The sequence below is a fragment of the Ornithorhynchus anatinus genome, chromosome 10, assembly GCF_004115215.2.
Source record: "Ornithorhynchus anatinus isolate Pmale09 chromosome 10, mOrnAna1.pri.v4, whole genome shotgun sequence".
Classification (NCBI taxonomy): Eukaryota; Metazoa; Chordata; class Mammalia; order Monotremata; family Ornithorhynchidae; genus Ornithorhynchus; species Ornithorhynchus anatinus.
This window is the reverse complement of record NC_041737.1, coordinates 13,842,770-14,419,485: the sequence shown is the minus strand read 5'-3', so window position 1 is coordinate 14,419,485 and position 576,716 is coordinate 13,842,770. Positions and strand designations below refer to the sequence as shown.

Sequence of the window (576,716 nt, the reverse complement as noted above, 5' to 3'; positions counted from 1 at the left end):
GACGGACAGACGAGAACAATGGCACTAAACAGCGTCAAGGGGAAGAACATCTCGTAAAAACAATGGCAACTAAATAGAATCAAGGCGATGTACAATTCATTAACAAAATAAATAGGGTAACGAAAATATATACAGTTGAGCGGACGAGTACAGTGCTGTGGGGATGGGAAGGGAGAGGTGGAGGAGCAGAGGGAAAAGGGGAAAATGAGGCTTTAGCTGCGGAGAGGTAAAGGGGGGATGGCAGAGGGAGTAGAGGGGGAAGAGGAGCTCAGTCTGGGAACGCCTCTTGGAGGAGGTGATTTTTAAGTAGGGTTTTGAAGAGGGAAAGAGAATCAGTTTGGCGGAGGTGAGGAGGGAGGGCGTTCCGGGACTGCGGGAGGACGTGACCCGGGGGTCGACGGCGGGATAGGCGAGACCGAGGGACGGCGAGGAGGTGGGCGGCAGAGGAGCGGAGCGTGCGGGGTGGGCGGTAGAAAGAGAGAAGGGAGGAGAGGTAGGAAGGGGCAAGGTGATGGAGAGCCTTGACTTCTCTGTGCCTCAATTTCCTCACCAGTAAAATGAAGATTCAATACCTGCTCTTCCTCCTTCTTAGACTGAGAGCTTCATGTGGGACAGGGACTGGGTCTGACTTGAATTTGTATCTAGCCCAGAGCTAAGAACGGTGCTTGACTCGTAGTAAGCACTTAACAAATACCATTAAAAAAATATGAGCATCTGAAAATATTAATACTTTTTTTCACTCAAGGGACAAACTGCTGCAATTTACCAGTAATAAAACCCTAACTATAAAATTCAGGAATAATTCAAGAAAGATCTCAGATACATAATACATGTATATTTTTTTTCCATTTTGGATAGCTAAATAACCTCTCTATATCTGTGTGGTGGTAATGTTTTAAACCTTATTTTGGCTGCGACACATTCATTCTTGTGAGTTAGCAAAATATTCTCTGCCAAAATATTTCCTGTGAATGACAAGTTGATTGGTCCTGATTTGGAAAGTCAGTGTATAAAGTGCATAATTCCAGGGTGCCCAATATGACATCTAATTCAAGATTCTGCTTATATATGGAAATGCATTGAACAGCTCAGAGAAATCATTGGCCAGTGCATAAAGGAATAAAAAAAATAGACCAGTTAGAGTTGCAAAGAAATGAAAGGGACGAACCAAGGACAGAGATACTCTAAGGATACTCAAACAAACGATGATATTTATTGAGTGCTTACTGTGTGTAGAGCACTGTGTTAAGTACTTAGTAATATTACCTCTAGTGGAAAGAGCACAGGCCTGGGAGTCAGAGGGCTTGTGTTCTAATTTCAGCTCTGCTGCTTGCCTGCAAAGTGCCCTTGGGCAAGCTACCTAACTTTTCTGTGCTTCAGTTTCCTCATCTATAAAGCAGAGAATAAATATCTGATCTCCATCCTACATGGACCATGTGGGACCGAACTTATGTCCAACTTGATTACCTGGTATCTATTCCATAATTAGACCAGTGCTTGGCCCACAGAAAGCACTTAGCAAACGCTATTATATTATTATTATTGTTGTTTATTGTTGTGTGGTTGTTGTTACTTAAATAGAAATGTGGGGACCTCAGGCCCAGACAGAATCAGAGAGGGAAAGGGGCAGGGTGGGGAAGAGGGACAAAGAGTAAAGAGGAGAGAGGAGGAATGGAGACAGGGATAAAGCGAGTGGGGGGAAAGGAGAGATGATAGGTAAAGAAAGAGAGAGAGAAAGAGAAAGATTGAAGAGTTGGAAGCCTACTGCCAGCACCATAGCCCAAACCCCATTTCTAAAGACCTGACCTCTGCCTCAAGTCAAAATAATACCATTAGCAGTCGTAGTAGTAGTTGTAATAATAATGATAATAATATTGTCAGCCACTCCCCCACACTTGGCCAGCCATCTCCTTACTGTCTGCCACTTGCTCACCATGTATTTGTGAGTATTTACAAATGTAGGCATACATGTGGGTGAATGTGTTGAGTGACTAGAGATAGTGAGCCAAGAGGGATGATAATAATAATAACAATTGTGGCATTTGTTAGTGCTTACTATATAATAATACTGGTATTTGTTAAGTGCTTACTATGTGCCAAGCACTTTTCTAAGCCCTGGGGGAGATACAAGGTGATCAGGCTGTCCCACATGGGGCTCACAGTCTTAATCCCCATTTTATATATGAGGTCACTGAGACCCAGAGAGGTTAAGTGACTTGCCCAAAGTCATACAGCTGACAAGTGGTGGAGCCAGGATTAGAACCCACGACCTCTGACTCCTAAGCCCGGGCTCTTTCCACTAAGCCACGCTGCTTTGCCAGCACTGTACTAAAAGCTGGGGTGGATAGGCTATAAGAAGATATGGCACAGTCCCAGTCCCACATGAGACTCACAGTCTAAAGGCTGGCCCCATCCTCATCTTACTAACCCTGGGAAAGGTCAGACATTTTTCTAAGTTAACTGGCTTCCAGAACAGAGAATGATTTTAAGCTAAAAAGTGAACTAAGACAGAGGTTTTGTTGGGAAAATTAAAAGCATGTTACAGTTAAGGATTCATTATTGTACTCCAGGCATCTTTTCCACTTTGAGTTATCTCGGTGGTATAAAGCAGACAAGGCCATGGCTTGAGGGACTAAGTTATCAGAATGAATGAGAAAGTTCTGGACCAGGGGCCCTGGCTATGAATGATGCGTAGAGGAAGTTTTCCCAGACGCATCTTCACTTCCAGTTGAGTTGGGCTCCCCAGTTTAAAGCTATAAATTGCAGTCTACAGTTCCTCAATTCTTCGATGAGCTTACACTCTAGTGGGGGAGAAGCCAGACATGAATACAAATAGTTTATAATGTATAATTTCTAGATACTCAAATCCCACAGGACACCCTGCACTTTTTAACAGCAGTCCTGATTATAATCCGGGGGTAGATACAATGCAACTAGACACTGTCTCTGTCCCATAAGGGACTCACAATCGAAGGGGGAGGGACAAAAGGTGTTTAATCCCCATTTTACAGATGAAGAAACTGAGGCACAAAGAAGTGGAGTAGCACGTGCCCAACTTCAGACGGTGTACAAGTGGTGGAGCCGGGATTACAGCCTACTTCTCTCTCCATTTTCCTCTGCCTGAGAGCTATGGTGGGGGCATCATAGGAGGGAGGAGAAGGAAGGAAGAGAAAGAGAAAAGGATCAGGGGCAGAAGATGGGGCACAGGTGCCCAAAGTGAAGAGAGGAGGAAAGAGGGGAAAGGAGCAGGTAGCAGTTAATAGGCATAGAAACGACAAAATAGGGGGCCAGGGAACATGTCTACCAACGCTGTTATTTTCTAACAAGTACTTAGTATGGTCCTCTGCATACAATAAGTGCTCAAGCTCATTGTGGGCAGGGAATTGGTCTGTTTATTGCTATACTCTATTCGGCCAAGTGCTTAGTACAGTACTCTACACAAAGTAAATGTTCATCAAATATGATTGAATGAACGAAGAAATTTGATTGAATATAAGAGAGCTCTGCAGGCAGATATAATCTGGATTTGGTACTGGGGCGGGGGTGGGAGGGAGAGGAGGGAGACATCTAGTGGGATTTATCCCAAATATTAACAAAATGAATTTGATGTTAAAAATGAGGTAGATCTTGAATAATCCAGTGAAAGGCAATGAAAGGTTTTATAGGAAAGACAGGAACTAGTAGTGTTAATGGATGGGAGGATAAGCAGTCTGGGTGTCAGAAAAGTAAAGTCAAAGGAGGAAAAGAAAAACATGCAAAGAGAGAATGCATATGAGCCATAAGGTCAGTAAAGTAGCCCCAGGATGCTAGTCTACAATATCAGGGTACCCTGCTGTCAGGGTACCATTAAACAAATTCCCTCTTCTAGTTGCCATATAGTTTGAAATATTAGTGCATCTCCTAAGAGCAAATCATTCACATTCTACTCATTGGCAGGTTAACTGCCATTGAACATTTCCATGGAAAAAATGACAAATGGTGTCAGGAGAAGGTTCCTTGAGATTAATTGCCAACTGGTTCTAATAACAATAAGAATAATAGTGCTTGGCACGCATTCAGCACTTTACATTTTATAGTCCTTGACAATCCACAACTAAGCAGCATTTCAAAGTTGGCTGAATGACTGCTTTAATAATCTAACACTCACAACTCAAGAGGAGGGTTTCCTTCTCATTAGCTGTAGCATTGTGGGGAGTTTTAAAATCAATTTAATTGCACAATTTAAAGACTACACAACTCAGAAACTAATCCTGCAAAAAATGAATCCCTCGTCTCCAAACTGCATAATAGTATCCTTAAATAAGTTGTTCTCCTTCACCCAGCTTGCTGGAGGCCAAAATGTATGGAGGCCACATACCCTTAAGTATAGAGTCCCAAGTGACTGACATACAGCTCACTTTTCAGTCATTTGGAATGAAAACTCAAACGGTTCTTATTTTGAGAGCACTACCTGTTCTCTTCAAGTTCAACAATGATGGGTTTCTTGATCCTGTAGAACAATTCTGGGGACAGTGATTTAAATCTTCTCAATCTTCTGCCAAAACCCAGTCATTTCCTGAGCCTGCTTGGTTTCAGGTGTTTTCCTGGGGAAGAGAAACTCCGATCTGGTTGGGCCTAATGATAATGATGAGTATCGGGCTGAGATCAGAGGTTTTGCAATGATGATAATAGCACTCGTTAAGTGCTTATTCCATGTCAAGCCCTGTAGTAGATAAAATGCATCAAATCAGACACAATCCCTGTCCCACGTTGGGCTCACAGCCTAAAGGGGAAGGAGAACAGGTGTTTCACCCCCATTTTACAGATGAGGAAAACGAAGCACAGTAACTTGCCTAAGGTGACACAGCAGACAAGGGGTAGGGCCAGGATGAGACCCCATGTTCTCTGATTCCCAGGCCTCGGTTCTTCCCAGTAGGCCACACTGTTTCTCTGCTGCTCTGTCGGTGTGGGAGCATGTGGTCTGCTATCATGAAGCTCAAATGACTTTTTTGGCCGTTCATAGAAACTCCCAGGCTGCATATTTTGACATGGAAGAGCCGTGAATTATGTGGAGAAAGAGCCATAGTGTCCTTTTTAATTACAAAAAGCATCTCCCCCAACAAGTTGCGATTCATCTCAACTCAAAAAAGAAATGTCTTCATTGCAGTTCCTGGAAGCTCACGTGTTTCCACCTCAATAGTTATCCTATAGGTGTGGAGCCACAAAATACCTTTGAGTACCATCAAGTTATCTCCATCCAGAGCAACTGCAATGCTTATCTCATTAAACCCCAGTGCTAAACTGTTTGTTCCTGCATCAATCATTAATATTGTATTTTGTATCTGTTTGTATCTGACTGTGACTGGGTGGCTACTCGAACACTGATCTCTTATGGAGATTTTTCAAATAATCCTTAACTGCGTCTGCAAAATAAAACATGTTGCCCGCTGTCAGGGAGCGAACTGCTGAACTGGCTGGCTCTGATTAGCTGTTAATATGAATTGCGCGATAGGTAATGGTTGTTTCAAAAAGAGTAAAAACGTTTTTCATTATTAAAAGGAAATTGCGATCTCCTCAAAAGTGGCCCCATGCCTTAGTTATGAACAGGGGCTGAAAAGTTGTGGTTTCTCGATTTTTATTTGCCGATTTCATGGCATTATACTGAATCATTTTCTCCCCTCTGGATATCTGTCTGCGAATAGCAATGTTGGCATCCATAGCTCTACATCTGTAGGCCTGCTCAGAGATTCAGCAAGATCATGTGGCCAAGAAACCCTTGTGTAAATCTGTCTCGGCAAGACGCATGTTAATACACTTGGGTCCAAGCTCATAAAGCAAAAGGGAAGGGTCTACGAACTTCTTATAATAGTTGAAAGCCAAGAGACTAAAACTGAATGAGACCCTGAACACAGAGTGGGAATGCCTGTTGAGAGTTATATGGCCATGTCTCCCCTCTGTGTTTTAGGAAAAGCATCCGAAAAGTCTGCTGTCTCATGTGGAATGGCTCCTTCTTAATACTTCTTTGTGAAATGGGACCTCATTCTCTCTGTTCTATATTTTCTTAATCTTGTATATTAGAAAAGAACATAAGCTGATAAGCAGTGCCATCATTAGATCCTCTTTACTGTCTCCTCAATCCAATCTAGAGATGTACATGTCTTTAAATTATATATTATAAATTATCTACTTATATTAATGCCTGACTCCCCCTTTAGACTGAAAGCTCATTATGGGCAGGGAATGTATCTGCTAATGCTGTTTTTGTACTCTCCCAAGTGCTTAGTATGGTGCTCTGTTCATAGTAAGCACTCAATAATAATAGCCTAGAATTCCTTAACTCCCATTCTCTCCTAGACCCCCTCCAATCTGGCTTCCGTCCCCTCCACTCTACCGAGACTGCTCTCTCTAAGGTCACCCGTGACCTCCTTCTTGCCAAATCCAATGGCTCCTACTCCATTCTGATCCTCCTTGACCTCTCTGCTGCCTTTGACACTGTCGACCATCCCCTCCTCCTCCATACCTTATCTCACCTTGGCTTCACGGACTCTGTCCTCTCCCGGTTCTCCTCCTACCTCTCTGGCCGATCATTCTTGGTCTCCTACGCTGGAGCCTCCTCCCCCTCCCATCCTTTAACTGTTGGAGTTCCTCAAGGGTCAGTTCTTGGCCCTCTTCTGTTCTCCATTTACACTCACTCCCTCGGTGAACTCATCCGCTCTCATGGCTTTGACTACCATCTCTACGCAGATGACACGCAGATCTACATCTCCGCCCCTGTCCTCTCCCCCTCCCTTCAGGCTCGCATCTCCTCCCGCCTCCGGGACGTCTCCACCTGGATGTCGGCCCGCCACCTAAAACTCAACATGAGCGAGACTGAGCTCCTCATCTTCCCTCCCAAACCCGGTCCTCTCCCAGACTTCTCTATCACCGTGGATGGCACGACCATCCTTCCCGTCCCGCAGGCCCGCGATCTCGGTGTCATCCTTGACTCGTCCCTCTCGTTCACCCCACACATCCTATCCGTTACCGAGACCTGCCGGTTTCACCTCTACAATATCGCCAAGATCCGCCCTTTCCTCTCCACCCAAACGGCTACCTTACTATTACAGGCTCTCGTTATATCCCGGCTAGACTACTGTGTCAGCCTTCTCTCTGACCTCCCTTCCTCCTCTCTCGCCCCGCTCCGGTCTATTCTTCACTCCGCTGCCCAGCTCATCTTCCCGCAGAGACGATCTGGGCATGTCACTCCCCTTCTTAAACAACTCCAGTGGTTGCCTATCGACCTCCGCTCCAAACAAAAACTCCTCACTCTAGGCTTCGAGGCTCTCCATCACCTTGCCCCTTCCTACCTCTCCTCCCTTCTCTCTTTCTACCGCCCACCCCGCACGCTCCGCTCCTCTGCCGCCCACCTCCTCACCGTCCCTCGGTCTCGCCTATCCCGCCGTCGACCCCCGGGTCACGTCCTCCCGCGGTCCTGGAACGCCCTCCCTCCTCACCTCCGCCAAACTGATTCTCTTTCCCTCTTCAAAACCTTACTTAAAAATCACCTCCTCCAAGAGGCCTTCCCAGACTGAGCTCCTCTTCCCCCTCTACTCCCTCTGCCATCCCCCCTTTACCTCTCCGCAGCTAAAGCCTCATTTTCCCCTTTTCCCTCTGCTCCTCCACCTCTCCCTTCCCATCCCCACAGCACCGTACTCATCCGCTCAACTGTATATATTTTCGTTACCCTATTTATTTTGTTAATGAATTGTACATCGCCTTGATTCTATTTAGTTGCCATTGTTTTTACGAGATGTTCTTCCCCTTGACGCTGTTTAGTGCCATTGTTCTTGTCTGTCCGTCTCCCCCGATTAGACTGTAAGCCCGTCAAACGGCAGGGACTGTCTCTATCTGTTGCCGACTTGTTCATCCCAAGCGCTTAGTACAGTGCTCTGCACATAGTAAGTGCTCAATAAATACTATTGAATGAATGAATAATAATAATGTTGGTATTTGTTAAGCGCTTACTAGTGCAGAGCACTGTTCTAAGCGCTGGGGGAGATACCAGGTCATCAGGTTGTCCCACGTGAGGCTCACAGTCTTAATCCCCATTTGACAGATGAAGGCACTGAGGAACAGAGAAGTTAAGTGACTTGCCCACAGTCACACAGCAGACAAGTGGCAGAGCCAGGATTCAAACCCAAGACTTCTAACTCCCAAGCCCGGACTCTTTCCACTGAGCCATGCTGCTTCTCTACTTCACTCAGTAAATACCACTGATTTATTGATACCACTGGCCAAACCATTCTTCAAAGCAGAAATCACTGTTTTTGTTATGATTGTTAGTAGGCAAAGATGGACAGTAAATAACTATTTCTGTAGTACAAATATTATGTGGGCTTACAGATATTTTCCTGAAAATTTCCACTTTTAGGATCATCCTTTGAATCATAGAAAACCAACTGTAACAGGAAGGCATAGTCTGAGACCCAATCTGAAGAACATACAAAGCCATAAAAAAAAAAAGGGAAATCACCTAGACCTGATGTCAGAAATCAAAATATCAAAATGGGACCTAAAGATAGAAGCCACGTGGCTTAGTGGAAAGAGCTCGGGCTTGGGAGTAAGAGGTCATGGGTTCTAATCCCAGCCCCGCCACTTGTCCGCTGTGTGACTTTGGGCAAGTCACTTAACTTCTCTATGCCTCAGTTACCTCATCTGTAAAATAGGGATTAAGATTGTGAGCTCCACATAGGACAGCCTGATTACCTTTTATCTACCCCAGCGCTTAGAACAGTGTTTGGCACATAGTAAGTGCTTAACAAATACCATCAATATTATTAGGCATATATGTAATACTGGGGAAATGCCTCCAAAGATGCTACCTTCTTCACCATATTTCAAGAACAAAGGGGAAAGAGTTGACTGTTGGAATCCACTGAGGTATCCCACTGTTCTCTGTGGTTGGCAAAATTCTAGTCAGAATCCTTCTGGATAGGCTAGAGAAGCATACAGTGAATCAAGTACTAATCTGAATCATATTGTGGTTTTCGAACAGAATACAGCCCATCTAATATGATGTGATGCCCCCTCAGGGTCTCACCTGGAGAGTTTCCAGTACTCTACCATTCTCGACTACGGGAGGGAGAGTCAAGCAGAGGCATACCATTCCGTTCCTAGCTTGGCCAGTGGCTAGAAAGTGGAAGGCCACTGCTACAAGTCAGAACTTCCTTGTGCTGGGCAGCAGTGGCACCGGAGAGACTCGAGGGCAGAGACTCAAGTTGACTGCGCAGAAGGAGGCGATGGTAAACCGCTTCCGGATTTTTACCAAGAAAACTCCATGAATACACTACCAGAACAATTGCAGATGGAGGTGGGGTGTTCTGGGAGAGATGTGTCCATGGTGTCGCTACGGGTCGGAGACGACTCGACAGCACAGGACAAGACAATATGGTTGTGAAAGATGAGAAAGAGGTGCAGGGCAGATACCAAGACCTCTATTGTCTTTATATTTGTAGATATTACAGAAGTACTAAGCCCTCGCAGTTTGGCAACCGCTCAGCAAATTTGACAGCTCCAAATAGTTTGTAAAGCCTTAAGTAACTTGAGTCAGAGCTGAAAGGGCCAATCTGGCCCTTTCCCCAACCAGCCTCCGAGTCGATCAGAGTGAAATAAATCAAGCCAGCTCAAACAATTTTAAGCTGCCAACAAAGAACTTGGAAAATTGGTGTCAGATTCGCTAGTAAGCTCAGCAAGCACTGAAAAGGTCAGATAGTCACCCAGGAACTAGAGTTTATACGTTCTTGAGACACATACACAAGAATCTGTACAGTCAGTTCAACATTCAGGGCTGACAACAAACCTTAACAGTACAATATACGCCGGCCCCCAGGTATCACTAAGCCCAATGAAGATTTTCATTGGCTACCAGAATAAATTGCTGTCTTTGAATAGTTCTACCTAGTCTACCTTGCACAATGATGCACAAATAGACAAGGAATTCGAAAATTCAATTCAAGAAGATTAACATAGGAGACCAACAGGGAGTGTTAATGACAATAGATCATCCATCAGGCTTGGCCCACTGAAATTACATAAAACTGTAGGGATGACAGTTCCTATCTGGCTGTGAGAAATGGACTTATCACAGGAGAAAGAGCTGACTTCCCAACCTTATCTATGAGACATATTCAGCATCGGTAATGACGGGACCTGATCGTCAATAATGAGACCCTGCAATGCAGCCAGTTTGTCAACAATGAGGAAATGCTCAAATACAGAGCTTCTCTGGATGAACTATATGAGGAAATAAATAATAATGATAATAATAATGTTGATATTTGTTAAGCACTTACTATGTGCCGAGCAATGTTCTAAGCGCTGGGGTAGATACAGGGTAATCAGGTTGTCCCACATGAGGCTCACAGTTAAACCCCATTTTACAGATGAGGTAACTGAGGCCCAGAGAAGTTAAGTGACTTGCCCACAGTCACAGCTGACAAATGGCAGAGCTGGGATTCGAACTCATGACCTCTGACTCCCAAGCCCGTGCTCTTTCCACTGAGCCATGCCGCTTCTCTAAGGGACATAATAAAAAGGGACATAAAGAGCGAGAAGAGAAAAACCATAAAAGCACAATTAAGCAGAGTATTGAACAATGTCTGTAGGAGTGGAGTGTTGGGAGAGCAATCTGGTCAGTAACAATCAAGAAAGGGTTTTTACCCTCCTTGAGCCGAAACTTCAGGGTGCCTAGGAGACAGTTTTGAAAACAGTGACAGGTGCTTCACGTAGCAAATGCATCACTGTGGCTAGAACCAATCCCATGGAGTGTCTGTCATAGGTTAGATTTTTCAGACCCAAGCAAGAAGGTGGATAGAAGCTCTCCTCGTCTTTGAAAATTAAGGGCAGCTAGATATTTTCTGATGTTGACTCTCAACAATAACTTCAGAGAATGTTTCACTGTGGTATAACTCTCACAAGTGGTATAAAAAGGCTTTTCTCTTATCGAGATGAGATTTTATTAATATTTTCTTTTGTCCCTGGATCTGCCCTTCACCACAATATAACAGCAAGCCTTTATGAATAACTTTCCTAATCTTCCATGTTATTCAAAGCTGGTTCAGAGGCTGCCACATGATAAAATCACTTAAAAGACCAAAATTTTGCCAGAAGACAAAGGGAGCTAATTGAAAGTAGATTTTATTTCACTGCATGTTCGGGGCGTACTTCTGAAACCATTGTGACAAATCTATCAAATTTTTAAACAGAACAATGAAAATTTCCTTCATATTGTACTCTGAATAGTCAAATTGCATATACTGTTAAGTAATGAGAAAGGTGTTGCTAGGTAGCTCCTTGTATGGCTTAAATTCAAGTTTCAACTGGATTGATGCAAAATTTTGCATGAGGGAAGAGTCCCCACATCATCAGCCCCATAATTTTGGTTTTTGATTGAGGAATCTGACTGTGTATCAGGCTCCTTTTTTCTTCCAGGGAAGTCATATGGGGCCTGTGGGTAATACCAACTGCATCAGATCGTGCAGTTAGGGAATTACCCAGAGCCGTAGGATGAGGGTAATTCAAAGCTTTCTTGAAGGCATAACTCCTCCAAGAGGCCTTCCCTGACTAGGCCCTCATTTCCTCTTCTCCCACTCCCTTCTGTGTCACCTTTGCACTTGAATTTCCTCCCTTTTTTCACCCTTCCTTCAGCCCCACCACACTTACGTATGCATCCAGAAGTTATTTATGTATTTATATGCGTCTGTCTCCCCCTCTAGACTGTAAGCTCTTTCAGGGCAGGAAACGTGTCTACCAACTCTGTTATATTGTTATATTGTACTCTTCCAAGCACTTAGTACAGTGGTCTGCAAAGGGTAAGCGTTCAGTAGGTATAATGGGCTGACTGATGAGGGATGGAAATAGTCCGGAACCCAAATGGATAATCCCCCAACAGGTAAATAGGAAGACACTGTGGTTCTGTGTCTGCACGTTATTTTACCAAAGACATAGCCCTGCCTTCAAGGGTTAAACAACTCCCAGATGGCTCTCTGGCTAGCGTGCCATTACTTGGGTTTTAGTGGATGGAAATAGATGCAAAAGGTTGATATTATCGATGTGTGGGTCACTTCTGCCTGCCTTTGCTTCTGATGGGGTCAAATATTTTTGTAAGGTCTCCATTTAGGTCTCCTGATGCTGTTCTCTGAACTTCTCCTGACTCTAGGGTGCCACAGAGATCATGTGCCACTCAGCAGGCCCCCAAAGAGAAGGACACTGGCTTTGATCTGACTGAGGTGAAATGTTAGTTTTCAGAGTCAACTTTCTCACTTACTTTTTGAAAATGGTGCTGATAAAGAGGACTTCAAAATCCTGTTGGATTTCTCATATTGCATAAATTAAGGAAACATCTGCTAGGATGTCTAGGCAGCTCAGCCTCTCTCCTTCCTTGTAGATTTTGCCCAAAATGCTTTTGGATCTTTAAGCTTCATCATTCTTCATAGTTCCAAAGGCAGTGGGGATTTCCTCAAAGTTAGAACTAAGTCATTATCCCAGCTGTTGTTATCAACGTGGAAAGAATGTTAGGAGAGTCACTGAAGTGTTGTAAGCAGTTTGCATGATTCATTTCCTCATAATTAGGCTGGAGCCATCTACATTCTTCAGCGGAGCCATAATAACATATCTGGGTTCATCTAGTGTGGGTCGGAAGGCTTTTGGTCCAGAAGAGCCAGATTAAAGGAAATATTTACCCAGTTGGTGCATGAAGAGTGATTCATACCATCTAAGCACATTAGCAATAGGTTACTTAATTGCCAAGGTGTAATTAATAACTCATAAAAGTGAGAGAGATAAAAGAGAGAGTATTGTGTGTGGGTGAGAGAGAGAAAGAGATTCTGATGCTCAGTCGCAATGACAGTAGTATAGGAAGCAGAGTCGTTTCTTCTTCTCTGGGAAGCAGCACAGCCTAGTGGGTAGAGCACGGGCCTGGGAGTCAGAGGGACCTGGGTTCTAATCCTAGTTCCGCCACTTGTCTGCTGTGTGATGCTGGGTGAGTCACTTCTCTTCTCTGAGCCCCACTTACCTCATCTGTAAAATGGGGATTAAGACTGTGAGCTCCACGTGGGACAGGGACTGTGTTCAAACTGACTAGTTTAGAACAGCACTTGACACATAGTAAGTGCTTCACAAATGCCATCGCTATTATTCTCTAGCTCCAGAGGACAGTGATAGGTACTTGTAGCACCTGCCCCCTTACTCACCCAGGCCCAGCACTTCTTTCACCCACTCCTGCTATCAGTGGGTGCAGTGCCCAGCGTGGGGGTCTGCTCCCACTCACTGCCCACCCATCTGAGCTAAGCAGTGGCAGTGCCAAGCCAGAAAGGGGATGGGTTGGGGCAAAGCCAGTGCTCTGAGTAGAGAAAACCTCTCCAAAAGGAGGCATATCCAGGGCCTATTTCTGAGTGATATCTTTCACCTCTTTGCCTAGTCTCACTAAATGCCCTGTATCTGGCCAAATTATGTTCTATTAGAGCAGATACACTTATAGGACAATAACTTCTGGAGAAGCAGCATGTCCTAGTGGAAAGAGTTTGGGCCTGGGAGTCAGAGGACCTGGTTCCAATCCCAGCTCTGCCAATTCTTGCTCTGTGACCTTGGGCAAGTCACTGAACTTTTCTGTGCCTCAGTTCTCTTGTTCCCCTTCTTTCTTAGAGTGTGAGTCCCATGCGGGACAGGGACTGTGTCCTACGCAATTAACTTGTATCTACCCCAGTGCTTAGAACAGTGTTTTGACATATAGTAAGTGCATAATTCCTTTAAACAAAGTTTCCATCATCAAGTAGAGCCTTGATATTCCACGACGCATTGATCATTTCTTTAGGTTGTCTTTTTTATAAGATTTTTTTTTGCTCTCCAAGAGTCAGGTTCACCAGGCAGTTATGAGTTACTGGTAAGCCCCATTTGGCACCGTGAGTTTATCAATTTGGGGAGACATTTATGAGTTTGCTTCCCCACTGGGGTGAATATTGCAGTCAGTCATAAATTAGACTGTCGTGGTAGCCAGGTTCCCACCGGATGGGTCCACTTCCTCTTCAGCGACCAAATAACTGGAATCCAGAACCATCTACTGCATAATACTGATTTACACTCAAGGCATAAAGTATCACACAGACAGAAGGATGTGCACTTGAGTAGTCTTTCAGTTAGTGTTGGTTTGCACTGAGCTAGTCACATCTTATAGCCAAGCAAGCTGTAGCCTATGGTCCCCACTGCGAGGTGTTTCATTATGGTATGAGTGAAGTCTGTGATTGTGGAACAGCATCTCTCTGTGCACCCTCTCAGCAGTAGACCTTCCTCTATTCTTATCTGGTTTTTACACCATTCGTGAATGCGATACCAATTGTTAGAGTCGTAACTGGGAAATCACTGATGGGCTGGGCTCATCTCTCTGAACCCTCTCATCCACAGCCCCCACTCCACCCTCATCCAACCTTTACAGGGTATTGATGACCAGAGGAGACTGGATTTGGAGTTGCCTGCTGAATAGTGTGAAGGATTGGAATAGAAAAGAGTAAATAGGATACACACACATATTAGCGCACAAACATCTAAAAAAAACACCGGTCGATCGGATTTATTGAACGTTTACTGTTTGCAGAGCACTGTACTCAGTTCTTGGGAGAGTACAATATAACAACCTAACAGACACATTCCCTGCCCACGAGTTCACAGTCTAGAGGAGGAGACATACATTAATATACCTAAATTGTAGATGTGTGAATAAGTGCTTACAAGATTGGAACTCCTCAGAAATACAATCAATGCTATTTATTGAGCTCCTACTGCATCCCAGAGACCATACTAAGCACTTAGGAGGGTACAACAGAAACAAGACAAAGTACACTGCCCTCATGGGACTTACAGTTCAACGGAGATGATAGACAAAATTTACTTATAGGTAGTGAGGAAGCAATACAAATAAATCAGGATGAAACAGCTGAGCAACCTTGGATGCACCAGAAATATATGAATAAAATATATAAGAAGATATCAATATACAAATGCCTGAGAGCTGAAGATGGGAATGAAATCCAGAAATGTTGAGGTGGGTGTTGGACTGACACAACTGGAGATTGAGAATTAATCAGGGAAGACTTCCTAGAGGAAGAGGAATTTTTTTTTAGGAATTCTGAGAGATTTTTGATAGGGAAGGGAATTTCAGTTTGGGGTAACAGCATGAATGAGGGGTCAAAGGTGGGAGAGTCAAGAGCTAGTCAGAGGCAGATTTGGGGAGAGCAACGAGTGTAAACTTGAGAGTAACAGGTGAAGACAGCTAGCATGGAATAATGGAGAGACAGAGGGATGTAGAGCCTTAAAGACAATTAACAAGAATGTCTGTTATTCGAGGAGAAAAATGACTTGGTTATAGCATCCTGTGACAGAGGCACAGATGATTAATTGGGGGTGGGGGATACTAATTATATAGCACTCAGAAATGACTTGGACATACCATCCTGTGACATAAGGCACAGATGATTAATTGGGGTGGGGGGCTGATTCCATAGCCCTCAGAAATAACCTCTGGTTCACTAAGATTTGAGATTAAATGAAGGGGCTAAGGAACTTGTATTAGTTCAAAGGCTAATGTGCCAGATATAATTGACAAGCTCTTAACTTACAGTCCTGCCCACATCCATATTATGGGTCAGAAACACAGCTTCATAAAGAGCTTATCTAAGTGGCAGGTTTCCAAAAGCCTAATTAGTCTCAGTTGTTTTTGTCCTCAAAACAAATAGAAACATTATGGAAAATTTCCAATGCTTTCTTAAGAACATTGAGAAGGAATTGCACTCTCGGCCTCTTTTGCAGAGTTCAGCCATAAAGAAGCCTTCTAATCCAGCTGTTGGCTCTGTTCTTAACACTCAGTGTCAAGAAGCAATAAAGGAAGACTGGAGTGGAGAATTTCAAAGGATATTGGGGGGATATAATGATCAAAAATGCCTTTTTGGGGGAGTTAATTCTCACTGAGCTTTCCCTCTTGAGACACAAACTTGCAATTATGAATATATCTTAATTAAAATTTCATGTTCTTCATTTGCCTTTTCAATTGGCCCTTGGATAATTCAAACAGCAATGTGTTTGATGTATTTATAATTATAGCTAAATGGCTGTGGTACTGATCCTGAAGGACAGCACAAAAGCTTAGAACATTCCTTTAAATTATTTTACAATATGAATGCATCCTCCAGATATCAAAGTCTTAATGACACCCACCTTTGATATCTGCACTCTTAAGTGTGTGATTCTAATAGATAATTGGGTGCTTAAATAAAACACCAATATAAAGAATTCTTAAAGTCCATTTTTTATGGTATTTGTTAAGTGCTTACTATGTGCCAAGCACTGTACTAAGCCAGGGATAGATACAAGATAATCATTTTGGATACGGTTCAAGTCCCATCTGGGACTTATGGTCTTAATCCCTTTTTTACAGATGAGGCAGCTAAGGCGCAGAGAAGTGAAAGTGTCTTGCCCAAGGTCACACAGCAGACAAGTAGCAGAGCCGAGACTAGAACCCAGGTCCTTCTAACTCCCAGGACCGTGCTCTCAATTCGTGGTTATTGGGTTCCAAGATACCACTACTGATAATTAAATATTTATCACTCCTTGTAAGTGAGGCTGATAAAACCGTTGTGGGACCGATAATACCTTCCATACTGGATGTCTCATAAAGCTGTCTCTTGCTGCACTGATAATTTTGTTATTCACGTTGACTGGGCCTATTTTCATTTCTCCCTCTCGGTGTTATGATCTACCTAGAGCTTCTGTTTAAAGTCACTAAATCCAATAGGATACAGTGTAATTATTCTCCAAATCAGAGAACCAGTAGACCCTAAAAAGCTGTCCCATCATTTCCTTTTTCCGGGTCCATATTTTTTGGAATAAATCATAGTATCCTCTATTAAATTCGTCTACCACTTGAAACTAGTTTTCCTTTTAAACCTCTATGTGATGACCACTTGCCACTATTTAATTTTCAGGGGAAAAAAAGAAATAGTTATCCTTTAGAATAACAATTCCTGAAGAAGCAGAGGAAAAACACCTGAATCAACAGCCATTATGTGAATTCAGTAATCCACACATTTGGGTTTGGAGAGAGGTTTGGCAACAATATTTTACTTGCTTAATTCAAAAACAGGTTATTGTTTTTACTGATAAGGACATCTGAACATTTATAGTACTAATCCCAATCAATAATTACAACCCATTTCACTATTCATGCCCTAGGCTGATGTGTGCAATGAAGCCCTTTAGATGTGCTTGATCAGTGATTGGACTTGATAAAGTTTGTCTTTCTCCCTGTTTGAGGGTAATATTTTGTGGCAGGTTTTTGACTCATCTAGAGTAGAAATACTTATTTTGTTACTTAACTGTAAGTTCACTTCTCCGTGCCTCAATCACCTCATCTGTGAAATGAGGCTTAAGACCGTAAGCCCCACGAGGGACAAGGACTGTGTCCAACCTGATTAGCTTGTACCTATCCCAGCTCTTAGTGCAATTTCTGGCACACAGGAAGGAATTAATAATTACCATAATCTCTCATATCATTTTAAATCATATTACACTTTGACATTCAGATTAAAGCGAGTGCAGAATGGAAGGACCCATTTTCCTGGTAGAAGATGATCATTGAAAATGCTCACGTTAACAGAAAGCAAAGTGCTGAGGGTGATTTTTGCACTGTTTTGTTTTAGTAAACTGCAAGATCAGTGAGCAAGCATAAAGCCATATGCTGCAGGTTTGCTCCTTCTGCCCACAGAACCTCTTTGCTATGTGGTAAGGACTCATTAAGGCCACAGAGAGTATTTCAGTTGGAAGAGAGATAGGAGATGCGGAGGTAGCTTCTTGAAAAACTGTGTTGCTTCTTGCAAGTGAGAAAACATTTGACTATTCCTCAGATTGAAAAAAAAACGAGGGATCTTTGTGAGCACGGAGGAACATCTTGGAAACCTGGGATTAGAATGATGCTAAATGTTATCTCATTAAATTAGATTTGAATGAGCTTCATGTTTTCTTTATCACTTTACACTCAACACTTTTGCTAGTCTTTTGAAGTTGGGCCAATCCTTTGTGTGGAGGGAACAGAAAACCTGCCACTTCGCCATGTGGACTTCAGAAGAATTAAGAATGCTATTTTTAAGCAGGACATTTTATTTGTCAGTGAATGCCTTTGATTTTCCCATTGTTTTGTTGGTGACTGCAAGTCATTTTCCCGTGTGTGTGCTTGCGTGAGAGCGAGTGAGAGAGAGGAAAATAAAAACAGTGCATAACTGTCAGTCCATTCCACAGTGTGTCCATGCATATTTTGGCACTGCTGTATTTTCAACTTGCATAACCAGGTGCTATTTTTGAGCCTTCCTCCAAACTTCCCGAGGCATCTACTTGAGAAGAGCAACCTCTCTCCTATTTGCTTCCCACCAGGATGTCTGTCTTCTCCTGTAATTTTCCCACTATATCTCATTGGTGGAGACTGTGCCACACTATGCCATTAAAACATTTGTTCTACCCTCCCTGCCGTGTATGCCCCGTTTCAGTCCATCATTCAGCAGCTGCTAGAGACTCCTGCTATCACCCAATTTTGTCATGTCCAGTGCAGCAAAGCTGTGTTATGATGAGCATTGCTTCCACACTGCTGAGCAGAATTCTGGAACTCAGGGTGGGTAATATACTCCTGCCATTTGACGTTGAGTATGGTTTATAGTTGGCACTGGGGAAAAGGCTCAACAAAGCAGATCTCACATCCCTCCATTTGAACAAAACCTCTAATGACTACTCTTCATGGCAAAACTCCTGGCTATTGACTTCATATTTCTCTACCAATCGATCATATTTATCAAGTGCTATGTGCAGATCACTGTACTAAGCACTGGGAGAGTACAATATAACAAAGTTGGTAGACACATTCCCTGCCCACAGTGAGCTTCCAATCTAGAGGGGGAGTCTACCTCCTTTTTCTTTCTTACATATCTGCTTTCTTCAACCATGAATGCCCTAGCCTCATTCATTCCTCCCAAGATAACCTGCTTACCAGGCCTAACTCTCAATTTTCCCATTGCTCTCACCCTTTCCACTGCCTGGAACACCTGCCTTCTTCAGAAATGCCAGACCACTGCCCTCCCCAGCTTCAAATCCCTCCTTAAAATTCCACCTCCTCCAGGAAGTATTCTCCAATTACTTTTCCCCACCCTAGGCAGGATCATCCCAACAGTCACTTCAGTGTTTATGTAAATATAAGCATATTAATGTCGTCTACTTTTTTATCACTCATTTGATTGATGGCATTTTTAATCCATGTCACTTTCTTGAGTACTGTGGCCCAGAATCAGATAGATAGCGCTGGTTCAACCCACACAACCATCAATCGATCAATCTGTATTTATTGAGCACTCACTCTATACCCAGCACTGTACTAAGTGCTTGAGAGAGTATAGTAAAGCAGAGTTGGTAGACATAAAGAGATTATAGTCTAGAGGGGAGCTCATAATTCAGGTTCGACTTTGAAGATATCATAAAGGATCACACACAGCACGTTAAAGTCTAGCTGAACCAACCATGTCATTGTAGAATTGCCGAAGGATGTTGGTGAATTTGCTTAGGATTTTCCAGAGTCCAAGTGTGTTGATCGTATCAGTAGTTTTATGAGAATTTAGGGAGGGATTAGAGTCAGAAAAGTGCCTATTTTTGTGCCACTCTAAGTTGAATAGCAAGTGACAAAGGAAGGAGAAATAGGTCAAGGAGAATTATTAAAAGAACAAGGATCTTCAGCCTCACTCAAACAATGCATCCTTAGTCGATTTACTTCTCACTTGTCCTTTGGAGCCGGAATCAATCCTTTGTAGGGTGCTGGTAGAGCATGTTACTTCACAGGGTGGAGACCTTTTTGTAATATTCCCCAGGTGTGCACACATTTCACCCATGTGGATGGTCATGTTGGAGAATGAAATCAAATTGGTACTATTTGAGCTCCAAAACCTGGCGAGACAACAGTTCACACCCGGGCTTCTACCCTAAACACGGGATGGAGTCTGGTTGCTTGTAAAAATAAAAATGAATTATTAAAAACCAACAGAGAGTCACACCAGAGGCATACCACCTTGCTATTCCAGCAGATGCTGGGTAACAAAATGGCACAATCTTATTACAAAAGAAATCTGGTTACTCTGACTCCATTCCGGCCCATGGAAGGACACTGACCAACTGCTGTGTGGAAGGCAAGGCTAACAATATTTAAAGAGGTAGCATCGAGATCATGGTGAAGGCTAACATCAGGCAGATTGGGTTCTCAGATCCATCTGTTTCCCATTGAGCCCGAGTTTCCTAGACATCGCTGCAGCTTTAGAGTTCAGATGTTCTCACTATGAAATATTTCCAAACCCAAACTTAGCCCTATGTTATGTTATGTTTGATCGTTCCTTTTTTATTTATGATTCCCCACATTTCTTAAGATAAAAGCTTGCACTGCAGAAACAGTCTAAAGCATACCCCCTACATACAAACCGATCTCCAGATTACCAGTGAAATTGCTGCCTTTGTATACTTACGGACTGACGTGATAACTGAAAATAACTTCCATTAGCACTATAAAAACTCCAGCTGATACCAAATGAATTTCATTTGATACCAGCAGAGAAAAATATTGGCTACTGAAATATTCTTTGTTCATGGTTATTTACAGTTAGCTAGAATCCATGTACCATTCAGACGATCAGAAGGCTCCAGATGTTTTCTTTTTTTCTAGGTCTACACTGGAGATCTTCCACCCTGAGATTGACTCACCTGGATTTATTCAAAAATAAGTCTCTTCTTAATATGCTCTGTTCCACATCCACATTAAGATATGCCACAAGAAGCAGACTGATCTAATGGAAAGAGTGTGAGCCTGGGGATCGGAGGATCTGGGAATCGAGGCTCCGCCACCTGCCTGTCATGTGACCTTGGAAGTCATTTAACTTCTCTGTGCCTCACTTTCCTCATCTGTAAATGGGGATTCAGTACCTGTTCTCCTTCCCCCTTAGGTTGTGAATCCTCCTGGGACAGGGACTGTGTATGACCTGATGATCTTATATCCACCCCAGGGCCTAGTAGTGTGCTTGGCATATAGTAAGCACCTAACAAATATCACCATTTTGATTATTTATCATTAGAAGAGCTGAAAATCTAGAAGTTGGAGAAATGCCCAGGGTATTTGTTCCCCACTGAATCATTTTTAAAAAAAAATCCCATACCTTTATGACAAATACAGGTCAGCAGTAAACTGCACATTCCAATTTTTTTATGGTATTTGTTAAGCGCTTCCTATGTGCCAGACACTGTATTAAGTACTGGGGTAGATACAGTTAATCAGGTTGGACACAGTCTAAACCCACATGGGGGTCACAGTCTTAATCCCCATTTTTCAGATGAGGCAACAGAGGCACAGCGCACTTAAATGATTTGCCCAAGGTCACCCAGCAGACAAATGGTGAAGCCAAAATTAGAAGCCAGATCCTTCTGACTCCTGGGCCTGTGCTCTATCTGTTAGGCACACTGTTTTTCTGATTTGGAGTTCCTTACCGCTCATGAAACTCATGTGTCTCATTGAACTTGACATTCAAAAACAAACCTCATAGATTTGAAGCCCATTTTACAGCACTAAAGAATTTCACTCAAAATGCTACTTTAAAGGTCTAGCGATATTGTTCATTAGAGCTCAAATGGAAGTTGGAATGATATGGGTGGAACAGGGAAAACATTGCTGGATTTTTGAAAAATGAAATACATCAAGCTACTAAAACATTAATTATGTAGATAGTTCCTCTGGAACATTGTGTCTACTGACTCTATCGTTCTCTCCCAACCGCTTAATACAGTGCTCTATGCAAAGTAATTTCTCAATAAATAATATTGATTTTTAATATATAGTAAAAAAAATAGCAATATTTAAGTGCAATTTACCAAGTACTCTTTTAAGCGCGAGGGTAGATACAATATAATCACACGGGGTACAATCTCAGCCCACATGGAACTCACAGCATAAGGAGGAAGGAGGACAGGTAGCTATCTCCCTTGTTACAGCTGAGAGAGCTGAGGCCCAGAGAAATTAAATGAAAAACAGGTAATTGGAAAAGAAGGAATCAGAGTCTAGGTCTCCTGACTCCCAGGCTCACGATCGTTCCACTATTCCAAAGCTGCTTCTCAAGCAACCATATCAATCAATTGTACTTAATGAGCACTTACTGTGTGCAGAGCGCTGCACTAAGCACTTGGGAGAGTACGATATAACAGAGTTAGTAGATCCATTCCTTGCCCACAATGAACCTACAGTCTAGAGGGAGAGGAAGAGAGACATTAAAATATATACTGATATGTACATAAGTGCTGTGGGGGTAAGGGTAAATAAAGGATACGAATCTAAGTATAAGGGCAACACAGAAGGGAATGAGAGAAGAGGAAATGAGGGCATAGTTGTGGAAGAACTCTAGGAGTTTGGTTTTTAATAAGGTTTCGAAAGCAGGGAGAGTGATCATCTGTTGGATAAGAAGAGGGAGGGAGTTCCAGGTCAGAGGAAGTGTGTGGGCAAAGGGCTGGCGGTGAGATAGCCAAGATCCAGATAGAGTACGTTGTTATTAGAGGACTGAGGTGTGCAGGCTGGGTTGTAATAGGAAATCAGGAAAGTTAGGAGGAGGCAAGACTGAGTGGTTAAAGCCGACGATGAGGAGTTTCTGCCTGATGTCGAGACGGATGGACAACCGGGGAGGTTCTTAAGGAGTGGGGAAACATGGGCTGAACGGTTTTGTAGAAAAATGATCTGGGCAGTAGAGTGAAGTATGGACAGAAATGGGAAAAAAACAGGAGGCAGGGATGTCAGAAAGGAGGCTGATGCAGTGATCAAAATGGGATAGTATAAATGCTTGGATTAATCTGGTAGCAGTTGGGATGAAGAAAACGGCAGATTTTAGCAATGTGAAGACTGAACCGGCAGGAATTGGTGACAGATTGAATATGTGAGTTGAATGAGAGAGATGAGTCAGAGGATATCACCAAGTTTAGGGACTTGTGAGACAGGAAGGATGATGGTGCTGTCTACACCAAAGTAGACACCACCACCAATAGTAGCCCAAGTTATACTGTGGATGATAGTCAACATTTATTTGAAACGGAACAAACGAGAGCTCATTTGATTTCATGAAACAGGCGCGTTTTCAGGAGGGATTTCAAAGAACCTAGGGAAGGTTTGGACTGAATAATCCATAGACCCTGGATTAGGGCTAGCTAAGAGGCCTCCCACCAGGCCCAGTTCTTCATTGACTGAATGGTTGAGCCATCGAAGTTCAAACCAATCCTATTTATTTATATATTTATTTATTTATTTATTTAATTTGAACAGATTAAGCACAGTGTTGGGTGGCAGAGAGAGACTTTTACGTAAAATAAAGCGCATTCACAGGCCAAATGCTTAGTGAGAAAATATGAAGTATTTTTATGTCTCAGAAAACCTCACAGCTACCTAAAGGCTTATATAAAGGGCTCATCTGGCCATTATCTGAGCCACCACCTACAACACAAAACAGTTTTCCAGGAGCCTGACTCAAACAGATGGATTGTTTACAAACAAAATACATAAATTGGCATATAACAGCTGTGATTAAGTTAATGACTAAGTACTGTTTTAAGGTGGCAAACATCTAAAACCCCTTAGCCTGCTATTATTTTGTTTGGTAGATGGTTACACAGCTGGTGGAACTTTGCCCTGACATTGACATTAAAATTCACCCTACACAGCAGAGTGCACAGGCATTCCTAGCAACTGAGTAGAGGAGTGGCTTTCTCCAAACTAGGCCCCATTCTGCCTGCAGAATAATAATAATAATAATAGTGGTATTTGTTAAGTGCTTACTAAGAGCCAGGCACTGTATTGAACACTGGGGTGATTACAGACAGATCAGGTTGGACACAGTCCTACACAGTCTTAATCCCCATTTATTCCCCATTCCTAACATTTCATCCGGTGGAAGAATAATTTTACTTTCTCCTTCTATTCTCCTTCCCACCTTGTAGAAGCGAATCCTGGCCTGTGCAGCCTAGCAGTGCTAGCCAGTGAGGAGTGTGACGAGACTTGGGGAATCATTCTTCACCTCTTAAATACGGCATTCATTATGCATTTATTTTCTTTAATAAAGAAGCACACGTGCTAAGCACATACTTTGGATCAAGGGCTGTTCTAAGTGCTGGGGTAGATACAAGTTAATCGGTTGGGACACAGTCCCATTTGACATTTGGGGAAGCTGAGGCACAGAGAAGTTAAATGTCATTCCCAAGTTCACACAACAGGCAAGTGGAAGAGCGTGTATTAGAACCCAGGTCCTCTGACTCCTAGACCCGTGCTCTTTTCCACTAGGCCATGCTGCTTCTCCATTTGACTGTAGCATTTATTATATTCTAAAAGCTGGGGTACATTCAAGGTTACGAGATCAGATATTGCACGGTCACCCATAGGGCTCACAGTTTAATTTATCTCCATTTTACAGCTGAGGGAGCCGAGACCCAGAGAGGTTAAGTCACTTGCCTAAGGTCACACAGTAGTCCAACTGGAACTGGAATTCAAACCTGAGAATTTTTGATCAGTTGTTTGTTTGTTTTATGGTATTTGTTAGGTGTTTACTATGTGCCGGGCACTGTACTGAGTACTGGGGTAGATATAAGCTAATCGTATTGAACACAGCCCAGGTCCCACATACAGCTCACAGTCTCAATTTCCATTTAGCAGATGAGGTAACAGAGACCCAGAGAAGTTAAGTGACTTGCCTAAGAACACCCAGCAAATAAGTGGCCGAGCTGGCATTAAAAGTCAGGTCCTCTGACTCCCAGGCCCGTGCTCTTTCCATTAGGTAACACTGCTTCCCTGCACTGTTGACTCCCAGTCCAGGATTCTTTCCACTAAATTGGTTCTGCTAATAATCGCAGTATTTGTTAAGCACATACTGTGTGCCAAACACTGTATTAAACTCTGGGATAGATACAAGATAATCAGGTCCCAGATCGAAGTAGGAAGGAAACAGGTATTGAATCCCCATTTTGCAGATAAGAAATTGAGACACAGAGTGGTAAAAGTGACTTGCCCGAGACCATACAGCAGGTAAATGGCAGTGTTGGGATTAGAATCCAGATCCTTTGACTCCCTGGTCCATGCCTTTTCCACTAGGCTCTACCACTCTGTTTTGTTTTAGCTTACTCTTTATGTTATTTTACCCTTTATGTTACGCTTATGAGAAGCGGTGTGGCTTAGTGGGAAAAGCGGTGTGGCTTAGTGGAAAGAGCACGGGCTTGGGAGTCAGAGGTCATGAGTTCGAATCCCGGCTCTGCCACCTGTCAGCTGTGTGACTGTGGGCAAGTCACTTAACTTCTCTGTGCCTCAGTTACCTCATCTGTAAAATGGGGATTAAGACTGTGGAGCCCCACGTGGGACACCCTGATGACCTTGTATCTACCCCAGCGCTTAGAACAGTGCTTGGCACATAGTAAGCGCTTAACAAATACCATCAGCATTGTTATTATTATATTGTAAGTACCTCTACGAGGTTCTTAGTTCCTTGAGAGCAGGACCACATCCTTTACTTCTTTTGTATATGCCCAAATTCCCAATACAATGCTCTGCATAGGGTAGATATGCAATAAATATTTCTGGAAATTAGTCTCACTCCAGTCTTTACAGAATTCACCCCTCATGGCCTGCCTTACATTTCATCTTCTTAAATACACTGAGAGTAACTTAATCCATCAATAGTATTACTGAGAGCTTATTGTGTGCAAAGCACAGTGGCAGAGACTGTGTCTGCCAACTCTGCTCTACTGTACTCTCCCAAATGCTCACTATAGTGTCTGCAAACAGTAAGTGCTCAATAAATCTGATCAAGCGATCGATCGATTACTACGCACTTGGGAGAGTGAAATAGAATTTGTAGACTTCATCCCTACCCTCAGGGAATTTACAATCCAGCAGAGGACTCAGGCACTAAAATAAACTACAAATGAGAGGAATAAGGAAAAGGAGATACACACATGAGGTAGCACTTAAGTTGGAGGCTAGGTAGGATATGTACGAAGGCGCTATAGGAAGTTGTCAGTACCTATGTGCTAAAGTGGCAAGGCGATGCTGAATAGGCAGTAGGAAGAATTAGAAATTATTCAGGAAAGGCCTTCTGAAGGAAATGTGATTTCACTGGCATTTTGAAAATGATGAGCTGTCATCTGTCAAATTTGAAGGAGGAGAGAGTTCCAAACAGAGGAGAGAGGGTGTGAGCAAGAGGTCAGTGATGGGAGAGATGAGAATGGAGCACAGTCAGTAGGAAAGCTGGAGAACGACCAGAAGTGTGCACTATGGTGTAGAGAGAGAAGAGAGTGGATAGTTCAGAAAGAGAGACTGTGCCAGTTTGACTGTGATAAGGAGTTTCTACCTGATGCAGTGGGAAAAAATTGACTTTTTTGAGAAGGAAGGAAGCATGTGCAGAACTACAGTTTAGAAAAATGGCCTTAACTGGAAAAGGGAGACTGGAAACAGGAAGACCAGTGAGGTGGCTGATGGAATAAAATTTAAACCAGGATATAACAAGTGACTGAATCAACATGGAGGTGATTTGGTTGGAGAAGTAATAATAATGTTGGTATTTGTTAAGCGCTTACTATGTGCCGAGCACTGTTCTAAGCGCTGGGATAGACAGAGGGGAATCAGCTTGTCCCACGTGGGGCTCACAGTCTTAATCCCCATTTTACAGATGAGGGAACTGAGGCACAGAGAAGTTAAGTGACTTGCCCACAGTCACACAGCTGACAAGTGGCAGAGCTGGGATTCGAACTCATGAGCCCTGACTCCAAAGCCCATGCTCTTTCCACTGAGCCACGCTGCTAAGTAAGGGGAGATGGTGGAAATGTGGAGGAAGAATAAACAGGTCAGGCTAAATATAGTCTACATATAAATATAGTCTAAATATAATCAAGGATGGCCTCAGAAACAAAGAGAATAGTGGGAGTTATCAACTATGTTGGGAAAGTTAGAAGTGGGAGAGAAGATGAGATTAGTTTTGGACATATTGAGCTGGTGCCAGCAGGATACCACATAGAAACAGGAGGAAAATGCCAGATTGCAGAGAGAACGGTCAGGACTAGTGGGGTAGATTTAGGAGTCACCTGCAGGGGTTGGTAGTTGAGGCTGTGGGAGCAGATTAGCTCCCTAAGGAATGAGTGTGAATTGAGAGAAGAAGAGGTTCCAGAATAGAGCCTTGAGGAACACCCACAGTTAGGCAGTGGGAGGTAGAGGAAGAGCCAGAGAAAGACTGATTCTATTCAACCAGAGGGGTAAGAGGAAAACCAGGAGAGAGTTACACCATTAAAATGAAGGTTAATGTTTCCAGGAGAAGGGAGTGATCCACATAGGGAAGCAGCTGAAAGGTCAAAAAGAATAGGAGACAGTAGAATCCATTAGATTTGAAAAAAAGTAGATTGGAAAAAGTGAAGAAGGCAGCAAAAACCAGGTTTTAGAGTGTCAGTAAGGGAACTGGAGGAAAGCAAGTGGAGGTAATAATAATAATAATAATGTTGGTATTTGTTAAGCGCTTACTATGTGCAGAGCACTGTTCTAAGCGCTGGGGTAGACACAGGGGAATCAGGTTTTCCCACGTGGGGCTCACAGCCTTAATCCCCATTTTACAGATGAGGGAACTGAGGCACAGAGAAGTTAAGTGACTTGCCCACAGTCACACAGCTGACAGGTGGCAGAGCCAGGATTCGAACCCATGATCTCTGACTCCAAAGCCCGGGCTCTTTCCACTGAGCCACGCTGCTTCCCTAGTAGCTGTATTAGTAGTAGTAGTAGCTGTATTCAAGCATTCAAGAAGTTCAGACAAGAACGAGAGGAAGGAGATGGGGGAGATACCTGAACTATTCAGGGGTTCTTGAAAGTGTTTTTTTAGGATAGGGAAGAGATGGTTAGGTTTGAAGGCCGAGGGGAAGGAGCCATCAGAGTGAGCTTTGAAGGAGGAAATCACTTTCAAGCGGTCCCTTTCATTAAGTTCATTACCCTCATTGTGACAATGAAACAACATTGTGATAAGGAAACAACAACAATGTAAACTTGGCTGGAAGATTATTTTTGAAATGGGAATACCTTTATACAGAATTGTGTTTCTGTGTAGGATATTCCAAGAATTGTACATTTTCCCTAATTTTCTGATATTTGATCAAAGAGCCACAAAGATCCAGAAAATGCTTTTCTCAGCTTTCAACAATTAACTGGTTTTCTCAGATTTATTCTGTGACATATCAGGGTAGAAATTCCTAATACACAACTGTTGCATAATTTTGGATATAAGGCAAAAAATTTGAACCCCCAAAATGCTGTCAGCGCCCAAATGTGACTGTTTTCTCCTCTGCTTGCACCGTGACCTGCCACTTAGTAACTTAACAATTTTGTCTTTATTTCCAATTCAGTTGATAGTGTACTACTTTGTTTTATTGGCTCTTTTCCACATTCAGGATGCATAAGCTACAGTAAAAGCATCAATCATTACACCTCCAAACCAACAACCTTTCTCCCTGGTGACTAGTAAGATAGTCTACCCATGAATGTAAGTCACAAAAGAACCCACATTGAGAGAAATGAGCTATAACTTGGCAGAGGGGAAATATTTTGTTCATTTCCCAAAACACAAATTTATTAATAAAAAATCCATTTCTCAAAGAAATTTCTCCTATACCAAATGAGAAAGTTCCCAAAACATTAACATGAAAAATAGAGCCTCATTTACATTCTTTTCTTCTTTGTGTGGTTTTAATCTTCATTCCATTTGAGTAGGAGTATTCTTCAGAGGGACACAAATTAACTGAGTTTGACTCCAACTACAGAATCTTGACAATTCTCCTAACAAAAGAAAATGGAAAATAAAATCAATGGTAGTTTAAAAGCAACGGGCAAATTAGAGCCTGAATCACATTCTAGGGCTGAAGTGCATGTGGAATTTATCACGAAGGACCTTCATTTCTCCTTCTGGAGAGGGCAGGAAGAGACTGTTATAGCTTAAAAAATAATGGTCTTGTGGGCTTTTCCAACTTAAGGTAAAGATAAAGATTTGTTGTGGAGCAAATCCTCCAGTGCGTAGGAAGAAGTAAGGCCAAGTCTACTTTCTGGACCTATAAACCATCCTGCTTTTCCTCACGTGACTGACAAGTCCTTGGATCTTTATTTCACTTTGCTGGGCTCACAGAAAGAAAAGGGGAGTGTATGGCGACTTAGAGAACCTCATCTGTAAAATAGGAATTCAGTACCTATTCTTCCTCCTATTTAAACTCTGAACCTCATGGAGATTTGTGTCCAACCTGATTGACTTGTATTTACCCCACTGCTTAGAACAGTGCTCGACACATAATAAGCACTAAATAAATAGTATCATCATTTTTATTCTTCTTCTTCTCTGTTGCCCATTCCCCATTCAGTGCCAGCCTCAAGTTTCATCCTGACTAGCATCCGTGGAAGGAGCACAGGCTTGGAGGTCAGAGGTCTGGGTTCTAATCCTGGCTCCACCACTTGTCTTCTGGATGACCTTGGGCAAGCCACTTAACTTCCCTGTGCCTCAGTTACCTCATCTGTAAAATGGAGATTAAGACTGTGAGCCCCATGTGGGACAACCTGATTCCCTTGTGTCTACCCCAGCGCTTAGAACAGTGCTCTGCACATAGTAAGCACTTAACAAATACCAACATTATTACATAGTGAGTGCTTAATGAATGCCATAATTATTATTATTATTAGAGGAGTTTTGGGTTTTCCCCACTGTTCATTAGTATCACTCCTGACACTTTCAAATTTGTTCACTATCCCAAAGGTCAGAATATGGAGTCTTAAGCTGATTGGCTTGCAACACATAATGAAAGACACACCCTTGATGCCAACTGACCGTGTCATGATTTTAAGACTCCATGGGCTCTTTGTGGCTTTTGTCCCCTACAATTAATTCAAACACTGATGTTTATTGAGTATCTACCATGTGCAGAATACTTTACTAAGTTCCCATGTAAATCACAGTGTTGCATTCCACAAAAGACATTACCTTTTCAACATTGGAAGCACTGTAGCCTTGTGGAAAGACCACAGGCCTGGGAGTCAGAAGGACTGGGTTCTAATCCTGGCTCCGCCACTTGACTGCTGTGTGACCTTGGGCAAATCACTGCACTTCTCTGTGCCTCAGTTACCACATCTGTAAAATGGGGATGAAGACTGTGAGCCCAGTGTGGGACAGGGACTGTGTCCAACCTAATTACCTTGTATCTACTGCAGTGCTTAATAGAGTGCCCGGCAGATAGTAAGTGCTTAACAAATACTGCACTTATTAATTATTGTTATTATTTGCCCACCATGGTTTGTAAGATCGAAGGTTCGTGGAATAAAGAAGGTAAGTGATTGCCCTATTTTGGTCACACTGAATGAAATTCAATGTTTTGTGGAGGTGAGGGGGAGAGAGAGGAAAGCCCTCTAGTCTGGTTCAAACTGGCTGCTCTCTCATTTGCTCTCTCCACCCTCTGATTCAGTTATTCTGTGTCACTGTATCATTAGCTCACTAGCACTGCTCAGAGGCAAACTTTATTCAAGGGGAAATTTTCCCTTTTACAGCCAATTGTTTTCTCCCAGACTGAGCTCCCCTTTTCCCTCTGCTCTCTCTACTCACCCCCTTCACCTCTCTGCAGCTAAACCCTCTTCTCCCCCCTTTCCCTCTTCTCCTCCCCCTCTCCCATCCCATCCCCTCAGCACTGTACTCATCCGCTCAACTGTATATATCTTCATTACCCTATTTATTTTGTTAATGTGATGTACATCGCCCTGATTCTATTTATTTGCTATTGTTTTAATGAGATGCTCTTCCCCTCAATTCTATTTATTGCATTGTTCTCGTCTGTCCGTCTCCCCCGATTAGACTGTAAGCCCATCAAAGGGCAGGGACTGTCTCTATCTGTTACCGATTTGTACATTCCAAGTGCTTAGTACAGTGCTCTGCACATAGTAAGCCCTCAATAAATACTATTGAATGAATGAATGAATGCTAAAATTAGAACTGCTTACTTATTGCTAACAGGTGGAATTACAAACAGGCACGTACAGTCATATATTGCCATTCAATCCACACTTTGATTCAACCAAGCATCTCCTTCAGAAAGAAAGAATGACTTCATTTGGAAGTTTCCATTGCTCTCTGTACATGTCGAACTGTAAAATTTGTCATTTGCCATGACAATCCCATGAAATCTATCGTTTTTCCCCATGTTTAAAATCGTTCCTTCCTGCTTCATAAACAAGCTAAATGTTCCAGTGTGAATTGTGATAAATGTATACCTTGTTGAAGAAGTCAAATGTTTACCATGATTCATAGCAGACCATCTGTTTGGGATTAGAGCTGAATTGACTAGTTCTCAATGAGAAATTTTTGCAGTCTTGCATTTATCCCAAAATTCTTCAATTCTACTAACCAGTTTTACTCACCTGTGAAATTTACTCACTCCATTCTTCAGCTTTGCAAATATCTCCCTATAGCTCTCTCCATCCCTAGACAAAGCGATTTGCAGCATCCATCTGCTGCAGACACCCTCAGTTAATAACGATAATGCTATTTGTTAAGCACTTACTATGTACCAAGCACTGTTCTTGATTGAAGTTAATCAATCAATCAGTCATATTTATTGAGCACTAACTGTGTGCAGATAGCTGCACTAAATGCTTGGGAAGGTACAATGTGCAGTATAGGTTCCTGCAATGAGGAATTTAGAACCTAGATGGGGAGATTCCAAACTAACATGAATTCTGATTTAAAAAAAAAACAACCTAGAAGACAGGTGGGAGAAGGGAAAGGTACATTTATTAAATTTCCTTTAGGGTTACAGTTTCCAAATTTAATTTGGAACTGATTGGATTTCTTTTCGGATCTAGCACACGCAAACTCATATTGGTGAGATCTAAACAACCATCTGCCCAACCATCTGAAACACAGGTTACTTCCATGAAATCCCATTCCCACCTCAAAAGTCTGGAGAGTGACTTCCAAATCATCCATCTGTTCAAGCAATTACCTGGTGGGTGGGTACAGAACATCTTTGCATTAACCCGTGAGTATGTCTGCAGGTCAATTCAGGTCAGACCTCTCACAAGGATATGAGGAATTCCCTGGATCATGCCCCCATTTTGGAAAACCTCTGGGAGATTATTAAGAATGAACTGTGACTTTTCAAAAAAATCCACTGAAATATCACCCTCCTTCCACTTCCTCACTTGGGTTCACTACTTCTCAAGAAAACAAAGTTTAGTTCACCATTCTCTGGGTGAAAAATTGCCAGGGATACAATTTAGTTGTTGTAATAGAATTAATCTCTCTCCTGGATCTCATCGCTTGGAAGGAATGTCCATTCCTAGTGAAATTCTGAAAATCAAATAATTCCTCCAGAAGAAATGACAACAACAAAATTTCTGCTTGGCATTTCCTTTCATTGATATTGCACACTGCTGGAACAATATAAGGGACTAAAGTCCAAAGAGAACTAATAATATACATCCTATTGATAAATCAATCAGCCCCAGTTAGCTGAAGTTGAAAGGACATCATCTTTATAGAGATTATTATTTTCCTCTTCAGAAACAAATCTTAAGTACTCCCTTAATGCCAATCCCTTTATTAGATCAATGAAATGAACCAGAGTGATGGAGTAAAAATCAATGGAGGAAGATGTGCCTTTTGAATTATTATTATTATTATTATTATGGTATTTATTAAGCTCTTACTATGTGTCAAGCACCATTCAAAGCACTAGATGAATGAAAAGAAGACTGTAATGAAGTACCTCCAAAAGTTGAAAAATGAAGTCTTGAAAGGAAGACACTGACTTCTACAGGACACACTGCAGACCAGCCTCATGTGGCCCTTCCAAGGTAATAATAATAATGATAATAATAATAGTTAATTACTTACTATGTGTCAAGCACTGTTTTAAGCACTAAGGTAAATTCAAGTTAATCGAGTGGACACAGTCCCTGCCCAACATAGGTCTCACAGTCTAAGAAGGAGGGAGAACCAGTATTGAGTCCCCATTTTACAGAAGAAGAAACTGAGGCAAAGAGAAGTTAAGTGTCTTGCCCAAAGTAACACAGCAGATCCAGTATTAAAATCCAGGGTTTTTGGATTCCCAGCCTGTGGACTTTCCTCTTGACCTCACTGCTTCACTAAACCCAGGCTGACTTGAACCCAGAATTTCCCCGTGCTGCCCCAAAGGGGCATGAATTTCTTTAATATTAATCTTAATTTGCAAACCTGGAGGGCCCTGGAATCAATCCTGCCTCTGAACTTGGTGCAGGAAGGGCCCCAATCCCATGAGCGTCTTCCAGCAACACCGGCTGCAAAGTTGGATCTTAGATCTCTCCCTGGCCTAAGAAAGTACCTTTAGGCTTAAATTACCCCCAGGCTTTCTCCTTGGTGATTCTGGAACAAGTCCCTTCCACAAGAACTTAACTTCCCAAAAGATGAAGCGCAGAAAACATCGGTATTTAAGTGAAACACACAGACCATTCATCTAAATCACTTCTTTTTAAGGCTGGATAAATCTCAGGAAAACTTAACCCTATCTCTCTTTATTGCATCCCACTATGAGAAGGTTTAAGCTATTATTTTTTTTCCCTGAAGCTTTCCTTTCTCTAGATCAACCGTGAACAATTTTCTCAGCCTGAGGTCTTGGGGTCAGAGGAACAGCCTTTTTTATTTTCGTGTTTAGCCAAAGCTTTCTTTGGGACTTGGGGAAGACACGAGCTGAAGAAGAAAGAGTTACAATTAGAACATTTAGTTGTCCACATGATCACCCTTTATTTTCTTTGAAATTCTTGCTCAAATCCACCGGCTTTATCCTCTTTCCCTCACTTTCCCTTTCTCCCTTCTCACTCATCCCTCCCCAGTTTAGACTGAGTACTGTAGACTGTGAGCTGAGATAGCAAAACTTCTCAAAAGCAATCAAACGACCGACTGTATTTACTGAATGTTTCCTGTGTGCAGAGCGCAGTACTAAGCACTTGGGAGAGTACAATATAACAGAGTTGGTAGACACATTCCTTGCCCATAACGAGCTTACAGTCTGGAGGGGGAGATGGTTATTAATATGAATAAATAAATAAATTACGGGTATGTACATAAGTGCTGTGGGGCTGAGGGAAGGGTGAATAAAGGCTGCAAATCCAACCACAAGGGAAATGCAGAAGGGAATGGGAGAAGAGGAAATGTGGGCCTAGTTGGGGAAGGCTTCTTGGAGGAGATGTGCCTTCAATAAGACTTTGAAGTGGGGAGAGTAGTTTTCTAGTTTTTTGTTTATTTTCTACTAGTTTTTATTAATTGTGTTAATCAAGCACTGATTGAGTGAGGTGTATTATATTAAGCAATTGAGAAATACAACAGAAGTATAGACATGCTCCCTGTCCACAACGAAATTATATTCTAACGGCAAAAAAGTCATAAAAATACTGAATATGTGCTGTGAATAGGCATGCCTAGATGTGCTTTCCAAGCTCTTAGCACTGTCCTATGCACACAGTAGGTGCTCAATAAATATGATTGAATGAATGAATAAATTCATCCAGATTTATATAAGAGCAAGAGTCTGCTGAAACTACTTCAGGCACCTCAGGGCAAAAAAGTCCTTTTCTGGCCAGTTCACCTCATCATGAATGTCGCTCCAAATTCAGTCCCGTGCTCCATACTGAGCTGTTTTTTCCATTTTATTCTCTGAAAGGAGCCAAACAGTAGACTGGATGGAACCAGTGAAAGCTCGTGGATTTAATGTTCATAATTTTTTAAAAATCCAATCTCAAAAACAATACTGCTCCTACACAGTAGAATTCTGTCATTTTCTAGAGTCGTCTTCCTAACCGGTTGTCGGAGACACCGGGGAGCTAGACACATGGAGGATTTAAGAAACACGCCCTAAGACCCAGATCGGGTCCTCGGTTTCTCATTTCAAATTGTGATTGAAATGCAGTCTTCCTCACTGCACACCCATTATCCCCTGAAACCTCCAAGCCAGCATTTTACATGTTTACCATAACGGCCTTGAATCTGTATGTTATATTGCCTTTGCAATTAAATCTTTTTCAGCTGATACAGTTCAACAACAGCTAAGAAAAAAAATCCACTTACTTGGTGATAAAAATTCACAGTAAAGCCACAGATGTAGCAGAGTGAGAATTACCGTACCAGCAGGATCTGAAGATAAAAGAGGATTACACATGATGAAATGTAGTAATTGACTAGAAGTCACCGAAAAATACCAGATGGATGTCACTGCTCCATATAACTCTAATGTGCCTGTAGACTTTATTGAGCCTCACTTGAGCTTCACTTTAGTATTTTCTGGAGTGTAATTGAAGTTTATTGATAGGATATTATATCCCAGTTTATATGTGACCATAAAAAATACAATTTTATTCATTTCTATATCTATAGGAATATGGTCTTACTCCACTTAAAAGGAGAGTCTCCACAATGATTGCAATAATATTTATTTTCTTTCTTCCATTAGATCTTTGCATAGAGTAGAGATGACTGCTCCAGATAGCATATAAATTGCAGGGGCATTTTCTGTGAGGAATTGATGCACAAAGGATCAGACAGGCAATTTAGGATACTGCCAAGAGGGACTTATGTAGGATTTTTATACTGAAGATAAAAGAAAACAAGTCTGCATATGAAAATCATTTGCTATAGATGGTTCAGCCTCCAATTAGTTATCAGGTGTTTAATTTCCCACTTAGTTTCAGAATAGAGTTGGGAGAGATACAATTGTCTCTTCCTCACAGAATATTCATTTTGAAAAATAACCTCATATCTTCTTTCCTCCATTCTGAAGGAGTAATGGAAAAATCTCTCTCAGCTCAAGCAAAAGTCATTTCCTCCCATGACAAACATTTTAAATGAAGCTGGAAAAAAATGAGTGTGAAAACAATTGCTTCTCAAGCCAGTGAAGCGAAGATTCTTCCAAGAAGTTTCAGGTAAAGATTGAATTTTACCTCTGACAAGAGAAGATAAACAGATACAAAACTGTTGCACTGCTAGAGTCAAGAGGCCAACCAATGCGATTACACTTCGCAACCTGAAAATCCAATCCTGTTGCTAAAGAAAACAATCTGATGTTGAACTTGGAAAAACTAAGAGAGATAAATCCTCATGAAGGGGACAATATGCCCTTTTGTCTTCACAAAAACTTCCTGAGATGGGGAGAAGCTTATGAGTAGATATCCCGACCTACCCTCCGCACTTTTCCTCCTTTCCTCCTCTACAGTGGCCACAGATGGCATTTGCAGATACTAGAAAGAGCATCATGGCTTAGTGGACAGAGCATGGCCCTACAGGCAGAAGGACCTGGGTTCTAATCCCAGATCCACCATATGTCTGCTGTATGACCTTGGGTAAGTCAATTAACTTCTCTGTGCCTCAGTTTCCTCATCTGCCAAATGGGGATTAAGAGTGTGAGCCCCACGTGAGACAGGAAATGTGACCAACCTGATAATCTTGTATTTATCCCGGCGCTTAGAACAGTGCCTGGCACATATCAGCGTGGCTCAGTGGAAAGAGCCCGGGCTTTGGAGTCAGAGGTCATGGGTTCGAATCCCGGCTCGGCCACTTGCCAGCTGTGTGACTGTGGGCAAGTCACTTCACTTCTCGGTGCCTCAGTTACCTCATCTGTAAAATGGGGATGAAGACTGTGAGCCCCACATGGGACAACCTGATTCCCCTGTGTCTACCCCAGGGCTTAGAACAGTGCTCGGCACATAGTAAGGGCTTAACAAATACCAACATATCAAGCACTTAACAAGTACCATAATTATTATTCTTATTATTAAGTCATGTAACTTCTCTGTGCCTCGGTTCTCTCATTTGCAAAATGGGATTCAAAACCTGTCCTGTATATCCTCCTACTTATAGTGTGAGTCTCATGTGGGCCTGATTATCTTATATCTATCCAGCTCTTTAATATTGTAGCCCCCCATAGGTGCTTAGTACAGTGTTTTGCACTCAGTAAGTGCTCGATGAATATGATTGATTGACTGATGTGTTCTGAGTACAGTGTAGTAGGTAGATCTCTGCCAGCAAGGACCTTCCGGTCTGGTGGGGGAGAGAGAGACATTAAAATAAATTAGAGGTAGGGAAAGCAGCACTCGACAGCATAAGACAAGACAGGGGAAGGAGCAAAGTGTGATGATATTAACTGTTTTGGTGGTAGGGGAGGAAAAAAGTCCACAGAATGCTGAGACCGCACCCAAGAATATCAAGTACATTCCTGGTCACTACATTTTGGGGAAAATGTAATTGAATTTAGGCAGTAAAGAGAAGAGTATCCAACTGCCTAATAAGAATGAACTGAAAGGATTAGAGCTCCTTGACCTGGAAAGATTAATTCACGGACCAAAGAGTTGAGAATCCTGAAGATTGTGAGCAGGAAGGGAATGAAATGATTTTTCTTCAAATCTCACAGCTTAAAAATGATAAAAAATGAGGAATTTTTATCATATGTTGTATATGCTCAAAATATCAGTAGGTTGGTGGATGAGGTCAATAGGCAGTGAGTTCATTTATTCTGAGTAAAATAATGGAGTATTTTTCTGATGACAACTGTGTGAGATCATTATAAACCCCATACTGTTTTCTCTTATATTCATAGAAAATACCACAGTTTTCATTATTGTTACCTTGTGCCCGGACTACGCTGGGACGGATACAAGATAATCAAATAGGACAGAGTCCCTGCCCAACCCGATCTCACAAAATCATGCGTAGAAACCCACAGGGTCACTGCATCTGACCAGGCCAATAATGCAAGCCTACTCATCCCCTGAGTGGGGTAAGGAAGGGTCAAACTCAAAATTATTATTCCTGAGGAGGTCTTGGATCCCATGTACCTATTCTAAGAACGTGAACTAAACATCACAAAAAAAAATTACCTTTCTCCATCTGAAATATTTGTCCTCTTTGCTTTTCTACATTTCTTCTCTCCTTGCCTACCTCCCTCTGTGCCTCAATTCTAAACTTAAAGTGTGAAATTACAATATCTAATAATAATGCTCTTAATAACAATGCCTTTTGATTTGAATACCTCCATCTCCGATGAGTTCAAACTTCTGTGGGCAGGTTACTGATTTTTCTTCTACTTCAAGGTCTTGGTAAGTATTGAATAATCTCACTATCTTTTTTTAACATTAAGCAGGAAAATAAAAAAATGTTCACTAATTCGGTTGATGAAATTCAGAACAGGGAGTAGGAGAGAATATTGTAAGTACTGTGCAAATTAAAAGTGCCCTGCTAAATTGTAAACTTTTTGAGAGTGGAATTATTTCTATTAACTCAATTCAATTAACCAATCAGTGGTATTTATTGAGCATTTATTATGTGCAGAGCACTATACTAAATGCTTGGGAGAGTACAGTACAACAGAATTAGTAGACATGCTCCCTGTCCACAGTGAGATTACAGTGTAAAGTGGGGCAGGTATTAATATAGATAAATAACTTACAGAGATGTACATGAGTGCTGTACTATTCCAAATGGTTAGTACAAGTTTTATGCACTAAATTTTCCAATATACTAATTATTTGGAAAGTATTTTTTTAAAAAAGAAACAGAAGAGGACAGATTGGTATCAGTCAATCAATCAATCGTATTTATTGAGTGCTTACCATGTGCAGAGCACTGTACTAAGCATTGTACTACACTGTACAATATAACAGTTGGTAGACATATTCGCTGCCCACAGTGAGTCTAGAGGGGGAGAAAATCATTATCCTTTCTTTCATTTCTGTAATATTTGGTAAGTGCTTACTATGTGCCAGGCACGGTATTAAGCACTGTATTAAGCATTTTTCGGTCTGTGAGCAATCCACGCTTACCAGATTGGACACAGTCCATGTCCCACATGGGATTCACAGTCTTAATCCCCATTTTACAGATGAGATATCCAATGTCCGGAGAAGGGAACTGACTTGTCCAAGGTCACACAGCAGGCAAGTGGTGGAGCCAGGATTAGATCCCAGATTCTTCTGACTCACAGGCCTGAGCTCTATTCACATAGTTTCCAAAAGACAGCCCACAGGAGGAAACAATCCCAAGACCCTCTTTAAGACAAGATAGATAGCAAGGAGGTATCACAGCAAGAGGTGCTCCTAAGACCTTTCGCCTAGTAAAAAATAAAGTAAAAGTAAAAATATAAAAAGTTAAAAATAAGTAAAAAGGTAAAAATCCTCATCACAGGGGGATTTTAAAATTCTACAAGGCCAGTTTACATCTTAACCCACCATCTTATAGCTAGCGACTTCAAAAAGTCACTACTGAGATCCTCGTGAATATCCCAAAGGAACAGAGGGCTGGAATACCACTTGTATATTCACCTGATCATCTTTGGAAAGAACTCTAAATCTTGATCACAACTGCAGTCATCCTCTGGGCCACTCTTTGGAGCTAGCAGTATGGCACTCCAAGTTGGGTGCTGCCTTCTTCTTCCTTCTTCACTTTGCCCAGACCCAAGATTGGGTGAAGGATCAAAATGGAACCCTGTGGCATTAGAAAGGGGAGAGGGAAAGGAGGGAAGGGGAGAATGAGCATCTCCCTACTCCTGTATTTGCGGTACTAGAATCTTACTCACCTAAGATCACCTCTGGGATGACAGGGGAAAAAAAATCTGGTTCATTGACCCAAATAACACATTAGTTCCTTTAAAGAGCAAATGGGAATATATAATATGTAATAATAATATGTATTAGAGACGCAGTGTGGTTTAATGGAAAGCGTACAGGCTTGGGAGTCAGAAGTCGTGGGTTCTAATCCTGGCTCCCCCATTTGCCAGCTGCGTGACTTTGGGCAAGTTGCTTAACTTCTCTGTGCCTCAGTTACCTCATCTGTAAAATGGGGATTAAGACTGTGAGCCCCACGTGGGACAACCTGGTAACGTCGTATCTACCCCAGCGTTTAGAACAGTGCTTGGCACATAGTAAACGCTTAACAAATACCCTCATTATTATCATATATATATATGTATACTTATATATATGACATTTGCTCACTATGTTCCAGGTGTTATATTAAGTACTGGGGTGTATACAACACAATCAGGTAGTGCACAGGCCCTGTTCGACATAAGCCTCAGGTCTTAATCCCCATTTTATAGATGAGGTAACTTTGGCACAGGGACATTAAATGACTTGTCCATGGTCACACAGCAGACAAGCGGTGGAGTTGGAATTAGAACCCAGATCCTCTGACTCCCAGGCCTCTGTTCTTTCCAATAACCATGCCGCTCTTCAGTTGACATAACAATATTGACATATTAACACCCAAACAAAAAAATGCCAACACATACACTAGAATGTGTGGTTGTTACCTTCCTAAGAAGCAACATGGTAATCAGAGCGCCTCAGTCACAAATCTTGTTTCTCCTCCAGAAAAAATTGCAATTAATTGGACAAAATGTCTCCCTCCCACCTAGAATTTAAAATTATCCATTCTGAGTGTTTGGAGCCAACGCTAATTATCCCAAAATACAGACCTACATGGCACCAAGAAATTGGCCCCCAAGCAATGTTGAACCTAGATACGGTTGAAAAAACATAAACATGAAAAAAGATGAAAAGAGACAAGTGAAAACAAAAACTGGCCTTTTAATTGTCTCCCTTTCATGAAAAATTCTCACAACCCACCTCATGTCAAACAGCTAACACGTCTTGGAGTTGCTGATGGATCACAAGGTAGCACAGATACTTTCTGTTCTCTGCTTAGATCAAGTCTGACAGGGTGGACTTTCTCTGCCTCCCTGGAATATACCAGAAATTAAATGAGTCAGGTTTTCCAGGTGTAATTGATGGCCAGGAGTAAATAGCATTTAGAATACTATTTCTCGAACATTATTAAAAAGTTCTTCAGAATCATTCCTTTCATTAAATCAAAGCCACTTTATTTCATACCACACTGTTCAGATACGGTTGTCACTGCATGGATCAAAACATAACTGGCCTCAGAAAAAGAAAGAGAGAAGACTTAAGTGCCTGTTGTGACCTTTATTGTTCCTTCTTGCCCTGTGGACTTTACTAAAACAGAAGGAGGCTGGGCATAGGAATTTACACCATACCACGTCATATAAGCAGTCCAGTTCTTCCTTGGTTGACCATCTACCTCTGCCTCAAACAGAAACTCTTTACTATCGGCCTTAAAGCCCTCAATCAGCTCTCCCCCTCCTACCTTACCCCACCTCACTAATTTCCTACTATATCCCAACAGCACCTTTTGTTCCCCTAATGCTGACCTACTTTCTATACCTCGATCTCATATATCTCACCACTGGCTACTTGCCTACATCATCCTTCAGGCCTCGAACTCCCTCCCCCATTAGATGTAACAGGACACCATTCTCCCCATTTTCAAAGCCCTCTTAAAATCACATCTTCCAAAAGAGGCCTTCCCTAAACCCTCATCTTCTGTACCCAACCCCTCCCCATGTCACCTCTACAGTTGGATTACCGCTTCACCCCACCCTCAGCCCCACAGCAAGTATGTCCATTTCATAACTATGGTATTTGTTAAGCACTTGCCATGTGCCAATCACTGTTCTTACCCTCTGCCATTTCCCCTACGTGTAATTTATTTTAATTTCTATCTCGCCCTCTGAACTTAGTTTTTGTGGGCTGGAATTGCAACTATCAACTCTTTTGTACTTTCACAAGTGCTTAGGTCAGTGCTCTGAGCTCAATAGGTGCTCAATAAATACCACTGATTGATTGATTCTACCTCTCATCTTGGGTTACGCTCCTTAAGGAGTCAGAAAAGTAGCACAATTCAGTGCTTTTTTGATATATGCTAGTCTAATTGTGGCTTTTTATTTTATCTTGCTTCTTGAAGTCACACAGATATATGTTTTGATTATTCACTGAGAATTTCTGTCTTAGTTTTTGCCATCACTAAAACTTCCCAGTTGCAGCTCTTCTGTTTTGGGATTGGGGTTTTTTTGGTCTGTGAGCAATCCACAAAAAATACAGCGCAAAAATCACAGAAGGCATGTAGATCTTATGGCCAAAAGAACTGTGAGATTCAAGATGAAGCAATGGAAGGTAAAGTAACTGGGCAGACCAGAATCCACATCTTTTAAAATTGCAGGGATCAGACGATAATCGGGGGATCTACTTTCTTTAATTGTGGGGGAAGAAAACTGGGAATAAATGAGTGTCTTTCTTTTCTCTATGACCCATATGGTAGATGTAATTTAAGTGCTGGGTTTTGATTGAATTCTCTCCAAGCAACGTGTTTTTATGTAGGAAAAAAATGGCCTGGAGAGTTATAGAGCTCCCAGGAATGATCTGGCCCCATCCTGAGATCACTAAAGAAGCAGCGTGGCTTAGTGGCAAGAGCCCAGGCTTGGGAGTCCGAAGTCATGGGTTCTCATCCCGGCTCCACCGCTTGTCAGCTGGGTGACCTTGGGTAAGTCACTTCACTTCTCTGTGCCTCAGTTACCTCATCTGTAAAATGGGGGTGAAGACTGTGAGCCCTACGTGGGACTATCTGATAACCTTGTATCTACCCCATCACTTAGAACGGTGCTTGGCACATAGTAAGCACTTAACAAATACCAACATTAGCATTATTATTATTGTCACTTTCTGCTCAAGCTCACCAGAGCCTACCTGCTGGAGATAGTTACTGTAATACAATCTTAAGTGACACGTTTGAAGAATATCTGATTCATAGTAACAGATTTCTTGGTGACAAGAATGCTGCAAACCGGTCCACCCTAAACCATAGGGAATCTTTATCCTAAGCACTGACTTAAAGCCAGGTTTTCAAACTCCCCCCATTTCTTGTTACCTTTTCTCTTTGAAGTCATTATCAGTTCATCAGTAGTGAAAGATGGTTCAAGGTGAAGGAGAAGGAATCAATAATCAGAACTAGAATCCTATTAACCAAAGAGCCTAAGTTATTGAGGCAAAAGATTGTAAATGCTAAAATTTCTGTTGATTTGCAATTAATTGGTAAGCTTTCACTTCCTGTCACAGGAAACCAAAAAAAAAGCAATGTACATTTCCTAAATCCCCCTTCTCCACTGCCTGCCTCAGCTTCTTATGGAAAACTTAAATATTACCCACTAGACTGTAAGCTCCTTGTGGGCAGGGAAATGATCTACCAACTCCATTATACTGTATCCTCCCAAACACTTAGTACAATATTCTGCACACAATAAGCTCTCAAAAATTACCATTGTTTGATCAGATCTTGGTTGGCAAAATGTCTCTCGGTTGGCAAATGAAACTATGTTGACGATTATGATGTGATGTTTAACACATTCATTGAGCAGAAGTACATCATTGCTGTTTAGTTTAACAATCTTCTGTTCATTAATTTTTCTCTACATTTCAGTTGCATTGAAACCATCCATGCAAATCAGCTTATCAGATTTTGGAACTGCTGGGATAAGTCTGTTCAGAGGCTTATAAAATCTTTCTTTTTATTAGTGTTGGTGATGGCAGAGGTATCTGCATAAAAGTGCTTCTGTTTTATTCATTCGTTCAGCCAGTCAATCGTATTTACTGAGTGCTTATTGTGTGCAGGGCAGCGCTTGGGAGAGTACGATATAAAAACAAACAGATACATTCCCTGCTCACAACGAGCTCAGAGGTAGGCATATGGTTTCTAAGCCGATCTGGAAGACCAGCGACCAGTAATGTTCTCCTCTCTGATCCTCACCTGTCACCCTTCATTCTTATAATGGTAAACCTTGTCAATACCTATTTCTATAAATCCAGGTTCTCATACCCACTTCTGTGAGTAATCCTTCACCAGAAGATTTTACTGCACTTCAGATTCCACTCTGTAAATGTTTTGCATCTGTCTTCTGTGTTAAATGTACAATTCCTTATAAGAAAGGAACATATCTTGTACTTCGGTTGTACAGTATTATGCACCTACTGGATGCTCAATAGCTATCACTCAGCGTAACGTGAATTCCATTACTGGCCTTGTTTACATTCAACAGAGGTCATTCTCCGATCAAACAACTGCTGTTCTCATTGCTGCATATGCCTTGATATTCAAGGAGCAATTGTGATTATCTTAGTGTTTGGTGAGTTTGCTTATTTTGCTTTTTTTTTTTTGGACTAATAAATTGAACCAGGTAAGTTTTACAGTCCCCAAGATTTGCTATTCCCACTCCCTTCAGTTGGGATTATTGAACTCCACATTCATTATTATTAATCAATCATATTTACTGAGTGCTTACAGTGTGCAGATCACTATACTAAGCACTTGGGACAGTACAACCTAACAGCTGTTAGACACTGCTTTCCCTTAATATTCACATGTCTCGGTCCTTAAAAGTCCAGAAGACTGGAGTTTAACTTTATTAGGTAAAGACTAATTTGTAAAATCAGGTAAAGTTATGCCAATTCTGAACTAAGGTGCCTGAGCTAGTTACCTATCACTTCCTTTTTAGATATACGAAAAGCTGCCCAAAGGATCATACAGATCCTTCATCTGTAAGCATGAGACCGTGTATCTCTAATGCTTTGATGTGCAAAAGCAGCTTGACATCCATGGCAGCACCGCTAACTTGGGAATCACGAGATAAAAACATTCCATTTAATTAAAAGTCCACAGTTCAATGAAAGTATAATTATTACAAGTGCATTTATGGTTGCTTGCATTCCTTTTTGGTACATAAATTTATATGCAAATTATGCACTGCTCTCAAGAGCTTAAGTTCCCCTATTGATCAGTTTCCTTGAAAATGAGTTGTGTGAATTGAAGCTCTTTTTCAGTGCAAAACAAAAATTAGCATTTAGAGGACCTCTGAAATATCACTGTGTCGGTCTGCTATTTTAGATGGATCACTTTTAGTGGAAAAATGCACTTCTTTCTTTATATGAGGACCTTCTTTTTGGTCAGTGCTTACTATGTGGAAGACACTACACTAAGCACTGGGGTAGATTCAAGATAATCGAGTTGGAGACAGTCATAATCCCCATTTTACATATGAAGCACAGAAAAATGAAGTGACTTGCCCAAGGTCACACAGCAGACAAGTGGCAGACTTGGGATTCGAACCCAGGTCCTTCTGACTCCCAGGACCATGCTCTATCTACTAGACCACAATGCTCCTCCAGTGAATGACCTTAAGGGCAACTGAGAGAGAAGCCAGAACGCCATGAAGATTCTAACTTGAGCAAACTGGTGGCCATTTTCCATAGAAGCTTTCAGTCTAATTCTGTCCTCAGTTCAATCAATCCATGAGTCAATCAGTGGTATTTACTGTTTACTGCATTCAGAGAGTAGGACTGAGCACTTGAGAATTCACAATAGCTTGGGTATGCATGGTCCCTGCCCACAAAGAGCTAACAGTTCAGTAGGGAAGAGAAATAATAATTCCACCAGGACTCAATGGGTAGCTTTCAGAGCACCAAGCAAGGCACAACTTTTTAAAGTCATGCCTAGGTTTTACCAGAGGTAAGGTGGGCCCTGGAACAGAATCTATGCCCAGTAGAGGGTCCACACACTTAGGAAGTATGGTCATAGAACCAACCCCACACTGTCAAAAACTTAGGCCTCAGCCAATCCACCAATCCAACCAATCCATGCTGAAGGGAGCTCCAGGAATGGGAGTTTGGATCCAGCCCAACTTGACTTTCCTTGAGAGGGGGAAGGACGGAGTGGGGTAGCTGCTTATATTTTGAGGACACAGTTGTGGTTGATGCTGTCCCTTGGGGATACCACGACACCCGACTATACCCCAAGTTCCTCCCTAGCCACTCCAAAGTTTGAGCTCTGTGTCCTAAAATCTCTAGAGACCATTTTGATAAAGCATTTCAAGCTTCAGAGAAGTTATGCCACCCAGTGATCTTTAAGAAATCATGTTTAAAACTTCAGAGACTATGGATCAGATTTTGTATGATTTTGTATGAGAAAACTAGAAAGTCATTTTGCCCTCTGCTCATAAACTGGCAATATTTAAATGCAGAGACTATCTATGGGCTTCAGCCTTTCCCTTTCAGAAACGATAAGTCTTTGGAACAAAAGATAATCTGTGAAGTAATTAACTATTTAGCATGCAGCAGCAGCACTTGTTTAAAAGCCCAAGTTCCATGATAAGCATGCATATAAGCGTCTGGAATCCCTATTTGTAACCCACATCAGAAAGAAAAAGACCTTGAGGTCAGAAGCAGATAGCAACTATACATCACCAAGGACACTGTGTCAAGTAGCATATTTATGTGTGACAGGGACAGGAATTAATGAACCCTTCACAGTTGCTGGAGAACATTCCTTCTGAAGTCTTGCTCACGACTGATGTCTTAAGAACCAATTCACTCAGAGTGCAATTCATTACAAATTGAGCTAGATTCTTCCTATCACAGAGAGGAGACCAAGCTGGTAACAATAAAGGCACAGAGGAAAACCTTCCACAGTGTTAACTCATAGGGAGAAAATGTTTCCCCCCCAACCGTAGTGCAAAAGATTATTGTTCCGTTCTCCAGTAGACGAATCAATCAGTGAGTGCTTATACACTCATTGAGAGAGTACAGTGGAGTTGGTTGACATGTTCTCTGCCCACAAGTAGCTTACCGTCTAGGTGGGGAGATGGACAGTAAAGTAAATTACATGAAAGGGAAGCAATGGAGTATAAGGATCTGGACTTAAGCGTGGACTGGAGAGGGGATTAGACTGGAGGCAAGGAGGTCAAGAGGAGGCTGATATAGTAGTTTAGTTGGAATATGACAAGGCATCTTCATGACAAACTGAAGAAATTCAAAATTAAATGTGGAGGTGAATGTATAATATTGCAAACTTTAAGGACAGAAGAGCTTCTATTTTCTACTATAGGTTGAGAAGCAGCGTGGCTGAGTGGAAAGAGCACGGGCTTTGGAGCCAGAGATCATGGGTTCGAATCCCGGCTCGGCCACTTGTCAGCTGTGTGACTGTGGGCAAGTCACTTAACTTCTCAGTGCCTCAGTTACCTCATCTGTAAAATGGGGATTAAGACTGTGAGCCCCACGTGGGACAACCTGATTCCCCTGTGTCTACCCCAGCGCTTAGAACAGTGCTCTGCACATAGTAAGCGCTTAACAAATACCAACATTATTATTATAGGTTCCACCAGGGCCCAGTAGAATGAGCCACTCCAGATGAGAAACAGTGTGACCTCGCAGAAAGAGCACGGGCCTCGTTGTCAAAAGACCTGGGTTCTAATCCCAGCTCTGCCACTTGACTGCTGCGTGATCTTGGGCAAGTCACTTAACTTCTCTTTTCCTCAGTTTTCTCATCTGTAAAATGGGTATTAAGACCGTTAACCCCTGTGGGACATGGACAGTGTCCAACCTGATTCACTTTTATCTACCTGGTGCTTAGTACAGTGCCCGGCATATACTAGGCATTTAGCAAAGACCATTTTTATAAGCCCGTACTAAGCACTGGAGTGGAGACAAGCAAATCGGGTTAGTCCCTGTTGCACATGGGCCTACAAGCTAAATCCCTATTGTACAGATAAGGTACCTGAGACACGGAGAAGTGAAGTGACTTGCCCAAGCAGGCAAGTGGGGAGGTGGGATTAGAACCCATGACCTTCTGACTACCATGCCTATGCTCTATCCACTGTGCCTTGCTGCTTCTCTGGACATAGAATTCACAGTGTAGATTTCTATGCTAATTAGCAAAAGGGGATGGCTAAAACATTTCTCAGATCCAATGGGTTCTAGATTCTGAAAGTGAAAATAATAATGAGTCCTCTCCCAAATTTGTAAAATCCTAAATTCCTGGAGCAAAAACAGGTAGCAAGTTTTTAACCAGTGGTTAAACAGTAGTTATGCTGATTGAACTATCCATAGATTTCACTAGAATGGCATAAGAAATTGCTGAGGATTTATATTATACACATATAGGAATAGGGAAGGGAAGTTTCACAAAGGTAAACATAGCAAAATTGGGCATTTAAAATGTCACTTTACTACAAATTTTGCTCATCTGCACTTTCCTTTTTCCTGCAAAGTATTAAAAGTGTTCTGCAGCCATTAATTAAGCCTCAAGATACTACTCGGTGATAAGGGTTAGATTTTGGGATACAGAGCCTCAGTGAGTCTAATTGATTTCCCTATGGTCAAAGATGGAACCAGAAGTAGAATTCGCAATTCACGTTAACGTATCCTAATCCCTCGCAACTATTTCCTCTCTCAAACTCAAGAACGATTTCAAGATTTTGGTCAGTGAAAGTGTCACTATGCCCAACTTACAACTGGATTGCTGCTGCACTGACGCAATTTAAGACTTCACTTTTCCTTCATTATGCTTCACGATAAATATTTTCACTGTCAAAACTGAATTCAGTTGGCAGCTATTCCTGGCAATGTCTCTGGACAAATTTGTGAGGAAGTTTATTATTTCTTGCTCTAAGCTTTCTCTTTAGGTCACATAAAATTAACATGGAACAGAATGTTGGAGTTTAACAGTCAACCAGCTGTATTTATTGAGCACTTACTGTGTTCAGAGCACTCTACTCAGTGCTTGGGAGAATACTATATATATATATATATATATATTAGAATATAATATAACAATAAAATAGACACATTCCCTGCCCATGATGAGTTTACAGTCTAGAAAGATGGACATAATTATAAATAAATCTATTGCAGATATATACACAAGTGTGAGGGACTGAGAGAAGATGAATAAAGGGAGAAAGGTAGGGTGACTCAGAAGGGAGTGGGAGGAAAGGAAATGAGGGCTTAGTTGGGGAAGGCCTCTTGGAGATGATGTGCCTTCAATATAGCTTTAAAGGTGGGAAGAGTACTTATCTGTCAATGCATATCACTCTTAGGTCCAGTCTCTTCTCCTAAATGCAACTATCTTTTTAGACACCCAAAAAATCTATTAACTGAATACTGAATTTCGAGGTCATAGCAAAACACAAATCGTTCCCATTTGGACGGGAGAAGACATATTGAAATCAATAAGCCAGTAAGTTCAATTTTGGCCTTGTCAACTGATGAGGAGGCTTTAGTGGAATAAAGAAAATGGCCTTGAGAAACTCCCGGAGGACAACGAGCATCTAAACATTTTGTTTCTACTCTCTTATCAAAGCAAGACAGTGTGCTAAATAGTCCTGCACCTTTTTCATTTCCTTCTCTGTATTTCAGTGTGTGTGTTTGTGTGTGGGTTTCTATGTGTGCGAGGGAGTGCGCGTGATCTATCCAACCAAATTACCATCTTGGCTTCCAAGAAAAGGTCTGGAGAATCTCAGGATGGTGTTTTAAAGATCTTAGTGTTTCTCTGCCTCCTGGTACTCTGCTCATCCTGAGCCTTGATTTTCCAGATTTCTGATCAGAGAAGTGAACCGACAGATCCTGCTAAAAAAAATTTGGTTTGACAGAAGCACCCTTGGGTTGAAACCCTTGTATTTTGGTTTTATTGAAAATGCTGCCCTGAATTATTGAGCGCTTACTCTGTACAGAGCATTGTTAAGCTCCTGGGAGAGTATAATATAACATTATGCTGTTTTTGAGGGATCAATAACTGTTTGCAGGTATAGTTGACTGTAGAAAAGAGAAGCAACAAATTTCTCCTTATTAATAATAATAACATGGTATTTGTTAAGCACTTATTATGTGCCAGGCACTGTACTAAGCGCTGGGGTGGATACAAGCAAATCAATTTGGACACAGTTCCTGTCCCATGTGGGGCTCACAGCCTTAATCCCCATTTTACAGATGAGGGAACTGAGGCCCATAGAAGTGAAGTGACTTGCCCAAGGCTACTCAGCAGATGTGACAGAGCTGGGATTAGAACCCAAGACCTTCTGACTCCCAGGCCTTTGCTCTACACATTAAACCATTTTCCTTCTGTTCTACTCTAATTAGATTGTGAGCCCATCATTGGGCAGGGATTGTCTCTTTCTGTTGCCAAATTGTACATTCCAAGCACTTAGTACAGTGTTCTGAACATAGTAAGCTCCCGATAAATACTATTGAATGAGGAGAAGCAGTGTGGCGCAGTGGAAAGAGCACGGGCTTTGGAGTCAGGGCTCATGAGTTCGAATCCCAGCTCTGCCACTTGTCAGCTGTGTGACTGTGGGCAAGTCACTTAACTTCTCTGTGCCTCAGTTCCCTCATCTGTAAAATGGGGATTAAGACTGTGAGCCCCACGTGGGACAACCTGATTACCCTGTGTTTACCCCAGCGCTTAGAACAGTGCTCTGCACATAGTAAGTGCTTAACAAATACCAACATTATTATAATTATGAGGTCTCAGAGATATCTGGTTCAGTAAATCCAGACTACACCCATTCTTCCTACTAGTCATCTGGCAGTGTATGCCACTGAGTACAGGAGTACGGGTGAGAGAGAATCAGTGGCTCAGCACAAACCATCACTGCTTCTGCAAACTCAAGAAAATGTCCTAATGATAGTAGGATTTGCCTTTCCCTCTTAACCACTGTAAACTACAGTGTGGACTGTAAAACTCCTTGTGAGCAGAGATCGTCTCCACTAATTCAGTCGTATTGCACTTCCCCAAGCACTTAGTACAGTGCTCTGAATCCAGTAAGCGCTCAAGACATTGAGGAGTTGATTGAATGTCCAGAAACCTAACAGGAAGTACCACTATATTGTCAAGGGGACAATATGAACGCGTGTCAGAGGATCCCTCTCAAATATACTCACAGGTGCCGTCACGTGACCAGCGATGTCATCTTGGAGCCAAAGGATGGCTCTAATAATGCTGAATACTCTGGCTCACAATAAGGATTCCAAATCCCAGAACTGAAGACAATCCATGTGTTTTGGAGGAGAAGAACACTGCCAACAAGGAATTAGTCTTTACAGGGAATCTCTGTTTATTGTTAAATTGTACTCTCCCAAGAGCTCCATGAAGTGGTCTCCACAATGTGAGCGTTCAGTAAATACGACTGATTGAACAAATGAATCGATTGAATGAATGTATATTCCTCAAAGTGGTGGCACTGGGATGGAGTTTTTAAATGAACTATGAACAATAAAAGAATATCGATTGAATCGAACAGTGTCTTAAGGCTGCGGAAGGAGGACAGAGCGACCACGTGTCTGGTTAATGAAGAATCACGCGACTCCAATAATGTGTTGTCAAGTGGTGTAATCTTTTGATAAAGTGTGAGATCTCAAATTAACAGGCCTGAATCGAGTTTAATAACTACACTGCACAACATCATATCTACTCCTAAATCAATACTTAATTTTCTCATCCAGCTAGCAGTATCCTCCAAGCGTGCATTGGGTTCATGGGAATGGCACTGGGCTCGTAGAGTATGTGACAGCTTCTTTAAGTCTTGATATCCCCAAGTGACCAATGTGTCAGGAAATTTTCCTTAGCCTAAAGAGAGAATGAGCCCTCACTTGAAAAAATCATCATATCTAAGGCATTCGACTCTTATTCTAATAACTCAGTCATTGTTTGGCATTCAAACCACAGAAGAACCGGAATTTAGGAACTAAATGGATTGACTATATTTTGCAGTGTATAGAAGAGACTAATTGTTGCTAACCACACAGTACTAAATCTAAACTCACTCTAGGCAGGCTTTTAAGAATTATTTTTCTGGATGAGCTTTTCCTCATTTTATTGCCCAATCTCCTCTGAGTCCCAAAGCATATCAGCTAGGAGAAAAATGCAATTTTATTTATATTTCAAGTAACTCAGGATATGCGGAAATACAAAGATGGGGTTAATGCTGAAGCCTGGATGGTTTCCTTATTACTGTGCTCCCTCATCTAAATGTCCTAAATTAAATGGCTGGAAAAGGAAATTTCTCGAATAAATCCCTCCTCTTTATAAAGTTACCTTCAAGAGCCCTGAAGTGACATCTGGCCTAAGTGAAAAAAAAATCTTCTTTTCATACATTTACACTAAAAAGTCCTGAGTTGACATCTGACCTAAGGGATACAATAAATGGACTGCTCCTGGAAACTGCAAAACTTGTACAGTCACCTCATGAGGTGCCATGCACTTTTTCAAAGGAGGTATGAAATTTATTTTTAATTAGGAAATTAAGCAAAAGAAAATTATTTATGAATATTTATTTTCTAGCCTTTTTATGGTATTTATTAAGCACTTAATATATACCAGGCACTGTAACTAAGAGATAGGCCTGTCACTTAGTAAGCTCTTGACAAAAACCACAATTATTATTATTATTGTAAAAGTTAATAAGGTTGGACACAGTCCATGTGCACATGGGGCTCACAGTCTTAATCCCCATTTTAGAAATGAGATAACTGTGGTACAAAGAAGTTAAGTGACTTTACCCAAGGTCACACCCAGCAGACAAGTAGCAGAGCTGGGATTAGAGCCCAGGTCCTGCTAACTCCCAAGTTTGTGCTCTATCCACTAGATCACACTGCTATTCTCATGCCTCATAAGAAATTAACATTTCAGGAAAGGTACTGGCCCAATCAGTGTTTCGTAGACCCACAAATTGTCCCTCTTACTCATCTGAGAAGGTTAATTCACCTCCCTAAGTATGTGATTTGCCTCCAACAGCATGAGCTGGGGGAATCTGCTTCAATATGAAGAATTAGCACAAACATTGATCTGAAAACGTTCAAGCAACATCCCCAATCTTGCTCATTCCACTGTATTGCTTTCAATTGTTATTCATCAAAGTTCCTCCTTCAAAAGAAGATGTGGGATGAGAGCTGGGGATCCGGGAAGAGTTAGTTAATTAAAAGTTTGATTCCAAGGAATTTCATTTGCTAAAGGGGACCTTTGACCTATAGTTCAGTAGTCTAAACATATAGGAGCGCTCAGCGAATTATCCTGATAATACAAATTTAGAAGCAGACTTTGACCTCAACCCATTAGCACTTATGTCCCTCTTTAAATAATGTATTAAAAATGATTTATTTATATTTATGTCTATCTCCCCCTCTAGACTGTAAGCTCTTTTCAATGGAGTTGGCAGACATGTTCCCTGACCGAAACGAATATATCTACCAACTCCCTTGTATTGTACTCTCCCATGAGCTTAGCATAGTGCTCTGCACATAGCAAGAGCTTAATAAATACCACTGATTGATTGTTTGATTGATTGAAGTGTTTGGATAGCTCAAGCTTATGCTTTGCAGCTGAAATTTTGATTAACTGAGGCTAAAATATATTTTTGTGGGGTGGTTGTGAATCATCGGAATAATTTGCTAGAATGTTCCATGTTAGACTGTGATGCATTATGGTCAATCTTTGGAGACAGCTGAGCATGTTAAACTGTAGTACTGTTAAAGGGTGGCTAGGGAATTGTAGAGATGGAAAGGAGAAATTTTCTTTCCCAGGAAGCAGAGGGGCTGACTACCTTTCCCAGGAAGCAAAGGGGCTGACATGACTTTTTTCAGAATATTAGGGGTTCCTGGTGGCTTTGTTCCTCTCTCCTCTCAATGGTTGAGTGAGAAGCCTCTTCATCTACCACTGCAGAACTGGCTCCACCTGGGTAAGCTCATATCCCCCTAAGTAAGCCAATTGAAAGGTAGGCCAGGGAAGTAGAAAATAATGGAATTTTTGTGGTGAAAATCTTAATTGATGGTTTAAAATCTTGACTTGAATATGCATTTTGCATTCTTTTCCATTCAGTCCTATTTATTGAGCGCTTTCTGGGTGCAAAGCACTGTACTAAACACTTGCGAACAATAAACAGATACATATCCTGCTCACAGGGAGTTCGCAGGCTAGAGGGAGAGACAGACATTAATATGCATGAATAAATAAATACACAAATGCATAAATAAATGCATAAATTACAGGTATATACATATGTGTTGTGGGGCTTGGAGGGAGGAGGAATGAAGGGAGCAAGTCAGGGCAACGTAGAAGAGAGAGGAGGAGAGGAGGGTTTAGGAAAGCCTTCTTGGAAGAGATGTGCCTTCAATAAGACTTTGAAGTCAGGGTGAGCAATTATCTGTCTGATATGAGGAGGTATGATGTTCCAGGTCAGAGATAGGATGTGGGCAAGAGGTCGGTGGGAAGACAGATGAGATAGAGGTATAGTGAGAAGGTAGTGTTAGAGGAATGAAGCGTGCAGGCTGGGTTGCAGTAGGAGAATAATGAGGTGAGGTAGGAGGGGGAAGAGGTGATTGCTTTAAAGCCAGTGGTGAGAAGTTTTTATCTGATGGGACACCAATTAAAAAATTATGTGCTAGTGGATGGTCAGGATTTTTTAGTTCTTTCAAGCACATAAGCAGACTCTCCTTTAGGATTCTGTCAAAATTCCACATCTTTCACTTCTGTTTAATACCTGGTTTGCAGAAGGGCAAGTAATACTTCTCATTCTAGACATCTTAGTACTTAGTAGCTAGCACCCCTGACCTTTGAGAAAATGAGCACCTTCATTCTTTCTCCTGTCTCATCATGGCCACTAAAATTTGGCTTCCAACTCCCCCTGGATTTAAATAATGGACAGCTGGATCCTAGGGATTGCCAGGCAGCTGTGCACGCAGAAGCTGATTCATTCGTGTTCCTAGACTCCTTGCAAGAAAATAGTGGGCCGAGCCCTGAAGAGACAATTCCATTTCTGGAAAAGAGAGGATGGCTGTGACAGGAGCTATCCTCTCCCATAACCCAACTGAGAATGAGCAGGGCTATGCACTTTTAATCAAGCGCACACACAAGTTCAGATAGAGGTGATACTTCTCTCGCTTAAATCATATTGTTGTGACAAAGATGCATTCAACTATATCTCCAAAACACTTTGAGCACCTTGGAGAAGGAGCCTGTATTAAACTAACATATTTTAATTAGAATATTGGCTTGAAGAGAGTGGGGAAAATAAGTAGGAAAGTAATATCAGCTTTGGTTCTGATAGAAAAAGCAATTCTATACTTTTGATTGTTTTCTTGCTATATATATGTGTGTTTCCATACTTTCCTCTTGCAGAAAGTGATTAATTATTGCAGCATAAAAACTCTGATAGTCTTTTTCCATTTTCTATGTAGTCCTGGCATAGACTTTTTATTGATGCTATCATTCAAGTCTACTAGCTTTAGAAAATTGGGTTTTCAGAGTGAGATCCTAGTTTCTTTTTTCTACATCTATTTGAACAGTAGTGGGACTTGTATAATAAATATGTGTAACTTACTCCATTGGTATGACAGAAATTAATGCATAAATGTGGTTACTTGATGGGTGAGTGTTGCGGAAATGTCCAATTCTGAGTAAATCCCCAGAGATGTCCAACGCATGTGAAGCAACCCTCTCCCACCCCCACCCCATCTCTGCACTAGTTTAAATGAATGCATATGAGATTGAAATGGAAAAGGATTTTCCAATTTGCAAGTTAAGAGAAACCAGGGGTGAAAATTTAAAAAAATTTCTTACCTCTATGCATGATGTCACAAACTTTATGCCGGTTAGGCGGTGCAATATGATGACTCCACGGGCCAGGCCAGATTAACATTGAGACAAATATGAAAATGAAAGAATGGGTGCTGGCAAGAAGACAAGATTCTGTTAGGAGCAGTGATCAAGTGCTTTGCTCTCCCTCCAGCCTTTCACCCGTTGAGAGGGAGACAAAGTCTCCAGGGAGGGTTTCCTATCGCTCACCATGTCTGGGGCTTAACAAATACCATTAAAAAGAAACAAAAAACAACTTCTCAGCTCCCCTCCAATCAGAGGTTTCTATAAATTACTTTCGAGTCTCTGTCAGTCAAGGTTATTTGCAGTTTTCAGTGTCCCCTTGTCAAATTTCAGTTGACCATGTTGTTAACCCTGACTGGCAACAATCTTTAAGAAGGGACAGGTTATTTAATTAATCAAACTATAATTCAATTTATTGAGTGCCTATTGTGTACAGGATACTATTCTAAGCACTTGGGAGAGCACATTAGAGGTAAAAGACAATATCTGGGCCCTCGAGGATCTTACAATCTAATTACCCTAAAACAACATTTTCAAATTAAATCTAATAGTTTTTGGAGTCATCATTTTCTTGAAAATGCATTTATTAATTGCAGCATTCTGAATACTGAAGCAGATTGGTGCTCAGCCTTATGTTTATAATTCATAATAATCAACATTAGAAGATTATTGCTTTTCCATCTTTATCCAAGACAGATATGATAGCGTAAATATGGCAAATGAGAAGACATTACACCGTATTACAGTAGGAAGTTTAAAAGATTATCCTAGAATTACAAATTCTTAATTGAATCGAGAGCAATTTCTTCATCAATTAAGCGGCCCAGATTCCCCCTGATGGAGCAGGGGAGCGGGTAGTGGCACACAGTGTAATTTAAAATACGTCTCACTGATGGACAGGAAGTCGTCTTTAATGAAATTTCATTTCGGCCTCACAGCATCCTCCTGAGAAAGTTCCTGTGTTTCCCATTTGATTCAGTGGCATATTTATGGGCCTAAAAGCAATGACTTTTAAAAATTAATTACATGGATGTGCATCCCTACAACATTAAGCGAAAAGAGGCTGTTTCTTGGGCTTTAATGCAGCTGTGCATCTTTCTCATCAAAAGAATAAAGTGTTGGATAAAATTCCTTCCCCACCTCCAATCAAGTAGCGCAAAATTAGAGAAAGAGCAAGAGATCGGTGCTCGCATTTGCTGAGAGCACAAGCAGGTTCCTCCTGTTCAGATCCCTCCCTTGTACCTCCACTTCACTGAAGATCAAATTCTTGCTCATAAATATTACAATTACAGAGAAGCAGCGTGGCTCAGTGGAAAGAGCCTGGGCTTGGGAGTCGGAGGTCGTGGGTTCTAATCCCGACTCTGCCGCTTGCCAGTCATGTGACTTTGGGCAAGTCACTTCACTTCTCTCTGCCTCTGTTCCCTCATCTGTAAAATGAGGATTAAAATTGTAAGCCCCACATGAGACACCCCGATCACGTTGTATCCCCCAGCTCTTAGAACAGAGCTTTGCACGTAGTAAGTGCTTAACAAATACCACCATTTATTTATTTATTCATTTATTTATCAAGGGACTACAGATCCCAATTTTGCTGCCCCGACTATTCTCTCTGCAGTATAGGATACATTCTACACTGATCAGATCTTAAACTTGCCTTTAGCACTCTGAGAGTTCACATCATCTATTAGGAGCAATTAAAACCTGACATGCGAATGGGGAAGAATGATATAAATTAATTAGTGCACTAGGGGAATCAAATTTAAATGCTCAAATGTTCATGTAACAGAGTGGAGCATTTTCAATTACAGTAAAGAGCAAAATGCTTCATTATGGGTATTTTAATAAGATAATATGGTGTTTGCTGAAGACTTCCTTAAAAATGTCAATCTGGAATGAAGTTTTAATACAGAAAAGAAATAAAGCATGTGAATCTCGTGTGTTTTAATGAGAAAAATTAAACACCTCATTCTCAGAAGAATTAATCACTTCAGCTGCACTAACTAGCATTTTAGTGTAGATTTCCAGATAAATCACAATAAATACAAGCTTGAGAAGAACAGAATGGTATATTTTTCCTTAACTTGCTCATTCATCAAATCACAATGGATGCTGATAGGAAAGATTAACAGCACCTGGCCAAATAAAGGGAACATATTATGGATGCAGGCAAATAAGCAAAAATTTGCAAATGTCACTAATGTGAAAATCATTCTATTGAGTTTTATATGTAGATGTTAGAATGAATTGTATGTCTGCACAATCACTGTTTTAAAGAATACTCAGAAAATGTCTAACCAATACTGAGAGTTACAAAGTTTTTTGTTGTTGTTGTTTGGGTGGTTTTTTTTTTATTAACAATGGTTCTTTCCAGCGTTTTATGCTTGCCATTTTATATTTTTATCATTTTGGGGGCCATTTGGGAAACTGGTCATGTCCACACAACACCCATCTTCCCCTGCCAATCTCCCAGCAAGTAAAAAAGGACAAGCCAGGAATAGAACCCATGACCTTCTGATTGCCAGGGCTGGGCTATCTCCACTACTTCATAAGCACCATGTCCTAGGGGAGAAAGCACAGGCCTAGTAGTCAGAGGATCTGGTTTCTACTCCCGATTCCATCACTTGTCTGTTGTGAGGCTTTGGGCAACCTTACTCACTTCTTTGTGCCTCGGTTACTTCATCTGTAAAATGGCGATTAAGGCTGTGAGCACAACATGGGACAGGGAGTGTGTCCAATTTGATTATCTTGCATCTACCCCAGGGCTTAATACAGTACCTGGCACATCTCAAGCACTTAACAAATACCATTAAAAAAATCTATTTGGCAAATTGAGCACACTTCACATCAGAAGCTGCTGTCAGCTGTAGCGTTCTTCATTTTGCCCCCTGAGGTGAGCAGTCTCCTAGATGTGCTGCTGTAAGCTTTCTCTGCTTCTGCTCCAGTCTGTCCTTGCCACACTCACACAATCTGCAGGTGACCCCAACTTCAGGCCGGGAGGGGAGAGTGGCTTGGTCGATGCTCGTTCTGTGGACTTTTTAAAACTATGAAAAGAGAATTTGAGGTTTTCAAAAAATAATTTCAAATTTCGCCCACAAATGTAATTCATGCTGTTTTTCAAAAGACGGGCTGACTTTTTGTGAGCTTCTGGAAGATAGAGATGAATAAAGAGCACAGACAAAACTTAAACTGAATCTATGCAGATAGGAAATGCATCTTGGCCTTAGAGCATTTGGCAACATTGAGTTGCTTCTGTACAGGGTGTTTTAATTCCTGCCTTGGGGAACCAATCAGAGGAAGCGACAGGGAAGACTGATCATAAACTAATACTTAAATTGGAAGACTTCAAACAACAAATGCTTGCCGGAAACTTTCCATTTGTCATGGTGGTTGTGGTTTTCAAGCTGCGGATCTATAGCGTACTTCTTGAGAGCAGGGACTGTATCTTTTAGAGAAGCAGCGTGGCTCAGTGGAAAAGAGCCCGGGCTTGGGAGTCTGAGGTCATGAGTTCTAATCCAGGCTCCGCCTCTTGTCAGATGTGTGACCTGGGGCAATTCTCTTAACTTCTCTGTGCCTCAGTTACCTCATCTGAAAAATGGGGATTAAGACTGTGAGCCCCACATGGGACAACCTGATCACCTTGTTTCCCCCCAGCGCTTAGAACAGTGCTTTGCACATACATAGTAAGCACTTAAGAAATACCATCATTATTATTATTATTATTTTATTTCTATTACTCTGGGGAACTCAGTAAATACCACTGAATGACCGATGGATTTTTTTCTTCTACTTCATACCCCTTCACCATTCTGCCATAGGCTACCTCAACTGGTTCGCCCTCATCTCTGTCCCTCGGTTTCCTCTTTGTTCTTTTCTGGCAAATTTATTCAATCTCCCTTTTTCCAACCATCATAAACTTGCCACCAAGACTTTTCCTAAATTCTTCTAGGCCTGTAACGCCGTCATTTTAACTCCCAGTTTGCTTCTCCTTTCCTTCCTTAGAGCAACTTCCAAATCACTCTTCTTCCAAGATGCCTTCCGTGACCAACTCAATCTAGTTACTTAAAGTCAATTAACCTTGGGCAAGTCACTTAACTTCTCTAAGCCTCAGTTACCTCAACTGTAAAATGGAGATTGAGGCTCTGAGCCCCATGTGGGACATGAACTGTACCCAACCAGCTTAGCTTGTATCTACCCCAGCACTTAGCACAGTGCCTGGCACATAGCATTTAGCAAATACAAAAAAAAATAGTGATTTCAACCATTCTATCTTAAACAAATTTTTTGTGTGTAGTAACCACGCAATTTATAATTTCGATTTTTCTTCTTGACTTTTTTATTTTCTAATAGTTCCATGTTTACCTAGTGATCAGTAGACTATATGTTTAGCCATACCTTAAATAGTAAGCATGTTTTTTGTACAACATTGTCACAGGCCAGTAGGTCTGGAAACTTAAGAAAATGAGGAAATGGAGAAGGATGGAGAGGAGGAGGATAAGAAAGCTGGGAAGGAGGAGGAAGAAGAGAAAGAAAAGGAGGAGGAGAAAGAAGGGACTAGTAATCACTTAGTAAATACCAAAATCATTATTATTCGGTAAAGGATGATGCCCCCTCTCAGGATTGCAACTAGAGAGTTTCCAGTACTCTACCGTCTTCCAGTACTCTACCAGTCTTGACTATGGGAGGGAGAGTCAAGCTGAGACATATCCATTCCATTCCTAGCTTGGGCAGTGACTAGCGAGGGAAAGGCAAGCTGCTACAAGTCAAAACTCACCTGAGCTGGGCAGAAGCAACATGGGAGAGAGTCGAGGGTGGAGACCCAAGTTTACTGCACAGAAAGGAGCAATGGTAAACCACTTGTAAATTTTTACCAAGTAAAATTGCAGAACGATTGAAAATGGAGGTGGGGCATTCTGGAAGAGGTATGTCCACGGCATCACTATGGGTCAGAGACGACTCGACAGCATAAGGCAAGCAAAGGATGAGGCAGCGGAGAAGGCAGGAAAGGAAAGGAGGAAGAGAATCACAGGAAATAGAGCATTAGTTGTAAAAATGATGAAAATGAATGCCAATTATGTAGTTTGTGATTTTAAAACTGTTTGAAAAACATGACTGGTTAAGATGACTAAAGGTTGTTCGGAAGAAGAAATGTGCCCCTGAAATCATAACCTCCTTAAAGATGAAAATGAAATCACATTATTCTTAGTGAAATTGTAAAACTCAAGGAAAGCTAAAAATAGTTCTTTTTCCCTTAGGTCTTGCAAAGATCAGTAGGTGGCTCACAATTATATTTGGATATATCATTTTAGAAAACCGTTCTTCCTGTTACTGTGTAAAGACACACCATCTTTGGAGCAGGAGTTGCCACATGAAACTCATTTCCAGAAAATGGCAATAGAATAATCATGCAATAGACTCGTACTTCGCTGTTCAACCATGATCTGGTGGGGAGATGTGCCACAGACCATCGATTCAGATAACAAATGTGAGCCAGGTGAAGAAAAGCAGGGAGAAAAATTTAAAGTTGAGGAGAGTGAGGATAGGGAAGTGCTTAGTAAAATGGTAGAGGGTAGAAAAACTCAAGAAGCAGGGGCAGTAAGGAAAGGTCACCAAACCTAAATGAACCCTTAAAACCCGAAGGAATTTCTGCCATGTTGGAGTAACAGTTTCCAAGTTTTCTCCTGGGAAATCTCTCCAGCACAACAATTTATACTTTATACTTATCCTAAATACTTTTCCTTCAGGAAGACTTCCTTGACCAACTCAAGGAAGTCACTCAAAGTCACTTAACCGTGGGCAAGTCACTTAACTTCTCTGTGCCTCAGTTACCTCAACTGAAAAATAGAGATTAAGACTCTGTATTTTCCCCCTCTAGTTAAATGTTCTTGCATAGGGTCGATTTCTACATACAGTAGGTGAACACCATACCTAGACCATTGATAAAAAGCTACCCCTCGTGAGAAATGAGGCATAGTATTGCAAGGAGGATTTGACAGCATACATGAAAGTCCTTGTATTTGGTTTTGATTTTTATGATTTGGACTTCTAAATCTGAGAAGTCAGATTTTCCTCCTTGTCACCAAAGAGTTTGCCTTAAAGGCCCTTGAATTTCCCTCTAAAAATGTTACTTCCTCTCCGATGTGTCAGTTTGCAGACACTATGACAGCAGTGCGGGGACTAAAAGCAGGCTCTTTGGCGGGCTTCCAAGGAAACTCAAGAGCAATTCATTCCTCTTTCCCTTTGCCTTCTGGAGAGAGAAAGGATCCTCTCCCAGATAAGTCCAGCCCCAGCTGGTCCAGGAAGCTAGAACTGGGAGCAGGTCCAAATTAAAGTTTTTTCTAAGCTCAGCCTGGCCACCATTGCTGATAACTTGCCAGACACTGACAAAGTGGGTAACTCAGCATAAGTCCTTTCAGGCTTGGCTTGTTCAACACTCAGATTCGAAAGGAGATCACCAGAGCATCAAAAACGGACGTGGAATTCTAAGCCCCATGTGGGACAGAGACTGTACCAACCTGCTTATCTCATAGCTGTCCCAGTGCTTAGAACAGTTCTTGGCACATAGAAAGCGCTTAACCAGTATCATAATTAATAATATTAGGGAAGGACTTTTTCTTTTGGATCATTAATTTGAACCTCTACTTCACCTCCTTGCAAAAAACCTATATCTTTCTAAATGGCTAAATAAGTTTTCAAACTTCTGCCCCTTCATAGAAGAATGATAACTTGAAACTATAGAAAGTGCTGTTCACGACTGAAAAAACACACATGATGTTGAGAACATGCTCAGAAATTCTATATTGTATCTTTTTCCAAATGGTGTGTATGAGCTAGTCCTAATTGATTTGAACAGTTGGGGAGAGGTTTTATGTGTTCCCCAAAACTTATGGTAGCTGAGTTCCCAAAGAAAGCTTCAGTGTTTTGACACTTTATCGTGGTCCTTTGTTTTCAGCTATACACTCCCGAAGATAAGTACCAATTTTCTGAAACGTCAGAACATTGAGAAGCCACGTGGCCTAGAGAAAACAACATGGGCCGGGGAGTCAGAGGACCCGGGCTCTAATCCTGATTCTTCCAATTGCTTGCTACGTGGCCTTGGACAAATCACTTAATTTCTCTGTGCCTCAGTTACCTTATCTGTAAAATGGGGATGAAGACGGTGAGCCTCATGTGGGACAAAGACTGCATCAAATCTGATTAGCTTGTATCTCTAAAAATATTGACTGAAATTGAGTGACTATTGGAGAGACTTAAAACCTGTGTTGGGCTTAAAACAGGCTCTCCTGCTTGAAGGAAAGCCTTTAAAATTACCTGGATCTTAGATCATTTATTTATCTTTCCCAATAATCTCTGAGAATCCATTTATTTAAGAACAAGTTGGCATAGAATTAAAAAAAGAACTTAGAATTTACCATGGCCAGTCTCTTGCTAAGGGATAATAATTATAATTGTGGTATTTGTTAAGCACTAACTGTACCTTTACACTGGGGTGGATACAAGCAAATCAGCCCTATCCCAAATTGGGCTTACAGTCTCAAACCTCATTTTACAGATGAGGTAACTGAGGCACAGAGAAGTGAAGTGACTTGCCCAGGGTCACACATCAGACAAGTGGAAGAGCTGAGATTAGAAACCCCGATCTTCTGACTCCTGGGCTCGTGCTTTATCCACTATGCCATGCTGCTTCCCCAGGAAGAGATCTCCAAGAACTTGCCTATTAAGTAACTCAACTACTCAGGTTAAGTAGATAATCTAAGGGAGCATTCTTTTACCAAGAGCATACATGAGTATTGCATGATCTCTCTGCTAGAGAGTAATTCATTAATTGATTAATTGTAATACAAAGTGCCTACAATGTGACAAATACTGTTCAAAGCACTGGGTCAAATATAAGATTGGGCTTAATGAGATTGGACACAGCCCCTGTCCCACATGGGTCAAAGTAGGAGGGCGTAGTATTTAATCCCCAATTTACAGATGAGGTAACTGAGGCACAGAGGAGTTAAGTGACTTGCCCAAGTTCACACAGCAGACCCATGGCAGAGCTGGAATTAGAACCCAGATCCACCCAGGCCCATGCTCTTGCCTCTAGGCCATACTGATTCTCAAAGGCAGGGATGGTGTCTACCTACCTTTTTATATTTTCCCAAACTGAATTCAGTGTTTAATACAGTGCTTTACATACAGTAAGTGCTTAATTAGTGTCATGGATTCATTCTCAAATTAAGGTACTAAATCAAGAATTCTCCAGAGTAGAACACTCATTCTGTACCACTTTATACTCGGTGAAGAGTCTGACAGATTTGTTAGAACATTTGCCTGGAAATGAAGATTATCAGGGGAAAGAATTTTGAACTCATATGATAAGCTATCTATTTGAACTACCTACATAAGCATGTAGAAATGATGACTTGAGGCATCATCTGGATAATTCAGGCAAATAAAAATAACCCTTCTTGAGAAAAATGAGTGTGGTTTTTGATCTGAATTATCTGTATTTATTACATTCTCCAACTCAAAAAAACCCTTTTCCTTGCATGGGAAGACAGAGCCAAACTAAAGGCTTAGTGGCAGGGGAAATGGATCAGATGATAAACCAAGGCTTCGTTTTCTTTCATCATCAGGTCTAAGAAACACTTTCCTGGATACTTTAGCACTGCACTCTGACAAACCCAAATCTCATCCCCCATCCTTTCCCCAGCTTTTCCCATGAGGAAAATATTTTCTCTCTCACCCACCCTACGCAAGGACTTCCAGTTCAACTGAATATTTCATAATTCCAGTGCAGTGAAGATGAATCAACTGTGCTTCAGCATCTCTGGCTTCCTTTGACTGTTTCTCTAGATGGCAATTTGAGAGGGGAAAGAAAATTGGTTCTTTGCCCAAACCCACTAGGTAGGGGACAGTATTGTCCAAAGGCCCTTCAGTTATCTCGTCTGTAAAATGGGGGTTAAGACTGTGAGTCCCACAGGGATATGGACTGTGTCTAATCTGATTAGCTGGTATCTACTCCAGCATTTAGAGTGTGTGGCACATAGTAAATGCTTAACAAATACCATAATAAAAGAGACAGAAGAAATCTTTTCCTCCCTTTACAACCTGCAAGGAGAGGGCATGGATTTTGAAACAGCTTGGCCTACTGGAAAGAGCTTGGACCTGGGAGTCTGCCACTCTGCCACTTGTCTGTTGTGTGACCTCGTGTTAAGCAAGTCACTTAACTTCTCTGTGCCTCAGTTTCCTGAACTGTAGAAGAGGAATTCAATAACTATTTTCCCTCTTGCGTAGATAGTGAAGCCCAGGCAGGACATGACACGTCCAACCTAATTAACTTGTATCTACCTCAGCAGTTAGAACAGTGCTTGACGCAGAGTAAGCACTTAACAAATACTGTAAAAAAACACCTTTCAGAGGCATTTTTCAAAAAATGGTCTATGGAATAATGTTTTTATGCCTCAGCCAAACCCTGGGAACTCTTCAAGAGACAGGCCTCTCTTTATTTTTGTGCAAAAAAAGGGCAGGGAGAAACCCTGCCCCATACAGCAATTCCTGGAGAGAATCCCCTCCATCAAAGCCCTCCCACCTCCCGTCCAACTTCTTGGAAGCCAAGTTCATGCACCACATATGGAATTTGGAAAGGCTGGGACTTATTTGGGCTCTTCGTTGGAGTCCTCAAACCTTCACCACTCCAGCCAGTTTCCTGGCTTGTTGTTGCTTCTGTCTTTGCTTTATTTTTGCCTAATTACTTTTTCCCCTTCCTGTTTGTCCTTGTAGTTTTCAGACCGTGACGCCTCTGAGGGCCAAGTGTAACGTCTGAATAAATATCCATAGATTCTTCCCATCTCGCACATTGTAAACAATTAATGTTAGTATTGATTGACTGATTCAACACTGTAATAAGCAGCTCTAATCAAGTGCAGCATAAACAGGATCATCATCATCAGTAACTCTGAGCATGTAATACTTGGGAATGTCCATAAAAAATGGAATAAATGGCAGTCCCTGGCCATCAAGAGCTTCCATTAAAATAGATGCAGTGCAAACTACAGAACAATTTAACACTTATTCATTCAATTGTATTTATTGAGCACTTACCATATGCAGAGCACTGTGCTAAGTGCTTGGGAGAGTTCAACACAACATTCAACACACATTCCCTGCCCACAACGCACTTACAGTCTAGAGAGGGAGACAAACAAGATTGTTCAGTGGTATTGCCAGAGCAGCACAGTGATTCCACTGCCCCATCCCTTCTCCCTTCCTCTAACATCTGTTTCTGGCAAGTGAAAAAGTTTTTTTTTTAAAAAAAAGCTACTCTTTTTTATGGTATTTATTAAGCCTTTACTATGTGTCGAGCATTGTTCTAAACTCTGGGGTAGGTACAAGATAATCAGGTTGGACACAGTCACTGTCCTACATGGGCCTCACAGTCTAAGTCAGAAGGAGAAGATGAGATAACAGAGAAATTAAGTGACTTTGCCCAAGGTCATACAGGTGACAGGTGGCAGACAGGATTAGAATCCGGGTCCTCTGACTCCCAAGCAGTGTGCTATTCATTAGGCCATGCTGCCTTTCCTTCATGTCTCCCTAAATCTGACTATGTATCACACCCCCCAAGCCTGAAACATCCTTTATTTTAACATCCCCTCTCAGCCAACTCTTTTCTGAGTAAAGAGTCAGAAGCCTTCCCCAGCCTTTTCAGGTTCTACCAGGTTCGGGTCCTCTAGGAAACCAAACCTCCAATCACCAGTTTTTCCCATCCACAACCTCTATTGATTCTAAATGTCTTCCGGTTTCTGTCTCCCTCTTATTAATGAACGTGATCTGTGTTTTTTATTCACCCCCTAAAATTGAACATAAATTTGGAGTGTGCTACTGACGTGGGCATGCATTTATCGTTTTCTTAATATGAAGTTTTTAGAAGTAAGAAATGAGAAATAGCTGCACATTGATAAATACAATGTCACAAGCATAATTGCTGTTTCTGATCTTTGTGTTGGTAGATGTCCTTGCCCTTTTGTCATTTCCACATGCCTTCAGGCATCTGCTTAGTAGAGAAATCTTCACAAGTGCCTATTCTACGCGAAATCCACTCATCAAATGCATCTTCCCTAATTCAATTACAAATCGAATAAGGTGAAGGATTGAAAAACAACAGTTTTTCACTCCTTTCCGGCATATCAATTTAATAGATTTATACGATGTGTACGGCATGTGTATTATTGTTTGAACACAAAATGTAGAAACAGAGAGCAGTGTCTGAAAACAGATGCAGAGAACCAAACTGGAGAATTTCTACACTGCTGGGTATAATCACAGGAACAGCATGAGGAAGCCATTTTTCTCATGCTATTTCCATACCATGAATCCAGCAGGGAGAGGATGTCATCATAAAATAAAGGATTAATTTCAAAGGATACACACAAAGCTGGGTTGTGATTTCTTTTAGTAATTCAGAATGAGAATATGACATTTACAGACCTGTTGCCACAAAAGAGCCTTGTGGGAGGAGAGCAAAGATGGGGTCAGAAGAAATGAATATTTCATACGAGAACAGCCATGTTGTGTGAGGAGGGGAGAATCAAACCGATAAGGCTGATAAAAATGATTACCAACAGTAGTTTAAAATCTGGTATAAATTTTAACTTTCTATTTTTATAATCATCTAAAACAATTCTTAGGGATTAATATCAATCAACCAATGACACAGCTGGGTTCAGAAATGAAAATTAGTTTGTTTTTCTCTCCCTTTATATTTTGGGGACTTCTGTCATTATTCGTTTCCCTTGTTCCTATCTTTTTCTAAAGGCAAGCTATTAAGGGACAGACGTAAACCTATAAAATCAAGGCAAGTCAAACTTAACCTACCAGTGAACTAATACCTTGGGGGGCGGGGTGGGGGGTGGTCGTTTAGCAGTTATATTTTTCCAAAGCACATCAGCTATTAAATTTTATCCTTCTTCATCCTCGTGAGGTGGAGAGAGGTAATCATTATCCTCATCTTACAGATGTGGAAACCACGGTTCAGAGAGGTAACGTAACTTGTCACAGGTTACCCAGCAGGCCAGGGCAGAATGGGGGAATAGAGCCCAAGTTTCCTAACTCCAATTTCTATACCCTTTTAACTAAATCATGCTGCCTAATCTTTGTTCTCTTTGCTCCTGGCACTGGATTTATTTTCTAGAAAGAAATTGTGTTCTGATTTCAATTTTTCTTCCAGTGCTACACAGCATAGTATGGTCCTTTAATGGGACTGAAAAACAAACTGCCAAAATTATTCAATTGGTGTGCTAATATTTTCATCTTAATTAAATCCAGTTCCAATAATCCATTGCCACTGTGCCTCTGCCCTGTATCATCCTTGTGCTCTGCCATTCTGGTTTCTCTTATTGACAGCTTCGGAGATGCCTGTCAATTGTTAGAAAATTCAAAATCATATCTTTCTGCTTATCAACAATGATTGCCTTCCAAATAAAAGCTCTAATGGGGTGGTATACTATAAATTTCACATCTTTAATTGGATCAAGTGGCATTTTTAGAGTTTTAATGAAAATTCATCTATCTCAAAATTTGGCTGGTCTATCAATGCCTTATTGTATATCTTGCTTCCCAGAGAGATGTTCTATCTCCTCTTTCTTTTTTATTTTTTTAATGCACCGTTTGTCCCATTACTGCCAAGTGCACATCAGAAGGTGAATATACTGGCAGGAGGTCAATGATAGCTTAAAAAGAGACCAACAACCAAGCCCAGTGACAGATCCTGCCCAAGAAGCTTATCAAATTGAGTTTCCATGGCAAAGCTGCTAATGAAAAATACCTCAATTTAGAATTGCATCACCAGAGAGTGATCAGAATGCAAATAATAATGAGATATGTAGGTAATAATGAGTTTTCTACCCCAAGAATTGCAATGAAAAACATCTCTGCTAAACAGGGATAGCCGATAGGTGTAGCCAGAGTATTTATGGTTCCGGAGCCCTGAGGCATTCTTTATGAAAGCTCCGGTTTTTCTGTTGCATCTTTCTGTAACTTTCATTGTGCAGCATAAAAAAAAAAAGAAACAATTAAGGCAATTTAAAACTGAAATGTATTTTTAGCAAGAAGAGCAGAGTCTATCGTTTTTCTCACGGTGGGAGGTGTGTGTTGTATCAGCCAGCATCTGTTCTCGGTAGTTTCCCCCCCATCTAACTACAGCCATTTGGAAATGGCAGCGAAGTAAAGCGCTTTTGTGAACCAGAATTTAATCAGCTTGATTCTCCCCTTTGTATGCAGGCACTGAGGAGCAAATCTTCCATCTGCTCTTTTGGCTGTTCAGACTGGATGGGTATGGAAGTGGATGAGCGTGCGTGCGTACGTGTGTGTGTGTTCGCGTGTATGCATTTGTGTGCTGTTTGTGTTCGTGTGTGTGTGAAGCAGATTGCACTTCCCTCCAATGGGTAATAAAAAGATGAATGTCAGTGAGTTTCACCTTTACCAGCCAAAGATCCATAAAGTTCCACAGGAAACCTGCCCAGCTATGAGGGAAGAGCAACAAGGGCCTTAAGATACACAGTTATGTAGGAGCTAGGGAATTAATGGGAAACTGATAGCCCATTCATCTCCTGGAGGTGCTACAAGAATGCCAAGATACTCCCCTCAGGGCCCAAAATGAGCCTCAGGAGAAAGGACCAGCTGCACAGGGTGGAAACAATAGAAGCTGACTGCCAGGGTTTGGGTGGTGTTCCGAGGCTTTTTAGCCAACAAGAAGCTTACCACAGATCCATCAATCGATCAGCCATATTTATTAAGCCCTTACTGGGTTGAGAAAATTGGACTGGACTAAGCACTTAGAAGAGTATAATATAACAGAGTTGGTAGACACGTTCCCTGCCCATGGCAAGCTTACAGTATAGAGGGGATCAAAGAATAAAGAGATCCTAAAAGCCTGAACATGTCACAGGGCACATTAGGGATAATAATAATGATTATGGTACTTTTAAGCACTTACTATGTGCTAAGCACTATTCTTAGTGCTCAGTAGATATGTTAATCAGGTTGGACACAGTCCCTGTGCTACATGGGGCTCATGCTCTTAATCCCCATTTTACAGATGAGGTTACTGAAACCCAGAGAAGTTAAGTAACTTGCCCAAGGTCACCCAGCGGATATGTGGCAGAGCCAGGATTAGAACCCAGGTCCTTCCAACTCCCAGGCCCGTGCTCTATCCACTAAGCCACACTGTTTCCTGCTGCTTTGCCACGAAGAAGTCCTGGAGCCCTGGTGTATGTGTGTAAGAATTGGGACTCGCTGGGAAGCTCACTGCCTGTCAAAGCTGAATCCCCCTGGAATACGGAACCCGACTGGGCAGCCAATAAGCCTTTCCAAATCTCTTTCCTAAATGCCCGCTATCATGAAATCAGTGGCATATATTGAGTGCTTACCATGGGCAGAACACTGTACTAAACGCATAGAAAAATACGATACAACGGGGTTGGTAGATTTGTTCCCTGCCCACAGGGAATAAGATAGTGTGTTCTTCCTCTCATCTAGAGGAGAAACTTGGGCAAATCACTGCTGGGAGAAGAGTCTTTCAGTGCTGTTTCCACATTTTATGGACAGCAGCTCAGTGAAGGGATCCCCACACTTTCCAAGGCACAACTTGAGAGGTGGAATGGGAAACTGTCATAGGAGGCCAAGGGCAGCTCTGGCACAACTGGTAGAATTTCTAGTCGGGGGCTGCTAATTGGTTTCCTGTCTTGCGGACAGAGCACGAGCAGAGAGCCTTCCAAAAGAGTAGCCTAATGGGGTGTGATGAGTGAGAGAAATGGAAGAACAATCTCTACGCACTAAGATCGTCTCTAGACTGTAAACTCATTATCTCTAGACTCGAAGTTTGTTTGGGGCAAGGAACGTGTTTACTAAATGTGTTCTATTATACTCTCCCAAGCCCTTACTTCAGAACTCTCCGCGTAATAAGTGCTCAATAAATACCACTGATTGACCAAGTGAGGTGTATAAACTCAAGGTTATATCTAACCTTCTCCATGTCCTGATGTCCAGCCAAGAGTGTGGGAAGGAGAAAGAAGGAATTGAAGGAATTATTGAGAGCTTACTGGATTCAGATCACTGTACTAAGTGCTGGGAAGAGTACAATGAAACAGAGTTTAAGGACGACGCATTCCATGCCCAAAACGAGCTTATAGTTTAGAGGAAACTTAGAGCCCCCAGGTACTCCTCGTTAGAGAGACGGGTCACTACCGGTCCTTTGGTTAAGACTTGTGTGCTTTCAAACTCTCCAATCAGGTATCTATCAACTCTGTTGTTTAACATTCTACCTCAAATTCTGGAACATAAATGATATAATTATATGGATACTGCAAGTCCCATGTTTCATTAAGAAATTTTGATAAAATCTGATGACTCAGGTAACTTTTGATATCCATCCTTTGTATCCCTCCTTTGATAGACGTGTTATTTTGGAATACTATAGTGTTGCATTGGTTCAGTTTCTTCAAAGGCAACTCTGGGAGTTTTAAAATGAAGTTCTATAATCTGAGAGAATTATTAATCGTCAAGACTTACTTTCAGTTATTGTTAGTTCAGCCATCACTTATCTTTCTTCTTCCAGCTTTGTGTTCATTACCATCAAGGGCCTCTTCATCTGTTTTGCTCTTGATTCCTAACTCTTCTGAGACCTCAGTTCCATTGTGTGAATTTCAATTATAATGAATGGGATTCTTATCAAAGATCAATCTCCTTTAATATCCTATGTTTAATTCAGCTAATTTTGCTGTTCATTCTGAACAGTGTTTGACTCCTTGTAATGTGTTAATTGTGATGATGATGATCCTGGACTGCAAAATGCCAATGCACTTCTTGACCATATACTCAATCACTAACCTGTGGGTTCAGAATATCTAGCATTATTCATTCAAATCTGCTGGGGGCGGGGGGGTTGTCCCACTTTGCTTATGAATTTAATTTTTAAAAATTTAATCTTAAATATTTAAAACAATCTGATATTTAGTTACTATTTCTCTTCTTTAGCAAGATTCTTTAAATTGTCTGGTCAGTTCAATATCATATTTCTTCTTGCCCCTAGAACACCTCCACATGGATAACCCCCTAGCACTTTATTCTCACCATATCTTTTTTTTTTTTTAATTAATGGTATTTGTTAAGCACTTACTATCTGTCAAACACAATTCTCAGGACGGGGCTAGATACAAATTAGTATCTAAAACTGAACTCCTTACCTTCATCCCAAATCCACTTATCCAGTTTCCCATCACAGTCACCAACATCACCATATTCTGCCTCCAAATCCCAACAACCATGGTTTGGTATAAACTAAAAAATGATTAAATCAGTCAATCGATCAATCAAAAGTGGTATGTACTGAGCTCTTGCTAGATGGCAAAAGCTGTATTTTAAGTGCATGGGTAAAACACAATACAACAAAGTTTGGTAAACTCTAAACACTCATCCACAGGGGGAAGTAAACACTGAATGAATTACCGATAGGTTATCTACGGATCATATTTATTGAACATTTCCTGTGTACAGAGCGCCGTACTAAGCGCTTGGAAGAGTGCGATATAACAATACAACAGAGTTGGCAGACACATTCCCTGCCCACAATGAGCTCACATTCTAGAGGATTGTATAAATGCACTGTTAATTCCTTCACCTAGTTCACTAATAAAATTGATAAAGTGCTAACGTGTTGGAAATATTGGACACGCAATCAAATTGTACATTGAACCTCGGCACCTCATATCCACAGAGAGATACTCGGGGAGGGCGCTGAGGTCCAGAACTGCTCTACCAGGCCAGGTCAAGAGGCGAAGTCTGGCCGACATAGGATGTCCAGCTGCTGAGGACATCAAGCTCAATAATAATAACGGTGATAATAATGTGATATTTGATAAGCGCTTACTTACTACGTGCCAGGCACTGTATTAAGCTCTGGGGTGGATACAAGCAAATCGGGTTGGACCTGGGTCTCGTGGTCTCAATCACCATTTTACAAATGAGGCAACTGAGGCACAGAGAAGTGAAGTGACTTGCCCAAGGTCACAGAGCAGACAAATGACAGAGCCACAACCTTCTCACTCCCAGGCCTGTGCTCTTTGCCATGCTGCTTCTCAAGCTTGTGATCTGAGCTGTTTATTTGGGGAATTTCACATTATTATTTCATCAGCTGTTGTAGGACCTTCCCATGTATAAATAATAATTTATTCAGAGAAGTCCCTTTAAGCTTTTTTTAAGGATAGCCAACATATTACCTGTCTTCAAGGAGTTCTCAGAAATAATGACTAGTGGTTTTGTAATGGCATTTACCAATTCCTGAAGTATATCCTTCAGGAAAAGCAGCTTGGCCTAGGGGAAAGAGCATGGGCTTGGGGGTCAGATTGCTGGGCAGATTGCTGGGATCTGAGAACCTGGGTTCTAATCCTGGCTCTGCCAGTTGCCTTCTTTGTGACCTTTGTTAAATGTTCTGTGCCTTACTGTATGCAGAGCACTGTACTGAATGCTTAGGAGAGTACAATACAACAATGAACAGACACATTCCCTGCCCACAACGAGTTTACAGTCTAGAAGGGAGACTCTGTCCGTCAGCAAGAGCACAGGTTTGGGAGTCAGGGGTCTGGGTTCTAAGCCTGGCGCCACCACTTGTCTGCTCTGTGACTTTGGACAAGTCACTTAACTCCTCTGCGCCTCAGTTATCTCATCTGCAAAGTGGGGATTGAGGCTGTGAGCCCCATGTGATACAGGGAGCCTGTCAACCTGATTGCCTTGTATCTACCCCAGTGCTTAGAACAGTGCTTGGCACAGAGTAATATCTTAATAAATACCATAATTATTATTATCAGGAGGATTAGAGAAGAAAAGAGATTCTGATGGGAACACGGTTCACTTCGGAAACACCAAGCCAGGTTATCGTTTTCCGTGTTGATCATCTGCATTAAATGAATGAATTCTGCATTAAAACCTTTTTCCTGTTGCAAGGAGATGCTCAGATCTGACAACTAACCAGTAGCTGTCATGCCGGACTAATGCGTGTTCATTCTTCTTAATTTCTTTTGCATCCTGGGCCACGTTATCTTGCAGGACACGCCACTCAACCCAGCTCTGGTTGACACATTGACAGTTCCGTCTATGGAGAGGTCTTTCCTAGACTGTCATCTCCTTATGGCTTTGGGTGATGGGACTCTGCAGGTTCTTGTCTCTCCCTTCAGCGTATGTCATCCCGTTAAACGAAGAAGTGGGCAACCTTTCGGACCCCAAAATCCTCTTGTGCGGAGAAACACATGTATTCTTGCCCCTTACATAGCTTTTGCCGCAGTTCCGTGAACATCTGTTGCCCAACCAAGCTGCCCTGGCAATTGATAATAACAGTGGGCAGCTCGTCTCTTTGGCCCCTGTTTAAAGGTTTACTCGCTTCCAGCTTGCGATCTGCAGCTCAGAGATGAAGTCCCAGGGAAGTCACCAACGCATCACAGTTAGGGTTGGCGAAGCATGAGAAAATGAAAAATGATGATTGACTGACCTTTTCCCAAACCTCCATCTTCTGTCTTGGAGAGACTCCAAATTTACAGAAAGCCATGGCAGAGTGAACTGCGCTCTGTAGGCAGCAGAAACACGTCCAGCTCCTTGCCCAAATCCGAGGGGTTTTGAGGCGGGAGTCATAAATATGGGGAATGTTAGTGTAGAGAAGGGGAACTGGGGTGACTGAACGGGAAAGAAAAACCCAAAGCTGTGAAGTCACGCGAATTTCTCTAAATGTGTGGGGCTATACCCATGATTCTGTGGAGCTGCATGCGCCGAAGGGAATGTGATTAGTGTCATTTCTCTTTGCCCACGATCCAGCTGGATGACAGCCAAGGCGTTCCTACCGTGGCACAGATTCCCATTCTCTGAATCACAGCACAGTAGGAATATTTCGATTTACAGTTGAAAAGGTAGGAGAAGAAAGGAACTTTTTTTTAAAAAAAAAGGTATTCTAAATCAAGGTTCTAAGCATAAAGCCCGAGGCAGGTGAAGGGAAATGCATTGATCTGGAATCCGGTGGGGCCGTTGCCATCCCTGTGATGGTTTGGTTTTCTTTTGTTTTTGAAGAGTTGAATTTCTAAGCATTAGCTTGGCCTTTTTTGTTTTGTTTTGTTTTGTTTTTGCTTGGCTTTCAAACTTCGAATGGATGTGTTTGCTTTAGTGACTGAAATGCAAACCACGCAGAGTCCACCCAGAGCATCTGTGTCTGCTCCCGCTGAACATTTTTGGTGCAAGGTGCGTCTTTGTAAGGTGCTGGGTGGGAGGCAACTATTGAGAGAATAAAGAGGCTTGGGCAGCAGCAAGGGGCTAATTCATAAAGGTTTAACTCAAATACATTTCACTGTCCTTATATACCAAAATATAGAGCCTGTCTCCCAATCCAGTGAATTGAAAAACTCCAGGTCTCCAAATAAAGAAATAGATGGTCTTATTTTATCAGGTCATTAATAACCACGGGACTGCATCCCTCTAGGAACAGAGGATATGAAAGAAAACTCAGGAAGATTGCCAACAAGGAAAGAAAATATACTGGATTGAACTCTGAGTACTCGGCAGAAGCTAGTGTAGAAAGCATGTATGGAAGAGACCCTCCGCGAGAATGACCATAGAACAGTATAGGATAGTGTGGAAAGGGAAGCTATAAAGTCCAACACAAGGGTCTATAAGGAATGGAAGCAATGAAAAAATGCAGAAAATAATGCTGCGTGGGCATTGTTAAAAAAACAAAAAAGAAAACCATCTTAGAAGTCCAGGAAAGATGTGGGCCATAAAACAAACACGATCTGCATAATTAAATGGCAAAAAAAAAAGCTGTCATCAGAGGAAAAAAGCCATCCTATCTAAAATTGAATGCTAACCCAAAGGAGGAAAACTGGAAAATCAATTAAGAGTGACAGGTTAGGTGCTTACAGGAAACTGGACAGCCCACAGTAAGCTCAAAGAGCCTTTTAAAGGACATGTATACACTAATAACAAAATAATCCTCGAATATTTAGAAAGCTGGGAGACAGATAATAGAATCAGAAGAGCTGCTTGACGATCAGCCCTCAGAGATAGAAAAGAGATAACCGAGCAGGTTTTAGATCAGTGAAAAGACGTTTAAGAGATCACCGCACTTACCAGATCAAAAGAATTTGGAAGGGGAGTTGGCAGAATCCTGGACAGAATCTGTAACTTATCATTACATAGGGTCACTGGACCGGAGGATTGGAAGACGGTCGAAATAAATTCCATCTCTAGAAAAAGGTTCCCCGAGGAATCCTGTGAATTACAGGCTAGTTAGTCATTTCTCTACCTGGAAAATTAATCCGGGCAGTGAACTTCCCAGACCTCGCCTGCCTCTACCTACGGGCCAACCCCAGCCCTACCCAGCTTTAGAAGTGGTTGGGGATGACTACAGCCAGACTACAGCCAGAAGTGCATTGCGTAGTGGATAGAGCACAGACCCGGGAGTCAGAAGGTCATGGGTTCTAATTCTGGCTCTGCCACTCATCTGCTTTATGACCTTGGGCAAGTCACTTCACTTATCCAGGCCCCAGTTAGCTCATCTGTACAATGGGGATTGAGACTGTGAGCCCCACATGGGACAGGAACTGAGTCCAACCCAATTGGCTTGTATCCACCCCCGACACTTAAAATAAGTGTGGGGCAACTAGTAAATGTTAACAAATTCCACAATTATTATCATTATTATTTCTAAGTGAGGCTGTGTTTCTATCTCCTCCTTTCCCCAGGTCTCATGGCTCTTTTGTCATTTCCCCAGTTCTTTTTTACTCCCTCCCCGAGTCTATCTCTATCTCTGTCTATCTCTGCCTCTCTCTCCATTTTTTAGTCATTCTGAGAGGTTCAATCTCTTTTTTTCCATTTCTTTGGGTGACTCTGTTTCAGGCTCTGGCTGCCGAGATCAACCTCTGTGGCTCTCAGATTCAATTACTGGGTCTTTGACTCTGAATATGATTCTTTTTCCTGGCTCGGGAGGCCCTGCCACCTTAAGTAAGTCAATCGGTAAAATTTATTGAACATTTACCATGTTCAGGGCACTGTACTAACTGTTTGGGAAAGTACATTAGAACTAGTAGACATAGTCCCTGCCTTCAAGGAACTTACAGTCTAGCAATGATAAAAGGCACAGATAATAATAATAATAATATTGGTATTTGTTAAGCACTTACTATGTGCAGAGCACTGTTCTAAGCACTGGGGTAGATACAGGGTAATCAGGTTGTCCCATGTGAGGCTCACAGTCTTAATCCCCATTTTACAGATGAGGTAACTGAGGCACTGAGAAGTTAAGTGACTTGCCCAAAGTCACACAGCTGACAGGTGGTGGAGCCGGGATCAGAACCCATGACCTCTGACTCCTAAGCCCGGGTTCTTTCCACTGAGCCACGCTGGAGGAAACAATAGGGTATAAAGATAGGTGGGGGGAAATCAATCATATTTATTGAGTGCTTAGGGTGTGCAGAGCATTGGACTGGAGCTTGGGAGAGGACAGTATAAAAGAGTTGGTAGACATATTCCCTGCCCACAAGGAACTTACATTCTAGGGCGAGAGGTGAATACCAAGGGCTTAGATGACATTGAAGTCCTGAAATGGCAGTAAGGGGGAAATCAGTTAACGATTATGGTACTTGTTAAGCGCTTCCTATGTGCCAAGCACTGTTCTAAGCACTGGGATGGATATAAATTAATCAGATTGAACACAATCCCTATCCCACATGGGGCTCACACTGTTAATCCCCATTTAACAGATGTCGAAGAGACGAACAGGGAGACAAGGATTAATCAGTGAAGGCTTCCTGAAGGAGATGTGATTTCAGATGGGCTTTGAATATGGGGAGAATAGCAGTCTGTCAGATCTCAGAGAATTCCAGGCAGAACGGAGGAGGGGAGCAAGTGGTGATCCCAAATTGAAATGAAAAATTGGCACTGTGCCTAGGCAGGGTGTAGAAGAAGTAAGAGTAGCAGTGATTGGAGTTTAATACCAAAAATAATAGTTTTGGTATTTATTACTTATTATTTCTTTAATAGTATTACTTACTATATGCTGAGCACTGTAGTAAGAGCAGGGGTAGTTATAAGATAATCATGCTGGACACAGTCCCTGTCCCACATGGGTCTCGCAGCCTAATACTAGTAGTAATCGTTTTTTCAAGACTTTCTAAATCCAGACAGATCTCCCCTGCCCTTTATTCCAAATTAGAACTATGGAATAGATGGTGTAAAGAAGTCGCTATAGGAAAATTGCAAAAATCAAGGAAATGCAAAGTAGCCAGACCCGTTCAGGAAGACCAAGACAGAAGCCTGGCCATGTACCAGTATCACGTCTTGGCCGACACCACTCATGCATACAACCGTTCCTTCCCCAACTGTTCACACCAACATCTGGACTGTATAATGCCAGTACAGCCTTGTCCTGTGAAAAGATCATTTCTTACATCTTCCATAGCACTCTATCTAAATTATATAATGAAACATTCGTTAAAACATAGGGACACTGAAACATGGAAGTCTTAGCAGTTCTATAATTTGTCATATTGAGTGCTGTTGGCCCAGTGGACAGAGCAGATCTCTGGGAAGTAATCAATCAATGGCATTTATTGAGCATTTACTGAGTGCAGAGTATTGTATTAAGCACTTGGGAATCAGGAGACTTGGGTTCTAGACCCAGTCCTGCTAGTAGGAAAATGACTGCTAGGACCGGGATACTAGAGATGAAGATTAGTGGCTGAAGAACTACCTGCAGCGTTCTTCGAGCTGGACAGACCCAGGAGGCATCTTAAAAAATAGCTGGTTAGCGTAGGTGGCAAAGACCAAGCTACCAAGGCAGCTGACACCTGGGTTATAGCGCTATGAAACAGCACCGCAAATATTCTGTGGTCATAATCAGCTGTAAATGGGTCCTGCACATAAATAACTTTTGTATACTTTGCAGTGTCCTGCAACCCTGCCTGCCTAGATGAACACTGAACTCTGTGTTTCACCAGAAACCCAACTGGGAATGTGTCTGTTTATTGTTATATTGTACCACCCAACTTCTTAGTACAGTGCTCGGCACACAGCAAGTGCTCAATAAATGATCTACTGAGTGACGACAGCTGGAAGAGAGTGTGAGTGACTGCACAAACGACTATCACTCTAGACTGTAAGCTCACTGTGGGCAGGGAATGTTTCTGTTCAGTAATTTAAGTATTTGTGAAGCGCTTACTGTGTGATTATACTCTCCCAAGAGCTTAGTTCGATGCTCTGCACACAATAAGCCCTCAATAAATACGACCGAATAAATGAATGAACTATAATCACTTCCTTCGGTCCTAAAATGTCAGGATTGAGGCTTATCCATCATTATTGTTGAAAGACTCCATCATCATTATTATTTCTTTTTCCAGAACTTGATGTCCTACCTAGGTAAGAGAGTCAGAAAAGGCCCCAGGACAAAACACGATTATTTTGCTTTTCTCCTCTCATTCTCAGTGACCTTATTCCATTTCAGCTCTTTCTTCTACATCTTTATTCTCTTGTTTTTCTGGTTCTTCCTTCTCACTCAGAAAGTCCTGCTGCTGAAAGTACTGGCATTATTACTGGGTTCCTGGATGGATGTCATGCTCTGCTACGTTTTAATGTGTCCCGAGAATCCCTTAGTTTTGAAAGGATTCCACCTCCAGGTCAATGTCACGACGATATCTCCCAAGTCTTTTTCTCCTTTTCTTAGAAAGCCAAAAGAAAGAAACAAGTAAACGCAAAGGAGAGGAGAGCTCCTAGCCTACTGCCATGCCTACCCCATGTATTATTCAGTGTGGAGTGTGAAACTCAAATGACTGTACATTGAGACAAATCAATGTAAGCACTCACTTTAAATGCAGAGTAGGAACACCGGTTATCAAAGCTTGAAAACATTACTTGGGGGAAAATGTAAAATTTCCTGGGAACACATATGTATGAAGCAAACCCAGCACAGCAAGTGACTTACACGGCTTCTTTCCTATTTAATAACATGAGGTTTCTGCAACAAAGACATGCATTAGAACGTAATGTATCTTACTAATTAAAAATTAATTTGTGAACCAGCTTGATTAATTCTAAATAGGTGGACCATTGTATCACTTTACTGGCACAAGCAATAAAAGAAATATGCAAAGAAATCTGTATTTGCCTTAATTAACAGCAGTAGATTGGAAAAGCTTAGCATAACACTGGAAACTGTTAATGAAACAGTGTATCTTCTTTTCCTAGTATGAGCAGTCAAGAATCATGCATAATGTAGGATGCAGGTTGCAGCTGGTAACAGCAGGCTGGATCACAGGAGATAATTTAAACTTGTTTCTTTGAATGTGGAAAACTGGCCTTTCAGCCAGACCCTAAAGCAATCTACATGCCACACTGAGAGTGACAAATTCTAAAATCTAGGCACCTTATAATGATTTCTAAAAGATTAAGTGTTTGTCCCTGAATTTATTCCTGACACAAAGGGGAGAAGTTGGACATGTACCAGTCTGGGTTTCAAAGAAAGTGTCATCACTGTGGTGATCTGAGATACTGTAAATCCAGCGGATTTTTTAAATCATTCAGCACAATGGCACTTGGATTGGGTTGACTGGAGGTGTTAAAACCACACCAAGACCAATGAGCCTGAGGACAATTTCTAAAAATCTGTCCCCGAAAGAGAACAGTCTTCATAGGCAGGGAGAAAGACAAGTATGGTGAAGAAGGAAAGGTAAAGGAAGAGGAGGGAAGAGGTGTAAAGAAAGAGTAGAAAGAAGATGGGAAGGAATTAGAGTAACAAAAGAAGAGGACTGGCACTTAATAAATTTATATCTGATTAACGAAAGAATTCCAAATAGACACACGTGAATTCCAATCAGACCTGACTAACTGAATTCCAATGCATGTGGGTGCGTGAGTGAGTGTGTGTGTGTTTGTATGTTTTCTTGCTTCTCTCTCCCTCCCTTCCCCCACTGCTCTCCCTGCTCTCTTCATCAGGTTACTCTACCCCATTCCATCCTCCATCATTCAATCCCTTTCTCCACCTGGAGGACATTCAGCTCAGCTTCCTGCCAGGCAACAGATGGGGAAGGAAGATTTGGCGTCCCCACAGAAGCCATTTAGAGCCACTCAGTCCCTCCCACTCCGCATCGTGGCAGTCGCAGACTCCAGGACTAGGAAATGAAATGGGTGAAGGTGGTTGTCTGTGTGGTCCGTTCTGTGTTCACGAATCAGTAAAGGAGATGGGAGGAAGCTAGTCTTGCTTCTCGGGAGCTGGAAATCAGGCCTCTAATCCAACACTTAACGCTTGCCTTTATCATCCCAGGCTGGCAATTCTAGCCACAGCCTTTCTTCACACTTGCCTCTGCCTCTAGCCTGCCCTTTCCTGGCTGTTAGTATAGTGCTCTGCACATAGTAAGCGCTCAAAAAATACTATTGAATGAATGAATGTGGGAGCCCAGGTCCACCATGGCTCAGCTCAGATCACTCACCGTTTTCTGGAACCTTGCTACCTTTCCCCCTTCCAAGTGGGAGCAGGGGATTCAACAGGAAAGCCCTGCATGTTCTGTGAAGTGCCACAAGCAATTATGGATCCATAGGTGAAGTCAGGCAGGGAGGGAAAGAAACCTGGATTTGGGGATTAGCCCTAGGTGCCTCAGAATGCGGTCAAGGTTCATTAAGGTAAGGAAGAGTCTGGCACTAGAAAATAAAGAGGCAAATTCGACTCTGCATGTGTGGGCCACTGAGCTTGAGTGTACCTTTATGTGCACGTGAGTATGATTATGAGGATGCGTGTGTTAATACATATCTTTTATGGTATTTGTTAAGAGTTTACTACGTTCCAGGTACTGTACTAAGTGCTGGGGTAGAGATACAAGCTACTCGGGTTGGAAACAGTCCCTTTCCCACAAAGGGCTCACAATCGTAATCCCCATTTTTACAGATGAGGTAATTGAGGCACAGAGAAGGTCACACAGCACACATGTGGCGGGGCAGGATTAGAATCCAGGTCCTTCTGACTCCCACACCTAGGCTCTGTCCACTAGTCCGTGCCGCTTCTCTGATACATGTAAGTTTATCTCGGTATGTGGTTGTATCTGTGTACTAGCATACATGGGTATACTTATGAAATGGATGTGTCATTGTGGACGAGTTGTGCCTACGTGCATGGATGCTGTCTGGGTAAGTGCCTGATGGGGCGGCCCAGATCTGAGCAGGGTTAAAAGGCAGGAAAAGTCTGCCAGGGAGAGTAGAGAGTGGGGAAGGTGACAAAGAGAATGAATTGAGGAAAGGAAGGGAGAAAGAGAAGAAGTGGATTTGGGGGGCAAATTTCCCAACTCCAAGTAAATAGCCTTCTGGGGCAGACTTCCAGGAAGTGGGGCCTCCAGGCCGTTTGGGCCCTGTTTCCATAGATAGAGAAGACTATTGGCCTGGAAGACAGAAGAACCTGAGTTTTAATCTCAGCTCCTCCACTTGTTTGCTCTGTGACCTTGGGCAAGTCACTTAACTTCTCTGTGCCTCAGTTACCTTCATCTGTAAAATGGGGATTAAGACTATAAACCCCATGTGAAACATAGACTGTGTCCAATCTAATTAGCTTGTATCTACCCAGTTCTTAGTAGCGTCTGGCACAGAGTAACCACTTAACAAATACCATTAAATAAAAATGGAGCTGGAGCTGGATCAAGAACCCAGGTCTTCTGCCTCCCAGGCCCAAACTCTTCCCACTAAACTAGGCTGCTCGTATTCCCTACTGCCACAGCCATTTTAAGATTTTCTCTGATGTGGAATCTGGTAAATCTGGTGTCAGTGGGATCCCTGGGCATTAACAGTGACAGAAAACTAGAAGGAATGCTGAAAGCTACCTATTAAAATTGATGTCTCCAGCCACACTGCCCAATATCCTCTGTGTATCATCAATTAAGGCAGAATTCAGAATCCAAGTTGCCACAGTTTAGGCAAAGTGTATTAGAGGAGAAAACGGTTTAACCTCCCTTTTTTAGTGTCACCACTGATAACCTAGTTAGGCTACAATTTAATGTTTTGAGATTTTTAGATTAATAAATATAACAACTCTGTAATTTAAAGGAATCAACACTACTCTAGCAAATGCTACAAAATTGGGGTAGTTTCTGAAAAAATACGTACCAGCTCTTTTTTGCAAGCACAAAAGGTAAACAATGCAAAGAATTCATGAGACACTCTCCACTCTCTCCTCATTTATGCCCTACTAACTCACCTACTCAGAATGCTCTCCTAGCAGATTATTATTTCTGGTACTATTAACACACATACAAATATCTCCTCCTCAGTCAAGGAGCTGCAAAACCAAGGTTTAAAATGCCCACCAGGGCATTAAAATAACATCCAGTAAACCACCGTAAACCAAAAATACGCTCCTTGACACCATCTAGTGGGTTCCTGAACAGTTTATTAATTTTTCCCTCTCCAAAATATCATTAGCTTCTTCAAAAAGATTATATTAGAGCTGCATAAAAGTATGATATGGAGATAGTCTGTTAAAAGATCCATTATTAGCTCCTCTCTAGACTGCAAGTTCCTTGTGGGCAGGGAATGTGTCTACCAACTCTGTTATATTGTACTCTCCCGAGCTCTTAGTATGATGTTCTGTACAGAGTAAGGATCAATAAATGTGATTGATTGATCGATAGCCTTTCAACTACTTAAATGCTTGTAAAACTACAGCATAGCTTTCTGAGATGTATTCCTGTATTTCAACTGTGGTGACCGTGACCTTGTTAACATTACTATTATTATTTATAGTATTCATTAAGCACTTTCTGTGGGGAGACCACCATTCTAAGGGCGAGGAAAAAATACACAGTTGAGAGTTAGCTATGGTCTTTGGCCTTCAAGGCACTCACAGTCTAATAATAGGGTAGAAAAGAATTGGTGCAATATCTAGAGTGTTTGCTGGTTTTACAGGCTGTCCTCTATTTCAAGGAAACTGCATCATTTGCTAGGAACTTCTAACTTATTAACATTATAAAGTAATGGAGGTCATATTTGAACTTGAAAATGGAAATGAAAGCAAGATAGAGCCTCGTGAACATGCAGATACAGATTCTATTTGATCATGTTCTTATGGGGAATGATTCATCACGTAAAAGATCAAAATTAGACATTTAGAATAATAACCGCTGCAGAAAATATTTGTGTTTCACTTAGCCGCATCTCAGCTGATTATCCCCTAGACCCTGCCAAAGTGTTTGGCACAGAGTATGCACTTAATAAATATCTGTTACCGATTTGTACATTCCAAGCACTTAGTACAGTGCTCTGCACATAGTAAGTGCTCAATAAATGCTATTGAATATTACTAATAGTAACAGTAACGATATAATGAAAATAATGAATTATTGCAAATTTGCATCTTGTTCATCTTTCCCAAGACACACACATTCATTTTTCACCTTTTTCCTTAATCCATCCAACAGTAGTATTTATTAAGCACCTACTTCTTGTCAGGTCAATTCAGAATTAATATAATCTTTCAGTCTAATACTACAAGCCTTCACATCTATCTCACTAACCTTCATTCCCAGCTTGGGACCTAATTTTCCCTTAAATATATTCTCTGTGCTTTCCTTATATATATATTTTTTTTCATCTGGTCATCTAAACTCAATTACTAGAATTTGTAGAAGATGCTGCATCTTATGCTAGATTCTATTAGTCTGGAGTCCACCTAGACTACATTAATCTTTGAGAATCTGATGTATTTCTGTCTCACCTAGGATTCTTCTAAAATCTCTTACACGAATATTTTTTCTTCAACAGAATAAGGGAGATTTAGGCTTTTGTTACTCACACCTGGTTAGGTTACTAGAGCTATTGTTTCCCAATACTAGATTTGTTTCCCACCTGCAGGCAAGACAGGGAAGATTTCAGGATGTACGGATAAGGAGAAAATTTTTTTCTCAGGGTTGAAAACTTCTATATTAACATTGTTATTGGTTTTATTAGTGTTATTACCACAACTGTAGTACCTAAGTGCTTACTAGGTGCCGAGCACCATCCTAAGTGCTGAGGTAATAATAACGTTGTTAAATACTTAGTATGTGCCAAGCACTGTTCTAAATCCATGACAGTTGTTTGGACACAGTTCCTATCCCACATGGGGCTCGCAGTCCAAGTATTCTATAGGTTAGCCTTTAATTATGAAATCTGTGATGAATTTTCCCCAGGAAGTCTATGAAACACAAATTGTGGAGCCCTGGACCTGTCACTGCATCATGATGACCATACATACCTGGAAACCAATGAACCTCCAGTGAAGCTGCAGCTATGGTCGCAGCGATTGATCTTTTCAGTGGCACTATTGCTTAAATTAAAAATTATTCCTTTAACTATTTCCCAATTGTTAGTTCAAGTTCATTATCATCAGCAAATCATCATCTCCACTAAGTAAAACCAGTCTTTGGTTTATGAGATGTCATTCTATGACTCCCAGGATTATGGGGTCACAGAGAAAATTGTCATTAATTTCAAAAATTATAATGGGCTCAGCCCATGGGTTAAATGTGACACCATTTAATCCTCACTAGCAACAGTTCAGATTCCTCATGTTATCTCACCACAAGAAAATTCTTCAGAAGAAGAGCATTTATGTACGGGAAATAAATTGGTAGCACTGTGTGCTGTCAGCTCCTTTTTTTCTGGAAATTTCACATGACATTGAAGGGCTAAGGCTAAAAATGATTAAACACCAATTAAACAATAATGTTCCTAGAATTATGCATGGTGATGACTTGAAGAGCACAATCTGCTGCTGAATGATAAATCATGACACGTGTATCGAAAACAAATACTGAGCCAAGGTTAAAATGCTCATTTTAATAAAGCAGGCTATTTTTTGCAAACTGTGTAACTTGATTAATGCTAACAGAAAATCCATGATTTTACTTTTGGAAAATTTGGATCCCAACTCTATCTTTATATTGGGAATTGTAACTCAGTAGCATTCCAAAACTAAATTATTTCTTATAAAGAGATATTAGGGACGTACCTTTGGACTTGATTAAATTTACTAAAAACTCTCATCAGATAATTTCTGATTTTAGGACCTCAGTCTCCAGGATAAGTATTAGTCTTTGCTTCCAGCCAACCTGACTGGGTGGGTATAGGGTAAGATGGATTTCTATGAAATGGAGTAAGCATCCACATAACATACTAAATTCATCCTAAGAAAGGCAAATATCTGGGTATCCACTGACAAAGCAATATAGAAAAGTAAAGAAATCACATGGATGATGATTCAGGAAAACATGAACAAAAATTGGTTTGGAGAATGATATTCAAAGAAGACACCACTGAGGGAGAGAATCACCAATGAGTGCATGTGTGACCAATTGCCCAATCTATCAATCAGTGGTATTTACCGAGTGCTTACTGTGTGCAGAGCACTATCCTTTTTGTATTGTACTTAATGCTTGTAGCTGGTGGAGATTTTTCTTTCTGGTATTAGTTAAGAGCTTACTGGTACCATGCTCTGTCCTAAACGGTGGGGTAGATACAAGATAATCGGGTTAGACACAGTTCATGTCCCACATAGGGCTCACAATCTTAATTCCCATATTACAGATGAGGTAACTGAGGCCCAGGGAAGTTAAGTGCCTTGCCCAAGGTCACACAGCTGACAAGTGGCAGAATCAAGATTTGAACCCAGGTCCTTCTGACTCCCAGGCCCCTGCACTCTTTTGCATCTTTCTCTCTCTTTCCATATGAAACTTTGGCTCAAAGAGACCCATTCCCTTCTTGAAGACAGTACACCACTCAAGTGTCTCTTCAGCAACTGACTCTTAGGCTTCCGCTGGGATGCAGCAGTGTCTGAGTCTTTGCTTTATCATGTCCTTCAGATGTTTCCTGGCCTTCCTTGCTTCGGGTTTCCCAGTTTCACCACCCCATTCAGCTGCTGTTTGGGCAGTGTTCATTCATTCATTCAATCAATCATATTTATTGAGCACTTCCTGGGTGCACAGCACTGTACTAAGCGGTTGGGAGAGTACAATACAGCAGTAAACAGATATATTCCCTGTCCACAATGACAGACTGTTGCTATTCACCTCCCATGTTTCACCAGTGCAGCTGTGTTTGGGTGAGCCTAGCTTTAATGAATTATCTGTAACAATTTTTTAAAAGTCTTCTTTCAGTTCTCTCCATGTCATTTCTTTGGTGGAGAAGTTAGGAGAGGGCTGTGTTAATTTTAGGCCTCTTAAACTCCCTGTGGGACTCACTTTCATGACATTCTTCTCAATGTTGGAAATGAAGTTGGCATCTTTGAAATCCTGTGGAATTTCCTCAGTGCTCCACATATCGAAGAAAGATCTGAGCGGCTGACCGGCAGCATCTCCTCTCCCTGTGTGAAAATCTGAACAGGAATGCCATCAAGTTCCAGGCAATCATCATAGTAGTTAGGTAGGTAGGACGTTTATTATGCACTTACCATGTGCCAAGCACTCTGGTAAGAGCTGAGTAGATACAGATGAAGACGATCAATCACAGTCAGTGTGTTGAAGTAAATAAATTTTCTAACCGGAATGCCAGGAGCCCGTGCCATTCCTGCCACCCTAGTGGTCAGTGGGCTTTTGGGGGCTGGGGGGGTGGGGGTATGAAGATGACCATGTTAGTGAACAAGCCAGCTATTCTGGGGGGGGGTCTGGGGGGATGGAGAGGAGAGGAAAGAGATAATAATAATAATGTTGGTATTTGTTAAGCGCTTACTATGTGCAGAGCACTGTTCTAAGTGCTGAGGAGATACAGGGTAATCAGGTTGTCCCACGTGAGGCTCACAGTCTTAATCCCCATTTTACAGATGAGGTCACTGAGGCACAGAGAAGTGAAGTGACTCGCCCACAGTCACACAGCTGCCAAGTGGCAGAGCAGGGATGATCATCCAGCCACAGAAAAGGGATGAGGGATGCAACCCAGGACCTCTGGGAGAGCACAGTAAAAGAGACGGATCCAAGATTATTGGGAACCAGAAAGACAGCGGTCTACAGAAGCTGGCTGTTATATCACTGCTCTCAGTTTTTGAAGCACGACCACACAGCCAGACAGGATACTATCTTCACCTCGTGTATTAGTTCCCAGGTTCAGACCTGCCCATCCCTGTCTACCGATCAGCTGAACATGTCAACCTTCTTAAAAAATGTCCCCTTCTGCCTTCTTCAGCTAATACTGCTCCGCAGCCCTGACTCTTTGGTGTATAATCTTTGCTGTGTTTTTCTAACTCTGTGCTTTAGTCCAACAAGAACCTTATGCTTTCCACAGCATCTCATATTTTATTAAAGAGCTATTGAGTTTTTTATTATATTTTTAGTGGTTTTGGTTTAGCACTTGCTATGTGCCAGGCACAGTACTAGGCACTGGGGTGGAAATACGCTAATCAGGGTGGACACAGTCCATGTCCCATAGGGGCTCACAGTCTTCATCCCCATTTTACACTTGAGGTAATGGCGGCACAGAGAAGTTAAGTGACTTGCCCAAGGTCACACAGTAGACAAGTGGTGGAGCTGGGATTGGAACCTAGGTCCTTCTGACTCCCAGGCTGTGCTCTATCAACTAAGCCATGCCGCTTCTCTTGTTCTTTGCCCTGAACTAGATGGAGCGGTGGCATAACTTGGGAATCAAAAAGCATTCTTGTGTCTCCAGGAATAATAATAACTGTGGTGTTTGTTAAGCATCTGCAAGCACTGGGGTAGCTACAAGATTATATACTGGACACAATCCCTGTCCCAGCTGGAACTCACAGTCTAAGGGGCAGGGAAAACCAATACTTAATCTCCATTTTACAGATGAAGAAACTAAGACCCAGAGAAGTTAAGGAACTTGCCCTAGATGACACAGCAGACAAGAGGCGGAGCCAGGATTCAGACTCCCAGGCCGATGCTCTTTCCATTAGGCCATGCTGCTTTACGCCCTCGCAAGAACCAGGCTGTGGGTCTTATAGAGACTGTTGACTTCCTGTAGAACCTAATCTCAAATTCAGAGCTATCACCTGGAAGGGAGGAGTGGGCTGTTACCATGTCCCCATTTGGAGTTCGGAGTCAGATCAAGGAGCTACAAAGTCGAAGGCATTTCCCTTCCTCTCAAGAGCGGACTGTGGCCCTTGGAGGTGGAAACGTGTCAGAATAGAGATGTCTGAAGCAAGGGAGACAGGGTGGAGAGTAATTAAAAGTATGTTGTCACAATACTCCCATTTTCAAATTCAGGTATGCAAAAACTGTATATTCATCCATGACCTTTTTCTCCTACCTGCCTAAACTGGTATTGTAAGGAAGCAGACAAGAACTGATTACAAGATAATCAAGTCAGACACACACGTACAATGGGACACCTACAATGAGAACAAAAAAGAAAACATAATTACAACAGGTATCACAAAAATGAACAAGAGAATAATAAATAAATGAAATAAATCCCCTCTGCCCCCTGTAGGCTGTAAACTCGTTGTGGGCAGGGAACATGTCTACAAACTCTATTATATTGGACTTTCCCAGGCACTTAGTACAGTGTTCTGCACGCAGTAAGTGCTCAGTAAATAAGTTTGATGGATTGAATAGGCACAAAGTGCTATGGGTAGCTGATTAGATGGCTGGATCAGATGAGATGGAAATTAGTCAGAAAACACCTTCTGAAGAAAGGTTTCTTTTTTAAGCACCCTTTCAAGAGGAAAGCAATTTGGAAAAATAAAGTGCTTTACAAATTTAAGAGATTATACAAATCCCTCGAACTCTCTGTGCCACTGTCCTTCTCCTATAAATGTGGGATATGCTAGTCCCTTTCCATCCATCTTGTATGGATTTTAAAATGTTTCATGATTCAGAGACAGCCTGAAAAGCGTCCATCCCCACAGAGCTTCTTGCGGACAATCCAAAGTCTGCTTCCTGTCCTAGCAACCACCAAAAAACCCAGCTCTCTCAGGTTTGCTTCCTACAGAGGCCCCCATACAACAGCAGTTTAGGAGACCAACAAGCCCCGACCGGTACCGGAGGGGATTAGACAGCCTCAAGCCAGCAGCGAGCTAACTGCCAGTCAACAGACGTTTTGCTCCCTGTTCCGGCCAACAGTTCGGGACCATCTGGCTGCAGCCTGAGGGGCCTCGGTTTGATGCTCTTCCTGTTGCCCCAGACTAAAAAGCAGATTTCCGTGACCCTACCAGAGAGAGCACCCAGACACCTGACTTGCACACTCTGCTTTGCCGCTGACTCTTTTAAAAAGCGGAACCATCATCGGAATGAAAACATCGTATTGAATCCAGATTTGCCTCAGTGGGCCCACTGGAGTGCCCATTCATTAACAAGCTCGTGTTATGGGAGCTACAGCATAACCTCTTAAATAGCTCGAGAATTTTGGTTCTTTTTAGCTCATAACCCATTTTTATAGCTCAGGAGAACTTAGGTTCTTTTTGGATACCAAACCCCCCACCCAGGAATCCTGATTTCGGTTTCTTTTCTCAGGCATCACACAGTGTTGGGGTATGATAACCCTTTGGCCCAGGCCTGTAGATTCCCACAGAAATCTAGGGGATAGGGATTCCCTGACTCCAACCTTTTACAATATGGAACTGGATATTTCCCTCTCTCCAGATCGCCTGAGGTCAACCTACTGCCAAATTTCTGGATGCTTCCTTTGCTGTCCCCACAGAGAGTTTCCACTCTGGTTTAAGCTCCGGTTATACCTTGGCAAGGTTACTGATTCAACCTTCTCTCTGAGCCTCCGGCTTGTCCCCAGTCCAATCTATACTACAGATTGCAACACATATCATCTTCTTGAAGCATCATCTCACCACTCTTTGAAACTCTCTGCTCCCAAAACCATTTCCTGCGTGCCTACTCATCCAGTAAAAAATCTCACACTTGTCTCCAAGGGTCTCTGCCAAGGCACTCCACCTTACATATGAGCTATCTTCACCACATATTCCCCAGCACCCACCCTTTATTTCTCCCAAGCTAACCTTCTAACTGCACCTCACAATCTCTCCTGCTTCCATCCCCTCACTCTTTTTATTTTTTCTATCAGGAAAGCTACTTGTTCATCCCCACCCTGGCTCAGCTGCCCCATTCTACCAGTAGGGACTGATCACTCCAAGAGTAGTGAATAGAGCATAGGCCTGGGAGTAAGCATGTCATGAGTTCTAATTCTGGCTCCGCCACTTGTCTGCTCTGTGACCTCGGGCAAGTCACTTAACTTCTCTGTGCCTCGGTCACCTCATCCGTAAAAAGGAGATTAAGACTATGAGCCCTATGTGGAACAGCGACTGTGTCTAACTTGATTAGCTTTCATCTACCCCAGAGCTTAATTCAGTGCCTGGCATTCATTCATTCAGTTGTATTTATTGAGTGCTTACTATGTGCACAGTACTAAGCTTTTGGAATGTACAATTCGGCAACAGATAGAGACAATCCCTGCCCAACAACGAGTAAGGACTTAACAAATGCCATAAAAAAAGAGCTTCGTATCTTCCCCGAGTATCATTCCATTTCACAATCACTGGAGCTGGGCTTTCCTGGGACTGCAGCTGGTATGGACAAGTGACGGAATGCTCCTCCGCTTTCGTTTCTCTCCCTAAAGGTCAAGGGCTCTCTCCTCTTTCCAAGTGACCAAAAGCTGGTGTTGGGGTCTTCTGGACCATATTGGCCTGGGCTACTATTCCAGTGTGGTTAAGGACCACGGGCAACCGTGAGCTTCGGTGTCCTACATGTCTCCTGCCCGCTGACCCCAGCAACAGTCCAGATGCAGGGAGGAGAAAGGGAGTGGCTAGGTGTGTGCGGAGAGGAACATGTTTCATTAGACCACATTTAAGGACGGCTTTCAGTGGAAGCAGCTTGCACAGCTGGAGGCCACATTTTGAGGTGTTGAGACTACACACACACACACACACACACACAGAGCACACATACACTTAGATTGTGGGCTTGAGCCCCACAAATCTCTGTATTAATCAGACGCTGATTACTAGGCCCACTCCGGATTGGGAAATGGGAGTACAAATCTATGCCTTATCAGATATGGCAATTTCCTCTCTTGTTTAAATCTCTTGAACTTTCTCTTTTTCTCACTTCTAAATATGGGATAATACTATCCACTTTCTACCAATCTGGTACGGATTTTAAGGGGCTTTAATGACTTAATGATGTAGCCTGAAAAGCATAAAGCCCATAGATCTCTTGAATCCAATCTGAGTTCTGCTCCCTGTTCAGCAGCCATACAAAACTCCCCATACTGAATGATAACACTATTGTACTTTGCTTCCTAGGGGAAATATCTATCTAATGGATTTGTAAAATGCCCTTCCCCCATAGAGCCTGAGGTAGGCCAAGGAGGAAATGTGAACAAAACTGTGTCTCCGTGGAAAGTTGCTGCATCCATTTCATTGTACTCCCAAGCAGGAGGGGATTATTTTCATAGTGGAGTCGCGTTTTATGTTTCTGTAAGTGCAGAGAGTGGAGTTGTCCTTCAAATCCAGAGTGACACAGTTGGTAAGGTTTAGGGAGCCCACAAAAACCATTTGCCCACCACAATATTAACATAATTGGCTTGACAGATGGAGACTTTTCCTGAAGTAATATATCGGGACACCCGAGGGATGGATGGAACGAAAGTGGTAGTCACAAGATAGCGGTGGTAAATGTCCACAGGACACAACTAGTAAATGTACCATTTTGGTATTCCGGTAGTGCACTCGGTTAGGGTTTCTCCAAGGCCAGTGTCCTCTGGCCCCCAAGGCCTCTGTTTCTCTGCCCTACACAGTATTATATATTTCCTTCTGGGATAAGGAAATGTATAATACTGTGTGGGACAGAGAAACAGAGGATCCTGATTCATTAGCCTTTTGTGAATATTAGGAAATTATAATCATATTATTATAATTCTATATATTATGTATATTATTATAATTATATTAGGATTGTACCAGGGACGTTGCCTGCCCATCCGATACAACCTCTGTTTCTTCTGAACAAATCAACTGAAATCCCTTTGCTTCTTTGTCCTCATCTCTAATTTTGGTATACAGGAGATCTCTTATTGGGATTTTAAGAGGCTTAACACTTTAAAGATGGCATGAAAAGTGCAAAACCCAACAGGCACTTTGTGAATGTTTAAACAGAAGCTGCTGAGGTGAGGAGCGAATGAAGAGAAAGTTTTGGAGCAGGGGTGGTTCATAACCCTGAGCAGACACGTGATCAAGGAGCAGTGGGATTGGGACATGGCACACAGTTTGAAGTGGTGTGAGTCCAAAACAGCTGTACTAATTTTTACCATTCCAGTCCATGACATTATGATTTAATGGAAAATCATCCACTGAGTCTGAAAAAAAAAGTTTCTCTATGGTTCTGGGAAATCCTATAGAAACTCTCTGCTCCATGAGCAAAGAATACTTAACAAATGGGGAGGGAATAGGAAAGGGTGAGGGGAAATGGTTAGTAGGAAGAAAACTGAAATGGAATAGTGTGGTAGGTATGGCTCAGATCAAGCTCAGGGAAACTTGAGGGAGAGAGGCAAGATAATTGACAAAGATTGTGTGGAATCGTGTATCTCTTCTATTTTGTCCAGTAGTAAAATAGCAGGAATGGTATTTATCGAGCATTCACTAAGCACTTGGAAAAGTACGGCAGAACCAAAAGGCGCATTACCTGCCCACAGGGTACTTGCAGTTTACTGGGGAAGACAGAAATAAAAATATCTACAAATAAAGTCAGTAGAATAAATAATTAACTCTTCAATTGGTTATACATGCGTATATAAGTGCAGATTAGGAGAGACCAGGGAAAAATGGGATGAACAGTGAAATAGTGACCAGAATCTTCAATGCTGGAATGAAAAAGATCAGGGCCAAGGGATAGTAATACTGTCCCTGGGCCTGTTGGGAACATAGGTTGGCCATTCTTCAGCTTTTCAGCTGGTCCATCCCCCGTCTGGTAGTGGCACACATCTTTATGATCATTATTTTTATGTTTAGTCACCCAATCTTCCTCTGTCTTGGCTCTTGCTGCTGAATCTTGTGGCTTGGAAATGGTACTCGTGTTTACAGATACCTACGAGGGGAATACATCCGTAGGAATAGAAAGGGTCAGAGATCCACTCAGTAATGTGCTCAGAAGCTATGTAGGTTCTGGAAATTTCTGCAAAGAATCTTTTCATGTGGATCCTAATAGTTCCCTTACAGTATGTAGATACCATCCAGGCAAAGATGGGAATTAACGGAAGGATGTCCGGAATTCTTTAGGGCTGTCATTGGCCACTCTATGGGAAGATGGGACCAAATCCAAAAAATAATATTTTAGAATTCCATAACCAACACCTTCTTTTCCAATTATGAGTTACTTAAATAGTCTAAACACTCTGAAAAGGTTGATATTTGCCAATGAAAAGCATAAAAGGATACTCTGAGTCGGCATGAAAGTATTGTGGCTCTACCGGGCAAGCCAGGCAGGATGCACAGTGGAAAGAGCACAGGCTTGGGAGTCAGAGGTCATGAGTTCGAATCCCAGCTCTGCCACTTGTCAGCTGTGTGACTGTGGGCAAGTCACTTAACTTCTTTGTGCCTCAGTTCCCTCATCTGTAAAATGGGGATTAAGACTGTGAGCCCCACGTGGGACAACCTGATTACCCTGTATCTACCCCAGCACTTAGAAGGGTGCTCGGCACATAGTAAGCACTTAACAAATACCAACATTATTATTATCCTCCAGTTGATACTCCCTTTCACTGCATTCGATTACATCCTCAGGCGGGGCAATTAGCGATCATATTCAAACTGTTTGAAATGGACTTTCAGCACCCGTTCAATACTAGGAATCCATCAATCAATCATTTATTGAGTGCTGATTGTGTGCCTAGTGCCGTACTAAGCGCTTAGGAGAGCACGATATAACAGAGTTGATAGACATGTTCCGAGGAAAGGGAAATAGAGCTGCTGGGGAGAAAGGTTTAACCAAGCTTATCTATCTCTCTTGCCCTGTGCCTTTGAGACTACCCACCAAACAAGGATGTTATAAAATAATTGTGGGATTGGTTGAGCATTTACTATATTCAATAGTATTTATTGAGCGCTTACTATGTGCAGAGCACTGTACTAAGCGCTTGGAATGAACAAGTCGGCAACGGATAGAGACAGTCCCTGCCGTTTGACAGGCCTACGGTCTAATCGGGGGAGACGGACAGATGAGAACGATGGCAGTAAATAGAGTCGAGGGGAAGAACATCTCGTAAAAACAATGGCAACTAAATAGAATCGAGGCGATGTACAATTCATTAACAAAATAAATAGGGTAATGGAAAATATACAGTTGAGCGGATGAGTACAGTGCTGTGGGGATGGGAAGGGAGAGGTGGAGGAGCAGAGGGAAAGGGGGAAAAGAGGTTTTAGCTGCGGAGAGGTAAAGGGGGGGTGGTAGAGGGAGTAGAGGGAGAAGAGGAGCTCAGTCTGGGAAGGCCTCTTGGAGGAGGTGAGTTTTAAGTAGGATTTTGAAGAGGGGAAGAGAATCAGTTTGGCGGAGGCGAGGAGGGAGGGCGTTCCGGGACCGCGGGAGGACGTGGCCCGGGGATCGACGGCGGGATGGGCGAGACCGAGGGACGGTGAGGAGGTGGGCGGCAGAGGAGCGGAGCGTGCGGGGTGGGCGGTAGAAAGAGAGAAGGAAGGAGAGGTAGGAAGGGGCAAGGTGATGAAGAGCCTCGAAGCCTAGAGTGAGGAGTTTTTGTTTGGAGCAGAGGTCGATAGGCAACCACTGGAGTTGTTTAAGAATGGGAGTGACATGCCCAGATCGTTTCTGCAGGAAGATGAGCCGGGCAGCGGAGTGAAGACTAGACCGGAGCAGGGCAAGAGAGGAGGAAGGGAGGTCAGAGAGAAGGCCGACACAGTAGTCTAGTCGGGATATAACGAGAGCCCGTAGCAGTAAGGTAGCCGTTTGGGTGGAGAGGAAAGGACGGATCTTGGCGATATTGTAGAGGTGAAACCGGCAGGTTTCGGTAACGGATAGGATGTGTGGGGTGAACGAGAGAGACGAGTCAAGGATGACACCGAGATCACGGGCCCGAGAGACGGGAAGAATGGTCGTGCCATCCACGGTGATAGAGAAGTCTGGGAGAGGACCGGGTTTGGGAGGGAAGATGAGGAGCTCAGTCTTGCTAATGTTGAGTTTTAGGTGGCGGGCCGACATCCAGGTGGAGACGTCCCGGAGGCGGGAGGAGATGCGAGCCCGAAGGGAGGGGGAGAGGACGGGGCGGAGATGTAGACCTGCGTGTCATCTGCGTAGAGATGGTAGTCAAAGCCGTGAAAGCGGATGAGTACACCAAGGGAGTGAGTGTAAATGGAGAACAGAAGAGGGCCAAGAACTGACCCTTGAGGAACTCCAACAGTTACAGGATGGGAGGGGGAGGAGGCGCCTGCGAAGGAGAATGACCGGCAAGAGAGGTAAGAGGAGAACCGGGAGAGGACGGAGTCCGTGAAGCCAAGGTGAGATAAGGGGTGGAGGAGGAGGGGATGGTCGACAGTGTCAAAGGCAGCAGAGAGGTCAAGGAGGATTAGAATGGAGTAGGAGCCATTGGATTTGGCAAGAAGGAGGTCAAGGATTGTACTAAGCCCTGGAGGAGATTCAAGGTAATCGGGTCAGACATAGCTAAAAATCTAGACGGGAGGGAGAACAGGTATTGAAAACCCATTTTATAGATGAGGAAACTGAGGCCAGAGAAGTCAGGTGACTTGCCCAAGGTCACACAGATCCTCTGACGCCTAGGCTCTTTCCTCTAGGCCATACTGCTTCCAACTGCAGGGCACTGGATTCCTCAAAGTCAGTAAATTTTGGTGGCCAAGAAAGTTGACTGCAAGCTTCTTGAAGGCAGGGATTGTGTCTACTAATTCCTTGATACTCCCAGGTGCTTAGAACAGTGCTCTTTACAGAGTAAGCGCTGAATACTTTTAATTGACGAAGCCTCTTTGGTGGGTGCCTGATTTAGACCCATACCCTGAGAACAGCTGCAGAACCAGGGCAAGCGTGGTACAGTGGAAAGAGCCCGGGCTTGGGAGTCAAAGGTCTTGGGTTCTAATCCCGGCTCTGCCACTTGTCTGCTGTGTGACCTTGGGCAAGTCACTTAACTTCTCTGTGCCTCAGTTACCTCATCTGTGAAAATGGGGATTAAAAAATGTGAGCCCCACATGGGACAATCTGATTACCCTGTATCTACCCCTGCGCTTAGAAAGGTGCTCTGCACATAGTAAGTGCTTAACAAATACCATAATTATTATTATTTAATTATTATTTAGGGGCACTAAGTGATTTAGCAGGGGGGTAGTTGAGTTTGGGGATGAAGAAAGGATTCACTCCCAAAGCAGCCATGGCAGGGGGTTTGGGGTTTCCCTCCCCAGAAGATACCGTATGTTACATGGACTCTACCTACAGTATAGGTTTCTTGAGGGCAGGGATCATGTGGCTTTTTTTTTTATATTCTCCCAATTCCTTAGTTTAGTGCTCTGCACAGGGTAGATACAGTTAAATTGTAGTAATCACGGTCACGGCTATATCACTTTACATCCAGTTCTGCTTGTGTTTTCAATTACGCAGTTGGATTATAACATGAGTGAGGGTTTAGGGAACCTTTTTCTCATACATCTAAAATGACGACAACTGCGCGGGTCGATTTGGTTATTATTTATAGGAAGGAACAGTTTTACACCTGAATATGGCATCCACCAAGGCACCTCATGACCTCTATCTCAGCTTTGCTGACCTGTCTGTACCATAAGAGCTTCTCCGTTTTTCCAACTTTACGGTACTAACTCGCGGTGAGGATGTAAAGTGGTGAACAAAGCAACAATTTAGGAACTTGAACTGAAAAAGTCAGTAGAATCTCCAAGCCTTCTACATCCTAGCCCAGTAAATCCCAATTAAAGCGATAACACAATGTCCCCTTCGGTCAACACAATCTCATTTTATAAGAACGCTTGCCCTATTTTCCTCATCGAAGCTGGTTCTAATCCCCGCTCTGCCATTTGCCTGCCTGTGACCTTGGGCAAGTCACTTGACTTCTCCGTACCTCAGTTACCTCATCTGGAAAGTGGGGATTAAGACAGTGAACCCCATGTGGGACAGGAACCGTGCCCAACCTGACTGCCCTGCATCTGCCCCACTGTTTAGAGCGGTGTTTGACACATAGTGTGAGAAGCAGCCTGGTGTTGTGGATAGAGCACCAGTTTGGGAGTCAGAAGGTCATGGGTTCTAATCCCAACTCTGCCCCTTGTCTGCTGTGTGACACTTGGGCGAGTCATTTCACTTCTCTGTGCCTCAGTTACCTCATCTGTAAAATGGGGACAGAGACTGTGAACCCCATGTGGGACAGGGACAGTGTCCAACCCCATTTGCTTGTATCCACCTCAGCGCTTAGTACAGTGCGGTGCCATAGTAAGCGCTTAACAAATACCAACATTATTATTATAATTACTAGTAGTAAGCACTTTATTATTATTATTACACCGTGCTCTGGGGTTGTCCCTGGATGGCTGAAAAGTATGTAGCGGAGAGTCGTTCACAGTCAGCGGTGCTTTGCAAATAGTAAGCGCTCAGTAAATACTATTGAATGAATGAATGCGTCGTTGGTATTTACTAAGCGATCCCAGCTCCGCCACTTGTCTGCTGTGTGACCTTGGGCAAGCCACTTCACTTCTCTGGGCCCAGTAACCTATCTGTCAAGTGGGAGGAACCTAAGTACATTGTGTCTATCCCAGCGCTTAGAACAGTGCCTGGCACATAGTGAGCGCTTAAGAAATACCCTTATTATTAGAAGGGTAAAAGATACAATTCCTGCTTTTTAATGATGATAGCATTTGTTAAGCGCTTTCTACGTACAAAGCACTGTTCTAAGTGCTGGGGTGGATAGAAGGTGATCAGGTTGTCCCACGTGGGGCTCACAGTCTTCATCCCCATTTGACAGATGAGGGAACTGAGGCCCAGTGAAGTGATGTGCCCAAAGTCACCCAGCTGACCAGTCGGGATTCGAACCCATGACCTCTGACTGCCAAGCCCGGGCTGTTGCCACTGAGCCCCGCCGCTTCCTTTCCTTTGCCCCTTTCTCCTTCCCCTCTTCCCCTCGGCGGCCGGGCCGGGCCCGACAAGTCCATTCGCCCAGCGGCCCAGCCAATCGGAAAGAAGGAGAGAGGAGGAGGGGGACGGCTGGGGCCAATCGGAAAGCAGGAGCGAGGAGGCGGGCGGGGCGAGGGATGGAACAAGAGGGCGCGGCTGCGGCCAATCGGAAAGCAGGGGAGGGGGGGGCGGCGGCGGCCAATCGGAAAGCGGGAGAGAGGCGGGAGGGGGGCGGCGGCGGCCAATCGGAAAGCAGGAGAGAGGAGGCGGACGGGGCCAGGGATGGGACGGGAGGGGGGGCGGCTGCGGCCAATCGGAGAGCAGGAGAGAGGAGGGGGGGCGGCGGCGGCCAATCGGAAAGCAGGAGAGAGGAGGCGGGCGGGGCCGAGGGATGGAACGGGAGGGGGGGCGCGTGCTTGGAGTGTAGGGGGCGCGTGCGCGCGAGCGGGAGGGAGGGAGGGAGCGAGGAGGGCGAGGGAGCGCGCGCGCGTCCCCGCCGCTGCCCCCCCCCCCCTCCCGGCTGGCCCGGCGCGGAGCAGCGGCGGAGTTTGGGCGGCGGGCGGGAGCTGCCGCTCCGGCTCCGGCTCCGGCAGCGGCTCCGGCAGCGGCTCCTTGCAGGTAACGGCGGGGGCGCGGTCGCTCCTTCCGCCCCGGGAGCCCCTCCCCTGCTCTGCCCGACCCCCTTTTCCCCCCCTTCTCCTGCCCCTCTGCAGCCGGGACCGCCGCGCGCCCCCCCCCCCCCCCCCCCCAGGACCGGCCTCCCCTCCCCAAAGAACCGCGCAGTCCCATTTATCGAGCGCTTACACTGCGCACAGCGCTCGGCTCAGCCCTCGGAAAGTGCGGCAAGAAAGAGAGCCGCTCTCTCTGCTGAGCACGGCGAAGTAGGGCAGGAAAGAGAGCCGCTCTCCGCCCATAATAATAACAGTGATGAGGATGGTAGTGGTTAAGCGCTTACTCTGTGCCAAGCACTGTTCCAGGCTCTACTAAGCACGGCAAGAAAGAGAGCCGCTCTCTGCCCACGATAATAATGATGATGATGATGCTATTGGTTAAGCGCTTACTCTGTGCAAAGCGCTGTTCCCATAATGATGATGGTATTGGTTAAGCGCTTACTCTGTGCAAAGCACTATTCCAAACTCTACTAAGCACGGCAAAGTAGGGCAGGAAAGAGAGCCGCCCTCTGCCCACGATAATGATGATGATGATGCTATTGGTTAAGCACTTACTCTGTGCAAAGCGCTGTTCCCATAATGATGATGCTATTGGCTAAGCACTTACTCTGTGCAAAGCACTGTTCCAATAATGATGATGGTATTGGTTAAGCACTTACTCTGTGCAAAGCACTATTCCAAGCTCTACTAAGCACGGCACAGTAGGGCAAGAATACTCTCTGCCCACAGTAATAACGATGATGATGGTATTGGTTAAGCGCTTACTGTGTGCAAAGCAATATTCCAAGCTCTACTAAGCACGGCAAAGTACGGCAGGAAAGAGGGCCGCTCTCTGCCCACAATAATAACGAACATGATGATGGTATTTGGTAAGCACTTACTATGTGCAAAGCACTGTTCCAGGCTCTGCTAAGCACGGCAAAGTACGGCGAGAAAGAGAGCTGCTCTCTGCCCACCATAATAATGATGATGATATTGGTTAAGCACTTACTATATGCAAAGCCCTATTCCAGACTCTACTAAGCACGGCAAGAAAGAGAGCCGCTGTCTGCCCACAGTAATAATAACGATGATGATGTTATTTGTTAAGCGCTTACTATATGCAGAGCACTATTCCAAGTGCTGGGAGGATACAAGGTGATCATTCTATAGTATTTATGGAGCGCTGATTAGGTGCAGAGCGCTTTATGGACAGGGATTGTCTCTATCTGTTGCCGAATTGTATATTCCAAGCGCTTAGTCCAGTGCTCTGCACATAGTAAGCGCTCAATAAATACTATTGAATGAATGAATGTACTAAGCACTTGGAGTGGACAATTCGGCAACAGATGGAGACCATCCCCGCCCGATGTCGGGCTCACAGGTGGACCCACCTGGGGCTCCCAGTCTTCCTCCCCATTTGACAGATGAGGTCACTGAGGCACAGGGTAGTGGAAGTGACTTGCCCAGAGCCACACGGCGGACAAGTGGCGGAGGCGGGATTAGAACCCATGACCGCTGACTCCCAAGCCTAGCCTCTTTCCATTGAGCCACAACGGGCTCGCAGTCCCGGGTCGGGGGGAGCCAGGTGGGGTGTCTTTCCCCGGTCACTATTTATTGGGGGTCCCGGGGTGACTGCGTGGGAACTCGGCCCCTTCTGCTCCATAATAATGATAATAATGATGGTATTTATTAACGCTTACTATGTGCCCAGTACTCTTTTCTTTACCACTCCTTGGACCCACTCAACTGGCCAGAAATTCATTCAGTCGTACTGATTGAGCACTTACTGTGTGCAGAGCGCTGTACTAAGCACTTATGTGTTTTGGCTGGGTTACCCCGAGGGTTTAAGCCAGCCCGGGTCAGGGTAAATCCTCAAGTGTTACCAGCCTTGCCCAACGAAAATAGAGAGGGGCAAATGACCTAACGAAAGAGCTTCGGGCTGCAGAGTTAGAAACCTGAACCTGGGCACCACTGGGCCTCTCCCATTCCCCCACATCGAGCATATCCTCTGCACGATTCCACTCTGGATTTTAAAATTTGCACGGTATTTAAAAAAGCAAAAATAAGAAGGGAAGATGGATGTTGTCACCTGTTTTTCTTGACAGGGCTTGCCCAGGCGCTGCTAATTCCCTTGATGGGGATGCTGACCTAGGGGAAAGCTGTCTCTCAAAAATTTTTACAATAAAGATCTGTAATAATAATGATGAAGGCATTTGTTAAGTACTTACTATGTGCAAAGCACTGTTCTAAGCGCTGGGGAGGATATAAGCTGATCGGGTTGTCCGACATGGGGCTCACAGTCTTCATCCCCATTTTAGAGATGAGGGAACTGAGACCAGAGAAGTGAAGTGACTTGCCCAAAGTCACACAGGTGAGAAGCTGACACAGCTGGATTTGAACCCATGACCTCTGACTGCCAAGCCCGGGCTCTTTCCATTGAGCCACGCTGCTTCTTGTAGCCCTCCCTCCATCCACTTCTCCTCCTCAAACATGTCCCACCAGGAAGGTCCATCCCAGATGGGAATTTGTAAAGTGAGTAAAGCCAGAAGCGAGCAGGTTGGAAACTTTCTGAGAGAGTTGTTATGGGCAGATGGTGTGTTGTGAGTAGGGAACAACATATGGACTCTCTTGCCGAACGTAGCAGTCATAATTTTATTAAATTTAAAACAGACCATGATTACAAGAGAAAGAAACGGTGCTTGCGATGCTGAAGTTCTTTTCGCCCCTACTAGGGGAGCTAATAATTTGTTTTTGGAAGTTGTAGCCCTTATCGATGCGAGCCCAAATAAGAGACCAGGGCTTCCCAAATAATAAATAAATAATAATAATTACGGTATTTGTATAAGTGTAAAGCGCTTACTATGTGCCAAGCACAGTTCTAAGCGGTGGGGTAGATACAAGGTAATCAGACTGTGGGGCTCAGTCTTAATCCCCATTTTACAGATGGGGTGACTGAGGCCCAGAGAAGTTAAGTGGCTTGTCCGAGGTCACACAGCAGACAAGCGGCGGATCTGGGATTAGAACCCACGTCCCCTGACTCCCAAGCCCGTGCTCTTTCCACTAAAGCCACGCTGCTTCTCTAAGAGCTCAGGACTTCCCAAATAAGAGATCGGGGCTTAAGGCTGCTGAAGAGACAACTGGGTTTCTCTTCAAATTGTTTCTCTCCTTGAGGTAAAATTAAAATGGATCATCGGAGCATCATCTTGATCTCTGGTAAAGATCAAATCATTTTTTTCCCCTTAATTGAGCACTCTTCAAAGAAGGAACTCTAGTGTTCAGATTTAGAGTGTTCGTTAGTAATCAGGAAGTCTGAACTCAGTTCCAAATGGCCTATCTGATGCCGTTATACTTTGGGTATCTTGCTTTTAGCACCTTGGGGTTCAATTTGGCTCTAGCTCTGTCCGTTGAAGAGCAGCCTTCACAGAGAAGAAGGAAAGGAAAGTCAGAGGACCCTTTCTAAGGCAGTGCAGAAGCAAAAATCAATTTGCCGCTTAGATAACCCGGGTACACCAAGGGAAACCAGTTATTTGGGTTGAAGTTGTGATGAGAGTGTCTTTCGGAATGGTTCGGCCATTACCCGGTTGATCGGGTGGCTTAATAAAATGTCGAAGAGGAGGAGGGGTGAGGTGGTAAAGCAAAATTACGTTGTTACCATTTTAAGGTATAATTTTTGACTATTTCTCACTCAATATTCACATTCCAGAATTCAGGTTACCTAAAAATCAGCTTTTTGAGGCTAAGTGGTTAGTTGAAAAGAGAGTACCCCCAAAATTACATTAAAAAGCTTCTTATCATCTATTTGTAGTCCTTAAAAGGCATTCCTTGAGTGTACGGTAGGGATAGACTGTAAGCCCGTCAAACGGCAGGGACTGTCTCTATCTGTTGCCGACTTGTTCATCCCAAGCGCTTAGTACAGTGCTCTGCACATAGTAAGCGCTCAATAAATACTATTGAATGAATGAATGAATGAAAGGATTGCCCAGAAGTGCTTACAAAACACAAGTACCCATAATTCAAATTCATGAGAAGCAGCATGGCTCAGTGGAAAGAGCCCAGGCTTGGGAGTCAGAGGTCATGGGTTCGAATCCCGGCTCTGCCACCTGTCAGCTGTATGACTGTGGGCAAGTCACTTAACTTCTCTGTGCCTAAGTGACCTCATATGTAAAATGGGGATTGTGAGCCTCACGTGGGACAACCTGGTGACCCTGTATCTACCCCAGTGCTTAGAACGGTGCTCTGCACATAGTAAGCGCTTAAATACCAATATTATTATTATTAATTAATGGCCTAGTTTGGCAGGTGGTATAGTAAATGCTACAAACTGTCTTTTTAAAATACCTGTGAAATACTCAGCTACCTCCCCTGTAAAAAGAAAAGAAGTATTAAAAGGGAGGAAAAAGAGCGGGAAAGAGAAGATAAAGGGAAGCAGCACGGCTCAGTGGAAAGGGCACGGCTCTGGGAGTCCGAGGACCTGAGTTCGAATTCCAGCTCTGCCACTTGTCTGCAGTGTGAACTTGGGCAAGTCAACTTCTCTGTTCCTCAGTAACCTCACTTGTAAAATGAGGGTTAAGACTATGAGCCCCATGTGGGACATGAATTTCGTCCAGTCTGATTAGTTGATTACCCCAGTGTGTTTTGGGGGCGGAGGCGGGGTGGGGGATTTGTTTTGATTATGGTATTTAAGTGTTTACTATATGCCAGATGCTGTACTAAGTGCTGGGGTAGATGTAAGCTAATTAAGTTGGGCACAGTCCATGCCCCACATGGGGTTCACAGTCTTAATCCCCATTTTACAGATGAGTGAGGTACAGAGAAGTGATTTGCCCGGGGGCACACACCTGTCGAGTGACAGAATAAGAATTAGAACCGAGGTCCTTCTGACTCCCAGGACTATGCTCAATCCACTAGGCCATGCTACTTCTCTGCTTTTTTGTGCTGCCTGACTTAACAATTCATTACCCTTGGGGAAAAAAAAATGGAGATGGGAGAATTACCGTGAAGCAAGAAAAAGAACTGTATTAAGTCAGCAAAAACACTCCATACTCATCCATCCCCGCCACTTTGTGTGGATAGACAGGGCAAGAAAAGCCTGCTGTTGGAATGAGATAAAAAGTAATGATGGAAGGTGATTTTGGTTCTCATGTTTTTGTCTTCTGCCAGTGATTTAGTATTTAGATGGTCTGAAGCACACTCTCTTGCACTTTTTTTTTTCTCTTTGAATATTGACTATTTGATAAACCTCCAAACTTATGGATTTTTTTAGGTGGGGGCTGGGAGGGAAAGCGGAGGTATATATTATTTCCTTACTTGTCCCACCTATCCCGGTCATTTGACCCGCATCATGCCAATGTACATTTTTTCCTGTTAGTCCAGTCTTTTTCCCAAGATGGTAGTTTCAGATGCTCACCAAGCGCTCATTGCAAGATCCACGGATAGGGGCTAAATTTAGTTACGTATTTTGAACAATTTTATTTGGACTTAGCGTTTTATTTAGCAAATAAGTTAACTGTGTCGGTAGCCGTGATGCAGTTCACCAGCTAATTGCTTGTTGCTTTGGTTTTTGTCTTTATGGTTTCCCTTCGTCTTCCTAGAGCTGAGGCACTTTTATCATGCTGCCTTTTTATGTTGTCTGCTGCCCATTCTCTCTCCCACAGGGCAAAGGATTTCATCATTTCTCCAGACCTCTGAATGAATTAGGTATTCCTCTGTTAGTCTCATCTGGATTGGGACTGTGCAGATATTTAGCAACTCGTTTACCTTTCATTTTTGTCCTTGTTATGGTTTCAAAGTTCTGTATATGGTTGGCTTGTACTTTTAGACCATGTATGATTTTTCTCATGGTCATTTTTGGGAGCAGCTAACTGGCTTGATTTGGCCACATATAAAGGTGAATTTGACCTTATTTCCCAAAATTTAGGTTGGAAAAGATGGTATATGGTATCACCTACTAGAGAAATACTGTTCTTATATTATAATAGCGTACTCCTGGTATATAGGATATAGTATATAGTATACTCTAGTATATAGTAATAGTGTATATCCTGGCTTTACAATCAGGAACTTTTCATCACCTTGTAGCTCACCTGAAGTAGAGAAGAAAAAGGACAACTCACTCAGATACCCTCTCCGGCTTCCCTCCAACTTCCCCTACTTTCAACCTACTTCCTTGGATGTCAAAGGTTTGGGGAAAAGGAGCTGGCAGAGGTTGGCTGGTCCTGGCCACTTCCCCTCAGAGGCCATCTGCTTCTTCCTGGAGCTGATGATTCCTCTAGCCCCCCCTCCCCGAGCCATCTACGTCCTTGTACTTGAGAAGCAGCGTGGCTCAGTGGAAAGAGCACGGGCTTTGGAGTCAGGGCTCATGAGTTCGAATCCCAGCTCTGCCACTTGTCGGCTGTGTGACTGTGGGCAAGTCACTTAACTTCTCTGTGCCTCAGTTCCCTCATCTGTAAAATGGGGATTAAGACTGTGAGCCCCACGTGGGACAACCTGATTTCCCTATGTCTACCCCAGCGCTTAGAACAGTGCTTGGCACATAGTAAGCGCTTAACAAATACCAACATTATTTATTTGTACTTCTGTGCTAACCCTTTGTTTTGACCCACCTTTATAGCACTCGTCAGAAGAGGCAGATGATAGAGCTCATCACTTACAAGTAATGCTTCATCTCTACCCTCCCCGACTTCCTTTCTGCCGCCTCTCTTCTTGCCCCACTACAGTCAAATTTTTGCTTCCTTCACTCCACGGAGACTGCACTCTCCAGGTCATCAGTGATCTCTTCATAGGCAAGTCTAATCCTAATGGCCCAATCCTCCTTGACCTCGCAGCCACCTTGTGGACCATTCCCCACTCTTTGAAATACTTTCAGACAGGTGTTTTTTGTCAGCATGGTGCTCACCTGGTCCTCTTCCTACCTCACTGACTGCTGCTTCTCAGCCTTACTTGTTGGCTCCCTTTCCACCTTTTATCTCCATACTGTGGGGATCCCACAAAGATCCATCTTAGGCTCCTTAATCTTCTAGATATGATCTTCTCTCTCTCTCTCTCTCTCAAAGAGTTCATCTGCTTGCAGAGAGGAGCGGCAGGGATCTGGGAGTCAGAGGACCTGAGTTCTGATCCTGGCTAATGGCATTTGCCTGCTGGGGGACCTTGGGCAAGTCACTTAACTTATATGTACCTCAATCTCCTCATTTGTCTTACGGGGATTCAGTGCTTCTGTCCTACTTAAACTTTGATCCCCAAGTGGGACAGGGACTGTGTCCCAACTTGATTAACAGGTATCAACTCTGGCACGTACAACAGTGTTCCACTTATAGCAAGTGCTTAACAAGTACCTTCTTAATGATAATTGCTTCAGCCACCATCCCTACGTGATTGACTCCCAAACTACCCCTCCAGTCCCATCCTCTTACATAGGTGGCCAGTGGTGCTCTAAAAAACCAGATCTCAAGTCGTATGTAATATCACACACAACTCCAAGATGGAGGGGTGGCTTCAGATGGCTGCCATCTTGTCTACTCAATTCGGATGAAATCTAGAACTTTTCACTGGGGTACCCTGACCTTCCCCGTTACTCCAGAGATCCACGTGAAGACTGGCAGAGTGTCTGAGTAATGGAGGAACACTCAGCACACAATAAAAAAAGACCAAAAAGTATCCCGTACCATATGGATAAGGGCTAGGTTTCTTACCACCCTACTCTCACCAAATTACGACCTAATTATTTCCTCTTGCTTCCAGGATGTCTGGACCATGGTTTTCTTCCAAGACCTCAAACTGAAAACGTCTTAGATGAACTTCCCCTCTCCCCTTCTAAACCCAGTTCTCCTTCCATCCCGATAACACCGCCAATCTCCCTATCCAGAAACCCTCAAGCCAAGTGTTCTACTCAAAACCCCCTACTTTTCAACTTGCCCATTCAATCAAATGCAGCGTTTTGGGAGGAAGTAGTGAGAGTTTATGATTCGATGCTCAGTTGAGTCTCTTTTGTTTTTAGGGGGGGCTTTAGATGCTGATATTAAAAAAAAAAAAAAGAGCTCAAATACAAGCACTCCTAGGTGTCATGAAGGACCTTTTTACAATTATGAGCATCTGTATTAATGCATATTACATTTTTTTACAGATTTGTAACCAACATAATGCTGGAACATCAAACTCGGAGGCAACGTTTTTCAAAATGGCGCAGTCGGATGCTAGTTTGGACCACGTCATACCATTGTCCATTCTTCCTACTTCCTGGGTTAAATGTATTGTGGGATTCATTTCCCTTGTGTGTTTTGCTAGTAGTTATGATGGAGATTTTGTTTTTGATGACTCTGAAGCCATCATCAATAATAAGGTTTGTGTCTGAATTATTTTACTGGGATTAGTAAACTGACACTAGTAATGTGATTGGGCCCCAGGTTTAACCTGTCTTTTCCATTGATTTTCTATCTCGGGCACTATCCGGAGACAAAGGAGTTTTTGTTATTGTGTCTTTTTAAATTTTATCAGGTTAATATATATTACAATTCTTGAAAATGTTTTTTATGCAGCCAGGTGGGTGAAAGACCTCCACCAAATTAGCAACAGAGTCACTGCTGCCAAGGCAACTAACAACTTCTGCTTCCGAGGCAGTAACCACATAATTGATTTGATGCTGCAGCCCAAACAAAGATGCAGAAGTGGAAAACCGTGATAGCCTTTTCCATAAGGGTCTCTTTGGTGCATAATGGATATTCTTTTGTCCCTAATTCCTGGTAAAAGGATGTTCCACGTGGACATCTGCCAGAAGAAGAGTAACCAGTACCTTTCCCGCTTCTCTTGCTCTGAGAAGAAAACCGGTGTCGTTTGTCAAGTCCTATTTAGTTTGGCTCAGCAAGTGCTTTCTCAGCCAACTAGAAATGGGAAAGGTGTGCTTAGGCGAGGAAGTAAAGGAAAGTGGGTCCACTAAAGGAAAGGACAGTCGAGGAAAGAGAAACACTAAGGGAATAAGAGGGAAGGCATGTGAAACCTCAGGTATTTGGGCACCAATAAAACCCGCTTTACAACCTACTTGGTCGCCCTTAATACTGGTATTCAGGAGTAGCGTAATGCTCCCCAGGTGGGCTTTAAGAAATAGCTTGTTAAATCCACTGATTACCATTGCCGTGACTACATCTGTAGCACCTGTTTAAGATCCATATTACAAATGAAAGGAAAAATTTGTCCAGTGGAAAAGAAATTTCATTTTTAGGCTGCTAAAATATCCTCCCAAAAGAACGAATTCTCGAAAACGATGGGTTTTGGGAAGTACTTTGCTACTTATTCATATATAGTGCCTACTATGTACGTAGAAGCAGCGTGGCTCAGTGGAATGAGCACGGGCTTGGCAGTCAGAGGTGGTGGGTTCTAATCCCTGTTCCGCCATTTGTGAGCTGTGTGACTTAGCTTCTCTGTGCCTCAGGTACCACACCTGTAAAATGGGGACTAAGACTGTGAGCTCCACAGGGGACAACCTGCTTGCCTTGTATCTATCCCAGCTCTTAGAACAGTGCTGGGCACGTAGTAAGCTCTTAACAAATACCATAATTATTATTTGATGGAAGTGTCAGTCATGCATCACTTTTTTTGAAGCCAGATCTTTACCTACGACAGGATTTATCTATCAGTAAAAGCTGTAAGGATCCACCACCAGAACGACCGCAGGTAGAGAGCGGGCGTGCTGAGAGAGATGTGTCCATGGTGAGGCTACGGGTCAGAAACGACCCGACGGCATAAGAGAAGACAAGGGTCACCTTTGAAAAAGAGAGAGTGCAGTTTGTTGGGTGCTGCGGTATGGATGGGCTGATCAAGTTGGACACAGTCCTCAAAATAAGTAAACACATGGCTCTTACCAAGGGCAGTATAGCACAGTCTAACGGAAAAAGCTTCAGTTCCGTTTAGGGAAGTCAGAGAAATAGGCTACCGAGAAACGGCTCTCAGGAGACTTGGAGAACTTCTTCATTACAAAGAAACAAAACCACCAAAAAGCACCCAGTTTTCAATAATGTCTAATGTACGTTAGTATGAAACAATGGGTAGAACCAAAAATACACAAATAGTATATTTTGGAACGTAAATATATATCCGTATATTCTGCCGACTCCTCTCTTCTAGCATATTTTAATACCTGTCTCCCCCCTCTAGATTCTTGAGCAGAGGGATTGTGCTTACCAATTCTATTGTATAGATATACATATATAGAGAGAGAATATAATAATTATGGTATTTGTTAAGCGCTTACTATGTGCAGAGCACTTTCTAAGCGCTGGGATAGATATAGGGTAATCAGATTGTCCCACGTGGGGCTCACGTTTTTTTTAATGAATCAACAGTATTATATAATTTATGAATAACCTATCGCCTCGATAGTTTTATTTGGGACCCATTTTTGTAATTTCGTTTCATTTTAGAAACAGTCAGTAAGGCAATGGAATAGTTGTTTGGTTTTAATTTTCACACTTGTAAATTTCCTCTGGTTCTGGCAGATGCTGTTATTGTTGTTTATGAAAAAAATTGGGAAAAAACAGTACGATTGTGGCTGCAGGCAAACCCATCAAAATTAAATCAGGTGATTCGACTAATCCTAGGCACATTAAAATATAACACGGTTTTTGGAAAACAGGAGTTAATATATTTTCAGATGATGTTTTTATTTCTTTTTCTTAAGCCCTTGCATTAAAAAGAAATGTTAAATTGGCACCAAAATGAGTGCCACTGTGTACCAAAGGAAAAAAATAGCAAAAATATGAAATGACTTTATTAAACAATGTGTGTGTGTGTATATATACATATTCATTTACTGAAGCTAATTCTGAAAAAGTCATTTTGTGGATGAACTGGACATTGTTTTTCCAATGTATTCTATCCCACTGTACTGTGGCCCTTTTTTTAACTTGCTAGAGCTCTGTTCTTTCTTTCCTGTTCCTGAAAGCTACTCTGTTTATTGGCAGCGTTCCTACCATAACGTGGAACAGGCTGTTACTGAATTTTATTGGGGCTCAAGACTGTCTTCCAGATGTTTCCTTGCAGTGTTAAGCTGTCTTTTTGTGCCCAGTGTTGATGATTTTCTTCAAAACAGTTGGATTAGTGGGAATTTCAAACACAATACATCTTTTCATTAATCATTATGTAAAAAAATTAACCTTTCTTCTGGTATTGCACCCTGGCGCTCAAGGGCTGCAGCTAATAAAATATTTAGAGATACCTAGGTATTCATTTTCAGTTTTGTTGGAAGTAATGTCTGAGAGAGAGACTTCAGCTACATGTGTTTTTTAACAATTAAAGAAAAACAAGAAAACATGAGTCTCTGTGAAAGCCCATGTTGTTGAACAGATTATATGAACATCACAAAACTCCTGACCCACTGTGAGCAAGATCATTATGCCTAAAAACTCTAGATTTTGTTTTCAGTGAGCTTGAGAAGCAGCGTGGCTAGGTGGAAAGAGCCCGAGCTTGGGAGTCAGAAGTCGTGGGTTCTAATCCTGGCCCGGCCACTTGTTAGGTGTGTGACTTTGGGCAAGTCACTTCACTTCTCTGAGCTTCAGTTATCTCATCTGTAAAATGGGGATTAAGACTGTGAGCCCCATGTGGGACAATCTGATTACCTTGTACCCCCTCCAGCGCTAAGAACAGTGCTTGGCACATAGTAAGCGCTTAACAAATGCCATTATTATTATTATCTTAAAGGACAATGCAAGTACTATACATATGCCCACCTCTATCTCCCACTAAAGTACCTTTTCTTTTAAGTTAAACATAGCATAACAGGTCATTTCATACCTTGATCATTTTACCCCACCCCCTTCACATTTAATATTTCATTTAAAGAGGAAAAAAACTAGGAAAGGGTCCTTCCTTCAGCATTTAAAACTGTTACAAATCCTAGTACAGAATGTCAGTGGTAAGTCAACAGTACAAACTATCAGTAAAGAATTTCTCCATTTGCAGCTGCAGTCTATTTTAAAAAGACATGTCTTTTTACTATCTTTTAGCCCACCCTTTTCCTCAGCTCCCCATCACCCTGACCCTTTGCTGTATCCACCGCCCCATAGCACTTGTGTGTATGTGTACATATCTATAATTCTATTTATTTATGCTAATGCCCGTTTGTTTTGATGTGTATATATCTATAATTCTATTTGTTTATATTGATGCTATTGATGCCTGTTTACTGGTTTTGACGTCTGCCTCCCTCTTTTAGACTGTAAGCTCGTTGTCGGCAGGGATTGTCTCTCTCTATTGCTGAATTGTACTTTCCAAACTGCGTAGTACAGTGCTCTTCATATAGTGAGCACTCAATAAATACAATTGAATGAATGAATGGTTCTTATACTTTTAACAGTTCTTTTAATTCTAATAATAATGTTAGAGTGTTAAAGCCCCAAATTGTCTGAAGCACTTAATGCATTCCCCAATCCAATCCACATTTATTAGTATCCTTAAAATGAAAAAGTTGATGCATTCGAATGTGACTCAAAGAATACACGTATTTGCTTGCCAGTGACCAAAGAAAAATCAAGGTTGACAAGCTGATTGCTGCTTAATAATGTGTTTAATTAGCAAATTTAGCAGATAGTGTCGGGAAGGTGTTGTGAGAAGACAATCAAGTGATTGAAATGAGTAAACCAGGCACAGGCTAAGAGCAGCTTTTGACTGATGAATTAATTCAGTATTTGTCTTGGATTAATTCTGACTGTCCTATGTAAGAAGAGTCCTGTGCTAGGAGGTGGCCCAAGACATTGATTAATTGATTGGTTGATCACTTGGTTGCTGAAGAAACAGCAGTACCATTTTGGTGCACTTCAGGAGTGCAGGCAAAACTATTTGGTAATGCCCTGATCATCCCAAACAGGGAGTGGCACTAAAAATTGCTTTATTAATAATAATAATAGCAATTGTAGCATCTGTTAAGTGCTCATTACGTGCCAGGTTGGTTGCACTTCATGCTCCCATGGGGTTCACAGCTTTAAACCCAATTTTACAAATGAGAGAGCTGAGGCATAGAGAAATGACTTCTCCAAGGTCACACAGCAGACAAATGGCTGAGCTGGGATTAGAACCCAGGAACTTCTGATTCCCAGGCCCGTGTTCTATCCATTAGGCAACACTGCGTCTCATCACCCAGACTGGTTCCGTGTGTGTTTACGTGTATGTTCTTCAGTCAGTCAGTTGTTTTATTGAGCGCTTACTGTGTGCAGAGCACTGTACTAAGCACTTGGGAGAGTACAATATAACAGACACATTCCTGCCTACAAAGAGCTCCCAGTCCAGAGGGGTAGACCTACATTAATGTAAAAAAAAATTAGAGGTATGTATATAAATTACAGATATTACTTCAACAGTGGCATCTTCTTCAACTATTGAGCTGTCCTTTGAATTTGAAGATGCAGCTGATGGTGAAGTTCACAGATTAGTGCCAATGTGGGACCCAAAATTCCATCTAAACCTTGCACACAAAAAGACCACCTTGTGTTGTGGTGCTTAATGTTTGCAGCAACTGGCCCTGCTTTCTCATTTGTCTCCTTGTCTCTCATTCCTTCTGAAGCTTTTGCTCGAATTGCACCACTCCTCTCTTTGAGTGAGCTGCACATAATATGCTCTCAGTAAATACCACTGATTGATTGATAGCAGAGTACCATGCTGGTCTGTCCTCAGTAATTAACTCCCAGTTTTATGGTGGAATGCAGCTTTATTGAGGCCTTGTTTTACCATGTCCATAAAACACTTTATCCGTCCTTCTCAGCTTTCGGTTTCCTAATTTAAGTTCTCCACATAGCAGTTATTTGGGTATCCTGCTCATTTTCTTCACATCTTACCCATTATAGTCACATTAAAATGAGCATTGTCTGCATGCCAGGAGCCAGAACTTCAGTTTGTGATCTAGTCTTGCTATTTGATACTGAGTGTGTCTCAGGGATCCAGATGGTTGGGGGGGCCTACGTATGATTCAGTCTCATAGCCATAGAAGAGGTTGGTAAACATTACAGCTCTTGGGCCTTTATTTTGGTCTGGAACCTGAGATTCATTCAGTCATATTTATTGAGCACTTACTGTGTGCAGAACACTGTACCGAGTGCTTGGAAAGTACAGTTCAGCAACAGAGGCAATCCCTACCCAACGACGGGCTCACAGTCTAGAATATCAGAGATATCATCCTCCTGCTAACCGTGATGACCGTCTCACAAATGATATGCTTGTCTTCATTCAATTTTCAGTTTCCTTGTCTATTATTATGCGATTGCTCAGTGTACTGCCTAAGGATTGTACATATTTTATATATACACATAGAGAGAGAGAGAGAAAGACAGAGGTAAAGATATACATATATGATATATACATAAAATAGGTTTAAGTGTATTTGTGAACTGTATGTAGATTTTAGACTTGGGATGTTTTTTATTCAAGTGCCATAATGATTAATAATATTATTATTATGGTATTTGTTAAGCGCTTACTCTGTACCAAGCACTGTTCTAAGTGCTGGGGTAGATACAAGTTAGGTTGTCCCACATGGGGCTCACAGTCTTATTCCCCATTTTACAGATGAGGTAACTGAGTCCCAGAGAAGTGAAGTGACTTGCTCAAGGTCACACAGCAGACAAGTGGCGGAGTCAGAATTAGAACCCATGACCTTCTGACTCCCAGGCCTGTGCTCTGTCCGCCATGCCATGCTGCTTCTATGAGCTAAGGGAATAAGTTAACATTCCTTGGCTATGGGTATCATGTTAACAGGGAAGCTGCTTTCCAGTGCTCAGTGTGGTCCTTCGTAGCCATTTTCAGGTTATCCTTTTGTAGTCATTTTATCACTCAGTAGGTACTTAGCATGAGTGTGTTTGAAGGAAAGGGGTTGGGGGGAGCGATAAGATAGACCCAGTCAAACAGTAGTTAGCAATTATCCAACATCCTACCTATACATCAAAGGTGAATTCCAGGTAGGTACATCTGAAGAGGCTTTGTAATGATTTTCTTTGGCCGCGCCTTCTCTTCAGCTCTTTATACAGAATGAGGTATTCTCCATACCTTTTCTAATAATAATAATGTTGGTACTTTTTAAGTGCTTACTATGTGCAGAGCACTGTTCTAAGTGCTGGGGTAGATACAGGGAAGTCAAGTTGTCCCACGTGGGGCTCACAGTCTTAATCCCCATTTTACAGGTGAGGGAACTGAGGCACAGAGAAGTTAAGTGACCTGCCCACAGTCACACAGCTGCCTTTCACAGCTCTACCACACATTCTAGTGAACCATGTTCAGTTAAGATTATCCAAGTCATTCCCTAATGCATTTGCTTCTGTAGCAATAACACCCAATTCTTTTATGTTTCCTGAAAATATCGTAATGTGCTCTTCTCTATAGAGGCATATAATTAATTTGATCCTAAACTACAACCTTAATCATTTGAATCCACCAGCCAGAGGGATTTATCAATTTTAATGTTTTAAAAATAGGTTTTTTTTGGTTTTATGTTAATGATTAATCACCTAATTAGTTCAGCTCTCCAGCCAGGTTTTAATAAAGCTAATCGTTAGTTGCTATCCCTCATCTTTGCTTATCCTGTTCTGTCATGGCCCTGCTGTCCTTGGGAATTAGATAAACAGCATCTCATTCAGCCACTTGTTATACTTCCTAAAGTGCTTGCATGAGAAATCTGGTTATAGTTGTACATTATCTCAGAAGCAAGCCACTATTTGATGTATATTTTGGATAAAGTATAAGCAGTTGAACCTTGCTTATTCCCACACTGATTTTGGAGCTGACCTGTTAGTAATACTAATTCTGGTATTTGTTAAGTGCTTACTATGTGCCAAGCACTGTTCTAAGCACTGGGGTAGATAGAAGTAATCGGGTTGTCCCACGTAGGTTGTCCCAGTCTTAATCTCCATTTTACAGACTTGTTGAAAGTCAACTTGGTTTGAGGTAGGCCTGTTTTACATTCCTCCTCCATCTCCTCTGAAGTCATTAGGTATTTTGAATGTGTGATGGAGAACGGAAGCTAGGTTAAGGATATGATGGAAAGCAAATGCTGCATGCTATATTCAAAATAGAGTCCTATTTTCACAAGGGGATGTTAGTTATTTTACAACCTATTACTAAATAGTTTTGAAAGAATAATGAGTACAGTCAGTTCTGCCATTATGTTTATTTTCATCTTGCATTTTGGCTAGAACATTGCTTAGGGAGTTAAGGAAAATTCATCCGACACGTAAGTCCATTAGGCTACCGTTCTCCGTGGTATCAAATGAAACAGTCGTTGACGTGCGTATGCAATGCCAGTCATGGTGAGTACTTACAATATGAGTTTTTGTTGACCTGGAGTTTTATAAGAAGCCAAGCCTGCATTGTAGAAAAACTGGGTGTATTGCTAAAATGAGGAAATATTACATCTTTCCCTGAGACAATCTGTGTTGTAAAATGGGGTGAGACTCAGGGCCAGAATGAATCACAGAGATATTAGGAAAATCTCAATGGGCTGAAGCTTGTGTCAGTCAGATTTGCCTCTGAGTGGCTCTTTGCTTGGAGCTAATTAAAATGGCTTAGTGAATGGAAAAAGAGGAAATTACTTCCCTCAAATCTCCCACTTACCAAGCTCCCTACTGCCCCTTACCCTGTATATGCCCTACTCAACACATACACTCATCACTGGGATAATTTAGAATTTCAGAACCAGTCAGCCTTATTTATGGTAGAAATTTTTTCTTTGGGTGGAAAATGATGAACCATTCGTTTATGAACAAATCTTCCCCCAATGTGAGCCCTGATAAGACTATTAAGTTAGCAGGGAAAATGTGTCTGCTGTCTGAGATAACTTTATGCCCATCTCCTCTTCTTCCCCTGTATAAAGTTATTCGAAAAATGTGTGATTTAAATGTCATTTGGAAAATTTTTCCAGATGAGTTCACTGTCTTTCATGTGTCTTTTTTGTTGTTGTTTGTTTTTTGTTTTTATGGTATTTGTGCCAGGCACTGTACCGAGTGCGGGAGTAGATACAAGATAATTAAGTTGGATAGAGTCCCTGACCCACATGGGTTCACAGTAGTAATCCCCATTTTGCAGATGAGGTAACTGAGGCACAGAGAAGTTCATAGACTTGCCAAGATCACAGAGCAGACAATTGGCAGAGCCAGGATTATCTAGGTCCTTTTAACTCCCAGGTCCGTACTCGATCAACCAGGCCATTCTGCTTTTCATTTGTTTCCGATGAGAAATGCTGCTTCAGTTTGTTTCAGATTGACTGCCTTTACTTTCTTTTCATTGACATTTGGGGTAATTTTGAAATTCCTTCTGATGTGTCTTTTCAGGACCTCCAAGCCGAAACTCCACTTGGTGACTTGTGGCAGCATGACTTTTGGGGCAGTAAACTCAGCAGCAGCACCAGTCATAAATCATACCGACCACTCACCGTCCTAACTTTCCGGTATGCATCTGGCCTCCAACAGGTTGCATGCTTTCTTAGCAGATGTCTTGGTGCTGGGGGTCAGTGATCTGCTAAGCTAGGTGTAGTACAAATTTCATAAAATCATACTCTTCTATTCTCAAAGAGATTGCACCCTCTTTAAGGAGTTCAAAGACAAATGATTTCTGGAATTTGGAGAGTATCATTTTGCACTGCAAGATCAGCTAATTTTAATAGAGAATCACAGTGAAAAATTTGCCCTACCTCCTGGCTTAGTAAAGTGTGTTTCTTCTAGGCACCTCTTTTCCCAGATGTGTATAAGAAGCTTGTAATTTAATGACACAATGTAATTTAAAGCCATAACCATGAAGCTAATGTCTTTTCATTTACTTGTATTTTTCGATTGCATTACCTAATTAATTTTAATCTTCTGGGTGATCATTATATCCTATATAACTTTTTTGGTAAGAATTTTTCTAGTTTCAAGAAAGGAATATGGTATATCTATATCTATCGAGATGTATAGATAGATGTAGATACCTATAATTTCTCATGTATTCGGTTTCTTTTTCTCTCACCCTCCCTTTTCCTTTTATATTCCCCTTTTATTCATTTATGCCTTCCTTTAATCTTAAAGCTTCAGATAATTGTTTTCTTCCTTATTCCTTTTACTTGCAGTAAGTGTCCTTTAAAAATATTCATTCATTAATAGTATTTATTGAGCGCTTACTATGTGCAGAGCACTGTACTAAGCGCTTGGAATGTGCAAATCGGTAATAGAGACAGTGCCTGCCCTTTGACGGGCTTACAGTCTAATCGGGGGAGACAGACAGACAAGAACAATAGCAATAAGTAGAATCAAGGGGATGAACATCTCATTAAAACAATAGCAAATAAGTAGAATCAAGGTGATGTACATCTCATTAACAAAATAAATAGGGTAATGAAGATATATACAGTTGAGCGGATGAGTACAGTGCTGAGGGGATGGGAAGGGAGAGGGGGAGGAGCAGAGGGAAAGGGGGGAGAAGAGGGTTTAGCTGCGGAGAGGTGAAGGGGGGGTAGAGGGAGCAGAAGGAAAAGGGGAGCTCAGTCTGGGAAGGCCTCTTGGAGGTGAGCTTTAAGTAGAGTTTTGAAGAGGGGAAGAGAATAGTTTGGCAGAGGTGCGGAGGGAGGGCGTTCCAGCACCGCGGGAGGATGTGGCCCAGGGGTCGACGGCGGGATAGGCGAGAACGGGGGATGGTGAGGAGGTGGGCGGCAGAGGAGCGGAGCATGCGGGGCAGGCAGTAGAGAGAAGGGAGGAGAGGTAGGAGGGGGCAAGGTGATGGAGAGGAGGTAACTGAGGCACAGAGAAGTTAAGTGACTTGCCCAAAGTCACAAAGCTGACAAGTGGCCGAGCCGGTATTCGAACCCATGAACTCTGACTCCAAAGCCCGTGCTCTTTCCACTGAGCCACGCTGCTTCTCTGGCCATCTCATTCTACTCCCTTACTGACGCTTATTATTCCCACTGATCCTACTATTTGTAACTCTTCTATAGGCCTGACTCCCCCATCAGGGTTTAAGTTCCATGTGGGAAAGGAACATGCCCTTTGCTTCTGGGAGCCTCGTCGAGTTGACTTGGATCCAATTCTAGAACTGCTTCAGCCAAGGTTCTATTTATTCTTGATTCTATTTATTGCCATTGTTCTCGTCTGTCCGTCTCCCCCATTAGACCGTAAGCCTGGCAAAGGGCAGGGACTGTCTCTCTCTGTTACCGATTTGTACATTCCAAGCGCTTAGTACAGTGCTCTGCACATAGTAAGCGCTCAATAAATACTAATGAATGAATGAATGAGAGCCTTGAAGCTTAGAGTGAGAAGTTTTTGTTTCATGTGGAGGTTGATAGGCAGCCACTGGAGGTTTTTAAGAAAGGGAGTGACATGCCTCTGATAGTTTCTGCAGGAAGATGAGCCGGGCAGCGGAGTGAAGAATAGACTAGTGCGGGGAGAGAGAGGAGGAAGGGAGATCAGAGAGAAGGCTGACACAATAATCCAGCCGGGATATTATGAGAGACTGCAACAGTAAGATAGCCGTTTGGGTGGAGAGGAAAGGGCGGATCTTGGCGATATTATAAAGGTGAGACTGGCAGGTTTTGGTGACGGATTGGATGTGTGGGGTGAACGAGAGAGCCGAGTCGAAGATGACACCGCGGTTCTGGGCCTGAGAGAAGGGAAGGATGGTCGTACCTATATTAGGTTTCATTATGCATACGGCTTTGAACCTAATGTATTTATGTCCTCTGTTTGATACAGGATTAATTACTATTTATCTGGAGGTTTCTACCCAATGAGTTTTCGTGTGGTCAACATTCTACTGCATTGTGCCATTTCTGTCTTAATGGTTGATGTCTTCTCAATTTTGCTTGGTGGACTACAATATACCAATAAAGGAAGGCGGTTAAACCTCGCTCCCAAATCATCCCTGTTAGCTGCGTTGCTCTTTGCTGTCCATCCAGTGCATACTGAGTGTGTAAGTACCCACTTGTCAGGTGTGATTTTTACGAATGATGAAGTCAGATGGCATATATCTAATTTTCCCTTCATGGGCTGGTTACCTAATGCAGGGGACGGGGAGTCATTTCTTGAGTTCAAACAGGGCTGTCCAGTTTCCTACCTATATTTGAAATGACCCACGAAATATTTAGGGGCATATGACCTTGCACTAATGAGAAATGGGAAATTAACTCCATGAGTAAAAAGCTACAGAATGATGACATGGAGAATACCCGTATTTCACTACAGGAATTGAAGGTATGAATGCCTGTATTTAAATTCTGGTAAATGTATATTGCTATCTCATGGCCCAGAAACTAAGCCACAGTTTGAACTCTTGAGGGACAGTCCCTTTCATAGCTTCAAATGAAACCAGTACATTGTGTACTGATGGAGCAGTGGCACCCTCAATATATTTTGAAAATAGAGAAAACACTGCCACTTGCCCCAAGTAGGATATGTCCATTCACTGACCCTTCTTACCAAAGAGTTTTGACAAGAGCCTGGGGCCCAAATCATGACAGTTGAGGAATGTAAGAGATTTGATCCCTGAGTAGATGTCATCACATAAATGTATGGAAAATGAAAACATTTATCAAATCTATGACAGATATAATAAAACAAATAAAATCAATCTAGCTCCCTGTCAATCCACAATGCTTTATAGAAACCAAGGAATTGGACTCATTTATGACATTTATGTGAAGAAATTCTGCTGGTTTGCAGTTAGTGTAGAATGGGTCATCTTAGTGACACACCTCCCAAGAAATGAAAAACGCAAAAGAAGCTGGTGAATTCAGTGGCAAGAACTTGAATCTTTTGGAATGATTACTCACCCAGCAGAATATTCAAAAAATGAGAAAAACCAGAAATAGACCAGTTTGCTTGCCCAATGATTTGTAAAGGAACTGGCTTCTACTCCAAAATGCAAAATGATGAAACCCTTAACTGAGAAAGTCTATTTTCTGTTTTCCCTCTTTGCCCTTTGTGCCCAATGTGTGAATGAAAGCTGAGAATATGAGAAAAGGAAAGGTGTTTCTCATAAGATATTCAATTTTCGTGGAAGTGGTTCTCAATCACTGTTGATTTGTACCAGACAGTCTGATAATTTTAGGAAAAGACCATCTATTTCTGATGCAGAATTAAAAACAGTTGATTCACCAAACTCTGGAATCTTCTATTGCTAGCAGCCTGGCATTTGAAGATGTAGAAGTGTTTTCCAGAATGCAGAGAAATGCCTAGACTTAATGTCTCCCCCAGAACACCAATATTTTCTCAGTTCTGTCTGTATCAGCAGGTACTCCTTACCATTTATTGACTTTAATTCAATCAGCTCTCCACCCACTACTTATCCGCACTCCTCTCCCACAACATCCCAGCTTAACCACTTTGCTCCTCTCCAGTCAGACTATTCAGTGTATCTCATTTTCATCTCTCTCACACCTACCTTTTTCCCTTTCCCCTTCACGCTTGGCATACCATTGATCTCCCCACCTTCAAATCCTTTTTCAAATTATATCTCCCCCATGAGGTCTTCCCTGATTAACCCCTCATCTTCCCACATTATTTGCCCCTCTTACTGCCACTGTCGCTCTTCCGCCTCACTAGGCACTTGGGAACTCACATCCTATACCCCTCTGTAGCAGTTAAGTACACATCTCTTTACTGTGTTGCTTTGGCCAAACTGTTACTTAATTTAGTGTCAGTCTTCCCTGCTAGATTGCAAACTCTTAGAAGGGCAGGGATCGTGTCAACTAACTCTCTTGTACTCGCTCAAGCACATAGGATAGTGCTCTGCGGGGTGAGCACTCAGTAAATGCTACTGACTGAAGGATTGAAATGGGCAATGTTCTCCTTGGGTCAGAAAGGCAACCACAAGAAAAGTCTATGTTCAGAAATGGATTGGCTTTGACTATTGTATCCATGTCCACTGATCCCTTTGAATGCCATCTAAACCTCACCAGAAAGAGCATGAAACCAGAAGCGGGAACCCTGGATTGTAGTCAGAGCTGTGGGTGACCTTGTCCAAGCCACTTAACCTCTATGTACCTATTACCTCATCTGTAAAATGGGAATAGTAGTATCTACCACTCCCTTCTTCACAGGGATAAAATGAAATAATGATCTGAAAGTGCTTTGGAACAGTAAAAAATGCTGAGTAGGGTGTTATCTACTTAGTTCATATGGATCGATCTGGACTGAGATTCCTTTCAGTTGAGCTCCATACCATGGATATTACACTATTCCGGGCCCCCAGGGAGAAATGCCAATGAACAACTCTACTTCGGAAGGTCAAGATGATTACAAAGTCGATCCACCCATTGAGAATCTGGCCACCCCGTGGGTCATTAGTGTATTTAAACAGCTATCTAAACTACTCTCTGAACATATGCAAAGCTGTTGTTTATAGACCCCTATTTGGAAAACCATTTATCTAATAGCAGTACCTTCTGCCAGGCAAGTGAATGATCATAAAAGGTAACTCCCTTCCCCCAGGCACAAGGATTTTTAAGGACCAGGTTATTCTTTGCATAGCCAGAAGGTTTTGCCTAAAATCACATCTAATTTCCATTAAATCTAGGAGAATATGTCCAGCCTCTGATTGCCTTGTATCGGCCCCAGAGCTTAGAACAGCGCTTGACACATAGAAAACAATTAACAAATGCCATCGTTATCATCATCATTATTCATCCTTCATGCCAGAGCCAGGCTCTGTATGTTGAATGTCAAGAGGGTTATATTTTATAATATGGATCTGAGGATATTAGTCTTACCTTTTTCTCCCCTGCCTTTCCAAGAGTTATTTCTAGATATTTCATCACCAATACAGTTTTACTCCTAGAGGGTTGGATGTACATTTTAAAGTCTCATTTTGGCTCACGGTTCCATTTTAGCTCAATCTATTAGCAGAACAACAATTCCAACAGCCTCTATTAGGAGTAGCTCAATAGAAGAAATTTGCAGGATAACAGTAATAATTATTATTGCTATTATTATTATTATTGGTATGTGCCAGGCACTATACTAACCGCTGGGGTGAATATAAGCAAATCAGGTTGGACACAGTCCCTGTCTTCCATGGGGCTCACGGTCTTAATCTCCATTTTACAGATGAGGTAAAAGTAACCAAACGGTAAATGACATAGGTGTCCTAGGAGGCTGAAGACTTCTTCCCCCTTCCACCATGAACAAATCCATTCTAATATCCTTAAGGAGGAGAAGGAGAGAGGAGGTCTAATTAATTGTGTCTTGGATGTCCCAGGCCTTGTCTCCCAAGGGGCTTTCAGACAAGACTGACCTCTCAGGGGTGACTAGGAAGTAAGCCTTGCCCCTGAAGATGGAATTCAGGAATTCTCTTTGACATAGGGATATCTGACACCCCCTGGCCTGTTGGACATCTCCACTTATCAGCATACTTCTGAATGACCTGTGTAAGGCAATACAGACAAAATATCATCCTTGGTCTCCTGTGGAATGTTTGGCATCTCTGTTGGTGGTTTACTTTTAATTGACCATAATTTAAAATAATCCATAGTCGGGAAGGAAAGAAAAGGAGTGAGATTAGTAGGAGCTCTTGTCCCTAAGACTCCCACCACATCATCCACCCTTCAGGAAAGGGTGAAAATTACAAAAGCATTCAGTGATCCTAACAAAGCCTTATGAGTTTTTTAAACTTCTGTTAATTAGAATTGAGTTGGAGATATTCCTTATTCAACTTCCAGGGCTACTTTCACTTTTTTTAAATCAATCCAGAATTTAAAATGAGCAAAAATCAGGCCTCCTAAGAAAAGGCTTTAACGTCTAATATTGCCTTGACAGCACTGTTTGCCGTCAGGTTTGTTTGACCATGTCAGTATATTAATAGCCTTACAAAACAGCGTTGCTGGACTGAAAATCATTCTTAGGCTGACCTATTGAGAAGAATAGGGAAGATGAGGGATTTGGGAAATGAGTATGTTTTCAATTAGGGGAATGCAGAAGCTGGTTGGCTCATTTAGGATTTCCTGACATATGTTTTAACTTCACATGATTTGTGGCTGACATATATGTTTAGACTGAAAATGTACTTGATCCCACAGGATTCACTGGAAAAAATTCACTGGAAAAAAGAACCTATAATTTATCAGACCCCCAAAATTTTACTATTTCACTCTCCACTAAGTAGATAGTTTTTAATCAGCATTTTTTTACCTGGTACATGCAATTGTTTACAAGGCTGTTCTAACAGCTGTCCATATGAACTAATGATCCGGCCCGTTCATCATTTGTAAATGATGTCTGCTGGAACAGTTGCTGCTAGGAGTATGTGAGAAGAGAGACTATATTTAACAAAGAGACCTTGGGATGGATTTTTCATGTTAATATTTAATAGTATGATAGATATATTTAAATGAAACCAAGGGTGTACAGTATGAACCTTTTTAAAAGATGTGCAGAATCTCTAAATCATTTAATTATATAAGAGTTCAGAGACTTAACCGTCTTTCATTTCTCAAAGGAATTTTCTTTGAATTGTCTGTAGTAAGTGTGCTTGAAGAGTTAAAGAAAGGAGGGGTGGTTTTTTTTTAAAAAAAGTCATGTTTATTTTATGCCTTGGTTGAGGTGATTTGAAACTGTCCATGGAATTCAGAAGTTAATGACTCTGGAAATACACTGTGAGAAAATTACCTACATGCATTTGCATACGTTCTAGACTGCTTGCCTAAGAGAAGAAATTAAGGCACAGAGAAGTTAAGTGACTTGCCCAAGATCACAGAGCAGCACTGGGATTAGAATCCAGGTCCTCTGGCTCCCTGGCCTTTGCCTGGGAAATTTGGAAACTGCATTTACAGACTCGATTTTTTTGTTCATTTTTGAAGTTGTCACACCGTTAAATCTTTAAATTTGGTGACTCCAGAGTTTTCCTATTTCCTCCATCCATAAATTGTCTCGAGATGTTCATTACCTCATACTGTTTCATGTAAATTTAATGGCTAAGTAGTGAATTCCCTCTCACCTCCCTATATTTGCACATAGGTTCTTATAGAAAGTAAACAACCACTTACATTCACCATATAAAATCTTTCCTTACTTTAACAGAGAGTAAGTACCCTGCTCTATATATCATACTTTATTTTTTCTCTTTGAATAATATATTGATGAAGTACTGAGAGACAGCATGGCCTAGTGGAAAGAGCAAGGGTCTGAGAGTTCAGAGTACCCGAGTTCTAGTACCAACTCTGCTGTGTGACCTTGGGCAAGTCACTTAACTTCACTGGGCCTCGATTTCTTCATCTGTAAAATGGGGATTAACGCCTACTCCCTCCTAACTTTGACTGTGTCCAACTTGATTAACTTGTACCTACTATAGCACTTAGTATCATGTTCGGTGCTTAACAAGGATTGGAATTATTATTATGTAATTTTCTTTATTTTGCAGTGCTGGAAGAGGCAGGTCTGTATTTGCAATATACATTCTTATCAATAATTATAAATGGAGATGATAAAATTCCATATAACTTTAAGAACACATCATTAATATACTGTTCTCCCTTCTACTTAGAATGGAAGCCCCATGTGGGACAGAGACTGTGATCAGCCTGATTAACTTGGACCAACCCTACCTTGTATTTGAAACATAGTGCTTAACAAATACCATAATAATAGTAACAATAACAGCGTACTATTGTATTAGATGGTATGGCTTGCTGTGCTCTTGGTTGCATATTTTAAGTTGTTTTCAGAATTTCCAAAATGTAAAATGTTAATTTTTAAATTACATTCACTTTCTTCTTTTTAAGGTTGCCGGTATTGTTGGCAGAGCAGACCTTCTGTGTGCCCTGTTCTTTTTGTTATCGTTCCTTGGCTACTGTAAAGCGTTTAAAGAAAGTAAGCACTGTTCTTGGGTTTTACAAGTTGTTTACAATTTTTGTTTATGAATCTAAATTTGCTTAATCCAAAGCACATCACCTATTCATAAAATTCCAGATAATAATCCCTTCCACAAACCTTTAAATAACTGGGAACGTGGCTACCAACTCTGTTAATATGGTACTTTCTCAAGGGCTTAGTCCAGGGGTCTGTCTACAGTAAACACTTAGGAAATACCAGAGATTGATAGATTGTGATGAGAAAGAGACTTTTGCTCCCCTTAGCACTTTTTTGATATGCCAATTCCATTTTTTCCTCAATTCTGTATTGCTTAATTCTGGGGGTTTAATTATAAATAACTGTAAGGGAGTGTGCATGGTGGATAGATAAATTTTTCTGTTCCCACTATGAAAGCAGCAGATCAACATTTTAAACCCTTGTTTTTGTGTGCTTCAAAAATATTCATGTTTCTCCTTAAAGCCTCTCAAAAAGCACATGAAGACATTAAAATCAAATACAGAAATATGGACCTGCCTAGTTAAATATTTATTTTTGAGAAAATATTCAATCTTATTTTTGAAAAAAATATTATTTTTAAGACAGTTGGAAAGAAATATTTAAACTTATGTTTTGAAGAGTAGGCTGTTTACTGGTAATTATATAATATTATACTTTAGTTACAAATTCCACTTTTCATATTTGTATGTCGCACTTAAGAAGGGTACAGATGTTCACTACGAGGCTATTTGTGGGGAGAGACTAGATCAACTTGGAAAAGTGTGGGTTTGTGTGTAAAATGTTTGCTTACTTTGACATGCTGAATCATTTGGCTGCATTCCTAACAGCTCTTATAGGTAGAGTATATTTGAATTATTAAGTTTCATCCAGACACCCTAAACTTGTGGTTTAATGGAAAATTTGAGGTAGATAATCCTAGTTTTTATCTGTACTTATTCAACTTCTAGTGGATTTTTGTAGGCTTCTGAATATCAATTAAATTAAGTGTGTTTAAAAACCACAATATAAAAACCCAATAGGGTATCAGGAGACATACATGTCTATTTATAATAAGGAGCCTGTGAAAACAGGAGTAGTCAGATTTAACTTTTCACTTATAAACAGAGACACATGCAGTTCCTACAAGTGTCTTGAGAGGAATAATAAAATAGTGGAATTTTCAGAAGAAAAGTCCCCATAATTATAAGGCAGAGTAAAGACTAACTTTTCATTCTGAATGATGTGGGTGACAAGGAGGCAGGGATTTAGCAGAGGATGTGGACCGATGAGGAGTTGGAGGAACAGACTTCAAAGAACTACGTACCCAGGAAGCCACCATTTGGGGATTTTACAACCCTGATTGGGAACTCCAAGATTTGTCAGAAACTTCAGCTGAGTGAGGCTGGGGGGTCAAAGTTCAGAGCCCAACCCGAGGACTATGGGGCAATCATCCTATCAGCTTTCTTGGGAGAGGCTAGGATTGGAGAGGAGACTGTGAGGTTGGGGTTCTATATCTTGGAGTAGGTGGGACTAGCTCTCCATAGCTTGAAAGAAGTCCGGTAACTTCAGAGGGTCCCAACCCAACAAAATGTACTTCTCTAACAAATAACTCAGCGAAGTACCAACCTGGATGACAGTAATTAAAACTGAAACCCAAGACTCATTTCCAAGTTCTCATCAGTCTACCATTGACAGTGGTACAACTCTGAGCTTCTTGGAGGTGGATAAGAAGAGTCGAAGTAGACTGGAAGACTCAGTTCTTCACTAAAACCAGTATAAAGGAAGGGAGTTTTTTATATTCGTAAAGCTGAATTGTGTTTTAATTTTTTATTCTGAATAAAGTTAAGTAGAAATTATGGAAGGCCTTTAAAATGCTCATAAAAATAAAAAGCATATGTCTGTGGCTTTTATATTGTTGAATGGATTATTGAAGTTACTTTTAATGGATCATTTTGTTCTATGATGCCTGCCACCCAGATTTTTTAAATCTCCTACATTGATTCAATAATATTTATTGAGCCCTATTGTGTGCAGAGAACTATTCTAAACCCTTAGGATCATTCGGTAAGGTTAAAAGACACAATTCCTGCCTCAAGGAACCACTAAGATTAGAAGACACATTTTCTGCTCTCAGGAACTTGCAGTCTATACTCATTTATTTTTCTTAGCATCTTGACTTCATATTTATTATAGGACAGATAATTGCTGCTCTGGATGGAAAATAAAATGGACCATGGAAAGGTTTTTGAATTAAAAGGTGTTGGCTAACCTCTGGTGAATGAGCAGTAATTTAGTAAACTGAAGGAAGTATAACTTGTCTAGTTTAACTGCCAGGAGGTAACTTAGTTGCTGGGTATCTCTGGGACTTTTCTGTTTTAATTATCAAAGACTTAGAGTCTAGTATTGACTTGTAATTTATCCTCAGTTAAATTTCAAACTAGCTCCTCCAAGACAACAAATATTTATTGTCCTCAAATAAAGATGTTTAAGATAAAGAGGTTAAGAAAAATAAAGGTCAGTCAATAAATCCTACTCGAGCAATTACTGGGCGCAGATCACTGTACTAAGCACTTGGGGGAATACCATATAACGGTCACATTCCCTTCCCACAGTGAGTTTGCAACAAAGAGAGGGTGACAGCGTTAATATAAATAAATAAATTACGAATATGTACATAAGTACTGTGGGGCTGGGTGGGGGGATGATTAAAGGGAGCAAGTCAGGGTGACGGAGAAGGGAGTGGAACAAAAGGAAGAGAGGGCTTAGGGGAGACCTCTTGGAAGAGATGTGCTTTCAATAAGGCTTTGAATGGGGTGAGAGGAAGGGGAAGAGTAATTGTCTTTCAGATGTGTAGAAGGAGGGTGTTGTAGCTAGGTGAGGGAGGAGATGGCAAGTTGACTGACTGCTTTAAAGCCATTGGTAAGGAGTTTCTGTTTGATGCCGAGGTGGACGGGCAACAGCTGGAGGTTCTTGAGGAGTGGGGAAACATGGACTGAACGTTTCTGTAGAAAAATGTGACGGGCAACAGAATGAAGTATGGACTGGAGTGGAGAGGCAGGGAGATCAGCGAGGAGGCTGATACAGTAATCAAAGCAGGATAGAAGTGGTTGGTAGATTGTAAGTTCCTTGTGAGCGGGGATCATGTCTTCTATATGAATTGTACTGAGTTAAATGTTAAAAAAATTGGTTGGCAAGATTCACTAACTAGTAGTTACATAGTAATCTTTGGTTCCAAATTTTGGGTTTTACTCAAATCAACTTTTAGGAGTAAAAGTTTCAGATTTTAAAAAGATGTTCACCATTCCACTCTCCTAATTATTATAAGAACAAAATAAGCTATCACCGTTAGGTCACGTTTATTAGAGGTAAGCTAACGTTAACTTGTGGCTCACGTTATCATTTCCTTTTGCTTCTATTTTACTGGAAATTGCCTGCGCTCTTTAGGTATTCCTGGCCAGCATCATATAGCTTTATATGATCGTTATCATCAACAACATTTACTGAATTTCTGCTTGGTGCAGGGCCCCATAATAAGTGCTGAGAGGAGCTCACAAGGACAGAGTAATGACCACAAGGACGAAGCGGGTAGCCTCCCCCACCAAACTTGGCTTTGCAAGGACGAACCTATTAACTGGGCCCACGCATCAGTGGTCAGTCAACCATCTGGGAAGAATTAGAACAGAGTTGGGACTTTTAGATGATGAGACCTTAGTGGTAATAGGACCAGTAGAATAGAGAGGGAGAAATCCAGATTGAAGAGAGTGGAATGAAAAGGTGATAAACAGAGGAAAAGAGCAATTTGAGAAGTGTTGCTCTTAATGGGATGGGAGATAGAAGAATTACTGAAAGGAAGGGGAGTCAGGATTTTTGTCAATGTTGTATTCATAATGGAAAGGATCGGACTGTGTTAAGGCACAGGGACCCAGAGGAGAGGGAGAGGTTGATGATACAATTGGGAAATAAGAAGTGCAAAAGCTAGAATTTTCAAGAGATGAAAGGGATAGGGAGAAAATAACCTTTTAGAGTAGAAGGGGAACATTGCCTTCTGAGAAACACTTCATTCATTTATTGAGTTCTTACTGTGTGTTGAGAATTGTCCTAAGCACTTGGGAGAATACAGTATAACAGTGAGTAGACACATTCCCTGCCCAGAGTGAGTTAGCAAGGGGAACAGAAAAAAAATGCACAATGCCATTACTGGGCCAGACTAAGGTGCGCCTGCCACCCAGTACTCTGCCTCAACAGTGGCCACCAGATGCTTTGAGGCACCAAAAAATGGTTCCCTTTGTGGATGTCCTTTCTCTTAGCTAAAAAAGAGCCTCTGACCAAATTTTCTCTCTGTACCCCCATGAACATTCTGATATCTTTGGCACGTGGTAACACATTTTATGTGTTTACTATGCACTATGTGAAGATGTTTTTCTTTTGGCTCTGTACACAGTAAGTATTCAAATACCACTGACTGACTTTTATTTGTGTTGAAGCTACCATCCCTAAACTTCAGTGGATGGCACCTACTCCTGTTATGGGATTTACTAAAAGCAGTTTTATTTTGGCTTCATCCCCACTGTTCATGATTTTGTAGACTTCAATCATCTCAATTTCAGATTGCTTTTGTAGACTGAAGAGGCAGCCGGTCTCATCCAGAAGTTTTTTTTTTGTCCTCTTCACTGTTAGAAGAAATAGTTGTGCACATGAGAGTGCCATCAAACACGGGATTGAGTACTGCAAAACATGTTTTCCTTAATGGGTAGATCTTCACAAATAAGCCCCTGTGATAGAGAACTTGGTTGGGTTCTTCTTTTTGGTTTCTAGAGCTATTCATCCTTATGAATTTTTCACCAAATTATACTGTCACGAGTCAATTAATGGTATATGTTGAATGTGCATAACTCTGATCTAAGCCCTTGGGAAAATCTAAAAGAAGCCAAAGGATAATTGAAATCACCCATTGTTGACACCTACACTACTTTTCAGTTTCCTTAATCTCATCTAAATATTCAAATCTCTCTCCTCATCCTACTCAGATGGTCTATAGAAATGTTTATTAAAGCATTTTGTTCAACTTTAAAATTTGGGGCCAAAGGTTCCAATAGATGCCACTTTTCTGTGATAATTGTTATATATTACTGTTCATGTTATCTCTTACAAGAGAGTGTATTTAGGTTAGGAGAATATCAGTGTGGGAAAGGGGGCACTTAAGGAAGCTATGCCAAGAACTTAGAAAATAGACTGTGAGGTTGTCAGCAGTAAGAATGAGATGAGGTATATAATATTAATTGTATTTTGTTAAGCCCTTTGATGGCAGGCACTGTGCTAAGCAGTAGGGTAGATATAGTACAGTCGGATAAGATACAATCCCTGTCCCACATTGGATTCCCAATCTAAGACGAGTGAAGCGTAGGAACAGACAGATTGGGTTGTGAGTAAAGAAGTCATTGAGTTGGTTTGATTAATAGTAGTTACTGAAACACTATGAATTTGTTTTTAGATTTTTTAACTTCAGCTCCAGAAATCAGAAAAAGTAATATTCATGCTCGTCTATTTTTACTATGTATAAACTGCCTTCGGTTATTGCATTGTCTGAGTTTTCAGAAATTCTTCTGTATCAAGAGGAATAGCAAGATCTTATTTCCTTCACTCTAGGCCCAGAAGAGTACTTGGATAGCTTCAACTTTTTAAAATAAGAATCTGATGCTCATTGTGCTTTTCTGGCATATATACAGTAATGACCATCTGCTGGGGTGGCATTGTTCCCACTTATAATATGTGCCAGTTTCAAATTAACATAGGTGCCAACCATAGATTGGTTGAGAAGGGTATCTTGTAGGAAACAATGCTTTTACTGAAAGAAGAACATCCCAGTGGAAAGCAATGCCAAATCTGGGGCACATGCTTCATTAAATTGATCACATCTGTTGGCCCATGTAGGTGTTAGCACTGACAAATGCCTTCCCCTCTCCCCCTACCCACTTCAGCTATGGAATTCCTGCAAGTGGAAGCCGAGAGAGAAATGCACAGAGGAAATGATTGGATGTGGAAGCCCCCTTAGTTGAAGCTTTGAATCCCAAAGTCTTGAAATTTAATAATGCTAAATTATCATTCCAGGTAAAGTTGGCCCCGTAAGAGCAGGCTAAATGTAGGGAAACATCCAGAGGAAGATTAGAGTAGCAATTTGTTTCAAAATTATTCTCTGCCACTCCCCCCACCCCGGTTCAGAGTTTAGCTCTAATAGACTAGAGGTAAAGTAGGATATAGGCCAAATTAAAGCTCTCACATACGCTAATAAAATTCTAAATATTGTGGGGTTAGTGTGAAAATGATTTTGAATGTAAATTAAGTGGAAACAGCAGCTGTTATTGAAGGAAAATTTATGGTGTTTTTCAACTGTTTCACAATACAGATGTACTAAAGCTTGAAAGCCTTGGATTTTTCTGTTTATTCTAACTCTACTCAAATTACTTTTTGCACCAACAGGATTAATTGGGGTGGGGGGGAACCTTCTCTGGAAAATGAAACCTTCTCATTTTCCAGAGTGGAGCAGGGAGAGGAGGGAATAGCATGGTCCACCTAATAACATTTTGAAACAAGAGTGAGGAGACCTGGCTTCTATTTCTTTATTTGCTCCTGGCATATTATGGAATTTCTCAATATATTAGGTTCCATATCTGCTGCAGAGGTGGTCAGGCATGTGCCAGGCATGTCAAGAAAATTTTAGCAGGTTCATATCTGTCCCTTTGTGCCTTCTTGAATCATCACTAGACTCGGTATCAACCAAATTACGATAAGATTAAGACTGTACATCAACTTCAGAAGTCATCCTTCTTTTGTGTGGCCTAGTACATCCTATGTTACTCCTATAGTTGTGAGTCTTAACTTGGTTAAGATGCACACAAAAACAGTCCTTTGTGCTGAAGTGTACACTTTCTACAGCATTTGACACTACTTTGCTTTTGCCTCTTTCTGTGTTTTGAGAGCCACGTCTAAACTTTTGATCCGTATATAGAACAAGCTTTGTTACCCAACATATTTGGAGAATGAAAGATCCCAGTGAGCCAAAAATTCTAGCTAATGAATAAAGAGACAGGCTGCAAACCCAGGGAATTGCATTTCACGAAGTCTGCTCAGTAAAGACCCTTTGGAATCCCCAGAAAGATTTCCTGGGATTTGACTGTTTACTTATGAGATTACTGATCAATCAAATTAATCAGTAGTATTTATTGAGCACCTACTGGGTGCAGAGCACTGTTCTAAGCATGGGGGAAAGTACACAGATGGAAATTAAATATAGCCCCTGTCCATGGTGGGCCTCACAATCTGAGAGAGAGAGAGAAAAGAGCGAGAGAGAGAGCTCACTGGTTGGCAAGAGCTGAAGCAATTTGTTAATCAGATTAGCTGAAATTTAGGATAATTGCTTTGCCTCAGAAAAGAGCCAAACGTTGTAAACTCCTTCACCTCAAGGAAGGATCAGCCATAGTTGCCCTTCTATGGGGAACAGCCAACATGCCGTTTAGGGGGAAGCTTTCCAGTTGGAAAAATGCCACATAACAGCTTTTTTCTGCATCTACAAAAATCTTCAAAAATCCTCAATCTAAATCTCAAGAATTGGGAGGTTTTGGGAATTATTATATTGTGTAAATCCGGCTCTTTGTGAGGAGAGAGGCTGCTGGGCGTTTGGCAGAGTTGCCGAGACCATCGTTGGACTGATTCGAGTCCTTCCTGAGGCATGCAATGAGATTCAGTAATCCGTGAGCATCAGAGAGTTTCAGTAAATGTTTTTGCATGAGCAGGAGATATTTTTCCATTACTGAGCACTTACTGTGTGCGGAGCACTGTACTGAGCACTTGGGAGACTACTAGATGACAGAGTCAGTAGATATATTCCCTGCCCTCAACAAGCCACAGGGGGTTACGGTTACAAATGAGCATCTAGCATTTACTGTCCTGGGTTTGGTCTCTAAAGGGATTGTTCACAGTTCTTAAATTACTATTGTAGGGTGAATGGCTACTGATTGTTTAATCATTCCTGGTGCTAATTGAGAAAGCTTTGGATAACTTCTGAATTTTATCTTCATTGACAGGTAACAAGGAAGGAACTCATTTTTCAACATTCTGGGTGTTGCTGAGTGTTCTCTTGGGGGCAGTAGCCATGCTGTGCAAAGAGCAAGGGATTACAGTTCTGGTGAGGATGCTGATTTTGTGGGTGACTCAAGTGGAGTTAATAATAATAAAGAATATTGCAGTTGTTAAGTGCTTACTATGTCCCAAGCACTGTTCTAAGCGCTGGGGGGTGATGCAAGGTAATCAGGTCACCCCATGTGGGGCTCACGGTCTTCATCCCCATTTTACAGATGAGGGAACTGAGAAGTGAAGTGACTTGCCCAGAGTCACAAAGCTGATAATTGGCGGAGCTGGGATTAGAACCCATGACCTCTGACTCCCAGGCCCGTGCTCTTTCCACTGAGCCACGCTGCTTCTCTAATTATGGTACTGGTTACGCGCTTACTGCGTGCCAAGCACTGGGGTAGATACAAGTTAATCAGGTTGGACTCAGTCCAACCCCCACCTGGGGCTCACAGGCCCCATTTAGGCCCTCCATAGGCTGTTGGCGAACCATATGTACTCCCACGCTCCCGCATGTGTGCACCTTCACGTGTGTGCAGGTGAATATGCGCACAGAGCACTCACTTCCCCTCTGTCACTATCCAGATAACCCCACTGCCCCCACTCCACCTTAGCCCTCACCTCGCCACCACCCCTCACACCATAAAAGCCAGTCCCGCTTCTTTTGCTTGCCCTGCTGCCGGGCATTTTCTATTCAGAAGATCCCGAAAAGGTTCTTGCATGAGTGAAAATTATAACCGGCTGCTGGAAACCTCTAGGAAACGAGCGAGGAGAAGTGAGTCCAGTGTAGTAGACCAGGGGTAACTGCAGCTGCCAAAAAATAAAGGGAGGAGGAAACTAAGCCATCTCTCCTCCACTTCATCTTTCTACTGCTGCACGACCACCATTACAGCTCTCAATACCCCTATTGTCACCCTGGCTGAGAAATTTTAGGCGGTACGGCAGGCCCAGATTTCAAAGGACAGTAGTAATCCGAAACGAAAACTGAACCGTCCTTCGTTTGGTGTATCTATAAGTAGCTCCAAAGATCACTCTGCTCCAGCAGGATGTACGATATCATTTGTGTAGCAAGGTTGCATCCTAGAATGGTGATGAAGCAGGTAAGTTGTCTGTTGAGCACATTTCCGTTGCCTATTTAAGACAGCAGCTGTTTGTCGTTCGGGTTTCGGCTTTTAGGTCCCACAGGATCATCTCCAACCCCTGCCCCGTCCCTCCCGCCAAGATATTTAGATTGAAAAATGCTCTCTGAAGCGATTTCTGTGCTGAGGAATTCTAGAGCTGGGAAAAGGGTAGGGCCAGAGCAGATGGCATTGAGCAGGGTCTGAGGAGTGGACTCTAGGTCAATCAGGATGTGCATCTCGTATCCCGACTCGGCCACTTGTCTGCTGTGTGACTGTGGGCAAGTCGCTTCACTGTTCTGTGCCTCAGTTCCCTCATCTGTAAAATGGGGATGAAGACTGGGAACTTCACATGGGACAATCTGATTACCCTGTATCTACCCCAGCGCTTAGAACAGTGCTCTGCACATAGTTAGCACTTATCAAATACCAACATTATTATCATCATCTCTCTGAAACATCATGGGTGGAATCAGAGTAAACTTAGTGGTGAATTAAGGACTCTTGCCCCATATTCAGAGCCTCGGACCTAATATAGCCAGAAGGCCCCTGACTGGGCTGATTGGTCTCATCGTTATTTTTTAACATTTAATGCTCTCTTGATAATGCTTTGAGTTTTCTTCTTTAACCCACCATTTCTCTTATTGTTGCTGCCGTCCCTATTCCACTAGTTTTTCCACATACTTTTTTTAAAAATGGCATTTATTAAGCCCTTACTCTGTGTCAGGAACTTTACTAATGCTGGAGTAGATACAAGTTAATCAGGCTGGACCTCGACCCTATCTCTCACAGAGATCACAGCCTTAATCCCCATTAGACAGATGAGGTAACTGAGGCACAGAGAAGTGAAGTGATTTGCCCAAGGTCACCCAGCAGACAAGTGGTGGGGCAGGGATTAGAGCCCAGGCACTTATGATTTCCAGGCCTGTGCTCTATCCACCAGGCCACACTGACCTCTACTTCCTTAGGCTTTCCTTCTGGTACTGTGGCTGGTACTGTGGCTGGTACTTTTGAAACCGTGTAACCATAGAGAAGCAGCGTGGCTCAATGGAAAGAGCCCTAGCTGGGGAGTCAGAGGTCATGGGTTTGAATCCCGGCTCTGCCACTTGTCAGCTGTGGGACCGTGGGCAAGTCACTTCACTTCTCTGGGCCTCAGTGACCTCATCTGGAAAATGGGGATGAAGACTGTGAGCCCCACGTGGGACAACCTGATGACCCTGTATCTACCCCAGCACTTAGAACAGTGCACTGCACATAGTAGCAAATACCAACATTATTATTATTATATAACTCTGGGTGTAAAGGCCCCACATCGAAGTCAGACCCAATTACCAATTCAAAAAGTCCATTTTTTAATACACTGACTACCAGACTAGAGTTCCAGTCTCAAAAGTAGCACTTTCTTTGGTATAAATTCTTTTCCCATTCTTTATTTAAGAATGTTTGTATTTTCTCATGCTTTATTTAAGAATGCTTGTATGCAAGCCTTGCCATGACTTCAGAGAGGGCCTCGGGTTGTAAAGATAATTATCTTGTTTTTGCTGGCCACCTTTACTTGGTCTTTCTTTGTCAGGGAATATCTTACATTACAGTAGTCACATTCAGTTCCTTTAATCTTATTCCAGTCCTGCATCTTGCACTGGGATCTACATCTCTGTGCTCTCCTGCTTCATCCCAGTGATTCTCGAGGCCTGTTGGATTCCTTTACATCTAACAGCTCTTAGGGATTTTTGTGTCTGAACTTTGTCCAGTAGGTTCTGAAAGACAATAGCATTCGTATTATATTAATAATAGTCTTAGCATCGTGGTAAAGCAAATGTAAGTTTTCCTAACACTGGTAACTTATTTTCTTTCACGTAGGGTGTGAATGCTGTATTTGATGCCCTAGTAATAGGCCGATTAAATATTCTGGAAGTTGTCCAAAAGGTATTACATAAAGACAAATCACTGGCGGTAAGTAGATTCTTTTGGTCCAAAAATCGAGTAGGTCCAAATTAAAAATGCCATTTTTAGGATGTTGCCTGTGAATTTATGTTTGAAACTACAGGTATTTACCATTGAAATTCCCCTTATTCACCCCTCACTCATCCCCATAGCACTTACGTATGTGAAAATACAGTAGGAGGATCTGGGCAGATTTGCAGTGCCACTTTATTTTAGAACCTAACATTTATAGAAAAGCCTAATCCCCAAATGGTCAGCTAATTAACTCAAATAAACGTCTTGAGGGGTAACTGAAGAGTCTGCTGAGGCTGTGAAAGTGAGGGCAAAACCTCTAAATGGAGTATTTTCACTTTGGTTTGACTACAACTGTAGACATGTTGATACTAAAATTTCAAAGCTAGGAGATAAAGTTAGAAGATGCTTACATTGAAATATTTATAAATGAAAGAGTGATGTTCCTAGGAACAACTAAGATTTAAAGAGTTTGGTGTTGAAAGAGGAGAAATATGATGAAGCCATTTAGCCAAGTGCTTGAATTCATCTCTGCAATACTACAATGCCCTCATCAAAAGAGTAAGCAAGTATGAATGAAAAGGTTGACTGTAAAGTAGCACTGCCTTCTACATTGTGGTATATGACAATTTCTTTTGCCCTTTAATAATAATAATAGCAATGGTGATGGTATTTGTTAAGGACATACTATGTTTCAAGCACTGTTCTAAATTATTGGGTAGATACAAGCCAATCAGGTTGGGCAATGTCCCTGCCCCACATGGGACTCATAGACTTCATCCCCATTTTACAGATGACATAACTGAGTCTCAGAGAAGTAAAGCAATGTGCCCAAGGTCACACAGCAGAGAAATGTGGAAGCTGGGATTAGAGCCCAGGTCCTTCTGATTCCCAGGCCCGTGCTCTGTCCATTAGGTAACGATGCTTCCCTTCTAGCATTTATTATACAATTGTTAACATTCATTTAATTTTGTGCCTTGATAACCCAATTCTTCTAAAGTGTCTGCCAGAAAAGAGCTATCCCATATCAGGTTTGACTGACTCCTCACTCTAGGCTTCAAGGCTCTCCATCACCTTGCCCCTTCCTACCTCTCCTCCCTTCTCTCTTTCTACTGCCCACCCCACATGCTCCGCTCCTCTGCCGCCCACCTCCTCACTGTCCCTCGGTCTCACCTATCCCGCCGTCGACCCCTGGGCCACGTCCTCCCGCGGTCCCGGAATGCCCTCCCTCCTCACCTCCGACAACCTAATTCTCTTCCTCTCTTCAAATCCCTACTTAAAGCTCACCTCCTTCAAGAGGCCTTCCCAAACTGAGCTCCCCCCTTTTTCCCTCTGCTCTCTCTACACCCCCTTCATCTCTCCGCAGCTAAACCCTCTTCTCCCCCCTTTCTCTGTCCTCCTCCCCCTCTCCCATCCCACCCCCTCAGCACTGTACTAGTCTGCTCAACTATATATATCTTCCTCACCCTATTTATTTTGTTTAATGAGATGTACATCACCCTGATTCTATTTATTTGCCATTGTTTTTATGAGATGTTCTTCCCCTTGACTCTATTTATTGCCATTGTTCTTGTCTGCCTGTCTCCCCCGATTAGACTGTAAGCCCGCCAAAGGGCAGGGACTGTCTCTATCTGTTGCCGATTTGTACATTCCAAGCGCTTAGTACAGTGCTCTGCACATAGTAAGCGCTCAATAAATACTATTGAATGAATACGTACATATTAGTAATTTATTTATATTCATGTCTTTCCCTGTAGACTGTGAACTCATTGTGAGCAAGGAATATGTCTACCAAATCTGTTATATTGAACTCTCCCTAGCGCTGAGTACGGTGCTCTGCACACAGTAAGCGCTCGATAAATATGATTGGTTGATTGAAGCACTTTTCTTTTTCACAGTAGCACTTGTAAATTTCAGTGGTGGTTTTTCTTACAGATCTTTCTCGGGTCCAGATAATGCTCTGGTTTTGCAATCTGTGCAGAGGTTACCTCGGCTCAAACTCCTCTTACCTTCCCACTCAATCTCTAAAGTACTCTAACTGATTTGAGTGGAGAAACTAAAGCACATTTGAAGAGCCCTTTGTTCTCTCTCCAGTGTTAATGTCAGACCCTTTAGTGTGTTAGCATAGAATGTGAAAATCTAATTCACAATTTTTAATTGTGTATATTTTCACTGATGCTCTATCTTGTAATTCCATTGTGTTTTTTTAGTCCTCAGTGTGAATATATTTATCTTGTTTTGGTGATTTTTTTTTTTTGAATTTTGGGATTGTTAAAGCAATTTACATTATTCCCCATAGGAAACTACACGTCATTTAGCACACTATCACTTAACATTATATTTACATGGAACCAATTAAGAATGATAAGATGTATCAATAGCCTGTTGTTAAGACCTAGAATGGTAGGGATTTTTAGGATTTTATCTGACTTCTACACTTTAACTTTTTTTGTTTTTTTAAAAAATTTTGAGCCTGAAGGTTTTCTTAAGTTTACTGCAACCCTGAAAATATTACATCCATTTGAAAATCCCTCTAATTTTGTCACTGTTGGCAAGCTGGTACAGAGTATAATCTCTATATGAATATATAGTCTTTTAAATCTATTCTCTTAATACCACCATTATTATTATTATTATTATTATAGAGTAATGGTGAGTTACTTGGGTAATTGGAACCTGTGATCATTCCACTCATTCATTATAGAACCCTCACCTCACAACTAAGTTCTAATGCATTGAACCTAAGCAAGATCATCTTGACATACCTATGCATTACCAAAATAGCTGTAATATTCTTTTAGCTATTGGCATCATTTGTAAACATCAGAAAGGAGTCATATTATTGAGGAAACACTGGCCATACCTTTATTGTTGGATGAGAATCATGAAAATGAAAGCTAAAAAAACCCATTTTTTAATTTCTTAAATTGAAATCTTTTTTTTAAAACTCAATGACTACCCTTTGACTTATGTCTAATTTTAAATCCAAGTAATCCATACCCTTCCTATTGGTTATATCTTGCAATTAACTTTTTGTATTGCTCCCCAATAGGGAGTTGTTATGAGCTCTGCTGTGTCCTTTTAGGGCTTTGGGTGGCTTAAGAAAGGTGGCCTTCTCTGGAGAATGGCTCTTCTATCATCTGGAGGAGCTGCAACGCTGTATCTGCGCTGGAGAATCATGGGCACAGGACCACCAGCTTTTACCGATGTTGATAACCCAGCGTCGTTTGCCGACAACCTGCTTGTCAGAGTAAGTACTGGACTTCTTTCTATTTAGATTCCTTTCTAAAACGTTCTCCTTTTCTCAGGATCATTGTACGTGCTTCTAGACGATAAGATGACGCTCTAGCCTCTAAATTCGTCCTCTAGACTCTAAGCTCGTTGTGGGCAGGGAACGTATCTACCAACTCTGTTATATTGTACTCTCCCAACCACTTAGTACAGTGCTCTGCACACAGTAAATACGATTGATATTCCCCGCTCTGTCACTGACTTGCTCTGTGACCTTGGGAAAGCCGCTTAACCTCTCTGTGCCTCAGTTTCTTTTTCTGTAAGATGAGGATAAAATAGACTGTGATTCCTGTGTTGGAAACAGACTGCATCTGATCTTAAGGCCTTGTATCAGCCCCATGCTCAGCATATAGATAATAATAATAATAACGTTGGTATTTAAGTGCTTACTATGTGCAGAGCACTGTTCTAAGTGCAGGGGTAGATACAGGGTAATCAGGTTGTCCCACATGAGCGTCACAGTCTTAATCCCCATTTTACATTTTACAGATGAGGTAACAGGCACAGAGAAGTTAAGTCACACAGCTCACAAGAGGCAGAGATAAATGCCATAACTATCATCAGTGCTTAGTACAGTGCCTGGCACATAATAAGCGCTTCCTTACCATCATTATTACTTTTATCGATCTTTCTATTTATTTGTTACCCCAGGTCCATTTGTGCTTGTTGTTTTCTTCTGTGATCGCATCTTCGTAACTGTTCGCCATAGACCATCTTAAAAGATGTTCACCATTTCTGGTGTGCTTATCTTCTCCAATAGACTGAAATATTATGGAGAGTAGGCAGCATGGTGTATACTTTTATACGATCTAAAATGCCTACTACAGTCCCATCATATTGTTAGCCCACAGTAAATATTCAGTAGTTTATAGAATTTGAATATTCAATAGTATTTATTGAGCACGTACTGTGTGCAAAGCACTGGACTAAGTGCTTGGTAATGTTGATGGGAAAGTGATTTTTCTTTCACTTCTTCTAAGTTTAGCTATTCTCCTAATGCCCACTGTCACTCTCATTGTTCTGTGATGGAGGAACAGAGGGGATAGAAGTTAGTGGGAGATGTAAATTTAACAAAGATAAAACCAAACCAAGGATGCCTATTCTTTTTTCGGTTTGTTTTTAAAAAAGCAGTGGTTTAAATGGGTAACTCGTCTCTTCATTCATTTAAAATTGAATGTAATTTCTTAGATATACAATACTTGACCTTTTGCTCAACGTATTCTTTGTGCATCATGTGCTACAACGTATTATTTTACCCAACTTTCTTTGCAGCTTTATGTCAAAGCCGAAAAGTAAAGTTACAATTTTTTAAGCTTGGTATCAAGAAAAATGTTTGTTTTTCCTTTTGACTGACAGGTTATAAACTATAATTACTACTATTCATTGAATGCATGGTTGCTGCTGTGTCCCTGGTGGCTGTGTTTTGATTGGTCAATGGGCTGCATACCCCTTATTAAATCAGTCAGTGACTGGAGAATAATTGCACTAGCAGCACTTTGGTTCTGCCTAATTGGCTTGATATGCCAAGCTCTATGCTCTGAAGACAGCCATAAGAGAAGGTAAGAGGCAGAGTTGAATTTTAAATTCCACACTAGATTGGGTCTACCATGTTATTTTGTTAAATCCAATCCTGAGCATTCTAACAATTCCCTGGTACTAGTAGCTTAAGAAAATATATTTCAAATTAATATTTATAGCTATTGTTACAATTTTATGCCAATTTGAGCTAATCACAATATCCAGACTACTGAGATGCAAAACTTGTAGAAAGAAGGTATGGATGGCTGCTTTTTTTTCCCCTCTCTGTCTCCTGAAGTGAGATCCTTAACACTGTAGGAGGTAAACAGTACTTTGTGGTCAGAACAAAAAGTGTAATTGATGTATGTTGTGCCCGTCATTTCACAATTCTTTAAAAATAACCCTTATGAAAGCTTCAGTGATTCTTTCAGATGTTGTTGACCGATTCCAAATAAACTCTTGTCCCATAGAGACTATTTATCTTGAGAAAGATTATGGAGAAAATAATAGGAAAAAACAAACTTGTTTTCATGAAAAAGAAAACTATTTAAAATTATTTTTCCTACAACCCTTTACTGTGACTAGATTCTTAAATTAAATTAGGTTTTGAATTTGTTGGGTCTTCAAACTGGTTGTAGAATTTTAAAGATCAGCTATAGATCTGCTTCATTTATTTGTATGAAATGGGATTGTTCCGTGAAGTCTAAGTTCAAAGTCCAAATAATAAAGTAAATATTTGATCTAACTAATTAATCCATTGCCTCCTATAACCGTGAAGCTTATTTGTGCCACTCCAAGTCAATAAAACATTTTTAGAAGTAGGACTTGGTGCTCCCAGTTTCTTATTGAAAGTCAAACTGTATTCGTATGCTTTCAAAATAAATATTTGAAAACCCAAAACATTTACAGTTAAGAAAACACACGATCCGTTGCATATATGCCATTGAATACAAGATTATTTTATTGAATTAAAACTGGTTTAAATGTGTTTAAAATGAATCCACCTTGTATAAGCAGGGTTCCATTTGAAGCCACAAGCACCTAACTAGGCCCCATTTTCAATGAGCTAGCCCATACTTTAGAGGGATGAGTTTATTGACCCGATACCCAATTACATTCCAAGCATTTCTCCACTGGTTTGTCAGTCATATTATTGAGCGCTTACGATGTGCAGAGCACTTTTCTAAGCGCTTGGGAGAGAACAACGTAACAGAATTGGCAGACACATTCCCTGCCCACAACGAGCTTAGAGTCTTGAAGGAAGAAGTGTACTGGAAGCTTTAGCTTGTGGATTTGGATCAGAGAAAGTAGGAATAATGGTCTTCTCAAATTCACCTCCAGAGTAAAGGCCACTGATTTTAATGGGAATTCAGTCACCAAGAGCTAATGGAAGAGAGAGATCAAGCAGATTATGCAGAAGAATAGACAACAGGAGCAGGAACTTGGGCCTCAGCATAGCCCCTGGGAGTCAACCCTAGGACAGTGCTTGGCACATAGTAAGCCCTTAACAAATACCATAATCATCAGCCCTAGGTAAAGATGTGAGACAACCCTGCGCCCCTGCCCCTACCAGTGGGAGAAGGCCAGAGGGAATGCAGACTGGCAGCTGGTGAGACCCTAAAATTCAACAGTGGATAGTCCACAAATAGGAATAGAGAGTTAATTTTACCATCAGGTGGTTGATAGCATAATACGGCTTTTTCAGACATTCAGTTTTACATGAATCAATAGCACAGTGCTCTGCACCCAGTAAGTTTTTAATAAATATGACCGATCAATCGATTGACTTACTTTTCTCCAAATAAGGGAAACAGTCCTCTAGACTGTAAGCTCGCTGTAGGTGGGGATTGTGTCTACCAACTCTGTTGTATCGTACTCACCCAACCGCTCAGTACAGTGCTCTGCACACAGTAAGCACGCAATAGAGTATTAAGTGCTTAATATGTGCAGAGCACTGTACTCAACATTTTGGAGAATACAGTTCAATAGAGTTGGCAGAAACATTCCCTGCCCATAATGAGTTTACACGTGGAACACAATGTGCGGTTTCTGGTAAAAAAAAAAAAAATTACCAATTTTTCCTATCAACCTTGATCAGTTGGAGAAGCAGCGTGGCTCAGTGGAAAGAGCCTGGGCTTGGGAGTCAGAGGTTCTAATCCCGGCTCTGCTTAACTTAACTTCTCTGTGCTTCAGTTCCCTCATCTTTAAAATGGGGATTAAGACTGTGAGCCCCACACGGGACAACCTGATCACCTTGTATCCCTCCCCAGTGCTTAGAACAGTGCTTTGCACATCATAAGCACTCAACAAATACCATTATTATTATTAGTAGTAGTGGATGTAATGCTCTATAATAAGCATTTAGGAAGTATGAAATAAAGAAGTTGCACGATTCCTGCCCACAGGTACCTTACTTAATTTCTTTTTCTTCATTTCCAGAATTCTTACGCTGGGATTGGGATTTCTCATTATTCCATTTCTTCCTGCAAGCAACCTGTTCTTCCGAGTGGGATTTGCCGTGGCAGAAAGAGTCATCTACCTCCCTAGCGTTGGATACTGTGTAATTCTCACCTATGGCTTTGGAATACTAAGCAAACACGTTAAGAAAAAGGTATTAGCCCAGAAGCGTAGTAAAGGTGGCCGGCAAGGTGAATGAAAAGACCCTTAAATACTATTCAAAAATGTTTAACATGCCTCTCTTTTCTTTAAGAAACTTATTGCTGCTGGTATAATAGGAATTTTGCTTATAAACATGGTACGCTGTGTTATCCGCAGTAACCAGTGGCGGAGTGAGGAAAAGCTTTTCAGGAGTGCCCTGTCTGTGTGTCCTCTAAATGCTAAAGTAAGTTGGTCGTCTTGGTTTCTTGTCTTCTTTTAAATACGTTTACTGACTGTACTTACTTACCGTATGCAGAGCACTTTACTAAGCACTTGGAAGAGTGCAATACAACAGATCTGAGAGATAGTTTTGCTCCCAGCAATGAGCTTAGAGGGGGAGCTTACATGTTAAGGAAAATTCACGCTGGAGTACTCATGTCACATGCATGTGCACATTTCAGTATAAAGAATATTATGTTAGATGCCATCAAGATTATGCTGTCAGATTAACATTTCCATGATTCCCTATCAAAGCTCGAGCCTAAACCCATGTTATGGCAGACCTGAGTGTAATAAAATTGCTGTGCAAATTTGCCTAAAAAGGAGCTTCCCAGCAGTTAGTCCTGTGCCATTCCAAGACAGAATTGAGGTAGGAAGGAGAGAGCACTCTTAGAGTTGCTGGGAAGAAGGGGTCAGGGCTTGAGGAATGAGATAGCATCATGTACTGCTGGGGCAATCGTAGTCTCAGAGCTCTGCACCAGAATTCCCATACTACATCGTGGTTGGAGTCCCCTTTCTCCTCATTCCCTGCCATCTAGCTCCTTCCCTTTTATTCCCCTCCTCCTCCTCCTTTCTAGTTTCTCCCTACTCCCTTCACCCCACTCCCACCGATTCCCATACCACTTTCCCTTTCCTCCTAGGTGGTCCTATCCTCTCTTGCCCCTTACCTACATACTTATTCGGCCAGTCCAAAAAAAACACTGACAGAAATTAAAATGCTCCTGGGTCCAGAAGTCAGGAATGGTTGTCAGTTCCTCTGGTCAGTGGACACTGGATGGGTTGATAGCTTCTCATGAGGCCTGAGGAGCCAGTATGAGAACTTGGCCAGTCAGCTGAGGGAAGGCAGGCAGCTGCTGTGTTTTCCTGCCGCTGCACCGGAGAAAATACGTTCCCTCTGCAGCCGGCTGAGTGAGTTCTTATATTGGCCACTTCACTCTTCACGACGGACGAGCGTCCCAACGTTGTTCAGAGGAGGTGGAATCCACTGACACCCACCTTTCCCTTGTGTCAGGCTGCTCCTGACATCTCGAAGCAGGGGCAAGAGAGTCTTTGGGTAAGTATTTTCATTTCTTCTAGGACTTATAGGTGGGAAGGGAAAGAACAGCTGCAGCAACTCTATAGAGAGCCGTAGGGAGGGGAAAGGGTTGAGTTTCTCATCTACAACCCAGAATCCCAGCCGCCAAAATTGCTTTCTGGCCCTCCTCCAAACCTTGTCATTGGCTGAGATCCAAATGGCGATAATTTCCTCATGCACACATACAAATACACTCAGAATATTTTGAGAATTGTATGCGTAGGCTCCCAGAGTAGGTCCAAGCAAATGTCTACATTGTGCTAATAGTAAATATGTCTTGTTTTAAAGAACATCCCCAAAAGCCTCAAAACACACGCACACATACACACACCAGAGCTTTAAATATCTGCAATCTTCCATAATCAGTTTCCATCAAAGTAAAAATAATGACACAATTTTCCTAGTAAGACCTGCCATCTCTCTCTAATGCTGCAGACGCTTCAAAAGTCAAGAGGCAATTCATAATAAGCCAAAGGATATACAATTTTTTTCCTGATTTGTGGAGAAACTAAAGATGTTAAATCGAAGGAGGGCATGGGCGTTCTCTGTTAGGGAATAACTTGCAGTTAAAATTATAGTTTATTCTGGCAGCTGTTTGGTTTCTAGTGAACCAACAGCAATTAGTTGAATTTTGGAATAGATATATGACCATTAGAGACTGGTTAGAGGCTTAATAAAAACAAAAATAGAATAATAGCATTGTCTTTGAGGTTACTGTTTGTTGCCTTATAGCATTCATTTTACGTGTGCTTTATCAAAGGAAGGTAATAACAATAATCATAATAATGGTGTTTGGTAAGTGCTTACTATGTGCCAGTAAGCTTGGCCACAGTCCATATCCCACATGGGGCTCACAGCCCTCATCCTATTTTACAGATGAGGTAACTGAGGCACAGAGAAGTGAAGTGACTTGCCCAAGGTCATACAGCAGAGAAGTTGCAGACCTGGGATTAGAACCCACATCCTTCTGACTCTCAGGCCCATGCTCTTTCCATTAGGCCATGCTGCTCCTTTATTGGTTACCCAAAGCATTTGGCCAAGCAGACATGTTTTCCCTAAATGAAGATAATTCAGAGTCTTTAAAAAATTTTTACTGTACCTATCAATTTTGTGACAAATTTGATATTGCTTTAAAGGTAAAAGATAATCCACCCTATCACAGATACCTGATTCAAGTTACTAGTTCTAAGTGGTTTATATGTTTGATACCAGATGTGTGAATTTAGTTCTTTAATAATGTTTTAGCATTTAAATGTTTTACTCTGCCTTTTACTCAAGTTCACCAAGGCAGGTAAATTATTCTAATATTCTAAAGCCATGTGGGATTGCAGAAACTGCAGGGCCACTTAAAATAGGCTAGTTTCATTTCTTTAATATTTCCCAAGAGAAACCCCTGATGTTTCTATCAATTATGTGACGGTGATATAAGATGTATGTGCTATGAGAAGGCCATTATGCTCCAGCGTAACACCTTCCAGTGCCATTCTAGCAGCTGAATCAAGTCCACAATCCATGATACTGTGAGCAATTTTTTATTAGCTCTCAGTATTGAAAGTGTGGGAGAGTATAGATTGTCTTCAGGCTTCTATAAGATTTTCAACTAGTTATTTAGAAAACTGCTGGTCTTATTTAAGAAGGAAGTGCTTTCAACTTTGACATTAGGGCTGTGCTATCCTGCCTTTAGCAACAGGGCTGTGCCATCCTGCCTTTAGCAACAAAAAGCTGCCTGTACTGCAGAGGGTGGGTGTATTCATCTGGACTTTTTAGTTAGAAAATGGATTTTTTTTAATAAGAAAGGAAAGCAGCAGGAGTCTGATGTTGGAAGAGACTTGAGCCTTGTCGAAATCTGAAGAGGAGTGGTATGTGTATTCTTGTTACTACAACTAGCAAGTTAGTTGCTTCAGTCCTTTTAAGCTTTGAAGGATGGTGAAAAAGCGCACCCAGGCTTGGAGTAAGAGACCACATTAGAAAGACTTAGAACAGAATTTTCTGTTTACAGTGTGAAGCTGAAGACCATATTAACACTTAAATAAAGGGGATGCAGGGACTTTGTTAGAGCAAAATCATTCTGTGAACACTGGGTGTCAGGAAGAGTAGACTGGGTAGGAGAGACACTCGGAGAAAAGGGGGGAAAAGAAGAAGAGTTTCTCTCCCAGAGAGGGAGAGAAAGGGGTCTAATTTGAGGGCTAGACCAATAGTCGGTATGTACTTCCTTTCTTCCCAGTTTAACTAAATCCATACCATTCAAAATCCCAAAGTTCATGCTTGTTGTAAGAAGACACATTACCATTCAGGATCCCAAAGCCAAGACTTTTCGGGAAGAAGACACATTAGACATCGAGTAAGTGGTCGGAAAATCATGATTTCTATTTAGGGTAATTGTTTATATTCTCTATTTTCAGGTGCATTACAATGTTGGGAAAAATTTGGCGGATAAAGGCAACCAAACTGCAGCAATCAAGTATTACAGAGAAGCCGTAAGGTACCGAGAGATGAGGTTCTACTGAAATTACCATTTTCACTTCCCAGACTTAGGAACATTTGAAGTTCTGCTACTCCAGCTACCAAATATTGCATTTTGCAGATGTAATAGAAAATGATGAAAAAAAGTGATCGATTCTTTTTTCTTCTCAATTCCTAGACTGAACCCAAAATACGTTCATGCCATGAATAACCTTGGAAATATCTTGAAAGAAAGGAATGAACTCCGAGAGGCAGAAGAGTTGCTCTCTCTTGCTGTTCAAATTCAGTAAGTAAAAGCATTTTCCATCCTTATAGCAACAGTCTTGAATTCCACCTTCTGAAGTGTTTTCTTCAAATATGCCTAGGCCAGACTTTGCTGCTGCATGGATGAATCTAGGCATAGTGCAGAATAGCTTGAAAAGGTTTGAAGCCGCTGAACAAAGCTACTGGACAGCCATTAAACACAGAAGAAAATATCCAGACTGTTACTACAATTTAGGCCGTTTGGTAAGTTCATGTGAATTATGTATTTTTTTCAGAAAGGAGGGTTGTTTTTTTCTTCCGTGTAAATGAGAATTTGAGTTGCTCAGAACTGATCAAATGAGAGCATATATGTCTTCCACACCCTGGGGTAGGAGTGTGGGACAGACAGCAGTGGAGGGCAAAGCCTGCTGACTCTATCCACGGCTGCCTTATTTACAGCCAGGTTGGCACTGTGGTGGGTGAAAGTGCAGCTCCTAGAAGCCAAATGACCTGGGCCCAACCCATGGACCATATTCTCCCACATCTGAATTAGGGGATGAAATCTACAAAGAAAATCTTTTTCCTCCTTAGACCCTCCAAAGTCCCATAAAACATGTTGTTCTCCAAGAACAAACTCACAGTACCATTAGTTTATGTCTTTAAAATGTAAATTAATATAAACAACATAGTAAAACAACCATTTTTATCCAAGTGTATATTTTTCACGCCATCAATTTGTCTTTGAAGAACCTAGATCAATAAAAAAAGATAGTAAAGCAAATCTATATTCTTTTAGTCTTTTCCTCTTCCCCACAAGCCAACTGTATTTATCGTTAGGGAGGCATTAATTTTTTATGAGACTCTACTAAGAACTATCCAATATTTCTCTTTCAGTAAAGGGAAAAAAAAATCCCAGTACTTGATTTGCAGGAATGGTGAACTAATAATAACGATGGTATATGTTAAGTACTTACTATGTGCCAAGCACTGTTCTAAGCACCGGGAGAGATACAAAGTTGACTATTGGTGAATTTCTGTAGGTAAAATGCTTCAAGATGATTTAGTGAAAAACAGTAAACTAATCAGTATTATCAGTTAGTTTATCTTATTTTTATTATTCTAAGAGGGATGTCGTATAACTTATGACAAAAAAATAAAACCAACCCAAACTTTTGCCTAGAGTAAAACAGAAGTATCTAGGGTCTCCTTTCACCCCCTTCACCTCCAAATACAGCTGGAAATCTAGTTTTTAAATGCTCTTTGGTGTATATACTATACAAATCATAGAATATTAGGCTGGGATGGGCCTCTAAGCATCGTGTAGTTCAGCCTTCAGTTTCCAAACGTTTGCCCTTAAACCCACTCTGAACAAATTGGTCTCTTTCCCAAATTAAAGCTTCCTATGGAAAAATGATCGTGTGTGTGTGTTTCAATATCCCTTTCTAATACTTAATAACCCTGGCAGAAAAATCTTCCTTCTCTCCTAGGTTTCTTCCTTCTGTTATTTAAATCCATTTATTTATGTTCTTGTCAGGCAGTATGACAAATGCCTAGTAGTAGTTTGTCCATTTCTAAATAATAACCTTTCATCAAAACTGTTAGAGGAACCCCCTAAAATCTCTGCTTTTTGAAGACCCTAAAAGGAGAACTGGTCACTGACATCCCTGTTCCACACCCCAGATTTTCATGACTTTTCCTACTGCAGTCAGCCTTATTTTAATGACCACTAGCATACATATCAAGCAGTTTGGAGAAACTTAAAAACAAGAACCTATGTTGCCCTGAGTTCACAATAACTCATGCATGGTATCTGCTTGTGCACAACGTAATGTGAGCTTTAACTGAAGATCACTGGAGTTCTACGTGCAGATCTAGAAGTAAATGCTGGTTTAATTGAGCTGCCTGTTTATGTGATTTCTTCTTTTTTTAACTTTTCACCTCATTTGTGTCATTTAAGAAAAAATTGCTGCTGTTTTAGTTTCAAGTGGAGACATACTAAAAATTCTGACAGCATCAAGAGCAAATCAGCATTAGCAAATGTCTCCATAATTCATTAAATTTCTCTTTTCCCTGCATAATGTGTCACTTACTTGCCATGTAGGTCATAGGGCAAGTCAAAATGTTGCCATTGCCCAGTGAAAAAAGGACAGATTAGACAGTTTGTTCTAGAATATGCATAATCCTTAAACTGATAAATTGCTATCACCCCTTACCAATACAATAGTTTAAAGAAGCCACCTGCATCAACATGTGGTGAGCCTTAAATCTGAGTTGAAAAGTGCACCATGCGCCCTCAAAATCTCTCATTTTCTTATCATTAGTCTATTAATAAGATCAATACATTTCCTCAAATATATGCTACTGATTAACAAGTCCCCAAATATGATTTACTTCATTTTTTAAAAATAGTTTCCATATCTCATTAGGATATAAATTAGGGGAATTCAAAAAAGAATATATAATTCAGAAGATAATTTTTGAAGTTTTTATTGTTTCAATTTCAAAATTTGGCATCTTCAATTTGACATTTATTTTTATGAATCACAGACAACAAATTCTGTATAACAAATGTTTCTTGGATTTTACTCATTTCCAGAGTTCTGCAAATGACACAGCCAAACAAACGCACTTGTGTAATAGTTTTTAGGCAGCTTTACTTAAAATAGGATATCATGCAAGCATCAATCTAAATTCAATGATACCCTAATCTTGGTTTGAGGTTAGACCTAAATACTTGAACTGGAAAAACAAACACAGATGAGATAAGCAAAAACTGACTCCAGGACCAAATTACCCAAAGAAGCTCCAGGATCTTTACAAGGTGGGGAGAAAGGAAATATTCCAGAAAAATATCTGTCAAATTCAAAACTGAAAGCATAAATTCTACATGTCCCATTCTAAAATACATGTCAAGTCTATTGCAATGATGAAAATAGTGACAATTCACCATATACATATTTTAAATACATATAAATTGTTAGGGGAAAATGTTAAGAAAAACAACAAAACTGTAGGGGCCTGGGAGTTTAGTCCTAATCTTAAAGTAATGATTTGCAGGTTAAAAATTGGGTTATTTGGGTAAAACCCTGTAAGTCCAGTATTACTTGCTTTTCAAAACAAAGAAAGCTGAATACTGCTAATGAAATCCTGGTAATTTTACAATTCAATTTGAAATGTATGCAAAGCGGAGCTAAACTAAGATTACAACTTGACACCTCAAGCCATAAGATTTTAACAAAGCTCTAATATACTCTTCTAAGTGAGCGTTTTATAAACCGTGAAGAAGAGAAATAATCTTGCCATAAAAGGGAGAAGAATATTTATCTTGGTTTCTTTTTATTCATAGATTGCAATACAATTTGTTTTCATTATGTAAAAGTGTATAGTATTCATTTTTTAAACTGAAAAAGTCCAAATCTTGCTTTAATGCTCTGGCTAGGTTTTCAAAGGAGGCAATCAAACTAGAATGCTAAATTGTAGTCGGTTGCTTTATTTTCAGTATGCAGACTTGGATCGTCACATAGACGCATTGAATGCGTGGAGAAATGCTACAGTTCTGAAACCAGAACACAGTTTGGCTTGGAACAATATGATTATCCTGCTTGATAATACAGGTACAGAACTGTGCTTGAACGGTAGGCTTAAAGTGCTTTAGAAGAAAACTGCTATTTGAATCCAAGGTACTAGAATTGAACAATGTTACCTTCAAGACAGAAGTAATAGATTTACTGTTTTTTACATGGTCTAGATTTTAGTTTCCCAAGGAAGCAAAGATTAGAATTTCCCTTGACAGTTTTTTAGAAATGAGGCCAAAATCTTCATTTAAAAATGGGGTTTTCTTAGGCATATTTTGAAGAGGAAGTGTATTATTTTTATGAGAAACAGAAAAGATGAAACATGCTTTAAGTTACTGTTACTGCTGTGGGGGCATCTAAACAGGAAGTAATCAAGTGACTCTTTGTCATTCTGGAGGGATCTATCAAGGAGATTCTCTCCTTGGTCCAATTCTCTGATGCCTGGGATGAAAGAACTGAAAGCTAATGTTGGAAGAAAGGACTAGAATTGGGCAGATCAGAGGAAATGGTCCTTCAGAAACCCAATGAAATTCGGTAGAAATGAGTCTAAAATGCCTTCCCTGTCTAAACCCGTGTTTCCCCTAATCCCTCTTACCTTCTACATGGCCTATATACTTGGAGCTGTACTTTTTAAGCACTTAATATTCACCTCACCCTCATCCCCATAGCATTTATATACATAGCCATATTTTAATATCTGTGTCCCCCTCAAGCTGTTAAGGTCATTATAGGCAGGAAATTTGTCTACCATCTCTGTTGTATTATACTCTCCCAAGTGCTTAATACAGTGTTCTGCCCTCAGTAAGCACTGAGTAAATACCAATGATTGATTGGATTGGGCAATTAAGAGAAAACTATCATAAATTCATGATGGGGAAAGATAGGTGCAAGTTGAACAAGAAAAAATCTGGGGAGGTAGCTGACAAACAGCTAAAAGTGTCAGACACAGACCAACATGATATTGGGATGCAGCAGTAAGAATAAGACATTCAAGTGAAATACTTTCACCACTCCCTACACTGCTCAGACTATTTTTAGAGTTTGTGCCCAGTTTTGATCACTGCTTTTTAAAGAAAATTTACTTCAACTGGAGTCCAGAGAAGAGCAACAAAGATAATAAAAGGCATCTGCACTTGGGTACTACCACCTACCCATGCACTTATATATAAATCTTGATATTTTATTGCTTTCCCAGACTTGTAATTTATTTTACTATCTCTTAGTTCCTTGAAAGCAAGATCTTGTCTAGTAGCTCAGTTGTACTCTCCAGAACACTTAGAACAATGCTTTGCACAGCGTAAGCACGCAGTAAATATTCTTGACTGATGAGGTGCTGGAAAATGGGTGTGAAGAAATTGGGATTATTTCAGCTAGAGAAGGCCATAGGGTAACTTGATAACTGTCCTTAAGACTGTGAAGGGTGTTTTTGAGCTTCATGTCACTTAGAACTGCACAAAAGGAAATGCCTAGATTAAAGCAGGAGAGATTTTATTTAGACATAAAACAAAACTTTCTGTCAGAGTGATTAAGATCTGGGGATCTTTCAGGACAGAATTGAAACCATCTTCCCTGGAATTGTTATTTATGTACCTGCCTCCAGTCAAAGGGCTTGGCTCTTCCATCTCTTATGATTCTTTAATGCTAAAAATCTTCCTAGTGATAATCAACTAATTATATTACCAAAAATGATGAATTTCATTTGCTAATTTTGAAAATGAGCTAGCTGACTTAAGGGACAAAAGTGTACACCTTTTTATTTCTAACTGAAATCTGAAAATGTATTATTTTGATACCAATATTTGTCACTGAGGGTAGAAATTGATTTTAAATTTAGGTGAATATTTTCCAATTTGTTGAGAGGATCCATCTTCCAGAAAGAAAACGTGAAAGGTGTTTTGGCAGCAATCCACATAAATAATACCAAATTCTTTGTCACCACCTCTGTGACAGGAAACAAAGAGATTCAAGGAAAAGAAAAACACTTAACTGAGCATGTCTGGCCTTAAACCAGAGGTCAGTTAAAATGAATAGGGCAGAGAGAGGATTTTGAGAAAGCCAAAAAAGAGAATTTTGACTGACTGGGAATTCTGTTAAGAGGTGTTCTGGATGGTTTGGTTTGGAAGCTAAAAAAGGGGCTTCGAGAAACCAGGTAGATAGAGGCAGTAGGGCCTGGGAAAAGAGAATCTGGGATTAAGAAGTTAGCAGGTAAAAGAGCTAACAGCTGAAAAACAGAGGGATGCATATGCCAGGGAAGAGAATAGTGAAATGTGAGCTTTACTGAGAATTCTTTTGGTTGGTTTCAAATGGGCTATGACTTAAGACTCTGCATATAGTTGTCACAGTTGTGCTGAATCTGTTAAGAAGCTTTGTATCTTCAGCTCTCTGTTCTTATGGGCATATGTGTTCAGGAGACCAAAATAATTCAGAAACTTGAAATGGAGAGGGTTAGAATAGCCTTTTTTTAGGATTCTTTTCATCTCAACTCTCAAGTGGATCTTACATCAAGTAAGCATCTCAAGCTTTGCAATAATAGAAACAGGGAGAATGTTACAGAATACTATGAATTTAAAAGTTTCCAGATCCAAGTGAAGGACTCTGAAAACTGTGCTCCACTCACAGTATATGATAACAGAAGAAGTTTTTCATTCTTTCTATGTATGGTGTGAATGCCTTTAATATCAAAATTTAGTTGAGTATGCCACCCATGCTAGAGAAGGATGTATGAATGATTCAGAGAAGATGTTAAATATATTTTACCAGCAGAAAATGTACGCCACTGAGCTTTTTATACAGTATTCTAAATGCTTTTTCTGCCTTTCATGTAGTTCTAATTTATTCGTAAGCGTTATATATAATACGTTTGCCTGCTTGTAGTTGTGGGCTAAAATTCTCACTCAATTTAAAAGTAGTTTTTTACTTTTTTCCCCCTTCATTTTCCTTTTCGTACTCTCAGGTAATCTAGTCCAAGCTGAAGCAGTTGGGAGAGAGGCACTGGAATTAATTCCTAATGATCATTCTCTTATGTTTTCTTTGGCAAATGTGTTGGGGAAATCTCAGAAATACAAGGTACGTCAACTGTAATTCATTTTTCCTACAGTTTACTGCAGACCTGACGGAACCATAAATGAATATCTCCCCTATTAAACCCTGAGGTGTAGGACTAAAGTGAAAAGAGGAAAGGAGAAAACTGCCCCATTTTCAAGCTTTGAAAACTGGATATAGCTTTAAGTGCTTGGGCAAGAACATACACAGGGCAGATCCTCTATTTGCTTCGTGGAGTAATTTCACAAAAACAAATCTGTAGGTAACAAGATATCACCTCTCATCGGAATTCACTACCAGTACTCCAACCTGAAAGGGGAATAGAAACCGAAGGAGAAGGCCGGGCAATTTACAAGCCATGAGAAGAAAATGCCCTACTTAATGGTAGTGTCCTCATTTTCTGTAATGGGCTAGTTGAGAAGGAAAAAGCCAAGTGCAGTAATGGACATACTGTCAGAAATGCTTCCCAGATGGCTTAGCAGTGTCTCAAACAGCTGCGTCTCTCCAGCACAAAGGTGTGTGATTTTGCTTGTAAATGAGCCAAAGCTTTGGTTTTGTTTGTGACGTGGTATCTTTCACAGAGAAAAAGAAATTTCTGTGAGTGAATTGCCTTGTTCCCACTGTTTCTAGGTTTCTCCCCATCTGAGGTAAGGTTTAGAGGAGACGGTTAACTTGGGAGATTTCTAAGAATCCTACTTTTAAAGTTCAATCTGAAAAAATGAAAAAAGCACAGGATGTTACCTTGGGGATTAGTACCTTGTGAATGCGAAGCAGGTGAACTAAGAATTCAGCATGTTTGGATTTAATTTCCTAATAAATGAGAGGATTTCCTGCGGGCCCAGGGACCTTTCAAACTGCTATTAGTCTTTCACAATTTGCAGTTGTAGTTGTTTGCTCTCCTTCATGGCAATATTACAAATGTTATTTTTTTTGTAACTGGTGTATAGTTACTACCATTTTCTAATCCCTTTAGCGTGCCTTTATTTTTCTCATATGACAGCATGTTGGGAACTCATTTTTATTAGGGGAGAAAGGAAAGAAAAAATGCTAGTATAAGAATAATAATAATGGTACTTGTTAAGCATTTACTGTGTGTCAAGCACTGTTCTAAGCACTGGGGTAGATTCAAGTTCACCAGGGTGGAAACGGTCCCTATCCCATGTGAGGCTCATACTCTTAATCCCCATTTTACAGATGAGGTGACTGAGGCACAGAGAAATTTAGTATCTTGCCCAAGTTACACAGCAGACAAGTGGCAGAGCAGAGATTAGAACCCAGGTCCTCCTGACTCCCAGGCCTGTGGTCTGTCACTAGGACATGCTGATTCTCTCATTATGCCTTTTTGCTCCTGGGTGGAAACATCTACCCAGCTCTCTCTGTCAACCCTGAGTGTTGGCATTGCCTGGAGATTTGGCTAGCGTAAATTTTTACAGTAAATAATATTTATTGAGCACTTTCTCTGGAAAGAGTACTATGCTAGGCACTTCAGAGAGTACAGTAGAATTAGTAGACACCAAGTCAGCTGTCAAGAAATCTAGCTGGGGAGACAGTGAAAAAAAATAACCAAGTTTAAAGGTATGTACATAAGTGTTACTGGTGAGGGAAGAGTGATGAATAGCCAAGTGGTTAGAGGGTGAGAACTCAAGAGCATGGTGGATGGGGAGATGAGAGGTTAATCACAGAAGGCGTCTTGGAGGAGACGTGATTTCAGAAGGGCTTTAGAGATGGGGAGATTGGGGGGGTCTGCCCAATGTAAAGGTAGAGGGAGCTACAGGAAGGAAGAGAAAAGGCATGAGCAAGAAATATCAATAGCAAGAGAGACAAGAATGAGACACACTGCATTGCCTAACTAAAGCTAGATTTTTCTAAAATCCCAATACCTGAAAAATGGATTATCTCTGGGGTTACCTCACCTGGAACTCTGTTGACTTAGCACTTTGTTCCTCCAGATATAGTTGAAAATCCTTTTAAGATGGGTTTAAAACAGACCGCTTTCTCCCCCCCCTTTTGGGCGCACCCAAAATTGGGATACCTGGAAAAACATGTATAGGAGATACGCTATGAGAATATGGTCTAAGGAATTGTAATGAGTTCTGTGAGGAGACAAAAAATAATTCTGTTTCACTGCAGAATGCCGAGAACTAAATCATAAACACCAGGTATTTATTAAATGATGCTGAAAAAAATAGAAATTTAGAATCGAATGCCGCTCTTTCAAAATGTTGTCATCTTGCTTGAGCCTATTTATTAAGCAAACAAATTCAGTCAAGAGGTTCTGGAGGCAGTGAGGAAAGGAAACAGCAGGGGAATAGGAGAGAACGGAGAGAAGAGGGTGGACAGATGGGAGCGAAGAGAATAGGAAGGATGTGTTTTTTCTTGTTGAGAGACAAAGAGGGACTTAAAGGCCTGGAAGTAGCTGAAAACAAGGAATTAGGAAGCAGTAGAGAGGATGAAGCAATGGGGGACTAAGCATGTTAGCTGAGTTGTGAAAACACGTTGTCATCTGGGAAGTATGGGGGGTCAGAGACAGGTTAGAAGGGCAGGGGATTTACAATACTTTTCCTCAGATTCTAAAACTACAAGCCTTTGATCTCAACCAACTTTGACCTAGATTTGTCAAAATGTGACTTTCAACTTTTAGATTTGACAACAATTTGATATTGTGATGCTTTGCCCTTTAGAATAGTGGATAAGTAGGGTCTTCTAACAGCTGCTACATACTGAACTTAAATTAGTTAACCAAAAGCAAGGAGGGCAGAGGGAGTGTTTTAAGAATACTATAAAACAAAGCTTCGAACAATGCTGCACCTCAGCTGAAAGCTGGGAGTCAGGTACCACAGATAGACCAGCCTCATGCAAAGCAGTCAAGAAAAAGAGTAGCTCTTTCCCTACAGAAACTTCTGAAGGATCAGGAGATGAGGAGGCAAAAGCAAAAACAGTTAATGCTCCTGACTCTTAATACCCTTTCTCTCCTGGATGAAGCAAGAGAATGATGCTAACTTTTGCTCTTCCCTTCCAAACAGCATGGGGATTCTTGCCACATTGACTTTCCATCCTCTTTTGGCTCTTTTAGTTCCTCTGAAAATCAGTTTGGAATGTGGGAGGGTCGTGGGAGTTCTTAAGGTTCACTGGAGGAAAACGCTTAAGAATCACTGGTCTTTTCATGTATCTATAAATATATCAAAGCTATAAATATAATCTAATCTATAAAGTTAATAGCCCTTTACTCAGCATTTACAAGTACACTGAATTTTGGCATCTCATTTATTTACTTAGGAATCTGAAGCTTTATTCCTCAAGGCAATTAAATCCAATCCAAATGTTGCAAGTTACCATGGTAATTTGGGTAAGGAACTCTTTCACTTAACTTCTAATAAATTATGCTTGTTTATTAGAAAGTGCAATATTTCAAGGCGCTTGAGTATATTTCTGTATAGTCCTACAAAAATGGGAAGTAGAAAATGAATGCTTATAGATTTCTTTCCTGGTAAATTTTGTTTATTTTCCCGTGTTTTAGAAGTGTGAGAATTGTTAGTTCTTGGAATCTGGAAACCTATCTTTGACTTCCACCCTGAACATATAAGAAGATATTGATAAGTCTTTTGAGAAGTATCATGGCCTAGTGGCAAGAGCACAGTCTTAGGAGTCAAAGGGCATGGGTTCTAATCCCGTATCTGCCACTTGTCTGCTGTGTGACCTTGAGCAAGTCATTTCACTTCTCTGTGCCTCAATTACCTCATCTGTAAAATGGAGATTAAGACTGTGAGCCCCACATGGGACAACCAGATTACTTGTATCCACCCCAGCACTTAGAACAGTGCTTGGCACATAATAAGCACTTAAATTCCATAATTATTATTATGATTATTATTATTATCTGGTAGTCTCAGCTTCTCTTTTGGTACATAGAGACTACCATACTTCATCAGAGAAAAATCACCAAAAATAATAATAGAAAATGTGCTACAAATAGTTGTGAGTTTGCTCCTTCAAGGAATAGCTGTATTTTGCTATTTTCCCCAAATCTCTCAGTTCTAAACCATTTGGGAGAACAATTGATGGTGCCAGTTTTTTGCTTCTGTGGTTCCAACGTTCATTCATTGTTATATTTATTGAGTGCTTACTGTGTGCAAAGCACCATACTACGTATTCCAATCTTGCCCTTGATTCTGTCCACAGCTAGAGCTGATATTGTGCCACTGGGTGGGAGAGAAACTTTCACTGAAAATATAGGTGCTTTAAGAAGCATCTGACCTAAGTGGAAAGAGCACGGGCCCTGGAAGTCAGAGGATTTGGGTTCTAATCACAGCTGTTGTATGCTCTTGGGCAAGTCACTTAACTTCTCTGTCTCTGTGCCTCATTTATCCCATCTGGGGCGTAAATACCTATTCTCCCCCACCAGTAATCTGTGGGACAGAAATTGTGTCTGACTTATCTTATAGCCATCCCAGTTTAGCACATAGTAAGCACTTAGCAAATACCACAATCATTATTATTATTTAATGTCACCATTAAAGTAAGCAGGACTCCTAGTGGAAAGGAGAAAGGCTAAAAAGAAATTGAATTTGAATATTTTGGCCTCAGGTAGAGGCTTAAAATTCTTGGCTCTTAATACTGGGAGAAGTAAGACTAAATTAAATAGTTAGGAAGCATCATTATCAGTGAATTGTTGGGGCAAATGTATATGTTAAATGCAAGCAGAATTTTCAAAGTACTAATTATTTTCAAAGTCTATAGGCAATGCTGTTTTAATTCGCACTTTTCTGTCCTACACATGATTAAAAGGATATCACATTATTCAGGGACACTGTTAATGAAACCTATTCTTTGCTATTGCAGCTGTGCTTTACCATCGCTGGGGAAATCTTGACTTAGCCAAGAAACACTATGAAATGTCACTGAAGCTTGATCCAACTGCACCAGGGACCAGGGAGAACTACAACCTCCTAATAAGAAAACTAGAACACTTGCATAAGAAAGGCATCGGATCTTTTTAAAAGCCAGTGCATGATGCATAGCATTAAAATATTACATGGCTTATTTGAATCATGTAAGAACTCTAGGCATGGTTATTTATTTTAGGGGCTTCTTTTTAGAAAGCAGTCACAGCACCAGCAACACACACTTGAATGCTCAATGTGAGTTTTGCATTGGAAATGTATTTTTCATCGGATTCGATTAGAGTTTTTAAAACAACTGCAAAGTCATATTTTAATTAGGATGAAAAGAAATATCATGAACTATTTTTAAAGTTCAAAGAAGCAAAATCTGCAATAGTTGCGTAAGTAAAGTTGACTACCATCATTAAACTGTGTCTTTTCTTGTCTTACACTGTCGAGTCGTCTCCGACTCATAGCGACTCCATGGACGCATCTCTCCCAGAACACCTCATCTCCATCTGGTAGTGTATCCGTACCGTTTTCTTGGTAAAAATATGCAAGTGGTTTCCTATTGCCTTCTTCTGTTAAACTTGGTACATCATGACAAAGAAATGAGAAATGACTAGATTGACTTTTGGGAGTAATTTACATGAATCACAAGTCTCTGTTATATTTCAGCATTTTATTTAATTGCAGGGGGAAAAACTTGTCTTTAATCTCAAATTTGTATTTAGTATACTATGCACTGCCTTGTGATGAAATATTATTTTATAAATGCTACTTTTTCTTGGTTTTTTGAATAGCTTGCAAGCAGAAAAGATTAGATTTTCCTCATCTATACATGTCCCATATTTTTTTTTTTAGGAAGAAATCTGCTCATGCAATATCTGCAGTCTTCCTAACTTGTGTGATTATAATATGTAGGAAGTCATAGAAAATCCGTCGTAAACTGTTTGTGTCAGTGTGAAAACTCACTCCACCTTTGAGGAATGCAGGTTTCCTTTCCGACCATGATTTTAAGATCAGTAACAATGTTTAAAGTTTACAGTTGTACTGTTTTGTGTAACTTAGCACTCTGTGCACATTAGGCTTGTTGCTATTACTGTGTCAGTAGTTCATTAACATAACACGGAGACCTTAATTATTACCATTTATCACTCTACCACAATGAGTTTCTTGTTGTGTAAAGCTCATCTCTGAACCAAAGGACAACTGTACTATATAAGGCTAGTGAACTGCTGATCCAGAAACGACAGAGCACCGTGAGATTCCGTATTTGTGATACGCAGTACTCTCGGCCATGAACTTTAAACAATTTCTGTAACCTGTTTTTCCCTGTAATATGAAAACATTTTAACGTCACTTGGGAGTGCACCCAGTGTGATGGTCACTGCATACCACCTAAGCCCTCTGTCCCATAAGACAACTGTAATTATGTTTATCCATGAATTCTTTCAGGAACCTTAGCTCCAGAATTGTAAACTGTTATATGATAGCCCTTGAATGAAGACTGCAAACTCCCTTTTCCCTATAGTATTTTTTACCTTTTTAAAATTGTTTTGCCTAGCATCAAGAGGGCTGCAAACAGAAGTATGAATAGCGGGTTTTTAAACAGTTTTATAACCTATGCATCTGCTTTGAAAGTTGTGTATCTGAATGATTACAGGCACTGATTTTCCAAATCTGCACGAAACATTTTTCACCCAAAAAGAATCGACATTTTTTTTTTGGTTTTGTGATGGTGAGAGAATTGAAATGTCTTTTTATGTGCTTTTGACACAGAATGTAGCCGTCCTCATGGGTATGTACTGTTTTGGTTTTTCTATTACCTTTTGTATGCTGTCGGCCTACTGGTTTACTCAGCTCTGTAAATCCTTACTTATTAAAGTCCTTTCACAAACCTTGTGCGGATAAGTCTTTCTAACTTTAAGACCTTAGAGGACCTCTCTATTGACTTAACTGCAGCTTTCTGTCTGACTTACCTTTGTCATTCTCTATAACTTGAGTGTGAAGCTTTTGTTGTCATGACACTGCTGTATGATTACGACTGTGCTTTCAAGACATATACAGAGGAAAGCATGCAGGTGGTTATGAATTGCTTCTAAGAATCAAGAGAGTGATAAAATTGAAGCAGGCTGAGGTTAATTCCGGCTCCATTAGGGAAGCCATACACATGGCCAAGAATTTTCACTGCCAGGGGAGAACTTAATACTTTTTTATGATACTTGGTAAGCACTTACTGAGGATTTAATCCTTACTTTACATGTGATGTAACTGAGGCCCAGAGAAATGAAGCGACTTCCCCATGGTCACACTGCAGACAAATGGAATCCAGGTCCTCTGACCTCCAGGCTTGTGCTCTTTCCACTAAGCATTTTTGTTACTTTTGCTGCTTCTACATAATTCACTTGGTAATACCTTTATAATAATAATGTTGGTATTTGTTAAGTGCTTACTATGTGCAGAGCACTGTTCTAAGCACTGGGGTAGATACAGCATAATCAGGTTGTCCCACATGAGGCTCACCGTCTTAATCCCCATTTTCCAGATGAGGTCACTGAGGCACAGAGAAGTTAAGTGACTTGCCCACAGCCACACAACTGACAAGTGGCAGAGCAGGGATTTGAACCCATGACCTCTGACTCCCAAGCCCATGCTCTTTCCACTGAGCCACGCTGAATGCACACAGATAAAGTAAATCAATAAGGCGAGCATGGCTTTGGGTAGAATCAAATAACTTGATGAAAATAGACCAGTAAATTCTTACCAAATTCAAGGGCATCCCAGTTCTGCAATGATGCAGCCTTCTCTGCAGGCCATGGAGGTTTCATCAGTTTAACCTATAAGACACATTTTGTGAATTGTTGGTTCAGTAGCATTGCAAAATCTATTTTTTTAAGTTACATATCTTACTAGCTGCCCCAGTTTCTTCGAATTGTACTTTCCAAGCACTTCGCACAGTGCTCTGCACACAGTAAGTGCTCAATAAATATGATTGAATGAATGAATATTAATTAATTCTTGCATTAAAACAACTTGTTTCTCAATCAAGTGTATTTATTGAGTGCTTACTATGGGGAGAGGACTTTACTTAGCACTCGGTCGGGTATAACATAACAGAGTTGGTAGACCTGTTCCCTCCCCACAGTTAGTTTTCAGTCTAGAGGGGATGGCAGACATTAATACAAATTATGAATATGTACACAAATGCCATGGCGCTGAGGGCTTTTATGGCCATCCCCTCTCATCTTTCCCTTTCTCTCCTGCCAGCTCAATCAATCCATCAGTTGACCATATTTATTGAGTGTTTACTGTCTCCAGAGCATTGTCCTAAGTGCTTGAGAGAACACAATATAAAAGTTAACAGACCCATTCCCTGCCCACAGTGAGCTTACAATTCCCAATTCCCAAGTCTTGCTATGGACATGTCAAACCTTTTAGTAGGGAACGGCTACTTCGTTAGCAGATACTAAGACAACAGTTTAATAGCCAAACTTCCTGAGATTTGTCTATTTTCCTTCCCCACACTGGCAAACCTCTTTTATAAAATATTTTAACAACAGAACTCTGTACTTTTGAAAACATATTTGAGGCACAGACTTTTACTTTGGAAGGGACAAAATGCTAGTTGAAACATTTAGATGAAGTATCACCATTCAATTCAAAGATCTTACATTTTTAAGGAAGTAAGGAGAATCCCATTAAAAAAACATAAAACCTGCAAAGTTCTATGGTTTAAATTATGTAGAATAAGTAGGATTTCTTTTAAAACGATTTTTTAAGTGATGCAGTTGCCAACAAAATATGCATCACTGAAAACTGCATTAATGAATCCATTATTTACCTACCTTCAATTCAGAACCATTTATTAGCCTAATTTTAAGAACATTTGGCCACCAAAATATTGAGGTGGCCATTTAGTGGCCCCAACAAAATATCCTTTGTGAATTACTGTCCTGAGAGTGATTGGTCTGAAAAATAACTGTCAAAGTAGGAGGAAGTAGGATTTAATACCTTTTTTACAGTGGAGGAAACTGAAGCACTTTCCATTTGCAAATGATTTTAGTGTTCTGTCTCCCCACAAGACTGTAAACTCATCTAGAGCAGGAATTGTGTCAACTAAATCCAAGCCTGTAGTACAGTGTTCTGCATACAGTATGAGCTCAGTAAATACTATTAACTGATTGATGAAGAAAGTAATAGGTTACAAATAGCAAATATATCAGCACAATAAAGAACTTCTTTAAAGTATACAGATTGTAGCACAGACTGTTGGTCATGACTAGATTGTAAGCTCACCGTGGGCAGGGAACATGTCGGCTAACTCTGCTGTACTTTCCCAAGTGCTTTGTACACTTTCCTAAGTGCTCTGCACATAGTAAGCACTCAATAAATACCATTGATGATAGGCTTTCAGGCTACATGGAAACCTTTGGAAAAGTCCCACCTGCGCTTTTAATTAAATGGCTCCGAGGGTTCTAGGAATTTTAAAAACAGACTTGATCCCATTTTGCTAAATTTCTGTGATCACATCAAACTTCGGGGCAATTTTGTTTAGCGTGGAAAATGGGCAATTTCAACTTTTTATGACAGCAGATAAAGCACTGAAAGAAAATGTTGTGATTGTCACGTTCGTTTAAAGGGTACTGAAATATAACTTGAAAGAGGAGAGAAAATTACTTCATTAAAACTGCTCATTTTGACAGTCATCGGCTATGGTTTCAAGAACAAACACTTTTTAAAGGCCCGCAATCTGCACCTTAATGATGGAATCGGGAACTTTTCATTGTAACTTGTGCTTGTAACTTTGAGTCTTTTCATCTACACCACCCAGAATTTTGGCCACGGTGCTTCTTCTTTCCAGAGAAATGAATACATGGCCTATATTAAGCTAAATTCCTATTATCTTATTGGGTGTCTTTTACTAAGCCTTCCAGTTTAGTGAACTTCCAGCTGTTTTCAAAGTGGGTGTCCCCTTAAGTCTGGGTTTAAGTAAAGTGATTTACTGATTAAGATGCCTCCCAAGCAAAGTGGCTGCTTTACTACACAAGTATGAAATTTCTTCCTCAAATCTTTTCAGTGGAAGCAATTTTAGAGAGGTGCAGGAGAGGCGTGAATTAAAATAAACCATGAAAAGTTTTCAAAAATCATTAGACCCTGGAAAGGGTGGCTATGCCTGCCACGATCAATTTATCTCCTCTCTCTCCTAACATCAATCAATCAATGGCATTTATTGAGCACTTTCTATGTGCAGGACACGGTACTAAGCGCTTGGAGAAGTATAATAGAGTTGGTAGATGGGCTCCCTGTCCTCGAGAAACTTACAGACTACAGGGGAAGACAAACTTTAAAATGAATTACAGAGAGGGGAAATAGTAGAATTTAACGACATGTATGTGAGTGCTATGGGGTTGGGGTATCAAAGTGTTCAAGTGAAGACAAACTTTAAAATGAATTACAGATAAGGAAAATGGTAGAATTTAACGATATGTGAGTGCTGTGAGGCTGGGGTATCAAAGTGTTCAAGGGTACACAGCCAAGTACCCAGTCAACACAGAGGGGAGGATGGGTAGGGGAAATGAAGGCTTAGGGAAGACCACTTGAAGGAAGTGGGATTTTAGGAGGGTTTTAGAGTTGGGGGTCCGGTAACTAGTCAGGATGGCATCCTACCCTTTCTTATCACTATTACTAGGGATATTACTAGGCCTGCGTATTGTCTTGCAAACAAACTCAAACTTCTTTTATAAGGCAGAGCTAAGGGACTGAGTTTTGGTCTAGGAATTCTCCCTCAGGAGATTACATTTTCCAGAGGGCAAAGGATAATTTCTATTCTTAATCAGCAACTGGAAATAAAACCTCCCTAAAGGCCCTTCTCTGCACTTCCTTTCTACTCAAGGGTGGGAGGTGTAGTGGCCTATTTTTTCTCGGGCTCTGGCTTTCTGCTGCTGCCTTGACTCTGCTTCTCAGATCTTCCCCTGATGCCTGGGTGTGTCTGCTGGCCAGAGTGTCTTCGCCTCTGGGAATTAGCCTTTCCACGTGAGGAGTAATCATTTAATTACTTGATTCAATTTGTAACATTTTTTAATGGTATTTGTTACGCACTTACTATGTCCCAGGCACCGTATTAAGCACTGGGGTAGATTCAAGGTAACCTGATTGAACGCAGCCCATGTCCCATATGGGACTCAGGGTATTGAATCCCCATTTTACAGGCCAACACTTCTTCTTTTAATGACTGGATTGAAATTTACTCACTTCAAGAACAGTTTTGCCCCAGGACTTTTGTTTACAGTAGGAGCAAAATTTTACTTTCGGGTCCCTCAGCAGGAAGGGGAATTTGAAAGCAGGGGCAAAGACCACAATCTGGGGAGTTTTAATCCAGAAGTTTAACAGTGCCAGATGACTAATGACACAAGCCATGAATGCAGGTGGAAGGACATTTTTGGAGCTGATCTCAAGAACTGTGATGCCCAGATTGTCCCTAAAAAGTTCCATCCTGGCTGAGAGAAGACCTTTTAAAGCCTGTCGCAAATGATTCATCATGCAATCTCCTTTCTCTTTGCTTAGGCTTCCCTGATTTCATTCTCTGTAGACAAGTAGACCCAATACCTCATTTTATAGCCTCCCAAAGATAATATTATTTCCAGAGGATTCTTAGCTGATAGAAAGCTTTAAAGACTGGTGTATTTAAAATAAAACTTTAAGGCTACCCATTCTAGCCTATTGGTCAGATGCCCCCTTTAAGGTGCTATCTAGTCTCTTGGCCAGATGTACCCTTTGAGGTTTACGGTTTTTAGTAACTAGAAATATTAGGGATAATAGATTAAGCTACCATCAGTGTTGATTCCCAAATTTACATCCCCAGCCCTGATCTCTCTCCATCTCTGCAGTCTTGCATTTCCTCTTCCCTCCAGGACATCTCGACTTAGATGTGCTGCCAAAACTTCAAACCTGACATGTCCAAAACAGAACTCCTTGTCTCCCCACCTAAACCCTGGCCTCCTCCTGACTTTCTCATCACTGTAGACAGGACCACCACCCTGTAACCTTGGCCTTATCCTCGACTCTTCTCTCTCATTCAACCCACAAGCATGTCAGTTCAACCTTCATAACATGACTGAAATCTGCCCTTTCCTCTCCATCCAAACTGCTATCATGTTAATCCAAGCATTTATCCTATCCCGCCGTGATTACTCCATCAGCCCCCTTGCTGACCTATTTCCAGTCTCTCCCCACTCCAGTCCGTACTTCACTTGGATGCTCAGATCATTTTCTACAAAACCATTCATCCCATATTTCCCCACTCCTCAAGAAACCGCCAGTGGTTGCCCATCTACCTCCGCATCAAGCAGAAACTCCATATGCTCAGCTTTACAGCACTCAATCATCATTGCCCCTCTTACCTTACCTCGCTGATCTCCCGCTACAACCCAGCCTGCACACTTCACTCCTCTAATACTAACCTACTGACTGTTCCTCCATCTCGTCTATCTTGCAATCAGCCCCTCGCCCACATCCTGCCTCTGGCCTGGAACGTCTTCCTTCTTCACATCCAAAAGACGATCACTCTCTCCACCTTCAAAACCTAAGCAGCATGGCTCAGTGGAAAGAGCATGGGTTTGGGAGTCAGAGGTCATAGCTTCTAATCCTGACTCCGTCGCTTGTCAGCTGTAAGACTTTGGGCAATGTACTTCACTTCTCTGTGTCTCAGTTCCCTCATCTGTAAAATGGGGATGAACACTGTGGGCCCCATGTAGGACAACTGATCACCTTGTATCCCTCCCCAGTGCTTAGAACAGTGCTTTGCACATAGTAAGCACCTAACAAATACCATCACTATTATTAAAAGCACATCTCCTCCAAAAAGCCTCCCCTGAATAAGCCTTCATTTCCTCTTCTTCCACTCCTTTCTGCATTACCCTTGCACTTGGATTTCTACCTTTCACCCTCCCTAAGTCCCACAGCACTTACTTACATATCCATATTTATGCATTTACATTAACGTCTGTCTCCCCGTCTAGACCGTAAGCTTGTTGTGGGCAGGAGACGTGCCTAATAATAATAATAATTGTGCCAATTCCCATTTTTCAGATGAGGTAATTGAAGCGCAGAGAAGTGAAGTGCCTTGGCCAAGGTCACACAGCAGACAAGTGGCGGATCTGGGATTAGAACCTTCCGACTCCCATGCCCGTGCTCTATCCACTATGCCAGCTACTTTGTTATATTGTCCTCTCCCAAGCGCTTATTGCAGAACTCTCCACCAGTAAGCACTCAATAAATTGGATGGATGGATGGATGGATGGATGGATGGATGGATGGATGGATGGATGGATGGATGGATGGATAATTCCTTGTAGTTTTCCAAGCAAATGAAACTCTGGTAGTTTATTTTGGTTTTGTTTCTTTCTCTCTAAATTTCTGAACAGCAGATATTGCCTCCTGTCAAACAGAGCTAGCGTATATTGATTACTGTGAGCCCTGTGGCCTTGGGGTGAGCCTCTGGACTCCACTACCTTGGAGGGGCAGATGATTAATGCGTCTACCGGGAGGTTGAGGACCACTAGGGAGTGCCAAATTGTTACAGTTCTCTCAATAGTCATTTCTTTCAACTGATTTCAAAGAGATGGCCCAAGACCTACTTCTTTATCACTACTGTTGGGACACCTGATTTATCCTCAGACCCTGTCCACATCAGGGCTTATCACATCACAAAAGGCTGCAGTATGTTCACCCCTAATCTCCCAAGCTATCCAGATTTCATTACACAGCCCATCTGTTTGTCTACAGTTCAGACATTTACAAAGGAAAAGGGTAAAACCCATGAAAATCGCCTGAGCTGATTTTCAAAATGGACACTAAAAGTATCAGCCTATATATATATATCAAAAGGCGTAAAACTAAGCCCAAGTTCTTTAGAACATGAATTTTAAGAATAACCAAACTTACATCAGCAAATGTATTTCCTTAATACATCTTCTTTGTCATGTGGGACCTGAATAGCAAGAGTTTGCTGGAAAAATGAAGACTAGTAGCTCTGTGACTTACAAATGTGGAAAACGACACCAAGACCTCTAGGCTCTTTTCAGCTGTCTTACCAAAGCATTTGACGGCAAAAATACCGGAATCTGGTGACTTCTAGGCAAATGACTGTCCTGAGAAAGCTATCAATGGCATTAGACAGAGTTAAAGGTCTGACCCTTTTCCCAGAGATGGAGCTAAATAGGGCTGGGAGGTAGATCCAGTCTTACTCAACCCATTTCGGGCTGTCATGTTTTAGGGATTCACCAAAGGACCGAAAACCTGGTGGCACTGGTAAACTCTTCTCATTCAACTAGTTATGAGCACCCTTTCAAAGCAGCGTGGTCTAGCGGAGACAGCAGGGGCCTGGGAGTCGGAAGGCCTAGGTTCAAACCCTGGCTCCACCACCTGTCTGCTGTGGGACTTGGGCAAATCATTTAACTTCTCTGTGCCTCAGTTACCTCATCTGTAAAATAAAGATTAAGGCTGGGAGCCCCATGTGGGACAGGGAATGTGTCCAACCTCATTGACATTGTGTCTACCTCAGCACTTCGTACAATGTCTGGCACACGGTAAGTGCTTATCAAATGCCAGAAAAAATAATCTTGTAGGTAGTTTTTCAGGAAGTGTTATGTGCTGAAGATTATACTTCTAAGGAGCATATACAAGAAGACATATAAAATGGGGGTCAAGATTGTGTGCCCCATATGGGACAACCTAATTACCTTGTATCCACCCCCACCAGTGCTTAGAACAGTGCTTGGCACATAGTAAGCGCTTAACAAATGCCCTTATTATTATTATGCAAATAATTTTGAATCCATCCACACTACTGACTACAAGCCTAGAGAAAACTGATGTTGTTCTATACCCAAGGAGAAGTAGCATGGCCTAGTGGAAAGAGCATGGGCCTGGGAGTCAGAGTACCCGCGTTCTAATCCCAGCTCTGCCACTTGTCTGCTGCGTGATCTTGGGCAAATCAAAACTTCTCTGCTCCTCAATTTTCTCATCTTTAAATTGGGGAGTAAGACTGTGAGCCCCATGTGGGACAAGGACTGTGTCACTCATTCAATCACATTTATTGAGTGCTTACTGTGTGTAAAGCACTGTACTACACACTTGGGAAAGTACAACATAACAGTAAACAGATACATTTCCTACCCGTGATAACCTAACGTCTACCTTAGAGCTCAGAACAGTGCCTGGCTCAGAGTAAGCAGGTAGCAAATATCGTAATTACTGATACTCTTACTGGAACCTAGAATTCAAGGTGTAATATCTAGGTGAAGTTCAGCTCCCTAGTATATGTTTATCTAATGATGTAAAGATAGGCAGATTGAAGGTCTGTGAAGCTATGGGAATGTCCAGCCTTTTATGTGTCCTCCCACAGAATGCAAATACAGCTTCTTAGGTAATTTCACCTGCTGAAACTAGGAATCATTGCAATTAGTAATAATTATTATGGCATTCGTTAAGTGCTTACTATTTGCCAAGTATTCTACAAAGTGCTGGAGTAAGTACAAAATAATCCTATTTGAGTCAAGTGGCTGGATGAACACCTTCGGCTCACAAATACCGAGGTAATGTTCACCAGAAATTGGGCAGAGAACATGAGAAAAATGCATGAGGGGAGACCAGTCAATCGTATTGATTGAGCAATTAATAATAATACAGAGCACTGTACTAAGTGCTTGGAGAGTACAATAGAATGGAGTTGGTAGAAGCAGCATGACTCAGTGGAAAGAGCCCGGGCTTGGGAGTCAGAGGTCATGGTTTTGAATCCTGGATCTGCCACTTGTCAGCTGTGTGACTGTGGGTAAGTCACAACTTCTCTGTGCCTCAGTTACCTCATCTGTAAAATGGGGATTAACTGTGAGCCTCACGAGGGACAACCTGATTACCCTGTATCTACCCCAGCGTTTAGAACAGTGCTCTGCACATAGTAAGCGCTTAACAAATACCAACATTATTATTATTATTATGTTCCCTGCCCACAATGAGCTTATCATCTAGAGGGGGAGAAAATCCCCAAACGTTTAGAGAACAGTGAACTGAAAGGAGGTACTCACTAGCTGGCAAGGCAGAACAAATGTTTAAGATGAACAGAAACACATAATTATAGAGAAGCGGAAGGTTACTAAAGAAGACGGTCTAGAATGACCCATCAGAAGAGGGATTGCGCTCCCTGAGCGGAGGCTTCTGAAAGATTGAGACACCTCGAGGCAGGCTCAAATACAGTGTCAGGCCCTGGAAACAAGTCAGCAAGAAACTATTTTTATGTGCTTACTGTGGTGTACTGGATTGTTGTCCACACCTAGATCACATAGTTATCTTTATCTTTGAAAATAAAGGGCAATTGTGAATATGACTAATTACTCATGGCAATAGTCCCTGGGTTTGTTTGGTTTCCCAGTAATTTACATTTTACAATAAACACAAAGGGACAGACTTCATGAAGGGGAGGGAGAAGTTAGCCTACACATAATTCAAAGCAAGGGGGGGAATGCCATTGTTTTCACCACCAGTTTTAGTCCCATTCCTACTAGCTTCTGAGACTGGACAAGGATAGAATAGTTCTCCCAAGCTTCTCTTTTAGAAAGCTCTCCTGGGCAGCCTCATTGCATTATCCTCTGCTCACCTCTGCCATTCAATCCACATATTTAATCTGTCCCAAAATCTCACCGGTTCTATCTTTACAAAACCTCTAGAATTTCCCCTCCTCTGTCCATCCAAACTGCTGCCTCTCTGGGCCAAAGCAGTCAACGCTTCCCATCTCAACTATTCCATCAGTCTCCTCGCTGGCCTCCCTGCATCCTCTCTCTAGACCATACTTCACAGTACTGACCAGTTCATTTTTCTGAAAAACCATTCAGTTCCTACTTCACTCTATTGACCGAATCATTTCTTCTGAAAAATCGTTCACTCCATATCTTCCTGTTCCTCAAATACCACCAAAGGTTGCCCATCCATCTCCATATTAAACAGAAACTCCTCACTGTCGGCTTTAAGGTGCTCAATCTCCCTCCTACTTAACCTCAGTGATCTCTATAATCCAACCCGCATATTCTCTCCTCTAACACCAATCTAGTCTCTGTATCTCAATCTCATCTATCCCACCACCGACCCCTTCCCTACCTCCTCCCGAGGGCCTGGGATTCCCTCCCCCCTTCTTACATCCGACAGTCTTCCTTCGAAACCCTCCTAAAATCACATCTCCTCCAGAAAGCCTTCCCAGACTAAGTCCTTTATGCCCCCCATCCACCCTCTCCTCTATGTCGACTATGAACTTGGCCGTGTACCCCGTAAGCATCTCATACTCACCCCGGTCCAACAGCACTTCTGTAAATATCTATAATTTCTTTTAATGTCTGTTTCCCCCTGTTCATTGTTAGCTCCTTGTAGACAGGGATCGTGTCTACCAAATCTGTTATACTGTACTCTTCCAAGCACTTGGTACAGCGCTCTTCACAGAGTTTGCATTCAAAAAAATACCACTGATTGACTCATTGACTCAGATGGTGGCAAAGAACCAAACCCAAAGGGGTGTGTCGGATCTGAAGATAAGATCGAACAGATAGGTGAGTTAAACAGGGCAATCAGGTCAGGCCAAGGATAGAAGGATGGAAAGCAACCTTATAAATTAGGGGGAGGAGGTGAAGAGCTGGCCTAAGAATCGGTGAGAGGAGAGACGGAGGGAAGCAAAGAAAAAGGGCAGAGTGGAAGAAATACGATCATCTGAGCTTTGATTCGCGTCACCTTTGTAGCTCTTCAGTATCGAGAGGCCCGTAGTTTGGAGCACGTATTTTGAAGTAAGCTTTCCTCTTACATCTTTCATTCACATTTCAGCCAGGCAGATCTCAACTTCTTCAGATTTCAAGTCAGATCTGTAGAAGGTAAGTATGTTTGGGTTACATCATGTTTTTAAGCTGTACAGTCTGTGAATATTTTTAAAGTGGTATTTGTTAAATTTGTTAAAGCGCTGAGGAATATACAAGCTAATCAGATAGGACACAGTCCATGTCCATCATGGGGCTCACAATCAATCCCTATTTTACAAATGAGGTAACTGAGGCACAGAGAAGTTAAGTGACTTACCCAAGGTCACACAGCAGATGAGTAGAGGCGGCCAGATGAGAATCCAAGTCCTTCTGATTCCCAGGCCCATGTTCTATCCACTAAATCACGCAACTTCTCTAGTTTTATCCACGCTGGTTGAAACTAAATGGTGAAAAGAAAAGGTAAACTTAAACTTGGGATTTAAACCCAAGTCAAAATTGAAAGGCATGGTATTGAATGAAAGAACTTTTCAAGAGAAAAAAGGTTATCAATTTTTTCTTTATTTTAATACCTCATGTTATGATACTAAAAGTCACTTGTGGCTAATCTTGACCAGGGTGAAAGAATTTGTGAACCAACAAGAGATACACCTTGAGGAAGAGAAATAATATGAAAACTGAGAGTTTTTAAAATTGTAGGCTAAAAATCATCCTCATTTGCATTTATACTATAGAAGATGGGGTTTTTTTTAAGTGTGCAGAGAAAAACTGCAAAAGTTCCATTTGTTTTCACAACAGAAAGGTTCTGTAAAGGGAAGAAAGCAGTAGAAAGATTTCAAGTACATGAAACGTGAGAAATTCAGTAAATATAATAAAAAGTAATAAAGAGAAAGATAATAATGTTCTTACTCAAGTATCTGAATGCCACACACAAAAAAGAAACAGCATATATATCTGTAGAGAAAAGTTTATGTCACATTTCTTGCACTGTAAAGTTTGGCTATGGAGGCTTGGTTAATGCAAATTTAAACCATTTTGTAATTTAAATGTAAAGTCTGAGGACGTACCTGAATTGGGAAGTTTGATTAGAACAACCAAAACTGTCATTGGAAGTCATGATTCATCACTCATAAGATATTCAAAATGTCATAAAAAATATATGAACAATTGAGGGCACCTGGCATTTTGTTTATTTTTATTCAAGATCAATTTCTGCACAAGCATACATAATATCCCTACGCATATGACTGTTGACAAAGATTAGATATTGGAGATTTTATGGGATTTTTTTATAAAAAAGAAAACAGTTGATTTGGAGATACTGCTTTATGTTATAAAGGTATGCACATCTGACTAGATTTACCAATCATAAAGAGTTTTCAGGACCATGTTTTCATGATGCTAACAATGTTTTTGTTACTCTCATTGGCTTACAAAAAGTAAAATGACTAAATTTAAAAGCCAACACCATTTGTTAAACCTTGTCGCTCACAACTGTACGAACGAAATTGGTTTTTTAGAGATATTCCTCACTACAACCAAGAATTAGTCTTGTGGTCATGATTAATCAGGAACCTCAAAAGTCTCCATTTAGACTTTTTAAGCCCTACAAGATGGACTTTAAAACAACATGGAATTAACATTTTTGCTTCCCAACAACCTTTATCCACCCCAGCCTCAGCCACACAGCCCTTCCGTACATGTCCATAATTTAATTTAATGCCTGTCTCCCCTTCTAGACTGTTAAATGCCTTTGAGGCAGGGAACATGTCTACCAAATCTGTTATACTTTACTCTCCCAAGCTCTTAATACAGTGCTCCCCACACAGTAAACACTCAATAGGAATGATTGATTGGTAATAATGCTCAATCCAAAGCATATAGGCTTCTGTGGCATTTACGAAAAACAGATTTGTTTATTGTGCTCCAAAGCAGCAAGCAGTATTTTCAAACACGTGGAAAGACAAATGATGCTATTCAAAGTAAGATTTTGCTTTGAAGAAGCAGCGTGGCCCAGTGGATAGATCACGGGCTTTAGGAGTCTCCCTACCTCTTGGATTGAGCAGTAATCTGATGATTTTGTATCAACTCCAATGCCTAAAACAGTCCTTAACTTGTCTAGTACCTAATAAATACCATAATAATTACTATTAATCGTAATTACGCTAGTTGGCACCAACTCCACCAACCACTGCTCAGGTACACAGAAACTAGACTTCACCCCAGGCTCTCTACAGCTCAGAATTTTGCTCCAGATGTCAGTTGTGCAGCGTGGTTTAGTGGATAGAGGACAGGCCTGGGAGACAGAAGATCTGGGTTCTAATTCCGGCTCTGCCATAGGTCTCCTGTAGGACCTTGGGCAAGTCACTTAACTTCTCTGGGCCTCAGTTACCTCGTCTGTAAAATGGGGATTAAGACTGTGAGTCCCATGTGGGACAGGGCCCTGATTAACTTGTATCTCCCCCAATGCTTAGAACAGTGCTTGGCATGCAGTAAGTGCTTAACAAGCACCATAATAATTATTATTATTATAAAGTATGCTCCTTGTGGGCAAAGAACGTGTTTATCAACTGTTATAGGGTCTTCTTGCTAATGCAGTGCTCTGCACACAGTAAGCACGCAATATACATGGCTTAGTGGCTGGAGCGCGGGCCTGGGAGTCAGAAGGTCATGGGTTCTAATCCTGACTCCACCACCTGTCTGCTGTGTGACCTTGGGCAAGTCACTTCACTTCTCTGGACCTCTACTGCCTCATCTGTAAAAGGAGATTAAGAGTGAGAGCCCTGTGGGAGACAGGGACCTAACTCGTATATACCCCAGCCCTTAGTACGGTGCTTGGCACATAGTAAGCGCTCAATGGGCACCATAATTATTATCGACGGAAGAAGAATTAAAGAAGTTGTTAAGGGCTCACTATGTGTTCTAGGCACTGGGGTAGGGACAAGTAAATCAGTCCGGTAAACATGCCTGTTGCAGTCCATGTTTGTTTTCAAATCCATGAAAAATGAGAAATTCATCAAACCAAGATAATAAAAAGGATTAAAGAGAAAGATATTATTATTAATAATAATAATGTTGGTATTTGTTAAGCGCTTACTATGGGCAGAGCACTGTTCTAAGCGCTGGGGTAGATACAGGGTAATCAGGTTGTTCCACATGAGGCTCATAGTCTTCATCCCCATTTTATAGATGAGGTCACTGAGGCCCAGAGAAATGAAGTGACTTGCCCACGGTCACAAAGCTGACAAGGGGGCAGAGCTGGGATTCGAACCCATGACCTCTGACTCCCCAGCCCGGGCTCTTGCCACTGAGCCGGGCTGCTCCTCTTTCTTTCTCAACTAATGTTCTTTCTCAAGTATCCGAATGCCACGCGCACACACACACAAAAACCAATATATGTAGCTTTATAGGAAAGTCTACGTCCCCTGTGTCTTGCCTTGCCAAGTCTGGCTCTGAAGGCTTGGAGAGGAAGGCAGATTTGAACCGATGTGTCATTTCACTGGAAAGTCTGAGGATGTACTTTCCAAGCGCTTAGAAGCAGCGTGGCTCAGTGGAAAGAGCCTGGGCTGGGGAGTCAGAGGTCATGGGTTCAAATCCTGACGCTGCCCCTTGTCAGCTGTGTGACTGTGGGCCAGTCACTTCACTTCTCTGTGCCTCAGTGACCTCATCTGGAAAATGGGGATTAAAAACTGTGAGCCCCACGAGGGACCACCTGATGACCCTGTATCTACCCCAATGTTTAGAACAGTGCTCTGCACATAAGCACTTAACAAACACCAACATTATTATTATTACTATTACAATGGGGATTAACTGTGAACTTCATGTGGGACAACCTGATGACCCCGTATCTCCCCCAGCGCTTAGATCAGTGCTCGGCACATCGTAAGCGCTTAACAAACACTAACATTGTTATTATTATTATATATTATTAAAATGGGGATTAACTGTGAGCCTCATGTAGGGCAACCTGATGACCCTGTCTCTCCCCCAGTGCTTAGAACAGTGCTCTGCACATCGCAAGCGCTTAACAAACACCAACCTTATTATTATTATTATTAAAATGGGGATTAACTGTGAGCCTCACGTGGGACCACCTGAAGACCCTGGATCTTCCCCAGCGCCTAGAACAGTGCTCTGCACATAAGGACTTAACAAACACCAACATTATTATTATTATTATTATTATTAAAATGGAAATTCACTATAGGCCTCAGGTGGGACAACCTGATGACCCTGTACCTCCGCCAGCGCTTAGAACAGGGCTCTGCACAGAGTAAGCGCTTAACAACCACTAACATTGTTATTATTATACATTATGAAAATGGGGATTAACTGTGAGCCTCCCGTGGGACCACCTGATGCCCCTGGATCTCCCCCAGCGCTTAGAACAGGGCTCTGCACATCCTAAACGCTTAACAAACACCATCATTATGATTATTATTTATTAGTAGCAGCAGTGGTATCATCATTTCCCGGATGTGATGGTTCCTCACTCACGAAATACCGAAAAGGTCGTCCACAACAGGGCGCAGGTGGGAGCGCAGGCTGCAGCGGGAGACGGACGCACGGAGGGACGGACGGACGCGCGCGCGCGTGCACGCTCCGCCGAGGAGGCCGCCGCGCGCGGGCGGGCGGGGCGCGAGGGCGGGGCGCGAGGGCGGGCGCGCGGGCGGAGAGGGGGGGAGGGGCGGGGCCAGGGGCTCGCGCAGGCTGATTGACAGGCCGCGGGGAGGGGCGAGGGGCTCGCGCAGGCTGACTGACAGGCCGAGGGGAGGGGCGAGGAGCTCGCGCAGGCTGACAGGCGGAGGGGAGGGGGGAGGGGCCAGGGGCTCGCGCAGGCTGACTGACAGGACGAGGGGAGGAGCCAGGGGCTCGCGCAGGCTGACAGGCCGCGGGGAGGAGCGAGGAGATCTCGCGCGGTCATTCATTGACTCGGTCGTATTTATTGTCCTAAGCGCGTGGAACAACAGAGAGAGGCCATCCCTGCCCAGCAGCGGGCTCACAGGCTAAAAAGGGGGAGACGGACGGCGAGGCGGAACCAGGAGTCCCACTACGGTGGCGCGGGGGGCTCGTGCAGGCCGCCGCGAGGGGCGGGGCGAGGGGGGGCTGGAGAGAGCAGCTGATTGGCGGAGCCGGGGCGGCGGCCAGCCATTCCCGGCCCTTCCCCGCCCCCAACGCCCGGCTCGCGGCCTGCCATTGGCCGGTCGGTGTCCCCGCCCCCTCAGGCCCCGCCCCTCCCTCGGGCTCGTGCGCGGCAGGGGCGGCGCCTCGCGCCTCAGCCCGCGCGCCTTCCCGCCTCCCTCCTCAAGGAGCCCGATGGTTCTGAGGCGGATCCCGTCAGGTAACGTGGCAGAAACCTCCGCACCTTCCTCCTCCTCCCCCTCCTCGGGGTGGCCGTGAAGCCCCCGCCTCGACGCTCAGCTGTGGGCCCTGGGCCCAGTCACTTCCCTTCTCTGGGCCTCAGTGACCTCATCTGGAAAATGGGCATTCATTCAAGAGTATGTATTGAGCGCTTACCAGGTGCAGAGCACTGGACTGAGCGCTTGGAATGGACAAATGGGTAGCAGATAGAGACAGTCCTTGCCCTTTGACGGGCGCACAGTCTAATCGGGGGAGACGGACAAGAACAATAGCAATGCAGCTCAGTGGAAAGAGCCCGGGCTTGGGAGTTAGAGGTCATGGGTTCGACTCCCGGCTCTGTCACTTGTCAGCTGTGGGACTGTGGGCAAGTCACTTCACTGGGCCTCAGTGTCCTCCTCTGTAAAATGGGGATTAACTGTGAGCCTCACGTGGGACCACCTGATGCCCCTGTATCCACCCCAGCGCTTAGAACAGGATTCTGCGCATCCTAAGCGCTTAACAAACATCATCATTATTAAATGGAATCAAGGGGATGAACATCTCATTAAAACAACAGCGAATAAATAGAATCAGGGTGATGTGCATCTCATTAACAAAATAAATAGGGTGATGAAGATCTGTACAGTTGAGCGGACGGGTACAATGCTGAGGGGATGGAAGAGGGGGAGGAGGAGAGGGAAAAAGGGGGAGAAGACTCATTCATTCAATAGTATTTATTGAGCGCTTACTAGGTGCAGAGCACTGTACTAAGCGCTTGGAATGAACAAGTCGGCAACAGATAGAGACGGTCCCTGCCGTTTGACGGCTTACAGTCTAATCGGGGGAGACGGACAGACGAGAACAATGGCAATAAATAGAGTCGAGGGGAAGAACATCTCGTAAAAACAATGGCAACTAAACAGAATCAAGGCGATGTACATTTCATTAACAAAATAAATAGGGTAATAAATACATACAGTTGAGCAGGTGAGTACAGTGCTGAGGGGATGGGAAGGGAGAGGGGGAGGAGCAGAGGAAAATGGGGGGAAAGAGGGTTAAGCTGCGGAGAGGTGAAGGGGGGGGCGGAAGAGGGAGTAGAGGGAGAAGAGGAGCTCAGTCTGGGAAGGCCTCTTGGAGGAGGTGAGTTTTAAGTAGGGTTTTGAAGAGGGGAAGAGAATCAGTTTGGCGGAGGTGAGGAGGGAGGGCCTTCCGGGACCGCGGGAGGACGTGGCCCAGGGGTCGATGGAGGGATAGGTGAGACAGAGGGATGGTGAGGAGGTAACCTCATGACCCTGTATCTCCCCCAGCGCTTAGAACAGTGCTCGGCACCTAGTAAGCGCTTTACAAATACCAACATTATTATTAGTATTAACTTCTCTGGGCCTCAGTGTCCTCATCTGTAAAATGGGGATGAAGACTGTGAGCCTCCCGTGGGACAACCTGATGACCCTGGATCTCCCCCAGCGCTTAGAACAGTGCTCGGCACCTAGTAAGCGCTTTACAAATACCAACATTATTATTAGTATTAACTTCTCTGGGCCTCAGTTCCCTCATCTGGAAAATGGGGATTAAGACTGTGAGCCCCACATGGGACCACCTGATGACCCTGTATCTCCCCCAGCGCTTACAACAGTGCTCGGCACCTAGTAAGCGCTTAACAAATGCCAACATTATTACTATTATTATTATTAACTTCTCTGTGTCTCAGTTGTCTCATCTGTAAAATGGGGATTAAGACTGGGAGCCCCACGGGGGACAACCTCATTACCCTGTATCTACCCCAGTGCTTAGAACAGTGCTCAGCACCTAGTAAGCACTTAACAAATGCCAACATTATTATTATTATTATTAATAATGATGGCATTTGGTAAGCGCTTACTAGGTGGCGAGCACTGTTCTAAGCGCTGGGGAGGATAGAGAAGCAACGTAGCTCAGTGGCAGGAGCCCAGGCTGGGGAGTCAGAGGTTATGGGTTCAAATCCTGGCTCTTCCACTTGTCAGCTATGTGACTGTGGGCAAGTCACTTCACTTCTCTGGGCCTCAAATTCCCTCATCTGTAAAATGGGGATTAAGACTGTGAGCCTCACGTGGGACAACCTGATTACCCTGTATCCACCCCAGTGCTGGGCTCACCTTTGATAATGCATGGTAGCTTTTACTGAATTGGGGCTATTATCATTTAGCACACAAAAAAAACCAAGCAAACATTCTTGTGAACAGTTACTTTTGTAATTTCACCCCAACCTGGTTTTGAAATAGTCTGCTTAATTTTTGGTAAAGATAGGATTCAGGTAAAACGGTTGAGGAGGGGTTAAGGCTGGGCACCCCCGGGGGACAGCTATTCATTTATGACCCACAAGCTTACAAGGAGAATGAAATCCTGGCCAGAAATGAGAGAAGGAAGAGTCAACACCATTTATGCAAACATCTCATGAGGTTTAGTTACTTTCTAGTTGAAGATTATAAGGGAGATTGTGAACAGCTGGACACTGTAACAGGTCAAGTTTTCACAAACCAGCAAGTTGCTCCAGAGTTGCAGTATCTGCTATTTTAGTGGGGAGTTTTGAGAATAATAATAATGTTGGTATTTAAGTGCTTACTATGTGCAGATCACTATTCTAACTGCTGGGTAAGATACAGGGTAATCAGGGTGTCCCACATGAGGTTCACAGTTAATCTCCATTTTCCAGATGAGGTCACTGCGGCACAGAGAAGTGAAGTGACTTGCCCACCGTCACACAGCTGACAAGTGGCAGACCTGGGATTCAAACCCATGACCTCTGCCTCCCAAGCCCGGACTCTTTCCACTGAGCCATATGCTGTTATTGATCAGATCGATGCTGCTTCTATCTCCCCACTTGCTTCTGCCACTTCTGTGCTAACCAACACATGTCTTGAAAAGCAAATATAGAATCATGTGCTTTCTGGACTTTGGCTGGAAGTGAGGTTGACTGACTTGGACTGGTTTGGGTACCCTTTGGAAAAACACAGGGCTGTGCCTTTATGAATTGCTTTTAGCCGGCTCCTTAGCTTGCTACAGCTAGAGTTGAAACCACCTGGATAAAGTTTCTGATCCTAAAAAAATTACACATTCCAATGCCTGTTGTCATTTGTTTCAGGATTTCTCCACTCTATAATTGAAATGATTCACGGCATGGATTTTCCACAACAAACAGCATTTACCAAATGGAAGTGTATTTTGACGTACAAATCCTCATATTAGGGGAGAAAAGAGCTTCATGGTTCGAGGTTTTCTGTTTTTCATGATCTCACATATTTGGGTTCCAAATCACAAAATGATTGCTACCATGTGGCATTTTGTGAAAGGAGGTCAATTCCACCACTGAAAATGGTGGAGATAAAATGAAAAGTTTCAAATAGCTTCAGATATTTTCCAAAAAAACCTACAATAGATGCTGATAATTTTAATACAGGAAAAGAGAGAAGCCAAAATTCAAATTCCTACAGTTCAAATAACTCCATTCATGTTTCTGATCCCAGTGGAGCACTTATCATTATGGTTGCTGTTACGGTATTTAAGTGCTTACTATGTGTCAAGCACTGTTCTAAGCCCTGGGGGAGATGCAAATTAACCGGATCAGTACTTTCAGTACCGTGAGATGCTCAGCCAAATTACCAATTCTTACCGATGCCCATTGCTCTAAAGTTAAAATAAACAACTTTCTTTGTCTTGAACACATGAATATGAATATTGGAATATTGAGGATCTGTTTTGCCACTTAATTGAATAAGTTAATCAGGCTGGATACACCCCCAGGCCCACATGGGCCTCACGGCATAATAGGAGGAACAATGGGATATGGGACAGGGGAGCTCTTTGGTGGTCAGAGTGAAAGAGATGAGTCAAGGACTGTGGACCAATTTTGTGGGTGGTTTGAAAGGTGGGGAGAGTGGTGGTGTTATCTACAGTGATGGCAAAATTAGGGAAAGAAGAGGATTTGGTTAGGAAGATGGACAGCTCACATTTGGACATACTGAGCTTTGAATTGCTGGTGAAGCATCCGAGTAGAGAGGGATGTGAGACACTCAGAGTTTAAAGAGGGAGTTAAAATTCTCAAATAGTCGATATGGTCAGTGGGTATGGGATATGGTGACTGGATGTCTGTCAGTGACAATCTGTGATACAAGCACATGGACGGAGGAAGGTACTGTGGAGATGACCCAGGGTTGGAGTCGGCAGTAAGAGGTCAACGGAGGGACAGGAGAGTGAGAGAGTAGAGTTGAGGCCACAGATTTGCGCATCCAGTGGGGAAGAGTTGGGTAGGGCAGGGCATCCAAATGAGGCATGATGGTCTGGGATAAGTGGAAGGGATCAAGAAATCCGGTCTCTGAAGAAGGAGGTGTCAGAGGACAGTAATTGTAGTGTTGAAAATGGGAGAATCTGGTGGTGTGCTATAACTACCTTTGTGTTTTTCACATCAAATAGTTCAGTTCCAAAAATAAGAGTTGTTGGTGGCTGACGTACTTTTTTCACCAAAGGAGGTTTGTTGCAAATTAATATTGACGGTTTTCATTCACAATGCAAAAATGAAGATAGGTGTGTGTGTGAAGATAGGTGTTCTATATATAAAAATAACAATGTAACAAATACAATGCAACATGCATATAGTTACAATATAATTGTAGAAATTTCGGGGTTCTGTTTTCTGGACTGAACTTTCTTGGGAGTTGTAAATAGGGGGAAGGGTAAAACAGAGGAAGGACAGGAAACAGTGACCCAGAATAAGATGCACAAGATTATTATTTTTAGTGGAAAGAACAACCTACAAAATTGAAAATAAATAGAGAATAATATGGAAGAAGGGAGGCTTGCTGATAGGTCTTGCCTTCGTATTTTCATTAATAGATAGTAAGCAGGATTAAGCAGCACCTTTTGGAGTTTATAAATGGTACTAACTCTGTAGGTGATAGAAAATAATAGTGAGATTAAAGAAATAGTAAATGTGGGATATTGTGATGATTTCATGGTTGAAAAAGGCAATTCATTCTACTATGCAAAACAATTTTCAAAATGGAAACTCAGTAGCTATCGAATGCAGTAGCAGTTCCTTCGAGATCTAGGTGATAGAGGGCAGAAATAAGATGTAAGGGCAGTGCCATTTTAGACTCATTCATTCAATAGTATTTATTGAGCGCTTACTATGTGCAGAGCACTGTACTAAGCGCTTGGGATGAACAAGTCGGCAACAGATAGAGACAGTCCCTGCCGTTTGACGGGCTTACAGTCTAATCGGGGGAGACGGACAGACAAGAACAATGGCACTAAACAGCGTCAAGGGGAAGAACATCTCGTAAAAACAATGGCAACTAAATAGAATCGAGGCGATGTACAATTCATTAACAAAATAAATAGGGTAACGAAAATATATACAGTTGAGCGGACGGGTACAGTGCTGTGGGGATGGGAAGGGAGAGGTGGAGGAGCAGAGGGAAAAGGGGAAAATGAGGCTTTAGCTGCGGAGAGGTAAAGGGGGGATGGCAGAGGGAGTAGAGGGGGAAGAGGAGCTCGGTCTGGGAACGCCTCTTGGAGGAGGTGATTTTTAAGTAAGGTTTTGAAGAGGGAAAGAGAATCAGTTTGGCGGAGGTGAGGAGGGAGGGCGTTCCGGGACCGCGGGAGGACGTGACCCAGGGGTTGACGGCGGGATAGGCGAGACCGAGGGACGGCGAGGAGGTGGGCGGCAGAGGAGCGGAGCGTGCGGGGTGAGCGGTAGAAAGAGAGAAGGGAGGAGAGGTAGGAAGGGGCAAGGTGATGGAGAGCCTTGAAGCCTAGAGTGAGGAGTTTTTGTTTGGAGCGGAGGTCAATAGGCAACCACTGGAGTTGTTTAAGAAGGGGAGTGACATGCCCAGATCGTTTCTGCAGGAAGATGAGCCGGGCAGCGGAGTGAAGAATAGACCGGAGCGGGGCGAGAGAGGAGGAAGGGAGGTCAGAGAGAAGGCTGACACAGTAGTCTAGCCGGGATATAACGAGAGCCCGTAATAGTAAGGTAGCCGTTTGGGTGGAGAGGAAAGGGCGGATCTTGGCGATATTGTAGAGGTGAAACCGGCAGGTCTTGGTAACGGATAGGATGTGTAGGGTGAACGAGAGGGACGAGTCAAGGATGACACCGAGATTGCGGGCCTGCGGGACGGGAAGGATGGTCGTGCCATCCACGGTGATGGAGAAGTCTGGGAGCGGACCGGGCTTGGGAGGGAAGATGAGGAGCTCAGTCTTGCTCATGTTGAGTTTTAGGTGGCGGGCAGACATCCAGGTGGAGACATCCGGAGGCAGGAGGAGATGCGAGCCTGAAGGGAGGGGGAGAGGACAGGGGCGGAGATGTAGATCTGCGTGTCATCTGCGTAGAGATGGTAGTCAAAGCCGTGAGAGCGAATGAGTTCACCGAGGGAGTGAGTGTAAATGGAGAACAGAAGAGGGCCAAGAACTGACCCTTGAGGAACTCCAACAGTTAAAGGATGGGAGGGGGAGGAGGCTCCAGCGTAGGAGACCGAGAATGATCGGCCAGAGAGGTAAGAGGAGAACCAGGAGAGGACAGAGTCCGTGAAGCCAAGGTGAGATAAGGTACGGAGGAGGAGGGGATGGTCGACAGTGTCAAAGGCAGCAGAGAGGTCAAGGAGGATCAGAATGGAGTAGGAGCCATTGGATTTGGCAAGAAGGAGGTCATGGGTGACCTTAGAGAGAGCAGTCTCGGTAGAGTGGAGGGGACGGAAGCCAGATTGGAGGGGGTCTAGGAGAGAATGGGAGTTAAGGAATTCTAGGCATCGATTGTAGACGACTCGTTCTAAGATTTTGGAAAGGAAGGGTAGTAGGGAGATAGGACGATAACTGGAGGGGGAAGTGGGGTCAAGAGCGGGTTTTTTTAGGATGGGGGAGATGTGGGCGTGTTTGAAGGCAGAGGGGAAGGAGCCCTTGGAGATTGAGTGGTTAAAAATAGAAGTTAAGGAAGGGAGGAGGGCAGGGGCGATGGTTTTAAGAAGGTGAGAGGGAATGGGGTCCGAGGCGCAGGTGGAGGGGGTGGCACTTGCGAGGAGGGAGGAGATCTCCTCTGAGGATACTGCAGGGAAGGATGGGAAAGTAGGGGAGGGGGTTGTTGGGGGAGAGGGGAGAGCGGAGGGGTGACTTTGGGGAGCTCAGACCTGATCGTGTTGATTTTCGTGAGGAAATAGGTGGCCAGATCATTAGGGGTGAGAGATGGGGGAGGGGGAGGAACAGGGGGCCTAAGGAGAGAGTTAAAGGTCCGGAACAATCGGCGGGGGTGACGGGCATGGGTGTCGATGAGGGAGGAGAAGAAGCTTTGCCTGCCGGAGGAGAGGGCAGAGTTAAGGCAGGAAAGGATAAATTTGAAGTGTGTGAGGTCGGCTTGGTGCTTGGACTTTCGCCAGCGGCGCTCAGCAGCTCGAGCATAGGAGCGTAGGAGGCGGACGGAGGAGGTGATCCAGGGCTGTGGGTTAGTGGCGCGAGAGCGGCGGAGGGAAAGGGGGGCGAGAGAGTCGAGATGAGTAGTGAGGGTGGAGTTGAGAGCGGAGACCTGATCGTCGAGAGTGGGAAGAGAGGACAGGGCGGCAAGGTGAGGCGAGATGCTATTGGAAAGTGAGAAGCATTGCAACTGATGCTGGTTTTAGATGAAGTCCCAGCACAAATTTTAAATTCAATTCCAAGGATAAATAGCTAACTCCGTGAAGCTGTTCTGAGAAAAGAAGTTATTTTATGGAAGGGATGTAGAAAACAAATGAAATGACCTAAATTGTTCTAGGCTCCCGAGAGAGAACTTGCAGAGAGTTGGAAGGTGTAAACTTTGCGAAGGGATATTAGCTAGGAAAATCTGGACTCGAGGAAAGGAAAAGAAGACCATGCAGGGGACATCAAAGTATACTGATGAGGGGGAGTGAGGATAGCCTGACTCATTGCAGCAGCGCTAGGGTTCACGTGTAGAATGATTTGGCTAAGTCACTTTCAGCTCCGACAAAATAGTATTCATTTACTCCCACTGCTCCTTTGGAAAGTAAAATGCCAAATCAACAGGACTTTAAAAGGTGTAAACGGAAACAGGCTTGTTTCCAATTATATAAAAAGTGGCTTTGCTATGAATTATATAGAGATTGCCTTCTCTGGTGGGGTTCCAGACTGGCTCAGGAGTCTGCTTAATTGACACATAACATCTATTTTTTTTTCCCCTAGCACTCCCCCTTCCTCCTTAGAAAAGGAAATTTGGAAACTAGAAATATATTTCTCTAATTATTTTTCTCCCCCAAAGATCACATAGGGGTATTAAATTCTAAGCCAGATGGGTGATTGAATTCCTTTTGAATTAGAATAGTGGGATGATCTTTTATCTGCCCCAAGTTTACAATGAAGATAACTTTCTTGGTCATCTAAAATTTTTTTTCTAAGTATGATTTCACTTCACTGATGTGCTTTACATTTTCCTCTTCTCGGAGGATTTTTAAAATACTGTGCAATCTTCCAATTTCCTCCATGCCCACTCCACACCCCTATTCCTTTCCCCTCTTCCTATCCTTCAGATATAAGGCCATCTTGCAGGGCCACAGTGACGGGAAAGAAGATCAGTAGCTGGCACAAGTGGTTTGGTTTGCCCTGGGCAGATTTGGGTCCAATTTTCCCCTCAAAAACCCTCTCAATAAGTGCATTTCCCTTAGGCAGACACATCCATGGGCTGTTTTGTCCAACAATCTGAAAAGATCAAAAACAAAGCACTGGAATCTGACATACTTTAAGAACAACCTTCAATATGCCATATCCTACCATCACTTCACTAATGCTGAGTTCATTTAAAATGACTGATTCTTATTGTGCGCTTCCTAGGTGTCCTGAGTGAGTAAAACCCAACTCTAGCCCCAAAAGGGTCTTACAGTGTAAATAGGGAGAGGACAGATACTCAGAATAAAAAGAACATAATCCAGACAACAATAAAGACAGGATGAAATCAGACCGTGCAAAAATATCATTAAAATGTCCGGGAAGCACTATGACCTTGTGGAAAGAGCACGGTCCTGGGAGTCAGAGGACCTGGTTTTTAAGCCCAGCTTCACCACTTGCCTGCTGTGTGGTTAGACAAGTCCCTAAACTTCCCTCTCCCTCAGTTTTCTCATCTGTGAAATAGGGATTAAATACCAGTATTTCCTCCCCACTTAGATTGTGAGCCCATGTAGGACAGGGACTCTCTCTCAGGACGGGGGGAAGCTGCGCCTGTGCTGCTTTCGCGTGGTCTTGGCCTGAGCCAAGGCAGGCAAGGCAGAGGAGAGCCTCAGCATCCCGAGACACTCCCGTCCATGTCCGCCCCGTTCCCATTCTCGACTCCAGGAGATTTCAGCTTCTCTGTTGAACCTGTAAATTTTGAAAGGCGGCACCGAGCACACAGGCACATCCGTCCCGAGCGCGGAATAGCTCGGCTTAGCGACCTTTCCGGGCTCCTAGCGAGGGAGAACGAGTGCAGGTCAGCGAAAAGAAAGCTCAGTGGGCCTCCCAGGTAACCCCTAGATGATTCAACCCAGCTTGGCCACTAGAATGCCCTTGTTTGTTTTCACAGACCGATACCTCAGAGTTTCTGAGCGAACAACCGCTGAGAGGAGACCATAACCTCTTGATTTCAAAGAAGCCATCATCTCACGGGTGCCTCTGTGGTTAATGTAAGAAAGGTGTTTTGCCCTAAACTTTTCCGAAGTATCCGGGGAGGTTGGAAAGGGGTCGGCCCAAGCAGGAAACCCTTGTCTGTGCTATAAAGAAAATAGCAAGGAGCAAAATGAAAGCATCAAAGGCCCAACAGGATGAAGTCCCACGAGCCCTTTCTGGCATGTTGGTCGTCTTGAAAGTTAGCACTGAGTGAAGAGTGACCTTAAAGCTTGCTTCTTTCGAACAGACTGAGCTCAAGTTTAAAGTTCAAGGCATTTTGTTTTTTCACCTGTTTCCTACAGTTTTAAGCAACTTCTGAAGAATTAATGTGTAACTATATCTGGTCACTGAGCCACCAGTAAGAGTTTTTCTCAAGGGAAAATAATGTTACTGTATAAAGGGAGAGAAATGGATATTTGAACGAGCTGCAAGAAGGCGTTACCAGAACCTAATATCCCAGCCCCATTGACCCCAAATGCTTTGCAGCAAAAACGCATCGTTTTTGTAAACCTCAGAAGAGGGTCTGACATTAGCATTTGCTAAAGTCTGGGTGGTACTTAGGTTTTCAGGTCGGGAATGAGGCAGCAGTTTTTGTGTGGCAACGCTGAAACAAAGGATCCAGTTGTGACAGTTGAACTTAAACTGTAATTGCAAGTTAATGAACATACGTGCTATGAGTCTGTTGGATGTTGTTTACGCTGGAGGTTTGAACAATCGGGGTAATTAACACAGCAAGAAGAAATAAGAAATGGAAGCAGACTTCCTTTTATACCCATCCTCAAGTCGAACGTGTGTGTGGATTCAGTTGTGCATTTAATGATTTATTCTGATTCCACCATCTGTAAATATTTGTGTATCTGTCTCCCCTTGTTAGAGTGTGAGTTCCTTTTGGACAGGGAACGTTCTCTCAGCTTGTTGTACTTATCAATCAGTTGTTTTTATCGAGCATATACTGTTAATATTAAGTGGTTGGCAGAGTACAGTATAATAGAGTTTCTGGACACATTCCCTGTCCACAAGGATCTCACTGTCTAGAGGGGGGAGCAAACAGGAATATAAATAAATTACAGATATGTACATAAGTTCAGTGGGACTGAAGGTGGGGTGAATAAGGAGTGTGTAGTCAGAACATGGGTACTTCAATACCATTACAACTGCTAATAGATAGTTCTGCTGCTCCTAACTTCACCATTTTTGGCTTAATAATGTTTGGAGTTACCTTTTACTTCATTAGAAACAGTAATGCTGTTAAAATCTAGTTATTTCCCCTTTGATATTCAAATATAACCTAACTGCCAGGCGATAGGTTATCAGTTGTGCAAGTTTTGAAGAGATGACGTACAAATTCCAATAACATTCTCCAATGACATTAAATTTTAATATAGGCAGTCTGAATATTTCATGAAGCACCTTTCTGAAGGTTGGTTTCATGGGGGAAGCTGCTGTCCATTTAAAATTATTCTGCCAATTTGCATGAAATAGCCTTGTATTTTAATTGCCATTAGTGATATTTGTCTTCACTGCTGAATCTGGATTAGAGTAATAAACTGTACTTCTCTAACTGTCCAATTTTGGAATCGAAGATTAAACACGATTCTCCCTGCCCTGCTGGGCCACCCTGGACCTGATCAGCTTACATAAGAGTTAACCCCTCTTCTTCCTCCCGCACCCCACCCTACCCCCGGGAATTGGCATGGCCTAATGGATAGAGCACGGGCCTAGGAGTCAGAAGGACCTGGTTCTCATGCTGTCTCCACCATTTATCTGCCGTGTGACCTTAATAACAATAATAATAATAATGTTGGTATTTACGCGCTTATTATGTGCAGAGCACTGTTCTAAGCGCTGGGGGAGATACAGAGATACAGATCAGGTTGTCCTATGTGAGGCTCACAGTCTTAATCCCCATTTTACAGATAAGGTCAGTGAAGCCCAGAGAAGTGAAGTGACTTGCCCACAGTCACACAGCTGACAAATGGCAGAGCCGGAACTCGAACCCATGACCTCTAACTCCCAAGCCCGGGCTCTTTCCACTGAGCCACGCTGCTTGAGCAGAGCTCAATGTGGGCAGGGAGTGTCACTGTTTATTGTTGCATTGTACTTTGCCAATCACTCAGTACAGTGTTCTGCACACAGAAAGTGCATAATAAATATGACTGAGTGAACTTCACTTCTCTGTGCCTCAGTTCCCTCATCTGTACAATGGGGATTAAGACTTTGAGCCCCATGGGGGACTGCGTCCAACCTGATTAGCTTGTATCTACCCCGGCACTTGGTACTGTGCCTGGTACACAGCAAACTTAACAAATACCATAAAAAATACCATAAAAAAGCGGTCTGAGGATTAGGCGAAAAAGTGGTGCAAATCTAAGTGTAAGGGTGATGCAGAAGGGTGAGAGAATAGGGAAAATGAGGGCTCAAGTCAGGGAAGGCCTCCTGGAGATGTGCTTTTAAACAAGGCTTTGAAGGTGGGGAATGGGGTCATCTATTGGATATGAAGGGGAAAGAAGTTCCATGCCTTAGAGGAGCAATACATGTGGGGTCGTAGTAAGAAATCAGGCTTTGACTAAAGCCGCAGAGCGCTAAGAAATGGGCTTATTCTTGTAACTCTTTCGTACCCAACTAAATCTAAATGGGGTTAAATTTGAGGAAAGGAAAAGCCAAATACAATCCCAAATATTTATAAAGAGCAACAGGCCTCATTAGATATCATTATTATAAATAATAATTGTTCTGGTGGTAAGCTACTTTTGCGCTGAGTCATATGGCTTTGAGAGCCTTTCCAATCCGGTTCCCACTCAAAGGTATTTGAGTGCTCACTATATGCGGAGCACTATTCTAAACGCTTGGGAGAGTACAATACAGCTGAATTAGCAAACATGTTCCCTGCCCATAATGAGCATAAACCAACTCTCAAACCCAATAAAGGAAGCGTAGCTTTGGCTCTGAGGCTCGAATGTGGGTTTGTTCTAGGAGAAAATTGTCTCCCTAATTCCTTTTCTGTAAATGGAAGTCATGAGCACTAAATTGTCCTTCAGTGCACTTCATCCATGGCAGAGCTTCCAAAAGTCTGTCCCGCAACCGGGTAAGCAGTATGGTCTAGTGGAAAGAGCACAGGCCTGGGAGTCACTGGATATTTAAATTCTAATCCTGCCCTTCCCACTTTTTGTTTAATGGTATTTCTTAAGCAATTACTGTGTGTCAAGCACAGTTGTAGTGAGCACTGGAGTAGAGATAATTTAGACTGTAAGCCCGTCAAAGGGCAGGGACTGTTACCAATTTGTACATTCTAAGCGCTTAGTACAGTGCTCTGCACATAGTAAGTGCTCAATAAATACTATTGAATGAATATAAATCGGGCTGGATGCAATTCCTGTCCCACATAGGGCTCACAGTCCAAATACCTGCTGTGTGACCTTGGGTAAGTCACTTAAATTATCTGTGCCTCAGTAAAATGGGGATTAAATACCTGTTTTCCCTGCGACTTAGATTGTGAGTACCATATGGCACAGGGACTGAATCCAACCTAACCCAGCACTTAGTTCAGTGCTTGGCACATAGAAATTGCTGAAGAAATACCTCAATTAGTATTATTAGTTTAGATCTTCAGTCCCAGAGCATTTATGTACATATCCCTACTTTATCTGTATATGTCTGAGTTTTCCCCTCAAGACCATAAGAGAATGTACCTATCAACTCTGGTACAGTGCTCGAGACACAGTAAGTGGTCAGTAAATACGATTGACTGAGTAAGCAAACATCGGCTCCTTCCCATTCTGACTCTACTCCTCCGTATTAGGGCTGCAGTCTCGGTAACCCTGACTTTCCTAGATCTAAGCCTATTGAAGAGGATGGGTGTAGGAATGCCTCGTCCCTATGGGCTGAGAGCAACGGCAGGCTGGTCTGGGAGAAGTGTGTGTTCCCCCCTCCCAGCTTACTTCCCTAATTCGTCTCTTTCCTGAATCCTGGGTTGCCTCAGCCTTCCGAGCCTGAGCCCTTGGCCTTCGGTGTTTAACTTCAGTCCGTCAGCATTCGGCTTTAGTCTAACTAGGCTACCAGTCCTAGCTCTCCCTTTACCACCTCCCACAGGCCTGGATTCCCCTTTGTCCCTCATCTGGGAAGATCCCAGGCAACTTCTTTGTCAGTGTTGGCAAGCGTCTTTACCCTGGCACCTCAGCTCCTAGTGCCCTCATTCAGGAAGAGTGGTGGGGATGGGCTTGGCTGCCCCACCAGGCTCTGGGAGGAAGAGGCACCAAAACTGCTCGACCATTTCCCAGCCTACAGCTCCCCCAAATTTATGTTTGGTCGCTTAAGCAGGGGCAGTTCCAGACCCGCTGGGGCCAAATCACATGGGCAGGGACTGAAAATCAGAGGAGATGGCAATGAAGCAAAACCAGTGCTCGTTTGAGGAGAAAAAAAAATCCCAAATGCTTCTCTGGGTGCACAGAAGCAATCTTGTTTTAAATCCAGTTGGGTGGGGAGGGAGGATTTAGGACTAGTTGTAATTGGCAAAAAGCCATAGAAGCTGTGTCCCACGGGCTCGTGGGCCTTGCTCATGCCTCGTGGGCAGCCCACAGTTCTTCAGTCCCAGTGTACCTGCTGCCTCTGCGCTGGTCCTTTCACTCTAGGCCAACTGGCCTGGGTTCCGGGGACTGCAGGTGCCCAAGCTACAGAGGGGAACAATTCCAAACCCAAAACCTAAGAGAGTTTCCAGTCAGGACTGAAAAAACTGGCCTCTGAGCTTCCTTCCACCACCCCGCCTACACACCCACACAACCTGCTCCCACTGTGAACCTCCACTTAGATACCAAGCCCCATGTGGGACAGGGATTGTGTCCAACCTAACTGATTCGTATCTATCCCAGCACTTAGAACAGGGCTTGCCACATAGTAAGCGCTTAACATATATCTTATTGTTATTATTCACAGGGAAAGGTTGGCATCTTTGTAGGATGGCGGTGGAGTGGGAGGACACTGGCTCAAGCTGACTCACGTCGTGGTCCCCGAGGTAGGGGGAGGGGAGGCACTAATGGCGCCATAAATTGTAGCCCCATAAATTGTAGCCCCATATGGCAGTGCCCTGCAAACACCCAGTTGGCACTGAGATTTTCATTTGCTCTGTGCAGACTCAGATGAGAACCGGCTGTATTGTCATATTTATAGTTTGGCATTTTAGGCCAAGATGTTGATTAAGCTTACTCCTTCCTGTTTTCGCTAATGTATTTTCTCCTTGAGGTTGGCAAAAAAAAACAAAAACAAAAAAAACAAAAACCCAAGCACCCACTTGAAGCATGTTAGGTCTGAGAGTTGGCTTGGTCATGGCTACTTCGTTAGTTTTTCTTCAACTGAGACTGCCTCCTTGGTTGAGCACAGCGCTGACTAATTTGAGCACTGTCCCTTCCATGGGAATCTCACACTTAAAAGGTAATGGAAATTAAGGTGAACAAGGAGAAGAATGATTTTACTAATAATTCGATTGTATTATTGTAAACTTATCTACACTTTACAGATCTTTTTCTCCTGAAAACTTTGAACTACCTTGAAATGAAGGGACTTCAATGTCCTCTAGTGCAGGCTCATTGTGGGCAGGGAAGTTGTCTAGCAACTCTGTAATTTGCAGTCTCCCAAGCACTTAGTACAGGTTCTGCACACAGTAAACGCTCAATAAATACAATTGATTGATTAACATAATGTACTTTCTTTCCTAGAGCTATTAACATTTTGTGTTTTTTTTTAATTTCCTAGCTTTGACAAGTAATCTTGAGGACATGAACAATTTTAGTCAATTCATTTTTTTTATTGGGGTGAGCATAAGGGCCATAATCTACTATTGGGAATTAATTGCACGTTTTAGTGCTCAACCCCGATCCCCTCTCAATTTCAGGGTCAAGTACCATCCTGGAGGATTTGTATTGTTCAAAACCCAATCTGAAAAGTAATGACTTTCTTTTTTAGAAAAAGGAATCACTGGCAACTAGTATTAATGCTCCTTTCTTTGTAATGGAATGAGTTGAATCCCCAGACTCATTGTGCATCTCGAGAGGTAAATTATATGAATCAGAAACAGCTCAGAAGGAAACTAGACTGGCTATTCTCAGACCAGGATTGCCTCTCAAACATACATTAGTTTGGCTGCGATTGGAAGCAAGTTTCAATATACACAGTTCTCCTATTACATTGGGCTTGTGTTCTTGATAAACCAGGCGTTACCTCGATTCTGCATCACCAGATGTACCTTAATTCTCTACTAGCATTTCGTCCATGAAGCTTAGTGAAAACACAGGTTTTGGGAGACTTGAGGGTACCTTTTTCCTTAGAAGAAAAATTGTTATTGCATTAAATGGACAGACAGTGCTGTAGCTCAATAATCTCATTGTATCTGCCCAAATCAGTCATGTATTTGCAGAGTTTGTGCTAAAGCCAAAAAACCAGCTTTAGTGTAAAAACATTTACCCACATGTCAGAAATACACCAAGGTAGGCATTTTATAGTCTTGGATCTTTGTCTAAATCTGTGCTTGTGACTCTAAGCTCACTGTGAGAAGGGAACCATGTCTACCAACTCTGTTGTGTTGTAGGGGAAGCAGCGTGGCTCAGTGGAAAGAGCCTGGGCTTTGGAGTCAGAGGTCATGGGTTTGAATCCCGGCTCTGCCACTTGTCAGCTGTGTGACTGTGGGCAAGTCACTTAACTTCTCTGTGCCTCAGTTCCCTCATCTGTAAAATGGGGATTAACTGTGAGCCTCACGTGGGACAACCTGATTACCCTGTATCTACCTCAGCGCTTAGAACAGTGCTTGGCACATAGTAAGCGCTTAACAAATACCAACATTATTATTATTACTTTCTCAAATGTGTGGTACAGTGCTGTGCCCACAGTAAGTGCTCAAAAAATACCATCGATGACGTTGATGGAAGATTGGCACCGTGTGTAAAATGTCGGTTTTTTATGCTCCTAGAGACAAGATCTTCCAAGACCTGAGTGCGGGCTACGGAAATAATCACCCCCCACCCCTGAAGACTGCAAAATGTCTAAAAACTCTGTTGCCCACTGGAAGGAAAGGGCTCTGATCAATCTGATAGTAGTTTGGCTATCTGGCCACCGCTTAGTTCACAGGTCATTGATTGTTTAATCACAGTCAGTGCAGTTTCTTTTTCCACTTCAGGAATAAAATGACTGGAGGAGGGTAAAGGCCAGTTGGAGCTGCGTCACCAATCTTCTAAACATATTGCCCATACGTGGGAACCTGGCACGGTGGGCACTGAGCACAGATCATTAGCATACAAAGACAAGAGAAATCCTAAGAAATCAACCACCGGGGAAAAGTAAACTCTCTTCACTACCTCGGGTTTTCCAATCAAAATTTCCCACCTGTCAAAGGCAAACTCACCCCCGTCTGCTAGAGCCCAAGTATTTATCCCCTCCTGTCCGAGGCCAGTGATGCATGTCCCGCAACCTGGGTCCCTGCCTCACCAGGCTCCTCTCAGGCTTTGGTTTCCGTCAGCCTAAACCTGGGCCAGGGAATACAAGTGCTGTTTATGTGCCTGAAACCATAATTTGCACTTGAGTCACTAGGAAGCAACTTTCCCTTCAATGGTATCATGTTTCTTAAAAGCAGACAGAGCATTGTTATAACAGCAGATGTATTGTTTCGCAAAGAGTGAAAGTGCCTCTTCCGCTTAGCGTCTACCACCTTTCCGGTTCCATTATAGAAACTAAAATCCCTTGAAGCAAAGCCTATCCTAGTGTTCAGAGCTGGGGCCAGATGGGGCTTCCATTTTCTACTACCTACCTGGCCCTGGATGGCCAAGCTAAGGCCTTTCAGATGGAAAAGCAAAATGCTTGTCATCACAACTCCTCACATACTACTAAAAGCACCGGGTTTAATGGGCATTTCTACGTATTTCGGACCTTACTAATGAATGTGCCTTTTCGACTTTCCCTGGGCCAGCTTCTCGGATCCAAATGGCACGCCTCTTCATCTACGGCACCTTGAAGAAAGGCCAGCCCAACTCCTCCGTTATAACAGATCCCGCCAACGGAAAGTCCGAATTCTTGGGCAGGGGACGCACGGTCGAGAAATACCCTCTGGTGATTGCGGGTCAACACAACATTCCCTTCCTGCTGCACGTCCCGGGAAAAGGGCACCGTGTTGCTGGAGAGATGTACAGTGTCGACAACCAGATGCTGCAAGTCCTTGATGAATTTGAACAATGCCCAGACGTGTATCAACGCACTCTCATGAGAATTGAAGTTTTAGAGTGGGAAGGGAAAAGCGAGGCACCTGAGGAGCAACCAGCTGTCAACAGCACCGTGGAATGCTTTGTATACAGCACGAGTACCTTCCAGCCGGAGTGGCTAAATCTCCCTTTCTATGACAGTTACAATAACCAAGGGGAACATGGCCTTCGTTATAATCCTCGTGAAAACAGATGAGAAGTGGACAAGACAACACTCTGACTTAGGTGATCACTAAAAGTCATATTATGAAGTCAACCTCTTCTATGATCCTGAAAAGAAATGCCTAGAAGACATTTTTTAAACCAACATATTTACTTATTCAAACTGTGTGGAAATGTAACATTACATTCCCTTATAGTAGCTGATCTTGATAATACTATTAAAATACATAAACAACATCTCACTAATCCATGTTTTCGCTTTTCCTCCTCTGTGTGTGTGTGCGTACACACGCCCATGCTGGTATAAGAGATATCTTCAATGTATTGTCTTACATAAAATATGCTGAGAAAAATTAATAAAGATTTGATTGACCTCAAACAATAAATGCCTTTGGCTAAAACGTCATGAATTTCTGTTTTTGAAATCTGTGTTTATGCCCCCAAGCCCATCAGGAGCTTTCTGGGGAATCAAAAAACTCTAAAAGGAAAGGTCCTTTAACAAAAATGATTTTTTTTTTTTTAAGGTAATTCGGCTCAACCATACCTATACCACCCTTTTTTTTTGGTAGACTGATGGGAAATTATAGGATTCTACATCATCCTTCGGGAAATCTCAGAGTAAATCAGAAAGAAGCTTTTAATAAAACTTACCTTTCCAAGAAACGTAAGTGGCTGTTTGGGACACTAGACTGTAGGATCATTTGAGATAGATGGAGGAGTGGGCATTTTTTCCCCTAAGAAATCATCTCTCCTCTTTGCTCTTGTCTCTTGCATGCTACTTCAAGAACGTGTGAGTTGGCTAGATTAAGCACCAAGGAAAATGCCCACCATCTTCCAGAAGCCAAGATACACCACTAACTCCTGAACGGGGGCAACTTGGGGGTGGGACAGACTAACATGAAAGTAGAAACATGTTAATGACTTCTGCTTCAGGCCCCACAGAAAACACAGCTTCTAAGTACAAACAGCACTTGAACATAATTATAGCAAGGCAATTAGTGGCAATTACTATCCACCCACAGAAGATATTATTTCCAATGGTTATGACTTGAATTAATGAAAATGTATTTCCCCCTTACCAATGCCAACAAAGCAGTTCAGATAGACACTGAGCGGGTCTCTGGTGCCAGAGTCACATCTTCGTTAACGAACCAGGCGAGGGTGATGACTAACTTCGTATCTGAACGACGAAACGATCTTGAGTTTTAGCCTTTCCTTTTTTAATTGCAACTTGCTTTACAAGAGCCAAAACCGAGAAATGACAAACGAAGGAATATTTGGGTTCCCCAATCTTCTAGGCTAGGCAAAACCCACCTCATAAAGAGAACAGATCAATGAGGGCACAGCAAATAGGTCCTTACCTGTAGTAAAAAGTGAAGAGACAATTGCAAAGGAGTCAGAACACTTCTATTTTGAAATGATTGTTTTCTCACATTAAGCAAAAGGCTCAGATGACAAAAATTACTAGTGTTATTCAGATGGTAAATGCACTGGCATACAAAATCTCCCTGAGAATGAGGTCTTGATTTTTTAAAAGGCAAAAAATTAGACAAATGTGCAGGTGTATTGATTTATTAGGGCACTAGAAACCATACAGCAGAAGTACAAATCATATGTACAAGTATTTATATGGCTGAAAATTGCCATTAGCGATTGGGGCAGAAAGTTGGTGTTAAACCTATCTGGAATAAATATGACCGTGTCAAATCTGCTGCAGAGGAGTATTATAATAATAGTGAATTAAATGTAGAGTGTTGACTAATAATAAAATCATCATTTGAAGGCAATACTTCACTCTAGTTCCACAAGAAGATCTCCTTCTCCAACAGTGTCTCCAGCTTTACAGTGAACTGACTTCACCTGGAATAAAAAACGTTAGCAGAAGATGAACGAGTCTGGGGAAAACGCAACCCCTTCAGCCGCAGGCCCTGAAGTAGGTAAGGCCTGGGGTGCTCAGTTAGCCTTATTAAAATCCCATCTCCTCCAGGAGGCCTTCCCCGACTAAGCCCTCATTTCCTCTTCTCCCACTCCCTTCTGCATCACCCTTGCACCCGGAATTCATTTATTTAAATTAAAGTCTGTCTCCCCCTCTACACCATAAGCTCGTTGTGGGCAGGGATCCTGTCTACCAACTCAATGACGTTGTACTCTCCCGGGTGCTTAGCACAGTGCCCTGAACACAGTAAGTGCTTAATAAATGCCATTAATTGACTGATTAGAATATTAATGATGGTATTTGTTAAGCACTTACTACACTTCAGCAGCTCCCCCAGACACCTCTCCGCACTTATCAGCTGTCTTTCTAGGCACCTGGGAAGCTCTCTGGGGAAAATCCCTGCCTAAGCGCGTGGTCAATCTGTCCAATTTTCCCTAATTTTGGTGCATGGAGAATCCAGCCTGGTGCACTCACACCCGTGAAGAGTCTCGGCATTGTTAAGTAAAAGATTCCAGAGCACTGTGCGACATGGAAGGCACCCCAAGGAAACATCTTTCCAAGGCCATGAGCCAGGCAACTTCGCACTCAGAAAGCAAGGCCCCAAATCTTAGACGGAGCTCGACAAGACCTTTGGGTCGCTCCTGGCACGATGCAGAGAGGAAAAGAAATTGTAAGACTATGCATCCTTTTAACAGCAATTGCAATCGTGAGCAATTTTTAGCAATGTAGCCTACAAATCCAGAAGATTGAAGGGTGCTACACTGTAGGATGGCACCCTTTGGTGACTGTGGTTCCATTGCCCCTGCTCACCTCGTTGGAAAAGAGATTAGACTGTGGCCCCTGGGTGAGCACATTATGAGAAGGCTGTCTATCCTGCTGGGGCCCATGCAACCTTCAAATATAAAGGGTGGCTAGACAAATTCACACCTAGAAGCAGCACGGCTTAGTGGAAAGAGCCCGGCCTTGGGAGTCAGAGGCCGTGAGTTCTAATTCCGGCTCTGCCACTTATCAGCTGTGTGACTTTGGGTAAGTCACAACTTCTCTGTGCCACAGTTCCTGCATCTCTAAAATGGGGATTAAGACTGTGAGCCCCACATGGGACAACCTGATTACCTTCCATGCTAGTGCTTAGGACAGAGCTTGGCATATAGTTAAGCACTTAAATACCATCACTATATAAATTACAACTATATTGCCCTAAATTTTTCATAGTGATGTTTTCCCTTTGTTGATTGTGGCTCCTTGAGGTCAGGGATCCTGTCTACCAATTCTCTTGTACTTCCCATATACTCTGTACAGTGCTCTGTACAGAGTAAGCACTAAAATATCACTGATTAATTAAAAAAAGGTTTGAGTTTCTATCCTAGTTTTGTATTACAAAAGTTCTCAGGTCACAAAAACCAAGCCATTGATGGGGAAAGGGCAGGGTCGGATTTATCTTCCCGTCTGCACCCACGGCAGAAGTCCCTGTCTGCTTTAAGGCACTCAATCAACACTTGAAGCCTGGAAGTCAGAGGACCTAGGTTCTTATCCCGGCCCTGCCGCTTGCCTGAGGTGACCTGGGGCAAGTCATTTAACTTTTCTGTAGCTGCGTGGCTTAGTGGAAAGAGCCTGGGCTTGGGAGTCAGAAGTCATGGGTTCTAATCCCCGCTCTGCCACTTGACAGCTGTGTGACTTCGGGCAAGTCAGTTAGCTTCTCTGTGCTTCATTTACCTCTTCTGTAAGATAGGGATTAAGACTGTGAGCCCCACGTGGGACAACCTGATTACCTTGCATCTACCTACCCCAGCGCTTAGAACAGTGCTTTGCACATAGTAAGCACGTAACAAATACCATTTTTCTTTCTTCTTCTTCTTCTCAATTACCTCGTTTGTAAAATGGGGACTAAGACTGTGAGCCCCATGTGGGACATGGACTGTGTCCAGCCTGATTATCTTGTCTCTTCCCTAGCACTCAGTCCAATGCCTGGCACCTAGTAAGCGCTTAACAAGTACTATTTAAAAAAAGAATGAGTTGAAATGCCTATGCATTTTCTCTCCTCTCCTCTTGTCTCTAGTCACTGTAAGGACAAAAGGTTCACAGGGAATCCAGCGCCTTCAGCACTATGTGAAATTGAATTGTTCTCTTAGTCAATGAATGATCTTGAAGGGATGATTTGCATTCATTTCTGCAGTCTATAAAACCACTTACTGCTGCATCGCCTAAGTCTCCGATAACTACCTCCAAAGCAGATGTAAACATTAAAAATTAAAGACCTTCAACTTAAAATACATCAAAGTGAAGAACAATTATTCTTTCAAACCCCAAGTATGGCCAGCCCTTTTTCTGCAAGCTGTGGTAAGATCCACTCTGGCACCCCGTCACCAACCACGGGGCCTTACCTTGCCCGATTTACCAGCGGCCATGCTGTTCTGCATTTTCATGGCTTCAATCACACAGATTTCCTGACCTTCGGACACCTGGAGAAATTAAAGTCCAAAATGAGATGATCTTTACAACGTTCAACGTTGCAATCTTCTTCCTAGAGAACAAAGCTCTTTGTCAAAGATTCTCGAGGCTCGCTGCCCACACCTTCGCCAATGACACCGCCACGAAAAGTCAAAAACCTCAACTGAGCTTTCAGAGCTGTTTGGCTTTGAGGGAGGAGGAGAAGACCCATTTGCTCTGACATCATTAAGGCTCATCGTCATTTCTGTATCCGGGGTTATGGACGCTCCACTCTGCCTCCCTGGCCTAGATCTACATAGGCTAAACATGAATCAGGAGCCAGAAATTGCCTAGCATTCAACTGGAGAACACGGATCTGGAGTTTGACCCAAAAGGCCAGCAATGGACAAGCAGGCACTCCTTCCTGACTGGTGCCCGCCAGTACTGAACTCAGAGTGCTCAGTGAAGGTGCTCTCCCCTAAAGAAAAATGGATCAGAGAAAACCACCGACATTTCCGCCAGGAAATCAACACTGGTCCATGACAGATGCTTCTTTCTTCGGATTCTTTTTCTTCTTCTTTTCAGGCCCCAGCTGGGTTCATTAGTCGCTTACTGGGGGTGAACAACTTCCATCCCACAGTGGATCAGACTAAATGCCACTCCACTCTCTCCCCACCACCCTGGGCCCCCCCTTAATGATGGGTAGCAAGTGGGCGTAGCAAGCAGGTGGATGGATTTTCCCCCTCACCAAAATCAAGAGAAGGCCCTGCAGAACTAGCCACGGGGGCCTCTAGGACTTCAGACCTGTTGCTGTCTGGAGCCCCATTCCACACTCACTCTCCTGAGATTGGGCTTGTTGGCTGCCTATGGAAGTGCCCAGAACAGGTGCTTCCCTGGAATCCCCCGATGAAAACCCGAGCCTAAAACATCCCCCTCCAGCCCCTGACAGTTCCCCACCCCCTCCCTTCCCTCTGGAGTACAAGCTGTCTCACTGGCAACCTCAGTGCTGGGAAGCTGGTGCCATCTCCCTTTCCTTCACCATTCAGGTGCTGAATTTGGTTTCTGGCACAAAACTGTGAGAGAAGGTGAGATCCCAAGCTTGCGTTCTGGGCCACAGGTCGGGCACCGCGGCCACCTGCTAATCCTTCTGGTTCACTTTTCCACAGGCCCTGAATTCTGTGGTTCTTCACCATTCAGGCAGAGGGGTGGGCATCAAGGCAGCGCAGAGGCAAGTGTTTGATCTGAAGCAGGGAGAGGAGGAGGGCCTGGGAGGGAGCCAGGGAACAGAGCCCTGTACTAGGCGCTTGGGAGAGGACAATATAACAAAATTAGCAGACATGTTCCCTGCCCATAATGAGCTTCCAGTCTAGAGGGATCCTTAAAAAAAGAGATTCCTCATTTTGCTGCTCAGTGAATATTCCTGTCCTGGAGGTGGGGGGAGGTGCCCTAGGGTGGGGTTGGTAAAGACAGTGCTGGATCCTCCGAACAGGCAGAAACCCCCAGAGCTAGTCAGAAGTGAACGGCAGGAAACCCCACCTTACCGGAAAAGTAACATCACCCAGTACCAAGTTCTGAATACCATTATGATTATGGCAATCATACCTCAAGCTTGAAATCATATTCACACCCAAAGGTAAGCTGTAAAACTTCCACCAGGGAGTTTTAATGACTAGGTTGCATCGAGGTGGATTTCCAATCGGATATGCCATGCTCGTTTCAGGCAATTTTGCTCCCAATAGCAACTGTTACCCCTCTTCCCTTCCCGCCGCCTTGCTCTTGTCTGCTGGAGCACGCAACTGCCGTTTCTGCTACTCCACCTCAAACCTCTCTCTCCCTTCCTCTCCACATTCTTCTTCCCTCTACCTCTTTAGTTGCTGAGCCTATCTTCCCACAGCACTGTCTTTACCAACCCCACCCTAGGGCACCTCCCCCTCCCTCCGGGACAGGAATATTCACTGAGCAGCAAAATGAGGATTTAAAAAAAAAAAAATTCACTTTTCAGGGAGGTGAGTCGGAGAAATTTCAGGGCTTTGGGCAAGCACAAGAAACAGTCCTAAAAATAATGCCAACATGACCAAACCCGGAGTGTGGCAGCCTGGAGAGTCCCAGGGCTGATCCCCTCCCTGGGCTCCGGGAGAGAGGCAGAGGCCTGTAGGATCCGAGCCCAGTAGAGGTTCTCCGTGGGAGGCAGCGGGAGAGAGGACAAGGAATCTTTGGAATGTGGTCTCTCCCAACTGATCGTTCTTCCCATTGGAGCGTGGTTGCTTGCAAGGTGGGCGATTAAAAAAAGAGTGAAAAACAGTGAAGAAAAAAGAGTGAAGAAAAAGGAAAGCAAAGGTTTGCCTTTGGGTAGTCACGGGAGGGAAAAAAGACCAAAGTTAAAACATCCGTTGAGTCGGTGACAATGTGAAATTTATTTAGGGAATGCATCGCGGTGCCTCCAAGCTGAATCCCAATTCTTCCGTTCGACTCTTTTTTTTGTCTCCTTCCCTGTTCAGCAGAGCAGTGAATCCTAGAATTACACATTTGGATCTCTTTACTTTCCCTTTCACTCTTTTGGGCCTTTTCCAATTTCTTTTCCGGTATCATTGTGCGTAGCTCTTTCCCTGCTCAGCGGAGGTAGCCTGTTTGTGAAAATCCTTGTGATTTTTAGCTCTCCTTTCTTCCTCACTTATTAAGAGATGAATCTTTCTTCTACTGAGCTGTCCCTCTCAAACCCTGTAAAACAACGCCCTGGGACACCCCGGGCGTAAACGCTTTACGTTTCATACCTTTCCACATGAAGCCCGGGAACGATCCTGAGCAAATCTAAGCTAGTTTCAAACCGATTGCTCCAGGGGAACGTGCTAAAGTGAAGAAAAGGGCATCTTTTCCATCCAGGCCCACTCGCTAGAAAGTGACAGAGAGACCGACGGCCTCTGCTAAAATGAACACGAAAATGACTAGGGTCAAATCCGGTTTCCCTCCGATGGCCCTGTTCAACGTGGTGCTTTGCCAGTGGCCCCGGCAACGCTGACGTGCAATTTCAGTTGGCCCCGGCGACGCTCCAACTTCCCGGCGCTGGAATCTAGCGGCAGTACATTCTTCTCCGGTGTTTAATCTTTCGTAAAGATGACAACTCTCCAACGAGCGCTCCCCTCCCCGGTCCTTTCAAACGGACGCCTGGTGAGTGGTGTTGGAAGTGGAACTTGAATAGTCGGCGCCCTCAAGTATTTCTGTTCTGTGCTCAGAAGGGATCTGGGGGTTCATTGTGCTTGCAGAGATGGCTCTTTAAAATTCAGAGGTACAATAAGGCAACTCACATCTGAGGATGTGAAGGATCTTTGCGGGTAAGTGCACTCCTCGAACACTTTTGTGAATCATCTGATAAAGACTTAATGCTTGTGACAGGATGTCTTCAGTGTTAGGTTTACAAAATGGTCACAAGCCCCTCAAGTCTTTTTGATAAACCCAATCGGCACTGATGTATTTCTCCGCTCCTTCTAATTGGTGTAAAGTTTGCAGGTCTGAATCCTCTATCTTTCATCCAGCTCGCTGCGTCCGCTCCTTTGACACGGGGTCAGGGTTCACGTTCGCATCCGATTTTCAAAGTGGCACTCATTAAGGAGCAGCAGCAGCAGCAGCAGCAGCAGCCTGCCTTGCACCAAAATGAGTTAGCTTGAAGGAAGACTCAGCCCATTTACTCAGCGCAGATTTTAGCATTTTAAGGAGGCTCGACTGTCACACAGTATTGCTACATTCTGAAGAGTTTCAGACATCTCCAGCTGATGATTAATTGTGAGTGATGGGAAATAAAATCCAGTCAAGCCAGCTGCTTGCCATGGTCGGCAAAATTACTATAATGGATATAGGCTGCCAATTTTCCAGTTTTACTGGCAAGTCTTCCAAGTGTAATTAAGGGAAGTTATAAATGATATGGAAATCTATCAAGTCCCATTTATTTTCAGAGGACTTTCTCCCCAGAGACTTTTATCTTCAAGCTTATAGTTTGCTTTGTTGTGCTAATGATTCTGACACTTCTCCCTCCACCACCCTCCTCCCCCTACCAACCACCAATTCCCCACCTCCAAACCACCCATGAAAGCCTCCGGCTGAAGTTTTGCCATTTCTCTCCCCAAGACTGTCGGGCCAGAAATCTTAGCAGATTGTTTGAGGACTCAGCCAGAGCGCATGTGTCCCCACCGCACAATCCTGGGAGAAGGGGCTGCTCTCACAACGAACCACTCTTTTCAAGCTGCTGACCAGGAGGAGGGTCCGGGAGCAGACCCAAAGAGTGTGCCAGGAGAGAGAGAGAAAGAGAGTGAGGAGAGGGGGGTGAAGAAAAAGTCTGGCCACAACCCGGCCACAAAGAGGAGGAAACAGAAAATGGAGAGACTGCAAAGCTGCCTTCAATACCAGATGTTTATCGGAAGATGGTGGTGCTCACTAATGTTATTTGATTTGGAATAAAGGCATGAAAATGATGGCAAAGATCTAAAATTGGAGAGGTAAAGGATGACTGCACAGTATTCCATTTCTCAATTTCATCCTTCAGAGCCACAAAATGGGGGTGATACAGTTACTGGATGAGATTTACAGTAACAGCTGTGGTCTTCCCACACAAGGGAGGACCTTCTAATGGGCTAAGGTCTGTTTGGAACAGACGGGGAGAAACATAACAAGGTTCCCTATTAAGCCCGGGCAGTAATATTTCTGATCAAGAAGATGATTACGGGATTCAGATTTCCTTTTGGAAAGACCCGGCCCCGTTTCGTTGTTGAAAACAAGAGCTGTTTCAGAAGGTGTGATCTGCTAAATGTGGAAAAGGCAAAGGAGGATGTAAATGCGGCAGGATTTCTTTTTTTTTTCCTGTTTTTTTTTTTTCAAACTGACTCTCTAGCAACTGTAAAGAACGCACAGGAAACCGTGCCAGGGGCATATGGCTTTCTACTGTGCTAAACATTCATACAAAAGACAGGTTCATCAGTCATTGGAGTATCTGGATAAAAAATTAGCTCCTGATGGATGATATTTTGAGCTTACCTGCTGCTAGTACATTACCAGAGAAACTCACGTTTTGAAACCCACATGACATTAGAAACCGCGGCCCCTGAATTACAACACGTGCAGGCACACATAACGTATGCCAGATCATACAAAATAATAAATAAGCTATTTAAACCCTCTGCCTAAAATGGGGCCCGCTGCAAGGAACCCTGGGTCAGTCCTACACAGGCCAATTAATGCTCAGCATCTGCTGTATAGAAGCGGGGCATGAAACACTTCCGAATGATTTCAGCAATTAAAAGAAAACTGTTTCCTGCCTGTTCAGACGGCAACTGTTTCAATGCAAGAGTGAGCACCAAATCACTGTGTGCAGCTGAAAAATTAAGCCCCCTTTTTGGGAAAGCAGGGTGAGGAGGAGGAAGGAGATTATGTTTTTCAGGGAAAAGGAGCCTTCTTTTGTTGTCCTACATTCTGTGTTTTTCTGCCAAATTAGACAGAAGGCTCCGGGGCCAGTGGGGCCTTCCACGGTCTCACCTTCTGGAGCGCTGGGGCTCCCTAAAACGACGGATCGATATCAACCCTGCTGCTTCGTCTGCAAAAGTGAAAATCCTTCCATTCCATTTTTTGAGATGTTCCATTTAGAACCCAGGTGCCTGAATGCAATGCATTTTTAAGACCCTGAGATCTGAAGAAAGACGCCGTTTACAGCCACAAGGAAACAGTCATCTCGGATTTGGTTAAAAGGCCCTGCTCGATCCTGTTTTGAATAACTTCCTTCTCAGCCCGGCAGACCGGCTGATACATCTCCTCTGATATCTCCCAAAGAAGCAACATGGATTTACATCCCAGCATATTCACGGCTAGGAGGAGGCAAGACTGCCGGAGACCTGCCAGTTCTAAAACGACAATGAAGATCATCAGATTGTGAAAGAAATGGGGCAGGCTAACATGCATGGAGAAAAGCACGGCGTAGTGGATAGAGCACAGGCCTGGGAGTCAGAAGGTTATGGGTTCTAATACCGGCTTCACCACTTGTCTGCTCTGTGACCTTGGGCAAGTCACTTTACCTCATCTGTAAAATGGGGATTAACGCTGTGAGTCCCCTGTGGGTCAAGGGACTGTATCTAAACCGACTTGCTCACATCCACCCCAGCGCTTAGTACAGTGCCTGGCGTGTTAGTAAGTGCTTAAATACCACAATTATTTTTATTATTATTATTGTTAATAACTAGGTCTTCTCCTTCTGTTTACTACACAGTTTTTACATGCTTCCTGAACGAATTGGCCTTGCCCAAGGTGGCTCGGCATCATCCCGCAGTCCTGCCCCAAATCAGTCCATTAAAACACATTTCTTGGGCCCACCCTCAGGCTCCATTTTCACCTAACTCTGACCTGCTGGAATCCTGCAACAGGCAAGGAGAGCTTCTCACGTTCAATTTAAGGGAGAAGCAGCCAGCCTCGCATCACAGCCCTCTGTGCGTGAAATACCTCGAGTCATTAGAAAGTTATTCTGTGCTGGTGGAGTCCTTTTGTTTCCAAGCACAAAATTCGAAACGAGCGGTGAAAGCTATACAGCTCCTTCGAAGGCACCGTTTGGTGTCACGATCTTTTAGAAACCACTTTGGTGAAAGATCCTGGGCAGCAAAGCCTTTCAGCAAAACAGAGCTCTCGTACTATGTTGAGAAGACAAAAGCTATTTTATACATTAAGGATGTTGAAACTGGTTCAAAGACTGACAAAAAAACAAGAGACACACCCTACAAGCCAGAACCTCCTTTGCCTTAAAAAAAAAAAATGCAAACACTGGTATTCTCTAAGGCCACTGAGCAGGATGTGTGACTTGGACAATTTCACCTGGAATCACAGTGCAAAGTTTAAGGACAGTGACCATGAATGCCACACTAAAATACAATCAAAATGAAATACTAAGAATGCAAATGAATGTGGAATGTTCTCACCAGCAGGTGTGTCTTGTTAAAAAGTATTCCTGAAAATAAATGGTTTTAAAAAGGAGTTCACACAGTTTATTCAATATGATCAAAACCCAAATTACTCTAGCCAGATTAGTCATAGAAATTAGGAACTAAGAATTAAAGGAAGTAGATGACTGAATTGATTCATCTGGCAGGGCAAGGTAAAAATCTTCCTAACAGATAGATCTGGGATCAAATTGATGTTGCAAAAACAACAAATATCTCTCAAACACCAATCAACTACTATCCAAATTGATGGTTGAACTACTGATGGTTCTAGGTTAATCCTATCACCTTCAAATATTAATTCCCCAAGTCAATCTGCTTTTTTCGTTAAAATCTGACATACACCAAATTAAATGATTATTTAATGAAAAACAATGGGAACAACTTCAAAACATGTAACGGGTGTTTCCCACTTAAATGTGACCGTCGATAAGAGTAGGAATGCTGCCTTTGAAGGAATCATACAGGAAAGAGAAAAAAACCACCAAAACAAGGGTCTATTTCCGTCTACCAACTTACTCCCAATACATGGCTATTCATTTTTTCCATGTGCGTACTTCAATCTAGTATGATCTCATGTATGCTTTAATAGTTTGAAGCAATGATCAATGCAATTCTATTTACAGGCAATGTCCTTAAGTGAATTTCATAAACATTAAAGGTCAGTTTTCTTAAACTGATTTTTCCCCCCATCTCACCATGATATCAATCCTTATGAATGTTTAGAGCTAACCCAGAATAGAAAATTTGCAATGATTGTAGTTAGGATGAAAAGCAACAGGTAACTTTTTCCATCCTGTTATATTTTCTCCCCCGCCCCTTTAGAGAAAAATAATAGAATCATGTCTCTGCTAGAAAGGAGACTTTCCAGGGTATATTGTTTAACAAAATGAGCATTTCCAATGCAAAATTTTAAAGTCGAAAATACAATTGGAAATGAAGGTTAAGGTCAACAGTGAAAATTGCCAGGTGCACTTTAACATTTTAGAAATTCACATTCACATTTTAAAATCAACTAAAATTTGGGATTTTTCATTGCACAAGACATCTATAGATGGTAAATGACACTACGTGTAAAAAGTGATCATTTCCAAGAACTTTGATAATTTACAGATCTCGACTCTTAGGTGGAACCATTTTTTAAAAAGGCCCCACAATGACTAAGAAAAAGATATGAGAAAAAGTGTGTTGCAAAAAATGTTAGTTTTGATTAGCAGCAGTTTCTACTTTATATTAGTACTGAATTTATGGGAAAAATTGTCATTTTAAAAAGAAGTCAAAATCAGTCACTGCAAAGATTTTTTTTCATTTTCTCTTGGGTGTGGATAAAACTCAAATCCATATGATGACTTACCATTTAATCCAAAGTCCTTTTCTTGTGAATGAAAATTACATTCATTTTTTATTGTGATCATCTAAGAAGACCAATCTATCTGTTTACTAAGCAGCATCTATCTGGTTTGTTAATGCTACCTGTTCCCAGTTGGTCTAAATAAATGCATGCATCCACAACACAAAGCTCGCAAGCTACATGGAGAAAGAAATGAAAATGCAATAAGATTTTTAGAAATGCATTCACTGGTCGATTAAATAACATACGTCAGTGGACCGACAGTGCGTGGAAAAGTGGAAGCACTTTTTTAACCATATATGAACTTCTTTGTTCTATTGAAATGCCTTTCAAACAACTTTAGTCACAGGATTTTTAATGCTAGAAGCCTCAACTAGACCTGAGAGGCAGGAAAGAGGGGAGGGATTACCTCTTGAGAATCACATTTGGTCTCTTCTAATAACTGTCCCTGATCAAAACAAAGTGTTGGTTTTTGCATTCAGGTTTCCCTTTTATGCTCTGTACGTAATTGTGTTTGAGGATAATCACCGTATTGAAAGTGTGCTTCTGACACTCCAAAGAAGACTCTTCATTTTGTTTTTCACAGATACCCTGTTGCTCCGTTCTGACTTTCCCTGCCCCCCACCCCCACGGCCCATTCTCCACCAAACTAACCTGTTGCTATTGTCCATTGAGTACAAATGGATGGAAAAGGAGAGGCATAAATTTTAAGAGAAATCCAGAAGACTTCCAGATTATCTGGAGTTTGCCTGTGACTTGACTGAGTTAACTGGAGGAAAAGCAAAGGAGATTTGTATGATGAAGGGAAAAAGGAAGAAAACAAACTGCCTGCTGCATAAATGACGTGGCGCCTTGAACAACACTCTTAGTGGTTCAATTAGCCACTTTCCTAGGATGCTTTCAAACAAGGCCCTGGAAGGTGGATTTCTAGCATTTCTGTTATTTGGGGAGGAATCAACAGAAAACTGATTAGCACTCAATGGTATTCATTAGGCGTTTATATGCAGAACACTGTTCTAAGCACTTGGGAGAGTACAATACAAGAAAATTAGCAGTCACGTTCCCTACCCGTAATGAGCTATGAGACAGAAATGGTTAAAAATCTCAGCTCTCATTCTCTCAGGCATTAGCGGTCCAGAACATTTTTCACAAACATCAACTCAAAAGAGAACAATGTTTTATCCAAACACAAAGGTACACAGTGTGAAAGGAATTGGAACAAAGACCAGAGTTGGCTTTAGGAGTGGAAGAGGAGAACAAAAGCAAACATATGCTTTTACCTGACTGACCCGAGTGCTAAACCCAAACAGAACTGGTAAGTGTGGTGACTGGCAGAGAGATTATGAGGTATTTCATTCAAAATTTCTTCCCACTTGTAAAGTCAGCTCTGATGGTGGACTAACCATGCTCTGGCTCTGAGTTCTAGCAAGAACTCTTGGAAACGGTAGCTCCATTTGATTCAAAGGCATATTCCTTGATTAACTTCTACAACAGTGGTCAACAGATTCCCGGTTTTAAACCAATATACTGGAAACCCATATTTAAGATTCTGGGTGGTTTTTGGGGGTTGTTTTTTTTTTAAATTGAATACCTGACAAATCCAAGATCAGGGATATCTCATTGTTCTCCTTTTCCGGCCATATTGTTTTCACACACCATTTAATTACTAACTAGTAAAATGGGAACTATAAGGACTACTTAAACCTATTTTACTCAGTCTGGAAATCAGACCACAAAAAAAGTGCTGGGGTGGGGGGGAGGAACGGCTGCCTCTCTCAGAGATCTGTAATTTCCAGCTAGCTCACACTGCTCCTCTGGGAGCAGGAGTTGGTGAAGCTAGTACTGACAGACAGCTAAAGCATGTAATCTGAACTCCACACTCCACCGCTTATTCAGCACAGATAGCTGATACTACTTCATCTTTCTCCTTCAGTTTCTGACCCTCATCCTGGAAAAAGACGGATTTAAGTTAAACCCCCTTTAACAGCACAAGTGTATTTTGATAATTAAAGCCAAAACAATTAGCACTGACAGGTCAGGTTGGAGAACACAGATTATGCTGTTCAAAGGCTTTTGTCAGCCGATGTCCTCAGCAAAAAAAAAAAAAATCTCAACATTATTAATCAATTTGTGCTCTTTCCGTATTGGCGGGGAGGTCTATGACTTGAAGGGGGATTTCTTAGTGGCCCAGAAAAGAATCTAGCCTCCTCCTGAGTCTTCTTTGGCAATACCAGGAAATGCCAGTCAAGCTTCTTTTTTTTTCCCCCACAGACCCAATTTACATTTTTCATCACTGATCCTAAATATTTAGGATTTTGGGTTTTTGTGGGTTTTTTGGTACATTAAGACTTTAGTATATGAGTAGCTGCCTAGGAGAGCAAAGCTTGCTTTCCAAAATGCACAATTCTAGGGCGCTGGCTCACCTGATATTTACTACTGCCCTCTCAGAAAAACTGGGGTTTCATATCTCACTATGAAAAAAGAATAAATTAAAGCATGCAAACTTCAAAGAGGGCATCTTTGAAAGACACAATTGAAACAGAAAATGTAACTCAAAACAGTCACTCCAAATAGTTATGTTCCTTTTCAAAATCCCTACTCCAGTCTGCTGTGGTTACAAAAAAACAATTTTATCTAGTTCTCAGGTTACTGACACTCTTTTTACTCTCCTCTTAGACTCAATAAAGAGGAATTTCCAAAGAGAGAATTTAAAATATAGTGTTAGGAGGATCTATCAACCACTATAGGTTTTTCACAGTTTGCCTAAAATAAGTTTTAAATAAAGTCTTTAAATAAAAGAAAAGTCTACTGCAGGCCATGCTCCATGTAACCAAACAGAAGAATTTAGAAATGTCACCCTAATTTTAAAAATCTCAAGTTCTTGCAATATGCACTTTTTTTGATCCTGCATAGGGCAATGAAGTTTTCCCTCTGATTCTTCCCAATTAAATAGTTATTCCTCGCCCCAAGAGAAAGACCTCGCCGCCCTGATAGATTTATTTCTCAGCATGATTCTCCCTTCAGTGACGTTTCATTCACACAAAGCTATCGTGACACTATATGACAATGTTTTGAAAAACACTTGGCCACAAAAGGGCAAATTTTCCCTAATGACAATTGAGCAAATAAATTTAGGCCTAATCCTAGTGACAAAATGTTTCTTCTCCACCCCAAAGGTGTTTTCAATCAGGATGGTTTAAGCAAACAAAGTTAGGTAAATAAGGGCCACGATTTTATTCTTAAACTATCTGAATTTAACAAATGGGATGTTATTAAATGAAACAGAACAATGAACTTGATGTTTACTTTTGAACAAGCAGGGCAAGTGGGGAGAGGGGGTCGCACAGAGAATGACATTTTGAGACTTTTGCCAGTTCACTGGCAAAAGACATATCTTACCATATCTCCAGGCTGAACAGAAACTGCAACCATAACTCCAGGCATTGGGGATCTCAAAATACTGCTCGTGTCCTCTGCTACCTTTTCTAACATGAACCGGTTCAGCTCAGCAGCCTGCTTGGTTAAGATCTGCAATTTATACTTCACACAAAAAAGAAAGAAAATTAAAATCTGGAAGCACTTCAAGAATTTGTGCTAAAGCGGATTTCACAACTTCTTTCACTTATTGTGCTTGACACTGGGGCAACTGCAAAACATATACTACTTTGATATAAATTGACATTTACACATTTGAACGCAGAGTACTTAAATTGTTCTTCGGAACTACTGCAAAAAACCCTGCCATAGACAGATGGAAGAAGGGAGTTAGTAAGCTGCAGGTAATTCGTAAACCCTACCGAGAAATTCAGTCTTTCTTGAAAAAATAGGCCAAATTTTCCAGCCTTTTCTCTTTCCCACTGAAAAACTTCTGTCCAATTAAAAGGGACTATTCAGTCAGCTTTGATTTTGGCCACCTGAGTTCGTGTAAATCTGAAGGCCGAAAACCAGTAGATGGCAGCAGGTTTCTGTCCCAAACTACTGTCTCACCATGAAGCGAGAGAGAGGCGAGAGAACTGCTGTTCATCAATAATTTAAACAAAAGGCTTCAATCACGTGCATTCTGGGCTGAATATCACCTTTAATTCACATTTGCATTTTGGTGATACGATATCAGACCTTCCGCTTAAACATCACACTCCTAGAACAAGTGGCTTTTGTTTTCTACACCACATGTTTGTGTGATTGTGGGTAGTGGTATTGGTTGCTATTTAATGGGAGATTTAACTTCTACTTCAATAGACAACAATATGGAAGCTCTGGAAAAGACCCCTGGAAGAAAAGGAATCTGAACTGGCCAGTAAGGTTTTCCAAAAGTGCCTTCTGGAGGGAGGTTCCCACCACTGCCCTGGGTTGTGCCACTTCTGCAGGGTCCAGGTTGCCCACTTGGTTTAAAACAAAACAGCAATGACAACAACTGCTTGGAACATAATACTACCCGATCCGCAATTTAGGGCAACCCAACAAGAACAAGATGGTGAAAAAAATACTCTTAAGGAAACTGAAACCACCTCCTGGAGGTTTTAGGAATCATACCAAAATTATTTGTCTCAGGTAGCCTCGATACCGCATGTATCAGCCAGCAGCATTTTGTATACAAAACGCGGCTGTAATTCGAAGCCTCCAGTGGGCATCATGAAGTCTTTTGGAGGGTAGAGCTACCAGTTACAAAAGTGAAATAAGGTTAGTTATTTACCTCTATGGGCTATTTACCTAAAATGAATGCAGGGTGTTTTGTTTTTTAAAAAATACTTTTTTGAGGGGGAGAGGGCGGGGGGAGATGAGACACTCACAGAGAAGATTTGATAGCACAAGTCGTGAGTAGAATGGCGACAGTATGACAGGATGAATGATAACATCTTCTGCGTGTTTCTTTACTCCTGGGTGTGTGTTTTACAATCAAGACATATAAGTGACTGCCAGTTTCTGAGGGATATGATCCTTAAGTGAAATTACAGTGCAAATAAAAGCTTTTTCCTCCTATTAAAATTCATCTGAGTCATAAGTGGCAAGGAAAACAGCTAGCAGAGTGCATTCTGCTGTCAGTCTAATAAACATTCTGTTCAGAGGGACTATTTATCAAAGATAAATTGTACTTAAAAGTCCTTCATTAAATCTATGAGGGAGTGGGAGAGAATATAATTACACCAAATTGCAGTTTCAGTGATCTGTGGTTACTCTCTGCTTTGTATCCATAGTTTGAAAATTTTTTTTAAAAAAACAACAATTCTAGGACTCATAGAAATAAGAAAATCAGCCTTCTGAAATAGCCCTTAAGTAGGCCGTTTACTTCACCGCGATTTACAAAGGTTAGATCTAGTTAGCTGGAATCTAATGTACAGCTAAATATCTGGGGGCTGCCTTCAAACCAGACATCCATATCAGAAAGGGTGTGGATTTAAAGAAGAAAACAAACAAAAAAAATGTAATTTAGGCCATTTCAATATAGTAGACATTCAGTACCTAAAAGTAAAGTTTCTTCTCCATTACACCCTCCAACATATGCAGATATAAACTGCTCTACTTGCACTGAAGCCCTACTTCTCCCCATTAATGATAAAATCCTGAGTATAAGCCATCCCTCAACTATTTTTATAATTTTCATATCAGTTTGATTCCCCTCTCTCTGTAGGGCTCCTGCTTTGCTTGGAATGAGATGCAAGGGAATCAGAAAATGAAATGCTTTCAAATGCAGGTCTTTGTTAATGATGAGATGTTCCTTTTCCTTTTGTATTTGTTTATTGTTCTTAAATCTGTTTGGTGGATAAGCAAGTTATTGTAATCTCGAGAAAAAATAACAACAGTAAACTCCTCCCGGAAAGGCCTTGTTTGGCACCCTTGGCTCAAAAATGACCTTTCTGAATATAAAAAGAGGAGGCAGAGAGAAGGTTCTCCTTTTAAGATTACCTTTGATGTCAGGCTACTGTTGTCTGGACCCCACCAGAATACCCATGAAAACATCCCTTTTTGAAACAATTTCTTGGCAAACCAAACCCCCACTCCCAAGGGGGCCTGCCAGGACTGGGCTGTAAATTCAGATGAAGCATATGGGCCTATCGCCCCAAGATGCTTGGTGAGAACTGCAAACAGAGGCCATTAGAAGGCGAATCCACTCAAATCATATCTTTGGCTACCTCAAAACCCAGTCACTGTAGCGTGTACGTTGGGATTTCAAGACTCGCGATCAAACCAGCTGCCTATTTGTTTTTCTTAATTATGAAAGCTGGAGTGCACGGCCACGCAGCTTGGAAATCTCGCGGATGCAGGCGGAGAGCACAGGGTATGACTAAGGCTTTTCGACAGGCATGTTTATTTAATGGAATATTTTGTGGGAAGACTGGTTTATGAAGTGGGGAAAAACACATAAAAATTGGAATGGGATGTTTTCAGGTGGGGCAGAGAGAAAAGAGCTCCATACTAGAGATGACCATAAGGTTTACATTGGACTAAACTTGAGAAACATCTGCTTAAGTCATAAGTGGCTTGTTAGTCGAGTTTAGTAGCCATGGAGTCTGCCATGGATCAGCTGGGATCTCATCAGTAGATGTCATCGGGTACCACTCTGCTCAGCAGGGGTTCAGGAGGCAAGTCTCCCAGCCAAAGTTAATAAAAAGTACCGAATGGAGACTACACAGTTTAACTCCACAGCAGAAAACAGGTGTTCTTCTTTGACAGGACTGTCGCAGTCCCAAATCAAAGGGCAAAAATTGTGGAAAGAATGGTATGTTGGTTAATAGCCTGAATGACAGTGACAAGATGCTGTCCTCTCAAGCGAATGAATTTTTGGGGGTGTCTCATTCAAAGCTATGGTCAGACCATGAATATGAAAAGGAGATCATCAGAATAAAACACAAAAATAAACAACAAAAAACGCACTAGTATATAGTTCCCTTTTAACAGAGTCCATTCTTGGTTCAGTTTAACAAATGGAAAAGAGTAAAACATGAAAAAAACCTGGTAGCACTGTGGCTCGGGTTGGTCTCAGACACACATCGTAACCATTGTTACCGCATTGTTCAAAAAAAAAAAAAAAATACCCCCAAACCAGAAGCTGAGTAGACTGTACAGGATATCCTACTATGAAAAACAGGACAGCTATAAGAACCATCACAAAATAGCATCCTGCTAGTTCTTGCACTCGTTTGACATACGATCCTTCTTATGTACTTTAAATCCATGTCCTTACTTGTAAGCCCTCCAGCTCCACCAGGGATTTTACAGAACAATTCGATATAGCAATATACACGTGTGATTCATGAACTGCTTGGATGGCTGAGTAAATGTGGATTTGCAGTGTGCTTTAACGCTATTTCCAGCCATTCTTCAAAATCTCTTTTGTCATTCTTCTGGGAGGGGTACGTGCTCTAGCTTCCGAAGAAACAACCGTTCCTTTCACAGCTTAAATCTGAATAGATTTAAATGTCCGTTTCTCCACGAAAACCTCAGAGGAGCCACGTTTTAGCCTATAATATTCCCAATATGTTTTGGGTTACCTTAGTGATGTCAACTATCGGACACCTCAATGCCAAACAGAAAGAAAGGGCAGTCATTCGGTCGACGACCGAGTCAAAAATAAACAACATTGCCCCTGCTGAACTATTAGCACGCATTCTTTTTCATTAATCCTCTTTATATCGTGACGTAAGGACCGAATGCCTTTAATGAGGCCACTAAATATTCATGTTATGTTAAGTGAGGATTCAACGCTAATATTTCTTTCCTGGCAAAGATTTCTTACATGCGACTTTCAGCCCCTGAGACAGCGGCAGTCTCAAACAGAGAACAGCTACGGATAGAATTCAAACGCATCTACATTCCTAAAGAGCAGGGGAAATACCAGAAAATGCCCCAGTGAAAAAGGACCAGCCACAAAAAATGACGACCTTATATTCACAGCCTAAAGATTGAGAAACTGCGTGCCTCCAGGAGAGAAAACCACCAGATATAGTAAAAAAAAGTTCAATCACAGCCTCCTGCTTTCAATTCACTGTGTGATACATCATTAACCTGCAAAAAACAACCAAACAACCAAAAAAAAAAACATACCGAGGGTTAAAGCCATGCAAAATACATTCCTCTTTCAATTAAGGCTCAAACAGACAGAGTTTGGGGGTTGTTTTTTTCTTTAAAAACATACAGAATTAAAGCCTGTGGATGTCCTTCTCTTGGAGCTACACCCAGACGAACAAGGTGAAATGAACAGATAGCAGTTAGAGAACCGTGTGAGCCGAAGAGCTTTGTACATCTGCAGTCACTGGAGCAGGCTGTTAGCATAATGCTTTGACAACTCCATCAGCGCAGTCTCAAGGTAGCTGTCAATCAGGATGCATCATTTAATCCAACAGCACTCTGAGGACTTTCTCCTACAAGCCACATGACAACGTATCTACAGCTCTATTTATATCAGCGCCCAGTTGTGTTTACAACGCTGTTGTAATTAGAAAAGATGCAACAGGCAGTGATATTATTCAGATTTCCATTTTGCCGTACTGCCACGTAAAGTGCGATCTTGCTTTCCAGAGTCATGCTACATGACAAAAGCGCTATTTTCTTCAGTCTCTCTGTTCAGACAGCACTTCATTTGCAGCTATCTATAATTAGATTAATGGTGTAGTGCAGTACAAAGCAGGCCCACTTCACATCAGATAGCATATGAATTAGGACAAACACTTATTTCAATTCCAAGCAGAGAAAGCAATGACTGGGGTATTTAGCATACCCTTTATGGTGGAATGAGATGTTAATTGTGTACCATTACCTCTAAACTGCTTGCTTGTTGTATAAATCACTGTGCTAATTGATGCAGAGATAGAAATGTAGCCACAGGCAAGAAAGCAACGGAATGAGAGCTGAAGATGGTGGATAAAGGATTATCGAGTAAAACCATATGGAGATGAGGTTCCTTTGAAACCTTTGCTTTCTGCCCAACAGCAGTATTTATTAGAGGGTAGAAAAATCTTGGACAAGGCTGAAGAGAAAACACAGTTTTACACCATCATTTAAGAGCAGAATCTTCCAGAAAGTGCGCGAGTCCATCAGAATCTAAATGAGTCCAAGGAGGTAATCTCACCAGGGAAGAGAGATTTAGAAAAAAACAAAACACAAAACCTAGGAAAGTGTGGTTTTCGGTGTGACAGAAACACGCTGTCAAGGCTCTTGGTTGGCGATTTAATAACTAGCCTTTCCAAACTACCTGAGGCAGATGTTTTGTTGACCCATCCAGGTGACAGAAATGCATTATTTCCCAAGATTTTTAAATAATAAAGTTCATGCCATCTGGAATCTGCTCTCCCCCTAATTGGGGATGAACGCGGAGGTGGGTGGCTGTTACTGGAGAAATCCTTTTTCATTTTCGTTTCAAGAAACAACACCGCAACTTTCTGGTCTATCATGGTTTCTCTTGGGAGAGAGACTGATAGGAACAGGGAATCCTTATCAATTAGGGCATCGGTAGAGTTTTCTTAAATAATGTCACTAAAAATATGATTGCTGTTTCAAGTCTACACATTTTCAGGCTACAGTCTTTCTTTCCGTCTTAGATACCGTTTAGCATTCGGGTTGTAGCAGTGCGTGTTAATTATACCTTTTCATTAACAAGTAGTAGTAGGAAAGTTTTGGTGACAGAGACTAAAACCTTTCACTTTCAAAAACATACCCATGATCAAAAGTGCCTTGGCATCCGTAACAGAAAACTGTGAAAGAATGCTGTGACCCATCATTTCTTATTTCAAACATAAAACATAAACAGTCCATTCGATCACAGACAGTGAAGTCTGTTCATAGCAAAGTGACACTGGCTCGCAAATTCTGCAATTTTAAATGCATATTAATTAGTGAAGGTTTAACGCGCATTTCCTGGCTGACCAACAGAGGCTCCGTGAGTTCCTTAAAAGCTCTTCCAACAGAAAATAATAGTTAATATGTCTCTTTCCATTCATTTGATTTCATTTGCCAAAAAACCCCACAAAACTGGGTTCGGCTGCATCCTGTCCCACGTGTAAAATATTAGGTAAGCGGCAAAGACGGGAGAGCCCAGAGAAATTGAAACAACTCATTTAAAATCGGAGCTTATAATACAGAGCTAATTTTCAAAATCAACTCAGGAAAAAAAGTCCGGGATCCACAGGTTCTCACTCCCTCATTTAGTTACCAGTTGCCCCCACTCTCTGAAGGAGCCTGTATGGAGAGACAGACCAGATAAGGTGTCTTAGCAGGAAAGGTCATCAGTTGGGCTTTTGGTCAAAACACGAAGAAATCCTGGGGACAAGCCTCTTTTCATCGATGCATTTTACACTATAAAGGAACACATTGGTGTATTGAGGCAACCAAAGGGACTTATGAAATGGAAACAAATGGCAGCAGAGTAAACAGTGTTGACTACTTTGAAATAACACCTCCCAAGTGTGCAGCTAGCTGACATAAATGGAAATGCATTGAGGGAAGGAGCTGTGAAGCGGTGTAACAGTCCCTGCTTCTAATCATTAATCACTTTTTTTTAGCCCATTTAAACTAGCCCATTACAGCCTGCAGCCAAACGCCAACACTCCCATCACTTGAGTGTCAGAATCGCTGGTGTTAACAGGAGAAAATATATGGTTTCTACTGTTGTGTCCCAGTTCCCCGCATTTACTCCCTCTAATTGAAAGAGGCAGTTAAACACAAGGTAAATCATTCAGTTAGCTGAGCTGTTTAATAACATATAATTGATCATGTCAATATGCTAGCATGACATAATGCATCACTTTCAACACTCGTCTGCTTACATTTAGGAGTCGATCTGTACCCAAGCCCTCGAAAGCTACTGGTGTATTTCTTCCGTAACTTAAATCCCAATGCGGAACGTTTTGCCAAGCAACCTGTTGGAGAAGAGTTCACTACGGTAGGGTCTGATTCCTGACAGAATAGCTTCTCTAGGAAAAAAGAATGCCCCAAGGCCCTTCTCCACTGCCCAAACCAAATGCCTCTAATTACAATGCAGGCAGCACATTTCTACATCTTACTATCTACACTTCCTGCTGAGAAAAGATGCCTTTCTAAAACCAGCTGCTTTAGAGAGAGGGTGAAATCAATAGCTTTGAACTGCTGAGCCTGCATTTGGGAGGGGGGGATGATTTTGGACTTGCATGTGATACACGTGAATGCAGATCAAGGACAGAGAGACTAAATCAGTTGGGAGACTGCTTTGACAGAGAGACTAAATCAGTTGGGAGACTGCTTTTCTTAATTGAGTTTCTTGATTTTTGTCATATGCATATTCGAAAATTACTTTAGACAGCTCAGTTTCATGTGGTTATTTTTTTCTTGATTGATCACACCAGAATTTCTCATATTTTAAGATAAAAAACTCCATGCTCAATAATAGAATATTCTGTTTACTATAGACAGAGGTTTTGTATTCCTTTCCACTTGAAGCACCAATTCCATGAGCTAGCGTCTAAATCAATCAATTGTATTTGAGCGCTTACTGTTTGTAGGGTAAGGTCCTGAAAATCCAAACAAAATACCACACAAGAAGTTAGCCTCCCTCCTCCTGGCCTTATAATGATTAAGTAGCTGAAGTTAATGGTAATGACAGCATTGAGAGTGGGGCCTGTGTTTCTAAAGGAGAAAGTTTGACTAATTGTGGTAACTTCTTTTAGAGTTCAGTGTTTGTGTGTGGTGATGGGGGGGAGGGCGGGGCGAGGTTGTGCAGGTGTACAGATAATGAAGGAAGGCTGTACCTCAGCAGTTCACAGGGGACCACAAGCTGTCTAACACACAGGTACATATGCCACAAAGGTAATTTGCTGGAATAAATAGGACTGTCATAGCCTCAAAAGCATGTCCATTTATAATTAAGTGTATACAGCTCACAAAAGAGAACATGTGCATTTCTTTTTGACCATAGTCCATGTGACACATTATGACTGTAATAAGTATTTTTTTCCTAAAGGAAAGAAAAGGAAAGGAAAATATTTTAGATCTTTAAAAGCCTCCAACTAAATCACCCAACAATACCAACATCTGTTAACAGAGCAGCCTATTTCCTATTCTCCACCCTCCATGGTTTTTTATGTAATTACAAGTTTATAAGCTATTTAGCAAACCTGCAAGAAGGTACATGTCTAAGGCACTATATAATTTGGGGTACAATGGAGTGCTCTCTTGAAAAATCTATAATTAGGACAGCATCAGTTTACAGAAAAGTATGGAAAATGTTTAAAAAATCACAAATCATGATAATAACCACCTAAGTAAATATACATTTTGTTGTGACCTCCCCCTCATCTTCCTCTTCTTCACTTGCTCATTTATAATAACGCCATATGTACTGTACCAGTTAGAAAATATATGAATTTAGAAGAATTGTTAGCTTCATTACAGCATTCTACCTCTCTTTACATCACAGTACTTGATTTCAGTGGAACTGGCCAGAAAATAAACAGAATTGGGAGTTTGCCACTTTGGAATGCCACATTTTGCTGACCAAATATGTTTAGACTGTGAGCCCCATATGGGACAGGGACTGTGTCCAACCTGATTACCTTGTATCTAATCCAGCGCTTGGCACAAAGTAAGCAAGTACCATAAAAAATATTCTTGCCTTCCCTTAGCTCCTATAATAAAAGATTCATCCTTAAGGATATATTACAAAAATTAGAGAAGCAGCATGGCTCAGTGGAAAGAGCCCAGGCTTGGGAGTCAGAGTTCATGGGTTAGAATCCTGGCTCTGCCACTTGTCAGCTGTGTGACTGCAGACAAGTCACTTCACTTCTCTGTGCCTCAGTTACCTCATTTGGAAAATGGGGATTAACTGTGAGCCTCACGTGGGACAACCTGATTACTCTGTATCTACCCCAGCGCTTAGAACAGTGCTCTGCACATAGTAAGCGCTTAACAAATACCAACATTATCATCATTATTATTATTATTAGAGTACATCCTTTACCTCAATGATCTAGCTATTTTACTGCCACCTGGGTCTGGACAACAATTCCTAGATGACTTTAGGAAAATCATGGACAGATAAAATCAGTAACAATTGGGGAACTGGGAAAAGCAAGAAGCAATGTGGTCTGGTGGAAAGAGCACAGTCCTGGGAGTCAGAGGCGCTGGGTTCTAATTCCACTCTGCCGCTCTTCTGCTGAGTGACCTTGACAAGTTACTTAACCTCTCCCTCCTACTTAGACTGTGATCTCCATTTAGGATCTGATTATCTTGTATCTACCCCAGTGCTTAGTACAGGGCTTGGCACATAGTGCTCAACGAATACCATAGTTATTAAAAGAAAAAAGCCACCGATATAATCCGAGACACGATGTCTCTCTCTGGTTCTGTGTTATTTAAGAGCCATAATCACGGCTTTTGGGCCAGAATACACATGGGCTGAAGTGAACTAGAGAAAAAGCACTCATATGGAGCAGGCCAGCCCCACTGTGACTCATGCACCCAGCGGGTGGGAAACCCCTATACCTTGATGGAACCCCTTAATTTTTATTTTTTAAGACCTGCACTGCTGACACACTCAGTTTATGATCCACCCTCATCCAAACAGCTTTCTCTGCCACTCACAAGTTTAACCATTTCTTGCTTTCTTATATTTGAGCAGTTCATTTTTACCCTGAAGTTAACTTTCAACCCCACTAGATGGTTAGCTCCAGGAAGGGAGTGATCATATGGCTTGCTTCCAATGTACTCTTTCCAAGATAAGCAGCATGATGTAGTGGACACAGTAAATGCTTAACAAATACCATAATTATTATTAATAATTATAAGAGTTGAGTACAGTATAGTTCAGTACACTCAAATACTGAAATTGATGATGATGATCCTGTTTATATTCCTCAGTTCTTCAGGCAGCAGAAAGCATAGGAAGTATAGTCCCTACTCCATCAAACACAGCATCAGTAATGCCAAATATCAACAACACTCAAAATCTTCTCCTCTAGATGTCAGTGAATTGAATAATGACTCCAAGTCTGACCCTTCACCTCTGCGATTCAAATTTTTTCCCCTTTAGTTTACTAAGGGAGGGCATTAGAGTCTGCAACTTTGGATGTGAAATAGTTGTTTCTGGTACGCTGACAAGAGGGGACGAGGATGTTTATGTGGGTTTAAAAGCATTTATAAATCAAAAGTAGTCATTCACTATACTGGGTCCTGTACGTTAATGTGAGAACCATCGACGTGTTTGAAAACGGTCACTATGCCCAAATGTGGGTGAGAAAGAAAATTCACAGCCAATGCATTTCTGAGAAGTAGGCTGATTATTCCGAATGGCTTGAAAATCCACAAACTGCTAATTAGCAATGACACTACATCTAACAAATTGGGTAGCAGGATTACAGGGGCGGTCCTGAAATTTACAAATGAGTTTAACCCTTTTATTGTACGGACATAAACCGGGGGTGAAATGCTCCAAATTCCACCACAGAAAATTAATCATGTGGGCCAGTTATGCAGACTAAAAGGATCCTATGAGAAATTGGGCTGGGCCTCAAAGAAATCAAGCTGAAATAAAATCAGAATTTTCACAAGTCCTATTTTCTACCCTGAGCAAGGGGAAAATAGGCTGTTAAATACCTTGGAGACTTCTCTCCCCGAAGAAGGATGCAAGGAAAAAAAAAATCACTGAGGATGTGGTCAGGTAGAACATAGAATTGTTGCTCCCGAAGCCCACACCCAGATGGGCTGGCTGCCTCTCAAAGCTTGAGGGTGGTAGGTTTAACACAGGCAAACCGACAGAGGGAAAGCATATAGAATCTGTTCCCACAGGAAGCTGTACAGCCAAAAATATCAGCAGGTTCCAAAAGGTTTTGATAAATTTATGGATGAGATGCTCATAATGGATTACTAGGGAGAAAGTTAAGGTTGTTTAGAAGGTCCATCTCTGAACTTTAGGATCACTGCCTGAGACAATCTTCACAATTCCTCCAGACATCTGTTTGCCACTGTCAGTGAGGCAGGACAGAGGACTGGAAGGAAGGTGGAGCTGACTCCGTAATGACCACGTTCAGGGTCTGATTGTCTTAAATTCAAAGGGGAGGCTGGCCTACTTGAGGGAGGTAAAGTCTTTTCACCTAGCATCCATTTTTTAATGGATAATAGAGTCTCCCCAGCTTAAGTAACCCCTCAGCCCCACAGCACTTATAGACATATCTATCATTTATATTAATGTCAATCTCCCCCTCTCAACTGTAAACTCATTTTTTAAGGTGTTTGCTAAGCGCTTACTATGAGTCAAACACTGTTCTAAGCGCTGGAATAGTACAGGTTAATCAGGTCAGACACCATCTCTGTCCTGCATGGGGCTCACAAACTAAATAGGAGGGAGGACAGGTACTAAATCCCTATTTTACAGTTGAGAAAACTGAGGCACAAAGCAGACTTGCCCAAGGACACACAGTGGGATTAGAACCCAGGTTCTCTGACTCCAAGGTCTGTACTCTTTCCACTAGGCCATTGTGCTTCTCATTGTGGGAAAGGAACGTTTCTACCAACTCTGTAATATTGTACTCTCCCAAACACTTAATACAGTGCTTTGCAAACAGTAAGCACTCAGTAAATATGATTGACTGATTGATGGGGGGCTCCCCATATACTTGGTTAGGTGTTAGATTCCAGTCTGTTTCAGGAAGAGAAACTGTGGCCATCTTCTTGAACATTTCCTGAAGGGCAACAGAGCAGACCAGGCACAAATGCTTCCTCACTGGGCAGTGAGTGGCAACTGGAAGAGAGGCAACTGATCTCCAAGGAGACCTTGGGGATCATGAAGACAGTCCAGATCCTCTACACTGTAAACTCATCTCTAGACTGTAAACTCATTGTGGTTAGAGTACAGTGCTCTGCACAGAGTAAGAGCTCAATAAATACAATTGATGAAGGGGTAAGGAGGAGCTAAAGGGAGCAAGGAATGTCTAGGCTTCTCTAGCAGGCAGCTATCAATCTATCGTATTTATTGAGCACTGTACTAAGCACTCGGGAGAGTACAATATAACAGAGTCGGTAGACCTGTTCCCTGCCCACAACAAGGTTTGATGTTTTTCAACCCCAAACCCTCAGGCAATCACAGACGACCGCAACCACCCATCACAGGGGATACCCAAGGCTGGAGACCAAACCTCTGGAGTGGCTGCAGTCTCGTAAGGCTCAAATCCCCAGAGCAATTTTAAAGTGTCTACACTTTGCCAAGGGAAAACCCATAGTGCCAGGCAGGGAAGGAATCTGCTGGGGAATTTTGCAGTTGCCACTGCAGTGGAAATTCAGGCACAGCCCGAAGCAGTGTGGCCTAATGAAAAGAGCACAGACCTGGGAGTCAGAGGACAGTGCTTGACACATAGCAAGTGTTTAACAACTGCCATAATTACTATCATTATTACCTCCCCGTGGATCTGCTTTTGGGGGAAATAGATAAATTATTCATTTAGAGAAATGTTTTGTTTTGTGATCATTTGGAGGGGTGATTATTATCGATGCTGTTTATTTTAAAAGCACTGTATAACCTCCAGCTCTTTGTACTGCAGTGTCATTAGAAGTATCATTTCTGGGATCCGAGAGACTACTGCCCTCTCAATAGTCACAGAAATGAAGGAAAGGATTCACCGAAACTATAAGTTGTTTTGAGGGCTGCTTGAAAGCTTGCTTTAGGTTGTTATTAACTTCCTGCTTTCTAAAACATGCCTAACACATAGGGAGAAGACTGCTTAATGTTAAATACAAACACCAGAAGTGACTTTTCAATGTGCAGCATATGGCATGATGCTTAAAGCACTGCCAAGTGAAAATGATAGGATAATTGGGGTACTGGTAGTTAATCATAATGTCTACTGCCCAAAGCAGGAATCAGGGACACCAGCGAGGGAGGAGGAAAGGAGAAAAGGGTGATAGGACATGGATGCTACCCGCTCAGCTTTCTACTTCTCTTCTTATTTCTCCCACTCCCTCCCACATCCAGATTTTTTTTTTTATGGTACTTGCTAAATTCTTACTATGTGCCAGGCACTGTACTAAGTTCTAGGGTAGATATGAGGTGATTGGGTTGGACTCAGACCCTGACCCACATGGGACTCAGAATCTAAATCGGAGTTAATCCCTGTATTACAGATGAGGAAATGGAGGCACAAAGAAGTTAAGTGACTTTTCCAAGGTCTCACAGCACACACGTGGTGGAGTTAGGATTAAGGACCCAGGTCCTCTGACTCTGAGGCCCGTGCTCTTTCCTCTACACCACACTGCTCTGTACTATCAGGGCAGCACAAGGAAAAAGAGTTCCCTTGGGTTGATTTTTCAGAATCTTTCCCCACCCCCTCATTTCCACCACCACCACCACCACTCTGCTGAGCAGCATGAGAAATGAAACAAAATCTGGATAGGGTGGTGGTGGTGATAGTGGCGACAGTATAAGTGAATTAGGCCTATACTGGTGGGCCTGTTTCCTCTCCTCAGGAAAACCACTGGCCAGCAAGGACAGAGTTATCAAATTCAGTATGTCTTGTTACCTTTAATTCTTACGCTTTCCTTTGGTAGTTTACATATTTTTGACCGCAGAGCTCAAAAACACAGACAGTGGGGGAAAAATGCACAAATAAAACACTTGAAAAACCACTTTCTCGCTAAGTAAATGGACCATTTCTAAGTCACTTTCCCTTGACCTTCGGAAAATTTCTGAAACGGAACTTCCAATTGACCCTTCCCCTAGCCCATGATATCATATTATTAATTACTCTTCACTGCGAGCACTACTTACAGTTCATTAACATTACATAGACAACTGGTATCTGCTTCATTTTTATTTCAAAATTTGTGGAAAAGGGAAGCACCGTCAATATTTACATTTGGAGGACATTTAAAATAAAAGAGTTCCAAATGTAAATTAGTTTGTATAAATGAAGAGTTTTCAATCCCAGCCCTCCTGCTGAGTCAGACACTAAACTGCAGCACCTTCTGCCAAGCATTTCACATTAAATGAAGACGCTTTCTCGAGGGCTAAAAAAAGTTATTAAGAGTGTGAGCTTTGGCCATTATTTCACAATTGAGTTAACCTCTATCCCAAGGGTAACATTTTGCAGCTGTTTGCAATGAGTCAGTGTTTTTTTTTCAATTGCACTTTGAATTTTTGTATGTGACTGAAAGAGGTTCGGGTACAATCGGTCTGCATATTTGGCTGCCTGCTTCTGTAAAACACAATCTGAGATTTGGAGAGACAAGTGGAAATGACAGGCATATGACAATCATGCTTGTTGTGGACAGGGAATATTGCACTGCATTCTCTCAAAAGCTTAATCCAGTACTCGTGCACAGTAAAGCGCTCAATAAACATCACTGACAATGATAACAACTGTGGAATCTGTTAAGTGCTCTTTGTGTGCCAAGCACAATATTAAACGCTAGGGAGATACAAAGTAATCAGGTCCTGCATGGAGCTCACAACCTAAGTAGGAGGGAAGAACAGGTTTGAATACCCACTTTGCAGAGGAGGGAACTGAGAAACAGAGAAGTTAAGTAACTTGCCCAAGGTCATGCAGCAGGTAAGTGATGATGGTCCAACTACAGTTACAAATTAAATAAGTCTGGATAGCACGAAACATAGAATTTCTAGGAGAAACAACTGGATTAATCAGTTAACGATACTTCTGAGTGCCTACAAATAATAATAAAATTGTGGACAATAAAACTTTGGCACGTGTTAAGCACTGACTATGTGCCAAGCACTGTATTAAGCGCAGGAGTAGGGATGAGCATGATAATCAGGTCAGACACTGTCCCTTTCCCACATGGAGCTCAAGGTCTAAATTTGGGAGGGAGAAGAGGTACTGAATCCTCTTTTTTGTAGATGAGGGAACTGAGGCACAGAGAAACTTAGTAACTTGCCCAAGGCCTCACAACAGGCAGGTGTCAAAGCCAGGATTAGAATCCAGGTCCTCTGCCTCCCAAGCCTCTGCTCTTTCCACTAGGCCACACTACTTCTCGCGATCTGCTGCTGCCACGTGCCAACCAGGGCCTTCTATTCCAGCATGTCCTGTGCTGGCAGGTGCTGTGAGGAAGTCAAGCTGCAACAGCGTGAAGCCTGGCGCTTCTGCTGAAAGCGGCGCTACCTGAGGTGAAGCCAGGCCCTAGGCCGTCGCCTCAGTGTGGGCCACAGGTGATATAGGCCACAGATGATATACAGATGCAGCGTTGCAAGATTATAGTGACAAGGCAGCATCAAGCTTCATTTAATAATAATAATAATGTTGGTATTTGTTAAGGACTTACTATGTGCAAACTACGTGCTAGGGGAGATACCGGGTAATCAGGTTGTCCCATGTGAGGCTCACAGTCTTAATCCCCATTTTTACAGATGAGGTAACTGAGGCACCGACAAGTGAAGTGACTTGCCCACAGTCACACAGCTGACAAAGTGGCAGAGCTGAGATTCGAACCCATGACCTCTGACTCCCAAGCTTGGGCTCTTTCCACTGAGCCACGCTGCTTCTCATTTCAAGTTGAACGCCTATAAGGCTGTGGTGATGTCTAACCACGAATTTTCTTAACTCGTCAGTCCCCCGATGGACAGGGACATGGTTAATTACCACCTGTTTATTCTCTCCCAGCACTTAGGACAGTGCCCTGCACAATATAAGGACTTAATAAGTACGATTACTACTCTGTGGTTGCGAATCCTGGAGCTACTACAGAAAACACCCCAGCACCCCCTCCGAAACACACTCGCCTTCAAGATGACCAACAACAAGGTCCTGGAATCCAGCCGGCTCACCGGCATGGAAGCGATGCACTCACCATCAGACTTCTACTCGGTAGGACATCTCTAGAATCCACCCATCCCTCTTATCCAAACTGCTATCATGCTGATCCAATCTCTTGTATCCCGCCATGACTACTACATCAGCCTCCTAGCTGACTTCCTGTATCTCTTCAGTCCATATTTCGTTTTGCTGCCCTATCATTTTCCTAAAGAAAAATTCAGTCCTCGTCTCCCACTCCCCCAAAACTTCAAGTGGTTGTCCATTTTCTTCCTCATCAAACTTTTTATTATTGGTTTTAAGGAACTCATTCAGCTGTCCCCCACTTACCTTAACAAGGTATGACTACCTCACTAATCTCTTACTCTAACCCACCGTACACACAACACTGCTCTAACACCAACCTACTTACTGTGCTTCAATCTCATCTGTCTCACTGCCCACTCCTCACCCATGCCAATCAATCATATTTATTGATTGAGTGCATTTGGCAGAGTACAATATAATAAGAACTACTTTCCCTTTCCTCTCAGTCAGACCACAACTCTCCACATCTCCAAAGCCTTACTAAAATCTTATCTCCTCCAATAGGTCTTTCCCTAACTAACCCATTTCACCACACTACTGGCCTTCTCCACTGTCACAGACACATTTAAATCCATAGCCCCCCCTTAAATACTTTGATATCCCACACCCAGTCTCACAGCACCTATAAGGTTTGTGTTTTCCTCTATCTGTAATTTATTTTAAGGTCTCCCCCATTAGGCCGAGAGCTCCTTGTGGGCAGGGAGAATGTACAATAGAGAGTATTCTATTATACTGTACTCTATAAAGCAATTAGTATAGTACTCTGCATGAGGTACTCAAATATCATTAACTCAATGACTGACTGACATCAATCAATCCATGGTATTTCATTCATTCATTCATTCAATAGTATTTATTGAGTGCTTACTATGTGCAGAGCACTGTACTAAGCGCTTGAAATGTACAAATCGGTAAAAGATAGACAGTCCCTGCCCTTTGATGGGCTTACAGTCTAATCAGGGTTTACTGAGTGCTTACTGTAGACCCAGCACTCACTGTACTATGCATTTGGAAAAGTAGATTACTATAGAGTTATAGCCAAGATCCCTGCCCACAAGGAGCTTACAGTTCACGGGGGGGCAGACATTAAAATTAGTTACAGATGAGTGAAATAATGGAGTAAAACGGTACTTGCTCTGAGGCCGAAATTTAAGAAGAATGGATGACAGCTAAATAGCTAGGCAGCTGCTGTCTGGTCAACTGAAAGGGGACACATGTAAGCCAGGAGAGCAGAAAAGACATAAAAGAGTGAGACGTAATCTTAACGATGTGAAATAGCAATGGATGGTTAGGAAACTGCTGCAGCAGACGGACCAATCTGATGTGTAGTAATCATGAGAGGTCTTGCTCTCCTGGAGCAAAGATTTTGTAAAAATTGGGGTATCAAGAGGCAGGATCAAAAAGAGAACAGGGGCTCTGAGCTACAAACCCATTAGCAGAGTAAGGATCTAGCCTTAAGTGGAAACAATGCAGTAGGTTGTGTTGGTTACACATCAGTCTTTTAGCTACACTCTCACCTGAGTACAGACTTTCCCTCATAAGAATTATCTTCAAAATGAAGGCAAGCACTTTCATATAGTTTCTCTCTCTCTCTTCCCCTCTCTCTTAAACACATCCCCCCAACAAACCTCTTCACAGTGTTGCCCCCCACCCCACCCCCACACACCTTTAAATGAGCTTTGCTGCAGAAACAGCAAACATAAGAGGGCCCAAGACACTGCATGCTTTTGGAAGTCTACAACCTTCACACTCCCCGTCTGTGAATAAATTTCCTATGAAACATCTTTAACCCTGAGAATTTTACAAGTGCCGGTGAACTATTCAATGTCTTAGCCCTTTAACCCATCGCCTTGAGTGTATGGAGAGCTTGTGAGCCAATACTAAAGAACACCTCTCTGGGTTATTGTGGGACATTTTTGAAGTGTGTAAATTCAGATTCTGGGAGTTGTATGGGGCAAGACTGACAAACTCAAACGAAAGAGTGATCTGTGCCTGTGATGGCACCAGAGAGTTTGTCTGGTCCGTGGCAATCTCACAGAGGTGAACTTCACATGTCATTCCAAACGTGGGAGAATTAAACATTTAATTCTATATAATCAGACAATCGTATTTATTGAGCACTTACTGTGTGCCGAGCACCGTATGAAGTACTTAGGAGACTACAGTATAACAGAGTTGGTAGACACGTTCTCTGCCACAACGAGCTTGCAGTCCAGAGGAATAATAATTGTGATTTTCGTTATGCACTCACTATATGACAAGCGATGTACTAAGTGTTGGGGCAGATACAAGATCACCAGTTCCCACATGACGCTCACAGTCAATGTAGGACGGAGCACCGGTATTGAAGCCTCGTTTTGCAGAAGAGGGACCAGAGGCATATAGAAGTGATGTGACTTGCCCAAGAACAACCAACAGACAAGTGGTGGAGTCAGGATTAGAACCCAGGTCCTCTTCTCTCAGGTCCCTGCTCTTTCCATTAGGTCATGCTGCTTCTCTGTATACTGCATATATGATACAAATAGCAGGAGAACATTTGTCCAGATATTGACAGTTCAGTACTTAATTTTCTAATTAGCCCTTCCCTAACTAAAAAGTAAATTCATACCATCTCATAATATCATGTTATTTCATTATTCTGATTACTTAATCAATCTTTGTATGACATTACTCTTTTAAACACTGTTTAAAGACAGAATCAATGTTATTTACTCTATTAAACTGTGATGTTTTATACTTCAAATATTATTGATTCCCTATCAGCAGGAAATTATCAGTGAATGCACATTGCTATAGTAAACAAATACAATCAATCTCAGCAAATCCAGGTTGTGACATATGAATCAATTATATGAGAATCAATGAGAACCTTGTACTAAGACTCAAGGCCCACTATTTCTCTTGCCACTTTCTTTTTACAAAATCTAATCACTCCTCTCTACTATTTATTAAATTCTGATCATCTTTGGTTTATTTATAAACCAAACCCATTTTTCTTTCCCCAGTAAAGTACACACTGCTTTGAGAGAAACATCAAATACGAGAATGAGGTCAGAAAATTAAAAATAACAATTTCTAGTTCTCTTTGAAAAGCCACCCGATTCTTTAGGCTTGCAAATTAATTAAAAGCACTTACCAAACCACAATTTTTTAAAAACCTCCAGGAGGTACAAACAACAAAGCAGCAAAGTAGATGAGTTCAGCCTATTATTCACTCATGCAGACCACTTTTCTACTCAAAAAAGAACTTACTGGCAAGCCTTCTTTATCTGAAATAGAATTTTCTAGAAATACAGTTTCTTTTTATGGGCCTATATTAGTGGTTGGGTATTCAGTTCAATGAATTATTTCAAGGCCCTCTTTTGAACAAAGGGACACTCCTTGGTTTCAGGAATAAAACTAGGATGAAAAAGGTCCTGGTTTTAAGTCCTTTATATACTACAAACCATGGCCTTTCTCTTCGATTTCTTTGTCCTCAGTTTCCCAACACTTGCCTTCTAGATATCTCATGGTGGGACAAGAAGGATTGTATAACACGGAAAAAGAGAAGCAGCCTGGGCTAGCGGACAGAGTATGGGCCTAGGAGTCAGAAGAATCTGGATTCTAACCCCGGTTTTGCCACTTGTTTCCTGTGTGACCATGGGCAAGTCACTTCACTTCTTTGTGCCTTAGTTATCTCATCTGTAAAATGGACGTTCAGACTGGGAGCCCCATCTGGGACATGGACTATGTCCAACTTGATTTGTTTTATCTACCCCAGCAGTCAGTACAGTGCTTGGCACATAGAAAGTGCTTAACAAATAGCATTTAAAAAACTTCTCCAAATATATTTTTATTTTACTTTTCCAATCTTTAAACATTGTACACAAATATATAAGGATTTAGAATGGCTCATTCTGGAATGGACCCACTAAACTGGCTGGGCCAGATGAGGGAATCCTCAAGTCAAGCACCGAGGGCAGAGTCTCAGCCTGATCACCAAGAAGTAAAAATCTGATGTCAGAGTGGGCAGCTGGGGGCTTGTAGTGACCCTACAAATAAGCTCACTGTCAGGTCACCTTTTGAATCTACCATGATAATTTTCTTTTTTTTCCCCCATATCAAAATGTAAAATTCAATTTTGGTCCTGAATTACACCATAAGAGATTCACTCAAGCATTATATTATCAATGTATAACTTTATGAGCTGTATTCAGTTCTGCTAAATCTGATTTGTTTAAAGGAAGGCCTGCAAACACAGAAAGAACAATAATTGCCATCAGATGGCTAAGAAAACCTACTGGATATCTACTGGATATCACGCAGCCCTAGCAATGTATACTGGGTTATCAAACTCCACATATACAAAATAATATCTACAGGAAAAAAGGGAAAAATTCAACCATTTCCAGCGGTCTCTTTGTAGCCTGAGCCAGACTTTCTCATCAAAGGCCACAGATATTGAACACAATGTTTAGAAAGTGGGAGTTCAGAAATGTTCACAATACATCAAAAACAGGAGAGGGCAGTTTTATGGGTTTCCAATTCCTTCCTCGTACATTTTCCTCATTTTTATTTTTATTTTTAGTGATCATGACCTCTCAGCACACTCCTTGTGACCTCTGCCCATTGTCCTTAAAATAAGCCAAAATGTCAGCATTTCATGACAAGATCATCCATTTTTGACACTCATTGTATATGTGTTAATACTTCAAAATAGTGACCCAGCTCTCTTCAGCTTCATAAACAAAACTGAACCACCCGAGACCACAGAAGACAGGATATGCGCTACTTATAGCGATCCCAAACTAGTGAACAAGAATAGCAGGAAAGCTGATTATTTTCTCGCAGTGAGGTCTTTGAAGCAAACTATTTATTAAACAGCATTATACTAGAAACAAAAATCTTTGAAGGCAAGTTATCCTATTCTGCACTCTGTCCCGTTGCAAACGAATAGCTTCCTTTTCCTTTGAGGCTTGTTTCTACTGGTGAAACTGAAACTCAGATCATTCTCCCCATCGGTAAGGCCGTTTGGAGGGAGCTGCTTCCTTTGGAAATAATCTATCCACCCTCTTAGCGATCTCAAAATATTTAGAGTCCAAAACCATTTCAACCACCCATTACTGCCAAAAAATATTCACGCCGCTTATCAGATACTTGTCAAAAATTGTAACGAAGTTCCTCTTTAGAAAAGAAAGAATAAAAAATAAGGATTAAATGAGATTGGAAATAAGGGCAAGGATCAAATGACAATATTTCATTTGCACTGTTTTAACTGAAAATCAAGATGTACATCCTTTCTCCTCCACCTACGACTGGGTATTCCCATTTCCAGGATAATTTCTCAATATTTATAATGATTGAACAGATCTATCTACAGCAGTTCATCGGAAAGCAATATCTAAAAGGGGATCAAAATCATACAGGTCACTTTTCAGAAACCAATCACTGGGCCTCAGAGGTTCTTTGGCCATCCTTAGGAAGTGGGCAACACTGTAAAATGTCGGGGCTAAGTCTGCAATAAAAGTTCAAGGAGATATGTGACTTAACTCTTTAAATGTGTAACAACCTTAGATGTGCGGTGACATGACTACCATTATTCCTAAGGACATTCAAATGGTCAGAGCTGTAAACTGCCAATTACAGAAGTGCAGCCCTGAGTCCTGGCAATCTCCCACCTAAATTAAGTACCAGGAGAGCGACCGCTGAGCCTACAGGCATAGATTTAAAGCAAGCTTTGTATCTGCTGAGAGGAAAGAGAGGTTACCATTCCCGTGGCTATTTTGTTGTGCTCTTAGGTCTTGGAAGGCATGATGGAGGACACAGAAGGCTATTACTATTTCCCAATTCTAAAAGAATACAAATGCAAATTACGCCCCAATCAATCAACGGTATTTATTGAGCGATTACTGTGTGCAGAGCACTGTATTAAGCACTTGGGCAAGTACAGTATAACAATATAACGGAGTTGGAAGACACTTCCCTGCCCACAACGAGCTTACAGTCTAGGGGGAGCTTACGTCTAGTCCTTCCTTTTTAACAACCATAATAATTATGGTACTTGTTAAGCACTTACTATGTGCCAAGCCCTGTTCTAAGCACTGAGGTAGAGACGAGTTAATCAGGTTGGACACAGTAGTTGCCCCACATGAGCCTCACACTCTTAATCTCTATTTTAACTCCAGAGAAGTTAGGTGTTTTGTCTAAGGTCACACAGCAGACATGTAGCAGAGCTGGGATTAGAACCGAGGTCTTTCTGACTACCAGGGTCATTCTCTATCCACTATGCCATGCTGCTTAAAAGGTCCGTGTGTACTTCTAGTATAAAGATTTAAATCACAAAGCAAGCTGCTCTGCAGTAAGCCTAAGGAGGAGGTAATATGTACTTGCTGACTTTCCAAGGGTTACATATGTTGGCGAAGGCCATTTCGGACACATGTTCTTCTCTAGGATTTCTTTTGACTGCAACTCTGATATCACAGAAAAAAAAAAAAGGATGTTCAATAAAATTTCCCCAAATAATCTCGGCTGGGGACTTTTTGTCAATTATGGGGTTCGTGGCCTCCGCCCCGTCTCCCGGGGGATCCCAGCCTTCAGAGAGGTGTCCGTACACGCTCAGCGTTGTCTACTCCAACACTGAGCCCACACGTTTATCTCGACATCATGGCCTCTTCTCTGCTCTCCCAGATAAGGAATTTTGGAGTGTGGGCGTTCCATCTGCTTTGGATGGGATCATTTTCTCCTTTTCTGTAGTACTAAATATTTTAACTACAGCAAATGACCACAGCAAAGGAAATGGCTTAAAATAATACACTATAAAGTCCCAACATCTTATTTTCACCTAGCACGCCTGGACATTTTCTCCAAAGAGAACAAGAAAGCACGCAAGTTGACTTGCACCCATAATTGCCCATTTGGAGAGACACCTTGCTGTGTGTCTTGGGGACAAGCCAATAATTATGCTTTCAAGTAGTTAGAGGTACTTACCTAGCATGGTATTGCACTCATACCTTTATTTTTTCAATTGGCAAAGATGAAAGAGTATTTTGGCTTCAAAGTTTCCACCAAAGCCAGTCATAATCTTCACTTTTCGGTTCTTCCTCGGACATATCCGGGTTACCAGTTATCCTAATTTAAAGATTTCCATATAGTATATGCCTTATAAATATGTTTTCTTTGCTAGTATGTTCGAGATTTTGAATTAAAATGTTTTACATTTAAGCATCTCCTCCTTCCTATCTTTCCTCTGCTACTCCCATGAGTTTTTTCCCCTTGAAATCTCTTGCAGCATGGATTTAAGTACATAGGTGGTGTAACCAGTCATCCTAATTTCAAGATTTAAAGATTTCCATAGAGCATATGCTTTTATAAATATGTTTTCTTTGCTGGCACGTTCAAGATCTTTAATTAAAATGTTTTACATTTAATCATCACCTTAAAATGTTTGTGACATCAACAAAAGACAATAAGGCTATTACCATGAAACACCAGTGGCCAAAGTGTCTATTCTGGAACTCAAATGCTGGGTGTGACAGAAACACAGATAAAATAAAAATTCAGAGTTCTGTGAAAGGAGTGAGTACTTGGATTCTTTGGAGCAAGTCTTAAAGAGAGAACGTTCCCAACGCTAACGAGTAAGGAAAGCCTCCCGGTTCTCAGAAATTTAGGACTTCTTAATACACCATTCCAACCCTGATTAATCAGATATTCAAATCAAATTTTTGTTTTTCCTCTCTCCTAGTGGACCAGGATAGAAATTCAGCCAATTCAGATCCTTTCAGAGGAGGCAGACCTCCTAAAAGGCAAAATGTCCAAATGCTTAACACAATAAATATTCTAAACCATGGTGCCAAAATACAGACATTAAGTTTGCAGGTGATTTTACCACACTGGCTTAGTAGATTAACTCAAAACAGCTGATAGGCTATATTGCGGTTTAACACTTTATAGAAGCTTGCAAATTATTTTTTAAAAATGCATATAAAGCTTGAATCTTTACTCAGCCAGTCAACTTGATTTTAAGTGTGTATCTATCAATGGTGAACTCAACAAGATATAAAATAACATCACTGTAATATTAAAAAAAGCCCACTGGGATAAATAGGAATATGAGGGTTCAGCCAGAGCCAAATAGATTAGTGTTCACTTCCTATTCATTATAAGCTTTCAACTATGCATGACACATTTGATGGGAAAAGAAAATACCATGCCTCTTTTGCTATTCATTCAGGGTAATTTCTCTCTCTCTCCTAATAAAAAATGATTCATGCCCTGCTATTCATCATGAACTGAAATCCAATATACAAAGCTTAGACTCCACAAGTCCAATTAAACAATGGAGGGCTTTGCAGGAATGTGATTTTTGTCTTTTGTCCGAAAACACCCTACAGGCAAGACACTAAAATAACCCTAATATCATAATAGGACATGCTTCTTGCTATTGGATTGGTTTGTAGTTTGGCTTTAGCATGAAAGAGTCAAATGTCACACGTCAGTTAATCAAATTCCTGACTCTTGTTAGTAGCAGAATTCAGGCAGCCTCTGTTCTACCAGAGATGCACAGTCTTGGGGTTGGATTTACTCCCAGAGCAAAACTGCACATTTTTGCTGACCAGAACAGGAAATCGCTCTCTTGTCCTTTAAGTTGAACTACAAAGAACTGAGGTAAAGAATGTTCCTAAACTTTTCAGGAAAAAACGGACTTTTTCACGTAATCTTTTCCAAAGCCAGTTCCAATCGCCACAGCAATTACATTTACCCCTTAACAGTGAGAATTACATATTACGCTGCAAAGTCACACAAAAGTTACCAACAGTACAATTTTCGATTTCCTATTTGCTGAAATCTCGTAAAGGCACCAACTATCCATAAATCAAAATCAGATGCTCTGTAGACAATGGGTCTGATCCTATGCTGAGGCAGGCTGAGAAAAGCAAGCTCTCAGGATGATGTTTCACAAAGGTAGCTAAAACACTCTTTTGGGAATAAAATGCTTAGCCATATGAGGCAAATTACCTCTCCCAGGGTGCCAAATGGGAAATGTAAAATCATGGTAATAATAATGATAATGTACCCTTATGGGTGAGTACTTTACTCCCTGGAGGACATTTAATCCCATGGAACTGGACCAGTGAAACAGCATCCTTAGATTATTTTTAGTAGCCCAAACTCTGCAGAGAATCAGGTCTTTTAGATATCAGCACCACCTAAAAATGTGCGATGCAATTAAGATCAAATTATGTCTCCATGGTATCCTTTTCCTAGGGAGAATATTGTGGATTTAAGTATTTTGATTAGGAAAAAGCCAAAAAAAATTCAATCATGTAAGTATTTGTCCAAAATAGGAACTCAACTGCTTTTGATTCATTAACAAACTACTCACTGAAGATTTTATGATTATATGAAGAATTCTAGAACAACATAGTCAAAAGTTAATGATGCATCAATTTTGAAAAATGACACTGTAAAGCAAGGCACAGAAATTCAAGAGGCAGAAAATGTAGGCACTGAACCACTGAATTTACAGAATGATTTGAGAAACAGAAATATGAATTGTTATAAAGGATTGGGAAAGAAATGTCAACTGAAAATCTGAGCCCTTGATATGAGATCTTCTAAGTATTTGTTAATAATAATAGTAATTATTATTATGGTACTCGCTAAGCACTAAATATGTGCCCAACATTGTTCTAAGTGCTGGGGTAGATACAAGTTAATCAGACTGGACACAGTGCCTTGCGCCTCAGGGAGAGAGTAGGATTTAATCCCCATTTTCCAGATGGGGTAACAGACACAGACTGTGTATTTCCATGCAATGGGTACATCTAATCTGATGGGTCTCAACCAGGCCAAGCTTTTCCATGCAATGAGCACAGCTACTTGAAGGGTTTGACCAAGCAATGTATTTCCACATAATGGGTCACCTAATCTGATGGGTCTCAACATAGTAAGCACTCAATAAATAAGGCTGAGAGATACCAAAGGGTTTGAACTGGCTCTGGGAGTTTCTCTTGGAAGAAAAGGTAGTGTAGTCTTCATCTGCATCCAGTCCTTGACTCTCTGCTGATTTTTATCTCAAGACCGCCCAACCTGCAACCAGTCCAGTAGCAACTGGGAAACCACTAACTCATTTCTTATAAACGAGGCACAGAAGTTCATTCTCAAACATGTGACCTCTACTGAGTTTTAACCAATAACTTACATGTATTTGCTTTATTTTAGTTTTTTTCATCATGATGCTTAAGATACTTGAAAATCATGTCACTCCTTCCGCTTGTAGTCTTTAGATGAGGTTTCGATTTTAACGGACTTCGAGAATGAAAGAGGACCCTGTAAAACGCTTTTATAGACACTTTTGCAATTTGCATTTCTTAAGAGAAATATCAGTTCATTGGCAGTCGCAGAAAGGCGCTGCTCAATACGTAGCAAAAGAGTAGTGGAAGCCATCCCTTGGTTTGAATCACAACACATTCCAGGAACCCCATAAAGAAGACAACATGTGTAATGCTAACTTTCCCTTTTATGCAGACTGGATTTTTCTCTCTTTATATAATGACCTTCCTGCACGGTGTGAGTTACCATAAAAAGAAACAGTGCCTAATAAAATTAAAGGAACTGCTCAATATCAAAATATTTTATCGAAGAAAGAAACCAATGCTAGTGTAAATAGAAATGCACTAAAATTAAAAGACATTGATTTTGTTATTATGCCTTTACTTTAGAGATTGTTCAAATAAACTCAGTCCCAAGGTTTAATTCTTTTGCATCAGCATCATCTTCCAGAACCAGATACTATTTAAAAATACAGCCAGAAATGTAGCTATTCCAGTCACCTTGGGACAGACATTTAAAGCCTTATGTCTATAGCCAAATATTAAAGACATCCACAAAACAAGCCAGTTCGGTGTTGCAGTGAAAAGCCTCAGTGTGTTATTACTTAGTAACCAAGGTAAACCTACTGTGGGCAAGAAATCATCTCATCAAAAAATGGTGACTTGACATACCTTTGGGGAAATCGGAATCTTTCATTCGGAAACTTTTCATTCAGCTGCCAATTTCAATTAACTTGCATTTTGGTATTAAGAACAAGAGTGCTTTTAGAGGGTTAAAACACAGTTCCTGAATCAGGCAAAGAAAATTTTCTTTACCAAAACATTTAATTTTGAAAAATATTATTAAATGGTAACAAGAAAACTGAAATGTTCACAGTTCTGTTTTCTTTCCTCTGTTCAAAAACACTGCCTCCTCCATGGCAGCTGGTACACAGAGCTCTACCCAGGGGGTTAATCAAAATTCTATTGGAATAAGTGAAAAGCATCTGCATTTTTTTTTCCAGAAGCCACAAACAGTAACATTAAGCAAGCCACACTGTCTCCAGTCTTAGCATGGAGCCTGTAGTATTACAGAGTGAGTGGCATATTCAGAAATTAAAAGACAAGTGCCCAACAATGACAACGGTTCTCAGCTGAGAATGCCATGTGCAAATCAGCCTGACTGGTTAGAAACTGAAGGGGGAAAAAAACATCTAGATATGGTATAATCACCTGCATTTGCACTGTGACCTTACTATTGTGGTATGTGTTAGGCGCTTACTGTGTACTAAGCATGGGGTTGGATACAAGGCTAGCCACTATCCCTTTCCCACACTAGGCTTCAAAAGGGAGGGAGAATGTTCAATCTCCATTTTACAAATGAGGAAGCTGAAAGGTAAGGTGCTTTGCTTATAGTTACACAGGAGGCAAAGTTGTGGAGCAGGGATTAGAACCCAGGTCTTGACTTCCAAACCCACGCTCTTTTCCACTAGGCCGTGCTGCTTTTCAGACCTTTGCCTTTGCCCGCTTCAGAGGCAGCCACATCAGGGAGTACAGTCAAAGGGGTAGTGGGACAGTGGCAGTTAAAAATATGAGTTCTGATCCTGGCTTTGCCATTTTCCTGCTGTGTGATTTTCGGCAAGTCACTTAACTTCTCTGTGCCTTAGTTCCCTCATCTGCAAAATGGGGATTCAATAGCCATTCTGCCACCTGCTTAGTCTTTTGAGCTCTATGAGGGACCTGCTTACCTGTGTCTACCCCAGCACTTAGTACAGTGCTTGGCACATAGTAAGCACTGAACAAATACCACCGCTATTATGAAAAACTAGCACCCTGGAGGTTTTATCTGTGAGGAAGCGGCAATTTCATGCTGCCTCAGGGGGCCAAATGTGTGACGCTGGCCTTATTTGGTAAGATGGGACATAGTGACAGGATTTAAAGCCCATCATGATTATGATTACGTCTCAATCATATTCAGATCAGACTGGAGAGCCCAGTGGCATTCAGTTCTTTCACGAGCAGATTCATTCACTATTTATGATCAGGTGAAGGTTCAAGCAGAACAGTGGTGAAGAGATGAACAATCGTGGAAGGTGTCAGCTGAGGACTCCCAAATAGCTAAATCAGCTCTGAATCTCCCTTTATGAAGAAGGCCAGGGGCTCCAGTGAAAGAATTTATGTGGCACTCTTTTTCTGGAGAATTCATAAACAGCCTACAGGGCTTTTCAAAATATCTTAGGGCTGGAACACCCTCCAGAAAGCTCCTTGTCCACTCATCTTCCTCGATGCAAAAGATGTCCTAAATCATCCACACTACATGAAGACTCTGAGAAGCATACATTGAAAGATAATGAAAGCTGTGATGATCACCACACAGATTCCATATCTATTCAGACAACTGATCAATCAGTGATATTTTTTGAGTGCTTATCATGGGCAGGGTACACTGTACTACGCTCTTGGCAGAGTACAATACAACAGAGAATCTTTTGTCCTGCCTATGTGTCTCAGCCCATGCCAACTGGGGTATTTTTTTTTTCCTAAACCCCCAATTAGGTACGGTTATCTCCCTTTAAAGATGAGATCAACTGGGACATTTGGAGAAGTTCAGGAGGGGGTAGTGCTCTCTGATTCTCTGATTTCTAGGTCAGCCATCTATTTTTCTGATTGAAGGACAGCTTCGGGAAACAATACAATCTACTTCATTACCTCCCAAGGGTAAAGCTCACTAAGGGTCAGGAGAAAATTAGAATTTCGCTGTCAGAGATTTTTCAAATATTCCGCTCATCGGTCACTAGGGAGCCAAGATAGGAAAATCTAAAACACTTTCCTTACCTACCTGCCGCCACGAACGAGTACAAGATTTTCTGGGAGGAAAAGGACCATGAGTATGATTAGGAACCACTTCAGTCAACCCAATGCTACTGATGGAGAATAACCTGGAAGAAAACTCAATGTACGTAACAATCCAACAAGGTAAGTCCCACCTGGAAAAGGTTTTCATCAGTTACAGAGGAATTTAGGCTGCCTCTGCTCATCTGATAGTCAGGACACGGTCATGACTGCTCCTGCCCTAACAGGCCCCTTGAAAAACTTGGTGGCATCACATGGCCTTGGCTGTTGCCCTGACTCAGACTGTGAAGCCCCTTCTCCCTCACCAGTCAGGGCATGGAGGCAGCCAAGCTTCCTCACCAGAAAAGCGTGGGCGAGTGATTAAATCCTATACACAGCCCTTTTTCTTCTTCCTCCTATCTGTAAACAATTTCAGTGCCTGTCTTCCCCATTAGGGCAGGGATCTTGTCTCTCAATTCTTTTGTACCCTCCTATGCACTTAACATAGTGCTCTGCACACAAAAGGCACTCAATAAAGTGATGAATTGAAATTGAAGCAGCAGTAAATGCCTTCACAATGTTGGCTGTAGCCGCTGCCTGATTTTTGGACTCTGGGCAGCCCTGTCTTTATAACAAAGATCCTGAAAATGGCTCTTTCCACCCCAATGCTCATGAGCTCTTAATGTGCTCATAATTGTCCTTGTGTTCTTATATTGTCTTGTCTTTAGGTTTTCAATCTTTTCTTCGTGTGCCTGTTGTTGACCTCCAAGTCCCCTGGGATTGGGACTGTGAGCCCTCACGGCTAAGGATCGCATTTTATTTATTCTCTATTGTTCTCTTCCTCAGTGCTTAGAAGAGTGTTATGCACATTCAAGGGCACTCGAGAAATTCCAATGAATGAAAAAATGGAATTGCATATATTTACAAAGAAAACAGAATCGAAGATCGGGAGACTGGCAGACAGGATTTCAAGCTTCTTACAAAACTGAACTCTAAAAAGCTGTGGTGGGGTCTCAACCTTTTTATATGGACATGAGATTCAGGTCTACCCCAAAAGGGACATCTGACTTCTCGGTCACTGGACTAGACAGACAAGCTTCATGGTGGCAAATGAAAGCACAGCTGTTCCCCTTAAGCAGAGATTTCAAGAACAATTTAAAACTGGGAGAAGTATAACTTCAAATGACAAGACAGGTGGCCACTTATAATTAGGTCCTGGTGATAATGCTCATCACCAAAGAGCTTCATTGAGAAAGGCACTTAATTCATTCAATAGTATTTATTGAGCGCTTACTATGTGCAGAGCACTGTACTAAGCGCTTGGTATGAACAAGTCGGCAACAGATAGAGACAGTCCCTGCCATTTGACGGGCTTACAGTCTAAGACAGATGGACAGACAAGAACAATGGCAATAAATAGAGTCAAGGGGAAGAACATCTCGTAAAAACAATGGCAACTAAATAGAATCAAGGCAATGTACAATTCATTAGCAAAATAAATAGGGTAATGGAAATATATACAGTTGAGCAGACGAGTACAGTGCTGTGGGGATGGGAAGGGAGGAGAGGTGGAGGAGCAGAGGGAAAAGGGGAAAAAGAGGGTTTAGCTGTGTAGAGGTAAAGGGGGGGTGGCAGAGGGAGTAGAGGGAGAAGAGGAGCTCAGACTGGGAAGGCCTCTTGGAGGAGGTGAGTTTTAAGTAGGGTTTTGAAGAGGGGAAGAAAATCAGTTTGGTGGAGGTGAGGAGGGAGGGCGTTCCAGGACCGCAGGAGGACGTGGCCCAGGGGTCGACGGCGGGATAGGCGAGACCGAGGGACGGTGAGGAGATGGGCGGCGGAGGAGCGGAGCGTGTGGGGTGGGTGGTAGAAAGAGAGAAGGGAGGAGAGGAAGGAAGGGGCGAGGTGATGTAGAGCCTCGAAGCCTAGAGTGAGTTTTTGTTTGGAGCGGAGGTTGATAGGCAACCACTGGAGTTGTTTAAGAAGGGGAGTGACATGCCCAGATCGTTTCTGCAGGAAGATGAGCCGGGCAGCGGAGTGAAGAATAGACCGGAGCGGGGCGAGAGAGGAGGAAGGGAGGTCAGAGAGAAGGCTGACACAGTAGTCTAGCCGGGATATAACGAGAGCCCGTAATAGTAAGGTAGCCGTTTGGGTGGAGAGGAAAGGGCGGATCTTGGCGATATTGTAGAGGTGAAACCAGCAGGTCTCGGTAATGGATAGGATGTGTGGGGTGAACGAGAGAGACGAGTCAAGGATGACACCGAGACTGCAGGCCTGAGAGACGGGAAGGATGGTCGTGCCATCCACGGTGATAGAGAAGTCTGGGAGAGGACTTAATAAAAGCAGATGACAGAAAGATACCCAAGCTTGGTGTACTGGATAGAGCATGGGCCTGGGAGTCAGAGGGTCATAGGTTTTAATCCTGGCTCCACCACTTTTCTGCTGTGGGACCCTGGGAAACTCCCCTCACTTTTCTGTGCCTCAGTTACCACATCTGTAAAATGGGGACTGAGACTGTGAGCCCCTCGAGGGAGAGAGACTGTGTCCAATCCAATTTGCCTGTATCCACCCCAGCGCTTAGTACATTCATTCATGCACTTGTATTTATTGTGCGCTTACTGTGTGCAGAGCACTGTACTAAGAGCTTGGAAAGTACAATTTGGCAACAAATATAGACAACCCCTACCCAACAGTGGGCTCACGGTTTGGAAGGGGGAAGCACATAACTAGCAATGAAGCATGTTCTCAAACAATGAGATACAGCACTACTGTGAGATAGAAGCAGCGTGGCTCAGTGGAAAGAGCACGGGCTTGGGAGTCAGAGGTCATGAGTTCAAATCCCGGCTCTGCCACTTGTCAGCTGTGTGACTGTGGGCAAGTCACTTAACTTCTCTGTGCCTCAGTTACCTCATCTGTAAAATGGGGATTAACTGTGAGCCTCACGGGGGACGACCTGATTACCCTGTATCTACCCCAGCGCTTAGAACAGTGCTCTGCACATAGTAAGCGCTTAACAAATACCAACATTATTATTATTACTGAGAGACCACTGGAGTAGACGGACAAGCTTGATGGTGGCAAATGAAAGAAGAGTTGCTCCCCTCAAGCAGAGCTTTCAGGAATAACTTAAAACTGGGAGACGGTTTAGGAACTAAAACAGGCTCTGCAAATGGCAACATATCTTAAAGGACAATTTTTAGGCATTTAAAGTATAAGATGGATTGCTAGACATCTGTCGATCTCTTTAACTACACATATACCCACACGTGATCTTGCTCTTAGTATCCCCACATCAAATACAAAAGACCATACTTTCTGTTCCTCTCTCTCTCTCTCTCTCTCTCTCTCTCTATATATATATATTTAACAATAATAATAATCATTATAGTATTCATTAAGTGCTTACTATGTGCCACGCACTGCTCTAAGCACTGGAGTAGATACAGTCTTAATCCCCATTTTACAGTTGTGGTAACTGAGGCCCAGAGAAGTGAAGTGACCTGCCCAAGGTCACACAGCGGATAAGTGGCAGAGCTAGGATTAGAACCCAAGACCTTCTGACTCCTCGGCTCATGCTCTATCCACGATATCATGCTGCTTCTCAATGAAAACAGTATTTTAAGAGCTACTATATGGTGAGCATTATATTTAGTTCTAACATTGATTAAGCACTTTTTGGTGCCACGCCTATACTACGCACCCAGACCAGAAACAGTCCCTTTTGTATATATAGGAAATGTCCCCTTTATTTTATGCAACCTAAGAAATTGTGGGCATAATTCTATGCCCAATCTTGTGAATTTAGACTAGTAGCTATAATTCTGGGCCTGTTCTTGATCTGAAAAATTCCTGTCACACTGGTTGGGTACACAAAATAAACAACTAATGATAAAATATTCTGGAACTGTAAAGCACTTTTATGTGTCTGCATTTTTCCCTCTCATACTATGCATAATGTTTTATTATTACCAATAATTCTTTAGCATGCTTGTCTTTGTGGTTCTGTGTGACTTCAACTCCATGACAATTAATATTCCAAGTGGAAAAGTGAAGAAGAAGAATTCTCCCAAATTGCCAACACTTGCTTCTGTGTAGGCTTTACCTCTTGGCATACTGATAAGCAGAGATAAAATCATTCTAGAGAATTTCATGAAAAACAACAGTTACTAAGTTTTCAATTTCTTAATTATTTACTTTTTTTTCTCTTAAATGCACCTTCAGTTCTCAAAGAAGCATAACAATAACAGTATTTAAACTAGCTGTGAATGATACATTGTAAAAGAGGAAACGATATTTCTGCTTTTTTTGAGAAGACATGACCTATGTCCAAGTAGTACTAAGTTCTAGTCTGATTCATTTCTAAATTGTAACTTAACTATATGTAAATTTTTTATTCACCTTAAAAGTGTATCAATTTTTTAAATTATATGTGAATAACATTTTATTTTATATAAGGCTATTTTCTTAAGAAGTAGTGGTGAATGGAAATGTTCTAGGAAGTTTGGTATGGTACATGAAAACGTGCAACCCTTGGCTTGACAATTGGATTACTGGAACCTCCTCCTTATTGGTCTCCTTGACCCCATCCTCTTCACTTTCAAGCTATTTTATATACAGCTGCATGACCCATTTTTCTAAAAGCGCTGTTGAAGAGTGAATCCTCCTACCCCCTCAAAAATCTAATGCCTCCTCACTGCTTCTCACATGAAACAAAAAACTCCTAATCAATGGCTTTGAGGTTCTCTGTAGGCAGGAAGATGTGCCTACCAATTCTTTTGAATTGTACTCTCTCAAGTGCTTAGTACAATGTTCTGCACAAGGTATGCACTCAATAAATAGCATTGATTAATTCTCTCCTTACCTATCTCTCTCCTTTTTTAAGTTCTCCTTCCAAGCAAGCTATCATGTCTTTCACTCTCCTACTGCTCACACCAATTCATTCCATCGTATATATTGAGCCCTTACTTACACAAAGCACTGTACCAAGTGAATGTTCAGCTTTTCCAAACCACATCATTTCTCTTCTTCAAAAGTCAAGATTACCACGTTCAAAGCTGTTTCCTGGTGAATTTCCCCACCCCATTCTCTCTTCACATGTACACTTTTCTGGTATTCTGTAATCACAAGCCCTCAGGCACTTAATGGCTCATTTATTTCATTCATTCACTCTTTCATTCATTCCATCATTATTTATTGAGTACTTACTGTGTGCAGAGCACTGTACTAATAATGTTGGTATTTAAGTGCTTACTATGTGCAGAGCACTGTTCTAAGCACTAGGGCAGATACAGGGTCATCAGGTTGTCCCACGTGAGGCTCACAATCTTAATGCCCATTTTACAGATGAGGTAACTGAGGCACAGAGAAGTTAAGTGACTTGCCCATAGTCACAGAGCTGACAAGTGACAGAGCCGGGATGCAAACCCATTACCTCTGACTCCCAAGACTGTGCTCTTTCCACTGAGCCCCGTTGCTTCTCTGTACTGAGGACTTGGGAAAGTAGAACAATGAACATGTTGCTACCTTTAAAATTCAGGTTTCCTTATTATCGTTTCCTACTGAGAAGCAGCGTGGCGCAGTGGAAAGAGCACGGGCTTTGGAGTCAGGGCTCATGAGTTCGAATCCCAGCTCTGCCACTGGTCAGTTGTGTGACTGTGGGCAAGTCACTTCACTTCTCTGTGCCTCAGTTCCCTCATCTGTAAAAATGGGGCATAAGACTGTGAGCCCCACGTGGGACAACCTGATTCCCCTGTGTCTACCCCAGCGCTTAGAACAGTGCTCTGCACATAGTAAGCGCTTAACAAATACCAACATTATTATTATTATTACTTTCAAACTATGTTTCCTTAATTCATTTCTCCCTGTCTCTCCACAAGATGAAAGTAAGCTCTCTGACCCCTTTCAGGATGGCACCTGGAGAGTTTCCAGTACTCTATCAGACTCTACCGGAGGGAGAGTCAAGGCAGAAGCATACCCATTTCATTCCTAGCTTGGGGAGTGGGTAGCGAGAGTGGAAGGCAATCTGCTGCAAGTCAAAACTCACCTGTGCTGGGCAGCAGTGGCTTGGGAGAGAGTCGAGGGAAGAGACTCAAGTTTACTGCCAGGAAGAAGGTAATGGTAAGCCACTTTCATATTTTTACCAAGAAAAGTCTATGGATACACTGCCAGAATGACTGCAGATGGAGGTGGGGTGTTCTGGGAGAGAAGTGTCCATGGAGATACTACGAGTAGGAGATAACTCGACAGCATAAGACAAGACAAGCTCTCTGCAGGCAAAGATCATGCCTTATTGTTTTATATATTCCCCAACAACGACCTAATACAGTCTTGGCACAAAAAAATGTCCTTAATAAATGCACTGGTGATAATGATATTCTTCTAATTTAGCCAAATGTCATGTACATGATGCTCTTTAATAAACATTATTTGATTATATTTCACCTAGGAGATCCCAAAATAGTTAAGAAGTTCACGTCCAACCTCAGCGCAGTCGCTTCTGGGGTGAGGGGTTTATACAGTATTTACTGAGCACTTACTCTGTGCAGCGTGCTGTACTAAGCATTTAAAGAAGTATCATAGATCTAGTAGAAAAGAATACTACAATCAAGTCGTGGAGACGAGATTGTGATAGAAATTATAGGTAAGGGGAAGCAACAAAGTTTGAAGATAGGTCCATAAGTGCTAAAGGTGGGGTAGGGAAAGGGTTGGTACTCTACTGCTTAATGAGTAATCACTCCTATTATGAGTAGAATGAAAACTTCTAAAACACTCTTACACACTCTAAACACTCTTACAGCGGTTGACAAGGTGTGGTTTGCTTCTCAGTCTTTATTTAGTCTAACTACACTTTAAACTTCATTGGGAGATAGGTAATCAAATATATCTAACAAAGTTCTCGAACTGAGTACTCTCTCATTACTACTTTTTTGTCTAAGTACTAAATGCTAGGGTGCAGACAAGCTAAATCAGGTTGGACACAGTCCCTGTCCCACATAGGGCTCAAAGTCTTAATCCCCATTTTAAAGATGAGGTAACTGAGGCCCAGGAAAGTTAAGTGACTTGTCCAAGGTCACGCAGCAGACAAGTGGCAGAGCCCAGGACCTTCTGACTCCCAGGCCCGTGCTCTAGTCAATAGACCACGCTGGTTCCCTATTTCATCTGCTTAGCTATATGCAGGGGTCCCCACTGAAGATGCTTTTGAAGGAAGGGGCTTTGGGGCCTATCTGGTAGGAAGAGAAAAAGGAAACCTGAGTTACAAAATGTTCAAATTCAACATTACTAGGCTATGTGTGGGATTTCAGTGTCAAGGTAGATTCCTTTCACTGCAGTTATAGCACTATCAGTCTGTCCCATCAACCATCACTATTCCGACCTCACTCTTCTTTCCCACCTCCTAAACAATTATCAACAGACTCAGGAAGAACCTTGTTGTGGTTCTGTTGCTCATAACACAATTTGCTTTGCTAATACTTCCTGTGCATGCTGCCAACATGGCACCTTTCCAAAGGGAGACTGATGTTGGGAAGATGGCCACACAAGCAGTATCATGAAACTTCCTGTGCTCTTTCTCCCTACTAGAGTAGCTTTGCCTTTCTTTGCTACTCCAGATACTTTACTTTTCATTGATCTTGCACTTTTAGACAGGGAATTCAAGAATCATGAAAGGACCCAAATCTGCCTACTTATGTCCCTCTCTGCTGCTGTTGAATTTGGCTATTCCTTTAGGAAACAGATGTTCATGAGAGACTTGTTAAACAATGTAAAACTTGAAATATATGCTCTATTTGTTATTGTATGCTAAATATAATCATTAAGCTGACTGTTTCTGTTAAGAGGTTATGAACACACAGCGGACAAGAACTCAGCATCCGAAACTGAATTAAATTTCCTCTGAAGTTGGATTTCAAGTTATACAGCAAAACAAAGGCACAATAAGGGCTTCGGATGACTTTTATCTGGGAGTAACTGAGAAAAAGGTGAGACTAAAGGAAGGAAAAAGAACAGAAAATAAAGGATGACTGCTATCAGTACTAGAGGAAAAAGGAACACATGAACCTAGTTTGATATTGAGAGATACTGTAAATTGTGAGACTAGAGTTTCTAAGTGTTGGGCCATGAAAATCTAGCTCCACATACCCCCGATTTAAATTAATGTAGAGCAGAGAAGACTGAGATTCTAGTTAATTTGGAGCCCCTATCTGTTCATGTTTGGGGGTTTGGAACAGGCTTATTACAGTAGCTTAGCTACTAATGCGTTAAGACATTCTCCACCCCATCCCACCCCCAACTTTGTGGATTGCCTAACCTTTACCTTTCTCTTAATTGAGAACAACAGCACAAAGAAAGAAACCCCTAACCTAGAATCTGCCCTAAGGCTCATGGCAGCACTTTCTTCCTGACATTCTACTACAGGTCTGAATGTTTTTGCTAGGGAAAATGAGGGCACTCACACATGATATAGAAAAGACCCAAATTAATAGCTGGGAGGTAAACAAATCTACTGAGATGCAGCAAATAGAGAGGGACTGATGTGGCTTGGTACCACAGAACCAAAAGGCAGAAGCAAGCGAAGATAGACCTGGCAATGGCTGTCAATCAATGGTATTTATTGAGCACTTATTGCCAAGCACTGTACTAAACACTTGGGACAGTACAATACAACAAAGTTGGAAGAATTGTTGCCTGGCTACAAGGAGTTCACAGTCTAGATGAGGAGACAGACATTAAAATAGACTGAGATATGTACATAAGTGCTGTGGGGCTGAGGGTTGGGTGACTATCAAGTGCTTAGGGAACAGAGAAAGGAGAGGGAGGAGGGGAAATGAGTGCTTAGTCGGGAAGTTCTCTTTAAGGAGATGTGATATTAATTCGGTTTTGAAGATAGGAAGAGTGGGAAATATGAAAGGGGGAAGGAGTTACAGGCCAGAGGGAAGATGAGGCCAAGGGCTCAGCGGCAAGACAAATGAGACTAAGGTACAGCGAGTAGTTTGGCCTTGAGGAGGGAAGTGTGCAGACTAGGTTATAAAAGGAAATGAGAATGATAAAGTAAGAGAAGTGATTAACCTAAGGGCAGGGTATTCATGAAAGAACAGCACTGCTTATCACAGCACCCATATTTTTGGGTACCTTGGAATTTTCCTAAAGTATTACTACTTCTGGTATCTTTTTGAACAAAAGGGACAATATGATTATGCAACAACTCTGCTGTGGATCTTAGAACTATTAAGAATGGATTTTCTAAAAAGTTTCATTGACACTTGCCTTTCTAGAAAGCAGCTGGGGTTGTGCTTCCAAAGAAGTCTTCCAGGTTAAAAAAAAAAGTTCAACAATGGAGACAAAAGGTCCTTTTCCACATTTAAAGTTAGCACCCCGGAATTTGGAAGCTGTTTTGTAAATATGTTGGACCAGTTGCTACCAGGGAGTAAGTTATTCCCAGATACAAGTTGAATTCCCTGGGGAAGTATTAACTCTTTTAAGCCATTAGGCTACCATTTAGCACCCTTAACTGGTAATTTGCTAAACAGATGCTCCCCCAGCCCGAGGGTCCAAGAGCAGGCCCCACTGTGAAAATCCTGCTGCCTACGGAAAAGGATTTAATATCTTGGCCTGCCTCTTCTGACACTCGGTGAGGAAAGGATTTTTGTCTTCAGAAGGAAGTGGCAAGAGGAATTTTCATTTTTATTCTAGGGCTGATTAAAACCATATTTTCCCACTCTCTTAAGAAGAACAACAGGCTGAATTCAAATCGAAACCTTACCAAAGCCGAAATATATTATATGCCTATTGCTTCCCCCTCTTTCTCTAGACTTGTCAATCTGTTGTAGAAGGAAATTGGATTAGTTTAATAGGATTTGTTCATCATATTTTTACTAAGATCCCAGGTTCTAAGAGCTTGCAATTGATTTTCTGATGATACGTTACAAGATTTTTATAAGATATTCAGGTTAAACTGACAAGTGTATAAGTTTCATGTTTCTCCTTGGCCTCTCTTAAAGATGTGCATTAACTACATGAATCGTTTCCAAAATTGGACACCACATTCTCCTTCAACGAGCCTCGTCAATTCTCAAAAAAAGAAAAAAAGATTTCTAGGGCCTTTCTAATGATATCAACTATGTACTGAAAACAACTGAACCTGATTCTCAAGTATGGGCTAGGAAATTAAAAGGAGCCCTCAAATAATCTTCCTTTATTTAAACTCATTGCTTTAAAAATGCTGAAGGGTACACTCCAAAAACAAATAATCCAACATTGAAATGACATTTTTCCAAAAAAAAAATACAGTAGTACCATCAAGGATAAGATGCTACCACATAATAATAATAATAATAATGATGGTATTTGTTAGGCACTTACTAGGTGCAAAGCACTGTTCTAAGCACTGGGGAGGATACAAGGTGATCAGGTTGCCCACGTGAGGCTCACAGTCTTAATGCCCATTTTACAGAAGAGGTAACTGAGGCTAAGTGAGGCATAGAGAAGTTAAGTGACTTATCCAAAGTCACAGATCTGACAAGCAGCAGAGCCGGGATTTGATCCCATGGTCTCTGACTCCCCAGCCCATGCTCTTTCCACTGAGCCACGCTACTTCACATCACAAGGCAGACGGCTGGATTCAGTAATGTAATCTTATTTCTCTAAGTACAGCTTTAGAGGTCCAGAGCGACCCTAATAGTTCCTTCTCTCTTAAATTTTAGAGTTGCATATTTGGTCTAGCAGTGGTTTGCCCATATATGTATTCGACTACTACGCGCCTCCCTTCCCTCTATTACTCGATCGTAAATTCTATCTGGAGGTGCCTCGAGGTCTATCAGCTCTCAGATGACAGCTGTCTACCTTAAATACCAAAACACATGAATTAAGGAGATAATGTAAAGAGACCTGTCCAAATTGGGGTTTTTCTCTGCAATGAAGTAGGAGTGAATTTTCAGCAGAAAATTTTTTGTCCATGCTTCTAAATATAAAAATGTCATAAATGCAAAGACTCTTGTAGTAGCAGCCCCTGTGAAATCAGATGACAAGATGCAGCACAAGCTTCATCTCTTGCTAATTAAACGAATCAATTAAGAGACTATTGTTGCAACTGTGTAACTGCTGTTCTATAGTGGCAAGAACAACCCCACGGGGAGGTCTTTTACTACATTAAAATGCTGTCCTCCACAATTCCATCTGATATTATTAGAAACAGTTATTTGCGTCTTGCTGTCATATTAGTAGCAAAGGCAAATTATGGAAATATGAAGACCAGAATGGTCCCAGTATGAGACCAGGTTGGGTTTTCAGCCTCCAAGGGAACAATTGCTGAAATTCCAAAGTTCCCCAAAGTTCTTTAATGGAACTGATAAATCTATCAGCACAGCATCCATTTAGGAGCTAGGTACGGGTCACATATTTGCATACTTTCCTGCTAAGCAGATACTATTCAACTAGATAAATTATCATATTAAGCTTACCCTCCTGAGTTAAACTGATGGAGTTCAAAATTGTTTTCGATGGTTGTCATTAATCGCTGTTACATCTTAAATGCTCGCTTTGAAATCTAATTGTGCTCGGGTATCAAGGGTCATATTAATAGCCTTCTTAATGTTAAAGCTTGGTAAAACATGTTTATTTTACTGATGTTATCACTCAAGCTTTCAAGACTAATGAGAAATAAAGTATATTTATTCTCAATAAAAACGCAATTTAAAATGTACATTTTGAGATGTAAATTAGCTTTACAAACTTCCCCGAGATTTCGTTTCATTAAGATTCGTGGTTAAGCTACAAAGCCATATAAATTAATACTTCCTAAATAGTTCTTGGGCAAATGCCAAATCTGCAGCCATCAGAAAGCTGTTTAAAAGCACAGTCTCCACATATGTTTCCATTTAAGCAACATATATCATCCTTTAGGGGAAAAAAAAAAACCCAAACTGGGATACGCTTTTGCTCAATATCTTTGGAAATCAATTAACAAAATTATTTCAATATAGAGAATCTCACCGAATTCACTGTTTTCCATATGTGAAAAAACACACGGCTTATCTTCTCATTTTAAAATCAAAACTAATTTTGGTCCTCAAGCAAGTGATAACCTGGTCAAGTACACCAAAGTAATTGGGGTGTTTGTGTGCGTGTTGGTGCATGCCTGCTGTCTGTACAGTTTTCATTTTATCCCTGTGTGTTGAGTGTGATCGAGTAGTAGGCAATCCCCCCACTACTGTACATACATCAATATAATAGCACCTTTCCAAGACCATAGGCCAGTTAGAGTGAGCGTATGTTCCTAAATAGGGCTAATCAGATACCAAAGGGGCTACCAAATGGCAGTAATGCCCCACAGCTCTTCTGTCCATATCCTTACCGTCTGCCATTTCCCCTATCTGTAATTTATTCCAATGTCTGCCTCACCCAGCTAGACTGTAAACTCCATGTGGGCAAAGATGGTTTCTATACACCCTATTGTATTGTATTCTCCCAAGCTCCTAGTACAGTAGTTTGTACACGTTCTGCGCTCAATAAATACCACTGATTGACCCAGTACTGAGACACCAATATTGGCATATATGTAGCACAGAGACCTCCCCAAAGCCTAGTAAAAGAGGACAACTAAGGTTTCTATTCCTTAAACTTCAAATACAGCTTTCAATCTTATTTGGGAATAATGACATCATGGCATTATTGCTTTATTAATAGAATTGTGTAGATTACAAATGAATTATCAAATTAGAATGGCTCCAAGTTTGATAATCACATTTATCTGACTTTGTAATTGTCAAACCCATCTGGCGGAATGCACTTTCCCTGTCTTTCAACTAGCTACACAGGATGCCTGTAATCTTTACAGAATAAAGCAGCATTTCTCCACTTCTCCTCAGTGTCTCTGTCAATTGATTCATTTGGGTTTAGGCTCGGGTTTTATCAAACACCAGTAAGCGCACCTGTGTTGGCTGTCTGATGTCAGCAAATCAAGTAGTTCTTTCCTTAATCGAGGATGATGTCCCTGAGACAGGTTGCTTGACTGTGCTTCCAGTCAGCTGGCACTGCAAATGGATGCTGAGGAAGAGGTCAAGTGTGCGTATCTGAAGCTCAAATGACAGACCTCGAAGTATTCTAAAAATGTCCTCAATTCTAACTTTACAATTTCAAAAACAAATTAATAACCACAGTTACAATCACAGAGCTATTACAGAGCAATTATAGAAAAAATTGAAGAATCTGAAGAAATTTCAAAATCAACACACTTGCTCTCCGAACTGACGTGTCTGAATGAACTGAATCTAATATGTGAGGAAAATGGCTACTGGCTGGTCCTGATCTACCTAGGACTGCTCCTTGCCACCAGTACAGGGTGTGAAAATGCTCAGTTTACATCAGCAGATTTAGGAATGGAAGGTGGGGATCCTTTTGTTCTTCCGCATGATTCAATCTCAGTCTCTGAAGTCTCCTGAGTTCAGTATTTACCAAGAACTACAACAAAACAATTACACTTCACAATGTGCTTCTATTTTCAAACTATTGCAGCCATACAGAGTTATTAGGAGATAGCAAATAGAAAATGACTGGATTAATTTTTATTTGTAACTCTTAAAACCTCTCCTAATAATTGTTTAGTAATACACTGAAAAGGGGATGAAACAAATAACGCTTTCACCACTTCTTCCTCTTCCTTCATATGCCTCCTAAGAGCTGATTTAGTAGGTGCCCAATTGTGCTGAATTCTGTCCTAGGTGCTTGGAAGCATATATATATATATATTATATATATATATATACACACATATAAAAGAAAACAACAGACCAGACACTTATCTGTGGTTCTCAAGGATCTCCCAAAGACAATGACAATAGGTGCTTACTATGTGCCAAGCACTGCACTAAACCCTGGGGTAGACACAAGATGATTAGATCTGACAGTCAGTTTCCACTTAGGGATCATGGTCTAAGAAGAAAGGAAAATAGGTAGTTTATCCCCATTTTATAGATAAGGAACTAAGGCCCAGATAAGTTAAGTGATTTTCCCAGGGCCACTGAACAAGTGGTAGAACGAGGACTAGAACCCAAGCCTCTTAACAACCAAGCTCATGCTCTATCCACTAGGCAATTCTGCCTCCCCACTGAACAATCAGTTCCAATGCAAATTTCAACATATTAGAAAATGGCTGCAAGGATGCTCAGAGTAACACACTCAATCCTCTCACTTTTCCCTCTCATACTGTTTCCCACTCCTCTTTTCTTTGAGTTTTCTCTCTCTCCACTCTTGCTCACCAAGGCAATTCTTCAGTAGCAGCAAGCTAATAATGTATGTGAAATTTGAAGGCTTTCCCTACTAGGTCCAGGCTGCTTTTTCCTGCCATTCAAATGCAGCAGAGAATTACTATTCCCCTTCCTCTCCCTGATCCTTCCCTGAGCACAAGCGTGTACTCGCTCACGCTCTCTCTCTCACACATTCTTCTAGACAGGAAGGACACAGGGTTAGGTGTGACTGTCATTACCTAAAATGGGGAACAAGGCTGGAAGGGATGAGCCAGGAGGTGTGCTGGCTGTGTGACTGCATGCACACACTAGCACATCTACTGTATTATGTGGGATGAGTATAACCTGGACTGCTTCCCACTTCCATTAACACAGGCAATCAGATAGTCAAAAGATAGCTGCATATGACAGAAAGCATTCCAGTAAGCTATACAATATAACTGAAAAATCTTTGAGATGGTCTTCTAAGAACTGTCACCTGTTGGTAACTGTGCTCTTGAGCAGGTGCATCCACTTTTTATTTTGAGGGTGGGGGCAGCCCTGGGGGGTAGAAAAGGAAAAGGAAAGGAGAGGGAGAGAGAGAGCACTACTGTATCTTGTTGTGAGTATGCAGGAGGAAATGGTGGAGAGAGCAGTGAAGGGTATGGCTCATTCCTTACTTAGGTTCTGATGGCAGAGGGCAAGCAGTAGAGCCCCCATGTTGGCTCTTTTCCAGCTCCAAGTCTGACTAGCCCAAAAAGCTACAGGCTTAAGATAATGCTGGCACCCCACGGGGCCATCACCCCATTTCTGTTGGTGCCTACGTTTCTGAGTCACATACACAAGGCGACACGCCAATGACTGTGAATTGCTTTGCAAAATCAGCCCAACTTTATGGTCTGACAAGATGCCCGACTAAAGCCAAAGTTATGCACCGGCCAAACCAGGGAAAGCCTACAGCCTGGTTTTTATTCCACAGCCAAATGGCAACCCAAAATTTAATGATACTACAAAATCTTGTTTCTTAGGCAAGTAGCACTGCGAATGATGCAGGGACCACAGAATCAAGAAGGCCAACATTGCTCTGGAGAGATAGATGGAGTTTGGGAACATCTCATCAACCTGAAGGTTTAAAATGTCATAACAATTTACAAACTTTCAGGCTGTGCGATCTATCCACTACTGTAAACATGCAGCTTCTTGAGCAGTTTCTCCAACATTATATATTCCAACATACATATATATGAATATGCACACGGCCTTCCAAGCACTTAGTAGAGTGCTCTGCCGCAAAGTCTGAAAGACTCTGACACGTCTGTTTCCCACTCTAGACTGTAAACTCATTATGGGCAGGGAATGTGACTACTAATGCTATTGTACTGTACTTTCCCAAGCATTTAGTACAATGCTCTGAACATAGTAAGTGCTGAATGAATACCATTAATCGATTGATAGTATGCACTCAATAAACACCACTGATATAAAAATGTTTTTCCCAGTGCTTAGTATGGTGCTTTGTACACTGCGGGGGGGGGGGGATAATAAATATCATTACTACACTACTCACTATTACTAAGGCAATACTCATGGCAAAATAGCTTCACTGGGCAGGGTATATGAGAAGAATGGGGTGATAGCAGAGAGGCAGTGTGGCTTAGTGGAAAGAGCACGGGCTTGGGAGTCGAGGACATGGGTTCTAATTCCAGCTGTGAGCCCGACATGGGGCAAACTGATTACACTGTATCTACCCCAGCGCTTAGAACAGTACTTGTAACATAGTAAGCGTTTTACAAATATCACTATTATTATTATTAATTTCTAATCAGTTGTTCTATGGTGAACTGAAAGGGGGCATATGCAAACAGGGAGGGTGGGAGGCGTGTTTTATGAAGTACAGGGTCAAACATGGGGTGATGTGAAACATTAACAACAGAGTAACCTAGCATGCAGCTTCTTGGAGATAATTGCTGTCCTTGAACAGAAGCTTGGGAAGATCAAGATTACTATGAAAACAGCAACAGGTCTTTTGTGGAAAGCACATCAACATAGCAAGGAACTACCTTTACATGCACAAAATGGGAATAAACTGTCAGTTGCATATCGATCTTTGCAACACATACGGAGATCACCACCAGTAATCTCATCTTGAAAACAAAAGGATGATAATACATACGTAGATACACAGAAATATACACATCTGTACACACACACACAGCCATAAATCACTTGAATTTCCATTCCATACAGAAGCTCAGGGTTGTCCTACAATGTGATAATTTTAAAGGGAGAATCAAGGCTTGTGTATGCCACTGCTCACTAAAACCCCAAAGGTTCTGTTACTCAACAAAAAAGCTGGTGCTATTTCTACCCAGTCTTTCTTCTCTGCTTGTTTTCTCCAACTAAAATGAAGGTGTTTAAAATGGAGAAGTGGGATATCCTTAGTCTGACAAAGATTTGCAAGAGCCCATGAGATACGAAGAAATAAAAAAGAATGACCCAACTGACAACTAAGGATGTGCCATTACTATATTCTGAGACCTGTTTTTTCTAAAATACACTAAATATGGTTTATATTCACTTAAGGGACAGAAGAGGATCATCTGCAAAAAGTATTCAAAGCTCATCAACATAGTTGCCAAAAGACATTTTAAAACTCATTTTTGTTCCACTGAAAATGCTACCAGCACAAAAATGAAATTGCAAAATAATAAATATTCAATCTTCAAATTTCACCTTTCAATTTGCAAAAAGGAATAATGAAGAGGGCATAGCAGGTTTGGCCACATGTGTTTAGCATCTATTAACATTCCTTTCTTGTATATACAGCAAACACACACAGTATAATAACACTCACCGTTGTGCCTAGAAACTGAATGCTCATATTTCCACCTGCATCTCGTGAAAGGCACTGAAAGAAACAGGTAAAAACTAATTAGGGGCTACTCAGGACACAAAGCAAAATATTCCTAAACATTTACCTCCCTCTTTACATACCCACCTGTCTACTCTTTTCTTCCTCCTGTCTTTTGTGTTTAACTCCCCAGTTAATTGTGAGATCCTTTAGGGCAGGAATAGTACCTTTTACCTCTGGAGTACTCTCTCAAGCACTTAGTTCAGTGCTTACCACACATTAGATACTAAATGAATACTGCTGATTGATTGAATCTGGTCCTTTCCCATCCAACAGTGGATGATCCTTGATGCCGATAATGATTAACCTGTGGGCTGTTACGTGGGCTGCAGTATTTGTATCATAAATGATAAATCGATCCATGGTATTTACTGAGCGCTTACTGTGTGCACAGCACCATACTAAGTAGTGGGAGTAGACTACAACAGAGTTGGGAGACATGTTTCCTGCTCACAATGAGTTTATATGATTTTAATAACACCCTGAGGCTACCAATGTTAACCACAGGAACATCATTTAACATTAAATGCATTATTCGTGGCTCAGTGGAAAGAGCCTGGGCTTCAGAGTCAGAGGTCATGGGTTCGACTCTCGGCCCTACCACTTGTCAGCTGTGGGACTGTGGGCATGTCACTTAACTTCTGTGCCTCAGTTACCTCACGTGTAAAATGGGGATTAACCGTGAGCCTCATGTGGGACAACCTGATTACCCTGTATCTACCCCAGCGATTAGAACAGTGTTCTGCACATAGTAAGTGCTTAACAAATACCAAAATTATTATTATTACATTAGTCTCTGTGACCAGATGATTTAGATTACATGAAGAAAATGGGGTGATTTTTGCTGTACTGTCCTCTCTCACTTGCAGAGTACTCTACACATTCAGCGAAGTGGCCGGCAGAGGTTAAGAGGATTCAATGCAGAGTAAATATATAAAGGCACAAAGACTTGTTCCTCCTGAGGCATTTCCTTTTTTGATGAAAATGAAATTCCAACCCTAAATCTTTTCCATCCACAAGACAGAAAATGTTCCACATTAGATCAAACGGATATTTAAAAGCACAAGCTAGGAGAGTTCCTGAATTTCAATCAGTGGTAATATATTTGACAGAATCCAAAAAAAGAGGAAGTTATGCCACACAGAAAACATGCAGTCATAGTGATGAGGTATTTGATTTTCTCCTTCCTCACTCAGTGATCCCAAGATCTACGATGCATTCATATAGCCAGTGTGTAATTAATTTTAACTTTAAGAAGCTGTTCTCTCCCAAGTGCTAATGCAATGCCCTGCAGACAATAAGCACTCACTAAATACCACTGATGATGGAAGTGAAAATATGCTAATATTCATCTTAAAGTGTTCATATAAAAAAACTAAAGTGATAATTAATGTACTTTGGAACTAACTTGGTATTGGTGAGCTAAGATAGCCCCTTAGTTTTTGAGTGTGGCCCACTATGAAATTCTGCTCTATTTTATATAAATGACGCATCTCTTTCTTACCACAGCCTAAACATCCTTATTTTCTTTTTTCTTTTTTTTTTTTTACTAACAGGTCATAAACTGTCACCACAATCTGTACAATCATATGAAAACAAGAGGATGTGCCATAGCCCGACATATTTCAACAATAATGATTAATGGAATGGAAAATAATAAAATTTCATACAAAACCTGACGTTTACTTTTATAAAGGAAACAGGAATATACACTTTTCCCACAGTCTAGGATAAACAAAATCAGGTTTTGGAAACTGCAAAAAGAACAAAGTCCCGGCTGCCTACAATGAGTCCAGTTTATGCCAAAACAAACAAGTACTGACCACCTGATAAGCTGTCAGCAAATGGTAAGATGAAAAAAAGGGGGGAGGGGAACAGTCTTTTTTTCATGAAATATTCCACCTTCCAATAATGTGCTTTGCCTAGCTGCATTGCCCTTTTGCCTAGTTGTAGGACCACCAGAAATCTTTGGTTGTTTTGTAGCCATCACACCCAGACCCACAACCTCGCCCCATCAGTCTCACCACAGAAGGGAAAACAAAATATCTTTTATAAAACGCACATCTCAGTTTTCTAAGAGAAGGCTGTATTTTTTCTAAGTACAATATGGTATACTGGAAAAGGTTGGGTTTGTCGGTATCTAAGTAGAAATCTAGGAAAGAGTGAACAGTTTCTGGTCCAAAAACGTTCTAAGGAAAGAGAACGGAGCATATGAAGATCTACAAGTCATTCATTCAATTGTATTTAATTGAGCTCTTACTAAGTGCCGAGGGAATAATAATGATAATGTTAATGTTGATATTTGTTAAGCGCTTACTATGTGCCGAGCACTGTTCTAAGCGCTGGGGTAGACACAGGGTAATCAGGTTGTCCCACGTGGGGCTCACAGTCTTAATCCCCATTTTACAGATGAGGTAACTGAGCACCGAGAAGTTAAGTGACTCGCCCAAAGTCACAGAGCTGACAAGTGGCAGAGTGGGATTCGAACCCATGACCTATGACTCCAAAGCCCATGCTCTGCCCACTGAGCCATGCTGCTTCTCTGTTCTGCCCGCCGTAAGTACGACGGACCGACCCACCCTAGAACGATCCCTTCAGGGACCGTCCCGCTCCAGATTTTCCTTCTCCTCTCTACAACTCCAAAGGTCTACCCCAGTGGGACTCCGCCCTGGCCTCTCTTGTCACCCCGTTCTTTCCCCGGCCTCTGCCCCGACCACTTGGCACCGCGAGGTCCTCCCGGGCCAAGCCGTCCACTCTCAGAGAACGGAGCGAAGTCTTCCCGCCAGCCGGGCGTCTCTGCCGCCAGCTCCACGCACGTCGATAAGCAGCATGGCCTAGTGGACAGAGCACAGGCCTGGGAATCAGAAGGACCTGGGTTCCAATTCCAGCTCCTCCACTTATCAGCAAAGTGACCTTGGGGAGGTCATCTTACTTCTCCATACCTCATTTCCCGCATCCGTAAAATGGGAATTAAAACTGTGAGCCCCATGTGGGACACAGACTGTGTCCAACCTGATTAGTTTGTATCTACCCCAGCAGTAATATACAGTGCCTGGCACATAGTAAGTGCTTAACATGTACAGTACTTTAATTACAATTAAATTGGGTTTTGGTAACTCTCTCCCACACCCAAATCCTGACTCTGCCACTTATGGGCAAGTCACTTAATTACTCTGTGCCTCAGTCACTTCATCCGTAAAATGAGAATTGAGACTGAGAGACCCATGTGGGACATGGACTGCGTTCAACCTGATTAGCTTGTGTCTACCCTAGTGCTTAGTACAGTGGCTGGCACATAGTAAGCACTTAACAAACACCATAAAATACCTCTGTCAGGAAAGAATGGTGGCACTGTAGTTCCCTGGTCTACCGCTGCCCTGGACACAACTGGGCCACCAGAGCTACTGTTTGAACAATCTTCCACATTTACTCCTCTACCACAGTCCATCTTTTACCCTCTCCAGAGTTTGCTCCCTCAGCAACACTAAAATGTAATCCTCCAATTAAGATGGAGGCAAAGATTTCCCCCGGACAAAATTTTCCCCCCAGAAAACCAAAAAAAGGAATTCCAAAAAATCATGGAACATATGTTGTTAGAGATCGAAAAGGGAACTGCTAAGCTTTTGAAAACCGTATCAGAAGTGAAGCAAGCACATTATCATAATTAATGTTTCAAATTACAGTTGTAAATAAATCTCAGCTGTTAAATGTGATTAGATTTTTTGAAGCATACTAAAAGGAGTTATTTCTGTTCTACTGGTGGGCTCGTTTCTGAGATTTGTAATTGTAATTGATGTTTTCCAGAAAGTGAAAAGAGATGGTTAACGACTTCTTTTCCACCTCTTTAGAAAAAAAATACCAGCCTCCACTTATTCCAAGTTATATATTTACATATACTATACGTTCTAATAGAAGGTTTCATTTTACATGTGATAGCCAGACCATAATCACGTGCTTATTACAAGAAAGAACAGCTAATTACTTGCAATGGAGGAAAAGAATTAAAAAAACACCCTCCAAAACATTCATTTTAGCTACTAAAGTGAGGCACGAGAGTAATACCATCTTCTCTGATGAATGAAAATTACTTGAATTACATGAAAAGTATAGTTTTACTTTCTCATTTACCAACATTTATAGATTAAAATCCCAAATTAGTGAACAAATTGAAAATGATTTTTTTTTAAATGTCATAGGCAACAAGGTAAAAACCTAAAAAAAATTATATTTCATAATAGGAAAAAATGAATAAAATATATTAAAATGAATAAAATATATTATCCAAATAGAATTACACAACACACACATACATACACCAGCCCCCAATACCCGAACCAAAGTTTTGGATTTGGGGTGCTTATCCCAAATTATTTCAATTCTTGTCTCACTATATTTCCTAAGCATACACAAATTTGCTGAACTGTTCTACTTGTATTGTCTATACTGAATAATGCAATTATTTCACAAGTTATCAATTTAATCTGTTTTTTTGCACTAAATGACAAGGGATTCCTGTGACACTTCTCCAAATTCTTTGGTTTTACTCTAGAAAATTAGTTCCACTTAGTTAGGTATCAATGACCTCTTCAACGTAGGTTGTGGAAGGGCTATAATCAACTTCATACCGGTATTGCAATAAATTGGTATCTCCAAAAGAAAATGTGTTTAAGCATCAAGATATAAAATAAAAAGAAAAGAGGAAACCTCTCAGAGGCACAGTATAGTGGGAGAAATGTCAAACAACTGCACAAATTGTTAGACCCTAGCAGGACCTCAGGAAATTTTCAAAAGTGTTTAGGTACTCTTCAGGCCTGCAGACAACCTGCTGTGAGCAGGTGGATGGAAGAAATCATTCTACACAAAGACACAGGCCAATAGCAGTAACTCTGCTCTCCTTGCAAATATTCAAATAATGTAGCTAGGGAAAACCAAAATTCAGTAAGTATACCACTAACCAGAAATAGATTAAATTCAGCGCCCAAAGTACATTGTGTGAAAAGGAAAACTATTTGAGTTCTCCACGTAAAATTAGAGATTCCTCTTTCGAGGAGAAAAATGAATTGAGTGCAGTAGTAGCAAAATTGTACTGCTCTATTTGTTCCCTGTAAGAAAAAACACCAAAACGTGGAGCCCATAATAGATGGAATTTCAGCCATTCTACATCATAACAAGGACTGTGACTGTCCTATAACACTTTGACCGATAAGGTCTATAAGAAATAATTCTACTTTTTCATCTTGGGCCAGTCTCATCCTGGACTAAAAATCTACACCTATAACTTGGGAATGGCTTTTTATTTGAATCTGATTTATAGGTACAATGGCTTCAATAAAAAAATAATTGTACTTGAGCAGTTTCAAAAACTCTACTCCCCCAAAACATGAGCATTCTAACATCATAGGTGAAAACATAAGAGAATGCTTTTTAAAAAATTAGGTATAACATTTGTCTGAAAGAATTAATTTCCTAGAAAAGTAATTCATTGAGACAAACGGCTGAAATAACTTTTAAAGTAGTGAATTTAACAATAATTATTTTCAGTTTGACTCAAACACCCCTCCTAAACAGAAGTAGTTGGAGGAGAATCACAGCACAGTATTGAAACAAAGAATGCTACGCTCTCCTTTTCCTTTGTAGTGGGACATTATGGAGCCGAAAAATTATCGATACACACTCCGTTCTCCTGGTTGCATTCTTGAAAATCCCTGCAACAAGGCAAAATGGCACTGTAGTATCCACTAGATCGTAATTTAGTTCTGGGTAGAGAACATAGCTACCAACTCTGTTCACTGTACTCTCCTAAGTGCTTAGTACAGGGCTCTGCACCCAAATACCATTGATGATGATGCTTGTATTCACTCGTTCACTGCAGCATGCTGCATCCAAACAGGCTCATGATGTTGGATGAACATTCCCCAATTCCCTAGTAACATGGTAGTGAAAATGCATAGCAGAACTGACTGGATGCTCAATGGACCTGTATTCTAAATCAGGCTCTGCCACGTACCTGCTGTGTGCCTTTGGGCAAGTCATCAAGTTCTCTGTGCCTCAGTTTCCTCATCTGTAAAATGGAGGTTAACTACCTGTTCTTCTGAAGCCCCACCCTGGGCCAGGGACTAGACAGTCTGCACATCTTGTATCTCCACAACCTTTATGTATATATGTGTAATTTATCTTAAGGTCTGTCTCTACCTCTAGACTGCAAGCTCACTGGGCGCAGGGAACTTGTCTACCAACTCTGCTGTATTATACTCTCCTGAGTGTTTAGTACAGTGCCCTGTGCCCAGAAAGTACTCAATACCACTGATTGTATCACCCCCCGCGCTTAGTAGTAAACACTTAATGAATACCACATTTACCATTATATTTCAATAAGCAACAGTGATCTGAATCCTTTTCTTGCAGTTCCAGAGCAGTTGAAGGGACAAGATGCTTCTGTCCCTCTCACTTGATCTGAAAACTTGAGTTTGACTTGCACATGGGTGTAGGGAAGAACTGCTGCCAGGGCTCTATAAACACTGCATACCGCCTCAGAAACACACATGGAACTTACTGTAAAGGCAGAGGAGCCACTATATCATACCTACCCAGCAGAGCCCTCCCTCCCCAATGCCAAATATCAGAAATACATATTGGTGTGACTTGGGCATACAGAGGTTATACGGTGTCTACAAAGGGGCATGTGACGGAGAGGAATAGGAGGAGTATAAGCTGAAAGTTCACAATAGGCTAGCCGGAGAAAAATCATGACTTATTTTATGGAATTTGTTAAGCATTTACCTTGTGCCAGGCATCACACTAAGCGTTGGGGTAGATACAAGATGAGCAGACTGTATTCAGTCCCTGTCCCACATGGGGCTCACAGTCTTCATCCCCATTTTACAGATGAGGTAACTGAGGCACAGAGAAGTGAAGTGACTTGCCCAAGGTCACACAGCAGACAAGTGGCAGAGCTGGTATTAGAACCAAGGTCCTTCTGATTCCCAGGTCTGTGCTCTATCCACTAGGCCATGCTGCTTCTCTTGACTTGGATGGGAAAAGGTTCTGTAACATGATGAGTTACATTTCTGAATTGAGGCAAACTAGACAGATGGGAGTTCAACTTGAAAGAAGGCTCTCAGGTGAGATTAGTAGCTATAGGAAACAGGAAGTAGGTTTTCCTGAGAGGCATGGAACAGACCTTAGAGAGAGACCAGGTATGTGGGATCCTCGGTAAGGTAATAGAAATTGAGAGACTCTTGTGGTTCTGATTCAAATGCTAACAGGATGCTGATGTAAAGATGGAAGAGAATGTTGCAATCAAAGGAAAGATGATAAAGGTGAGAAGGACACTGAGAACAGCGCTGTCCACCACTTGCAAATTGGAAAACAGTCCATAAAAACGTGTCATGGTTGCCACCATTGCCCCATTCATTCATTCTTTCATTCAATAGTATTTATTGAGCGCTTACTATGTGCAGAGCACAGTACTAAGTGCTTGGAATGTACAATTCGGCAACAGATAGAGACAATCTCTGTCCATTGACAGGCCTACAGTGTAATGGTGGGTCCCTGGTTGTGGAGTATGTCATGAGCCCGGCCGCTCCCATATGAACCATTGCCACCCACCCTCTGCTCCCTAAACAGCCACTCTCTCCCACTTTTGATCTGTCAAAAAAAAGTTTGCAAATCAAGTTATTTTTCTTCATAATGCTTTTGAAAAGCACTGACCCCAGTTGGCAGCCACTGAGAAAAGGGTTTTTTTTGGGGGTGGGTATAAGAGAGGGGGCAAAGCACAGTGAGGAGTAAGTTAGAATGATTTCAGGCAGGAGACAATAAGGCCCTGGACTAGGGGTATATAATTAATTGTAAAATCTGAAACGCAGGGGATGAATTCAGGAAAAGTAGAGGAATTTAGCAATGAACCTTCAGCCTTAGGGTGAGGATACAGAAATTGGCCATATGGTCTGAGATTTCCCCCAGTACCTTAAGTCCAGGTTCATGAGGGGTGAGTCCAGAGCCTCCATCCCTGTTGCCCTTTTCCCCCCATTCCAAACTCTCAAACAGGTTAATAGCCACTGCCTCCACTTCCTCTACTCCAACTCCCTCCTTGACCTTCTACAATCTGGTTTCATCCCTTTCATGCCAGTAAAACTGCTCTCTCCAAGGTTACTAATAACCACTTTCTTGTCTCGTCCAACGGACTCTGTTCTTCCTGATCTCTCAGCTAACTTTGACACTGTGAGTCACTCCCTTCTCCTGGAACCCTACCTCACCTTGGTATTTCTGACTCGATCTTCTCTTGATTCTCTCCTTCTCTGAACAATCCTTATCAATCTCTTTTGCCAGAACTTTCTCTCTCTTTCATGCCTATCTATGGATATTTCTGAAGCCTCATTTCTGGATCCCCTTCTCTTTTTATGTTACATTCGCTCCAATGGGGCGGTCATCCACTCCCATGGCTTCACCTATCACCTCTACACAGATGACCCCGCATCTACCTGGCTAGTACCAACCTCTCTGTTCCTTGGCAATCTTGCATTTCCTCCCACCTCCAGGGCACCTTTACACTGATGTCCTATTGGCACTCTAGCTAAATGACTCTGAAACTGAACTCCTCATTTTCCTTCCCAAATCCTCTCCTCCACCTAACCTGATCATCACATTTAACTCCTCCCTTTCTTTCAAGCCCCACATTCAGTCTGTTGCTAAAACCTGTTGGTTCTTCTTCCATAACACTTCTATAATTTGCCTCTTCTCTCCATCTAAATGGCCACCATGTTGGTCCAGGTGTTGTCATATCCTGATTAACTACTGCATCAGTCTCCTTGCTGGCTTTCATGTTTCCAATAACTCCCGCCTCTAGTTCATATTTCATTCTGCTTCTTGGATCAGTTTTCTACAATGAGGTTCTGTACATCACCCAATTTCTCAAAAACACCTGCAAACTGTGGCCCAGTCTTAAAAAAAAAATGTTGAAGATTCATTTTCAATATCTTTGGTACAAGCGGATACTGTAGAGGTGGAACAATGAGTGGCCAGACCAAAACAGAAATCTTAGTTCACGTTTTAAGTATGACAACTTTTTCCTGGGATAGTTTGGGTTGCAACAGAAGTTTAACAGGGCTTTTTTAGTTTGAACAATAATAATGGTATTTGTTAAGCCACTTATTATTTGCCAAGCAATGTTTTAAGCACTGGCTGCTTTTCTTTTATGTTATTTGTGAGGTGTTTACTATGCATCAAGCTCTATTCGAAGCGCTACGATAGAAACAGAGTTATCTGGGCAGATACAGTCCCTTTCCCACATGTGGCTCACCATCTAAGTAGGAGGGAGAAGAGGTACCAAGTCTCCATTTTACAGATGAGGAAACTGAGACCCAGAGAAGTTAAGTGACTTGACCAAAGTCACTCAGCAGGCAAGTTGGGGAGCTGGGATTAGAACCCTGATCCTCTGGCTCCCAAGTCCCTGCTCTTTCCATTAGGCCACTCTGTTTCCCATGTTCAGCAATGAACATTCTCACTTTATCCTACAACATTCTCTGGGTTCTCTTCTTTCAGATTTGAAAAGGGTGCTTTGTGGGTTGTGAGAAAGCCATGCTCAAGACTCCTTGGGACTGAAAAACACTTTCTCAAAAGAAGGAAATTGACATTGAGCAAAAGAGAAAATTTCAAAAAGAGTGCCCTTGAAGAGTTTAAAGAGCCTGCTGTGGAAAGGTTATTCTGCTGGGCTGCGTCTCTATTAGACTATTTAATGCATGATCTCATCAGGTGAGGGAAGCTGGGTCAACAAACCTGATTGTCAGTAAGAATCCCCAGAAAAAGTAACCACAACTGCCAATCTCTACGAATTCTAATTGACTTGAAATAGTAAATCACAAATTCAGGGCCTTGGGAATGAAAGGCTAACCTACTCATAGATCCTTTTTTTCTCCAAGTCAGATGCCTTGCCATTCATAATAAGCCAAAAACACTATTCCCCCCTCCTCACCCCCTGAAGAAGTCAGCTAGTGTAAAGAATAACCTATCACAGTGGTATTCTTTAAGGCTACTTTCTTTTACCACAAAATCTCAAAAATATAAATGCAAAATGTAGCTTAGCACTGAGTTAAGTTTTAACTCTGTAGGGACCGCTAAGCGATTTGAGCTTTTGAAAGAACCTCCAGATAACGTGCCGGCAAATTTACCTGTACAATCCTTTGACTGCCATCGACGTTGACGGGTAATAAGGGCGAAGCCAGGTTCCACTGACTGGTCACATTCAGTTTCGTCCCATCAACTTCCACCTGTTGTGACACCAAATAACACTGTTACCATGAAGACAGAAGGAAAACGGATCTCAAGTTCATTGCTGCATACAAAGCAGCAGCCATTTTAAACAGATGGCTCCCAAACAACCTGTCATGTTTACTGCTTCTGCCATAGAAGACAGGGTCCAACAACAGAGTCTTCCTAGCTATCTCTGGGGAGAGGTGAAGGACCTGTGAACAGCTGCCTCTGGGTACTTAGGTATCAAGTGATTTCCAGCAAGTAACAAGCAGCCATCCAACTTTTAAACCTATCTGGACATGCTACATTTACTGCAATTAGACAAGTAATGCACATAAATTCCAGTGACATCTTGCAACCCCCACAATAGGGCTTGCATATAATATCCTCTCCAAGGACCAAGGAAGAACTTTTTCTATGTTAATTTTAATGACTGGCTGGCACTGTTATCTTAATTAAACAAAGGCATTAATTAAGCAACCTTCTTTGGTGTTGCATCTGAAATCCAGTCAAACTTTTCAAAGTTCCTTGGAGTTTTTCCTCTATCTCAGATGATGTTTTAGGACTGCCGGGCACGCTCCAAGGTAGGAGCTTGGAAGAGACTGCAGGAACTTGCCCAGGGTTATAAACAAACCAATGGCAGAGCCAGGATTATTGATCACTAACTACTAATCTAGATTTTTATCAACTGGGTTCTGCCATCTTCCTTAAACTGAATCCAATATGGTACTTACTATTTGGACGTCCTGCCTTTTATTCATTCATTTAATCGTATTTATTGAGCGCTTACTGTGTGCAGAGTCCTGTACTAACCGCTTGGGAAAGTACAATACAGCAATAAAGAAAGACAGTCCCTGTCTACTACCAGCTCAAAGTCTAGAGGGGAGGAAACTTTAGGATCTTAGCAGATCAAGTGAATTATTCAATATATATCAGCATAAAATATGTTGGCGCTACACAACACAAGAAGACTTTTATTTGCTAAAAATGAGCTCAGAAGAACTTTTGTTTCAAATGGCCACTTTCAATTTTCAGTCTATTTTACATGTACCACCCACCATCCGCAGTGATTCCTTCATATATAGACATGAAACTCTCATATGCACAGATAACTTGTCTTTTGTTCATATTTAGATCTAGCTTCGTTTTTTAAGCTTCAAACTACACTCTATATCCTCATCTGTGTGATTGATTATTTTAGAATCACTGTGATTTAGAAGAAACATCTTAGTCTAATTTGTGCAGCTGATGTTGGAAAATGTAAACCTTAATGAATTGTTAGTTTTTTGACGAACAAGTTTCAAACAGAGTGAGTGAAAATTTGTAGACAGAGTGTGAATCCCTCGAGGGACAGAGACGATGCTTAATTCCCGCTTGTACAATCTCTCCCAGGACTTAGTACAATGCTCCACACACAATAAGGGCTTAATAAATACTACTATTACATAGTTCTTATTGTCCTTCCTCCTACTTACTTTGTGAGCCCCATGTGGGATGCAATTATCCTGTATCTACCCCAAGATTAGTACAGTGCTTGTGTAAGCGCTTAACAAATAATACAATTATTAAATAACTCACTGAAGATCAAACAACCAATAACATTTATGAAAAAGTGTGGCCTAGTGGAAGGAGCACAGGCCTGGGAATCATAAGATGTGGGTTCTAATCTCGGCTCTGCCATTTTTCTGCTGTCTGATCTTGGGGCAAATCACAACTTCTCTGTGCCTCATTTTCCTCACCTTTCCCCTACCGCTTTAGACTGCGAAATGCTTGTGGGGCAGGGACTGTTCCTGACTTGACTGTCTTATAACTAACCCAGCGATTAGTAGTCTCTTGAAAAGTATACAAATGATATCCACAATTGATTGATTCTCTACTACTACCAATAGTTAAGAGGGTCAGTTTTAAGTGCCTAAGACCATGGACTGTGCTACGTGCTATGGTAAAAACAAGACTAAACAAGATAAAAACAAGATAACCAGAATGAATGCAGTTTCTACCTTTGGAACAATATAAAATAGTAATAATAGTAAAAATAGTGGTATTTGTTAAGCATTGTACTAAGGGCTGAAGTAGAAACAAGATGATTAGGTCAGACACAGTCTCCCACACAGGGCTCACAGCTTAAGCGGGAGGGAGAACAAGTACTTCATCTCCATTTTACAGATGAGTAAATTGAGGCAGACTAAAGAGACTTGCTCAAGGTCACATAGTGGACAAGTGGCAGAGTGGAAACTAAAACCCGGGTCTCCAAATTTCCAGTCTCATTCTCTTTCCACTAAACCACATAGCCCATATGCCAGTCAGTCTTTGGACACTTCAAGGGAAATAACCCTGAATAAAATCAATCAATTGCAATTATGAAGTATTCAATGTGCACAGAGCACTGTACTAAACAATTAGGACAGTACAATATGACAATATAGCAAACTTTCCTATCACCCTAACACTTGTGAGGAGTCTGGCAAATTACTCCAAGATAGCTTTTATGGAGTCTTGGGAGAACATTATTTAAAATTATGATCAATACAGGCTTTCAATACAAGTAAATGATTTGAAGAAAATAATAGTTTCAGCAGTTCTAAGTTATGAAAACATCATTTTTGACACCTAACAAATGGTTGTACAAGGCTTCTCCTCTGACAGAGGCTGGCTAGCCAGAGTCTTGAGACGAGAGCTTGGCCTCACTTTCTGGTCTGAGAATAATTGTGGCTGTTGATCACGCCTGAGCCGGATCCACCTGACTTACTCATTTTTCTATGGCAAGATTATACTCCCAGGCCTCTCTTCCTGCCTTTATTTGTTTATATATTTATTTCTTCCTTCTCATTTCTGATGTCTCATCTTCCTCTTTGAAAAGGAAATTAAATATTTGTTCTCCATCCCCACTGAGATTATAAACCACAATGTGGGACAAGGATTGTGCCTGAGCTTACTATTGAATGAATATCTAACTCAGCCATTAGCCCACTAGTTGGCAGATAGTAAGCACCTAAATTATATCACTGCTCTAGCCAACTTTTTGTGCTGTTTTTAATTTGGTCCAAAAACACATAGTCCCAATTTTCCAATGCCATCTTTCTGTTGTGTAATCTTATCCCATGACCCTTTAAAGATAAAGAGAATTCTGTGAGGGTTTTTTTTAACCTTTAAAGAACTTTAGAAAAAATCTAGCTATGACCCCCCCCCCCCAAATACCATCACTGTTTTATGCAGTAATCACTGAGCGATATGTAGAACTTCTTAGATAAAAATACTTGATTTACCCTTTCTCTAGACTGTAAGCTTGTTGAGGACAGGGAATATGCCCCATATGTTTAGTACAGTGCTCTGCACACTGTAAGCACTCAATAAATAAATAAATAAAGATTATTGATTGACTGACACTCCTTGGAAGTTAAAAGAACATTTTTCAGATAAAGGAATTGAAGCACAAGGAAGTGATTTGGCCACAGTGATGCTAAACTCAGAGGCAGAAACAACAGGAATATTATGTTTTTTGTCCCCAAACTAGTACTACCCTACTAGTCCAACTCATTTCTTTATGAGAAAATAAGAGTTCTTTACTCTATCAAAAGAATATCCAAAACATGAGAATTGTTATTTTTAGTTGATTTTATAATAGGGATAAAGTTGAGGATGCTCCATGTCTTAGTTTCAGAAAAATATTTCTCCTATTTTTGAAAAAGCACTTCTTTCCCACAGGCTAAACTGATTTCAATGTGCGTATTCAATTGAAAACATTTAACTGCAATTTTACGGCATGCAATGCTGATTAGGAAACTTTTCCACAAGTTGTTTGGAACATTCAATTTTCCTATCTACGTAATTGTAGGGGAAAAGGAGAGTACACACCCTAAAATGATCTGGCTTTAGAGACAGATTAGTTACATCCTTTATGATAAAAAAAAAGATTTCCTCATCAGAGAAACCTCGTGATATATGATACTGTAGCCATCAAGTACAATAAGCACCTGCTACCTAACATCCTTACTTGAGCCACTATAAAATACGCAAAGCAGGAAAAAATAAAATATGGCTTATAGATTGCCAATTCATTCCTTCATTCAATTGTATTTATTGAGCGCTTACTGTATGCAGAGCACTGTACTAAGCACTTGGAAAGTACAATTCAGCAACAATCCCTGCCCACAATGGGCTCACAGTCTGCTACTTTCCTAAATAAAATGTACAAAGCTCAATATAAGAGCAAAAAAATTTATGCTTTGTGAAATAATATGGATTTTTGGAGGCATTGGTTTGGGGAATATGGCTTATCCTAGTGCAGTCTCCAGTTCCTTGGCACGTCAACTAGAGTCAAAGAAATTCACTTCAAGTGAAACAATGTCTCCACATGGTTCCATTTTATTTTCATCTATTTCCTATTTTCTACCTTTATCAAGGAAAGCAATGTCCCTTTGATTATTTTCAGCTACAGAAGAAAGAATGCCAAGACTGCAGAAAGTGGCAAAATGATCTCAAAATTTGTGCTGGACAGGTGCAACCTTCAGATCACCCTTTTCTTTAATTACATAGGGCAAAAGAGTAATTTAAGAAACCCACTGGCTAGTTGGAGAAGCAGCGTGGCTCAGTGGAAAGAGCCTGGGCTTTGGAGTCAGGGCTCATGAGTTCGAATCCCAGCTCTGCCACTTGTCAGGTGTGTGACTGTGGGCAAGTCACTTAACTTCTCTGTGCCTCAGTTACCTCATCTGTAAAATGGGGATTAAGACTGTGAGCCTCACGTGGGACAACCTGATTCCCCTATGTCTACCCCAGCGCTTAGAACAGTGCTCGGCACATAGTAGGCGCTTAACAAATACCAACATTATTTTATTATCACTTAGTACCAATGCATATATATATTCATAAAAATATAACCTTAGTACCCATACAAACCAACATAGATCCTGAGATCCTAACTAGATAAGTGTCTGGATCAAGTTTCTTAGATTTCTATCATTTAATCCTTAGCTTTCGCAATAGGATTGTTAAGCCATTCTAAATTAAATGTTAAAAAGATGGAAGAATTAAAATGTTTTGTTTCCTGCATCTATATATCTACTCTGAAATATTTACTAAAAGCTCTGTCCATTTCAACCACTCAATAAATGACCTTCCATAGGGAAATGAGATGTGATTCTGATAGTAGGAGAAGGGAAAAAAAAGGTCTTTGTAGAAAAGAAATGAGCCTGTTTCCTAGGTGACCACGAACAAACTTAACAAAGAAGATGATATAATGACCAAAAAAATCAAGAGGAATTAGACATAATTGTGGTGAAGTCTGTGACGAAAGATTGCATTAAATATTCTTACACTGTATGTGTAATTAAATATACCCTAAAGGAGATGAATGACAACCTAAGAACGGTTTTATGCATTGGTCTATGATCAACTAAGCTGATTAGTCCCTATTTAATTATCACTTCATTAATTGATCAATAACAACTTAATTTCCTTTACAAAAATAAACATTACTTGCCTACATTTTAATTATAATACTAGTTTATTTTGGATTGATGTGATAAGGTCATTTTCTGAAGGTAGTTCTGTAATTATGTCAGATTGATAATGATGCCAGAAAGAATTTTTCTTAAGAAGATTTTTTAACATTGAGAACCAACAGTAAATACTCTTTTCCACCAAATTCAATGATTAAGTAATTTTAAATCGTGCAATCGGATTTACAGGTAACAAAGTCCAGGTAGCATATAAAGCTCACCATAAAGAAAATGTCTTAAAGAAGCAACTGTGGGTAAACTCTGCCTTTCATAAGAATATTAAACATGTGCAATATGCTCCAGGACGATACTAAAATGTTGTCAGTAGCAAACCTTGGATAAGCCCTGGTTTTCCTTGAATAATGTCATTCCAAACTGATACTCCTAGCAGCATGAGAAGCAGCACGGTAGAGCCCGAGCCTGGGAGTCGGAAGAACCCAAGTTCTAATCCCAGTTCCACCACTTGCCTACTGTGTGACCTGGGCAAATCACTTGACTTCTCTGTGTTTCACTTATCTCATCTGTAAAATGGGGTGTAGGACTATGGGCCCCATGTGGGATATGGACTACACCTGATTAGCCGGTATTCATTCAACTGTATTTATGAGTGCTCACTGTGTGCAAAGCACTGTACTAAGCACTTGGGAGAGTACACCCGCCCCAGTGCTTAGTACAGTGCCTGGCTACATAGTAAGCCCTTAACAAACACCATAAGAAAGTTGTATTCATTTAGTCCTTTATGTGTGCAAAGAGTGCTGTACTAAGCACTGGAAGAGAACACATAGGTTGGAATTAGACTTGATCCCTGTTCCTCTGAGAAGCTGCCAATCTAAAAAAAAACAAAAAAACCCAAAACTAAAAACACTAAAAAAATTAAATCTCAATTTATTTTGATTGAGCTCATAAAAAACACTTCTGCTTTATTTAACCTCCACTTCTCCACCTCACAGAGAAGTGAAGTGACTTGCCCAAGGTCACATAGCCGACAAGTGGAGAGCCGGGATTAGACGCGTGACCTTCCGACTCCCAGGGTCGTGCTCTTTCCACTACGCCATGCTGCTTTTCATGCAGCTGTTAAGCGCTGTGTGCCAACCACTGTGTTAAATGCTGGGATGGATACTAAATATCCAGGTGAGGCAAAGTCCCTCTCCCACATGGGAGTCAACCTGCTTTTTCACATCTTCCAAATTCATTTTACATCTCCCACAGGTTCTAGTCCTTCTGAATCCCTTCTCTCACAGAATGATTTCAATAAAGTTATACTTGGGTGAAGGGAGATATTTCACTGAATCTATGTTCCTTTCTCCACCCCTCAATTTTAGATTACGAGGCCTTTGTGGACTAGGGACAGTTTCTGAATTAAGAGTCAAATAGTTCACATAATTATTATCTGCCAAGAACTGAACTAACGGCTGTTAGATACAACAGAAAGAATATATTCTCCCCAGTGCTTTTTACAATCAATGGTATTTATAAACAGCTTACTGTGTGCAGAGTACAGACTGTGAGCCCATTGTGGGCAGGGCCTGTCTCTATTTGTTGCTGAACTGTACTTCCCAAGAGCTTAGTACAGTGCTCTGCACACAGTAAGTGCTCAATAAATACAATTAAATGAACATTAGGGCTTGGGAGAGTATAATACAATAGAGGTGGTAGACACATTCCCTGACCACAAGAGCTTACAGTCTAGAGGGGGAGACTCAGACATTAATATATATTATAGATATGTACATAAGCGCTATGGGGCAGAGGGTGGGGTAAATGCCAAATGCCCAAAGGGCACAAATCCCCACGCAAAGACAACAAAGGAGAGGGATCCAAAGAAAAGAGGACTTAATCAGGGAAGGTCTCTTGGAGGAGATGTGACCTTAATAATAGCAGGATGTGGGAAAGGGGTCGGCAGGAAGATAGATGAGATCGGGGCACAGTGAGCAAGCTGGTGCTAAGGAGCGAAGTGTGTCGGCCGGGCTGTAGTGGGAGATCAGTGAGGTCTGATTGAGTGCTTTCAGGCTAACGGTAAGGAGTTTCTGTTTCATGCACAGATGGATGGGTAACTACTGGAGGTTCTTCAAGAATGGGGAAAAATGGACTCAACATTTTTGTAGGAAAATGATCCTGGCAGCAGAGTGAACTGTGGACTAGAGTTGGGAGAGACAGAAAGCAGGGAGGTCATGTGAGGAGGCAGATGCACTAGTCAAGGCAGGATAAGTTATGTGCTTGGATTACCACAGTGGCAATTTAGATGGAGAGGAAAGGACAGATTTTAGCAATGTCGTGAAGGTAGACGGGACAGGATTTTGTGAGAGATTGAAGAAATGTGTTGCATGAGAGAGAGGAGTCGAGGACAACGCCAAGGTTACGGGCTTGTGAAATAGGGAGATCAGTGGTATTCTCCACTGTGATGGGGAAGACTTTGATTAGACTGGAGAAGGGATTCCAATCATCCCATTAGAAGACAGACTCCAGATCCAAAAGAGAGAGTTTGATACCTATGCAGTACAGATCCTGGGGGCCACCTGCTGCTTCACCTGACAGAAGGGGCAACTGAGAGACCCAGCTCACTTTCTCCACTCAGCATGGGCAAGGCCAACTTGGCATTCTGAAAGTGGTGATAGGCTGCTTGCATCAACAGATATCCCCAGAACATTCAGTCTTGCCACAGCCTGGGTTAATACTATCACTTCTGACTAGAAAGAGACAGGCGAGTTAGGGAATATTCTTCCAACCACACAGACCTCTGACAAGGCACCAGGCTGTATCAGAAGAAACAGCCGGGCATATATGCCTGTGGTCGGACACTGAACGAGGAACACGGCACTAGTTACTAGCTTCTGCAAGAATTTGATCCTCGCATTACAGAGGTGGGCATATATGCCATAAGCATATTAAGATGAATCCATTCATCCTTAAACTATTTTTATTCATTCTTGAAAAGTTCAACAGAATGCATAATTTTTCAAATTCAGTTAGTATTGTAATTTTCCGAAGTCAGGATCTGGGTCAACTAAGCCTGAGTCTCTCCCACAAGACCCGAGGAAAGGGGATGGTGTACGCGGAATTAAGTGTGGGAGAGAGGAGAATGGGAGATGATGGACAGGAAGAGGGAGAGTGGAGGAGGAAAGAGGGATGAAAGGAGAGAGAGCTGGAGGAGGAGGATCAGCAGAAAAGTGGAGGAGGACGGAGGGCAGGCAAAAAGCACATCCTTGCACTCGGCACAGTTAATGCATTTGAAGATGTCACCGCAGGGAGGTAAGGACTTTGGGTAATCACGACAATACAGCTGGCAACACTGTATTCTAATCAACACCGTTCTAATCTCCTTTTTTGATAGCTCCTCAGCACCTCCTCCAAAGTGCCCACTGGGAGACAGAAGGGCAGCACATACCCACTACCTCCCAGGGAGAATCACTTGAAGCAGGTGTGGAAGGAGATTACTTTCCCCTCTGCAACTCCTGAGGCTGTGTTCTACTGCAGGAGTTCCAGAAGGGAGAATACAGCCCCACTGCTTTTGAAAATATCAAAATGAACATATACCAAAACCAAAACGGTTCTGCTGCTCAGTTCAGAAAAGTGTTTCTCTGGCTAACAGAAAGTCAGGGCCTTCCAAGACAGACTACTATCTTACTAGTGCCGTAAGACTACTACGGCAGATGGGAATAAAATAAAATGCACTGGAGGCATTCTGTAACTTTAAAATGTCCTTATCTTTAAAAATTAAAAAATAAACCCCACTAAACTAGAAGAGAGATCTTTCAGTCAACCGTGCTTATCATTTTGTAAAACAGCAGTCCAATAACTTCAAAATGCTTATGCCCAGCAAAAGACTAACCCTTCAAAATCTAAGGATGATTAACGCCCTTTCGTTTTTGAAAAACAAAGGACAATTCAAGACAAATATAAGAAAAAAATGCCATTTTCAATTTTATCCAATTTCCAAGGTTTCTAAATCACATCCACAGAAATAAAATTATCCAGTCAAGCTGTTAAAGAAATCCTTTTAGTTCTGGATGACTGCTAACAAAAATCAGACTGTTTGTTATTCTTAAAACTGATCTCCCAAATTGAAACAAGGAGAATAAGACTGGCATATTTCCAGGGCTGACTGTGCTAAAGACATGGTTAATTTATCAGTTTAAGAGGAGCAGTTGGCTGAAGCAGAACTCCTAAAGTACTGAAATTCAAAATTACCTAAGCCTAAGGGACTGGAGAAGGATGGGGAAAAAAGGAAGGAAATATTTACAGCACTATTCCAAAACCCAAGTCAATCCTGGATTTAAACTGAACGCTTTTCCAAATCTGAGGTTTCCAAATGGAAAAATAATCTCCTCATTCACCTGTCTCCATATGTATGGGTAATCTGTCATTTGTCTCCTGTTCATAAGTGCCATCACTGGACACTCCTTTGTTTAGCATTTCTTTCTATCATCAATATCCATAGTCCTTTTTCTCTTTTTGGCTGAATGTGGTTACAGAAGGCAGAACAAGAGAGACAGAGAGAGACAAAGAGAGACAGAGAAAAAGAGAAAAAGCAAACATCTTATATTTGCTGTCTTCAGCATTTCTAGCCTCTTTATTTTCCTATTCTAGCACTCATGAGTGAGGAGAGGGAGAAAAGGAGAAAGTGAACTGAACTCAAATCCTAGTGTTTGAATGCACCACCTGCTTAGACTTCCATTTAAGGCAAACCTTTTTTTTATAAGCCAAAATTGGGCACAAAAACTCATTTTGGTGCAATTTGATATAGCTGACTATATTCTTCCTGGCGAAACTTCAGAGATCTAAATCAAGAAAAGATATAAGAGCTGCAATGCTTTGATGTCCTGGGCAAGTTACAGACAGTCCGGATAGGACCTTTGAAAGGAGAGGGGAAACACACTTGTAAAGCTAGCTCTCTGGATAGACAAATCACATAGAAAAGGAAAGAACAGATATAAAGGCCTTTCTCAATATTCAGAACAGACATGTTCTTGGAAAATTCTATGTAAGGTGAAATTCCATACACTGAAACCTGGTTTCCCATTGATTAGCTCAGTGGGAGCAGGCTGGAGCTGCCTACCCGAAAAGATGGCCCTGTCTTTCCCTTTTGTTTTGCTTCTGCTTCACCCTTTAGAAGCTGTTTGTAACAGCCACATTGGAGAAAAGTAGTAAACAGACACACAACTCTTCCCCGCCATCCCCGCTTGTGGGGACTGGTGGAGTAAAGACGAAGTCAGGCGCAACAGTGGAGCTGAGATTTTTTTTTTTCTTAGTTCCCAGTCTTCACTTTTAAGGAAAAGGTGCAGCACTGCTGATGTTATAGCAAAATTCAATGAGTCATCCCACAACAAGGAATGACTGTATGAATAGCCTTAATAAAGAATGATGTTTTGAGGAAAAGGGGTAGCACTACGGATGTTAAAGCAAAATTCAGTGAGTCATCCCACATCAAGGAATGTTTTAATTAGTAGCCTTAATAAAGAATGATGTTTTGAGGAAAAGATGTAGCACTACGGATGTTATAGCAAAATTCAGTGAGTCATCCCGCACCAAGGAACGACTGTATTAATAGCCTTAATAGAGAATGATGCATATCGCTGTCTCTACTATAGCTAAAGAAAAGACACCACTGTAAACACAATTATGACCTGATATTAAGGATGATCAACAGGTGACCCCTTGAGATGCTACACTTTTGTCACTTTTGTCATGTCCTCAGTCAGTCAATTGTATTTACTGAGTGCTTACTGTGCATAGAACACTGTACTAAACGCTTGAGAGTATCATATGACAATAAACATATTCCCTGCCCATACAATATTGTGCTTTCTGAAGTGCTTCATACAATGCCCTGCCCAAAGCAGAATCTCAATAACTACTACTAAATGACTGATCAAAAGTCTGCAAGACATAGAGGGAGATGGGAAATTAGTTAAGGTCTCTTTGCATCAGGGTGACGTTCAAATCTGCAGGTTTGGAAAACGATTTTAGTTACAGAATGGAGACTGTTTGGAGCAGAAAGGCATGTTTCTCCCTGGACTTTTCTTGTATCTGGTGTAAGATAACCCGGTTCTTCACAATGGGTTTAGCAGTGGTAAAATGATAGAAAGTAAGATCCAAATGATGTTCCAAATAGACTTGAAAGTTAAGGGTATTTTGGCATAGGTACACAGAGAGATTATCTCCACAGTTTGAGGTTTAAATTATGGCAGAAAATTGGCATGCTCATAGTCCTAGGAAAGGTGACAGTGGAAAGTCTTCAGACAAAGGAAGATAAGGAGTTCTGTCTTTGTTCTGTCTTAATAAAGTCTGAGGTGGAAATGCAGAGGAGGGTGGCTGGAAAGAGCCCAGGAGTGAAGAGAATCAGCATGGCCTAATGGATAGAGCATGGGCCTAGAGTTAGTGAACCTGGGTTTTAATCCCAGCTGTCACTTGACTACTGTGTGACCTTGGGCAAGTCATTTAAGTTTTCTGTGCCTGTTAACCTAATCAGTAAAATGGAGATTAAAACTGTGAGCCCCATATGGGACATGGATTGTGTCCAACTTGATTACCTTGAATCTATCCTACAGTATAGTACAGTGCTTGGCACATAGTAAGTGCTTAACAAATACCATAAAAAAAGGGACAACTACAGCAGTCTTCATGAGCAGAAATTGGGAAAAACCATGAAAGCGGGTGAATACATATATATATATATATATACACACACACAGGGTAAAGAATAGAGGGTAGCACCCAAATTTTTTTTAGAGGGGGTAATGCTTAAACTAATGGGGGTGGGAGGGGAGAGTGTTAGGGGTGAGAGTAGGGGCGTAATTAAAGACGAGTGGTTAAAAAAAATCCAAATAGTACATCCAAGAGAAGTAAAGAGAAGGTTTGCCTAGATAAAATTTCTAAAGTGTAGGACGGACATAAATTCAGGAAGTACAGATGGAATATGGGCAGGGATGTACTGTATTAACATGAGTGCTTAGTACCAGTGCTCTGTACACAGTAAGGACTTAAAACATACCACTGACTGAAGGAACTGAAGAAGAGTCAGTGCTGGCAGGAGGTTCAGGAAACAGATTCAACTGGGACAGGTTTAAACCAGAAGGCCAGAGAGACATAAAGAAACTGTAGTCTTGCAGGCAGGCACATGTACACAAGCCATTTCTTCTAATATTGCAGCATGCATACACAACCAAATAGGTTGAAGTTGTCAATCTGAATATCCTCTAGTGCCCTAGCCATGGTCTAGCCAAAATGCACACTATGGCTGAATTGAGAACATTTCTTTAGGACAAACAGGGTTTTGCTTTGCTTTTTTAAAAATCCAAAGATTAGCAATCTAAAACACTAGTCAGTGGGCTGTTTATTTTTTTATTTTTAATCAGTTTTGAAATGGTTTTACTAATATGGCTGGGACAGTTTCTGCAAATTGCCTGCATTCAATTAGATTAACAAATGGACTAAATCTCATATTCCCTAAAGGAAATTATTACTTTGCACCACATAGGATGGGAAGCCTTCCCTGACTAGACACTCAACTCCTCTTTTCCCACTTCCTTCTGCATCTCCCTTGCACATTTTATTTTCTCTTCCCTCGGTCTCACAGCACTTATGTGCACGAGTAATTCCGTAATATGCTTATTTTACATCTAACCTTTCCCTCTAGACTATAAGCTCATTGTGGGCATGGAACTTATCTTCCAACTCTGTTATACTGTACTCTCCCATGGTCTTGAGTAAATGCTCTACACAGACTAAGTGTTCAATAAACATGAATGATTGATGAGAGAAGTGAACACTTCACTATGATTCCAAAAATACAAAACGAAAAACCAAGACTAAATACTGATTTGCTAGCTGGCTTTTAAACATAACCTGAAAAACAAAATCAGCACTCACTCAAACATGATCGTGAATAGCATGTGCTCCACAATTTCTTATCACGACAGGATGTGTTCAGAAGAGTGTTCCCATTAATCTAGGGCACAAAAGTAATGCGAGATGTATAAAAGAATTGCTTATTATTCTCATTCTCCTTGTCCATTCAACCATTTAGTCCTTCGCTTTCTGATAAGGCTGCCAACCACCATGCCAATTAGTGTCAACTGTGATGCTGTTTCTCAGAATCTCAGCACCTGTCCACTAGGAATTGGACTGAATTTACCTTATTTCACACTGGCCCTTCTGTAAAGGCATCAGACGGCTACAAGTTTGAGTCACTCTCAACACTAACTAGGATTGTATTGAACAACCGAAAAACGCCAAATGTTTCAAGTCACACTCCTGAGCTTTTTATGTACTTGATGAAATTAGATTTGCAGAAAGTTGTGCTGCCACTTGTAAACCACTCCATTTCACAGCAACTTATGAAAACCAAAAGAGAGGTATCAGTCCCCACCTTAGCTCATTTTTTCAAAGGAAAAAAGTGAACTCTACAGAGAAATTGAATTTAAGTCAGCACAAAGTTTCCAATATTTTTTTTCCAATGGCATCTGTGAAGCCCTTACTATGTTCAAGGCACTGAACTAAGTGCTGGTGTAGATTCGAGATAATTAGGATGGACACTTTCTTTGTCCCACAAAAGGCTCACAGTTTTAATCCCCATTTTACAGGTAAGGTAACTGAGGCATAGAGAAGCACAGACTTGCCCAAGGTCACACAGAAGGCAAGTGACAGAGCTGGGATTCAAACCTGTGCTCTTTCCACTAGGTCACGCTGCTTCTTAAAAGTAAACAACTCATTTCAGTACTCAGCTAAAGAAAAGACGACCCCATCGCGAGTAAATCTTTTCATGGTAAAAGATTCTGATTAGTACCAGCTTTCTTTTCCCCTAAGAGTTAACTGAACAGTACACTTTAAAGCTGTGTAATTTAAAGCGGTGCAGCTTGAAGTCTGAACAAACAGAACCTGAAATAAATTGGATCATTCATCCTTCTTCCTTATATTTAAATAGCATGTTTTAATTTTAAAAATATATTTAATTGAAAAACAGTGTTAGTAAAGTCATTTGGAGACTTTAATTTATCCAACAGTTAAACACTAAAGTACAATTGACTATAAAGATTGTCTTATCACTCCTCAGTTTGTAGAACATCATATTTGTACAATGGTAGACGCAAAGGCAAAGCAATTGAATGATTCAAGAGATAACAGTTTAAATTCGCAGCAGTAGATCAAGCATCATGAAAGGAGATTGAACCCTGAAGTAAATAAAATGTCATATCCTACCTAGTGCCACTTCGTACAAGTTGCTACCTTTCCTGAAAACCCCAATCTCTGACTCTGACAAATACAAAGCATGGTAATTTTTCCTGCAAAATCCTATACATAAAAGAGACAAGCGGCTTCATTAGTAGAACAATGCTTTAGGGTGATTTTCCCTTTTTCTATTCAATACTGACAACTAGGAACAATTCAAATAAAAACATTTAAGTGAAATTACCTCCTCTTGTTGAAGCCTGGCATGCTTGAATAAGCAAACATGTAGAATGCTAACCAGAAAAGACCAGTAGAGTTAGTTTAATACAGCCTCGTTATATGTAGGTGGTCTTGAGCCTAAACCTAACACCATCTACTGGGAAAAATTCTCAAAATACTGCTTTTCAGGACTCTCAAAACGCTGCTTTTCAGGTACCTGCCACAGGTGACACTCACAGTAAATCCCCAGAGAAGTCGTCTGAGTGCAACCTGCCCGTTATTTAAAGGTCAAAGTATCCACAGTCTAGTTAATTGGGGTTTTTTGTCACAATTCAGCCCTGGTCTCAGAGGTCATTTGTTTGAAATCCTGAAAAGGAGGCAGCTTCTTCTTGGACATTTCTTAGGTGGAATGGAGACATGGATGACTGAATGCTGCCGCCTAAAGATGCTGGTCCCCTCACCTTCATCCCACTGACCACCTGCTCTGATTCTGAGAACTTTCTTGGTACTGATGAAAACCAGTGTGTTTCTGAGGGCCTTGTGGAAAGGAGTTAAAGGACCTGTGTTCTCATCCAGGCAGCTCTGCCACTTGCTTACTACTGGGCAAGTCACTTCTCAGGGCCTCAGTTACCTCATCTGTAAAACTGGGTTTCAATCCATCATATTTATTGAGCACTTATTACGTGCAGATCACTATACTAAGCACTTGGGAGAGCACGACGCAGCAGAATTAGCAGACACATTCCCTGTCAACAACAAGTTTACAGTCCAGAGTGGGAGACGGGCAGACCTGTTCTCCCTCCTTCTTAGAGTGGGAGCCTTTTATGGGACAGAGTCCGGGACTGACTGGGTTAAGTGTAACCCAGCACTTAATAATGATGATGGTACTTGTTGGGCTCACAGTCTTACTCCCCATTTAAAAAAAAAAAATGTTGGCATTTGTTAAGCGCTTACTATGTGCCGAGCACTGTTCTAAGTGCTGGGGTAGACATAGGGGAATCAGGTTGTCCCACGTGGGGCTCACAGTCTTAATCCCCATTTTACGGATGAGGTAACTGAGGCACTGAGAAGTTAAGTGACTTGCCCAACGTCACACAGCTGACTTTATAGATTTTATAGATTTTATAGATAAGGAAACTGAGGCCGAATGAAGTGAAGTGACTTGCCCAAAGTCACCTAGCACACAAGTAGCGGAGCCAGGATTAGAACCCATGACTTGTACTCTATCCACCCCACCACGCTGCTTCTGTTGCTTGGGACAGAGTAAGTGCTTAGCACCACAGCTATCATTTTAATGGAAGGACCATTCATTCCTAGGTGTGCCAAAGTCACAAACATAATAAAGGGACAATTTGCTCCTGCCAATAGTTGAAGAGAGAACCCTTTCAACTAAGAACCCTCTTAGAAGCCCTTCCCTGGCACCTCTCACGAACTACTTGGAATTTTGGCTATGGCTAACAGAGGTGTTGGCAATATTTGCTAGCAGTGTGTTGGTTGTTTATTTTTTTTAATGGTACTTGCTAAACGTTTACTATGCATCAAGCACTGTTCCAAGTGCTAGGTTAGAAACAAGTTTATCAGACCAGACACCATCTCCATCCTACATGGGACTCACATTCAAGAAGGGAGAACAGATATTGAATCCCCATTTTGCAGTTGAGCAAACTGAGGCCCAGAGAAGTGAAGTGACTTGCCCAAGGTCACACGGCAAACAAGTGGTGGAGCCGGAATTAGCACTCAGGTTCTTCTGACTCCCAGGCCCGTGCTCTATCAACTAAACCACGTTGCTTCTCTTTTCCGAGTGCTACCCCAATGGTGAGATTCCTGACACCCAGTAAAAATTGATACTGCTTGACAAGACAGTGATCTGGGGTACAGAACTGAGAATGACACACAAAATGTTGAAAGAATAATGCTAATTATCCTACCAAGGTACAGGAAGGATCTTAAAAAAAAAAAATCCATTCCCCAGTTGGCTATCAATCAGCTTGACCCCTCCTATCTTTTCTACCTGATTTCCTATTACAAACCAACCCAGACTCTTTGCTCCTCCATTGCCAATTACTCACTGTACCTTGGTCCCATCCATCTTGCCCTCTGAGCTGGAACTCTCTCCCCATATCACAGCCCACCACTCCCATCACTTTCAAAGCCTTATTAAAGTCGCATCCCCTCCTGGAAGTCTTCCCTAATTAGCACTTTTTCCCCTACTCCCTCTCCCTTCTGCATCACCTATACACTTGGATCTATGCCATTTTGATTTTCACCCTATCCTCAGCCCCACAGCACTTATAAACATATCTGTAACATTTATTTTACTGTTTCCCCCTCTAGACTGTAAGTTCCTTGAGGGCAGGGAATGCATCTACCAACTCTGTTTTATTGTACTCTCCTAAGTGCTTAGTACAGTGCTCTGCACACAGTAAGTGTTCAAAAAATTTAGCTTTAGTTGTCCTCTTACAGAAACAAATCCCAGCAACGATAGTAAACTATAGTAAACGACAATAAATAGTAAACTTTTCTTAATGTCTTTCTTCATTGAAACAGCTGAATTGGGATGCACACAACCCTTTTTTTCTGCCTCCCTGGCTCGGACAGAGATAAAACCCTTTCTAGGAAAACAACATTCAGGGTCTAGGCTGAGGGAAGCCCCCAAATCCTAAGAGAGCTTGGGTGTTTGGAGTCCAAGGAGACAGGTCCCAGACAGCACACTGATCCTTCCTTCCCTCCCTCCCCACTTCCTTCCCCCAGCTAAAGTCTGTTTCAAGATACTCCAAGCAGCCTGATCTGCTTTTGGAACTTCCCCAAGGTCACCTCGTTAGTTGTGGGTTATGGGATTGATGGGGGTTGGGGGTGAAAGAGGGACAGGAAAACCTGAGAACTCTATCCATCACGTTGAATATCAGAATTCAAGGTGGGGCACCAATTCGGTTTGGAAACTGCATCGGATTTTACATGGATTATATTTAAAAAGGAAGGGATTAATGAAGGAAAGGAAGAAAAAAGGGAAAACTGGTGACATCATAGAGAAAATCATTACAATTTAATGACTGCTATCTCCAACTTCCCTCAGACAAATTTCACCTCATTGTTTCAATTTTTGCCTCTTCTATTCTTCTAAACAATTCTTCTCTCTAAATTAATTACGCATCCAAATGCTTTCTAAAATATAGGAAACAGACCACTCACTCTACTTTAATTTGAAATGACATGCACCAGTAGCTATGAAATGTGGTCAAGTTTTGCATTTTTATTGAGAGAGAAAAAATGTGGAGGTTGCAACAGCCTGAACAAAGCTACATGAAAATTACTACAGAAAAAAATCGTATTTAAAAAACACACTTCCAACCCAGGTGCCACCCTCAAATAGTAAACCTTTCTTAATGTCTTTCTTCATTGAAACAGCTGAATTGGGATGCCCACAACACTTTTTTTCTGCCTCCCTGGCTCTGACAGAGACAAAACCCTTTTTAGCAAAACAACAAGGAACACGTGGTATTTTATTGAATTACTCAGTGAGGGATGGGGCAGTTTGTGGACCATCCAGGCCCTCTGCTCCATCCATCTGGTTTGCTGCTCTCTTCGTACTGGAAGATACTGTATTCTGATGTGTACTTCCACAAGGGGCCAAGAATGAAGAGACAGATGCACAGCCACACCAGTCCCTTCCAAAACATGTAGCCTTGAGGACCGTTCTTCATTTTGGAGTTGCAGCTGAAACTTGCGAGACTCATCACTGTAACCTCTGCCTCACAGTCCAATTGAAGCTTTTACTAACGAGTTATTATTACTTAATAATCATGGTACTTGTTAAGCATTTACTATGTGCCAAATACTGTTCTGAGCACTGGGGTAGATACAAGTTAGCCAGGTCCGAGGTAACTGAGGCCCAAAGGAGTGAAGTGACTTGCCCAAGGTCACACAGCAGACATGTGGCGGAGCCAGGATTAGAACCTTCCAACTTCCAGGCCTGGGCTCTATCCACTAAGAGAAGGAGTGTGGCATAGTGGAAAGAGCCCGGGCTTGGGAGTCAGAGTTCATGGGTTCGAATCCCGGCTCCACCACTTGCCAGCTGTGTGACTTTGGGCAAGTCACTTAACTTCTCTGTGCCTCAGTTACCTCATCTGTAAAAAAATGGGGATTAAAACTATGAGCCCCACGTGGGACAACCTGATCACCTGGTTCCCCCAGCGCTTAGAACAGTTCTTTGCACATAGTAAGTGCTTAACAAATACCGCCATTTTACTAAGCCACGCTACTTCTCCAATTTTTGATTGCTGCTCTACCATCCAGCTGTTCCGATATCCCTTTTTTAATGGTATTTAAGTGCTTACTATGTGCTAGGAACTGTACTAAACTCTGTGGTAGACAGAAACAATAACAACAGTACTTGTTAAGCACTTATATGTGCCAGGCACTCTTCTAAGCCCTGCCCATATAGGGCTCACATTCTTAATCCCCATTTTACAGATGAGTTAACTGAGACCCAGAGAAGTTAAATGACTTGCGCAAGGTCACTCAGCAGACATTTGTCAGAACCGGGATTAAAACCCAGGTCCTTCTGACTCCCAGGTCCGTGGTTCTAACCTCTAAGCCATACTGCTTCTCTGTCTTCCAAGAAAATCACTGAAATTTCATTCATTCATTCAATCATATTTATTGAGCGCTTACTAGAAGCAGCAGTGAGAAGCAGCATGGATCAGTGGAAAAAGCACGGGCTTGGGAGTCAGAGGTCATGGGTTTGAATTCCAGCTCCACCACTTGTCAGCTGTGTGACTGTGGGCAAGTCACTTAACTTCTCTGTGCCTCAGTTACCTCATCTATAAAATGGGGATTAAGACTATGAGCCTCACGAGGGACAACCTGATTACCCTGTATCTACCCCGGTGCTTACAATAATGCTCTGCATATAGTAAGCGCTTAACAAATACCAACATTATTACTATGTGCAGAACACTTTACTAAGCACTTGGAATGATAATTCGGCAACAGATAGAGACAATCCCTGCCTAACAACAGGCTCACAGTCTAAATGGTCTAAATTTGCACTTTAACAAATTTCACATAGGTTCCTTCTGTCTCCCCAGGTGGTGCTCTCAAGATTTTGTGTTTTAGAGACATGATTCATGTTAGGCACTTATAATAGACATATTAGATGCTTTTATAAAAGTAAAATACTACAATCACTGTAATAAACTTTTAAAAATGAGAAAAGGAAGTGTGATTTCCTTCTAGTATTGTGAATTTACAGGCTCATTCACAAAGTTGGACTACTGCCATTTGTTTTTCTGTACTTATTAAAAGAGCTTTAAAATATTTGTTGAGAATACAAATTACATGAAGTTAGCAAAGAACTATTAAAAAAAAAGTATGTCCACTGCTGAACAAAGGTATATGACTTATACCCCTCATATTTCTAGTGCCCCTCACCACATATCCTCCGAGGTCAAGGGTTCGAATCCTGGATCTGCCACTTGGCAGCTGTGTGACTGTGAGCCAGTCATTTAACTTCTCTGGGCCTCAGTTCCCTCACCTCTAAAATGGGGATTAACTGTGAGCCTCATGTGGGACAACCTGATTACCCTGTATCTACCCCAGCACTTAGAACAGTGCTCTGCACATAATAAGCGCTTAATAAATACCATTATTATATCCGTAACCATAATACCAAACCAATACCGCCGGATATACTTTCAGGATTACTCAAAGGGACTGGCACTAAATCCACTTCAGCTCTCTAGAGCCAGCCTGGCCTAGCAGAAAGAGCATAGGCCTGGGAGTCAGAGGACCTGGATTCTAATCCTGGCCCTGCCACTTGCTTGCTGTGTGACCCTGGTTCAGGACTAACCTTTTCTGATTCTTAGTTTCCTCAACTGTTAAAATGGGGATTAAATACCTATTCTCCCTCTCACTTGGGTTGAAGCAGTGTGGCTTAGTGGAAAGAGCATGGGCTTTGGAGTGAGAGGTCATGTGTTCCAATCCCAGCTCTGCCACTTGTCAGCTGTGTGACTGTGGGCAAGTCACTTCACTTCTCTGTGCCTCAGTTACCGCATCTGGAAAATGGGGATTAAGACTGTGAGCCCCACGTGGGACAACCCGATTCCCCGTGTCTCCCCCAGCGCTTAGAACAGTGCTCTGCACATAGTAAACGCTTAACAAATACCAACATTATTATTATTATTGTGAGGCCCCATGTAGGACAGGGGCAGTATCCCACCTATCTTGCATCGACCCAAGCGTTTGGTACATAGCACTTTCACAATTATTATTATCTATGCACTTAAAAGTCCCCCATCAGGTATAACACATACATGTATATGTCATCCCCCAAATAAGCAAATATTCCATATTCATATTTAAAAGCATTCAAAACACCAAAGGAAACCCCTACCCACACCCAAAGTGTATCACGTCTACAACCAGACACACACATACACACATTTAGAAGAGTACAGTGTGCTAATAACTACCCCTCTGCAATCACGGAGATACAATTTCTTAGGGTCTGGATCCTTTTAAGTCACCTAATTTTTGCTCACCCCTCAGTTAAATATGACAGACTGATTGATGTTACTAGGTTATGGGACAGAAATAAGGGATCCCATCTCTCTTTTTCATTCATTTGTGAAAACTTAATGCTACCACTTAATGTATTTATTACTTTGCTAAGCAGGATACAGATACCTTTACGTAATTTTCCAAACCAAATACATTCCATATCTCAATCTATCAAAAATGAAAATCCACAAAAGATCTCAAACTTTTCCTTTAGTCAATAGTTTCTTTCGACCATCTCCCTCACCAAATTGTTTTATAAAGTATACTACAAGAAACAAAATGGAGAGATTTGAGTTTGGACTCTTCTCCTTTCCTTCTGGCTCTCCAAGTGGAGGCCTTCTGATCAGTGAAAGGCCACAGGATTTTCTAAAAGACAAGAGATATAAGGGTCCTAGATAATCCACAAACCAGATTATTATCCAATTTACAATTTTCTGGGCCTTGATATGTACATTAAAGTTTCATTTGCATCATACTACTCAATTCCAAACCCTCCTTTAGTATCTTCTTGCTACTAGAACAAGGTTTTTGACTTTTGGAATTCAGAGGTGGGAAAAAATTGCTACCACAGATGAACTCTTTAGAGCTGCAAATTTTTCCATTTTTTTAACCACCACCATTCAGCCAAGTTTTTCCTGCTTAGTCTGAAGTGGGCCCTGTCCACTGCCTCCTTAGACTGCACCAAGACAGACTTCACTGCCTGTAATGTCCCTCCCTCTTTAAATCTGGCAGACCACAGTTCTCCCAATCTTTAAAGCTTTTCTGAACTTCCTCCTCCCCGGAGGCATTAGTTAATTTTTCTTCTTCCCAGATTCTCAACTACAGCACAACACTTTTGTGCCACCACTGCATTACTGTACTGACAACCACCCATGACTCCTCAGTATAGTTCCATTTACTCATTTTACTACCAATAACCACACTATTAATTGCGTTATTTAACTGCTTTTTATGTGCCAGGCACTAAGTGTTGTGACAAATGCAATACAATTAGATCAGACACAGTTCCTGCCCCATATGGGCTCACAGTCTAAAGAGGAGAAAGAAGGGGCATTAATCCCCAATTCACAGATAAGGAAAAATTAAATGACTTACCCAAGATCATACAGAGGGCAAAGGCAGAGCTAGGATGAAAACCCAGGTCTCCTGACATCCAGTCCCATACTCATAATATTAACAACTGTGGCATTTGTGACTCGCTCAGCACCAAGCACTATACTAGGCACTGGGGAGACTACAAGATAATCAGGTCAGATGCAGTCCATGGAAGGCTGCTCAAAATAATCAGTTAATGATTCTCTACTGTATTCTGAGCATGATAGCAAGCACCTGAGAAAGTGTAATAGGAAAGCAGAACAGCCTACAGGATAAAAGCCTGGGCACCAGTGGATCTGGGTTCTAATTCCAGCTCTATCCCCTGCCTGCCATATGGGCAAGTCACTTAACTTCTCTGTGCCTCAGTTTCCTCAGCTGAAAAATGGGGATTCAATACCTGTTCTCCCATCTAGTTGACTGTGAGTCCCAGGTGGGACAGGGACTGTATCTGGCCTGACTGACTTGTTACCTCAGTGCTTAAAATAGTGCATGATAAGTGCTTAACAAATACTATAAAAAATTGCTCTAAGGACTTATTCATCCACATATCCAACTTTCCATTCTTCTCCTCTTCTTCCTATCAATAATTATCTTGTTTCTTTCTCCATCGCACGATTATAAACTCTTGAGTCCAGTGATTATGTCTTCCAGCTCTACAATATTCTCCCAAGTGATTACTACTGGTGTCTACAAACAGAAAGCACTCAATAAATACTATTGATTGCATTCAGGAGATGCTCAATCAACACCATTTCTATAACTGTCACTCTTATTTCTATTTAAAAATCAGAGTAGAAATAAAACTGTAGCAAGTGCCTCAATTTATTCAAACTAGGATGTTCAAATAAATCAAAACCTTCATGGATTTAAAAATCACATCTATTCCTGAATGACTGAAATCAATCACTCCTGTCTTGGATTAAACAACCAACAGTTGGTTGGGGTATTTTAAAAAGTACCTTAAAAAAACCAGGAAAGTTATTTGGAGGACTTTAAAATTGTCTCTGTGATAAAGAAATCTGTAGGATAAGTAAACAAGTATCATTCTCATGAGATCAATCTAGCCAAACGAGTGAGTGAATATTAAGTACAAAAGGAAATTAACAGCAAAGGTGGGAAAAAGCTATTTTTTAAAATATTACTAGGAAAGTAGTGACTTTGAAAGAGAAGGAACCTATATTTACAGTATGAAATATTAGAGTAAGAAATTAATCAAAATTTGAAATATGGCTAGTACTACTTTAGAATTTCTCTTTTGTTTACTAATTCAAACTTCATTGTTGTGGTTCTTTATGCTACCAAACCTCCCTTTCTTTGAGGAATCCCCATCTTAAGTGAGGTACTTCTAGTTATGGGTGAATTAAATGATAATTCAGATTTTGAGATCTATATTTTTGTTCCTTCTTGAAATGCAAATTTACATTAAATGTGAATTTCAGTAACTTGACATTTCAAAATTACTTGTCCCTGAGACTTATATTCTGTGGCATTTTCCTATTTCACTGGATTTATGTTTACATCTTCCTGCATTGAACGTAAAATGCAAATATACAAGTGATCCAAAATCTGACAGAACATGATCTAGTCTACAGATCTTTGACTTCTACCAATTGCAGGCACTGATACAGAATGATCCTTCATGAACAAAGCTATGTTTCCTTAATAATAACAGTTGTATAAACATAAGGTCTTCTCAGTTAAAGGGAGACCAACTTCAAAAAGCAGTAAAACATGGAACCCTAAACCCCACTTTCTTTGAAGAAGCCTGTTTGATGCGAGGTGTTTCTAGTTATGGGTGAATGAAATGCGAATTCAGCTGCGACGGACACCCAGCCCCTCTGAACGACTAATTAGATCCATCTGAGACGCTGCATCTAAAATTGCCTCAAACATTTCAAAGGAAAGCAATAGCCCGTCTTTTGAGAAGACTACATCAAAACATTTAATAAGAGCAGACACACATCGAGCTATTACAATGGCATTACTTTTAAAAACCACAAAACTTCATTAAAGTCGTGTGAAAAGTCTGCCTATCATTCAAAAAAAGAGTCAAACATTCAGAACAAGGTAGACTCCAACAGTCACTCCTTGAAACTTCCTCTACACTCGAGATAAGTCTCTCTAAAATTTGAAAAAACTGTGAGATGCTTTATTTTGGACACTTGGATAATATTTTTGACCACTCAGATGAACTAAGACTATCTAAATTTCCTAGATTGATTACTGCTTTTGGAATTTTAAACCAGGACTTTTGGTGATTAAGACAGTTCCATGGTTTACAAGAGCCAGCAGGAGGAGCTCACAACTTTTAAATTTTGTTGCTTCTGACAAAGTGTACCCTTAAAAACCACTGTCTTGGCTTCTGAGGGGTAAAGAAAAAGTATTCAGAAGTCAAACTTCTTCCACTCCACAGAGTAAACCATATTTTAGGACCTACCAACCACACCATTTAAATGTTACTTATTTCACTGGACTGAGGTTAAATGTGAATGTAAAATCAAAACTATTCTCATGAATTATTGTTTAATGAGATCAGAGGGGACACACTGCCTCGTGCACTTATGGAATTTTGAATAAATGTGAATTTACACTATTTTTAAAACAACTCAAGGCTGATTAAAGTATTAATTATTATATTTTATAGAGATAACTAAATTAGATGGCTGATTCAAAAAATGAAGGCTTCATTCTTATTACTATCCTCAGGATAAAAATATGGGAAACAATGTCAGGTTATTACACCAACAAAAAAAATAAAAGAACAAATACAACACCTCATTTGAATAGCAGGCCTCCAGTAACTGACAATATTTTACCCTAGTTTACCCAAATAGTGTTTTTTTTTTCTTTCAAGCACACTCAAGCTCAAAACTTCAGTGCCAAGTTTCAGTTTGTTAAAAATTTAATAGGACAGTTATGAAATCCTGGAAAATGAGTGTGGAGATTTAAAAAAAAAACCACACTAATGCTTGCATTTGCTAAATAACTACATTAACATTTAACTTCGTTCAGCATTTAAAATTGTTATTGGCCAAAAACTACATAAGTTTATTTCCATGTTAAACAGACAAGGTGTTGAATGAATTGAGATGTTTTGTTTAGCATTTAAAATTGTTATTGGACTAAAACTATGTAAGTTATTTTCACATTAAACAGATAAGGTGGTGTATGAATTGAGGTGTTTTGCTCAGCATTTACAATTGTTCTTGGTCTAAAACTACATAAGTTACACTATTCATGTATTTGATGGCTTCACCTTCTTCCTCCTGGTCAGACACCCTGAAAGCCATCATCTTTTCCTCACAAAACTTATTTTCTACCCTTTAATCATTACCGCTACTATTCCATGTCCCCACTCCTGTTTCTTTTCATTCTTTTTTTTAATGGTATTTGTTAAGCGCTTACTATGTGAAAAACACTGTTCTAAGCACTACGGTAGATATAAACTCATTCGGCCCCAATCCCTGTCCTACATGGGCTCACAGTCTAAGTGAGAGGGAGAACATTCATTCATTCAGTCATATTTATTGAGCGCTTACTTTATGCTGAGCACTGTACTAAGCGCTTGGAAAGTACAAGAACAGAAGATCTGAGGCACAGAGAAGTTAAGTGACTTGCCCAAAGTCCCACAACATGCAATTGGCAGAGCCAGGATTAGAACCCAGGTCCTCCCACTCCCAGGCCCGTACTCTTTCGACTAAGTCATGATGCTTCTTAAAGTGTAATGTCCAAAAGTGGATACAGGACACTAATAAGGGTCTGACCAGTACACAGTATGGTTAAAAAAAAAAAAAAACAACCAACAAAAAAAGCCTCCTTCCCAACTCTCAGAAGCCTTCCTCTGGCTAAAACCCTCAAGTCTACATCCAACACTATCCAGTACCGCACACTTTTTCAATAACAATATTAAATTGCTGACATACTAGTTTAGAGATCAATTTTACCAACAATTCCCCTCTCCTCAATGTTTCAGGACTTTCTTTACTAATGATGTGCCTATTCAACATGTCCCCACACCCCCGTTGGGTTTGTGTTCCTCTAAACTCTAATCTAGGCACACACCTAGATTATTGAAATTAATGCTCTGTTTGTAGGACCATTTCCCTAACTGTCAATCTAAGAATTCTAAACTAGTCTTCCAAAGTTTCCATCTGATTTAGAAGTCTTTGCAAATGCTATCAGCATGCTCTTGATTTCTTCAGTTCGATCATTCAATCAATTGTATTTCTCAAGAACTTACCATGTGCAGAACACTGTACTAAGTGTTTGGGAGAGTACCATATAAAAGAGTTGGTAAACATGCTCCCTTTCCACAACAAGCTTACAATCTAGAGGGTACGGGTATTAATAAGGCTATTAAACAGAATTGGCTCTTGAACTGATTCCTATTAGGCAGTAGTGGCTAGTGCTCTGCACACAGTAAGAGCTTAATAAATAATAATAATAATGTTGGTATTTGTTAAGCGCTTACTATGTGCCGAGCACTGTTCTAAGCGCTGGGGTAGACAGAAGGGAATCAGGTTGTCCCACGTGGGGCTCACAGTCTTAATCCCCATTTTACAGATGAGGGAACTGAGGCACAGAGAAGTTAAGTGACTTGCCCACAGTCACACAGCCGATATAAGTGAATGAATGAATCCCCTGAGTTTCACAGCCAATAATGATAATATGTCTGTTATCCTACTTCCCTAATTTGTCAATAGGAATAGTTCCTAGGATAAAAGCCAGAGCTTTACTGATGCTTAGAGAGACTACATCGAGTGCTTTTTCTTGCCTACGTAGCCTGCAACTATATCAAAAAGATCACATTTGTCTGGTACAATCTTATTACCACAAAGCCACGTTAGTTGCTTTCTAATATCTTCTGCTTTTCATGAGACTTGCAACTGATTGATAATCTGTTCTGGTAGTGACGTGAAGTTGCCAGGTCAATACTTTTCGGTACTACACTTTTTGTTTTCCTTTTTTAAAATGGACAAGACATTACTGCTTTTTCCAAACACTAGGGACAGCTATACACTTAGATGGAATTCTCAAAAATATTATTGGTGCCTCTGCACCAAAATATCAGGCTAATTCTATCCTGTCTGAAGCACTGAGTTCTCCAGGAGAAAGGCTATTTAAATATAAGGCAAGAAAGATATGAACTTTTATATCACAAAGCACTAGGCTTAAAATGCAGATGAAGAGAGTCAGTGGGATTATATTGAACACAAAAAAAGAAAAGTATCAGAGGCAGAATTTACAGACACAGCAGAAAAGACTATAGTCATTGATATTTACAAAAAGTTGACAGGCATGAAAAATAACTACTAAAGCATCAAAATTAGCTAGGCAGGTGGATACACTTGGAAGGGACAGTTTGGCCTCCTATAGCAATAATCTGTCATATTATACTATTACATTTTTCTCACGTGGAGCCCATTACACCTGTGCTCTGCAGTCTGCACTGCCTATCTATTAACTTCTGGGTACATTTCAAAGTGTTGATTTTCATTTAAGTACCTACATGATTTGAGTTCAGTTGCCTAAATAGTTACCTCTTTCTCTCAGTCTAACTGAAACCAGTCAGCATGAATTTAATGGCCCCTAAATTGGAAATCCAGGAGATTGGAGCATGTTGTTCTCCATGGAAGGCCTGCTTCTTAGAAATTCCCATTTCCTTCTGATCCAAAAAAAAGGGCTTAATTTTATTAACTTTCTAGGTTCAGTATTTGAGTCCTTCTTTCCCTAAATGACTTAAGAAATCATTTTGAATTATGATGAAATGTTTATCTAGGATTCTGTTCTTTGATGCACTTGAAAACTGAAATGTCAGATCTTTTTCATACACTAGAGTTTTGTTTTAATTTTTCTTTCAAAGTTGCCAAAATTCACAGGCTTTGTCATTGAGCTTTCCAGTGTTTTACACTCAAGAAAGTATTTTTTTACTATTTGTTAAATGCTTACTTTGTGCCAGGCACTGTACTAAGCGCTGGGGTAGATATAATAATAATAATAATAATGATGGTATTTGTTAAGCGCTTACTATGTGCAGAGCACTGTTCTAAGCACTGGGGTAGACACAGGGGAATCAGGTTGTCCCACGTGGGGCTCAAAGACTTCATCCCCATTTTACAGATGAGGTAACTGAGGCACAGAGAAGTGAAGCGACTTGCCCACAGTCACACAGCTGGCAAGTGGCAGAGCCGGGATTTGAACTCATGACCTCTGACTCCAAAGCCCGGGCTCTTTCCACTGAGCCACGCTGCTTCTAAAGGTAATGAGATTGGACACAGTCTCTGTCCCACATGGGGCTCACAGTATTAATCCCCATTTTACACATGAAGCTAACTGAGGCACAGAGAAGGGAAGTAACTTGCCCAAGGTCACAGTGCAGACAAGTGGCCGAGCCGGGACTGGAACCCAGAACCCAGGTTCTTCTGACTCCCAGGCCTGGGCTCTAGCCATAAGGCCACGCCACTTTGTTTCTACAGCTGGAGAGAGCTATAACAAGTTAGTGCTCACTTTAAATTGGTTTTTCTAGAGTTGTAAGTATACCCTATATAAATGACTGATTTTGAGTAAATGAATATGGCAGTGAGAAAGAAAGATACCCAGTTATGTTTCTCCATATACATATTTTCCCTTAAGATAGTCAAAAACAGCCAAAACCCAGAACATTTTTCTTCTCCAGAAGGGATCCAGGCCTCAGCAACCTCCAAAACACATCTCAAAGGGTGGAAGTTCAGACACTCCTTTTCCCTCCATCACTTCAGATTCTGCATGCTTCTTCTGCTGCTATGCCAAATCCCACATCTTACATCCTGCTGCTCTCCTCTGTCCATCCCCTCTGCTATAGACCCCAAGGCAGGGAGCTTAGGGAATGGAACAGTCAATTAGCCAACAGGAGACACTGCCCCTTATTTTTGGATTTTACAATCGAAAACAAGTAACAGTGGATTATAATAATTGTATTAATGGATGCATATGTTTGCGTGACATTCAACTGGGATCTGAGCTTTAATCATTTTGATGATAATATTTTCTCCCTCATTTGGCTGTCCCTTCATTTTAAGTAAAATGCCAATGATTTTGAAAATAATTTTCTGATTTACAAATCTCACAGTAATCAAACTTGCAGTAAATATGGCCACATTATTCTTACTTTAATTACAATTAATTAAATGGGCAAAGGCATTGGCTAAGGTTCAATATCCAATTAAGAACCAGTTTAATTAAGTAGGTATGAAATGCAATTTCACATGCCGACTTTCTTGTGTTTTCTAATATTATACCACATCATTACTTCCCAGTCCTTCCATAAGTCCTACTGAGATAGCCCAAATGCCTGCTCTTGTGGCCTATCAATCAATCGTATTCATTTATTATGTGCTTACTTTGTGAAGAACACTGTACTAAACTCTACCACGGCTAGACTGAAGAAAAGGAGGAAACGCTTAAACAGCTCATAATTGTCCTTCCTAGGAATACTGTTTTAACTAAAGGCTCCACAGAAAGTGCAGATTAAAAAGAAAGGAATTCTTTAAGTATTTCCTCCTCATCCCTTTCAATACAAAATGGACAGAGTAACTCAACTATTCCAAACTCCAAAGTTTCTTAATAACAAACCAAGCTGGAAGTTTCATCCTAAACAGAATTCCTCAGAAGAAGGCACTGAAATCAGGGGGTAATTCTGAAAGTCACTCGAAGCTTTAATTACAGCATTTGCTGCCACCAACGTAACAACAACCAGCAAAAATACTTGGTGCCTTTCATCTCAAAACGCATTTTATAAACAATCGACTGATTTTTATAACTTATTTTTATTCTTTGTTTAGTTGGTATAACCAGTTAGTTCGCTCTTAAGCACAACATGATTGAGACTCTCAAGAGAATACAGGTGCAACTGTGCAACCAATTAGATATGTAATTTTCTAGATTGCTTGGGCAGCATGTTCACATCTTTATAAAAATTCAGTGTTTGGATTGAAAAAATACTCTCAGAGAGACTCACTGAACAAAGTTAAATGTCATTACATCTGTGGGATTTCAGATATCTAAGTAGATCTGCCCATGTCAGGAGTCTACCCTGCAACGTTTGCCACGTTATATAGTATCTTGGTCCACTGGAACTTGCTTTGGAATTGAACTGCTTTTCACTAGAATCTCACATTACTAACATATGAATCCGAAATGATAGTAGAATGTAAAATGGGATGGGAATGACTGAAATCTTCAAGTGGGAGGAGCATTTGAGAAAGGTTTTACAGGTACATTAAAAAATTGATCAATATCAACATTACTCACAAAACTCAATTTATGTCTATGTGTTTCCTTTACAAACAGAAGAGTCAAAGCAGAGATTTCATAGTGGTGGTCCACAGGTGCCAAACTCTGGTTGAAGTGACTTTTGTGACTTTTAGATCTTAGGTACACCCTGAACATCACATTGTAAACAAAGAGCAATGGAAAAGAGTAACTATTTTTCAGACAATTCGTATCTAATTTTTTTATGAAGAGAGAATTTGAGAATGAGCAATATTCCAACATCTAAATCTCCAAATGACTCCCCTGTGATTTCAGGAAAGATTATCTCTGATCCTGAAAAGTTTCAAATTGTGAAATCACAGAAAAAAATTAAAGAAAGAAAAGTCTAGCAAATAGAGGAGAAAAAATTTCACAAGCACACAAATACAATATCCTTTCTTTCTATGAGGGAAAGAATTTAGAATGTGGAATGTAAATGATCTGAATTTTTCTACTTCTACTGCAGGAATCAAATAATGCGAGAATTTTGCCCCAACAAAATAAGGCAGTCCTAATAAACAAAAAGTATCTTTTGGAATACATGCCTCATGAATGCCCCAAATCACACATGTACTAATTCTAACCTATTCAACTCTATGCTTGACAATGCATGCCACTGGATTTCTCTGTGTCAATTCTAGGTTAATTTTTGTTCTGCATTCAAACAGCAGCAGGATAGGGCCTAGTGGACAGGGCACTGGCCTGAGTGTCAGAGGAATTGGGTCCTAACCCCAGCTTTGCCATGTATCTGTGTGATCTTGGGCAAGACACTTAACTCCTATGCACCTCAGTTATGTCATCCGTGAAGTAGGGATTAAGACTGTACCCCATGTGGGACTCAGCTTGTAACTCCTGCAGTGCTTAGTACAGTCTCTAGCACACAGTAAGCACTTAAATATCATATTTTTAAAAAACAGTATTTACCAGTGAAAGATGAAATACTCCACCTTAATGAGATTGAATTAAACTGTTGCGAGCCATCTGCATATCTAACATACTGAAAAAATCATTAATTATCATGCAAAACTAGCTCCTTCAACTAATAGCTTCAAGCATTCACGAGGAGATAAATTTTCACTTGGTAACTTCTTGGAGTGTTCTACAAGACCACCTCCTTAATTACCTGGAGACACTGAAGGCAAATAGGAATTGAAAGTTAATTGATAATCTCATAATAGCTGTTCCCTATATGAGCAGAAACAGGCGCAGCATCAAAGATCCATTTATCATTCAAAGAATTATGGAAGGTCTGACATGTCTTGTACTTTGAATAGATGGATAACTGGTTTCCAGAATGGGGAATTATTGCAATTATCCAGTGGTGGAAATTTCACTAATTATAGCTTGAGGAAGAGACCAGCTTATGCTTAAAACCTTTCAGATATTTCAGTGCGGGCTAAAAGAGTCAAGCTCTGTTCACTCATTTTACCCTTCCACCATCTCAGATGGAAGGAATTGGGGAGGGGGCACTAGAAAGTGTGTACTGGACAGAGTTAAATCAGTTCCCGGGTGACTACTGGCCTGGCTGCTACAGAGCCAGAATTTGGGTCCTGACACTCCCTAGGAGAGTACATCCTATCCCTCTATATGGTTCTCCAGAGACATTCTGGGGGGCGAGCAGGGAGGACACCCCACCAAGCTGCAGTTGCATAGACCTCCCCCATTCCGTTCCCCACTATCTCCCTATCTTTTCAGAGGCTGGGCCTAATCTAACCACCATTCCAGAGATAACCCTCGGTTTCTGCTCCAGGGTTTAACAGGGCATGGTGAAGGGGGTGGGGAACACACAGTGCTATCTGTCCTCTGGTGGCTTCCAGTGAGAACTCCCTGTGGGAATTCACGGCAGGAGCAAGAGAAAAGTGTGTGTTGTAGCTGGATTTGCCCAGGTAGCCCTAGAGCCCCACCTCCCCTCCTTTAAGCTACTCTCATCCATCCCCAGCATCCCAAAGCAGCAATGGAGGCATAGGACGAGCCTAAGTGATGAGTACCCTTTCCTTCCTCTTTCTCTCTCTCTCCCTCTTTCCCTTTCCACCCGAGTGTCAGGTGAACTCCCAGCCTTGGGTTCCTGGTATCCGGGGCTCGCATGCCCTCCCTTCCCCTTCTGAAAACTGAGTTGTGTTCTGCTAATGCCCCGGGGACTGCCTGACACGGTCCAAGGAGCAGAGCCAGGAAAAGCAGAGTCAGGAAAGCCAGTGGGCAGACCAGGAGCCATAGCCACTGGGCTGTGGGGAAGGCAAATAGGTTTCCTCCCACAGTTTCCCCAGTAGGGCAGTCACCCATGTTTACAGAAGTGGAGAAATTTTTACAGGCATTATGGACACAGTCTGGGGTAAGGCTGTTTTTATACAGGGTCCATTTATTTACAAAAAACTGGCAATCCTTTCATTCATTCATTCATTCATTCAATAGTATTTATTGAGCGCTTACTATGTGCAGAGCACTGTACTAAGCGCTTGGAATGAACAAGTCGGCAACAGAGACAGTCCCTGCCTTTTGATGGGCTTACAGTCTAATCGGGGGAGACGGACAGACAAGAACAATGGCAATAAATAGAGTCGAGGGGAAGAATATCTTGTAAAAACAATGGCAACTAAATAGAATCAAGGCGATGTACATTTCATTAACAAAATAAATAGGGTAATGAAAATATATACAGTTGAGCGGATGAGTACAGTGCTGTGGGGATGGGAAGGGAGAGGGGGAGGAGCAGAGGGAAATGGGGGGAAAAGAGGGTTAAGCCGCGGAGAGATGAAGGGGGGGTGGTAGAGGGAGTAGAGGGAGAAGAGGAGCTCAGTCTGGGAAGGCCTCTTGGAGGAGGTGAGTTTTAAGTAGGGTTTTGAAGAGGGGAAGAGAATCAGTTTGGCGGAGGTGAAGAGGGAGGGCGTTCCGGGACCGCGGGAGGACGTGGCCCGGGGGTCGACGGCGGGATGGGCGAGACCGAGGGACGGTCAGGAGGTGGGCGGCAGAGGAGCGGAGCGTGCGGGGTGGGCGGTAGAAAGAGAGAAGGGAGGAAAGGTAGGAAGGGGCGAGGTGATGTAGAGCCTTGAAGCCTAGAGTGAGGAGTTTTTGTTTGGAGCGGAGGTCGATAGGCAACCACTGGAGTTGTTTAAGAAGGGGAGTGACATGCCCAGATCGTTTCTGCAGGAAGATGAGCCGGGCAGCGGAGTGAAGAATAGACCGGAGCGGGGCGAGAGAGGAGGAAGGGAGGTCAGAGAGAAGGCTGACACAGTAGTCTAGCCGGGATATAACGACAGTCCGTAGCAGTAAGGTAGCCATTTGGGTGGAGAGGAAAGGGCGGATCTTGGCGATATTGAAAAGGTGAAACCGGCAGGTCTCGGTAACGGATAGGATGCGTGGGGCGAACGAGAGGGACGAGTCAAGGATGACACCGAGATCGCGGGCCCGAGAGACGGGAAGGATGGTCGTGCCATCCACGGTGATAGGGAAGTCTGGGAGAGGACCGGGTTTGGGAGGGAAGATGAGGAGCTCAGTCTCGCTCATGCTGAGTTTTAGGTGGCGGGCCGACATCCAGGTGGAGACGTCCCGGAGGCAGGAGGAGATGCGAGCCTGAAGGGAGGGGGAGAGGACAGGGGCGGAGATGTAGATCTGCGTGTCATCTGCGTAGAGATGGTAGTCAAAGCCGTGAGAGCGAATGAGTTCACCGAGGGAATGAGTGTAAATGGAGAACAGAAGAGGGCCAAGAACTGACCCTTGAGGAACTCCAACAGTTAAAGGATGGGAGGGGGAGGAGGCGCCAGCGAAGGAGACCGAGAATGACTGGCCAGAGAGGTAAGAGGAGAACCGGGAGAGGACGGAGTCCGTGAAGCCAAGGTGAGATAAGGTATGGAGGAGGAGGGGATGGTCGACAGTGTCAAAGGCAGCAGAGAGGTCAAGGAGGATCAGAATGGAGTAGGAGCCATTGGATTTGGCAAGAAGGAGGTCACGGTGACCTTAGAGAGAGCAGTCTCGGTAGAGTGGAGGGGACGGAAGCCAGATTGGAGGGGGTCCAGGAGAGACTGGGAGTTAAGGAATTCTAAGCATCGATTGTAGACGACTCGTTCTAGGATTTTGGAAAGGAAGGGTAGTAGGGAGATAGGGCGACAACTGGCGGGGGAAGTGGGGTCAAGAGCGGGTTTTTTTAGATGGGGGCTTGCAACTGTCACCCCTCCCTCAGCCCCACAGAATTTATGTACCTCAATCTGTGACCTTTGGACATTTGCTATTCTCCCCACCTTCTACCCCGCAGCTTTTATGTACATATCTTTAAATCATATATTATGAATCATTTATTCACATTAATATCTGTCTCTCCCTCTAGCTCATTATGGGTAGGAAATGTTTCCCAATTAGACTGTAAGACCCTCAGTGGGCAGGGATTGTCTCTATCTGTTGCCGAATTGTACATTCCAAGGGCTTAGTACAGTGTTCTGCACATAGTAAGCGCTCAATAAATACTATTGAATAAATACTATTGAATGAATGTTGTATACTCCCAAGCGCTCAGTACAGTGCTCTGCACAGAGTAAGCCCTCCATAAGTACAACTGAATGACTGAACCTTGGAATGGAAGGAAGCACACTGAAACAGCCTATTGATCCCTTAAAGGAAACGCGTCTGATCTAGGCAAACGAACAGAGACGTGAATTACAAATAAAAATCATGAAAAGCATGTGGAATTATTGTTTGCTGCTGGAGGTTCTTTTAGTTTAAATCTTAGAGCTCAAAATTGACGTAGGGCTCCCAGAATTCAGTAATTCAAGATTCCAATTATCCTCAAGGAATGGTAGGTGCAATTTAAGTTTGAAGTTACCATCTGAAGTCATGAGTTTGAGATCTACTGAAATTGCCCTTGCTACCTAGGGACCTAAATTCAATGATCAGGAACAATCACCTTTTTTTCTTCTCTTCTTTACACTATACAGTGTCAAATAGTGCAGAATGCTCATCCATCTAGCTCTAGGAAAGTAACATTTCTAAGCGAATATTTTTGGACATAAAGAATTCTCTACATTATAATGGCAGTAGTGGATTTTTAACCTTCCTCTTGAATTTTCTCTTTCAAAAATCATCACTAACACTTGCCTTTATTTTTTGAAGTTTTTCCTACATTTAGAAATGATCAGATACTTACTGAAGAACTGGTCTGTCCTCCATTACTCTTAATAGACAATTAAGAAAATTTGGAACAAGTCAAGAGGAGAGCCATGAAGAAAATTAAAGGTTAAATTAAAATTTTAAACTGACCAATGGCCTTTATAAACCACTAAGTGTTTCATAAAAGCAGTTTAATGATCTGCTATGTTTTATATAGCTCAGAAAGCATTTGCAAAGAGACAGTTTGTTGTTGCTTATACAGAGTAATTATTAAGCTGAACTTTCTCCGCAAGGATTAGAAGTGCATGAGTGTTAATGGTAAGTTATACAATTTCAGTGGTTTATATTGCTAAAAGTCTCTTCCTTTCAATCAAATCTGGAAGCCACAGTCAGAAGACAGCCTGAGCGATGTAAAACAACTCTCCATCTTAAGCGCTTCCACTTCTCCCTTGACTCCCTTTACTTCCTTTGCTTCCTTAATTATTCCACCCTTTTGGCCAAAGCAATGACTAATAATCACAGCTACTTCTGTCAGCCATACTGTGTAACTATGCCTTTTCATTTATTTATCATTTTTTGAGCACTTACTGTGTGCAGAGCACTGTACTGAGCACTTGAGAGAGTACAGCATGGTGTAGTAGACAGAGCATGGGACTGGGAGACAGAAGGGTTCTAATCCCAGCTTTGCCACCTGTTCTATGACCTTGAGCAAGTCACTTCATTTTTCTCAGCCTCAGTTACCTCATCTGTAAAATGAGGATTGATACTGCGAGCCCTACGTGGGGCAGGAACTGCTTCCAACCCAGTTTGCTTGTATCCAACCCCATTTACTTGCCCGAGTCCTTCCCATAGCAAGGAGAGTGTCTGTTCAAGTCAACAAACTGCATGTACTTTCCCTATAGCTTTCTGCATGCAAGCGTTCTCCTCCAGAAGACTGGCAGGATTATCTTGTGCCATAAAGAAAGAAAAAGAAGAAATGTGCTTGCTACTTTGATTTTTTAAAAATAGTCCTGCCTAATAATATCTGATATTGTCAGAGTTTGACTAATTAATGAGCTCTCTCAGGATTCTGGAGGGACCTTATTCCTAATTACGTGGCCCTCCTTGACACTCTATATGGCTATGCAAAGCCCCATCCTGGGAGTGGTTCCCAGGGCAGCCCAGTCTTTTAAGGTTCAGTGTCCTTCTGAACCAAAATTTTTCACTAAGAACACTCCCCTTTAACCTCAGCAGACCAGATACACAGATTTAACTCTACTTGTGTATATTTCCTTTCTATTCAGTCGACTGTATTTATTGAGAGCTTATGTTGGGCAAAGCACTGTACTAAGCGCTTGGCAATGTACTAAACGCTTTCTACTCAAAAGAGGATACCACTGAAAGTAGATATTAAGCTTGTTTTGGGCAGGGAACATGTCTGCTAATTCTGTTTTACTGTACTCTTTCAAGCGCTTAGTACAGTGCTCTGCCCAAAGTAAGTGCTCCATAAATACCACTGATTGAATGACTGATAGATATTGATCCATGGGGTGTAGCAAGGTCGATGCAGGAGAACAATCCCTACAACCTCACATATTTACAAAGACTGACCCTGATTTCGCTGGTGTATTCGCTGCTTAAGGAGCCTACTGGTGTCGTTAGCTTGCCCTCAATCTCACAATTCTCTCAAAGCTTCTTGTTTTTTTGTGATTTCAGCATATCAGGTTGTTCACTGCAATTGTCTCCTTACATTCAGCTGTGAATGATCGTGTTTCTGAAGGTAAGCTTTTACTACATCTTTAAAGTGTTTCCCTGTTTTCCTGGAAGTTGCTCTGTTTCAGCTTGCCATTCAACAGCTATCTGGATATCTTACTCTCACCCATTCTCCTAACACATCCCACCCAGTAAAGCTGTTCTGGCCTGAGCAGAGCTCTGATGCTTAGAGACTGACTTGCAATTTCACACTGCGTATGGCACATAAATAACACTCAAAAAGCCAGACGTGACGAGCCCAAGTTTCACAAACATTGGGAAAAAAAAAAAACCAACATCGCTCTGTAGATTTCCAGTTTGTTCTGAAATTTGCTACCACATTGTTGCTCTCTGACACTCTCTGAAAGGAGATGCTAGCTTTGACTATGTTTCCTAGTTTATCATTTCATTGCTGATCACTGTGCTGCTTAAGTAATGGAATTCAGTTATTGTTCATTCATTCAATGAATCGATCCGTAGAATTTGAGAGTTTACTGTATGCAGACCACTGTACTAAGCCCTTGGGAGAGAAGAGAAGTAGTGGGGCTTAGTGGAAAGAGCACGGGCTTGGAAGTCAGAGGATGTGGGTTCTAATCCCGGCTCAGCCACTTGTCTGCTTTGTGACCTTGAGCAAGTTACTTAACTTCTCTGTGCCTCAGTTACCTCATCTGTAAAGTGGGGATTCAAAGTGAGAGTCCCATGTGGGACAACCTGACTACCCTGTATCCACCACAGTGCTTAGAACAGTGCTTGGCACATAGTAAGTGCTTAATAAATATCATTATTATTATTACTACATACAACAGTGTTAGTAAGCATGCTCTCTGCACCCTAAGATCTTACAGAAGGGGGAGACAGATGTTAATAAAAGTAAATGTTATGGATCTGTGTATAAGTGCGGTGGGGTTTATATCAAGTGCTTAAAGGCTACAGGTATAACTGCACAGATGATGTAGAAGGGCAAGGGAATAGGAAAAGAGAGGGCTTAGTTAGGAAAGCCTTCTTGAAGGAGTTGTGATTTTAACAAGGCTTTGAAAGTGGGGAGAGTGGTAGCTGTCATATAAGGAGGAGAAGGGAGTTGTGTAACCCTTTCTTTTGTCAGGATTATACAAGATTACAAAGAGTTGTTGACAGATTTCCTGTTTTGCTGAAAGCAGCTCTTTGATCTTGGAGCTATTTTCATCCAACCAGGTTTTGCACTATCAACTAGATGACTACTTCAACTATAAATACAAGTAGGTGGCCAATATGTTGAGCCACCAACTTAATTCTTGATTTTGTAAAGGGATCCAACAGACCATAGGACCTGACTTGGATGGTTTTTCCAGTAGTAGTGTGAGGTTGAACCAGGACATCCATTCTCTCTTGCCAGATCTCACTGTGACTAACAGCACACACCAACTGGAGAAGTACAGACTGAGGCCAAGAGACAGAAATGACCTACAAAAGGTATTATTTAGCTCTTACTTTTTTTTTCAATCTCGAGGCATCTTTTGAGTCCAATTAACCTATTCAGCAGAAGGGAAAAGAAATCTCCTGTACAGCTGGGTGAGCAGCTCCATTCCACAAAGAACTTTCAAACTGTTTCCTCTGACTCAGGAAGGACAGAAAGAGCTGCCAAACTGGAGCTAGATTGAGCACTAACTTGATGTGGGCAGGGAATGTGTCTGTTTATTGTTTCATTGCACAAGCGCTTAGTATGGTGCTTTGCACACAGTAGGTGCTTAATAAATATGATTATTCAATTGTATAAATAAATGAATAAATGAGAGTGACCTCCCAAATGGACCCAATTGTTCCACACGGCTTAACAAAAGAACCTCATCATCCTCCTTTTCCAAAAATAAAAGCTATGGCAGCAAGCAGTCTGGCCACTATTCTCCACTCCCTACCACCCTAGCCGTAAATAAAGGACAAAGACAGCAAGACTATCTATCTATCTTCCTAAGAAGCAGCACGGCTTCTAGTAAGTAATAGATACAGCACGGGCCAGGCAGAAGGTCATGGGTTCTAATCCTGGCTCTGCCACTTGTCTGCTGTGTGATCTTCGGCAAGTCACTGTACTTCTCTGGGCCTCAGTTACCTCCTCTGTAAAATGGGGATCGAAAGTGTGAGCCCCACGTGGGACATGGATTTACTTGAATCCACTCCAGTGCTTAGAACAGTGTCTGGCACCAAGAAAGCACTTAGCAAATACCATAATTATTAAGACTACTGTTCCCACTGGCCATGTGGAGTCCTAAATGGTCAACAGGTTGGAAAAGTGGCAGTTGGAGTAGGTTACCTGGAGAAGCAAAAGCTAAATAGGAAATCAATTACGGTCATTTTTTAAAAATCAATTGCTCAATTGTATTAATTGAGCACTTATTGTCTGCAGTGAATTGCACTAAGCACTTCAGTGAGTATAATATAACAGAGTTGGTAGACATGTTCCCCGCCCAAAATGAGCTTAGAGTCTAGCTGGCAAGGCAGACATTAATATAAATTTAAAAAATTATGGACATTCATATAAGTGCTGTGGGGCTGAGGGAGGGGTGAATAAAGGGTGCAAATTCTAGTGCAAGGATGATTTATGTGGGAGTTGGAGAAGAGGAAATGAGGGCTTAGTCGGGGACTGCTTACTCTCCTATTTAGTGCTTGAACTTGATAACTGTCTCCAAATATAGGAACAGTTCCTATTATAAGGATATTCACCAGTTCTTCACATCTAGAGAGACCCAAACAACAGAAAATAGGCTTAACTATAAAAAAAAAAAAGAATTTAGTGAAGAAGAATAGATAACCATCTGTCCTGGATGATTTAGTCATTCACCTACTTAGCAGGCACAAACTGGATAAAGAAACAGCATGGCCTAACAGGAAGAGCCAGTCCTGGAAGTCAGAGGACCTTGGTTCTAATCCAGCTCCATCATTTATAGGCTATGTGACCTTGGTCAAGTCACTTAACTTCTCAATGCCTCAGTTTCCTCATCTATAAAGTGGGGATTAAATCCCACTCTCTCCTACTTAGAGTGTAAGCCCCAATTGTGACAGGGACTATGTCCAACCTGATTATCTTGTAATAATAATGTTGGTATTTGTTAAGCGCTTACTATGTACAGAGCACTGTTCTAAGCACTGGTGTAGATACAGGTAATCAGGTTGTCCCACGTGAGGCTCACAGTCTTAATCCCCATTTTACAGATGAGGGAACTGAGGCACAGAGAAGTGAAGTGACTTGCCCCATAGTCACCCAGCTGACAAGTGGCGGCGCTGGGATTAGAACCCATGACCTCTGACTCCCAAGCCCATGGTCTTTCCACTGAGCTACGCTGCTTCTCAACCCCAGTGTTTGGTAAGGTACGTGGCACATAGTAAATGCTTGACAAGTACCATAATTATTATAAAGATGATCTCGAGCTCCCTGCAAAGATTCTATACCTAAGCACCATCAGAGCATAACTAACAGCCAGTCCCTAGGTTTTTTGTGTGTTTTAGAGGTTTCTAAGGCCACAACATTTGAAAAAGAATAATGTAGCCACATAGAGTTTAACTGATTTTGTTTCTGGGATTATAAAAACCTTGCCAACAAATATAAAAATATTCATCATACATAAAAACTCTTTCCAGTCTACCCTGAAAGATACACAAACAGGAAAGCCATATACACTATTTCTTGCTTGCCATAAGCTGTTACTTGTCCTGAGCAAAAAGTCAAATAGATATTTGTAAGACTGCTCTAAAAAAGGGATACCATATGGAGGGGAAATGCTAAATGGAGAGGGATGGCAGATGGGCAGTTTCACTGTTCACAATATAATTTAGTTGCTAAATTCTGTAATTGTTTTCATGAGACGCCTCTGAATGTGGAATACAAGCCACCACAAAATCCCTTTAGATTTCTACATCTACTCTCTTCTAGCTCCACTGCCCCCCACTGACATATACACATCTGCCCCACTTCCCCAAAGTCTCTGATGTACTGGCTCCCTTCACATGGTAAGCTCTATATAACAAGTTGGATTTAACTTGTCCCTCCCTTTTCACTGCATCTCTGTATTTAAACTAAATGCCTGTCCTTAAGACCTCGGATCAATCAATCAATCATGTTTATTGAGCACTTACTAGGTGCAGAGCACTGCACTAATCTCTTGGGAGAATACAATTTAACCGAGTTGGTAGACACGCTCCCTGCTCACAATGAGTTATAGTCTGGAGGATGGTTTGCGAATGGCAAACACTAATAACATCGGTTGCCCGGTTTTCACAAAAAACCACATGGAATATTTTGGCAGTGCCGAGATGTAAATCCACAATGCAAAATATTTTGAAGAGCTCAAAAACATAACAATTTTACTGATTCAATATATTTTGATTACTTCGTAAATATTTTTAGTTCTGTTTCCCCTGTTAAAGCCTAAGTTCCTTGTGGACGAGGAATGCCCCATTTCTTAGGTGCTTCCCGAGGCCTTTCTACAGTGAGTGCTACAAAAAGGCTCTCTGTACTAATGTTTCTCAAAAGCATTCAAGATATCACTACCAAATCTATCCCTCGCCTACACTGGCATTACATGATCTCTGTTCTCATTTATAGCTTATCTCCTAATGGCCAATTTTTCTAAACTGCAAAATAATTTTAGAGTCCAACAAGAGTTTGTTCTCTAAACATTACCCATCTAGAATCTTTACCAAGAAAATACCTGCGGTATCAAAGACTGGAATATTCTGCTGAAGGAGATCAAAATTTTACCATCAAAAGCATTTATTACTTTACTTACTGCATGGAGAGTACTATACCAGACAATTGGAGAACATAAAATAAGAGTTAAAAAAGTGTTCCTTATCCTTTAGGAACTCAATGGTTTCCTAAACAACCAGATAATGGCACTGGTTAGGTTTATTTTTAGACAAAGTGCACTGTAATCTTTGCATTACAGGCTCAATTTTTATTATGTGAAGCATCAATTTTTGAAAATTCATTTCCCATTTCTGATTTTTGATCAGGCAATGAAAAATTTCAACCAAGTCTAGCTACCAGAGGCATTAGAATGTAGTCTACTGTAATAGCACTTAGTACAGAGCTTTGCACACAGTAGGCACTCAATACTAATGAATGAATAAAATAATCATATCAACGTCTTGGAGTAGGTTATATTAAAATCTATCAAACCAAAAAGACACAGTAGTCTCTCAGCAAATACTTTCAACAAAGAAACATAAACACTTCCAAAAATTAATGTACAACTGTCACTTATCACTTAGCTTTAGTTAAAAACACAGTCAAATGTTACCAGTTTTAATACTTGGAAACATATTTCAAGATCTTTGCATTTTTCCTTTGCCTTTTCCATAAAGTTTAATCTCTGAAAAGGCAAAAGAAAAATGTCACAAACATCTGATAAAGTCTTTATTTAGATCCTGATTAAAGCCCTGAGTTTACTGTACTCTCCCAAGTGCTTAGTACAGTGCTCTGCACAGAGTAAGTGCGCAATAAACTTGATTGATTTCTACAGTGCATAGCAAAAATGTACCTAAATCAATATCAAGATGACAAAAGTTCAATTTCAAAAGTTCAAAAGTTCAACCTCAGAAAGATAAAACAAACATGCAACCGAATTATCACTGAAAGGATAAAAGTGATCTGAGGCACACATTATTCCAATTTCTACCTATTCATATAATCTATTTCTAGCAGAAGAAAAGAAAACTCACGGAGAATTCTGATTCATTCTTTGACGCTACGATGCTATGAATTTCATCTCCCAACTTTACTGACAGCTCCCAGTTCTTCATTTGTGGTTTAAGAATAGGAATCCTGAAATTTTTCAAAAAGGAGGATGAGGGTGTTAAAAAATATTTTCAAATAGTTCCTCTTTCACTAATATTAGACAAAAAAAACCCAGATAGAAAAACTATTAAGGATCACACATTTCATAATATTAGATTCATATACTGAAGACAAAATGATGAATTTCTCAAAGAGCCTCTATATATTTTTGGAATGAGACATCCCAAAGCTAACGCTTTCATTATCTGACTTCATTTACAATTATAAATAAGAAACGGTAAATCTAAGTAAAAAGTAAAGAATTACAAACTCCATATCTACTAAGGCACTCGAGAGAAATGTATTCAAAATTTAAGCTTCGTAGATGAGTTAATTATACTTTGAGTTTTGTCTACAATAGTTGGTGTAATGAGAAAATAATGGAACACAATCAGTTGTTTCAAGTTCTGAAAGTGTTAGAAATCCCACTAAATTATGTGCCAATTTAACTGGGGCCAAATTACTCCAAAATCCTGGCATAATTAACAAAGAGGAGAGATACTGTAGATTATGATATTTCTTTTTTAACAGTCATTATCTCAACATTCTGCTAATGGTTTAAGAAGAAGTATTTAAAAAACTAACTTCCAGCACTTTAACTCATGGGTAATTTTTTTTAGGTATAGGTATAGAGTGCTCCTTAGTGTATGAAGGTTGATGTTCAGGTGTGTTTTTGACATGGCAATACCTATGAACAACTGTGCTTAGCTGTGTAAATGTGTTTACCTCTTGCAGTTATCAGTGCTTTTAATCTATCTCTTGGTCTCCAGATTTCCAGGCATATTTCAAATAAGCAGCCTCTTTTCCAACTGCCACACAAATTAAACGTTCCCATCTTGTATCCTTTCTCTAGCCCTCCCCATTTCTGCCATTTCAGCACTTCCACATCACCTAAGCACTTGGGTACTCCTCCTAATTTCCCAAATAATTTCAATATAAATTTGTTAAACTCCGGCAAAAACAAGTATCGATGACAAAGGAATGAACTAGATCCTAGATCTTTTCCAATACTAGCAATTTTTAAATATCTTCTTATAGACCAGAAAAGGCAATTTAACTAAAAAAATTATGGGCTGAAAATGTGATCCTTGTTTTATTATTTAGAATTTCATTCTATGAAAAAACAGATCGTTTAGTCTCTTAAAATACAAACTTCTTCAGAAGTCTTTGTTACATCCCTGGAAATAGTTTATATAGCCTTATTTAAATAATTTTTCTATTACAGATGTAAATATTTAGTTTGCCTTTGAATTTAAGTAACCTTATTATTAACCCGCAAGCCAATGAATGCAGTAAGGTCGTATGTGTATATCTGGAGAACAGAGTTTGTTCTCTCAAAGGGCTAATATTGTGTTTAATGCTGTGAGTTTTAGTAGTAATGATAGTATTTAATGAGCCCCACTGGGTGCAATGCACTATACTAAATCTTGAGACGTATGATTCACATTGCGTAGCCACGAGGGGATTATACTCTGGAGAAGAAGAGACACAAAAATATTTACAAACAGAACAATCAATTTAATAAATAATTGTATGTGCAATTGAATACAAATCCATATACATAAAGGCTGAGAAGAGTAAAAGTAGGAAAAAAAGCACTGGAAAGGTTGATTGGTATAAATGGTGCTAGATTGCCGGGAATTCACTGAGGAAGGCATGTAGGAGAAGATGAGCTTTTGAGGAGTCTCTGAATATGAGGAGGGCTGTGATGTAATAAATTTGCAGGAAGAGAGAGTGCAGATCAAAAGGCATTCATTCAATCATATCTATTTAGCAATTACTGTGTGCAGAGCACTGTACTAAGTACGTGCGAGAGTGCAATAGCAACAAACATACACATTCCCCGCCCACAACAAAGCTTACAGCCTAGAGATAAGATTTTTTTTCCCAAGTGCTTAGCAGGAGAGTCAAGAGTGAAGTACAGTGTGATGTTCTCTATGGAAGAATGAAGAGATCAGATTGGTGGGGGTAGGTAGCAGTTGAAGACTTCTTAGAACAATCTTTAGCTTCAATTATTCTATATCTAGCCAGGCCGGAAAACACAAAGTCAGTCACTCCTTCCTCCCTTCAGAGTTGATATATAGAGTCAGTTATCTCTTATCAAAGAGGATAGAAAAGCAGCGTGGCTCAGTGGAAAGAGCCCGGGCTTGGGAGTCAGAGGTCATGGGTTCTAATCCCGACTCTGCCACTTGTCAGCTGTGTGACTTTGGGCAGGTCAATTCACTTCTCTGGGCCTCACTTACCTCATCTGTAAAATGCAGATGAAGACTGTGAGCCCCAAATGGGACAACCTGATCCCCTTGTATCTCCCCCAGCGCTTAGAACAGTGCTTTGCACATAGTAAGCCCTTAACAAATGCCATCATCATCATTATTATTATTCTTATTCTGTTGCTGGTGAGACATTGCTCATTTGGGTGGGTGGAGTTGAAAAATCTAAAATTCAACCACACTCCATGCCACAATCAATCCCTCGATTAATGGTCCCATCTAAGGGCTCGTTTCCTATCTCAATCAATGGTATTTAATGAGTGCTTACTCTGTACAGCGTACAGCACTCTACTAAGTGCTTTGTAGAGTACAATACAACAGAGTTGGTAGACAAACTCCCTGCCCACAATGAGCTTAGTCTTGTCGGGGAGGACTCCCCTTGCTGTTTGTATTGTGTGTAGCTTTTAACACCACTGGCAGCATTGGCTCTGGACTAAAAGGACACCCTCCTCAAAAAATTTAAAAGAACTTAGAGGGACCTAAGCATTTCTAACTTGTGAATTAGACGTCTAAGACCTACCAGGCACCTGATTCATGACATAGAAGCAGAACTGCCTTCCGCACAAAAGTTGCTGCTCTGCCTTCGACACAAAGGTTGTAGGGTTGTAGGTCTTGGACAACTAATTTACATGTTAGAAATGCCTGCTGCGTGACCTTGGTGAGTCACTGCCTTCTCTGTACCTCAGTTTCCTCATCCTTAAAACGGGAATTAAAATACCTGTTCTGCCACCTACTTAATAATAATAGAGTGCTTACTATGTGCCAAGCACTGTACTAAATATATACAAGACCATCAAGTGCCACAGGGGGAGCATAATCTAAGTAGGAGGGAAAACAGGTGTTGAAATCCCCATTTTACAAATGAGGGAACTGAGGCATACAGAAGTTAAGTGACTTGCCCGTGGTCACAAGAAGGTAAGTGGCAGCGGGGGGATTAGAACCCAGTTCCTCTGACTCCCAGGACAGTGCCATTTCACATTAGGCCATCTTGCTTAAACTGTGAGCCCGATGAGGGACAGAGACTGCATCCAGCCTGATTATCTTGTTTCTACTCTAGCATTTAACATGGTTCTTGGCACATAATAAGTCTTTAACTGTAACAATTATTCTAACAATCATAATAATCTCAGATAATAACCCGCAGTTCAGTTTCCAACATCTACAGTGACCCCTAACTGTGGCTACTCAAAGCAGGGAGTATGTCTGTCATATTGTATTGTACTCTCCCAAGAACTCAGTAGAATGCTCTGCACACAGTAAGCGCTTAAATGACTGACTGACCTGACTGACAAAATTTCTGCTCAGTGAGGCATAGTGCCTGATGCTGATCTAGATCAGAGTTGCTCAGATCTCAAGAACCTGGGATTTACTCTTTCTGACCCCTGCAAGCAGCAGAATGAGGGGGCAAAAGTCAAAACTGATGTTCAAAATGCATGTTTTACATTTCAAATAAAGCAAATCTCTCAAACATATTTCACAGCCACAAAAATGATAGAGCCCCTGTTAATTAGCCAGGTGGCATGTGTGAAAATCACAGCATTCACCTAATGTTGAGGGGCTCCTTACAGTATCAAGTGCAATGAAATTTGGAATACCCAAGCTATTAGGTCACAGCTCTTACTCTCAGGAAGCACAATCTATATTTCCTAGACAAAGAACCGTATTCTTCATTTTTTTCGGTCCCTTTCTGGATTTCATTCCCTTTGCATTTTCTTCTACCATTCCCTGCTGCTCCCCTCCTCCTCCCTCCTAGGAGAAACAGACAGAGAGAGAAAAACTAAGAGAGAAGGTCAGAGATAGACCTCTCAAGAGAGAAGCAAAAGAGTGAGTCAGAATAAGACAAGTTTTAATGACATGAAGGGGGCGGGGGGCGTGGGGAGGAATGGGAGAAAGCAGTAAAACCCTTTCTCTTTTTCCAGCTCCCTTTCTTCCCTTAAGGAACAGACAGCTGGACAGACAAATATCTAGGGGAAGGAAGGCATAGAGACGGCGGCAGCAATCACGCAATCGAAGGTATTTGTCAAGTACCTACTATGTATAGAATACTGTACTAAGTGCTTGGGAGAGTACAATACAACTGAATTAGCGGACACATTCCCTGTCCATAAGGTGTAGAGGGCCCAGGACCTCATGGAAAGGTGTAGAGGGCCCAAGACCTTCGAGGGCCCCATGTGCCTTATCCTTGGTGCTGGGAGATAGGGTAGAGTTGTACCTGCTCCCAGTTCCAATCTATCCGTCAACTAAGCGATCATATTTACTGAGTGCTTACTGTGTGCAGAGCACTGTACTAAGCACTTGGGAGAGTATAATATAACAGAGTGGGTAGACACGTTCCCTGCCCACAATGAGCTGATAGTTTAGAGGGGGAGGCAGATAGTAATATAAATTACAGATATAATAATAATAATAATGTTGGTATTCATTAAGTGCTCACTATACGCCAAGCACTGTTCTAAGCACTGGGGTAGATACAATGTAATCAGGTTGTCCCATGTGGGGCTCACAGTCTTAATCCCCATTTTATGGATGAGGTCACTGAGGCATAGAGTAGTTAAGTGACTTGCCCAAGGTCACACTGCTGACAAGTGGAGGAGCCGGGATCAGAACCCACAACCTCTGACTCCCAAGGCCATGCTCTTTCCACCAAGCCACACTGCTTCTCAAAGATATGTACATAATTGCTGTGGGGCTGAGGATGGGGTGATTAAATGCGAGGGTGACGCAAAAGGGAGTGAGAGAGGAGAGAAAATGGGGGCTTTGTCAGGGAAGGCCTGGCTTCAATGTGGAAAACCAGGATACCCTTCTGTCATGATTGGTGGGTTTCTGCAGGTTAGTTATTGATTCCCTGCTCTAGGCTAAGGGAACGTTAAACTGAATTGGTTCAGCTCTCAGAGAGAATCTAACTTGGGGTTTCAGGAAGGCAAGAAGCATCTTCTAAAAAAAGCTTCCCCCTCCCTTCTGCACCAGCTGAAGGGATGTTATTCTTCCTCTGATGAAAAAATAATAGTGTCCTTCCAATGATGGCGTCCATGGGCCCATGAATACTTCTCGGGGGCTGCCTTTGGTAGAGAAATCAGCATGGCTTGGCCTGGGAGTCAGAGAACCTAGATTCTAAACTCAGCTCTGCCACTTGCCTGTTCTGTGACCCCGGGCAACTCATTTCACTACTTTGCGTCTCAGCTTCCTCAACTCTAAAATGGGAGAGTCATCAATCAATACCTGTTCTCCCTCCAGACTGTGAGGCCCCATGCCAAACCTGATTGATTTGTATCTGCTCCAGCACACAGAATAGTGCCTGACACATAGTAAGTCCTTAACAAATCCCATTTAAAAAAAATAAAATTGACTCTACATCTTTTTTTTTCCTCCCAGTGAAATTTCAAGTAGAGAACTACATCTTGGGCAGGAGTCACTTGAACTATTTACTCCCTGTTCTGCTCTGCCTCTCTCTACAGCTTCCAAAGCCACAATCAAGAGGTGTCACAGGAACCTGCACAATCACAGCCATGATAATGTTACAATTGCTGGTTGTGTGTACCCATCTCTGACCTGAGCCTCGAGCGGTGAAATGACAACTGGGTCTTAAAAAGCACTGAAACCTGCTTTCTACCAGTTTCTTTGTTTTGTTTTTAAGAAAAACCTGCAGTTTAAACTTTAAGGGTGTTTTCATTTTAATTCTCAAGGTACTCATTACTAAATAAACTTGGTACCCTCTGAGCCAGTCTCACCGTTGAGGTTCACAAACTCATTTCTATATTCCCTATTTTTGTTCTCCCGAGAGAACAAAGTTTTTTAAAGTCTTGAATATTTTCTTCAATTAATATGTCACAATTGCAAGGACACAAAGAAAGCTGTGTTTCCTTTAATATAGTATTTTCAGCAAGGGTGACAGCCTATCTGATCAAAATTTCCATTCATACTCTTTTTTCTTTCCCTGCAAAACTGAGATCAATTAAGTCAGTGTGGCTGAGTTCCAAACAAGCGCCTAAAGTTACCACACATTTCCAAAAGCAAATCGAGTCAGGCTTTTGACCCGATGCTTGCCCACTTTTCTTGCCATCACCTAATCAGCCTAGACTTGCACAGTAAAATTATAATTTTTTTAGAGGGTGGGTTGAAAAAAACCCAACTCGAGCTTGGCAGTGATTATGTAATAGACCTTAAGAAAATACCCTTAAGCTTACAGCATCATGAAAGGCCAGAGAAATTTCTTCACTTAGTGAGGGCGAGTTATCATTCCATAAAAAAAATCCTAAAAATGCCCATTAAATTAACAATATATTATTTCAGGCAAGTTCAAAGTCTTATTCCAAATAGTGTCTCCAAGTGTCAAGAATTATAGGCATTTCAAAAGCACATTATTGTGATACTCAGTAAAGCTGTTTTTCAATTGCGTGATTACCTATTCAGCAGTAAAATAAAAGTGAAATATTGACTTAAAACAATGTTAATGGTCAAAGAATCATTAAGAAATCCTTCATCATAACTTTCACAGCGGGTTCCCTGTAAAATGATCAAGAATAATATGCTGGATTCTGTAGCCACCGAGGTCAGTTTCTGCATACAAATCTTTGCAGGGGAAAGAAAGACCTTCAGAAAGTGGGCCATTCATCTGAACCAAGTTCAGAGAATTTCCATCACTGTGAAAAGATATGTTATGCAAGCACATAGATGTATTCAGTGGGGGTAGACTGAACCAGCTACATGGAGACTACAAAGGAGCCCTCCCATGGTTCATGAATAAGTTGAGGAAATGATCAGAAAAAAAAAAGAGAGAGATGTTTAGACAGATGGCCCACTTAAAATGCCTGGGACAGGGCATAAGCAATTTTAATGAAACTTTAGATCTAGCATATGAATTGTTTCTTATTTTCCCTCCAAAAATCTTAAGGAGCCCAAAACAAATTTAGCAGTTCACTGGAGGGTCCATTTGAGGATGTTACGGGGAGTAGGGGAAGCCACACATTTAGGCATTATTGGTTTAATATTTCCTATTAAGAAAAGTCCCTCATAGAACCTTTAGAAATCAAGATGAATATAAAAGCAAGGAATGGCTAGATTAAAGGAATTATAAACAGAAGACTTCTGCCAAGTAAAACTAAAATCTAAGCCTTACTATCTGAATGCTTTCAACACTTTCCAACATAAAAGTTCATCCCTGTAGAGAACAGATAAAAGCAATCCTTTCACAGAATTTTTAATGCTAGAATTACATGAAGGCAGGCTAAAAGTTTGGCCATATACAACTAAAAGCACACCCAGAAATATATTTTTTATATATGACATTTCTTCAGTCTTCTCTTTCTTCTTCCCAAACGCCACAGTGATGAGTAAATGCTCAGAAACTGTCACGACAAATATCCCCATTTAGGAACAATAGCGTTACAGCTAATCAACCAAGGTTACCTGAATCCAAGGACTACAAGACTACTTTTGTCATTCATACCCCATTTGTTTGACAGAACATAGGAGAAAGATATGTTTGTTCAGAGCTCCCTTTAAAAAAAAACCAAGAACAACACAAGTATCTGCTCTGCCAGGGCCAAAATAGGAAGGAAACATTCTCCGGCCCCTTGTGCCCATATTGACCAAATATATGCAGTCAGATTCAACTTCCTGCGAATTCCTGCCTGTTAGCACCCTATACAGGAAGGAGGACTGAGAGAAGAGGTAGGGGAGGAGGAAAGTGAATACTGCCTGGGCCAGGCATTTTGGAGGGCTCTGAAATTTAAAGAAGTTGAGACCAGAGGAGCCTTGAAGCTTCACACTCCTCTACAAGGAAGCAGCATGGCGTAGTGGACAGAGCACGAGCCTGGAAGTCAGAAGGTCATGGGTTCTAATCCCGGCTCTGCCAAGTACCTGCTGTGTGGCCTTGAGCAAGTCATTTCTCTTCTCTGTGCCTCAGTCCCCTCTTCTGTAAAATGGGAATTAAGACTGCGAGCCCTATGCGGGACAGGGACTGTGTCCAACCCAATTTGCTTGTATCGACTCCAGTGCTTAGTACAGTGCCTGGCACATAGTAAGCATTTAACGAATACCATTTTATATATACACACACACACACAAAAACTGTCCTCTATGGATCTTGTGGCAGCCCTGGACGAATGAAGATGAGGGGAATTTGGAATGCTGGCAACTCCCAATGTATCTTCCACATCCTCAGATGTCTCTCTTCCTTGACATGGAAGGTCAGAATCCAGTAGACACTGGGTGAAAGGCTGGGTTGGGGTTTGGACTGGTACCAATAACAAATGAATAACAGCCATTTCAAAAAATCAAGGGAGTAGCTGCTTACTGAAATCTACCATTTGTCGGTCTTAAGTCTTACGACACTGATCACATGGTCACTTTTCATATTTGACTAGATTTGTGGACAGGCATTGTGAAACCTCGCTTCTCTAAAGTGATGGGCCAAATCATTCGTCTTCAGGCCTGCACCACTGCATCGTCCTCAATTCTTGAATTCTTTTAAGCAAAGAATAAATACTCCAATAATCTGTGAGGCAGTTTTTCATTGGGAATAAAGGGAGCCACAAATAGATACGAACTCATGACCTAATGGAAAGAGCACAACCTTGGAGTTAGATGACCTGGGTTCTAATCCTGACTCTGTCATGTGCCTGTTGGGTGACCTTGGGCAAGTCTTTTCACTTCTCTGTGTTTCAGTTTCCTCATCTGGAAAATGATTCAATATGGATTCTCCCTCCTAACTTAGAGCTGAGTCCCCTGTGGGACAGGGACTATGCCTGATCTGACTGTAGTGTATTTTCAGAAGCAACATGGCTTAGTGGAAAGAACATGGGCTTGGGAGTCAGAGGTTGTGGGTTCTAATCCCGGCTCTGCCATTTATCAGCTGTGTGACTTCGGGCAAGTCACTTAACTTCTCTGTGCCTCAGTTACCTGATCTGTGAAATGGGGGTTAAGACTGTGAGTCCCACGTGGAACAACCTGATTACCTCGTATCTATCCCAGCGCTTAGAAAAGTGCCTGGCACATAGTAAGTGCTTAACAAATACCATCATTATTACTATTATTACCCCAGTACTTAATACAGTGGTTGGCACACAGTAAGCATTTAACAAATACCATTGTTATTATTTTGACTAATTCATTTCCTCTCTTGTGAATTACATTTTTGGCTTCATATGCTTTTCTGATATGTGGTAGACCCTTTCTACATACTCAAAGCAGACACTCTGGGAACTGAACTCTATCATTCCAAATCTATTTCCTTAATACAAAATGCACATTGTTGCATATTGTACTTATCGGACACACTGAATACCACAAAACATGTTTTTTAATCAGCTAAATTCTGTTGCATTTTCTAGTCTAAAATTGTGCCTTCCTTCTATATATATCAGAGCCCGGATCCTAGTAAGTGCTTAAATACTACAATTATTATTATCACTCAAATCCTTCAAAAATCACCATATCTATAATTTTAAAACCCTTCATTCCTCACAATGCTATCTGTGCCAAATGCCCCTAGGTATTTTTTTGTTGCACCTTGAATCCACACTGGCTTCCCCAACCCAAATCAGGAAAATTTGTTTTTTACATTCTCCCCTACTGAACTTGTCTTTTTGATTAATGGTTTCTTCAAATTTATCAATGTCACTTTGAATTCTAATCTGGTATGTCAACAGTTCTGGCTAATTTATGGACACTTGAAAATTTAACCAACATGTTCTCTTCTCTCAAACATGAATTTAATTGGGATATTAAATAAGATTAGCATATTACAGTCTATAATATTGTACTGTACTCTCGCAAGGATTTTAGGACAGTGCTCTACAACCAGTAAGCACTCAATAAATATCATGGATTGGTTGATTAGAAGCAGCGTGGTTTAGTAGAAAAAGCATGGATTTGGGAGTCAGAGATCATGGGTTCTAATCCCGGCTCTGCCACTTGTCAGCTATGTTCATTCATTCATTCAATAGTATTTATTGAGCGCTTACTATGTACAGAGCACTGTACTAAGCGCTTGGGATGAACAAGTCGGCAACAGATAGAGACAGTCCCTGCCGTTTGACGGGCTTACAGTCTAATCGGGGGAGACGGACAGACAAGAACAATGACAATAAACAGAGTCAAGGGGAAGAACATCTCGTAAAAACAATGGCGACTAAATAGAATCAAGGCGATGTACAATTCATTAACAAAATAAATAGGGTAACGAAAATATATACAGTTGAGCGGACGAGTACAGTGCTGTGGGGATGGGAAGGGAGAGGTGGAGGAGCAGAGGGAAAAGGGGAAAATGAGGCTTTAGCTGCGGAGAGGTAAAGGGGGATGGCAGAGGGAGTAGAGGGGGAAGAGGAGCTCAGTCTGGGAACGCCTCTTGGAGGAGGTGATTTTTAAGTAGGGTTTTGAAGAGGGAAAGAGAATCAGTTTGGCGGAGGTGAGGAGGGAGGGCGTTCCAGGACCGCGGGAGGACGTGACCCAGGGAAGTCACTTAGCTTCTCTGTGCTTCACTTACCTCTTCTGTAAAATGGGGATTAAGACTGTGAGCCCTAAGTGGGACAACCTGATTACCTTTTATCTACCCCAGTGCTTAGAACAGTGCTTGGCACATAGTAAATGATTAATAAATACCATTATTATTATTATTATTACTCCCAGTAATACCCCAATGACATGGCATACACCGTGCCCTCTTCATTCAATCATATGTACTGAGCACTTACTGTTTTCAGAGCACTGTACTAACTGCTTTGAAAGTACAGTAAGCGCTTAGCAAATACTATCATTATTATTATTATTAAACTCCCCCCGCTAGAACATCCCTGCTTTTTCCCCTAACTAACCAACTATGGATGTTCTGCCAGGCAGTCAATCGTATTTACTGAGCGCTTACTGTGTGCAGAGCACCGTACTAAGCGCATGGGATCGTACATCAGTCTCTCCCTTGAGACTGTACGCTTCTTGTGGGTGGGCATTGTGTCTCCTCCCTATATTGTACTCTCCCAACACATTGCACTGAGCTCTGAACAGAGAAGATAATAATAATGATGATGATGATAATAATTGTGGTATCTGTTAGATGCTTACTGTGTGACAGGTATTGTACTAAGTGCTAGGGTGGATACAAGAAAATTGGGTTGGACACAGTCCCTGTCCCAGATGGGGCTCACAGTCTTAATCCCCATTTTACTTATGAGGAAATTTATGCCCAAGGTTACACAGAAGATAAGTGGCACAGCCGGGATGAGAATTTAGGTCCTATAACTCCCACCCACACTCTTTCCACTAGGCCAAACTGCTCCTCCGTACTACTTACTGATTTGCACTTGGACAAGCCGATGGGGAGAAGATTGAGAGTATTCCAGGCCAATTATTATTGAAGGCCAATTTTCAAGTGTAAACCAACAGTGAATTTAACTCTTTACTCTCACAATTCCTAAGTATTGAATTGCCAGGGGTCTTAAATACTTAAAAATAATTAAGTTTTTCCTCTGTTATAGGAAAAGAAAATGATGAGGTGACGAATAAAAAGCATATATAACTTTATCAAACCTGGTGAACTAATGATCTATCCACTCACAATCAACTATTCTTAGAGCAAGCATCTCGAAGGCAAATGGCAATTATATGTCAAGCCAACGTTAAAGTGCAAAGCTTTCCCAAGTCAACATTAAGAGATTATCTTTATTAATAATAATAATAATGTTGGTATTTGTTAAGCGCTTACTATGTGCAGAGCACTGCTCTAAGCCCTGGAGTAGACACAAGGGAATCAGGTTGTCCCACGTGGGGCTCACAGTCTTAATCCCCATTTTACAGATGAGGTAAATGACTAAGCCGACTGCCATCTCAAACTATTTATTGAGCACCAATTTTGTGCAGACCACCGCAGTACACCTCTGGGGATATACAGAGGAAAGTTAGACGATCTCTGTCCTCAAGGAGTTCACAATCGACGGAATGCAAGCAAACATTATGGAGTCCAATTTCAGCTACTAGCAAAGTGCTGCCTGGCAAAGTGTCTCTGAGGCAATTTGAGGCAATTGTGAGGCTCACAATCTTAATCTCCACTTTACAGATGAGGGAACTGAGGCACACAGAAGTTAAGTGACTTGCCCAAGGTCACACAGCAAACAAGTGACAGACCCAGGATTAGAACCCAGGTCCTTCTGACTCTCAAGTCCATGCTCTCTCCACTAAGCCACAATGCTCTCCTAGGTGCTTAATACAGTGCTCTGCATACAGTAAGCACTCAAAAAATACGATCGATTGATTCTTCTGAAACCCTACGTGACAGGAAAAGCCACCAGCAGAATTCTCGCGCTCCACAGAATGAAAAGGAAAGACAGGAAGGGAAGATCCCTGTCTATCAATTTTTTATTTATTTTTCTATTCTATCAACCCACTTTACAGGGCAACGACACTTCTATCATAATAGTAAAAACAACTTTGAACACAGACTGAGAATCATCAAACCTGATTCTGTCCTTGCATATGGATAGAACAGGCTTAAATCCATGTAGGGCATTTTTCTAAAGTTGTTTTCTTACCTAATGCTTTCCATCTTTAATTTCCTTCCAAAATTTTAGCTGAGGGAGAGATAAACAATACTATGAATGTGCAAGAGAATAATATAGTTTGGTCCATGAAATTTAATTCTCTTTATATTGCCTGTCACTTTCAGGACATAATTTGTAAAAGGGTTTATTAAGGACAACCTTATTTCAAAATAACTACCATCTTGGAGGAAAATCTAATTATGTTATGTTATAACACTGTTAATAATTCATGCAAATTGTTACATTATTGTAATTGAGAGGCATGCAAATGTAACTAAAACAGAAGTAGAGACAATTTTGCCTCGAGGAATGGAAACTCTTTTGGAGAAAATATTCTGCTCTTATGAGGTAAGGATTTGTCTTCGGCATCCTTAGTACTTTGAAATTTTTCTCACGATCTTGTTCTTTTGTGCCCTATTTTTGACACCTTCTAAATGTTATTACAGTCGTTAATAAATCTTGACACTAAAATCGGGAACTTCATTACCTTCTAAACACATTCGCAGTTCAAAGTATTTGGGGGAGGAGAGGGGGTTAAACAAAATGCAAACATTTAATGCAACATTAAGCATGTGAAATAAAAACTTGATTGCCTACAGAAAGCATGCTATGCTGTTACCCTGGTGACAGGTTAAAAAAAGGATTGTGAGCTGAATAGCGGTATGATATGAAATTAAAATGTTTCACATTGAACAATCCAAAATGAATTGGGAAAGGTTAGAGTAGAGGAGAGAGAAATCAATTCTCCAATGGCACTGGTGAATGGGAAAGAAGGTATGAATAGGATTTGCCAGTGGGGTGCACCAGCTGCCAAATATCCTGCAGCCAAAGAATTACAATAATACTGATGAAGTGTGCAAGCGCTTTTGGAGTCATTGCAGGGAACAGAGACATACTCCTACAATCACGAGGCTATTCTGTTTCCCATCCAGCTCCTGAAGCCGAATCAAAGAAAAGAAAAATATTTCGAAATGTAACGCTCCGCAACGGATGGATAAATACACAATCGTATTCATTTAATCTACGCTTCATGCTTAACCTACCACAAATTTCGGCGCCGCGCATGACATCACCACACTGAAAACCTTGAAAATACCAGAAGCCATGCTGTCTGGGAAAACGACGCCAGGCTGAAAAGGGAATGGTGGCGGTCAGCTTTTCCCCCATTCTTGTAGCTTTTGGCCCACGCGTGTGTTCAAAAGGTAATGGATATTTCAAAAGTCATCACGTCTCCGTGTGAACAAACCCAAAATACTGCTTTATCCCTGATTATAAAACCATTTAACACTGTCCCGACTCCTAGATGTACATGTAATATGCCAGTCAGCTTTGGGGGAATACAGGTAGGATGGGTAATATGAAGCAGATGCTTTTATTCCACATGCACATACAGTACAAATGTTCACTATAATTGGATAGTTCCTCTACGGACTCAGATTTATTTTAGTTCGGGTAACGTGGCAATAATTTGTATTTTTTTTTTTTACTATTGTCTTTTTCTAGTTAGCATTCAAGAGTTGAAACCATATATTTACTTCTGACTCTTACGTCAGTATGCGTGCATCTGCAGATAGAAAATTAATGGTGGATACCATTGACAAATATAGGAGAAAACCCTGCATCACTTTTATTCATAATAAAAAATTGATAATTACACACAATGCCACGTAAAATGATTTGAGAACTGATTTCCCATTTCATTTGAAAGCTTAACAAGGGAAGTGGTAACATGATCAAATATAGGCAAAATGAGTTTATTAGAAAGGAACCTTGCCCAGGTAGCTAAGTCCCTTCTTTTGCTAGGGTAACAAGGTCATTAGAACAAAGGGGCAGCCTACGCTACAATACTCTCTCTACAATATCTTACTAAATGATTTTATGAAAGCAGCTATAGTCAGAAATGGCTTGGCTTCAAGAAAACGGACATGGAAATGAAAAACTCATATTTCCTATTTCAGTTGGCATTCTAATAAAGAATAGACAATAAGAGTACAGAATCAAGTAGAATTCCCATGATCCGGGACTGGGTTGAACATTATTTAATGAATGAATAGTGGCCACTCGGTAGATCACTCATTAAAAGTATATATAATAAAAATAAAGAGAACCTGAAAAATATACCAAATGGGAATTGATAAAAATCAATGAACGATGACTAACTCCCAGTTATCACTCCTCATAAATATGAAAAGCGAAAGTCCTGGCTAGGTAGCAGGTAAAGATGAATATTCAAGCAGGCACGTATTCGGTTAAAAACTTCTTTATTGAGAAAGCTCTAGGAAGGCAAGAACAGGGGACAATGGAAAATAAGATGGAAGGGGGGGGTGAGAGAAACCTGTAAGCTCCTTGTGGGCACGGTAAATGTCTACCAAATCTGTGGTATTGCACTCTCCCACATGAAGCATTCTTCTAAGTGCTGGAGTGGATACAAGCTAATCAGGATGGACAGAGTCCCTATCCCACATGGGGCTCACAGTCATAGTCTCCATTTTACAAATGAGGTAACTGAGGCATGGAGAAGTCAAATGACTTGCCCAAGGTCACCCAGCAAACAAGTGGCGGGGCCGGGATTAGAACCCAGATTCTTCCTGATTCCCAGGCCCGTGCTTTATCCACTAGGCCATGCTGCTTCTCACTACAGTATTCTGAACATAGTAAGAACTCAAAATCTGTGACTGATTGATCCTTAGCCAATTCTCGTAGCACTACTATATTCTATTAAATTCCATTAAAACCTGGTACTAAATAGCACACTATCCTTTGTGACATTATCGGTACTTCTGACAGCCCCGAATCCATTTGACCAGTACTGAAGTATTGGCATAGTGAACAGAGCATGGGCCTGGGAGTCAGAAGGTCATGGGTTCTAATACTGGCTCTGCCACTTGTCTGCTGTGTGACCTTGGGCAAATCACTTCACTTCTCTGTGCCCCAGTTACCTCATCTGTAAAACGGGCATTGACACTGTGAGCCCCACATGGCACAGGGACTGTGTCCAACCTGATTTGTCTGTATCCATCCCAGCGCTTAGAACAGTGCCTGGCACATAGTAAGCGTTTAACAAATACCGTAATTATTATTATTGGCTGAAAGACCGAGGTCTGATGAATTTTCCACAATGCACAAGTGTATATTTACTGGGCCTCTCACCTAGTACAATTCTGCTTCTTCACACTGTGCATGCTCTGTGAATCAGCTCAAATGGAATGATCACTTTCTGGCTGCTGCTCACCAGGTGGGTGACTGTCACTATTGTTCTTCAGCCCCCACAGTTACGCCTCACCAGCCAAAGTTGGGTTCGATAGGTCCGCCATGGGTTTCTTTGCATCCCCTGCAGCTGTTTGGCAATCCTGCCAACGTTCATCCTCTCCTTATATCTAACCCTGAAGATTGGAGCTGCAACAAGAATAGTTTCAATATTGGTAGGTCGACCTTGTCCCAAGATTTCATCACTGACAATCCTGTCAGGCTGTTACATGTTAGGTATTCATTCATTCATTCAATAGTATTTATTGAGCACTTACTATGTGCAGAGCACTGTACTAAGTGCTTGGAATGTACAATTCGGCAACAGATAGAGACAATCCCTGCCCATTAACGGGCTTACAGTCTAGGTATGACTCAGCTGTGATCCCATAACACCGTTCAAGTAGTCACAGGTAGTCAAGTAGGGAGAGAAGATGAGAAGTTCTGCTTCGGACACGTTAAGTTTGAGGTGTCAGCAGAACAGCCAAGAAGAGAAATCCTGAAGGCAGGAGGGAATGTCTGACTGCAGAACCAGAGAAAAGTTGGGACTGGAGAGGTATTCCGGGAATCAACCGTGAAGAGATGGCAGTTAAAGCTGTGAGAGCAAATGAGTTCTCCAAGGGAATGTGTGTACGGTGGAAAAATAGAAGGAGACCCCAAACTGAGCCTTAAGGGATTCCCACAGTGAGGGGCTGGGATGCAAACGAGATTGAGCTAAAAAAGAAACTGGGCTAAGAGACCGGGCTAAAGAGACTGAGAAGGAGTGACCAGAGAGCTGGGAGGAGAACCAAGGGAGGGCAGTATCAGGGAAGCTGAGATTAGATAGTGTTTCCAGGAGATGGGGAGGTGGTCCACAGTTTCAAAGACACTTGCGAGGTTTAGGAAGGTTTGGATGGAGTAGAGGCTGTTGGATTTGTCAAGAAGGAGGTCACTGGTGACCTTAGTAGAGAGAGCAGTTTCCATGGAGTGGAGGGGGTAGAAGCCAGATTGGTGTGGATCAAGGAAAGAACTGGGGGAAAAGGAAAGAACGGTAGGAGGGAGATGGGGTGATAACTGGAGGAGCCATGGGATCAAGGGTGGGCTGGTTTTTTTTAGGAAAGGGGATACTTGGGCATGTTGGAAAGCAGTGGGGGAGGAGTGAGTGGTTGAACATGGCAGTCAGCATGGGGAGAACAGAGGAACCAAGAGTGGGAAGTGGGTATGGGAGTCGAAATGGAGAGTGCCCATTTTCTGAGCACCTACTATCTGAAAAAGCACCACATTAAGTACTGGGGAGAGTACAAAAAGAGTTAAATGACATAACCCCAGCCCTCAATCTAATGGAAGCAAGTTCACATCACCTTCTCCTTAAACCTCACCAGAGACTTCTCTGTCATAATCGGAAGTAACGTGGACCAGCGGAAACACTACGGGCCGGAGAGTCAGAGGACTTGGGTTTTAATAATGACTCTGCCACCTGCCTGCTGTGTGACCCTGGGCAACTTCTCCTCTTTCTCCTCATCAGTAAAAAAGACTTCAATGCCTCCCCCGCCTAAGACTGTGAGCCCCAAGAGGGACGGGACCTGTGTCCAACCTGATTTTCTCGTTTCTACCTCAGCACTTAATATAGACCTCGGAACACAGTAAGCACTTTATAAATACCATCATTACTATTACCATTATTTTCAAAGATGCATTAAGAAATGTGATTAACATATTCCCTGGACCCCTTCTGAAGGTGGAGCCATCTTCTCTTTACAACGGTGTCGAAGCAGTGAGATACTATCTGTACATATGCTGGACAATTCCGCAGAGATGTCTTTGTTTCAAGGGCAGTCTGGCTGCGCCAATGTAAACTTCCCGCAATATCGTCTGATTCTCTCTGCTTCATAAGGAGAAGTCCTTGTGATAATAATAATGATGATGATGGTATTTGTTAAGCACTTACTATGTGTCAAGCGCTGTTCTAAGCACCGGGATAGAAACAAACTAATCAGGTTGGACACAGTCCCTGTCCCACGTGGGGCTCACAGTCTTAATCCTCATTTTACAGATGAGATAAGTGAAGCACGGAGAAGCAACCTGACTTGCCCAAGGTCATACGGCAGACAAGTGGCAGAGCTGGGATTAGAACTCAGGTCCTTCTAGAGTCCCAAGCCTGTGCTCTATCCACTAGACCACATACTTTGATATACTGAAATTGGGATTAGTGTGATATACATTGCTTTAGATATTAAATAGTACCAGGCAAAATTATTTATATGAGAACACTAGGTGGCTATCAATGACAGAGTTTTGTTTCAAAAACAGGAAAACATTCCCACAGTCTCTTGGTGGGGAAAGTAATGCCATCCCTCAGCCGCACATTTGGTCTCTTTTACAGCTTATATGTGCATGCAAAGAATGAATTACAGTTCCGAGTTTGTAGTAACTCCACTGAAATTTTTGGTTGTTTCTGGCAAGATGTGCCCTTTTCTTTTTCAAAAACACATTTCCATTCTTTTAATATGCAGGTATTATGGGAATGTGGCTTCACTGGTTTTTTTCCAAGTCATAAATGATGAAAGAGCAAAGCCCATACAAAAATTAGGAAAATAGACCTGGGAGCCAACCCAAGCAACACATAGGAAGTGCTGCAGGCAATTGGGTTTAGAAGGATAAACATTACATTAGTAGACCCCTGAGATAGCACGATGTAGCCACACCTGGAGAGTCACTCTCGTCCTCCGTTCCCAAGCTAATAATGAAAACAAGATCGAAGCCAAAATGTGAAGATTCAACCGAACTACATGAGACCTTGGTCCCAGAGGCCTCTACATCAAACAGGCATAAAATAAGCTGGATTCCCATTAGCCAAAATATGTTTCCACTTGAAATACGATCATACTTTATCGAGAAAACCTCAGACTTTAAAAAGTGCTGTAAATCTGTACGGCAGCTGTGGGTGGCATCAGTTTCACAATAAACTGGACCCACTGAATAAATAGGGAAAATTCAATGCAAAATAAGCCACAGCAGAACAATGAAACAACCATTAATCATTCTTTGCTGCTTCCTGAAGGAAATATGTGCCCATATTATCTGTGGATCACAGTTTAAATAATCACATTAGCCATCGACCTGCATGGCCTCCAATTTCTATTAGCTAATTATTATTTTAAATCATTCCAGCTGCCCAAAGAAATGACCCGAAAACTATCGGGAAATTTTAGGGCGCATAAAGTTGTAGTTATGCTAGTCGTCGGCTTTAGGTAACCTGCGTAATACGGACATGACGGAAAGGGATCTGCCCCATTTAAAACCCCAGTCAAGGGAGCCAAAGCACAGCGACTATTTCATTGACTGAAGTTCCATAGGTGTGTCTGGAAAAATATTCAATCGACAACTAGCATATTAGCATATGCTAGTAAACATTTTAGGTTGAAAGTTAATTCAGAGTGCAAATTTCACCTCTTAAAATGTGTCTCTGAACTCTCCTTCTCCAGTCCTTTAAAAGGCAGAGCTCCTGGAGGGAAAACCTGGCTGCCCCAGGAGCTTTAGGGTTCCTAGTCAAAATACCAGGGACCCCCGGCTCCCCCAAAGAATCTGCCCTTCAGCCTCTCTGGTCCAAATGGCAACCCCACCATTTTGCCAATGCTGTTGTGGCAGTGGGGATGTTAACTCCCTCCACTGTCACACACCCTACTATGAGAATGGGAGGGAACCAAGCTAGAACTAAGCAGTAGGCTTACAGTAAAGGTTTTTGGTTTTGCTTCATTAAATGGTATTTGTTAAGCGCTTACTTGGGCCAAGCACTGTACTAAGCGAGGGGGTAGATACAAGACAATCCGGTTGGACACAGTCTCTGTCCCACATAAACTGTCTTAATCCCCATTTTACAGATGAGGTAACCGAGACCCAGAAGTCAAATGATTTCTTAAAAGCAGTCAATCACCTTGCGCCCTCCTACCTCATCTCGTTACTCTCCTACTACAACCCAGCCCGCACACTTCTTCCTCTAATACTAATCTTCTCATTGTACCTCGGTCTCGTCTATCACCCCACTGACGTCTCACCCACATCCCACTTTCTCCATATCCATCTCACAACATCCCATCTCTGGCCTGGAACGCCCTCCCTCCTCATATGAGACATCATTACTTTCCCCCACTTCAAAGCCTTATTGAAGGCACATCTCCTCCAAGAAGCCTTCCCTGATTAAGCCCTCTTCTCCTCTTCCCCCACTCCCTTCTGCGTCACCCTGCTCCCTTCATTCATCCTCCCTCCCATTCCCACAGCACATATATCTATATCTGTAATTTATTAATGTATTTTAATGTCTGTCCCCCCTTCTAGACGCAGAGTTCATTGTGGGCAGGGAATGTGTCTGTTTGTTGTTATACTGAACTCTACCAAGCACTTAGCACTTAGCTTTGCACACTGTAAGCACCAAATAAATATGATTAAATGAGTGAATGAAGTTACTCATCCAAGGTCATGCAGACAACTGGTGAAGTGGGGATTAGAACTCAAGTCTTCAGACTCTCAGGCCTGTGCTCTTTCCATTTAGCCATGCTGCTTCTCAAGTTGTTCTACTCCTGCTCCAAAATATATTTCATACCTAGTGCTAAATATTTGGCCATACGAATTGACAAAATCATAAAATTTGGACTAAGCTTTGATTTAGGAATTTACAAAGATGTAATAATTAATATTTCCCTCTTAAAAGCAAGAGTTGGGTTTAAAATTACTTCATCATTCATTCATTCAATTTATTTATTTATTGAGCGCTTACTGTGTGCAGAGCACTGTACTAAGCGCTTGACAGAAACCATCCTCATAAAATCTGGCTGGGGAAGAGCAACTCAGCAGTTAAGCTTACTCTGGAATCAGAGAAAAAAAGGATCCTTCAAGTCTTCACTTGGAACAATCTAACTGAACTCTAAAGAAAACACCCTTAGGTCATGGTGATAAAGAGATCTCTGAAGTTCACCTATTCCATCTCTCTGTCATCTGAAAGGCCTCAATGAAAACAATAGACATCTATCCTCTTTTCAAACACTGTTCAGAAAAATATTTCACACCCTCACTTGGTGAACAATTCTTAAAATTCAAAGAATTGTCACCATCAGGGAATACTCCTTTCAACCTTACAAATTTCTCATGATAAATATAATCAATTTTCTCTACTTCTGGACTCTACTTCTACATTTTCTCTACTTCTGATGGAGCTAGAGAACCATCAGTATAATACAGTATGGTATTCACTAGCAAACTGGAAGGTCATTATTGGCCGGGAACGTGACTCTTGCATTGTACTCTCCCAAGGGCTTAGAGGAGTGCCCTGCATATAGTAAGCACTCGATAAATACCATTGATTGATTCAGGGCATCCTCTAGCCTTTGGTTTTTGAAGCTAAATAATTCCAGTAACTATTCGCACAGTCTTTTCTTCCTACCCTGTATCAACACCATTCTCCCAGGAGTCTTTCAAAAATATCTGCCTCTCACTGAAGTCAGGGAGGGGGACCCCAAATTGAACATACTGGAGTAAAAGACACCCAAGCTGTAGAGATAGATGCAATTACAACTGTGGTATGGTAGAGATAAAAATAATGGTATTTGTTAAGTGCTTACCATGTTCCAAGCACTGTTCTAAGCGCTGGGGTAGATACAAGGTAATCAGGTTGTCCCACGTAAGGCTCACAGTCTTAATCCCCATTTTACAGGTCAACTGAGGCACAGAGAAGTGAAATGACTTACCCACGGTCACAAAGCAGATAAGCAGCGGATCCGGGAATAGAACCCATGACCTCTGACTCCCAAACCCGTGCTCTATCCACTAAGCCACACTGATTCTGTTTGAAGATGTTTGAAGATTCAGAGAAATCAGCCATTGGTCATCCCCACACTTTCACACCACCCCTCTGTACAGCATGCTATGGGGTCCCAAGAACCCAGGTGTCAGGGAATAATAAATGCTCCAACACAAGCCTGACACCATTATAAAAAATGTAAATAAGTCCAACTGACAGTGGAAATGTGCCAGAGAAAACATAATCCAATCGGCAATGATGCCTTCTAAAGAAAAAGCCCACAATAATGATTTTGGGCTCCCTTTCTGCACCCACAATCCCTGAGAGACATTCTCTGGGCAGTCTCACGAACCTCACAGATGAATATCCTACTCCTAGGAGAGTGCTGGGCATCAGAATTAAGCTGTTTTTATATGCTTAGTTGATCAGAGTAGCAATTCTTGCCGTACTGATCTGCCTGCCCCTTGCTGAATTTTCACTGCTGCTTTCAACAGCATGAAACCCCACTATGGAGGCTGTATAACCAAAGGAATATTGTGGATATTCAAATGCACGCAGATAAAACTGTTACAGCTTGAGAGGTTTTGTGTTAATGTAGCTCACTGCTAATAGGTTTTTCTCTCTTAAAACACTGAGGCTATTACTGACTAATGTAAATCTCTACTACAGTAGAGGCATTAAATCTCTCCTAAGGGATGGACCCCCTTTTTTTTTTAAAAAAAAAAAGGGATTTGCCTAATTACACCTCAGTAATGCCTAGAGAGCAGAGGACTTCTCAGGGGCTCAAGACTGTATATTCTGCACCTGTTCAGCCAAAACAATTAGGCTAAAATGATTTTTCCCTCATGTTATCCTAAAGGAAAGCTTATATATTTTATTATGAAATTTGTTAAGCACTTGCTATATGTCATTCATTCATACTATTTATTGAGCGCTTATTTATAGTAATGTCTGTCTCCCCCACCAATAATAATGATGGCATTTGTTAAGCGCTTAGTATATGGGAGGCACTGTACTAGGCGCTGGAATGGAGTCACTTAACTTCTCTGTGCCTCAGTTCCCTCATCTGTAAAATGGGGATTAAGACTGTGAGCCCCACGTGGGACAACCTGATTCCCCTATGTCTACCCCAGCGCTTAGAACAGTGCTCGGCACATAGTAAGCGCTTAACAAATACCAACATTATTATTATTATTATACAAGCAAATCGAGTTGGACATGGTCCCTGTCCATCAATATCAATCCCCATTTTACAGATGAGGTAACTGAGGCACCGAGAAGTGAAGTGACTTGCCGAAGGTCATACAGCAGGCAATTGGCAGAGCTGGGATTAGAACCCAAGACCTTCCGACTCCCTTGCCTGAGCTATATCCACTACACGATGCTACTCTAGACTCTGAACTCATTATGGGCAGGGACTGTGTCTGTTTGTTCCTGGATTTTACTATCCCAAGCGCTTAGTACAGTGCTTTACATACAGGGAGCGCCCAAAAAATATGATTGAATGAAGTACTAAGCCCTTGGGAGAGTACAATAGAACAGTAAACAGATGCAGTCCCCGTCCACAACAAGCTCACTGCCCTCAAGGGACGGATAGATAAAAGTTAATCAGGTTGGACACAGTCCCTATTCCACACTGGGGGTGCTCAGTCTAACTAGGAGGGAAAATAGGTACTGAATCCCCTTTTTACAGTTGAGGAAATTGAGACATAGAGAGAAGTTAAGTGACTTGCCCAAGGTCACACAGTAGACAAGTGGCAGGCCCATGTTCTTTCCACTAGGCCACCTAGTTTTGGAAATGGCTATGGGGAGTACAGGCAATATCTATTTCAATGTCCAAATTTTGGAGCGTATTTTCCAAAATCTTCACGATTTTTAGCAAATGAATTACCCTATAAAACAATACATGACACTGATTACGGGGACTAATAGTAGGTTCTTTACCAGGCGGCTTTCCAGAATTCTCATTAAAATAAGGATCCAAGAAGTCTTCTGTGAGAAAGGCAAGAGGGGAAGAACTTAGCATACTAAAAGAATTGGAGGGCAGGAGCCTATAGATATTAAAGCATGGCCTAAATTGGCAAGAGCACAGGCTTGGAAGACAGATGTTGTGGATTCTAATCCCAGCTCCACCACTTGTTTGCTGTGTGACCTTGAGCAAGTCAATTCCCTTCTCTGTGTCTCATTTCCCTCATCTGTAAAATGGGGATTGAGACTGTGAGCCCCACGTGGGACAGGGACTGTGTCCAACTTGATTACCCTTTATCTACCCCAGCGCTTAGAACACTCTGGCACACAATAAGTGCTTAACAAATACCATTATTAGTAGTAGTAGTATTAATAAATATGGAAAATCAAATTATGATAAACATTTGACCCAGTGCCTGAAAGAATGTAATTAAAATTAATATTTCCAACTGGTTCACCACTCCAAAACATGACAGCCAAAATAATCTTATTCTTTTATCAATGTTTAAACTCCACGTACAAAATTTTTGATCATGTCAAGTTAGAATTAGTAGTCATATTAGTGAATTGAGTTTAAAAAATTTCCCTGTTTGCTTTAAAAGAAGTAAGCTCCACCCTCCCACTCTTTTCCACACTAAATAATTCCAACTCTGATTCCTTTCTGGGTTAATTTTTCCAAACAGTTCATTATTTTCTTTGGACTTTTTGACCCACCTCCAATTTCTCCATATCTCCTTTAAAGTGGGTTTGCAAAACCGATACAGGGTAAAGGATAGACCAGACAGAAAGAAACAGAATAGGTATCAAGCACTTATTGATATATTCCAATGCCCCACTGCAGGTTATTGTAGACATTCATTTTGTTATAATACTGAGGAGCTTCAAGGGATTCTTAAAGTATTTCTTCCCCTCTAGGATGTAAACTCCTTCTGAGCAGGAACATTTGTACCAACTCCAATCAATCATATTTATCAAGCATTTACTGTGTGCAGAACACTCAACTAAGCTCTTGGGAGAGCACAATATAACAACACACACATTCCCAGCCCACAGCGAGCTTACGGTCTAAAATCTAATCCAATGATCTCTTCCAAATGCTTAAATATCACATCTCTATACTGATGATGCCCAAATCTACCTTTCTAACCCTGACCTCATTTTTTTTTTACTCTGTATCAGAATATTTATGTGACCATCAAGTGTTGGGACTGCATCTGGCAAACACTTGGAAAACTTGCATTCAGTATTTGGTCAACTGTTAACAAAAGAATAGTCTCACCATCTGGAACACAGACTTCAGACTGTTAGTTCGTTATGCTTCCTAATTCTATTGTATTGTTCTCTCCCAAGTGCTTAGTACAGTGCTCCACACATAGAAATATGACTGATTAAGAGTAAGAGCTCAACAAATACTATTTTTAAAAAGCAACATTTAACTGTAGATTTTCCCATATTAAAACAAAGAGGAATGAATTATAAAAGGCAATTCCAAGGAAACTCAATTCATTCTACATATAAAGCTATGAAGTTTCTCTCCCAGACAATTCAGCACATCTGAATATCTATGATGGCCTACCTTGGATTACCCACAAATTGTTGGGCTCTTAACTGGGCAGCCACATACAAAGATGATGCTGTAGCCAATAGGTGCTTTCTTTCTATTTCTGTCAACTTGTGCCCTGGACAAAAAACATAATAACAAGAAGCATTATAAGTATATCAATATGAAGCAAACAAGTTATATACGTATCAACTACTTGCTGTGTCACCCTGGGCAAGTTTCCTTCCCTGTAAAACAAGGATTAAATACATGCTCTCCCTTCTGCTTAGATCATGAGTCCCATATCAGACAGTGACTATGTCCAACCTAATTAACTTGTACCTAACACAGCTCTTAGAACAGTGCTTGACACATTGCAAGTGCTTAACAAATGTCACAAAAAAGCATCAAATTCTTAGCAATGACCAAATCTCTCTCACTACTTTCTAAATTCATACAATATATATTTAATCAAAATCAGTAACGATGCTATATGATCAAATAACCAGAGTCCAAATTTTTATTAATTAAAAAAGCATGGCATACGTTTACCATCCTGGTTTAAATAGTGTTTTCATACAAAACAGCCCTACTGTTAACACTAGAGTCTATGTTAAAAACAATATGACAGGGGAAGGAAAATGTAACTGATGAAGCATCTTGTTTTCATTAGTAAAATGTCACTCTATGACTTGTAGTTCGCACTGGTAAAGAACCATCTGTACAATGGAATACATCAAAATATGCAGTATTTATTTCAGTCCATTACCTTTTCAAAATGGCAAATTTCCTCAATTATAACTAGGTGTTTCTCTGCCTTGCTACAAAACCCTGGAAACAGGAACCATACTGAATTTTTCATTTGACTATGTGCAAAGTTCTACCTGGTTTCTTTTCTTCAGAAAAGCACACAGATTTATGCCACTTTTATTTGTCCCTAAATTCAGAGGCTGAGGAGAATCTACACCTTGACTGGAATGCATGAGAAACTGAAATTTTTCTCCTCCTGTTTTGATCTGTTAAATAATATCTCCCTAAGTGCCTTACTAGAAAGATGAAGCATACGCACTGGAACGCACCAAGATTATTATAAGTAGCAATCTGAAAAATATGCTCCAGTATTTTGCATACCAAAAAAATGGCCAACATCTAGTTTCCTAGACAAGGATATGACATAACTTCCAATACCCCCTGCAGAAGGGAGGTTGAGGCTGAAACACAGGTAAGATGGCACCTTTGAACGTGAAGGGCAACTAACTGTAAAAATCAAATCATGATAAACATATAAAAAGCTAATGATTAATACGAGTATGAAGGTGACCAGAGGAGTTGTCCGCATTTTTCCGAGGCCCTCCCAAGAACCTACACTTCCAGCAATGAAAATGTTCAATAGTATTTATTGAGCGCTTACCATGTGCAGAGCACTGTACTAAGCGCTTGGAATGAACAAGTCGGCAACAGAATACACCCTGTACTGAGAATTCCATGTGCTCTGCATAGAGTAGGCACTCAATAAATACTCCTGATTGATATACTGGCCCAAAACGCAAAAATAAGAACAAAACAAGAATCAAATCCTGAACCCTTCTGGAATGAGAATTCACCCCCAAGCTCTTGGGCATTTGCATATGATCTCAGAAAGTGACTTTTTCACCCTAGGCCTTTATTTTTCATCAGGAGCAGCATGGCCCAGTGGATAGAGCACTGGTCTGGGAGTCAGAAGGTTATAGGTTCCAATCCCGGCTCCACCACTTGTCTGCTATGTGACCTTGGGCAAGTAACTTCATTTCTCTGGGCCTCAGTTATCGCACCTGTAAAATGGGGATTGAGACTGTGAGCTGTACATGGGACAGGGACTGTGTTCAACTCCATTCGCTTGTATCCACCCCACTTCTTAGTATAGTGCCTTGTACATAGTAAGTGCTTAACAAATACCATCATCCTCAGAAGCAACACCTGTTAAATTCAATGGATCTTTATCCACTTTTTTTTCCTTAACTGCAATCCTTTCCTTTAATTCTTTATCTGCAGCATCCCTTCCTTCCTCTTCCCACTGTTGACAACCAATTTGAAATTTCATGTCAACAGTATACATGGAGCTATGTTTAAGTTGCAGATTGTTTTTAACAGTATTTGTTAAACGCTTACTATGTGCCAGGCACCATACTAAGTGCAGGGGTCGATACAAGCTAAATCAGGTTGCCCATTCAGTCCATGTCCCATGGGACTCACAATCTTAATCCCCATTTTACAGATGAAGTGACTGAGGCACAGAGAAGTGAAGTTCCTTGCCCAAGGTCAGAGAGCAGACAAGTGGTGGAACCAGGATTAGAAGAAGCAGCGTGGCTCAGTGGAAAGAGCACGGGCTTTGGAGTCAGGGCTCATGAGTTCGAATCCCAGCTCTGCCACTTGTTGGCTGTGTGACTGTGGGCAAGTCACTTAACTTCTCTGTGCCTCAGTTCCCTCATCTGTAAAATGGGGATTAAGACTGTGAGCCCCACGTGGGACAACCTGATTCCCCTATGTCTACCCCAGCGCTTAGAACAGTGCTCGGCACATAGTAAGCGCTTAACAAATACCAACATTATTATTATTAGGTCCTTCTGACTCACAGGCCCATGCTCTATCCATTAGGCTTCTCAGATGTTACTGAATTAGCTTGTTCATTTTCATCCTGCAGTATGCTTATATAAGTTTACTCTCTACCTTTAACTCAACTGGTTAGGGAAACTACTTAATAATTATGGAACTTATTCATCACTTACTAGATGCGAAACAATCTGATAAGATAGAGCATAATCAGATTGCTGTCAGTCTCTGTCTCACTTGGAGTTTACAAATTAAGAGAGAGAAAAAGCAGGTAGTTTATCCACATTTTACAGAGGAAAGAAAGGCCCAGCAAGGTTAAATGAATTGCACACGGTCAGCACACAAGAAGGTCCAGGATTCAAACCCAGGTTCTGTGATGTCCATTCCACTACACTGCTCGTTATGGGCAGGGAACGTGTCTATTTCTCTCCCAAAGTGCTTAGTACAGCACTCTGTACCTAATAAGCGCCCAATAAATACCACCGATTGACTGACCTTCTATAAATATTCCCACAGGTTCCAAATCTTACAAGATCAGAAAATGTCAATCATATCCTTCCTTAAAAGACAACACTTTTTAAAATCTGTGGAAATATGATTTAATACAATTCCTACAATACAGCTTTCATATTTCAAGTTGATCAGCATTTTTCTTCAAAATCCTTCCCACCCATAACTTGTCACTGCCCCACTACATTCCTAGACCAAACCCCTGCAGAAACAGAGACCCCTGAATGTATAGCAAAATGAGTTCTAAGTCAGGGCTCTAGGAACCAGTTCTGATACCCAGTGCCATTCAAGAACTTCTGTCTTAAACGCTTCTAGCTTCAAACTAGGATCCCTAAGTAAATGACATTTTAGAACCAAGGATGATTCCAGATTAATATTCATAGAAAAAATTTAATCAGTAAAAGGAGAAAAATCACCGAACCACGTGGGTTTGGAGAGATAACTCCTCCTGCTCGGTAAATGTGCTAAATATCAGGAATGTGCTAAACATCAGCTTGTAAACAGCAGTGCTGTATTATGCTTTCAAAAGAGGAAGATACTCACTGAGTGTTAAACTGCACTATGCATTTTTGAGAGTACGATAGTGATAAAAGTAGCACTGCCTAGTGGAACTGGTGGAACTGGGTTTGACAGGGAAAAGGGACTAAGCTACTGCCAATACTGTTTGGGTGTTGAATTTTACCATTTCTTTCCTGGTTCAGATTCATGTTCATTGATGACTTTTTCTGTGAGTGTGTGTCATCCTCCTCTCTCCTCTTAGACTGAGTCCTTTCTGGCTCAGTGACCAGGTCTGAATCAATGTCTAGGCATTTTTCCAAGAGCTTAATTCAGAACTTCAGCCACTATAATAGTAGAGAGCAGTGATAGTATTTATTAAATGCTTACTGAGTGCAGAGCACTGTACTAAGCCCTGGGAGAGAACTACAGTAGGAATCAATACTTAATCAATCATCTGAGTTTACTGAAAGTTTACTGTGTGTGGAACACTGTACTAAGCACTTGGGAGAATACAATAAAACAGAGTTGGTAGATACTTTCCCTGCCCATAGCGATCTTACAATCTAGAGATCTACAGTCATTGACTACTTAGCTGTAAATTTGTGATAGGCAAGGAAGGTGTCTGCTAATTCTATTGTATGGTAGACTCCTAAGCGCTTAGTATAGCCCTCAAATACCACTGATTGATTGATTACTCTCTTTAAACCACCAAGGGGGTGTTTTAGGTGGGTATCAAACCAGGAGGACAAATATATTTTACTTCCAGGGGACCAAGAATTCACAAACCTCAAAGTTGTGATTTTTTTGAGGGAAGGTTCACAGTAGAAAATTTTACAACCAAATGATGGCTCCAAGCCTTCCAAACCCGGCAAAGGAGTGCATAATGACCCAAGTCTAGCTCCAAAATGGAAGCACTATTCTACCATCATTGCAAACACCCCACTTAGGATGGGTGGCAAGGAAGAGGAAGAGATTCTATCTGGATCTAGACAGACTCATCGCAGAGGTACCAATCTGTGGCAAGCTGGTTGTCATGGGAGATTTCCTGTGTCAGCAGTGATGCTGAAAAGGAGAAAAATCACCGAACCACATGGGTTTGGAAAGCTAACTCCTCCTGCTCGATAAATGTGCTATATATCAGGAATGTGCTAAACATCAGCTTGTAATCATCAACGCTGCATTATGCTTTCAAAAGAGGAAAATTCTCCCTGAATGCAGCCAAGATTTAAGTAGTGACACCATATTATTACAATGTTGTCCAACAGCGATACCTGATGGTTTTTCATGTTTCTAGGCCTATGCATGGTAACAAGTATGGACCTGCTCATTACTTCATAAATTCCAAACTTTCACTAGTGATAAAACCAATGTATCACCAAGGGACATCCAAACCATCCAAGAGGCCGAATGCCAAACGCCTGGAGAATAAATGCACCTGATAAAAGCTTCGAAATAACATCAAAGCAGACCCACTGAACCAAGAAATTACACACACTTCTACTTCCAACTGTTAGTCATGGAAGCCAACAAGGGGCAGAGACTAGTTCGCTCTCCTGCCTCGGCTGCTTTTTTTGTGCCATTCTTAATTTTTCGAAGATACACAAATGTATCACCTAGGACCGATTTTATCTTCATCGTTTTTAACATTGACGCAATTTAAATAGAGAAGCATTATATGCATTTTCATCAAGCAAGCTTAACATAAATGATATCACTGCTAATTTCTGAAATGAAAAACTTCACGTCATACAATTAAAAATCAAATTTAGAAATTCCATTCCCAATTAAAAATATTTTAATGCATACAAACCTTTAAAACCATCAGGATACACATCAGAAAGGAATTTAGTGTTGATATCCCCCTGAACAAAGCGAGAGTGGATTATCACTTCTCTCAGCAAAGCAATATTATGAGTGACACCTAAAAATACAATAGGATAAAATGGAATTAGATTCACCAATCTAATGAAACAGAATCACATACAGCTAATTGGCAATATTACACCCATGAAAAATCCAAAATTAGAATCATATAATCGTGGGACAGAAATACACCTACGAGGTCAATTTGTCCATTTGCTTGGCTTTCCCTATAAACTGTAAGCTCCTTGAGGCCAGGGTTTGAATCTTCCAACTCTACTGCAGTATACTCTCCCAAGTATTTCCTCCACTGCTCTACGCACTAAGTGCTCATAATACCACTGATTGATTGACCAATTTCACAGAGGCAGTAGAACCAGACTTAATCCACCCCAGGTGGATGAGAATTCTCTTTCTAAAAAAACACCTGGAAATAAGGTTTGACATCTTTGGGCATTTCATTCCCTTACAAAACTAAGTAAATCTTGCAGTTGCAATTCAAATCCATTTCCCCTAGTGTCCTCATTAGGTAGTTACTCAGGGGGACCATTATATTATTATTCTTATGTGCTATCGAATCATTTCTGATTCACAGTGACTCCATGGATATACTTTCTCCAGAACATCCCGTCGTCTGTCATAATCCACAACCTTTCTAATGGTTCTTCCGTAATCATTGTTAAAGGACACTAGCCATCTAGCTGCTGGTCTGCCTCTTCCACATTTTCCCTGGACTTTTCCTAGCATTAGTGTCTTCGCCAGAGAATCAGTCCTCCTGATTATGTGCCCAAAATATGGTAATCTAAGTCGAAACATTTGTCCTCCCAAAGTCCACTTTGGTTTAATTTGCTAAATTGTTTTATTATTTTGTCTTTTCCAGACTGAAGAGTATAACAGCTCCTTTAATCCAGTGTTTCTCCACAAAAAAATTGGAAAATTCACGGAGTTTGAGGGGGTTGCAGAGCCGGTGATGGAGGCACAAATCTCAGCAAAACTTCCTCCCCGCACCTATTCCTGTTTGTCTTCCATTCCACTAAGAGTCAACTAACTCTTATTTATCTGCCACAGCATTAGTCTTCCTCTAGCTCTGCATCCTTTCTCATCCTCTACATCTCCAATCTGGGTCAGGGCAGATTCTGATGCAGCTGCTCCGTAGGCTCCTAGACAGCACCGGGCAGTTTGATTGCCTCCCAACCGCATAGGGCCTGATGGAGCGAGTGGCTCCACTGAGCCACTGACTCAGGCCACGACTCTATAGAGGAGCTGCTGCTTCCCCAATTCCAACCCCAATTCCAACTTAGAGAAGCAGCGTGGCTCAGTGGAAAGAGCACGGGCTTTGGAGTCAGGGCTCATGAGTTCGAATCCCAGCTCTGCCACTTGGCTGTGTGACTGTGGGCAAGTCACTTAACTTCTCTGTGCCTCAGTTCCCTCATCTGTAAAATAGGGATTAAGACTGTGAGCCCCACGTGGGACAACCTGATTCCCCTATGTCTACCCCAGCGCTTAGAACAGTGCTCGGCACATAGTAAGCGCTTAACAAATACCAACATTATTATTATTATTAACCCGCGAACCCTGCAAGCAACAGAGAAGTTGTACTAAGTGCTATGGGGGAATATAAGATGACTGGGTCCCACACGGGCTTATATTCTAAGTAATTGGGAGAATAGGTATTGAATCCCCATTTTGCAGATGAGGAAACTGAAGGACAGAGAAGTGATTTGCCCAAAGTCACAGCAGACAAGCAGTGGAGTCGGGATTAGAATCCAAGTTCTCTGATTCCCAGGCCTGTGTGCTTTCCACTAGGCTATGCTTCTCAATCTACTTATCCAACCTCTGCTTCCCATGCCTTCACTGTGGGAGTCTCAGTTTGGGGTCTTCTATTCTCCATCTACACCCACTCCCTTGGAGAACTCATTTGGTCCCACAGTTTCAATTACCATCTCTTCATGGATAATACCTTAATCTATCTCTCCAGCCCTGACCTCTCTCCTCCTCTGCACTATCACATTTCCTCCTGCCTTCAGGACATCTCTTTTTGGATGTCCCACGACATCTCAAACATCTCATCTCATTTGTTGCTGAAATGTACTTTCCAAGCGCTTAATACAGTGCTCTGCAAACAGTAAGCACTCAATAAATATGAGTGAATTCAATGAATCTCAAACTTAATATGCCCAAAACAGAACTCCTCATCTTCCCACCCAAACCCTGCCCTCCCACTGACTTTTCCATTACGGTACACAACACCATCCTCTCTGTCTCAGAAGCTTGTAACCTTAACATTACCCTTGACTCATCTCTCTCATTCAACCTGCATCCTCGGTCTTTCACCAAATCCTGTCAGTTTTTCCTTCACAACATCCTCAGAACCGAAATAATAAAGATTAGGCAACTAAGGAGCAGGAAGTGGATGGAACAAAGGACTCAGGGGAGCCACAAATTATACAACTAGTACTATCAAAAAAAAAAAGCTTGAAAAATACGGAGTTGAAATGGTAAATACAGTAATTCCAAGGGCAAAGAGACTCAGAATTTGAGTAAAGAAAAATCCATTAGTTCCTAAGGGATACACTGTAGGAGAAAGCCAGCGTTCACTTCCCAAGAAATCCTCAAAAACTGGTTGCCTAAATCTATCTGGCTTGGAGAATCCAGCACAGCCCAGTGAACAGACCATGGGCCTGAAAGTTAGAAGGACCTGGGCTCTAATCCCTGCTCCACTACTTGTCTGTTGTGTAATCTTGGGCAAGTCACTTAACTTCTCTTTGCCTCAGTTATCTCATCTACAAAATGGGAATGAAGACAGTGACCCCATGTGAGACAGGGACGTTGTCCAACATGATTAGTTTGCATCTACCCCAGCACACGTAGAACCATCATTACAAAGAGAGGAGCTAAATACTATTTTTAGGTTCCCTCCATTCTTATGATTCCCCTATTTCAATTAAAAACATATTAACGTTAATATGCTAGGGTGCATGAATTAGGTGCTTCAGATTTGTAAAAGCAGCTAAAGGTATGCGTCTCCAAGTTATTTCAGAATAATATGGGGTCAAACTGTGCACTGGAAACTTCAAAATAAGGATGCAGTAAAGATGACATATCAGACTGCCATGGATGCTAAATTCAGGAGACCATCTAAAACATCCATAATTTAGACTAAAGGGAAGGAGAAGGAGCATGGTGACTCCAGTCTGAATTAGAGTTTTTTAAGACGTTGTTTTACTAGAGTTCGGCAAGATGTTTTTATTTGTCTGATTTGTGGCTGGTTTTTGCTAGGTGCACATTAAGCTTAGCATCCCCATCCTAGTGGTCTCCCCCTTTCTCTGCCTCTTTCGATCTGCCTGGGGGCGGCTGCAGTCAACCCTTTCTTCCCACGGCTCCCCCCTGCTGCCTCTGAGTATCTCCTTGCCATTGGGGTTGAAATGAAAATATTAAACACTTTTTTTCTTCAGATCAAAGCTTGTCTTTTTTTGACAACATTAGAGAGGGCAAAGGGAGGAAGTAGAGGGTTGAATCTGCACAAATTCCAGATTCCTGAGGATCCAGAGAATAGGGCTTTAACTTTCGGATGATGCAGTGAGGAGTAATGATATGTGCAGAATGTAAGTTCAGAAAGGTCTATAAGAATCAAACAATTATTTACTGAGCACTTACTCTGCGCAGAGCATTGTACTAAGTGCTTGGGAGTTGGTAGCCACATTTCCTGCCCACAACAAACTCAGTCTAGAGGATACCATCTCATTCAACAAGAAGCAGCACAGACTAAAGAAGAGAGAGCATGGACTTGGGAGTCACAAGTACCTGGGTTCTAATTCCAGCTCTGTCAATTGCTTGCAGTGTGACCTTGAGAAGTCACTTAACTTTCTCAGTTTCCTCAACTGTAAAATGGGAATACCCATGCTCCCTTCTAGTTGGGCCATGAGCCCCACACAGGGCAGGGACTGTATCTGACCTAATTAACTTGTACCTTCCCCAGCCCATAGAATGGTATTTGACACATAGTAAGTGCTTAACAAATACCTTTATTTAAAAAAAAGTATACGGTGATGCTGCAGGACCACAGAGGACTGCCCTAAAACTAGGGATAACACCTCTGAATCCCAGCTTTTAGCCAGCACCGTAGTGTTTAAAGTAATTGGCTTAAGCAACTCTTCTTTAATGGTGTTTGCAAAGCCCTAACTATCTGCATTGTAATATGTGCTGGAGTACATTCAAGTCAGTCAGGTTTGACACAGACCTCATCCCACATGGGGTCACAGTCTTAATCCCCATTTTACAGATGAAAAGTGTCCACAGCCACGTACAGCAAACAGTGGGCAGAGTGGGGATTGGAACTCAGGTCTTTGACTCCCAGGCCCGTGCTCTATCCACCAGGCAACACTGCTTGAGCTCCAGACAGTTCCCCCATCACAGCTTCTTTATAAATGGGAGCACCTAGCCCAAAGCACTTGGGAAGGAGAGGAGAGAGGGAGCATGATATGTGGCATCCAATTCTGTTTGGGACTCCACGCTTCAAAAAGAAGTTCCACCCTAATTACAAACATCGGTTGGCAAATGGATGAATATGTTGGAAAAACGTGTTGAGAAGCAGGGTTGCCTAGTGGTCAGAGCACAGGCTGGGAGTCAGAAGAATCTGGGTTCTAATCCCTGCTCTGACACTTTTCTGCTGTGTGACCTTGGGCAGGTCACTTCATTTCTCTATGCCTCAGTTACCTCATCTGTAAAATGGAGATTAAGGCTGTGAGTCCCATGTGGGACATGGACTGTGTCCAATTTTATTAGCCTGTAACAACCCCAGCTCCTAGTACAATGGCTGGCACATAGTAAGCAGTTAACAAATACCATTTAAAAAAAATATATCCCAGAAGTTCCATTTCAGGAAAGCTTCTTGTGAGCAGGGATCATTTATTCTGATTCCATTGTACTTCTTAATTGCTTAATTCCATTACCCATACATGTCCAAAATAAACTATTGACTGATGACTGATAGTCCTATGTGACACAGGAGAAAGATTAATCAAGGTCAGAGTAGGGCATGTAAGGCCTGCCTGAGGGAGAGGATTCTTTTTTGTCCCAGCGGGAGCAGGAATTTTTCCCCTCATTTGTTAAGAAACTAGGTAGACACTGAGGTGAGAGGATGGGGTTTTTCTAAGGAGATAAAAGGGATATTGTATTTTGAAGCAGACAATAGAGAGTTTACTAAGACAGAGAGCTGTCTATTACAGACCATAAGCCGTTCTGATTTGCTTCTGGAGCTACTGTAAAAACCGTAAAAATCCAGCAGACATGAAACTTATTCTGAAGTCTATTAAATTAGAAATAATACCCAACTTTGAGGGGAGAAGTGTGGGTGTGTATATGTGTAAATTAGAAATAATACCCAACTTTGAGGGGAGGGGTGTGGGTGTGTATATGTGTACGTGTGGGTTTCCTGAAAGTACTTGGTCACAATAATGAAAATGTCAGATCTGTGAGACTATGGACCCTTAGCAAGAGTTAACTGATAATGAGAAAATGTGACAAATTACAAACCACATAAAATATTTAAAGTAACTGTGGTATTTGTTAGGGGCTTAATACGAGCCAAACACTACCCTAAGCGCTGGGATAAACAAACAATATCAGGTCAGACACAGTTCCTATCCCAAATGAGGCTCATAAACCTAAATAGGAAGGTAGTGAATCCTCATTTTAGAGATGAGGAAACAGGTTCAAAACTGAAGTGTCTTGCCCAAAGTCAAACAGCAAGCATATGGACTCAAAATTAGAACCCACATCCTCTGATTCTCAGTCCCACGCTCTTTCCACTGGACCATACTGCTGCTTCTTAAAAGATGACTTCAAAAAGGACAAGCACAAATTTACCTCTCAACTCAAAATTAGTTATTCTATCTGTGTAGTTTGACTTTGAAGAACCTGGTCCAAAGAAATGACTTAAATTATTAAGGGAAAACCAAGAAAGGGATGGTTTTAAAGAACATAATCAAAAGTTTTCTTTCATCAGTGGCAACTGGGAGCCATTGCTGGATTCAGAGAAGGGAAGAGCTGCGATCAAAATGAAACTGGAGGAAGATGACTTTTAAATAGATTTAAAGGAGGAAATGTTTGAGGATTTGAGTCAGCAAGAGTTGAGAAAAGGTTGCACCTGGGCAACCAAACTTTCCCCCCAGAGCTTCACATAGTCCTTTTTTGATGTCAGGAGTTTTGGAATTGGAGGTCAGACCCCAGTTCCTCAAATCAGGGCTTAAAGTATGCAACCCACTGTTACCATAAGGCCAGTGTCAGCCAATGGGCAGAATGTGGCAGGAATGGAAGACTATGAAACTCATGAATAAAAATAATAATGATGGTATTTGTTAAGCACCTATTATATACCAAGCATTGTTCTAAGCACTGAAATATCTGACCATACCTTGATAACAGATCTGGTAGCTACATTCCCTGCTTAGAGTCTCGATGGGGGATATAGACATTGAGGGAGGGGTAAATAAAGGGTGCAAATCAAACTGCAAAGCCACTGATGACTTTCAGGAGATATCTAAGGTATGCTGGAGAAGCAGCTTGCTCTAATGGAAAGAGCAAGGGCCTAGGAGTCAGAAGGACTTGGGTTCCAATGTCTGCTGTGTGACCTTGGGCAAATCACCTAACTTCTCCATGCTTCAGGTCCCATATCTGTAAAATGGAGATTCAATGTGTTCTCTCTCTTACTTAGACTGAGTGCCCCAGGTGGGATCTGATTAAACTATATCCACCCCAGCACTTAGTACTTTATGGTATTTTGTTAAGCACTTACTTATCTGTACTGTACTAAGTGCTGGGATAGATACAAGGTAGTCATGTTGGACACAGTCCATGAACCACTTTTTACAGCTGAGGTAAATGAGGTACATAGCAGTGACTTTTTTCCGATGCTTGGGAAGGAAGCATGTGACACATTCCTTGCCCACAGCGAGCCCATGTTTTGATGGAAGAGACAGAATCAAAAGTGTTTACAAAGAGGGTAATCAGATCAGTAATTAAATGCACGATTGCCCAAATATATATGCATAGCTGTTGAGGATGTGCATAAGTAAATAAGTGCTAGAGAGGGCTGATGGGGTAATAAACAGAAAGCTGGTGGATTCTGGTTCACATGTTTAGCTTTAAAAGACAAAACATGGAAGTAGAAATGTTCTGTAAGCAGTGAGAATTGCAGGATAGAGATGCAGGGGGAAGAGGGAGACCTGGAAATTAAGGATTACCACTGTAAAATTAATTGTCTGGAGAAGACACTAATGCTAGGAAAAGTCCAGGGAAAACGTGGAAGAGGCAGACAGGCAGCTAGATGGATAGAGATCATAACAATGATAACGGAAGAACCTTTAGAAAGGTTGCAGGTTATGACAGAAGACAGGACGTTCTGGAGAAAGCATATCCACGAGTCTCTATGAATTGGAAATTACTTGACGGCACTTAATAATAATAACTGTAAAATTGGGATCTATTTGCATATCACATCCAAGGAGGTAAACCCCTCAGGGAAAGAGTAAATGTGGAATAGAAGAGGGAAGCAATGTCACCTAGGGGAAAGAGCATGGACCTGGGTTCTAATCCCCTCTCTGCCACTTGTGTGACCTTGGGCAAATCATTTCACTTTCCTGTGCTTCAGTTTACCTCATCTGTAAAATGGGGATTAAGACTATGAGTCCCATATGGGATATGGACTGTACAGGTAGTCCAACCTGATTACCTTCCATTCAACCCAGTGCTTAGCACAGTGCCTAGCACTTAAATACCATTTTAAAAAAGGGAAGAAGATCCAAAGATGAACCTTGGGGTCAAATTACATTACTACCTTCACAATAGATCACAATTTGGAAACTTTCCAATTTACCCCTATTTCCCTTTAGATACATGGAATCTAAATCTCTTTCAGACTTCAACATTTTCCCCAGTTTAATGTAAGCACTATAGTATCCTCACCTACTAAATAAAACCATTTCAAATTACATCATTTTTTCCCCCAAGTCTACTGTTAGCATGAATTTTCAAGCTCGCTGTGAGGCCAATTTTGCAACCACTCTCAATACTTGAAATCAAATCCTGGCCTCACTGCAAAAATAATGTAACTCCTAGAACCAATTCATGAGTCATTAACTGCTCTCCAACCAGTCCAACCATAGGATTTTGACTATCTGATAAAAGTAACATTAGTTTCAATGCCACCTAGGGTCAAGGTCATGACTCAGGGCATCCAAAGGCATTAAATTTTTGCCTAAATATTTCCATTCTGAAATCATCAAAAAAAAAACCAAAACACTCAAAATAAAGATAAAAAGAAATGTTACAACATGTTTCCTAACGTGACTAGAAACAAATAAGACCAATATTTTGTATACCAAAGAGCAGAGTCACTCAGACACGTAGGGGATGCTGGATTCTTTGCATAGACCCCCTTGAATAGTAAATAAAGCAAGTTATAGCATGGAAATATATTTTTTTAATCTTTTAATTGCTATTGTAGGAGTGTCATTAAAACACAACAAAATAATCATTTTCTGACTTTGACTGAATGCAAAATGTACAACACTACAATGTGCAAGCAGATCATCTCCTGTTTTTCTTCCCAGAAATGCTGTAAAATCCCTGGTGAGATGATAGCTGATGACAGATGACAAGAGACCTTGGTGTCTCAATTGATTGCCCAAAAAGGCCTGAAATCAAAAACACCCATAAATCCTTAATTCATTCCAAGCCACAAAGAGCAGAAAAATCAGGGCATTCTGAAACACTTTCAGATCATTTTTAAAAAGACCTCTTCTTTGGTAAATTCAATGAAATTGGGCAAATCTCAATGTTCGTAAAGTATGTATTCTATATTATTGAAGTTAAAATTTACATATGTTTTTTCTGCATTCCAAGTACAATAAAAGTCTGTATCTACCCCAACGACACTACACCAAAGGAGTGGTGGATCTACTTTTTAAATGCTAACAGCCTCAACGACGTTCCTAGTGACATAAAATCTGTGCCACCCCAAGGCTTCAGAAGCTGAGAAGTTTGAGATTTGCCATTAGCGTGACCTCTGTCAAAGTTCCTAAGGTCTCCATCTGTGTGTGAATAACTACCAGGCCACAGGCATGAAGATCCCTAGAGCCGCTTGCTCCTGACTACCTGCTGCTTCCAAAACATGGGCCAGACATTCACTGCACACACTCACAGGATCAAACAGAGGCTAACAGGCATTGGTTATTCATACAAACTCAGAACTTAAATTGAACTTTCCCATATCTGTGCTGTATGTAATATTGCTTTTTTCTTGACTGGATCTCCAATCACCTCAGAAAAAAATAACCATATTTGGTAATCGGGGCAGCTACTTGACAAAAGATACTACTAAAAAAAATCATTTTATTTCCTTCATAAAACTATCTTTTACCTTTCCCCCAGTTAAAAGGTTAAATACTCAGATGGTACATAAGCATGAATCACAACTGCAGCTTTGTGGTTCCTCTTTTCCAAAGACTTAAGACAGCAAATTTACTATGATTACACTTTTCTTCAAAATCTACATATAAATCATGAATTTGGCTCTTAAAATCACTTTCTTTAAGGTCTTAAATCATCACCTATAGTTTAATTAAGTAATATTACTGAAGAATAGGTTAAGAGGAAGGAGAGGGGCTGATGTACTAAAGTACTTAAAACACACAATTTCTCCAAAGAATTTCAAATGATGCAGAATAACCTGCTTCCATTCTCCTCTTCAAAAGTTACCAACAAAAATATGAAAAATGTTTTAAGGACATTTAGATTTTGCATGCAGCGAAATTTGTCAAAAAGGAAAGCTGCATTTCATTCTTCAGGCAACAACCAATTTGGACACTACAACAATAAGTGAAATTATTTCATCGGCTTTGTTTCTAGAGCATCATTTTCACCCTAAATACTTATCGACACTAAACACATTCAGTGTTGATTAGCCCTTTTTTTAGTATTAGCTTCTGTCAGCTTGACTTTCCCAAATACAACTCTGTATCTAGCCATGTATATCTAACTGGAGTTCTAAACATCTCTTTCAAAGATAATCCAATATAGCTTACTAAAATTTTAACTGTGTTAAGTGAAGTGGAAAAAACACTATCTGCATAACTACTGATTACCTTGAAATTAATGCCAGCATAAAAATCAATTAATGTGAGAATCAATCGCATTTACTAAGCACTTACTGTGTGCAGAGCACTTTACTAAGAGCTTGGGGGAGTACAAAAAAATCAGAATTTGTAGACGCATTCCAGCACACGAGTTTACAGTCTAGAGGGGGAAACACACTTTGATATATACATTACAGATATGAATTTAAGTGCTATGGGGAAGAGGGTAGAGTGTTATATGACCTTGCGCAAGTCACTTCTCTGTGCTTTGGTTACCTCATCTGCAAAATGGGGATTAAGACTGTGAGCCGCATGTGGATCACGGACTGTGTCCAACCTGATTAGTGTGTATCTACCCCAGTACTCAATTCAGTGCCTGGCACTAGTAAGTGCTTAACAAATACCAGTTAAAAATAAAAAACTGACTCCTATTTAGTCACCGCACAGGTATAACACTTAACTAGCTGAAACTTGCACCTACTTTACGAGAAAGCTAAAATCTCAGCTTCCTCACCTCTCCCACCGATTCATTCATCATCAGCCCTGCTTCTCCACCTCTTGAGCACTCATGACCTTCTCTCTCAGGTTTCCCGGTGACTTGAACTTCAGGTGCTGAGCAGCTTTCTCTGTTCTATTCATTATGTCTGAGTGTTGACTTGGGCAGTCCTCCAAGTGAGCTGTCCAGTTAGGTGCAGTAAAACCCAGGCATTAGAGCGGGTTTTAGGGATAAAGATTCACTAGATCAAAAAAGCATTTCAACTTGACCGTTCAGACAGATTTGATTCTTTTAATTTACATTAGCACATCTGAAATTCTGCCCAACAAGGGAGAAAATCAAGCTGTAATAGAGCTACACGTGAAGGTAATTTCTTAAACTAAACCTCAAAAATTCTAAAAATATTAGAGTATTGTAGAAGAGGTTATTTAAAAAGGATATTCTTAAAATATTCTGTAAAAATGAATGAGGTTTTTTCTGTAAATCTCTGATTTATGCTGACCTCACTTGGACTATTTCACAAGTTTCAACTTTGATGGCTGCCACTGAACAGTCAGGGTCTCACCTGCTGTTTGACTACAAGTCAATTCCATCTTCTCCCATGTTTCCTCATCCAATAATGAGCCAACTTAGCAATGTCTAAGATGGTGACAGGGGATAAAAGGGTAAGATAAACCTTTTGATTCTTAATAGAAGAGAACAAAAAGGAAAGAACGATAATATTGATTAAATGAGGAATAATGTCTTGACCTATGTAAATTAAATAACAACGTGCATATTAGGGATGAGCAGTTCCACACGAATCACTGACAAAATTTTTCAGCTGATTTAGAATCACATATCTAATTATAAGAGAGGAAAGGAAATCTATTAATGAATCATATTTACTGAATGCTTACTATATGCAGAGCACTATACTATGCAGGTGGGATAGCACAATAAACAGAATTGGCAGGCAGGTTTCCTGCTCACACAAGCTTTCAGTCTACGGGGGGAAAAAACATTACTACGCAAAAGTAATTTATAATATATAATTTAAAGATATGTACCTAAGTGCTGTGGGGTTGGGGCAAATATCAAATGTCCAACGGGAAATGTGTATGGAAACATATTTAAGAACAGCCATTAGTTCAAACTGCAGTCAGTCCTGGACTTCTTAATAATATCAAACCTAATAAAGGGCTAAAGGATTTCAAGGAGTGCTCTACCCTAATCTTTCATAGAAGACTTGTGAAAATAACAACTGGCAAAGGAACCCCAGCAAATGCATGAATAGTCATACTCTATTCAAAAAGCTTAAGCCCAAACTCTGCTACCTCATTCACATTGTGGAGTAGAGCCAATGCAAGTTGATTACATGACAAGAGCAGTGACTATCATTAAGATAAATTTATGGATTTAAGAGATGCACCTATCATTCTTCCTCCGAGACTTCAAAGCTATTTGATAGGCTCTGCTCTAGGAGTTACCAAGTTCCAGATCGCTAGATTCCTTGTCCTTTCTCCTCCTGCATTCTACACCTAAAAATATAGTAAGAAATTTTCTAGCTATTCAGTAAATTTACCACCATTTGAAAAATTATTTCGAGACCTTAGGCTTGGTTAGACCAATGAAACTAACTGTAAAACTGATAGACACAAGTCTTGTTAAACCTGCCTTCAGTAAATAAGCTTCAGGAAATACATAGAGACTGTGGCAAACCTCCCGTTAACATTCAGATGCACAGATGATACTTCCAACAGCTGTATGCTTGGGCCTTTGGCCTTTATTTAAACTAATTATTACAAAAAAGACTGCGTGGTAAATACTAATATTCCTGTTGCTTCTCTGATATGCACATAAATTGTATATTAATCAAATTGAGCAATCTCTGGTACCTGAAATGTGCAAAATCTGAATACTCAGGATAACCAGAAGCAGGGATGAATTATTACATTTCTGGCCCAGAAGTGGGAACAAAAATGAGAACTTTTGTCAAAATATGTGAAAATGAGAGTGAGGAGATGTAAATTTTCTTTAAGTGAAGAAATTATCCCATAATTTGATCAATTAAATGCCTAATCCCGCACTATGTAAACTCTGCTGAAAATAATGTATAATAAAATGGGCCTTTTGCTTAAGATTACAAAGAAAAATTGCCAATGTGTAAGATGCCCAAATAACTTTAAACACTTCTCCAGGACAACACAGACCACATTGCTTCTATTATTTTACTTGTTACTATTTTATGATGTCTAAATTATAGAAACCCATAATTTTTTACAACCCATCATTTTTTACTTCTTCATGAATTTAAGATTCATGCTAAGCCCTAAAATAAAAAATATTTGCAGCTAGAAAAATGTAGGGGTAGGAAACTAACACGTAGAATTCAATGACTGTAAAACTGTTAATGATTCACACTTCTTTCAACATACTTAACTCTTTGTATTTCTCTGAATGCTTGTGATGATAAATGCAAATCTAGAATTTTTTTCTTACTGGAAGTCAACCATAAAAAGTAAATTTAATCCAATTATTCAATTCAGGATGAATATACAAAATAATTACACAAAGAAAAAATGAAATCTCTTTAGATTTAATTTGTATTCTTCACTTAATTAACGCAAGCTTTTCAAGGTTTAATTTGCACTTAATAGGGAGGAATTTTATTCAATTTGCTAATTACTACATTTTCAAGCTGTTTTCCTGAAATTGATGCCAGCATACCACAATGACAATCCAAATTTTTTCAGTTACCTCGGATGACGTAATTATCGAGAGCTTCTTCCATTTTCTGCAATGCTTCACTTCTGTTAGAACCATATGTAATTAGCTAAAAGGAAAGTATGTAGATTAGATAAAAACCCAAAGTGATTATTGCAGAAAAATGTGACATCTTGTCAAAAATTTCATTCACCTGCTCACAGAACCTACATGGTAGGGATGATGTATTTTGATTTTTGTTTTTTTAGAGTATATGTGTAAGTTAAAACTTGGCTGCATTTTTCATGGTCTTAAGACTCCTGCAAACTATGGAGGCCCAAAACAGATTAAGGGATAGTTTTTGAATTTCACAGATATTTAAATTTTTTGATTTCAATAGTTTAATGCCACTAAATTCTGAAAATTGGAGGACCTCTGAATTTTACAGTGCTAACAACTGCAGCTATAGAGAGGGAACTATTTGTCAGCACTTATGCACAGCCTGGAAGTAAAAAACACCTGGGTTCTATTCCCGGCTCTGCCAAGTGTCTGCTCTTTGACCTTGGGCAAGTCACTTTACTTCTTTGTCCTTCAGTTCCCTCATCTGTAAAATGGGGATTGTGACTCTGAGCCCCATGTGGGACAGGGACTGTGCCCAATCTGATTTCCTTATATCCACCCCAGAATTTAGTGCAGTGCCTGGCACACAGTAAGCACTCAAATACCACAGTTATTACTATTATTATTATATTTCTGAGCCTTTCCTGCTGTTTTCTCCGATTAAAGTGTTCCACCCAGAAGCTATTTCGCCCCCTTCAGAAACTTTCCTCCCTCCCTACAATGCACTGGCCCAAACACAAAGTTTAGGCCTTTTCCATCCACTCCCCAGCCTGGAGCATTCCCTCTCACAATCTTTCTAGTTCCCTCTCTCTGGAATTCCAGCCTGGGGAAATCTCAGTCGACACTGGAGGCAGCACCCCAAATTTTTGAGACATTCATTCAATAGCATTTATTGAGCGTGCTTATTATGTGCAGAGTACTGTACTAAGCGCCTGGAATGAACAAGTCAGCAACAGATAGAGACAGTCCGTGCCCTTTGACGGGCTTAACCCTAAACAGGAAGTAGTACTTTTCCTATTTAAATGCAAGTTGAAAATCCTTTGACCTGCAACAGACCCAAAACCCATCACCTGACCCAGGCCTTCCTGTATTCCCTTGGATGTTAGTGGGCCACTAAAGGCACCTTTTAGAAAAAAAGATTCTAGGTTAATTCAGTCAATCATTGGGTGCTATTTAGTGAGCCCTTCTGTAGACTGTGTCCAAACTTATTTGCTAGTATCCACCCCAGTGCCTAGTACAGTGCCTAGCACATCGTAAGCACTTAAAGTCCCTTCTAGACTGTGAGCCCATTGTTGGGTAGGGACTGTCTCTATTTGTGGCCGAATTGTGCTTTCCAAGCGCTTAGTACAGTACTTTGCACACAGTAAGTGCTCAATAAATATGACTGAATGAATGAATAAATGAACAAATACCATAATCATTAGTAAGCACTTGGGAGAGGTACAATACAGGAGATATGGAAGTAAACGTTCAACAACTACTCACCAAGTGCTTATTCAGGAATACTAAGCCAAGTAAGGAGGAGAACCTCATCCTCAAAATCAATGGTATTTATTGAGTACTTACTATGTGCAGAGCACTGTACTAAGAGCTTGGGAGGATACAATATAGCAGACTTATATTCCCAATAAAAAGAACATTCCTCACGGACAAGTTTACAGTCTCAAAAGGCAGATCTGTCCTCCCTTGCAGCTGTTTTCATTTTAAAATGATTCATAACACTTCAAGAACATCAGCATGGCATAGGGGAAAGAGCACAAGCCAGCTCTTTCACTTATTGTGTGACCATGGGTCAGTCATTTAACTTCCGTGCCTCTGTTTCCTCATCTGTAAAATGGGACTAAAACCTGTTCTCCCACTTAGTTCGAGCCCCATGTGGGACAGGGACTGAGTCTGACCCGATTCTCCTGTATCTATGCCACTGAATGCAACTTAACATAATGCAGTGTACAATAATAATAATAATAATGGTATTTGTTAAGCGCTTACTATGTGCAGAGCACTGTTCTAAGCGCTGGGGTAGATACAGGGTAAATATTGTCCCACGAGGGGCTCACAGTCTTAATCCCCATTTTCAGATGAGGTAAAAGAGGCACAGAGAAGTTAAGTGACTTGCCCAAGATCACACAGCAGACAAGTGGTGGAGTCGGGATTAAAACCCACGACCTCTGACTCCCAAGCCCAGGCTCTTTCCACTGAGGCACGCTGCAGGTAGCTTTTTGCAAAACTCATTATATTTTAAAATTTAAGCAGAAGTGGCCACCATCATAGCTTTAGATTTCAAAATTTTACAGATTACATTTTTCTAGAAAGTCTCCTTTCAAAACTTTAACCCTAAAGAAACTTATTCTTGGATGAAAAAGAGAAGTTTAAAAATGCGACTAACTTTTGAGATCATCGGATCATAATATATGCTTATATCACTTCCTTGTTGGATACCACTGTCTACACGGACCTGGAAAACAAAAGAAAAAGTCAATGACAATGCCTTTGTGTTTTCTATGAATTTTTGAAAGGAACAAATTTTATGTAAGCAACCGGTGTGGAGTCGTCAAACGGCATTTCCTTTTAAACAGAACGCCCGCGAATGCCTGACGCTAAAGTTAACGCGTCTCCTCTTCAGAAAGGACAAAAGGCGTTCCTCTACCAATTATTAGGCAGATCGCTTTGATCCGTCAAACAGCACAACACACCTGCTTTATCTCCACTGGGGAAAAGGATGCCAAAAAGTAGATTTCGTGAGTTAGAACGTTTTTCTGACTTAGCACCATCGGAGGCCGCATGAAATGATCTGTCGGAGTCCTCCGCCGGAGAGCTGGCTCATGGCGATCGCCCCTTGTTATCATATTCCCAAGGAAACCTTCTGAGCCTTGCATTGGGGACCCTACTCAGACACATTCAGCAGGAACCCTGGAACTCTGCTTATGAGCTCTATAGGAATACTGATAATGTGGCTTTCATGTCTGCGACACTTTCCTTTTCTGCCTCACCCGCTAAACTGTAAACATTGTTTTCTGATGCCGTTGTTCCCTTGAGGCTTTCATGTTTACACAGCTTTTTCCATAGTTTTGCTTTGTAAGAACACTGCCCCAATTAAAGCTCTGATTCTGCAATTTCCATGAAAAAAAAGGCAAAAGTTCAAAACATTCTTTTGAAGAATCTGACTGCTGTTAACCAGCCAACAAGTTAGTTAGTACAATGCTGATTCTTGCTTTCATCTCCCAGTTTGATTTCATCGAGGTTAGCCACACAAGAACTTTTAAACTGAGCGGTTCCTGGGGAATAAATATTTATTAAAATGTTGCTGCCTGGTTTTGGAATCTGAAGCATTTAAAAGCTAATCAAAACATTCGAGGCCGAGAGACACACCCCGCAGAACGGATCTCGAGGACCGAAGAATTCAATCGAAGCTGCTGGATCAGCAGGACTTTGATAGCCTACATTGTAAAGAGGGGGTGGAGAGAAGACCAGAAGCTCACAGAGATCTTCACCTGTGGGAAGAAACCTTTCTAATCAACCGCAGCTCATCTGTCTGCAGCAAGACAGAAAAAGGTCAACACAGCGGCTGTTAGGCCTTTAATATTTTAATTTAGGCAATTATCAAGGGACCACATGTAGAACCTCTTGTCTAGAGTACTCACATGAGGGTATGATGATGGCTTTATTATACAAATGACACAAAAGAGACGATAATAGGTTTATTCATTTCAGAAAGAATGACTGCACTGGAGGTGTGTTTGCCAACATACACAGTGATATAAATATATAGTACAGGTACTATATATCAGTATTTATACTGATCTCCACAATGTGAACAACAGATTTGAATTGAAATCAATCAATTTGAGAATGCATACTGAAGAGCCCGATACTTACCACACTAAGAAGCACAGCCAAAAAGCTTCCTCAAATATTAGTGAAAAGGTTGAAAAATATGAATGGCATCCTGAAAATTAATGAAACCTAAATCTACTCATTTTCCAACATTTATGTTTCCCAGAAATAAATCAGCCACTAGTACTACCTGTTGTGTGCCTTCTGGGTACAGAACACTGTTCTAAGGTCTATTGAAAATATACAGGAGCTAATAGCTATAGTCCTTGCATCAAGGAGCTGACCTCCTATCAGGTAAGAAAAACACAAAAATAACCTAGAGATGAGAGAGGAAGAAAGGGCCATAAATGAGTTAGTGTGGTAATAATAAGGTATGCAAGACACAAGCAACATGGCTAGTGGACAGAGCACAGGCTGGAAGGCTGTGGGTTCTGATCCCAGCTCTGCCACTTTTCTGCTGTGTGGCCCGGGGCAAGTCGTTTCACTTCTCTGTGCCTCAGTTACCTCATCTGTAAAATGGGGGTTGAGACCGTGAGCTCCACATGGGACAGGGACCAAGTCCAACTTGATTTGCTTCTATCCACCCTAGCTTCACACAGTGCCTGGCACACAGTAAGCACTTAACGAATACCGTCATCATCATCATCATAATAATTACTATTATCATCATCATCATCATATTACACGCTGTGCTACAGGAGGTTGTGAGGTGACAAGTATTTAGGTGGCAGAGAGGTGCTGAGGTGGCAATTTGGGGAGAATAGCCATTAATTGGGGAAGGCCTCCTGGAGGACACGTGATTTTAGGAGGGCTCTGAAGATGAGAGATCTGCAGTCTTTCAGATTCCAGGGGGGACTGGAATTCCAGGGGGACTGGAACAAAATGGGAACAGTCAGGGATGATGCCATGCTTGAGGACTTCAGAGATAGGGAGGATGGGAGTACTGTCAATTGTGTTGGAAAAGGTTGGTGAAGGAGAGAATTTAGCCATACATAGTTGAAGACTTGGCAACAAGGAAACAAACTGCAGAAGGTGCTCTTACTTTCAGTTTTGTCTATCTTATGTCTTGTTCGTGGTCGGCCCCATGACAGTTTTGAAACCCCCACACATTTACATCTGTGGCAACAACAGAGAAGGGTTGAAAATTCCAAAACTTCAGAGTGCTCAGAGTTTCTCTTGGCAGTTTGAGATGGAATGGGATACTTTGTTTTTGCTAACTCTGATAACGGAAAAGCAGATCTCAATTCAAGCATGTTTGGCCTTCACAGTATCTTTGGCTTGTAAGCAAAAGTAACCTTACCATCAAGCACCTCTCACATTGGTTAGAGAATACATGTCAGAGAACCAACTTGCCTCATTACTGTCATTATAGGGACTATTTGTTCACCAAACAGTGAAGGATCACTAGACAATTCATTAGACCTATTTAATTCTTCCAAGGTGACTTATTTTCATTTTTAAATGCCCAGGCATTATCAAATTCCGAGTGTGAAATCATTCACCCATTTGTTCAATTTGCTAGCAGTTATTTATACGTTCTGGGCATGTAGTACCTCACCTATGGAATTTCCAGATTTAAACAAATTACAGTTAATTATTCATTCTGCAACTTTTTAAAAAGTGAAGCCAAACTGGGCCTCAACACTCCCAGGGACCCAAATGTACATAAAGAAAATAAAGGATGCTTTCAAGAAACACAGGAACAGATCGACTCTGAAGGTAAGGTATCTGTGACACTCTATTGTCCGGCAGCAGAAAAAACAACCCCCCAAGAATGGTTTGTTAAAGGAAAATAAGTGGTGTTGCTTTTAATATGTTAAGCAGGGAAAACAACAAACGGCTCAAAAACTCCATCCAAGAGGCCGAGTCCATTGCTCCAAAGCCTCCGGCATAATTAAAATCTCTTTCTTTGGTACCACGACGGCCCACGTGAAGCTATCAGGAGTCTCCCACCCTTCATTTTCAATTCACCTCTCCCCCTAAGCACAACTCCCAGCCCGCCATGTCTACCTGACAAGTGACAGCCCAATCTGATTAAATGCTTGCAAGGGAGGGGACTGGTGGGCCTCCATGACAGGCCAAAAGTGATCACCATGGAGATACATAATTACAGCTGTCAACGCATCTACTGTCCTGCTGGCATCAATTTGATTGCTCCCAGCAATAATGATAGACAAAGCTTAGTGTGCACTCTCCTGCACCCAATCACTTTATCTATTCCTTGGTCCATTTAGCTGACATGCAACATTCACACAAGCAAATAACAGCAGTAAGCAGAACATTTAAGGCATTTTAATTGTTTTTTTCTTTCTATGGATGGCTCGCAAGCGCAAATGTTATTACATAAAACTCCTGCTGCAGCATTAATTGAAGTAAGATTTGGTGGGACAAAGACTGTAGGGGGTAGAGTTTGTCCATTATCACTTGTACTTTCAACAGGTCTCACGTCTGAAAATTGCAAATTGCAAAAACTTGCAAGGGCAAAATGCTTGACATCCCGTTAGCTATTACAACGTGGTGAAAACTTCTAACAACCGGAATAATCATTATGAGTTCTTTCTTAATACTTTTGAGCTGGAATAAAAAAAATAGTTTAGATACATTCTACAATAGTAGTTTTCTTATCCGCTATTTAACATCATATAATGCCTGTTAAAACTTAATTTTTTTCCTGCTTTAAGGCTTTGAACACAGCATGTGGCCTCAAAGCCTAGAAAGGGTCAGGCCCCTTTAGAAAGCACATAGGCAAAAACAATTTAACAAGTGAAATAAATCATATATCTAGTAACATCTCCAAATTTAGACTCCTTCCTGTAATCTTTCACTACTCTCCATACAAGTAATCAAAACGGATAATCATATTCACAGATGGTACAGCCTTGTCATTCTGCCAGTCGATACGGTGTCATATATATATGCACTTATTACTTTGACTACTTTGATTATATAGAAAGGAGATATCCTTGTTCTTTTTGCATAGTAAAAACTATTTAACAAATCCCCATTCGAGATACTTCAACCAGGCAATAAAATGAATAACCACTACTTTGCTTCAACTGAAGCAAATGATATTTGACTGCACTTGAAGAGCACTTTTAGGTGAACAGAAATGAAGGAGAGCTTTCCTTTCCCTAATCATTTCAGGAAAATTATTCATTTCACATTTGATATTTCATTACTTTTTACCACTGTGGTGAGATTACAGAATTGGTTTGAAATGGTCAAATTTAACACAAAATTTGTTTTGAACTAGAAATAAAGTGTTCATAAGTATCCTGTGTAGATTTTTGTGACCTTTGGGTATATAAAGGGCTTTAAGAGTAAAAAAAAAAAAAAACCTTACAACTTTTTCAAACTGTCAAAAATGGAGATAAGGTAAATACAGGAGTGGATGGAAAGGTGCAAAAAAAACACCTCACAAATTCCCCTCCTCCAATAAATACCTGCTTCTTTTTGCTATGTCCAATTTAAGAGATGAACATAAATATACAGTTCCACCCCCTGAATTTATCAATTTGGCTGAAGACAAATGATTAAGTAACTTACTCCAGGAAGGGATGATGGCTCTTGGTATTGAGACAATCTCCCAATAGACGGCAGGCCAAAAGACTTGTAGGGATCCTTAAACAAAGTTCAAACAAAAGTTAACTTTAGCTTCAAAGGATGAACTAGAGGAAACAATGTATAATAGCTACATAATGATAGTACTAATAACTTTTTAAAAAAACACTGACAGGTCTGTTTTTAAACCTTCTGGTTTTTCAAATATTATGGGGGAGAGGGGTAACAAAAATCCTATTATTTTTTCCTAAAATTTCATAGCTTTACCTGCAAAGCTCCCCGACATATTACAAAAAATAGAAATCAATAGGGAACCCACTATATTAACTTGAATTTGCTACATTTTTAATCAACCATTCCCAAGATGCTTTAAACATGAAGAAAATAACCTACAATCTACAAACACTCCCAACTTCAAGAAGACTATGACAAGATGGGCAGTTTGTTTTCTAGCATCTCAAATTCACAGAAGGCTGAGAAAATTTTTTAAATTGTAGTTATTCAATAAGATCTACAAAGACCATTCTAAGTGCAATATTGGATATATCCTTGATGATAAGTATGACGCAACACTTATGTGTTCAGTGTCACAATAAATAAGGAGAAAAGAGCTCTATTAGCATTTAAAATATAGCAAAAACCAAAAAACAATAAGTGAATTTTCAAGACATTAAAAATATTCAGGGCACACTGCTTAGAATAATCCAAAGACAAATACACTTTATATTTTAGTATGGGGGAGCTGTGATTTTCAGAACTGGAAAAAGTTCTCAGCCAATGTCATCCTCTATTTCTATATTTTAAAATAACATTTGGAGATGGCATAAAAAGTCATTTAATAGTATTTTATTAGTTATTTGATTTATATAGTACCCTCCCTCCAGTTTGCTATACTATTATCACACTGCATGGGATGCTCACATATGATTTGGGAAGTTGCTCCTAAGAATGCCCTATAAAAATAAATACCTCTAAACAATGAAACTTTTCAAAGAACAGATGAAATTGAGAAGCAGTGCTTAAAAAATAAAACTTTGTGGCTATAAAAATATTCGGCTAAAATCAAAGTAAGCATGGCATAAATGGAGCACTACCAATTATTTATGCAGAATTGATATAGAAAGTATTTAAGTGAAAATTTAAGTCCTGTTGCATTACCCATCTGGGAGACCCGTAAAATGATTAATAAACCTTCACATTTAACTGGTTAAGAAGATCCAAAATACTGTAGTCTACTCAAAACCAAAAACGTTTAGGAATGGAATCTACCTGTATAAAATCAATTACTTCCCTTCACGATAAAGGCTTAATTCTATTCCTAACATTGTTTCAAATTACGTTTCACAGAACTCGAACAACTTTAATTAGCCCACTCAGCACTTGATTTTGCTATAAACCTTGACTTCACCTTGGTGCTGACCTAATCCTGGTTCAGTATTACAGTTGCTCACCCTCCCACACATTACCACTCATTTTACCTCAGCATAAACTCGACATTCAACCGCCCAGCCGTTGATGGGAATATCATCTTGTTTGTGCCTGAGAGGGTAACCCTTAGCAACACGGATCATTTCTTGGACTAGGTCCAGGCCAGTAATGCATTCAGTGATGGGATGCTCAACCTGCAAGGTCAAGAGCTGCCAGTCATTAGGTGCAAAAAGAAGAAGAAGAAAAAAAAATACACAAACAGAAACAAATAAGAGTCCAAATGAAATGAAGCTCATGATCATTCAATCATCCTTGTCGAAAAGTCATATATAGAGAAGCAGTGTGCCCTGATGGAAAGATCACCCACCTGGGAGTCAGAGGGCTTGGGTTCTAGTCCTAGTTGCGCCCATTGCCTGCTGTGTGACCTTGGCCAAGTCACTACTTCTCTGTGCCTTGGTTTCCACAGCTGTAAAATCGGGATTCAACACCTGATCTCCCTCCTACTTAGACTGTGACTCCCACGTCACAGAGACTGTGTCCAACCTAGCCAATTTGTATCTACCTCAGTGCTTAGAACAATGCTTGACACATAAGAACTTAACAAATACCATAATTGGGTGTGTTTGTATGAACACCTTCCAATAAAAATGACCAAAAAAATTTGAGAGAGCACTAAATTTTAGGAAATATTTCCAGCAAGCAGCAAGCTTCTTCCATATTTCCTGAGTTGGAAAAATTATTTTAAAATTTGCATTGCAATTTTAAAAGAAATATAAATACTCCAAGTGGCCAATCACCAACCTGCTCTATGAAACTTAATGTGGCCCCTCCAGAAGCAGACTACAATTTTCCGCAGAACTAGTCCATCCTAAATCTCCCCATTCGCCTGCTCTCACTAACTTGCCCTGACAAGCAACCAGATTAGCGTAATCTTATATCAGCGCAGTGTAGCAGAAATGAGCAGATGGATCATTCAGGGTTTTTTTATCCCCCCTCCAGACTTATCTGTGTAATGGTTACACACACAATTGCTGGGCTGAACAAGTAAAATCACTTTGCCTTCTCAGCAAATTGCTATTAACGGCTTTTGTATGATGGGGATATTCCAGCCTTCCAAATTTACAAGGGGTGTGAATATGTATGCAAGAACAAATGCACAAGTGGACAAGGGCACAGATATTTGTAACACTGAATAGATTTAAAAATGCAATGGCTAATTACTTGATAACTATTCTAGAAAGCTACTTAATGGATTTAAACTATTTTACTCTAAAGAGCAAGAAAATCAGTGTCATTTTGCCAAATACTAGTATGACATTAAAAGTTTGGAAACTTTAAATTAAAAATGGGGGGGGGGATTCAATCCAATCCTATTTAAGGGTCAAATGTCTTTCAAAATGCACTCCCCAGTGGTTTCTCTATCATGACATGTCATACTATATATATTGAGACACTGGAAAAGGTCAGTGAACTAACCAGTTGTCCTCCTTACGTCAACTACACTAATTGAAGGAAAAGAGTTAGTCATTATAATAATCTTGAAGCTTATCAGAAACAGACAATGCATTGGTTCTCTAAAAAAAAAAAGCTTTGTAAAAATAAACAGATGGCATCCATAATTAGCCCTGTGTGTGTTGTGAGTTTGTTTACAGTTTCAACATTTTAAGACATTTTGACATAATTTTAATGACAAATCATCACTAAAATAAGCACCTTCTCTTTGAAGGAGAAATGTGGCACTGAAAGGAGGATCTCATTATGGCAGTTTAAGACTATCCCTTTGGGATTCTACCATAATTTCACCTAAAACAAAGTAGTCTTCAGCATATTTACGGTGGCAAAATTGCCGGTGGAATATATGAATAATTCTAAGGTCAATTTATAGTGTAGATTAAATAGACCACTGATTGTCTATTAAAACTCAATTTATTTATCACTTAACTCATCAATAAAACATGTTCCCAGTTAGGTAGCACTGATAAATTCATTAAAAAGCTTATATGATGTCATTTTTAAATTTGGTCTGACCGTTTCCCTTTTTTCCTCCCTCTGTGCTTTCTTCTAGCACATACATATTTAGAAGTAAAAGTGAACACTTGGTCAAATAAGCTGAAAAGCACATAAAATAGGAAGAGCAACTGGCTTTTCAAATACCAGTGCTTCATGGTATCCCTAACTGGTTAGAGCTCAACGGGATGTGCTGTTTGTCTAACTGTATACACTCAAATTATTATTAGTCAAGTGACCGATAAGTCTTTCCAAACCTAGTGCAATAAACCACTGGCACTTCGAAATTAACTGTGAAATTTAACTTTCTAAAAAGGTCGTTTCATTGGATCCTACTTTTCCTGTGTAGTACAGCATCACACCCTTGGAGGAAGATTCTCTTCCCTATTAATCAATCAGTGGCATTTATAATAATGTTGGTATTTGTTAAGCGCTTACTATGTGCAGAGCACTGTTCTAAGCGCTGGGGTAGATACAGGGTAATCAGGTTGTCCCACGTTAATTCTCATTTTACAGATGAGGTAACTGAGGCACAGAGAAGTTAAGTGACTTGCCCAAAGTCACACAGCTGACAAGTGGCAGAGCTGGGATTCAAACCCACGACCTCTGACTCCCATGTCCGCTCTTTCCACTGAGCCACGCTGCTTACTATGCGCAGAGCACTGTACTTAACGTTTGAGAGTAAAAATACAACTGAGTTGTTAGACATGTTCCCTGCCCACAGAGAGCTTGTAGTCTAGAGGCATTTAACCTCCATTTAAAATATGAGGAAACAGGCCCAGAGAAATCACATGACTTGCTCGATGTCACACAGCAGGCAAGAGGTATGGCCAGGATTAGAATCTGCTAATAATCAGGGTTTTGCCATCTTGCAGCAAGGACTCTTTCCAGGGGAGCAACCACGTGAACGGCAACCCTCAATGGTCGTCTGTGCATGTGGCTTTCAGACATGGATGGAACAGATTTTGTAGGAGTGGAATTGCCAACCTCTGGGGTCCACAATGATAGTACATCCTGTCTCTTGTACTTCCACGCAAAGGCAACTTTTTTCCCTTAAGCAGGGAGACCATGTTGTCCCTCATCTTAATTTTAGGCCTGTGGACTTAAAACAGCTTGTTCTGCCCCTTTGTGCAAAGAAAAATTAGGTTCACAGTCAATCATTTTTACTAAAATACAAACATAACTTCACTGCTATCCGTTGTTTTCTATTTTATGATCAGAAGGAGAATATCTGTATTTGTTTTTGCCTAAAAATGTAATCCCATCTACAATCCAGATCTTCGATATGACCAATCTCCCCCTGTGCTATGACTGAAAATACAGAATAACCACAAATAGGGTAGGCATTTTTTCATCACTATAACCAAGTAGTATTAGTTTGGTGTAATTTGCAAAAATTATGTTTTTCAACCATTACCTTGACTGCTGATCAAATGTTATAGGATGCATAGCAAAGAAAGATTTCTGTTACAATTCCTCCCCTACTCAAAGTTGACCCATAATAAAATCAATTCTCCCGTGACAGAGATGAGAAAAAGCTGTGTGAGTGAAGGGATAGAGGTGGGAGAGTCAAGAGTACGGTACAGTTAATGTTAACCAAATGTGAGACATCTTGGGTTATTGCAGATGTACATGAGAAACTTATGACCAACTTTGAGGCATGGAGAAATGCATCCTCAATATAGCAATCCATGCAACGTCAAGCAGCATAGATTGGAGTGGGAAGAGGCTGACACAGTCAACGCCTAACCATAATATGCTCAGAGTTTTACCGGGGGGTAGCTCTTTGGGTAGAAAGAAAAGGGTAGATCCAAGACCAGATGCATAGGAAGAACTGGCCTCATTTGACAATCGACTGAATGGGAGTTGGAAGACAGTGACGAGTCGAGGATGACGCTGAGGTAACGGACTTCCAGTAAATGGAGGATAGTACTACTATATCGTCTGAGATGGGGAAGATTGGGAGTAGGGGAAAAGTTCCTATAATTTGGGTGTATTGTACTCTCCCAAATACTTAGAACCGTGCTCTGTCCATAGTAAATGTTCAATAAATATCACTGATTGATAATATGCTACTTACAGAGTAGAAAACGACCTCCAAACTTTACCCCACGGGCAGGGCAGGGCAATGCAGTAGATTTCCAAGTAAACCATGCAATAAAACCTATTGGATCAACAGTCTGAGGGCAAAAAGGGGCTCCAATTCCAGTCACCTCTGAACCTCAGCCCAGAGGAATAGAAGGGCCAGGGGTGAAGCATGAGAGATGGCCAGTGGGGACAGAAACAGAGGAATTAGAGGGAAGATTATCCAAGTTACAGAAGAGCAGAGAGGCTGAGAGTGGAGTCCCAACAACTTGCTCACGCTGCTGCAAAGAAGACAAGGGAAGAACTGCACTAAGTTATTTGAACTCAACATGACTTGAGCCATGTTTCTAAATCAGGGATTTGAAATCAGATTGGGATTAGAAAGTAAGGTGGTATTGGAAGCATGATCTGAGATTAGATGATTCATGTCCCCTAGCTCCTTTCCCGGCTCCCTCCAAAAACAATAGAGACCATACTAAAATTAATATTGACTGTTGGGTTATTGCCACATTTTTTGATTTCTGTTTAGTCATGCGCTGCATGTCCTGAATGTCATGACTGCACACTACAGATACATAATCACACGACTGACCCTGACAAGATCTGGGTTCCAGACTCTGAATTACGTATTTGTATGGCTGGCACAATGGGTGAATAACGCATGCGATTCTTCCAGGGGCAGGCACCACTGTTTTGCCTGATAGATTAGACACATCAACCCTATGAGATTCCAAAGATAGCTCAGATATAGAGCAGATACATATATCAATGAAGTATTTAGAATTAATGAAGCACAATGGCCTTGGGAAGCCGGGTGGCCTAGGGGAAAGATCAGAGGGCTGGGAGTCAAAGGACCTGGGTTCTACTCCCAGCTCTGGCCAACTGTTTGCTACATGACCATGGGTAAGTCACAATTTGGCTATGCCTCAGTTTCCTCAACTGTAAGTAATAATAATGGTACTTGTTTAGCTCTTATTATGTGTCATGCACTGTTCTAAGCGCTAAGGTAGATACAAGGTCATCAGGTTGTCCCACGCGGGGCTCACAGTCAATCCCCATTTTACAGATGAGGTAACTGAGGCACAGAGAAGTCAAGTGACTTGCTCAAAGTCACACAGCTGACAACTGGTGGAGCCGGGATTAGAACCCACAATCTCTGACACCCAAGGCCTAGCTCTTTCCACTAAGCCACGTTGCTTATCTAATGGGGGTGAAATACCCATTCTCTTTCCTACCTAAGACTGTGAGCCCCAAATGGGGCAGAGATTGGGTCCAACCTGATTAACTTGTATCTACCTGGCACTGGGAACAGTGCTTGACATACAGGAAGCAAGGCCTTAATAATAAACCACACTGGGGTATCACAATAGGTCACTAACACCTGGGGAAGGATTCTCTTGGGAAAGCAGAACGGAGAACGAGTGGAATCAGGTACATGTCCCCTCCTTAATTCCCAAAATCCTCAGGAGCTCAAACAGGAGAATAGAGGAACAATTCTTGAAAATATCTCCAACTACTCGAGTTGCGCATCTCATTTTCCCAGTTTTCACAATTTGTCCTTGGGAATTCTAGAGCAAACTAAAAACCTTGCCAAAGTTGAAATTATAATACATCTATGGGTTTCCTCATTCTTTCACACCAGTCACACTGAAATAGAATATTAGATTTCCACAACTCATGACCACGCCATTTCCCTTGACATTGCTCCTTTCTCCTTCAATCGGCATGTTTAGTCACTGACTAAATCCTGTCAGTTCCGCCCCCTTCTCTCCATCCAAACCTCTACCACTCTGGTGCACTCACCATATCCCACACCTCAACTATTGCATCATCCTTCTTGTTGTCTCCCTGCCTCCAGCCTATCCCCTTTCCAGACCATACTTCACTCTGCTGCCCATAACATTTTCCTAAAAAAGTAAATCTATGCACGTCTTCCCATTCTTCATAACCCACCAATCGCTGCCATGCCATGCAGAAATTCCTCACGGTTGGTTTTAATTCAATCACCCTTCTCCCTCCTACTCATCCTTACTCCTCTCTCACTACAACCCAACTCATGCACTTCTCTCCTTTAACCCCAACGTACTCACTGTGCCTTGATCTCCTCTCTCTTGCCATCATCCCCTTGCTCCCACCCTTCTTGTTCCTCAAACTGCCCCCTCTGACATACCACCACTCTCCCCAACTCAAAGCCAGTCAAAGGTATTTATTGAGTGCTTACTGGGTGCAGAGCAGTACTAAGCGCTTGGGAGAGTACAGTATAACAATACATATACCCATTTCCTGCCCACAACCAGGTTATAATCTAGCCCTATTAAATTTAAAGCTCTATTAAAATCACTTCTAATTTCCCTGAATAATCTTTCATATCCTCCCCCTATTGTCCTTCCCTTGTGTGTCAACTACACACTTATCAGTGTTCCCCTTTAACCCTTTGATACTATCCCCAAAGCACTTAGCTACATTTCTTTATACTCTATTGCTTTCCCTACCTGTAATTTAATTTAATGTCTGTCTCCCTGGCTGGACTGAAAGGTCCCTGAGGTCAGGGAACCTGTCTACTACATAAATACCTTTGATTAATTGATTATTGATTGACAGATTAGTCCCACAGACAGCCCTTTTCAATTAAAAGTCAGGGAGCACTGTGGCTCTTTCCCAGGCTTCCATGAATATCTAAAAATTCAAGATAGTGGGCCTGCAATGACTAAGTCTTGGGCAATTTAAATATCAGGGAATACAAGTCATCATGGTCTAGTTTCTACCTTTGGAGGCTTTCACACTTTGTTTCAATAGTTATACAGCTCTTTATTTAACCATCGAATCCTCTCCTTTCACTATCTGTCTTAATAATAAGGGTTTCCCCTCCCCCTTAAGATTACAAGCATAAACAGGTAATAAAAAGCTGATTAACTGGCAATGCCTGCAAAGATAATCATCACATCAGTTTTTAATATCCTAGTGGAGTAGAAGATACAAGACAGCAATCAACATGGCTTTGTCCTCAGTAAATTGTGGCTGATGCACTCAATTGTTTTACGATATAACACACCATACAGAGAAAAGAGGAATCAAAAAAGTGTTCCCTTGCTGAACTTGAATGAAGTTTTCATTCATTCATTCAATAGTATTTATTGAGCGCTTACTATGTGCAGAGCACTGTACTAAGCGCTTGGGATGAACAAGTCGGCAACAGATAGAGACAGTCCCTGCCGTTTGACGGGCTTACAGTCTAATCGGGGGAGACGGACAGACAAGAACAATGGCAATAAACAGCGTCAAGGGGAAGAACATCTCGTAAAAACAATGGCAACTAAATAGAATCGAGGTGATGTACAATTCATTAACAAAATAAATAGGGTAACGAAAATATATACAGTTGAGCGGACGAGTACGGTGCTGTGGGGATGGGAAGGGAGAGGTGGAGGAGCAGAGGGAAAAGGGGAAAATGAGGCTTTAGCTGCGGAGAGGTGAAGGGGGGATGGCAGAGGGAGTAGAGGGGGAAGAGGAGCTCAGTCTGGGAACGCCTCTTGGAGGAGGTGATTTTTAAGTAGGGTTTTGAAGAGGGAAAGAGAATCAGTTTGGCGGAGGTGAGGAGGGAGGGCGTTCCAGGACCGCGGGAGGACGTGACCCGGGGGTCGACGGCGGGATAGGCGAGACCGAGGGACGGTGAGGAGGTGGGAGGCGGAGGAGCGGAGCGTGCGGGGTGGGCGGTAGAAAGAGAGAAGGGAGGAGAGGTAGGAAGGGGCAAGGTGATGGAGAGCCTTGAAGCCTAGAGTGAGGAGTTTTTGTTTGGAGCGGAGGTCGATAGGCAACCACTGGAGTTGTTTAAGAAGGGGAGTGACATGCCCAGATCGTTTCTGCAGGAAGATGAGCCGGGCAGCGGAGTGAAGAATAGACCGGAGCGGGGTGAGAGAGGAGGAAGGGAGGTCAGAGAGAAGGCTGACACAGTAGTCTAGCCGGGATATAACGAGAGCCCGTAATAGTAAGGTAGCCGTTTGGGTGGAGAGGAAAGGGCGGATCTTGGCGATATTGTAGAGGTGAAACCGGCAGGTCTTGGTAACGGATAGAATGTGTGGGGTGAACGAGAGGGACGAGTCAAGGATGACACCGAGTTCGCGGGCCCGAGAGACGGGAAGGATGGTCGTGCCATCCACGGTGATAGAGAAGTCTGGGAGAGGACCGGGTTTGGGAGGGAAGATGAGGAGCTCAATCTCGCTCATGTTGAGTTTTAGGTGGCGGGCCGACATCCAGGTGGAGACGTCCCGGAGGCAGGAGGAGATGCGAGCCTGAAGGGAGGGGGAGAGGACAGGGGCGGAGATGTAGATCTGCGTGTCATCTGCGTAGAGATGGTAGTCAAAGCCGTGAAAGCGGATGAGTTCACCGAGGGAGTGAGTGTAAATGGAGAACAGAAGAGGGCCAAGAACTGACCCTTGAGGAACTCCAACAGTTAAAGGATGGGAGGGGGAGGAGGCTCCAGCGAAGGAGACCGAGAATGATCGGCCAGAGAGGTAAGAGGAGAACCAGGAGAGGACAGAGTCCGTGAAGCCAAGGTGAGATAAGGTATGGAGGAGGAGGGGATGGTCGACAGTGTCAAAGGCAGCAGAGAGGTCAAGGAGGATCAGAATGGAGTAGGAGCCATTGGATTTGGCAAGAAGGAGGTCATGGGTGACCTTAGAGAGAGCAGTCTCGGTAGAGTGGAGGGGACGGAAGCCAGATTGGAGGGGGTCTAGGAGAGAATGGGAGTTAAGGAATTCTAGGCATCGATTGTAGATGACTCGTTCTAGGATTTTGGAAAGGAAGGGTAGTAGGGAGATAGGACGATAACTGGAGGGGGAAGTGGGGTCAAGCACGGGTTTTTTTAGGATGGGGGAGACGTGGGCATGTTTGAAGGCAGAGGGGAAGGAGCCCCTGGAGATTGAGTGGTTAAAAATAGAAGTTAAGGAAGGTAGGAGGGCAGGGGCGATGGTTTTAAGAAGGTGAGAGGGAATGGGGTCCGAGGCGCAGGTGGAGGGGGTGGCACTTGCGAGGAGGGAGGAGATCTCCTCTGAGGATACTGCAGGGAAGGATGGGAAAGTAGGGGAGGGGGTTGGTGGTGGGGAGGGGAGAGGCGGAGGGGTGACTTTGGGGAGCTCAGACCTGATCGTGTTGATTTTCGTGAGGAAATAGGTGGCCAGATCATTGGGGGTGAGAGATGGGGTAGGGGGAGGAACGGGGGCCTAAGGAGAGAGTTAAAGGTCTGGAACAATCGGCGGGGGTGACGGGCATGGGTGTCGATGAGGGAGGAGAAGAAGCTTTGCCTGGCGGAGGAGAGGGCAGAGTTAAGGCAGGAAAGGATAAATTTGAAGTGTGTGAGGTCGGCTTGGTGCTTGGACTTTCACCAGCAGCGCTCAGCAGCTCGAGCATAGGGGCGTAGGAGGCGGACGGAGGAGGTGATCCAGGGCTGTGGGTTAGTGGAGCGAGAGCGGCGGAGGGAAAGGGGGGCGAGAGAGTCGAGATGAGTAGAGAGGGTGGAGTTGAGAGCGGAGACCTGATCGTCGAGAGTGGGAAGAGAGGACAGGGCGGCAAGGTGAGGAGAGATGCTATTGGAAAGATGGATGGGATCGAGAGAGCGGAGGTCTCTGTGGGGCAGTAGCGAAGATTTGCAGGGGGAGGGAGTGTGAGAGATGAGGCAGGTGAGAAGGTTATGGTCAGAGAGAGGGATTTCAGAGTTGGTGAGGGAGGAGATAGTGCAGCGGTAGGAGATGACGAGATCGAGGGTGTGACCGAGTCGGTGAGTGGGCGCGGTATGGTGGAGGAGGAGGTCGGCAGAGTCGAGGAGGGATAGCAGGCGGGCGGCAGAGGAGTCGTCGGGTACATCCGTATGGATGTTGAAGTCTCCAAGGATCAGAGTGGGCAGAGAGAAGGAGTTTTCTGTCATTCATTACACTCGCATTAACAAGTTAGGAGGTTAAAATCTTGAATGTACAACAGTTAGAGGGTGAAACTAATGGTCAGAGAGTCACACAAACAATAGTTACCAGTGGTTTGGTGACAGGCTGGAGGGTCAGGGAATAATAATAATGATAATAAACATAATTGTTAGACACTTACTACAGGCACTGACATGCTAGGGTAGATACACGCGTATCAGAAACAGTCCCTGTCTCACATGGGACTTGGAGGTTAAGGAGGTGGCATTTATCAATCAATGGTATTTACTGAGTGCTTACTAAATGCAGAATACGGTACTAAGCATTTAGGAAGGAAAGTACAATACAACAGAACTGATATATACAATCTCTCCCCACCAGGAGCATAGAGCCTGGGGGGGGGGACAGACATCAAAATTGCAGACAAGGAGAAATGACAGACTATGGATACAACGATAATCCCTGTTTTACAGATGAGGAAACTGAGGCACAGAGAGTCAAGTAACGTGTCCAAGGTCACACAGCAGGCAAGAGGAAAAGCCGAGATGCAAACTCAGGTCTCCTGACTTTCAATCCATTCTCTCAACACTAGGCCGTGCTGTTTCTCAAGTCCATCATGCAGCAATCAGGACTAAGGTTGATATTATTTAATACCTCTATTAAAGACCAAGACAATAGACAATATCTTTGCAGATGATATTAAGTGGATTCAAATTGAAAATCATAACCTCAACATTAAAAAGTCTCGGAAACTGCGCGAAGTTCAACAGGAGCTTTTTGTAAAATCAATTTCAAACTGATTCAAAGAAAAATCAACCTTGTAAACAAAGCTGGTATCTAAAATTGGTATGAAATATGAACATAAATGGGCCCTACATTTAGTTTACTCTGTGCTAAAAATGTATCCTAATTTACAGGAGGAAGTCATTAACCATGAATTGAAACCGAAAATAAGAATCAAATTGAACTAACCCCAGTGGTCAAATACTAATCAAATAATGTTATAAAGCACTCACTTATCCGTGATGCAAAGCAGGTATAAGGATACATAATTTATTGAAAATTCATCCAAAATATGGTTTTGTACTTAGAACCAAATAAAAAAAATTACCACTCTCTACCCACCCACTACATAAATCTCATAATTTTAGCATCCCAGAGGCAACCATTTCCAGTCATAATAATGAAAGATTCCCACTGCAGAAGACTGCCTTGGATGGAACACCACACACCTACAGTTGGTTTCTGGTTTATTTTCTGGTATTTATAAAGCATTTACTATAGGTCAGGCACTGTACTGAGCGCTGGAGCAGATACAAGATGATCAGGTCAGTGAGTTCCTGTCCCACAGGAGAGAGGATTCAATCTCAATTGTACAGATGAGGTAAATGAGGCACAGAGGAGTTAAGTGACTTGCCCAAGATCACACAGCAGGCTGGGATTAGAACCCAGGTTCTCTTACTCCCACGCCTATGCTCCTTCCACAGGCCACCATGGCTTCCCTGTGGCATGGTATTTTGGTGTAGTTGAGTTCCACAGAAGGTTCCAGGCAACGGTGATGACTATGCCCTCATCAGTATGGGAAGAAAAGGTTGAAACACGTATCGGCCAAACAAATGTTCATGGAAAGGACTTCCTGAATCTTCAGTTAAATCTACGGAAGCTTTTTTTTTAGAGTTTCTAAATTTGGCTCTTAAAAGGATGTAGCATACACTAGCTGCTCCTACATCCTTTTGCATGGAACCGCCGCTAAATTTCAAGAGCTGGAAGAAATGACAGATCAATTGGGAAGGCTGGGAAAAGAAGCAACAAAGAAAATTACAACTTTCAGACTCAAATTGAAGCACTAATTAGGGACAATAAACAACTAAGAAGATGTAGAATTTGGTGCATATGCCCTAAGCATTATAATTTAAGTTCAGTAAAAGAGTTTGAAAGATTAACACTATTAGAAGAAATTCTAAATTGTTTAAACAAAATTTTAAAGAACTCTTTAAAGTCAGAGAAAGGTTTTCTGCGTAAAGTCAAAAGCTTTTTCTTCCTCTTATTCGGAGACACCCAAATCTAACTGTTTGATGTTACAGTAATTGAAGACACTCTTCCTAAAGTCAGAGGGGAAACAGTTTTGAAATAGCAAATGCAAAATACATTAGGAACCTTACTTAGAGCAATTTCACTTTAAATTGCCTGGAATTAAACAGTTCTTGATAACCAAAGGAATACTATGTTATCTCAAATGAGAAAAAGGAAATGCTCCAAGCTCCAACATGGAGGAGGAGACAACAAACGCGGATATGGTCTTGGTGCCCGCGTATCACTTTACAATTACTGAAAGGGATGCATATTCATTTTTGTTCAGTTTTGTCTAGTCAACAACAGTCCAGACAGCTACCAAGGTCAATGCCCTGTTTAAGTTTCCTTGTTTAGCCCTCTGAGCCACTGGCCCCACATTTCACAACCGAGGATTCTAAGGGTCTCCCATGAAAAGCAAGAGGCACGGATGTTACTTGCTTGCAATTAGTTCCTTAATTTCTGAGCTGATTTTATGAAACTGCCTTCAATCAATAGTATTTACTGAGCACCTACTCTGTGCAGAGCACTGTACTAGACATTTGGAAGAGTACAATTAAATTAATGGACTTGATTCCTGCTCCCAAAGAGTTTAGACCCCAGCACAGGAAGGAGACACTAAAAAAAAAAAATCATAGGTAGGAGGGAGTCACAGAGTATAAGGATATGAATGTTAGAAGCCACGTGGCCTAGTGGAAAGACAACGGGCCTGGGAGTTTGAGGACCTGGGTCTTAATCCAACTCCAACATTTATCTACTGTGTGACCTTAGGCAAGTCACTTAACCTATCTGTGCCTCAGTTACCTCATCTGTAAAATGGGGATTAAGACTGTGAGGTCCATGGGGCACGTGGACTGTGTCCAACCTGATTATCTTCTATCTACTCCAGTGCTTAATAAACAGTATCTAGCACATAGTAAACACTTAACAAATAAAAGCTCTAAGGGAAGAGGAAGGGTGAATACCCAGGTGCTAAGGTGACATAGGAATGTTGAAGTGGTAGCTGGGGGCAGGGGAGGGTGGAGCGGGAAGAGAAAAGAGGGGGATTCAGGGTAGGGCTATAAGAGGTTTCGGGAGGAGATGTGACTTCAGAAGGGCTTTGAGGTCGGGGAGAGCAGTGATCTGCAGGTTGAGAAGAGGAGGAATTCAAGGAAGAAGGGAGGACACAAGCAAGAAGTTGTGGAATAAGAGATGGGAACAAGGATAATGAAAATAATAATAATAATAATGTTGGTATTTGTTAAGCACTTACTATGTGCAGAGCACTGTTCTAAGTGCTGGGGTAGATACAGGATAATCAGGTTGTCCCACTTGGGGCTCATAGTCTTAATCCCCATTTTACAGATGAGGTAACTGAGGCACAGAGAGGTTAAGTGACTTGCCACAGTCACACAACTGACAAGTGGCGGAGCCAGGATTCAAACCCATGACCTCTGACTCCCAAGCCTGGGCTCTTTCCACGAGAAGCAGCGTGGCGCAGTGGAAAGAACCCGGGCTTGGGAGTCAGAGGTCACGGGTTCGAATCCCAGCTCTGCCACTTGGCAGCTGTGTGACTGTGGGCGAGTCACTTCACTTCTCTGTGCCTCAGTTACCTCATCTGTAAAATGGGGATTAAGACTGTGAGCCTCACGAGGGACAACCTGATTACCCTGTGTCTACCCCAGCGCTTAGAACAGTGCTCTGCACATAGTAAGCACTTAAACAAATACCAACATTATTATGAGCCACACTGCTTCTCTAGTGAAAAGTGTGAGCAAGGACGGAGTGGGAGAAGAGAATGGGAGAAGGAAGACTAAATGCTGCTTAATGCTAGTAGTCAGATACTTCTGCTTCATTCAGATAAGAACAAGCAACCACTGGAGGTTTTTAAGAAATGAGGAGACGTAAACAGTTCAATATTTTAGAAAAAACAATCCATACAGCATGGTAAATTATGAACGAAAAAAGACTGGAAGCACGAAGATCTGAGAGGAGGCTGAGACAGTACTCAATCGTATTTACTGAGTGCTTACTATGTGCAGAGCACTGTACTAAGCACTTGGAAGAATAAAAACTAACACTGCAACACATTCCCCGCCCACAAGGAGTTTACTAGATGAGTTTAGAGGGGACAGACATTAATACAAATGAAACAAATTACGGATATGTACATAAGTGCTGTGGGGCTAAGGTGGGGGTGGTGAATAAAGGGAGTAAGATCAGGGCAACGGAGAGAGAGCGGGAGAAAAGGAAATGAGAGCTTAGTCAGAGAAAGCCTCTTGGAGGAGATGTATCCTCAATACATGAAGGTACTCTCCCTATGAAGGAGGGAAGAGTAATTGTCTATCAGATATGACAAGGGAGGCCAGAAGCAGGATGTGGGCATGAGGTCAGGGGCGAGATGGATGAGACTGAGGTACAGTGAGTAGGTTGGCATTAGAGGAACAAAATGTGCGGACTGGATGGTAGTAGGAGAGTAGTGAAGTGAGGTAGGAGTGGGCAAGGGGATTCAACTCGGGACATGGCTTCTTTGCCTTGTCAGCTAAATACAGACATCTTTTTTCATTGTTTACATTAATAGTTGTAGAGGCTCTTTAATCTTGATGAAACTTCTGGAATGCTGTCATGGAATTCCTTGCATATGCCATAATTTTCCAGGAGCTTGACATTGAAGCAATTTGGTTGCCAATTCAGACACAGCATACTACTGGTGAGAATTTTGAGAATACCAAGAAGCGGCTAGTCTACTATTCTGTCTCTCACATCACCACCCCTATCCACGCTTCATTCATATCCCTCTCCTGCAGAATGAGATAAATGCTGAAATATCATTCAGATGTTTGCACTTATCCAGGTTTCACTCATTGAGCCGGTGGAAGAGAGTGTGGGTATTTATGAAATGATGTTGCTGCACTCCGAGTAAACTGTTACTTTGCAGCTTTCCAAATCCCCTGCAGTTCAATAACGTTTTCTTTCTACGATTCAGAAATCTGTTAGTTAAAATACCCCGGGGTTGATTAGTCTGCCAGCTGCTAGCACCACTGGATCAATCAGCCCAGACCACACAGAAGCTTTCTTTCCACCTGATCAATCTTTGTTTTTGTGGAAGAATACATGTTGATGATCATGGTAAGAGCCTTTTTTTTCAGAAGTGAACATACCTTGCAAATGAAATTTAAGAAACCTGACACTCCAGATGCTCTATTTGCAAGCTCGACACTTAAAAATTGTCATTTTAAAAGTGAGACATCTCTTCAGAGAAAGCATCATCCAGAACTTTTCAGTTTGTGAGGAAAACTAATTTTCAGTGTCATTAATGGTCTGTGGCAGGCTAGTTATTTCCTTACTATCAAATGATGTCCCAAAGGAGTTTTACATTCAGAACAGAAAATCACAGTCAGTACAAAATGGACTTGGCTGGATGAAGAAGGGAATTTTGGGTGAGCACAGTCTCAGACACTCAAAATTGCCCACAGTTCTGCAGAGTAATACTGCTTCCTCTTCAGCAACACCTTATACATAGGATTTAGCTGCCTTCCTGCAAAGGATTTTTGTTGATGTATTCCACTAGGAATAACAAATATGCTTGGCCTAGTGGCAAAAGCACAGGCTTAGGAGTCAAAGGACATGGGTTCTAATCCCCGCTCCACCACTTGACGGCTGGGTGACCTTGGGCAAGTCATTTCACTTCTCTATACCTCAGTTACTTCATCTGTAAAAAGAGAATTAAAGACTCTGAGCCCTATGTGGGACAAGAACTGTGTCCAACCTGATTACCTTGTATTTACCCCAGCGCTTAGAACACTGCTTGGCACATAAGAGCTAAAAAATCATAATCATTATTATTACTTTTCCAGTATTATTACAGGTTTTTAACCATATGTGAGAAACAGCATGACCTACTAGACAGAGCACGGCCTGAAAGTCAGAAGGACCTGAGTTTTAATCTCTGCTGTGGGACCTTGGGCAAATCACTTAACTTCTCTGGGCCTCAGCTGTCTCATCTATAAAATGGAGATTAAGACTGTGAGCCCCATGTGTGATTATGGACTGTGCCATATCTGATTAGCTTCCATTTATGCCAGCACTTAGTACAGTGTCTGGCACAGAGTAAGCATTTAAACACCATAAAAAAAAGAAAAATACACACATTCTCACCCAATCTTCCTGTCCAACAGCATATACCGCAAGAACGCTGGCTGAAGTAGGGGTGCGTTCTTTAGCCATGGAACAAAATATCTGCTAAAAGACCTCAGGCCAACTACCTTGCCAGATGGATGAATCCATTCAGACCTCCTATAAGGTTTTTTTTCCTCTTGATCAATCTTCATTGACTGTAAACTCCTTGAGCACAGAGACAGTGTCTTCCAATTGTATTGTTCTCTCCCCAACACTTAGTACGGTGTCTTGCCCGCAAGTATTCAATAAATAACATTGATTAAGCAATTGTTATTGTGAAGACGTGTTTTGGTTACTATGCCTTTGGTCACTTCACCCAGAGTTTGTTAGATTTAAGGCATTTGCAACTGTCATTCATTTTGTTAGCATCTCTACTAATAACCCAGTATCTGAGAATCAGTGGGTGGAGTGAATCTGAAATTGGCAGAAAATGAAAGAAGGGTATTAACTTGTATCTATCCCAGCACTTAATATAGTGCCTGGCACATAGTAAGCACTTAACAAAAACAATAAAAAATAGAGTGAGCTTGGCAAAGAAATTTGGTATGTTATATATGCAATATTATGCTTAGACGAAATGAAATTAAAATTTACCTTTCTACAAATAGAGTCCCTGTGTTCTCTCCTCACGACCTGGGAAGTTTGAGTAAATTGTTGCTTAGTTCTGCAGGCTGCCCTCAAGGAGAAGACCAGGGATAGCCTTAGCACCCAAAGAGGCACAGCAATAATGATAATATTAACAATAATAACAATAATAGCATTGGGCCAAGCATTGTATTAACTGACCCTCAAGGGTCAGTTCTTGGCCCTCTTCTGTTCTCCATTTACACTCACTCCCTCGGTGAACTCATCCGCTCTCACGGCTTTGACTACCATCTCTACGCAGATGACACGCAGATCTACATCTCCGCCCCTGTCCTCTCCCCCTCCCTTCAGGCTCGCATCTCCTCCTGCCTCCGGGACGTCTCCACCTGGATGTCGGCCCGCCACCTAAAACTCAACATGAGCGAGACTGAGCTCCTCATCTTCCCTCCCAAACCCGGTCCTCTCCCAGACTTCTCTATCACCGTGGATGGCACGACCATCCTTCCCGTCTCTCGGGCCCGCGATCTCGGTGTCATCCTTGACTCGTCCCTCTCCTTCACCCCACACATCCTATCCGTTACCAAGACCTGCCGGTTTCACCTCTACAATATCGCCAAGATCCGCCCTTTCCTCTCCACCCAAACGGCTACCTTACTATTACGGGCTCTCGTTATATCCCGGCTAGACTACTGTGTCAGCCTTCTCTCTGACCTCCCTTCCTCCTCTCTCACCCCGCTCCGGTCTATTCTTCACTCCGCTGCCCGGCTCATCTTCCTGCAGAAACGATCTGGGCATGTCACTCCCCTTCTTAGACAACTCCAGTGGTTGCCTATCGACCTCCGCTCCAAACAAAAACTCCTCACTCTAGGCTTCAAGGCTCTCCATCACCTTGCCCCTTCCTACCTCTCCTCCCTTCTCTCTTTCTACCACCCACCCCGCACGCTCCGCTCCTCTGCCGCCCACCTCCTCACCGTCCCTCGGTCTCGCCTATCCCGCCGTCGACCCCTGGGTCACGTCCTCCCGCGGTCCTGGAACGCCCTCCCTCCTCACCTCCGCCAAACCGATTCTCTTTCCCTCTTCAAAACCCTACTTAAAAATCACCGCCTCCAAGAGGCGTTCCCAGACTGAGCTCCTCGTCCCCCTCTACTCCCTCTGCCATCCCCCCTTTACCTCTCCGCAGCTAAAGCCTCATTTTCCCCTTTTCCCTCTGCTCCTCCACCTCTCCCTTCCCATCCTCACAGCACTGTACTTGTCCGCTCAACTGTATATATTTTCGTTACCCTATTTATTTTGTTAATGAATTGTACATCACCTCGATTCTATTTAGTTGCCATTGTTTTTACGAGATGTTCTTCCCCTTGACGCTGTTTAGTGCCATTGTTCTTGTCTGTCCGTCTCCCCCGATTAGACTGTAAGCCCGTCAAACGGCAGGGACCGTCTCTATCTGTTGCCGACTTGTTCATCCCAAGCGCTTAGTACAGTGCTCTGCACATAGTAAGCGCTCAATAAATACTATTGAATGAATGAATGAATTGTATTAAGCACTGGAGTAGATACAAGATAATCAAGTCAGATCCTGTCCTTGTCCCACATGGGGCTCACAGCTTAAGTAGGAGGGAAAATAGGTACTAAATCTCCATTCTATATTCTAAAGGCACAGAGAAATTAAATGACTTTCTCAAGGTCATACAACAGGGAAGTAGCTCATCCACAGAGAAAGGAAAGCAGATGTCACAAAAGAAAGAATTCTGGAACAGCACCCTCACTCCAAGAAATAAAAATGTAGGCTCACAGTCTCTTCATGAAGTAGGAAAAAAATGCTTCCAGTGCCTTAGCTAAGATTCCTGTGGCTGAGTTGAGATGACTTTATTCATAGGATAATGCACTAGAGTTAGGGAACAGTATTAACTGAAATGAATCTGAAAGCAGTATCATAAGGCATAGAGAACAGAGATGTCAAGTAGTTGGGGCAATAAAGTAGAATGTCATGGAAGTGCAGTTGAATTTTAAAGGTGACTGGAAAATGTGGGGGAAAAAAATACCAGCATAAGTCCTTTTAGCAGGAGGGTAGCAGTTAATAATGTTGGTATTTGTTAAGCACTTACTATGTGCAGAGCACTGTTCTAAGCTCTGGGGTAGATAAAGGGTAATCAGATTGTCCCACGTGAGGCTCACAGTCTTAATCCCCATTTTATAGATGAGGTAACAGAGGCACAGAGAAGTTAAGTGACTTGCCCACAGTCACACAGCTGACAAGTGGCAGAGCGGGGATTCGAACCCATGACCTCTGACTCCCAAGCCCAGGCTCTTTCCACTGAGGCACGCTGCGGTTCCCACCTTACCATTACAACCTAACTTATCCCGTCTGTCCTCCAAAATGTGATTATGGTACTTGCTCCTCCTTTAAACCAGTTCAACTCTGGATTTGTCTTCAGAAAGACATCTCACCTTATAGCAGAACATAGTTAGTCTCACCCTTGCAGACCATAGTATGGTAATGCCATAATTAGCATGAATACAATGTGTTGCATCTGTTAAGTACCTATTCTGAGATAAGCACTTCAGAAAGAGCCATTCCCAACTATTCTTTCCCCTGTCTTAGTACAGTGTTCTGCACACAGTAAGCATTTACTAAGCACTATTACTACTATTCTACTAGTAGTAAATAGTAGGAGTATTAGTAGTAATTAGGACAGGTCTGTCCTAACTCCATGCCACAACCTGGATGATTACCCTGTTGCAACCACCCTTGTAAAATTTTTATACTGCTTCTATACTCATGTTTCTTTATTCCCTATATCATGCCTTTTGCAACCATCCCTTTACAATGTTTATAGCTTCTATACTCTTCTTAATACCCAGAAATAAAAACATTATTAAAAATTTACAAATTATTTTCTTGTCAAAAACTGTCACATAAATATTCCCATTTCCAGTGCTTTTACTTCTAACAAATGTTTAGTCTCTGAAGGTTAAGACACCAGCAAAAGTCTTGTTGTAAGGAAATTCCAACTGGGGAATAAAGACAAATACCATAGCACGGGGCTAGCCACTTACTGCAAACTCACAGTGGTACTTAACTCTGACACCAGCAAGGTTCTTGAGTAAAAGCGGAATGTTTATTACTCGGTATATTCATTTTGAGACTGCTTTAGATTGTGGGTTTTTTTGTTTTTTGTTATTTTTTTTTCATTTTAAAGAAAAAGAAAGGGAGAGGAAAGGAGCAGAGTTATTGTTTTTCTTACCTGAAGTCTTGTGTTCATTTCCAAAAAGTAAAAATTCTTCTTTGAATCCACAAGGAATTCAACGGTTCCTGCAGAGGAATATTTTACGGCTTTGGCAAGAGCGACTGCTTGTTCTCCCATGGCTTTGCGAGTCTTGGGGTCCAAAAAAGTGCTACAAATACAGAAACAATACCTTGCTCCAGTTAGAAAAACATTACAGAAACTTAACTTTTACTTAAAGTATGTCTAAGATAAAGCGAGAAGCTTGCCCAAATATATCAGCTTTGTTAAATTCTGATAGTTGCTCCCTTTATGTTTTATAAAACAGAGTTCGGTTAACTGTAGAATTAATTCCTCAATTACACATACTACCCTGAGGCTGAGTCTTTTGGAAAATTCAAAACTGCCTTTCAATAGCAAAAATGCCTAAATGTACATCATCCACATTCCCTTTATCATTTAGAATGAAAAGAATGAATACACAATCTGGATAATCAGCAAGTAGAGTAATACATTTCTTAACGTTGCTAAGATAAAAGACTAAAATAGACAGCTACTACTGGTAGTAGCATTTATTAACCACCTGCTTGGTGCGGTGCACTGTTCTAGACGCTTAGTCATTCAAAATAAAGAATACTTTCCCTGCCCTCATGGAGTTTACATACATTATAAAGGGGGAGACAAACATAAAAGGAACAAAGGGAGGGAGGAAGGAATGAGACATACACAAATGAGTGTTAACGTGTGTAAATATATTCACAATGCCATATCAGTGAATATTCATAAGTAAATATCAGTGAAACTCTGCCTTTTGTCTTCTGACCTGATTATCTTGTCTTTAGCCTAATGTTTAATACAGTGCTTGCCATGTAGTAAGTGTGCAACAAATCCATGTAGTAAGTGTGCAACAAATACCAGAGTTATCTCCTTAAATTGTGAACCCCAAGTGGGAAAGGAACTGTGTTTAACCTGAATATCTTGTAACTATCCCAGCACATAGAACACACAGTAAGTGCTTGGTTAATACAATAATAGTAATAATAATAGATGCCTAAAGATTACAGATCCAAGGCCACATGTGATGCAGAAGGGAGGGCAAGTAAGGAAATGAAGGTTTGGTCAGGGAAGATCTCCTGGAGGAATGCAATTGTAGGAGGGCTTTCTCACTGTGGGCAGGGAATATGTCTGTTTATTGTTATATTGCACTTGTGAATTGAATGGAATGAATGAATGAATGAATGAATGAATGAATGAATGAATGAATGAATGAATGAACCAACGAATGAGCCAACGAACCAAAGAACCAACAAATGGTGGTCTCCAGGATATGATGGGAAAGGGAGTTCCAGGCCAGAGGGAGAACATGGGCTGGGGCAGTAGGGAGAGAGATTAGATCAAGATACAGATCAGAAAACAGGACCTTTGAGTCCCAGGCCTTTACCCTTTCCACTAGGCCAAGCTGCTTCCAGTGACACCCACGACTATTTCTGGTGGCCTTCTACTCTCCTTTATTAACTAGACCTTTTACTTTATTTTGCTTTTACTTTTTTAAATTAAAAATTTTATTTTACATTTAATTTAAAAAATTAAAAAGTGAAAAATCCTTTTCATTTTTACCTTTTCCCTGCCTTTGCCACCATTCTCCTTAGGTTTGCTACTGACACCAATAGACTTTCCTTAGCTCAATGAGATGTCCATAGATGAAGAATGAAAGACACACATAACCTATATTCCACATACATCTGTAACAACATCTGAGTCCATGAGAGTTGATTTCTACATTTTGATTTTTAATATTTCTAAGTAGGCAGCCTTGACTACCATGACAGTGGAGTCTCCCATCAAGGAACAGTTACAAGCTTTTGTACTGAGAGTCCTAAACTAAGGGTCTGCACGTAGGTACGGACATTTGGAGAAAGGGAGTTGCTAGACACGCAAGTTGAGGGAAGAATCTTCACTAAGACCCCTGATCTAGTGAAGGTGGGATTTAATAAAGGTTTTGAATGACAAAGGGGAGAACATGGGGAAGAGTTGAGGCATATGTGAAAGCAAAGAGGCATATGTGAAAGCAAAGATGGGTGGCATTTAATAAAGTTTTGAATGACTACGGGGATAGTTTGGGTGGATGTGAAAGGAAAGATGGCAGCCCAAAGCCTGGAGTGAAAAGAGGATAAAAAAGGGGAAGAGTGTAACTGTGTCTAACTGGAGTTGAGTGAAAGAAAAGGTGAGTCAGATCACTGTAAGTAAAGGAAGATTGGAAAAGGGCTTTGAAATCCAGAAGGAGGAAGCTGAGCCTAAAAAAGAAGGTTCATGATAATAATATTTGTTAAGCGCTTACTATGTGCCAAGCACTGTTCTATGCACTGGGGTAGATACAAGGTAATCCGGTTGTCCCACATGGGTGTCAGTCTTAATCCCCATTTTACAGATGAGGTAACTGAGGCAGAGAAGTTAAGTGACTTGCCCAAGGTCACACAGCAGACAAGTGGAAAAGCCTGGATTAGAACCCACGACCTCTTACTCCCAAGCCCGTGCTCTTGCCACTACGCCATGCTGCTTCTCAGGTTTATGGGGAGGCAGTGGATATCTTCAAAGGTAAAGCAACTTGGTTTTTCAGACGGCCAACTGACCAGACAACTAAAGACTCAGAATTTAAAAGTAAGTACGGGATGGAAAATAGTATCTTGGAGTTAGTACAAAAGATGACAAAGCAATGAGAATAATTCAGGTAACAGATGGACAAGAAAAACAAAGAGTGACTAAGACAAAGCCTTAGGGAAATACCAGTTATTCAGAAGAAAAATGACAAGTACGGACCATTTAAAGGGAAAAAAAATCAAAGGAGCAGTCAAAACGGCAAAAACCAAATGAGGAACAGATAGAACCTTAAAAACTTGAATTCAGAAATAGATGTCAGTAGAAGGGGACAAGCAATAACACTAAAGGCAGCAGAGAGGTCAAGGAGAATTACAATAAGGCACTGGGCTATGGATTTAGCCAAAAGGAGGTCACTGGAGACCTCGTTAATTATTGTTTATGTTGAGTAGTGCCAGCACAGGCCTGATTCAGGAGGGGGTCAAGGAAAATTTTGCAAAAGTGGTTTGAAACAGCATGGGAAGGAGAGAGACATGGTAGTAGCTTGAAAGGAAGAAGCAAAGTCTGGGGGCGGTTTATTCCTTCTCACTTCAGGTAGACCTCAGCTTGCTTAAGAGCTAAAGGAAGGAGTCAGATCTGAATGAAAAGAAGAAAGGTAAGCTTAAGGAGAAAAAAGAACACGAGCAAGTAGAAGGCTGTAAGTTCATAAAAAGCAAGTGGAAATCATATGGTCTAAAGAGCAGGTGGCACAGTTTAAAAGCAGGAATGACAATCTGTACCCGAAACAGGAGAGGAGGAATGGAGGAAATGGGATTGATTGAAAAGATTGAAAAGTTTGACAGTGCCTGGAAAAGTTAAAAGTTAATAATAATAATAATTACAGTAATTATTAAGCACTTACTATGTACCAAACACTATTCTACAAGGTAAGCAGGTTGGACACCATCCCTGTCCCACATGGGGCTCACAGTCTCAATCCTCGTTTTACAGAAGAGGTAACTGAGGCACGGTGAAGTTAAGTGACTTGCCCGAAGTCACACAGCAGACAAGTGACAGAACCAGAATTAGAACCCACAACCTCTGAATCCCAAGCCATGCTCTTTCCACTAAACTATGCTGCTTCTCTACTCTCTAATTTCTACATAACAAAAACGACAACCCTTTTTAACTTTAAAGATGCATATTTTAAATCTTAAATATTGATGTCAGCCACTACTCCTCAAGTGGCTATCATTCATTATGGTTACTTGTCCTGAGGCAGAGAGGAATGGAATTTTTCTAGAGGCCCAGATAAAGAAGACTAAAAATTTACTAACTCAACAAACACAATGGGCACTCTTCTTCCCTAAATGTCAGATTCCATTGGGAAGGTAGGCTTGTACAAATGAACAACTGAAGCACATTTTTTCACTTCTTAGACTGCTGATATGCAAAATGGCTACTTATACTTGGGAAAGCAAGTCCACTTCCATTCCAAATAAGACTAAACAAATGTTTTTATTTGACATTGGAAACCAAAAAGCAGCAAGCAAATATTTTTGTTTGCTATGTGGAGGAGCCAAACAAAAGTAAACAAATATTTTAAAACTATTCCCCAGTGGAATCAGCTTGGGACTGGGAGACATACAACAAAATAGTCTACAGTTAATCGAAAAATTGTACTCGTGGCATGCTATAGTGCCGGCCAGAATTTTGACCAATACACTTGGGGTTTGCTTTTACTAGTAGTCTTTCAAATACTAAGGCATGAACTGTGACAAGACAATTGACGCTGTTTATTGCCATTGTTCTTGTCTGTCCATCTCCCCCGATTAGACTGTAAGCCCGTCAAACGGCAGGGACTGTCTCTATCTGTTGCCGACTTGTTCATCCCAAGCGCTTAGTACAGTGCTCTGCACATAGTAAGCGCTCAATAAATACTATTGAATAAATACTATTGAATTATGACCTTAAAAAAAAGTATTAATGTCTACTGCATCACGTGACAAAATTAAACTTGCTGAAGAGCAAAATCAGGATGAATTTGACTGGACATGTTTCATTAGGTGATAAACTTATTTAAATATCAACGTATTATGATATTAAGGAAATAGTAGATAAAAATTGAACTCTCAAAAGAAACAATCTATTGATTTTCCTGAGTGCTTACTGTGTGCTGAGCACTGAACTACTTAAGCAGTTGGGAAAGTATAATACAGAGTTGATAGCCTTGTTACCTGCCCACAGTAAGCATACAATCTAGAGGGGGTAACAGAATGGAGAGGTAATGGATTAATGCAGCTAACCTCTTCTAAAGTGTAGAATCCTCCTTGAATAGCAAGCAAATCAGTATACAATCAAACCATACTGATTCAGCCTTCAGTATATCAGAATTATTTTCCTGATTTAGACAGGAATTTATCCAATCAATCAATAGTATTTATTGAGCACTTAATATGGGCAGAGCACTGTACTAAAGTGCTTGAGAGAGTACAACAGAATTAGAAGATGTGATCTCTGTCCTCAGGAGTTAGCGGTCAGGTAGGGAAGGCAGACAAACTGCAATACAAATGAGACGAACGAATAAAATACTACAAGTCACACAAATGTGATGGACTGCAGACCAGAGGCTCTTTGTGGGTGGGGATCTTGCCCTCCAACTCTGTTGAATTTTCCCAAGTATAGCTCACCGTGCTATACGCACAGTAACTGCTCAATAAAGACCACTGACTGAGTGGTAACTGGGAAGGATATAGGTTGGGAAAATGGTAGTCAATGATGGTCTCCTGGAGGAGATGAGTTCAACAGCGCTTAGAACACTGCTCGGCACATAGTAAACGCTTAACAAATACCATCATTATTATTATTATTATTAAAAGGGCTTTGAAGATGGTGAGAGGAGTCCTCCTCTGAAAGTCGGAGGGGAGGAAATGAGCAAGTGTTTGAAGTCAGGAGAGCCGAGCACAAGGCTCAGGCAGTCAGTCAATTGTATTTACTGAGCACTTACTGTTTGCAGAGATTCATTCAACAGTATTTACTGAGCGCTGACTATGTGCACAGCACTGTACTAAGTGCTTAGAATGTACAATTCGGCAACAGATAGAGAAAATCCCTGCCCAATGATGGGCTCACATTCTACGCTTGGGAATGTTCAATATAACAATAAACAGATACATTCCCTGCCCACAGCGAGAGCTTACAGTCTAGAGAGCGCAGACAGACATTAATATGAATAAATTACAAATAATGTTGGTATTTGTTAAACGCTTACTAAGTGCAGAGCACTGTTCTAAGCACTGGGGGAGATGCAGGGTTGTCCCACGTGAGGCTCACAGTTAATCCCCATTTTCCAGATGAGGTAACTGATGCACAGAGAAGTTAAGTGACTTGCCCACAGTCACACAGATGACAAGTGGAAGAGCTGAGAGTCAAACCCATGACCTCTGACTCCGAAGCCCAAGCTCTTTCCACTGAGCCACGCTGCTTCTGGTATTTGTTAAGCGCTTACTATGTACTAAGTGTTGCTCTAAGCGCTGGATATGTACATAACTGCTGTGGGGCTGGGAGGGGGGATGAATAAAGGGAGCAAGCCAGGGTAATACAGAAGGGAGTAGGAGAAGAGGAAAGCTTGAGAGGAATGGAGGGTTCTGGTGGGAGGAGAGAGTTGATAAGGTGGAAAAAGGTGGAGTTTTTGCTTAACGTGGACCAGAACAGGCAACCACAGAACTGCATTAAAGAAACCTGACTCAGGTATCAGAATAAAGTATGGACCGGATAAGGGAGAGTCTGGTGACGGAGAGACTAATGAGGAGGCTGATGGATAGGACAAGTACTGGACCAGGGTGGTGGTGGTTTGTATGGAAGGATCCAGGAAATGTAAACGAAACATAGGCAGGAGTTCAGGGTTGAATGAATGTTAAAGTTGAAAGAGGGCAAGAAGTCCAGGATAATACTAAGGTTACAGTCTGTATCCTTATGCTACAGGTTTTCTTTTTTGGGGTTTTCTTTTCAGTTTTCACGGTATTTGTTAAATGCTTACTATGTGCCAAGCACTGCATTAAGTGCCGGGGTAGATACAAGATAGTAGACAGAGCACAGCCCTATGAGTCAGAAGGACCTGGGTCCTAATCCCGGCTCCGCCACACGTCTGTTGTGTGATGCTGGGCAACTCAATTTATCTGGACCTCAGTTACCTCATCTGTAAAATGGGGATTAAGAATGTGAGCCCCATGTGGGGCAGGGACTGTGTCCAACCTGATTATCTTGTCTCTACACAGAAGCACCTAACAAACACCATTAATATTTTAGGGTAGACACAGTCCCTGTCCCAGAGGGCTCACAGTTTAAACCCCTATTTTATAAATGAAGTAACTCAGGCACAGAGAAGTTAAATGACTTGCCCAAGGTCACACAGCAGAAAGGTGGCAGAGCCAGGATTATAACCCAGGTCCTCTGACTCCCAAGCCTGTACTCTTTCCACTAGACCAAACTGCTTCTCTGTTGTGTATGGTTACATCATTCTTACATTCAGATTATGTAAAATGACATGGAATATTATTCTGATAGAATAATACTTAGATTAAAAAAATATGAATTCAATCAAGAGGAGACTGCTGATAAATCATGAAAGTACCTTTTGACTACCTTAGGAAAGTCAGCACATTATTATTATATTTCAGTCTGAACATTCCTCTTGGAGAATAAGAATTACTATTTTTCAAATGGACAAAAGGATAGTTATTCCCTTTTTTCAGTGGTGTCTTCCTAGGGTCTAAATATATATCTCAAGTTCTTTTCTCTCTTTGCTTTCACCTCCTGCTGCAGTTTAAGAATGGAACAGAGATGGCATACTGCTAAACTTGATCTCTACCATGTGGCTCAGCTTTATATTCTAAAGTGACTATATTATCTCCCCAATCAACCAGGTTAATTAACTGGTTTTTTTTATTTCCTTCTGCCATTTTACTTTCTCCCTAAGCCAATAAATTTTCTCCAATCTCCTCTCTAACCTGCCTCTCTTCAACCCCATTATGCCCTACTTGAAAAATATATATACATTTTAAACAAATCTCTACTTCTCCTCCACCTCCTGCTCTATTAGTCTTTTAACCAAGCAGTCCCTTCTTTAGTATGAGAGATTTTGGAAGATAAAAGAAAAGAAGGAAAAAATAAGATTTGACTGCTATAGTTGCATTATATTATTTTTGTCTTTTAAAAAAACCCTTCAAACCCTCAGTCCCAATGCTTCTAAATTGACTTTATAAAATCGACTTTTTATATAATTATTCTTTAAAGTACCTTTGTTTTTTGGCCAGTAGATCAACTTCGGTAGTTTGGGGGATGGCTAGGAAAAAAACTATTGATCAACAAATATTTATGAAGTGCTCCAGATGTGCTTTGGACATGGAAAGTGTGAAACAGCCAAAGGTGACCGAGCTCCCATAGAGGGAAGAGTAGTAGAATTTCAGTTGCCTGAATGACCTAACAGGCATCCCACAATGAGGAGCAATGTGGCTTAGTGGAAAGAGCATGAGCCAGGGAATCAGAAGGTTTGGGTTCTAATGCTGACTCTGTTTCTTGCCTAATGAGTGACACTGGACAAGTCCTTAATTCTCTGGACTTATGTTTCCTCAGCTGTAAGAATCAGTTAACCAAAATGGGAATTTAATACCTGTTCTTTCTCCTCTTTAGACTGAGAACCCCATGTGGGACAGAGACTGTGTCTGACCTAATTCTGACCTAATTATCTTGTACCTGCTCTAGGGTTCTAGTTCAGTGCTGGGCAATTATTACTCTGTCTGAGGACTCTCAGTCAGGCGTTGAGAAGCAGCATGGCCTAGAGGAGAGAGCATAGGCTGAGAATCAGAAGGATCTGCCTGCTGGGTGACCATAGCCAAGTCACAACCTCTCTGTGCTTCAGTTTCCAACCTTTACAATGAGAAATACCCGTTCTCCTTTCTCCTTAGATGGTGAGCTCCATATGGGCCACAGAATGTGTCTGACCTGATTATCTTGTATCTACCCCAATGCTTAGTACAATGCTTGGTACACAGTAAGTGCCTAGCAGAAAACACAATTATTATTACTATGATTATTAACTGGGGGTGGGAGTTGGGGAGTACTCATGGTCAATGGTGGAAAATGGCACTGTTGTTCTGAATAACTAAATGGGGAACTACAAAAAAAAATCCAGAAAATATGCTTATCTTCATCAGTTGCCTTTTAAAAACATAATGCTTCTTTCATAAGACTTTCAAAATATTCATTGTTATCTATTTTCCAACTTAGATGATGACATTCTACTGGCCAAACCTCCAGTGTGGTGAAATTTGAAGCCACGATTGGGAGTCCAAATACTAGGTGTCTGGGAAATTGGGAACCCTGAGCAAAGCAAAGGAATTTCCACTCCTCATTTCACCCAGCTCTGAAACTAAGTTTGCCACTTTTACTATAAGCTTCACAAAAGAACAGGGGTAAAAAGATGAAATTGTCACACTAGTATCGACCCAATGTTTCGACTGCACTTTTAGGGTTGTGCCTTAACTCTGATTCAATTTTTTTAAACAATTTACCTCCACCACTACTACTAACTGATTACACTTCTAAATGCTGGGATAACATGGATCAATTGAATCCAGTGGAAAAAATGAATGTGTCCATACATTCCTAGTTTATTTCCTTAATATTAATAATTAATTATTATTTTTAGTATATATGATGGATTTTTGGCAAAAATTAGTCATTGTTGCATTACTGTCTAGAAAATAACCTTTCAAGATTCTTAAATAAAATCTGGCTGTACCAGAAAGAAATCAGGTTCACGACAAAAGGGCTGAGTTCCTCATAAGATAGTTACATCAGAACCCAATTACCTCATCTGTAAAATGGGAAGAAAAACTGTGAGTTCCATGTGTGACATGGACTCTGTCCAACCTGAATAGCTTGTAGCTGTTCCAGGGTTTAGTACAGTTCCTGGTACATAGTAAAATGCTTCACAAATACCATTTTAAAAAATTACTCTCTGGGTTATTCAGATTTTTCTATACATTTAAACATTAACATATGAACATTTGACAGTAGCTTCAAAATGGGAACATTTCTGTTCAAATAATTTGGACATGTACTACTCTTTCAAAAATATAGTTAAAGAATTGATGCTTTAAAAGAACTGTGTCACTCTCGAGAGATTTTGCAAATAAGGTAGACCCATTTTCTTCACCATGAGAAAGGGGTAGAAGTTGCATTTTCTTCCCCCAAAACATTGACTGATGGTAGCTGAGAATGGGACAGTGAACACAGAATCTACCAGTGTTAGTGCAATCCAATGAGGGTCACTTTTCAGAAATCTGTAACCACACTTGACAAGTTTCTCGCCAACCAACACTTATCCTGCTAGAGATAACGCTAGCCCAAGGAATACTAAAAGGGAAGAGTCACAGAGGACTGGAGAAGAACCGAGCTCCCTATGTCAACAGATCTCCCTGACCGATCAGCCTCTCCTTCCTATAAAGCGCTCCCTGATCACTTACTTGTCTGTGTTTCTGCTTTCTACTTCTACTCCTCCTCCCATCAACCTTTCAATAGGACAGGTTGACTAATTTGGTTGGGTTTAAATATAACCAAAGGCCAAGTGATTAAACACTTATTAATTCACACAGACCGAAGTCCTTTCATATGTCTAGAGAAACTGTCCCTGCCCAAATGCTAGGAATGGTCCAGAGACCCATTAATGAGTACTGAAACTGTACTGAAACATTTATTGCAAATTAAGCAAGAAACAGGGTTTTAAGGAAAAGCTTTTGTATAAATCTGTCCTTAAATATTTTTTCCTCCAGGACCAACAGGTCTAGCTAAATGTTAAAAGGAAAGAACGGTGAAGAACTATGCAGTAACTAAGAATGCTATGGAATGGGAGTTGAGACTTAGGACAGTACTCTGGACACAAAGTACGCAATAAATACAACTGATTTTTTTTTTTTAGTGGTATCTGTTAAGCACTTACTATGTGCCAGGCACAGTAGTAAACCCCGAGCAAGTTCATTCAATTTGGTAAGAGGATCAGAATGGGAGATTTTGGTGTTGCTGCTAGAAGTTTTTTGGGAGATGGGATATAAGATTACATTGCCACCGGGCTTGCTGAAGCAATAGCCAACAATACTGAGTGAAAGCTTTCAACTTATGATGTGGTTTCAGTGTGTAAAGTGAATTTCAAACAGATCAAAGGAAACAAAAGAGCACAAAGTCTTTGCAAGTTTTTGGTAGTTAGAAAAAAAAATTAACTGCAGACCTCACGTACTAAGAACTCACAGCAAACGATCCCTGTGAGTACAAATTAGGAGTTTCCCTAATGTGTTTTAGCTACTGTTCATTAAAGCTGACATTTACCTTGGTGCTTCTTCAACCACCTTTTGATTTCTTCTTTGAATTGAGCACTCTCTTTCATTAAGCCACAAAGCATTTCCGTGCTTATCTCCCAAAACCTTAAAGAAAAAGGAATTTACATTTATGTTGCACACAGGCTGTGAAGATAACATTAAAGAGTCAACTTCATCTAAATAGAAGAATGTTTTCAAATTAATCAAAGTGGGGAATGACACCTCATAAGAAGAGGCAGAGTCTTCTTGAGCATTGACCTGGGAGTCAGGAGAGCCATGTTCTTGTCCTGGCTCCGTCACTCATCTGCAATTGAATGAATGAATGAATCTATGTGACCTTGGACAAGGCACTTGAATCTCTCTGGAACTCAGTTTCTTCATACCTGTTCTGCCTCTCTCAGTCTGGGAGCCCTATTTGTCCAATCTGATGATCATGTATTCCCAGTGGCGCTTAGCATGTAGGATGTGTTTATTAAATACCATCATTATTAATTTTTTACATTTCTAGATTCTTCAAAAATGGATTCATGAATTTAAGAGATGGAAAAATGTATGTGAAACAAGACCGCTCTTCCAAAAGATTAGATTATGCCTATCCTCTTTGCCAGAAATTGACTGTTCAAAAAATATCTGCCAACACCCTTTGTGGCAATCACAAGGAAAATATAAACCATGCCACTATTTACTAGGCTTTATATCTGGAACTAATATAATGCATTCTTTTTCATGATGGGTAATATGCGATTGATAGCATTTTTCTTATTATTTACTCTTAGGTAAGGGGCAAAAGCACCCTGGCTTCCAACATGACAATTACGATGATGATGGTGGAGCTTTCCATAAAGAACAACAGATAAAGCCTCCGTCCTGACACTTCAGGGCTGAGAACCTGTGAAAAAGAATCGACTTCAGTGCTAGTGGTTTGGGCAGTATCACTCACACAATCTCTTCCCTGCAAGGTATGTTCCCGCTGGGGCACAATAAGGGTAACATTCATTCATTCAATCATATTTAATGAGCGCTTACTGTGTGCAGAGCATTGTTCTAAGTGCTTGGGAGAGTATGATGCAACAATAAATAGACACATTCCCTGCCCACGACCATCAAGTCCACAGGCCAGCAGGGGTTCAACACACTGTGACAGGCACACAGATTTTTTTTAGTGGGCAGAACCTATTTACAGTCACACCAACATATCGCCTACTACAAAATGCAAATTCTTGTAAGTACTGACAAGTCAGATGTCAAATTTTTCATGCTAAAATAACTTCATATGCATTTTTCTCGGGTAACCTAAGCAACCAAAGCTTTGGCTTCCATTTCCTCAATTATATCACTTTTTACCAATATATCCTAAAATATTTGATGTCCTTATTTATGCAAATGTCATTTATTGAGTTATTATTTGTAAGCATTAATCCCAAATCTGATTATAAGAGTCTAAAAAGAAAGAAATACCTCAATTTTTCCTCAATTCAAAGCAGAGTCTATTTGGATTCCATTTTCCTTTTCATTGTGTAAAACTTCTTAAGTTTTAGAAAGGAACTATTTGTTTTTGAATTTTAGCACCTAAATTCAGGAAATTCTTTGCTGCAACTTTTGCCTGTTTAGAGTTTTGAGTGGTGAGAAAACATTTTAAACAATGACAGCTTCCCCTCTAAAAGTTGGTCACAGTTAAAATTACTTAAGTTTGTAAGAGTGGATTTACCTCTGCCACTCACAGGCCCATGCAAAGTTCCACCTGGGCTTTAACATAAAAAGGGGAAATCAGAACAATTACTTGAAAGGAAACATCTTCAGAACATATTTGAGAAGTGGCATGGCCGAGAGGAAAGGCCACAGAACTAGGAGTCAGTAGACCTGGGATCCTAAACACTCAATAAAAACCAGTTTGATTAATTGATTTGATAATCCCATCTCCACTGCTTGTCTGCTGTGTGATCTTAGGCATGTCGATTAGCTGCTCTGTGCTACCTCATCTGTAAAAAGGGGGTGGACCAGTAATTCCATCCCCTTTAGACTCTGGGTCTCTTGCAGAACAGGGACTTGGAACACTGAAAACCCTTAAATACCACAACTTTTCTTCTTCAGATGAGTGTTCTGATGACTAAAATTCCTTTCCTTTAGTTTCCTGGAATAAAAAAGCTAGGACTCTTCCCAGTTGGGTGGTCATCCATGGAGCCCATCAGGAAATATTCTGGGCTTCTGGAGGTTAGAGAAGTGTGAGCTGCAAACCAAAGCAGTCAGTGTTTTGTCAGCTCTCTTGTGAATCTGCATAGTGACGTCTTGGTGGAGAGAGGGGAAAAAAAACATTCTGGCTTTAACACTCTCATTTTGAGGTATTTAAAAATGTACCCACCTGGATTTCTATGTGACGGGGATTATCAATAAACTTCTCAATTAGTAGTCGATCATCACCAAAACTGGAAGCAGCTTCTTGAGATGAAAATCGAAAACCATCTCTAGGAAGTAAGAAAAATAAAGTAGAAACAATTTAAAAAAATTCTAAATGGAAATAGAAATGTATTCTACTGGGTCTTCATTCAATCAATGGTATTTATTGAGCCCTTACTAAGTGCAGAGTACTGTGCACTTGGGAAAATACAACAGAATTAATGGATACGCTTCCTTCCCATAAGGAACAACGTAAAGGTTCCTTTGGCTACTTCTTTCAGAAATCCATTCCTCAAAGTAGCATAAAGAAATTAATTTTAACCCTGTAACAATTCTTCATGCTTGCCCTGTTCACTTGATCATTTTAAAAGAGTTTTTCTCATTTTCTTCAACCGAGCATAATCCACTTCAGATTACAAAATTAGATGGTGAAAATGCAAATAGGCTTACAGTCTGTCATTTTCTTCAAGAACTTTGTTTTTACACACTCAGATTCTGGAAGAAACTAATTATGCAACCTGACTGTAAACTGTGGCGAGTCTGCCTTCGGATTCCCATCTGGCTCACCTCTTCCCTTAGCCCACCCCTTTGCTCCTCAACTTCTCTTGCTGGCTGCAACTCAAGCCACAGATGGGAATCCTCACTGGTGTACTGCTTTTGTTGGCATAGTGTTTTGCATATAGTAGTAGTAAGCATTGAATAAATAGTATATTATGAAATCACATATTCGTACAAGGATTCCCATATTCCCGCCAAAAGCTACCCTTCTTGTTCCTACTCATATCACACACACTCACACAAACACACACACACACACATTCTTTCGCCATCAAAAAATGCTCACAAGCAATATAGCTAACCCCCCCCCCAACACACACACACGGGCATAAGTGTGAATTCAAAGACACATACACACACACAAACACACAAACAACACAATGTATCAACGAACATTTGGGGCAGACACACAGAGATGCAGACCTCAAGCTGGGTCACTCTCAGTGACACAGAGAAGTACAACTTCTCGGATGGTTTAGTTAATGGCTGACTTCTTGACAACTGAATGGGCGGTGTTAAATTTTTTAAAGATTAAAATTTAGCGGACCCATTTTTGATCATTTTTCAGAATGTATTTTATGAATACAATTAAAAGAAAACTTTCTCAACATTCCAGAGATGGGGTGGCTATAGAAGACATGTTCAGAACGCAGTGGGGAAGATAGGATCCAGAAGAGGTAAAGAACATGAACACATGTTCTCCCTCCTCTTAGACTGTGAGCCCCATGTGGGAAGGGGACTGTGCATCTATCTCAGGGTTTAGTACAATGTTCAGCACATAGTAAGCGCTTAACACTTTCTACAATTATTATTAGCAAATATTAAATCCAAGTTATATATAGCCCCATGTGGGCTCACGGTCTTAATCCCCATTTTACAGATGAGGTAAATGAGGCACAGAGGAGTTTAGTGACTTGCCCAGATTCACATAGCTAGGTGGAGGAGCTGAGATTAGAACCCATGACCTCTGACTTCCAAGCCCATGTTCTTTCCACTAAGCCACACTGCTTCTCTATTGACAAACAGTAAACACTTAAATAAAATAATCATAATAATAAAGTTTGCTTAGCTGGAGCAGCAAAGCACAAAATGGGGCAAATGGGAACCACAGTAAACTGAGAAGGGCTCAAAGAAAATTGAGCAAGACTGCTATTTTTGTTACACTTGAGAGAAATTGGGGGGGGGGAGGGCGGGGAGGTGCTGGAGTCTGGGAGATCTTAGGATATTCTGCTTCTATAGTCCATGTAAGAGGTGACCTGGATTGGGGACAGGAAATGTATAACTGGAAAGGATGTAACAGTGTCAAGAAGTAGTTAAGAGGAGTAATTATGTGGCTCCTAATCTCCAATTTACTTTACAAATGAAGCGAGCAAGAGCTTGAATGAAAAGCAAAACCCTGGAGCACCTTGCCCACCTCCCACCTGCACAACGTAGGATCCACATGCAAGAAGCAGTGCGGCCTAGTGGACAGATTACGAGTCTGGGAATCAGAAGGACCTGGCTCCTGATTCCGGCTGCGCCCCTTGTCTACTGTATGACCTTGAGCAAGTCATTTCACTTTCACTTCTCTCGGCCTCAGTTACCTCATCTGGAAAATGGGGATTAAAACTGTGAGCCCCATGAGGGACGGGGACCGTGTCCAACCTGACTACCTTATAACTAACCCAGCATTTAGTACAGTGGCCAACACCTAGTCAGCGCTTAATACTGGTTAAAAAAAACACTATGCGCTGGCAGGAGGGTGAAAGGCCTCAGAGGGAGATATATTAACTGCAACATGACAGGTCCTGGAGCCCTGCCCAGGTTGAAATCATGAAGGCCTTGTTTGAAGTGAGGTGGAAATCGCAGGCACTAGAAGAACCAGTACCAACCAGTAAGGCTTCTCTCCCCGTTTAACCCAGGCTCCTCCCTACATCCTCCGGTCCAGGCATCACTCCCACAGCCATTCCTTGGTTACTCAGACCAAGTCCCCCAGGCCATACCCCTAGCCCTTGGGGCTGGGTCTCCTTTCCTCTTGTTCAGCTGTTTCCCACAACTGAGACCTGTTAAAGAGCCCCTCATGGGCCGGGCCCAGCCAGTAGCTCATCTCCTCTTTTCCTGGCTCTTATTCTGTTAACCCTGATCCACTGGCTATATCAAGAGGTCACATGGATTTTACTTGCAACTCTGTGGTACAGAACCTGGATCCCAGACATCGTAAAATAAAAATTAAAAATTTGTGGCACGGCATTTCAGGACACTGCAAGTTCTTTACTATTCCTAAACGCTTAAAACCAGTAGCGATAGTCACTGTGATGCAAAGTGATGGAGTCTCATGTGGAATTCATTTTACCAGTTAATTTGTAACTTCTGTGAGTACTGTAACACTAGTCTATTACCAGCAAAAACTGAAGTCAATAATCCTCATTCAATACAGAGGAAAGTCTTAAATTATGCAACAGCAAAGTGATTTCTATTTCATAACTAATAATACAAATTGCTTTTAAATAAATATGCTATAAAACCATTTCATAAAATTAATATTCCATATTACTCTGAACTTAATAGGTATAGACTACTAAAGAAAAGGAAAGAAGCCTTTGCAGTATGAAAACTTACCAAACAATGGCTGCTTTTAGGAAAACAAAAACAGATTGTTTTGCTCCAGATTTTTAAATGACACAAACAAAAACGTTACCAGATTGTGTCTTTGTTTAACTAACACGGTATTATCGTAAACATCTTAAAAGTACCAAAATGATAGAAAGGACACGTTTCAGGGAAATGAAGACCCTTTTTCTCATTTTAAAAAGACAAAAACCTATCACATATACCACAGACTGATTGGCATAGTAACAGCAAATTAAAGAAAGGTTATTGCTGCAGCTTCTTTGTCTTTCTTCCAAAGCAGGTAAAAGCATAAACTATTCCACTGCTTGTTTTCAAGTCTGCTAGCTAATTGGTTGTCAGTTTAGAAATCTCCGGTAACTGCAATTTTCATCAAGACAAGATTTTTGGACAGCATCTCACCTGGTCTCTTCATCATCCCAAGCGATTCTCATGCCTTTCCCACCACCACCTGCTGAGGCCTTGATCATGACAGGGTAGCCTAACAGCGGGGAACAATTAGACAGAAGTTCAGACTTTGATCATTTGGTTGTATGAACATGACAACTGACCACATGCCCAATAATGTGTAGACAATAACTAGTTTATTAAAAAGTTATTTGCTTGTAGGAGTAGAAAAGTGAGAGGTGCAGTGATCTCTACTGGAAAAAGTTAAAGAACCAGTGTCACCATTTTAAAAAGACCAACCTACCTACATTATCTAATTTTCCTGCTCATTTTGACTAATATCTACTAGCTTCAACTAGTACAACATGCTTCTGGTGAAACTATTTATTTTGACACTGGAGATTTTTGCCATTTCAAAAGTCGATAGTTGTAGGAGATAGCCGAGACACAACAAAGCAATCTTCAAGTTGAAACTAAAAAAAGAATTGTGGATATTCATATGAAACCATTGTCAATCCCTTTCCTACTCAGAGTAAATAGATCTTTCCTCATATGCCTCTGCTGTATATGCCCCAAATTATGTATTTTCTTCCAATCACTCTTAAGAAAATACATTGATAAAGAACTCATTTTTTTCACAGTAAACATAACTATCATAGAAATTAGCATGGGCCCTAAAGCCCAAGGCCTGAGATAAACACAGGAACAGGCAGGAGTTTTAGTGCAAAATCGCTGAAATACAAAAATCAATGCCAGGTGCCTAATACTGAACTTCCAATTATTGATATTTGCTGTTATCAGTCACAACTCCATCCTAACACTGAAAAGTGTGAGCTGAGCAGGAAATTTTCCAAATTGACAGACTTTTGAACCTACTGCTTAGGCTGTTTCAGAATTCACTTGTGATGAGGGAAAAATCCTTCAATTTATAACCAGAGTTTCGAAAAACGATATCCACACGCAACCAAGCTTTTCAAGCTGTGGTATAAATTTTAATAGACTGTTTGCTCTACAGCAGCATTGCAAAATACACTTTTATTCTTATTACCAATAATAAAATCTCTTGAGCCTACTACACTCTATTTTTGGAATGATTCATATTGATTTTACCTGTAAGTAGAGTTTGCACTCATTATGAGGAAAATTATGCCCTCAGCAACCTTAATACTGAGGAATTAGGTAAATTGACCTTGCACGTGGGAATGCATATTTATGAAACCCACCAACTGCCTCAGATAGGTCAGTAGACAAAGAACATTTTCCCAGTAACCACAGTCTACTAAGAGTTGAAATACACTGATCCTGGTGTTACTTTCTCTAGTTTGCTTGGGCCAGTAATTAGTATTATAGTGACTCTGTGCTGCTGTAAACAAGGAAATGACCTGATGTGTGACAACTCCATCACAAATCATAATGCTAGCAGATTTTTAAATGCCCTTTCCTTTGGCTACAGGAGGTAAAAACTGCCCCTCTAATTATTCTATTTTTAAATCTCTTCTCCATCCTTTCTGCCCATTTCGCTCATCTCTTCTTTGATTATATCCAAAATGCTCTCCCTGGGGAAGATAAGCCTTGAGAAAAGTTAATATGAATCTTTACGCACCTTAAAGGCTGAATCATAGAGGTGGCTGACCAAGTCATTCTACCAATACACTAAGGCCTGAATATGAGCCACAGGATAAGGGATTAAAACTTTCTGAGGTAAGGATTCCTAGACCCAAGAGCAGTTTACCAACCCAGTCTGTGGGATCTCCTTCTCTAGAAGTCTCCAAATAGGATTAATGGGCTTAAAACAAAATGGGAACAAACTTGGAGACCTTTCGCAAAGAGAAAATCATATAAAAATCTTTCCGGTCCTTTGAATCTATGAAAGGAATGAACTCTAACTATAGACTCAGCAGGAGATGATCAACTTGGAACTGGCCAGCCGCTCCCCAATGCCAAACTCATTTATGGAACACTCCTTCGGTCTACCTTCCTGGAAATAAACAATGGCTCTTACGCTAGTTCTCTGAATTTCAAAGGCTTAAATTTAATCTCTCAAGATGATAGCAAAAATTATTATTTAAAATCCTGGCACTACAGTTAAATGTCCCTGAAGCATATATTCTGCTTACAAGGTCTTTCTTCGCTCCTGCCTTAGGCAACACTATTTTTGCCTTTGCTTATTCGTAAAGCATATAAAAAATTTACAAAGAAAGAGTAAGAAGATCTTCAGATGCACTACAGCTACCCTAGGAAGTAGCTGGCCACTAAAATCAAATGGGCATCCTTCATTTTTTTGTTTTAGGGCACCTGGTAAGTGCTTACTATGTTCTAGACACTGTACTTAGCACTAGGGTACTTGCAAGCTAATCAGGTTCATTCGTTCATTCATTCAGTCGCATCTAATGAGAGCTTACTGTGTGCACTACACTATGCACTTGGAAAACATAATTCAGCAATAGAGACAATCTCTGCCCATACCAGGGTTAGGTTGGACACAGACCATGTCCTACAGGGGGCTCTCAGTCTTAATCCCGATTTTACAGATGATAACTGAGGCACAGAGAACTGTGGCTCAGTGGAAAGAGCCCGGGCTTTGGAGTCAGAGGTCATGAGTTCAAATCCCGACTCTGCCACTTGTCAGCTGTGTGACTGTGGGCAAGTCACTTAACTTCTCTGTGCCTCAGTTCCCTCAGCTGTAAAATGGGGATGAAGACTGTGAGCCCCACGTGGGACAACCTGATTCCCCTGTGTCTACCCCAGCGCTTAGAACAGTGCTCTGCACATAGTAAGTGCTTAACAAATACCAACATTATTAAAATGACTTGCCCAATGCTTCCCTAATAATAAACCCACATTTGAAGTCCACTATTTGAAAATGGTTCTCTCAGGTGACTGTGATCATTGTAAACAATATCACATTTATACTTCTATTTCAAAACGGTCCTGTCATTCACTTTGTAAGATTCCATATCCTTTAATATTCCCATGAACACTTTACTAGTGAAAAAGTAAAGAATGACATCGAATTGACTGTTGTTCTTCAAATGTTAACAGGACTAGATATACATGTAGAAATTTTATCACATTCCTCAGGTAGCTGATCGCTCTGTCACAGAGATATATTCTCACCTGTTTCTAATATAAATGTTTTAATATGGAACACATAGCAAGGAGTTGTAACCAATTTAAACCCCAGCCAGTAGGAGACTCCCATATCATTTGTCAGAATTTCTTATCAGTTCAAAGGGAGCCAAAGATAAATAAATTACCATGCAAAAATTTTGGTTTGTTTGTGGAACTAGAGGGGAAGGAAGAAGAGAGATTTGTAATTAATTTGTCTACCATTTCCTCTATCAAAATTAAGTGAAAACTACCATATTTCCGATCGTACTCCAGAGATCGAAAATCAAGTAAATGTCAATGTACAGATTGGAACCAGAGTGCAGTGTTTGACAGGAAGTTTCCCAACAAAAACCAAAAGCCCTGCTGTCTTCACATTGCTGCCTGAATATTACATGAAGCTCTTTGGAAGAGGGCAGTAGAAAGAGGGAAGAGGAAAGAAAGATCGGAGAACAACAAAGCCAGGAGAAAGATGGCAAAAGTGAGGGTGGAGAAGTGAGTTAAACAACATACAGTAAAACAGGTGGGAAACAGAACTGGGGAGATTTGCCCTTCAAGAGAAAGAGTTGGAGACGGAGGTTAGACCACACAGAAGCTCACACAGGAAACATAACACTGAACTGGCGGGGGTGGAACTAGGAGAGAGGGAGACCCAGGCCCCTGCCCTTCCTAGGCAGTGCTATCCTGACTTCAAATGACCAGTTTAATTCAATAAAAAGAAAACAGTCAGAGCATCTCCTTTTTCAACAATTTTTTGGAAAAACAGTTTTTTGGGGGGAAAAAAAGCTTCTTGAGTATAACTTTTCCTGGGGCGGTTTTAGTTGAATCTACTGAGCATATTAGAATACACTCTCTACAGATGAGCAGAAATTAAAGACAGTACCCAGGACTAGCAACAAAAACAGATCAAGCAGCGGGACTTTGGCCGAAAAAAAATAATTCTTTGACAAACCTAATTCTCACAGGAATGGCCGTATTAAAAAAAAAACCTACAAACCACAAGGCAAAGGAAGAGAACAAGAAATTTTGAATTTATCCAGGAGGTACATTTTCCTCCAGAAGTACTGAATGATTGGTTACTGTTACAATTTAATGACTAGGTCAAATTTAAATCAACAAAAAGAACTGTCTTTCATAACAGCTGAGCATGTATGTGCTGCATGTATGCAGATGGAGCTCCAACTTGGGCACCATTTTAAATATCCCCTTCATCCAACTCCCTCTGACCAAAGCTCTCTTGGAAACTCCATCTTCTTCCAGAATTGGGTCCAGACAAGGAATACTGCATTTCTAAAACAAGCACATGAAGGAGGTGGGTCTCAATAAAGTCCCAAAAGGCCATCTAGACCAGTCTCTCCTCCCACCTCATCAACCACCTCAGGCCAGCAGTTCCCTCTTGAAAGGCTTGGTAGGGCCCATAAGTCCCAGATACTCAACTGGCTGCATTTCCATTCCCAGGCCTGGGAGTCAGAGGAACTGGGTTCTAATCCTGACTCTATCACTTACCTGCTGTGTGACCCTGGGCAAGTCATTTCACTTCTCTGTGTCTCAGTTCCCTCATCTGCTAAATACGGATTCAACAACTGTTCTCCCTCCCACTTAGACTGTGAGCCCCATAAGGGCCTGATTATCTTGTATAATCTTACAATCTTAATCTTGTATAATCTTGTATAATAATCGTGGTATTCATTAAGCATTTACTATGTGCCAGGAATTGTTATAAGCGTTGGAGTGGATACAAGCAAATCTTATTGGATTACAATCCCTACCCCACAAGGAGCTCACCATCTTAATCCCCATCTTGCAGAGGAGGTAACTGAGGCATAGAGAAGTGACTTGCTCAAGGTCACACAACAGACACGGGACTGAGCCGGAATTATAACCCAGGTCCTCCTGACTCCCAGACTTGGATCCCGGCTCCGCCACTTGTCAGCTGTGTGACTTTGGGCAAGTCGCTTCATTTCTCTGTGCCTTAGTTACTTCATCTGTAAAATGGGGATTAAGACTGATCCCCATGTGGGACAACCCAATTACGTTGTATTCCCCTTTATCCCCCAGCACTTAGAACAGTACTTGGCACATAGTAAGCGTTTAACAAATGCCATTATTATTATTATTATCATTATTATTATTAACAAAGATCACAATTATCAATTATTAGGTCTGGGGTCTATGGTACTATCCTCACACTACTAGTTAGAAGGTTGTGTAACTACAGGGAATGGGCACTGGAGGGTGGAGAGGGACGGTCCCAGAAAGGGAAAGGTCACACAGCAGGCAGGTGTCGGGATGGCTTAGTGGAAAGGACACAGGTCTAGGAGTCAGAGGACCTGGGTTCTAATCTTGTCCCTGCCACCAACCTGCTGTGTGACCTTGAGTAAGACACAACATCTGTATCTTTCAATTACCTCATCTGTAAAATGGGGATTAAGTCCCCCTCCCTCCAATTTAGACTGTGAGCCCAATGCGGGACAAGGACTGAGTCCAGCCTGATTATCTTGTATCCCTTAAAAGAAACTACAGACTGTATGGAACTAGTGTTCCCCTTTGTAAGAGTACTTCTTTTGAGTCATTGTTGACAAGTGTACCAAAAAAACAGCATAAGCAACTGAAGTCTAAACATTTATAGTCCGTCTTCCCCGTGGAAATAAAATGAATGAAATCAACCCTCTTTCTGGTGTTTGCCTGAGTAGACTATAAGGAGACTTCTTTCTCATTGTTCATTTCAGAATCATCGTAAATGATCTGTCCATTTGAAAGCCCTGCTGTTCATCCAGTAGAAAAGACCACCATTCCATGTATAGGGAGATCGGGGGGTTAGTCTTATTTCCCCATTTTGGAGCTATATCACCCATGGAAAAGGTTTCTGATCAAGGAACCACCTTGAACATTCTGTGAGGTGGCCAGGCTCAGCAAGAATCTTGAAAAATGATGGGCTAATCTGGGCACCGAAGACTGGAGTGGCTATCAAGGCAATTGTGGGCGGGGCTACGGCACTACCGCTCTACGTCGACAATTTTCTGTGGTCACTTTGGTCATAAATATCTTTTAACTGTCATGCATATCTTTAAATTACATATTATAAATTACTCATTTTAATGTCTGTCTCTCCAACTAGACTACAAGCTTATTATGGGCAGGGAAACTGCTAATTCTTTTGTAGTGTACTCTCCCAAGTGCTTAGTACAGTGCTCTACACATACTAAGTGCTCAGTAAGTACCACTGATTGATTGATTTCCCCATCCCTTGCTCTCACCCCCTTCTTTCCCCCTGCCTCCTGCTCCAAGCAGTACACCTGTTTTCCTGCTGCTAATAGGATGAAGCTAGCCACAAAAAGGCTCAACTATTGATATGACAAAGGGTTTTGTTTTTTGTTTTTCCTTTACTGCAATAGTAGGGATCGGGAAGCTAGGAGGGAGAAAATAAGAAGGAGGCAAATTTATGGACAAGAGAGCACGAGGGCCCCAAGAACAGGGAAGACGAAAGGGCAAGGGAGAAAGAGAGATTTATTGTATAACTCTTCATCTGTAGGGTCTACTCTTCATATCAGGGATGGTTCTGAAAAAGAACTTATTGAACTGCTTGGCGCTTCATGGGAAAAAACGAATGCATTCGTGACGCAGTCACGCTGTCCAAGAATGCATCCCGCTGTTTCGTGGGCTGCATAGTGGATAGAGCACGTGGGGAGTCAGAAGGTTAAGGGTTCTGATCCCAGCTCTGCCGCTTTCCTGCAGTGTAACCTTGGGCAAGTCTTGCCCAAGAGAAGCAGCGTGACTTAGAGGAAAGAGCCCTGGCTTGGGAGTCAGAGGTCGTGGGTTCTAATCCCGGCTCTGCCACTAGTCTGCTGTGTGACCTTGGGCAAGTCACTTAACTTCTCTGTGCCTCAGTCACCTCATCTGTAAAAATGGGGATTAAAAAATGTGAGCCCCACATGGGACAATCTGATTACCCTGTATCTCCCCCAGCGCTTAGAACAGTGCTCAGCACATAGTAAGCACTGAACAAATACCATAATTATTATTATTACTTCTTTACTTTACACTTTACCAACTCCCAGATCCAGTGTTTCTTCACTGGACCAACAACAGGAAAGAGAACACATGGTTAACAATTCAACTTCACACCACACGAGGTCTCAACAATATTGCCATACTTCAAGTATCGAGAAAAGTGCAGGAAACAACCTCAAAAAATTTGACTACCTAAGAAGCTTATCACCATCCTAAGATAATGCCACACTGGTACAGCCAGCTGCATCATAACTGAAGGGATGTCATCTGCCTTATTCCTCACCACCAATGAAGTAGAATTGTGAATTATAATCTTGCTCAATTTATTCTCAACAGCCCTGCTTGAGGATGCATACACTCCTGGAAACTGGTGTTAAAATTAGATTCCCATCCTCAAACTCTTCCACCTAATGAGGCGATGAGCATCCATACGAATCTTTAAATCACTCAAACAAACTGCTATACTCTGGTAACTATGCTGCTGAAATAAACACAGAAGAAGAGTTTGCCCAGGGTTATGAAGTCCTTTTGGAATGGCAATCTTACAGATTGAGAATTAGTCTGAAGAACACCTAGTTTATGAACTATTCTGTAACCAGCAAATCTTACACGCTAAGCTCTCATTTCCCCTACACCCTCACTGTTGGCAATTGGATTTGTACCCTGTATTTTCCTAACCCTCAGCCCCACAGCATTTATGTACATATCTGTCATTTATTTTAATGCCTGTAATGACTGTAAGCACATTAAGGGTAGGGAACAAGTCTGCTATATTGTACTTTCCCAAATGCTTAGTACAGTGCTCTGCACAGAGTAAGCGCTTAATAAACATAACTGATTTAGATCCCATCTAAGCTCTGCAACTCATTTTTCCTCCCAGGCTAAGTTAAGATTCCAGTCATCATCATCGTCAACCAGCATTTAATAATAATAATAATAATAATAATAATAATGTTGGTATTTGTTAAGCGCTTACTATGTGCAGAGCACTTTTCTAAGCGCTGGGGAGATACAGGGTAATCAGGTCGTCCCACGTGAGGCTCACAGTTAATCCCCATTTTACAGATGAGGTAACTGGGGCACAGAGAAGTTAAGTGACTTGCCCACAGTCACACAGCTGACAAGTGGCAGAGCCGGGAGTCGAACTCATGACCTGACTCCGAAGCCCAGGCTCTTTACACTGAGCCACATTTACTGAGTGTCCTTGGAATTCACAGCACTTTCTAATTTTTCCACGATTTTCCCACTTCAATTATTTTGAATAAAAAACTAACACTTGTTGCAGCAGCAGAAAACATGCGCATTCTTGCTAGGTTAATGCCATACATGGTCCAAACAGTGAATGCTTATCCTCATTTCCCACCACATTTGCTTCTCCCTTATAAAAAAATGCCATTCTGCTTCATCTATTCAGAATTACTTTAGATCCAATTCTTGAATATTTGAAATAAATTTCTTTAATTGTAACTGTAGCTTCAATCCTGCCTACAATTTGGGCGAAACTCGTGCTTTAAATTAAAATCCATTTTCCCCATAAAATAAGATACTTTCTTCTAGTCAAAAAGATACTGGGAAATTTAAAACTACTAAAACGGTATTTGTTCTGTAGGGATTATCTATTACACATTTAATTCTGTCAACCATTCCTGCTAAAAAGGCATACAAATCCCACCATAGCTAATTTAAAAACTTACCAATTTCCCTTGCAATTCTGACAGCTTCATCTGCATCCTGTAAAAGCAGGAAATGAGAGCCAATGTTAATCCCATCAGCCATTGCACTATGTCCTTAGGGCAGTCATATATTGCACTACTGTCTCCTCTGATTCATTTAATGTTTGATTTTACAACCTTCTGACCCTTTTCATTCAGAGGAATGCAAAATGAATGCCATAAGTGGAATGTAAATTCTACCTCATCATTATTGTACTGAGAAACTCAAAGCCGGCTGAAATCAGCTGACAGGAAGAACTACCAGAATTGCAAAATAATCTGATGCAGTGGCAGGGATTTAATGTTATAATGTGGAAGTTTACAATCAATAATGGATCATAAATCAGATCATTAAAACTTGTCCACTACCAGCTTGTTTCTGTCTCTCTGATATTTAATTGTCATGTTCTCCTGGATGTTGTCAGCAGGGGGAGTTGATTCTCTATTGTTTGGGAACTGCACCAACAGATAACCTTAAAATTAAAAGAAAAAAAAATCAAAAAACCTAACATCTACAGTAATCATCACCTGCCCTCAAAGCAGGTTAAATTCTCCTGATAGTACCTGTTTCGGTTTCTTGTTTCTTTTTACTTTGAGTTCCTTCCAAATACAGTTACTCTTCAGGCACTCTTTCGATTTGGTGAGTTAAATTACCTTATACTGCACTGTCACAGGCAGGGAAAAGTTAATCGGGAAAGCCTAAAGGGGAAGATTTTCCTCAAATTCACTCTCATTTCAATCAATTTTAATCAAATCTCCTCTATAAAACAAACATTGAAACATCAGGCATTCTCACTGCACATTTGCTGAGCAAGAAGTAAAAGCTAAATGACAGCTACGAAGAATTTGTTAGTAAGTATGATTCCGTGATGACAATAAAATAATTGTATAGAAGGTAATGATGTCTGGAGATCTCAACCTAGTGTGTGCCAAGTTATCAGTGTTTAAAATGAAACCTGAAATTTTAAAAAAATGTTTTAAATAATTCACTTTAAAAGCACCCAGAACTTTCTTCACTAAAATACATGAAAAATGCTCATACCTGGTCATTTATGTCTAATCATAAAACAAAATCCTCTTTAAAAGTCTTCAGTACCTAATAACAGGCCTTGAAGAATAAGGAGGCTGGAAAGGGGAAGTTGTCAGAAAATTTAATTTCCTTTCATTAGCTAGTCTGCTCCACAAATCGGTGCTTGTTAAGTTCAAAGCAGACCTGAAAGCAACATCAGTTTTAAGTCTCTCTACTCCAACCAGTCACATCTGCTAATGAGATTTTCCAAATAACAATTGTTTTTAAGTCAGAGATAAATCTACCAAAAAAAAAAAAATCAAGGTTTACTGTTTTATTATACCTTGCTGTTTTCCATGACCCTGCACCCTCCAAATTTTAGCTTAAAGGGATAAAAATGCCTGAAAAGGGTCATTTAAGAATGTTAGTGGTTTCCACACATTGAGTTTGAAGGTTCTTTGTTCCTGCCTGTGACAGTTATGCGAGAATACTTCCCCTTAATAGCCTCTCTGTCAGGAAGTGTTAAACCTGCCAAATGCAGACAATTAGAGCCTCTTGAACAAAATGCAGGAAGAGTGATGACTGATGAAGGGCCAGAATCTAAGAAGGAAACTTTTACATTTCTTTTCTCTTGTAAATGTATTCGTATATTTGCAAAATAGAATCGAAAGAAAGGAGGAAGCTTTTTTAAAAAATTTTTGTTATCTTGACACAAGTGACCAACGGGTCCAGAGCAAGTTCACTTCCCGGCAAGCTGCAGGTCAGAGAACTTGTTACACTCGCATTACCTTTATAAATTTCTTTATGAAAAAGACAGCAGACAAACATGTTCTGATCAAAGAAAAAACATGTTCTGATCAAAGAAAAACACTCCCAGTACCAATGTTTGTAGCTGACAAATAAAACTACTAACTAGCATTTAAACTGCTCCCACACAGAAATTTAAATTCACTACAATACCTCAGAGGATATTCAACCTGCTCAGATTTTGAGTCTGTCTTTGGAAATAAACTATTCACGCTACAGCTACATAAAATGAAAAACTCTTTGGAAATAATTAATAATACTAGTTTATGCTTGTCTTTTAATATTCCAAAATATTGCATGAATTTAGATTTCCTTATATCAAAATATTTTGACTTCCACCCATTTTAATGATCAATTAGGTCATATTTATTTAAATTTGTGGAAAACACTTTCAAAAGATATAGCTTTTTAAGAACACCCACACTTTGAGAATAATTAGTGAACTTTATAAAAAGTTCCATAGCATACTTATCACTGTACAACTAGTTAAATTACTACTTGTATTATTCACCCATAAAGTACTTTACATTGCTATGTACCTCTCTGGTTTCTTTTATGTTACCATTCAATCGTTTATGGAGCACTCAATAAATAATACAATAGTACAATACAACAGAGGTGGTAGACTGTGTGGCCCTACCCACAAGAAGCTTACAGTCTAGAAGGGGAGACAGTCATTAAAATAAAAGAAATGTACATAAGTGCTGTGGGATGGAAGGTGGGGTGAATAAAGCACTTATTTTATTTGAGAACATTTTGGGAAAGAGGTTGACCAAGCAATTTAAGCCCTCCTTTTCTGCTACTGGTTTTGCACACCCCAGCTAGCCCGGCCTAAGCCCCTACAGCTCTAATTCCCCAGTCGCTTACTTCCTGCATCACCCTGCACCCGCCTCTGCAGCTTGAATGCAGCAAAACCTTGTCTCCACCACCACCATTGCCCTTGCAGACCTCATCTGGCCAGCCCTCTTGCTCTTTCTGTGGGCCCATGAAAACAGTTCAAGTGGCAAATGCATCATTTCCTCTATCTGTAATTGTTTGTTTTTAATGTCTGTTTCCCTATCTAGATTATAAGCTTCTTATGGGCAGGAATCCTATCTACCATCTCTTTTGTATTGTACCCATCTGCCAAGTGCATAATACAGTGTTGTTCATACAGTAGGAAATTAATAAATATTGATTGATTAACTCACTTGGTGAAGGTGAAAACTTCTCATCGACGTAATTGCATGTCCTTTCATTGAACAGAATTTCTTCTGGCATATGAATTTGAAATGTACAAAATTGATATTTTTATGAGAAGCAGCGTGGCTCAGTGGAAAAGAGCACGGGCTTTGGAGTCGGAGGTCATGGGTTCGAACCCCGGCTCTGCCACTTGTCAGCTGTGTGGCTTTGGGCAAGTCACTTCACTTCTCGGTGCCTAGGTTACCTCATCTGTAAAATGGGGATTGAGACTGTGAGCCCCACGTGGGACAACCTGATTCCCCTGTGTCTGCCCCAGCGCTTAGAACAGTGCTCAGCACATAGTAAGCACTTAACAAATACCAACATTATTATTATTATTATTATTATTATTAAAGGGCACCAATCCAAATGCAAGGCTACTCAGAAGGGAGTGGGAGAAAAGGAAATGAGGGCTTAGTTGGGGAAGGCCTCTAGGATGAGATGTGCTTTTAATAAGGCTGTGAAGGTGGGAAAGAGTGATCATCTGTCATATGTGAAGAGGGAGGGGAATTCTGGCCCAAGGGAGGAATGTGAGCAAGAGGTTGGTGGTGAAATAGATGAGACAGAGGTACAGTGGGTAGGCTGGCATTAAGAGAACGATATGTACGGGCTGGGGTGCAGTAGCAAATCAGCTAGGTGAGGTAGGAGGGGGAAAGCTGATTGAGTGCTTTGCAGCTGATGGTAAAGGGTTTCTATGTGATTCCGAGGTGGATGGGCAACCACTGGGAGTTCTAGGAGTGAGGAGATGTGGACTGAATGCTTTAAAAAAAAAAATGATCCAAATAGCAGAATGAGATGTAAAACTGGAGTGGAGAGAGACAGGCGGCAGGGAGGTCAGTGAGGAGGCTGATGCAGTAGTCAAGCCTGGATAAGGTAAGTGCTTTTGGATCAGCGGTAGCATTTTGGAGGATGAGGAAAGAGTGGGTTTTAGTGATGCTGTAAAAAGAGAACCAACCAGATTTGGTGACACTGAAAATGTGAATTGAATGAGAGAGATAAGTCAAAGATAATGCCACAGTTAAAGGCTTCTAAGTCAGGGAAGGTAGTGGTGTAATCACTGAGTCGAGGGACAGAAGACCAACATGCCTCAAGTGTTGTTGAGACATCCAAGTAAAGATGTTCTGAGGGCAGCAGGAAACGCAAGACTGCAGAGAAAAGAGAGGCAGTTTTGGGAATCAGCCACTTATAGGTGGTAGCTGAAGCTATGGGAACTAATGAGTTCTTCAAGGGAGTGAATGTAGATGGAAAATGGAAGGGGACCAAAAACTGAGCCTTGAGGGGCTCCCACAGTTTGAAGGTGGGAGAAAGAAGAGGACAGTCTCCTCCTCTAGACTGGAAGCTCCTTGTGGACAGGGAACGTGTCCCACAGCAATGTTGTATTGTACTCACCCAAGCATTTAGTACAGTGTTCTGCACAAGTGCTCACACAAATACCACTGATGATGATGTTCTTAACCAAGCAAATTGTTAAAGTTCTATCTTGAAAGAGCCATACAATATTACTATATGCATTATTTAGCTTACAGGGAATGGGAAGTTATGGATAATTTTGTTTGGATAGTCTCAAGAGTCAAAGACATTATGAAAATATGTCCATTTATACAGCAGTTTAACAGATAATAGCTTTCTCTTTTGGCAATCTAATTATTGTTCATGTACATAGATGTCAAATATCTAGTCCCTGCATTATGCTTCATCTTGCCATATTATTATATAACACTGATCTTGTGTAAGTACACCTCCACAATCTTGGCAAAATTCTAAGTGGCAATATTTTTCATTTTCCTCATATCAAATATGACATAATTCACATACCTAGAAATGTGAAATAAAAAGCAATATGGAGATTCAGATTCGAACACTAAACCACTTAAAAAAGTGAAATCTCAAACCTCAAGAGCAATATAGCTGCCCCAAACTCAAAATAAAAGTTATGTTATCTTGGCATTCTCTTCACTATCACAGATTTTGACCAGTAACTCATCATTCCTAACTTTATGACGACTTGCAAGGCCTGATGGAAAGAACATGGGCATGGAAGTCAGGAGACCGAGGTTCTAATCCTAGCTCTGTTTGTTGGCCTGCTGTGTGACAGTGAGCAATTATTAAACACCTCTATTCGTCAGTTTCCTCATTTACAAAATAGGGATAATATACACGCTCTTCCTCCCCATAAGACTATGACCACGTGCAAGAAAGGGATTGTGTACAATCTGTTTATATTGTCTCTAACTGATCATTACTACCATACTTGGCACACAGTAAGTGCTTAACATATACACAATTACATCTAACATTCACCTGGGAAATTGCATCTAAGAATGGAAAAGTTTCACAGACTCTACCTAAATAACTGCTTAGTAAATGGAGTGTATTTTTCAAAATTTTTACCAGTACATTCTGAATTAAACTAGTCATGCACATCTATTATCTATTTAAACAATTCACAATGCAATATGTGCACATTACAATTCAAAATGGACCTCACTGGTCCAGAATCTTATTTTATCATAATGGTCGGGTACTGCTTATCGAAGTTATGTGAATTATTTTATACCAATAACCACTAGACAAACAATATGCTTTCTTGGCCAAAATGGGCTATTCAAGTATTATGCAAGGGGTCAGAAAAGGTACTGTTACTATATTTTCATGTGCGTGGCGTGCAAGAATGAAGGAGATCCTCTCAGTGATCCTCACACTCACAGAAAGAGTTTCATCACAGCAGCAATCCAGCAATGGTAATTTCTGAGCATTTATTATGTGCAGAGGACTTTTACTGTACATTAATCACTAAGGTGAGTACAATAAAGAGTTTGCACACATACTCCCTGCCCACAGCGAGCATATAGTCTCACATTGAAGGGTGACTCTAAAAGTATATTATGGCCAGTTATATATAATGGAGTCAGAATGGTAGTTTATATAGTCCAGGACTTGAGGAGTAGATGAGAAGCAGCATGCCTAGTGGATAGAGCACAGGCCTGGGAGCCAGAAAGACCTGGGTTCTAATCCTGGATCAGCCACTTGTCTGCTGTGTGACCCTGGGCAAGTCATTTCACTTCTCTGTGCTTCAGTTACCTCATCTGTAAAATGGGGATTAAGACTTTGGGACATGCACTGTGTCTGACCTGATTAGCTTGCATCTACCCCAGAGCTTAATACCTTGCCTGGCACATAGTAAGTGCTTAATAAATACCATAAACAAGTCAGAAATGTTTATTTTATTTTACTTCCTCTGCACTTCTAGGAGAGGGGCAGTCTGGTAAAAATTTAAAGAAGTCTGTTAAAGTTGTTTACTCCTTTAGAAGGCTGACTAAAAGATCAGCAGTTAAGCATGTGAAATCATTTTTATGATCTATAACTATAGGAACCCTTATGAAAAGAAGATGTTTTGAAACAAAAGCAATTCTCCATATTCTTAGAGAAAATCCTACTATAAAATTAAAAGCCTTTAAGTAATATGAAACCAGTAAGTCTCTGAATAGGTAGGATTTTACTGTAAGTGTATAAAAGCCCTAGTTCTATCAGCCCTAAAATGTCAAATTTTACTACAAAGTACAGCATAAAAAGTGATTTGGTCAATTCTAAATTTTCTTTTTTAAAAAAAAGGAATATAGCAAACTGAATATTCTAAAACTGACAACACCTTTTGACACTGAAAATGCTGCAAGATCTCTTTAAAAAAGGAAAATAGGCACAAAATAGTGGAAATCCAACAAAGTGTGCTCATTATACTGTAGTCCTAGATAACCCTCTGCTCTGGCATATGTCAACCTGCCACTCCCAAGAAACAGAACCAATTGGAACACCAGGCTTTCCCGGCATCGACTGAGTATCTCCCATAATTCTTCCCCGCCTGTGCTCCTTGCAAAGTGGTAAAGCCAATGGGAAACTTACCTCTCAGGCAACCCATTCCACAGGTTTCTTTCCAGGAGCATCAGAGATTGGAAAATAAACTGGAAGTGATACTGTATGACCTCCTAGGACTTGCTTCACTTCTTTCCCTTGCCCTGCTGGGGTGCTGCAGAGAACAGGTCCCCAGCGTTCCTACAGATCCCGCTTTCAGTTTACTTCTAGGTTCCAGGCATGATATGCAGCACTTAAACTTCCAGAGGCTGGGAGATGAAGTAAATCCTCCACTTCTCTAAGTGCCTCATTGGAGTCCCTGCTCCACACAAAATGATGAACCAGGGTCCTTAGCGGGCCGTGGGGTCATCACCACAGATCCCCGGTGCTCCCAGAGGGACAGAGTGGCAGCCGTAAAAGCCTGGGATCTACAAGACCTTGTCCCTTAAACCCGGTGGTACACCTACAGTACAAATGCCCTGATTCACTGCATTAGCCAATAAACTTATTATTGTTATTATCATTATTAGTAGTAGTAATAATAATGATAATGTTTTTTGTGAAGTGCTTATTATTGGCCAAGCTTTACACTACGCTCTGGGATACTTAGGTTAGACAGTCTCTGTTTCCCATAGGGCTCAAAGTCTAAGAGGGAGGGGAAAGAGACATTCAATCCCCATTTTACAGATGAGGAAACAAAAACACAGAGCAATTAATGAGTTGCCTACGGTCCCACAGCAGGCAAGAGGCAGTCACGATTAGAGCCCAGGTCCTCTGATACCCAGGCTCAAGTTCTTTCCACTAGGCCACACCACTTTTGTTAACTTGTATACAGCTCCAAACTCTTGGCGTATGATGACATACTCAACTTTAATCCAGATACGGGGCCCCCCCACTTCACATAACTTCAGGCCACTTCCAAGTCAATCAGAACTGTAGGCCCACGGGGTAAGAACCTGTAGTTCCCGGGCAACAAGGGGAAGGCCACCTGGGGAGAAACCTTATATCACTCGCTTTGCCTCAGGCTTAGTATCTAAGATGGCAGCCTTGAGAGGCAGATGGAGAAACAGAATAAATATGAAGATAACACTGAGTAACATCTCAGTAAAAGGGTGCCCCTTTGCAGGCTACTATGTTTATTTAATACTAATATCTATTGAGAGCCTACTTGGGGCACAGCACTATACTGGGTATTTGAGAATTCATAAAAACTTAAAACCCCTTTCCCCAAGGATTCTATAATCAAGTTTGAGGATGGTAGGGGGAAGAAACAGGCTAGTATTACTGTGGAGGAAGAGAAAAGACAAGCACAAAAACAACAAACAACTAAAGCAGCATGGCCTAGTGGAAAGAGTACAAGTCTAAGAGTTAGAAGGAGAGGTAGAGTTAAGAGAAGCACCATGGCTTAGTGGAAAGAGCCTGGGCTTGGGAGTCAGAGTCATGGGTTCTAATCCTGGCTCTGCCACTTGTCAGCTGTGTGACTTTGGGTAAGTCATTTAACTTTTCTGTGCCTCAGTTACCTCTTCTGTAAAATGGGGATTAGGACTGTGAGCCTCACATGGGACAACCTGATTACCTAGTATCTACCCCAGCACTTAGAACAGTGCCCGGCTCATAGTAAGCAATTAAGAAATACCATTATTATTATTATTATCATCATTATTAAGGACCTGGGCTCAACCATTTGTCTGCTGTGTAATCTTAGGCAAGCGACTTATCTTCTGTACGCCTCAATTACCTCATCTGTGAAAGGGGGATTAAGACTGTGAGTCCCATATGAGACATGGACTGTAACCAAGCTGATTAGCTTGTATCTACTCCAGTGCTTAGTAGCGCTTAGAATAGTGCTTGGCATGTAGTAAGTGCTTAACAAATAATATCATTATTATTATAGTGCCATGCGCTTAGTAAGCACTTAAACATCATTATTAAATTATTTAAAAACAAAACCAAAAAAACCCCTAAAAGTTCATTTATTTCCCCTTCACCATTCCCGTTTCAGTAACTTCCCAATATCCACCTATGGAAGGGTGGGGCTTAAGAGGTGCAATAATAATGTCAGTATTTGTTAAGCGCTGACTATGTGCAGAGCACTGTTCTAAGCGCTGGGGGAGATACAGGGTAATCAGGTTGTACCACGTGAGGCTCACAGTTAATCCCCATTTTACAGATGAGGTCACTGAGGCCCAGAGAAGTTAAGTGACTTGCCCACAGTCACACAGCTGACAAGTGGCAGAGCAGGGATTCGAACCCATGACCTCTGACTCCCCAGCCCAGGCTCTTTCCACTGAGCCACGCTGCTACAATGACAATCCAACACCAGGGGTTCCCAAATAGCCTCAAACCCACAGGCAGAGGGCTCCGATCATGTTCTCTCCCTACATCACCCCCATATGTGCTCTACAGGAGGAGAGGGTTTAGGCAGTTGAATTATCAGAGCCAATACAAAATGGGATGACCATCCACTGTATGGTTTTCGCCGAAGCACCTAGTACCGCAGCGTAAGTGTTCAGGAAATACCACTGATTTTCTGACTGACTCACCTGAATTAACCATCCTCCAGTACACACTCTGGGTCATCCTATTTTGCATCCACCTACCCAGAGAAACTTTGTAGGTCATATAAAGACTTTCAAGTGACAATTTTAGGAAATGTGTCAATTCACTATTTTTTTTTTCTAAATTTTCTTGAACTGAGCAAGATCCCTGGGAGCAGTTGGAGTCTGGTGTTTGGATAAATCATTTCTCCAAAAAGGGGGAAGTTGAATCTTAAAGTGCCACCATATTCAGTAGAAAACACAGGGGGATTGGGAGGGAGGCTTTCAGGGAAGGTGGAAGTGGTCAAACACTTTAATAGGCACATTTAAAATTTGGTCTTGCAACAGAAGCATACCCAGAATTTTTTTCACTGGCCAAGTTTTGTTTAAATTCAGTTTTAACTAATCACTGTCAATAACAGATGCAAAAATCTCAAGAAAAGCAATTCCAATTTAGAAAGAGAAAAGTAGAATGTAGAAGTTCAGGATCCAAAAGGCAATTGTTCAAGTTCTATTTTGATCAATTCTGAAGTAACATTAACTGGAAACATATGAAACAACATCATGTATTTACTGAGCAATATACATAGCACTTTTAACCATGTTCTAAGAGCACATGGTAGAGAAGAGATACAGTTCCTGTCCTCAAATACTCAAAATATTATAAAACACCAGATTGTGCTAGTTTATATGTGCATAATTGTACAGATGCCCTAAGCTGGAGAAAAGCTTCTTGGAAGAGGTGGGTCTTCAGCTGTCATTTAAAGGAGTAAGAGCTTTAAAAAGATGTTTGACTTGAGTTTCAAGGGATTATTAGTTGTAGCAGTATTGTATTTGTTACGCACATACTATGTTTCAAAGACTGTTCTAAGCACAGAGGTAGATATTATTATTACTATATTATTAAGCACTTGTTATGCGCTCTGCCACTTGTCAGCTGTGTGACTCTGGGCAAGTCACTTCACTTCTCTGTGCCTCAGTTACCTCATCTGTAAAACGGGGATTAACTGTGAGCCTCACGTGGGACAGCCTGATTACCGTGTCTATCCCAGCGCTTAGAACAGTGCTCTGCACATAGAAAGCGCTTAACAAATACCAACATTATTATTGTGTGTCAAGAACTGTTCTAAATGCTGGGGTAGATGCAAATTAATCAGGCCAGAGAATCTCTGTCCCATTTGGACTCACATCTAAGCAGAAGGGAGAATAGACATTGAATCCCCATTTTCCAGAAGAGGAAACGTATAGAGACGTCGAGTGACCTGCCCAAAGTCACACAGTAGGCAGAACAGCCACATTAGAACCCAGGTCCGCTGACTCCTGGGTTCCCACTCTTTCCACTAGACGCTGCTTTTAGTGGAAAGACAAGAGAGATTCTTACCTTGACCACTCCATCAAAGCCAGGGATTGTATTGACCTTTGCATTCTTAGCTAATAACTTGCTTTCAATCTTGTCTCCCATGGCTTGAATAGCATGTGTGTCCGGTCCAATGAAGGTGATGCCATTTGCTTCCTATGGAGACAACCAAGTTTTAACTTTAAAAGAGGAACATATTAGGTGCGAGTTCACATTTATAAGAAAATCAAAAACACATTTTGGCTAATTTACAATCAATCGCTTTGTGTACCATAAATAATTTTTTAAAAGTAACCATTTCAAGACAGTATATTAAAATGTATATTATCTGATTAAACATACAGGTGCAGATTCAAATCTCCTATAATTGGTAATTATAGAAATCAAAACCAGGCCAACAAAAAATGGTTGAAAGTAATCAATAAGTACCCCTTGAAAAGAAGTACCCCTTGAGGGAGGAGACCCCTGAACTTTTGATTAGAGAGTCACAAGTGACTTACAAAAATATATTCATTTAGTACAACTCCAGATTTATTTTATTTTTACGCACCAATAAAAACAAACTTCATCAACATTTGGATTGTTTTACAGAGTGAAATTCACATAACTGAATAATGAGCATGTTAACAGAGTCTGCCTACCTTTTCAAACAAATTGAATCTGTTCCATGTTAATGTCAGGCATAAGGTCTACTCATTCCTTAAGAGACCCCTCGATGAATTATGATTTTTCTCTTAGCACTCTGGTAGCCAACCTCTTGTCCTATCCCCATAGACTGTACTATAGTTGTCAAATAACTCAGCATAAAACTGAGGGCTTGTCACTCCAAAAACTGGCAAATCCCTTTAAAATGAGCAAAGTGCATTTCATTTTTGTTTGGTTTAGAATACAGTTGATCACATCTGCTGAGCACTTACTGTGTGCAAAGCACTGTACTAAGTGCTTGGGAGAGTACAATATAACAGCGTTGATAGAGATATTCCCTATCCACAACTAACTTAAAATAAAGCAAGCCCCTTAAATCACAACTTCAAGATATACAAAATACACCAGTTACATGCATTTACCAAGCCCCAAGAAACATAAGCCAATTTTAAACTAAGTTCACTAGGAAGCTAATACGGGTTCAATATTCATTCAGTTGTATTTATTAAGTGCTTACTGTATGCAAAGCATTGTACTAAGCGCTTGGGAGATACAATATAACAGCACACAGACACATTCCTGCCACAACAAGCTCATGATCTATACAGAGAAGGGCTCACGAATCCTTCAGCAAGAGCTTTACAACCTTAATTGAGGGTAGCCCTTGGAATAGTTACACTGGCTCTGGACAGAATGCCTCAGGTGATACTAGCACAGTGAAATCTGAATAGAGGAAAAAGTGGATCATTTATTCATTATTCGAGAAGCAGCGTGGTTTAATGGAAAGAGCCCGGGCTTGGGAGTCAGAGGTCATGGGGTCGAATCCCAGCTCTGCCACTTGTCAGCTGTGTGACTGTGGGCAAGTCACTTAACCTCTCTGTGCCTCAATGACCTCATCTATAAAATGGGGATTAACTGTGAGCCTCACATGGGACAACCTGATTAACCTGTATCTACCCCAGCACTTAGAACAGTGCTCTGCACATAGTAAGCACTTAACAAATACCAACATTATTATTATTCATTTTTACTAATGTCTGTCTCCCCACCCTAGGCTGAAACGTCCTTGTAGGCAGGGAACCAACTCCATTATACTGTACTCTCCCAAATGCTTAGTATAGTGCTCCACATACAGTAAGTGCTCAGTAAATATGATTGCCTGACACTTCACTGGGCAGACACCTTTCTGCATTATAAAAACTGACAACTAAATAAGCTAACACAAATCTCTGTCTGTTCCAACTATCCCAAAGTACACTCGGCAAACACAATATGTGTGTATAATAATAATAATAATGTTGGTATTTGTTAAGCACTTACTATGTGCAGAACACTGTTCTAAGTGTTGGGGTAGATACAGGGTAAGCAGGTTATCCCACGCGAGGCTCACAGTTAATCCCCATTTTACAGATGAGGTCATGAGGCACAGAGAAGTTAAGTGTCTTGCCCACAGTCACACAGCTGACAGGTGGCAGAGTCGGAATTCGAACCCATGACCTCTGGCTTCCAAGCCCGTGCTCTTTCCAGTGAGCCACACTGCTTCTTTATGTATTAATCAATCCTATTTATTGAGCACTTACTGTGTGCCTAGCACTGTGTTCTGCACTTGGGAGAGTACAATACCACATTCCATGAGCACAGATATGTATGTACATGTGTATTAGAAAAGTAGTGTGGCTCAGTGGAAAGAGCCCGGGCTTGGGAGCCAGAGGTCATGGGTTTGAATCCCGGCTCTGCCGCTTGTCAGCTGTGTGACTGTGGGCAAGTCACTTCACTTCTCTGGGCCTCAGTTCCCTTGAGCTCAGAGGCAAGAGTCTTCTCTTCCTCTTTTAATTTTCTCTGGAGTGTCCACTTCAACGGCCTCTTCCTAAATCCTGACTGATCAGCATTTGAAAAATCTAATCTTCAAACTGTAATATATTTCACACCTAAGGAAAATACCTTGGAATTCAGCCAGGTAGCATGTTTTACAAAACAGAACACATACTTATTGCTCTTAAACACTCACTAGAAATTGCTTGTTTGTATTCCTTTCTGTAGTCACACAATAACAGAAACAGTAGTAATAACAGTATTCTGTTTTGAGAGAGACATTTAGCCCACTGGTTTTCACTCCAAACATTTTGCTTATAATCTGTATATATTTCAGCATAGTAATATGTTCCCACTCAAAATTAGAAACCTTTTCAATAAAAATGATAAGATGTTCTATTGTAGTCCATACAGAACCTAAGATACTTTTGATGCTCTATTGGTAAAATCCCATTATGAATGTAATAATCTACGTAAGTGCCGAGAAAAAGCAAAAGTGCCAAAGTGCCTAATCTCTCTAAATGCCCTAAACAGCAACGGCAAAACCACTTTGTCCCCAAGCCCGTTCATTCTTACTAATAACAATAATAGTGACTACGGTATTTGTTCACCCACTTGTATTGAGCGCTTACTGTGTGCAGCACACTATACTAAGCGATCGAGAGAGTAAGCTACAGTAATAAACAGACGGGACAGCTATTCAAGTGTGATACCTAGAGACAGAATTCTCACACACTTAAAACCAAAAGAGATGGAATAGTGTGAAATAAAAGTGGAGAAACTTATTCTGTCTCAGTACAGTACAAAGGTGGGTGGGGAAATGCACGGGGCAAACGCAGTGATATTCTACAAGTGGAACTCGCTCTTAAATATTCATATCAATATTTCTTACGTCATTCTTTCTCTTCATGGTAAGGCTTCCATTTTGCAGCCCATGTACACTAAGCAGCATACATTGAATACCTGTGGTGGCCACAGTCAGACCCACTGCAAAGCGATGTGTATGAACACATGCATGTGTAAACATATACACACAGACACACCCTGCTATGTTTTGCATTGATGTTGCCCTACAAATAAATAGGAAACTAGACTTTGTTCAGCACTCTCTTAATGCTCCTATTTTCAAGGCTCCAATGCAGTCACTGCATTTTACCAGCCTGCAATATACAAGACAAACCTAAAAAAGAGAGAACTAAGATCTAAACAGCTGACTTGCATAATTTCTCCCCCCCCAAATAAATTTAAGTACGGATATAAATTTACAACGGGTCCTCACAAATGAGAATAGGGGATTAACTCATTTTAATACAAAAGCTAGGCAGATCATAATGTCTTATTTAGTGATATAAGTAATCAGTTCCCCCCCTCAAAAATGACCTTCCATGTTTTTAAGCATCCGTGGCTTTAAAGTTTAGAGGTCCAAATTGAGAAAACAGGTTAGGCAGACAGAGGTGCTATAACAAATTTTGGAAAATTGGACACAAACAAATGAAGACTCAAGAAATTTCCCTGGATGTCTTCCATATTGCTTTTCTTCTGTTCTTGCCATTGAAAGTGGCCTTAATCTTTACATGATAAAAGAAATCCATGGAACTAATCCCAGAAACCTCTTTCTGTTTTCTTGCATACACCTCCAGGCTACAGAAAAGACAAAATGCTTCATTTGCATCCTTAAACATTCGAAACTGAGAATGAGTCTTTTCAGCTGCAAATGTTATTGCATCTACATTTCCAGAACAGAAAGAAGGTTAAACAGCTTTCTCAGGTTTATGTTAACTCATCTCTTTTTAGTACCCTGATCCTACATAAAGAGCAGAGAATGTGGAAGCTTAATGGCCCGACCTTTTTCTTCATTACCTTGGAAAATGGATATTGCTGCTGATTACATGAAGTGAGAGAAGACGGGTATAAATATTGGAAATTGCAAGTACTAATAAATGTAATCCTGGGTTTATAAATTAATGCAAAACACTTTATAATAATGTTGGTATTTGTTAAGCGCTTACTATGTGCCGAGCACTGTTCTAAACGCTGGGGGAGATACAGGGTAATCAGGTTGTCCCACGTGAGGCTCACAGTTAATCCCCATTTGACAGATGAGGGAACTGAGGCCCAGAGAAGTTAAGTGACTTGCCCACAGTCACACAGCTGACAAGTGGCAGAGACGGGAGTCAAACTCATGACCTCTGACTCCAAAGTCCAGGCTCTTTTCCACTGAGCCACGCTATAATGTCCTAAAATTATATCAGCTGACCTCTTTGCTGCCTGTCTCTCCACTCTCAAGTCCATAATTCAATCTGCTGCCCACACCATTTTTCTAAAAAAAAAGTTCAGTCCACATCTCTCCATTCCTCAAAAGCTTCCAAGGATTGCCCATCCATCTCCACATAAAACAGAAACATCTTACCATTGGCTGTAAGGCACTCAATCAACTCTACCCCACGATTTGTCTCACTGATCTCTTACTACAACCCAATCCACAGGCTTTACTCCTCTAACAGCAACCCATTCTTTTTACCTCCATCTTCTTGTCCACATCTTCCTCTGGCCTGGAATTTCCACTCCCTTCATACCCGACGGATCATGAGAAGCAGCATGGCTTAGTGGAAAGAGCACGGGCTTGGGAGTCAGAGGTCATGGGTTCCCACCTCGGCCACTTGGGACATGTGTGACTTTGGGCAAGTCACTTAACTTCTCGTGCCTTAGTTACCTCATCCGTAAAATGGGGATTAAGACTGTGAGGCCCACACGGGACAAACTGATATCCTTGTATCTATCCCAGCACTTGCAACAGTGCTCGGCATATAGTAAGCGCTTAACAAATACCGCCCACTTTCAAAGCCCTTCTAACAACACATCTCCTCCAAGAGGCTTTCCCTGACTCCATCCTCATTTCCCCTTCCAAGTCACCTATCTAGGCATTCAGATGTGTATCCCTTAAGTACTTTATATTCAACCCACCCAAGCCACTGGTGTACATATCCTTAAACTCTGCCATTTCCTCTACCTGTAATTTATTTTAGCGCCTGTTCCCCCACTAGACTATAAGCTCCTTACGGGCAGGGGATCAAGGCTACCAGTTTCATTGTACTCCTCCAGGTGTTTAGTACAGTGCTCTGCATATAGTAAGTGCTCAATAAGCAGGATTTCATTCATTCAATAGTATTTATTGAGCGCTTACTATGTGCAGAGCACTGTACTAAGCGCTTGGAATGAACAAGTCCACAACAGATAGAAACAGTCCCTGCCGTTTGACAGGCTTACAGTCTAATCGGGGGAGACAGACATACAAGAACAATGGCAATAGAGTCAAGGGGAAGAACATCTCATTAATAATAATGTTGGTATTTGTTAAGCGCTTACTATGTGCCGAGCACTGTTCTAAGCACGGGGGGAGATACAGGGTAATCAGTTGTCCCACATGAGGCTCACAATCAATTCCCCATTTTACAGATGAGGTAACTGAGGCCCAGAGAAGTGAAGTGACTTGCCCACAGTCACACAGCTGACAAGTGACAAAGCTGGGATTCGAACCCATGACCTCTGACTCCCAAGCCCGGGCTCTTTTCACTGAGCCATGGAAAACAATGGCAACTAAACAGAATCGAGGCGATGTACATTTCATTAACAAAATAAATAGGGTAATGAAAATATATACAGTTGAGCAGACGAGTACAGTGCTGAGGGGAGGGGAAGGTATAGGGGGAGGAGCAGAGGGAAATGGGGGGAAAAGAGGGTTGCAAGCTGCGGAGAGGTGAAGGGGGGGCGGTAGAGGGAGTAGAGGAGAAGGGGAGCTCAGTCTGAGAAGGCCTCTTGGAGGAGGTGAGTTTTAAGTAGGGTTTTGAAGAGGGGAAGAGAATTAGTTCTAGGTTTGAAACAAGGAAATTGATCTTCCTCCCTTGAAATACTGTCAGAAAATTAAAAAGCTAAACAATTTTATCTTGAGGTATATCTACCACTTAGAGATAACATAAGGGACATTCCTTACTGAGTTTACTCAGTTTTAACTCACTCCCCCAAACACAGGATTTTATATATCAAATATATTCCCAGGAAGATAAACTCCTTAAAAAGCTTGACTGTAATACCTAAGTGGAGAAAATAACCATTTCATTGCCCAAACCAAGCTATACTGTACTTGGCAGCCATCTGGAAGCAATAGCATTTCTTGAATGTACTGTGCCAAGTAGACATTTAATACAAAATATACATCAGACTAAATGAAAACCAGTCATTGGTAATACGTAAAAGAGTGGCATAGATTCCTCTGGCCAAACCAGGTTTCTGGGAATTGGCTTAAAGTATTTCACAAGATTGCATATATTATATAAACTTCAAGTTAGCATCCAAGACAAATTAACTAAGATGGTTTATAAGTTTGTATTTTATTATTACATTTAAGATGTGTTCCATACACATGTGTTCATTCTGGGGCTGGACAGAAGAAAATCCAGATAGGAGTCACAAAGTAGAAAAACAGAAATCAGACCTGGTTATACTATGACCATACTGAAGTTCACCAAATGGGTCCACCATTTGAAGGGGTGGGGGTGGGAGGGAGATAAAAAATTCCCTGCAACACTAGCTAAAATGCCAGATACGGGGAAAGGGGCCACCTTCCTGCCACCAACTGCGACTCGCCGTCTTGGCGGTAAATTAGAGAAGATATTAGCAAACCCCAAACAGTCCTCCCAACAATGATCTGCCCCTCTGTGGAGTCAGTACCCCACGGTCCGGCACTGGACTCCAGCAGGCCTCTGCTGTGAGTATCCCATGACTCCCTTCTAAAGGGCCACATAATGATCAAGCGACCCCTTTGTAATTTAAGCCAAGCACAGGTATGGTCAACACTAAAAGCCAGAACTGTCATTTTTAGTAGGATATGTGGAAAGCCAAGGTCCTGATCCTACAACTGTCCCTCCCCTCGCCACTGGGCCCCATCCGGCTGGCTCTCACCTCTCTTGCCGGCAGGCTGAGGGGATGAAGGGGCCGGTCCCCGGATGAGGATGACTGACGTGGCGGGAGTGCAGGTCCCACCACCCAGAAGTCACCCTGCAGCTACCGTTTCCCTCAAAGCCAGGGCCCCGCCCCACCTTCTCCCTCTCCTGCGGCAGGAAAAAGGAGCTTTCAGAATGCTGGCGGTGGGGTGGCTGTCGCAATGGGTGCTGTGACTTGGAACAAGTCATCTTGCAAAGCACGCCACTGGGAGCAGGAGGACTGGGCCAAGAGAGTTTGGGTGGCTCGAGGCACCCAACACCACTCCTGCGGCAACAACTTACGCAAATGTTCTGCTGGCAATAGAACACGTCAAAGACGCAGCGTGGCCTTAGTTGACAAAGTTAGACAGGGTTAGAAAGACCTAGGTTCTAATCCAAGCTCTGCTACTTGTCTACTGTGTGACCTGGAGCGAGTCACTTCACTTCTCTGTGCCTCAGTTCCCTCAGCTGTAAAATGGGGACTAAGACTGTGAGTCCCATGTGGGACAACATCTGACCTCCCTTCCTCCTCTCTCGCCCTGCTCCAGTCTATTCTTCACTCCGCTGCCCGGCTCATCTTCCTACAGAAACGATCTGGGCATGTCACTCCCCTTCTTAAACAACTCCAGTGGTTGCCTATCAACCTCCGCTCCAAACAAAAACTCCTCACTCTAGGCTTCGAGGCTCTACATCACCTTGCCCCTTCCTACCTCTCCTCCCTTCTCTCTTTCTACCACCCACCCCGCATGCTCCGCTCCTCTGCCGCCCACCTCCTCACCGTCCCTCGGTCTCGCCTATCCCGCCATCGACCCCTGGGCCACGTCCTCCCGCAGTCCTGGAAGGCCCTCTCTCCTCACCTCCGCCAAACTGATTCTCTTCCCCTCTTCAAAACCCTACTTAAAACTCACCTCCTCCAAGAGGCCTTCCCAGACTGAGCTCCTCTCCTCCCTCTACTCCCTCTGCCACCCCCCCTTCACCTCTCCGCAGCTAAACCCTCTTTTTCCCCCTTTCCCTCTGCTCCTCCACCTCTCCCTTCCCATCCCCACAGCACTGTACTCGTCCACTCAACTGTATATATTTCCATTACCCTATTTATTTTGTTAATGAATTGTACATCGCCTTGATTCTATTTAGTTGCCATTGTTTTTACGAGATGTTCTTCCCCTCGACTCTATTGCCATTGTTCTCGTCTGTCCGTCTCCCCCGATTAGACTGTAAGCCCGTCAAACGGCAGGGACTGTATCTGTTGCCGACTTGTTCATTCCAAGCGCTTAGTACAGTGCTCTGCACATAGTAAGCGCTCAATAAATACTATTGAATGAACAACCTGACTACCCTGTATCTATCCCAGAGCTTGGAATAGTACCTGGCACACAGTAAGCACTTAGCACATACTGATAAAAAAAATACGTCTTTCCCCCTCTTAACCTTTAGCACCTGAGCAATACTCATCCAAGTGGCAAGGAGCCAGAGAAGGTGCACTGCTGTATTTTCTTCAGGCCTTTCTTCAGGCTGTTCCCACAGGCCTATGCAACTTCTTTCCTCTAATCAGCCTTACCAAATTATTCCCTTTTTCTTAAAGGGAGCTCAAGACGTGAAAGTGCACAGTTCTGAACTTGTAAACTGTCCCTCATCAATGCAGACAATCACCAATCAGCCTCCCAGAATTCAACACGCATAAAGTGTGTATGTGTAGACATTTACACCGCCGCTGATTTTAAACTTTTCGATTTCACCTCTCCCACTAGAGTGTAAGATTCTTGTGGGCAATGACCATGTCTGACCGATGTTTTCAAACCCTGCAGGGTCTACAGATCCAGACTATCAGTGCTGCTAGTTGTTTGCCTTTAATCATACAGCAGGGCAGTAGAAGAGCTGAGAGAATGATTCAGGGAGCCTAACAACCCACTTAGGAGTCCGAGCCTAATCCGATTAACTAAGAAGCCTCATCACTGTGCAAGAGGTCTTTTTGTTATTCCCCCACCATCCTCTCCCCGTCTCCCATCCTCTCTGCCATTTTCAATCCCCTCTCCAGGCCTCCAGTTTCCTACCTTATTTCCCATACCCAACCTCTCCACCTCTTTATATGACTGAATGGTACGAATTTAATAAAACAAGCCAGTGAAACACAAATGGGGCATATATTCATTCAGCCAACAAAGTGAAGCAATTATGATGATGTGGGGAGAATGCAGTTCACATTAACCGAGAATGATGTTATTAAAGGTAATTGAGAGCACGTAGTTCTTTCCTCTCCCTAGAGTCCAGGGAACAGGTTTGGGCTGGACCGAGGGGCAGCACCTTGGACCGAAACAGAGCACAGAAGGTTCACTTCTAAATTCAAGCACAGAAGCAGGACACTGGTATATTTGCCTACTACTGCCTCAATTTTATCAGGTCTTACATGTACACTCAAAGTCGTTTCTTCCCTTTCCCACAATTCTAATCTTGAGCTGTACAGTGGAGGAATAACTCAACAAAAACAAACTGTATAAGCCATCTGGATTGGTCATTAAAAAGGTTTTCCTTACCATTCCCTGAAAGGCAAACTCCAGGTCTGTTCGGTTAAGGAAAAAGGGAACAAAGTGCAAATAAAGTGCACTGTCCCTTGAGAAATAAATTGGAGGCCTCATTCTGGCTTATAGTTGCCTTCTAGAAGAGACTGCCACTAAGATAAATTTGGCTCAAACCACATTAGCTGAAAAGTACCTGAACTGAAAAATGAGTTATTTGAATTTCACCTGGAAGCAAACAGGTAGTACTAGAAGAAACACCAGTAAATAATACTTCACGAAGCCAATATTGATAACCATCTTCACCTTACCTTACAACTTCCAAGTACTCTTTTTGAGGCTATTGTAAGAAAACCACACTGGAGAGACCCAAGGTCAAGACAATTCCAGGGGGAATCACATTAAAGAAACGAAAATGCCTGTACCAAACGCAAATGATGAAAGGCATTCCTAGTTTCAGCTCTCCCAGAGATCAGGATTCCACTTTAGCCTAGTGGTGGGCTTCTGATATCTTGTCCAGATGTCAGAAAAGTATTTAAACTGAATGACTCCAATAGTCCATACCCTTGTATGGTCCAGTGCTCCACTTATTCATCATTAGTTTATATTTTCATATGGTCTAATACTCAATCAAGTATTGATCATTCAGGACAGTATCACCTGAGTGGCTGATTGGGTCGCACTGAATATCAAGAGGTAGCAAAATCTGCCAAAGCAGGAAGTTTACTCTGGAATAGTTGTTAATTGCTTGAATTATTTTACATTCCTTATGCAATACCATTATTATTACTAATATTACTACTACTTAGGGCTTCTATCTGAAGTTTTTCAGCACTAGATGTATTCCCTGGGTGTTATCTTTTCCCATTTAGCTTGGAAACTTCTTGTATTTTTGCATAGCCTAGTACCAGCACTTGGAATATCATTTATACCTTTAATAAATAATTACACTGATGACAAAGACATGATAAAGATTCTCTTCCCTGCTAGACTGTAAACTTGTTGTGGACAGGAAATGTGTCGGCTGTGTTGTACTGTACTCTCTCCCAAATGCTTAGTATAGTGCTCTGCACATAGTAAGCACCCAAAAAATACCAACAACTCAATGACTGATTCCTGGATCAAAAAACATTTATGTTACCTACACAACTTAATCCCCATTATCATTTTATTAGCCCTTAATATTATTACCACCCCATAAACTTTGGGGCCCCAAATAAAGTTTTATCCATTTTATATTACAAAATTAGCCTTAAAAAATTACTTTCCGATCTCCTAAAACTAGGGGGTTACATTCTCGGAAAACCCCACATTTAGGACAATTTGCACTGCATGAGTCCCTGTATCCAATACTGCATACATGTGAAAAACCACTTCTTCAGACACTGAGGTGTTAAATCAAATGGGCACATGTCAAGCAAGTGTTCACCACAGTCCTTCGCATTAATCTAAAATGTGTCACCTTAGGGCAGAAATAAGTTAATGACTAACCTGTATAGACACAGCTAACAAGCATTCACTAAGCAGCTACTAAGGCTTAGGAACAGGCTTTTTTTACATTTCATTATATCTTCCCAAGTACCTTGTACATTATTCTATTACAAATACTACTGAATGAGTGGATATTAGAGTCACCACTGATTTTTCACTGTCATTCACCCCCACCAAATCATGTTTCTTTGTTCTACAAGACAGCAATTAGGCTTCTTCGATACAAACTTGTATTTTCCCCTTTTCAACTTATCTTACATCGTGTTTTCCACTTTTTGCACTCCAGCCCCAGCGGTATTTATTGAACAGTCTCAAACTGAGCACTATATTTCCAGTGCACTATCATTAAACATGTATTCAAAGAACTCCAACCTAAATCTATGTTGTCCCAAAACCTTAATGTAAGTGGTAAACTCTTGTGGGCAGGGATCAGGTCTATCAATGCTGACAGGAAGCAGCGTAGCCCAATGGATAGAGCAGGGGCCCAGGAGCCAGAAGGACCTGGGTTCTAATTCCAACTCTATAACTTGTCTGCTGTGTGTCCTTTGGCAAATCACTTCACTTCTCCGTGCTTTGGTTCTCTCATCTATAAAATGGGGATGGAGACTGTGAGCCCCATATGGAACAGGGACTGTGTCCAACCTGATTAGCTTGTATCTACCCCAGGGCTTAGAACAGTGCTTGACACAGTAAGTTCTTAAAAAATACCATCGTTATCACTAATGAATTGTAATTTCTCCAACATTTAGTACAGGGCTCTGCATGTGTGGCTCGGTGGAAAGAGCCTGGACTTGGGAGTCAGAGGTTGTGGGTTCTAATCCCACATCCGCCACTTGTCTGCTGTGTGACCTTGGGCAAGTCACTTAACTTCTCTGTGCCTCAGTTACCTCATCTGTAAAATGGGGATTAGGACTGTGAGCCCCATGTGCGACAGAGACTGGATCCAACCTGAATATCTTGTAACTACCTTGGCACTTAGTGTGTGGTACATAACGTTAAGCGCTTAATGAATCAATCACTGGTATTTAATGAGCACTCACTATGTACAAAGCACTGTACTAAGCGCCTGGGAAAGTACAATACAACAGAATCATGGGACGCAGCATGACACAGTGGACAGAGCGTGGGCCTGGAAGTCAGGTGGTCATGAGTTCTAATCCATGTCTGCTGTGTGACCTTGGGCAAGTCACTGAACTTCCCAGGGCCTCAGTCACCTCATCTGTAAAATAGGGATAAAGAGTGTGAACCCCAAGTGGGAGAGGGACTATGGTCAACCTAATAAAAACTTCTATCTACCCCTGCACTTAGAACAGTGTTTGGCCCGTAGTAAGCGCTTAACAAGTACCATGATGATCATTATTACTATTAACAGATACTTTCCCTGCACAAAACAAGTTTACAATCTACAGGAAGAGAATACCATAATCGTTATTATTACCTCCTTCTTGGGTTGCAGAGTGGGTCGGAAAGGATCAGAGTGGGTCGGAAAGGATCAAGGGAACCTGTCAGCTCTGGTAAAGTGTACTCTCCCAGTTGCTTAATACAGTGCTCTGCACATAGCAAGCACTCAATAAATCCGACTGCTTGACTGATCGATCACATCTCAGGGTAGGAGATGAGCCGACCCCTTCACTTGTGTCCAGAGGTGCAAGCTTCCTTACCCACACACATATGGCATGCCAACCACCAGCTGCTGCTATCCTCTTATCTACTGTGTGGCCTTGGCAAGTCGAGTAAGAACACATCCGAGATCCCACTTAATAATGATAATAATAATTCTGGTATTTGTTAAGTGCTTACTGTGTGCAGCCCCCATTTAATAATAATAATAATTCTGGTATTTGTTAAGTGCTTACTATGTGCCAAGCACTATACTAAACACAAGGATGGATACAAGGAAATCAGGTCCCTGTGCCTCATACGGCTCACAGTATTAATCTCCATTTTCCAGATGAGGTAATGGATGTCCAGAGTAGTAAAGCGACTTGCCAAGGCCACACAGTAGATAAGAGGTAGAGCTGGGATTAGAACCCATGACCTTCTGAGTCCCAGACCCATGCTCTATCCACTTGTCTCCTACCCTCATTTGTGACCCAGCCTAGACAGAGAAGGATAAATGAAACAGTAGTGAAACGGAGGGGAAGAGGGGGGAGAAACTATTTTTGTTCTTTTGTTTTGAGAGGCAGCATATGAAAATAGGTAGATTCAACATTCATTTTAAAGAGAGTGAAGCAAAATCTCTAACCATGTATTACTATTAGCAGACAACAGAAGTAGCAGATAAACCAGGTAGCAATGTGGGATCAGAGACTGTTGGATTTCCTCAAAGAAAGGCCTCTGAACGACTGGTTTACCAAGAGACAGGTTATAAACTATAGCTATAACAGGTTATAAAACTTGGACTCAGCAAACGAGGAACACTGTAGTGTTGGAGAAGCAGCTTAGCTTAGTGGAAAGAGCCTGGGCTTGGGAGTCAGAGGCTGGGGGTTCTAATCCCACTTCTGCCACTTGTCAGCTGTGTGACATTATTTATTATTCGTGCAACAGGGAATAATAACAGGTCTTTAAGTATTCAGGGTAGATGGATTATCATCATCTATATTTACTGAGCAATCACTATACACAGAATTGTAGACACATTCCCTGCCCATAACAAGCTCCCAATTATCAGTTGATGGTAAGGCTTTTCATACACATCTAGGCAGATGGGTATTATGATGTAATGAAGACTGATGGAGGGGAGAAGAAAGGGAGATATGGTAAAAATCAGGGCCTTATTGAGACAATGCTGGGAATGTCAGACATTGCAAATTTGCACCAAAGGGTAAGTGGGTGATCTGGAAACTCTTGTAGAGTCACTTCTCAAGGTCTTTCAATTCCCCCACTGGAGTTCCCAGAGTAACAGTCAGTTGGGTGAGCAGCAAGCCCAGCTGCTAAAACAGCTCCAAAAGCCACTTGTGCCTCTGTGCCAAGTCCAATCTCACTATTTTACCAGAAGACTGGACACCACTGCAGCTTGAAGACTTCAATTTAGGAGGTGGATTGATGACCAATTAAGTCACCATACTGTTATTTTCCCAAAGATCCTTTCTATTTATTTGCATATTAATTCACTCTTGGACATTGTAGCAGAGTTTGGAGGGCATTCAACAATGTTATTTCAACTGTAGGCCCCGTACGGGACAGGGACTGTGTCGACCTCATTATCTTGTATCTACCCCAGCACATGGTATAGTGTTTGGCACATAGTAGGTGCTAAATGAATATTATTGCTATTATTAGCATTATTATTTGTTGCCAAGGACCAGCTTAGATTGTGAGTAGGATTTCCCTGGTGATGAACACAGAGGCTCAGCCTTCTTCAGTCCTATCAACCTACAGCCCAGATCAGACTCACCAAAGTGCTTCACTCATATCTGCAAGACTTTTTCTACCCACCTCCAAAGAAGCCACTTCATCAAGCAACCTCCCCCGGTGACTTTCTCATGGGCTTTCAATGATCTCCATAGCCGGCTGAGGTGTCAGTCGATCAGTGCTATTCAATAAGTGCTTACTGGGTGCAGAACACTGTGCTATGAGCTTGGGAGAGTACGGTACAGCAGAGTTGGCAGACGAGCTCCTTGCCCTCAGTGAGTTTACAGTCTGGAGGGGAAGCGTGTCTGACTGGATTACTAGCATGTATGGACAACAGGTTTCAGGTCCAATGACTGTGCCCCTGCCCCCGCAAGCACCAAAGTACACATACAGCGACTCGCATTACTCTGAAGGTGACTGGGAGTGGGTCAGATAGGACACCTTCTGCTTGGACTCGAATGGCTAAAACATGTCAGAATAGCCTTATGATCTTGAGAGATGGTCAGAATAGATATAAGTAGGCATAAAAAATAAATAAATAAATAAATAAATAAATAAATGAGAATTCTAGTCTCAGCACTGCCACTAACTCGCCGAACGACCTCGGACAAGTCACCTAACTGCTCTGTGCCTCAGTCTCTTCATTTGTAAGAAAAATGAGGAAAATATGCCCGCTGTCCTCACTTTTTAGATGGGGAGCCCTGGGAAATATAGGGACACTTTTAATGGTGTTTGTTAAACTCTTTGTGCCAGACATTGTTCTAAGCACCAGGATAGATACAAAGTAAGCAGGTTGGACACAGTCCATGTCCTACATGGGGCTCACAGTCTTAATCCCATTTTTCAGATGAGGCACAGAGAAGTTAAAGAAGTTAAAGCCAAGATCATCCGGCAGACAAGTGGCAGAGTCAGGATGAGAACTCAGGTCCTCTGATTCCCAGGCCCGTGCTGGCCCATGCTCTAACCACTCAGTCATGCTGCTTCTCTAATGTTCCTAATGTCTTACGGTCAGTGGCCAAAACAGGGAGAGATTAAACCAGTGCCATTCAGAAACCTGACCATTCTTCCCCATTTCCCAATGAATCCACTCTGCTCTCATCTGAGCAGAGCATTGCCTCTCTTCCCAACACTCTGTCCGCCTCACTGCAGCACTTCATTCCTCCCCTTTCGGCCTCTTTCACACCACCAAGAGCAGTTTTCAGCTCACAGAGCCTCACCTGTTCCTCTCCTATCCTCCCACATTAAAAACGAGGCATTGGCCATGAAGGTGAGGGATAGCAAAAGTTAATGGAGATGCTGCTTGCCCTGGATTCTCCTAGAAGATAACTGTACATAAGTGTCCATAAAGCAATAAAATCATTAGTGTATATGTTCCTGGGAATTAATGCAATGCTAGAAAACAATTTAATTGCTTTAGTACAGAAACCCAAGTATTCTTTAAATGAAGGAGCCTAGTCTGGCCAGTAAAAAGATGACTTTACTGAGACTCAGGAAACCAGGATCAAACAATATACACTTTGAGAAAAAAAAAAACTGGTGTAAGGATAGCCCGAGTTTCAAAACTGATTCTCTTCCCCTCTTCAAAACCCTACTTAAAACTCACCTCCTCCAAGAGGCCTTCCCAGACTGAGCTCCTCTTCTCCCTCTGCTCCCTCTACCACCCCCCCTTCACCTCTCTGCAGCTTAACCCTCTTTTCCCCCCATTTCCCTCTGCTCCTCCCCCTCTCCCTTCCCCTCCCCTCAGCACTGTACTCGTCTGCTCAACTGTATATATTTTCATTACCCTATTTATTTTGTTAATGAAATGTACATCGCCTCGATTCTATTTAGTTGCCATTGTTTTTACGAGATGTTCTTCCCCTCGACTCTATTTATTGCCATCGTTCTCGTCTGTCCGTCTCCCCCGATTAGACCGTAAGCCCCGTCAAACGGCAGGGACCGTCTCTATCTGTTGCCGACTTGCTCATTCCAAGTGCTTAGTACAGTGCTCTGCACATAGTAAGCGCTCAATAAATACTATCGAATGAATGAATGAATTCTACATTGACTAATAAAGTGACCTTTGAAGAATCCTTCAATAACTAAGTGCCTCGGTTTCCACATCTGTAAAATGTGGGTGCTACCACTGTATAACTACCTAATGGGGGGAATAGGGGTTGTGAAGATTAACAAGTTAATAAAAGTATTAAACGGAGTACTAAAAGTAGGTGGAACATCTTAAAAGCACTAAAAATAGTCAAGTGTATTACAGTTATCGACTAGAATGTGTGTAGGGGGGTGAAAATTAACCAGTTAATAAAAGTATTAAACTAAGTACTAAAAGTAGGAGGAACATCTCAAAAGTATTGAAAATAGTCAAGTGTATTACTGTTATCTACTAGAAGATAAATGAAATTTATTTTGTAAGACTTCCCCTCCAAAATTATTTTTGCACATTCAAATAGTATCTGCATGATTATCAGCACCTGCCCTATAAAACTTAGATACTTTTGATGCAAGAACATTCATCCTGTGAATTTCAAATTTGACTGGTAAACTAGGAAAAAGGAAAATACGACTGGAAAAGAAATTTATAACAACAGCAAACTATCAGAATGAGAGGAAAGTACTCCCGAAATTCAAAAATAAATCTGCTTCTAAGAGATCCTTTAGCTGTTGCCGCAGGAGGTGGTGTTTGAACCTCCCATTCCTCTAAGTTTGAGGCTACTTAAGAAATTCTGTGTCAGCAATCAGAGCCAGCACTGACGCATAACTCTAGTAGTCCACTTTCAAAATTCTTGAAAACCTATTTAGAACTGCCAGTAGGGGGTAAATTAAAGCCTTATGCATTAAGAAGCTCATAATTTGAAAAATGTACAGGGGCAATGAACCCTGACGTTATCAGGCATTGAAATGACTATAAAAGTGTTTTGTGTAGTTTAAAGTAAATTTGGCCAAAAAATAGTGTTTCCCCCAAAATTTGCAAGTTCAGACATACTAACCCTAACTTTCAAATCCAATAAGCCACTTTAAAATGTGGAGTTCAAACTTCAACTAATTAGCATAATCATCTTGTATTTATTTTTACATGCTCAAGTACATTCTATATACTACCCCAAGTAAGACATACAGTGCAGCTTTGTTGAGCTAAACTAGCTGACCTAGTGATTTGCTGGCAGTCAACTGCACTACCACACAAGGTGCTTGTTTCCAGAAACAACCTTAAAATCCTTCTCCCCAAATCCAGAAAGCTGAATAACTTCATACTCTCAAGATGGTCCAATTGCACGTCACCTACGGAGCTGTGCAATGCACAGGATATGGAAGTAGAATGAAGAAACGAATAAAACGGAGGCTTCGTGATGAAGACTGGCTTCACGGTGGTATGATGCTCCAAAAGGAAACTGGTACCTCCAGTTCTTCTGGAAGGCTCCTGAATTAGAAAGAAGTGGAATAAAAAGGGAGAAAAGTGCTCTGGCCTTCTTGAATATTTCAGTTATAACTCAATTCTTCAATGGGGGAAATAGCGCATTTCTAACTTAAGACCCCTTCTGATCGGGTGTAAAAATTAAAAAAAATATATGAAGCTTATATGGTTAAAGAGAATATATTCTTTCAAGAGTTCTCTTGCCTAATAAGAAGAGCACTGAGAATGTTGACTGCTCCTAAAAAACTTCTGCACATAGAGCTTTTGAAAATGGCCCAAATAGCTCCACATCGTGGGGTTCTATTAGACCATCAAAAGGAATTCTGGAAATATTATACAAAGTAGTAATCCCCAAAGTACTAAAGCACCCAAATATGCCTAAATAATAGGGCTTGTACACTCATTTTAATATGAGACCAAAAACAAATATTTTCGATTGGCAGTGCCTGGGTCCGCAGAGGATGAATGTGTGACTAAAGAACACATCAACTTGACTGTTCACCTTTAGACTTTTATTCCTTTGCAGAAAGTCAAACTAGATTATTTTGACTGAGCAAATAAAAGACTTGAGAGGCTTCCTCACTTGTGATCCCGAGTTTGACCCTAGTTCCCTGAACTACCTATCACTAAAAGTATTTAAATTCTCATTACACCAAAGACACATGCTTAACAGCAAAAGCCTACTGAATTAGCAACTGAATACTGCTCTGACACTAAAAAACTGGCCCTCTTCACCCAAACACTGCCTTGCAACAATTCTGGAAGAATCAAACAGGAACTCTGAACAATTAATCAAGATTTTAACACCTCCCCATCTGCACAACTGTTCAAAGTAGCAGTTACTGTCATTCAATCAGATGTTTAGCTTTGTCACATTTGATAAGTTATTTTTCATTAAACTTTTGCTGACATAAGGTGAAAACAAAACCACAAATTAAAAGCAGATGCTCCTTAATTCCAACTGCTTCGCTCGAAGCTTTTTTCAATCAATGCAATAATTATTAGAGCCAGCATACAACTTCACTTCTTTAACATTAAAAATTCACTTAGAGAAAACATCCCCCAACAAAAAAAACAACCAACCCTGACATCCTTCACAAATTTCCAGTTGTTTTCAAAAGGTAATGAGATAAAGGGATCCAGGGTAAACTTCCATTAACAAGTCTAAACTAATTTGCAAACTAGGAATAATAAAAGTTATTTTGGACAGCCATTTCTATTACTTTATTTTGTCTTTAAGGGAGAGTTAACAGAGGAATTGAGAACAACTGAAATATAACACTGGTTACATCAGGGTAACAATTTAAGTTTTCTATAATTTGCATCTAGAAATTATAAAGTAGAGACAGTACACATTTTACATTAAGAGCATAACCAACTTTAAAAACACTAATAATTTTTTCTCAATAAAAGAACACAACTTCCTAAACTTTAACAAAACCACATTTAATTATTCATACTACAAGAAAAACATTATGGGTTCTGAATTATAACTGGGACTTGATTTTTCAACTGCATTATAACACATTTTACACATTTATTACTCTGTTTTTCTATCTAAAGAACACACAGAGTTCAAAACACAACTACTTAGGATCTCCCATTTTTAAATACTAAACAAACATTCCTGAAAACAGAAAGTGATAAAGTTATCATTCCTCTACAAGTGGCCAAAAGAGTGGCAGATTACTCCACCTAGACACCCAGCTATTTGCAATCATCCTTTGGATTAAAAATAATTCATAATTCAATTCTAAATACTTCCCTTCCCGCCACCACCAGACAACACTTATCTGGCGCTCTGAACGTAACAGAGTTTCAAAAAGAAAACCCCCAAAAGTGTTCCATATCTCAGTGCCTAACCACTTTGCCTCCCTGTAAACATATTTCTCTTTAGTGATCAGTGCGAGCCTTCAAAAACCAGAACAAGCTGGTCCCAATCAGGCAGAGGGGGAGAAATGAGTCCTAGAGCAAATATTCACAGGGATCCCAATCACAATAATCTGGTCCCTGGGAGCTGTAAAGCCTATCAAGCCCTTTGTTTCTTTAGGACTTCATTGCCTAACAATCAGACTTTGCTTAATAGTTAGAAGGGGGGTAAAAGGAACCTGACTAATGCAGGATTCTTCCCCCCTCTGCCTCTAATACAGAGGATTTTCACGAGGAGAGTACGTCTGCCAAGAAAGAGAAATCTGGGGAGGCCCAGATGTAAAGGTAGCTTCAAAAAGGAGATTTAATGGGATAGCCTACCTGTGGAAACTTTGGAGGCCTTATCTCTCTGCATTTTCATAGCGCTTCATGCATTGCTAATCAGTGATCCACTGGAAACTTCAGAACCTACTGAAAAGCCTGGCAGGGTATTTGGCTTTCAATTCTTCTACTCTGTTTATTCCCAATACAAGTATATTCACCAGCCTTAGAAACAACTCTCGAACAAGGGCAGCCACTCAGCAATGAAATGTAAATTACTGACATGTGCTAAAACCTGGATTTGCCACTGCTAATGAGCACATTAAAGGAAAAAATGCTCACTAGATGACTGCAACCTTTTCACTTAACCCTGTGTGTACTGAAAGCCACAATTGAGTATCAATGAAAGAATCTATTGGCCAAACAGTAACAGAGTTGATATGGAACAGTCTCCCCACTTCTGGTACTGCATGGCTCTAAAAGCAAAGAAAAATACTGGGCTTTTACACATTCATCGAATGAGAAAATTGGCAGAATTCTCCCCCAAAATAAGCTAAACACGTGGGCACCCAGGGCGATCTTCATTGCACTATTGGAGAGTGCATGTTTCCATTTCTCATCGTGTCAGATTTCAGATTACTGAATACAACTCGATTTGCTGTCTGCTGCTGATCTTCGCCAACGTGGGAAGTCGCCATAAAAAGTTAACTCAGCTGAAACGGACAATCTACTTTCTCACACACCCGAGTAAATTATATTAATGACTTGGAAAACTACGGGACTCAACAAAATGCCAGAGATGATTAAAAAAAGGTTGTAATTAATTCAATGTACCAGTTTAACTTTTGGGGGGGCAGTGTTACTTAAAATTATCTATGGAGCGGCGTTTATATTAGTATTGAAAATACTGGTCTGGGAAAAAAATTAAAAGATGGTTTTGCACCGTCTTTATTATTCTAGACACAAAGTGGAAAAATCCCATGCATAGTGAATTTGGAGAAATTCATTTTACTGCTATTTCTGGAAGATGCATTAGTCAGCAATGACGTTAGATTGCTGACTGCTAATGCTTGGAATAATTGCGAGAGTTGAGGTTAACATTACTGTACTGAATTTCGGTTTTCAAATATTTAACAGGCAATGCTCAAAAGGAGTTTGTCAGAGAACTTCCAACAGTTCAAAAATGTCCATAAGCGTTGAAAGGTTTTATAGTATAAGATACTAAGTTACGTTATGCCTTATAAATCAAAATTAAGCCTGGACCTTTATACTTTGGGCTTTAATTTTCAAACAAACCAAACTCAGTTTTAGGCAAAGTCAAAGGCTCTGGCTACAAAATTAGTCAAGCTTGGGGTGTTTGTATTAAAAAAAAAAATACAAACTTCCTATTTTTAATAAAATGCCTCCTACCACCAAATAGTTCTACTGCTTCTAATTAGAGCTGGAAGGAATATGATTTGGTGGCCTATATCTTCTTGAATGTTTATAATAATCAGCATCAGTAAGAAATACATCCTTGAATCCAGTCATATGCTAACTGCTCCTTCCAAGATTGAAACACAATGGCAATGAATGCACATAACATGGTTTTATACTTTCAGTAGATTTCTGGTCAATGGAGCGTTCATTCAATTTCATTCAATTGTATTTATTGAGCGTTTACTGTGTATAAGAGTATAACTGTACTAAGAGTTTTGTAACTCATTTCAGTTTGCGAGAAGCAGTGGCAGCCTGATGACTAAACCACCATTCATTCAATAGGATTTATTGAGCGCTTACTATGTGCAGAGCACCATACTAAGCGCTTGGAATGTACAATTCAGCAACAGACAGAGACAATCCCTGCCCGATGACAGGTTCACGGTCTAATCGGGATAGACTGGCATATGCTACCTGCTGCCAATTCAGGAGGCTAATAGCTTTCAATGCCACTGACATCCCTCTTGACTGTGAACTTGTGGGCAGGGAATGTGCCTGTTTATTGTTATATTGTACTCTCCCAAGCACTTAGTATAGTGCTCTGCAAACCAGTAAGTGCTCAAAAACTATGAATGACTGACTGACATCAGAAACTGTTGATGCTTGCCTCCAAGGGTGGAGGCAAAAAAGCAACAAGGGAAAAGAGCTAAAGTCAGAGGCAAAAGAGAAGGCCACTACAAGGAAAAAGAGTCACTCAACCTGACCAGAAATTCATCTCAACAAGTAAAAATTAGAATAACTCTCCAGAATAGGGAGTGCAGAGATTTGACGATCAACTAGCCGAAAACAAATGAGGCAATAGAAAGATGAACCACCCTATATTGAGGGGTTATATATGAAGACTTCCAGTCCTCCCATGCCTTTCCCATGACTGTAGACAACACCATCATTCTCCTCCTCTCACAAGACCATAAACTTGGTATTATCCTTAACTCATCTAATTCAATCTACATACTCAATCTGTCACCAAAATCCTGTCGGTTCCCCCTGCACAACATCACATATAACACATCACACATAACATAACATCCAACTGCTACTAAGCTGATCCAAGGATTTGACTATTGCACCAGCCTCTTCGCTAATAAGTAAGGACTTGGGTGGGGAGAGATGAGAGGCAGGGAGATTAGCGAAGAGGCTGGTGCAATAGTCAAATCCTGCCTCCCATCTCTCCCCACCCAAGTCCTTACTTCACTCTGTTGCCTGGATCATTTTTCTAAAAATAAAAAAAATTCAAATATCCCCACTCCTCAAGAACCTCCAGTGGCTGTCCATCCACCTCCAAATCAAATAGAAACTCCTTCCCCTTAACTTCAAAATTCTTCATCAGCTCACCCCATCCTACCTTATCTCACTGATTTCCTACTATAACCAGCCCACACAGCTCACTCCTCTGACATTAAACTACTCACTACACCTCAGTTTCATCTATCTCACCACAACACCCTTGCCCACTTCCCTCCCTGCTTTGGATTCAACAGACCACCATTCCCCCCATCTTTAAAGCCTTATTAAGGTCATATCTCCTCCAAGAGGCCTTTCCTGATTAAGCCATTTTTCCCCTATTCCTGCTCCCTTTTGTGTCTTTAAGCACTTGATATTCACCCCATGCTTGGCACTTAGGTACATATCCTTCAACTCTGCCATTTATCTCAATTTATTTGAATGCATTTCCCTCTCAGATTGTAAGTTTCTTGTGAGCAGGGATAATGTCTACCAATCTTGCTGTATTGTACTCTCCCAAGCGGCTAGTACAGTGTTCTGAACACAGTGAGCGCTCAATATATACTACTGATTGTTCTACTTTTAGACAGTGTGCAAGCCACACTGCCCAAACCACCACATAATCAATACCTTCACACTTGCTCCTGGTCCCAAGCTTGTTGCAACTGGACTTCAAAACACCCAGTAAGTTTACTATCATCTTAGCTTTCTCCTTCCTTTTCTCTAGCCTCATCCTTAAGTTTAAATGGGAGAGTTTTACCTAGGCATCAGATTCGCACTTTGGGGGGTTTTATGAGGGGCAGAAGGGAAAGAAAAGGTATCACTGTTTCTGCACAACAACAATACTAATAATAACAATAATAATAAATTGTGGCATTTTTAAGCACTATGTACCAAGCACTTTGCTAAGCACTGGGGAATATACAGGACAATGTTCACAATCACTGTCTTATAAGGAGTGCACAGTCTAAGAGGGAGGTATTTTATCCCCATTTTACTGATTTTAAAAACTGAGGCATAGAGAAGTTAAGTCAACAAATACTGTTGATTGATTGAAGCAAGGGGAGAAATGGAATTAAAGTCCAGGTCTCCTGAACCCTTTGAGTTTTGTGCTCTTTCCGAAGTCTGAAAGGGGAAAAAAATAGGGAAGACTAACTTGTTATGCAGAACTTAATTAGAGAAAATGTGGGTCCAAAGTTAGCAGCTCTCTTCTAACAGTGACTTTCATTTCAAACAGCAATTAGGCAGAATTATCATAATGAAACTTTTAAAGAAACCTGGCATAAAAAAGTCACCATTAGATTTTTTGCTGACCTTTCAATGCTTTCTACCAAGTGGAGACGTTTCAAAAATCAACTATTGAAGAAACATCCTCAAAAATGAATTATTTAATACTCAACATGTTTCTGCGAAAATTAACTTCTCAAAATATGGGTCTAGAATTGGCTTTGACAATTATGTCTATACTGCCTTTCATGTATTTATGGTGCTGCTTCTCAAAAGCCTCAGTATTTAAAAGTTCATCCAAATATAGCTCTGACTACTAACTTCATCTTCAAGCGGGAAGAGCTGGGAGAGAAAGACAAAATGATTTACGAAGACAAGTAAGATGGATATGGAGCCCAAACATGCAATTTCATTAATGACTCCAAAGATGGAAACAAATCTGAATTTTTAGGGCATCTTTCTTTTTTCTAGACATGTTAATACTACAAAGAAAGCTGAAGAAAGGCCCCCTTGATATCAAGGACACATTTCAGAGACAATGGTGGAAATGTCCTGCTGCTGGCTGTGAAAGGGGCTTTGATGTCTTCTCCAAGCTTAATATACTCTCCAAGCCAACCAAGTAAAACAATGAAGTCTAGATACAGTAGGATGTTCCCTGGCATCTTAGTGCAATGCAAGATACAAGAAGCATGTATTTCTTTCAGAGCTTTCACATCCCTTCTTCAAACTTAAAGAAATGCTTGCTTTTGTTTGTTTGATAATTCATTTTACCAGGCAAAGGGCCATAACAGACTGGAAGTTTTATGTGATTGTAGTTACATCAAACTCCACTGTGCTTGATACAGAACAGCTAAATGTCTTGCTACCTAACATATGCTGCACTAATGAAATCTGGAGTGAGATGTTCACAGCTACATACAGTGATAACGGCTCTACTTATAAAAACAGCTCTATGATTTCTATATTGTATATTATAAAAATGTTGACATTTTAATTAGGAACAGCATGGCCAGAGGAAATTATTCTTCCAAAAATTTTGTTTAAAAATAAAAAGAATGCTGGTGAATATAATACAATATCTAACCATGTTAATTTCCTTCAAGACCTCCTTTCAATAAGTTATAAACATATTAAAGACAGAGTAAATGTCCATGAAAAAATCATGCTAAGTGCTTTGGGAGGTGTGGACTGACAAAAATAATATTCTCCATTTAGCAAATTAGCATATCACACACTGTGTTTCAATATGGCGCTTCAGGAACTTTTTCACAATAGCTTCAGATAATGTCCAGTCCATAACGAAACCCTGGCAATCATCTGATTATTTCTGCCTCATTGAATATTTTAGGAATCATTAAACTTAAGAATTTAATTTTAGCCTGGCTTGGAGGTAAGAAAAATAATTTCCTTTAAAGTATTCATATATAATATGTTCCCTCCATTGCAGACAAATAGGTGGTTACTCCAATATTAAACAGGAAATTTTAGTTTTTGAAGCCTAAACCTAGGTTTGTGCTCATTAATAATAAGTGAATACATTGGACAACAAGAATCCTTATTTCAAATGATTGGGATTACAGGCATACCAATGTTAGAACAATAAAACATCTGTTTCCAGAATGCAATGCAAAAATTTCAAAATTTTCTTATTAAATAAGGCCAGAATTATAGTTTTGGGAGCCCTTTTGTTTTATATGACTAAAATCAAACAGGATGGAAGCTTACTGAACAAGAAAACATACATACATTCAAATTGTGACTTTTCAATTAAATTATGCAAACAGTATTGCCAAGTATAAAAATAGGAAATTATTATTGTAAAAGTAATTGACTTACCCACATAATACAACAGCACAACAAAAACTGTATATCTAGAAAGTTCTGGACTGGTGCCAATTAGGAAGTTTGAAAACTGTCACTAAAAGATTGTTTATTATTAAGTGAAATTTTGGAAAAAAAAAACCAAACCACCGAATTTTAACAGACTATTCTAAGCTTAGATTTTTTTTCTTCCATAGAAGAGATGTTTTCTTTCAAAATATTCTATTACTATTGAACATTTAGTCAAGCGATGGCTCCAATTATATTGCATTATGCATCATGTAATCAATAGGATTTATTGTTGTAATTCTTTAATGAATAAAACATTATCCAAAACACAAAGGGCTATTTATATTAATGTCTTTCACCTCCTCTAGATTACAAACTCATTGTTGACAGGAAATGTGTCTACCTGCTCTGCAGTACTGTACTCCTCAAGTGCTTAGTATAGTGCTCTGCGCTCAAATATCACTGATGTTCATTCAATCAATGGCATTTACTGAGGGCTTACTATGTGTAGAACACTGTACTAAGCCCACCTGGGAGAGTACAATACAACAGAATTAGGAGTCGCATTCCCTGTCTACAACAAGTTTATGGTCTAAAGGATGAGGATGATACCTAATGGACATTCTGGAAAGGTGATATTCATTTATTCAACAGTATTTGTTGAGCGCTTACTGAGTACAAAGCACTATACTAAGCGCTTGGGAGAGTGCAACAGAACAATGTGATACAATTAAAAGAGTAGGAAATTCCAGAGGCTTTATCATAATATCTTTTAGGAGACTAAACCAGGATTTGGTAAAGTATTCTACGGATTGCAGAATGGCCAACAGTTTTTGTGGTTTAAGCAAATGCCACAATCAACAGCATTCAAGGAGTCGGTGATGAGATTGCTGAGGTAGATGTACTGTGAGTACGTTGGCATTAGAGAAGCGAAGTGAGATGCTGGGTTGTAGTACGAAATCGGTGAAGATAGAAGGGGCCGGGTGATTTAATGTTTTCAAGCAATGGGAAGGAAGGAAGGAAGGAAGGAAGGAAGGAAGGAAGGAAGGAAGGAAGGAAGGAAGGAAGGAAGGAAGGAAAGGAAGGAAGGAAGGAAGGAAGGAAGGAAGGAAGGAAGGAGGAAGGAAGGAAGGAAGGAAGGAAGGAAGGAAGGAAGGAAGGAAGGAAGGAAGGAAGGAAGGAAGGAGGAAGGAAGGAAGGAAGGAAGGAAGGAAGGAAGGAAGGAAGGAAGGAAGGAAGGGGCACGAGCAACAGATCAAAGACAGAATAGCTGGGTTCAGGGCACCTTAACAAGGCATGCTTAGGAGGAGAGACTAGTGTAAGCTGGGCAGTATCATGTAAAAAGAGCAGATAGCTAAAACAATGAAGAGTAATTATTGAGCACCTTACTGTGTGCAAAACACTGTACTTATGAACTAGGGAAGTACAATAAAAGACACAGAACTATCTTCCAAGGTAGAGCACCTCCAAGGCAAGGAGTTTCTGTTCAATACAGTTTTGGGGGAGTGGAATGACAACACTTTAAGAGGACAGACCAGGCAACAGTTTAGAGGGGTGTGGGCTGTGGACTGTGAACTTAAAGGCAGGGACTGTGTCTGCCAACTCTATTATACTGTGCTTCTCCCAAGTGTTTGCCACACAGTATGCGCTCAGTAAATATCACTGATGATGGATGGGTGCAAGAGGGATTGAGGTGAGTGGTTTTTCCATTCACTTACCTGTTGAGTCTAAAGGAAGGGCAATGCATGGAATTTCTCAGGAAGAAAAGAGAACCCAATGTTAGTGACGTCCCTTGCTGCTAACTGTATTTTGAGGGGAACTGAGGGATCAACTGGATTCACAGCTAAGGACCCCTCTACACTGTAAACTCACTGTGGGCGGGGGATGTGTCTACCAACTGTTATAGTGTACTCTCCCAAGCATTTAGTACAGTGCTCTGCACATAGTAAGCACCCAGTAAATACAGTTGATTCCAGCAGTAACCACACAGTAAGCACCCACTAAATACAACTGATTCCAGCAGTAACTGCCGTCCCCCACCATTGCTGATTCCCCACTCTTCCCAGACACCTTCCCATCCTCTTAAGGGATTCCTCTAGGTAACCCACTTCCTCCCCCTCCTCTTCCCCTGAGTGGTTCAAGTTAAACCAGTTCAGGTTCTCGAAGGTGGTGGGAAGCAGTTGGAGAACCTGGCTACAGTTGCCAGGGTCCTAGCCACAAACCAAAGGGATGGTGGGATTGTCTTCTCCTGCATTAAAGTGCAAACTCCTCATGAACAGGAACATGGTCCCTCTTTCTGTGCTTTCCAGTGCAGTGCAGTGCCCTGCATCAAAAGGGTGGCTCAAACTTCCTCCTAGAGGATTCTTTGTTACAGTTTGAGCCATGACACTGACCACAATCAGGCAAAAGTATTTCACTTCAATGGGGACAGAGAGTGCACTGAGTCTCTAGTTGGGATCTGCATCTTTTCATTCATTCATTCACACAATCATAATTATCTGAGCACTTACTGTGTGCAGAGCACATTCTGGGCATCTACTAACCGGCGTGGGCAATGGGAAGGAAGCGAGGAGTTATCTGAGGGCCAAAACATCCCTATAAGACCTGGCTACCTGCTAGATGCTCCCCACTTTCTTCTCCACAGGGTGCCTATATTTCGGCAATATAGCTGGAGAGCCTCTAAAGTGAAATTTTGAGTTACACTAATCTTGAGAACCAGAACGATGGGGCGTAGCTATTGTGGCCAGGTTCCCAAATAATAACCCACGCTGCTATACTGGAAAGCTAAAATGGGATAAATTTAGAAATGTTCTAAGTGCCATTTGGAGTGATTCAAAGCACTGTAATAATAACTGTGGTAACTATTGAGCACTTATTACGTGCCAGGCACTGTGCTAAGGGCTGGGGTGGATATAAGCAAACCAGATTGGACACCATCCCTGTCCTACATGGGGCTCACAATCTTAATCCCCATTTTGCAGATGAAATCACTGAAGCACGGAGAAGTGAAGTGATTTGCATAAGGTCACACAGCAGACAAGTGGTGGAGCCAGAATCAGAACCCAAGTCTTTGACTCCGAAGCCCATGCTATATTCACTAGGCCATGCTGCTCTCTCTAAAGACTGCCCATATTTATAAATATATAATGTCCTGCTTAAAAATAGGGTTGAACTGGGTGTCACATCAACTAAGGGGCTTCTCTCATTCCCAAAATCCACATGCCACACACTATTTTTGAAGTCCTGTTTACAAAACACAGAATCCTGTGATTAATATAACAAGTCACTGAAATTAGCAGTGCATTCACCAAATTCAGGCAAGGCCCCTCTCTTCCGTGTTTAAAGCCTCTGACTTCTGGCAAACTAACATCTGTATTATCTGTATATCAAAAATCTTTTAAATATGCAAAGAACCAGCCTGGCACAAACATGAAATTTAGATTATGAAATAGACCGAGTGAATTTTGAGATAGTCACTGACTTAGTATGAACTGTTTTTCTATGCATCTCTAGGGGAATTGTCTAACAAAAAACAATAAAGATGATTGGATGGAATCTGGTAGGGTCTGAAATGACTCTTAACGAATGCCCCCGTTTTCGAGGGCAGGAAGTTTCACTTTTCAAAGCTCTTTTGTGAAATTTGAAAGGATTTTTTTTTTTAATCCCAACAGTTCTTATGCTCTCCCACTTTGTTTCTTTACTGCTGGGAATAAAAGTAACCCAGAGAGTAAAATAAAGAATGGAAATAGTTTGGAAATGAAATCTGTTTGATCAGCACATTAAAATTATTGAAAATTACTATTCTTTATGAGGACGGCTTGTAGCTCTGCATTTTTCCATGAATCACTTCAGCAATAATGAAGAAAAAGGCATGCTTTTGTTCAAATCACGCTCAGTAGGATTACATGTGATCTGACCTCTCTTTGTGTTAATTGAAGACAAAGCTTAGCTTTACGCTCATTATTGTTCTTATAAAGATAGGACAGAAAATTCCTAATGTTTTTCCCTTTTTGGATCTGCTGTGTTAAAGGACTTATATCGGTACTTACATCAGAAATAAAATCTTCCTCCACTTCTTCATAAAATACAAAATTAGGGTTAACGAAAATGAAAATAATCCAACTACACAACTGATTTTCAGAAACCAGAGAGAAAAATCAGTAATCCTCTAACGTTCCTGTAAAAGCAAAATTATTTGAATAAATATATGAAGTCCTCATTCAGAAAAACAGGTAACTATTTCATCAGCAGGTACCCATTAGTAGATGGCAAAGAAAATGTCAGGTATTGTGAAAGTTGTTTTAGAAACAATCACAAAGATCTTATGCTGCACTGCGCCTTTGTTAGCGAATCAATTAAACCTGAGACCAATGAAAAGATATTTTCCCACTGTTATACCAACAACAACTGATTATATTTCAAACATATGACAGAACAGTGAGATAAATGAAAGCTTGCAGAATCAAATCAAAACAAAATTAAAAATTCGGCACAGCATTACAGTTAACTTTGCCAAAGGGATAGCCATATTGTCATCAATATGGTAATCCACATCATCGAATTGAAAATAACCATCAGATTACTAGGAAATCTATCCAGTTTGGGATGTTGACTATCAAATTTAAATGGTTGGCAGCCAATCATACAACATAATATTTATACTGCACAGCCACAAACACCAGCAATTTCATTTCATTGTCTTATTTTTATGGCACCTACCGATCACGACCAGATACCCAAAAGGGGAAAAGCTACATGAACAACTCCAGTGGGAAAAAGTTTGTGTGTTAGCAGAACTGTGTCCTACCTAACAATTGCCAAGGGACTATATAAAAGGGAAAGATAATTCAGAGCAGGATATCTACTAGAAGTGAAAAATTATTTATACGGCAAAACTACAATTGGCAGTGTGGCACAACGTTCCGGTTGCAATCTAGATTCATGCCAGGAAACACAACCCTTGAAGATTGAAAGACCGGAAAGCAGTGAGAGCACTTCTCTGAGGACACAATCAGAATGAGCAAAACGCTTCACTCCCTCAAGACCTGAATGAATGCTCACTGTGGGCATGGAATTCATTCACTAAATCAATCGTATTTATTGAGCGCTTACTGTGTACAAAGCACTGTACTAAGCAGTTGGAAAGTACAACTCGGTCACAGATAGGGACAATCCCTACCCAAAAACGGGCTCACAGTCTAGAAGGGGGAGCCAACAGCACCCGGTATTCCCAGGCAATCTCCCATCCAAGTACTAAACTAACCAGGCCCGTCCCTGCTTAGCTTCCGAGATCAGACGAGATCGGGCGTGTTCAGGGTGGTATGACCGTAGACCTGCGACTCCCATCTCTGTTATACTGTATTCTCCCAACTGCTTGGACAGCGCTCTGCCCATGGAAAACGCTCAACAAATATGACCCACTGGCTCAGCATCTTGAGGGAGCAACCCTCACTCTTCTGCAAATCCATGACAGAAGCAGGAGGAGGAGAAGTACTATAGTCCCTGCTTCGGCAACCATGTATCTTTGAATTATATTTTCTTAGCTTTTAATTGTATAATATAAATTACTTATTTACTTCCCCTCCGCTCAGCACTGTGCATATTTGTATATATTATTTATTACCCTATTTATTTTGTTAATGAGGTGTCTATCTCCATGATTCTATTTATCTTGATGTTGTTTTGTTTTGTTCTGTTTTGCTTTGCTGTCTCCCACATTTAGACTGTGAGCCCGTTATTGGCCAGGGATTTTCTCTGTTACTGAACTGTACATTCCAAGTGCTTAGTACAGTGCTCTGCACATAGTAAACGCTCAATAAATACTACTGAATTAATGTGTACATTAGTGTCTGTCTCCTCCTCTAGACTGTAACTCGTTATGGGCAGGGAACACAGCCATTAACTCTGTTGTACTCTCAAGCAGTTAGTACAGTCCTCTGCACATTGTAAGCACTCAGTAAATACCACTGATTATCAATCAACCGTATTTATTGTGAGTCAAATAATAATTATGGTACTTGTTAAGCGTTTACTATGTGCCAGGCATTGTTCTAGCGCTGGGGTAGATACAAGGTAGTCAGGTTGGACACAGTCCCTGTCCCACACAGGGCTCACATTCTTAATCTCCATTTTACAGATGAAGTAACTGAGGCTCAGAGAAGTGAACTAACTTGCCCAAGACATGTGGCCGAGCTCGGATTAGAACCCATGACCTTCTGACTCGCAGGCCCGTGCTCGATTCACTGCCGGGCACTGTACTAAGAGTTTGGAAGAAAGATGACTCCCCCCCGCCACCCCCAAGGCCATAAACTCATTGTGGGCAGCCAATGTGTCTGTTGTGTTGTACTCTCCCAAGCCTTATTTAGTACAGTGGTCTGTACACAAGTAAGTGCTCAATAAATACAAATGATCGATGCATTAAGAGAGTTTACTCTCCTCAGGAGTTTACAATCTGATAGGGGAGAAAACGTTGAAGCCAATGGTCAAGAGTTCTTGTTCAAAGAACAAGTCCGTCAGTCAATCAATCATATTTACTGAGCACTTACTGTGTGCACAGTACTATATTAAGCGCCTGGGAGAGTATGATATAACAGAGTTGGTAGACAGGTTCCCTGCCCACAACGAGTTTACAGTCTAGTCAATCAGTTAATGGTAGTTATTGATGCTTACTGTGTGCTGACCACTTGAAAGAGTATAATACAACAGAATTAGCAGACATGTTCCCTGTCCATATTCTTTTTTTGTTAAACATTATGTGCCAAGCACTGTCCTAGGCGCTGGAGTAGATTGTGGGACATGGACTATGTCCAACCTAATTAGCTTGTATCTACCCCAGTGCTTAGTGCAGTTCCTGGCTCATAGTAAATGCTTAACAAATATGTCTGCTATGTGTCCTTGGGAAGGTCCCTTAACTTCTCTGGGCCCCAATTCCCTCATCCGTAAAATGGGAGTAAGAGTGTGAGCCCCACATGGGACTGGCACTACGTCCAACCTGATTAACTTGTATCTACTCCAGAGCTTAGAACAGTGCTTGGCACATAGTAAGCACATAACAAGTACCATAATTATTATTATTCAATACCACCTTAAAAGAAAAACCCTACATCTCCAGGACCAAGCTAAAACCACATACCAATAGGCCCCAACTCAGAACCAGCACCAGGAATCCTGAGTCAGACATGACCCCAGACAGGCGAGATATAATTCAGGCTTTTGCATCTTTCCTACTTGTTCCCATCTCCAGAAAAGAAAAAAATTACGCTTCAACAAATCTTTCCATGTTTTCATTTAGATAAGCTAAATTGCAAAAGTCTTACCAATCCTAGATAAATAAGAGCAAAAATTGACAGGTTAGTCCACCTCTTTAATTCCAGAGGATCCTTCCTATCCTATTAATTGTCCTAGCCAGGCTGATCTTTGGACACTTGCCAGCATCCCCAGAGGTTAGTTGCCAATCAGACAAATCCCTCCACAGGCCAAATCACAACCACACCTAAGGATAAAATTTTTCAGTAAAAAAAACAATCCACTCTAAGACCTCAACCGAATGGACAGAGGCTATCCCTTGCTCATACGACAGCAAATTCTTTCAATGGCATAAGATGCTTCTATTTGTACCAATAAATACATGTGAATTCTGCCTCCCTTTCTCCCAACCCCTGAAACAAAAAAACCGGCAAATGTCTGTTTTGCTTCTACAAACTGAGCCTCTGTGTGAGGCCAAACAGATCACTTTTTAACCTTCCCTAGGGACTTGACTCTTGGTTTCTTAACCTATATAAAATGTGGCATATATCTTACTGCTCTGAAACCAAGATGACCCTGAATTCTTAAATTCAGGATGACCCTCGACCAAAACCAAATTCTGTTTTATTTACCAAAATAGTACCTCACGTTCTAATGTGTTATGCAAACAGTTTGATAATACAAAATACAGTGAACATTATTCATAAAATGTGGCATCTTACCTTTCATCTGTCAATCATTTATATCTTCATCCCTTACCTAGATACTACACTGTTCTGCTCACTGCTTTCATCATTTCTCTCATCAGTCCACACTCTTCTACCTTCAATGAGAAATTTAAACCAGATCCTCAGAGAAAACGTGCTCACATCTATGTGACCACTCTCCTAATAAAAAGCTGCCAGAGCATATTCCAAAGTGATTTTAGAAATAATCAGTCAAATCTACTGAAGGCAGAACCTTGTATGGACTAAATATGACATTAATATAAATTACAGATATGTACACAGTGCTGTGGGGCTGGAGCGGCAGTGAGAGATGAACAAAGGGAGCAAGTCAGGGCAACACAGAAGGGAATTGGAGAAAAGGAAAGGAGGGCTTAGTCAGAGAAGGCACTTTGGAGGTGATGTGCCTTCAAATAAGGCTCGGAAGGCGGGGAGAGTCACTGCCTCTCAGATATGAGGAGGGAGGGCATTCCAGAACAGAGGCCGGACGTGGGAGAGAGGTCGGTGGCAAGATAGGGGAGATAGAGATATGGTGAAAAGTTTAGTTAGGATTAGAGGATCGCGCAAGGTGACTGAGTGCTATAAAGCCAATGGTTTGGAGTCTCGGTCTGACGTGGAGGTGGATGGTCGCACCATCACAACAACAATACCTGTCAACTAATAGAACTGAAGCAAAGGAGTTTGGGGAGCCACCACCAGCTATCGAGCCAGGTCACTGGGCAGAACTTAGAAGGAGAATTCCAGAAGATGTATTTCAACAGATGGCTGGTATCTTATGTACAACGGGACTAGAAACGGGGCTAGTATGGCACATAACCAGCCACCACAGCTTCCTTCTCATCCCCTTGAAAAGCAGAAGCCACATCGCTGGCACCAAGTAAACGTCCAAAAGCTCTCCTGGGTAGTCAGACAATGGATAGAGGAGGGAAACGAAATGAAGATGGAGCCTGTTGAGCATGCAGCTGTGCACTTATTACTAGTTCCGGTTGGTAACAGAGATCTGGTATTTCAATTCTGCTTCATCTACCAAAACCTGACAGATTTCATGACACAATGGAACGGAAGCAAAGTGGAACTGAGTAAAATAAAATTGTCCGTTTTCTTAATGAGGAAATTCTACATTAGAGATAAATCTTAGGAAATTGCCAAGTTTATACAGCGTTTGGATTTCCTGGGGTGAAAGGAAATCCCAAAACACTAAATATTGCAATATGAATTTTTTTTTTTTTACATTAGATGTATCTTTTATGCAAGGACCTCAAAGAACCCTTCAAGGCAACTGAAATCTCATTTAACAAATTAGCAAATTCAAAAGGAGACCTTTGGGGAGGGGAACATGAGTTTGGCTCCTTGTTTCTGGATTATCTTCATAATCCAATCTAATGGTTTTTTCCTTTAAATTCATAATTTTAGGGCCCCAGTCTTTTATTAGGCACCATGGGTAATGGATAAATTTCTTCTTTTTAGAACTGCTCTACAAGATTAAATCAAAGGATAAAACATTTCAACCCAAGAGGCTGGTTTCCAAAAATCATTAGCCCAGTGAAAAGCCCACAAAATCTGCACTGCCCCTCCTCCCCCACTTATATTTATCAATGCCCTCTTCATCCCCTTGTAAGAACCTCTAAACAGGTAATCAATCAATGGCATTTACTAAGTCTATTATGTACAGAGCCCTGTACTAAACGCTTAGAAAAGTAAGAATAATTCTGGTATTTAAGTGCTTACTGTGTGCCAGGCATCAAGAGATTTCCCTGAAAATTAATCAGTGGGGAATAAAAAGGATAATGGGAAAAAATTCAGTTCCTTTTGAGGTCCTTTTGTACTCATGCTGGTTTACTTTACATAAGCTCATTTTCATGTCTTCTTTAGACCACAGATAATCCATATATTATTGCTTTAAAGATGCTTTTTTTTTAACTCTCTTATACAAAATTGCATCGTGGTCTATTGGAGAGAGTATGGGCCTGCGAGTCAGAAGGACCTGGGTTCTAATCCCAGATGCACCACTTGTCTGCTGGGCTACCTTGGGGAGGTCACTTAACTTCTCTGTGCCTCAATTACCTCATATGCAAAATGGGGATTAAGTCTGTGTCCAAAATGATTAGTCTGTACCTACCCCAACTCTTAGTACTGCACCTGGCACACAGTAAGTGCTTCACAAAAACCTTTCAAAAAATAATAATAATAAACAAACAAAAAGAAAGTTCTCAGTTCTCTATCCAGCCTCCCAGTAACTGCAGAGTAGGATTTTGGCCGTAGTTTAGCCAGGTCTAAAAACGTTTAGCACAGGAAAATGTCCTAACTCTGAACATGGGGGGGATCTTCCATCAGGAGCAATGGTTGAGCCTCAGAACTGAGACTTCGGCCCCAAAGCCCTAAAAGGAAGAATCGATAAGAATTGTGCAGACCTTCCCCCCTCTCTTCCCAGAAAGTCTCGTTTTCACCGGGGCAGGGAGTACAACCAGAAAGTGAGCGGGTGGGATGCAGCATGCAAAGTGCACACAAAGGTTTTGTTTTGCACAGGATCCATTTAATCAATCGATGATATTTATTGAGGAGCTTACGAAGAGAAGCAGCATGGCTTAGTGGAAAGAGCACGGACTTGGGAGTCAGAGGTTGTGGGTTCTAACCCCAGCTTTGCCACTCATCAGCTGGGTGACTCTGAGGCAAAGAGAAGTGACTTGCCCCGTTACCTCATCTGTAAAATGGGGATTAAGCCCCATGTGGGACAACCTGATTACCTTGTATCCATCCCAAAGCTTAGAACAGTGTTTGGCACATAATAAGCACTTAACAAATACCATCATTATTAGGTGCAAAGTACTGTACTAAGCGCTCGAGAGTACAACACAAGAGAATTAGCAGGTGTGTTCCCTGCCCAGTCTGGGGGGAAAGAAGGGATAGACTTTAATACGAATTAATGAGCAATTTAACACAAAGATCTATATGACTATTTAAAGATACTTATGACCAAAGTGACCACAGCATAATGTCGACGTTGGGCAGTAGTGTCACAGCCCAACACGCGACTGCATTGGTAGCCACCGCAGTCTTCAGTGCCCACACTGGCTCATTATTTTTCAAGACTCTCGCTGAGCCCGGCCGCCTCACAGTAAGGTTTGGTCAGAAACCTTCACCTTCATGATGTAACCCCGAAAGGGGGGAAATGAGATTAAATCTCCATATTCCCAGAATGGTGTTCTTTCTGTTGGGCGTACAGCACGGCTTCCTAACTGTCAGATTGTTTACAAGAACTGAGGCCTCTGAATTGAGACTCCTTATATTTAACTCAGCCAGGCACCAGGAAGAAGGTTGACTTTATTCATTTTACTTCCACACGAAGACAGACTAGAAATGCTTAGATTTTATTGGTAAATGCCTTCTATAGTACATTTCTCCACAATGGCTCAAAAGAAGTATTCTTACAAAATTAAACACTTATTCCTTACAATTTACAGTTGGTTTTGATAGCATTTTACACAGATATACACAATCAGTCAGACATGAGGTGTTTTAGACTTCTTCCAATCATCTTAGAAGAATGAGCTGGAATGAAGGCAACCAAATAAACTGCAAAAAGATGCTTTCGGCTTGGTGTCTAATCAGGCGCTTACATCCGATGGCCAACTTTCCTGCCTCCTGCCATAGCATAGCTTTCCAAAACATTAACTAACCTCTAAGGAACCAATAATAAAACTTACCAAACATTTGGCAAATTCTTTGTTTTCTGAAAGAAATCCATATCCTGGGTGGACCTTCAAAATAAGAGCAGGAGGGATTTCAAATGTATCAGATTTCAGAGCTGACAGCCAACTATAAAATTCATTTCAGTAGCTCAACCTTTAGAAGAGACCCCGCCCCTTTCCCTAAAAATTCTCACTGACCAAAGGATCCAGTTTGTGGTTTTTTTTCTTTAGAGGATCATATTGAGTAACTCTTCCTCACCTTAGGTTGGATCATTCATCCATCTGCCCCACACCTCATTACTCTGAAGACAGTATGGGAAGTTCATAAAAATGAAGAGATGTTTCTTTCTTGTGGTTTGACTCTGTCACTACCTCACCTGTTTTCCTCTCTATGCCTCCATGCTTTATTCCAACCCTCCCCTTTTCCCTTCATGTTCCACATCCATTTCATGATTTTACTATTCTGTCCTAACTCCATCTGTTTTTCACTTTACCATCATAAGCATTTGTAATACAAAACCACTGTTCTGCTGTCCCACACTGGGCATATTTCTGATATGATCCCCAACTAGAGGGAACATCACTGGCAATCATGAATGATACAAGACAGTATGGTGGTTCTCTGGGTCTCTCTCATGACATCCCTATGAAAGACAAATTCTGAACTGAATGGGAGGGTTCAGTGCAAAGTATCTAAACATGGATGAGCAAACACTCGCCAACTTAATTTTATGAAAACAGTCAATTTAAATATCTTGTTATACATCACGGATAAATTGTTTAAAGATTTCTGATCTCTATCAACTATGCTAATAAACTGCCAGCATCTCTGTGTGTTCATGAGTCCTGTTTTTCATTTAAGCCAGCATTTCTACTAAAATGTTTTCCTCAACAGAAACAAGAACACTAATTGAACACTCCAGGCTAATTGCTGGTGTTGACCGATTCTATCCAGTTTTAAAGATGATTCTGCACAGCCCTCAACATTAAATTTCAGAAACAAGTTAGCTCACTGAAACTACAATCTTAGAAATTATTATTCCTATCAGTCATAGGCTCTTTATTTTCCCCAATCCTTCCTCTTAAACTCTGAATCTGATCACTCGGACAGCTAAAGATTAAAACTACAGGACACACACAGAGAGACCGGTATCTACCCATCTCTCAATGTGTATTTTGTTGACATCTTGAAACTAAAATAATTACTTATTGCTCCACTTACAATTCTACACATGTAATTAGGTATGTACTTTTTTTTTTTTAAGGATTAAAACCGAATTAAAACCAAAGCCTGTTTTGGACCTGATTTAGAAATCATTCCAAAAACCTATTGTGGCATTGAAAGGGTTAATGCTCAAAAACTAATTGGGATTTTTTTTCCCCCAGCAAATTTGGAAATGAACTGAAGCCGCTCCCTGGTGTGAAAGCTGAATCCAGCCGCCACCTGCAGGATCAGGGACCAGCACTGCCAGATGCTCCAAAGCCTTTGATTTCCAGTAGCGATTTCGGCCACATTTAACTCATGTGACATGAACTAACTGGAATAGCATATTCAATCATCCTTTTTTTATTTTTTTTTTAATACAAACTCGGCTTTTCTGCTCACTATATATGAAACAGCTGCAGGAGATAGACTCATTCAGACTCACAGCTTGGGCCCCGGTTTTCTTAATGGCTTCCATGATGGCATCCATGTTGAGGTAGCTTTTGCTGGTGGGAGCTGGGCCAACACAGACAGCTTCATCCGCCATTTTCACATGAACCTGAAGAGACAAAATTCTGCATTAACAGATGCTCCCAGCAAAAATAATTACCATCACCCTAAAATATGCACACAAAATTACAAATCTGATCATTTCGAAGATAATTAACATACCAGAGCCACTTCTAAACTGTATACAGGAGAACAAACATTATGTGGGGGGGAAAAAAAACTCAAAAGCTAGGTTAACCTCCATTTCTTTCATTCCAAACCTAAGCCTGTCAAAATATTTAACGCTATTTCCGAAACACAGTAGAGCAGATGAAATAAAATTGCTGCAAACAATTCAGCTTCCTATACTGATCATCTATATGTAAATTCTCGGGCTAAACTACTTTGTTACATGTAACCAGGGCAGCCTAATATCTTAATACTTAATAACAAACATTCATGGCCAGTTCTAAGCAGGCTCCCCAGGAAGTTGGGGATAATTAGAGCGAATTGAATGAAGGGATGCAGTGAGTGTCCCTGCACAGCATCAGGTCGGCACCATGCGCAAATTAAAGCTTAGGACTAAAGAGTTCAATATCACTACACTTGAACCAGAAAATCTTGAGAATTATTTAAACAGGCCAATGTTTGATTCCTGGTCCATTGTATTTTTAGTCAACAGAATTCATATACGCATTTTCAGTCAGAAATTCACAACTATTTAAAAGTTTTCCCAAAGTTCATTCCAATCGTATCATCAATTCATGTTCTTCCTATCCAGACAATTAAATACCAGTATGTTTGCTGAAACAGATAATACAATCTTAAAAACAGTCACTTATTTAATTTCTGAGTCTATTTTTTTTTTACTGAAAATTGAAGCATACACAACTTTTTCTGATTGTCAGTTTGGTGAGCACTTTTAATATTGTCCATTTGCGAAAGGATAATGGGCATTCAAAGTGCATCTTTAGAAATGATCAAACTATGAGCACAAAACTAAAAGCAAGCTACACAGAAATAATGTCATTTTCACCCTTCTTAAAATTTTGGCCTAGTTCCAAATTACAGATTTTTATCCTGTTCCAAAATAATTCAATCTAATGTATAGACAATACTAAACATGAGCTACTCATATTTCAATTTAGAGTGTTTAAAATCATAATTAGGTAGAATCTTCTTTTTAAATATAATGGACTTGCAAAATCACCAACTGAAAAGGGAAATAAAACTACTAAGAAAATTCCTCCTGGTTACTCAAGGTTCAAGGGAGGGGAGAGGAAAGGGGGGAAAAAAGCAAAAACCCAAATACAGAACTACAAAAAAATGAAGCAACCCAGACATATGGCAACAATTACTTCATTTAGAAGTTATTACTTGGCTTCCATACTTAAACAGTGTCTATTCAAAGTGAAAACCATGATCCTCTCTGATTAAAAACTTTCTCTATTCTTTGTCCTGGAAGAATAAAAGAGCCAAGAGAAATGGTCCCATCAGCATATGGAACTCAAAGTGAAAGGAGATACTTCGTGCCACTGACTGGCTGGCTACATGGCTAGTACTAATGGATCCACCCATTGCAATAGGTCAGCCCAATGTGTGACTGAAGGCATGCAGTAACAAGAGACCCCGGAGAGTCAAAAGATGAATAAAATCCTGTTCACTGTGATTCTAAATATTGCCATACCATTTCAATTCACTGCAAACATAGCTCAAGTTTTAAACTTCCAAAGGAGAGAATTCAATTACTTTAAGGGAACAAAACAAGGATGTAAAATTACCATGCCTACATTGCTCTGTTACCCAACTTCAAAAATGCGTTTGACTACATTGTTTCCACATCAGCCCGGGGAAGCCAACTGGAAATGAAAGATCATGTAGTAGAGTAGGTGCCAGCTAAACGAAGCACACAAGTCAGAGGTAACTACTCCAAACATATGGTGCCCCTTGAAAACTATTTAAGATTTCACTGCGATTCACCTTCCATATTCTCCCTCACCACCCTTGTTTTCAGGATCCTTTTTTATAATAATAATGGCATTTGTTAAGTACTTACTATATGCCAAGCACTGTTCTAAGCATTAGGGTTCATTCATTCATTCAATAGTAATTATTGAACGCTTACTATGTGCACAGCACTGTACTAAACACTTGGAATGTACAAATCAGCAAGAGATAGAGACAGTCCCTGCCCACTGACGGGCTTACAGTCTAATCCGGGGAGACAGACAGACAAAAACAATAGCAATAAATGGAATCAAGGGGATGTACATCTAATTAAAACAAAAGCAATAAATAGAATCAAGGGAATGTACATCTCATTAACAAAATAAATAGGGCAATAAAAATATATACGGTTGACATAAGGTAATCAGGTTGTCCCAAGTGGAGCTCACAGTCTTAATCCCCATTTCACAGATGAGGTAATGGGGATCCAGAGAAGTTAAGTGACTTGCCCAAAGTCACACAGCAGACAAGTGGCGGAGCCAGAATTAGAACCCACAAACCTCTGACTCCCAAGCCCGTGTTCCTAACACTAAGCCATATTTCTTCTCTAAACTGTATATTAGTTCATTCATTCAATGAACAGAGCGCTTACTGCGCACAACGTGTTTGGGAAAGTACAATGCAACAGCATTGGTAGACACATTCCCAGCCCACTGGTTGGGAATGGGTGACAAGAGATGATCCTCATAAAAATCAAGAGGTGCTATTCAATGCCAATGGTACTAAGGGAAGCAGCGTGGCTCTGTGGAAAGAGCTCGGGCTTGGGAGTCAGAGGTCATGGGTTCGAAACCCAGATCTGCCACTTGTCAGCTGTGTGACTGTGGGCAAGTGACTTCACTTCTCGGTGCTTCAGGTACCTCATCTGTAAAATGGGAATGAAGGCTGTGAGCCCCACATGGGACAACCTGATTACCTTGTATCTACCCCAGTGCTCAGAACAGTGCTCTGCACATAGTAAGTGCTTAACAAGTACCAATATTATTATTACTGATCCACATTTGGGTGCTTAATATATGCAGAGCACTGCATTGAGCACTTGGGGGAATACTACAGAGTCAGTAGACCTATTCCCCACCCAAACGTAGCTTACAATCTAGAAGGGGTGACAGACATTAAAATAAATTAGGGGGCTGGGGTGAGCACCAAAACACTTGAGGGGTTTATGGCTAGGGGAAATAAAGGACTTAATCAGGGAAAGCATCTTGGAGGAGATATAATTTTATGTGGCTTTTGAAGGCAGGGAGAGTGGTGGACTAGCAGATTTGAAGGGGGAGGGCGTTCCAGACCAGAGTTTGCTGCTCCCATATTGAGCTTGCCACTCCCATATCGTGAAGAAATATTTACTGAGTGCATGATCTCAAATAGGGAAGTGTGTATATTGTTGAGAATAGACAAAATATAATCCCTGCTCCCAAGGTATGTTGCCGGTCACATCTTTGGGTCACTGCTTTTTAGACTAAGGGCTGGTAAGTCGCACAGGGTTCTGAGTGGATAATCTAAATAAATATATGGGCGGTGGAAATTGTCGGTTTTTAAGCTAACCTCTTCACACATATACACAGTCAGTAGTATTTACTGCATCCTTGCTGTGTGCAGAGCACTATACAAAGCACTTGGGAGAGAACAACACAAAGGAATATGCATAGGTGATCTCTGACCACAAGGAACTTACAGACTAGTCGGGGAGAGACGCTAAAATAAATTGCAGATAGTACCTAAGTGCTGTAATGCTGGGGTATAGAACAATATCAAAGTGCTTTAAAGGCAACAGACAAGAGTGCATAAGCACACAGAAGGAAGGGCTAAGGGTAGAGTCATGATGGCTCAACTGGGGAATGCCTCTTGGAAGAGGTGTGATTTTAGTAGGGCTTTGAAGGGGTGGTCTGTCAGATAGGAAGGAGGAGGGAGAACCAGGCCAGAGGGAAGACTTGGGCAAGGAATTGGCCGCGAGACACAGACGAGATCAAGGTACAAGGAGAAGATTGTTGTTAGAGGAGGAGAGAATACAGACTGGGTTGTTAGTAGATCTGTGTGGTACTAACGCATTACCTGGAAATTAATCACCTAATTTCCAGCCTATCCCTACTTATGAGTCTCCCTTCTAATTACAACAAAAGAAGTTTGGTGACAATGGGAGAGGAGTTCATGAAAGAGTGCAAGATCGGAAGCGTACTAGGAAGAGAAGCAGTGTGTGGCCTAGTGGACAGAACACAGGCCTGGGAATCAGAAGGACCTGGGTTCTGATCCCAACTTCACCACTTCTCTGCTACGACACCTCGGGCTAATCACTTCGCTAGGTCTCAATCACCTCAACTGTAAAATGGGGACTAAGACTGTGAGCCCCAAGTGGGATAAGGACTATGTCCGATGTGTGATTGGTGTGTATCTACCCCAGCACGTAAAGTGCTGGCACACAGTAGGTGCTTAACAAATACTAGAAGGGAACAGCGGTGGTGAGATTGGTTTTGAAGCATTCGATCAGCTCTCCCTCCCTTAGCAAAGCTCGCTGATGTACGTACTTGTAAGTAAACTTGTCCACTGTGAACTCCCAAAGGCAAGATCCTAACCCACTGTTCTGGGCAGAGGGCCCAAGTCAAGCATTGAGAACAAACATTAGAGCATGAGATTCAGGCCTTCCCACTGGAAAAGGTAACAGCAGGCTGCAAATAAATCTAGACCAACACACACACACCTTAATCCCACAAAATCCCTTTCACCTTGAATGATTCAGCCCAAGGCACACAATTTTCTGTTATCTGAGATGTTTTTCAAGCAGGCTTCCATGGACCAGTCACAAGCTTGGCCGAGAATTGGGATTCCTTTCATTTTCCTGAATCAATGAACAGTCTCAATTGCACTTCTAAACCTTTCAGAGAAAGCCATACTTGACCCGGTGACTTTGTGAAACAAGCAGGAGTGCCTAAGAAAGTTTCTTCACCTTGACAGAATGTCTGTGTTTGCCAAGTTCAAACAACTGAAGAGTTTGTTTGTCTAGTTTTTTGGGGTTGTTTTAAGCAAAGAGAAGCTATTTTTGTGGGTTAGGCAAATCTGTGATTTCCCACCTGGTGCCAGAGTTCAGGGCTGGTCACGTCTTAAGAAACAGTAACACTGAGACAGACTCAGCCTGAAGTTCTAAAAAGGGTGTCCCTAAAATTTTCAGTGATATTTTATTAAAGGATGCATTTTTTTTTTTAACAGGATGTGGGCTCTAATCTCAGCTCCACCACTTGTCTGCTCTGTGACCTTGTGCAAGTCATTTCATTCATTCAGTCATTCAGTAGTATTTATTGAGCGCTTACTATGTGCAGAGCACTGTACTAAGCGCTTGGGATGAACAAGTCGGCAACAGATAGAGACAGTCCCTGCCATTTGACAGGCTTACGGTCTAATCGGGGGAGACGGACAGACAAGAACAATGGCACTAAACAGCGTCAAGGGGAAGAACATCTCGTAAAAACAATGGCAACTAAATAGAATCGAGGCGATGTACAATTCATTAACAAAATAAATAGGGTAACGAAAATATATACAGTTGAGCGGACGAGTACGGTGCTGTGGGGATGGGAAGGGAGAGGTGGAGGAGCAGAGGGAAAAGGGGAAAATGAGGCTTTAGCTGCGGAGAGGTAAAGGGGGGATGGCAGAGGGAGTAGAGGGGGAAGAGGAGCTCAGTCTGGGAACGCCTCTTGGAGGAGGTGATTTTTAAGTAAGGTTTTGAAGAGGGAAAGAGAATCAGTTTGGCGAAGGTGAGGAGGGAGGGCGTTCCGGGACTGCGGGAGGACGTGACCCAGGGGTCGACGGCGGGATAGGCGAGACCGAGGGACGGTGAGGAGGTGGGCGGCAGAGGAGCGGAGCGTGCGGGGTGGGCGGTAGAAAGAGAGAAGGGAGGAGAGGTAGGAAGGGGCAAGGTCTCTGGGTCTCAGTTGCCTCATCTGTAAAATGGGGATTAAGACAGTGAGCCCCAAGCGGGACAATCTGATTACCTTATATCTGTCCCAGTGCTTAGAACAGTGTTGAGCACATAATAAGTGTGCACTGACAGTGTACACAGGACTGTATTAAGTGCCCCGGAGAGTACGGCACAGTAGAGTTGATAGAGCCAACCCTACCCAGCGTGTTTTAGTGGAAAGAGCACGGGCTTGGGGAGTCAGAGGTCGTGGGTTCTAATCCCGGCTCCAGAATTATCTGCTGTGTGACCTTAGGCAAGTCATTTCACTTCTCTGTGCCTCAATTACCTCATCTGTAAAAATGGGGATTAAAACATGTGAACCCCACATGGGACAGTCTGATTACCCTGTATCTATCCCAGTGATTAGAACAGTGCTCAGCACATAGTAAGCACTCAACAAATACCATAAATATTATTATTATTACCCACAAAGAGCCTATACTCTATAGCAATACCCCTTTATCAGAACTGCAATTGCTCTGGGCTACCCCAAAGGCTCCTTAGGCCCATTAGCAAAGAAAAAAAGAAGCTCGAAGTAGTTGAACCTAAGCAGTTCTGGCAGAGAAAGGATGTGAATTGCAATGAGCAGAGAATATTGCTAAATACATCTCAGGAAGGGAGAGGGTGAAGGCTGGAGGAATGGCCCATGAGCTTCGCTGGAAGGAAAAAAATAAAGTGTGGCAAGGCAGGGGGTCTCTGTGACTGCTTGGTAAACTCCCATGAGATTCCCCCAGAAGAGCCAAAGATTCAAATGGTTTAAAAAAAAAAAACAAAGCAAAAAACAAAAAACAACAACAACAAAAACCTACTTCAACAGAACCAAACTTGCAGAATTTCACAATCCTTGTGTTCAGGAACCACATTCAATCATTATTAATAATTCTTTCCTAGAGAAGCAGCATGGCCTAGTGGACGAAGCACAGGCCTGGGAGTCAGAAGGTCCTGGGTTCTAATCCTGACACTGCCCCTTGTCTGCTGTGTAACCTTGGGCAAGTCACTACTTCACTTCTCTGTGCCTCAATTACCTTATCTGTAAAATGGGAATTAAGACTCTGAACCCTATATGGGACATGGACTGTGCTCAATCTGATTAGCTTGTATCTACCCCAGCACTTAGTACAGAGCTTGGCACAAAGTAAATGCTTAATATCACAATTCTTATGATTATCAATCTAAAGCTAGCCTAAATGCTCAATTACTCTCCAAAGAAAATAAAGGAACTTGATAGAAATTAGCTCAGTGTCAAATTGGAACCCCTGGAGAGGGCACCTGTTATCTCAAGAGGGAGGTTAAAAAAAAATCATTGGCTCTGGTTAGTAGTTCTACATGGCCAGGTTTGATCCAAGGATCATTGTTTATTTATGACCTGGTTAGGCATCCACCTCTGAAAAAATTTTTGTCTTTTCAGATGAATCGGAGGAACTTTCAAAAATCCAATCAATACCATTACTTATCCAGTTCACAACTCACAAGGTGTCAGAAAGGTTACAGAGCAAAAATAAAGCACCAAACCTTACACATTACGGTTGCAAAGGAATTTAATACATAATCAAAAAATACTGAAAGTATCCAATCTTTTAAACTACGCAAAGATACTCCCTTTGGACTTTTAAGATGATTAGTACGAGAGACCGTGGCTGAAAAGACTTGACTGTAGCCAACATTCCCTCCTACGCCCCATGCAAGAAAGACAATCCTTTGCTGTGCTTGCCCATTTGCTTCCTACAGTGCCTTGCGTAGTATTCAATTCTGCCACAATCGTTTCAAAACCTCTATTCTACAACAGAATACCCCCACATTTCTAATTATCACGTTGTAGGCTGGTCTGTCTGCAGCAGCTGCCTCCCATCTGTCTACAGCTATGCCACATCACCTGAGATTTTATCCCATTGTATCTTGAAAGAATTTCTTCTCTCTTCCCTGTTTATGTCCGCTTATGTCTCCCTCCACCACAACTCTCCAAACAGCATTTTTTTTTAGTGTTTATCAAGCCTCTACTTTGCACCACACACTTTACCAAGTGCTGGGGTAGATACAAGATGAGCCCATTGAGCACAGGGATAATAGTCAAGAAGGAGAGAGAACAGGGATCATTTCTATTTTCCAGAGGAAGAAACCGAGGCACAGAGTGATTCAGAGACTTGCCAAAGGTCACAGCAGGCAAGTGATCCTTGCACTGCCATACTATGCTTTAGAAAAATGGGTGGTTTAGCAAGTCACTTCCCCTCTCTCCGACCCTCTGCTCTTCCCCCTTCCCCTCCCTTCAACACTGTGCATATTTGAATATATTACCCCATTTATTTTGTTAAAGATGTGTATATCTCTATGAGTCTATTTATCTTGATGATGGCGCTGGACTGTTTGTTTTGTTTTGCTGTCTCCCCGATTTACACTGTGAGCCTATTACTGGGCAGGGATTGTCTTTATCTGTTGCAGAATTGTACACTCCAAGCGCTTAGTACAGTGCTCTGCACATAGTAAGCACTCAATAAATACGAATGAATGAATGAATGAATGAATGAATGAATCTGCTAGAATGCAGGATCTCACTGCTTATCTGACTTTGCCACCTGATAGGTTTAGCACATATAGAGCAATACCTGTTCAGCTCTAAAGGATGGATGGGGAATGTGTGTCAGGCTAGGGTATTAGGCATTTAAAGGTTGGACACTAATTAGGTCTGATTTCGGTTCGGAATCAATCACGCTGCCACACTGGAGTCATACCATCAGCCACCCAGAGAATGGAATTTCCTGATTAGGTTTGTTTACTCTATCGGATGGCTCGTGGACAAGCAATCTGCTACCTAGGAAGAAGGATCCAGAGCCATCACTCAATCCTACAGACCTAATGGAGGTCACTCGATAAGGGGCTTGACAAGTGTAAGCTGGTTCAAAAGCTTGGTCATCTTCAGGTTACTTTTCAGTCCACAGCACCGCCGATCCTGAAAAGCACTCCATAATCATCTGCAGGGTTCCTCACGTGAGCACTCCCGGAGTAGAGTCGTCAGCCTATAGCAGTTCCCATATAATGCGATCCAGCCGTGATATTTTGGGTTGAGCTGGAAGTTTCCCAGGGTTCTGGAATATGATTCCAGCTTCCACATTCCTTGTGGTACCTTCAAGCAATGCTGCCTAGGATGGGTGGATAAAGACCAGACTTATCACCCAAAGTTGCTGTACCCTCACAGTTGAAGGACAATGGTTCGGACAGGCACCCCATCATTGACCGCCATGCCATCATCTAGGATTTTGACCAAAATCTCAGATGGCCAAACTTACTAAATAGTTGTCAGACACCAAATCTGCTGCTGGTTTCCTCTTGTCTGTAAACTCACTGTGGTCAGGGAACATCTCTACCAACTCTGTTGTACAGTATCATCATCAATGGCCTTTAATATGCAATTACTATGTGCAGAGAGCACTGTTCTACGCACTATGGAGAGTACACTATAACAGAGTTGACAGACACGTTCCCTCTCTACAATAAGTTTACAGCCTATTGTACTCTAAGTCCTTAGAAGAGTGTTCTGCACACAGTAAGCATTCAACTACAGCTGACTGGTTTCAAATTATTTAAGACGCCCAAACAACTAGCCTATGAATTTATTCTCTGCACATCTCTTGTATTTAACATACTGCAAAGCTCATCCCTACTGTTCAATCAAACAATGGTATTTATTGAGAGCGTTCCCTGATGTGGGAAGATCTTCAACTGGCAGTTCCACAGCGTAGCTCCTCTGACTAGGGACCTGTATCACAACAACAGAAAGAAAGAAAGAATGGCATCACTTGTTAGCTCATGAGCTAGCTGGGCGTTGAGTCTATATAATAATTATGGTATTTGTTAAGCGCTTACTATGTGCAGAGCACTAAGCGCTGCAGTAGATACAGGGTAATGAGATTGGCCCACGTGGGGCTCACATTTTTTAATCCCCATTTTTACAGATGAGGTAAGTGAGGACCAGAGAAGTTAAGTGGCTTGCCCAAGGTCACACAGCAGACAAGTGGCAGAGTCAAGATTAGAACTCACGAACTCTGACTCCCAAGCCCAGGCTCTTTCCACTAAGCCACGCTGCTTCTCTAAATCACAGCACTGAGTGAACCCGTTCTTGCCTACCTTATTTCTTCAGTCTTGTCATGCGTGTGCTTTAACTGGTCTCAATGGAGAGGGCTTTGAAAAGCATCGGAGTATTGCTGGACTGCTTATTTAGCTACTAATACTCTTTGATTTCGGTACGATTCTGGTGTTGCCTGAAACCTGGAGTAATAATGAATATCTGGTAAATATTATCTCTAGCGTGACTTAGCGGAGAGAGCCCGGGCTTGGGAGTCAGAGGTCGTGAGCTTTAATCCCAGCTTCGCCACTTGTCTGCTTGACCTTGGGCAAGCCACTTAACTTCTCTGTGCCTCATTACCTCATCTGTAAAAAGGGGGATGGAGACTGTGAGTCCCACGTGGGACAACCTGATTACCTTGTATCTATCCCAGTGCTTAGAACAGTGCTTGGTACATAGTAAATGCTTAACAAATACCTTATTATAATTATTCTAGAGTCACAAAGTCATTGGATGTATTGCTACATGCAAATTGAGGGGTTTTTTGCTCCCAAGGGGCTCTGATTTTCTTTTATGATATTTGTGATTACCACGTGACAGGCACCTAACTAAGCACTGGTGAATATATAAGCTAATAAGCCACATGGGGCTCAGAGTTACCCTGTAAAGTATAAAATGGGAATTAACACTGAGGTGCAGAGAAGTGAAGTGCTAAGTGGCGGAGCTGGAATTAGAACCCAGGTCCTCTGGCTCCCAGGCCCGTGCTCTATCTGCTAGGCCATGCCGCTTCTCTCATTAATAATAATTATTATTTTGGTACTTGCTAAGTGCTACTTTGTGCCAAGCACTGTTCTATGCACTGGAGTAGATACAAAGTAATCAGATTATAATATCATAAATTTTCTGACATTCACTCCTAGGCTTGGTTGTCTGAAAGTTAATGTGTTGCAAAATGGCCCCTACAGTGAAACTGCATATTATTGGCATTCCACTCCTGTTTATTTATGTTCTACAGCATAAATCTGCCAAGAGCTTGGTGCATCGGCATTGCAATAAATTCAAATCAACAAGTGTCCGAGTGCCATGTATATCAGGTACGACTGTGAAATTTGCCACAGAGACAAATCTAATCTTATTTTAGTCAAACAGGGATATGAATTTTTATAACTGACTGGGCTGTGACCCTTTAGAAATATTTTCCAGTATCTTCTCTGAAGTGCCCAACTTAAATGAAAGTTAACTGCTAAGAATAATCAGACTTATTTCAACAGGGCCACGATCACCTGCAATGCCATCACACAATTTTTACACTTCAAACAGCTGTTGATACTGACCTCCTGACAGATGCCAATTACTGGAGTACAAATCTCTAATTAAAAAAATAAAGACAAACATTCAAATCCCTCGAGAAATGTCTTGGATTTCCACTTTTCAGAACAGGTCATCCTTCATAAGGACTAGGTCTCATGCTCCCTTGGAATCTGATATAGCGACATAGTACACAGTCACACTAAGTAGCAGCTAATATTTATGGTTTGAATATCCCACTGCTTTCATGAGATGGAAATCACTCCATTTTAAATAGCATTTTCTATATCGGGAATCAGCCAGGACTCAAATAATTATTAGACTTATAGGAGAGCTGGGCTCTTCCGACAAAGTAATCAAATCATAGTCCTTTATAAATCGGTATTACTTGTCAAAAATTGAATTTATCCAATTGACTCAAACTACATAAAGACACTCAGCAAGACAGACTATAAATAATTTGGCCTACAAAACAAGACTACGTGTTTTAGCAGGTGGTTCCCAAAAATTGTGGCATGGAAAAGTTGTGAATTAAAAATTAATTAAATGCAAATTTACTTTCAATTCACTGCTTTTAAGTCATTAAGATGACATATAAGTAAATGAGAAGCCCCACCTAAGCACAGCCCTGGCTGGGGGCCTGGGTATGCCCATATCATGGGTGAGAAGCAAGCACATATATCCTGCCTTGATTACTGAATTTTCATTCATTCAACCGTTTTTATTTAGCACTTACTGTGGGCAGGGCACTGTACTAAGCACTTGGGAGAGTACACTGTAACAGTAAACAAGACACATTCCCTGCCCACAAGCAGCTCACAGTCTAGAGTCTGTATCACTCTCTTTGCTGACCTCCCCGCCTTCCGTCTCTCCCCATCCCACTCCACATTTCACTCTGCTGGCTGGATCATTTTTCTACAAAAACGTTCAGTCCATGTTTCCCCACTCCTCAAAAACCTCCATCCACATCAGCAACCAACAGAAACTCCTTACCATAGACCTTAAAGCACTCCCTCACCTTACCCCCTCCTGTCTTACATTCATTCGTTCATTCAATCATCTTTATTGAGCACTTACTGTGTGCAGAGCACAATACTAAGCGCTTGAGAAGTACAATACAGCAATAAAGAGAACAATCCCTGCTTACAGTCTAGAGGGGGGAGACGTTTACTTGTATTAAACAGGCATCAAAATAAGATATATACTTATGTACATATAAGTGCTGTGGGGTGGGGTAGGTTCCTAGCACAACTCAACCCACACCCTTCATTCCTCCAATGCCAACATATCACTGTACCTCAATCTTGTCTGTCTCAATCAATGGTATTTATTGAGCGCTTACTATGAGCAGAGCACTGTACTAAGTGCTTGGAAGAGGGCAAAACAACAAAATTAGCCGACACATTCCCTGCCCATAATGAGCTTAGAGTCTGGGGGTGGGAGAGGAGAGAAGAGACATTAATATAAATAATTTGTAATATATAATTTAACAAAATGTACATAAGTACTGTGAGGTGGGGCGAAATATCAAATGTCCAAAGGTCACAGATCCTGTGACCTATCTTGCCACTGACCTAATAATTAAATATCAACAACTATGGGACATGTTAAGCACTTACTATGTGCCAAGAACCGTTCTAAGTGCTGGAGTAGAAACAAGATAATCAGGTTGGACACAGTCCTTGTCCAAATGGAGCCTATAATCTGAAAGTGAGGGAAAGAGGTGTTCTGCTCTCTTTCAAAGGCGAGGAAACTGAGCCACAGGGAAATTAAGTGACCTGCCCAAGATCACAGTGGGGCAGTGGTGGAACCAAACCTAAAATCCAGTTCTCCTGGCCCCCAGGAGATCCTGGTTCAACCCAGAACAGCCTCGGAATGGGGAGTAAAAAACAACTTCCATGTCACCGTTTCACAAGTAAAAATGCACATTCCACCTTTTGTGCATTAAGAATGTTTTCTGCATTAAAAATCAAAGCCTCGTCATCAAATGAAAATATGAACTAGTGTGCCCAAATACTCTTTGGGAAATAGGTATCCAATTTCTCCATCCTCTCTTCTCCACACTTTCTCAGTCTCAGAGGCCGGAGTCAGGAGATCAAAAGCTTCCATCCACGATGCCTTGTTCTTCCACCCTCGACTAGAAACGGCTGAAAGACAGGATGGAAGAAAAAGCAACCAGGGACTTGTGTTTGCCTTTAGCATTGTTTACTGGAAGCACTGCCTGCCCTCTTTATACCTCCAATCCTCATTAATTCCCTCTGGTTCACCTTAAGTAGTCTCCAGCTGTCTCTTACCCATAATGCTGCAAAAAGGAAAAGTGTCAATATAAATGATGGTTCTTGTTAAGTGCATGCTATGTGCCAAGCACTGTTCTAAGCACTGGGGTAGACACAAGTTATTCAGATTGGACATAGTCCAAGTCTCTATGTCTTCACACTACAGGCGGTCAGTTTGAAAAGGGGAGGGGAGGGAGAGAGAAAGAGAGTAAACAAGCAAGTGGGAGACAAATGTAAAACCCACAAACAGTAACAGTCACAAAGCAGGTGAAAAACTGAGCACTGCTTTTGCATCTTGAAGTACCAGATTTTGAGACTGGTTTGTTTCAAGTTATAAGCATTTACATCAACTATCTCCTCATGCCTTTCTTTAATTAATAGAAAGTATGTTCCACATAAAACAGTTCTTAATCAATGTCCATCTAAATCTAAAAGGATAGTTTCAACAGGCTGCTTGGTATTACAGTTTTAACAGATTAAGAGGAAACATTTGGGCGTACAGATGGGTCTATTTGTCTGCAATTGACTTAAGGATTTCAGAAACATGAGGAAACCTAAGTAACCTGAGCTCCTTCTTGTTCTCATTTGTTTCTACCTTTTAATTCTGAAAGGAAATGAAAGAGTTAATTGCAAATAGCCTCCTGCTAACTCCAATTCAGGATCAAATCCCACTTCGCTATTCCCCTTTCTGGCATACCGGTATCCTCTGCCCTTCCCTCCAAACACAAACTATTGGGGGGGTGCCTCTCTCCTTCTATCCTCCCTCCACCCCCGCACCTTTCAGCATCCTTAGGCAATCCAGGAAAGGCCCAAACGTGAGTTGCCTTCTCTGCTACATTTTCCATTTTACCTCATAGCTGGAGATTTCAAAGGTTGGGGGGGAGAGACACAAAAGATGCTAATGTAAGACTGCAGAAATGACTGGTACCAATATCAGAGCGAGACAAGCAACATTTCATCCTCTTCTCCCCCTTTTCCCATTACATTGAGCAAACTCTCCATTCCCCTCTCCACCATTCAGTTGGACTCCAAGCCAACCTACTCACTGTACCTCACGCTCATCTATCTTGTCCCTGGCCAACGTCTTTCCTGTGGCCTGGAATTCCCTCTTCTTTCATATATGACAGAACACCATTCTTCCCATCTTCCAAATCTTATTAAAAGTCACATTTCCAAGAGGGCTTCCTCAAATAAGCCCTCATTTTCCCTACTCCTTATCCCTTTTGCAGCACCAATGCACTTGTATCTGTACCCTTTAAGCTCTCAATATTGACCCCACCCCATTTATATATGTATTCCTAATTTATTTTAATGTCTGCCTCCCCCTCTAGATTATAAATTCCTAGTGGGAGGAGAACATGTCTACTGACTCTTTGGCAATATTCTCTCCCAACCACTTAGTACAGTGCTTTCCACAAAGTAAACACTCAATAAATAGAACTGATTGACTCAGTGCACCCTTGGGCCACTAACCTCAAGTCCCCTCACTACTTTCCATTATGCCTTCTATTTGCTTTTATCTTGTCTCTCCTTGCCCACCCCTCACTCACATCCTCCCTCTGGTCTGGAACTCCCTCCCCCTTAATAGCTGACAGACTATACCTCTCCCCATCTTCAAAGCCCTACTAAAAATCGTATCAGCCTTCCCTGGCTAACTTCTCTTTTCACCCCACCCTATTCTTTTTTACGATATCTAAATTCTTATTCTGTGTCAAGCACTGTTCTAAGGGCAGGGATTGACACAAATCAATCAGGTCAGGCACAGTCCCTGTCCTACATGGGGCTCACAGTTCAAGTAGGAGGGAGAACAGGTACTGAATCCCATTTTACAGTTGAGGAAACAGAGGCAGAAAGTTAAGTGACTTCTGCAAGGTCTCACAGGAGGACTCCCAGACCCAAGCTATTTTCTACTAGGCGAATGATTCCCTATTTGCCTTCCCATCTGCATCGCCTTAGTCGCTTTGATCCTCATCCACTACCAGTCCCACAGCACTTACATGCTGATCTTTATATTCTGCCACTTCCCTGGTCTCTATTTAAACGTCCACTTCTCCAACTAAAACTGTAACCAACTTCGGAGCAAGGTTCACGTTTACCAACTCTGTTGCACTGTACCCTCTCAAGCACTTAGTACTGTGTGCTGTACAGAGTAATTGCTCAGTAAATACCTCTGACTGACTGCCTACTTTACCACCATAACTTTCCTCAAAAGCTCCTTTCTAACAACTTTATGCCTTCCACTTCTTGAGCTAAGAAACCTAATCACAGAGGTAGAAACTAAGTGCAGCTCAAACCAGACGGGTAGAGAGTTTCATAGCCAGGTACTCTTCTGGGATAGCTGCTTTACCAGAGAAGTGCTCTTATTTTCGTTCAGATGGATGTGTGTTTCTTATTGACGGGAACTAGTCATATTAAACCTCTTCATAAATTAGGTTCAGTAGTTTGGAAATTTAGCCAGCATTATCATTCAGTAGATCATTAAGGCTGAATTTCATCAACATAGCCTTGGGATACATAAGAGCTAATTACAGTATTTCACTAAAAAGATAGTTTGTAGTATTTAATTACAAATCTCTCTTTTGTTGGAATGTCTAATGTACACATTGGGAACAGAAATGATTAAATACAAAACTTGTAATTTCTTGAGTCAATGTTTCTGAACAATTAAAACTGTTTCCCAAAGTATGGTTTTGATTTTAAAAGCCATTTGCAAAAATTAACTATTTTATAAAATAAACTAATTCCATTGTGGATTTTCACAAATTTGATAAACTAGAAAATGTCCAAGAGGAAAATACAAACTAGTCTTCTTAGATTTCACTTGAACTCTCCCTCCAAAACTGTACTAGTATTATTTTGAAAAGTTTCAAACTTGATTTCCTATTTTCAAGAAAACAGAGTTCAATTATGTAACTAATTTCTATTAATGTCTCTCTCCTCTTGTAACCTGTAAAGTCACTGTGGGCAGGAAACATACCTACAAACTCTGTTGATCTGCACACTGTAAGTGCTCAATTCCAAAGTATACTATTATGTTTTCCCTTCCCATTTTGAGAAAAGTCATAAAAAGGGTTCTTCTTTAGAGGTGAATTCTAAAAGTTTGTATGGGTTTCTATTACCCACCACAAAATCCCACTTAATTTCTACTAATTTACCACCCAGAATCAATTTCAATCAAGCACCGTCTTGTTCATTATTCTTACCCTTTTGTAAGATAACATATCTGACAGCTACCTAAATAGAGAAATCTCAACATTTTAAGGACAAGAAGTTTGCTAAATACAAAGTGGACAATTACGATACATATCGGGAACCTTCAAAAACACACAGAGACAGCCGAGGACTAGAAATGAGTACTAAAGCACATTCTAAAGCTATTATAAAGATGTTGTGGTGAGAGCTCACAACAAGCTGCCTTTTTAGTGACTGTGATCCCATGAACAACAAGGAAGAGACTGGCACTGATGGGCTCTACCTAAGACAGGTGATCGCTGGCCTGTAAGGGGCGGAGCGTGGAGGAAGACGTGGCTTTCCCTCCCTGTTCTACCTGGAACAAGCAATGCCTAAGGCAGATAAAAGGCAGCCCCTTTGAATCGCAAGAGGGCACCGCGAGGCACGCAGAGAAGTAGAGGCAGCACAGAGAAGCAAGCAATGAAGCAGCAGGAGAGCAGCACTTGGAAGCAGAAAAAGAAGAAACACTGGCAGAACGGGCTCCTTTGACCACAGAGCGGTACTGGACCCTTGGTGGAGTGAGTGTGTGTATGTGTCACTCCCTTTCACGCCGGTAAAACTAAGTAAAAACTTTCCGCAGTAACTCTGGTGATCACTGGTGTGGTCTGAACTCGACTATGCGTCACTGAGGCTCCCCCAGTCCAAGAAGGTCCCGGTTGGTACGGACCAGGGGCTCGCAACCAGATGTAAACTCCTTCTGCAGTTTAAATATACTGAGGAAAGCAGCTTTAGTCAGGATTTAAAACAAATAAGATTCATTCTTCCATATGGGTATATTACTAGGCCATTTGGATAAAAACACGGATAAGTAATTAGGGAACAATTTCTTCTGACAACGTGCACCTGGAGAGAATACACTGCAATGTCAAGAAAGCCATTTGTATCATTCATTCAATAGTATTTATTGAGCGTTTACAATGTGCACAGCACTGTACTAAGCGCTTGGAATGTATGTCAATGATCAAGATGTACTATAGTGCTAGATTTCTTTAAAGCGGGGTTCGACAAGTAACCTCCACATTATAGGAAATTTGAGTGCGCTGAGAGAGATTGTGGAGATGAAGCGCATATAAGGAGCTAAGATTAATATATGGACAGTTTCCAGAAAAACTGCTTTTCAAAGATGAAGATGCTCCGAATTCACTTCACTGGACAATATTAAAATGTCGAGTAAAAATACTGACCTATATAATTTGAAGATTTTACAGCCCTAAAAAAATTATGAACTTATTTTACAAGAATTCCAAACCCTCTCGCCTCAATAACAAGGAACGTTAGAAGCGTGGGCTGGAATCTGTATGCCAACACTAAAGTGATATTCTAAAGCAGTTTCAATTTAAGTAGCAATTTGTTTCTTTGTATCCCATCCAGTTGTGTTGCAATCTCAGAAGTTAATAGAAGCTAATTTCTTTCCCTTGAGCATTTTCAAAATAGAATTCTTGATTTACTCATCAGTGGAATTTAGTCTGCGCATGAGAATTCACTTGAACACATTAGTTTCCTCCTCAATATTTCAGCATGAAATATTAAGGATCCAGAAGGATTTGCAATGAGAGAAGCAGCAAGGCTAGAGCACAGGCCTGGAAGTCAGAAGGACCAGGGTTCTAATTCCAGCTCTGCCACTTGTCTGTGTCACCTTGGGCAAGTCACCTCACTCTGTGCCTCAGTTCCCTCATCTGTAAAATACAGATTCAGACTGTGAGCTCCAGGTGGGACATGGACTGTGTCCAATCTAACTTGCAGCTACCCTGGCACTTAATACAGCTTGGCTCATTGGAAAAAGCATGGGCTTGGGAGTCAGAGGTCATGGGTTCGAATCCCCGTTCTGCCACTTGTCAGCTGTGTGACTATGGGCAAGTCACTTCACTTCTCTGTGCCTCAGTTCCCTCATCTGTAAAATGGGGGTTAAAACTGTGAGCCCCAGGTGGGACAACCTGATGACCCTTTATCTATCCCAGCACTTAGAACAGTGCTCTGCACATAGTAAGCGCTTAACAAATACCAACATTATTATTATCATTATTATTATTATTAATACACTACCTGGAACAGAATAAGCACTTCAACACCACTATTTTTTTTTTAATGGGACAGATGAGAGAAAAAAACTTCAAAACAATGTTTCCTCTCTCAGTCTACCCTGTTCCTGTGTCTATGAAAGGGAACACGGTGCACACAGCACAACTGTCTGTTCAACCAGATTCATTCTCCAGTTCCCACAAGATCCTGGCCAGAGTGTTCCTAGACTGGCTACTAAAGAATCTCATCAACCATCAGCCCCCAGAATCACAACATGGCTAGTGTTCACAGTAGACATGATCTTTGCAGCACATCTGGAACAGCATAGGGAGGACCCTGACCACAGTTAATGCCAATATTATTATTATTATTATTACTATAAGGGCTGCATAGGAAAAGCAGCATGGTGCAGTGAATACAGCATGGGCCTAGAAGTCAAAAGGTCAAGGTCATGTGTTCTAATCCCAGCTCTGCCACTTGTCTGCTGTGTGGCCTTGGGCAAGTCACTTCACTTCTCTGTGCCTCAGTTACCTCATCTGTAAAATGGGGATAGAGACTGTGAGCCCCAGGTTGGTCAGGGACTGTGTCCAACCCAATTTGCTTGTATCCACCTCGGTGCCTACTCGAGTGCCTGGCACATAGTAAGCACTTAAATACGACAATTATTATTTATTAAAGCATGTGACACCATGGATACATCTGGACTCACGGAACAGCTTAGAAAATTTGGCTGTCAGTCAACCATATTTATTGAGTGTTTACTGACTGAAGCACACTGTATTAAGAGTTCTTTCCCCAGTTCACACTGGTAGTACATATGTATGTACCGTGAAACTCCACTGTTTCCCCCATCTGTAATTTATTTTAGTGTCTATATCTCCTCCTAGTTTGTAAAAACCTTGAAGGCAAGGATGATGCCTAACTATTGTATTTTCCAACAGTTTGTGTACAGAATGAGCATTCGATAAATACTACTGTTAAGCAGAACAAGACCTTACGCAACGCTATATCTCAGCTAATAATAAAAGGGATTCTTGTTAAGTGCTTACTATATGCCAAGCACTGTACTAAGCATTGGGAAAGATACAGTACTATCAGAGCAAACACTGCTCTGTGACAGTCTATGGGCAAGGAAGAATAGGTATTTACTCCTCCCTTTTCAGATGAAGGAACGGAAGCACAGAAGAGTTAAGTGGTTTGCCCAAGGTCACAGAGCAGCCAAGTGGTGGAATGGGGATTAGAACCCAGGTCTTCTGATTCCCTCCACTAGGCAATGCTACTAGAAATGAAGGCTGGGAACAATTGTCATAGACCATCCAGCGTGGAACGGCTCCTTTTTTAATGGCAGAGGCATCAAGTCTGGTGCCTTGCACTGTAATCTACCCACAGGACATAGGAAAATTACATAAGCACATAACAGCTTAACAGTTTACCAACACCCAACGTTTTACATTCTAATATTTTAAATGTTAGGGTACTAAAACTAAAATTCCTGTGACGGTTCACACTAGAAAAATTTATTAGAATAAACTGGTTTAAAATACATTTTTTGCTGTTTGAAGTAATAAGAAAGTCTGAGCCACTCGTGAAATAGTCTGTTGATTTCGACCACAGAATATTTTAGTGGACTTGAATTGTCCACATATTTTGCTATTATGGACCTGAGTGAATTGATAAAGATCAATGTGTTTCACTGGTCTTTTAAAACCCTTTTAAATGTCCAAACAAGTAAAATTCCAAATGCTGCTACCGTTAAGAAATAATCTGTCGTCATCTTTTATTTATGCCATCTATAATTTTCTTTATAATCTCTGCAACTTTAAAGTCCTTATCTTCGCCCTAACAGTTTGAAAGAGTCATCACACCCTCTTACTTCACAAAGCAGTGTTTTCACAATTTATTTCCTGTTTAATAAAACCAAAATACCCAACTTCAATGGACATCTTAACAAGGTATCCAGGCATATTTATTTTTATACCCTCACAAAACGTTTGGAATACAGGAAAAATTTTTTCCCATGTTCCCCTTTGAATTTCTTTCTGCCGGCTAAATAAAGTCATATTCCCTGCTGACGGGGGGATGATTGGTTTACCGACAACTACAGGGGGCTGAAACTATCAGTTCTTTAAGAAGCTTTGACGGTTTTTGACGGTTTAACCTGCTGAGCTCACAGCACCCAAGGGAGGGTCTTAGTTGCAGTTTTATTTCTGATGCTGCTGACCAAAATACTGACTCCATAGATAATGGATTTCAATAACCTCCTACAGGTTAACACTTGGAGTACTAGCCACGGTATTGCTTTAATTAAGTCAATGCATGAAAGTCACAGTTTGGTGGAAAGTTTTATTAAATTTGGCAAGGTTTACAGTAAAAAAAAAAAAAAAAAGTGTCTGTGCTCCTGGTCAGCAACGCTACAAATTACCTACAGCTGTAATCTAGTAGGCTCCTGCATTTATGAAATATTTCTATTTTCCAAAATGAACTCCATTTATTAGTTCTATTTCCATGAAATTTGCACATTTCTGACTGATGGTTTCAAGATGAATAGGAGATGGAAGGCTCTACCTATGCTGTGTGCAAGCTGGGGGTAGCTGGAACATCAACAGGCCACCCACTAAAAGCTACAGAAATCTTTTTTTCCAAGGTTTGGAGCATTGTGATAGTAGAGGAGATTCCTTCTTTGATTTGTCTGGAGCCACCGAGTGAAAATATCAATACCTTAGATATTTGAATCGCTTTCCATTTAAAAGGTAATTCGTAAGTCTTAAACCAAATCCTTCAAACTGTCCAAAAATAAACCTTAAAACCAAGTATCAAAATAAAAAAAGCCAAAATATGATCTGAAATCATAAAGGTTAACTTTCAAAATTCTTCTTGAACACAATTTTAAAATAAGACATAGAATAAGTACATTGTGTGTACATAAAATAGTATATGGAATAAATTGTGTATATATATTATATATATATTTAAATAAAAGTAGATGGTAGAGAGTGGCATAAAGTGGTGTAAAGATAATATAAAGTGACCTTTACAAAAAACTGATTCAGCCATACACAACCATATATTGAATTATATAATAATAATTGTATTTTTAAAAATACACAACCTGACAGACACGATAGTGGAAAATAATGAACCAGCATGGGAGCCATTTAATATACTTCTTGATTAACTCATTGCCTGTCCCATTTTCATAGACGTGCTAACATGTCATAATCGTCATAATTCCCATCATCCCCACAGCTAACACACAAGCTCCTTGATTAGTGCACAACTCCCAGACGAGCCATTGCTAATGCTAAATAATTCCCTTCAGCCTCCTGCTACTATACCACAGGATCTCCAATTAAATATAATGTCTCTGATGAGCCATATTAATGTGGACAAATTCCTACCAGGATTCTAACTCTGCTTCACCCTCCCCAAACAAAAAAGAAAGGTTGGGGGGGAGGGACACCATATATTAAGTATTCCCAGTATGATGCTTTTGCAACAAAGTTTAAAAAAAAAAGACAAAAGCAAAAACAAGAGATTAAGACTACAGGAAATACAGATTTTTAACTCCAAATACCTTTTTCCTCACAATTATATCATCTTCCACTGACCTAAAGAAAGGCCTTAAGCAGTAATTCGGTTGCTTGGATAGCTACATTGGACTTTGAATTTGAGAGGTTATTAGAAGGTTCGTTTTTAAAATGAAGTGAGCAGTAGTAAGTTTTACGGCAAGGCTGTCATTAAAAGAGCCTTTAATTAACTAACAAAAGCTTCAAGTTCTAAAGTCATACTAAGGAAATCAATTCCTGTTAAGTGTCGTTCTGTAATAACTATTCAAACACTCCACCACTAGATTTTATTTTGCTGTTTACTTCAATGGACTATAGTGCTGAATATCAGGACAATATAAAAGTCAGTATTTTAAAAAACTAATATAAAACTTCACTTATACATCCCATGCCTTCTAAATTGCAATTGAAATTATTCCAAGATATTTTACCCTTGTTTAGAGCCACTGGGTTATATAACGCCACTGTTACCTTAAAATAGTCATACAAATAAAAAAGGTAAAGAATAAAAAGTTATTTATGTAAATTCTTCCCTACAAGAAAAAGAATCCAAAACCATGCTTAGAGAGCACTAAGACTTGTGAAATTTTTCAATGACATGATCAAGAGGAGGAAAAATTTTCCAGGTCTACCCTAAAATTTAATCCTAATTAAAAGTAACGCCTGCCTTGAATACTAGTTACATTTTAGGAAACTAGTAAAAAGGATGTTTTATTCTGGAACATTATCTATTTTAAAAACAAGAGTTAACATGTTGCCCCCACTTTTAAGGGCACTTTTATCTTTGGCATGCAACTCTAATAAAACCGGAACAATTAAATGCATAAGACATAACAATAAAATGCAAAATGCCCCATAAAATTTTGAGTAATTGTCCCCTGACAACCTGACGCCTTAGCCTATACTAATGTACACTAACTTCATTTACCTGATCATTAGCTTCCAGTTTGTTCAGCTGGAAACCAACAAACACTAATTACCTCTACATCACAAACTCATATCTGTCCTCACCACTTCCCCAGACAGCAGGAATAAATTATCAAGGGTAGGCGTGATATCTTGATACACAATGATTCACATCACTTTCATGTCAATCATCCACGGGTGCTCACACAAGATACCACTCAGTCTCATTACTCCATCCTAGGACCAAGAGTACAATAACCACAAGAAGCCGTATTTCAAACAGCAGGCCAACTGGACTAGAGGCAACTGAGTAATAATAATAATAACTTTGTTAACATTTACTATGTGCCAAGCACTATCTTAAGCTCTGGGGGAGATAGAAATAATTGGGTTGGATGTAGTTACTGTCCCACATGGGGTTCACAACTTTAATCCCCATTTTACAGATAAGGGAACTGAGGCACAGAGTAGTGAAGCAAGTTGCCCAAGGTTACAGTATTTTCATGAATTTTGTTGAGTTTGTTTTAACATGGTAGATGTTAAAGGATAACCAATTTTAACATGTGTTTACTGTGTATACACAAAGGGAAGAAGTAGTTACATAAATTCTATTAAGTGATGATGGAGAGGAAGCCATATTCCTAAAATCTAATAGTGGAAAATAATTGTCTCCGATCAAAATTATGGTTTGAGAACTCTTTCTCTCCTCCCAACACTACTCAATCAATAGTATTTATTGAGCGCTTACTATATGCAGAGCACTGTACTAAGCGCTTGGAATGAACAAGTCGGCAACAGATAGAGACAGTCCCTGCCGTTTGACGGGCTTACAGTCTAATCGGGGGAGACGGACAGACGAGAACAATGGCAATAAATAGAGTCGAGGGGAAGAACATCTCGTAAAAACAATGGCAACTAAATAGAATCAAGGCGATGTACATTTCATTAACAAAATAAATAGAGTAATAAATACATACAGTTGAGCAGGTGAGTACAGTGCTGAGGGGATGGGAAGGGAGAGGAGGAGCAGAGGGAAATGGGGGGAAAAGAGGGTTAAGCTGCGGAGAGGTGAAGGGGGGGTGGTAGAGAGAGTAGAGGGAGAAGAGGAGCTCAGTCTGGGAAGGCCTCTTGGAGGAGGTGAGTTTTAAGTAGGGTTTTGAAGAGGGGAAGAGAATCAGTTTGGCGGAGGTGAGGAGGGAGGGCGTTCCAGGACTGCGAGAGGACGTGGCCCAGGGGTCGACGGCGGGATGGGCGAGACTGAGGGACGGTGAGGAGGTGGGCGGCGGAGGAGCGGAGCGTGCAGGGTGGGCAGTAGAAAGAGAGAAGGGAGGAGAGGTAGGAAGGGGCAAGGTGATGTAGAGCCTTGAAGCCTAGAGTGACACTACTCAAGGCTTCCTTTGGAACCAAGGGACACGACTCGGTTTCAGGGATTAAAACTAGTTTCCCCAATACTAGATAGCTCACGGTGGGACTGGAAGGATTGATTATATAACACAAATCTTCTCAAAGTATTTTCTAGTCTTTATATACTGTACCCAATTACATTAGGGATTTAGATTATGAAATGATCTTGTCCTTCTTACATGAAATCACCCAGATTCCCAGTACAAAGGAAGTTAGGTAGGGGTTCTGTCGATGTGTGCGCTCCTGGACAGCAACTACAAATTACCTACAGCTGTGATCTTGTTGGCTCCTGCATTTATGAAACACTTCAATTTATTTTCCAAAATGAACTCCAGCTTTGAGATGGTCCCTAGATATCTTAAATTTGAAATCTGGCTGTATGGTGCACATCATACAATGGCTTGCACAGGACCTGATTCTAGTATTGTTATAGTGTACTTTCCCAAGCACTTAGTACATTGCTCTGCACACAGTAAGCACTCAATAAATATGAACAAATGATTCTGGGTGATAAGCATGCAGAATCCATTTGAAAGAGGGCTGGGGTGAACGCAGAAATCTTTTCCTGTTAGGGGCCTGACTGTGCCCAGTGGGATAATCCTAAACGTGGAAGAAGCCACATGGTAGCAGGCATGGAGTGGTGATCTCATAAAGGAAGAAAGGATCACTTTGCTACCTTTCTGGCTGAATTGTCAAGGAAAGAAGCAAGTAGGAATTGAGAGAGGGAAGAAGCACTGCGTTGCCACTCCACCTGTGGGTGGGGTGAGCATGGGAAGAGCCCAATTTGCTACTGGCTCTGTTGAGGCAGGGCCCGAAACACCTCAAAGAGAGTCTAGAGAAGAAGCCTCTGGCCATCTACAAAGGTTCAAGACCTAAAGCCCCAATTCCCCAGGGAAAGTTGCTATTTTTTCTACCTTCTGTTCCCAGAGATACTGTTAAAGATGGGGATCTTAGAAAAAGAGTGATTGGGTGTTAGAGAATCATGGGGTAGATAGAAGGTAATCAGGCTAGACACCATCCATGTCCCACTGGGGGCCTCACTGTCTTAATACCCATTTTAAAGAGATCCAATTCATGTTCTCTCTCCTCAGCCTATGAGTCCCTAAGCCCTATGAAGAACAGACACTGGTCTGACCTGACTATCTTGTAACTACCCCCGTGCTAGGGACAGTGCTTGGCATATAGTAAACAAATACCATTTTCATTGTAAAAAGAGACACCATAAAAAAAGATTACTAATGAATACTAGGTTACATCTTGGGAAACTAATAAAAAGGATCTTTTATTCTGGAACATTATCTATTTTGAAAACAAGAGTTAATATCTTGCCCTCACTTTTAAGGGCACTTTTATCTTTTGCAAGCAACCGGAAACAAACCGGAAATCGGAAAAAAACCGGAACAATTACATGCCTAAGATGTTCAAAATGCCCTATAAAATTTTGAGTAACTTTCCCCTGATAACCTTACACCTTAGCCTACACTAATGTGCTCTAACTTCATTTACCTGATTTATACACCCCGAGGACTCTGGATCTCGAGGTACTTCGCTGGAGATAGAAAGTGAACTGGAAGCTCTGCTGGAGAGGAAGGGCTATCTCTGGGAACAGGGACACTTTTCCAAGTATTCCTGTCAAACATGTGAATTTCTTGATCCCTGGAAGCTTCTGCACTGCCACAGGGGAGGAGTCTCTCAGGCCCAAGGTAGGGCAAAAAGGAAAGAAAAGAGATAGGAAATAGGCAGAGGGAAAGGTGAGATGAGAGAAATGGAGGAAAGAAGAGGAAGGGAAAGGCAACATGGCCTAGTGGAAAGAGCCTAGGCCTGGAAGTCAGGACCTGGTTCTAACTCCGGCTCCACTACTTGTCTTCTGTAGGACTTTGAGCAAGTCACTTCACTTCTCTCTGCACCAGTTACCTCATGTGAAAAAAGGGGATTAAGACTGAGAGCCCTACATGGGACATGGACTGTGTCCAGCCTGATTACCTTCTATCTACCCCAGTGCTTAGAACAGTGCCTGGAATACAGTAAGTGTTTAAAAAAAAAAAATCATAAAAAGAGAGGAGTAGGGAAACGATACAGCAAGCAGGGAGGGAAGCAGCTCACCAGGACATCTGGTCATCTTGGCCACAGACCACAAAATATATCAGGATCCGTACCCATGGAAGTTTGAAAGACCGGTACATAGAAAATGGCACCTCACAGCACTCCCTCCAGCCTGTATCACTACAGGAGATGATCAGATGTGCCCACTATTTCCCTATGTACCCCCTAAGATTGGGGGAAGTATCAAGTGGATGGCACAAAGAACAGCTAGCCAAATCTCCCTCAATCACAGGGGTCCCTAATTATTTAGCCATCCAAATGGCTCATTCCCAAGCCATTTTGAAAACCAAGGTCCTAAAGTATTATCATTGTAATGATAATACTTGATTAAGTATTATTATTGAGAAGCAGCGTGGCCTAGTGGAAAAGGCGCGGGCCTGGAAATCAGGGGACCTGGGTTCTAATCCCAGATGTGCCACTTGTCTGCTGTGTGATCTGAGAAAGTCATTTAACTTCTCTGTGCTTCAGCTTCCTCAACTGTAAAATGGGGATTCGATACCTGTTCTCCCTCCTACTTAGACTGTGAGCTCTATGTGGGACAGGGACTGCATCCACCCTAATTATCTTGTATCTAATTATCTTGAGAAGAGGAAGGGAGAAGCGTGGAAGAACAACAAATCAGACAAGAAAATAGGGACTGGTGACAGGCAAGTAAGTTATTCAATCAATGGTATTTATTAGCATGGCTTGGTGGAAAGAGCACGGATTTAGGAGCCAGATGTCAGGCTCTAATCCCAGCTCTGCCACTTAACACTGTGTGACTTTAGGCAAGTCACAACTTCTCTGTGCCTCAGTGACCTCATCTGTAAAATGTGGATTAGGACTGTGAGCCCCACTTGGGACACCCTGATTACTCTGTATCTACCCCAGAGCTTAGAACATTGTTTGGCACATAGTACATGCTTAACAAATACCATAATTATTATTATATTATTGAGTGCTCACTTTCAGGAGAGCTCTGTACTACATGCTTAGGAAAGTAGAGTTCCTATATGAATCAAACTAACGGCAGTTAGACAACAGCTTACATTTCTCTAACTGGCTTTAAAGAAAAAGAATTACATGAGCTGCAAACCAAGGTTAGGGGGAAATTGTCCATTCTCACTTCCAGAACAGCCACAAAACTGAACAGAAGCCAGAAACATATTCCAGTCATTACAATCAGCGACAAAAGCTGGCAAGCAAAGGAACAAAGTTACAAACCCAGTGGAACAAGTGAGCAGGCCAATTCAGGCAATTACATATTTAATGGTAGTATTTTACCCCTGAGCCAACTAGGTGCAATGGGGTAAATTTGAGGGGGTGGCAAATATCAGATGTATCGATTCCCAGGCAGCAGTTACACTGGGACCCCAGTGAGGTACAGAGACTATATCCAAAATGTTTATCTTTTCTCTAGTCCAGTGCTTATATAGTACTGCCTGGCCCACAGTAAACATTTAGTACAATGCTGCCTAGCCCAGAGTAAGTGCTTTACCAAACACCACCATTATTTCTCTCCCACTCTAGCCTGTAAACCTGTGGGCAGGGATCATGTCCACCAACTCTACTGTATTCTCCCAGTGCTCAGTTCACCGCTCTGCACATGGTACGTGCTCGATAAATACAACTGAATGGTCAAGTTAGCCAAGTCATCCATTTTTCACTGTTGAAAACTCCCTTCCTGCCTCCATTCACAGGTGAGGTGGCAATCAGGAGAGTACAGAAGTCCAGACAGACTTCTACAACAAATGGAATCTCTCGGCTCATATAATAATTGCATGTAATTAATAATAACTGTAGTATTTGTTAAATGCTTACTATGTGCCAGACACTGTATTAAGCACTGAGGTAGATACAAGGTAAGTGGGTTAGACATGGTCCCTTTCTCACATAGGGCTCCCAGTCTTAATCCCTTTATAAATGAGGCAACTGAGGCACCGAAAAGTTAAGTGACTTGCCCAAGGTCACATACAGCAGAAAAGTGGCAGAGCTGAGAAATGCAAAACCATAGCAGCCTGAGCTAGTGAAAACAGCAAGAGACTGGGAGTCGGAGGGCCTGGGTTCTAATTCCGGCTCCGCCGACTTCCCGTCCCATGACCTTGGTCAAGTCACAATTTCTCCATGCTTCTGCTTCCTTAACTGTAAAATGGGGATTCCATACCTGTTCTCCCTCGTCCTTAGACTGTGAACCCTATGTGGGACAGGAACTGTATCCAATCTGATTAACTTCTTCCACCCTGGTGCTTAGAACAGTGCTTGACACATAAAAAGCACTTAAATACTTTTTTTCTTTTTTTCATTCAATAGTATTTGAGCGCTTACGATGTGCACAGCACTGTACTGAGTGCTTGGTATGTACAATTGGGCAACAGATAGAAACAATCCCTGCCCCATTGACGGGCTTACAGTCTAATGAATTATCTTCATGAAGGAGAGGAGAGGCTGGGGGGAGAGAAAAGTCTTGCTCCTAAAGTCTGAAGGGTGATCCCCTTGTCCTACTGAGATGGGGTCAACACCGCCTTAAATATAAGACAGCAGAGGCACTTTGCACACACTATGTCTGGTAACACGAACCTAGCTACAATGGTCTATGGGATGAGAGAGTGAGAGCGATGGATTATTTCATCTATCCTAACCACTTCTCTTGCCTACCATGGACCTGGAATTTTGGGAGCACACCATGTTTACTATTTGATACGATAGTGACTGAATGAATGAATAAATAGAGGAAAAGAGAGTTTTCTCTTCAGCTCCTAGTCCACTGGGCAGCTTCCTAAATTGTCCATGCTTTTGTGCTCTACTAAAATTGGAATGGTGTAGACCAGATATATATATATATATATATATATAAAACTATACTGCTGCCCCTCACAAAATGTTCACTTTTTTTGAAAAAAAAGTGAGGTAATTACACAACATATGATGGAAATTTCTGGAAGGGGTTAACATTGACCCTCAGGCAACAGCTCAACTTGTTTTGGGGAAAAAAAAAAATCTAGCCCTAAATCCTCTACTGGCTTCCCATACGACCCCAAATAAGCCATTTTCCTGTAATGTGTTCTGGTTTACCCATCTGTGAACCTGCAATGACATCAACTGTCTTCCAATTATATCCCAAGAATTTACAATAAGTAATGCATGTTAAATACTACAGTTAATAGTATCACTGCTGCAAAAATTAGTAGAGGACTTAGTGTCCATTATAGTGGAAATGGCTGAATAAAAACCTATCTGCTCAAGGTTTAAGTTAAAATATCTATTCTTTAATTGCAATTTTCCTTAAAGAAGAAAAACACTAATCTTAGAGTAACATTGGCCTGATTGGGAAGGTGTGGGGGTAGAGCTCATGAAAATCTTAAATTGTCTGTGCAAATTACTCTACCAAAAGGGAGATATTGCAAAAAAAATGCTGTCATCAAAAGGGATGAAAGGGATAATTATAATATTAATAATTACAGTATTTGTTAAGGGCTTACTATGTGCCAAACACTGTTCTAAGCACTGGGTAGACACATGGGGCTCACAGTTTTAAACCCCATTTTACAGATTAGGTAACTGCGGAACAGAGAAGTTAAGAGGCTTGCCCAAGGTCACACAGCAGGCAAGTGGCGGAGCTGGGATTAGACCCCATGCCTCTGACTTCCAAGCCCCTGCTCTTTCCAAGATATAAAATAGTAATTGACCTATATTATTATTATGATATTTGTTAAGTCTTTATTATGTGTCAATTACTGTTCTAAGCAGTGGGGTAGATACAAGTTAATCAGGTTAAACACAATCCCTATCCCACTCAGGGCTCTCAATCTAATTAGGAGGGAGAACAGGAATTGAATCCCCATTTTACAGTTGAGGAAACTGAAGCACAGAAGTTAAGTAACTTGCCCAAGGTCACAGCAAGCAATTGGCAGAACCAGGATTAGAACCCAGGTCCTCTGACTCACAGATCCATGCTCCTTCCACTAGGCCAACCTGCTTCTCTGCAACTATGCATATTATGATGCCACTAGTCCTATTCTATCCCCCAGAGTTTCTTTACATTTCTTTCTCCCGAGACGTTTCTCCACAGAACATATTAATTCATTATATTCTAGGACTATCGAATCCCCACTACATTAAGTGACAAATTTTAAATTATACATTGCTAATTTCTTCATGCTAGTTCCTCTTTAATTTATGTCCAATTAACATAGAGCCTGTTCCTCATTATTAAACTATTAATTAATCTCAAAAAAGAGCTAAAGAATGATTGTATTCTCCTACAAATGCTATCATTAGGTTTTGAAATGATCCTCCTAAGGCACTGTTATAAGACAGTATTACTATAATTATTGATGTGTACTATTCAGTTCTTGCCCTCGCCCTCCCACCCATGTACGAGTACAGTGAGAATCAACTAACAGCCCCATCTAAAACCAAGGTCAAACCTGAACCTTATCCTGAAGGGAGGAAGTGGAGTCGTTTTGAATTTTGATGTTTTTAGATTGCACTCAATTTTCAAATGGTAAGTGTCAATGATTGCAAAGACCCTACCTAATGAATGTAACAAATTGCCCTTTTTTAAACAAAAAAAAATGGTATTTATTAAGCATTTACTGCGTGACAAGCACTGTTCTAAGTGCTGGGGTATACACAAGCTAATCAGGTCAGACACAATCCCTGTCCCACTTGGGGCTCAGAGGCTACGAGGGAGAACAGAGGTTTTGAATCCCCATTTTTCTGTTGATGAAATGGAGACACAGAAGTTAAGTGACCTGCCCAAGGTCACACAGCAGGCTACTGGCTGAGATGAGATTAGAACCCAAGTCCTCTGAACTCCCAGGCCGTTGCCCTTTCCACTAGGCCACGCTGCTTTAGAATTATAAATTCCAAATAGTACCACTGCTAACCCCAGCTTTCATTTCCTACTCGGAATTTGTTCTAGTTATCTTGTTTACCACCCGCGTTCAAAACAACAATAATCTTGATCGTTTTAGATTAATTCGTCCTATTAGACTTCTTCAGTCCTCCACTAAATTCTGTATATTGACAGGAATACTTTCTTTATCCTCATGTTCATCCGCTCTTGCTTTCCATAGTCAAGGGATTTCGTCAATTGGCGGGGGGGCGGGGGGAGTGGAGGCGACGATGGCAGCAAGAGAAGCAGTGAGGGAAAACAGGCAAGGGAGCTTGGAAAAGGAGAGGCAGAAAGACCAGAGACCTGCGGGAGGGACATCTTGTGCTACCTCCTTCCATGGCTGTGTCTCTCTCCAGTCCCTGCCCGTCCACAACCCGCGGGGTTCTTCTCAGGGGGACCAGCAGGACTCCTGGTCCATGTGGAAGAGCCTCAGTTAACCAACCTTCCTACTAAATTAACAGTAGATTCAGTTAACTATCTTTTAATTTGGTTCGTTCCCTCTACTTCAAGTCGTGAGGCAATTTAATTTTCCTTGCATTTTAAAATGTTTTCAATCTTCAATTAGTTTATGAAGTTCCTTACAATTTTCCTGTTCTTCTGCCAGAGAAATTATAGACTCTATTATCCAAATTATGCTAACACCTAATAAACCACAACTCAATGAGGGCATTAATAAATATTAGCCAGTGAGGACTGTTTTCTTCATGATTTTTTCCCCCAACTTAATAAATGAAATTTACTGCTATAAATACTTAGAGACTCATATGCACTTATGTTCTAGGCACTGTATAATACCTGCACTCTAAGGACATTTTCTGCCTTCAATTTCCAGTCAACCACTAAGTGTTTTTTTGAATCTCTACTGCAGACATCCACTGCAGTATTGTTTACTCTGGACAAAGCCCTGTGCTAAGTTCTTGGGTGAATACAACAGAGTTAGGCATGATCTCTGCTCTCAAGGAGATTACCATCTAGTGGGAAAGAGAGAGGCACTAAAATAAATTAGAGAGAGGAAGAAGAAACAGTTTTATCACTCAACCAAATTTATCGAGTGCTTACGGTGCAGAGCTTTGTACTAAGCGCTTGGGAGAAAACAACATAACACAGTTGGTAAATACGTTCCTTGCCCACAAAGGAGCTTAGAGTTTAGCATAATGTACTCAAGTGCTGGAGGGGAAGAGGATAAGTATCCAAGTGCTTAGGTTACACAGAAGAGGCGAAGTGGCAACGGGGAGGTAGAGGACAAGATATTAATCAGAAAGCCCTTCTAGTGAGATGGGATTTCGAAGGGCTGTGAAAATCAAGAGGGCAGTGACTTGTAAAATGTGAAGCAGGGAGTACACGCTCACAGAGACGATTTTCCCTTCAGACAGTGACAACAGATGCAAGAAGAGCTCCTCCCTGCCTAAGATGCTGTCCCCGCTCTCTTCCAAATTTCCCAGGCCTTTTGAGTGTGGGAGAAGTGCGGGGGGGGCGGGAGGAAGAGGGAGAGGCAGAGGGTCTGTAATCTTGAGGCTCCCAGAACTCTGAAAGACGCAGAGAACACCAGCAGCTATTTCAATACGCAGCAAGAGCAAGCTGCTAAAGGCGGCCACATCTTCCTCCTCTCGCTTTCCCTCCTGGGACCAGCTGCCCCATAAGCTGCCCAGACCCTCACAGGGTGCTGGCTCTATGTGGTCCAGATGATCCCTGGTTTGGACATACTTCCATTTTGCTTAAGTTCTTCTTCCTCATGAGAGGAGCTAGAAATATGGGTAGAGTTTCAGAAAGTTCTCCCAAGCTTGAACAAAAATGTTGCAGGAATTAAAAAAGGAGTTAAGGGTCATATTTGCTAAGGAGCCTCTTCAATCCATTATGCGGTTGAAGAATTAGTTTTACCCAGGGCTCTAATGGTTTAAAAAGTTAAACTGATGTGAAATTAATTACTGCTCCATACTATGCAAAGCTGAATTTTCAGACCCTTTACTCTGTATCCTCCAAGATACCTTATCTACAGAAACGAATTACCCACTCTGCAATCCTTTGAGGTGCCTAATCTGAGCCTCATTCATTCAATCGCAATTCTTGAGTGTTTACTGTGTGTAAAGCACTGTACTAAGCACTTGAGAGAGTACAATGTAACAATATACAGACATTCCCTCCCCACAACGAGCTTACAGTCTAGAGGGGGAGACAGACAGTAATATTAATAACATATGGCCATTAGCCTTGACATAAGTCAAAAATTACTTACAGAACTGGAGTCAACATCACTGTGGATTGCAACAGTCTTAATGCCCATCTTCTTGCATGTTTTAATAACCTATATTAAAATAGAAAAATGCCAGTGATTAACATAAATACACTCATAACAGTCTTTATGTTTAGGTTCTTAAAGAGAGCAAGGAATGGAAATCAACAGAGATTGAAATTATACTCACTCTACATGCAATCTCCCCTCTATTGGCAATAAGAAGTTTCTCAAAAGTCTGAAGAGGGGAAAAAAAAAAAATCACCAAAATGTTGGAGTACTTTTCATATTAAAGCATTATAGGTGTTAAAATGATGCACAATTCTAAGATAAAGTCGTTACACACACAATGGTAAACAATTCTAAGATAAAGTAGTGATAAAGTAGTAGTTAGAATCTAAAACATACATTAAAGAACCTGAATATGTATTCAAATTCATTAACATCTCTTAATATACTTCGCTTAACAAAAAGGGTATTAAGTACATGTTTTCATTTAGATTAGATACAAGAATAAGAATTTGTGGAGCCTAAGAAATTCAAACAGCTTTAAGAAAAGTAAATTAAATTGTTCCTCAATTGATTAATAATTGTGGTATTTGTTAGGCACTTACTATACACTGGAATGGACACAGGTAAATCGAGTTGGACACAGTCCCTGTCTTACATGGGGCTCATAGTCTCGATCCCTATTTTACATTTGAGGTAAATGGGCCCACAGAAGTGAAGTGACTTGTCCAGGGTCACAAAACAGACAAGTGGCAAATCCGGGATTAGAACCCATGACCTAATGACTCCCAGGCCCATGTTCTATCCACAGTGCCATGAGATCTTGGTAGCCTGAATGGAAATTAGGTATTTTGCTAGAGCATTAATTTACACTCGGGGGAGAGGGAGTGTTTAAGCGGTAAAGGCAACAGCACTTCTGCCCAAGCTCTGAGTTGGCTATGGATGCACTCAGCAATCCCGCACACAAAAAACCCACTAAATCCAACACGGAGAACTGCAGCCTGCAAGAGTTGCTGAGGGAAGCTGGAGCAATCAACAGTAATTACTGAGTGCTTACGGTGTGCAGAACTAAGCACTTGGGAGAGTACAATACAAAAAAGAGTTGGTAAACATGATCCCTGCCCTCAGGGGGTTGAGAGTTCAGAGGATTTAAAAAAAAAAAAACACCCAAAAAACAAGCTCAGAGGTGGTAAGGTGTTCCTTCACCATCAATGGTATTTATTAAGTGCTTACTGTGTGCAGAGTAAGGGCTTGGAAGAGTACAATGCAACAGAGACACACTCCCTGCCCACAAAGAGCTTACAGTTTAGAGGAGAAAATAGACATTAATATGTAAACTCATTGGGGCAGGGAATGTGTCAGTTTACTGTTGAATTACATTCTTCCAAGGGCCTGGTACAGTGTTCTGCACACAGTAAGTACTTAATAAATATGATTGAATGAACGATTAAATAATTTAGAACATATGCTTTATAGATAGGTACACAAGCGCTGTGGGGCTGGGTGGCTCACTGGAAAGAGCCCGGGCTTGGGAGTCAGAGGTCATGGGTTCTAATCCCGGCTCCGCCACTTGTCAGCTGTGTGACTTTGGGCAAGTCACTTCACTTCTCTGGGCCTCAGTTCCCTCATCGGTAAAATGGGGGTTAAGACTCTGAGCCCCACATGGGGCAACCTGATCACCTTGTAACCCCCCCAGCGCTTAGAAAAGTGTTTTGCACCTAGTAAGCGCTTAACAAATACCATCATTATTATTACACAGGTCCCCGGACCAGAAAGAATCACTTTGCAGACGGCACCTGCCCGCAAATGTGTGTGGAAGTGACACTCTAAAGGAGAGACTTATCAGTTGCTGCATGACCAATATTCTCTTCCACATTATAGGCACCTTAAGATTATCCCTGGTTGGACAGCTGCATTTGCTAAAAATAAGAAGCAGCGTGGCTCATTGGAAAAAGCCCGGGCTTGGGAGTCAGAGGTCATGGGTTCTAATCCCTGCTCCGCCACTTGTCAGCTGGGTGACCTTGGGCAAGTCACTTCACTTCTCTGTGCCTCAGTTACCTCATCCGTAAAATGGGGATGAAGACTGTGAGTCCAACATGGGAGAACCTGATTACCTTGTATCTACCCAAGCACTTAGAACAGTGCTTGACACATAGTAAACGCTTAACAAATACCAACATTATTATTAAAAAGGGCCACGCACCATTTCTAATGTGCCTCTCCCTACGAGTGCTTTGAAAAAAAAAAAGATTACACCACCAATTTACTTGAATGCCTTAGACTTTTCTGGAGGTAACAACTCTTAACTAAATGAACCCATAAAGAATTTGGGGATAATTTTTCTGAGCTGCTGTCTCCGTTCTCCCCAAATGGTTCCAAGCTTCTTACCGGGGTTCAGCAGTAACAGCACTTGAGAACAAGGGGTGGAGTTCCTTTGCTTTCACTTCACTGCCCTCCTACTCAGTTCTGGGACACTCCAGAGCTCAGAATCAGAAAACAAAACACAGCAGCAAAAAGAACTTCATAGGCTGCTCAGTCTGACGTGGCTGTCTTGGTCTTCAAAGGCCCCCTGGAATTTTCCCAGACCCTAACTCACCAATCTGGCGCCCATCTCCACTACTATGGTTGTTCATTTTCTTCCCCTACTTAAGAAATCTGAATTTATGTTTTCTCCCCTCCTTTTGCTCTAACCTCTGGCCCACACATCCAATTAAGTTCCTTTTGCTTCTCTCCCCACCCTCCTTGCTCCCCTCCTGACTCCTCGTAATAATAATATTTGTTAAGTGCTCACTACGTGCTAACCACTGCACTAAGCGCTGGGGTAGACACAAGATAATCAGACAGTCTCTGTCCCACAAGGGGCTCACATTCTAAATAGGAGTGAAGACAAATATTGAATCCCCATTTTTACAGAGGAGACAACTGAGCCACAGAGAAGTGAAGTGACTTGCCCAAGGTCACACAGCAGACAAGTGGCAGAACTGGGCTTAGAACCCAGGACTAACTCCCAGGCCTGTGCTCTTTCCACTAGGTCTCGCTACTTACCAACTTAAAGAGTGACAAAGAGGCCCATGTTATATAGAGATTATTTCATTTACGTAGTATTTGAGTGCCTATGATGTGTAAAAGCACTATACCATGTGCTGGGGAACAATAAAAAAAAGTTATCCTGCAGATTTTGAGAAGGTTTAGGCTGAACAAATTTTTATTTCTAAAAGTTAAAAAGTACCCAAGAACACTTGTATACAACAAAAAACTTCTGATATAGTCAAGTTTGAGCCAGAATGGGTCTGTCTTTGATCAACAGATAAAGTCAGAGTATGTTAACCCAAAACCTAAGACTCCTAATCAATTACTGCCTGGGAGCCATGTTCAAACAAGTCAGAACACTCACAGGTGGAAACCTAGATGGTAAGACATTCCTTTTTTATAATCAAAAGAATACATAAACGCAGACTATTTTTCCAAGATCATTAAATAAATATAGCAGACTTGAGTCCATGTTACAATACAGGATATACTAATATTTGTCCAGCTGACTGACTGATTGGCTTAAGGGAGTCCCAGTCAAACATGGAGTGGCTTGGGAACACTGACACAATAGCCAAATCCCCTTGGCCAAGCCTGTCCCTGGCTGACACCATTTCAAAGCCACATTTGACCTTAATGAATCCTGAAGGGGAAAGAATGCCCTGTGGTTCTCAAACTTTGTTTTTAAGCTTAGTTTTCAGTGTGGCTTCACACATGAAAATTGAAATTTCAGTTTAACAGAAGAGGCCCATAAAAAAAGACTAATTAAAAAAAAACAGACCATCAAAGACAAAGTACCAAAGAGACCCTGCCTCTCAGGGTCGCACCTGGAAAGTTTCCAGTACTCTACCAGTCTCGACTACGGGAGGAAGAGTCAAGCAGAGGCATACCCGGGTATTCCATTCCTAGCTTGGCCAGTGGAAGGCAATCTGCTACAAGTCAAAACTCCCCTGTGCTGGGCAGCAGCGGCAACTGAGTCGAGGGCGGAGACTCAAGTTGACTGCTTGGAAGGAGGCAATGGTAAACCACTTCCATACTCTGACCAATAAAACTCTATGGAAACACTACCAGATTGCAGATGGAGGTGAGGCGTTCTGGGAGAGACGTGCCCATCATGTCACTAGGGGTTGGAGACAACCGACAGCAAAAGACAAGCCCTTCATAGGATACCATATAAAGTATCTAGTTCCTTCAGTGATATACAAAAAGTTTAACAAAAACCAAAAATTAAAGCAGAAAAAAACTAAAGCCCAAGACATGTTTAAAAAAAGGACATTACAAAGCCAAGCTTAGGCACTTAATATTTCAAATACTGGTGTTTGTTAAGCACTTACTATGTGCAGAGCACTCTTCAAAGTGCTGGGGGAGATACGGGGTAGTCAGGTTGTCCCATGTGAGACTCACAGTCTTAATCCCCATTTCACAGATGAGGTCACTGAGGCACAGAAAAGTTAAGTGACTTGCCAAAGTCACACAGCTGACAAGTGGCAGAGTTGGCATTCGAACCCACGACCTCTGACTCCTAAGCCTGGGCTCTTTCCACTGAGCTATGCTGCTTCTCTAAACAGCTTTTGAAACAGCTATATTAGCCTCACTTTCACTTTTGCGTTTCCAGATTTATAGGCAGGCCTTTCCTGTTGAGAACATCACCTTAAGAACATTTTAAGAGCTGATTTTAAGTGAGAAGTGAAAATCCTTTAGGACTGAGTAAAAAACACTTCCAAATTCAAAAGAAACCATCAAAACTCTTTACTGGATCATACTGCCAGTTGTGCATTTTCCCATGAGAAAGCTAGTAGCTTAAAAAATAAAAAATCAGGAAACCTGTGAACATAGAAAGCCAGGCTAAGAGGACCAAGCCTCCGTGCTGGCCTAAACTACAATGACAAACTACAAAGGTAACTAAGAAAGTTCACTCCTACTTGGCACTTCCAATCACGTCAAAAAAAAGTAAAATAAAATTCAGCCTAAAACCTCATCCTATAAAGATCAGTATTTTAGACTCTGCCACTTTGACAAAAAAGGCACAAGAAAAAAGAATGGGCTGAATTCTACTATTGTTCCTATGCACTTCCTGACAACGTAATAAATACGAAGCGTTAAGATGCCCGATTCTGAAGGTTTTCTGTAAATTAAAAATTTAAAAAAAAAATTCTCCAACCCTTCAATCCCACTCCCCTCGCCACATTATGCTGCTTCAAAGTGACGCCCAGGGCCCAACTGAAACAGAATGCTGGGGCCAAACTATACAATCCTCCCCCGCCTCATTTCAGTCACCCTGTGGCCAAACTAACAACCCTTAACAAATGTAGCAGCTGGACCACTGCCATCCACCATCATCAATTCCGCCAGCCCACAGCATTCCTCATCTTCAAAGTCCTCCCAAAAACCACCTCCTTCAGGAGGTATTCCCCAACTAATTCTCACCAACCCTCAGAATATCTATTGATCTGTGAGCTTCATTTATTCATCTATCTCATTTTCCCATACTCTGGGCTATATCGGATCTCTCGCGGCAGCCTCCTCGCTAGTCTCCCAGCCCCTCGCCAATCTATAGTACGTGCTGGGGCCACATAGATCGCTTCCTGAAGCATCATCCGGCCCAAATCTCTCCTCAAAATGCTCCACCTCAAACAAAAACAATCTGCTTCAGGGCTCTTGATCACCTGGCTCCATGTACCTAACTGCTCTCTTCTCCCGCTATCCCCCAAACTCACTGCCTCATTCTTTTCTAGCTTACTTCTAACTGTACCATACTCTCCACTCCCGACTCTCCTGGCTCTGTCCCCTTGTTCGGGCTGGAGGGTCCTCCCTCCCTATAACAGTCAGATAGCAGCTCTTGCCACATTCATAGCCCTCCAAAAGACCTACCTTCTCTAGCAAGCCTTCTTCCCCTCTTCATTTCCCAGTCTTGTCTTATGCTGTCGAGTCGTCTCCGACCCATAGCGGTACCACGGACACATCTCTCCCAAAACATCCCACCTCCACCTGCAATCGTTCTGGTAGTGTATCCATAGAGTTTTCTTGGTAAAAATAAGCAAGTGGTTTACCTTTACCTCTTTCCATGCGGTAAGCTCAAGTCTACACCCACGACTCTCTCCCATGCCGCTGCTGCCCAGCACAGGTGAGTTTTGACTTGTGACGGATTGCCTTCCATTGGCTAGCCACTGTTCAAGCTAGGAATGGAATGGGTAAGGCTCTGCTTGACTCTCTCTCTCTCCAGTAGCCCAGACCGTGAGAGTACTGGACCCTTTCCAGGTGCAACCTTGAGAGGGGGTCATTTTCCATAAGAGCTAGCGTCGACTGAAGTGATTTGGTTCATTTCCCAATACCCTGAACCATATCATCACTTTAGTCCACACTAGCACTTAAGAACATATTTACTCCATCCTTTGCACTCCTGTATATTTGCCCCATTGAGCTTTGATGTCCCTAGATGTAAATATTGTGTCCATCTTCCCTCTTGGCATATAAAAACATTGGCATTTGTTAAACACTTATTATGGGCCAGGCAGTTTTGTACACACTGAAGCTCTTTGTGGGCAGAGAAAGTGCCGCTTCATTCTTCTGCCCTTCCCAAGTGCCTAGTATAGTGCAGTGAACCAAGTAGACACTTAATAAATGTTACTACTATATTTGTCCTCCTGCTCCCACTGGTCATATACTATTTATGTCTCTCCTTTATTAGAGGGTCCTTTAATCCACCTTTTACTTCTATTATTCTCTCCCAAATGACTAATAGGGTGCTCTATGGACAGTAGGGTCTCAATAAATACTACTGAAATGATTATGGGGGGGGGGGATTTCACACATGCCTAAATCCAGGAGCTCTGGCGGAGTCTAAAGATTCCAACAGCCTACAGGGACAACTGCCCTTCTGCAGCACACCAAATCATAAATGAGACAAGGTTTCATCAAATCTGAGGCCCTGGAGCTCAGTTTGAGCCAGGCCAGGTTGGGTCCCCTGAGTCAATTATTTTTATGGTATTTATTAAGTGTTTATTGTGTGCCCGGCACTGTTCTAGAAGCTAGAGTAGATACACACTAATCAGGATGGACACAGTCCACATCACACTTGGCGGTCACGATCTTAATCCCCCATTTTACACCTGTGGTAACTGATGCACAGAGAAGTTAAGTGACTTGCCCATCGTCATACTGAAGACAAGTGGTGGAGGCAGGATTAGAACGCAGGTCCACACTGCTTCTCACAACTCACTGTTTCGCCATGGAAAGTAAATCAGTAAAGCAGTATTTACCGACTGCCACTCATGTGCACGGAACTATACTAAGTGCTTGGGATAGTACATGAAAGAAGATGTGGTTCCTGTCAGAAAGGAACATTTTTTTTTTAAAGGTATTTTTTAAGCGCTTACAATGCAAACACTGTTCTAAACGCTGAACGCTTAAAATTGAGGAAAGCCCGACAGACAAATTAGAACATCAAAATACTGACATACGTAAGAGTGTCAAGGATGAGAATGTAAAGCAATTTCAAGGGGCAAATCTCTTTTCTCAGGGACCTTCCAGGTCCCCTAACCTTCACAACTAAGCCTAAGGATCAGGTTTCTGTTTGTTCCCATGTTCCCCCATTCCGACTGAGGGAACTAGTCAGCCCTTATCCCTCCAAGGACAATAAAGGCATGTGAAGAGTTAGGTTAACTTGCCAAGCCACCCAGTCCTCGCTTCAGCCCACTGACTGAAATGAGGTAGTACCCCAAGCACACCAAAGGGATACTTTTAAGAGTTCGAGAGCCCAAAAAATAATGCTAGCATCATCCCACCATATTTTATTCTCTTACCATGTCCTACACTTCCAACCTACTTCTTCTGTTCTTCTAGACTGTAAGCTTGTTACAGGGAGGGAACGTGCTGCTAATTCTGTTATATTGTACTCTCCCAAGCATTTAGTACAATGCTCTGCACATAGTAAGCACTCAACACCATTTATTTTTTCCCCTCAATCCCTACCAGCTCCTGCCTGTTTCCAGCAGTCTCTTCAAATTCATATCCACTAGAATGGGCACAAGCAATTACTTGGGCCCGTAAGCCCCTTATTCACCCTCTCAGGATCACACCTGGAGAGTTTCTAGTATTCTACCAGTCTCAACTACAGGAGGGAGGGTCAAGCAGAGGCATACCCATTCCATTCCTAGCTTGGCCAGTGGCTAGCAAGGGGAAGGCAATCTGCTACAAGTCAAAGCTCCCCTGTACTAGGCAGCAGCGGCATGGGAGAGAGTCGAGGGCGGAGACGCAAGTTGACTGCACGGAAGGAGGCAGTGGTAAACCACTCTGTATTTTGACCAAGAAAACTCTACGGATACACTATCATAATGACTGCAGATGGAGGTGGGCGTTCTGGGAGAGGTGTCCATAGAGTCGCTATGGTCAAGAACAACTTGACAGCATACGACGAGACAAGCCCCTTACCACACTTGGTAACGGACTTTGGGCTAGACAAGAGGGACAGTTGGGGGCTTGAAGCTGGAAGAGCCTACACACATTCCCACCTTCAACAGCCCCTATCTGCCCCTATAATTGGTTGTGGGATTCAGTAACTCCCACACGCCCCTTGTTCTCTGGTGAGCTGAATCTGGTCCCTGAGTTATTTTTGCCCACCCCGTCCCAGATTCTTGGGTCTTGGTCCAAAAGAGGCTGCAATCCTATCTATGGCACTGATTAAGCACTTACTAGATGCTAAAAAAGAAGCAGCGTGGCTCAGTGGAAAGAGCATGGGCTGGGGAGTCAGAGGTCATGGGTTCTAATCCCAGCTCAGCCACTTGTCAGCTGTGTGACTTTGGCCAAGTCACTTAACCGCTCTGTGTCTCAGTTACCTCATCTGTAAAATGGGCATTAAGGCTGTGAGCCCCACGTGGGATGATCCGATCACCTTGTATCCTCCCAAGGGCTTAGAACAGTGCTTTGTACATAGTAAGTGCTTAACAAATGCCATCATTATTATGAAAAGCTAAGATACAAGATTAAAGTTTGCCCCACACTGGACTCCCCTGCCCATTATAGTTCAGGAACCACAGGGGCACCTTCTAAAATGTCTTCACACATTCATGTACTTGTTCTAAAACAGGGCCTTGAGGATCAGGAAAATGGAGAGGGAAAGATGATGGAGAATCCATTCATTCATTCATTCATTCAATAGTATTTATTGAGCACTTACTATGTGCAGAGCACCGTACTAAGTGCTTGAAATGCACAATTCGGCAACAGATAGAGACAATCCCTGCCCACTGACGGGCTTACAGTCCAATCGGGGGAGACAGACAAAAACAATAGCAATAAATATGATCAAGGGGATGCACATCTCATAAACAAAATAAATAGGGTTATAAAAATATATACAAATGAGCGGACGAGCATAGTGCTGAGGGGAGGGGAAAGGAGAAGAAAAGCTCCTACTAACAGCGTGAGCCATCCTCCACTCTTATAGCTGACCTCTTGGGTCCGGGGTGCGGGAGAAATACAGCCCTACCACCATGACACCAAGACTTCTATCATCCCCTGCTTCAGTCTGAGGTGAAATGCTGCCCCACTGCCACAACATCAGCCCCTATTTCAACTCGAGGAGGAGAGTTGCAGCCGCGCCACCGTGACAACAGGCCACCTATCAGCCCCTGCTCCAACTTGAGGAGGACTCGACCAGCAACAGCAGGAAGTCTTCAACTTTCAGAATGCTAAGGCCGTCGGCATAACTGTAGCGGTGACATTTTTGTGTCTGTCTGAGAAGTGAGGAACCTGAAATCCTGCTGCTCCTTTCACAATGACTGACCATCCTCTTTGCCTTTTATTCGCCTTTCCTTATGTTCTGTCGCCAGCCCCCTCACCCCTTATTCTTAGCCAGTGAGCACCTTGGGGACCAGAGACCATATCCACACCTCATTCCTGCTTTTCTTTCCTAACACTTAGTAAAGTGCTTCACACATAATAAATATGCTTACTATTACTGACACCCACGGCCCAGTCAACAAACAGAAAGAAACTAAAGTCAAGGTGATGAGGAGCAGGAATATGTATTTTCCCCGCCACTCCTGCCCTCTGTCCTTTTCTTGCACCTTTTTCTGACCACCTCCACTTGTCTCATCCCTTACTTCTCTGCACATCTACGAATTGGGTGGAATTCTGGAATTGCAAGCCAAAGAAATGTGTTCCCAATCTCCACCTTAACCTAAAAGGACTTTGCAATTATATGAACTTTTTCAGTGTTTAAAAAAAAAATTAATTAAATTATAAACCTGACCATGTGAGATAGATGAAATGCATCAAAATTTCATATCTGTTCACTCTGAATACCCCAAAATGGAACGATCAGTTTTCAATTAAGACAAAAGGACCTTATATAATATCAAGCATTTTCACTGCTTGGAACACAATAAAAGCAAGGGGCAAAGCATGGACAAAACAGAGTTTATTATACTTTGCCAATACCCTTGTTTAGTGGCTAGGCAGTCTTTCCACTGAGTGAACAGACCTGGAGAAGAGGAAAATTTAAATGCTACAAGATACAAGGACAGTACAGTTGAAAGATTTCTGTAGCTTACCTTTTCATTTGGATCATACAGTACTGAAGAATGATTATGGGAAGCCCTTAAGCACAGTTTTGAACGGCATGATGCATGCTGCAATAAGAAAAAAATTGGGAAATAAGATACGGTGAATGAATGCTCTATGCAGGCATTTATTATCATCGACGATTGATTCCGTTATTTCAGCTACCGTATTTTCCCGGGTGTGTTCCGGTGCCCCGGGTAGACTTAATGACACTCAAAGCCTATCTTCAATGGTTTTCAGTTATGAGGTGCTCAGAAAGAGTTGCAGCAGACGGATGCTGCTGGCATATGTGGCGGTCAGAGATCGGGCAATTTGGTTTCGGCAAATGGGCTGAGCAGGCTGGGAAACAAAAAGCTGCGATCGCTAACAGGCACACCCCTAAGTGACAGTGTACCCTGATGAGAGGGGAGATGCCCAACCCTATCAGCTGTGCTATTTTTACACACAGGACATATGTTGGTGCATGCCTGACCACGTACGCAGCATGGCCTAGTGGATAGAGCACGGGCCTGGGAGTCAGAAGGACCTGGGTTTTAATCCTGACTCCACCACATGCCTGCTGTGTGACGTTCAGCAAGTCACTTTACTTCTCTGTGCCTTAGTGACCTCATCTGTAAAATGGGGATTATGACTGTGAGCCCTTTATGGGACAGAGATTGTGTCCAACCCGTTACCTTGTATCTACTCTAGCCCTTAATATGGTACCTGGCATATGAGTAAGCACTTAAATACCACAATTATCATTATTATGTAAATCCCATTTTCCAGGAGTAGTTTTTTCTCCAAAATGGCACTTTGTCCAAACCAATAATAATAATGTTGGTATTTGTTAAGCCCTTACTATGTGCCGAGCACTGTTCTAAGCGCTGGGGTAGACACAGGGGAATCAGGTTGCCCCACGTGGGGCTCACAGTCTTAATCCCCATTTTACAGATGAGGTAACTGAGGCACAGAGAAGTTAAGTGACTTGCCCAAAGTCACACAGCTGACAAGTGGCCGAGCTGGGATTCGAACCCATGAACTCTGACTCCAAAGCCCGTGCTCTTTCCACTGAGCCACGCTGCTTCTCTGGGAAGCCAAACTCTGCAAGGGGATGAAATTCTGTTACTCCAGAGGACTGCTTCTTGTTTACTTCCACCTCCCTCATCCCCATCTTTTTCCCCCACTCTTAAATTCTTTAGCTTTTAGCTCTAAATCAGAATCAAGCATTTTCTGTGGAAAAATCTTAAATCCAGAATATCCAGTCCCAACCTATCCTTCAAACTGTACTTTCCAAGCAGGTAATACAGAGCTCTGCACACAATAAGTGCTCAATAAATGTGACTGAATGAATGAATCTTTTATTATAGGATTTACCTAGGTAAGCGGCATGACATCATACAAACTCTAGTCTAATCCATTTCTTTAGAACAGGATATCATGCAAGTCCCTAAGCAATTTTAAACTTTAAGCATTTTTTCCTCAAACTGTGTTATTTGAAACTATACCTCAGTTACAGCATTACTGAACTAATGTACAAGTCTTAACTTTAAATATTCTTTCTTTAATTTCAGATCCCTAATTTACAAAATAGGTGGCAATTAAGAAACAAGGTTAAGTTGAACTCAATAACAGTGAGAATTTCAAATGCATTATTAATAATAATACTCATTTTGGTATTTTTTCAGCACTTACTATGTGTCCAGCTCTGTTCTAAGCGCTGGTATAGAAACAAATCAGGTTGGACACTGTTCCTATCCCACATGGGGCTTAGGAGGAGCAGCGTGGCCTAGTGGAAAGAGTATGGGCCCGGGAATCAGAAGGACCTGGGTTCTAAACACACAATAATAAAAACTGTGGATATGTACATAAATCGATGGTATTTACTAAGCAACTACTGTATGCAAATCACTGTAGTAAGAGACGGGGAGGGTCCCATGAACAGAGTGGCAGACAAAGAGATTAAGTAATTTTTCATCTGCTTACATAAGGAAATAAATAAAAAAGGGGGAGAAAATGTCTGACTAAATTACACTTTCTTTCGAAAACTTTCTAGAGACAAAACGGTGTTGCTACAAAAAATCTGAGCTAAACAAATCAAAGAACAAAATAAGTGGAGGTTTTAATAATAATAATAATGTTGGTATTTGTTAAGCGCTTACTATGTGCAGAGCACTGTTCTAAGCACTGGGGTAGATACAGGGTAATCAGATTGTCCCTCAGGAGGCTCACAGTCTTAATCCCCATTTTCCAGATTAGGTAACAGGCACAGAGAAGTGAAGTGACTTGCCCACAGTCACACAGCTGCCAAGTGGCAGACCTGGAATTCGAACCCATGACCGCTGACTCCCAAGTCTGTGGTCTTTACACTGAGCCACGCTGCTTTTAATTCCTGTTCTGTGAATCCCATGTAATAAGTAATAATAATAATAATATTTTTTACACACTTACTAGGTGCCTACACTGTGCTAAGCACTGGGGCAGATATAAGATCAGGTTCCATATGAGGCGCAGAGTCAAATTAGAAGAGAGAACAGGTATTGAATCCCCATTTTGCAGATGAGGCAACTGAGGCACAGAGAAGCGACTTGCCCAAGGTCACAGCAGACAAGTGACAGAGCCAGGATCAGAACCCCAGTCCTCCGACTTCCAGGCCTGTGCTCGTTTCCACTTGACCATGCTTCGTCTCAGCGTGACGGTGAGATCTGAAAGACAGCAAGGCCTCTGGGGTGACACTGAGGTTATGGGTTTCTGGGACAGGGAGGATGGAGGTATTCGTGGCTGACGTAGGAAAGTGGGGAGGAGCAGACTTAAGAGGGAAGTGGAACAGTTCGAGAGGAAGACGGTGCCTCGGACCATCGGATCAAGCCTGCTTGAAAAGGCCTGCCTGGCCCTTTGCCCAGTTCGGGGCTGAGGTGACCCTTGCCTGAGCCCACCTGAGAAAGGGGCAGGCAGATGCCCTCGCACTCCTTAAGCCTCCTTATTGTGGCAACCCACAATCAAGTGGCTAGGACTCTTCTATGCATGCGGTAGGGAAGTAGTGTGGCCTAGTGGAAAGAGCATGGGCCTGGAAGAGTCAGAGGCCCTAGGTTCTAATCCCGGCTCCACCACTTGTCTGCAGAGTGATCTTGGGCAAGTCACCTATCTTTCCTGTGCCTCAGTCCCCTCATCTGTAAAATGGGGATTAAGCTGAGCCCCATTAAGACCATGTCCAACCTTGTATCTACCCCAGTGTGTGACGTATAGTAAGCGCTTAATGAATACCATTGAAAACACAAAATTAGAGCTGCTGGGACTACAGTTCACAGCATCCTGGGGAGAGAGGCACATATGTAACCACGTCCCCGAAAGTGACCTCAGACTAACTTCCAGATTGGACGAAAACTCCCTTCCAACCTCGTTCACCACACGTCAGGAGCTGTGTCGGGCAGGACTCTAGCAAAGTATAGATTGCCTCCGACACATCAAAAACATGGGCTTTAATGCATTGACTCTGGGTGTGTTTCATGTAGTAGTTAATGAGTTGTGTTTATATGGAAAATAATGCTCGAAACAATTACAGTAAAAGAACAAAGTACAGTCTGTCCAAGCTTTGTTATACTAACCTAAAAACAAGCCAAATCATAATCTGAAACACTCCTTCGAGACCTCTGATTAAGCGCCTTAAGCAATACCAAAAGACCACCACGAACTCGATTTGCTCCGTTTCACAGACAAGAATCCATTAAGGGCAACACTGTGAATCAGCAATGTCTTTAATAAATTCTCCCCATCCACTTAAGAAAGTCTGAAGAACAAATACATCTGCTGAAATATGAAAAATCCCTTCATGAGTAGAAAGGAAAGTTAAATCCCATCAAAGGGGAGCCCAGCGTGGCCACTTTTCCCATCCCACTGCTCTGCTCCTCCACATTCCCCTGGCTACTAGGCAAGATGGTGAGCCTCCCCTGACCATGCACTGGAATTTCAGAAACCCAACTGTGCTGAGGAAATATAGGAGTGAAGTACATTAAGGCAGAGGTCTCCAGTGCATGTTTGTGTGTTACATATAACATATATATGCACACAGACACACAAAAGAGAGAGAGGGAAAGAAAGAGGAAAAAAAAGAGGAGAGAGAGAAAGTTACCAAAAATTTTAAGTTCAGCATCAGCTGACTGCATGTCCAAGTTAGGTTTGAGCACCCTTGTTACAAACCACTGCTTCATGGTTTTCTTTGACCCTAAGGGAGAAAATAACAGGTTGCTGTGCTCACCCAATGATATAGAATGAAGAGCTTTCATTTTTTTATTGTATTCAATTTTCCTCATGGACATACTGGTTCTTACAACCAAAAAACAAATGCTTTTAGTCAAATGGAAAATAGAATGATTTCTTAATACTGGGCTCTTTCTGGAAGGATCGTGAGGACAGGCTAAGAACATAAACCTTGGAGGGACAAGGGCTAAGTCTGACCTCATTATGCTGTATCGACCCCAGCACTCAGTAAACATTAAATGCCATTTTTTAATTATGATTACTATACACATAGTTCCAAATCCAGAGCTGCCTCAGTGCTCTGCACATAGTAAGGAGTCAATAAATACTACTGAATGAATGAAGTAGGTGCCTCAAGGCCAGGGACCTTGTGTTTGAATACTGTGCTCAGCAGAGTCAATTGATAAGGGGGAGATGGTACAGCAGGGACTCCTAGCTCCTCCTGACCCAGATCCTGAAACACCCTGCACTCGCCCCTTCAAACTACCCTCCCTTTCCTCATTTCCATGACAAAATGAACCTAGATATACTCTGCCTCCCTGAGTTATCCAAAATATTTAGGAATCTCAAATAGGTTTTGGCTCAAAACTTTTTGAAGACCAATATGTTACATGCAGTTCACCTGATATTACCGATGATCTCAATTTTTAAAAGATTGAATTAATCACTAAAAGAAAAACAAGGGGAAAAAACTTTTTATAAAACTCAGAAATTTTCCATTTAGAAATGCAGTTAAACTGAAGAGCCTGGTGCATGACTTAGTAAGGCCCTACCCATCCATGTGCCATCTGAGCACGAAGTTAATCACAGTGCCTAAATGAATTAATTATAAGATACACTTGTCTATATGGCACCCACTAGATAGAAAGGTCTAAATTTCAAGAAAAATACGTGAATTATAGGTGTTTATCTCATTCCCCCCGGCCCGCAAACACTCACTCCCCCACCATTCTCCACTCTACTTCCTTCTTTCATCAGGCTTCCCTCTCTCTCATGCCACTGAACCCCTCACGGCACAAATTCCCCAGTAGACTTTCAAGATCACTGTGTGCGGCTTATAACGTTTAAGAAAATAAAGAAAGAAAAATGGTTTTAAAACACTGAAACTGTGAGCTGAAAATAAGGAAGGTCAAGGGAACATAAATAAAAAATACTGGTTACTATATTACAGTGGGTTGAACTTTTTTATGCAGCCTGCCGACCTAGAATCAGATTTGCCAAGTGGCATTCCTCAACCAAAACTCTGGAAACCGGCTCCTCTAGGGGAAAAGAGAGAATAAAAGAGGAGAGCAAATTAAGGACGTTTGAGACGTCTCCGTGGCACATAAGAAAATGTGAGCTAGTGAACTAAGCGCTGAGAGAGCATGTACAGAATTGGCAGACATGTTCCCTGCCCACAAGGAGCTTAGAGTCTAAAGGGGGGAGACAGACATTAAAATAAGTTACGGATACATACGTAAGTGCTGTGAGAGATACAAAAAGGACAGAGTATAAGGGAAAGGAGGGATTAATAATGGAAAGCCTCTTGAAGGAGACATGATTTCAATAAGGCTTTGAAGGTGGAGAGTGTCTGCATGGGGGGGGGGGGGTTCCAGGTGGACACAGGCACGGGGAAGGGGTCAGTGGTGAGGTAGATGAGAGCAAGGGATGGCAAGCAAGCTGGCACTAGGGGAACAAAGTGTGCAAGCTGCACTGTAGTAGGAAATCAAGAGAAGAATGGAAAAAGGAGGAGAGCTGACAATGCCTTACAGCCGAGGGTGGTGAGTTTCTGTTCGATGGAAAACCACCAACTAACTGTTTGATAGTGGATGGCCAACCACGGAAGGTTCCAACGAGCAGGGAGACTTTGACAACTTTTTTTAGAAACACTGCAGGCAGCAGTGAAGTATGGACTGGAGAGGGAATAAATGGGAGGCAGGGAGATCAGCAAGGAGGCCGATGCAGTAGTCAAGGCGAGACAGGATAATCCCGGCTCTGCCACTTCTCAGCTGCATGACTGTGGGAAAGTCACTTCTCTGTGCCTCAGTTACTATCTGTAAAATGGGGATAAACTGTGAGCCTCACGTGGGACAACCTGATTACCCTGTGTCTACCCCAGCGCTTAGAACAGTGCTTTGCACAGAGTAAACGCTTAACAAATACCAACATTATTATTATAAGTGCTTGGATCAGAGCAGCAGTAGTTTGGACGGAGAGGAACAGATGAATTTTAGCGATGTTGGGAAGGTGGAACTGAAAGATCAGGTGACAGACTATGTGGGTTGAATGAAAGAAATGAGTCAAGAATATTCAATTTGTTCAATCGTACTGAGCACTGTACTAAGCACTTGGGAGAGTACATGAAACTGACATATTGCCTACCCACAACGAGCTTACAGTCTAGAAAGGAGTTTGTGAGATAGGAAGGATAGTGGTGATGTCTACAGTGAGGGGAAGACATGGAAGGTAGAGTTTGGGTGGGAAAATTAATTTTGTTTTGGACGTGTTTAGTTTGAAGTCTCAGCGGAACAAACAAGTCACAATGTCCTGAAACCCAAGAGGAAATGGGAGAATGAAGAGAAGGAGAGGGACTGAAGATGTAGATTTGGGAATCGTCTGCCCAGAGGTAGCAATTTAAGTCATGGGAGCAAATGAGTTCTAAATGGAAGAGGATGGAGATGGAAAGAGAACTGAGCTTTGAGGAGCTCCCACAGCTAAGAGGAGGGAGGCAGAGGGGGAGCCTGCAAAAGAGACAGAGAATGAGCGGTCCAGAGAGCTAGACGGTGAGCAGAAAAGGACAGTGTCAGTGAAACCAGAGTCAGATAGTGTTTGCAGGAGAACCAGGGGGGTCCACCGTGACCAAGTCAACTGAGAGGTCAAGAAAGATTAGGATGGAGTAGATGTCAGTGGATTTGACAAGAACATCTTCCTGACCTTTGGGAGGACAGTTTCCATTTAATGGTCAGGGCAGAAGCCAGACTGCAGGGGGTCAAAGAGAGGATCAGAAGAGAAACAGTGGAGGTTGTAAGTGTAAATATCTTGCTCAAGGAGTAGGGAAAGGAACAACAGGCGGGAGATGGGGTGACGAGTGGAAGGAGCTGTTGGACCACTGGAAAGTCATTTTTAGGCAAGGGATACAGGGGTACATTTGAAAGCAGTAAAGGGGCCAGTGGGGAGTGAGCAATCAAAGATGACGGTCAGGGAGGGAGAAAGAGGGTAAGTGGTTTTATAAGGTGCAAAGGGATGGGGTGGACTTTTAGAGGAGGAGGGCGATATCTTTTTGCAATACTGTTGGGAAGAAGGGGAGAGTTGGACAGATACTCCTTCACAGCCAGCCAAGCAACTGGATAAACCGGGCTCAGGATAAGCCTGAGTCACAACCACTCTGGAAGCCAAAGTTGCACAACAGTTACACAGTGGCTCCACAGACTCAAACTCAAACACCCACCTGGAACTGGCTGGGGAACTGCAGCCTACCAGCAGGAAGCAAAGAGGGAAACTAAGCTAGGGAAGCAGTGTCGCCTAGAGGATAGAGTCTGGGCCTAGGAGCCAGAAGGACCTGGGTTCTAATCCTGACTGTCACTTGCCTTCTGTGTGGCCTCGGACAAGTCACTTAACATCTCTGGGCCTCAATTACAACATCGGTAAAATGGAAATTAAGACTGGGAGCCCCATGTGGGACATGGACTTGTCCACCTGAATAGCATGTTTCTACCCCAGCGCTTTGTTCAGTGTCTGGCACATAGTAAGCACTTAATAAATACCACTAAAAAAAATCTGAACTCCATTTCCTGCATCAACAGCAGTGAGGCTAGCTAAGGCCGCCCTTCAGACCTAAAAAAAAAGAGCTTTGAGGTCGATCTCTTGGGGACGGGTCTAATGGCTTCATCCTCACAATGCCAATTCTATACAGATGAGCCCTACCCCCTCATTTCCCTGGAGTTGGCACCCCTGCCCGCAGCACTTCTCCATATAGCCACTGCTATCCTTGAAAATAATGTCATTTTTGCTGAGCAGAGACATTACTGAACCAGGTCAGAGAGGAGGCAAAGTGCAGGCTTCGGTCAGCAACACCAGCCAAAACAACTGACCGCCAAACAGTAATATTTCTTAAGCACTTACTACGTGCCAACCACTGTTCTAAGCACTAGGATAGATACAAGGTAATCAGGTCAGACCCAATCCCTGTCCCAAATGAGGCTCGAGGTTTAAGGGACAGGTATTTCATCTCCATTTTACAGATGGGAAAAGCAAGGCCCAGGGAAGCAAAGCGACTTGCCCAAGGTCACAGAGCAGGAAAGCGACAGAGTCAGAATTAAAACTCAGGGCCTGACTCTGAAGCTAGTTTTCTTTCCACTAGGCCAGACTGCTTCTCTCAAAAATGGTGGGGAATACCTCCACAATTAGTAGAAAAGCTGCAAATGCCCAAAAAGCAGCAGCATGGGCAGAAACCACAAGTCATGCAAGGAAGGCCTCACGTGCCACCTAATGGCACAGACCCTGAAGGGGGAAGACCCCTCCCCTCCAGCTTTCTGTCCTAAAGAGCCACGTCTGCTCAATACTTCAAAGAAACCAATCCTTGCCACCTCACGGGAATACACTCAATTCTGCTGTAATTAATCTTTCAACGATCCATTTCAATTAAACCTTGGTAAGGAAAAGGGTACGTTCGATCGACATTTCGAACCAGCTTGGAGACAGTGCACCGCGGAATCGAAGGAAATGCCTGGCGCACGTGAGCGCAGCCTCGAACACCATGAGTACGACAGTCTGAGTTTTTCTAGACCTGGGTTCTAACTCCGGCTCTGTCACTTGACTGCTTTCGGGCCTTGGACAGGTCACTTAACTTCTCTGTGCCTCAGTTATCTCATCTGTAAAATGGGGATTAAGACTGTGAGCCCCACGTGGGACAATGACTGTGTCCAACCTGATTCGCTTGTAATTACCCCAGTGCTTAATGCAGTGCCTAGCACATAGTAAACGCTTAAAAAAAACATAAAAAAAGGATCTCAAACCCAGAGGACCAGATACACCAGGATCATTTGTTAAAATGTTGGTTGCTGATTGTCCTTCTTTGTCTCTTTCTCAGACTCCTTTTCTGCCTCCCACCCTTAACAGTGGGAGTCCCTCAAGGCTCCGTTCAGGATCCCCTTATAATCTCTCTCTACCTCCACTACCTTGGAGACCTCATTCGCTCCCATGAGTTCAACTGCCAACTCTCTGCATGATTTTCAAATCTACATCTCCAATTCTGAACCCTCTCCTTTTTTGAAGTCTCTCATTGTGTGTTCAGGCCATTTCTACCTGGATGCCCGCCGACACCTCAAACTAAGCACGTCTAAAACAGAACTCATTTTGCCATCCAAACCATGTCCTTCCCCGTCTTTCTCATCATCATAGACAACACTGTTGTCAGAGTCTGAGACAGGAGAGGACAGTGTCAATGTAAAGCCAACGTTTCAAGAATAAGGGGATGGTCTACAGTGTCAAAGGAAGCTGAGAAATCAAGGCGGATTAGGTTGGAATAGTGGGAAGAAGGTCACTGGCAACTTTAGAGAGGGTAGTTTCCATGGACTGATGGGGGTGGAAACTGGAAGGGAGGGGATCAAGGAGAGAATTGGATGAAATGAGGTAGAGGAAATGGGTGTAGACATCTCACTTAAGGAGTTTGGGGAGCAATGGTAAGGAGGTGATGGGGGCAATAACTAGAATGCTGAGAGTCAAGGGAGGATTTTTTTTAGGATTTGGGCATCAAGGGAGGGGTAGGGTTTAGGATTTGGGCATACAAGAGCATACCTGAAAGCAGTGGAAGGAAGCCACTGGAAAGTGAATGGTTGAAGAAGGTGGTCAAGGAGGGAAGAAGAGAGGGTGTGAGTGTTTGGATAAAGTGGAAGAGACAGATTTTGAGAGGAAGCAAGTGAAGGAAACAAGAGATCTGCTCTTGAGATAGACTTCTGGGAAAGACGGGAGGGAAAAAGAGGGCACAGGAGGGACGCAGGGAGGGACAGGAGAGGAGCAAGGGAGATACCAGGGAGTTCATGCCGGATGGTTTCAATTTTCTCAATAAAGTAGGTGGCCGGGTCATCGGGGAAAGAGATGGGAGGTAATGGGGGCAGGGGGCTTGAGGGGGCTTGAGGAGGGAGTTAAACATCTGGAACAGCAGGCACAGGCAATGGGTACGGGAGAGAATCTAAGCAAATGTAACCCAAGACTATTAGTAAATGAGAAAACTACATACAAGTTTCTCTACAGAAAAAAAAAAATCCTTTAAGTCAAGCAGGAACAACCCAAAGGGAAATATAATGTATTATAGGGCCCAGGCCAGAAAGTCCTTCAACAAGCTCCTGCTGCCCTCCTATAGTAAATCCAAGATTGGGAGTCTGATTTTCCTTGGGGGCTGGGAGGGAGCTAGCGGTTCACCTCCTGTAATCGAGTGGCAGTGAGCTCTTCTCACCACAAGGATCCTAAGGTCTTCACTCTACTCCATACGTTCTAAAATCTACCCCAGGATTTAGAAAACGTATGAATGACCTACAGTCAGCAAGAAAATAATAATAATAAAATGCTAGTATTTATTAAGCACTTACTATGGACTAGGAATTGAGGAAGATACAAGGTAATCAGATGGGACATAGACCCCATTCCACCTGGGGCTCACGATCAAAGAGGGAGGGAGAGCAGGTAAAATTATTCCCATTTTTAAAGAGGAGGAAACTGAGGCCCAGAGAAGTTTACTGACTTGTCCAAAGTCACACAGCATTCCAGTAGCAGACCTGGAACCAGAAACCAGGTCTCCTGATCTAGCTTGCATCTTGCCTCCTCTTTGCTCTGGTCCAACCATGTCCAAGTTAAGCAAAAAGTCAATGTAAGATGCTTTTTCATTCATCCAAAGCACTTCCTTCAAACCGTACCTGGCTCATTTCCTGCTGCAACCCTGCCCGAACACTTCACTCCTCTAATGCCAACCTACTCACTGCACCTCGACCTCTTCTATCCTGCCGCATGACCTCTCGCCCACGTCTTGCCTCTGGCCTGAAATGCCCTCCCTCTTCATATCCTCAGACGTTCATTCTCCCCACCTTCAAGGCCTAATTAAAAGCACATCTGTTCCAAGAGGACTGCACTGACTATGCCCTCATTTCCTCTCCTTCTACTCCTCTGTGTTGCCCTTGCACTGGATTTGCATCCTCTAATCATCCCCTCCCTCAGCCCCTCGACATTTATGAACATATCCATAATTTATGTGTATTAGTGCCTGTCACCCCTTTAAACCGTAAACTTGATGTGGGCAAGGAACATGTCTACCAACTCTGTTACAGTGTACTCTCCCAGTGCTCTGTCCACAGTAAATGCTCAATAAAAATAGTATTCTTTCAACCTCCATTTTTCCTGGTAATGGCCCCATCCTACTTTACGCAGAAGAGAAAGCAAAATACGAAAAAAACAGGGGGAAGAGGTGTGGTGAATTCCAGGTTGAGACAATATGCTGAACCAATGCCTAAAATAGTTTAGTCAATAATTTATACACTTGTAGAAGTTGAGAAGGAAAGCCAGTTCTACCACTTCTGGTCACCCAGATTTTCTCCAAAGGAAACAACCTGCCCTTCCAATTATTTATATGCACTCTCTCAGGCAGTACTTTGGTTTTTATGTTCATCACCAAGATTGCTCTCTAGATTTAATTCTTTTAAATGCAGATTATGTTCCTGGACCAGAAGTGGCACACAACTGTCACTTGTTTTTCAATATGGGTTACTGTGTTTGCAAGAGCTAGAATTTAGAGGTAGCAGTTGGCAGTAGGCCAGGCAAAGCACACCACATTTCCACCTTAGAACACATAAGATTGGTATGAAAATGGTGGACGCACACAAAAAAAAATAAAGCTTGCAAGTATTACAGACATTGTGAGTCATTTTACATAATTGATCCTTAATATGGTTTATAATCTACCCTAAATCATATCATTTATCATTAGAAACATAATTCCATGCCAAGTTACTTAATCTTCTTGCCCAAGATCTAGGGAGTGTTTTCTTTTTGTTTGTTTTTTTTTTAATAGAGTGATATCCTCAGAGGGTGTTCATAACATCTGGGCTTGACAGCTGGCACTGATTTTTTCATTTCATGTTCAACTAAGGGCAAACGTTGCTCTTTGGCTATTTTTTCCCCTCTCTGGTATAGTTTTTTTTTAATTCTATAGGATAGTCTATTAAAATATAAGCAACTTTTAAGGAGTAAAACTAAAGCAGCAGAAAGCACACTTGAAGATGTCCCAGTTAACACCATAATGTTGCATCTTGTTTAAAAAAAAAAAAAAGGATTATGTGACTTTACTCTTAGATATTATCTGGTCCACAAATCAAGCCAAGAACTACTGCAAAAAGACTCCGTATTACAATTACCACCACACATTCCGGAACACATTATCCCCCATACTCTATCATCGTTAGCAACCCACAGGGGACTGACATTTTCTGGAGGGAAATAAGGAAAGGAAGCACCTCTATGGGAGACGTTACTGCCTCTCTCCCTGGAAGCCCAGTTTCCGAAGCGTCACTCTACTTAACCGGTGTCTCGTGACGATGACTGATGACTTGAAGTAAGTGAAGGGGAAAGCCCTTGGCGGGCACTGCTGGTCCAACTAGCCCAAAGCGGACTTCGCCTCACTTCACTTCACACCGCAAGGCAGGCAGGAGGGCCTTTGGGGCGACCACCAGGAGGAAACCATGGAAGCTGAGCGGAAAGGCCCTGCTCAGGGTGACCTTTAGACCAGAGGAAGGGCAAGTAGGCACCTCCATGCTGAACTCCACACAGACACACATATGCACACCTCACCAGGAGGCACCTCCATGCTGCACTCCACACACACACACACAAGGACACACATATGCACACCTCAAAAGGAGGCACCTCCACGCTGCACTCCACGCGTGCAAGCACACGAGGCACCTCCACACTGCACTATGCACACACACTTCACAAGGAGGTACCTCCATGCTGCACTCCATACACACACCTCACAAGAAGACCCCTCCACTCTGCATTCGTTCAATCGTATTTACTGAGCACCTACTGGGTGGAGACCACTGTACTAAGCGCTTGGAAAGCACAATATAACAATAGAGAGAGGCAATCCCTGGCCACAAAGGGCTTACACTCCACACACACAGGGACACACACATATATGCACGCCTCACAAGGGGGCACCTCCACACTCCTTACAAGGAGGCACCTCCACAATGCATTCCACACACGCACAGACACAAACATATGCACACCTCACCAGGAGGTACACTCCACACACACACATCTTACCAGGAGACACCTCCACGCTGCCCTCGCACAGACATGCACCTCACCAGGCGGCACCTCCACACTGCATTATGCACACCCCGAAAGGAGGCACCTCCACGCTGCATGATGCACACCCCAAAAGGAGGCACCTCCACGCTGCATGATGCACACCCCAAAAGGAGGCACCTCCACGCTGCATGATGCACACCTCAAGAGGCACCTCCACGCTGCATGCTGCACACCCCAAAAGGAGGCACCTCCACGCTGCATGCTGCACACCCCAAAAGGAGGCACCTCCACGCTGCACGATGCACATCCCAAAAGAGGGCACCTCCACGGTGCATGCTGCACACCCCAAAAGGAGGCACCTCCACGCTGCATGATGCACACCCCAAAAGGAGGAACCTCCACGTTGCATGCCGCACACCTCAAGAGGCACCTCCACGTCGCCTGATGCTCAGCCCAAAAGGAAGCACGTCCACGCTGCACACCTCGAGAGGCACCTCCACGCTGCACTCCCCACCCTTTACAAGGAAGCCCCCCACGCCGCCCCGACGACGCCTCCAGGCTGCAGCCGGCCCCCAAACCCACCGCCTCGAGCAGCTGATCCTCGTTCCCCGCAGCGGGCCCAAGGTGACCGGGCCCGGCCAAAAGGACCGGTCGCCTCCCCGTCCTCGCTTAGGCGACGGCGGCCGGGGAAGAGGAAGAAGGCCGGAGGGGGTGGGGGGGAGGCAGGGCGGCCGCTCCTCACCTGCAGCAGCCGGAGAGCCGCCCTCCGGACGGGCGGCAGCTGCCCGGCCGCGGTCAGTCCCGGCAGGCCGCTCCACAGCCCCGCCATGGGCGCACTGGCCGCGGCGGCCGCTGACCTCTCACCTCCGAGGGAGGGGGCGGGGGGCGGAGGAGCAGGGAGGAGGAGGGAGGGGGCAGCGCGCCTGCGCAGCAGCCAATCCCCGCGCCCGCAGCCAAGGCCACGCCCCCTGCCGCGCGCGCCACCCCACGGCGGGGGAAGGGAGGGGCCCCCCCGCCGGGCGCGCGCGGCGGAGCTGCCGCTACGTCTGGTCTGCCTGCGTGCGTGCCCCCGTGCGTGCGTGCGCGCCCCCCTCCCCGCCAGGGCCGGAGGCCGGCGGCCGCCGGAAGTGGGGCCCTCCAGTCGGCAGGCCCAGATTCATTCATTCATTCAGTAGTCTCTATTGAGCGCTTACTAGGTGCGGAGCACTGGACTAAGCGCTTGGAATGAACAAGTCGGCCACAGATAGAGACAGTCCCTGCCGTTTGACGGGCTTACAGTCTAATCGATTCAGTAGTCTTTATTGAGCGCCTGCTAGTGCAGGGCACTGGACTAAGCGTTTGGAATGGACAGGTCGGCCACAGATAGAGACAGTCCCTGCCCTTTGACGGGCGCACGGTCTGATCGGGGGAGACAGACAAAAACAATAGCAATAAATGGAATCAAGGGGATGAACATCTCCAAACAATATTCATTCATTCAATAGTATTTATTGATTCCTTACTAGGTGCAGAGCACTGGACTAAGCGCTTGGAATGGACAGGTCGGCCACAGATAGAGACAGTCCCTGCCCTTTGACGGGCACACAGTCTGATCGGGGGAGACAGACGAAAACAATAGCAATAAATGGAATCAAGGGGATGAACATCTCCAAACAATATTCATTCATTCAATAGTATTTATTGAGCGCTTACTAGGTGCAGTGCACTGGACTAAGCGCCTGGAATGGACAGGTCGGCCACAGAGACAGTCCCTGCCCTTTCACGGGCTTGCAGTCTGATCGGGGGAGTCAGACAGACAAAAACAATAGCAATAAATAGAATCAAGGGGATGTACATCTCATTAAAACAATATTCATTCATTCAATAGTATTTATTGAGCGCTTACTATGTGCAGAGCACTGGACTAAGCTCTTGGAATGGACACATTGGCAACAGATAGAGACAGTCCCTGCCCATTGACAGGCTTAACAATCTAATCGGGGGAGACAGACTGACAAAAACAATAGCAATAAATGGAATCAAGGGATGTACATCTCTTTAAAACAATATTCATTCAGTAGTATTTATTGAGTGCTTACTATGTGCAGAGCACTGGACTAAGCACTTGGAATGGACAAATAGGCCACAGATAGAGACAGTCCCTGCCCCCTGACAGGCTTACAGTCTAATCGGGGGGAGACAGACAAAAACAATAGCAGTAAATAGAATCAAGGGGAAGTACATCTCATTAAAACAGTAGCAATAAATAGAATCAAGGGGATGTACATCTCATTAAAACAATAGCAATAAATAGAATCAAGGGGATGTACATCTCATTAAAACAATTTTCATTCATTCAATAGTATTAAGCGCTTACTAGGTGCAGAGCACTGTACTAAGTGTAGTTCACTGTACTAAGCGCTTAGAATGGACAATTCGGCAACAGAGAGAGACAATTGCTGCCCAGTGACGGGCTTGCAGTCTAATCAACAGTCTAACCTGCTGCTTCGAGAAGCAGCGTGGCTCATTGGAAAGAGCCCAGGCTTGGGAGTCAGAGGTCATGGGTTCTAATCCCAGCTCTGCCACTTGCCAGCTGTGTGACGTTGGGCAAGTCACTTAACTTCTCTGTGCCTCAGTTACCTCAATCTACAAAATAGGAATTAAAACTGTGAGCCCCACAGAGTACAACCTGATCACCTTGTATCCCCCAGCGCTTAGAACAGTGCTTTGCACATAGTAAGCGCTCAACAAATACCACCATTTAATTGCTTACTGGGTGCCAAGCCCTGTTCTAAGCACTGGTGTAGATACAAGTTAAGCAGGTTGGACACCAGCCCAGTCCCACATGAGGCTCACACTCTTATCCCCATTTTACAGAGGAGGTAACTGAGGCATAAAGAAGTTAAGTAATAATGATAATAATAATAGTGATATTTGTTAAGTGTTTACTATGTGCTAAGCACTAATAATAATAATAATAGTGATATTTGTTAAGTGTTTACTATGTGCTAAGCACTAATAATAATAATAATAGTGATATTTGTTAAGTGCTTACTATGTGCTAAGCACTGTTCTAAACACTGGGGTAGATACAAGGTTATCAGGTTGTCCCATGTGGGGCTCAGTCTTAATCCCCATTTTACAGATGAGGTAACTGAGGCACCAAGAAGTTAAGTGACTTGTCCAAGGTCACACAGCAGACATGTGGTAGAGCCAGGATTAGAACCCAGGTCCTTCTGACTCCCAAGTCTGTGCTCTATCGACTAAGCCACGGTGCTTCTCAAGGCAGTAGGGAGTACTCCTCCATTGAGTGTAGTGTTTTCCAGGGTTTTTACACATTTGATATCTTCTAAATGAGCCCCATGTGCGAAACACAGTAAACAGCTAGAGTATAGCTGTGCACAGAGGAAGTAGTCAGGATAGTGCTCTGGGACCGTTATGTGATACCGAAGTATGACACCCAAAAATGTCAAAGAAAGTCAGTGCCACAAGTTACCTGGTAAAGCAAAAGAAAGATTCCACCTTCTAGAAGTTTTTATTCTAGCAAAGGCAGCATAGATTCAGATACATACATTAATCTATCCTCTAAACTGTAAGCTTGGTGTGGGCAGGGAATGTCTACCAGTTCTGTTGTATCATACTCTCCCAAGTGCTTAGTACAGTGCTCTGCACACAGTAAATGCTCAATAAATATGATTGATTGATCAGTGGGGAACTCTGGACACCCAATAATCCCTGCCCCCAACCTCGTCAGTTAAAATAAAGTGGGATTGCTCACTGCTGGAGTACATAGCATCCTGCCACAGTACACAGCTATCACTGCTTTGGTACTACTGAGAGAGTGCTTAGTAGAGTGCTCTGCACACAGTAAATGCTCAATAAATATGATTGAATGAAAGATCCTGAGAAGTGAGTTTTTCTACTTCTGTACCTCGATCTGGTTTATCGTACTGTCAACCCTTTGCCATACAATCTGGTGGGCCTGGAATTCCCTCCCCCTTCATATCATGCAGTCCACACTCTCCCTACCTTCAAAAAAATCTCCTAAAAGCACATCTCCTCCATCAGGCCCTCTCTGATTAGCTCCTTATTTCCTCCATCCGCCCTCCCAGCTGCCTCACCTATGAGCTTGGCTTTTTACCCCCTAAGCACTTTAATAATAACCACCTCAGCCCCATAGCACTTATGTACATAGCCTACTTTACTGTGTCTCCTATCTATAATTTATTTTAATGTCTGTCATACTTTATAGACCATAAATACCTCCTGGGCAGGATCGTATCTATCAACTCTATTGTATTGTACTTTCTTGTTTTTTATTGTACTTGTTAAGCATTTACTCAGTGCTGCAGGAGATACAAGCTAATCAAGGTGAACACAGTCCACCTCCCACGTGGGGCTCACAGTCTTAATCCCCATTTCTCTGGGGCACAGAGAAGTTAAGTAATAATAATGTTGGTATTTGTTAAGCACTTACTATGTGCAGAGCACTGTTCTAAGTGCTGGGGTAGATACAGGGTAATCAGGTTGTCCCACATGAGGCTCGCAGTCTTAATCCCCATTTTACAGATGAGGGAACTGAGGCACAGAGAAGTTAAGTGACTTGCCCAGAGTCACTCAGCTGAAAAGTGGCAGGGTCAGGATTCGAACCCATGACCTCTGACTCCCAAGCCCAGGGTCTTTCCACTGAGCCACGCTGCTTGCCCAACATCACACAGTAGGCAAGTAGTGGAGTCTGCATTAGAACCCAGGACTGTGCTTTATCCACAGCACAGCTTTATCCACTTTTCTTAAGCACTTAATATAGTGCTCCGCACACAACAAGCGCTTAATTGATTGATTCTGCCCCAGAAAGGACTCAGCCTTATCTATATGCTGGACTAACCTAGCTCGGACTAGTAGAGGCCTGCAGTGGCCAGATCCTCTAACCCCCTGGCAACAACCTTGACTAGAGGGAAAGAAATTGACAGTGTTTATACAGTTGGGAGAAAATGGCTAGCCCACGAGTCCTGAGCCAGAAACAGGAAGGTGGACTGGTGGCCTTAGTAGCCATCCCATGAAAGGTCAATGAGGATGCTGGGGAGCAAATCCAGAAGGGCTATCTGGGGACAGGGCTACAGTTCTAGAATTTGGCCCAGTAATTGAGAGCCGAATTGGGCTCTCTGTCTACAGTGGAATACAAATTAGGGTAATTATCTCATAATAGAGTTGTGCATAGTTAAGATGAAAGCTCTTCCTCTTAAAAGCTCTTTTGCTCCTCAAGTACAAGAATATAAAATCCTAATTAAACAAAACATTGCCATATTTCCATCATGATGTTTCTGAACAAAGCAACCTCTCTATTTTACTGCTTCCTGCCCCTTTTCTCCTCAATCATCAACTGCTCCAGGCCATCATTTTTTTCATCGTTATTTAGAATTGGCGTTATTTTACATCTATCTTCTGATTCTATCAAATCGCCTTTTCTGACAGTATGAGCTTTGAGGTAGTAAAGCGTTACTATTGAAGGGCCTCAAATCGTATTTATTGAGTGCTTACTGTGTGCAGAGCACTATACCTAAGCACTTGGGAAAGTATAATACAACAAAGAAGATTGAGTGACATTCCCTGCCCATAATGGGCTTACAGTCCAGAGTGGGGGAGAGAGACATCAATATAAATAAATAAAATTACAGATATGTACATAAGTGCTGTGTACCTCTGGTCTGCAATGCCCTCCCTCCTCATATCTGACAGATAATTGCTCTCCCCGACTTCAAAACCTTATTGAAGACTCCCTGACTAAACCATCCTCTCCTCTTCTCCCACTCCCTTCTTTGTGGCTCTTACTTGCTTCTTCCTCTCTCGCATCCCCACAGCATACATGTATATATTCGGAGAAGCAGCGTGGCTCAGTGGAAAGAGCATGGGCTTTGGAGTCAGGGCTCATGAGTTCAAATCCCAGCTCTGCCACTTGTCGGCTGTGTGACTGTGGGCAAGTCACTTAACTTCTCTGTGCCTCAGTTCCCTCATCTGTAAAATGGGGATTAAGACTGTGAGCCCCACGTGGGACAACCTGATTCCCCTATGTCTACCCCAGCGCTTAGAACAGTGCTCGGCACATAGTAAGCGCTTAACAAATACCAACATTATTATTATTATTATATATTTGTATAGATCTGTAATTTATGTATTTATCCATTTATTTATATTAATGTCTGTCTCCCCCTCTAGACTGTGAGCTCATTGTGGACAGGAATGTGTCTTGCCGTTATACTGTACTCTCCCAAATGCTTAGTACAGTGCTTTGCATACAGTAAGTGCTCAATAAATACCATTGAATGAATGGTGTCGAGTGTTGGGCAGAGGGTGAGTCTGAAGAGGCAGCTGGCATACCAGTTAGAAATGGATTTTCCTTCAGCACTGATACATGCATACATAAACCTATATAGAAACACACACTAGAATATTCCATTAATTTGACGTTAATTAGCCCAGAAACTCAGGCACCAGACATCAGGCTACAACCTCACAGTGTCTATTGTTCTGTGCAACTTGTCATTTCGTGTGGCAGTTAGCAAAATTCGAACCGTAAAGCTAAGTTCTAGCCTTTCTTTTCATGGCCACTGTTCAAGGCAGGGCGGTTCCATGAATGAGGCAGAGGTACGGGATTACTCATCCCTTGCTTCTTCTGCTCTCCTCTGAATGGAAATGACATGCATGGCAGTGAGTCTAATTGTTCTGGAACCTGAGGGAAATGCAGCCTGTACAGTCAGTATATATGAGGGAATGATCTGCTGTTAGGGATCAGTGAGCCAGCTAATGGCTGGTTAGTCAGAAGGGTACAGTTCCTGAATGTTAATAAAACATGTCTGAGGCGTCACACTTCTGGGAAAATGCTGAATACCGGAGAGGGTATCGGAGACAGATGCTCTCCCATCTCAAATTTTCCATTAGTAAAGCTAGTGTATTGAAGTCTGCAATCAGAGCGTATTTTAACACTGCTTTAGAGAAACACCATGTTCAACATGTTTAACATGTTTTAGAGAACAGCTTTGCCTAGTGGATAGAGCACTGGCCAGAGGTCAGAAAGACCTGGGTTCTATTATCGGCTCTGCCACTAGTCTGCTATGCGACCTGAGACAAGTCACTTCTCTGTGCCTGTTACCTCATCTGTAAAATGGAATTAAGACTGTGAGTTCCACGTGGGAGATGGACTGTGTCCATGAGGTAGCCTGTATCCACCCAGCGCTTAATACACTGCTTAGCACATAGTAAGTGCTTAAACAGAACCATAAAAAAAATGTTGCTTGGGGCTTGATTTTCCTTTTTCTAAGTAGGCTTTAGTGAAACCAACAGCATTCAGTAGGACTGACCATGACACCCTCCTCTCTGGCATGCACCTTGTCTGGTTTGCCTCAGTCCTATCCAGTCATTCATTCATTCAATAGTATTTATTGAGTGCTTACTATGTGCAGAGCACTGTACTAAGCGCTTGGAATGAACAAATCGGCAACAGCGAGAGACAGTCCCTGCCGTTTGACGGGCTTACAGTCTAATCGGGGGAGACGGACAGACGAGAACAATGGCAATAAATAGAGTCGAGGGGAAGAACATCTTGTAAAAACAATGGCAACTAAGTAGAATCGAGGCGATGTACATTTCATTAACAAAATAAATAGTGTAATGAAAATATATACAGTCGAGCGGACGAGTACAGTGCTGAGGGGATGGGAAGGGAGAGGGGGAGGAGCAGAGAGAAATGGGGGAAAAAGAGGGTTAAGCTGAGGAGAGGTGAAGGGGAGGCGGTAGAGGGAGTAGAGGGAGAAGGGGAGCTCAGTCTGGGAAGGCCTCTTGGAGGAGGTGAGTTTTAAGTAGGGTTTTGAAGAGGGGAAGAGAATTAGTTTGGCGGAGGTGAGGAGGGAGGGCAGTCTAAGGAATTCACTGGCCCACTGCCCTTAGGCCTGGGGATAGGGAATCCCAGTATTGGTGGAGCTGGAGAGAGAGGAGATTCCTCATCCACTGGCTCCAAATCCCTCACCCCACCATTGTTGAGTGGGATTAGGGGACGGGATTTTGCAGTAACGTGGTCCCATTTATGTTGAGAAGTAGTATGGCCTAGTAGAAAGTGCATGGGCCTGAGAAGCAGGAGACCTGGGTCCTACCCCCAGCTCTGCCACTGTCTCGGTTTCCTCATGGTACTGAGAATTAAAAAGCTATTCTCCCTCCTCCTTGGAGTGTAAACCCCGTGTGAGACAGGGACTGCATCTGACCTGACCTGCGCTTGGTGCTTCCCAAATCCCATTATTATTAAGAGTTTGACCAGTGAGCTCTGTCAGAAATGCAGAAATCCAACTGAATGATAGTTCCCAAGTTTTCCTCCCAAGAACATCCCTCTTCATATGGGAAAGGACTAAGGCAAAGTAGAGATGAAGGCAGGAATTCGAGGCCAATATTTACTCATCTCTTCAAACTAACAGTCAGAAAATAATGGGAGAAGGGAAATCATTATATGAGAGCAGACTGCTCTACCCACGCTTCAGAGGAGCAGGAGTAAGTACTGATGCCCTTAGATGAGCAGTAGCCACTTCTGGTCCTTCACTAGTAATAATGGCATTTTTTAAGCACCTACTATGTGCCAGACACTGTTCTAAGCACTGGAGTGGATACAAGTAAACTGGGTTGAACACAGCCCCTGTCCCAAGTGGGGCTCACAGTCTTAATCCCAATTTACAGATGAGGTAACTGAGGCACAGAGAATAATAATGTTGGTATTTGTTAAGCGCTTACTATGTGCAGTGCACTGTTCTAAGTGCTGGGGTAGATACCAGTTAATCAGGTTGTCCCACGTGAGGCTCACAGTCTTCATCCCCATTTTACAGATGAGGGAATTGAGGCACAGAGAAGTGAAGTGACTTGCCCAGAGTCACACAGCAGAAAGTGGAGGATCCGGGATTAGAACCCATGACCTTCTAACTCCCAGGCCTGTGCTCTATCCACTATGCCATACCACTCACTAGATCTCCTCACTTCAAATGTGGTACAAGGGAACTCTTTGCCTGAAGCCATAGAGGTAGCCATCTTCCATGGGAATTCCAGAGGGGGGCCAAGAAGACTTTGTCTTCTTGGAAAGGACAATGGTAACACTCTTTTAGACATACAGAGAAGAATTGGATTCAGCGTCTATCATTTTCCACTGAATGCCATTCTCCAGAATTACCTCTCGGGGTTGTATCCTCCGAACAGCTGCTGGATCACTCTTCTCAAAGTTGGTTAGATGGGAAAGTGTACACAGAGAACATGGATTCAAAGCTCCAAGAACCCAAGGGGTCAAGAGAGAGGTCATAGACCTAGCTCAGATCTGGGTTGATATTGTGTACAGGAAAAGAGCTATTATAGCAGGGAAGGCAGAACAATGGAGAAAGACTGCCAATCACAAAGGATCATTCCATCTGGGAATTTGTTAATGGGTCAAAATTTCATAGAGGCTATCTGGGGGGTATCAGGGCATTAAGGTTACAGAGCAAGAGGATGGAGGGAATCCTTCCATGGTCTGGAGAGAGGGAGGAAGACGACTGTGAAGGAATCTTGACATGAGGAGAAAAGGAACCAGAGAGAATAGATGTGAGTTATGTGGATGGAAAAGTGGGGGGTCCCATGAATGTGTTCACATTGTACATCTGAGGTTTTGAAGATACTATCATAACCCATATTTTGGGATATAAATTCATCAACACTTCTATGTCCTCCACTAGCAGAATGCTTTCTCCCTTGAATAATATAAAGCTGAAATGTCCAAGTACAAAATACTGTGAAATTGCAACAACCCAAAACACCACCAAGTTCTTCACTCTGCAGTAAGGCTGAGACAGAGGCTGGGAAGTATAGCATCATCACCTTATCTAATACCACGCACAACCCATTTTTCCTACCATAAATCTACGCCAACTTGTGGATCATGTTATGTCCAGAACCAAAATAATAACTGTGTCATGTGTTAACAGATTCAGCCCCACTTTTTCTCATCTTTCACTGCCTTCTGCATTGCCCTGATTTGCTCCTTTTGCTCTTCTCCACTCCCTCCCCAGCCCTACAGCACTTTAGTATAAATCTGTAATTTATTTATTTGTATTGATGTCTGTCTCCCCCCTCGTAGACTGTGAGCTTGTTGTGGGCAGAGAATGTCACTGTTTTTGTTGTATTGTACTTTCCCAAGTGCTCAGTACAGTGCAGTGCACACAGTGACTGCTTAATAAATACGATTGAATGAAGTGCTTACTATTGCCGTTCCGTACTGTGCCGAGCCGTGAGCGGTGCCGAGCCGTGAGCCATGCCGAGCCGAGCCTGCCCGCAGCACCGCTCCACCATCGGCCTGATCCCGAATCTACGTGATCCTAAAGCGGACGGACGGACACAGTCACTGCCGCCAAGTAGACTGGAGCCCTCCACTTCCTTGGAGCTGCGCTCTCAGTCCTCGATGACCTGCCCCTGGCCTTATAGTCAGCCCTGCAACCTGGACCTCTGCACCCCCACTCAAGGACTCCCACACTAAGGATCTCCCCCCTGCAGCCCCCGCAGACCCCCCAGCCACCAGCTCCCACTGTGCTCCCCTGCTCGGGCCTGGGGTCATCGTGCTCCCCCGCTCGGGCCCGGGGTCATCGTGCTCCCCCGCTCGGGCCCGGGGTCATCGTGCTCCCCCGCTCGGGCCCGGGGTCATCGTGCTCCCCCGCTCGGGCCCGGGGTCATCGTGCTCCCCCGCTCGGGCCCGGGGTCATCGTGCTCCCCCGCTCGGGCCCGGGGACATCGTGCTCCCCCGCTCGGGCCCGGGGACATCGTGCTCCCCCGCTCGGGCCCGGGGACATCGTGCTCCCCCGCTCGGGCCCGGGGACATCATGCTCCCCTGCTCGGGCCCCGGGACATCGTGATCCCCTGCTCCTCCCAACCGGGGCCTTGGGACATTGTGCTCCCCAACCCCCCTCCCCCGACTCCACCCAGAAGCAGCCCTTTTGGGAAGCCCTCACTCCCTCTTCCCCTGTGAGGTAATTGATTTCCCCTGCCCCGAGCAGGGGAGCACAATGTCCTGGTTCTCACTGTGTTACCTTACCTTAGCCGCTGCCTACAGCCGCAACCCACCCCGGACACCCTCAGGACCTCAGAGACATTTGGACATAAACCCCGGGACTCTTCTTGCTGGTGGCCTTTTGACTTCTATTTTGATCAGGTCGACCCTTGGTCAAATCAACACCCGATCCTGGTCATCACCCGCTTATTAATAATATTTAATTGTATCATGTTACTATATTACCGCTTTCGCGTGTTATCGTTAATTGTTGTCAGTGCTGCCACCTACCCCTCTGGCCTCACCATGTCCTTCCACCCCCCCCAACTCCCAGCTGCTCCTCCCGATCCTCTCCTTCCCCTTCCTCTCTCCCACCCAGCTCTTTCCCGCTCCCTCCTCTCCCCTGCCCTAGAACCCCACTTTACCACCCCTCCTCCCCCTCCCACTACACTCCTCTCCACCAAACCCCCTCCTCCCACCCTCCCCCCTTTCCTCTTCCCCATCCATGCCCCATGCCAGTCCTCCTGTCCCACCGCCACCTCCTCCTCCTCTCCCCGTCCAGGGCCCCACCACCTCGTTCCCATCCAAACCCTCCCCTCCCTGCGCTCTCCTCTCCCCACCACCCCCGCACCCACAGCTACTTTCAAGTGTGGCCTCTGGAACCCCCGCTTAGGGAAGCAGCGTGGCTTTGTGGGAAGAGCCCGGGCTTAGGAGTCAGAGGTCATGGATTCGAATTCCAGCTCCACCACTTGTCAGCTGTGTGACTGTGGGCAAGTCACTTCACTTCTCTGGGCCTCAGTTATCTCATCTGTAAAATGGGGATTAAGACTGTGAGCCCCACGTGGGACAACCTGATCACCTTGTATCCCCTCAGCGCTTAGAACAGTGCTTGGCACAGAGTAAGCGCTTAACAAATACCGTCATTATTATTAGGTAAACTACCTTTCGTCCTTGACCTTTTCCTGTCCCCCCCACACCTCCTCCTTGCCCTTCCGGAGACCTGGCTCACTCCTGAAGACACGGTCTCCGCCACTGCTCTCTCCAGTGGAGGCCTCTCCTCCCACTCCCCCAGACTCACCAGAAAGGGAGGAGGCATCAGCTTCCTCCTCTCACCCCGATGCCACTTCCGCACTATCCCTCCTCCCCCTTCCCTCTACTTCCCCTCCTTTGAAGCCCATATCATTTGCCTCTACCACCCCCTCCAGATTCTTGTAGCCATCATCTACCGCCCTCCCAGTCCCACCACTGACTTCTTCAACCACCTTGACCCCTTTCTCACCTTCCTTCTCTCCTTCTCTCTGCCCACTCTGATCCTCGGAGACTTCAACATCCACATGGATGTACCCGGTGACTCCTCTGCCACGCACCTGCTATCGCTCCTTGACTCTGCCGACCTCCTGCTCCACCATACCTCACCCACTCACCAGTCACACCCTCAATCTTGTCATCTCTTACCGCTGCACTATCTCCTCCCTCACCAACTCTGAAATCCCTCTCTCGGACCATAACCTTCTCACCTGCCTCCTCTCTCCCACTCTCTCCCCCTGCAAATCTGTACTACTCCCCCACAGAGACCTCTGCTCTCTTGATCCCATCCATCTCTCCAAAAGCATCTCTCCCCACCTTGCCCCCAGTCCTCTCTTCCCACTCTCGATGATCAGGTCACCGCTCTCAACTCCACCCTCTCTACTCATCTCAACTCTCTCGCCCCCCTTCCCTCCGCCACTCTCGCTCCACTAACCCACAGCCCTGGGTCACTGCCTCTGGCCGCCTCCTACACTCCTACGCTCGAGCTGCTGAGCGCTGCTGGCGAAGGTCCAAGCACCAAGCCGACCTTATACATTTCAAATTTATGCTTTCCTGCCTTAACTCTGCCCTCTCCTGCACCAGGCATAACTTCTTTTCTTCCCTTATCGAGACCCACGCCCGTCACCCCCGCCAATTGTTCCGGACCTTTAATTCTCTCCTCAGGCCCCCAGTTCCTCCCCCTCCCCCATCCCTCACCCCCAACTATCTGGCCACCTACTTCATCACGAAAATTAACAAAATCAGGTCTGAGCTCCCCAAAGTCACCCCTCCCACTTCTGCCTCCCCCCACCTCCCAACCCTCTCCCCTACTTTCCCATCTTTCCCTGCAGTATCCTCAGAGGAGATCTCCTCCCTCCTCGCAAGTGCCATCCCCTCCACCTGTGCCTTGGACCCCATTTCCGCCCACCTTATAAAAACCATCGCCCCTTCCCTCTTCCCCTTCTTAACTTCTATTTTTAACCGCTCACTCTCCAATGGCTTCTTCTCCTCTGCCTTCAAACATGCCCGTGTCTCCCCCATCCTAAAAAAACCCTCTCTCGACTCCACTTCCCCTTCCAGTTATCGCCCTATCTCCCTACTATACTTCCTTTTAAGCGCTGAATAAATACTATTGAATGAATGAATTAATGAATATTACCAAGCAATGGGCTAAAAAGAAGATATTCAGGCTGAATGCAGTCCATGCCCCACATGAGGCTCACAGTCTTAATCCCATTTAACAGATGAGGTAAAGGAGGCACAGAAAGGTAAAGTGACTTACCCAAGGTCACATAGCAGACAAGTGGTGGAGGCGGGATTAGAACTTTGGTCCCCTGACTGCCAGGCCCACACGCTTTCTATTAGGCCATGCTATGTTTCACAGCCAGTGCTGTGGGAAGAAGATTACCTAGTTATTCCATCATGTTATATGTAAATTGTGTAGTGAAAACATGCATAAAAGCAGAACTGGGTATATGATAATAATAATAGTGGTATTTTTAAACACTCAGTATATGCCAAGCACTGTGTTAAATATAGGACAGACAATTAAGTCAGACAAAGCCCCTGTCCCACATAAGTAGGAGGGAGAATGGTGATTGAGTCTCCATTTTGCAGCTGCAGAAACTGAGGCACAGAGAAGTTAAGTGACTTGCCAAAGGTCAAACAGCAGGCAGGTGGCAGAGCTGAGATTAGAACCCAGGTCCTCTGACGCCCAGGCCCATGCTTTTCTCACTAGGCCACATTGCTTTCCCAATAATCTTCCTTTCTCTTCTTTGGCCTTATGCATTGTTTCCTTGACCCTGAAGTCTCAGGCCCATTTTACTGCCTTGCTTCTAGGACATTTTACAAAAAAAAAAAGTTAAGCAAAATGTACAAACAAGAGCAACATTGTATCTCTCACGGTCCCAATTCCTTGTCCATAAATCCTTAAACGGCAAGATATTCAGTATATCACCAAACCATAAGCTATCTCCATCATGGATTTTACCCTTTGATCTCTGATTCAGCTTAAATATTTTCGATGACTTCTGAAGCCAGGTTGCTCTCCATCCTGAATCTCCAACTGATGTCGTTTCATCGGCACTTACTTCCAAGGTCATTAATAACTCAGAGTTGTCAGAGCAGTAGTTAACCCCTGCCCTACCCCCCTTAATTCATATATTCCGACTGCTCTCTCGGGGCAACTCTGCTAGCTGAACTCCCAACTGAAAGAGAATGCAAACCACTGCTCTTAGAGGAGAGTTGAGGGATGTGATTTCTCCTGTTTCTCCTTCCCAGCTACCAGTCATTGATATTTATCGAGCACTTACTATCCACAGAGCACTGTACTAAGTGCTTGGGAAAGTACAATACAACAGAGTTAGCAGGATTGTTCCCTGCCCACAGTGAGCTTACAGCCTAAAGGATCGTGCAAAGAATAAGCGTTCTCTGATACAGTACAAAATTTATAATAAAATCTGTCAGAGGGGGAAGAGGTGAGAACATGGTGGGGACATGATACAGCCACAATCCCCCCCTCCCCTAGCCCTAGGACCTCAGCTATAGAGAGGACAGAAAATGTTTCAGCCTGGCCATGTTTCACTGAGTGACCAGTAGGATCACACAGAGTGAAACCTGGACTCTGCCCTGTATAGGATGGTTAAATGAAAATTCTGACGATGCACAAGCAAGCATGTAACTAGAAAGTTAAAATTAATGAAAAATAGTTTGAATATCAATATTGGTTTCATTGGCAGCCCAGTGTTCCACTTCCTCTGTAGCTACTGTTTCATCAAGTATTTTATTTCAACAAATATTGTTTATTTCCATTAAGGGCACTGTGTGCTTGATTTGGAATGATCTTGTGACTTAACTATACCTGGATAACCTTAGTTGCCATTATCAATTGAAACGTTATAAAAAAACAACACAATTAATCCAATCGGCTAATCAGAAAATAAAATGAAAACTTACTTCAGATTCTTCAGTAATAATAATAATGTTGGTGTTTGTTAAGCGCTTATTATGTGCAGAGCACTGTTCTAAGCGCTGGGGTAGATACAGGGTAATCAGGTTGTCCCACATGAGGCTCGCAGTCTTATTCCCCATTTTACAGATGAGGGAACTGAGGCACAGAGAAGTTAAGTGACTTGCCCAGAGTCACACATTATTAATAATAATAATAATAATAATGTTGGTATTTGTTAAGCACTATGTGCAGAGCACTGTTCTAAGCGCTGGGGTAGATACAGGGTAATCAGGTTGTCCCACGTGAGGCTCACAGTTAATCCCCATTTTACAGATGAGGTAACTGAGGCACAGAGAAGTTAAGTGACTTACCCACAGTCACACAGCTCACAAGTGGCAGATCCGGGATTCAAATCCATGACCTCTGACTCCGAAGCCCAGGCTCTTTCCACTGAGCCCCACTGCTTCCCCAGTATACAGCAGAGTGCCACATAAACACTCTCCAGCAGGAATAAAAAGAAGAAAAGCACAGATGTCACCAAAGATGAGACTTACTCTGATGTTTCTGTCGCTCTGTGACTTCATTGTTTATCTTATTGTGTAAAGAAGGGAATTTAGAGAGAAGAATATTTACCTCATAGGAGTTACTTATCTCTGCCGGATTGTCAGAAAATGATTCTTACAGGTGAAACCTGTCTCCAGAGCCTGTAATTTGAACATTATAAGGCACAATGAAATCAGCAATAATAAATATTTGGTGAATGCTCAAGCGGGGCATGGCATCACATTAGAAGCTTTTGTGAGACATCCATTTCTGCCTTGTCTAGTCTTATGCTGTGGAGCTGTCTCTGATCCATAGCGACTCCCTGGACCCATCTCTCCCAGAACACCCCAACTCTGTCTGCGATCATTCTAATAGTGTATCCTGAATAATAGTAGTAGTATTTTTTATGGCATTTGTTAAGCTCTTACTTTGTGCCAGGCACTATATTAAGTGCTGGGACAATACTAATAATTATGGTATTTGTTAAGTGCTTATTAGATATAAGATCATCAAGTTGGACACAGTCCATGTCTCATGTGGGACTAGCAGGGAGAACAGGTAATGAATCCCCATCCCACATTTACAGAGAGGCACACCACACCCTCAAACATAACACAGCGGTACAGGGCAATCTTGTATGTAAATATGTTCAACCCACCTTGGGCAAGAAGGCAATATCTCTAGCAGGCTCCAGGACAGGTCTCTTTCCAAATTACATATCTCAGGTACACAGACGGCACACACAGACCAAGAGCAACGCCATGTCCTGAGCATGGAGGATGAGGGAAGAATACTTCCTTAGACTGGCGCCCATTGGATGTCCTTGGGTAAATATCTGCTCCCTCTCTACATGTGGAGAAGATACGTTGTTAAATTGCTATCAAGTATGATAGTATAACATATATAATTTATGTTATTTATTTATATTAACATCTGTCTCCCCCTCTGGACTGCTCGTTCAATCATTCAATGGTATTTGAGAGCTTACTGTGTGCAGACCACTGTACTAAGTGCTTGGAATGTACAATTCGGCAACAGAGAGAGAGACAGTCTCCGCCCAACAATGGACTCACAGTCTAAAAGGAAGACAGACAGCAAAACAAAGCAACAGGGAACGAGTCTATCAATTCTGTTATATTGTACTCTACCAAGTTCGTCATACAATGCTCTGGGCACAGTACTCAATAAATACGATTGATAAATGTGGAAGAATTGGGATTTTCACTGCCTAGCAAACTGCTAAAGTAGCAAAATTTGATGAAAACTTTCAGCTCAGCACTACTTACGATTTCTAAAATATCTTCTGATCATCATCAGAACAAGAAATGTTCATAAAGGAGAAAGAGGGGTTTGAAAGAGTTGTTATAAAATGATTTTTTCAATGAAGAATAGCCCTGTTTAGTTTAATTCTAAACAAAGGTACTAAAATTCTACCAGTTTGCTGACAAATATACCCTTAAAAGTCCCCATCTCATTTTCAATCTGAATTAACTTTTCACCCAGTAATATTCCCACTACTATAACTGAATTCCTCATCTTCCCCCTCAAATGCTCTATTCCACTTAGCTTTCCCAACACAATTAACAAACCACTATCCTTCTCCATCTCTCAGGATGTAAACTTGGCATTACCCTTGACTCCACCCGTTCTTTCAACCACCACATTAGGTCTGTGGCCAAATCCTGTCAGTTCTTCCTCCACAACATCATTAGAATCTGTCCTTTCCTCTCCATCCAAACTACCATCACCTAGGTTCAGACCTTTGTCATACCCCAACCCGACAGAGAATCCGTGTGGTCTAGTGGAAAGCTAGGAGTCAGAGGGCCTGGGCTTAAACTTGGCTCTGCCACTTGACTACTGTGTGATCTTGGGCAAGCCCTCACTGTGGGCAGAGAATGTGTCTGTTCATTGTTATAGTGCACTCTCCCAAGTACTTAGTACACAATAAGCACTCAATACAATTGAATAAAGTCCTTTATCTCTCCATTTCTCAGTTTCCTCATCTGTAAAATGTGGAATATCTGCTCTCCTTCCCCCTTTGACTGTGAGCTCCATGTGGGATGGGAACTGTGTCTGACTTGTTTATCTTGTATCTACCCCAGTGCTCAGAACACTGCTTGACACATTGTAAGTGCTTAATATGTACCACAGTTATTATTATTATTATTATTATGCTGCCATGCATTTCCCAGCCAGCTGGACTCAGAGACACAGACCCTGTTTCAAGTGCAAGCCCTCTTTTGGCATGAAGCCAGCTTCCAGGCCTTCTCCCTCCCTTCCCGTCTTCTTTGAGCTTCCTAGCCCTTCAAGGGGATGGAATCTTCAAGGGGCAAACATCAACTCTCATTTGCCAAACAACTTCCACCCACATTTTTCTTACCAGACAAGTATAGCCAGTCTTGCTTGGAGACTCAGAAAAGGGGAGATTTGCAGGAAGTTCTTTCTTTACCTGATTTACTTGAACTACCTGCCAGAGGAGATAGCCCTTTTTCCAGAGCCAGAAGTCAAGGTATTTCTAACGCTGCTCCATGCTGCACCAACTCTAAAATGTCTGCGTTTCCTCAAGCAGGACAACTGCCTCACAAACTGGCCTCCCTTGGTCTTCCTTAACCTAATTACTCTGCTTCGCCCCTCCTTGGAAGCTCCACCTGGCTAGATCTGCTAAAATATCATTGGTTTCATCTGTGCAAGTGAAGGTGTTTTTTTTTTTTTTTTACCACGTCGTTGGTTAAGCCAGGTGTTGAGCCAAGACTGCTTCAGAAATAGGCCTAGCATTCTTGGCTCCAAAAACACCAGGCCAAACGGAGGATTTCTCTGTACAAACTCAGGTCACATAGGTGGAGAAATGGGCCCAACCCCCAGCAGACTGAATTTTCCAGCCAAGTTTCTTGGCTAAAACATCTGAAATTCCCAAAGAGTTATATGGTCCCCTTTTTTCCACTTTAAGATGTGAAAACATGTCCAGAAAACAAGTCCCCTAAGCACTTTGCTACTCACTCCAACCCCACAGTACTTACATAAAAATTCTTAAACATTATTACTTCCCTTATCTGTAATTTATTTTAGTGTCCATCCTCCGTATAGACTGTTAGCTCCTTGTGGGGAGGGAACAAGTCTACCAACTCACTTGCTTGTATTTCCCCAAGCTCTTGTACAATGCTCTGCACAGAGTCAGTGCCCCATAAGTGTCACTGATTGATTGATTGAATGAGTGACACAAAGATCGGTAGGGTATCGTAGCTAGAAGAGCAGAACTTCTGGCTTCTCATGGCTCAGGGTTCTCAGTCACAACCATAACCACAGTGATCACCACTGCAGTAGATGTCACAGTCTTCCTGAGGTTTTACAGAGGCAAAGTCAGGTTGAAGCTGCTTTTCTCTGCAGAGCAGACAAAAATAGAAGTTCCTAGGTGACAGGGAGAAGAGCTGGTGCAGGCTACTGTAGAAGCAGCATGATGGTCAGCTGGAGGAGGACACTGAGGGCCCTGGGAGCCACAATATAGGGGTGGTAGATATCCGGAAAAGTAAAGCAGTCATCTGGTGGAGAGAGGGCCCCAGACAATGCTCAGCAGTGGCTTAAATCCTCACAGCTAGCAGTGCACAAGCCATGCTGGGAGTAGAGCCCTGGAGGCCGCGATGGAGTTGACAGGCACCTGTACGAGTCGTCTGGCCTTTCGGTACGGAAAGAGGCAATAGGCTCCACTCTCCCTCTTTCTAAACAAGAGGAAGAGAGAGCAGAAGTTTAGGAAACACAAGAAAACAGGGAACACAAGGGAAAAGAGATGGGGAGGAGGTAAGTGAGGGAGGAAAAAGAGAAGAGGGAAGGAAGAGTAGGAGGTAGAAATGTAGAAAGACTGACAGAAAGAAATAGAACCAGAAGTAGGGAAGAGAAGGACAGATAGTTGGAGAGACTGGAGGAAGGGTCAGGGGAGAGAGGAGAGATTGAAAAGAGCATAAGGAAGTATTAACCAAGTATTTGTCAGCTCCATGGGCCGACGGGGGCCAGAGCCACCATTGATTCCCAGCTGTGAGGGCAAAATTTTTTTTTTCTCCCACAGCTGGGTTGGATCTGTTTTGTTCTGAGCAGGGCTGAAAGGACCCCAAAGCCTGTCTTTCTAATCTGTTAACTCTTTGAAGCCTGCTTGCTCCATCTCAAAAAAAAAAAACGCCCTTTTCTCACAATGAATAGTTTTCACTATGTAATCCTGCATTCACCTTTTTGCCTGGCAGACTATATTCCTAGCAAGTCGGTGACTTTTCAAGGTGTTTTTAGACTTGGAGAAGAATAGAATCGACCTGATTTACAGGAAGCAATTAACAGGGGAGGTGCAGTATCCTCTGTCCCTCAGAGAAATCTCTGAAGAGTAATTTTTCCTGCACCAATTTAGCTATCCAAAATTACCCTCCTGACTCAGGGTAGGAATTGCCAAGTGCTTCAGAAACCAGCTGCATTACAGAAGTAGTGTGTCTGGCAATCAGAGGACCTGGGTTCTAATCCTAACCCTGCCACTTGCCTGCTGTATGATCTTGGGCAAGTCACTTAACTTCTCTATGGCTGTTTCACCATCTGTAAAGTGAGGATTAAATGCCTATATTCCTTCCTACTTGGAATCTAAGCCAAATGAGGGACAGAGACTATGCCCAACCTGCTTATCCTGTGTGTCTACCCCAGTGCTAAGCGCAGTGCTTGGCAGATAGTAAGCGTGTTACAAATACCACCATGATTATTATTATCCTCAGTGCCTCAGATGCCTCATCTGTAAAATGGGAATGTGTCTGCTTTCCCTCTCTCCAAGAGTGTGTAGGACAATGACTATGTCCAATCTGAGTGCGCTGTATCTACTGTAACACAGTGCCCAGTAAGCACTTAACAAATGCCTCCATTAGTATTATTATATTACTACACTTGGAATCCCCTGTAAAACCCTTGCATCTTGGTTACACACTCTCCCAACTCCAAGAGGGTGTGGGTTCCAATCCTGCATCGCCACTTGTCAGATGTGTGACTTCAGGCAAATCACTTAACTTCCCTGGGCCTCAGTTATCTGGGGATTAAAATTGTGAGCCCCATATGGGACAACCTGATTGCCTTATATCTTCCTCAGCACTTAGAAGCGCTTAACAAATACCATTGTTATTATTATCATGTGCTCAGGAAAGATGGTCTGTTTAGTTAAAAACAAATCTGGGGCTAATGAGAGTTAATTTCACAATTTTTTTTAATATGGAAAAGCCCCTTTAAACCCCAAGAACATTTGAATACTTCTTTTGGGGGCCTGATGAGTGCAACACTGAGATTATGAGATTATGTTCCTTTCCTCCCTCTCCCTCCTTCTGACCCGGGGCTTGGGCCCAAGTGGGGGAGGTGCACATAGTAAGCGCTCAATAAATACGTATGATGCTGCAGATGAAAAGGAAGCCCCCCGGCCTCACTTTGGTCTCCCTGGGCTCCGGACTCCAGGGTCCCAGCACAAACTGAATGACAGACAGAGAAAAACAGAACCAGAGGTAGAGAAGAGAAGGAAGACAGATAGTTGAAACCAGGTTGGGGAGGGTCTGGGGCAGAGGATGGAGAGCAGGAGCTGCCCCAGGTTTTAAGAAGGAAGAGAACGGGGCAGCGAAGTGGGGGGATGGAGAGTGGGCAGGGGGCAAGGGAAAGGAGGCGAGGAAGAGCCAGAGGGGATAGCCAATTTCCAGTCTCGGAGGTGGTAACTCTCGTCCGAGGGTTGGTGGGGGCGAAGGATCGCTGAGAAGCACCTTGGCTTACTGGAAAGAGCACAAGCTGAGGAGTCAGAGGTCCTGGGTTCTAGTCCTGCCTCCTTCACTTGTCTGCTGTGTGACCTTGGGCAAATAATTAAACTTCTCTGTGCCTCAGTTACCTCATCTGTAAAATGGGGATTAAGACTGTGGGACAACCTGATTGCAATGTGTCTACCCAAGAGCTAAGAACCGTGCTTGGCACATAGTAAGCACTTAACAAATATCATTATTATTATTGTTATTATTATTTCCCCACCTTCGCATGGGTCTGGGCCTGGACTGGGGGACAAGCCTGGGTGGGTTGAAAGGGGCCTCTCCGCTCCCCGCCCCAGCCGCTCCTCGATCCCCCTAGACCCCCTGCCTCCTGCCCATCCACCCACCTACTCATTTATTCATTAATTGCATGGCACAGTGGACAGCGCACGGGCCTGGGATTCAGAAGGTCACGGATTCTAATTCCGCCTCCACCACTTGTCTGCTGCATGACCTTGGGCAAGTTACTTCACTTCTCTGGGCCTCAGTTCCCTCATAATAATAATAATACTAATGATAATAATGGCTTTTGTTGAAAGCTTACTTACTACGTGTCAACCACTCTTCTAAGCGCTGGAGTAGATACAGGGTAATCAGGTCATCCCTCGTGGGGCTCACAGTCTTAACCCTCATTTTACAGATGCGGTAACTGAGGCACAGAGAAGTTGAGCGAATTTCCCAAGTTCACAAAGCAGACAAGTGGCGGAGGCGGGATTAGATCCCACGTCCTCTGACTCCCAAGCCCGTGCTCTTGTCACTAGGCCATACTGCTTCTCCCTCACCTGTAAAATGGGGATTGAGACTGTGAGCCCCACAGGGGACAGGGACTGCCTGTCCAGCTCGACTTGCACCTACCCCAGCGCTTAGTACAGTGCCTGGTACAAAGTAAGCGTTTAACAAATACCATCATTATTATTCATTCATACAGTCGTAATCACTGAGCGCTTCCTGAGTGCAGAGCACTGTACTAAGCGTTTGGGAAAGTACAATATAACAATTAGACAGACACATTCCCTGCCCACAAGGAGTCTCCTGCGGTCTGGCTCTGTCCGGGGCGGAGGAGGAGAAGGATAGGGGGGAGGAAGGATCTTCACTAAACAGAGATCTCTGCTCTGAGACCACAGAGGAAATGACTGAGCTGAGGAATTTCTTCTTTCCTCCTCCTGCTTTCCATAAGCGGAATCCCAGAATCCCGACGGGCTGAACGGAGCGCAGAGACCAGGGGCGCGACAGAAATCCTTCTTCAGAAGCACAAACACAGAAACGTGGACACACACACACGGGGAGACACAGAGACAGACTCACACAGGGACAGAGACACACGTGCACACGTCCACACGCACGAACTTCGCTGCGCCCGCTGCTAAACCTGAGCCTTGAGCTCATGCAGTTTTCAAAAACTTGCTCGACACAATAACAAAGATATTTAAATGCCGGGACGCAGACTTCGCTTTTTAACCTGCTGAGAAGAGCTACTTTCCAAGCTCCCCCGCCGAGCACAAACTGACAAAAAAAATATGGGGAACACTTATAAATTAAACACCTATCCTCCAGCGAAGTTGCGTTAATCAGGTTTCTAAGGCAATCGCCGTCTCTGTCTTCTGTCATTCGCCCCGATACTGCTAAAAGAAGAAACGGCTGAGCAGGAGGGAGGGTGGGAGAAGAAGAAGAAGAAAAAAAAAAGAATTATACCCGTTGCTAGTAAAATCACCTTAAATCAATAGAGCACCACTTGAACTTGAGTTTCCATTGTTTCAGTGAAGCATCAATGTTTTTAATTAAACAGAGCTACCCTTTCTGTTAAAACACCACACAAAGGGGTTAGGTTTCTACTTTTGTTGAGGCAGCTGGCGTTTGTTGGCTGTTGTGTTTGAGCAACAGACTGTTCCATAAAAGCGAGAAACAGCTCAACGCGCTCTTAATAGACCTGTGTTAACAATGCACCTTGAAAAGGAATACATTGTGGTATTGTGCTAGTTTGCTACAAACCTATTACAAGAAAAATAGCATCCATCGGGTCTAACAAAGCGCCTTCGTGTTGTCCATATTCGTCTCCTTCAAAGACGCGTCCTAGCTCGATGTTCGGAATCCAACTAGCTCCCGTCCCAGTTAAAGTAGCACTGTCCAGGCCGATCGACCTCATCGTCAAAAACCAAGATCTAGAGCTTTCGACACCCTGGGATTTGCGAGGTTTGGTGGGGGAGAAAGGCAGGGAGTCCGTTTCACTAAAAACTCTTTTGCAGGAACGGGAGCCTCCCTTATTTTGCGAGCCTACTTTTGGGGTGCGATGGAGCGGGGAGGACGAATTTGGCGGAACCCAGATTGGAGCAGGTCCTGCCTGGTGGATCTCTAGAAGCTACAAAAAGGAAGGGCTAGAGAAACAGCTGGGGGTCGGGCCGGGATCCGATGCATCGAAGCGGTGTCCGAAACGAGGAGTTGGAAAGCGGAGGGACCGGGGCGCTCTCCTTGCTCCCTTTCTGCAAACGGTTTCCAGACCTTCTCTCCTCAAACCTACCCCGTGCAGAGCGAGAAGTGGTGTTTTCCTCTGTGCTGTTGCCCCCTCTACACACACACACACACACACACAGAGACACAGACACACACATATTCACAGAGACCCACACAGACACACACGCCTCTAGCTGCAAAGGCAGGTTCGGTTCCGAGTTTCCCTTGGGTATCACCGTTCCGGGGCCGCAGGCTGGTGCTGCTGGGTTTGCCTTTCTCCGTTGCAACGGGGTAGGACCGGGGGTCTTCCCGTGGGCAGGAAGGGGGAGAGGAGGGAGAAGAGAAGCCGAAGGACGAGGTGGTCCACGCCAAAAACTTTGCACATGCAAGGAGGGGGGCGGGGCGTTCTCCAAGAGGTCAGTCAGCCCAACCTGGGGGAAGACGGCGAAGCACGGCTTGGAAGACAGATGCCTTAAATTTTTTTTTCTGCTGCTGCTGCTGCTATATTTATGAGCTTTTAGAGACAACCTCATATGTGTAAAATCACCCAAAAACTTCCTGAAAACCCCAAGGGCAAAAGCTAGCTTTAAATCCCCGTCGAACATTTAAGCTTTAAACAGCTGATAGAGAAACGGGATTTTTCTACCCCGTTTGGCCAGAGGAAAATGATATTCTCATCTCACGGGCGGGTGGGTGTGTTTGAGTTACGAATAGAAATAGAGGTGTCCGGCCATGCCTTCGGCAGAGTGCCAAATGCTGCTTCGGACGACTCCCCCCTGGTTTAAAAACAAAACAAAAACAACGAAATGCAACCCTAAGAAAGTGGAAACTATGTATCGCGCTCTTCGCAAGTGCGTTGAAGAAAACTATCCTTACTCAAGCTGCCTGCGGGGCAGTTAAGAGATTCGGGGAAGGAAGGGAGTGCGCGTCAAGGTCGTGGACCGACTGGGAAAAGAAATACGAATTTGACGAGTTTAGCTACATGCCGAACAAGCACGTCCAGTTGATCTCTGGTTTGAGATATCGTTTAAATCATCGAGCGCCTGCCAACGGAAAAATTGTTCCAACGCAGCGGAGGAGAAAATTCACCGTCCTACAAGAGTGTAACCCGATCCCTCGTTTTGCTCTTGATCTTGAACACCCTGGATGTCAAACTCTTGCCGTGAAGAATCCGGCGCTCCCACCCTTCGTTTCAACGATCCCGACCCCAATCTCTCCCGGCCAGGCCGGGTCCCCCCAAATTCGCATTCGGGTCTCGCCCGGAGCCAGGCACCTGCGCCCCTCCAAAAGAGGATAAAAATCCACTCATTCCCCTCTCCTCCCTCCCCGAAAACGGCTTCGGGACTGTCTGTTCGCCATCCCCAGTGTCCGGAGCCGTTTTCGTCTGCTATATCATAAACTCTCTTTTCCCACTGCTCCGCCACAGCGGATGGTTTGAACTGTTGGGGAAAACGTGTTCCCGGCGGCAGTAGGCACCATGCGGGTTTCACAGGAAACGGATTTTCTCTGGTTCTCTTGAAGCCCCCTCCCAGGGTGGTATATTTGGGCGCATCTGGCCCTCTGGAGGTAGGGGGGGCTCCAACGGGCACGGCTGGTGGGGGGGCGGCAGGGTCTGAGCACCCCCAGACCCCGGCCAGGAGGCTGGGAGGGGAAAGATCCAGCTCCGAGAGGATCCAAACGGCCCCATGAGGACTTTGGCCCCGCCCGACTCCTTAAGCTCCAAGAGGGAATCTCTAGGGTCCTCGGATCCTTCCCGGAAAAGTGGATTCCAAGGAGACTGATCAGTGGAGTCGTGGCCACCCCGGAGTCACGGAAAAGCCGGACTCTCCCTGTTTGGAAAGGGTTTCCAGGGGGAACTGGCCCAGATAGACTCTCCCCCCTCATCGGCTCCCATCTCTTAAATTGGGAAATTGGAGACTGCGAATGAGAAAGCTGGAATCCGCTTTGACCTCCAACCCGTGGGGCACGTCCTGGTCCCCGCCCCCGACCTTAGGTTCAGTAATTTTCGCTGCGAAAGGGGTCTGGAAGAGGGCGAGACCAGCCTTGCGCCCTAGGGGTCTTCGAGCTGTAAGAGGCGCCCACCCAAGTCAGCCCAGCCTGAAGGCTCGATCCCGTGGGAAAACCGCGATCCTCCCTCCCACTACTAGAAGATCGAGTAGGATCTGGGGGGAAAGGGCAGAGGAAGGAGGAGGAGGGGGCAAGAAGGGCAGGGCGATGCCCCTTTTGCTTTTCACGCAGATCTGTCCGGTTGGAGGTCTGCTACATATTTTTTTCTGACAAACTGGACGGCCGAGGCGGTCGGGGTGGGCGAGAAGCAAGTGGAGCACATTGTAAGGAATGTGTTGCGGGACGTCTGGAAAGGGGACTGGGGCTTCAGCTTCCAGGGTCGACCCCACGCGGGACCGTGGGCTCCCTCTGGTCACTTCCCCAACATTACACTGGGAGAAGCGAACAAAATCCAGGCGGAAAAGAGCCGGGGTAATCTCCTGGCCCTTATTCCGCAGATGCCGGCCCCGAGGAAAATGAGGCGCTGGTCCTGGGCCCCAGTGGAATGGCCCTGGACATTTTCCTTGGGGTTTTTCCACTTTCCTTCCGCCCTCCCGGACTCCCGACACGGCTCCAAGTCGCTTCGGAAGAAAGGTCAGCTGCTTGTCATGGGGATCAGCTGGCCCGCGCAAACGCTTAGTACAGTGCTCTGCACATAGTAAGCGCTCAATAAATACTACTGAATGAATGGTAGTCCAGATCTGGACCGGCTCGGGGATTTCCCGCTACACTTCCCAGTCCCCGGCCCCGAATCGAAATCGTTGAACGAGAAGAGGCGAACCGGCCGCTCCCTGGCCCGTGACAAAATTCAGGGCGACCACCTGGGTGGTTCCAGCCCCAGCCCCAGCCTCCTGCCATGCCCAGATGCCAGCCCCAGCCCACCGCCCACCGCCCCAGCCTCCTCCCCCCTGGGGCTTTCCTCCAGGTCCTTTCCGAGTTAAAGGACCTTCCCAGGGTGGCTTGGTGGAAAGACCCCGGGTTTAGGAGTCAGAGGACGTGGGTTCTAATCCCGCTTCCGGCGCTTGTCTGCTTTGTGACCTTGGGCCTCAGTTACCTCATCTGTAAAATGGGTATTAAGACGGTGAGCCCCACGTGAGACAACCTGATTACCTTGTAATTACCCCAGCGCCTCTTCTACTCTCTAGAGAGTAGAAGGAGAAGATGGACTCGGCCGGAGTTTGCAGTAAGCATCTAAGTTGAAAAGGGAAATCTTCAAATAAAAAATCTGCCCCTTCTCTCCCCTCCTTCCCCTTTGGTGAGTATGGCCAGGGTTCGGCTTTCCTGGGAAAGTTCCTCCGCATATCAGTGAGGAGGGAGGGACAAGTAGCCACATTCCAGGGTCAAACCGCCCTCGCTGGCTCCCCGCCGTCAGACAGAGCTCATCGGCTGCAGCAGCCGCGCCCACTGCACAGTTCACTGCACAGTTCACTGCACAGTTCACTGCACAGTTCACTGCACAGTTCACTGCAGTACTGCTGGTATGCATGCTGCAAAGTTCACTGGAGCACTCCCTGCAGCACCCGCAATGGCCCTCAGGCAAAGTGCGCAGATGTCTGGGTGCCGCTACCCAGCGTCGGCTAGGGAGTCAAACGGAAGGAGAGATCATTATTAATTATTATTATTATGGTATTTGTTAAGCGCTACTATGTGTTCAGCACTGTTCTAAGCTCTGGGGTGAAGATAAGCAGGTTGTCCCACGTGGGGCTCACGGTCTTAATCCCCATTTTCCAGATAAGGTGACTGAGGCACAGAGAAGTGCAGTGACTTGCCCAAGGTCATAGAGCAGACAAGTGGCGGAGGCGGGATTAGAACCCACGTCCTATGACTCCCAAGCCCTTGCTCTTTCCACTGTCACGCTGGGAAGGGAATGAGGAAAGGGCGGGGATCAGAAGTGGAGGGAGGAGGGCAGAGAGAAAGGATGCAAAAGGTAAAGAATGGGGGAAGAGGAAGAGGGAAGGGAGCACAAGCGCCGCTGGCTCAGCAACTCCTTGGCCCAGCACCTAGTTGGCCATTCTAGTCCTGAGAGGAAGAACTGCTCTTTCCTCCCCTCACACCAATAACTGTGAGAACGAAACGGGAAAGAAACTGCACCGGGAGGGAGTGCAAAACGCAAAACCAATCCTTGGAGAGCTGGGCGTGGCGGGGCCGAGCCTGAGAGGTGGGGTTGGGACAGAAATACCCCGCCCCACGGTCCACGAATTGAGCAGGGATTTCCTCCCGCCACTCCTAAGGCCTCAGAGAAAGAACGAATTGGGGGCAACAGGCTTCTCCTGTTGCCCCCCTCCCCACTTCCAGACCAACCAGGGGGATCCCCGCACACGGGCCCGGCCCAAGGGACCAGAGGGGGAAGGTGCTTGCGGACCCATTCGTAGAGGAGAAGCAGCCGGGATCACTAACGGGATTTTTGGAGCAATGCGGTCTCAATACACACTAATGATGCTCGAGGAGTCAAGGCCGGGATCATGAGCGATTGTGGGAATGTAAATCTCCAGGTTAAAGGATCGGTATCCAGGACAACTCCCTTCTCCGATGGAGCCCAGCACCGAATGCAGAGGCGCAGGGAATCTTAACGCCCGATGTCGTCAAAGCATGCCACACACACAACACACACGCACACACGCACACAAATTGTTGCATGCCCTCTCACACCCCTACAATGTCATGTACACAGCGTGGCTCAGTGGAAAGAGCATGGGCTTTGGAGTCAGGGCTGATGAGTTCGAGTCCCAGCTCTGCCACTTGTCAGCTGTGTGACTGTGGGCAAGTCACTTAACTTCTCGGTGCCTCAGTTCCCTCATCTGTAAAATGGGGATTAAGACTGTGAGCCCCACGTGGGACAACCTGATTCCCCTGTGTCTACCCCAGCGCTTAGAACAGTGCTCGGCACATAGTAAGCGCTTAACAAATACCAACATTATTATGTACACACATTCACACCCACAGAGACTCCGCCAGTCACATGATTCTGGCTAAGGCTCTACCAAGACACACACACACGCCCCCTCTCGTACTCGCCCTTAATATTACTTTCTCATAATCTGGAGGTTACTGGTAGTCTAGGGAGGAGAGAGAATAAATAGTATATCAGGTGTGGAGCCATGTGTACATGTACGCTTAGATGTGTGTTCGTATGGAGATGCGATTGAGGGATGTGATTGGAAAAAGGGTATGAATATGTGAACGTGGATGTCTCCATCGAGGGTATATGTGGGAGTGTGAATGAGGGTATGAGTGTGAGATGGGGACATAGTTTGTATTTTTGAACATGGTTGGCTGCGTATATGCCGTGTAGAAGTGGGGATGTAATCAGTCAGTGGCGTTTATCGAGCGCTTAGGGTAGAGCACTGTGCTAAGAAAAGGGGGGGAATTCATTACAGTTGGTAGACGTGGGGTGGGGGCGATAGGTATATGAGGGTATTGTGAGGGTGCACATCCTTATCTATAATCCCGACTTGCTCATTCCAAGCGCTTAGTACAGTGCTCTGCACACAGTAAGCGCTCAATAAATACTATCGAATGAATGAATGATTGCCCCAATTCCTGAGGATTCCCGCTGCCGAGCTGCGATCCCTAGTTAGGGGGCAAAGAGAAGGGCGAGGTGGGTGGGCAGGTTCTTCCATCCTTCACTTTCGTAGGAAAATGTGTCCGGACTCTTGAAGCAGAAGGGAGAATGCGGAGGCTGCAAAGAGACGCCCATTCCGGGACTGAACGGTTCCTTCCGGAGCCCACTTTCTCCACGGATCCCCCGGGAAGTCGGGGGGTCTGGGACCAGAGGATCCCGGAGACTAGAGGGAATGTGGGGGGACCTCCGATCAGGGAGGCACAAGGGCTCTGTCTCAGCCAGACCCAGGAAAGCCTTCCGACCGAAGCCCGGCTCTCTGAAGTCAATCAGCGCAGCGAGCTCGGGGACCGGCCTCGTAGAGCTCCCAGCCAACCCTGATAACGCGCCCCCTCCTCACCCCTCCAGAGAAACCGAGGGCTGAGGGAAAGAGGCGATTCGTTGCATTCGGCGAGTTGGTTTTCCCGGATTCAAACCCGGGGTTGGCGCCGACGGGGACCGTTCGCAGGCCGGGGACACTGCAACAGAAACCGCCCCCCGTCCAGCGGGCCACCAGCCGGCTGCCAGGCCCGCCTGGGTTCTCGGCCCGCAGCTAAGGGTCGACGGCCTCATCTTAGCAGGGAAGATGGGGCAGGGGCCGGAGCAGGGAAGAGGACGAGCTGGGTGGGCTCAGACTAAACACTCGAAAAGCCTGTCACATTGGGGTGCCCGTTGGTTCCGACACTGCAGGACGGGGGCAGAACGGTTCACTGGAAGGCTGGTTGTTTTGATACTTACACTGGATTTCGGTGGCAAGTCCGATGGAATTCCCTCTTGTGAATCGTTTTGTGATTTACTCGGCGTGTGCGTATATTTGCGTGCACTTTGTGCTTGCGTGTGTACAAGTGGCATGTACTACATAGGCGCTTCTGGGCATTTGCAAGGTGGCAGGGGGCGGGGGGAGGGGAGCAGGAGAAGGAGGCTGCAAGAGCCTCAGAGTTGGTTCTGCCCTCACCACTTGGAATTTCCTGTCTGAAGAGGCTGGAGCTTTCCTCCTCCCCCCACCACCTTTTCTTCCTTCTCCACCTCCTCTTCATCTCCACCTCTTCTTTCTCCTCCTCTCCCCCACCACCTTTTCTGTCTCCTCCACCTCCTCTTCATCTCCTCCACCTCTCCTTCCCCTCCCACCTTTTTTCTTCTCCTCCGCCTTGTCTTCATCTACCCCACCTCTTCTTCTTTCTCCTCCTCTTCTCCCACCACCTTTTCTTCCTCCTCCACCACCTCTTCATCTCCTCCACTTCTTCTTTCCCCTCCTCCTCCTCCCCCACCACCTTTTCTTCCTCATCCACTTCTTCTTCTTCCTCCTCCCCCTCCTCCACCACCTTTTCTTCCTCCTCCACCTCCTCTTCATCTCCTCCACCTCTTCTTTCTTCTCCCCCTCTTCATCTCCTCCACTTCTTCTTCCTCCTCCTTCTCCCCCTCCACCTTTTCTTCCTCCTCCACCTCTTTCTCTTCCTCCTGTCCCTCCTCCTCCATCACCACCTCCTTTTCACCTGCTGCTCCTCCTCCTCCTCCCGTCCTCCTCCCCTTCATCTTCTTCTTCCTTCTCCGTTATTCCCCGACTTCTCGGTGCGGAGATCCGGCAGTCCGGTAGGCTCGGCCTGGCTTCTTTCCGCTTGATCTTGGATTCGCAGTTTGTTTCCCTTTCGCCAGAAGTGCAGGAAGCAAATCCTGAAAGGTTTGCAAGCTCCGGACTGAAAGAACAGCCCGCAAGGGGATGCGGGGGGAGCGGCCAGGGGAAGTGCGGGATTAAAAACGGGAGCTGGAGATGGGCTGGGGCAAAGGAAGGGAAACGGAAGAGGGGAGGGGGCTCCAGGACCCGGGAGCAGAATCAGCCAAGCTCTGGGGACCCCCTACCCTCACCGCGTTCATCGGAGCTTCCAAAAACCACGACGCCCCCGGCGGCGGGAGCGCCGAGCACAGATTTTGGGGAGAAAAAAAAACCTTTCGGAAGATTTTCCTCGCCGAGAGGCACTGACATCGACATCTGTCGTCATTATTGGTCCCCTTCCTCGTCCGGGTTACTAATGAACACCCATACGAACAAACACCCGGCTCCGCCACTTATCCGCTGTGTACCTTTGGGCAAGTCACTTAACTTCTCTGTGCCTCCGTTACCTCAATGGGGATTAAGACTGTGAGCTCCACGTGGGACGACCTGACTACCTTGTATCTACCCCAGAGTTTAGAACAGTGCTTGGCGCATAGTAAACACTTAACAAATGCCATCATTATTATTATCACACTCACACTAACCTACACTCGCACTCTCACCCACAAACAAACGCATTCACACGGTCACACGGACACTCAGCATCACGTTCTCTGGCACACACTATCACACTACCTAACACACTCACGATCAAACGCGCTATTCCGCTGACACCCTTTAACCGACACAACCAAGGCAGGGTCCTAGTAGTTTTCCCTGCCGATTCTGGTTTCTGAGAAGGGGGGAGAGATGGGGGAGTGGAAGAAAAGGAAGAAGGGGCCGGGGGGTAAGGAAGGAGCAGAACTTCATTTTCAGGCCACGGGGTTCCTCTGTCGAGCTCAAGTTCAAGCTCACAGCAGCCGATGTCCCCCACCGCGTGCGTCTAATAATAATAGTAATAATAATAATAATAAAATTATTATTATGGCTTTTGTTAAGCGCTTACTAAGTGCCGCGCACTGTCCCGACTCGTAGGCGCAGAGGCAATTTGGGCCCTGCAGCCCAGGACCCACTTGGCCCCCTTTCTGGGCCGGGGGCTCCGGAAGAATAGAAACTCCTTCGGGACCGGAGCGAGTTCCCCGCCGCTTCGAGTCTGGTCAGCTCCGGATGCAGCAAAGGATACAGAATGAACATCAAGCAATCAATCGGGGGTATTTATGGAGCGTTTACCGTGTGCAGAGCACTGTACTAGGCGCTTGGGAGAGTACACTTACCACAGAGTTGATAGGCACGTTCCCTGCCCTCAGTGAGCTTGCAGTTTAACATGCGGGTAAAACTTCATGCCCGTGGGAGCGTCATCCCGCCGTCCGGGGCCTTCCTTGCTCTTGGTTTCCCGGGGAACCGGGATCGTGGGCTGGACCTTGGGGAGGAGGGATCCAGCTCTGGAGGAAATTGAGGTAGGGAACAGGGGTAGAAGCCAGGACTGTGCATCCTGAGGCCTCTTCCAGGGCTGCGCCGGGGCCCTGAATCGGGAGCCAATCGGCTCAATCATTCGGCTTGATATGATTCAGCTGCATACATGGGTTGGTGGTCTGGTTGCTCTGGGAGTCGACCCTACGCGATTCAGGTGGAAGCTGCAGTGGGAAAGGCCTTCTCTTTCCCATACTCACACCTTCACGTCCATGCTCACACAAACTCACACACGCAAACTCACATACACACACACCCGCCCCAAAGTCAGAGGCTAAGGGGCCCCAACTTTGTAACAGGAGGGGTCTTGTTCCGCCCCCTCCCCCTCCCCTTTTTCCGTTGGGTTGCTATGTTGGACTAAGCAACCCCGAAGAGATGAGTTTGGAAGGGTCGCAGGGTCAAGAGGGACCAAATGTCTAAATGTTTTTTTAATAATAATAATAATAATTGTATTTATTGAGCACTTACTGTGTATTATTATTCGTATTAATAATAATAATCGCATTTATTGAGCGCTTACTGTGTGCAAAGCACTGTACTAAGCCCTTGAGAGAGTACAATAGAATACCAAACGCATTCCCTGCCCACGACGAGCTCTCCGTCAGCCGGGCTCTCCAGCGGCCGTTAGACGAGGCTCCAGCCTTGTCTTTAAGCCCCCAAGGGGAAATTTTTCCCTTCTTTCCTTGGTGAAGCGTGTGAGGATGTGTGTCCGTTCATGCGTGCCAGTCTAAGTGTGTGATGGGAATGGGCGTGCCCGGGTGAACGTGGGGGAGAATGTGTCGGTGTGTGAGTGACTGCGAATCTGTCCGTGGGAATGGGCGTGCCCGGGTGAACGTGGGGGAGAATGTGTCGGTGTGTGAGTGACTGCGAATCTGTCCGTGGGAATGGGTGGGAGCATAAACGTGTGTCTCTGTGGGGAAGAGCGAATGTATGACAGGGTACACGTCTGGTCCCAAGATGGGTCTGGGTGTGATTGAGCGTGTCCGAGTTTGTGTTTCTTTGTGGGTCTGGGTGTGTGAATAAAAATGATGGTGAATGAATGTGTGTGTGAGTGAAAGGGATTGGAGAAGAGGGAAGGAGAGAGAGAGGCAGAGATTAGGGAGGGAGGAAAATATACCCATAGCCGGTAGGTGATGTGGTTGGCTGGATTTTCCCCAGTAAATGTGCGTTTCGGCGGAGACCGCCGAGGCCTCCTCCAGGCCCCGGGGCAGGGGAGCCGCCGCGGCCGCCGTTGGCGGGATCCGTCGCCTCGCTGCCGGGGAGGCTCGGAGCGCCTCGCAGAGCCGGGTGTGAGTGTGTGTGATGTGTATGTGTGCGCTGGGACACACACACACACACACACACACACACTGAGGGAGGGGGTTGTGTGGGGATTACCTAGGGATTTACAGCATTTTCCTTCCCAAACTCAGGCCCTCTCCCCGAGCACCGCTGGTAGAAACGTCCCCGCGTCTGGTTCCCCTGTTCCCACCTGGATCCCCTCCTTCTCCAGGTCTCCCTCCCCGCTACCCGGTCCCCTTCCTCCCCCTGCCCGGTCCCCCTCCCCTTCCAGGTCTCCCTCCCCTGACTGGTCCCCCTCCTCCTCCCCTTGCCCGCTCCCCCCTCTCTCTGCAGGGCTCCTCCCTCGCCTGGTTATTCTCCCTCGGCCCGGTCCCCTCCCCCGACTGCTGCCCCCGTCTCTCCCCTGCCCCCGGCCTTCCTCCTCCTCCTCCTCCTCCTCCTCCTCGTCCTCCTCCTCCTCTTCTTCCTCCTCTTCCTCCCCGGGCCGGCCCGGCCCCCGTTACCAGCTCCCCGGGAAGCTCCGGGAAAGCGGCTCCGGGCGCTGCGCTGTGCCCTGGAGCCGGCCTGGATCTCCGGCATGTGCTGGGAGCTCGGCCCGGCGGGCTGGCCCCCGGGCGAGGAGGGGGGTCACACGGGCTGCCCGTCCCTCCCCAGCTCCCCCCAGGAGAACCGCTTCTCCCCTTCCATCCTTCCCCCGCCCGCCCTCGCCGCAACCGTCCGGCCAAGGTCAAAGCCCGCCCGCCGCCGCTGGGGCCGCAGCCTCTGCAACTCAAAGTTGATTGACCTGATCGGGGCTTTGGGGGAGGGGAGCTGGGGAGGAAAAAGGAAAGAAATACAGGAAACCGGAGCGGAAGCGTCCCTCACTTCCACCTAATCCGGAGGACTGGAGAGCGTCCTCTGCCCTTGATCCTACTAACGTGAAATCTCCCAAAAGCTCCGGCCGTCCAGGGAGCAGACCCTTCCCAAAGAATAGCTCCTTGGAGGGAAGGGGTGGAGGCCAGGAGAGAGAGAGAAAGTGTGTGTGTGTGTGTGTGTGTGTGTGATGGGTCGGAGAAGGGAGAGGGGAAGGAGGGCAGGCATTTTAACTACGACGTTGGCCTGAGAAACCCAACACGAACATCTCCTCCTCCTTCTCCACCTCCTCCTCCCTCCTCTTCCTCCTCCTCCTCCTCCTCTTTCCCCCCGAGGCGATCTGCGGACCGCCCGGGACGCGCCTCTCTGCCCGGGCCCGCGCCGCGGCCTGCAACGTTGTGGACATTTCTCTGCCTCCCTCCATCGGAAGTAAACCCTTGGCAGAAAGGAGAACCTGTTCTTGCAGTTCCAACACATTTTATTATATTTCTGTATGCATTACTCTCAAAACATATCACAAGAAATGATGAAACCACTTAAAACCTTCAAATAAAAAAATCTGAAACAGTTTATGCCCACAATTGTACATATTTATAGTTAAGAAACATTCTTTATAAATATTGTTTCCTCTGTAGCAAGTTAATACCATAATTTAATTACAAATGGATAAATATGGTAACGAGTATTTACAGAAGGAAGGGTGTTATTACGGAGAAAGCTAACGGCACCACGGATATTCCCCACAATCTTCCATACAGGAACTAACAAATTGAACTTGCAAAAGCACGAAAACATCACATGTAAACCAGCTAACAGAAAAATACATTCACAAGCGTTTTTGCTGTTGTTGTTGTTGGTGGTGGTGGTACTTATGAGTGTGTGTATCTCTGTGCGTGTGTGCGTATGTGTGTGTTGTGTAGTCGCGTGTCGGAGAAACAGAATGGAGACTTTGGCACGGTCGGTTTCCAGTCTATAGCTGCATGATGTTTACAATCAAGTTGCCTCATCATAAAGGAACACAATATTCAATACCACGATACAAAATAAACCATTTCCTTCCACTTCACTTTTTTTTTATAAAAAAAAATGGGTGAACTAAAAAAGAAAAGTCCATCTCTCTGAGGGAGGGCGTGGGATGGGAGCGGGCGGGGAAGGGGACGGCAGCTTTACAAAACGGACGAGCTTTTCTCGACCACCGAGAACCCACGGAGCCTTCGCTCCCCGAGGCGGCCGCGGCCGCTATGTACAGATCGGCGGGGATGGGGGCGTGGGGACGGCGGGACACTTCGGGGGTTTTAGGATTTCGTTTTCGATTCAGAGACTCCTCTCAGGGGGTGATTTTTTTTTTTTTTTTTGCGCTTCATGCCTAGAACCCCGTGGGTTTTGCTTTTTTAACATTTTTTTTTGCATTTTCATCTTTCTGCTGGTAAAAAATGATGATAATGATAACGATCATAATTATAATAACGACCACGACCACGACGGGCCCCCTTTCCCCTCCGGCTGCGGGAGGGAGTGAGGGCGGGCTGAGAGGGGACGGGGAGGGGAGAGACGAGGGGCGGGGGAGGGATCCGGGCCCGGGGGTTGGGAAGAGGGGAGAGTCAGGTGATGGGGCAGCAGGGGCAGCAGGGGCGGCTCGGCCCGCCGGCCCCCTCCCCGCCTTAGACGTACCATTCGTTGAAGTTGGAGGAGAGGCCGCTGTGGCCCCCGCCGGTGGGTCCGTTGCCGCCGCCCCCGGGGACTCCTCCTCCTCCTCCTCCTCCTCCTCCGGTCCCCGCGGCCCCGCTCCCGCCGGTCGCCCCCGCGCCCCGGTGGACGGCGGACACCGCGGCCGCCGCCGCTGCCGCCGCGGCCGCCGCCGGGGACAGGCCCGGTCCTCCTCCTCCTCCTCCTCCTCCTCCTCCTCCTCCTCCTCCTCCTCCTCCTCCACCTCCGCCTCCGCCGCCGCCCGGGGGCTCGGCGCTGGGAGACACCAGTCCCGGCGGCGTGGACGACTCGTAGCCCGAGCTGGCGGCCGGGGACGACTCGGAGCCCTGCGGGGAGGACTCGTGCACCTGGAAGCAAAGGCGCCCGGGGAGGCTCGGGTGAGAGTGGCCGGGGATCCAGGGGGGACCCGGGGGGGACCGGGAGCCGCCGACTCCCCTCCCCCCGACAGACACGAGCTGGTTCAGGACGGGAGGGGGGCCGCTGGGGAGCAGGACCACCCCCCCCACACACACCCACCCCCAAACCAGTCCCCTGCCTCTCCAGCCCCCGGTCCTGGGGGGCGGGGGGGGGGCGGTCCCGAGCCTGAATCGGCACCGTCTCCCTCCCCCTCCGGCCCCCCAACCCACCCTCCTACCTTCATGTGCTTCCTCAGGGAGCTGGGGTGCGTGTACGACTTGTCACACATCTTGCACAGATAGGGTTTATCCGACGTGTGGACGTGCATGTGCTTCTTCCGATCGCTGCTGTTGGCGAAGCGTCTGTCGCAGCCTTCGAACTCACACTGGAAGGGCTTCTCCCCTGGGGAGGAGGGACAAGGACAAGTTGGAGGGGTGAGAACGACGGGCCGGGCTGGGGGGGACCGACCCACCCCCACTCTCCTCCCCCGGACCCAGGCCCCCCCAACTCCCCGCCTGGCCTGTCCTGGGGGGGGGGGGCGGGGGTCTGCGGGAGTCCCACGGGCCCGTTCCATCGTTTGGAGCCGCTTTGTTTGGGCAGGACGGAGACCCGCGGAACCTTCCTCCATACGACAACCACATGTTGGCTGGAAAAGTTCCTCGCCCGCCCAGGCCCGCTGCCTAAAACCCCTTCCTCCGACCGGGGACCCAGACGGCTATTACGGGGTCCCGGGCGGGTTTGGAGGGACGGTGGCACTCGCGGCTTCTGCCGAGCGAGCCTCGCCACGAATAAACTGGTATTATGGCAAAACATTGGGAACGGAAAAATCACACGGGCTCGCCCGGTCTCCATCTGAGGCCAGTAGACAATTAAAATGAGGGTGTGTTGGGTCTGGGGGCGGGGGCGAGGGGTGGAGGGCGAGGTGGGGAAGGGGAGGGGGAGAAAGGGAGACCGACCGCGCCATTATTTCGCATCCGACATCCTGGATAACGGAAAAACCACGATGGCCTGCATCACCACCACCCGTCCCCGGCCCCTGGCCCTGCGGGGGAATACGGCGGCAGAGCAAACCGTGGTGGCCGTTGGACGGTTGGCCTCTCTCCCTCCAGACGGGCCGGGGTGGCCCAGCTCCTCCGCAGAGACCAAACCGTCCGAATCCCACCAACCGCCCCCCTCCCCACTCCCACCTCCCCCTTTTCCCCTTCCACGAGGGCTCGGCACCCTGGTGCCAGATTTCCAAATGCTCCGAGTCATTTAGAGGTGTGAGAACTTCACCTCCCCCCGCTCGGAAGGGAGACCGTTTAACATGAAATTCCATTAGCACCTAAATTGTTTTTTAAAGACATCCGTTCGGGCACGGGGATTTTAATGCGGGCATTTCATGCAAATAAATTTCTCAAATTTTAAACCTTGTTAAAAGCTTGTCTCGCACCTCCTTCCCCCCCCCCCCCCCGCCCCCTTCCTCTCCCTTCTCCTAACACAACTTGAACAATAGGCCCGTGGCCCGCCCGGATTCCCGGTAAATATTGACGGTAAAAGTTGCTAAAATATTTGGCTTTCTCTTCTGAAATGCCTGGCACGGTTTGGCCTGGTGGATGCATAATATATGAAGCGGGAAGACGCGTTGCGCTGGCGACTCTCCTCCCGCGACGGATTCCCCAGCCGCCGCCGCCGCCGCCGCGGTGCCCTTCGGCTCCGGAGGACCGGATTTCGGTCCAACTTTCGGAATTGCAAATCGCCTGTTCCGTCATTTCACAAACGGTTGCCAAACCACCGTAAACCTCCTCGAGGACGACTCGAAGAACGCTTTTGAAATGAAAATGCTTTATTGCCTGGGCTCGCACCGTTTTACACGTAATAGGAAGCGGTCCCTGGAAGGGACCCTTCGCCCCTTAACAAGACATTTTAAAAGGCCCACTCACACGGACACACACAGACACACGATTCTGTGAAATCGCAATCACACGTAGAAAGCGTGCACTCTCTCTATTTATCTCTCGAAAACCGGTCCAAGCCCGCAGCCGGGCCAACTAACCTCTAGACCTTCCTCAGGTCAGCGAGGCTAGTGGAAGCGATTCTCCTTTAGCGCTCGATTCGACCTGAGGTGTTTTGTTTTTTTAACGCGTCTCGAAAACCACCGCGTTTTCACTCAAACTACGGAGCTTATCTGGTCGAAGAAAAAATGCAAGTGCGTCGACGGAAAAGATGCACTCGAGACATAAACGAATAAGTACCTAAGCCGCTTGTAAAATCAAAAAGGGGGAACTCGGGAGCGCAAATCAGCCCTACCTCGTCTCTGGCCCTCTGCTCACACGAACCCGTGCCCCCGAATCACACCCGCCCCCCGACACACACACACACACACACACACACACACACACAAACACACAGACAGAAGATGCAAAGAGGAGTCGAGGCGCTCACCCAAACGTCTCGGCACACAGGCAGAGAATCACATTTTCTCCAACACGCCAATGTTCCCCCCGCTTCCAAGCACACCAAGCGAGCGCGCATACACAGACACGCGAACATACTAACGCAAAGGCCGCTGAGTCCAGGCACCGACCCCAACGTCTAGCAAGCCGCGGGGAGCATGGCATCCTCTCAACGATCCTCTCAACGGCCCAACAACTCTTTCCTCCCCCTTCCATCCACACAGACACAGACAGACACACACGCAGAGGCCGCTAAGTCCCGGCACCGACCCCAACGTCTAGCAAGCCGCGGGGAGCATGGCATCTTCTCAACAGCCCAACTCTCCATCCACCCAGACCCAGACCCAGACCCAGACCCAGACCCAGACCCAGACCCACGAGGAGGCCGCAAAGTCGAGGCACCGACCCCAACGTCTAGCAACCCGTGGGGGGGGATCGCATCCTCTCAACGGCCCAACTCTCCATCCACCCAGACCCAGACCCAGACCCACACACACGAGGAGGCCGCAAAGTCCAGGCACCGACCCCAACGTCTAGCAACCCGTGGGGGGGGATCGCATCCTCTCAACGGCCCAACTCTCCATCCACCCAGACCCAGACCCAGACCCAGACGAGGAGGCCGAAAAGTCCAGGCACCGACCCCAACGTCTAGCAACCCGTGGGTGGGTGGGGGGGGTGGGTCGCATCCTCTCAACGGCCCGGCTCTTTCCCTCCCCCGGCCACCGGCACAAAGACGCCCCCTCCCTCACGGCCCGGCCGGCGGCCACCCAGCAACGGGGAGTCCCAGCCCGGGGCCCCGGGGAGAGGAGAGCACCGAGGCGAGGCGAGGCGAGGCGAGACGAGGCGAGGCGGTCCCCCCCACCCCCCCACCCCCGGCCCCCCGCCGACCTGTGTGCGTGCGCTTGTGGATCTTGAGGTTCTCGGAGCGGGCGAAGACCTTGCCGCAGCCGGGGAAGGGGCAGGGGAAGGGCTTCTCTCCGGTGTGGACGCGGATGTGGTTGACGAGCTTGTACTTGGCCTTGAAGGGCTTGCCCTCGCGCGGGCACTCCTCCCAGAAGCAGATGTGGTTGCTCTGCTCGGGCCCCCCGACGTGCTCGACGGAGACGTGGGTGACCAGCTCGTGCATGGTGCTGAAAGTCTTGTTGCAGGCCTTCTTGGGGCTGGCCAGCTGGTCGGGGTCGATCCACTTGCAGATGAGCTCCTGCTTGATGCACTGCTGGCGCATGTAGCGGAAAAAGGCCCCCGGGTGGTGGTGGTGGTGGTGATGGTGGTGGTGGGCGGCGGCGGCCACGTTCATGCCCACGTTGACGTTGACCGGGCCGTACTGGTTGTGCAGCTGGTTGTGCCCGTAGGGGTCGGCCCGGGGGCTGGACACCTGGCGGTACTGGTCCGAGCGGCCGAAGACCTCGCCCGGCAGCCCCAGCCGCACCTGCCCGTTGAGCACGTTCTGCGAGTGCGAGCCGGGCCCGCCGTGCTGCTCGTGGATGCCCGGGAAGAGCAGGTGGCCCTGCGGCTCCGAGTGCGCCGCCGGGTGCGCCCCGGGGTGCGCCGCCGGGTGCGCCGCCGGGTGCAGGCCGCCCGGCCCGGGGGGCCCGAACAGCCCGTGCTGCCCGCCGCCCGCCGCCGGCTCCCCGAAGCCCCGGCTGCGGAAGAGAAAGTCCCGCGTGGAGTTGAAGGGCGGGCCCGAGTAGGACCCCACGTGCGCGGCGTGGGGGCCCAGGGCGGCGGCGGCGGCGGCGGCGGCGGCGGCGGCGGCCGAGCCCGCGTAGCCCCCCGGGCCCTGCGACGAGAAGGCCGAGGTCTGGCCGGGGGACAGGTCGTGCGGGCCCGCGTTCAGCTTGAAGGCGCCCATGTGCGCCGCCGCCGCCGCCGCCGCCGCCGCGTCCACGAAGCCGTTCTGCGCCGCCGCCGCCGCCGCCGCCGCCGCCAGGCTCAGCTCCCGGTCCTGCATCTCCGCCGCCGCCGCCGCCGCCGCCGCCGCCGCCGCCGAGTGCGGGTGGGGCCGGGGGAAGCCGCCCACCCCGAGGGAGGGGAACTGCGGCCCCGCGTCCAGCAGCATGGCCCCGAGCCGCGCCGGAGCGGCCGACGGCGCCCACCGGGGAGGCGCCCCGGCCCCGGCCCCGGCCCCGGCCCCGGCCCCGGCTCCGGCTCCGGCCCCGGCTCCGGCTCCGGCCCCGGCTCCCGCCCCGGCCCCCGCTCCCGCCCCCGCTCCCGCCCCCGCTCCCGCCGCGCCGAGGGCCGGTCCTTCTCCGCCGCGGCCTCCAGCGGCGGCCCCCGCCTCAGCCCCGGCGGCCGTCCCCGGACCCCCGCACCCCCGCACCCCGGACCCCGCTCCCGCCGCCCCGAGCTGCAGACTCGAGCCGGCCGGGCCGGGGCGCCCAGCCGGAGAAAGGACGACGACGACGACGACGACGACGACCAGGAGGAGGAGGAGGAGAAGGAAAAGGAAAAGGAAAAGGAGGGGGGTGGCCGGGGGAGGGGGCAAGGAGGAGGAGGACAAGACGACGGCGAAGAAGAGTCCAAAGGCAGGCCGACAACCAAAGTGTATTAAAGGAGCTGCAGCGGGGGCGGGGGAGCAGGGGAGGGGACGGGGGAGGAGGGGGAGCGCACGAGAGGGAGGCGGGGGGACACACACAGACACGCAGACGGGGAGACGGAGAAAGACCCACAGCTCTGGGCCTTCCCCTGCACGCACACACGACCCCCCTCTCACCTCCCTCCCGCCCCCGGCCCGGGCAGCCCCGCCGATGGGGGGAGGGAAGGGAAACAAACAAACAAACAAAAAAAAATCCGATGTCACCGCCCTCGAAACCCCCGCCCCGCCACGGAAAAATCACATCCCATGAAAATCCAACCGGTGCACAGGGGACGCGCTGCCCCCTCGGCCGACTCCCCTTCCTCCACTTGCCAGAGGCGGGGGAGGGGACGGGACTCCGGGCTCCCCCTCCTGCACCTCTCGCAGTCGGGCCAGGGGTCCTCGAGTTCCCCCTCCCCCGCCTCTCTCCGTCTGTCCGTCTCTGTCCCTTTCGGTCGGTCTGTCTGCCTCTGACCCTTTCTCTCTGTCCGTCTCTTTCCAGGCCCCGGTGGGTATTGTCTGTCTGTCTGTCTGTCCGACTGTCTGCCTCTTTCCAGGCCCCCGGTGGGTATTGTCTGTCTGTCTGTCTGTCTGTCTGTCTGTCTTGTCTCTTCCCAGGCCCCTGGTGGGTATTGTTAGGGTTCAGGGCTTTTAGTCCTCTTCGTCTTCTTCGTCTTCGGCGCCGGGCATCGGACGGGGTCCGGCCGAGCAAAGTTGCGAGCGCGGCCGCGGCGGATTCCCCCGGACGAAGGCGGCGGACGGTCCTCCGGCTCTTTCTTTAAGTTGCGAAGGAGGGCGATGGCGGGGGGTGGGGGTGGGGGTGGGGATGGATGATGGTGGCAGGGGGAGGGGACGGGGGAGAGGAGGGAGGGGAGAGGGTTTAAAAACGATAACAACAATAAAAAAAAGTGATGCCTCCTCCCCGCGTGGCCTCTCCGGCTCTCGGGGCTCGCCGTTCCTCCTGCGGGCGGTGGCGGGGAGCCGGGCCGGGGATCGGGGGGGTCTCAGCGGTGGAGGCGGCGGCCCATGAGGCTGGAGCCGGCAAGTGCGGGGAGCCCGGAGCCCAAGTCTCTTCTTCCCTTTCTCCTGCCTTGGGGTTTATTTGCCTCTTCCTCCTCCCCCTCTATCCCCTCCTCCTCCCCCTGCTCCCTCCTCTCCTCCTCCCTCCTCCTCCTCCTCCTCCTCCTCCTGTTTATTTCCGTGCGCACTGCCGTCGCTGCTTTTTATTTTTTATTTTGGCCTCCCCCTCCTCTTTCCCCTCCGCCCCCTCCCCCTCCTCTCGGTGCCCGCGGCTCCGGCAGACCCCTCCCCCCCCCCCTCCCCGGCCCCGCTCCCCGCCCCCTCCCGCTCCTGCTCATTGGCCGCCGCCGCCCCGTCAATCCTTGGCTGCCCCCCGCCCCCCTCCCCTCCACCGGCTAATCGCGGCCCGCGGGGCCCCCAGCCTTTCCCGCCCCCTCCCTTCCCTCTCCCCTCCTCCTCCTCCTCCTCCTCCTCCTCCTCCTCCTCCTCCTCCTCCTCCTCTTCCTCCCCCACCCCGCCCCGTCGCCCGCCTCTCCGGGCCTGGGCGGCGGAGGTGACCAGTGCGGCCGGCTCGGGGTGGAGTCCGCAGGCAGAGGCCCTGGAAAGGGGGGGTCCTGGAGTGGAGGGGGGGGGTCCCTTCTCCGCCTGGGAAGCGCGGGATCCTCATCTCCCACACCCTGGAGTTTGGGGAAAAGATTCCCCGAGCCCTCGTGGGGATGGGCAGAAGGGCAGGCAGCTCCAGGCCGGGACCAGACATCACACACACACACAGGCATAATCACACGCTTGGACACAGATGCCCGCACAAACATCCTCGAACACAGTTACGCCCTGACCACAAGGTCACACAGATAGTCACACTCTGAAACGCCTGTGCGGGCACGAACTTCGTCAGAGGCATTTACACACGCACAACTCACACGCGCGCAAACACCCTCGCCTACATTTGCCCCCTGACAAAAAATTCACACGTAAATACGCGTCGGCACCGCACTGATCTCCCCGCAGGCATTTGCACACCGACAGGAGCTCGGATCCACATCCGAGCGGCCTCGCAGGCATTCACACACTTACAGAAACTCGCGCGCACACACGTTATTTGGAAATAGGAAACACTGAGGCCGTCCTGACCACCACCAATGCCCTGCCGATCGGGACTAGGCCCTGATCGGGATGGGGAATAGCGAGGGCAGAGGAGAGAGCGGGATGGTTGTCAGTCACCTCCAAGGAGAGCTCTGAAAGGAGCGGGGGCTCTTTCTGCCGGGGGCCCAGCAGGGCGGGAGAAGGAGCCAGGCGGGAGAGGAGGGATCAGGCCGAGGAAAGGGAGCCGGGGAGAGCTCCCCAGAGCAAGGGACCCCGACCTTTCCTTTTTCTGCGGCTGCTCCTGCGGCTCCTCCCTAATTTTGCCCTGGACCGTTTCGATCCGGAATCCCGAAAGCAGGACTAGAGGCGTCTTCCCCTCACCTCGATGCCATCCCAAGAAGCGCCCCCCTCCCCGGGCCCCCGCAGGACGCTCCCGACCCCGGCCTTGGAGCCCAAACCTAAAAAAATAATCATCATCATCATCATTTGGGGGCCAGGCGGCAATAGGCAGCTTTTTTTTATTTTCCACTAGTCCCGACTTGGCCCTGTCCTCTAGTTTTACTGAGTCCTGCCCCGCCACATCACCGGGCAGGCCCGGGGGTTGGGGGGGGGGGGAGGGTGGATAAGGGGTCCGCAACCTGAGAGGACCGGCTAAGGGTTTTTTGTTGTTGTTGTTGTTGTTTTTCAAAAAATTGCAGCTTCACACTGCAATCTGCTAGACGTAGCATCCGAGCGGCCGGATGGCTAGAGAGATGGGCGGATGGACGGTCGCGCCGACGGATGGAGAGAGCTGGGTGGCGGATGGACGGAGAGTTGGATAGAGATGGATGGACGACGGGTGGGTGGAGATGGAGATTTCCTGCTCTTTCAGAGGAGAAATCCAGACACGCTGCCAACCGCTTTCCCCGCCCGCTCGCTCGCTTGGCCTGGCTCTGTCATCCTGCTCATATCAAAAAAGAAGTCAGCATCAAATCAAACCAAGCCAGGCTGGCTCGGACTCCAACGCAAGCTCTCCTCGGTTTCGGTTTCCCGGTGAAGCGGGGATTCTCTCCTCTGACGGCAGTTGGTTTCTCACGGGCTGGGACCTCTGAAACCAGCCCCTTAGCCGCCCCTTACCCCCGTCCCGGCCCCCAGCCCCAGCCGCCACTCCCGTCCATTGTTCCGGGAGGGAAGTGAGCCTTCTCCCAGTTCTCCCAACACAGCCTGAGCTGAGGCGGGGGCTGGCGAAGCTTCCAGCTCTCCGCGAAGCAAAGGAAGATTTCTCTCTGCCTGAACTGACCATACCACCCTTTCGAAAAGGGCTGACAGGGCTGCAGGTCGAAAGGGAGGATAAACACACATCCACTTCCACCCACCCACCCACCCACACACAGAAATTCACATTGGCCTGTAAAGTGTGGCAAGTACAACTGGAAATTTCTGGGTGCCCCCAAATCTGCGTAAAATAAATATTTGTTTCACATGATAAATGTAAAAGTAGATCACAGTGGAATATCTTCCTTCCTCTCTCCCTTCGTTCCTCCCCTTCCTTCTTTCCTTTTTTCCCCTTCCTTCCTTCCTTCCTTCCTCTCTCTCCCTTTTCACTCCTTCCCCCCTTTCTTACCAACCCCCGGTCATCCCGCACCGGGATTTCTTCGGCTCCAGAAGTCCGTTGAGGACCCACGAGAGGTTGCGGGGGGAGGGAGGGGGTGGAAGGGGAATTCGTTCATTTCAGAGGGAGTCCGACGCAGAGTGGACTCTCTCTTCGCATTTCTTTCAGGGCTCAGACTTACTCCGCAGGAATCAAAGGGGCCGATCCAAGTTCAAAGTCACGGAGCCGTCCACTCTGCCAAGTGCTTTATTTCTCTACAAACCGCAAAACTCGTTTCTCCCCCCCTAGCCCAGAGGGGAGAGGAGGGAGGGAGGAGAGAAGAGAGATGTCAGAAATGCGAGTCTTAAAACCATCCTTCCCAAGGACCAGAACGGCCAGTCAAACTGCGCCGCGAACCGTTTTAAGTGAAATAAGTTTGTCCGCAGGCTCGGGGTAGGTGCCCGTCCGGCAGAGCTGTCGGACCTGCAGAGCAGACAGCATCCTCCTCTCGGCCAAACATTTCCCTCTGTAAGTTTTACGAAAATGGTTCGAAGCGCTCCGAACTTGCTTCTTTGGCCCGGGCCGAGCGGCGGCGGGGGCTGGAGAGTCCCGGGCATTACCTCTTCGGTCGCCCCTGTGCCTCACCGGCTCGAGGTGACCCCAAAGGCCCGGAGGGCCGGGGGATTGCCACTTTCGGGGTCTCGCACCCAGGGCATTCGACCGTTAGACCCTGCAGAGGCGTCCCTGCCCAGCCTTGGTCGATGCGTTTCGACCGGCGAGAAACCAAAGCGGCGGACTGAAGTGTGTGTGCGTGTGTGTATGGGTGGGTGGACACAAGCCGCGTCTATCATCAGACCCTGGAGACTGCTTTTCACTTCATTCATTCAATCGTATTCACTGAGCGCCGACTGTGTGCGGAGCGCTGTACTAAGCGCTTGGGAAAGTACACCAGAGCGTTTCTCCGACTGGGGCCGGGGGCGAGGGCCAACGGGAAGGAGGTGGATGGATGCGCGCTGGGCCTCTTTCACCCGCTGGGACCAGACTGGCTCGCACCGCATCCCAGAAACGCACCGACTTGATCCCCGAGGTGTCCGACCGCCCGAGGGCCGCCCAGTCGGTGATCCGCCCAGCCCCCGCACCGCCGCCCCGTCTCCCCCGAAATGTAATGACAGAGAAAGATCAGGAGGGCCCGCGAACCTCCTTCGGACGTGTTACTTTTTAGGAAGGGGGGCGGGAGCGCGAGGGAGAGTCAAAGAAGGGGGACTCCCTGAAAGGCTCCCCGCACCCCCTCCCTCCCAATTGGACCGCAGAGTTTGCGGGAGCAGGACTTGAGGGGGCTGGAAAGATCCGCCCTGCCTAAGCGGGGAGGTTCGTTTCTGGTGTTGGAGGCGGTTGGGGGCAAAGGAGCCAGCTGCTGAATCCCCGCACCCCGGGGAACCGTCGGGCCCCGCAGTGGCCGGTGCGGGGGGACGGAGGAGGGCAGGCCGGGGCTCGAAGCCGCAGAGGCTGGCGACCGGATCTCCCAGCCCCGCAACCCAGCCCCTGCGGGCTCCCTGCGGGGTGACACAGTTGACTAGGCCCCGGAGAGCCGTCCGGGCTGGGTCCCCCCCCCCACCACCCCGAAAGGACGGACAGAGGCCGGGGAGGGGAGCCGGGCTGCACGGGGACCAGCCCGGGGAGAGCCACTTGACCCCCCCGACCCCGAAGCCTGGCCGACCTGGCATCCGGATCTTCTGGGGAAACTAAGTCCCGAGCGTCGGGGGCTCGGGGGGGCCCGGCTCCGGGGGCGGCGCCTGGCACGCCTCGGCGGGGCCCGGAGGAGTCGGGGGCTGGGGGTCCCCCCGAGCCCGCGGCAGGGGTCGGGGTCGGGGAGGGGGGGCGAGATCGATGCTGCCCGAAATTCCCGGGCAATACCCCGAAAACCCAGCCATCCTCCGGCTTAGCCTCCACCGCCCCCGCTCGAACGGGCACAGGCTCTTCCCACTAAGACTTCAATCCTAAACTCGGGATTTAGGCCCGGACCTTCCTGGCGCGGTTGGAGGGGATGGGCTGGGGGGGAGGGGGCGGGGGGGGGGTGTGCGGGACGCTGCGGTCGGGAGAATCCCTTAATGCGACCCCCCAGGGACGACCCCACCTCCCCACCCACCCCCGGGTAGGGGGGCAACAGGGGCCGCACTGGAGAGAGAGGACCAGGGCCTGGGCCCCAGGGACTGACCGCCCCGCCGGCTTTATAGCTCGGGAGGTGCTGTCTCGGTGGAGCTGTGTGTGTGTGAGAGTGTGCGGGTGATCTGTGCGTGCGAGTGTGCATGTGAGTGTGTGTGGGGGTGTGTAAGCGCGATTGTGGTGGAGTTGCCTGGGGGGGATTTGGAGACCGTCCTCGGGGGAATCGAGGGGCCGCACCTGAGCGAAGATGCGCTTTCCCAGCTGCGAGAACAGTCCTGGGAAGGAGACCGGGCCCCCTCGGGATCTCCCCCATTCCCGGACCGGCCCCCACGCCGGGCGGGGCCTGCGGATCCTCCCTCCCCGCCACGGCCCCCTTCGCTTCTATGTGGGAAGCGGATCCACCCACGAGGGACCGACCGACCGACCGACCGACCCTAAAGCCAATCCGGGGTGGGAAAAACCGATCCCTACTGTGCGCGCCTCTCTCTGTCCGTCAGTCCCGCACCGGCCCCCTGCCCCCCGCACCGGCACTGTCGCGCCCGGTCCCGAACACCTATTCCGAGCTTTAGGTCCCCCGTGTCGGAACCAAACCCGAAGGCCATTAGGGCTGGGCAGCAGGGGACGGTCCAACCCACCCCCCTGAACAGCGTGTTCGTTTCGGCACCAGCTGGGGTTGCGGGGTCGGGGCTGGGGGTTGCGAGGTCAAGGCTGGGGCTGCGGGGTCGATGGACCTTGGCTGAGTGGCTAGAGCACGGGCCGGGGCGTCAGAGGACAGGGGTGCTAATCCCGCCCCCGCCACTTGTCTGCTGTGTGACCTGGGGCAAGCCGCTTCCCTTCTCTGTACCTCAGTGACCTCATCTGGAAAATGGGGATTAAAACGGTGAGCCCCACGTGGGACAACCTGATTATCTTGTTTTCATTCATTCATTCACTCAATCGCATTTATTGAACGCTTACTGTGTGCAGAGCGCTGTAGTAAGCGCTTGGAAAGTACAATCCAGCAATAAAGAGGGACAATCCCTACCCACCTCGGCGCTCAGAACGGTGAGCGGCACATAGTAAGCGCTTAACAAGTGCCATGATTGATTCATTAATTAATTAACTAGGGGTCGGTCCTGGGGGGTGTCGGGGTCAACGGCGGGGCTGGGGGCTGGGGGGTCGGTTTGGGGGGCTACGGGGGGGGGGCTCTGCGAGGACGAGGGCCTGGGGGTGGGCCCGCTCCCTCTTCTCGTCCCCCTCCAGTCCCCGCCCTCCACCTGCCCCAGCTCTGGGCCCACGGGTCCATCGTGCCCAGAAGCTGGACCGGCCAGGTGATAGGTCTCCTGGCTCCTTCTCTCTTGGCCCCTCCGAATAGTCTGCGCTTTCATGAGTCCCTCCCCGGGGGGGCCGGAGGCCGGGGGACCGGACCCCTTGGGATGGTCGAGCAAGGCCAAAAGGTGGCGAGATTCGGGGGGGGGGGAGAAGGGGACGCCGCGGGCACCCGGGGGGGCAGGGAGAGGGACAGCGAGGGCACGGGCGGTTGATACCCACGTTGCTTTGGAAATTACCGGAGCGGCGTTGCCCGCGCCCCGCCGTCAGTCCATTCCCGACTCCGAGGATTTTAGGGGCCTCTTCGGGGGCTCCAGGAGGGAGAGATCGGGCCTCACGGCGACAACGCCCAGAAGGGGGGCGAACGGGAAGGAACCCGGGGCTCGAAACTGTCGGAGGGCCCAGTTCCAGAGGGCGGGGGCGACGAGGATGGCCGGTCCTCCCCTTCCGCTCCGGCTTGGCCCTCGGCTGGTCCTTTCCGCACGGCCCGCGCCTAAATGCCCTTCCTCCCAGTCAGCGGGAAGTGGAGATTACTTCTCCATAAAGTATTTTCTTTTTTTACGGTGCCCATAAAAAGAAATTGATCAGGGAGATCTATTTGGATGAAGACGTATTAAATCGATGGCAGATCCGCATCACGCTGCGTTTAACAAGTCGCCCAAGGAGGCGTGTCCAGAACCGAGCCCCGCTCCCCATTCTCAAGCTCCCGTTTAACGGCTTTCCCCGGACGCCCTCGCCCATTAAACCATTACATTTCAGTAATTCGATAAAACCCAGCAGTTAGAATTTTGAAGAAAAGCCCTTTTGGAGGAAAAACGCCCTCGATTTTATTGTCCCATAAAAACATCCAGCGGCCCGTTTTAAAGGCAAAGGTGTTTATTTTGGACCTCTGTACCTCGAAGGTGCAGGGTTGAAATACAGAGCGATGATGGCGGTGACCCTTGGGTCTGAAGTTCACTGCCGAATTGCTGGGTAAAGGGAACCGGATAGATTCATAAGGAATAAATCACTCGCGGCAGCCAATGCCGACGGGTCCTGGTCCTCGGTCGCCGACACGATGCCGAGTCCCTAAAGCCTAACGGGGATTTGGGTGGAGGACGACAGCAAAAAAAGGCAGGACTTCCGCAATCCGCCCTGTCAAAGACCCATCATTTGCAAAGGCACCTGCTCCGGGGGAGGGCAGATACGATCCTTCCTGCACTCGCATTCGTTAGACAACGAATTTGCCCCCTTCCTCGCCCTTCAAACTTTTTCAAAAACTTCCAAATTAAAAGATGCGAAGAACGGTGGTAAAGAAAAAAAATCCGGGTTACGTTCTTCACTTTGGGGGGGGCGGGGGGTGGGGCGGAGAGCCGGGGAGACAGAAGTTTCTCAAGAGAAATGACTTTTCTACGGCTGGTCGGAAACAGCTCCTTGAAGTGCAGACGCTCCGAGTCGTCCCTTGTCCCCCCCCAGATTAAATGATCCCGTGGCCACAGCGCTTTAAGGGCTTCTGGTTGTTTCAAGACCCTGGGAATGTGGCGACCTAGCTGTACTTGTTCGACAAACGAATTGAGCGCGAACGATTTCCTTTAGTTTTGCCACAGAACACCTTATCCCGCAAACGGAAGGCAACTCATTTTGACGGTATTTCCTTTAGGAGAATGCTAGAGCTAAAAGCCCTTTTTGCCTGGCTGCCCAAACCCGTGGAGCAGACACTCTCGGACAGTAAGCAGGTATCACCTTCCCGCTGCCAAGGCCCACCATGTCCCATTTCCACCCAAACCGGCCCCACCGAAAACCCTCGCGATTGTTGGTCTCCCAACTTCACGAGTCTGCGAGATCCTCTTAGGAACAGGCCCACCGAGTGCCAGGGGAGAGAGAAAAGGGAAAGGGTGAAACGGGTGGTGTGACCGGGGACCTCATCTTCATTTCTAATCTAGAGAAGGGTTCTTCTCTAATTAGATCCTTCGAATCCGAGGAGACTCCCCCCTCTCTATCCGGATCGATGCCCAAAGAGGGTGTGGACCGTGAGGGGGGAGGAGAAGCAAGTTCTGCACGTGGGGTGCTGGCTGGTTGGGGGGGGGGTCCTGGAGGGTGGGGACCGGCTACACCGACGTGCCCCCCCACCCCAGAGAGGAGTTGGCAGCCCGCTCGGCCCCCCCCGGCGGCCGTCTGCCACTCCAGACCGGGCGCTCGCCCGCCCATCCATTCATTCGATAGTCTTTCTCGAGCGCTTACTAGGTGCAGGGCACCGTATTAAGCGCTGGGAACGGTGCGATTCGGCACCAGATGGAGACCATCCCCGCCCAGTGCCGGGCTCTTAGTCGAAACGGAGCTGCCCGAATAGAAACTGCGGGCGAAAGAGCTTTCTCCATCCATCGAACTCCTCCGACTGGCTTCGCCAAGGACCGGAGGAGTTCCGAGGAGGCTCTAAGGCGGCACTTTTGTATCAGGCCGGAGCTCCTCGGTCCACTTAGGCGGGGGTCGAAGCTCCTCAGGAGTCCGGCTCCTCCACCGGTCCCGGGTGGCCGCGCCCACGAAAAAGGGTCCCAGGGCCGGCCCGGGGGCAGAGGAGGCGGCCGGGCGCCCTGGCGGGTCCCGGGGAGCGAGGCGGGACAGGGCGGCGGGGCGAAACCGCGTGGGAAGTTGCGCTCCGGTCCCCTCCCGCGGGCTTGGGGCGGCGGCGGGCGGGGCGGGGGCGGGGGGCGGATCCCCGTCGGGGTCCGGGAGCCAATGGGGGCGCCCCGGCCGCTGCCAATCAGGCCGAGCCCGCCAATGGCGGCCGCGCCCCGGCCCGGCCCGGCCCGGGCTCCCACGCTGCCGCGGCAATGTGGTGCGAGCGCTGCCCGCCGCCGGCCGACAGAGCGGGGCCGCCGCCGGCCGAGCCGGGAGGCCCGCCCAGCCCGGGAGCCGCTCGCCCGTCCGTCCGTCCGTCCGTCCGTCCGCTCGTCCGTCCGCCCGCCCGCCCCGGGCCAGGCCGGATGGTCCCGGCCGCGGACGGCCGATGGAGGCCGCGGTGAGCCAGACGAAGGCGCCCGGGCCGGGAGCGGCGGCCCCGGCCCGTGGGGTCCGTGGGGTCCGCGGGGTCCGCGGGGTCCGAGGGGCTCGCCACCGCCACCGCCGCCGCCGCCTTCGCCCCGGGGACCCCGGGGAGCCGCTCCGCCCCGACCACATGGGCCTCCGGCCCGCCTTCGCCAAGCCGCCCGGCGCCGGCCCGGGGCCGGTCCTGGGGGGCGGTGCGATGCCGCCCGCCCCTCCTCCTCCCGCCCTGCCCCCTCCCCTCCCCCTCGCTCCCCGCCCCCTCTCCCCCCGCCGCCCCCCGCCCGCCCGGGCTGCACCGGCGGCGGCGGCGGCGGCGGCGGCAGGAGCGGCGGCGGCGGCGGCGGCGGCCACTTGGCCCCGAGGACCGAGCCCGCCGCCATGCACGGGGGCCTGGGAGGCGAGCGGGGCCCGGGGTCCCCGCCGCCACCGGCCGCCTTGGGCACGGTGTTCATCTCGTCGGCCGGCACCTACGCGGGCCCGGACGGGGCGGGGGCGGGGGCGGGGGCGGGGGCGGGGGTCCCGCTGGACGGGCAGATGCGGCTGGGCCTGGCGGCGGCGGCGGCGGCGGCGGCCGAGCTGTACGGCCGGGCCGAGCCGCACTACGGGGCCGCCGCGCTGCACGGCTACGGCCCCGGCGACTTCGACCTGGGCCTGGCGGCCGCCGGGCACCGAGCCCGCCCCCCTCCGCCGCACCCCCGCGCCCACGCCCCCTCGCCCGGGGCCTTCCTGCGCTACATGCGGCAGCCAATCAAGCAGGAGCTCATCTGCAAGTGGATCGACCCGGACCTGCGGCCGCTGCCGCCGCTGCCGCCCCTACCGCCGCTGCAGCCGCTGCCGCCCCTGCAGCCGCTGCCGCTGCTGCAGCAGCAGCCCCCGCAGCCCCCGCAGCCCCCGCAGCCGCCGCCCCCCCCGGAGGAAGGCGCCAAGCCCTGCTCCAAAACTTTCAGCACCATGCACGAGCTGGTGAGCCATGTCACCGTCGAGCACGTCGGGGGGCCCGAGCAGAGCAGCCACGTCTGCTTCTGGGAGGAGTGCCCGCGCCAGGGCAAGCCCTTCAAGGCCAAGTACAAGCTCATCAACCACATCCGCGTCCACACCGGAGAGAAGCCCTTCCCCTGCCCCTTCCCCGGCTGCGGCAAGGTCTTCGCCCGCTCCGAGAACCTCAAGATCCACAAGCGCACGCACACAGGTGGGTCTCGCGGTGGGGGCCGCAGCCCCCTCCTCCTCCACCAATTCACCTCCTCGGTGTGTGTATGTGTCCTTTTTTAAAAAATTCCTGCTGCTGCCGCTTCTCCCCTCATACGTATAACCCGGACATGTGACTTCTTTTTTTTCTCCCCCCCCTTTTTCTCCCCCGCCCCCCCACCCCCCCGCCATGAATAAGTAATTCGGTAGCACACACAGGACTCCCAGCGCTGTGTTTTTCACACGGCGAAAAGTCTCCAGTCCGCCACCAGCACCCCCCACCCCGGGAACAGGCAATCCGTTCCTCCTCCAACCACCACCAATCACCACCACCACCACCAACCACCTCTTCCAACCACCACCACCTCCAACCAACACCTCCTTCTCCAACCACCACTGCAGCCAGCAGCAGTAACACCACCGGCAGCAGCCCAGGAAAGGAGGTGAAGAGCTTGGAGCACCGAAGACGGTCTGCAGTTTGTCCCCCCCCCCCCGCTCTCCTTTTCCTTCCTGAAGCTTGGCGTGGGGGAAGGAGGAGGCCAGAGGGAAAGAGGGAAGCCAGGAGGGCCTCTCCTAAACTCCCAGCCTCCCAACCCATCCTCCAATTCAGTTTATTTGTTTTGTTTTGTTTTTTTTTTTTTTAAAGAAGGAGGGAGAGCTTCCCATCCCCGGGTCTCCAATCGAGGCCTCTCTGGGTAGGGGGGCGGGCGCTTCAGGAGGTGGAGGGGAGGAGATGCCCCCTCTCCCTCCGCTTTTAATGAAAAAGCCAGGCGGTGTCCCGGTTTTCTCACCGGTCTATTTTGAAACAACTCACCGACCTCCCCCAAATTGGTTTCTGATCTTTTTAAGGAGGGTTTTCCTAGAGGTTGAGGACCGGGAGGAGGCGGAGGAGAAAACCAGGCCTCCAGCTTCTCGGAGCTCCTAAGGAAATAGCAGGGGGCCGCAGGGAAATCTCTCTCCCGATTAGGTCGGACCCGAGGGCTTTAAAAAACCAAAATTCCCTTGAGCTGTTGCCGAGTTGCGGTGGTGGTGGTGGCGGCGTCTTTCTCTTTCCTTCCTAAAGAGGCGAATGCTCCTAGGTGGAAGTACCGACGGGAGTGAACGGAGCTGGGATTTATAGTGGTAGGCAAAAAAAAAATCACCCCTCGGAGGATACTTAAGGATCCGGAGTTTACATAATCACTTTCCTGATTTATCGCGCGTTGCTGCTGAGAGCCAGGCGGACGGGCCGACCCCGATGTAAAGGCCAATGGGCCGTGGCTGAAAGGATTATCGATTATATCCGCGGAATGGGGTCCGGGGGGAGCCGTCTGCCCGACACCCATCCCCGGGATGGCGCATCCCTTCCGGCCCATCCATCCCGGCCCGGCCGGGATTTCCCCAGGAGCATCCCGCAGCCGCTGTCGCTTTTCCAGCCGCCTCCCCCCCCGCCCCCCCCACCTCCAGTGTTGCGAGCGCGGTTAATGACTCCTGGGGAGGCCCCGTGGAGGCTCCTTCCTTCCCAGACATCTTTTTCTAATCTGGATCCCATCTGCCTGCATGATTTGGAAAACCAAACTCAACACGCGGCTCTCGTAAAAAAAAAAATTATCCTGGGCTGGGCTTGCGGGCGGTCTGCTTCTCTGCAAGGGCCGCGGGGCAGGAGCCACCCCCATGCCGAGCGGTGGGCGATGCGGGGGTCTGCTTCATGCAGGACTGACCGAGGCCCGGCCCGGGGGGCGGGGGGGGGGGGGGGAACGGACCCGCCTCTGCAGGAGGCACATTCCCCCCCCCCCGGTGACCCATCGGGGATCAGGATCGGGGTCTCCGAGGCCTCTGGGGCCTCTGGTCCCGCGGTAAGGAAGGAAATCCAGGTAGGCCCGACACATCACAGGAACACATGCACCCAAACACACTTTTGCAGCCACCCACATCCTCTCCCATGCACGCACTTCTACATACACACCCACACCCGCTCACTCATACATGCTTCTGCGCACACACGCTAACCCATACATGCTTTTGCACACCCCCTCACCCATGCATTGCACTATTTTACACCCCTTCCCACGCACTATTTTACACACAACGCCGCACCCATGCGCTATTTTACACACCCCCCCTCACCCATGCATACATTGCTCACGCACAGACACAGTCTTAAACGGCTGGAGTTTTTCGATTGCACTAACATCCTACTTAAAGGGGCCCAGTTGCAGTCTCAAGCGACAGACTCATCCCCGGCCCCCCTGGAGCTTGTGACCTCCCCCTGGTCCCCCTCCCCCGCCCTAGGGTGGAGGGGAGCTCAGTCCTCTGAAAAGGGAGGAGGGGCTGGGTCCAGGTGTCCCCCAGGAGGGGGAGGGGGCAGTATCGATCCTTCCTACCACGGTGGGGGAAGGTCGGAGGTCGGGGGCTGGAGAGGCGGAGAAGGGTGGGGTGGGTGGGGGGATGCTTATTTACAGTTAAATAGCAAGGCCCCCGAGCCCTTTCCATGTGAATGGCCGGGAAAGCTGCGGCAGTTGTCGCCGTTCCAACTGGGAACCTGAATGCGAACATACAATGCAATCCACCAGTGGTTTCCAATTCAGGCAGTGCCTGGCCTTTATCCTCTCTCCGGAGAGCTGGGCTGGGGGCTTTGTGTGGCCTGGCAGAGGCCCCCTCGGTGCCCCCCGGACTCTTGCAGTTTCCCGCATATCCTGTCCCCTTCCCCTTGGGGCCGGCTCCGATGCTCCATCACAACTGGCTTCTGCCCCGGCCAAGTAGGGGGCAGGGGGCCGGGTAGGGGGGACTTGGGGGAACCTCTTAGCTGGCAAGGTTGGGCACGGACACCCGACCTGCGAACGGTTTCGACGCGCAACCGGGCCGGGCAATCTCCCACCGTGTCCCCGTGGACCACACCGGCCACTCCATTCGGTGAAGCTGCCTGGTGACCGGCCGCCTTGGAGGGGCCTGCCACTTGCTCTCACTCCTTCTTCCTTCCTCTTCCTCCTCCTCTTCGCCTAGGCCCGGCTCTGGCCTGCCCAGCGTCCTCTCTGCCAGGCACCGCCTGCCCACAGCCCCGGGGACAAGTCCCAGGAAGCTCGGTCAACCAGCCTTTCGGGCAAACCCATAGGGTCGAAGCGAAATCCGGCCCAGCTTGGGCTTTCGGGTCAACTTTCTGGCCCCTGAGCTGGGAGGGAGGAAGGGAAGGAGGACGAGGGTGGGGGGAGGAGGCCAGGACATGTTGTCTGGAATAGCCCGAGCCCCATTTTCTTAACTAATACATTTCTCAGGGGATGGAAGCGGGGAAGGGAAGCAGGCAAAAAAAAAAAAAAAATCCCTTCCAGCAGATCTGAATACTTACTCTCAGACAGCTTTTGGGCGCCGAGGCATTCGAGCAGTTATCACTAGGTAACGGGGTAATGACAAGAAACAAAAGCCTCTAAAACTCAAAAGCAAAAGGACGAAATTGGGACTGAAATTCCAGCATTCCAGAAAGGGTCTGGCTCCTGGCGGGTTCTGATGCCATAGAGCCAGAGAAGACTGGGTTCAGAGAAGCAGCCGGCTAGGTTTTCATTTCTCAGCAAGTCTTAGAGAGCAACAGTACAGTTCTGATGTGTGATATAACCGATATTTTTGCAAAAATTCCATTTTTGCTAGCCAGGAGATATAAATCTAAATTTACCCGTGACCTGACGGTGTGAAAGAAAGAAAAGTTGTTTGAGACCTACCACCTGCCTTCAATTTTAAACCCAGTGGTGTGCAGCATTTCACCCTTATTCTAATAGGAGGCATAAAGACACTTTGACTTCAGAACCATGGAATAACTGAATTCTGTACACACAGATCATAAGGTCTAGTTGACTGGGCAGGTCAAGAAATGCAGGACAGAAAAGACGTGTCTAATTTCCACAACCACCTTGGCTCCTGTAACTCTTCAAATTGGTTGGCTATAAATTTGGGGCTCAGGTACATCGATGCTGTTCTAGCAAGCCACTGGGGCCCTTTGGGGCTGCTTTCAGTGTATTCCTTTCATTGTGCAAGTTGTTAGGAAAGCTGGGTGAATGCGGGGTCCAGGAGTTTGAGCACGATCTGGGTAGGCTGGGGAAAATCCAGTTGGGAAGTAGGGTATGTATGTCCCAGGTCTTATGATTTCTGAAATTCCTTTTTTCCCTTTCACCCTTTCTTCCTCCCTCCCTTTTACACCAGTGAAGTGTGAGACCAAAATTACTCTTTCCTTTAGAAACTATCCAACTAGGGTTTCTTCGTTTTCCCACACTAGTTTTCAAAGTGGAGGATTTTTTTTTATCAGAAAGTGGAGACTGTTCAGGGGTAGGGTGTGTGTGTTTTCTTGTGTGTGTATCTGTGTGTGTGCACACGTGTGTGCATGCGCATGCTTCTGGCAGGACTTTTCCCAGGTCTTATGCAGGGCTGCCGCTGCCCCAGCTACCCTCAAAAAGTCCATCCC

The 576,716-nt window shown here is 43.0% G+C and overlaps 5 protein-coding genes, 2 long non-coding RNA genes, 1 other non-coding gene and 1 pseudogene across 16 annotated transcripts in view; 4 read left to right on the top strand and 5 right to left on the bottom strand.

Moving 5' to 3' along the window:
- Positions 1 to 99,089: 99,089 nt before the first annotated feature.
- TMTC4 (transmembrane O-mannosyltransferase targeting cadherins 4) lies at positions 99,090 to 161,036 on the top strand. Its single transcript, XM_029072725.2, has 18 exons — positions 99,090 to 99,169; positions 107,324 to 107,539; positions 116,499 to 116,614; positions 118,887 to 119,103; positions 124,907 to 124,994; positions 133,055 to 133,155; positions 136,076 to 136,168; positions 139,257 to 139,421; positions 140,819 to 141,021; positions 143,420 to 143,591; positions 143,691 to 143,822; positions 147,335 to 147,414; positions 147,574 to 147,681; positions 147,761 to 147,902; positions 151,138 to 151,252; positions 154,167 to 154,279; positions 157,532 to 157,601; positions 159,095 to 161,036. Exons 2-18 carry the CDS (start codon positions 107,378 to 107,380, stop codon positions 159,250 to 159,252), a joined length of 2,235 nt encoding a protein of 744 aa, XP_028928558.1. The 5' UTR covers positions 99,090 to 99,169; positions 107,324 to 107,377; the 3' UTR covers positions 159,253 to 161,036.
- LOC107547860 lies at positions 135,541 to 176,512 on the bottom strand. Of its 3 annotated transcripts, none has more exons than XR_005660493.1 (5): positions 176,426 to 176,512; positions 172,249 to 172,371; positions 171,910 to 172,037; positions 161,903 to 161,975; positions 135,541 to 135,972 (listed from the first exon to the last, which is right to left on the bottom strand). It is a non-coding gene; the product is annotated as an uncharacterized LOC107547860 (long non-coding RNA). The 3 variants fall into 3 exon arrangements; XR_003762299.2 differs by lacking the exon at positions 135,541 to 135,972 and adding an exon at positions 155,773 to 156,287; XR_003762300.2 differs by lacking the exon at positions 135,541 to 135,972 and adding an exon at positions 159,434 to 159,724.
- Positions 176,513 to 177,168: 656 nt separating this feature from the next.
- Positions 177,169 to 195,726, top strand: GGACT (gamma-glutamylamine cyclotransferase). 4 transcript variants are annotated; one of them, XM_029073676.2, is made up of 4 exons: positions 177,203 to 177,273; positions 186,835 to 186,934; positions 191,847 to 191,925; positions 194,866 to 195,726. In XM_029073676.2, exon 4 carries the CDS (start codon positions 194,880 to 194,882, stop codon positions 195,348 to 195,350), a length of 471 nt encoding a protein of 156 aa, XP_028929509.1. In that variant the 5' UTR covers positions 177,203 to 177,273; positions 186,835 to 186,934; positions 191,847 to 191,925; positions 194,866 to 194,879; the 3' UTR covers positions 195,351 to 195,726. The 4 variants fall into 4 exon arrangements, with proteins under 4 accessions (XP_001513752.2, XP_007666189.1, XP_007666188.1 ...); XM_007667999.4 differs by lacking the exon at positions 191,847 to 191,925 and having other exon boundaries at positions 177,196 to 177,273; XM_007667998.4 differs by lacking the exon at positions 186,835 to 186,934 and having other exon boundaries at positions 177,198 to 177,273.
- A 762-nt stretch (positions 195,727 to 196,488) lies between these two features.
- PCCA (propionyl-CoA carboxylase subunit alpha) lies at positions 196,489 to 519,754 on the bottom strand. Of its 4 annotated transcripts, XM_029073673.2 has the most exons (25): positions 519,632 to 519,754; positions 505,362 to 505,439; positions 494,960 to 495,007; positions 494,773 to 494,841; positions 460,797 to 460,910; positions 459,163 to 459,216; positions 421,363 to 421,494; positions 410,541 to 410,577; positions 401,743 to 401,821; positions 398,141 to 398,243; positions 395,792 to 395,886; positions 384,854 to 385,004; positions 364,842 to 364,985; positions 363,349 to 363,423; positions 358,355 to 358,423; positions 355,903 to 355,978; positions 342,482 to 342,592; positions 337,111 to 337,213; positions 311,634 to 311,736; positions 268,209 to 268,307; positions 257,986 to 258,039; positions 211,395 to 211,535; positions 199,634 to 199,711; positions 197,112 to 197,176; positions 196,489 to 196,677 (listed from the first exon to the last, which is right to left on the bottom strand). In XM_029073673.2, the coding sequence occupies exons 1-25, from the start codon at positions 519,716 to 519,718 to the stop codon at positions 196,674 to 196,676; spliced, it is 2,169 nt and encodes a 722-aa protein (XP_028929506.1). In that variant the 5' UTR covers positions 519,719 to 519,754; the 3' UTR covers positions 196,489 to 196,673. The 4 variants fall into 4 exon arrangements, with proteins under 4 accessions (XP_028929506.1, XP_028929505.1, XP_028929507.1 ...); XM_029073672.2 differs by lacking the exon at positions 196,489 to 196,677 and having other exon boundaries at positions 196,873 to 197,176; XM_029073674.2 differs by lacking the exons at positions 196,489 to 196,677; positions 211,395 to 211,535 and having other exon boundaries at positions 196,873 to 197,176.
- On the bottom strand, positions 452,698 to 452,821 carry LOC114814800 (annotated as a pseudogene).
- On the top strand, positions 502,869 to 503,006 carry LOC114814803. The gene has a single exon (XR_003762600.1). It is a non-coding gene; the product is annotated as a small nucleolar RNA SNORA7 (small nucleolar RNA).
- A 35,663-nt stretch (positions 519,755 to 555,417) lies between the features above and the next one.
- Positions 555,418 to 560,474, bottom strand: ZIC2 (Zic family member 2). The gene is made up of 4 exons (XM_029072778.1): positions 559,251 to 560,474; positions 556,166 to 556,329; positions 555,773 to 555,878; positions 555,418 to 555,715 (listed from the first exon to the last, which is right to left on the bottom strand). The coding sequence occupies exons 1-4, from the start codon at positions 560,419 to 560,421 to the stop codon at positions 555,486 to 555,488; spliced, it is 1,671 nt and encodes a 556-aa protein (XP_028928611.1). The 5' UTR covers positions 560,422 to 560,474; the 3' UTR covers positions 555,418 to 555,485.
- A 3,048-nt stretch (positions 560,475 to 563,522) lies between these two features.
- On the bottom strand, positions 563,523 to 568,732 carry LOC103169695. Its single transcript, XR_485799.3, has 3 exons — positions 568,304 to 568,732; positions 564,813 to 564,915; positions 563,523 to 563,980 (listed from the first exon to the last, which is right to left on the bottom strand). It is a non-coding gene; the product is annotated as an uncharacterized LOC103169695 (long non-coding RNA).
- Positions 568,733 to 571,067: 2,335 nt separating this feature from the next.
- The window catches only part of ZIC5 (Zic family member 5), a 9,356-nt gene continuing 3,707 nt past the window's right edge, over positions 571,068 to 576,716 (top strand). The window contains exons 1-2 of the mRNA XM_029073728.2: positions 571,068 to 571,282; positions 571,468 to 572,294. Of these exons, the coding sequence (XP_028929561.1) occupies positions 571,068 to 571,282; positions 571,468 to 572,294 (1,042 nt within the window). The remainder of the gene's footprint in view (positions 571,283 to 571,467; positions 572,295 to 576,716) is intronic.

Coding starts and splice junctions, on each gene's coding strand:
- TMTC4 (XM_029072725.2), top strand. CDS start 107,378: ATGGCGCAGTCGGATGCTAGTTTGGACCACGTCATACCATTGTCCATT. Junction 124,995..133,054: donor CTGTAAAGCGTTTAAAGAAA/GTAAGCACTGTT, acceptor CTTCATTGACAG/GTAACAAGGAAGGAACTCAT. Junction 143,592..143,690: donor GCAAACACGTTAAGAAAAAG/GTATTAGCCCAG, acceptor CTTTTCTTTAAG/AAACTTATTGCTGCTGGTAT.
- GGACT (XM_001513702.5), top strand. CDS start 177,249: ATGGTTCTGAGGCGGATCCCGTCAG. Junction 177,274..194,865: donor TCTGAGGCGGATCCCGTCAG/GTAACGTGGCAG, acceptor TCCCTGGGCCAG/CTTCTCGGATCCAAATGGCA.
- PCCA (XM_029073673.2), bottom strand. CDS start 519,718: ATGGCGGGGCTGTGGAGCGGCCTGCCGGGACTGACCGCGGCCGGGCAG. Junction 459,217..460,796: donor AGAAAACCGGGGCCCAAGCT/GTGAGTCTGAAT, acceptor CTTATTTTGAAG/GTCCACCCAGGATATGGATT. Junction 385,005..395,791: donor GTGGTTGAAGAAGCACCAAG/GTAAATGTCAGC, acceptor CTGTATTTGTAG/CACTTTTTTGGACCCCAAGA.
- ZIC2 (XM_029072778.1), bottom strand. CDS start 560,421: ATGCTGCTGGACGCGGGGCCGCAGTTCCCCTCCCTCGGGGTGGGCGGC. Junction 556,330..559,250: donor CCACAAGCGCACGCACACAG/GTCGGCGGGGGG, acceptor CCTCCTCCCCAG/GGGAGAAGCCCTTCCAGTGT. Junction 555,879..556,165: donor CCCTGAGGAAGCACATGAAG/GTAGGAGGGTGG, acceptor CTTTGCTTCCAG/GTGCACGAGTCCTCCCCGCA.